Source organism: Camelus ferus, chromosome 3, assembly GCF_009834535.1.
Source record: "Camelus ferus isolate YT-003-E chromosome 3, BCGSAC_Cfer_1.0, whole genome shotgun sequence".
Taxonomy (NCBI): domain Eukaryota; kingdom Metazoa; phylum Chordata; class Mammalia; order Artiodactyla; family Camelidae; genus Camelus; species Camelus ferus.
In genome coordinates this window covers 112958389-113463376 of record NC_045698.1, presented here as the reverse complement: position 1 = coordinate 113463376, position 504988 = coordinate 112958389, and the positions used below count along the sequence as shown (strand labels likewise).

At 43.9% G+C, this 504988-nt stretch overlaps 2 protein-coding genes and 2 long non-coding RNA genes across 7 annotated transcripts; 2 read left to right on the top strand and 2 right to left on the bottom strand.

Moving 5' to 3' along the window:
* Nucleotides 1-29317: 29317 nt before the first annotated feature.
* ADRA1B (adrenoceptor alpha 1B) lies at nt 29318-418724 on the bottom strand. 4 transcript variants are annotated; one of them, XM_032477222.1, is made up of 9 exons: nt 418502-418724; nt 302139-302350; nt 271769-271823; nt 166813-167138; nt 89388-89467; nt 82861-82990; nt 82663-82752; nt 77607-79357; nt 29318-30436 (listed from the first exon to the last, which is right to left on the bottom strand). In XM_032477222.1, exons 8-9 carry the CDS (start codon nt 78553-78555, stop codon nt 29823-29825), a joined length of 1563 nt encoding a protein of 520 aa, XP_032333113.1. In that variant the 5' UTR covers nt 78556-79357; nt 82663-82752; nt 82861-82990; nt 89388-89467; nt 166813-167138; nt 271769-271823; nt 302139-302350; nt 418502-418724; the 3' UTR covers nt 29318-29822. The 4 variants fall into 4 exon arrangements, with proteins under 4 accessions (XP_032333113.1, XP_032333112.1, XP_032333111.1 ...); XM_032477221.1 differs by lacking the exons at nt 82663-82752; nt 82861-82990 and adding an exon at nt 229577-229703; XM_032477220.1 differs by lacking the exons at nt 82663-82752; nt 82861-82990.
* On the top strand, nt 169541-175265 carry LOC116662804. Its single transcript, XR_004318880.1, has 3 exons — nt 169541-169551; nt 169896-169897; nt 175182-175265. It is a non-coding gene; the product is annotated as an uncharacterized LOC116662804 (long non-coding RNA).
* LOC116662803 lies at nt 177428-186161 on the top strand. Its single transcript, XR_004318879.1, has 2 exons — nt 177428-177652; nt 183996-186161. It is a non-coding gene; the product is annotated as an uncharacterized LOC116662803 (long non-coding RNA).
* Nucleotides 315140-315362, bottom strand: LOC116662802 (dolichyl-diphosphooligosaccharide--protein glycosyltransferase subunit 4-like). The gene has a single exon (XM_032477224.1). The coding sequence runs from the start codon at nt 315360-315362 to the stop codon at nt 315249-315251; it is 114 nt and encodes a 37-aa protein (XP_032333115.1). The 3' UTR covers nt 315140-315248.
* Nucleotides 418725-504988: the final 86264 nt, after the last annotated feature.

The window sequence follows — 504988 nt, the reverse complement described above, 5'->3', positions numbered from 1 at the left end:
CAGATGAGTTAACACTCCAAGCTCTGGACCCCATCTGTAGGTTCACACAGGCTTTTATAGGCTGCCAGTTTACACTCTGCAACATCATATGCAAAAAAGGTTTAACAGAAGTTGACCAGTTAGGAACAAGCTTTGTAGAAATGGACCAATCAGGAGGGAGAGAAATAACCAATCAGGAGTGAGGGAAATGGACCAATCATGAGGGAGAGAAATAACCAATCAGGAGTGAGGGAAATGGACCAATTAGGACTGAAAGAAATAACCAATCATGGAGTGAGCTCCATGCAAATGAAGTACTACAAATGGACCAATCAGAAGTTACAGAAATGGACCAATCAGGAGTGAGCTCAGGGAACCAATAGAATTTTAGGGGTAAGTTCCATTTTCCTAGAAGTAAGCCCTTTCAGAGGCAAAAAGTGAGATAGAGCCTCTTGGCCAGGGAACCAGAGGGTGCTGGTAGGAGAGTAGTGGCCCTGCTTGGGTATCCCGCCAGTCTTCTTAGGGGCCTTCCCACCTCATTACAACATCAGCTTTTTAACTTTATCAGCTGTCCAACTTTGGGTGATAATTCTAATAGCTAACCTTTATTGATCATATGCTTGTTATATGTGACATGTGGTGGAAAATGCTGTAGGTGGATTATCTGAATTCTAAATCTGGCTCTGCCACTTGACTAGCTATGTGACTTCGGGGCCAATTATTTAATGCTCCTAAGCTTTAATATATAAATTTATCTCATACGTAAATATTAGGATGGGTAACAGTGGTACCTCCCTGTTAAGTTTGTTGGGAGATAGAAATGATATAACCTAGAAGACAAAGACCACAGGACTTGGCACATAATGTTTAATGAATGGTGAAGACAGTAATAATACTTGACAGGCCTTGTGACAGTAGCTGGGCGGGAAACCTGATAAGACACAGTCCCTGCTCTCCTGCATCCCCAGGAATCTACAGGCTAGTGCAGGGGGTTGGGCTGGGGGATAAAGGCTCTACTGAGCCTAAAGGAAGAAGCAATCCAGTCTTTCATTTTTATGCCAAGAAGAACCAGCATCTAGTTGGTCCTGTTTGGTAGGTCTTCACTAATAAGATATTTGACTTAGGCTGTTGAAAGAGGAATAATTCATTAAGAGGACACAAACAGGAGAGGCTGAAGGACATCATGAAAATATTAGGAGGATTTAGGGGAAAGACATGTAGTTGGATGTTGCTGAGATTATAGAGCACAAGCGAGAAACAAATTTTTACAGATGCAAACCCACCAGTCAATTCCTGGAACCGTGGAAATTTTGTCTCTTTGCTTACAACCACTCTGTAAAAGGAAAAAAAGAATGTTTTTCATCTAGAGGGCAGTTCTGTTGTTACTTTCCCAGGGCAGAGACCATGTCTGTCTTGTTTACAGTTGTAAAGGGTCACTGAACATCCTGTTATCACAGGGGTGAATGACCCTCTTTCAAAAATTTATGGCCAAAACACTGAGTAACTCAGTGCTCTGATGAGCTGCAGAGAGAGTTTGAGACTTCTGACATTTCCTTATACCATTGTTGTAAGAATTAAACATGCCTTATCTAAAACACATACAGTGAAGAGAAGTGAAGTGCTGAAGATAGGAAAAAAATACTTTAAAATATATTTTTTGAATTTTTATTATTTTTTGCGGGGGTTTACTAAGTTTGTTTGTTTGTTTGTTTGTTTACTTATTTATTTAATGGAGGTACTGAGGATTGAACACAGGACCTCATGCATGCTGACCATGCACTCTACCACTGAGCTACACCTTCCCCCCTAAAATTACTTTAATATTAACAGCACTTACCATGGTAAGTGCTCAACAAATATTTACTGTTATTGTCATAATTATTATTATTAATGAAGGTATTACGGTAGTACCACTGTTATGATCAATTACAAGTAGTAATTTGATTAATTATTACTAGTGGTACTAATGATAACCAATAACATTATGAATTGTGATAATATTTGTGAAGCTTTCATTAATACCCCCCAGACAGGGGACAGAACGCCTAAGTTTGTGGAAAGAATGGAAGCTGAACATGAATGAATGAATAATGAATGAATGCAAGGCAGCATACTAGACCCTGTGAGGGGTACAGTACTAAATCAGGACAGGAGCAAAATAATCATTTACTCTTTGCTTTTCTTTTTGGGGAAGCATTTAGGTGATTTCTTAGTGGCACAGGGCCCATCTCTCAATCAGCAAGCAGTTGCCCACTTGGTCTGTGGCCAGTTAACTCTGGGCTGGGAGCAGAGCAAGGGCTAGGGAGGGGTAAGCAAGTCTCGGTGATGGCTGGAAGACATGGAGGGTACAAGAGGAGGAGTCTTATACTCCAGGGGGGTCCTTTGGGTCACTGGCATGGCAGTGGGACTGCTGTGCATTATGGTGGTTAAGAATGTACGTTCTGGTGTCAGACTGCCTGGGTTTGAATCCCTCCTCTGCCTCTTAGCAGCTCTGTGATCTGATCTTGGACAAGTCACTGAACCTTAAAACCTACCTTAGAGAGTTTCATGAATCTTAAATGGGATGATGAAACTATAGCACTTCGTACAGACCCTGGCACAAACTTGAGATGTATTTTAAGTTTAAAGCACGTTATAGAACCTGCAGGCAGAGATGGAAATCACTCCTGCCTCTGCTGGTGACTTATTATACACACACTGTGCTAAACTTTTGGGAGGCTCTGTGAATCGATGCTCCCTGGAGCTAGAGGTTTACATCTATGCTAGACTACTCAGTCCTTTTCACTGCTCAAAGAGGCATACATTAATGCCAGAAGGCTTACTGAGCCTGGCTTCGAGGATAAAGCTTTACACCCAGAGATCCTCTCTGCCCTGGGCTCCTCCTCCCAGAGCTGGGGTGCCTTAACTTGCTAAAGCAGGGTCCAATATCCAAGAATAATCAGGGATGCCAAAAGAATTCCTTGAGGATGAGTAGTATATAAAACATATAATTAAGACATAGATCCCATATTCCTATAGGGTTTCTAAAAGATGCCACTGCTTTTAATTTCTTCCCAGTTCTAATCTTCAAACTGAGATCAGTGATAGGAGATATAATCAAGAGTTAACATGCTGTGCATTTAAATTTCTAGATTTCTGTTTCTGTTTGATCAGCATGTCCAACAGCAGTGGAAGTGAGACACACATGTGTAATAGAGAAGAACAAACCTGACTCCATATTGAAACTATTCTTTTAGCTGTAACCTTTGTGCTCAGTTGTCTGTGCTTAGTCTTGCTTGGCTCTGGACCTTATGAGAAAGAATGTTGCCTGTAGCCTGAAATGTACAGGAGGAATGGCCCATTCTCGAGGACCTGACCTTTAAAGGAATAACACTTTTCCATTAAAAAGTTGCAGAACAGAGAATAACATTTGCCTTGTTGGAGGTTTGTAGGAACACTGTGACCAGACCGAAGCAGACAGCTGCAAGAACAAAGGATTCAGGCACCAAGAAGTTTGCGACAGCCATCCTTCCTCCAATTTTAGTATAAAAGAAGCCTCAATTCTAACTCGGTAAGTTGGTTCTTAGGGACACTAGTCCACCACCTTCGCAATCTGCTTGCTTTCCGAATAAAATCACTGTTCCTTGCCCCAAAGACTTATTTCTCAATTTACTGGCCTGTCAAACAGCAAGCAATATGAGCTTGGACTTAGTAAAATGTATGATTTAAAATTTCTAGTAGCAGCATTAAAAATAGTAAAATAAGCGAAATTAATTTAAATAATTTAAGCCAATCTGTCCAAAATTTGAACATATAATCAATACAAAAATTATTAAGAGACTGTTTTACATTTTCTTTTTCCTACTGAGTCTTTGGGATCATGTGTGCATTTACTGTTATAACACATCTCAATTTGGACATTACATTTCCATCAAAAATACTTGAATTAGTACTCAGATTTCATAAAATCTACAGTTGAAAAAGTAGATTCATATAGCCAGGTTTTTCAAGTATACTTCCCAATGACTGAGTCAAATACCAGTTTTAAAATGTAAACTTAATTAAGATGAAATAAAATGAGGTTTGCATGATTACACTAGTTACGTTTCAAATACTCAACAGCCACATTAAGCTAGTGTCTCTGTACCAGACAAGACAGGCTTGGATTTTCCAGAACAACAGCTAACTTTACATTCATACAGAACTGACACATGTCAGGGATTGTGACCATTAGTTTCCATCTGTCATTGTAGGTAATCCTTACGACAACCCTGGCCTCCCTACTTTCCATCCTTGTTTCCTATGATCCCCTCACTATGCAGTAACCAGACTGATCTTTTAAGCACATGAGTCCTGTACAAGTCTTAACCATTTTTATTGCTTCCCAGTCTGACTGGAATAAAATCTGAAACTCTCTGCCATGACCCATACAGCCTGTGTGAGATGGTCTCTATCCGCCTCTCTGACCTCGTCTTGTACCTCTGTCCCTCTTGGACACTATACTATTCTCTGTCCCTAAATCACAATATTTTTCACATCTCCAGACCTTTCTGCTCAACGTTCCCTCTGCCTGATGCCATTAACAGCTCTTCCCGTGGTTTGCTCATTCTCATTCTGCAGGTTTTGCTCAATATCACTTAAGTAGCTGACTCTATTACATCACCCTGTCCCCTCCACATCATTTATCACATCTGTAACAACCTGAGTATTTATTTACTCCATTATTATAACTCTCTCAACTAGACTGTGAGAGCCACAAGGATTGAGAGCTTGTCTGTCTTCTTTGCTGTGAAATCCCCAGGGCCCAGCACAGTGCCTGGTGCAAAACAGACATTCAAATACTGTATAAATGGATGACATTGATAGGTGTTATTGTTACAAATGATAAGACTGATGCTCAGAGAGGTTAAACATTTTCCCCAACATCACACAGGTAGCAGAACAAAACAGGAACATAAAGCTGGGTCTAACCATAAAGTCTATGTTTTTCTAAAGAACAAAAGGGGTGGGCAGATAATAGAAACCTTAACTGTGAAAAGAAGGCTTAAGGCTTTGAAACTGATTTAAATCTATAAAACATATATGGATTTATACTTGGCAGGAAAACTCAGCAGTTTTTCACTGTCAAGCAAATGGCTCAGATCCTGGTTAAGATGAGGCCTTTAATGCTGGTAATGGATGGATGAAGGTACCATATAAAATGGAGACTGATGGTCTTGGAGAGAGTCTTCCAGAAGACTGCCAAGGCAAGCATCCGGCACCCACTTACCCAAATGCCCAGCTCCCACTCTGCCCTTACCCTCAGTCATTTGGACCAAGAAAGGGAATTTGTGCCCCAACCACAAATGGAATGACTGAGCGAGCACATTTTTTTCCCCCGGGACTCATCAGTTGGACCAAACAATTTTTTCTGAGTTAGGAAACATACTTCCAACCCTCACTTTACTATATGAAATGTCAGTGTCCCATTTTAAAGCATAAAGCATTGTGTCTGTGATGTACCATCCATTGCAAGTTCAGGCAGTGGGCCAATTTTGGTCCAGCAGGTGGCAAGGGCAGGAGTCAGAAGGAAGAAGGGGACGTTTGCTGAGATGCCAACTCAGGGTCACGCACAGTGCTGAACATTTTCATCTGTCATTCCCCTCCCTGAATCCTCTCAGGCTCCTATCCAAAGGGGGAAGGAAATCTTTTCATTCCAGAAAGAAGGCTGGTTTCTTTGTCATTCTCTGTTCAGGGCAAAGCAGCAGAAGCGAATATTGGGGGAGCTAAATAATCTACAAATTCCTCAGCAAGAAACGCTGTCCCAGGCTTCGGATCTCAGCTTGGAGGTCCTCTCTCTGGGGGCCCACATTGTAAAGGGGGACCTCTAACCACAACCCACTACCCCAGTTATTCCCTTTCCTAATGCTTCATTACATGAATCATGGCTCATTAAAAAATGATTTTCAATTACTTTACTTACCTCTTGTGTCTTCTGCTAGAGAGCCAGCACAGCGGTTTTAGAGCAGGAGTTGGCAAACTTTTCCTGTAAAGGGCCAAGGAGTAAATATTTTAGGTTCTGTGGGCCACACGGTCTCTGCTGCAACTGCTGGACCATGCACATGAATGAGAACATCTATGTTCCAATAAAACTTTATTTATAAAAAGACATTTATTTATAAAAGCAGCCGGTGGGCTGTAGTTAGCACGGATTGTGGGATCAGACTGGCCAAGACTGAATCCCAGCTCAGCCCCTGACTAGTCTTATAAACTTGGACAAATCTGTTCACCTCAATAAACTTCCAATTCCTTATCTGTAACGTAACATGGGGTGACCGTACTTTCCTTCTAGAGTGATTGGGAAGCATAAATGAATTAAGTATGTAAAATACTTAGAACAGAGCTTGTCTCTTAAAATTTTTTTGATGTTATCAACATTAGTCTTTAAGTGTCACGAGGGTGGAGGCCATGTCAGTTGCATCTTGAGTGTCTGGCACAGTGCCTTAAAAAGTAGGCAGTCAAGGAACACTTGTGAACAAATGAATGACTAAATGTATGAAAAAAAAAAGCAGCTTCCACTGTGCAAACCAGACATCCTCCCCAACAAAAATACTCCAGAGTGTTTCCATAAACCCTTGGGGAAACCGATCAAAATACCTGGCTTGTTGGCTTTCTTGGCCAAGCTGACAAACTCTCAGGATCCTGTGTCTTTGATTTTAAGGCTGCGGAAGCATTAAGTAACACCCCAAACATAATTTAAGGTCTTTTCTAAAATATCATTTAACAAACAAAATATTTGTAGATATTTACTTGGCTATTTAAAACATTAATTATGGTCATCTCAGCAGATTTCTCGGATGAGTAAATATTTAATAAGTATTCACAGATATCTTAAAGGTACAGATAATGAAAGAAACAAAACAACTTTCCCAACTTTCCTGTCATTCGTCCAATTATCCTGTATTTAGAGGTTACAGACGGAATAACTGGTTGATCCGTGATTTTTTTTTCAAACCATGGTATAGTGGCTTAAGTTTTTCAGAGCCTACAATAATTGGAGCTATATGACCCAATGGAGAAATCTCATTCTATCTCCTTGTGTTCTCAAGTGGTTCCATCCAAGTGCATTTAAGGTACAATTTCCCCTTCATTTGAATTTTATACTAGTTCAATCCCAATCAGGCACTAGGAAAATATATGGCTGTCTCAGGACACGTACCTAGAGATGACAGGAAAACATCGCGTCTCTGGGAGACAGGTGTAAAGTTGAATAATTTTATAACCCTCATCATTTACGTAGCACTTCAGAGGCTGACTGTGTGTAACTGAATGTACACGAGCCCCGCTTCTGTGTGCGTGCTCACATGTAGATCACTCTGGTTCTCCTAGCAGCTCTTAACTAGATAAGGCAAGTCTTATTCCCATTTTACAGGAGAGAAAAATGAGGACATGGAGAGCCAAAGGGAGACTTGTTCAGGATGACCATGATAGCAGTGACAGAGTTTCATTCACAGCCAGAGGGACAAAGATATCTCATATTCCGGAAGCTTTGTCTCATTTGTCCCACGGACTCCTTTGGCAGTCTGCTGAAGTCCATGGACCCCTTCTCAGAAAAATCTTTTTAAAGGCATAAAGCAAAATACACAGGGCTTTAAAGAAAATAAATTATATTGAAATACAACGACTAAAATGCTAAAAACAAAATCTGTAAGATCTATCTATCTAGTATCTGCCTCTTCATTAACACATTAAATATGGTAGATCTAATAATGAACAAGTTTGAAGCAGTCATGAGCATAAATGATATTTCAACATATCTGAATCAAGTATAATATGCTCTAAAATATCTGTGATTTCTTTTGGTGAAAAAGTCACAGGTTCTGCTAATATTACTGTGGTCTGTTGCATACGGTCATAATGGGAGGAAATGCTAAATTGCAACTAGAGGTTAGGGAAAATAAGAATGTAACCGTTTTCCCCATCCAAATTCACGACCCTCCTCCCTGAATGTTATCTGTGCTCCCCACAGGGAGGGTCTGTGGACCTCAAGTTAAGGACTCCTTATCTAGTCCGGTCCCTCCTAAAACAGATGAGGAAACTGGGGGCCAGAGAGGGAAAGTGAGTATCTAGGATTGCTCAGCTATGTAATAGCAGGGATAAAACTAGGAACCAGGGGTTGAGACGGCCCTCCTTACAGGGCTGTTATGAAGAATAAGCGTGATAATATATGCAAATGCTTAGCAGAGTATCAGGCACTCAACAGCATCTTGCACAAAACCTGGCCACGTGACACAGAAGTACACAGAGATGCGACTCTCTGGAGAGCTCCTTACATGAAAGGGGAACAGGGTCAGCTGTATGTGCCTTTTGCCCTTGTGCCTTTGCCTCTCCTGCCTGGAAGAGAGATATTACGGCCACATTAGAAGGATGGTGCAGGCAGATGCTAGAGGGGACACGGGCCTCTTCTTGCAGTGTGGAGGGGTCATCCCAGCCCTGGGCCACCTACTTCCAGACTTCTCAAGTGAGAGGGGAAAAAAAGTCCTCTGACTTGTTTAAGTCACAGTTTACTTATTTATTTTTGTTGGTTGCGGGGGTGGTGGTGGTGGTAATTAGGTTTATTTATTTATTTTTTAATGGAGGTACTGGGAATCAAACCCAGGACCTTGTGCAGGCTAGGCCTGCACTCTACCAATGAGCTATACCCTCCCCGTCTAAGCCACTGTTATTTGTGTTCTGTTCTGTGCAGCCAACTCACTCACTGACACACACCTCTTGCTGGTTGGGTGGCTGACTCTCCCTGAGCTTCTCATCCAAAATGGCACCATCCGAGGTTTTCCGGTGAGGACTGGGGGACACGGGACTCAACGTGGTGCCTCGTCCAGTTTCAAGTGCACAGTTAAAGGCAGCTGTTGTTATGATCACTGTTTCAGTGCCTCGCAGCTCAGTGCTCTTGCTGCTATGTTGGCTCACAGCTTCAAAACCACACGCACAGCCTCACAATCCTGTCCACCCCTCAGCCCACCCCTCCCACTGCAGCTCTGGTACATGTGCCTCCCAAACAGCCTTGATTAGATGCTTATCATGTCTCATAGAAAGGAACAGTTTATGAAAACACCGACAGAGGCAAAACACCTAATAATTAGTGGCCAGCAACCACAGACATGCAGACAAATAGGAGGTTTATATAAATTCAGGGGATGAAAGCAACGTCTCATTTATTCCTCAGATTTCTTGCATGAGACCTTGAGATGTCATTTCTGCCAGTGGCGCTGACCTCACAGGAAGAATGTGGGATGAGAAGTGAGTGGAGAGCTTGGGGAGGGAGCTGTGATGAACCTTCACACTCCAAATGCCCCTTCCCCCTGGCTCCCTTGGCCACCCTGCTGGACCTTTACCATCAGAGCTGGGGCCCCCGGGGAGGTCCCCTTAGCCTACAGTCTTGTCAACAGGATGCTGGCACCCTTATCTTCCTTGGACATCACTTCCCCCAACACTAATGGACTGGGGACCACTTGGGATGCTAATGTTGTCCAGCGTAGGCTTCCTTAGCCATGGGAGTGAGGCACACGGCTCTCTACGCTCAGGACTGGTTGGGCCTCTGTAAGTGTACTGGGTAGGCTAAAATTTGGCATCTCTTCCAATTAATATCCTTCTATCATCATCATCTATTAAAATAATACCATTAAAAATACTCAGGTGGAAGAAATAGGACTAACTTGGAATCCCAGCACCACTCCCCGGAAGTGATATTAACAACAGTTAACTCATATCAGCGTTTGTTGAAACCCTAACTCCCAGTGTGACTGTATTTGGTGATAGGGCCCATGAGGAGGTGACAAAGGTTAAATGAGATCATGAGGGTAGGGTCCTACCCCAACAAGACTGATGACCTTATAAGAAGAGGGAGAGACCCAGGGATGCACAGGCTCAGGGAAAAGGCCATGTGAGGACATGGGGAGAAGGCAGTCACATGCGAGCCAAGGAGAGAGGCGCTGCAGAAGCCACCATTGCCAACACCTTGATCTTAGACTCCCAGCCTCCAGAAATGTGAGAAAATACACTTCTGTTGTCTAAGTCACTCAGTCTGTGGTGGCCCCCTGAGCTGACTAATACTCTGACTTCGTTACATGAGTACATGAGCAGGACAGTGTATCAGAATGTTTCACTGTGCTTTAACCTATTTCTTCCTTCCTCCTCTTGCCACTCCTTAGCTCAGGGGCGGCTGAGGTGCCCTTCCCCATTAGAGGTTTTCTTCACTTCCATTCCCACGAGCACTACATGGAAATATTTGCCCACGTTCCCCTCAAAAGTATATAGTCCAACTTTAGACTTGTCTAGTGAGGATGAGGAGAAACGGATTTTCTATAAACACAAATGCATAGAAAGAGATCAACCACCTGGCAGCGCCCACTTCCGCTGGCAAAACAAAATTAGTGTTCCAAGAAAAAGTATCTCTTATTGTTCCACATACTTATTCTCCTGTCAACTCTCTTTTGTGATTTTTCTGAATCAGACAACTCTCGGGGAGGCAGGTTAAAGGGTGCAAAATTAAGAGTATTTAACAAATTACCCAGTCCTTATAAACTACAGGTCCACACTATGCATGGTTTAGTTTCAAAATTTCAGTTATAGTGATCGCTGACTTTGTGAGGTTAACTCTAATTATTTCGGGCATATTTTAGTTCTACCCCACCCACATGGTTCAACGGAATTAATCACTCTTTATCACCGGGCACTTAGGAAGAAAAGAAAAGAATTATTTTTCGGCATGAACAACAAGGAAAAGCAAGAAAGGACATCAATTGTCTACTTCCCACTCCTTTCTTCTGACTTCAGGGCAGAAGACAGTGGGGCCTATTCTCTCACCCAAAGTTAACAGCTCCTCCTGGATCAGTGAGCAGAACCCGGGTCTCCCCTCTCCCGTGTAGGGGAGTCCTAGAAGAGGACTGGTTACGAGGACACGTGCTGATGGACGACTGCGATGACACCCACGAGCAGTCCCAGGGCTCAGCAGGGACCCTCCCACACCTGACCGACCAGTCGTGTCCCTCAGACCAGCACCAGCTTCTACCCGCCCATCTCTTCTAAGTTCCTCAACAGGACCGCTCTGTCCTAGGAGCTGAGTTCAGTTAAGGAGGGTTTTCTTTGGGCTGGGTTCTGCTGGGAAGTTGTACAAAGTAATATCTTGATTTATGATACATTTTGAACCAAAATGTAATCGCTATTTGAACATCTTTTTTTTTTTTTTTTAAACTCTGTTTTTAAAGGGAGAAGAAACATTTGTGTGAGAATGTTCCCAGGCACAGGCAGGGCGAGAGCTTGAAGAAACATACTCTTTGCTGTGACTACCGATATTTGTTGACTCTAACCAAACGTGTGTGCTGCACAGAGTTAAGTCTGTGTTAGGAAAGGGCGAATTAAAAAAAAATTCCCATCAAGAACTGCCTCTTAGAGCAGGAATGAGACCAATTAACTTTTCCACTAATTTATCTCAGTGATGTTCTAGCATTTTTTTTATAGACCCCCCTCTCCCCCAGGAAGCTACAGAGCTGGGTTGCCACTTACCAGCTGTTTACACTGAACTCCCAGGGCCCTCAAGGCATCAGTTTGAAGGACAGTGGGAACCCCTCAAAATGTCTTCTCTTATCTAGGAAGATTTTTCTAAAAACGAAAGCACAGAGAGTTGCTTTTATTGTATCTTTAAATGAACAGCTCTTTAGATCTTAGATTTAGAACCGGTGTTCACTTGGGAGTTTCTTAGTAATCTCTGCTCTGAGGGGCTCCTTGGCTAGGATGAAGGATGAGAAGAAATTTAAGTGCTTGTGGAGGCTGCTTGGAGAGTTATCTTGACCTCACTTCTCACAGGAGTGAATGCTGCCCGTAGCATCCTCTTGGGAGGATAACTGAGACCAGCGGTGTGGGCCCAGCTCATGCAGACCTCCTTGCAGAAGACTCTCTCACTCTGCGAGGATGAGGTGGGGGCCGGGAGGCAGTGAGATTGACTGGGTTGATAGATTCTTTTCACCATCATCCACCCCTTCCACTGCTGAGGACTTCTGTGAGGGAGTCACGGAAGAGACCCCAGTTACCCTCAGGTTCAGCTCAAAAGGCCTTGGACGAGAAGCCAGCTCCTGTCTCCTCAGCTTAAATTTCCAAACCACAGGCCTCCCTGGCTCCCTCCCCTTGCTCCATGACGCTGACACAGTGACAGGATGGGGGCAGACAGGGGCCGGGACAATCCGAGTCCGAGCCAGAACTTTGTCCACAGCCTATAATTTCCAAAGGTTTGATGGGCTATGGTTCCTGACAAGTAACAGCAGTAACTGAACGGTGCGCTGTTTCCCAGACTTCAGCCATGAGCACGCACAGCCACATTGTGCTGTGTGCTATTTCCACGGTCCTCTGTTATTTACGTATATTTAAAAGTAATTTCGCCACTTAATAAAATTCATTTTAAAATGAAAATTTTAGGTCATCTGCATAGTTGAAATACTAGGGCCACTTGCTCTAAAGAGAAGTTTTCAGTAAAACAAAATAGTAATATTAAATTTGAGCTCTGAAGTTGCCTGTCTAAAGCTTTGTGCCCTGAGGCTTGCTAGCTCCCTCAAACAAGAGAGGGAGGGAGGGGGAAGAGAGAGAGAGAGAGACAGAGAGAGGTGTTAGGGCTTTACTAACCCCAAAAGGAGACTTCCAATTTGATGTAATCAGAACGAGTGAAAGAGACTGAAAAGAGAGTACGTTCTCATTTTATGGTTTAATATTATTGCCTATTGAGCATTTTACTTAAGTCAAGTGCAAAGTACACTAGCTGCGCAGTTATGGCACCTTAAAAACAGGACCAGAAGGACATAATGAAATCAACTTCCTTCTTCCATTGATGAGGGGAGATGAGGACAAGCTGCATAATTTTTATTGGAGTAAAATACACATCACAGGAAATTTACTATTAGTGACATTTAGTATAGTCACAATGTTGTGCAACCATCATCTAGTTCCAGAACATTTTCATCACCCCAAAAAGACTCCCTGTACCCATGGTCAGTCGTTCCACATTTCCCCCCACCCCGTCCTCAGCCCTGGCAACCACTAATCTGCTTTCTGTCTCTGTGGATTTGGTGACTCCGGATACTTTATATAAATGGAATTGCACAACGTATGGCCTTTGGTACTTGGCTTCGTTCACTCAGCATGATGTTTTTCGGGTTCATCCGTCTTGTAGCATGCGTTAGTACTTTTCATTCCTTTTTATGGCTGAGTAATATTCCACGGTATGGATATATCACATTTTGTTTATCCATTCACACTGTGTTACTTCCACCTTTTGGCTATTGTGAATAGTGCTGCTATGAGCATTCACATACAAGTTTTTGTCTGAGTCCCTGTTTTCAGTTCTTTTGAGTATGTACCTAGGAGTGGAACCGTCAGGTCAAATGGTTATTCTATGTTTAAGTTATTGAGGAACTGTCAATTTCCCTGTACCGTTTTACATTCCTGCCAGCAATGTACAAAGGTTTCAATTTCTCCTCATCATTGTCATCACTTGTTATTTTCTGGGTTTCTGTTTTTGTTGCTGTTGTTGTTTTAAATTATAGCCATTTTAGAGAGATGGACTAACTAAGTAACTCTGATGGAACACTAACTCTCTATTCCTTCCCTAATTCATTCGCCACCAGCAGCCAAAGTAATCTTTCCAAAATGCATGTCTGACCACATTACCCATGTTTTTTATCCCAGTCTCTTAGGATGGAGACAAAAAAACAAGCAAAGTCCGCCTGGCCCTGCATGGCCTGGTCCCTGCCTGCCTTTCAATCAGCACCATCTACCCTGGTCTTTCAGAAAGCATCCTCTTGCCAGAACCGTTGCATGCACTCCGTCTGCCTGGGATGCTCCCTTCCCACTCCTTTGTAGCCCAGCTCAGGCTTCATTCCCCCAGGAAAGCCACTCCTTAACATTTCCTCCTCCCCCCAACCAGGCCAGGGGCCTGGTCCTCAGGAGCACTGAGCATCTCTCCTTTCTAAGACCTACCCCTGTCTGCAGTTACATATTTATTCATGTCATTATTTGACTCTGTGGCAGAACTCCACCTTCACTCCGCTTGCAGAACAGAGTAGTCAGCCAATGAAGCCATGGACGTTACTTGAACCGAGAGCACTTGTCTTCTCCCTCCCATTCAGTCCTCCCAACACAAGCCTTTCTCTGCATTCCTTTGCTCAAAGACCATTTTCTTCCCCAAAAGCCTCATAAAGCAAGCAGGGTTATCTGCTGGGTACACTTGCTTCTCGAATTAAAAAATTACTTATCGGACAATAAAAAAAACATAAACTATAGAATAAAAAAATTATAATTTGCACTTCATTGTAATTCAGTATGCCTGTTCTATAAAAGGCACTGTTAAGGAAATGAAAAAACAAGACATAAACTGGGAGAAGATATTTGCAAAGCATATATATATATTAGAAGAATCTGACCTAAAATAAACTAAGAACTCTTACAAGTCCATAAGAAGATTAAAAAAGAATAATAAAAATGAGCAAAAGATTTTGACATGTGACCAAAGAAGATATACAGATGATAAATAAGCACATAAAAAGATGTTTAATATTATTAGTCATTAGGGAAATGCAACTTAAAGGCACAAGAGAGACTACACACCAACTAGGATGACTAAATTTGAAAAGACTAACAATACTAGGTGTTGGTGAGAATACGGCGTTTCTAGAAATCTCATTTTTGGTAGGGATACAAGTGGTACATCAATTTTGGAAAACAGATGGGCACTTTTTATATAGTTAACATACACTTACCACACAACTGAGCAATCTCACTGCTAGGTATTTACGCAAGAGAAAGAAAAACACACACACACACAAAGACCTGTATGAAAATGTTTATCGCTGCTTTATATTTAATACCCTACAACTGGAAACAACCCTGTGTCCATAAACTAGGCAATTAATAAACAAATTGTGGTATATCCATATAATGAAATGTCACACATCAGTAAAAAGGAACGAATTACTGATACACTGGGACAACATGGATGAAAAGCGTCACGCTAAGTGGACAAAGCCAGATACAGAAGGCCACATACATATGAAAAAGTTTTGTGCTTCACACACTGGAGACAGCCCCAAGCAGCTCTCAAGAGCCCACTGTGAGAGACACAGTCTGATGAAGGGAGTTAGAGCCGGTTCTCCCACATCTGGCTTTTCAGGGAAGACTTCACCTATATGGCAATGAGATAAAAAAAAAAAAATAGGGAAGACCAATGGTTTCTAGGACTGAAAGCAGGAGGAGACTGACTGCAAGGGGCATAAGAGAACTTTTGGAGGTGCTGAAAGTCTTCTATATCTTGATTTTGGTGTTGGTTACATGACTGCATGCATTTGTCAAAAGTTATCGAACCACACACTTAAAAAAAGAGTGAATTCTATTTCACAGAAAAGTACTGCAATAAAACTGACTTAAAAATTTACTTGAAATCCAACAATAAAAAAACTTAATTAAAAAAATGGGCAAACCCTTGGGCACTGTTGGTGGGAATGTAACATGTTACAGTTGCTATTGGAAAACAGCATGGCAGTTCCTCAAATAATGAGAATCACCGTATGATTCAGCAATTCCGGGTCTGGATATGTTTCTAAAAGAATTGAAAGCTGGGTCTTGAAGAGGTATTTTTTTGGGGGGGGAGGAGGTAACATTTATATATTTTATTTATTATCATTATTATTTTTTTCTTTAATGGAGGTCCCAGGGATCAACCCATGACCTCATGCATGCTAAGCATGCACTCTACCACTGAGCTACACCCTCTCCCCCTTGAAGAGGTATTTAGACACCTATCTTCATAGCAACATTATGCACAAAAGCCAAAAGATGGAAGCAACCCACATGTCCATCAGTGAATAAAGGGATAAATGAATTGTGGTATATGCATACAGTGGAATATTATTCAGCTTTAAAAAGAAAGGTAATTCTGACATGCTACAACATGGATGAACCTTGAGAAAATTACGTTAGGTGAAATAACCCAGTCACAAAAATACAAATAACGTATATGGGGTATCTAGACTAGTCAAACCCAGAGAAACAGAAAGTAGAATGGTGATTGGCAGAGGTGGGGAAGTGGACGGTGGAAAAGGAGTTGTTGCTTAATTAGTACAGAGTTTCAGGTTTACAAGATGAAAAAGTTCTGGAGATTGGTGCACAACAACATGAAATGTGAATATATTTAACACCACTGAACTGTACACTTAAAAATGGGTAAGATGGTAAATTTTGTTACGTGTATTTTACCACAATTAAAAAAAATCTTAGAGTACTTTAGGAATATATACACATATTGTCTGTGTACAAAAAAAGCCAAGATAGGGAATCTATGAAATAAAAAAGAGAAAATCTTCCCTGCTCCTCTTTTCTTTTTCCCCTAAAACATACCCTCATTCCCACTTCCTGCTGGGAATTAGATGTACAAAACATACAGCTTTAAAATGTACATAAATGGAATGAAGCTATATATATGGTTGGGTAATCTGCCTTTTCCATAGTGTCCACCTCATTTTAGAGATTTTCTCTATCAGTATATATCGAGTGACCTCATTCTTTCTAACCCCCGCATTGCATTCCACGGCATGGATGTGCATAATCTATTTAAGCATTTTTCTCTGGATGGACAGTTACATCATTTCCATTTTTCCCTTTCTACAGACAATGCCTCAGTAAACATCCTTGTACATCACTGTGGGCTTGTTAGAATATCCCTGTGGGGCAGAGGAGTACAAGTACACTGCCGAAGGAATGTCCATTTAACATATTTTAGATGTTGCCAAATCGCCCTCCAAAACCTCTGCACTAAGACCACCCCCAGCGCTGTAGGAGGTTGCCTTCGTGTTCACACTCTCAATAGATCATCAATTTAACAAATATTTTCTGCTGCGCTTTCAGAGGCCTCCAGAACCCTGGCCACGCCGCCGGCTTTTCCCATTGACTCAGGGGTGACCAGCTAGGTTATGTTCTTGGCTCTCCCTCGACGGACAAGATGGCCCCCCTTCCCTTCCACTTTGCCTTTCCAAGGCCTTCCAGGTGGGCTGCAGCTCCCCGTCCTCCGCAGTCTTCCTGGACGCCCGCCTCACCTTCTGCCCCCAGGACTCCGCGTAGCCCAGGCTTTACTAACTGCACTACTTCTTTCAGTTCCTGCTTCGTAATTTAGAGCTTTTCACAGTTTTCCTCACCAAAATACCCCTAATGGCAGAGGAGAGCGAAGGCTGAACCCCGAATGTCTGGGGAGCACAAGCCGCTATGGGGAGAGGAAAATTTCTTCCAAGTCCCTTGTTTTACCTTAAAATTCTAGTTTTATATTAAAAATGTTTAAATTCTTGTCTCACCCCATAAAATTGGTTCTCCAGGAGATGCCCCACATTTTCCCCACAGTCTTGCGGAGCCCCGGGCACATCTCTGTATAGGCCAGGTAGAGAAATGCATATGCTTGTATCTTCGTCTCAAGTCCCCAGACTAACCAGAAAGGGACTCAGCTGTAGACTTACCTGTCTCGCATAGCGCAGAAGTTCTGCAAATCCACTTCCCGGGCGTCTGGTGCACTTTTTCAGTCTTGACTTGTCTCCTAGGGAGGCCAGTGAAGTGCAAAGCAACTTTGTCCCTTCACCCTCTCGTCGCTTAGGCGCGATGGACGGCAGGTGGCGCCCGGGTCCGCCTCACCGCCGAGCTCGCCCGGCTCCGAGCATCTGCTCAGGAGAAGGGGCCTTGGAGAGGTCTTGGTCACTGCAGTGTCTAGAGAACAGTTTCTTAGTCTCTGCACGTACGGAGGAAGGAAGCCCGGCTCTGGGCGGCGAGGCGCGGCCCCGTGAGGCTTCATCTCTGCTGCGCGCAGCTGGAGACGCCGAGGCGCCGGCGCGGGATCGCCCGCAGGAGGGCCCCGCGCACCCGAGCGCGCACCGCGCCCGCCCCGGGGGAAGGGCGGTCTGAGCTCCCGGCACTGGCAGAAAACACTGAAACCCAACGCCAAATATTTGTGATCCCGCGAAAAGAGGAAATTGAAACCTCTCGGTGTGATTTGAAAGGCATGAAACCAACTGCTCTTTGATTTCTGGAAATGGGCTCCTCGAACTTCTTACAACACCGCCCTGTTACCCCCCAGGCCTGGCTCCTTCCTCGCTGGAGGCAGGGGTAGGGGTGGGGGTGGGGGTCAACAGCCCGGAAAATAAGGGTCAGATGCGCATGGGCTTAAGGCAAGTGGCGGACAAAAGTCAGTGCGGTGGCGGGGAGAGGAATGGCTTTTCCAGCCCAGAGTTTACCCAGGAGGGTCCCAGAAGACAGTAGAGCCTGCAGGGGATCTGGAGGGAAGTAAAACCTGGTCCTCTTCCCGACGGGGTGCATGCTGAAGTAGGGTGCTTCTCCAGCTGTGGTCTGCACACCTCCTGGATCATTTGCTAAAAATGCAGGTTACTGGGCTTTACTTCCACCTGCTAAATCAACTGGAGGAGGCCAGAGGTGGTAGCCTTGAGTCTGTATTTCTCATAAGCCCCTGAGTGGTTCTACTCTCTGAGTCTGAGAACCACAGCTTGGTACCAAAAGCTGGCAGCTCAGACGCAAGAACCAGCCTCTGAGCACCCATCTCCTTCCCAACCGGACTAGCTCTAGTCCCACCAGTCAGAGGGGACAGATTAGGTCATGTGAATATGAATAATCAATATTTCTGCAGAGTAAGACCCCACCTATCAAACCTCAGGCCTTCTTAAAAGTCTCCCCAAATATTTCTGGAGCCCCTGTGAGTTCCTTTTCTCTTGCCACCTCCTTAATAATTATTTCTCATAAGTTGCATGAAAGGGTAGCCAGAGTGTAACCAGTGCCGAGCCATCTCCTGGTGTTTCAGGAGCTTGCTCTGTCCCTGGGGGCTATGTCCCCGCCCTCTCAAAGCTGCAAATAAAACCCTCAAGGCCAGAAGGGTGTCTTCCCTTCAGGTCTCACAGACTCCAAACCAAGCTTTGTTCCAAGCAGAACGCTCCCGCTCCTGTTTCTAACTCAGGATCAGATTTTGTTACCAGACCCCAGAAGCAGGGCTGCTTGGGCTCCCAGTGTCCCTAAAGTCCTTTGAGGAAAGAGCTTCTTCAGAGATTAAAAGAGGTGTGCTGGTAAACTGCTTGCTAAAATAGAAAAATCAGACCCCTGGCTCATTGTGTTTGCCAATTTCTGTGGTATAAATATTCCCATCACGGCAGATTTTAAGCTACCAGTGTGATGTCACTGGATGCAATGTTAGAAAGAGAGGCTCATAATCATCAGCCTCGCAGCTGGGGAGAGGCAGCATTGGCACAACACTCCTTGAGACCTGGGCAGAGACCAGATACCAAAAACATCATTCATTCATTCATTCATTCAACAACTGTTTACTGAATGTCTGCTATGTGCCAGTTGCTATCTCTGATCTGGGGATCCAGAAGTAAATATGATGGCTCACGTTCTTGCCTAGGTGGAGTTCAAGTTCTAATGAAGAAGCCAGCCCACAAACAAGCAAAGTTAGTTCACGATAAGTGCTATGAAACAGGAAAAGCCAGATAAGGAGCTGCAGTGACAGGTGATCTATTTTAGAACAAGTGACTCAGGAAAGGCCTCTCTGAGGTGGTGACATCTGAACCAAGTCCCCCAAAGGGTGAAAACTGTAAATAACTGGAATAGCACAGGCAGAGGGAACAGGGAGAGCAGAGACCCTAAGAAGGGAAGGTCCCTGGTGTGCTTGTCAACGGGGCCAGCGTGTGGCTGGAGCAGGGAGGGAGGGGAGTATGGGAGAGGAGGTGGGAGAGGAAATGGGGGGGACAGCTCATTGCATGCAGTGTGGGTTTTTCATGATGGGAACTCATTGCAGTGTTTGGGCAAAGGGATGGTCTCATTTACTTTTCAAAGGCATCTGCTCGGAGGTGCAGAGGGTGGTGCAGATGGACAGGTTTCTAAGGGGGAAGCAGGGAGGTGAGCTGGGAGGCAGCTGCAGTAGTTAAGGCTGGAGAAGGTGGTGGTGGGGATGGTGGAGACAGCGAAGGCGGTGAGAAGTGGATGGATTCTGGAGCCATTTTGCAACAGAGGTCGGCAGAACTTTTGACGACTGATGTGGGGTTTGAGGTCCAGAGAGAAGCCAAGGAGACTGTCAGGTATTTGGTTCGTGTAATCGGGTGAATGGCGGTACAGTTACTGGGACTGGGAGGAACCACTGTGCGAGAGAAACAAGAAGTCAGCCGGGGACGTGTTAAGTTTGAGATACTCAGGAAAGGCCTGGGCTGGTGACACAGTTTGGGAGTCATCACCTGTAGAGTTTAACATCACAGGAGTGGATGAAGTCACCAGGGAGTGAAGAGAAAGATCCAAGGACTGAGAGGTGGGGACCTTCCATTTGGAGAGGATGGGAAGATGAGCTGGCTCTCCGCTGAGAAGGGGTGCTCAGAGAGCTAGGACGCTGTGCGAAAGAAATTCTTAAAAATACACAGGGGCCTGCTCACTTGTGCCCGATGCTGCTGAGAGGTGCGGGAAGACGGGGGCCCGGAAGAGGCTTGGCTTTGGCAGCGTCAGGGCCCTGCATACCTCAACAAGCATGGTTCCCCGGGGGGTGGTGGGGAGGAAAGCCTGCTTGCAGTGGATGGGGGAGGAAATCGGGGAAAGCAAGTGGAGACATGGAGTATAAACAACAGGGGGGTGGTTTGTTAAGGGAAATAAAGAAGCAGGTTGGTAGCGGGAGGGCAGGCGCTGTGGGTCAACAGAGAGAGAAAGGCCAAGAATGGTGATGCTGGAACAAAAAGGACATTGTCCCTCCGCCCCCGGATGCCCACCTACAACATGGCCCTTCATGTAGACTCCTTTGATGCGGTGAATGTCAACGTATGCCCAGCAGACGCTTGGGAGGGCCACTGGGCCACCAGGGCAGTGGGCACAGCCAGACCACGAGTCCCAGTTTCAGTTCGGCTGGTGCTCCTGCCGCATTCCCGACGCCAAGGCAGAAGCCGGGTGGCACTGTCTCATTTATCCCTGTATCCTAAGCCACGCCTGGCGAGTGGGTGTTGAAAGAACACATCTAGTAATACAAAATGAGAAATATCAGAGTATGTTTTGTAAGGATATACTTTATGAAACTTTTGTTCCTTATATCTGTATCCACCCGTGGCTTTCAACTGTGGGCAATTCTGTCTCCCAGGAGACATGTGGAGCTGTCTGGAGACAACTGTGATGGTCACAACTGAAGGGGGCAGGACAAGCTACTGACATCGAGTGGGTAGAGGCTGCTAAACACCCTATAATTCACAAGACAGGCCCCTCCGCAGCCCCCAACGATGAATTATCCAACTCAAAATTTCAGCAGTGTGGAGACTAAGAAACCCCAATGGATGCCTGTATCTACATTCCTACATCTACACCTACATGTACTGGGTTGCAGTGTGCAGTGTTCCATCCCGTGGGTTGCAGTCAAAAAGTCGGAGAGCCCTTCGCCCAGAAGACTCCTTGTGAGCCCAGCTCCTGAATTCTCTTCTGCCGCCGGGACTTGCTGTCCAGGCCCTGGGAGCATCTGCCCCGGCTCAGATGATCTGAATGCACAATTCATTCTCTTTTTTTGTTGGATGTCCGCAAATAGGACTTCTCCCAGGAAAGCTGGAGTGTGGACATAACGTAGCTTCAGAAGAGAATCCCCTAATGCTTTGCTACCCTGGTTCAGGCAGAATTTCTCACCTTCCTCTTGGCCAGTTCTAAGACTCTTTGTTTTTCCCTGTTTCAACCTGGGCAGGACACTGACGTGATCACTAACACCAGTGGAGCGTCTCCTATACACGCCCATCACTTCTCAGTTCGATGGATTGGCTCATTTTTTTCCCCTCATAACAACTGCGTGAAGACTCTATTTTGGCAGCTTTACTAGTGTGGGAACTGAGGCTCAGAGAGGTTAAATCACTTCACTGAGACCACACAGCTGGTGAATATCAGAGCTCGGGTTTGAACTCAGCCTTAATGACCAGGCTGTATCGCCACTTTCCAAGCTATGTTCTGATCGGAACCTAGGCTTGAATCACAGACAGACAGATCCAGTAGGAGAGAACAAATTTGAGGCTGGGGCCAGGCAGCGTAAATCGGGTTCTAACTCTCCCCTTCACCAGCGATGCGTCCTGGGAAAGGAACTTGCAGAGGGCAGCGTCCTCATCCATCAGGTGGGGATCAGTGCACCTGCTCCGCCTGTCCTAGGACAGCTGTGCTCTGGCAACGCCATGGACGTGGAACTGATCGGGCCAGTCCTTGAGACAACCTCCCCACCCCCGCCGTCACCTCTCACACCTCTCCCCGCTTTTAGACTCCTCCCGGTCCAGGTCCTCATTTCTGACCTCTCAGAGCCTCCTGTGTTCGTCAGCTCAGGCTGCCGGAACAAATGCACAGACTGGGCAAATGTTTCTTTCTCGTAGTTCTGGAGGCTGGAAGTCCAAGATTCAAGGTGCCAGCAGATCCTGCCCTTGGTGAGGATGCTGTGCCTGATTTGCAAGTGGCTGCCTTCTCACTGTGTCCTCACATGGGAGAGAGGAAGTGGGGGTGTCTCCTCCTCTTCTTACAAGGACACCGTCCCATCGAGGTGGGGGGTCTACCCTCATGACCTCATCTAAACCTAATTACTGCCCAAAGGCCTACTTCCTAACAGTCACATCAAAGGTTAGAATTTCAGTGTATGAATTTTGGAGGGACACACACATTCAGTCCATAACCACCCCCAGCAGTCCTCCCAGCCTGGAGTTTCTCTTTCCCCAGAATCTCTCTCTCCTTCCCTGTGTCGAGCTCTGAGTCCTCCCTCTTCTGGCAGCTTGTCTCAGATGACCCCCCACACAGTGGTCCTCGTGTAGCAGTCGGCTCTGAGTGCTGCCTTGACCTGCCTCCGGCTTCCTGTCCCAGCCCCATCTCCTCGCCTCCCTCGTCACGTCCTGTCTCCTCGGCTCCTGTATCTTGCCCATCTCCATTTCGCCGCATCTTTCAGACCCCGTTCAGATGCCACCTCCTCTATGAAGTCTTTCTGATTCTGCTCAGGTGGACATGAGCTCTTTCTCCCTTGAATTCCCAAAGCCCTTTATTGACATGTCTCCAGAGGCACTTGGTAATCACAACTGCCGTTCACTGAGCCATCACCATGTGCCAGGCCCTGTGCGGAACACACCACATGCCCTATCAACACTGATTCTCACAACAAACCTCTAGGACAGATACGATTGCCCCCATTTTACTGATCGTGACGCTGCCCCCTCAGAGCGGGTAGATGACTTGCTCAAGAAGGCAAAACCGATACACAAGGAAATTCGGATTCTCACCCAGCTCTGTCTCACTCTACAGTCTGAATGCTTAACCCTTGTGTTACATGAACCTCTTTCTACCTTGTGTATATTTTTTGGGGGGGATGTCCCATCTCTTCTTTCAGACTGAAATTTTCACGAGAGCAAAGACTGCGTTTTATTCTCCTTTGTGTCCTTGGCTCCCTGCTCAATGACCGTTTGTAGAATAAATGAAGGAACAAACGAGGGAGCGAAGGACCATGCAGTCAGTGGCTGCCGGATTTCAGGTGGCGTTTGGTGGAGACACAAACTTGCTCCCGGCAGTCGCAGCTGGCACTGCCTGCGAGGGCAGTCACCTGGTTTTAGCACTTTCCTCTGCTCCCACGCAGTTCTGGAAGCTTCTTTTATAGATGCAGCTTTTTCTGAATGAGGCCATCAGCAAGGGCTCAAGCTGTTTACCTTACTTATCCCGATAAAGTTGTCTCCAAAAATAGCTGGTCTCCAGAATGTGCATTGAGGAGAGAACAAAAGTGGAGTCACAGACTGGCAGAGCTTAGGGGTTATCTCTGGCTCAATGCTTCTGATTGTCAGACAGTAGACAGAGGCCTAGAGAGGGGTGGGGACTCAGGGGCTGGGCCAGGACCAGACGCCTGGTCTTCAGACTCCCAACTCCACTGAGGGCTGCGTGAAAGCACTAACAACGGAAGCAGAGAGGGTGTTGGGTAGCCAGGGGCTAGCTGACTTTCTTCAGATGCCACTTCCTACAGGAAGCCTTCCCTGACCACAACTGCCACCCGCCACCCTCCCCGTGCTGCCTCAGCTCCCATCATCAAGTTAGAGGGAGGAGCCCCTGCCAGGAGCTCCCCTAGCACTCTGTTCTATGCTGTGCCAGCACTCCCACACTCACGGCGGGGTGACATGCACCTGCTCATGCAAAAATATCCAAGCAGCTACCATGTGGCAAGCACTACTTTATTATTTTTTTAAAGTTCATTTTATTTTTATTTTCTATTTTTTCATTAAAGGTTATTACAAGATATTGAAGATAGTTCCCTGTGCTCTACAGCAGAAACTTTAAAAAAAATCTATTTTTATATATAGTGGCTAACATTTGGAAATCTCAAACTCCCAAATTTATCCCTTTCCACCCCCTTACCCCAGTAACCAAAAGATTGTTTACTATGTCTGTGAGTGTTTCTGTTTTGTAGATGTGTTCATAGTGTCCTTTTTTTCCTTCTTTCTTTTTTTAGAATCCACATATAAGTGATATCATATGGTTTTTTCTTTCTTTTTCTGGCCAAGCAGTACTTTAGAAGTTAAGGATACAACAGTGAACAACACAGACAAAAATCTCCACCCTCCTGGAACATGTATTTCTGGCCTGTGTGGGGAGACAGACAATACACACACAAACAGGTAAAGTACATGACGTTTGGCAATGATATGTGTTATGGAGAAAAATACAGTGGGAAAGGGCTGTAGGAGGTGCTGACTGGCGTTGGCAGTTTTAAACAGGAATCAGACGACCCCTGAGAAGGAGGAATCAGACGACCCGACCCGAGAAGGAGACCCTTGAGCAAAGATGTGAAGGAGGAGAGGGAGAAAGCCACGTGGAGAGAAGGGGATCCTGGCAGGCAGAGGGACCAGCAAGTGCAAAGGCTGTGAGTGGGGAGCCAGGCTCCCCTATCTGCGGAAGAGCAGAGGCCAGTGTGGCCGGAGGGGAGGGAGGGAAGTAGGGGCAGGAGGAGAGAAGGTGAGAGCAGGAAGGGGAGCGGACTGCACCTCTGTCCACCCCCCACCTCCCAACACTCACACTTCAGTGAGTTACTTCTTCACGGAGGCTCTGACTCCAGGCAAGCAGCCTGGAGTAAGCCAGCCATTGCCTAAGGGGAAGGTTTTCCAGTGGAAGCCAAAGAAAAACACATTCAATTCTTCGCTCTTACGTTTCAGAAGGCAGGTCCAGGTACAAGGTGGGAAGACTGTGCCAGGATGCAAGTTCTTCTAAATTGACCCAGTCCTCCCTTTGTAGCCTCACCCTCACCCTCAGCCAGACTAGGTCGAGACTCCATGGACCGGCGGGGTGGGGCGAGGAGGGTCCTGCAGGCACCTGCCAAGAGCTAGAGGTCGCCATGTCTGTTTCTGGGACCGGGTAGTAGTCAACCCCAAATCTGAGCTGAGGAGTGGTTGCTGCTGTACTTTGTGGCATCTGGGGAGGCCCTCTTGGTGACAGCAGGCAGGATGAAGCCTGTTCTTGATGCTCAGCACTTTGCCTAGGTCCCATGCAGTCCCCCCACCCCTCCCCGACATCCCAGGGCACTTACCCATCGCCGCCATGTCCCAAATGGAGCCTCACCACATGAGGGTGCTGGTGGACGCCCCCACTCCTGACACACACGCACAGGGGACTCCCTGGTGACCTGCCCACCTCTCATCCAGGCTGGGCTCCCCGAGGGCTGGGTCAGATACACTCATCTCTCTTGTGCGCATTTCTCTCTGGATTTGCCTGCTTCTGTGTATTGAGGGAGTCAAATCTGTTGAAAAGTTTATAACCTGGGTTCCATGTGCCTGTTGGGAAATTTGGGAGGCGTGAGTTGTAGGTAAGATTTGGGCTATTATGCTCACTTTGGTTTTCATCAGATTCTTTTTTCTCCCCTATTGTATGCCAGGCCTTTATTCAACTTTTTGGAAACAATTGTTTTTAGAGCAGTTTTAGGTTTACAATAAAATTGAGAGGAAGGTGCAGAGATTTCCCACACATCCCCTGCTCCCACACACGCATAACCTCCATTATCAACATCACTCATCAAAATGGTATTTTTTTTTACCAAGGATTTCGTCAGATTATTAGTGACTACTCTGGGCCTTTCGCATTTTCCTCATCCCAATGTTGTGAAGTCAGTGTTAACCAGATCTCCTATTGTCACCGAGGGCCATCAGCCACAGGCCAAAGTAGAAGGCTCAGCCAGCGGAGCTGGGACTTGAACCCAGGCACGAGCTCAGAGCAGCCCTTTGTCCCCTCCTCCCCTTCCTCCATCACAGGTGCACTACCCCTGAGACATCCAGCCTTCCCTCCCACACCCGTCCTGCCTTTGTCTCTCTAGAATGTTCTATCACATAATTTTTATTAAATTTCACTTTTCCTTTTCATTTGGGCCGATCATCGCTTTGAGCAACATGTCTCTTCATAGGGCACAACACTCTTTTACCGTCAGAAACTTGTGTCTTTCTTCCTCAAGGTGGACCCTGAGTCCTAAAACCCTGGACTCTGATGAATAGCACGCAATTTGTTTTCTTTGTCCTTTTACTCAGATTTTCTAAACTTCATATATCAGAGTAGTGAATTGAATAACTGATAACCTCTTGCTAACAGCTACTGTTTATTGGATGTTTTCCAAATTGACTGGCACAGTTTTGTTTTACCCTCATGATCTCATCTGATCCTCCTAATGTCCCTATGAAGTAAGCACTTATTATTATCCCTATTTCATAGTTAAGGAAACCGAGGTTTAGACTCGTGGCAGGGGTGGGATTTGAACCCAGAGCTGCAGGACTATTACTCTTGCCAAGCCACGTCCCTCCTTCCTTTGGTTGGTACATGTATCCCCATGCATGCCTCAGGGATGACAAACGACCCAAAGGGGTTGGGCAGCTGGAGATTATAAAGTCGGGCTGCTTTGCGGCCAGTTGTGAGGTCAGAGCAGAGAGGACCTATTCACCCAAAGGGCTCTTGATGAACTCGGGGCCCTCCCAGGGGCTGACCAGAGTCAGGTGACCTGGGGAGGTCAGCATAATGCAGGCCCTGGCCAGGGGCAGACCTGGAACTCCAGCACTCTCTGGGGATGTGAGCCACTGCCTGGCCAACCTTCCTGCCACTGCCTCCTTATGCAGCCTGGGTAGCCTCCAAACAGCCCAGATTCACACTCCAGTTATGTGTGGAGTCACTGGAACTGAGCAGCTCAGGAAATACCTTTGGTGTCTGTGGCTTCAGATGTCTGAGCTCCAAATTATAACCTGCATCTGCCCAGTGCTTCACCGTTCTGTGTTTTTTCACAATGATCTCACTGAATCCTTTGTGCTTCCTGCTGGGCTGTGGTATGACGTCCATTAGATAGATGGAGAAACAGAATAGACGAGGCAAGGTGAACTGCCCAAGGTCACCCAGAGCCAAGACTTGAACCCATATCCTACTGACTAGAAGTTCCATTCACTTGCACTAGACCAGTGATTTTCAAACTTCATTCTGTGGAGCCCTTGGGTGTTTGGGGCAGGCCAGACAAGGAGCTAAGGAGGAGGCAGAGGAGGCCAAGGGGGCGAGGCTCTGTCCTCCTTTCCTCACTTTGCTCTGGGCCACACTTTTATCAGGATTCTGTGTCAGACTTGTTTGAGATTTGTGTTTCTCAAATCTCAAACACACTAACAAAGTGTTTCCAAAGGACTTCCCCAAACTGTTCTTTCTTCCCTGAGATTCCGTTTTCTCTATAGAGGCAAGAAGAAACCTACTTTCTGTTGGAGGATGTTCTCAATCCCCAGACAGCAACACAAAGGAACGTAAAATGTACTGGACGGGGACGTAGCTGACCTAGACTCCAGTACATTTAATATGACTTGTTACCTCTATCTCTCCATCTTTACAGATTGGCCTAGATAATTCTGAACATCTAGTTTTGTTCAAATAACTTTGAATCTGAGGTATCATGCTGAGTTCATAGGGTCTTAAACAGGGGTGAGTCATTTGAAATTGTATGAAAATGTTGTAATTTTTCTGTATGTGCATTTTTTTTTCTAGAAGATGTATCTATAGCTTTCATTGGAATTTCAAAGGGGTCTGTGATACAGCACATTTAGCGTATCAGTATTTTTTCTTTTTCTTTTTTTTTGGCAGAAATGCTGGGAAATCTTATTTTCTCTTTGGTTGGGGGAGGGTTTCAAATTGTAAGAATGGTAGGAGAAAGCTATTTGTGGAAAGGAAACAAGAGTGACACACATATAAAGATAAACAGAGCTAAAAGATGGAACTAGAGGAATGAGTAAGAGCCTCCGAACAAGTGAACAATACTGTTTAAGCCCCTGGATCCAGCCATGCCTGATACCCATACATTCATTTCAGTTAAATGAATGACTGCTTCTCTCTCTTAAGGCATTTTCTATTTCAATCACCTATAGAATAAATGAATGATATGTTAGTATTATTGGAAGAGGCACTTGCCATTTGAAAAGTTATGAATCTCAACTTAGAAAAAACAAAGGGAAGAGAAAGAGATTGCAGGGAGGTTTTCTTCTCATGCTTTTTTTCTTTTTTTTTAATTTCAGGGAAGAAAAATGCTCCCTGTTTTGTTCCCTATCCTTTTACTTTTAGGAAACTAGTGGCTTTCAGAGGCATAAAGACCTTAGATTCAATCTTGTCATTACACAGATGGGAAACCAAGATCCAGAGGGGATGTGACTTTCTCAGGGTCATATAGTAAATTGGTGGCAGTGCTAAGACTAAAGCTGCAGTTACCTTCTTCAAGGTTTGCTCCTCCTCGCTGTGTGATTTTCCTCAGTGCTTCTTTCCCAGGCAGGCTGGCCAGTTAGCAGAGCTTAGGAGGGTTCTTGTGCCCATGAGTGTTGCATTGACACATCCATCCTTATCTTGTCCAGAAAATTCCGCAGCCTGGCTTTCTTTTTCAGGTTCCATTGGCACAGGCCAACAATGGAGTGTTTGGTCTAAAGATGCTGGAGGAGGTAAGGGAGCCACCCCTCTCTCAGGTGACAGGCCTACCTAGGGTGCTGGCCTGGTAGCCCCAGCTAGGATTGGAGTCCTGAGGATCAGGGCCGGGCCATACATTGCCCAGTGCTGCCCACAGCAGGAGGATTTAGATACTGCTCAGGGTCAAAAGCAGGAGAAAGCAGGACTCATGGGACCAGTACAAGGGGACACTTTCGGCCACTGGGTCAGACTTGTTTAGCTCTCAAGGGCAGGAATGGCAAAGGCAGAAATGGGGCCAAGGCGGGCCAGCAGGAGAGACGGGGACACACCTGAATGCGAAGGAAAAGGAAACTGAAGACCCCGCCTGCCACCCCATTCACAAACTACTGAAAGCGACACAGGAGAAAGGAACTTTAATGTCCGACTTTGTTTCCAACCCCGCCAAAGTGCCACCGTTCAGGGAAGTACAAAGAGGGGCTTGAGAGGTACGAAGTCACGAGACAAGACACCGCCCCCGCCGCCTCCCGGGCGCACACCCGCTCTGCTCCCGTGCGGGCGGCCCCACACACGCGCACACGCAGACCACACGTTCACCGCACAGACACACGCACGCGTACCCACGGTTAAATACATGGACAGAGGGACTCGTTTAGATATATACACAGAGAGAGAGACGGAAATCCCGGCCGGCGTCGGGTCCCCCAGGCTCTCAGCATGCTCGGTCCAGCTCTCCGCGCTGTACCTGGCACCCATGCCCCTGCCAGAAAAGCAGCTGCCCCTCTCCCCGCCCCCCTCCCCCCGCTTCCCCGTGGGGGCCCGTGTCCCCCGGGCGCCGGCACGCCCCGCCCCGCCTGCCCCCACGAGTCCCTCCCCCCGGGGAAAGGGCGCGGGGCGCGGGGGCTCTAAAACTGCCCGGGCGCCAGGGGCATGTTGCTTTTGAAGCCCGGCTGCCCGTTGGCCACGTCGGCCGCGGCCTCGCAGCCCCCGTGGCCGGCGTCCCCGTCGGTCCCGGGGCTCTCGGGCTCGGCCAGGAGCTTGAAGGTGAAGAGCGGGCCCGAGTCGCGGCGGCCGCGGCGGCCGGGGGGCTCGGGCGCGGGCAGGCTCAGGAGCGCGCCGGGCGCTTTCCACTCCGGGAAGGCGCACAGCTCGACGGCCGGCGGCGCGCCGCGGCCCAGGTAGCCCGGGCTCGGCGAGGCCGAGGGCAGGGTCCGCTGGCTGCCGCTCAGGCAGCTGCCGCTGTCGTCTAGCGAGTCCTTGCGCGACTGCGAGCGCTCCAGCGAGCCGCCGCGCGTCCACGGCCGGTAGGTGTAGGCGCAGCCGCCCAGGCGGCGACGGCGGCGGCGGCGGCGGCGGCGGCGGCCGCGGCACTGGCACCCGAGGATGCGCACGAAGGCGCGCTTGAACTCCTTGCTGGAGCACGGGTAGATGATGGGGTTGAGGCAGCTGTTGAAGTAGCCCAGCCAGAACACCACCTTGAACACGGCGTCGGGGGGCTTCAGGGCGGAGAACAGGGAGCCTGCAGGGGGAAGGGTGGGGTGGGCACGGGCAGAAAGACAGACAGACAGCTGTTGGTGAGTAGTCTGGCCCTCCCTTCGATCTGCTCTTCCTTAACATTGTCAACCGGTGGCATTACTGCCTCCTGGCCTCTGCCCAGGCCAGTTCCTCCGCCCGGGATACTGCCTTCCCATCTCAAAATAAATGACTCCTACATTCATCTTAAGGCCAGCCTCCTTCACTTGTCCTTCCCCCATAAAGCCTTCCCTACTCTAGCGAAACAGCATCCAAACTCCTGTATCTCTAGATGTCCTAGGGCAGCGCTTACTACGTTCTACTCGAATGATAATACTGCTCATGCACAATTGTACAGCCCTTGGGTCGGAGACACTGTGCTAGGCGCTATTATTTCATCCTTCACAAAACGCCATGAAGTATTTCCATGGCAAATATGAGAGGTATTAAAGACCTAAAGGTGAAAGATAAAACTTCAAAGGTACAAGGAGACAAGGTAAAGGACCATCTTATTGGTGGAGGGTTGAAGAAAAACGACTTAATACTCAAAAAAGATAAACTACAGAACAAAAGTGGGAGGAGATATTTCAATGTCTAAGACAGCCAAGGGATTGATATTTAGAATACGTAAGAATATGTAATATACTGAAAATCAACGAGAAAAAGCATTCCCAGTAGAAACGTGGGCAAAGAAAAAGGACAGGCAGTTTACAAAACAGGAAACCCGAGGGCTAATGAGCATATGCCAAGATGCTCAAAATATTAGGCAGTCAAAGAAATTAAAAGAAAAACCACTAAGTGATGGAACATATCTGTCAGGCTGGCAAAATTAGAAAGGTTGATAGTGCCAAGCGAGGCAAGGGTGTGAAGACATGGGGAGTCTTCTCCATGGCTGGTGGAGGCATCCTATTAAGGAAACACATACTTCATGACCCAGCAATTCTTCTCCAGGGCAGAGATCTCAAAGAATTTTCACACAGGTCCATCAGGGGCCATCCAAGACTGTGCTCAGGGAGGTGTTGTTTATGGTGACAGAGAGTTGGAAAAGAACTGGGTGCCCCTTACGGGGACTTTTGGAAAAGTAGAGTGGGATATGTGCATAGCACCGTAGTTATGCAGCGCTTAGAGGCCCTGGATGACATGTTCAAGAAGCAATATGGAAAGATCTTAAATACATTGTTGTTTGTGAAAAAAACGCAGGAAACAGAGATTTATAACGTAATACTGTTTAAGTAGCACACCAAACAACCACACACATTTTTGCAAAAACACTTTCAAGTTAAAAAATACATAACAAGTACAAAATGACTGCCTAAGGGTGAGGCAGAGGGAAATAGGAATAAAAGGAAATAAATCAATAAAATAAGAGAGAGGCCTGCCTGAGTCCAATGATGATGAGGTGCCATGAACTGAGAAACATGGTTAACTCATCCCTCTGAATTTGAGCATTTTAACAGCAATATTAAGTTAAAAACAATTTCCATTTAAATACAAGGCAATTGAGACTTGGAGAGGTTAAATGACTTGTCCCAGGTCACACAGCATGTTTGTAATATAGCTGGGATTTAAACCTAATTCTGTTTGAATGCAAAACATTTTTTTAAAGGCTATTAATCTTACCCTTTGTGGAAAATGAGAAACTATTAAAAAACAAAGCACCTGCAACCCCAGAATGAGGAGGCATCACATTTTGACGCATATGCTTTCAGATCTTTTCCTATTGTATAAATACATATAAATGTTTTTAAAAATGTGATTATACTTTATGGAACACTTTTTTTAAATTATTGTTTTTATTTATTGATTTTGGGGGGGTGGTAATTAGGTTTGCTTATTTGATGGAGGGACTGGGGATTGAACTCAAGACCTTGTGCATGCTAAGCATGTGCAACCCACTGAGCTATATACCTTCCCCACCATAGAATATTTTGTAACTCCAAACCATCGCCCTAAGCCAGCCACTCTGCCTGTAGCACAGTGGCTTTCGTATTCCTGTCTTAGCTCCTCTGTTACAATGTGTGCTTCCTAAGGGCCTGGTCTTTGGGATCACCTTTGAATCCATTTGCTGAATGAAGAGCATCTGAATGGGAAGAATCTTAGCAAATCACAAAGGCCAACCTCCTTGCTTTGCAGATGGAGACAGTGAGACCCAGAAAGTGGCTGAAGACCCCACTGTGGTGGCAGAGATGCCACAAGAGTTCTGATTTTGGATTTTGGATGGCACTTGAGTTTCCCCCTGTAGCCCTTGACCTCCTTAATTACTCGAGATTTGGTTTCTTGTTACAGGGAGCCTCCTACGTCTCTGCTTCCCAACACAGGGATGGTGGCCGGGGGGAGTTGAGGGGCAGGGTTAAGCCAGAAAGGGATTCAACTCGCAAAGAGCGTTATCCATACCCAAGGTAAATATGAGCAAGTATGCTGACTCTTCTCAACTCAAGGGAAATGTGAGAGGGACTACGGTCTGGGTTTCCTGCAGGTGAGGCTGATGAGGCGCCACCTCGTGGTCTGACTTGTGATAAAGCCGGCACCATCAGGTTTTTGTCCCACCGTCCCAGATTCTCTTTTGGAATAAGACACTGGATAGAAGGCCCCAGTGGAAATGCAAGTATGATACGTGAACACCTAGTACTCATAATGGGGTGAGTTGTTTCTGTCCGCAGGATTGGTCTTATTTCTATAACTGAGTCTAAAGGCATAAACTGGTCTTGACAAAATGGGAAAATGGAGAATAAATTTCGGGGAAGTGGAGAGAGTGAAGCAACACTTGGAAACCTTGTGCATTACCCTGGAGGGTAATGCTGATGAGTGTGTGCACAGGCAGGCACACCGCCTTGCAGGAAGACATGTAGGGTCCGGGATAGAGGCTGGGGGCGGAAGGGTGCATAGACACACATGGTAAGGCGGGGAGGATCCAGAGCCAGAAAGCATGCGTGCTGGAGACAAACTTGTAACTCCGTTTGCCAACCCTGTTGGAGATGTAGTAAAGTAGGCAGTAAATGTCTTAAAGGGGATGCATCCTGAGGCACTGGCTTTCAAAGGACACACAACTAACAGTAATGCTCACAGCTAATATTCTTCAGAACTGTCGTTTCTATGGTGTGTGCTCTGTATCTGTCCTACATTAAGCCCTTTACACCAGTAGCCCATTTAATAATCACAATCATCCCTTGCTACAGTAATCAGAAGAGCAGGGTATTGGCACAAAAACAGGCATATGGATCAATGGACCAGAGTAGAGAGCTCAGAAATAAACCCACGGACCTATGGTCAACTCATCTTTGACAAAGGAGGCAAGAATATACCATGGAAAACAGACAGTCTCTCAACAAATGGTGTTGGGAAAACTGGACAGCTGCGTGTAAATCAGTGAAGTTAGAACACTCCCTCACATCATACACAAAAATACACTCAAAATGGCTTAAAGATAAACATAAGACAAGACATGATAAACCTCCTAGAAGAAAATATAGCCAAAGCATTCTCTGATATAAATCTTGGCAGTGTTCTCCTAGGGCAGTCTACCCAGGCAAGAGAAATAAAAGCAAAAATAAAAAAGTGGGACCTAATTAAACTTACATGTTTTGAATGGCAAAGGAAACTGTAAGCAAAACAGAATGACAACCTATGGAATGGGAGAAAATATTTGCAAATGATGCAACTGACAACAGTTTAATTTCCAAAATATATAAACAACTCAGACAACTTAATAACAAAAAACCCCACAAACAACCCAATCCAAAAATGGGCAGAAGACCTAAACAAGCAATTCTCCAATGAAGACATCAAATGGCATATAGGCACAGGAAAAAATGCTCAATATCGATAATTATCGGAGAAATGCAAATCAAAACTACAATGAGGTATCACCTCACACCAGGCAGAATGGCCATCTTTCAAAAGTTCACAAACAATAAACGCTGGAGAGGCTGTAGAGAAGAGGGAACCCTTCTACACTGCTGGTGGGAATGCAGTTTGGTGCAGCCATTTTGGAAAACAGTATGGAGATTCCTCAAAAAACTAAAAATAGACTTACCATATGATCCAGCAATCCCACTCCTGGGCATATATTTGGAGGGAACTCTAATTCAAAAAGATACATGCACTCCAATGTTCATAGCAGCACTATTTACAATAGCCAATACATGGAGGCAACCTAAATGTCCAATGACAGATGACTGGATAAAGAAGCTGTGGTATATTTATACAATGGAATACTACTCAGCCATAAAAAAGAATAAAATAATGCAATTTGCAGCAACATAGATGGACCTGGAGATTGTCATTCTAAGTGAAGTAAGCCAGAAAGAGAAAGAAAATACTGTATGATATCACTCAAATGTGGAATCTAAAAAAAGAAAAAAGAAGACACTAATGAACTTATTTACAAACAAAAGCAGACTCACAGACATAGTAAACAAACTTATGGCTACTGGGGAGAAGGGAGTGGGAAAGGATAAACTGAGAGTTCGAGATTTCCAAATATTAACCACTATGTATAAAAATAGATAAAAACAAATTTCTTGTATGTAGCACAGAGAACTATATTCAACATCTTGTAATAACCATTAATAACAAAAATACGAATATATGTATGTATATGCATGACTGGGACATTGTGTTGTACACCATAAATGGACACGTTGTAACTGACTATACGTCAATTAAAAAAATACCTCACTTACTTAAAAAAGTGATACTTGCTGAGTTTAAAAAGTTACACATTACAAAAAGATCTATATAATATAGAGTGAAAATTCTTTCTCTGTTCAAGGAGAGGGGACCAGTGTTAACAGTTTTGTTTTTATCCTTTTAGATTGGTTTTCTTAATGGGGTCATATACATACATCTCCCTAAATTTCTCTCTTCACTTAGAATATTGAAAAGACATTTCCCCATGTCAGAACATTACATCCTGCCATCTGGATATACAGTAGTTCACTTAACCCTTTCCTGATGACGGCTGAGTAGGCGATTACCAATTTCTCGCTGTTACAAACTGCAGTAATGAAAAGACTCATGCATCTCGCTTTTTGCATGTTTGAGTGTTTCTGCAGGATAAATTCCTCTATGAGGAATCACTGGCTTGGTTACACATTTAAGTCCTGACAGCTAGTGAACTGCCTTCTAAACTGGTTGTACCAATTTACCTTCCCGTCGACCGTGGATGAGTGTGGTATTTTCCCTACACCTCCAGGACGCTGGGTTTGGTCCGTCTTTAATCCTTGTGTGTCTGGAAGCTGAATAATGACCTTGCCCGCCCTCTTGCTCCATTTGCATTCTGCTCTATTTCGTTCTCCCGCAGACCCCAGCATGGCTCGCCCACGTGGAGCAAGCCCTCAGGAACTTCTGACAGGGACTTCCCTTTTCTCCTTAGATTCCGACTTTTGGGATAGAATCTTTGTTCCCTCACCAGACACATGACCTTGGGCAAGTTTCATACTATCCCTAAACCTCAGTTTCCTCATCACTAAAATGGGGCTAATAAAAGAGTACCACCCTTCCTGGGTTGTTGTGAGGATTAAACAAGATAAAACAAGGGAAGTCCTCATTAGCACTCTGGGAACCAGGTGCCTGCCACCTAAATCATCTCTGCATTAATGCTAATTAACCAAATAATAATTATTCCTGTAAATCACTCATTGGGTTGGAAACCTAATTACAGGAAACCTGTGTTTGATAACTTGATGTATCATTTTGAGTGAGTTGCTTTCCCTTTCTGGGCCTCAGTTTCCCTACTTTAAAAAAAATGGTCTATTTTACTGAAATAGAGTCGATGGACAATATTATGTTAGTCTCAGGTGTACTACATCGTAATTTGACATCGTTCCCCTGCTTAGTCAAGTGGTTGGATTGGAGTCCTGTCCAGCCTTAACATTCATAGTCTCCAAGAGGCCAGAGCCAAAAAAGCAGGGCGCGCCTGCTTGTCCAGACCCACTGCAGCGGGGCACTGTGGGTCAGGGCCTGGACAGCCAGGCGCCTTGGATTCCACACATAGTTTGGCCCCTTCCCTCCTCCCTCTCCCCAGAGCAGCACAGTAGCCACTGGGATTAGGGGCCCTGTGTGCTACGCCAGCTGCCCCGTGGGAGCCAAGAAGCCCTCGGTAATCAGGGAAGGTGCTGACCCTCTTGGGGCATGAAAGCATATTAGTGACAGGGGTCTTTTCCTCTGGGCACCCAAACAGACCTTTAGGGGCCAATGGAGCTGCCAGGAGAGGGAGCAAATATCAACGGGAAATGTGGGTTCCGGGAAGCCTGCTCTCCCTGCTGGAAGTCGGGCTGAGCCTGCTGTGTGACAGGGCCACCGACTCGCAGCACGTGTCCCTAAGCCTGGCTCCACTTCTCTTGCTCATGAAACAGTCCCACGCTCCTTGCCCTACATCTTAGAATCACAGCTTGGCAGGACTGGGAAACCTTCTTCCTTAACAGAACCTCAGTCCGGGTGAATGACTTGCTCAAGGTCGCTCAGCTGGTGAACGGCAGAACGATGGCCAGAACTGTTTCAAATGTCCTTAGTTTGACCCAGCAAACGTTTATTGAGACAGTGGAGGCCGGGGGTCAAGGGCCTGTTCAGACGTCACATGCAGGTAGATCTGGGTTCAGAGGCTGACCCTGACTTCCCAGCTGAGTGAACTTGGAGAAGCTACTTGAGCTCTGTTTCCTGGAAAATGGGGATGGTGATAATTCTCTTTTGCGGGGATGAGACGAGCTTAGGCTTGGTAAATGCCTGGCGTGTTGGAAACACTCAGTAAGTGTAGCTATTTGACTGCTTCAGACACAACTGCTGCTACTGCCACCAGGCTGCTGTTACTGCCAGTGCTCCTGCTACCAAGATGAGGACGGGGTGGAGAGGACCGGACCTCCTGTGCTGAGCGGGTGTCAGGACTCTCGTCCTACTGCTCTTTCCAGTGCAGGCCCGGGGAAGGGGCTCCAGGTGGTTCTGGAACTCGCTCAGACTGTACGTGACGTTTACGCATGTTCTGAGGGACACTCCATAGCTGTCATCATGGGCTCGACGGGGTCAGCCACCATCAAAGGGTTAAGCCTCATCCATCTCAAGTCTGGGCTTCTAAGCATCAGTCCCTCTACCACCTGGACCACCCGATACTCAATGCTTTTCTTTAAATCAACTCACTTTTGGTGTCTAAACTGATTTGTTTTTTAAAGGAGGCTTTCTAGCGCTATTTAAAAACTGGCATCTTTTGCTGTAAACAGAATGATGGTAGAGAAAAGTAAGATTAAAGCAAAGCGACGCTGGTACCACTGGAGGGCGCTACATAGCGGTGGGTCTGAGCCTGCTCTCTTTCAAAAAGGGAGATTAGGAAAGCTAAAGGTCTAAACGTTCTTAGAAACAATGAACAGCACATATATGTAAATTTAAAAAATATATGCGCAGTATAAAAAAGATCTATCAAGCCATGAAAGACATGGAAGAAACTTAAAAGACATATTACTAAATGAAAGGAGCCAGTCTGAAAAGGCTACAAACTGTATGATTCCAACCAAATGACATTCTGGAAAAGGCACAGCTACAGAAACAATAAAAACATCGTGGTTTCCAGGGGTTTGGGGAGAGGGAGGGAGGGAGGGATGAACAGATGAGGCACAAAGGATTTTTAGGGCAATGAAATTGTTCTGTATGATATTATAGTGGTGGCTCCGTGTCATTATGCATTTGTCACAACCCATAGAATGTACAACATCAAGAGTGAGCCCTAATGTAAACTACAGACTTTGGATGATAATAATGTGTCCATGTTGGTTCATCGATTGTACCAAATATGCCACACTGATGAGGGATGCTGAGGGTAGGGGAGTACATGTGTGTGGGTGGGGAGGGCTATGTGCCAACTCTCTGTATTTTCTGCTCAATCCTGCTGTGAACCTGAAACTGCTCTAAAAGAATAAAGTTTATTTTTAAAAAAGGGAGATTAGAGGGGGTTGAGGGGTGCTGAAGACTTGCCGGCCCTAAATTGAGAGGAGTTCCTCTTTCTGGAAAACTGGAGGACTGAAAGAAGTGAACAGGGAATACTTTCTCCCTGGAGAACCTGGCCCCTGGCACACAGTCGTGCTAAATAAGTCTTTGCTTACTGACTGCCTGATTGCATATGTGGCTCAGGAGTTCTCGTGCCATCGCTAGCTGTCACGTCAAGCTGTGTTGCACATCACCCCAACCTGTAGTGAATTTGAGCAGCAGTGTGGGCTCAGCCCTGGGAAACCTCTTGCGGGAGGCCCCACGGCTCCACTCTGATGCCTCTTGCTAGCCTCAAACTGAGGCTGTTTAAGCAGATCAAATGAGACAACACTTCTGAAAGGGCTTGGAAGGGTTAAAAGCTTTACGCTTGGGCGGGGCGTGCAGCAGGTGGAGCTTGAGAGGCAAGGAATAAAGCAGCAGGCAGATGGTGCAGGGGGCCCACCCACGTCACAGGCTTTGCCTGCCCAAGGGTGATTTAGTGGGATTGTTAAATGCAAGGATCAAAAGCTAAAGCTGAGCAGGGTTAGCACAAGGAGATGCATTTCTCGGCTGGACCATGGTCCCGGCGGGTCATCCTCAAGGTGCTATTCAACAAATCTGTGGGTGGGAGGGTATAGCTCAGTGGTAGAACACTAGCATGCATGAGGTCCTGGGTTCAATCCCCTGTACCTTCACCAAAAAATAAACAAGTAAACCTAATTGCCTACCCCTCCCCCCAAACCCCCAAATCCAAACAGTGAACCTCCACTCTTCAAAACCACAGGGTGTGTTTGTGGAGTAGTAGCTACCATTTAACAAGTTCTTATTCTGTGTCAGCCACTGGACTAGAAGCATAACCATCTCTGTGCCAACAACTCCTTCATCCGGTTCTGTTCCCAAGGCAGCCCAGCATGGCTGTGCCCTGTACGGCTCTAGGGGGTGCCATTCTGTACTGTAGTCTACAGCACGCCCTGGGGACCATGTGTCCAACATGAATGCGCCGCTGGAGGCCGTGACTATCATCACACTCGGGGGACTGGAAGGCAAGTTGCTAGAGGTCACAGAGCAAGCAGGGGATACAGTTTGAAAATGAATCCAGGCAGCCCTAACAGAAGCTGTTAGTTCCTTCCAGCACAGTTCATGGGGAAACAAAATACACATGTTTTTCAGCCCGGTAACCTCCTCTGTTAGTTCCTGATGTGCTTGTGGGACCCCTGATGTGCCTTATCCTCTCACTGTGGAGCAGAAAAGGGGGGCCCTTTAATATCCCCTCATTAAATACTGTTTGAAGGAATGGCCAATGGGTGGGCTTGGAGGCCGCACCAGAGCACAGAGGGGTGTAAAGCATCATTTATCTGGGCCACCAGGGCGGGGTGGTCTGTAACATCCCTCTGAGCTCCGACCTTCTGGGTCTCCAGGATTATAAATTTGATCTGACTTATTTCACAGCCAGCATCACAAAGGCAGATGACCTCACGGGAGCCAGTGGGTAGTAAAACCGTTTTGATCAGCTTGTAAATAAAGTGGAACTCCCTTTTAAAAGTGGCTCTCTTATTAGGAGCATTTCGCGACACCTTCGGCCAAGCCAAGTCTCCCCAGTGGAAACAGCTTGGCCCAATAAAAACTCTAAAAATTCAAAACACTAGTTGCTAATTCTTTCAGCACCCGCTTTGTGAAGGAGGTTTCCTTGGATTTGGAAATTCCCTTTGAGGTTTTTCCATTTTCCCATTTGCCACTTAACCCTGGAATGAGATCACAAAACTGTCCAGCAATACAATATCTTTGGGGCCAAGAGACCCACGTTAAGTATTATAGCAAATGCTGAAAACAATCACAATTGCCAGAGCCACCATTTATAATGAACTAGGAACCAGTTATTTGGTACTATGTTTACAAACAGTCTCTCATGCAGTCCTTCCAGAAGCTCTGCTATAATTACATCTCATTTTACGGATGAGGAAACTGAGGCTTAAGAGATTAATGAAGTCACATGTCTAGTAAGTGGTAGAGTTGGGATTAAAATCTAACTCTGAAGTCTGGGTTCTTACTCATTGTTTCATAATAAGAAAAAGAAGCTTCTATTCATCCTTAAGCACCAGGCAATTTCTCCCTCACCTGGGAACCAATTTTCTCTCCACCAGATTGTTACAGTATTTTATCTGAAGCTAAAATAAGGCGTTTATCACTTTCTATCTTGAATTACAGTTGCTCAGGGCTATGCCTCATCTCCTCAGATTACACCGTGAGCTTCTAGAAAAGAGAGTTCATGCCTGAGTCTTCTCTTTCTCCCCAGGGCCCAGCACAGTGCCCGACATAAGATATACACTTAGCCAACATATGCTACAAGAATCGCATTAGTAATAAAGACGATAAATCCAAAATATGTTAGCCCCTGGCTACTCAAAGTGAGTTCATGGGTAAACAGCATTGATGTCACCTGAGTGCTTGTTAGAGACGCAGCATCTCAGTGATCCAGGGAATCAGAACCTGCTTTTTAACCGGATCCCGAGGTGAGAAGCATCGCCTTAGTCCACATTACAATTTCATTTAAAAAATTGTTTTCCTGGGTATTTTGGGATTCACGGATGAGCAAAGGCTGGGCCGAGAGCCACCGCACCATGGGGTTGACTTCCTTGCCCCAAACCTTCCAGCGGCTCCTACAGTTTATGGGATCAAGTTCAAACTGCTTAGGCTGGAGTTTAAGACCTACTCCACTTGGCTGCAACGGACTGATTCTTCATCACGAGTTGACTTTTCTGGCTCCTTTCCCTTTACTTCCTCTGTCCATTGGTCTGAGATGGCCCTTCCTTTCCCTTCCTCCTCTCCATCCCTTCCAGGCCTGACTCAAATTCCTCCTTCTCATAACCACAGCCCACGATGTATGTATCTCTCTGAATAAATCCACCTTTCCTCCACTGTGGCTCATTCTTGAATTCTTTCCTGTGTGAAGCCAAGGGCCCACACTTGGCGGGGCATGTCCCAGGGACTCAACTGAGACCTGGGACACGGCCATCCTTTTGCCCCACATTTTTCCTGTATCAGTTTCTCTAGTACCAAACACACAGCTTGGCTTATAGTGAGTGTGTGACACCATCTGCTGAGCATGTAACCTCCTCTTCGTGTGCCTGGCCCAGGGGCTGGTCCACAGCAGGTGCTAAATAAACAGTTGTGGAGTGAGTCTCTTGCTTCTACTTTGCTTCCTTCCTCTTCTTTATTTATTTAAATGGTAACCATATGCCAACGTCCAGTTCAGTTTTCATCTCCTTCCTGAAACTTTCCTGACTGCTCCAGGCCTCTTCTCCTGTATTTCCCATCAAAACAGAGGCCATACCACGTGGATTAACACGGGATGCCATTCTTAAGGGATGTGCCGCTTGCCTCGTTAGGCAGCGTCAAAGCTCCTTGAAGATGGAGTCTGTGTCCTATACTCCCAGCACAGGGCTGGGCATGGGGTGGGTGCCATCAATCACCCACTGGTCAACTGATGGACCCATTCCAGCTTCAAACAGGGAGGCTCTCTCTTGGCTTAGGCCCAGAGTTGGGAGCAGATGGGAGGAGGTGGTTTCTGCAGCATTTAAGGGTCCATCTTTGATGCCAAACTGAGTGTGTTCCATACTTTGACCATATTGGAAATAGCAGCTTCCCTGTGGAATCCTTTTAAAACTGAATGTTGGGGGGACCCACGTGAAGGAAGCTGTAAAGCTTTTTATGAAGAGGCATAAAAAGAAGATGTATGTAGATGGAGAGACATAGCTTGCTTTAGTATGAAAAGTCTCTACCCAAGAAAACTTTAGTTCTTCCTGAATTTTTCTGTAAATTCAAGGCAATCTCATTAAAATACCTACAGTTATTTTTGGAGGGGAGGGGTTGGGCAGATGAAGAGGAGAAGCTAAACGATCCCAAACTAAATATGTAGGAGAATATGGATCATCGAAGAATGACCATGAAAAAACAACCAGATCAATTAAAACAAAGAGAAATGGGGAAGATGGGAAAACTCACCCGTTACAGACATTAAAACCTGTCATAAAAATCATATCACATCAGAAAACTAATTAAAAAGTACAAGGGCAGAAAGTGCAAGAAAAGGCAGATAGATCAATGAAATTATACAGCTAATAGAGAGAACCAAACACCCGTGAGGATTTTATATGCCATTTCGATGGTTGTGGGAAAAAAACATTATTCTATAAGTGGTGCTGGAAAAACAGGCTATTTAGAAACAAAGCTGGACCCCTGCTTTACTTCTTACATGAAAACAAACTCAGATAAATCCAAGATTTTACATTTAAAAATTATTAAAAGAATTCTTCTATGCTGCCTACAAGACAAGCGGAACATCCCTTAGGAATTATTATATTACAAGAAGATATAAGTGAGTATTTTTTTAAAAAAATAATTTTGAAATGGGAAAGACGTTTTTAAGCATGACAGAAGTTCAGGACCTGTAAAGAAAAGTGTAGTGATTTTTGCCTAGACATTTCTATAAGGTCACAAACTTTGAAAACAAAGTTAAAAGAAGAATTGAGAGAAACATTTGTAATTTAAACGGCAGTCAAAGGAATAATATTTCTAATACACAAAACTCTCAAATCAAGAAGCGAAAACGACTCAACAGAAAACAAAGCAAATCATATGGATCAGCAGATAACTAGCGTAAGTATGATGGTCAGCCGATGAACTAAAGGAAACATCATGAAATTCCTTTACCAAATAAATGAGGCAAATTAAAAAGCAGCAAAATATTTGAGATCTAATAGTTTGGCAAAGGGATGTGAAAGCATACATTTTCATACATTGTGGGTGGGGAGGTGCAAATTTTGGGTGAAAAACTGGTGTTATCAAATAACAATAAAAATGAGCATGGTTTCAGCTTTTGAGAAAGTACTCCAGATCCAGGAATTTAGCCTCCAGAAGCACTTTTAAAAAGGGAGCAGAGATAAAAGTCCAGGAAACTGCAGTCATGTTCCCCCCAAATGGGAAATAGCCTAAATTCCAGCAATAGGGGATCGTGAACTAAATCTTCTTGCACTGACGCATTGAAAAACCATACATCTATTAAAATGGTAAGCTGGGTCTACATGGAATGAGGCCATGACAGAGGTAAGTAGAAAAGAGCAAATTTTAGGAAAGAATGCCTAGCATTATCTGACTTTTATGAAAAACTCTGTGTGCGCGCACAGGTGTGTATGTGTGTGTAGGTTCACAGAAGAAAGTCTGGGTGGATGTGAAAAAAAAAGAACTGTTCGTAACGGTTGTCTTTGGAGGATGGCTTTATGGGAAAATTTTCTCCTTTTATTTAAACTTTTTGCAATGAACAATCACTGCTTTTGTAATTAGAGGGAAATAGGGAGAGAGGGAAAGAGAGGAGCCGGGTTGGGAGGGAGAGAGAGAGAAAGGTTGAAAATACAGGGAAAGGAGCCAGCCTAGGGCTAGTAGCTTTACGCAGGGCAGGGGGGTGCATTAGCTGAGAAGGAACAGGCACCCCTGGGGCCAGGGTCTCTGAGCCTAGCACACACAGGCCGTGCAACGCTGGATCCTGCCCTCAGAGAGCAGATGAATGTGCTGCTTCGGCCAAGAGGCTCGGGGCCTTGGATGAAAGGTGCCACGAGAGAACAGGGACAATTACTGGCCTGGGAGAATCACATGGTAAAAGGCTGCGACTGGGCCACTCAGGCCATTATGTGCGGTGCCGTTCATCCCTGCTCCCAGCAGCTGTCCCCTGACTTCCCTGCCCTCCTCTTTCTGACTCATCCTCTGTTCTGTCCTTTGGCTAGTCGTACCCCAAACTGTTCCCTGAATCCACACTGGTTTGCCAGGCTCCGGCTGGACCTGGGAGCCCTGGACAGCCCTGCGTGTCCTCTCCGCTTGTCTGGCCCGGTCTGGGACGCACTTCTCCCCAGGGGTCACACCTGGCGTCATGCGTTCCACGTCACCCGCGGCCCTCCGGGTGAGGGATGGCAAGTCGCTGTCTCTAGGGTGTCTTGTCTTCTCACCAGAGCCCTCGCCTGCCTCTCTGAGTCCCGAAGGCCAGGCATGTCGCTGGTGTCATGAATATTGTATGATGAAGTGATTAGTCTTTGCTGTTGAATATGTGCCGCTGTCCGGACTTCAGCAAAGCAGGGGTTAATCCTGCTTCTCAGTCCAGGTCTACAGACACCATAAAATGATCCTGAAATTGCTGCCCTTGCTCACAGCTCCAAGGCTCCTCTCTGTTTGGAAACTTTCCACGTGGAAGTGCCTGTGGGACCAGACACTGTTCAACTCAGACGGCCTGTAGGACAGAGTGCTGGCTGGGCTTGCTGTGGCCGCGGGAGAATGTTTTCTGAAAATTTCCATGAAGAAGGGGCAGGATGTGGGTCACTATTTACTGCCTGTGCTGTTTATATATGTGTAGCCCGGACATCAGCTGGGGGGCTTTCTTGCCCTTTGACACCTAGGCGAGATGGTCTTGATTGTTCCTTTTCCATCACCCTGGGATGTCCGAAGCCCTCCCTTAAAGTCTGGATTCCTGACGCGAAGCAGGGGGCGTAACTTCATTCCTGCCTCTTCTGCTTCCTGGGCTTCTGCTCTGCTTTTATCTCCTCGAAGCAGTGATTCCACCAAGAGGAAGATCACCCACACCCAGCATTTAAAGTACCACCCCCAGCTGGGCTCCCTGGCCCCGTCCTTGCCCTCTCTCACCTCAGCTCCTCTCCTCCCAGGTTGCACCATGAGTCCCAAATTCTTACTGTTTTTTTAGGTGAGCATCTCTGTTCTCTCTTCTGGTAGCTCTGGCATCAGCCTTGTTCAGGGCAGTGAGGAAAAGGTGGGTGGGGGTGGTGATGGGGGCAGACGGGCTTCACTTTCCACCTTCAGCTCTAATTAAAATATTTTTCCAGAGACAGTTCCTTTCCTCAAAGAACGAGATTTGCAGAAAATACAATTTTCTCCACCTCTTTCTACATAAATAAATGCTCCGTTCTCAATTTGACATAGATTTTTAGGTTATTGCTCACAGTGGGAGGTCCCCAAGTTTTGCTCCACATTACAGAAAGTCTTTATTGAGCATCTCTTAGATGCCTGGAGCTGGTGGAGAATTTAACCCGGGCGATTAACACTGACAAGGAGATTAACACTGACAATGCAAGGAGATTTCAGCAATTATTTTATTCAGTCCCTATAAGCCTATGAGGTGAATACAATTATTATGCCCATTTTATGGATGGAAAAAAAACCCACTACGGCTTAGAGCAATGAAAGAAATTGCTCAGCATTACATAATGGTGGAGATTGGATTTGATTCCAGGCCTGACTCCGGAACAACTGATCTTTCTGCACCTCCATTCTGATTCCCACACACTGAGGACTTGCTGTTTTCCTGGAACATTTTGTGTGAAAGTTCTTAGAAGAAAGCCAGGAGGAGCTGGTTACACATCGGGATGGCAAGATGTGTTTGGGTGATGGTTTGGGAAGGAGGGGTTATTTGACTTTTCTGCTTTCGGAGAACTTTCCTGCAAAAACGACTCCATCTTAGCATATTTTGAGGAGCCACGAGGCGGAAGGGGCAGGGAGCTGCATCCCCTCTGTGTGTGAGGGTGTAACAGCAATGGGGCAAGTGTGCTTCGGAGAGCTCGTAACTTCAGGTTACTCAGTTCTTAAGAGAGGAGGCCTGACTTCCTGTGCAGTGTCCTGATCACAAGGAAGGTGGAGACTGCATGCTGATTCTCATGACAGTTAAGGGACAGACTCAATCTTTCTGCTGTTGCCAATGAAAATACAGAAGATGGTGGTGATCTGAATTTAATAACTGCAGTAATAGCAGTTACCGTCTATTGAGAGCTGACAGGAGGCAAGCACTGTACCCAACCCCTAACACGCATTATCTCATTCAGTACCCAAAACAATTCAAGGGGGGAGGTTTTTCTTTCTACATTTTACAGACACTGAAATGGAGGCTTAGAAGAGAAGTGATTTTCTCAGAGTCGCGGAGCTATTAAGCAGCAGAGTCTTCTTACACCCCGTGAGCTCCTGCCCTCCCATCTTCTGCTCTGGTACCTCGTGGAAGGAGGCCATCAAAATGCCAAGGATTAAAAGGACCTTTTAAAATTTAAAAAAGTGGAGCAGATTCCACAGGAGAGGGCAGGGCACAGCGGGAAACAGAAGAGTCACGTCTGGGTGTGAACATAGTAGTTTTCAGATGACTCATCTTCCCAGCCAAATCCAGGAGGAACTATAATTACTTCGAATTGAAAAGTCATCCTTTGCCATCTCCTGGCCTTGGGAAAGTAAGTCCCAGGGACCCGTGATGGTGGGAGGAGGAGGGATGTTTAACTCGCAAATCCTTCCACCATCTGCAGACGGGCAATGCCAAGAACCAAAATCGAGAGGGTACGGCAAAGTTTTCAGAGGATGGAGAAAAAAGTTGATGGAGATCAAAAGATAGAATTTAGCCAGCCAATAAAAGAGCAGAACAGCCCCCTTTTCCATCACCACTCCTCCCCACATTTCTGACAAGGATCTGGTGGCCTTGTGCAAAATGAGACCCCCAAAGGTGGCCACAGATGGGCCACAAGGAAAGGGCAGCTCGGGTTCTAGCCCGAGTTGCTGCCTGCATCCTCTGTGTGTGTCTCATGGTGGTCTGGCAGCCCCAGCCTGCCTATCCAGATGGAGCTAAATTCTCGGCTGGGTCATCCAGAAAGGCAATTCACTCAAGAACGCTAATTCCTCTGTCCACCTCTTTCCCTGCAGGCTGGGACCAGATGTTCCACCCCCAGTGCTGAAATGTCACTGAGCCTCGGTGGATCTTTATCAAACATGGTCCACAAAGCACATGCTCAGGCCAAGGAGAGCTCCCAGAAAAGTCTGCCTGGAGTGGCAGCGTCCACAGCAGATGGATGGGCGAGGCCCGGCCCTCGTGCTCCCCTCCCCTCTTGTCCTCATCCACTGCTTGTGACAGGAGTGGGGTGGGTAGGGTGAGTGGAGGCTTGACTGGACCGGGATGAGGCGTCCCAAACCACAAAGGAGCAGGATGCGAGGGGAGATTGTGAAAGGCACTGGCGTGCGAGGAAGTGCATTTGGCAGGAGGAGCCCAGCCTCGTCCTTGGGAGGCTGCTGAAGCGCACGAAAGGGGGCTGGCCAGTGCTGGCCCGTTCATCTGCTCTGAGGGCTTGTGGTTTGGTGGAGGACAGAATGACCTCAGGAGAGAGTTCTGACCCGGGTGCCTCCCCACCACATGGCAAGTGCACCATTGTCCTGCCTGGGCATTTATTCCAGCCTCTTCTGATCGGGTTCCTTACTCTGCAGGATTGTTGAGAACAGTCTTTTTAATAGAGCAGCGTCTGACTAGGTTCACTAGCCCTGTTTTTAGTTGTAGTTTCAGTGTTGTTGATGTATCAGCTCTCTAAAGCATAGGCGTTCTTAATGCTGTCCGAGAACCCCTGAAAAATGCGGAGTTATTTGATGTGCACGTGTGCATTTGCTGTGTGGCGGCTTCATAGCTTCCATCAGGTTCTCAAAGGGGCCCATGGACCAAAAAAATGGTAAGAATCATTGGTTTAAAGAAAAATCAATATTTCGATTGGGAACCAGATTGCACGCGTGCTTTAAAGAGCATGAATAAGCTCTCAGAAGTCTGGGCTTCATTCCTCTAATGATAATACAAATTAATGGTGCCCTGTGCTGGCGATGACGTGAGCGAGTGGGCATTCATATCCTGACGGTGCGAATATTAACTGGGACATGCCTTCTGGAGGGCAACTGGGTCATATGACTCAGAGACCTTAGAATGTTATGTATTTAGTTATCCTGAAATTACAATTCTAAGAATTTCTCATCGTGATTAAGGGTGCTGGCTCTGAAATCATTGTCTCTGTCACTGTGGGCAAGTTGCTTAACCTCTCTAGGCCTCAGTTTTCCTCATCTGTAAAATGGAGGCAATATTATTTATCCACAAGATTCTTGGGAGGGTTAAATTAGACAATATGTGTAAAACACTTAGCACAGTGCCTGGAACATAATAAATGCTCAATAAATGCTATTATTATTTAGATACAAGGGTTTAATGCCATGTTATTTATCATCACTAAAAATGTGAAATAATCCGAAACAGCCAACCTAAGTGATTGGTTTAATGACCCATACAGCTCAACTATTAAAGCTTAAATTAGTGAATACAATTGGAAGAATGTCCATTATATATCAAAAGACAGAGAGCAGGTAACAAAATCGTATGATGATGTCATCCTGCAGAAAAATGCATCAACCTTTCAGTGGTTCTGTTTGAAGGATGGCTTTTCAGTACCTTCTTTGTTTTTCTGCGTCTTCTAAATTTTTCTACAATGAGCATGTATAACTTCTTGCAATAAGACAAAACTAACCCAATACAAGATACTTAAAAAAAAAAAGGATGACTAATCTTAGTTGAGAAATACTTTGTGGGCCTTGAGTAATCATTTCTGTGAAGCTTCCTTTCCTCCTGTCTAACATGAAAGCTGCCCCTTCTTTCTTCCTGAGATGCGGGGAAACCCATAGGAAAGGGCGAGGGTGAATGTGCTTTGTGAAGGGTGATACCTGGCATGTGCAGAAAGGCAGGGGTCTTGACCTGAGAAGCTTTCACAAAATAATCTGTGATGTAACACAGGGGGACCCCGGAGACCCAGCTCTCTGGACCTTGAAAACCTGCCCTCGGCTCCAGACTAAAGTCCTGTCACGGGTCTCTCTCTCTCTCTCTCTGTTCGGAGACGGCCTGCACTCTGTCTATGGAGTGTGTACCTACTTTTACTCTAATCTGAGCACCCAACCCCCACACCTCGTGGCCTTTCTCTTGCCTTTCAATGTCTCTCTCTGAATAAATCTACCTTTACTCAAAAAAAAAAAAAAAAGAAAGTCCTGTTACGATTAACTCTGGGGAGCTTGGTATGGATTGAGGATGAAAGGCACAGCGACTTTCAGCTATGAAAATTGGTCTGCAGTCAGGATCCGAAGTTTAATCTCTGTGAAACCGATGGGCAAGCGTGGCCACGCTTACTAATTAGGCAGCAGCAATGTGATTGATCAAGTCAATTCCCTTCATGACGCAAAGCCAGAGAACCCAGGGACAGCTTGAGCTGGGAGAAAGCTGGAGCACGTAAGTCACTCTCCCAGAGATGTTAACACGGCTAATCTAGGTTGCTTTGTTAATTGCTGGCTCCCTTCTCAATAACAGATAATATGGTGATGCAATGTGGCACTAGTGTCCATCGCGCAGCCAGTCTCTGGGTTGGGTGATTTAAATCATGCTCATTCATTTTTTCCTTTGGCTTTACGACAAGCCATTAAACTTCATCAGCTTTAAAGAGCCCTTGCTTTCTGGAAAGAAGCGAAGCTATAGACAGGTTCCCCATTTCATTTATGAATAGCTTTATGGTTAATCTGGAAGTTCGTGCATTAAAAAAAAAAGAATGTAAATGAGAAACCATTAGAAAAAATGCGGCTTATTGCAGGAACCAAATGTTGAGACCAACATTCTCCATTTATTATGTACAGACCAAAGGCAGAAAAACATGACAGAGGTTGCTCTGGTTGAGTGAAATGAGCATGGGATGTGGAGGCAGACCCAGCTGGTTCCAAGTCTGGTCACTTAAGAGCCTTGGACCTTTCCTAGCCTTGGTTTCTCTCAGTTACACAATGGAGAGACTGACACCACCTCCAAAGGGTTATGAAGGTTAAACAAGACAACACACTGAAACACCCAGTTCAGTGCCAGAGACATAATAAGTGCTCAGTAAGTATTAGTTCTCTGCCAGTGTCTTGGCCCCTGAACAAAGCCCAGAAATCGTAGCTTTGTTCTGTTACAGACCCATGTATCCCAGTCCTGCTGCCTGTGCTGTTAGATTTCCAGACTGTTCTTCTGGACAACGGCAACTTGCAGTCTTTCCAGAATTTGCAAACATGATTCTTAAGAGGGGACGTAAAAGAATCCGGGAGTGGGGATTTATGTCAAGTTTGAAAAAAGCACATTCAATATCACATTGTGATTTTTTTTTTTAATGTGAAAATTCTGTTGTTTTCATATCCCCCATCACAGAACACAAAGCTCAAATCTCTTGGCTGGTGGTATAAGAGAATCTCTGATTGCAGAAGGCAGACAACTTTCGGTTTAGAGAAAGGGGTCAAGGGTTAGGCAAGACCGAGAAAACTGATTTACAGAATGTCATTCTGGCAAAGCTCACTGGGAATGCCAGAGACCAAAGGGAAGGGGACACGAGGGGAGCTTTGGGGTGTGAATCATCTCTTCTTTCTCGTTCTGTGTGCTGCTTACAGGTGAAAACTGATAGGGGCCCACCCTTATGACAGGTGCACTTTTCTGTATGTATGTCACACTTTGATACAAAGTTTAAGGAAAAGCAAGTGGCACATACTTCGCACTCACACCCATTCAGGTGGGACAAGGCCCGAAGACGTCTCATGCCAACTTGCTAAGGAAGGCAGGGAATTCTCTGCAAATCCTAGATCATGCTTTTTCCTGGATGGTGTTGCTTTTTATATGCAAGAACAGGGCACAACCCCAAGCCACCACCACCTTCCTCCTGGACCACTGCTGTAGCCTCCCAAGGGGCCTTCCTGTCTCCACAACACATTTTCTATTTATCCACAGAGGTCTTTAAAAATCATAAATCCGATTATAGTATTTCCCTTTCCAAAACCTTCCAGGGACTGCCTGTTGCACTCAGAGAAAACTCTCAACTCTTCATCGTGACTCAGTGTCCCTGCTGTCTTCCTACCTGACATCCTCTGTCACCTCTCTTCTCTTTCCTTTCACTCCAGCACTCTGGCTGCCACCTTCTTGTCCCCCTGTGGCCCACCAGCACCTTTTATTCCCTCTCTAGTCCTTGCAGCGACCTGACGTGTGTAATATTGGTCCATCCTCACCAGCCCCAAGAATGGCTCCTTCGTGAAAGTGGAGGCTTTGCCTGTCTCATTCACTCCCGGGTCCACAGTGCCTACAAGAGACCCTGACACATAGCAGGTACTTAGTGTGTGATCTTTGTAAGCCTCTCCATCTCTGCGCTTCAATTTTGACATCTGTAAAATCAGGCTAATAACATGCCTCTCCTCTCATTTCTAGGGCTGTGGTGCAGATGACAGGAGATCACGCACATGAGGCACTTAGCACAGTGCCTGGCACACTGACTGCAGGGCGGCTGTTTCATTTATCGTGAACAAGCAGTCATCTTTTGTTAGGGACACGCTGACCAAACTGTAACATGGCATGGTGAGAGACCAGGTTTCCCAGCATCATTCTGATGTTTCTTTGGCTGTTAGCCATTCTCTGTATGTTAATTAATTATTGACTGATTAACAGAGGTCTCTGTTAATCAGTACTGATAGAGGATCTTTGGACAAATATTACAGATATACTTGGATCATTCTTCAAAAGACAGACAGCTGGAATTTGTATCTAGAAGACCGAACAGCCTGCAATACACCATGCCCCGGTCAGACACGTAAGAGATGAAAACACAGGAACACGATGATCAGGCCAGGAGATGGCGAGAAAGCAGATTGTTCCGCTCTAACAAATGGGATCATTTGTTCCTGGGGCATCCTGAATAAATTGGCATCTTTAGAAGGGTTTCGTTAAGGGAAAAAAAAAACCTGCTTGAAAGATTCAGAGGGAACAGGACCTGTCTGAGAAGTTTGCAAAATAAACATGGTCTCTATAAGATGGCGATATAGATAAATGGGCAAATCTCAGGCAAAGGACTTCATCAAGTGATAAAGAGCTACTGATTTGAAAGGAAGGGGGAAAATACAGAAAAATAAAATTGGGGAGAGAGAGAATGAATCAGAATGAGAGCCAATTGGGGTCATAAGTCAGTCACCCAGTAATAACATACTGATTGGAAGAAAATGATCACAGAATTTTAGCTAAGAAATGAGAAAGTGTTCCATTGTGTTCTTTTTCATTTTATCTTTTTTTGCCTTGTGATCTGGGGAAGAAAAGGTTGAAAGAAATTAGGGAAAAATCAAATGAAAAGCAAATCTCTTCTTCTCCCAGAACCTCGAAAAAAAAATCCCCTAAGTAGGTCACATGCAGTGTCCTCAATCATCTCAGCAGAGGCACAGGCTACAGGGAGCATGAAAGAATTTCAAGGCATTACTCAAATAGATGTGGTTAGCGAGGGGTGGTGACAGGTGACACAGAGAGGAGATCATCCAACGAACAACTTTTAATCAGGTTGGAGCTAGGGACCTTCAAGGCTGGGGCTCTTTCAAGCAGGGAAACCAGAGAAAGTAGCCCCACAGGAGTATTTTCAGCTCTAGAGAGTTCAGGGCTGGGCAAAGTTTAAGAGTTAGTTTGTCTTCCCTGGGCGAATAGAAGAGCTCAATTAACAAAGTGTCTGATTACACTTGGTAGTTAATTTCCTTGAAGCTTCCTCTTTGTTATATTTCTCTTTATTTCCACAGAGATGATCTAATTTATGCACTTACTTTAACAAAGAGAGCTTTGAAAAATTATTATTTACACACATAAATGAATACCGTTTCTTTGTAAAAATTAAGAACCTAATCTTTTGATCACTGTCCCTAATTCCAGGTTCTTCCTTCAGAGGCAGCTACTGTTATCTCACAGGGGTTTTTTTTTTTTTGCTTGTTTGTGTTTTGTTTTGTTTTTCTGTACAGGCATTTGGAGATACTGCAGGTTTGGTTCCAGATGATAAAGCGAACAGCTCATTCAATAAAGTGAATCACCTGGATTTTTTGGTTTCTCAGTGTGTATAAAAGTTATGTTTACACTATACTGTAGCCTATTAAGTGTGCAATAGCATTATGCCTAAAAATATTAAAAGTACTTTACTGAGAAAAAATGTTAACCATCACCTGAGCCTTCAGTGAGTTGTAGTCTTTACGCTGGTTAAGAGTCTTGCCTCAATGTTGATGGCTGCCTGACTGATCAGGGTGGTGGTTGCTGAAGGTTGGAGTGGCTGTGGCAATTTCTTAAAATAAAACAATGAAGTCTGCCACATGGATGGACTTTTCCCTTCATGAACGATTTCTCGGTAGCTTGCAATGCTGTTTGATAGTAACTTACCCACAGCAGAACTTCTTTCAAAATTGGAGTCAGTCCTCTCAAACTGTGCTGCTGCTTTATTAACCAAGTTTACGTAATATTCTAAATCCTTTGGTGTCCTTTAGCCAATCTTCACAGCATCTTCACCAAGAATAGATTCCATCTCAAGAAACCACTTTCTTGGCTCATCCATAAGAAACTACTACTCAACTATTAACATGTCATCGTAAGATGGCAGCAATTCAGTCACATCTTCAGGCTCCACTCCTAATTCCAGTTCTCTTGCGACCCCCACCACTTCTGCTGGGACTCCCTCCAGTGAAGACGTGAACCCCTCACAGTCATCCACGAGAGTGGGACTCAGCTTTTTCCAAACTCCTGTTAATGTTGGCATTTTGACCTCTCCCCATGAATCATGAATGTTCTTAATGGTATCTAGAATGGTGACTCCTTTCCAGAAGGTTTTCAATTGACTTTATCCAGATCCATCAGAGGAATCACTATCTATGGTGGTTACAGCCTTATGAAAGGTGTTTCTTAAATAGTAAGACTTGAGATTGAAATTCCTCCTTGACCCATGGACTGCAGAATGGATGTTGTGTTAACAGACGTGAAAACAACATTAATTTCATTGTCCATCTCCATCAGAGCTCTTGGGTGACCAGGTGCATTCTCAATGAGCAGTAATATTTTGAAAGAAATCTTTATTTCTGAGCAGTAGGTCTCAACAGTGGGGTTAAAATAGTTAGCAAACCATGTTATAAACAGATGTGCTTTTATCCAAGCTTTGCTGTTCCATTTATGGAGCACAGGCAGAGTAGACTTTAGTGTGATTCTTAAGGACCCTCGGATTTTTGGAATGAGAAATGAGTATTGGTTTCAACTTAAAGTCACCAGCAGCATTAGCCCCTAGCAAGAGAGTCAGTCTGTCCTTTGAAACTCTGAAGCCAGACATTGACTTCTCCTCTCTAGGAGTGAAAGTCCTAGTTGACATCTTCTTCCAATATATACAATAAAAGACTGTTTCATCCACATTGAAAATCTGTAGGTTAGTGTCACCGCTTTCATCTGTCATCTTAGCTGGATCTTCTGGATAACGTGCTACAACTTTCACATCAGCACTTGCTGCTTCACCTCGCACTTTGATGCTGTGGAGACAGCTTCTTTCCTTAAACCTCATGAACCAGCCTCTGCTAGCTTCAGACTTCTCTTCCGCGGCTTCCTCACCTCTGCCAGCCTTCACAGAATTGAGGAAAATTACGGCCTTGCTCTGGATTAGGCTTTGGTTTAAGGGGATGTTGTAGCTGGTTTAATCTTCCCTCCAGACAACTAAAACTTTCTATCAGCAATAAGGTTGTTTTGCTTTCTTATCATTTGTGTGTTCGTTGGAGTAGCACTTTAAATTTTCTTCAAGAATTTTTTTCTTTGCCTTCACGACTTGGCTGTCTGGGACAAGAGCCCTAGCTTTTGACCCGTCCTGGCTTTGCACGTACCTTCTTCACTAGGCTTAATCCTTTCCAGCTTTTGATTTCAAGTGAGAGTTGTGAGACTCTTCCTTTCACTTGAACACTTGACAGGCCATTGTAGGATTATTAATTGCCCTAATTTCAATACTGTTGTGTCTCAGGGAACAGGGAGGCCACTGGAGAGAGAGAGATGGGGAACGGCTGGCGGGTGGAGCAGTCAGAACACACACAACACTTATTAAGTCTTATATGGGCGCGGTTTCTGGGCCTTCCCACCCAATTACGATAGTAACATCAAAGATCACCGATCACAGATCACCATAACAGATACAATAATGATAAAAAAAAGTTTGAAATATTGTGAGAATGAAGAAAATGTGACACAGAGACACAACGTGAGCAAATGCTGCTGGAAAAACAGCGCCAACAGACTTACTCAATGCAGGGTTGCCACAAACCTACAATTTGTGAAAAAAACAGTGTCTGCAAAGCATGATAAAGAGAAATGCAACAAAATAAGGTGTGCCTGTATTTCATAACATACTCAGAAAATGAAACATTTGGGGTGTTTTATGTGACATTTATACGATATGCAACTCTCTGAAACTTGCTTCCCCCCAGCCCCCAAAACAATCTGTCTTGAAGACCTTTCTTAACTGGATCTAACTCATTCTTTCTAACTGTTGCTTTGAAACCCACTGTAGGGGCGTGTCAGGGATTTTTCCTCACTTGCCTATAGATGGACATTTAGGTTGTCTCCCAATCAGAAGAGTGGTTTTTTGTTTTTTTTGAATTACAGTTTCATTAAGACCTATCACATGCCATAAAAATCACCCTTTTAAAGTGTACAATTAGTGGTTTTTAGTATATGCACAGAGTTGTACAACTGTTACCACTATCCAATTCCAGAATGTTTGCATCACCCTCAAAAAAACACTCAGTGCCCATTGGCAGTCACTCCCATCTCCCCCTCTCCTCAGACTCCAGAACCACTAATTTACTTTCTCTCTCTCTGTGCATTTGCCTACTCTGAACATTCCAGATAATGGAATCACACAATATGGGACATTTTTGTTTGGCCTCTTTCTCTTAGCATATTCTTTTCAAGGTTTTGTCCATGTTGTAGCATGTATCGGGCCTTCATTCTTTTTTGTGGCTAAGTAATATTCCATTGCACATATATGTCAAATTTGTTTATCCATTTTCCAGCTGATGGACACCTGAGTTATTTCCAATTTTTGTCTATTACAAATAATGCTGCCATGAAAGCTCATGTACGGCCAGTTCAGCCCAGTGAGCGTATGTTTTCAGTTCTCTTGGGTGGATACCAGGAGTGGGACTGCTGGGTCATAGGCAAATCTATGTTTAACTTTTTGAGGAACTGCCAGACTGTTTCCCAGAGTCAGTGCATCACTTTACATTGCCATGAGTATATATTTTTTTAAGCAAGAAAAAACATATTCATCGGGCAAATGGATGTGTTTATGCCCTTGAGACATCGCCAGCAATGTTTGGAGCAAGCTGAGAAGCACACTCACTCAGTGCTGTCCGGGAGAACCTTCAGCAATGGTGCACATGTTCCAAATCTGTGCTGCCCAGCATGGTAGCCACCAGCTCTTTGTGGCTGTTGAACACTGGAAAGGTGGCTCCTGTGACTTAAGAACTGAAGTTTTAATTTTATTTAATTTTAACAGTAAGTTAGATCTGCCTTCAGGGGCCTGTGGCTGCTGTGTTGGACAGCCGAGGACCTCCTCTCTCCTGTTGGGTAAAACTCACAGTTCCCAAAAAGGTCACCTTAAAGGTACTGCGAAAGTGGCTCGCCTTTTGGTCTGCACCTCACGGCTCCAAACTAGCTCCTGTCGCGGGCATCACAGAGGAGAAATTCGGAGACTGCGAGGCCTTAAATCAGAACGGCACCACATTGAAATTCAGGAAACTCCCAACTTTTTCAGAGACGTGTTCGGAAAATTGGCCCTTTGTGTGTCTCCTCTATGCTTTCAGCTCACTCAGTTTGAAGAACTGTCTTTATTGTTTAGTTTCTTATTACAAGAGCAATGCATCTTCACCACACAGATGCATGAGGAGAAAACAAACCCAGGTGACTTCTGCTCATACCTTTCTTGGTGTGTGTGTGTGCACGCACGTGTGTGTGAGTGTGTGTGAACGCACATACATAAAAAACTTACATTTTAGCTTTGGGGACAGGAGCAAATGTGACACTGGAATTAATCTTGTTCCTTTGTGACAATTCCTCCTCATTCTTCCGTTGATAAGATTTTATTCACCTATTGTGTTCTCACCGGTGCCAGGCTTGTGACAGGGACATCATAAACCCGCTCAGCCCAGTGTGACAAGGTTCTGATGGGGTGAAGGAAGGGAAGAGAAAGCACAGGAGAGGAGAAGGCAATGCGTGAGTTGCTGCGGAAGTCTGCAAGGGGGAAATGACATGTGAGTGGACATCGGAACGGGGAGAACCCATGACGCAGGGACGGGGGTGAGGGGCAATGCAGGCAGAGGGAAGAGCCTGTGCAGAGGCTCTTCGGACGTGAGTGAGCCAGGTGTGTTCAGGGAAGGGAGACTGCTCCTGTGTGGCTGGAGAGGTAATAGCATGGGTCACGTGTGGCTTATCTGCTTTATTGCCATTTCATTCTCTTATCCCCTGACAAGTCAAATGTCATCCCTGTTTTATAGAGCAGGGAAAGTGCCCATTTATTTATAGGCAGAAAGTGGAAGCTGAGGAGAGAAGTCACTTGCTCAAGGTTGCCCAGCTAGTGAAGGCAGAGCTGCGACTTCTGTTTGGAGAGTCCAAAGCTCAGTCTTGAGTGATGAAGTAGGTCGGAGCCCAACTGTGAAGAGGCTTTTCTGCCGCGCTCAGGAACTGAGAAGCTACCCCCGGGCGGTCCAGCGGGATGCTGGTGTGACCCGATCTATGTTTTAGGAAGATCATTGTGGCAGCGATGCAAAGACAGTTTTGGAGAGAGCTCAACCCATACTGTAAGTAGGTCTTCAATTTACCTGGGACTAAATGACTCAACACATCACATATACACATGCATGTGCGTGCACAAACACACAGCTTCAAAGACAGGGGCCTCTGACAATCCAGAGCTTTTTGTTTCCCTCTCCTTTCCCAAATGAAAATCTACACTAGCAGCCAGAGTTCTGTGTCCATCCCAGACCGCGTGGGAGGAGGGTGGGGTGAAGAGGACAGTGTTCCTTGCTGGAGGACCTGGAACAAATCACTTCTCAGTGACCTCTTCTGCAAAAACGAAATTCTTAGAATTTCCATCTTTAAGTGCCCTTTCCATCTTTAAAACTGTCTGGCTCCTAAGAGCAGTGGGACCTATTAAGGGATTTCACTCTGGCCATACACCATGGTTTGGGAGAACTAATATCATCTTGGACTGGCTGCCCCCAAATTTAGAGCCTCTTAGCATTTCCTGCATGAATCCAGAGATGTGACTTTCTAGGCATCACTAAAGATACAAGAGAATCTTCTTTTGCTCCCAGGCTAGGCCAATAGTAGCAAATAACCTAATTAGGACCTCGCAAGCAGCTTGCCCAGTGAAAGGTAATTTAATTAGAGTCTTATTAGCTGTTATAACTACTTTTTAATGAAGCTTTATTACATTCAACTACGCAGATCCCAGCAATTGTATTAAATGTTGGCAAACGACTCATTAGTCTTTGATTTCACTTCTTTTTTGCATTGTTCCCACCTATCCTGGTATTCAGATGCTGGTAGCTCATTTTTTCTCTTCAAAGCCAGGTGCAACCTTGAAGGCATATTTCCCTTTCTCATCTCATTTCCATTTCTCTGGGATTCCTTGTCTGTTAGAGTTGCACTGGAGTAACATGAAGGGTGGGGAAAGGCTCCCCACTGGCCTTCCACATTCCCTAATATTTCCACCATGAACCACTCCCAAGCCACACGATTTCAATGACTAAAGGTCCCTGGTTGAAGTGCAAATGTTTTGTTAGAGGCAAACATAGAAAACGGTGATTATGAATTAATACCTTAGCGAAGATTAGCTCATCATATTAGCTAATTGGCCAATAAATGAGACTGCAAGAGAGTCACCCCTGGATTGAGTAGTTTTGATAGTTGTTGGTGTGTAAAGCATGGGGGAAAAAAACAAGAGCAATTAGTTTTTACTATGCGCCAGGCACTGGGCTAGATAATTTCATATTTCTTATCCCATTTAATCCTCTTGACAAGCGTGATATGAATGTATTATTATAACTGATTTACAGATGAGAAACAGGAGCACAGAGAGGCTGAGTCAGCTTCAAAGTCACACAGCTAGTAAAGAGGAAGAGTGGGGATTTGAAGTCCCGGGATATCAGGCAAAGGCTAGAAGAGCATTGCGGGGCGGGCAGCCTTAGCCTCTAGGGGGCGGTATCAAGTCACTGGGGGTTAAGCACCCCAGGGGATTTACCTGTGGGCAGGTGAACCCCAGGACAGATGACTGAGGGGCACTAAAGACTAACCTGGCAGGGCTTACAGTTTAGCCCCAGCAGGGCTGATCTGTTTGTGTTCTGTCTCTCTTCATCATCAAAGGGCAGTGTGATGTCTCCGTTAAGAGGACAGCAGTTGGCGGCAAGGCTGTCCTAGATTCAGCTCCCGATTCCAGCCCTTTACTTTAGGTGTGACCCTGGGCAAGCTGTTTAAGCCTACTCAGCTGCAATTTTTTTCTCATCTGGGGAAAGGGGTAATACTATCTCCCTTACATTCTTGTGAAAGTTACAAATATGTGGGAAGCTTCCAAACTCAAGGGAAATGCCAGTAAGAGGTGGCTCCTCCACTTCTGAGCAGGTATTGGCAAGCTGTGTGGCTGCAGTGGGGAGGGCCGTGGGTGGCAGGAACTGGATCCACAGGGAAGGGAGATCTGGCCTCAGGCTGGTGGTTCTTAAACTGGAGTGAGTACCTGCATCACCTGGGGAACTCAGAATGCCTGGCTGCACCCCCAGTTCCTGATTCAGGAGGTCTAGGGCATCATCTCCACCAAGTTCCTGGGTGATGTGCACACTGCTGGGCGGGGGACCACACTCAGAGGCCCACTGGGGACGGCCACTCACAGTGGGTGGATCCCTGGGCAGAACAGCCGGAGTCCACCCAAGCCTGGGGGCGAATCAGAGAAGCAGAGGTCTGGCCTCTCTCCTCTTGCCCATATCTCACCCTTCTTCTGTGATTTCTTGAGCTCTGGGGAGCCCGTCCTTGAGAACAGGGGCCAAAAATGTTGGCTTAATTACAAGGCCTTATTTTTTTTTTTTTTTTCCACAACAGCCCCTGGGCCCACTTGGGGTGAAGGGATGTTAGTGGTTTAAAGGAACCCATTTTGTGGCTGAAAATGCTGATACAATTTGTTCTTCACAGAGAGCAGGGAGGGGTTAGGCTCTGAGTAACAACTTCCAATTAGTCTATTAGCCAGAAATTTTGTATTTTTAGTAAGTTTATCACTTTAACAAGTGGGACAGATATTCTCAGACAAGCAGAAGTAACAGTGTTTTCCTTCTGTCATTCTTTTTAGCAAGAAGGGGCGACTCACTGGATACTAGTGCGATAATGAATGCGGAAGTGTCTAATATAATGTCTTAACAAATAAAAAATTATAACTTGTTATTATGTTTATTGAATAAATATTTTTTGAGCCCTAATAAAGTGACAGCATGCTTTAGAGCTTCTCTGCATTGACACTATTGACACATTGGGCCAGATCATTCTCTGTCCTGTGCATGGTAGGATGTTTAGCTATATCCCTGACCTTTCCCGGATACCAGTAGTGTACAGCAGTTGTGACAATCAAAATAGTCTCCCGACATGGCCAAATGTCCTCTGGGGGGCAAAATCATCCCTGGTTGTGAAAGCCCACTGCTTTACATGAATAATCTTATTTCATTCTCACAACATCCCAGTGAAGTAGGGGTTTTGGGTTTTTTTTTTTTTTTTTTTTGTCCCATTTGAGAGAGGAGCAAGGGAAAAGTGGAACAGAGAGGTTAAGCAATTTGGCAAAGACTACCCAGCTAGTAAAGGAGCAGGAGCAGAATCTGAATTGAGGTCTGAAATAATCCAAGGCCTCAGTCTCGGCCACTCCCTTCTCTCCTTTACTGAGGAAACATCTAGGTCTGTCTACAGGTGAATGGATAAAGAAGATGTGGTATACATACACAATGGAATATTACTCAGCCACACAAAAAAATTAAATAATGCCATTTGGAGCAACATAGATGGACCTAGAGATTATCATACTAAGTGAAGTAAGTCAGAGAAAGACAAATATATGACATCACTTACATGTGGATCTAAAAAAATGATACAAATGAACTTATTTACAAAACAGAAATAGACTCACAGATAGAGGAAACAAACTTACGGTTACCAAAGGGGAAAGAGGTGGGGAGAGATAAATTAGGAGCTTGGGATTAACAGATACACATTGATATATAAAAACAGATAGACAACAATGACCTACTGTGTAGCACAGCGAACTATATTCAATACCTTGTAATAACCTACAATGGAAAAGAATCTGAAACATAATATATGTATACATACTTTTATATATATATAACTGAATCGCTTTGCTGTACACCAGAAACTAACACAACGTTGTAAATCAACTATAGTTCAATAAAAAAAAGGGCACATTTAAGAAGATGTAGGGAAGAGACCCTACTTAATCATATGCATCCTGGTGATTGCCTCTGAGAAGAGAGGTGAATGGGATGAGGAGTAGGGGCTTTTACATGTATTTGCAGTATTTTATTTCTTAAGAGAAGAAAGACGATTCGCAGCAAAGCCAGGAACATGCTAACATTTGTTAAATCTGAGTGGAGAAGTCCTGTGTATCAAATTATTTTTGATCCCCCAACCTTTCAATGAGAAGGAATTGACCCCATTTTTATTTCCCCCAAAGACATAGCCCAATCGTGGAATTAGTCACAATCACAATTTATCAGCAGATACTTATTAAATATCTCCTCCAAAGTGGGTAATATATTAGAGGCTTCACATATATTAATAGCTGGTGTTTATGAAATATTTACTAGTATCTGGCACCCAGCTGAGCCCTTCTCATCCATTTCCCTATTTATTCCTCACTCCAATCCTATGAGCAGATGGTTTCAGTCTTGTTTTACAGATGTATTCACTGAGGGTTAGGGAGATGAGCTGCAGAGCCAGGACTTCAGACCTGGATTTGTCTGACTTCAATGTCCCCGTTCTTTCTAGTTCTCTAAGCTGCCAGCCAAACAGAACTCATGATGGGCTAACAAGGATGTCGCGGGGAACGGAAGGGGCCAGTTGTCTTCACTGGATGAGGTGGGTGGGATGACAGGTGGCAGGAAAGGCTTTCCTGAGGTTCTGAGAGCCCCTGGCTGATTTCAGTTCCTGGCTTAGCATCTCCTGGATCTCCCACCCCTGTGGCAGTGGGTCGAAGTTCACCCCTTCCCTGTCCGTTCCTAGATGCTGGTTCCAACACCTCTAGATTTAGTGCGGTCTGAAAATAACCCTGCCTCTCCACCCAGACCAGCAGTTCAAGGTCAGGATTAAATTACGACCCTGATCAACCAACCAGAGCCCGTTGACTGCCTCTCAAAAAAGCCTCCTTCCCCAACAAAATCTGCTCAACAGCCCACCTTCTTGTTTCTTAAAGCAGTGCTCAACTCAATTTTCAATTCGTGAGGCTGGCATCTTCCAGAGCCAATTAGAATTTTGCAACTGAAATGTGGTGCATATTCCATGCCCTTGTCTAAATATAGACTGTCCACTGTGTTCCCTGGATTGGCACAGGCCCCCACAGTTGGGTAGGGCAAGCTTGGATGCCCAGAGGAATCCTTCCTTATTAACTCATCCTTGAGTGCTTCAAACTTGATTGTTTTCCTGGGGGCGGGGGAGTGTTCTATTTTGCTATGGTTTTAAATCGGTACATCAGCCCCAGAGCCTCGAACCACTGACGTGCATTACGGTGGGCCTGGCAGCTGTGTGAAAGATCAAATCCGTTTACACACTGTGGGTGACTGCTTTTTGTTCTCAGATCCTAGATAAAATACACACATTCCAAGGCCGCTGCCTGCTCTGGATCCCCTGATGGATGGGGTGTTGCATTCCAAGGGGGCAGCGTGCTAGCCCTGAACTCTGGGAAGCTGACACCAAATTCATTGGAAGGATGTGAAGCTTTCAAGCCATCTTATCACCTCTGAGGGGAAGCTGACTTGTCACGAAGATGTCTGAAACTTCCCCAGGCAGTGAGGAGCTATCAGCATAGAAAGCGGTTTCTTTAGCTATGCTGAAACACACTTAGCAGGAGTGCAAATTGCTACCCAGAGGGTAATTTGATAATATGTGTCTGAGGTCTTTCACTTGAGTCTACCTTTCGATCCTAACCATTCAAAGTGGATTTTATCCTAAGGAAATCCTAAGGGCAGGTGTACAAAAAGATATTAAAGGAAAAATGTATATATAAGAATATTTGTCACAGCTAAAAATTCAAAACAGTTGTACATCAAGAGGGGATGGATTATCAAATATACAAAAAAGCACTTAACTTCATTCACAAAAATTTCACCTGTTAAGTTGCAAAGATCAAAAAGTTCAGTAACTGTTGAGGAATTAGTGATCACTCTGAAATGTCAATTTAAGAAATACAAATTGATATAATCTCGATGGAGGAAAATTTGGTAATATCTATAACAATTAGAAAAAATTTACTCAGAATAGCCTACTTCCAACATTTTAATCTTATAATACACAAAATAGTTAAGTATGTATAAGAATATTCACTACAGTATTGTTTGTGATAACAAAAGATTTGAAACAACTTAAATGTCTTTCTACAGTAGTCTGGAAAAAAGAGAAATACTATGTAGCTATTAAAAAGAATGAGGTTGCTCCATTTATATTGAAATGGAAACATCTCTAAGATGAATTATTCAGTGAAAAAAGCAAGGTGCAGAATAGTGTTTATATAATGTCATTTCTACTAAAAAGAACATATAATGGCCATATTACCCAGAGCAATCTACAGATTTAATGCAATCCCTATCAAATTACCTAGGACATTTTTCACAGAACTAGAACAAATAATCCTAAAATTAATACAGTATCACAAAAGACACAGAATTGCCAAAGCAATACTTAGGAAAAAGAATGACGCGACAGGTGTAACCTCCCAGACTTCAGACAATACTACAAAGCTACAGTAATCAAAACAGCATCATATTGGCACAAAAGTACAGACATATGGTTCAAGAGAACACAATAGAGAGCCCAGAAATAAACTCACACACCCGTGGTCATTAATCTTTGATGAAAGAGGCAAGAATATATAATGGAGAAAAGACAGTCTCTTCAACAAGTGGTGTTGGGAAAGCTGGACAGCCACGTGTAAATCAATGAAGTTAGAACACTCTCTCACACCACACACAAAAATAAACTCAGAATGTCTTTGCGACTTAAACATAAGACAGAACACCATAAATCTCCTGGAAGAGAACACAGGCAGTATATCCTCTGATATAAATCGTAGCAATGTTTTCCCAGGTCTATTACCTTCCCAAGGCAATAGAAATAAAAGCAAAATTAAACAAATGGACCTAATCAAACCTATAAGCTTTTGACCAGCAAAAGAAACCATAAATAAAATGAAAAGAAAACCTACGGTCTGGGAGAAAATATTTGCAAACAATGTGACTGACGAGGCCTTAATTTCCAGAATATACAAACAGCTCATACAACTCAATAACAAAAAACAAACTAGTCAAAAAATGGGCAGAACACCTAAACAGATATTTCTCTGAAGAAGACATACAGATGGTCAACAGGCACATGAAAAGATGCTCACTATTGCTAATTATCAGAAACGCAAATCAAAACTACAAAGAGGTATCACCTCACACTGGCCAGAATGGCCATCATTAAAAAGTCCACAAACGATAAATGCTGGAGACGAGGTAGAGAAATCTGTTAGTGGGAATGTCGTTTGGTGCAGCCACTACGGAAAACAGTACGGAGATTCCTTAAAAAACTAAAAATAGAGCTTCCATATGATCCAGCAATCCCACTTCTGGGCATATATCCGGAGAAAACTCTAATTTGAAAAGATACATGGTAAAAGCACTGTGATCCAATTTGTATACACATACATGTGTAATAATGTGAAATATGAAATAATACAGAGGTATATTATAAAGCTAGTACTCCTCAATTCATTCTACCCCCGAAGGTAACTAAGTTAACAGCTTTAAAAGCAAGATTACAAAACAAACAAACAAACAAACAAAGCATAAATACAAAACAGAAATAGACTCACAGACATAGAATATAAACTTGTGGTTGCCAAAGGGGCGGGGGGGTGGGAAGAGATAGACTGGGATTTTAAAATTGTAGAATAGATAGACAGGATTATACCGTGTAGCACAGGAAAATATATACAAGATCTTGTGGTAGTCCACAGAGAAAAAAATGTGACAATGAATATATACATGTTCATGTATAACTGAAAGATTGTGCTCTACATTGGAATTTGACACAACATTGTAAAATGATTATAAATCAATAAAAAATGTTAAAAAAACCCCCAAGATTACATATTCCTCTATGACTTACCTCTTTCACTCAAATAACATCAACAACCCTCTTACATGGGAGATTAGTAGACACAGATCTAACCTATTTGTTTGAACAACACTTCACATTTTGATATATTTAAAATTTCTTATTTAGTACAATTGAACATAATCAGGTTAAACCTAAGTACCAAGTATTTCTTGCCCCAGTGACTCCATTTCCAGGAATCTGTCCTGAATATGTGGGTACAGACTCATACACAGGAGTACTCACTGCAACATTGTTTGTTGTAGTTAAAAAAAGAAAAACCCAAAATAACCTAAAGGTCAATTGACTGGGAAACTGGTAAATAAAATAGGATACTCCATTAATGGACTGCTAAACAGCCACGAAAAGGAAAGGAGTAACTCTATACATTCTGACAGAGAACTATGTCCAAGATTTGCTGTTGAGGGTAAAATGTAACCTCCACCATGGTGTTTATAAAATGATACTATTTGTAAAAATAAACAAGGAGGAAACACATACATACACACTCAAATATATACACATACACAAATATATATATGGATGCTTACAAATTAACAGAATATTTCTGGAACCATACGCAAGCTGGTTTACTATGCTTCTGGGGAAAAAGACAAAGTGCTGGATAGAGGTGGACCTGGGGTCTGATGTGGGCAGAAGAATATTTCCTTTTTTTTTCCTTCCTTCTGATTTAAATAAAAGTCTATGCATTATTTTTAAATAAACTAGATTTAAAAATTTGCTACAAGTAATTATGCAAAACAGTTACAAAGCCTGATGGCACAGTCCAAATTCTCTGTGGTCCTAAGAGAATACAGTTTGAAAGAAAAAACTATAGAAAACCTCATGTCTTAAAGGACACCTATCTCTATAATGTCCTAAGTCAGGGTTCTTATTCTGAGGTTAGAGGGTCCCTGAACTTAGACGGGAAAAAATTACCTTTTTTTTTTTTCTTTAAATTAAACTGTGGCTGAAAGTTAGCATTTTTTTTCAGCAGGAATGAAGGCAACAAGCCATGGAAGAATTAGCAGGCTCTGTCAGCCACAGAAATCAGATTTATGATATTACACTACATTCGTTGCAGATATTTTGAAATATTTCCACTTGTCACTACTTAAAATTATAGTAGTTATTTATTTGACTTGATGCTAGATTTTGTTTATTTAATGTCAATAAAGAAGAACATTGTTTTCCTCTACAATAAATTTGTTTTTCAACATTGTAATAACTATTTCAGTATAATTGATTTTCTTTGAAGTCCCATGTCTCTTATTTTATATATCTTTTGTGAGAAGGTGCTTCACCAGATTGCCAAAGGGGCTCAGGCAACAAAAAAGTCCAAGAACCCTTGTTTTAAGATAAATTCTGAAGGGTTGGGGACACAGAGTCACAAATGACACTGTGAGGGTGGATCTGGAAGCAGGGAGGGGCCCCTACACTTTCTCTTGATGCCAGGGAGCGACTCATGGCCTGAATATATAAATCAAAGATGTAATTTTTTTTTTTTTTTTTGGTTCCAGTTCGTGGCATCCCCTCCACCCCCACCAGCTGCCTCCCTGGATCTCTGCCTGGCCCTGTGCAGGTGGTGTGAGCCCTGGGGCCCATGCCTGCGAATGACAGTGATCCTGGCTTGCCCTTGGTCCTATTTTAACCTCCTTCTGGGGCACGGCCAGGGTGCTGAGCTCAGCCTCTAAGCGATGCACATTAGCTTGGCAGGAAACTATCTTAAAAGACGAATTTTAAAAAGTGTGCAAAGCCAAACCCCAAATGCATCCCAGCTCCAGGGGAGCAAGACGCTGTGGGCAGAAACCCCTGGAAAAAGTTCACTGGAGCTCTGTGAGGAATGGCCCATGTGTTTGGACGTTCTGTTTCTGAACATTTCGGCCTGAGCTGTTGACTGGTGTGACTTTGATGGAGCACTTTGTGTGCTCACACCAGAGAGGGACACTTGAGTGTTCAAAGGGGGCTCACATGTGCTGCCCCTGGCTGTGGTCACAAGTGTGCTGCTGACAGAGTCCTGCCAGTGGGGACGGTGCCCTGGGCTGGCCTATGTTCTGTCATGCCAGGAGCAGGGTGATGGGTGGGTGAAGATGTCCCTGCCCTAGAGTCATTCCCCCCGGACAAGTCCCTGAGACACAGCTCATTTTTCTTCTCCTTTCCCAAATCTTATTTCTGCCCATCCTTCTTTCCGGCTTCTCTTCATTCTGGAGAATCATTCAGATCACGCTGACTGTCTTGTGCTGAAATGGACACCCTCTTTCATTCACTCACTCACTAATTTTTTAGGGTCAGCTAGCCATGGATTCAGATCCCAGCTCAGTCACTCACTTGTGCAACTCGGGTGAAATAACTGAATGAAGACATGAACATTTCCAACCAACTTTTACATTAACTCCTGTAAATGTGAAAAACACAAAAAAACGCACATGCAAAGTTGTCTTTCCTCTTAAATTAATGTTCACTTCATTCATCATTAATCTTTCTTTGGACTTTTGAGGCTGTGGGAGCCAGACTCCCTCCCTCTCCCCTTCTCTGGCTCCTCAGTGAAACCAAGGCACTGCTGGATGTTCCACTGTAAACACTCTTACTCTGGGAGTTAAAATATCAAGGCACTGCTATCATTCAAATTGAGACACTTTTGAGAAGAAGAGGTGACAGACATAACTGGATCTGGGCTCAGGCAGACTGGGATGTCTGGTCACTACATCACCCACAGACAGACTCGGCCAGTCTTTGGAGCGTCAGCAGAGCTGGGTACCTCCACTTTTTTGGGAAATGCTTTGGTGTTAAAGAAATCAAAGTAGACTTCATGGGAAAAGTCAGAATGCTGGCCTTCCTTCCATTTATTTTAGGGCTATGCGCGTCAGGGTGAATTTAGAATTACATTTGGAGGTGGGAGCAGCATTCACGTCCCAACACCTCGGGTCTCTCTAAAGTCCTAATCTGTCCCTGTTGTCAAGTTACAGGAATTGTTTCCTCCTCTTGTACTTACGTGGGGACCAACTTTGACCATATCCTTCCCAGAGGTGAGAGGGAGGTGACAAGAGCTGGGAAGGTGAGCGGGAAGTGGGGACCGACTGGCCATGGACAGGTCTCCCCCAGGGGCGGGTGGAATGGCAACCTTTTATAAAGAACGAAGACGCCGTCCAATTTTCAAGCTAGTACTTTGTGCCTTCACCCATCTAATCTTTCTTCACTGGCCTCAGGACCAGGTCCCTAACGGCATTTTGGTTTTCACAGAAGCCGTAACGATGGTCTCCTTTCAATGTGCTTGCGGTATTTTCGAGGAATGGGACAAGTCACTTCACCTTTTAGCCCGTTTCCTCAGTTATGAAACACCAATACCTATCTGACGGGCTACTGGCAGGTGCAAATGGTAGATGAAGTCTGGAACGTACTGTACAAATCGTAGCTGCAGCTGCCATTTTTATTGGGGGTCTCGTAGGTACACATGTCTGGGCAGGGAGGACAAGAAGATGAGTCAAACCCGGGCCCTTTCCTCCAGAGATCTGCAGCCCGGGAACACTGCTGAAGACATGTGTATCAGTCCTAAACCCCGTGAACAGATGTGACCTGCGCCATACACAAGGTGTAAAGGCAGTGATCACTGCCAGGGAAAGGGGTGGGGACCAGGAAAGACTTCCACCGGGAGTCTACGGCGGTCTTGGACTTGGACATTCAGAGGGCACGGGAAGAGCATTCCTGCCAGAGGGAACAATATGAGCAAACACACAGGGGAAGGAAAAATACAAGGAGCATCCGCGGAAATGACAAATGATTTGAGATAGAGGAAGCTTCAGCACCCGTGTTAGGCAAAGAGGAAAGATGAGGTCACTGCTTACAAGGCGTTCACACATAAGTCCATCAGTCACGAGGTTGCTGGAGAGCCAGCCCTGCAGTGTTTGGGATGGACCACGGGCACTTACGTAGCCTCAGGGCTCCTTTGTTCCTGGGACCCTCCAAGGCCCTGGAGGGAGGGACCCCAGCATGTTTCCTGGTGGTATGATTTTGTAAAGTTTTCACAGGTGAGACCTATTACCTGCCACTGGTTAGGATGACTATTTCCACTCCAACTTCCCTGTGTTGTATTTCCATTCATGGGGATGTTTGCAGAGGGGTCATGGGCACTTTTGGGAATTAGCCAAGAGATGGGTTAAGATACATTTCATCCGGGTTCTGGTGAACATACACATAGAGTGTGCAGTTTTCCTGTGTAGCTAGATTATTACAAGCAAGAGTTACTGCAAAGTGGGAAAACAGCTTCTAGAAATACTCTCTCTTGTCCACAAGACCAGCCTTGTGACATTGAAAGGTAGGGCCAGAGGCTGATCCAAGATAGGAGAGCCCTAGGGTGCCGAGACCACACGTATGTGGTGTGGAGGTGAATCGAGTTCTGAAATGTATGCAGCCAGAAGTTAAGCTGGGGAAAAGACTTCTAAATTTTATGTGTTTAACCCCACAGCCCAAATTCAGTAAAAACCTTAAAAAGGTATATGGCATTACCAAGAATAAGTTGTGAAGCTGAAAATAGTCTAAAGTAGCCATAATAAAAAAGAAATTTTGACTTAGCTTGCTAGGGAAAAGACCCAGTTATTTTTAAATTCTTTATGTCCTCACTGGGATCCGGTGCCTCTTGGTTACTGAGTTATAAGCAGCCACTTGCCCTTCCTTTGCGCCTTCTCAGAGAAGACTCTGATTTCCCCGGGTCCTCTTTGGGCTTCCATAAGTCAGGACTCACAGCCCTACACCTAGGGCACCCCGGGTAATGAACTCTTTAGCCTTATCTCATTGTCTAGATGTGAATCCAGATTCCTTCACTCATCAGCTGGGTGGACTGAGGCAAATCCCTCAGTCTGTCTGAACTTCAGTTTCCTCATCTGTAAAATGGGGACAATAGCATCCACTTTGGGAGCCTCAGGAGAGGGGGAAAATGAGAGAAGGCAAAGAAAGCACCCCTAGCCCGGTGTAAGCGTGGCACACGGCAAGACCTAATAAATGGCAGCTGTGAGTATTATTGTCAGGTGTAGTTAAGGAGCACGGAGACTGCGGAATCTGTCTGCAGAAATGGGAGAAGGCAATTTTCCAGTGGGGTCTGGCAGCCATCCGTTATTTTTACGAGCCACACACATACTCGGGTAAAGGCATCTCCTGCATTGCAGATCTTAATGGGCCTATCTGTGATGACACGGAGCTACACACAAACTCACCGGCCATTTCTGTGGTCTGTTTTGCCCCAGGAGGACTAAGGGCATCCACAAACGGCCCCCTGTTCTGTCACATCTGACAAGCATGACCCTTCACACATCACGCTTTCCCCTCCCCGCCCCTCTGCCTCGGGCCTTGGAATCTCATGGCAGAGCTGAGGCAAATTCATTTATCTATCACCTCTCCTCCTCCCCCTGCCTTCCTGCTTTCTCCCACAAATATTTATCGTGTCTAACCATCATGGTGTCATGATTCCAAGACTAAGAGACTCATAGTAAAGTCTCAAAAAATTTTTGGTGGGGACGGACATAGGGTTACCAACTTTTTACTTTGCCAAGTAGAACATTGCGCGCGCACACACACATGCAATGACTATCACCACCACTTATTTACCATCATTCCATTAAAGAAATGTTATTTCAGTTTCCCAAAATAGTCAGGACATGGTCTTTAGGATAAAAGAACAGTCAGTTATATTGAATATATTTGGAAAAACACAGAATTTTCCTAACGTTTTGCTCATTTTGTCATGAGCCAGTAAAAATTTTATTACCCATAGGAACCAGACCTCAGACGAATGTCTGGAGGCACTGTGGTAACAACAAGAATAATAGAACAAATGTTTATTGAGTGCCAAATGTGGAGTCTTACAGACTTTACCATCTACCAGCTGTGTGACCTTGGACAACTTACTGAACCTCTCTGAACTCTAGACACAAGGTGAGGGGAGGATGCTTGCTCTGCAGAGGGGCGGTGGGGAGTACGAGCGGTACAGAACGTTCAGTGTTGAGCAGTGTACTTGCTACGTTGAAGAGCTGCTTCCACAGTGCTCATTCTCTCCTTTTCCAGGGAGGCTCTAGGTGGAAGCATTTACTTTCCCTCCTAACAACCTTCTGCCTTCCTCCATGTGGACTGACCTGGGGCACTGGGTGGGACTGGGGAGGCTTAACCAACCTTTCTTGGTTCTCCTCGGGGTGTTTGTTCCAGGGGTTCCCAGGCATGGGGAGAACTGGTGCTGTGCTGGTGGCATAACCAGGGGGGAACTTGTTAAAAACTGAGATTCATGGCCTCATCACGAGAGACTTTGATACAGTAAATGTGCACAGGAGCCCAAGAATCCATGCTTTTGAAAACTGTGCCCTGCCAGATGTTTCTAATGAGCACCTGGGTTTGCAGATGGTCGTGGCTCCTGGCTTCTGGGTTGGGACATTTTGACTACTCAGCTTCTAAGAGTGCCTGTCATTCCAAGCATGGTGTCCTGTGAGCCCTGATGAATGCGGTCTGAGGAATCTCCTGGTTGTGTCTCACTGGCATCTCAGTAAATGATACTTCCATCACCCGGTACCTCAGGGGTATTCCACATACACCTTTCTCCCACTAGCCCCCCTCTATCATAACCGACACATCCCCAGGGCCTTGAATCTGTCTGCTTCTCCCCACCTCCACGGCTACTAGTCTGATCTAAATTACCGCCAGTTCTCACTGGCACCGTGTCCTCTTAACTGCCCCAGCTTTGGTCTGTGCTCCATACAGTGGCCTGAGTTGTCTTTTAAACACATAATTCAGATTGTATCCCTTGTCTGCTTCAAACCCTTCAGTAGTGGCCAGTGCAATTTAAGATAAAATCTAAACTCCTTAATGTGGCCTAAAAGTCCCTGCATGGTCTGGCCTCTGCCCACACCTCCAGCCTTGACTTGCACCTGCCTCCCCGCTGTTCCCCATCCGCTGCCGCCTCAGGACATTCAGGTGTGCTGCTCCTTCCACCTGGAGCCCTCCTCTTCTATCTGCCCCCTCCACTGAAGTAACTCCTCCAAACTGCTCAGAGTTCTGCCTAAACACCGCGCAGGGACCCTGTGATATACTGATCCCTGGCATATGCTTCTAAATTGCAGCTCACCCCTTTTCTTCAAGTCACTCATCACAACCGGCATTCATGTTTATTTGCATGCGTGTGTTTTTCAAATTACCTGTGTTCCCCACTGGAACTAAATAAGAACATGGAACACAGCTGCTTTGCTCACCACTATGTCTCCAGCACCATGCCTGGCCCTAGCAGGCTTCCGATAAACACATACTTATTCAGTGAATGAATGATTGCATGAATGAATGGATGATTAAAATAGCGGAGCCAGGTCCCTAGATGAAGGGCAAGGTCTCACCCTTTCTTTCCGGTTGGGGTGACTAAATGTGCAACCTCGAGAGACCCATATTGTACACGGTGCAGGAGGAGCTGGAATTTGAACGACCTTCCCTGACATTTTACGAGTGACTCTTCAGGGGTGGGGAATGGAAGAAAAACAGAGTTTTGTAACAGAAGTAGAATAATCAGCTTTTCACAAGGTGTTTCTGGGGTTCCTAGAGAACATTTGCTTTGAGAGCAGGTTGGGACCAGAAAGCAAAAAGGTCAGACATCTCCTTTGTGCAGTGGATCGGGTAAGTGCCTGTTTTGATAGATCTGGATTCAATTCTTGTCTCTATTATTTACTTGCTGTGTGACCTTGGGCAAGAAGTCGAACCTCTTTGAGCTTGGGGATATTCATCTGTCAAGAGGGTACAATTACTCTCTGCTGTCAGGGTAGCTGTGAGGATTAGTGAGATAATGTCTGCAGAGAGCCTAGTGGAATGTCTGCCACATAGTATGTGCTCGGTGATAATATAATCTTACTAGGCTGCAAGCCTCCTGCAGGCAGGGGCCACGTTTGCTTTGGCTCAACAATGGTTAGTACGATGCCTAGCACACAGTAGGTGCTTTAGGAAGTCTTCATTAATGATTTCATAAAGGCGAAATGTATCTTCCTTCAGTAGGATTTTCATCTTCTGGGAAGGATTCCCTATGTGTAAAATTTCTTCTATGTGTAAAATTGAGTAAACCAATTGCTTTCCTTGTGAGCAACTCAAATCCCTGTGTTTTGAAACCTCAGAACCGGAGGATTAGTGTGTGGGTGTTCATGGGGGTAGCTCTGTCCTGAGTCATCTCTGAGACCCTCGCCCTCCCTTGCGCTCTTGTGTGGAAATTCATCAGCCTGCATTTGAGTGAGAGGACCAGAGAAACTCATCAGCAGAGAGAGGGATTCCTATTTGGTACCAGTACTATAGAGAGCACAACTGTGTCTTTGAAATTGACCTTCATTTATTTGCAGGGGAAAGCAGTTAGTTCAATAATGGCTTCCTGGTGCCTTTCAGCATTTTAAAAGGTGGAAGAAAGATCTGGAGCGAGGCGAGGTTCCAGTGTTTTCTAAACAACACACTAAACCCAGCTACCAGTTGGCTGCCCAACACTTCCTGCTACCCACACCCCTACCCCCATCTGTCCTTCTGATGAAACACACATCCCTCAACAGCCCAGCCACTTCTCAAGACCCTGCCCAGGCCTTCCCCAGGCGGGTGGGAGTTGGCCTTCTGTATAATGCCAGGCAGCTGAAGATTGCTTGGACACCCTGCACATGGCCCGTTGGGTGGAAATGCTGCTATATTATATTCCAGTTATTTCCTGTCCCTCCGTGGCCTGATTCCACGAGCTGAATAAAGAGGTCCTTGTTTGGTGGATCCGTCCCTGCTCCTGAGTAAGTGAGAGCTGGTCCCTGGCCCAACGTGGGCTGAGGCCACGGGGAAAGGGTGAGGAAGAGATAGGCAGGGTGCTTCAGGTGGGGAGGCCCTGCAGGAGATGAGAGGCCTGGCTCTGTAGGCAGCCCAGCGTCGCTCCCAAAAATAAAAATAAGGGAGGAAGGAAAACAAATGGGGCCCCTGACCAGGAGCCTGTAGAGGGCAAGGCTATTTTCCCTCCTGATCCCAACCCTTCTCTCCCACGGAGAACACAAACACAGGGATAGAATCGCATGCCATCCAGGCACCTGCCCGTCTATCACCAACTGGAAGTTACTCCTACTTGGGCTTCTCTGTTTGCCAACCGCTGTCTTCCCCCAGATCTGCTTTCTCCCCTTCTGAGTGAAAAGCCTTTCATGGAAAATTTAGAATTTGGAAACAGCTTCAGATTCCAAAGGCGTTACTGTTCTGCATCCCGCCACTTACACTTGGGTGTTATTTGAACTCAGAGGAAGTACAAGCCCGCATCTCCATTTTGCTTGGATGCTCTAAGAATGTGTTACTTAAGCAACTTTTCTGTTTCAAACTCTTGAGTAACTTTCAAAGTCCATCCCAAACTCACGGCCTGGAGTCCATATTCCTTGTCTGCCAAGGGTGGGGCTTCCAGGGGAGAAGCATGTGCACCAAGTCGGCTCAGGGACGGTACACTGGAGATCTCCGGGAGATAACAGCATGGTTGGTCACAAAGTTTTTACGGCAGGGAGAAGAGAAACAAGCTCTGATAGCATCAGAGTGGCAAGAACGTCTTACTTTCTATGGCGTGGAAGCCAAGCACATGAGATGTTAGGGAGATAAGGTCTCAGAAAGGCACAGACAGGAAGGCAGGGAAGTGGAAAGAGTGTAAGTGAGAAGAAGCCGAGGGTGGACTTGAAGAGCGAGACCCAGAGAGAAGCCACATCATCCTGTACCACCACGTGGCCAGGGAAGGACCAACCTGGGCAGCGTTTAAAGACCCTGGTGTCCAGAAGGCTGGAGCCTGAAGCGAGCTGAGAGATCCTCTGGCCAGTGCTTCCCAAAGCCTGGTGTGGATCACCCCTTCAGAACTGCCTGGCGGGTTGGTTAGACACGCGATTTCTGGGATTCCTCTGATTTGCTAAATTGGATTCTCTGTACGTTAGGTCTTAGAAGCTGAATTTTTTTTATCGAGTTCCACAAGTGATTCTGATCCCTATCAAAGTTTGAGAGCCCTTGATCTAGTCCAACCCTCTCATTCTTTGGAAGTGACATCTGAAGCCCCGAAAGGCACAGCAACACACCTGGGGTCACAGGGCTAACTGCCGGCAAAGCTCACATGGAAACTCTACTGCTCCTGACCCTCAGGGCAGTGCTCTTTGCATTTCGACATGCTGGCAGCCTCCTCACCTGTTGGGAGCGGTCTCCCTTGCTTCCTAAAATGAAAGCCTGCACCTCTGATACATTCCTGCGTCCTGCTGGGGCCTTGTCCTTCCTGAGAATGCTCTGGTCACAGCCTCTGCAGGCTGAGGATCAGGGCAAGAAGTAAGAAAGGAGAAAGAGCTAGTTCCCTCTGGGCCTTTAGTAACAGGCATGGGATTGGCAAGAGAATAGAGTAGGAGAAAACACAGTTAAAGCTGTGAGGTGATTGTGGTTTGGTTTGTAGCACCAAGAGCTAACTTTCATTGAGCATTTGCTGTGTACCAGACACTGTGTTAAGTCCTCTTATGCACTAGCGTAAACCCCATGGAGCAAAGAGTAATTAGCCTTATAATGCAGATGAAGAAACCGAGGCTCACAGAGAAGCCATCATTTGCCCAAGGTCACATGGCTAATTAGTGGCCAAATGACCTCCATGTTCAACCATGATCTTTTTATGATCCAATGCAGTGTGAACTGTCATCCACTTTAACCCGACAAGCCTGCAAAAGGACTCAGAGACCCTGGGAAAGAAAAGAAAGCTTCTGTGCAGTGGGATGTGATCACTATTGGGGGTAGAGCTTCAATCTCTCTCCACCTAACACACTGAAAATATTTCTGAAAGACATTAGCTCGCAAGCTGGCCTTAGAAATGACAACATGGAGGGTAGGTTAAACAGCTTTTTTTTTTTTTTTAATCATTTTAAAACAGAACCCCCTGATATCACTTTGCCCTCTTTCCATCTATTTCTCTTGGATGCAGTGTGTCTTTCGGATTTTTGTTACTTGAGGGATCTGGTTATATTCAGTTCTAACTGAGCCCCTAAGGTGAGTGCAGGCATCAGTGGTCCATGTCGTGTAGTAGCCATTGCCTCTTTTGATATCACAGCACATGTCTCTGCCATGATCACCTCCCTCCATTCATTTTCTAGAGTGTCCCTCAGGGACAAAAAAAAAAAAAAAAATCCAAGCAGATCATGCCTCAGACAAGAGACAAGTGTTTCCTGAGCCATGTGGACAGCTTGTCACAGGACCTCCCCTAGGTTTACCGCCTAACCAAACCTCAGCTTTGTTCTTAGAAGAAGTCAGGTAACCTTTTCAACCACTCAGTAGGACCCCCAAACAGAAGAAGGGGGGCACATTTTCATAGGACAGTAAGGGCTTAATTTCAGATTAGCAGGATTTGGTGTCTGACAGCAGAAGGTGAGGGGCAAGTATAATTTAATTCTGGGCATTCTATAAATCACCAGAGTTAGGAAGATTTTGGAGTGAAAACTGAGAATGTGTGACTCTCTGGCCATCTTCCTTCTCTTTCAAATCTCAAGCTTTAGATCAAAGACTGGTTGGGACTGTGAGGCTGTAAAATCCTCTGATTAAGTCATAATAAAGAGAGTGCACTGGGGTGATAGCAAGTGGTGAAGGGAAGAGGGGGAGGACGCAGTCTCTGCAAGGCTCCTGAGGGGCGTGGGTCTCTGCAAGAGCCCTGGAAATGCTGAATGAAAACTGCCTTTCTGTGTACGAGCTGCCTCCCTGCTTCCCAAATGCCGCGTCTGTGGTAACTACAAACTATTTTGTATGCTGCATTAGTGACGCTGCCTTAGCCGGCACGTCATTACTACTGAAATAATGTTGGTGTGATGCTCAAGTCCAGTGTCCTGTTTAATTATTAAACTGAGGCTGTTGAGTGAGTCATTCCACATACCAGATTTTCCTCCTGTGGTTCTATTCAAGTGACTCGTACCTTAGTGCGTTCTACTAACACCTTAGTTTGTTCTTAGCCAGATACCCAATCTGCAAAGCCTTTGCAGAGTAAACAATATTCTCCAACCTCCAAACACACACAGACTGCATTAAAAAAAAAAAAAAAGCAACCCACAAAAAACTTTATAGTAAGCTCATCAGTAAACCCAAGATCTGAAAATGCCCAGCTCCCCTCTGCCAGTCCCCGACTTACCAAGCGGTAGAGCGATGAAGAAGGGTAGCCAACACAAGATGAACATGCCGACCACAATGCCCAAGGTCTTGGCTGCTTTCTTTTCCCGGGAGAACTTAAAAAGTTTGACAGCTATGGAACTCCTGGGGTTGTGGCCCTTGGCCTTGGTACTGCTGAGGGTGTCCTCGTGAAAGTTCTTTGAGTGGATCCTCAAGGTCAGCTCCTTGGAGTTGGACATCTCCTTCATGACTCCAGCCTCCAGGTTCTTGGTGGTCCTCTTGGCGACAATGTAGACACGGCAGTACATGACCAGAATGACCGCCAGAGGGATGTAGAAGGAGCCCAGGGAAGAGAAGAGCGCGTAGAAGGGTTCTTCAGTGACCCCACATTCCTTGTCATCGTTGGGCGCCGGCTCCTTCCACCCAAGAAGAGGCCCAATGGAGATGACTGTGGACAAGACCCAGACACTGAGGAGCGCCAAGATGGCCTTCCTTCTGGTGACCAGTGTGGGGTACTGCAGAGAGTAGCGCACCCCGATGTAGCGGTCAATGGAGATGGCACACAGGCTCAGGATGGAGGCTGTGCAGCACAGGACGTCCACGGCGGCCCAAATGTCACAGAAGATCCGGCCCAGCACCCAGTAGCCCAGCACCTCCAGGGCCGCGGAGAAGGGCAGCACGGTGAAGCTTAGCAGCAGGTCAGCGATGGCCAGGTTGACAATGAAGTAGTTGGTGGGCGTCCGCAGGTGACGGTTGCAGGCCACAGACAAGATGACTAGGATGTTGCCCACGATGGCAAAGAGGATGAAGGCGCCCAGCACCAGGCCCACAGAGATGGCCCTGGTGATGTCCAGCTGGGGCAGTGTGGAGTTGCTCGAGGTCTGGTTGGGGCCAGTGAAGTTGGCATTTTTCAACTCTCCCCAGTGGGCAGGTGCTGATGTGTTGTGGCCGGTGTCCAGATCGGGATTCATTTTAGAGTCCGCCCTCCATAGCCAGGGAGGTGACAGGGCTCGGAAGGGCTGCGGAGAAGGCGGCTCAGCTGCCCTGAAACTTTGCTCCCCGCGTGGTCTTCTTCCCAGAGGCTCCCTCCTGGAGAGGAGTCATCTCCCCGGGCAGCCCAGCCCGGCCCGGCAGCACGTCTCCTGCCGGCACCGACTGCTCGCTCGCCTGTACAGAGGGAGGAGGAGGAGGAGAGAGGGGACGAGGCGGCAGCTCCAAGTTTAATGGTCCACGTCAGGCGCGCCGGGCCGGGCTCGCGGGCAGCGGCGGGGAGGAGCGGGCGGCGGGGCGAGGGGCGCCGGGCTGTGCCGGGGCCGCGGCGGGTCTGCGGGCAGCGGCGCCTCTGCCCAGCCAGCGCCGAGGAGGGTCTGCTTTCAATGAGCCGCCTCTGGGCTGACTGCACGGCGGTGACATCAGGCGGGGGAGCCCGGCGCCCTGACTCCGCGCGGCACTAGGGGGCAATGCGGGTCCAGCGAACACGCCCGCAGCCCCGACGCCGCCACTCTGCTCGGGCCCCAGGCCGGCCGCGCCCCCGCCGCCCCCAGGGCAAGTCGGTTCGGCAGGGGAAGGCGCGGGGTGGGCGAGGGGGTGGAGGGCGGAGGAGCCACCTGAGCGTGGGGATCCCCCTGTCCCCTTTCCTGAGGTGGCCCGCTGGGATTCTTTGCCTTCCTATTCACTCTGCATTTTCAAAAGTGGGGTGGGGGTGCTTGCCTTTAATGAGGGGCGCCAGGAGTCCGCACTCAGATTTACGGGGTTGTGCAACTTGTGTGGCACCTAAAAGAGGAAGAATTACAAGGTTAGGCAGGTGAGAGGGACGTGACTCAGATCTGAGAACCGCCCTCTTACCTCCTCGTGAAACCCCTCTGGCCTCATAATAAAACTCAGAGACTTCTGGTCACTCATTCACTCACTCACTCACTCACTCACTCACTCCGACACTCATTCATTCAACAGATTAACTGGATACCCACCGTCTGCCTGGGGTTCTGTTCTAAGCGCCTGTGGATATAGCAGTTGAACCAGGTAGACAAAGACTCTTGGCCTCTGGGAGCTTACATTCTAGTGGGAGGGGACTGACAAATAAGTAGGCAAATTCTGAGGTGTGTCCTGTGCTGACAGGTGTAACAGAGACAATAAAGCAAGGACAGGGAAATGGAACGGTGTGGGGAGGCATTTGAAATTTTATATGGGTGCTTGGGATGTCACTGAGGTGATGTTTTAAGATCTGAAAGAAATCAGGAACAAACTGGGTTATCTGGGGGTGGGAGTGGGGGTGGCAGTGGGATAAGAAACCTCCAAGCATATGGGAAGTGACTTGGGGAATCTGGCTTATTTGTTAATCCCCCCACTCCTTTCTGTCTGATATCCATGTTGGACATTCAGCTATAGGGACACACTTCCCCAGGTACTTAGGAGAAAAGGTATGGCTGAGAATGCAGCAGGAGAGCGTTATGCTAGTTAACATTTACCCAATACTCGTTATGTCTCATTCACAGACGATGTGCTAAGTACTTTTCACATTTTCCCATGGCCCGTTGAAAGAAGGACTGTTCTCATAATCATTTTTGTATTGTGGATGGGACACCAAGGTACAGCAGAGTTTAACTCTTTGCTTAAGTCCACACAGCCATCAAGGAGAGAATTTGGAAATTGAACCCAATTGCAGGTCTATCCAAAGTTGAGCATGTAGATACCCCGTCACACTTTTCCTCCAGAAGCAAGGTTGAGGGTGAATTCCTACCCACTATAGCTTTATTGAGATATAACTGACATATAACATCGTGTAAGTTTAAGGCATACAACATATTGATTAGGTATTGCAAAATGATTACCAACATAGTGTTAGCTAATACCTCCATCCCATCACATAATTACCATTTCTTTTTTTGTGGTGAGAACATTTAAGATCTACTCTCTTAGCAACTTTCAAGGATACAGTGTGATTAACTACAATCACCAAGCTGTACATTAGATCCCCAGAACTTGTTCATCTTATAATTGGAAGTCTGTGTTCTTTGACCACCATCTCCCCATCCCAACCCCTCCCCCCACCGGAGACAACCACTTAATTCTTTTTCTATGAGGTTTTCTTCTTTTTCTTTCTTTTTCTTTTTTTTTTTTAAGATTTTACATTTAAGTGATAGCATATAGTAGTTGTCTTTCTCTAACTTATTTCACTTAGCATAATGCCCTCAAGTCTCATCCATGTTGTTGCAAATGGCAGGCTTTCTTTCTCTTGACTGAATAAAATTCCATTGTATATATGCACCACAACTTCTTTATCCATCCATCAGCTGATCGACATTTAAGTTGTTTCCATGTCTTGGCTATTGTAAATGATGCTGCAGTGAACGTGGGAGTGCAGGTATCTCTTCAAAATCCTATTTTCATTTGCTTTTGATATATACCCAGAAGTGGGATCGCTGGGTCATATGGTAGTTCTATTTTCTTTGAGGAACATTCATACTGTTTCCCATAGTGACTAAACCAATTTACATTTGAGGTTGGGGTGCATTGATTGTTATATATGGAGCTGTCTTCCAAGTGGTCAATTTTGGCACTCGAGTTACGAGTGCTGGGATGGAACATTTATTGAGTTCCCACTGATAGCCAACCATTTACTCATTTTCTTCTACTCTTCACAACAACCTCTGAGAGAAGTATACCATTCTCCATTGACAGCTGAGAAAACCATGGTTCAGAGAGAGTCAGTCTATTCCTGGGGTTGTATGTCTAATAGACATGTGGGAGAGCAATGCGCAGTGACTGCTGGAGACTGAAAAGTAATGCCTGATGCCTTCTTTCACTCTCATCTAGGATCCTGCATCCAGAGCTTCCTGCTTCCTGCCCTTGATAATTACTCTAACCTGATACTCAGGGGTGGGGAAGCCACTCAGGGTGATCTACACTTAAGCTCTTTATCCTAGAGGTAGGTCCCTAACTTCTTTATATTTTATATATATGTATTTTTGGAGGTGGTAGGATATCACACACCTATCTAAGGTTTTAATCTTCTCCCATCAAAATGCTCAGACTCCCAAATGCACAAAATACACAATTTCAAGGAGTTCCCTGAGATTAAGAAATCTGTAGTAGAGATGGCCCTGAAAACAGACTTCTATTTCAATTAAACTGGCATTAAGTTGTATTTGAAGATCCTAAAACAGGAGGTTCATAGGTTTACAGTGATTTGGCTCTTTAAGAGCTTGCAGAACCCTCGCTGACCCATCTTCCCATTTTGGAGGTGGCCCAGGAGGCAGAGGGAATTGGTGAGCTCCCACAGCTAGTTCGGGGCAGAGCTGGTGCTCAGACTCCATCTCCCTGGCCCACAGATCAGTGCTCCTTCCTCTGCCTCAGAGGGACGCCACACATGGCAGCCACTCAGTGACTTACTCAGTGGAGTGTGAAACGGGGACAACTTAGGCAGCCCTCTGCCAGGGGTCCTTATGAAGAGGGGAGGTTGTCCTTGGTCCTGGGTGGGTTATGCTGATCAATCTGGAGATGGGGGCTGGGCCAGATGATTTTTTGAGGTCTTTTAGTTCCAGGTGGTCAGCTTCCTTTGCTGGATGAAGTGACCTCTGAAGGCAGACGTGCTGCCCTTCACCCACATGTCCGTCCACAGTGGTGGGAATGGGGTCTCATATGCTCGGTTCCCACCATCCTTGTATATCCTCAAGAGGATGATGGTGCTTCTTTTGAACTGGTTTACTCCCAAGGGGGAGTGGTAGGAGGAAGAGAACGCCAGTAAGTTGGCAGAAAGCTGGCGATCAGCACAAAGACAGGGATATGGGAGGGAAAGAGCGGGACAGAACGAAAAGCAAGTTCTGAGTCCACATTTGACTGTGGTGGCCCATTCCCCACTTCCCTGGGCGTTAATTTCACCAGCTATTGAACAGCCAGCAACACACCATTGAATTTTCAGAGGCTGTGTCTACATAATCACAGTAACCAGCTGCAGTGTGAAAACCCAGCCTGTCTGACATTTTTCTATGGTGGCAAAAGGCCAGGGTGGGGAAAAAAGAGCAAATCTGAGATTCAGATTTGGTTTATACTCGTTATGAAAGAGAATAGTTTGTTACCTGAATGAGGTGAAGGGAAAGGATTTTGAGCCAGATCAAGGGATGCAAAATCCTTGTAGATTTCAGACATATGTTGTTATTCATCAGCACCTTCCAGAAACGGAAAACAAACATCCCACTGTTAAGGCAAACAGGTGTTAGCCTTAATAGCAGCCAGGTACCAGGACCTCCCCTAAGCACCTTGCTCATGACCCTTACCTTGCTGTTCCTTTCTTCCCTTCAACTGGAGATGCCTCTTAAACCTTCTGGCTGATACGTGACCCACAGAATTGACCATTTGTTTAGGTGTCATGAGGATATAGATGATATTTCATTTTCTCGGTACTCCCTGGGGCAAAGCCAAGCACAGAACTCTGACTCACTCGAGGCTTGGGGAAGAAGAACCTTTTCATTATCCATCTGATTACATTAGAAATCTCTGATGCTGCGAACTCCCGTTTCTGTGAGCGTGCTAAGCGATGCTGCCACTGAGTTTGACCTGTGGAGAGTCTGTGGGGGATTCAGAGATCTGCTTAGAGGACCTATGGGAGGAGACCTCTCACCTCTGATTGTACAGTTTTGCATGGTACTCCGTTTTTAGCTCTCTCCAGTTTTCCATTTAACCAGCCATAAACAGGAGCATCTACTCTCTGTAAGGTATCACGCTAGGCGCTGTGGGCAAATCAGAGACGAGTTTAGTCAAGCAAACAGTAACCTAGCCCTGAGCTAGGTGCCATGGAGGATGATGATGATGGTAAAGCGCCCTTCAGAGTGTACGTACTATGTGCCAGGCACAGTGCTAGGTACCCTGTGTGCACTTACTTAAATCTCCAACAGTGCAAGGTAGGAATTATCCCCACTTTACGAATGAGGAAACTGAGGTTCAGAGAGGTTCTGTGACATGGCCAAGTCCATTCAATGAGTAAACAGCATTGGTATTCAAAGCATTGTTGTCTGGCTCCAAAGCTTGCATCTTTCTCTCTGCACCAGACTGAGATTAAAAAAAAAAAAAAAAAAAAGAAAAGCAGCAGAAAATTCAGTGTTAGCCTTGAAGGAAATTACAGCAGAAGACAGAATGTGATCAGGTTCCCAAGTGAGGCAGAGGTCAGGGAGGGGATGGCATGGCAGAGCGGTCCAGGAGAGAAGGTTCTGCAGAGGAGCTCCTTGGGTCAGGCTTTCTTGCTTCCCAGGCCAGCACTCAGTCTGCTGAGGTTTTGAGAGCTGACTTGGATTCTAATCCCGATTCTCTTATTTAATAGCTGCTAATGTGACCTTGGGCAGGATAGTAAAGTGACTAAGAGTCTGAATACTGGCATCAAACAGACCTGGGTTTGTGTCCCAGTTGCACTAGTTTATTAGCTGTGTGTCCTTGGGTAAGTCACTTAACCACTCTGTGCTGCAGTTGCCTCACCTGTGAAATGAAGATCGTAACAGCCCCTACTTCACAGCGCTAAGGTGAGGATTAAATGTGACAATGTGTGGAAAGTACCTAGTGCAGGGTAATAGTAGTGATATCAGCCAAGAGTTATTAAGTGCTTGCCACATGCCAAGCATCATGCCCCAAACCTCGCATGTACATTTTCTGATTTAACCCTGATAATAATATTATGAAGTGGATGCTATAATTAGTGACAGAGTATAGATGAGCAAACTGAGTCTCAGAGTGGTTGCCTAAGGGCGCAAGGCTGGGAGGTGGCACAGCTGGAATACACAGCACCCAGGAAACGAGGGTAGAAATGAAAGGAGAACTGGAGGTGCGCTTCATGAGGTACACTAGGGGTTTCGGGGACTTGAAGGAGGCTTTTTGCTCCTGCTGTAGCCCAGCTGGGAGGCAGGAGGAAGCACCCCTTCTTCTGAGCAGGAGACACTGGCTGCAGTAGAGGCATTTCTCTGCCTCCAAACCAGCAGGTCAAAGGCTCCCAGGAGTGAGGGGTTTCAGCTCCCTCTGGGCAAACTTGCTTTTCTCTCCTGGAATTATGCTCTGTCAGTCTTTGGTGAGCATGGATTCCCCCAGCCCAGAAATTCCATCTGCGTGCATTTTCCTGTGAGCATGAGTGAGCTTGGAGCAGCCCCTTGCAGTAAGCTGGTGAAGATTAATTGCCAAGTCATCCAGGGGCTACAATTGCATCACATGTTCGGGGAGAGCCTGGGAGCCCTAAATTGGCGGCTGGGGTGTGGGGGGACAGGGCGCCAAAGCATGGAGTGTGAAAAGCCTACTAAGTCTGGAACTGGAGACCTGGTCCCTTCTCCCTTATGCCCCAGCAGCTCTTCCTGCGGGACACCAACACAGGTCACCAACACCAACACACAATGCTGCAGAGTTGGGCGTGAAGGGGACTGTGTGCTGTTTTCTTGAATGATACTGGTGGTTCCTTTACAGCTGTGGGCTTTGCCCATCGCTTTGTCCCAGAAATCTGTGGTGGCCCCTAAATTTCTCTAGAAAGGGTCTTTGGGCTGCAGTCTGGTTTGAAGTCGGGCACACAGCTGTGCTGGCACCGTGCTGTCCACAAGACAGAGGTAGCTGTCCGCATCAGGATGCCGATGGAGATTTTGCTGGGGCTACGGCGCTTCCAAGCTGCCTTTGTATTCCCACTGCCAGGATTTACTTTCTGAACACATTTGTTGAACCCATCAAAGGTTAAAGAAAAATGTAACAAGACAATACTTATGGCTTCAGGCTCCGTACAGCTGATTTTTCAAAGCATTGGCCCCTGTGGGCTCCAATCAGGATCACAGACTCCTGAGATGTCAGTCAGAAGAACCCTACAGATCATCTAGTCCAGGGTCAGCCAACCATGTTCCCGTGGAACAAATCCAGACTTGTGCCTGTTTTTGTAAATAAAGTTTTATTGGAACGCAGCCTCACCCATTCGCTTGGGTATTGTCTCTGGGGGCTTTCATGCTACGATGGCAGAGTTGTACAGCGGCAACAGAGACGGTCTGTTCTGCAAAGCCTAAAATATTTGCTCTCTGATCCTTTATAGAAGAGGGTTGTTGACCCTTGATCTAGTCTAACCCTCTCATTTCACATGCGGGAATCCCAAGGCCCAGAGAGAGGGAAGGGATTTACCTAAGGCAGAGCCAGGGTCCTGGAGATTTGACTCCACCCCCATGGCTCTTTTTTGCCACTGCTGTCATTCATTTCTTCAGCCTGGCACTGGCTCTGAGTCTGAATCCCAGCTTTGGATAACCAGATGTGTGACCTTGGGCAAGGTTCATAAACTCTTTCAGTCTCCATTTTTTCATTCGAGACCGGGGGATACAAGCTTTCTATTTCCTGAGATAACACACAGCAACATAGATGGTTGTAAAAATGAAAGGAGTCATAGTCTGAAATGCTTAGGCTGACACCTGGCTCATAAAAAACACTCAGCCAAAGGCAGCACTATCATATTGATGTCCTCTGTAATTTTATGTGTATTAATCTTACCCTCCCCATCTCCAGATTTCATAAGGGAAAGGGCTATCCCCTCCCAGTGGTTCTTTAACTGTTTGGATCCTAGACCTTATTGAGAATCCACTGAAAGCTGTGGACACGTTGCTGTACTGCAGGCTTTTCCTGAATTCCTTATAGGGGCTTCCTCAGTGCCAAGTTCCTGGCAGGGCCCTTTGATCAATTGATCTTCAGCCTGTTACTTTTTATTTTCATTTGCTGAGCCTCTCTGCTGCTAACTCTATCTCGGTGTAACTTCTTTCACTCTTGGGCAACAGAACTAATCCAGTGTTTCCCCATTCATCATGGGGCAGAAGCCGCACTGAGTAAAGTGAATGGACGCCGGCCTCTCTTGTCCTCCTGAAGTTCACAGTCTGAGACGAATAACGGGAATGAGCATCTGAGGATGCTGAGAATCATGCCTGCTGTTGAACAGCGATGTGAGTTAAATAAGGAGACACACAAATAGACAACAAGGGTCTCAAGTTTCTCCATCCTTCCTCTTCTTCCTCTTTTGTGCAACCCCTTTTGGGCGATTTTCTCTTGTGGTGACCACCAAGTTCACAAAGGTCTAAAGGAAGGGATGGGAACCTTTTTCCTTGGGGGCATGTAAAAATTCTATCTGGACAAAGCGGTAGAGTCCGGCTTTGGAAAGGACAGACCAGGTCTCTGGGGAGCAAGGCAAGGAAGTGATGTCATAGAGTGATCTCTGTCTTCTCTGGCAGAGGTGACAGGGTAGGACCCTGGGATGGGGGTGGGCGTGCTGGGAAATGGGCGTAACATCACTTTGGGCCCTGTGGGCATGGCGAAGCAGGCGGCAGTGTGAGAAAGAGATGGTTTCCCTTGCCCGTCTCTACTGTGTACTGAGGAATGCTGGGACAGGAAATGCTCAGCCTTTCTCCACTGTTTACTGGATGCCAAACTGGCAAATCTGGAAGTTTGCCTTGGGAGCCGTGGAAAGTTGAAGGGAGAAGGAGGAGGAGCCTTGGTTTTCTGCCTCTTGTGTGACGGCCCTGGTAAGTGCTCAGGGTCAGGGTGTGTGGAGGATTTTGTGGGAACTTCTAGATAGGAGTGCCTGGAATAATGGCAGGTAGCTGCATGGTGTGAATTGCAAGTTTTTGGAAGGGCTTCCAAAGATTTCCCCAGTCTTTCAGAGAGCTGTCCGTTTAGAGGTAAGCATTGCTCTCTTCTGATAGCCCTATTTTAATTAACTATGAGTGCAGTTATGCACCAGGCATGTGCCATGCTAATTCACAGGTGTCTCATTTAATCCTCCAAACAACACTTTTGTGGAAGACCCTGTTGACTCCCATTTACAGGTGAGGAAACTGAGGATAGGAGAGATTAATTAACTTGCTCAAACTTATTCAGAGATGGGATTAGAGCAGAGACGGTTTGACTCAAAGTTGATACTTTTCACCTCCCAGATAACCCAAGCTTGGCTGCAGGTTGACCTCACTGATAAACAAAATGACAGGAATTTCTGGGCATCTCAGCAGGCCAGAGACATGGGTCCGGAATGGCAGAAGTTGTTTTGGCCTGTGTGCTACCATGCAGTACAAACACAGGCCTTTCTCTGGTGTTGGATATGATGAGGATTACATCTCTCCTCCTAACCCCTCTCTGGGAACCTCAAGTGAGGTCAAGGGCTTGTATCAGGCTTGAGCCTTAATTCTTCCAAGAAGAAGGGTAGGAAACCCGATCCAATGATTGTCTTTAAGGACTGCAAAGGTTATTGATCTGGAGGAAACTAATTTGAAAAGATACATGCACCCTAATGTTCATAGCAGTACTATTTACAATAGCCAAGACGTGGAAAACACCCAAACGCCCATCAACAGATGACTGGATAAAGAAGTTGTGGTATATTTACACAACGGAATACTACTCAGCCATAAAAAATAATAAAATAATGCCATCTGCAGCAACATGGATGGACCTGGAGAATGCCATTCTAAGCGAAGTAAGCCACAAAGAGAAAGAAAAATACCATATGATATCACTTATATGTGGAATCTAAAAAAATAAAATGATAAACGAACTTATTTATAAAACAGAAACAAACTCAAACAAACTTATGGTTATTGGGGTGGGGGGCTGGAGGAAAGGGATAAACTGGAGCTGGAGATTTGCAGATGCTAACTAATATATATAAAATAGATAAACAACAAGTTCATACTGTATAGTACAGGGAACTATATTCAATGTCTTGTAGTAACTTATGGGGAAAAAGAATATGAACACAAATATATGTATGTTCATGTATGACTGAAGCATTGTGCCGTACACCAGAAATTGACACAACAAATTTACAAATTGTAAACTGACTATACTTCAATAAAATATATATATACAATGGGGGAAAAATATTAGTTATTATTAATGTTTTGTATAACCTTAAAAAGTTATGTCAGATTTCTCAGTATCTGGAGTATTTAGGTACAGATTTTCCTAGCTGATCTCTCAGTGACACTTTCAACCCTTTACTTGCCAGTTGATGTAACTGATTTCTTTTTTTTTCTCCTGCTATAAATAGCCCAGAACAAACAGTGACTGGAAAAATAATATGAAGAACACTAGCACTTGTTGAGAACTTCCTGTGGGCTAACTGTGTGCTTGGCAACACCCCACATTATTTCTGCCTACCTGATAGAATTCTTGGGTTTAAATCAGGTAGTGCATATAAAGCAGAAATAATGTATCTGGCCTTTGAGAAGCAACTTGTGAGACTGGATCTACTGTACCTAGAGGGCCCAGGACATGCTGGAAATACTTCTTCATGCAGAGAACTCAAAGCAAAGTCAGAGACCCAGCCAGTGCGGGTGTCGCTGGGCTTGGGGAGTGAGTGTGTGGGCAGCGGGCCCTGTGAGCTTGCTGTGCGGGGGAAAGGGAAACAGCTTGGTCCAGCAGGTAGGGTGGCTGACTCGTGGCCTGTAATTCTTGGCCACTGGTACACTTAGTGTCAACAGGAATTTTCCCTATCAGACCAAAGAGCTTCACAGACTATAAACCATCACACCAGAGGTCCTAGAAATGCAGGGAAGGAAGGGGGACCCATGTGAACCTCCGCTGGCCCCCAGTACTGCAGAGAGGACCAGACCCATGAGAAGGGAAAGAAAAAAAGGTGCGAAAAGGGCCGGGAGCAGTCTTCAGTGAGCACATATTTTCAGTTAAATCCCGGGGGTGGAGTGGAAAGTGAAAAGAAAAAAAAAATTTCAGTCTGGAGCTGTTTTCTCTCAAGTCAAGCTGGGGAACTTGTCCCTAAAACAGCTGGACCTTCTCTAGGCATAAACGTTCAGAACTTTCTTGTCACCTGAACACTTTAGAACGCTCCTTCGCTCATTCCGGAGGACTGCCCACTCTTCCTCTTCTTGGTGCGGCTCCACTGGGAACCTAGGAATTTAGAAAGAAATATGGAACTTTTTAGCCGGCAAAGGTTTGCCTACGAGGCCAGTGATGCTCAGACTTACTGAGGGTAAGAGGCACCTACAGTGAGCCTTAAAATGCAGATACTTGGGTCCTAGCCCGATATTTTGATCCAGTAGGTCTGAAGTGAGATCCATGAATTTATGTTTTTCACAAGTGAGTCTATGGCAGAAAACCAGCAGACTGCATTTTGAGAAACATCATTTTAGTCCATCACCCCCCATGTTACCTAACCCTAACCTTAAAACCAGAGCTTCTTGTAGGCAAAATTGTGTAGATGGAAGTTGCTTTCTTTGATTGTCTCTCTATTTATTTAATCTTTCTATTTTCCCAGTGAATTTGCTGTTGGAAATCCATTCTTCTCTATGCAGCCCTCCCTTCCTTTCAACCCTAATCCCTGCCCAAGATCCCAATGCTCTCTGACAGGTGTGAGCTGATATCTCACTGTGGTTTTGATTTGTATTTCCCTAATGATTAGTGATGTTGAGCATCTTTTCATGTCTGTTGGCCATTTGTATGTCTTCTTTGGAAAAATATCTATTCAGGTCCTCTGCCCATTTTTTAATTGGGTTGTTTGGTCTTTTTATGTTGAGTTGTATGAATTCTTTGTATATTTTAGATATTAATCTCTTTTTGGATAGATCATTTGCAATTATCTTCTCCCATTCAGTAGGCTGCCTTTTTGTTTTACTGATAGCTTTCTTTGCTGTGCAAAAAGCTTTTTAGTTTGATATAGTCCCATTTGTTTATTTTTGTTTTGTTTCCCATCAAAAAGACAACAAATAACAAGTGTTGGCAAGGATGTAGTGAAAAGGGAACCCTCTTGCACTCTTGGTGGAAATGTAAATTGGTGTATCCACTAGGGAAAACAGTATGGAGATTCCTGAAAAATTAAAAATAGAACTACCATATGATCCAGCAGTTGGACTTCTGGGTATTTACCCAAAGAAAACAAAAACACTAACTAGAAAAGTTATATGCACTCCAATGTTCATTGCATCATTATTTACAATAGCCAAGACATGGAGGCAACATAAGTGTCCACAGACAGATGAATGGATAAATATGTGATATATGTATACACACACACACACACACTACACACACACCCCACGCACATACTGGAATATTACTCAGGTATAAAAAATAAAATCTTGCCATTTGTAACAACATGGATGGATCTAGAGGGTATTATGCTAAGTGAAATAAGTCAGAAAAACAAATGCTGTGTGATCTCATTTATACGTGAGATCTAAAAAGCAAAACACATACAAAAGAAAAGGAAACCGGACTCATAGGTACAGAGGGCAAACAGATGGGGAAGGGCTGGTGGGGTAGACAAAATAGGTGAAGGAATTAAGAGGTACAAATCTCCAGTTATAAAACAATTAAGTCACAAGGATGTAATATACAGCATAAGGAATACGGTCAATAATACTGTAATAACTTTTGTTTGGGGACAGATGGTTACCAGCCTTATTATGGTGATCATTTTATAATGGATGCAAATGTCAAGTCATTATGTAGCACACCTGAAACTAACATAATATTGTACAGCAGCTGTATTTCAATAAGAATAAAGTTCCCAGTGCTTTCACATTGCCTCTGGCCACAGTGATCGTGACCTTTCCAACCCTTGGTTCTTGGTTTAAGTCTACTGCCCAGTGTTCCACTTCCTGAAGGCCTTGTATCAGGACAACTCTTTAAAGTGATGGCTTCCTGCCAACAGTGGATAATAACCCAATATGTTGCTCCTTCTCCCCTTTAATTTGATCGTCACTTTCTTAGCCAAAGGTGTGTGCTCCCAGGAGCCAGTCAAACCTTTGATATTAGGGATCGTCTTCTATGGAGCCCAAGAAACGCTGATGATAAGACCAGGGTTCCAATGATCAGTAAATATTTACTGAGCCCTCTGTTAGGGTCTGAGAGACATACAGAGATGAATAAAGAGCATTTCTTCCCTTCAGGAATCTTTATGGGAAGGTGAGTCATGGATGTGCATTCAATAACGACGTGGGAGACTCTGGGATCTAGCTGCTTGTCAAACAAATGATGGCAACCACATTATGAGTGTAAATTGGACTGTGTGTATAATACACTTTGTATTGGGCTTGGCGCATAGTAGCCCTGTCAGGAATGTTGATTCTTCTTACCTCTAAGGGAGGGAGAGATTTTCCTTTTCTTCTTTTTTTTTTTTTCCAATTGAAGTGTAGTCAGTTACAATTTCTGGTGTACATCAAAATGTCCCAGTCATGCATATAGATACATATATTCATTTTCATATTCTGAGTGGGAGAGAGTTTTCAGGGCTGGAGTAGGTTAGCTGGTCTCCACTGAAGAGGGGTTCTCTCTTTGCGGCTCTGGGAGCATACTCAATTTGTAGAGACATTTTTCAACTCCATAAATGTACCCACTTTTGTTCAGAACTGATTTCTATTAAGAAAAAAATTACAGTTGGCCCTTGAACAATGGGGGCAGAGGTGAGAGGGCGGAGGAGGGCTTTACGAGTGGCAAGGGAGGTTTACAGTCAGCCCTGGCCCTCTGTATCCATGGTTTCTATTCAACTAAGCAGAGATTATGTAGTTCTGTACAAAGTGCATATTTATTGAAACAAATATGTGTACAAGTGGACCCACACAGTTCAAACCCATGTTGCTCCAAGGTCAACTGTGTTCAGGCAGGTCTCCTGGGACCCAGCTGATCCACACGTTTTTACTAGCTGTGTGCATGCAGAAGGAGAGAGAATCAGACATGTAGAGTTGTGCAGCCCTCCCCTCATCTCACAGGTGACAGAACGGAGACCAGACAAGTGACAAGACCGCAGTCACTCAGAGCCAGAACCAGGACGGAGGCCTCTAACATCCAGCCCCAAACTCTTAAAAATAAATATACTTGAAATATCTACATATTATTTGCATTATTAAACCAGTAAACAAATAAAAATTGCTTTTAAAAAATTATCAAAGTATATTGTACTTACGGCAAAGTTATAGAAAGGTACAGAAAACAAAAAGGAAATCAACTTTTTATTCCACCATCCAGAGAGGGCATCCCTGTAAACACTCTGGCAAATGATTTTTTAGGCTTTGTATACACACACGCATCTTGCTTGGGCCCCTGGCCTCCATTCTACACCCAGTTTATATCCACAGCTGTTCTCTGAGTTCCCCACCCCTCAGACCTAGGCTGTAGGGGTGGACATTCTGGCCCAGTCAAAGCCAATGAGAGTCCAGGGACTCTTTTGTTATGGGATTGGAAGATGAGACTACGTACGGTTTGGAGCAAGGTCTGGCTGTGTTCCAGCCATCATGCAACCACAGTGAGGGCATCTGTCTGGGTGTGGAGCTAAATGCAACTGAGTGATATTGTCCGTCCTTCCCACGCACTCGCACAGGACTTCCCAGAACAATCCCCGTGCATTAGAGCAGCTAGCTGACTGTTACCAGTGTATTCAATTCCTAGTAGAGGGACTTTGAGCAAGTCACTTAATCTCTCTGGGCCCAATTTCCTCATCTGTAAAATGGGATAATACTTGGGAGGATATAGTGAGTATAATGTAGTAGGAGGAGAATAAATTACTACTATCAGTACCAATAATAATTCGATTTACAGCTGCCTCTATTAATTGTTTGCTGTGATCAAGACTCATGCCAAGCAGTTTAATATGTTGTTTCACTTAATCTTCACAGCCACAGAGAGTGGAAGGGGGATCTGCATGTGGCTGCTTGTGCAACAGTAAAGGAATGTACTGCAGGACCAGATTCCAGCTGCGCTGGTTCCTGTCACAGTCATTTTGCTAACCGAACCCTTCTGTCCTCAATGTTTGCGAGGCGGGTCTTGGTGCATTTCAGTCTCTTGGCTGGGGGCCACCTTTGCCCTCTACTGGGGACAGGACACTGGTTCCAAACCAGAGTGGGAAGCGCTTTCTGGACTGTCGCCAAAAGGCTGGGACACGGGCCAGAGCCCTCTCTGTCTGCAGCGCCCCTCTTCCTGGCTGTGCCCCAGGGTTCCCTAGGTAACCACGGGGACGCGGCACAGATTTGTGGCCCCGCTGCTCCTGAGCAAGTACCTGACATGTTCTGTCTGAGAGCGATGGTGTCTGGCTCTCAGATGACTCATCAGGAGGAGAAAAAAAAACCCACTTCTCACCTCCCCAAAGCAAGGAGACTGGGAGGAACTGCTCCATCACACAGGCTGTTAAGAAGGCAGATGTGCAAGGCTCCCACGTTGTAGACGGGGGCGCTGAGGCTCTGCTCCATCTGCTCTTTCATGTGTTACATGAACACTGGTTGAGCTTTGTGCCAGGCGAGGTTACACCATGTGGGGAACACAAACAGGGAAAAAACAGACTCTGCCATCAACCGTGCTACTGACTAAGCAAGGGGATAGACACGGAACAGGGAACCACCATCCAGGTGGGAAGCTGAAGCGTGGGAGGGCTCCGAGAGTTAGCAGGTCGACCGTCTGTGGACTTCCTTCTTTTAGCATCTGCGAGGTGCTGAGGGCAGCTGACATGAACCGTAAACCAAAAGCTTTTAGATTTTTATCAAGGTAACATCTGGGTGACTTTAAGAAAGCTGAATGAAACAGAATCAAAATACATTTTACAGCAGGTCCATTGGTTCGTGCTGGTATTCAGCAAGTTTTATTTATTCCCTTATGAAGTATTGCTCTTGTTGGGATTCCATTTGGCCTACCTGGCTGGTGCTGGAGGCAGGAAGGGATGCACCTGCGAAGAAGTCCCCTCACTTCCCCTCCAAGGAAGGAAAGCCCACTGCTCTGAGGCAGAGGGAGAAAAATAAGATTTTGCTGGGACCTTGCAGAGAGCTGGGATCCTTGCAGAGAGCTGAACTATTTTTGGTGCCCACTCCTTGGGAGCTTGTTGAAATAATTTTACAGAGTGAATATTTCTACATTAATGTGCATATTTAAAAATAATACTAATATGTCCATATGTCAGTGTTCCACTTCAAAGTGGTCACCTCAGGAGGTGATGAGCTTGTTTCAATAATCGAATTAAAGCTTTTTTTTCTCCTCAACATTGTTCTCAAACCGGTGCACATTTTTATGATCATCACGGTGGAGTCAAACACTCATTATTAAAGAGATTTTTTAGTGCTAGATATGATATATAAAAATAGATTAAAAAATTTCTTCTGTATAGCACAGGGAACTATGCTCAATAACTTGTAATAACCTTTAATGAAAAAGAATATGAAAACGAATATATGTATGTATATGCGTGACTGGGACATTGCGCTGTGCACCAGAAACTGACACGTTGTAACTGACTGTACTTTAATAAAAAAAAACTAACTTTTTTTTTAAAAAGAAGATTTTTAGAAGCAATCATTAGTCCTTTATGAAGACATTTAACCCTGGTCCTTGGCCTGTCTGTCCCAGATCCCTTCCATGACTTCCCCTGTGCTGTTCTATGTGTCTAGGGGCTGACCCCTGACTCCAGGATACAGTTCCCAGGTGCCCTGGTCATCTGGCTTCCAGCTGGGTTTGGTCAGTGATGGGCATGGCGGGAAGGAGAGAAAAAGGAGAAATCAGGACACTTCTTCTTTCATAGGGGTACTGCTCCACCAGACAGGTCCAGTAGTATCTACCTGTACCTGTGCCCTCTACCTGTACTTGTACCTGTGTCTGTACCTGTCTCTGCCTCTACCTGTATCTGTGTCTGTACCTCTACCTCTATCTCTACCTCTACCTGTACTTGTACCTGTACCTGTAGCTCTACCTGTCTCTACCTCTACTGCTCCCATCTCTATCTATCCGTAGTCTATCCATATATATCCCAATGGCTTGCTATATGCCAGCGTGAACTTGCTATAAAACACAATACAAAAGAGATTTTACTCACAATAGTAACCAAATATGTCATACCCAGCAATCACTTTAATAAGAAATGTATAAGACCTAAATGAAGAAAATGACAAGACTTCAGTGAGGAGCATGAAAGAGGACTTGAATAAATGGAAAGATATACTATGCTTCTGGAAGTACTGTAAAGATGTTGATGCCCCACAATTTAATCTATTAATTTAAGGCAATTCTATCCAAAATATCAATGGGATTTGGAAGGAACTTAACAAAATGATTCCAAAGTGCTTCTGGAAGGATAAATGCTTAGGAATAGCCAACATTTTTTTGAAAAACGAGGGTTATGTGTAGGGAATTGCCCTACCAAATGAATATGCTTGATAATGTGACTGGCAGAGGGTTAGGCTGGCAGGTCATTGGAACAGAATAGATTATCTAAAACCAGATCCAACTGTGCATGAAAACGAATATGTGATAAAGGTGACATTTTCATTCTTCACAAATGCTGTCAATTTTGGGAAAAAAGTTACAGCTTTACTTCTCACCTTGCATAAAATATAAATTCCACATAAATTAGAGATTTAAATATGAACATCTAAACCATAAAAATACTAAAAGAAAGCATAAGTGTATGGTTTTAGCTTCTTAGGGTTAGGGAAATTCTCTTTGGGAATGGCATTAACATCAGAAACAATAAAAGAGAGAGTATGGATATAAATAAAAAATGTAAAACTTATGTGGCAAAACCTTCCACATTATCAAGTTAAAACACAAGGATATATTCAAAACATACATTCAACTTACTTGAATACTAGATAATTAATGTAGAGATTTAAAAAATCCTTATAGATCAACTATGAAAAGATGAATAACATTCAAATAAAAACATAAAAAAGGACATGAATGGATAAATCTTAAGTAAAATACATGGATGATCAATAATCATACAAAAATTTGTGGTGTATTAATAAAAGAAATGCCAGTTGCATAACAATGATATCTGGGTTTTTTATCTACTGGGCAGATAGAAAAGAGTAAAACCAAGTCTAAAAAGTCTGAAAAAGGTAAGGGAAAACTGATTGTCTCACACAGTGATGGTGGGCGTGTAAACTAGCACATTGCTACAGGGTGTTTGACAAGATGTGTCAAAGGACTTGAAAATATGAAAGCCCTTTAACACAGCAGTCCCACGTGTCGGCATCTACCTTAAGAAAACAAGCAAACAAATGCATGAAGATCTGTTCATCACAGTTTTAATGTAAAAGCAAAGTCACACACACACACTTGCAAACCTGATTGGAAGCAGCCTAAACTGTCTGTCAGGAGGGGCCCCGTTGAGACGTTCCCATACATCCACACAGAAATGCCACGCAGCCATCTAACGACAATGACGTAAAATCATGGCATTGTATATGTTTAATGACATTCTGTCCATAAAATATGGAAAGTGAAAAAAACCAGGATGCCAAGCCCTACAACTCGACTTTTATAATATGTAAATGTCTAAATGCTTTAATAAGAGGCGATACGCATGTAGACAAACGCATTAGCTGAGATTACGCCTGAGTAGGTGCAGGGATTATAGGTGAGCTCATAGCTTTGCATAGTTTCTGAATGTTTTCTTTTTTTAAATAACAGACATGTAATCGGCTGTCTCCCTCTCCCCTCCAAAAATTATTTGAAAGATCAGTATCAGCTGGCATCAAGTCTGTTAAATAACGTAGGAATCAAGATGGAAGGCTTTTTACTGAGAGACTTACTAAAGCTGTAATTGTCCATTTCCCACAAACGTGGTGGCCCATTTTGTTCCTTCTGCTAGAACTATTCTTTCCAAGCTGCCTTCCTCCTAAGAGTCCCAGTCCTCTCCACCTACTACAGCCCTACAGCTTCTGGGGGTCAGCGAAGTCCCGGAGGACCTCCCCCGGCCCTTGCTCCTTCCTCAGTGCTCCCACAGCACTGTGGGTGCCTGCCACTGGGGGTCATGGCTTCTTGGGATCTTGTTGTTCTATTCCCCTCCCTTCACAGGGAAATCCAGGTGGGGTTTTGCAGGCTGGGATGAGAGTGGGGAAGCCCCACCTAAGGGAACAGAGATGTCAAGTTGGAGAGGGGTTCAATGCTCACAACCAGAAGGCATGAATGCAGGGATTACGCAGAGACCCAGTCTCACTGGGTGGACTTAAAACTGGAACCAGAGACCTTGAGATCAGTCAGGACCATGTGCTCGTAAGGGCACTTGGTGCTAGAAAACTAACTCCAAGTTGCTTAAGTAAAAACAGGAATTTATTGTGTTAATTGAATATAGTAAGCAACTCAAAACCCAGCATGTGTCTGGGCTTCAGTAGCAACTAGACCCAAGGGTTCAAGCCTCTTTGGACAACTCCTCACATACCATATTTCATCCTTCTTTCTTTTTTTTTTTCTTTCCACAGGATGAAATCCTCTCTCTGTGATTCACAAGATGAGAAACAAGACCACAAAGTCCTAATTTTTACATCTTCGTATGCAGGCAGCCACAAAAAGCCTGGCTCCTTTACATCAGTCTTGTCTCGGAACTCTCACGGAAGGACGCAGGTTAAGTCTGAGGGTCAGGGGCTTACATCTGGACCATTCCTGGGAATGACTTCTGTCACTGGCTAGGCTTTGGCAGGTGACTAGCCCTGAACCGTCAACCTTGGCCAGCGAAAGGGGGTCACATTCTTCCGGGACAGCATCTATGGTGCCCGTGTATATGAGGGAGGGGCAGTTCTTAGCGAAAAGGTGCCTCACCGGTATTCACTGCAGACCACATGAGATCCAAAACGGGATGGAGGAAAGAAGAGCCTGAGGGTTTGCCTAGAAAACCACCTAACCTTTGAAAATTATTTTTATGAGCCAGCCAGAATATAATGTTTGGATGGATCAGACATCTGCCTTATTTTTCCTTCTAACTCATTAAACGCTTTGAGGTTCTGGACTTTTGTTGTTGCTCATCTCTCAGTGTTCCTCACGGCCCCTTAAACCTAACGGGTGGGCAGTAAAGGACTGTTGTAACTTGATCTAGGGTGTTTGCCCTGGGGCTTTGCAAACTGGATCTGCCTACCTTCAAAAGAGAGGACTGGAAGCATTTGTGATATAAAAAGATAAATCTACAGCCTGACTCCCTAGGCGACTGCTTGGATGACAGCATGCCATTTGGAAGTGGACATCTTGGCAAGCACTTGTTAATAACTTGTTTCATTTTCCCAGTCCCATTGTGTGTGTGTGTGTGTGTGTGTGTGTGTGTGTGTGTGTGTGTGTGATGTGTGTGGGAGAAACACTCGAATGGAATCTGGAATGCTCATCATGATGTGAGCATCTCAGAATATCATGCAGGTTTCCCATTTTTGTGGGGCTTTTGTCAGGGACCCTAAGATGAGTTTTGGCCGGAGTTAGGGGGTGCAAAATTCACCCTTTAGATGCATGAATTCATACATTTTAAGTTAGGATTCTTTTAGTGGAAAGTCTCCCTACTCTTCGAGCAAAAGGAATTTGTTGGTTCATGTCAGAGACTGTCTGGCTTCAGGAGGAGCTTGGTACCGGGCTCAAACGGTTCAAACAGAATGAAATTTCTCTATTTTTTTTTTTTTTTTTTTGGTTTTGTATTTTTGGTAAGGGCTCCATTGTTGAACAGGGTTTCTAGTCATGCTCAACCAACTTACTGCCAACAGCTCTTGAGGCTACATCCTTCTGGGTTCACATCCGGTAGGAAAGATAAAGCCCACTTCAGATCCCTGTACTTGCGTCTCGTTGGCTTTGTTTGGGTTATGGGTCCACTTCTGAACCAGTCACTGTGGTTAGGGGTGAGAAGGCGGATAAGAGGCCCTGCTTGGTTTAGCGCAGTCACGTGCTCATGACTGGAGTACACGTGAGAGCGGGGAGGGCAGCTCCCCCAAACAAAACTGGGCTATGATGTCACAAGATGGGGAAGAGAACAGCAAGGGTGACCAGCAGAGTTTAAAATGTACACAGTTGGCAGGGATTTTGGGGGACCCTGTGGTCTGACAGCTCATTTCATAAGCTGTAAAGCCGAAGCCCAGAAAAGCAAAAAAGCTTGCCCCAGGGCACACACAGGAAGAAATGGGCTCTTTACTCTCTCTTTGCACTAAAGCACCTACTCTTTTTTTTTTTCCCCTGAAGTATAGTAGATTTACAATGTTGTGTTAGTTTCTGGTATATAGTATAATGATTCAGTTACACACACACACACACACATATATATATTCTTTTCCATTATAGATTATTACAAGAAATTGAATATAGTTTCCTGTGCTATTCAGTAGGTCCTTGTTATTTATCTGTTTTATGTATAGTAGTGTGCTTGTTAATCCCCAACCCCTAATTTATCCCTCCCCACCCTTCCTCCTTTGGTAATCATATTTGTTTTCTATGTCCAGGAGTCTGTTTTTGGCTTGTAAATAGAACTTGTATCATTTCTTTAAGATTCCATATGTAAGTGATATCATAAGGTATTTGTCCTTCTCTTCTTGACTTACTTCACTTAGTATGATCATCTCTAAGTCCATCCATGTTGCTGCAAATGGCATTATTTCATTCTTTTTATGACTGAGTAGTATTCCATTGTACATATACCACATATTCTTTGTCCAGTCATCTGTTGATGGACGTTTAGGTTGCTTCCATGTCTTGGCTATTGTAAACAGTGCTGTTATGAACACTGGGGTGCATGTATCTTTTTGAATAAGAGTTTCCTCCAGATATATGCGCAAAAGTAGGATTGCTGGATCATATGATAACTAAATGTCTGTATTGTTGATTTAACCCCTAGGTTATGAACATAAGTCAGAAGTATAATTTGCTGAGCATGATTGAGAATTAGATGCTTATTCAGAGTTTCAGTTGTTACACACACACACACACACACACACACTCACACACACACCCTTTCTGGGGATCAGGTTCTATGGCTTTTAATATCTAGGGAGGACAGTTCTCTCTGTTTTTATGCCTTATGCCTATCTTATGAGTCAATCTGTTTCTCTCTGTCTCTCTCCCCCTACTCTCCATGTTCATAGGAAATTAGTGAACTTGCGGGGTTGTGGTGGTGGCAGGGATCAGGAGGGGCCATCCTTCAGTGATTCTCATGGACAAAGCAGAAGCAACCAAACACATTTGGCAGGACCACAGATGCCAGCACAACTGGTTTCTTTCTTTTTTAAAAAAATTAAAAAAAATGGATGTGTAGTTGATTTACAATATTATATTAGTTTCAGGTATACAAAATAGTGATTCATTATTTTTATAGGTTATACTCCATTTAAAGTTATTACAAAATTGTGTCTATATTTCCCTGTGCTGTACAATATATACTTGCTATTTATTTTATACATAGTAGTTTGTACCTCTTGATTCCCTACCCTTATATTTCCCTTTTGCCTCCTCTCCCCACAGGTAATCACTAGTTTGTTTTCTGTATCTAAGTCTGTTTCTGTTTTTTTATATACATTTATTTTACTTAAAAAAATTTCACATATAAGAGATAACACTGAGTATTTGTTTTTCTCTGTCTGATTTATTTCACTTAGCATTTCACTAACAACCTCCAGGTTCATCCACATTGTTGCAAATGGCAGAATGTTATTCTTTTTTTAATGGCTGAGTACTATTTTATTATAATCACATACCACATCTGTTGATGGATCTTGGGTATTGTAAATGAACATTTGGATGCATGTATCTTTTCAAATTGGTGTTTTTGTTTCCTTTGGATATACACCCAGCAGTGGAAATGCTGGATCATACGTAATTTTATTTTTAGTCTTTTGAGGAATCTTCATACTCTTTTTCCATATGGCGGCACCAATTTGCATTCCCACCAACGTGTAGGAGGGTTCCCTTTTCTCCACGTTTTTTGCCAACGTTTGTTATTGGTAGACGTTTTGATAATAACCATTCTGACAGGTGTGAGGGGATATCTCATTGTGATTTTGATTTGCATTTCTCTGATGATTAACAATGTTGAATATTTTTTTCCATGTGCCCATTGCCATTTTTATGTCTTCTTCAGGAAAATGTTTATTCAGGTCTCTTGCTCATTTTTAATCAGGTTTTTTTTTTGATATTAAGTTGTATGAGCTGTTTATATATTTTGGATACTAACCGCTTGGTGATCTAGAGAAATAAGATGCGTTTTCTGCCCCATGCTAGGCAGTACTCTCTGTCCTTGAGTATTCTGTCCAGGAGGCTGTTACAGCTGAGATTCCAGAGGAGCGCAGCTGATGAGTGTGTTTCCTGAGATGATCACATCGTAAAACAATGGATCTGACAGAGCACCTGAAGTGCTCCTCAACGTGCGGCTGGTTTTACATCATAGTAAATTTCCAAGCCCTGCGAAATAAGGGACTCATGAGCCCCTAACTTCCTTTCCACCCTTCCACACCTACATTCACCGAACAATAGATCATCAGATGTTCCCTCTCTTCCCAGAGCACACACCTTCCATCTGAGTCAGGAGGAACACTTGAGAATTCCAGGAACACATTTAATCGCTTAAAATTGGTCGGTGCCATCAGTCTCCGGGGAGCTGATACAAAAGCTGCGAATTACAGCACGTATTCTTGTAGAAGCACATTGCTGAGAAGATGTCTCAGGCTCAGGTTTGGTTTCAAATTCAAAGCTTTTTGACATTTTCAGTTTGTCTGAATTGATCTTGAGTAACTGAATTGGTAAGTATTCTCTCTTCTTTCTTTGCCCACTTGTAGCTTGTTGGTTTATTCATTTATTTAAACAGAAGAACATCCCATTTAAGAGTATTTTCTTTTGAATTCTTGATAATAGAATTAGGAAATCTTAATTATTTGTGTGTGTGTGTGTGTTCACATTTTCTTTTTTTCTTTTTAACATTTTTATTGATTTATAATCATTTTACAATGTTGTGTCAAATTCCAGTGTAGAGCACAATTTTTCAGTTATACATGAACATACATATATTCATTGTCACATTTTTTCCTCTGTGAGCTACCATAAGATCTTGTATATATTTCCCTGTGCTATACAGTATAATCTTCTTTATCTATTCTACAATTTTGAAATCCCAGTCTATCTTAATTCTGCTTAAACTGCAAGAAACAGGAGTGTCATTTAATGATTCCACAAATCTTTATAGAGATCCTTCTATATGCCAAGCACTTTGCCAGGTACCGGGATACCAGATTGATGGGTGGATACTCAGCCATCCTTTTGTCCATCTGTTCATTCATTCAACAAGTATTTACTGAGTACCCTCTGTGGGTGTCAGGCACTGCACTATGTCAAGGGGACACAGAGCTGAACAAGACAGAAATGACCCCTGTGTTCTTAGATCTTACAGTCTTCAGGGAGCACTAAAACACGGGCTGTGCCTGCTAGGAGCTCACAGTTTGGTGGGTGAGAAAGACAGAGCCACAGCACCTGCAAACTGCTGTGTAAGAACTTTAGCAGAGTTGTGTAGCTGAGCGCTCTAGAATGCCTACTGGAGGAATGGAATGATGCTGAAGGAAGGCTGTGGCTGTAAATAATGAGTGCACACTCTGGAGCCCTGAAAGCTGAGTTTGAATTCCAGCTCTGCCTCTGATAGCTCTGTGGCTTGGCCTCCCCTTGTCTTAGTGTCCTCTTGTGTGCAGTGAGGGTAAGAGCGTCATCCACTCCAGGGCTGTGAAGCTTCAGCAAGGCTCTATTCGTAAAGTACTTAATGCAGTGCCTGGAGCCTGCCTCTCTTCTTCAGCCCTTAGGAGTCCATCCTGGATGTGTTCCTAGGAAGGTGTGGCTGCCACTGGGTCCGGGATGGGAAGTGAGCTGCTGAAACGGGCCCAGTCGGTCTTTGCTGCCGTCCTGCTCTGGAAAGGCAGTGCCAGGCTAGGCTCAGGCTGAGCCGCACTTGTTGGCTGAGGTGGGCATTTCTCAGAGTGTGGTCTGCATTGGTAACGTTAAGGCCGCATAGAGGCAAACATATTTTTGTGTGTATTACAAAGATACCATCTTTCCATTTACGTGCTTCTATAACGTTTCTTTTAAAAACACATTTATGTAAGTTAAGAAAACTGATTTGATTTAAAGGAGCACCTTAAGGGCTATGAGAGTGGTGTGTTAAACCATGGTAAAGCCATGAGTCGTACTTGTTTGTGGAGATTTAGGAAATGCTGGCTTGGAATGAGGTTCTGAATGGTACCAGTTCTCCAACTCCTTATTGTAAAGTGGAAGCAACAGCTTTACCTCCAAGGGAGTTGAGGACCGTCGTGAGACAGTGCATGCGGGCCCTGGATGCTGCTGCGGGTGACAGACAGCCCAGCTCACATGACGTTGCTCTGTCCCTGCCTCACTCGGGATCAGATGATCCTGCTTCGATTATCTTCATTGCCTGTATCGCTATCTAAAATTATCTTGTTTACAGTCCTCCTCTGTAATTCTGAAATCCAAATGCCCTGAAAATGGGACATTAAAAAAATAGGCTTGGCACTCATCAGTTTGTTTTTGATATAAATTTGCAGTTTTTGTAGCACACTCTGACCTGAACTGATGTGAAACTCTCTTTCTCCTTAATTTATCCTTCTTAGTGTAAAGATGGAAATGTGCAGCCATGGGACTGCTAATGTGTTTGACTATGGGGAGCTGGCCCAGACATTATATGGGACTTGAACTCCATGATCGGTCTAAAATGTGAAAAATTGTCTATCCTGAAAGGACATCTGGTGGTGAAGTTTTCACATAAGGGAGTGTGGCCCTCTAGTTGCTCGTTTCTCCCACCTGAAAATACACCCCAAGGGGCAGGGACCTCATTTGTTTTATGGATGAATGAATAAAAGAGCCAATTGCATCTTTCTTGATATTCGATCTTCTCCCTTCTTGCTAGCTTGGTGCAAATCCCCAGTCTTCACCTCTGGGACAACGGCATGCATGTCTTGTTCCCTACTTTGTTTTGCAATATTCAGCTCTCATCCTTGGTTTCCAGGCTCTGGAGACCCTCCCTCTAAACTGCATTCTCACCCTTATCTTCATCTTCATTACGCATTACATGATCACTTCCTGTGGGCCAGGCCCTATCCTTAGGCTCACTGTCTTATTTAATTGTTCTATTGCCTCTTTACAGAGAAATGAAGACGCTCACCCAGAGTCTCACCGTCAGCAAGTGGCAGAGCTGGATTTCAACCCAGGCCCGGCTGGTCATTCTGACATCCTCTCCCTATCCTGGGCCTGTGAGATCCTCTCCATTTTCTTCCTTTGAGTTGTCTCCATAGATCCCCAAGATATTCTAAACTCTTAGCTTAGTCTGCTGAGTCCTGCAGGCCAAGATGAACCCCTGGATGCCTGGCGCTAACCCCGCAGGTCACGGATGACACATATATTGCCAGCACAGGGTCTATGGCTTTGTGGTTAATGTGTCAGTCTCTGGAGTCCCAGAGAGGTGGTTTTGGTCCTGGCTGTAACAGCACACACATCAGAGAATATAAGCTCACAAACAGCTCATACCACTCAGTATGAAAAACAAAACAAAATATCCCTTACACCATACACAAAAATAAACTCAAAATGGTTCAGAGACTTAAACATAAGACAAGATACAATAAACCTCCTTGAAGAAAATATAGGCAAAACATTATCTGACATACATCTCAAAAATGTTCTCCTAGAACAGTCTACTCAAGCAATAGAAATAAAAGCAAGAATAAACAAATGGGACCTAATGAAACTTACAAGCTTATGCACAGCAAAGGAAACCACAAGTAAAACAAAAAGACAACCTATGGAATGGGAGAAAATTTTTGCAAATGAAACCGACAAAGGCTTGATCTCCAGAATATATAAGCAGCTCATATAACTTAATAAGAAAAAAATAAACAACCCAATCCAAAAATGGGCAGAAGACATAAACAAGCAATTCTCCAAGGAAGACATACAAATGATCAATAAGCACATGAAAAAATGCTCAATATCACTCATTATCAGAGAAATGCAAATCAAAACTACAATGAGGTATCACCTCACACCAGTCAGAATGGCCATCATTCAAAAGTCCACAAATGACAAATGCTAGAGAGGCTGTGGAGAAAGGGGAACCCTCCTACACTGCTGGTGGGAATGCAGCTTGGTGCAGCCACTGTGGAAAACAATATGGAGATTCCTCAAAAGACTATGAATAGACTTACCTTATGACCCAGGAATCCCACTCCTGGGCATATATCCAGAAGGAACCCTACTTCAAAATGACACCTGCACCCCAATGTTCACAGCAGCACTATTTACAATAGCCAAGACATGGAAACAGCCTAAATGTCCATCAATGGATGACTGGATAAAGAAGATGTGGTATATTTATACAATGGAATACTACTCAGCCACAAAAACTGACAATATAATGCCATTTGCAGCAACATGGATGTTATTGGGAATGTCATTCTAAGTGAAGTAAGCCAGAAAGAGAAAGAAAAATACCATATGAGATCACTCATATGTGGAATCTAAAACAAACAAACAAGCAAACAAACAAAGCATAAATACAAAACAGAAATAGACTCACAGACAGAATACAAACTTGTGGTTGCCAAGGGAGCAGAGGGTGGGAAGGGATAGACAGGATTTCAAAATTGTAGAATAGATAAACAAGATTATACTGTATAGCACAGGGAAATATATACAAGATCTTATGGTAGCTCACAGAGAAAAAAATGTGACAATGAATATATATATGTTCATGTATAACTGAAAAATTGTGCTCTACACTGGAATTTGACACAACATTGTAAAATGATAATAAATCAATAAAAAATGTGAAAAAACAAAACAAAACAATCAAAAAATGGGCAGAAGACCTAAATAAACAGACTTTTCTTCAAAGAAGATATACAGATGGCCAACAGGCACATGAAAAGATTGCTCAACATCGCTAATTATTAAAGAAATGTAAACCAAAACTACCATGAGATATCACCTCACACTGGTCAGAATGGCCATCATCAAACAGTCTAACAATAATAAATGCTGAAGAGAGTGTGGAGAAAAGGGAACTCTTTTACATTATTGGCAGAAATGTAGATTGGTGCAGCCACTGTGGAGAACAGTATGGAGGTTCCTTAAAAAACTGAAAGTAGTTTTCATATGATCCAGCAATCCCACTCCTGGGAAAAGATGGAAACCTTAATTCAAAAAGATACATGCATCCCAATGTCTATAGCAGCACTATTTGCAATAGTCAAGACATGGAAGCAACTTAAATGTCCATCGATAGATGAATACTAAAGAAAATGTGGTGTATATATACAATAGAATATTACTTAGCCATAAAAAAGAGCAAAATAGTGCCAACCGCAGCAGTGTGGACGGACCTAGAGATGATCATACCGAGAGAAGTAAGTCAGACAGAGAAAGACAAATATCACATGATGTCACTTACATGTGGAATCTGAAAAATGATACAAGTGAACTTATTTACAAAACAGAAATAGACTCACAGACATAGAAAACAAACTTATGGTTACCAAAGGGGAATGGGCAGGTGGGGGAGGGATGACGTAGGAATTTGGGATTAACAGATACACACTATTATATATAAAATAGATAAACAACAAGGACCTACTGGTTAGCACAGGGAACTATGTTCAATAATTTGTAATAACCTATAATGAAAAAGAATCTGAAAAAGAATATACATATGTGTATATATACACACATCTGAGTCACTTTGCTGTACACCTGAAACATTGTAAATCAACTATATTTCAATTAAAAAAGAAGAATATAAGCTCCAGGAGACCATGATAGGTACGCAATACATGTGTTTGATTTATTAATCAGAATCAATAATACTTGTGAGGAGCACCATCCAGTGATTGGCACAAATCAAACACGTTCAAAGGATGGCTTTTATTTTTATTTGCCACGAGAGGCCCATTTCAAAGTTCAGCATCGATAACTAAAGCTTTTTGACAAGTGCCAGTGACTCCTGTTCTACAGTCATGGTGGAAACCTAACGTGCTCCTTCCCCACCAAAACGGGGGCCTAGGATCTCCGCACCGTTGAGCAGTCTATAGCTTTTGTACCCAGTTCTGGCTTCCATGACACAGCTTCAGCCCTCATCTCACCCAGAGTCAGGCCTGGCCTATGGGGAAGGACTGAGGGCTGCTGTGAAAATTCTCAGTAATGAATCACTGATGATTTGCCTAAGGGCTAAAAGCACAGTTAATTTATTTGGTGCCAGATCACCCAGGTCCTGCAGGATCCTTAGCTTGGGAACGTTAGCTCAAGTTTAGGGCCTCTTCTTCCTGTGGGGTAAGTCAGCTTCCTACCTGGTTTCCTCTCCCACCTCGACAAGCGTGCTCATGTGGAATGTATTTTATGCTAAGGTGTTAGTCCTTGAGGCGTTGGGTCTTCATGAATATAATTTGAAGTGGCAGAAGTTGAGCGGGGAGGGGAAAGTGTTGTGTGAGCAATTTTAGAGCCATATTGGTACTTAATACTGCGTAGTTTTATTTACTTTTTTCATCAGAAAAATCACCTTGGAATTTATCGATTAAATGAGCTGTGCAAGCAAAACCACAGTGGGAACCATAAAGCAGTGGATAGCTCTGAGGGGTTATTGAAATCAGTGTCTTTGGGTTCACATGTGTAGCAGGCAGCTCTGTTGAGATGACATTTGCATTTATTTGCTTTTATTCAGAGGAAGGATCCAGAAGAACATCTGGGACTCACTGAACGCAGGTCCCTTCCCAGAAGGTGGGTGTAGGGCGTTCTGGACTCACTGAGGATGGGTATACTTACAAGGTCAGACCTGGTGAAATTTCTGGGAAGGCTATGATGTTTAGAAAACATGGTGTGCTGGTTATGTCCTGCTTGCTCCCAGCACCATTCTTGCCCTTCCATGCCCTGCTCTGACTCACAGGGCTCGGACCCCTGCAAACCACAGATGCCAGGCTCCCTTGGAAGGTGCAGCCAAGGGGAAGCACTGGTGGGAAGGTGGAAGGTGGAAGGGAGTGAGAAGGTGTGTTCTTCGTGTGGTCTTTGGGAGTGACAGCATCTCTGACAATTCCAACTTCAGCCACAATAGCCCGGTACTGGTCTGCGAGAGCCCTCCCTGTTGGTCCGAGCACAGACTCGGGGCCCCTCCTTCGTGGTCCCATCAGCCTTCCTGGCACCCTCAGTGGTGCCGTCATAAGTGCACTCCTGCACTGGGGTAGTAACCCGTTCTCGTCTTTGTCTCAGCCCTCGGAGCAGTCGCTGCTTTCTGATTCTTCCTTGTCTCTGGCTTACCTCACCTTTTGCTTTTTGTTCTTTTAGCATTTACATCACTTTGTAAGTACTTCCCTGGATTAAATCCTCTGACTTGAAATACTGATTTGCTTGTTGTTTCCTGGCTGGACTCTGACTGATACGCTTGGTAATTTGGTCAGAACAATAGGCCATATATATATAACACTGTTCTCAATTTCAAAGAGGTTTAATGTTTGGAATGCTCCCATTTCTTCCCTTTCCACCTGGTAAACTCATATCTACAGTTCAAAACCTTTTTCAGGCATTAGTTCCCCAGACATCTGCCTGATATTACCCATGCATTCTGCTCCTCTAAGCCCCAAAGTGCCAAATACAGTACCACCCACTCACAGGGAGGGATATGACAGTAGTGTTTGGTGATGTTCACAGTGACAGTCATGAAGATTAGAAGTGTTATGTTTGCAGAATGCTTCGGTAGCTTTTCTTAGGCAAGTGTGCTGATCTCTGAGTCTGGGTGGCACCTTTCCTATTCTTCTAGGGTTCCATGGAGCAAAGTTATCACTGCACTAGATCATCCCGTCTATATATTTCAGCTTTACACATACAGGCACAACAAGGATATGATCCAATTAAAAGTGACCTTCATGCATTGTTCAAATAGTAGTTTGTCCACGGCTTTACTTCAGCCAATAGGCTTAGAAGCCTGGGTGCAAATCTTCCCTGATACCTTTGAATAAAACGTGTATATTTTGGCCAACTGGATAACCACACCCTATTCAATGACAGATAAAATGGAATCCTGGGGAGATACATGAATAAGCATGCTCCAAGTCTTTATACCATGAACCTGATAAGATCATTTTAATAGCTTTGAATGCTGAGGCTTAGTTACCCTGTAACCAACATTTCCTCTTGAAATTAACCATATCCTTGTTGGCTCACCTTTTCGGATTCTGTATGTAGCCTGATTAATTGGCTCTACTGAGTTGAGGTGGGTGTTCACCATTAACACAGCTTGATACAAAAAGGAAATCATCTTTGTAGCCGGCTACAGAAGACCCAGTTGACTAGGCAAAGTTCAAGTGCACTGAACTGTGCTTTCTTTCAGGAGGAAAGAAACACGGGAGCAAGGGGCAAAACAGAAGTGGAGAGTCTCTTCAAATAAGGCTGGAAGCTGTCTAGAGTTGTTAATAAGAAGGAGAAATTTTGACCAGTGAGAACTCACACGTGTACTCTATCCACTCAATTTTCATCATCATTAACATCATCATCATCATTGCAGCCAGTATCAATGTCTTCAACTGCACTGAGCATTTACTATGTGCCAGGCATGGTACGTGTCACATCTAATCCCCATACTCCTTCCACCCTTGTTTTTTACAGGAGAAAACTGATGTTCAGGGAAGTTCTATTACTCACTTTCTTGCATTCACTAGCTAACAAGTAACTGAACTAGGAGTCAAATCCACACCTGCTTAATCATGAGACCGTGCTCAAAATCATGATATCCTTCTGCCTTCCCACTTCCAGAATCCCACGATGCAAAGGTGGACTCCTCATTTGTTTGTCCTGTTTGCATGGTACTGTCAGTCTGTCATGCCATAATTAGTCTGTCCTCTCACTCACGGACAATCAAAGGCCTGTGAGGTCCCTTTGGGGGAGCTCCTGGTGACTCACCCTCGGCTTGAAGCAGCTTCAGGTGTCTGCCTTCTTTCTACGTCTGGGACTACTGGCAACTGCTGGGCTGTCACCTGGCTTGGGAGACACACCGAATCAAGACTGAAACCCATTAGCATGGGAAACCTGCCAGCTCATCTTCCAAGCCCCCAGCAGACAGTCTAATTTCCTTCCTGGTGAGAACTTCCCACTGGCAATGATCTTACCCTGCCATGGGGGATGTTCCAGGATAATCACATGTCTCTCTTCCGTGGCTACAAAAAGCCAATGAATGAGCCGAAAAGGTAGAAATGAAAAAGGAGGTGGAAGGACATAGAGAGCCAGGTAATGAGGCCAATGATTAGAGAGACAGGCAGAGTATGGGTCCCATGAGAAGGGATACCTTTGTTAAAGGGTGATAGGACAGACCACTCTAGCTTCTGACCTGTGACATTGTCACCATCCACAGGGAGCACTGAAGGAGCACTGGGCTTCAGTTTCAATCCCTGGACTATCCTGACTTATGGTGCCTTTCCTCTTCTGTTATGAAGCATGGAGGCTGAAAGTGTAGCCCCTGTCTGGAATAAACTGCTTAACTTTTGAGTCTAGCCTCCACCACTTACCCACTGATTCTGACAAATTATTTTCTCTCTCTAAATCTTAGTTTCCTCAACTGTACAATCAGGTAACAACAACATTCACCTCACTGGGTTGCCACAAGGCAAATAAGGGAAATAGTGCTTGTAGGGTACCAAGCAGAGTGGTGGGTGCGTGGTGAGCATTCTCTAACCTGGGATGTTTTTGGCTGCAGGTAATTGAATCTTCAGCTCAGGGTGCCTTAAAAAAGGAGGTGTGATAACTCATGTAACTGAAAGGTGAGGGAGATGAAGTCTTCAGGGTTAGTTAAATTAGTTCCTCAGTGGTGCCATGAAGAACCCGGCTTTCCTATATTTCTATTTGTGATCCTGAGTGCTGACTCCACTCTTAGGCTGGTATCAGGACGGCTGCCTTATGTCCAGGCACCACATCTAGATGTGTTAATGTCCTGGGGAAGAAGGATCTCTTTCCTATGACTCTATTTGAAACAAATATATATATATTTTTAATTCCACCAGCAAACTTCTGCTTATATTTCATTGGCCAGGTTTGGGTCAGGTGCCTCTTCTGACCAATTACTTGTAAGGAACATTTGACCAAAGGAACTGACCCTGGCATTGAGGGGTACAGTCAGCTCCACCTGAGGCTACATGGAGGGAGGCTGGGAGCCCGAAGAAAACTGAGGTTCTGTTGGGAGAGAAGAAGGGAGATATGGATGCTGGCTGGGCAACTGACTAAAATCTCTATAATCAATAAATTTCACAATTATCATTTTTATTGTTATTGTTTATAATCAGTTTCTGCTTTGGACTGCTTGCTCTCCTAGTCTCTTTCCTGGTGAGAGCCATGAGTCTGATCTTACTCAGCTGGGCTAAGTTTGGTCCCTGCCTCTTCTAATGAGAGGGCAACTGAAATGTACCATTTCTATTTTCAACTTGCATTCCTTCTTCAGAAATACCTCAAGCCAAACACTCCAGGTGTGTAGAGTTACTCAGAACCAGCCAAAGAAAACTGATTGCAAGATCCCAGCAACTGTCACTCACAACAGTGAGTTGTGTAACTGAGCTGATGATACAGTCGATTGTGTGCCAAAGCATCTGCCTTTTTCTACTTCAGGAATGTACCTGGGAATCCTTCCTCTACCCAAAATGGCAAGTCCACCTCAAATAGTGTTCTGGATTGAAGGGTAGTATATTTGAACATTTCTAGTTCCTCTGTGTTTTGCAGTCACATATTGTGTGGTTAACACTATGCTTTTTAAAAGAAGGATCTCTGTGGATGGTTTGATAAAAAGCCATTCTTATTTTGCAGAAACAACTCAGAACATAATGGCATGACATTTGGGGGTTGGGAAAATATTCTTCAGTTACTTGGGACAACCAATTTCTATTTAGCTTCACCACAGTGAAACATAGCTTAGTTTCACATGCATAATTGAATTGATTTTTCTTCTTTTTAATTTATTCTTGGCTTTTGGCCACAATGAATGCTGCTTGTTGAGCAGATGGCACAGACCACTTCCCCGTCTTTCGCAAGTGGTCAGTTCAATCAACCATCAGCAACCCCTCCGCTGCTGGTCAACTGGCCTGAGGCAACCAGAAAGTATTGTGTTTACGTCTGAGGGTAGACAGGGTCTCTTGCCTCATAGTTCAGATAACATTCTTCCTCCAATGGTCAGGTCAGATCCTGCTCTCTGATGTCATAAACTCCCAGGCAAATGGCAGAAATTCAGCATTATGGGAGTGTTCTCAGTGACCAGCTAGGAAGTCCCCAGAATGTGGCAGAGTGAATTATGGTTCATTGAGTAAGATGTTCACCACTGTTTTCTTAGGAATAAAGTCCCTTTGTTTCATCAGAGAATCGTGAACCCTTAGCACTAGAAGTGACTTTGGAGGTTATGTGTTTAAATGTTTTTGCAGCAAAGTCCATGGGGTGGGCCTATTTGCGTCTGCTGCGAGGACTCTGATGTAGCAGTTCAGTCTGTATGAAGACTTCATAGGCCTTCTAGGAGAGCCAGTGAGGAAATGTGTTGGAGCTGACTGTCTGCTGTAGGCTAAAATTCATGAACCCTTTACTCTTGAATTGAACCAACTCTCAGTTTGCGTCCAGTTCTCAGACGGCCTGTCAAAGAAGGGGGATAATTTTGGGTGCTACACTTTTTGCATCTTGCCCTCTGTCCTGGTCCCAAAGAAACGACTCCTAGGTTTGTAGAAGAGAGGACATGGTAAGAAATTGTATGTGTGAATCAAAGAAAGGAATATTTCACCCAGCTGCAAGATTCTGAGACAGCAAGGAACTCTACTTGAGGGTCTGATAAGAGTTTGGTGTCAAGATTCTTGGAGTGGTAGAACATGACAAAAGCCGTCAGACTGGGAGAAGGGAGAAGGAGCAGGGGCCACTTGTGAGCTAGGTAGCCTGTGACTGCTTGAGCCGTGCCACCCAAGACTTGGCTCAAGGGAAACAGTAAATATGGTGACCTGGAGAGCCTGGAACCAGCAGTTGCACAAAACAACTTCAGTGGACGCTAAGGAGGTGGCCATGTGAACTGAGTTCATCCATGTGTCTTGCTTTCCCATGACCTCACAATCTTGGGAAAATGGATTGACCTTCATTCCAGCCATGGTGCCTTGACATTGTCAGTTTGGAGAGTTCCTCAGCATTGTCTCCTAATCTCTCTTACATGCCAGTTAGAACTGGGCTCTGTTGATTGCAATTAAATCACCGTAACTGTTACAGGGTCCCTTTATGTATTAGCTAATTGCAAAATAGACAGACACCAAAGGAGCGAGTTTAGGCCCTTTAGGGGGCTTGAGCCTGGAGCAGCCAGTTCATCACTGTCCTCCGCTTGAACACTGCCAAGCACAGCTGTATGCTCAGGCTATTGGGCGATGGAAGCGTGTCAGTAGTGAATGCCTGATGCTTCGTCGTGGGAGGAAAACACAGATGGTTAACTGTCAAGATACTTATCCCTGTCAAATTTCATTGCTCTCTTTCCTGTATCAGTATGACCTGTGCCAGCAGAGAGGGCTCTGGGAGTCAGCACACAGCTGGGAACCAGCTCAGCTCAGGCTCCGGCTAGCCGCGTGACCCTGAGCAAGTCACTCCACTTGTCTGCAGTGAGTTTACTCACCTGTCAGAGTGAGATAACACACAGCAACCCCAAATACACTGTTAAGAACAGCAGGACTGCTCTGGTTGCCAGAAAAATGCTGTGGGCCAGGTGGTGGTGGTGGGTGGAAATCTGCCTACTCAAGTCATTCCTGTTTCCTCCTCCTTTGGCTCTTGAGGTACTTCTGGGGAAAGGTAGAGTTCTGAGAAACACAGTTTGATGACCACAGGGCTGGGTGGTCTCTAAGGGACCTTCCAGTCTGTGATTCAATCAGTCTTAATTTTTTTTATGAAACAGCCACATTCCCCTTTTCTCCAGCCCTTCCCTAACCATAACTCTCATCTCTCCATGCACACATACCTTCTCCATGCATACAGGGAAGAAGAAGAGGAGCTGTTTACTTGCTTAGCACTTGCTAAGATGGCGAAGACCACTGAAAAGATGCTAAGTAAGGGGCCCCTAATGACTCCAGTAGATCATCCTCCTGCAGGCGGGAAGCTTGGGCCCTCTCCAAGCCACCTATGGCCACTGGTCAGGCGTTTTAGGTTCCCGTGGCTCTGAAGTGGGATTACAGACGCACAAGATGTTCTGAAAGCTCCTAGTGCCCAGAGCCCACGTTTGGACATTTTAAGGATAAACTGCTTTTCTGAGAGCACCAGATCTATGGAAAATACTGAGCCAATCAGATCTATGGAAAATACTGACACTTAAAGGGGCACAAGGGATCGCAGCATTTCTACTCACCTATACTCCTTTCCCCCAAAATCCTCCCTTCCTTCTCACATACCCTTCGAACCCTTGCTAAAGAGATGCTGAAGGACGCACGTTTGTACTGGATGATCCGCCCCCTCCTGTCTATGAGCCATTGCTGGTTGGTCTAGGAGTCACCACCTGACTCAAGTATGACCAGTCAGCTCCTCTCTACTGGACATGGAGCCCCTGTCACTTAATGGTGATGGACCGGGAGCCATATGGGAATGTGGCTGTGGGACAGCCGCCACTGGGGCCACGAGCCACAGCAGAAGCCAGCATGGCAGGAAGAGACCACAGCAGAAACACAGAGAAAAGGGGGAGATCGGGGAACACACGGACCCAGCGAGGGGTGGTGGCGGGGGCCTTCTGATATGGTTCCCCTTCCACGAGTCCCTTTAATCCTTCCACATTTAGTTTTCTTTAGAGTCCCTTGGATCGTTCCTTTAAACCTGAATTTTCACTTGAACTGGGCAGAATAGGCTCTTTTCCTGGCAACCAGGAGATTCTTAATTAAGACAAAAGACTTGATGAAACAAGTCATGGAGCTATCTACCCTGAAAGGGTTCATTCATCCCTTTATTCACTCCACTGATAGCTTCTTAACCGAAATGTGCCAGCACTGTGGATGCCAGCACGAAGGAGACAGCGATGAACAAACATTCAGGGATTCAACACTATTTCAAGTGTGCGATGGTTGAAGGGTCTGGCTTGGTGAGGGAAAGGCACAATGGCCGTCTTCCTTTATTTGAACGCAAGTGATAGGAAGAGGAGCTGTTTTGTTAGCCCCAGAGGGCATAAGAGTTGATGGACAGAAATCGGAAGGAGGTAGATTGGGACTCAACACAGGACAGAAGTTTCCACTAATTTGACATTATCTATAGACAAACAGTTTGTCTTGAAAGTTGAGTTTCTCTTACAAAGAGGCCAAATGAGTAGTTTCCAGGGATTTTGTACGGTAGACACAAACATTTGATGAAGGTTTAGATGAGAAGACCTTTAAGATTCTGCCCCAAAGTTCAAGGTTCTAATTTTACCATGGACCTTTATGGTCTGCATGGTTTCAGGCAAGTTACTTAACTTCTCTGGGGCTGTTGTCTCATCTGTGAAAACTAGGATAAGAAACTCTGTTTTGCTTTGTTTTTGTGAGAAATAAATTATGTGGCACTTAGTAAAAAAACTGGCACAGAGACGAAACTCAGTATATGAGTGTTTTCTTGATTTTTCTCTGCTACAGGTGATGCTTTTCTCTTCATGAAATGCTGCTTTCTCAACTGCTGCTGCCACTTCAGGGATTTTATTTGCTTTAAGCAGCTGTAGTCCATGAAGATGATATAGCGTGTCAATCTCCTTGCTTAGCATAAGGCTGTGCACAAAGAAGGACCTTAATAAATACTGGTAGATGTGATTTAATATGGTGTCTTAGCTAACAATCCCCATGGCAAAATTTATATAAGAATGCATGTCCTCTCAGCCCTTTAAAATTACTGAGTCACAGTTAGATGCATGTATACACACAGAATTCCACGCACAGATACGCATGCAGGCAGACATCTAGACTGACCTAAGCAAACACACAAATGCAGACAGCATGGCCGTGCAAACCCATGTGGACAGACAGGCACAGACTTTCACTTCCCCCTCCCTGTAATCAAGAAGATGGAAGAAGAATCTGCTTGTGGGATGAGTCACAGAGGCGGCTGGGATGAAGGGCAGGATCCAGCATCCCTGGGGAATCTTTATTTATAGCCCTGGCTGCTGGAGAGGGGGCTGAAATCATTCCTCAGGAGCTTCAGTGATGGAGAGTGATAAGATAACCAAGAGATGTCATTCCCACCATCGTGCTCTCTTAGAAGCAGGCGCCTGTTGCTGCCAGAGCCCAGAGAAGCGCTGTGTCACCCCAGGGCTGCAGCACACGGGGAGGCGTTGAACTGACTGCATTCTAGCTGGTCCATCGGCAGCTGCTGGGCCCCTTTCCCTGGTGCACAATCTCTATGCTAATCCAAGCAAATCCTCCCAGCTCCAAACAAATAGAAACCTCTCTGGGCCTGCAGAGGCCACTGATCAGGGAGGATGCAGTTAAGATTCAAAATGATACAGTCTAATCTGCTGGCCCAATGGTCCTGCCTCTGTCAACAGTGTGGTTTCTGTAATGAGCAGAGCAAGCAGCATGGGGGAAATGCAACGCCAGACTCAGCCTGCCCTCCCAAGGAGCCAGGTTGGGATAGGAAGAGGCAGCTGGCTTTTTGCTGGGCTTTGAGGGACACTGGCAAAGTCTGGGGGGAGGGGTGGGCAGTGAGTTCTGTGCAGACTCTGTCTCTCATCTCCTGTTGCATTCCTAGAGCCCAGCACACTGCCTGACAGAGAGGCCGTGCCTAGATCTTAGTTGACAACTGGGTACATTCATGATCTCTTTAATTTCCTGGTGTGCGAGAATGCCAGTTATGGTTCTTGGTAAGACGCATGCTAGAAAGGAAAGGACATTTTCTATGGAGCCAGGAAGACCAAGGTTCTAATCCTGTCTCTTCCACTAGAAGAAGACCTTGCGCAGGTCACCTAATCTCTTCAAGCCTCAGTTTGCTCATTTGTAAAATGGGAACTCACTGATACCTACTATGTTTTGGGGGCTGAGCTAAGGATTAAAGACGATACAACTATGTGACTTAACTCGGATATGTGCTACCTGAGAGGGATGGATATGAAGTTTCTGTCAGCCAATAGCACTTGAGTTGAATTAACTGGTTAGATTGCATCTGGCAGGGAACAGGGACTCCAGGACTGTCTGGGACTGTCTGTTCTGTTGACCCCTCACTTCTGAGCCCTCTGCTTGGCCTGGAACCCTGTTCTGAGAGTGTGTTCTCCTCTTAGCTCCTGTGACTCTCGGTTGGCTTAGGGGTGAGCCTGAACCTTTGCTCCTGGCTGAGGCAGGAGATCCCTTGGACTGGATGCCTGTTGTCCAGTGCAGACTCTGTGTTCTGCCCTCACAAGCTCTTCCTCTTGGCCCTTGACCCTCACTTTGGCTCCTGGCCCTTAACGGGGCGTAGGTAAATGTGCTCTTGACGCAGGTGGGTCATTCTGGGCCTGCTGGTCCTGACCTCCCTGACCTGTCCAGATTGCCTGAGAGTGGCCTGCTGTTTGGTCCTGTCAGTTTCCACCTCTGATTCTCAGGCCTGGTTTAGCCCTGGAGCCCTGACGGGACCAAGCTGAAGAGCCCTGCACCTGTTCTGCTAGGATGCAGCCCTTGAGCCTTGAAGCTTTTCCTGGGGGAGCTCAGAGGGCAAGGGAGAGCAGGAAGTGAGTCTGGGGACAGAAGGAAGAGTCAGGAAGTGAAGGACAGTCACTTTATGATATGATGCCCATCTTTGTCCTCAAGATTAAGAGTCGTCCCTCCAGCTACCATTCAAACACCAGTTTCCAGATTGAACGAATAATGCAGTGGTGACAAAAAGCCCAAGCTTTCGAACCACATAGACCTGAGCTTGAAATCTGGCCCTGTCACTTGGGAAAATTGCATCATTTTTCTGAGCTTTGGGCCTCTCACTGGTAAAACGGGGTCAGTAACAGTACCTGCCTCCTAGGGCTGCTGAGAGCATTAAATGAGACAATGGACATAAAGCACTTAGCATGGTGCCTGGCACGCAGTAAGCTGTCAATAAAATGGTGGCAATGATGACAGGTCTGTTTTTTGACCTCTGCACCGGTGGCGGCTCAGTTATCAGGAGGATCTGATGAGAGAGTGGCTTTGATCGTGTTTCGAGGCCGGAAAGCAGGATGTCAGTAAAGAGTATTAAAATAATTATTTTATTTCTTAGTTTTTGAAATTTGCTAACCGATGTGCTCTTGGACATGGATTGGACACCTGGCAGACAGAGGGTGTGAAGGAGTCCCCGAGACGAGGCTCCTGTATGACATTTTGATCTGGTGTCACAGAATGCAAGGGACTTTGACAGGGTCCTCTTACTGTCCCAGTGCCTTCTGTGGCCACCAGTGTTGCTCAGTCCTTCCAGCTTAGCAGTGTGGTTTATAAGTTGGGGAAGGAGGCATATAAGACCAGGAACTAAAGCTTTATTTGCTGTTTCCCAGAGCCTGTGGCTCAGAGGCTGCTGGGACTGAGTGAGCCAAGGAAGAGGCGACAAGGGACCAAGCAACAAGCCCTGATTTATGACCCGAGGCTCCAATTCCAGAAGCCACATCATCAGTTCCTTTGGGAAAGAGTTTTAACCAGATGAACCACCCTTCCAGCTGCAGGACTGAGTCCCAGGCCTGCTCCCAAGGGCGATCCTTTTTTATGCACCCCTTAGGGGGAAGAAAACCTGGAGAGCAAATTCTGGGACTGGGTCAGGATGGGGACCTGCCCTCCAGCTGGCCAGGTGAATGCCTGAAACATAGCATCAGTCCCCTCATTATGGAAAGGGGTGGTAGAATTCATAGCAAGACAACCTTAATGTCGGCTGGGCAAAATGGAGGTCATGAGAAGGGAAAATAGTCCTTTACTTTGCATTCTGGCCCTACCTTACAGCCCTTACAGACACCACAGGGCTGATTCTGCTCAGCCATATTTCAGTGCTTCCCCAGCATCCCAGCTAACACAGGGTCATTTTTGTAGGATCTTGAGATGACCTCTGTGGCCACACCCTTCACAGGTGGTAGATGTGACAAACACCTACATTCTCCCCTTCCTCCTTTTTAGCAGAACTAGGTGGGCAGCAACGTGCTGAGGTGGCTCCCGCCACTGGATCCAGCGATAAACTATGTCTGGTCTCACTCAAACATGACTATTCCATTCTCATTTGCTAACAGTTGGCTTAGAGGTGGTCATGTGGTCCAGCTCCAGCCAATGGGACCAGAGGCAAAGTCTTCTGGAATCTTCTGGAAAGATTTTGTTCTTTGATAAGAGAAAGACATGAGAGGAGAAACTCTGGTCCCCCTTTCCTTTCTTTTCTCTGTTGTTGGTGAGGATGTGGTGGTTGGAGCTGCGGCAGCTACCTTGCCACATTGAGGAGAAAGTCAAGAACATTTCAGAGAAGCTGACCTAGAGCCTTGAAACTGGTGAGCCACTGATATAACCCTGCATCTGTCAATTTGTAGACTTTCTGTTAAAGCATTAAAAATCCTTACTGTTTAAGCAACTTATAGCCAGATATTTTGTTGTGTGTATCCCAAAGCATTTGAACTACTACATCATGGATATATATTACACAAATAGTACCTCTTCTCATTTGACCTTCTCTCTTTCTCTTCTGCCTTAACCCAAGAGACTTAGTCTTGGAAGCTTGCAGGCACCAGGGCAGGGATACAGAAAGGTGAAACAGGCCCTGTGTGCAAGAAGCAAACTGGAGAGTGAGCACTTCTTGTAAAGGGGCTGGTGTTGGTTACCCATCTCTAACTGGTGATGGCCATGCACCAGCGCTAGTATAGTGTGGTCAATGGTTTTATTTTTCAAGAGAAATCGGAAAACTGTATTTTTATGTGGCATCTCACAATTTTATGCGTGCATTTACATTTTTAAAGAAAGATACTACAGAGACTAAATCAACACATCTGAGAACTATGCACAGTCCAGATGTCACACGTCTGTGACCTGGCTTTAACCCAAGAGTTCCATCTCTTCCTGGGCTTGCTCTTAAGTGTGGGCCATCAGTCAGTTCCTTTGGATTTTGCTGTTGGGTGGGGCTGTGGTTGTGGGCTTGGGTGACGTAGGGCTGGGAGACAGAGGATGGGGGAAGGGAGGGCAAAGGGCGTAACTGGTGCCTGCCATCTAGGTGGGACATCTGCAGGACAGCAGACCTTTACCCTGCAGGATAAACTTTTTCTTTGCATGGGTACTGTCACTGTCACTTTCTCCACTACGTCCCATTACCAGAGGCCCCCTTCTCCTATCCACACGTCACTACAGTTCAGGCTCTAAGCATGGGAGTGAGGAGAACCTATCCTACCAAACAGCCTAAGGCTAGGAAGTTGGATGACACCTCCTAGGAAGTCGCCATCCTCTGTGATTTCATTAGTGCTGTGGAGACACACATTTTAACCAAGCTCAAGCCTCCTCAGTCCCATTTAGCCCAATAAATGGTCAGTTCTTTTAAGCAAAATAAAACTATCCCATGGAAAATCCAAAGATACTGCCTGTAGAAAGAGGCTTGCACTGAAGTATCATTCCTCCTCTGTGCTAAGAGCATTTTGGTGGGTGGATAAGTTCAAACGCAGTGCCTACCCTTTGGTGGGTGAAGGCTACAGACATTTGTTTTTAGACCCTTGCTAAATGAACCTGGGGACTCCATCCCCTCAGAGCAAGTCCAGAGTCCTTGGGTCCCTGCATGACTCACAAAGGTGGCTTAATTTAAGTCTACAAATTTGGAAATCTTCATGTTTGCCTCTATGTCATCAAATTAAAAAGTTTCACCTCTGTTGAAAGGCATCAGAGAAGAGCTAACAGTGGACTTTGTGCAGCGCACTGTGCACAACCCAGAGATGCCCTACGACGGCAGGAGAGGATGAGTCACCACCGGCCTCGGGGATGGAGAAGAAATGCCAATGAAGCCATGAATAATGGGTGCTGTGCTGACACCTCAGAAGGTTAGGGGCAGGAATTAGTTGGCATGGGAAGAAAGCAGTACGCGGGGGAGGCCAGCTAGTCTCACAGAGCTTCGGGAGCTCATTGCTGATTGGACAGCCAAGAAAAAAACAGAATTTCTTTCATTTTAAAGGAAAAAATATGGATGTGTTGGAGAGGGGGTCCTTCTTCAAGGGCAGAGAGGTGGACTTGATGGCTTGCAAAATCCCCTTCATCGTGGACAAGGGGGCTGGCAGTCAGAAATCAGTGAATGTCAGCACTTCTTCAAGCATTTTGGGCTCCTCGAAGGAACGTAATGCAGAGAGGCAGAGCCCAGCCATGGCTACTTCCAGGTAGACCCGGACATCCAGGAGTGCTAAGGAATGTTAGGATGTGTTTCAGTCCCCACCTTCAAGATAGTAGGTGGGTCAGAAGCTATTTCTTGCCCTCTGCGTAAGAAACAAGAGCTGAGGTTAAAGAGCTTGGGGTTGTGTTTCCATAGCCCTTCTGACCAAATGCTTTCCTGGTGATTCATTTTAGCAAAAAATGAACATCAAGAAAATGACCAAATGCCTCGCCATCTGACAGTGTCTCCAGTTGCCTATCAGTCTAAATAAACCATAAACATCTCAGAGAGGGCAGGATTAGAAGCCTGTAGACTGTCTAAGAGGAAAGGGGGTGACACCACCCCCATTGCTTCCACTATAATGGCTGTTGCTACATTATCAACTAGTATGTGTAGATGGAGGGGTTATGCGCCAGGATGAGAACATTAATAACAACAGACACTCATCATATGTTGCATTTTCTATGAGCAGGTGTGGAGATAAGTTGTGGTGTTAGGGACCAACACCTCTGGACAGAAGACGACACAGGACTGGGTGGTGGAAAAGTCTAACTGCAATGTTCATTTGTGTTGTCCTGCCGCTGTGGGTCCAAAACAGCCAGGCTTCACAGTTACTGGACATGTGCCACCAGGGAAGGGCAGTCTTGGGCAAGGTGGCTGAGACAGCTCTGCGTGAGCTGATGGCATTCACAGCAGTGGGCATGGCAAGTCCTTCCTCGAAGGGAGATCTAAGTGGTACATCTCGGTGTCCTTCACAACATTCAAATCTCAAACCCAGAGAAGGTCCTCCTGATGATGGGATAGTCCTGAAACAGCCTCTCAGAACCCCAAGCTATCTCTTGAGCAAGGCCAGTTGGACAAAGCAACTGAAATGTCTAAGATATAGTGAAAGCAGAACATAGCAAGAACTCAGGCTTTGGATTCAGATAGACTGGTATACAAAGTCCGCATTAATACTTACTAGCTGTAGTGACTCTGGGCCGTTAACAACCTTTGCTGAGCTCCATGTCCTACTCTGTAAAATGGGCATAATATGTGCTGGTCCTGGGCTTATGTGTCCTCTGATCCATGCCTTTCCCTCCCTCCTCTGTTCTGTGTAACAGGGAGCTGATCTCTGCCAGCTGTTGTTTCCAGGCTCCTGTGCTGGCTGACTTCTAGCTGGATTTGGCCAACGGTGGGGTCTCTGGGGGCAAGAAGGAGGGGCTAGTCAGGGCATTTTTCCCCTTCCTGTCAGCCTCTCCCCAGAGGGGAGATAGTATCAACAGTGGTCACACTTTGAGGGGGATGTGTGTAAGTTTTAACTATGTCGATGAGCTGGTGTCTTAACAAAGATTACTTTAGCTGATTAACCATCACTCACGTAGAGGACGGGATGTGGATGTGGGATGGGAATTTTGATTAGGACATGGAAAAGCCGACACTGAAGAATGTCAAGGCTTCTTGAGCTGCGGGGGTCCTGATGAGCTATTGAAGTAAGGAGAGGTGCATTGCAAGATGTTAGACGGTGGCAGAGAAGCAGAGGAGGGGACTCTGAAGCACAAGGTGATTAAACGGCTGTTGAAGTGAAGGTTGCTATCATCACAATTCTGCAAAGAACTAAACCCTCAAAGACATTTGAAATTGGCATTCAAAGCATAGCACAGGGAACTGTATTCAATATCTTGTAGTAACCTAGAGTGAAAATGAATATGAAAAGGAACCTATGTATGGACTTGGATGAATGAAACATTATGCTGTACACCAGAAATTGACACAACATTGTAAACTGACTAAACTTCAATAAAAAAAAGGGAAAAAAATAGAACTTCATTCCAGCTGTATCACTCTTATTTCTTGAAACTTGTAGTGGGTTGAATGGTGGCCCCTAAAAGATATGTCCCAGTTCTAACCCCAGGGACCTATGCATATAACCTTATTGGGAAATGAGGTCTTTGAAGATGTTAAGGATCTCAAGGTGGAATCATCCTGGATTTAGAGTGAGCCCTAAATCTAATGTCTTTTTAAGAGAAGGGAGAGAGAGGACTGAGACACAGAGACGCTGGGAAGATGGCCCTGTGAAGACAGGGGCAGAGATTGGAGCTTTGCTGCGACGAACCAAGGAATGCAGTGCTATCAGAAGCTGGGAGAGGCAAAGACTGAACTCTCCCCTAGAGTCTCCAGAGGGAGTGTGGTCCTGTTGACACCTTGATTTCAGACTTCTGGCCTCCAGAGCTGTGAGAGAATAAATCTCTGCTGTTCCAAGCCACTCGGTTTGTGGTAGTTTGTTATGGCAGCCCGAGGAAACTCATACAGACCCCAACTTTCAGCTGTGTCGTGTCAGCGAGCTATTTTCCTGAAATCCCAGCTCTTGGCTGACCTCAGGTCTTTTATCATGTTACGTTGGACATGCATCATATTTCTATATAATGCTTGCAAAGTTAGCTATTTATTTGGCAATAATTAAAAGGTAGGCTAACTGAAAGACTGGTAAGTCAGAGAGTGAGAGTGAGCTAATAGTTAAGCTACTGGGGACAGCTTTGCCCCTTTCCACACAGTAAATGGTGAGTGCACTCGGGAGGGTGCAGGAGGCGTGGCAAGGACTGCTTCTCTCTTCTCCCATGGCCCTCACACTCTGTGTGACCCCAGCATTTAAGAATTCATGTTTTTCATCCAACATAGCACCTCAGAACAAACTCATATATTCATCTTATGCTCACCTGAAGCTAAGAGCAATTGATTTCAGGACTACAGGAAACACTGGCTCTCATGGATTTCTTGAGAGATAGCATGTCATTCTCCAATGTGGCCCCTGCTGAAGGGATTTTATCATCTAGTCATGATTTTTTTTTTTTTTTTTTGCTTTATGCATTGGTTTTAGAACCCAAATGCTGAATAAGATTTGATTTTCCTTCAAATTCACTTTGCTTAGAATTTCTGAGCATGCTTCAACAAACCATCTTTCCAAAAAATTCTCCCTTCAGCCCCTCATCTGTGTTGAATTTCTAGTTACTTCAAATTTCCGTAACATTTCCCTCCATCTCCCTGAGGTATCTTTCCTTATAGGAACTTGTACACATTTTAGCTTCCCTCACAAGAGATCCTTGAGATTGGAAGCTACACATCTTTGAACCCCCCATAGGCTGGAAGGATGAATAGATGGATGGATGGATAGACTGATGAGTTTACAGATTTTAGAGAAAAATCAAATGAGAACTAGTAAGCAAAGCATAGAGAACCTGTTTACACTGACTAATGTGAGGCTTGATACACAAATTGGGACTCAGACAGACAGATGACTTCATACCCTAGCAGGTAGCTGGCTTGCTTTCTTTGCTGACTCAAAATAAGGCCAGGCATAGGGGCACCCCTTTAAACCACTGGTGCTGTGTTATGTCCGTATTATAACAGCTTCTCAAAGCACTCTTCCCGGCACCTCCCAATCTAAATGAATCCCTGTCTCCTCTATCATATGCTACCATAGCATCCTCTTTTTTCCTTTCATAGCAATTGTCACAGTTTGAAGCTATATTTGTATTTTTGACTTTTATTTAATATCTTTTATTAAAAATATACCAGATGGCTTTACCCTCACGAAAGGCAGGATTCATGTCTTTTTTCTTAACCCTGGTGATTTGGTGTCTAGCTCAGTGCCTGACCTGTATTACTACTGCTACCAATGTCTGATCTTAATTGACTGAATATTGTGTGTCAGACACTGTTCAGAAGTGCATTACGCAAAGCATGTCCTTTCATCTTCACAGCAACTCTATGAGCAGGAACTGGTATTATTCCCATCTTACAGACGAGGAAACTGAGACACAGCAAAGCTAACTTGCCCACAGGCTCACAGCTAGAAAGAGTTGAGAGTTAAACCCAGCCATGGCTGTCCCCAAAGTCAGGACCAGTCACTAAATATCTGTTGGACAAATGAATGAACCATCATAAATGTTACTGTGTATGGTGGGACTTCGGGACTCAGGACTGGGAGGACATGTATACATCTTTTGGGCTAGCATCCTAGACCCTGCAGAAATGTCTCCTACAGCTACTCTGAGAGCTGGTTCTCCAGCTCCTTCTGAAATGCTTCTGCTACTGGGAACTCACTGACTTTTCTAACTGAGCAACTCTTAGCTGTTGGGGTGCTCCGCCTTACACAAAGCTGAAATTCACTTCCATGGGACCCCTACCTGTGGATACTTGTCCTGTCTTCAGTAGTTTAAAAGAATTTTAGTTTCTCCCAAATGGCTCTAATAAGATTTCCAATTAGATGACAGCTTTTGTCCTACAAATAGCTCCAGATGCTGCCCAAACTGTAGTGTATTAGTATCTTTACTAAATGGTGGTGTCCACACCTGGCTACAAGACATTTAAGTGCAGGGTGGGCTTACTCTTATCTATACTCCTGGGGACTGATGTCTTACTTGTTGAACTGAAATTGAGAGATTTAATAGTGGCAATAAAAATCTCTTTACTTTATAGTCGAAAAGTTATGAAACACATCTGTATGCTCAATTTCAGTTGGTTTTCTCCACAATGTAACATTTGATCTGTGTTACCCTTTCGTTCAGAAGTTTAAGGGTATTAGAGCTATAAGCAATGTGAGAGGTACTCTGAGGTACAGAGTGATTGAGTGGCTTGCTTAGGGTCAAACTAGTAATAAAATTAAGATTCCTTCTAAAATTGTACTTTCTGGAAGCCATGTCCTTCTTACCATGATCTCCCATAAACGTGGTGGATTGCCCCACCTCTGGTTCTTTCCAGGATGTTAATTTTGGTCAAAATTGTATTAGCAGGGAATCCCCTGTCATTGGAGGTGTGCAAACTGATAATTAGATGACTTTGGGGCAGGGATGTCGTACCCATAGCAACAGCTGAGGCATCTAATGAATATTGGTCAAGATGATCTTTTAGGTAATGTCCAGTCTTATACCTCTATGCCACCCACAGACTGCATAGGCGTCATGTAGAATTTTAGCTGTAAATCTTTGAAGAGTTTTACCAATCAAATCATTTCTGAATATTGCAACAGTATTTCTTACTCCCTGTAGGAGCCAAGATCATCATCCTTCAAGACTGAAACACTGCCAGAAATACACAACTTTTCAACACAGATTACCAGCTCCTTGTGGGAACTTCCCAAGACCGTTGTCCAAATCCAACTCATTTTTTCATGTCTTGCTCAACTTCTACCTACTCTGAACAGTCTTTCTTAAGCCTTTGAAGTAGAATGAAACTTTCCCTCCCACGTATCACCCTAGTACTTTGTATCTTTCCTATAAAACTTATCAAAGTCTGCAAAGAATCTGAAAAGAAAAAATACATATGCATGTATATGTATAACTGAATCACTTTGCTGTACACCTGAAACTAACATTGTGAATCAATTATACTTCAATAACATTTTTTAAAAAAGGAAAAAAAAAACCCCAAACTTATCCAAGTCTGCCTTATATTATGTATGTTTTCTGTTTCATTCAGCAATCAGTACTGATTTATGTTTTTGCCCTCTGTTATTATTGTTAGCCATGTACAAAGCCAAGCACTTTACGTGATTTGCCTTTTTTCCCTTTGCGTTATTTCATTTACTCTTTGCAATGAGGCTATGAGGTAGGTGTTTATAACACCATCATTTTACAAATGAGGAAACAGAAGCTTGGTTTTTTCCTAAGATTACATGGTAAATTTGTGCCAAGGATTAGCTTATGAGTTCTTGGAAGACAGAGCCACGATTCTTTCTTCTCCCCAGTTCTTAGCATAGTGTTTTGTACCCAGTAGATGTTTCAAGATTTTTTTTTTTCTGTTGCTTATTGCCACAGACAGAAAATAACACATCACACTCGGGGTGGAGAAAGCCCGTGGCACCAGAGAATCAAAGCCGGGTGGATATTCTGGGCATTGGATCGAGGTGAAGCCAATCCTTAGTTTTGCACTGAGAAACTATATTATGATTGGAGCTCTCTTCCACCTTCCATTGTGTGGGCACAGGAAATGCTGAAAACAAAAGGCAGGGATCTACATTTTTTATTTCGGTCTTAAGCAAAATGAAAGGCAGAATATCACTGTCTTAGCAGTTGGTCTGAGAATTCTCTCTAGGGAGAGATTCACCTTGGTGGGGGATCAGCTCTTTGATAATAGATACAGCTCTTTGATACAGTAGAAACTTCGGGTGTATAGCGTCCCTGTGCCTGAGCAAAGAGTTAGGTAGTATTTGTTGGTCTGAAAAGGGAGTGGGAAATATCAGAGAGGGAGGGAGAGGGAGGGGTAGAACCAGTGAGAGGGTGAATCAGCTGTGCTGGGTTGTGTATGATATAACTGCCCTCCATAACTGTCTGCTGTTCAGTAAATTCTTGGAACCTGAGAAAATAGTTGGTACAGATTTCTCTTGGAAAATGGGGAAAAGACTGTGTCTTAGCATGCCAGAGTAGAATGGTGACAGTGAGCCAAGTAATAGGATTTTCAAGATCGGGAAAAAGCAAAGATCTTGAGGATAGTGTAAGACTTTCCCATGCTGAGAAACATCACTGAGATCTCAAAAGTTCTGGGGGGTAACTGTGTCATCTGGTAAACAGCCACAAGTGATCACATGACTAACTTGAGTTCAATTAGACAGAGAGTAAATAGACATTTTTTTGAAAACTAACCCAATGCCAGGCACCGTGCTAGATGGGACATCATTTCTGGGTTGACTGGGAGAAATTGTGAACCTGACCTATGGGAATGCTTCCCTCATTTGTTCTGCTGAGGATTCTTTCTCAGTTCTGCTGGTTGCTCACTGGCTCCTAAGGTAATTAATACAGATTATTCTTCTAAGGGACAAGATCTCAGTCTGGGAGATTTTCCCCCCTCACGTTTCCCCATCAAAACGTCCATTTACAAAGAGCTATAGGATTTCTTTGAGAGTGTTCTGAATTTAGACTTGGGAGGCCTATGAGGAAATCTCTGCTGCAGAACTTTCCAGGTGTTTGACTCAGGGCAAAGCATTTCACTTTCGGGAGTTGAATTCATTTTGGTTTGTTTCTCTATAATGATTTCTACCTCTCTGTCACTCCATGCACTGTGAGTGGCTCAAAGATAAGCAGCAAGTTATCTTGCCCGTATCGTTAGCACACAGCATGGTGCTTGATGGCCAACAATGCTTGTTGAAGAAATGAATTAATGAATAAGCACATACCCCTCCTTGCTACTTCTGTGAAGCCTGAATAAGTTAATGAATATAAAAGAGGTTTAAAAAAAAAAGACTCCCATAATTTGTTTGTTTATTAGAAACCTCATCACAGCTAGCTGCCACATCTGAAATTATAAAGCTAAACCAATTTATTTAAGTTATTAATGTTTGAGAGTTAGCTTTAGGGGTTGCCTCTGCTGGGGGATACTTGTGTTTCTGTATGTGGATTTCAGGGAAGAGTACAATTTCCAAAGAGAATTTAATTAACTCTGGACAGAAGTGATGGGCATATTGAAAAAGAGATCTGGGGACAAAGAGGGGCTTTCTTGGTTTCTTCAAGCAGGAAATAAAGCCTGCCAGCTTCAACTGTCCCCACAAACCCCACTACTACAACACCTTTTCTAAGACTCCTGGAAAAATCAGTACAATTGTGACGGGCTGTATCTTTAACTCGGGCTCTATTTAAAATGAAGCATACGAAGGCCGTAACAAATGACCAAGCCATGTGGTGACCACAGGAATTAGTGGTCAGTGTGGGCTGCGAACCACATGCATGATGTTTTCCTTTGGGTTTCACGCAAAAACTTCTCACAGTTCATTTTAAGTTGCGTCTGCTTTGCACAAGTGATGTTTTTCAGAGCACCATGAATGATTTATGACTTTCTGACGCTGCATCCCACAAGATTACATAAGGAACAAAGAAAAACAAGAGATTGAGCCAAACTTAAAAAAAAACCAAAAACCCAAACATAAAAAAAAAAGGGAGATTTCATCTTGGCTTGTGTCAGATAGTTGTCCTACTCACTGAAAGTGCTGGGTCATTTCAAAGTGCACCTCATTTATGTGAGAATCCCCCCGGTTTTCTCTCACTGTGGCCAGCGCACTACCACCAGCTTCACGTTTGGCCCTCCGCCACGTCCTGGAATGTCCAATGGCTCCGATTCCTCCCCTTCTTCCCCCAAGTGAACTTGGCAGTTGGATTGTATAAACGGCCTCATTAATTTGGTTGATGATTCAACGAAAACACTGATGGGAGTAATACCTATGAAGCTTATCATTTCCTTAATCGTGAGATAATAGAATTTCAGAGCTCGCAGGGGCCTGGGACCATCTATTTCTACCCGTGCTGTGTGACAGATAAAGAAACTGATGACAAGAGAGCGGAAGTGATTTGCCCAAAGCCACACAGCGAGATTAGCTCAAGCACAGCGACGGACGTACTCCAACCTCAGGATAGTGTAGTCCATGCCTCTCTACCCAGCAACTCTCATCTCCTTATTTAAGTGGTAACATTGGGTATTATTTTCAAACCACAAGGGCTCTGGAGTTCCTGTTGCTGACCTGTTTATGAAACCAGAGCTAATGTTGGGAAGGCGGCAAGTGCTGGCAACGCAAGGGTTTGTGTTAAAGGCTGGAGTACTGGGTAGCAGGCTGGATGGGGCAAGATGCTCACCAGAGTAGTCAGGGTTGGCCAGATCACAGGGACGAGAGCTTGTTTGAAATCTGAGGTCTGGTCAGCGAGCCTTTATGCGGTATCCCATTTGAGGGGTAGTTGTGAGATGACCACCTGAAGGTGAGACCAACATGACGAGTGGAGGTGTGACAGAGGGCAAGATGGTTGAGATGCTGGTCAGGGTGTGGGCTGTGAAGGAGTAGCGGGACCACCAGGTGGGGCAGGGGCCAACTATTGGCTTAAGGGAACAGGATTGAGTCATGTCATTTCAAGCTTAAAGGTAAGGATTGAAAACCCACTACCCTTACCTACAAGCAAAACAAGCTACAAAACAGTATCTAGACTATAACTCCATACATGCACAAGTTTTCCTTGACCAGTGGGATGGAGGGTACTTTGTATTTTCCTGGTTAAGAGCATGGGCTTAGGAGTCAAAAATCCTGAATTTCAAAAAGATACATGCACCCCAATGTTCACAGCTGCACTGTATACAATAGCCAAGACATGGAAGCAACCTAAATGTCCATCGACAGCTGACTGGATAAAGAAATTATGGCGTGTATAAAATGAAATACTACTCAGCCATAAAAAAGAATAAAATAATGCTGTTTGCCACAACATGGATGGACCTGGAGATTATCATAGTAAGTGAAGTAAGCTAGAAAGAGAAAGAAAAACACCATATGATTATCATTCATATGTGGAATCTAAAAAAAATGACACAAATGAACTTACATACAAAACAAACAGATTCCCAGACATAGGAAATCAACTTATGGTTACCAGTAGAGAAAAGGGGTGGGAAGGATAAACTAGGAGTTCTGGATTTACAGATACTAACTATTATATATAAAATAGATAAACAACAAGCACAAGGAACTATATTCAATATTTTGCTGGAACCTATAATGAAAAAGAACATGAAAAGGAATATCTGTATGTATATGTATGGCTGAAACATGCTGTGCACCAGAAACTGACACAACGTTGTAAACTGACTATACGTTAGTTAAAAGAAGTCCTGACTTTGCTTTTTGGGCTCTGCCTTTTACAAGCTGTGTGGTTCTGGGCAAGTCACTTAACCCCTCTATGCCTCAGATTTCCCAACAATAGAATAAAACCTACTTCATCAATTTGCTGTAAAGTTTTAAGAGCAAGTATATAAGACATATAGCACAGTATTCGGCACACAGTAAAGACACAAAAAACAATCACTGTATATATTTTTTAGACTTGTTCTTTGGAATAAGGTAAACCTGGATTTGAAAACTAGTTCTGCCACTTGTTAGCTCTGTGACCTCGGGCAAGTCACGAACTCTCTGAGCCTCAGTTTCCAATCTGTAAAATGCAGATAATAATTACCACATCATGGAGGTGTTGTGAGAATTGGATGAAGTAGCATAAAGAGCTTGGCCCAACATACCCAAAGAGTATGCTGGATAAAAGGATGTGAAATCACCCGTCCCCTTGGAGACTGAGGCAGCCCAAGCTACACACTTTACAGGATGTAGCCAGAAAGGAAGGGGAGAAACAGAAAGGCTCTAGGAGGGGAAGGGCTGGGACCCCCCCCCCCCCCACTCCTGGGTCTGTAGGGGACAGGAAGAGAGGAAGGGCAGACTCTGCCCCAGCCGCTGACCCATGTCTGGGCATCAGAAATGCGGCAACATTTGCTTCCAGAATCAGGCCTTGGAGGCAAACTTCCCCATCCCTTTGTGTCCTAGTTCCACGGAAGAGCCATCCAAGAAGGAACGTTTCCAACCAATCTTTATCAAGTAACAATAGAAGGCCTTCTGAACTCAGAAGACCATGTTCATTCCAGTGTTTACTTGCAAAGATAAGAGGGGATAATAGAACCAGTCAAATGAATTACATTTTTACAATGCACATAAAGTGCTTAACTTGGGGGAAAAAAAAAAGAAAAAAAGAGAGGTATTTCTAGGGTACTGGAAGCACCAGGATGAGGTTAAAATGTTGGGTGACAGAGTCCAAGAAGTGAAAGGAAGGAAGCTTGTAAAAATGTTGACAGTGATTTTTATTTTCTTGTTTGTTAGTGTCTGTGCTGCTTGAAAAAAAATGTTTACAGTTAGCCTGTTTTATTGAAAAGAAAAGAATGGCTAGTAAACAGCAAACTTTAAATCGACAAAAGCGAAAGCGACTGCTTGCTCCACGAGGCTCTAGTGCTAATGATACGGAGGGAAAGCCAAAGAAAGACAGGCTCACGCCGCAGCACAGACAGACTGAGACTTGTTTTTTAGGTGAAATCACTGTAGCTGTTTTGGATCAAAACAGCCCCTTCCCCTCCCTTCAAATCACCTTATCAAGCTAAGCGTTTAGAGGGTGTAGACATGATTGTAGTCAGTAGCAGAGATATCCTAATTTTTAGTCAATTGGTGTACTGAATTATGGAATATTAGAAGTGGAAATAATTTCAACCTTGCCATGAGGCAACTTCTTGCTGACTCGCTCCCTGCCTTGGGCCATGGGGAGGGATCTAAGAACCCTTCGAGGAGGCGCTGCTGCAGTGATGTTCTCTACGGCTGCCAAAGGCTGCTTACTCTCCATCACTCCTGGTTTTGAACTCTGAACTGCATCACCCTCCATTTAGCAACCACACCTTCTGTCAGTCAGTTTGTTTAGAATTAATAAATGAATTCAATTTTGCGGGACGCAAAGTTAATTTACCGAAATTATTAGAGAATTGCTTAGAACTAATAAATGAACTCAATTTTGCAGGGTGCAAAATTAGTATACAGAAATTATTACAGAATAGTATACTGCATTTCTATACACTAATAATGAATTTTTCAAAATTCCAGTTACGATTGCATCAAAAAAAAAAAAAACAACAACAACACCTAGGAATAAATCTAACCAAAGAGGTAAAAGACTTGTACTCTGAAAACGATGAGGCATTGATGAAAGAAATTGAAAATGATATAAACAAATGGAAAGATTTACTATGCCCATGAATTGGAAGAATAAGTACTGTTAAAATGACCATACTGCCCAAGGCAATCTACAGATTCAATGCAATCCTTATCAAAATACGAAAGACATTTTTCACAGAGCTAGAACAAACAATTTAGAAATTTGTATAGAAACACAAAAGACCACGAAAGCTGAAGCAATCTTGAGAAAGAAGAACAAAGCTGGAGGTATCATGTTGCCTGATTTCAAGTCATGCAACAAAGCTACAGTCATCAAAGCCGTATGGTACTGGCACAAAACAGACACACAGACCAATGGAACAGAGTATAGGGCCCAGAAATAAACCCATGCTTATATGGGCAATTAGACCACAACAAAGGTGGCAAAAATATACAACAGGGAAAAGAATGTCTCTTCATTAAGTGGTGCTGGGAAATTTGGACAGCTATGTGCAAAAGAATCAAACTGGACTACTTTCTCACACATGCACAAAAATAAACTCAAAATGAGTTAAAGATTTAAATGTAGAACCTGAAAGCATAAAGCTCCTAGAAGAGAACATAAACAGGATGCTCTCCAACATTGGTCCTAGCAATATGTTTTGGGATCTGGCTCCTTATTCAAGGGAAACAAAAGCAAAAATAAGCAATGGAACGACATCAAACTAAAAATCTTCTGCACAGCAAAGGAAATGATCAACAAAATGATTAGGTAGCCTACTGAATAGGAGAAGTTATTTGCAAATGATGTATCTGATAAGGGGTTAATGTTCAAAATATATACATACAACTTAACATAAAAAACCCCAACCTGATTAAAAATGGGCCAAGGACCTGAATATACATTTTTCCAAAGAAGACATGCAGATGGCCAACATACTCATCACTAATTATCAGGGAAATGCAAATTAAAACCCAATGAGATACCACTTCACACCTGTCAGAATGGCTACCAACAGAAAGACTACAAATAACAAGTGCTGGTGAGGATGTGAAGAAAAGAGAGCCCTTATGCACTGTTGGTAAGATTGTAAATTGGTGCAGCCACTGTGGAAAACTCTATGGAGCTTCCTCAAAAAACTGAAAACGGAACTACCCTATGATCCAGCAGTTTCACTTCTGGGTATTTACCTGAAGAAAACAAAAACACTAATTCAAAAAGATATAAGCACCCCAATGTTTAAAGCTGCACTGTTCACAATAGCCGAGATATGGAAGCAATCTAAGTGTCCATCACTGGATAAAGAAGATGTGATACACACACACACAATGGAATATTAGTTAGCCATAAAAAAGAAATCTTCCAATTTGTGACAATACGGATGGAGGTATTATGCTAAGGTATTATGCTAAGTGAAATAAATCAGAAAGACAAATACCATATGATCTTACTTGTATGTGGAATCTAAAAAACAAAAGAGACAAAACAAAATGAAAACAGAATCACGTATACAGAGAACAAAATGGGCGGTGTTGCAGAGGGGAGGGACATGGGAGGGACAAAAAAGGTGAAGGGGACTAAAAGGTACAAACCTTTAGTTATAAAATAAATAAGCCATGAGGATGTCATATACATAAGGAGTAAAGAATATGGTCAAAAATACGGTGACACCTTTGCATGGGGACACACAGTTATTAGACTTATTGTGGTGATCTTTTCATAACATACGCAAATGTCAAACCACTAAGGAGAACTCTTGAAACTAAAATAAAATCATACATCAACAATGTTTCAACTAAAGAAATGCAGTTTGTTCAGTATGATTATGTTTGTACCATTTGGAAGATCTCTGTAGGATAAAAATTGTCATCTTTTAAAAAAGTCCCAAGCTTTCCCTTAGAGGGGGGATTCATTCAGACATTCCTATAATCCTTCATCCAACAAATATTTGATGAGAGTTTATGTGCCAGGCACAGAGATAAATAAACAAACAAATGAGAGAGAGAGGGAGAGAGGAAAGAAAGAAAGAAAGAAAGAAAGAAAGAAAGAAAGAAAGAAAGAAAGAAAGAAAGAAAGAAAGAAGAAAGAAAGAAGAGAGAAAGAAAGAAGAAAAGAGAGAAAGAAAGAAGAAAAGAAAGAAAGAAAGAACAGAGGCAAAGTTAAAGGAAAAAAGGTAGATTTTACCTAAAATTAGTATAGAAAAAAGGCACTAGACTAGAAATTAATAAAAAAGGGGTATTTGGGTCACAGATGTTCTAGAAATAACTGAGATCTTAGGCAAGTCACTTCTTCTTTGGGCCTCAAGTTTTCATCTGTGAAAATGAGGAGTTTGGCAAGTTGCCCCGGTTGGAGTGATCCACTGAGCCTTCCTCTCTGGAGAACAGACTGAGATAAAGAGCTAATTTCCACTGGGGTTCACACTAAACCATTCCTTTATTATTTCCTTTCTCTGTCAGCAGAGGGAAGACCTGGGTGCTCCAGAGAGACTGTGGAGGAAGGATCTCGCTCCTGCACTCGTGAAACTGGTGGGGGCCTTGGCTGCCTTACCTGGCTTTCAGACTGATGTCAAGACTGGAAGGAAGGCAGCTGAGCTGGGAGTTTTCATTGTTGGCAGCAAGAGACCTAGACTCAGAGGGGTGGGCGCCTCGCATGGATCCAAACACTGCCACAGGAAATCCAAAAGCTCCTGGAAGTCAGTGCTGAAATCTTTCCTTCCACATCTCAGTCTCTTTCTCTCTGTCCAAACCGTGAGTTCATTCCAGTTTAGTGGCCTCAAACTTGGCTTTCTCACAGAAACTTGCGTTTTCAAGTTCTTCAGGATTTTTGCTCCTGGCCACCCTGTCCAGATTTGCTTGGCATGCCTTTCCAGGGAAGAGAGGACCCAGTTCTGCGGAAGGGTGTAAAATCTGCACAACCAAGATGACAGTCCATCCAGCAGACGTGGAAAGCCGATGAGGGTGATGGCACCAGTGGACGGTGCCGATAACCCCAGTCGCTGCTAACATTTGGTTCTGAAGAGATGGGATGTGAATGACAACAGACTTAATCACTAATGTTCTTGGAGAATGACGAGGTGTCATGACTTTGCAACGGATGATGCTCTCTACCCGTCACTCTTGGGGAAGGAGCAGCCCAGCTCTCAGCAAGAGCTACCCAGGTGACAATGAGCCAGTGCTCAGAGTACATGCCCACCCCCATTAACAACTCTCCTGGGCTGCCTTTGGCTCCAGCACTAACTCGTGGTGTCAGCAGAGACATGGCACCTCAATCGACTCATTTGTGAAATGAGAGGGAGGAATTAAATCAGGGCTTTCCGCCCTGCACTCCGAGGCACCCTGGATGTTCCTTATGGCTTTAATCTCATTTACATACTGAACTTTGCTCATAAGACTTCCTTTGAAGAAAGCGTCCTTCTTTAAAAAATTTCATGAAAGCAATAGAGTAAATGCATTTATTTGTGTAACTTTGTTCTTGAGCACAGCTGCGTGCTGGGCACTGCTACAGGCACTGGGGAGTCCAGCTGTCAGCCACTGTCACTGCCCTGCTCCTGTCCCCAGACTCATCCTTCTCTTGCTCACCAGCTTCTTACTACAGGCACCTGGGACTCTGCCTGGAGGCTTTCTTGGGCTGCAGGCTCAGCCCATGAGCAGGGCAGTCTGGGACTGATACCTGTGGGAGTGGACTTCAGTCCCCAGATGGGAGTTGGTAGGAGATACCTGTTGGTGGGGGCGACTCTGAGGCATGCTCTCTGTCTTCTCCCAGAGGTCCCCATTGGGAGTCTGCCTCAGTTGCTCTTCAACACATCTTACCTTGGTTACCTTCCTTTCCGTCTCACTTCCCTAATCTCCTGTGGGGGCTGCCTGGGATCGCCCCCCAAATGAACCACTTGCCCTTGACTCCTTGATGCAGGGGTTGCCCTGGGAAAGGGAGGATCCCAGCCGGCCCTTGTGGAGTTACCATCACACATGTGTGTGTTTATTAGATGATGGCAGAGGTCCCGGTAGCGCTAGTCTAGTCAAGGAAGCAGAGCCAAGACCTGAAGCTGCCTTTGATCAGGGCAAGCCCCAGTTAGTCTTTTAATCAACCTCCTGATAGAGTTAGCAAATATTACAGTGTCAACTGTGAACTGGTCCTGGACTGGGCTCTGTGACAGGGAGCCAAGCGTGGGGTGGCAAAAAGCACCTTTAAGATCTCTCCTCTAAAGTCCACTGTAATTCTCTTGATTTAGAAAAATAAGAGCTATGCATGGCCTTGTAAGAAAAGGAAAGACTTGCCCATGAATAAGTTTGAGAACAAAAGGGAGGTAAGAGGAGATAAATGTTCTGGGCTGTATTACAGTTCACAGGTACCAGACAGATGTAACTTTAGTATTAATTACATATAAGTATGCGCACACACACACACACACACAACCTACAAAAACTAGAGAGTAAGTGTATTGGTAGCAAATGAGCACCTGCCTTGGCCTCTGGAGGCAGACAAGGACTTAAGCAGGCGGTTCTGCAGGGCACAGTCTGGTTAGGGGCAGAGCGACCCTCTCCAAGGCGCAGACCCAGAAGTCAGCGGGGATCACGTTGCCAAGCTCAGTGTCGGCGGCAGAACGGTTCAGTCTAGAACCGTCTGCTTCTAGGTCCTTTCAGTATTTACAAGTGAAACTTCACGGGGGGAAGAGCTAATGACTTGATAGCATCCAGCCCCGAAGAGCATTGTTTCCCACTGAGTCCCCCGGGGCCTTGGACCTTCCTTACACTGTGTTTGACTGTCTTCTCCAGCGATCACCTGGGCCCATGGCCCTAAACGATTAAGTTGTACGTTTCATCAGCTCGGGAAGGCAGGCAAGCTGTTATGTGAGAAACTTTGCTAAGTTGCAGGAGAATTTGAAGGCTTTGCTGCCTGGCACTCAAACAATTGGTCTATTTGTTCGAATAAAACGGGTCAATTCATTTAAAGGAAACAAAGCGAATGTGGCAGGTTGTTTGGCACGCTGAAGACAAAACCACCAGCTGAAGGAGGAAGTCCTCATCTTTCACAGGCCGCCCAGCCGTGTGCAGTCTCAGACTCTCTATAATCACACTTGGTCATTTTTTTCTTTTCCCTTTTTATTTTTAATAAAATAAACTTCTGGGTTCAACAGCTCAAATCCCAGCTGGCTGGAAAGGATCTCTTTTCTTTTCTTGGCTCCCCCACCTCTCTCCTGTCATCAAGATTATAAATTATCAAGTGCCTGGTGGCTGGGGCAGAGGAGTGTGATCTGGATGGAGAGAGGCTCAGTAGTCTGTCTTTGTTTCCGCGGGTCTAAGTCCGAGTCCCAGCCCAGCTGCAACTGTGCCTCCAGGCCAGGAAGCCATGCCTTTCATTTCCCCACAGACCCAGGAAGAGGCCCGGCCCAACCACTAAACAACGTGGAGTTCCTGGGAAGCAGGCAGAAGTGTTGGTGGGTGTCTACTGTGTCAGATCTGGAATCTTCTCAGGGTCTGGACAGTCCCCTTGTACAGCCCAAATTGGCTTAGCCCAGTTCCCTCGGCCTTCAGAGCCTAGAACCAAATACCAGATCAGGGCTTCTTAATCATTTGGCTCCTCAGAGATCAGTTTAGTCCAATCCCTCACTTGGCGGACAGCGAGGAGGCATCTCCCTCCAGACTGGTGGCCTCACGAGGACAAGAAACTGGCTCTCCTGCCTTCCCATAAGGCTCTCTGCAGGTCCAGAGAAGGAGGCATAACTTCTAAGGGAACTGGGCTCTACAGTGAGCAAGTAAGGAGAAAAATTGTGTGTGGACAGAATTTTCCTCAACCATCCTTTAGAAGGACTTGCCTTTGTTGGAGACTGATGGAGTCAAAGAACAGTCATTTTTCTCCCTAGTATTGCACCGGACTGCTGCTGCTTCTCGAGTGACACAGCTGGCTTTATATTGGTCAAACGAAAAAGCATGTCTAGAATTACTCTCCATGTGCAGTGGTGATGCTGCTACAAAAGGCATCATCTGTGGACCAACCATCAGAGCATATCTCCTACCTGACACTCTCCCTGGGGTCCATGGTCAGTGGGTAGGACGGACGGGGACCACTTATTCTATTGTATTATATCTCTCTCTGGTTGTTTTGATGGTTTGGACATTAGCTGAATTTGCATTAAGTTACATGTGGCAGTAGAGTGAGTCCACTGTATGTCATGGTTAAGAACAAGAGGTTTGGAGTCACACCAATGTGAATCCAAGCTGTGGCTCTGGCCCTGTCTTGTGATCTTGCACTATGTACTTAATTCTCTCTCTACTTCTTTCCTTATCTGTAAAATGGGAATAATAATACTTACCTCATAGGGTCCTTGAGAGATTCAAATGAGAAAACATGTACAGAGTACTTGGAACATGGCCTGGCTCCTATAAATACTCAATAGCTCATCTGAGGATGCTTGTGAGGACATCACAGTGATCATTTAATGACGCTTCTGGGGATTACACACTGTGCATATCCAGAACCTTTCTAATTTGGGATTTCATGCATTCTACTTTCTCCCATCTTCCTTATTTCCTCCCTATCTCTTTTAATTTGGCTTGGTTTGCCCTTCCACCATTTTGAAAATAAAATCCAACTTAAAGCAACAGAAGTTGAAGGTTCTTTGGTTGTACTGCAGATCACAGGCACAGAGCATATAATATATATCATACATCTAAGTGAGATACCCCCATCCCTGCACATGAAATAGTGTCTTCTTAGCCTAGGTCTCACAGTAGAAGGAACATATTGGACTGAGTGTAACTTTGATCTGATTAACAACTCAACAGTTGCATTAATTACCCAATAAGTAATAAGTTGGTATTAATTATCCAATAAGTAATAATTTAGTCTAGTTATTATTTATGCTTAAAAAAGGTTTGGAGACTTAAAAGCCAGTCTGGTGCCTATTATAAATTCACAAGGTATCCTTGGCAAATAACTTCACTCTGGGTCTCCGCTTCTCTCTTTGAACAACAAAGAGGTTGAATTACTTTTACTGGTGAACAACCTTCATCGAACAAAAGTCCTATACTGAGCTCCAATACAAAAAAAAAAAAAAAAGGCAGATCAAAGTGGAGCCCTTTGGGTGAAGAGCTCATGGGTGGACTAGAGGTTTTCTAATTTGGGGTCCTCATGGTCTCCCAGAAAAGCTTCTTATGGACCCTAAACATACTCTCTGGCTCCAAGAAGAAAAGATTGTCTGTCCTCAATAGTCTTAATTAAATGGTGCATCCACCCTTAACCATCTAGAATCTTCCAGATCCTGGTGAGAAAGAGACTAGACCTAAGATGTTATTCCAAAGTGGCTGTAGAAGAAGACATGCTAGCTACCACTTGGACTGCTTTCTTTGGGGCGAGCACTGTGCTTAGCGTCTTGCAAAGGTCATCTCATTTAATCCTAACAACTTCGCTTGAAAGTAGCTACTATTATCATTCACAATTTACAGCTGGGGAAACTGAGATTCAGAGAGGTTAAGTAAGTGGCCTGAGGTCACGGAGCTAGGATTTGAACCAGGTCTGTCTGTCTCCAGAGCCCACGTTCTTATCCATTTATCCAGCTTCCAGCTGCTGAGGTCAAGGAGACACTCTGCAGGCTTAAGGATGGCTGCTGTATTTTATTATCCTGCTCACTACTTAAAACCACAGTTACTGTAATTGTTTAGAAGTGGTTGCCAGATGTAATTTTTTGTTAATGGATCTGTGTAAACTTGCATGTTATGAACATAAATAATTCACACCCTGAATGAGCTCGTTCATTGGAGTGCACTCTTCATCAACACTGAGACCCCAGCAGAATCGTTACATGTGTACCCTTGGAGACAGACTGCACGATGAATTTTCATAGACAACCCAGTTGTCCTTGGGCTAGACAAGGAAGGCTGTTTTCTCCCTTGGCTGCTGTCTTTCTCCAGTCACTGGCCAAGTTCAGGAGCTCCTCCCCATCCAGTTGTCCAATCAGCTTGGAGTCAAACTCCTGGCTGGCCAGATACCTGCTAATCAGGATGACTCAAGCCAAGGGCCAAGCCAACAGCTGTCTTGACACGTTAAATGATGCAGACAGACCAAGAAACATGTTGGCTCTGCACTGTCCTTCTGGCTCATCATCCTCTTCGTGACTTGGCTCTCCTGTCCCCCTCAGCCATTTCTGGGGTGCTTTTCAGTTTACAAAGTGTTTAAAATTCTATTATCTCACTTGATCCCCAAGTCACCTCTAAGAGCTAGATAATTCTGGCCCCAGGTTCCAGATGTAGAAACCAAGACCCATTGGGGTTCCATAACTTGCCTCAAATCACGTGGCTAATAGTATGCAGAACAATGACTCAAATCCAGGTTTTCTGTCTCCAAATAATATATCCTAGCTTTGATTCAGGCTATGGAATTTAAAATTCTCTCTTTCTGTTCTCCCCTCGTTTGACCTCTGACTTCCTAAGTCTCTCCATCCATGATTCCATTACAGCGGCTGATAGTTTCTGCTTCAGATCCTAGTTACTGTTCCTTGTGGACAACACAGTGACTCCATTTGCTTTTCAGTTCATGCCTTCATTTTATCATCCAGTCACAAACATTTATTAAGCACCCATGGTGTACCAGGCACTGTGTTGGAGGTTGGGGCTACCAAGAAGAACAATGGGCCGTGCTGAGCTCTGCCAGGTTGGACGCCATTGACCAGGTTCTTCTCTTTCCTTCACTGCCTCCTTCTCCTTTATCCATGCCTTTTATGTTGGTCCAAAGCAGAAAAAAACAGAAGGAGGGCCTGAGCTAAGAAATGCAGGTGGAGAGCACTGGCGGGGGCGAGGCTGGAGTGTGGCCTGGGGAGTCAATGCTCATGCTTTGTACTTGAAGCTCACAAAGGAATGGGACTGCTTAGGGAGAGGCCACAGAGCAGAGGTGCCTGCAGGCTGGATCTGACGCTCAGATGCTTAAGTTAAGCCTACACCAAGTTTTGGGAAAAAGCGACTTAGTCACTGACATTTAAGAATCAGAAAAAAACTTACACAAAAATCCAGGTTTCTGGCTTCTCTTCAATGGAAAGATCTGACAACACTGAGCCCACATCACAAGCAACAGGTGATTGGAGCTGAGTTGCTGCTGCCCGTTGAGAGACACACACCCTTTCCAGGTCCCCACCATCCCCAGAGGGACTGGTCCTCTCGTTTCCATTACGTGTCTGGCCCCTGAAGACTTCCGGGTTGGTGAACCTCAAAGAGCAATGGGTGGGAAATACAGCTGGGCAATATACTCCTGGGTAGATCTCTTTTTCTGCTTTCACCTCGAACTCTCCCTTTTTGCTCCAGATTCCATCTACGAGTCCAATCTTCCTAAAGGGAAGGAAGGACCTCTTCAGAGGTCAAATTCAGTGTGTTGCTTACTGCAGTGGTTGTGGGTGGAGGTGGTTATTCCTACTAGTAGAATGAAGCCCGTTCCCTGGTCTCTAGAGCATTTGCAAGTAATCAATGACAAAGAAGGATGGAAATTAAGAGACTTCCCACCCTGGTCCTGCCTATTAGAAAATATAAAGAAGTTGGGGAGTTCAGTGTTCAGTTTTAGAGCCAGTAAGCCCTCAGGCCATGGCCAAGGAGCAATTTGTTTTTTTGCTGTCCGATTGCCACTGGACTGATCCCACCTCCCCTGATGTAATCTTGTTATGCTGTGGTTACACTGAACCACGTAAATTCATCCTTTGTTCTCCCACGAGACAAACACCCTCTTGCCTGCTCTTTTTGCTTTTATAAAAAAAAAATCATTACAGTATTTTCTACTTTAGTCTGAATATGCTTTTATGAGAAAAAAAAAAAGAGGAACCCAAAGGCATATCTTGCACATGCTCCAAAGAAAACAGTATCCTGGGTTCTGAGTTGTTTTTGCGCTCTGCCTGAATTCTTTGAAAACTCCACAAATGATATTATTTCTTTTTTTTTCTTTTTTCCTTTTTTTTGGTGAGCAAAGTAGCTTATTGCAGCTGAGACCTTCCATAATAATAGCTCCAGTTCGAGGGCTTCAAAGGAAGTGGCTACTCACTTTAAAGTAGCCTTTTAATTTGTCCTTCCTTAAGACACTATCAACTTAGTGACTTGAGTACAGTGTATTGGGTAAAACACTTGGCTGAGAGTTAGGGGTCTGGATTCTAGAGGCATTCTGCCTGGAACTTGCTGTGTGACCTCAGGGAAGCCACCTTCCTTCTCTGGGCTTCTGGTCTTCACTTGTCAAATAAATGGATTGGATTGCATCAGCCTTCTCAAAATTCACTTGCTCATATCACTTTCAGTGATTTTTGCCACAACTTAGTATTATCTGTTTTATTGTTTGAATACTATTTTTGACTGATACTTAAGTACATCTCTTTCACAAATCATTTTATATTGCTATCAAAAATGGAAAACCAGAAACCATAAGCAAAACAAAATGACAACCTATGGAATGGGAGAAAATATTTGCAAAGGATGAGACTGACAAGGGCTAGATTTCCAGAATATATAAACAGCTCATATGACTTATAAGCAAAATAAGCAAAAAACAAACAACCCAATCCAAAAATGGGCAGAAGACCTAAACAAGCAATTCTCCAATGAAGACATATGAATGGCCAATAGGCACAGGAAAAAATGCTCAGTATCACTAATTGTCAGAGAAATGCATATCAAAACTACAATGAGGTATCACCTCACACCAGTCAGAATGGCCATCATTCAAAAGTCCACAAATGGTAAATGCTAGAGAGGGTGTGGAGAAAAGGGAACTCTCCTACACTGCTGGTGGGAATGCAGTTTGGTGCAGCCATGGTGGAAAATAGTATGGAGATTCCTCAAAAAACTAAAAATAGACTTACTGTATGACCCAGCAACCCCACTCCTGGGCATATATCCAGAGGGAACCCTAATTCAAAAAGACACCTGCACCCCAATGTTCATAGAAGCATTATTTACAATAGTCAAGACACGGAAACAACCTAAATGTCCACCGACAGATGACTGGATAAAGATGTGGTATATTTATACAATGGAATACTGCTCAGCCATAAAAATGATAAAATAATGCCATTTGCCCCAACATGGATGGTCCTGGAGAATGTCATTCTAAGTGAAGTAAGCCAGAAAGAGAAAGAAAAATACCATATGATATCACTCATATGCAGAATCTTAAAAAAAAAAAAGACAAATGAACTTATATATAAAACAGAAACAGACTCACAGACATAGAATACAGACTTGTGGTTGCCAGGGAGGACGGTGGTGGGAAGGGATAAATTGGGAGTTCGAGATTCGCAGATACTGACTGGTATATATAAAACAGATAAACAAGTTTATACTGTATAGCACAGGGAAATATATTCAATATCTTGTAGTAGCTTATGGTGAAAAAGAATATGAAAATGAATATATGTATATCCAGGTATGACTGAAGCATTGTGCTGTACACCAGAAATTGATGCAACATTGTAAACTGACTATACCTCAATAAAAAAATGGAAAACCAAAATCATGTCCCCCAAGCAGAAAAGAATCTTAAAGAAAGTGCAATGAGAACAAAGCTCTTATGTTCCAGACAGATGCTGTAAGCTGCCAAGTAAGAGAAGCTCACACTAGCCGAGTGCTCTGGGCCAAGCCTGCTTCTCATGCAGTTGCTCAGTCAATCCTCATGGTAACTCTGTGAAAGAGGGACTATTATTATCCCCATTTTACAGATGAAGAAACTGAGCCACAGGGAGGTTAATTAACTTGCCCGAGGTCTCAGGGTCAGTGCTCGTCTTAGCTGGGAATTTAACCCAAGTGGGCTGTCCTGTGTCGCCTGTAGGTGTGGGCCAGCTGTCTTTTTGTTAAAAAGGGAGATTAGCTAGTGTCAGAGGATGTTAAAGACACCCTAGCTCTAAAAGAGAGTTTCTCACTAATGCAACTGGAAGGCATTAAAGAGAATCCAAAGAGGACAATTGCTCACCAAGTGATTCAATGTCCTCTGCTTCTTAACACATCCTGTCTCTCTGCCACCTCTAATGTCTATCTGACTCTTCCGTGATTCACTTGCTCTGAACCTAAATGCTTATCTTACTCATTTTCAATGGCTGAATGCCACATTTGGCCCCTAGTTATTTTTCTTAAACTAAATTTTAGAAGAAAGGCACAAAATAGGATTTTTCACAGGAGGCTGCTCCCCTCCATCGGGAACACAAAGGGAGCCTGCGATTAGCTGCAATCAGCCAAGTCCCCATCATGTTGCAATAATGACTTGGAGTATCTTTTAATAGCAGTTAACAAATCATGGAGGGCTGGTGTGGCTCCCTGGCAATTGTCATTCACATCACTCAACATCTCTCTCTTCCACCCTGGGTCCCTGGGGGATTCAGGGTGGTGGCTGGTGACCAGGTAGCAGGTAGGAGTGGAGGGAGGGGTTTAGGGGGCAGGACCGTCCCTGGAGGAGTGTGGCGCTGAGTTGGAACTGCAAGACTGACTCATAGCAGGCCTGGGGCCAGAGTTATGAGAGGTTGATCCAAACATTTGTGCAAAGTGCTCCCTGATGTGTGATAAAGGGCTCCCATAAATGTGACACACTCCGCATCTTCTCAGAGAAGTGGTGGCGGACCAGGCTGGCAGGTGCAGTGGCCTGGAACTTCCTGCCAGAAGTACGAGTCATTCACACTGGGTCCTCCTCAGGGCATCCGAGGAGGGGCTCAGGTGGTTGTGGGGTGGTGGGACTGATTTCACGGCACAAGGGCTGCAGACCCGCTCTTGCTTTCACCTTAATAATCACACCGAGAACAGTTATGAAGCCCATGCTGTGTATCAGGTATTGGGCTAAGTGCTCCACATGCCTTCTCACTTTCAATTGTCTCAACAACTCTGTGGTGTCAGTACTGTTACTGTCCCTATGCTACTGATGAGAAAACTGAGCCTTGGGGCAGTGAAGAAACTAGTAAGTGGTGAGGCCAGGCTCTGAAGCGTCAAAGCCTATAAGCTGTGACTTACACAAGGAAAGGGTTTATTGGACAGATCCTAGGCAGCTCACAGAGTGACAGCGAGAGTAACATCAGATGGGACAGGGACCAGGCAGATCTGGGACTCTTTGCTTAGGTCACTGCCATTGAGTGACTCAGCTCTAACCAGCCTCCAGCAGCAGATGATCCATCAGCTGTTGCTTCTCTGCTCTGTAGGTTGGAGGGGCAGCTGATCACAGAATGTGTTTATTTATTTTTTAAATTAATCTCTGCTCTGTGCTCAGCTCTGGAGTTGGAGGTGTAAGGCCTGTGTGCTGTGTGATCTTGGGAAATAATTTAACCTCTATGAACCTTAGTTTTCTTATCTGTGACATAGGGGCAAAAACAGTACCTATCACACAGGAATGTTTTGGGGATGAAATGAGTAAATATTGGCCAGGTGTTTAGACAGTGCTTGACACTTGGCAAGGGTGACTATCAATAAGGGAAGAGCAGCTGGTAGGACCCTGACGGCTGTGGATCCTGAACACCCTCACAGGTTTCCACATATCCCCTTCGACTGCACTGTCAGCTCACCCGGAGGAATATGACTGCTTTGCCTGTGTGGTCCTCTAGAGAATCTTGCTACTCAAAGTGTGGTCCATGAACCAGCAGCAGCAATATCACCCACGGCATGTTGGACATGCCGGTCCCACCCTAGACCTACTGAATCAGGCTCAGCGCGTCCTGAGATCCCCATGTGATTTGTAGACCTAGGCAAGTCTGAGAAGCACAGCTTTAGAAACTTTACAAACAATTAAAAAAAGAAAAAATATCTAGAATCGCCTTTTCGTTGGGGATTCAGTCCAAAGTGTGTACTTTTGGTTTCCCAGCCTAGAACCTTTAGGATAATAATAATTCACATGTTGGTAGCACTGTAGAATTTCACTAAAGGGTCTTCACAGTCACTTTTTGCTTGCTTTGAGGTACCACCCTGTACAGTACACAAACAGCCAATGTTACCCCCATTTCACAGATGTGAAAACTGAGGCTCAGAGCCCTAAGTGATTTTTCCAGAGTTACTCTGCTACCAAATGTCAGAGTCAGGAGTCAAGCTCAAGTCTTCTGAGGTCGTAATTCAGGGCTCACTGCAATTTCCACACTGTCCATCGACAGTGAATGAATTGTTGCTGGATTCTTCCTCCATCTCAGGTACCTGGACACAGTCTATCACCAAGGATGACTTGGATTCAGACTACTGCTATGATTTCCCCGGCTCTAGCCTCAGCTAAGCTCTTACGATAATAACAATGTTAGTTATTGCATACTGAGACTTACTCTACTAAGATCTTCCCTTGTATTCATTAACTCATTTAATTCTCCCAGCCACCCTATGAGATGGTAATATTATGATCGCCATCTTATCACAGATGATACGACAGAGGCTCCAAGTGCAGAAGTTGTCCAAGATCAAACAACAGCTTGCTCGACAGGCGGGATTTGAATGTGAGGAGTTGCCCATGCCTCGATTTCTGCACTAGCTTTTGAGCTGGAATGTTCACCAAGGTCTGCTCTTCAACTCTTTGTAGCATGGATCCCTGCCTTCCCTCCTCCTCCTTCTACCCTTCCCAGGAAGACCTCTCTTGAAAAGCATATTCCAGTGTAGCCCCCTTCTTGTTGCATTCCACAGCACTCAGATATATCTGTCACACTTATATTGTAAATTGCTCATTTAATTTCTTGTCATTCTCATGATAGTGTGAGCTCCACAGAGTCAGGGGCTGGTCACAGCTGTTGTCCCAACACAGTGATCAGCACAGGGCAGGTGCTCGGTAACTGTTTACTGAGTGAACATAGTTCATTGTGTTTGATTTCTTCACCTAGAAGAATCACATATGGGGAGCATCCAGAACTATACCTGTATCCCTCACAGCATATAAAATAGCTCTGGAACCAGTAGATCATTTAAACATGCTGATATGAAACCATGTGTTCCCCTCAGTTATTCCTTCACTCAACAAGCTTTCATCGACATCCGACACAGGCACTGGCATGTAGTCCTCTGGGGTTCTTATCTCTGTCTAGGGCAAGGCAGGGTGAGGCCCTTGCAATCACTGAACTTATCACCACCAGGATCCCGCTGGAGATTTCCGGCTAAGGAGGGCCTGTGCTAAGGAGATACTCTACCTCAGATGATATCTTGGCCACACACAGCTCGATGTCCCGTGTAACTGTGGCTCCATTGGCCACAGCCCAAGTCTGGGCTCGTGTGTCAGGCAAGGGGCCCATGGGGAGCCAGAGCCTGTCTCGTGCCCAGCTTCCTGGCAGAAACCAGTGCTGATGAACTGCAGGAAGAATTTCTGCTTTTGAGTCACAAGCCAACTGACTGGCTGCTACAGATCAGCTAACGGGCTAAGTCATTCCAGCCCCTTGTGTTTCATCCCAGAGGCTGGCGCCACAGTGGGAGCTGGGCACATCTTCCTTGGAGGGCTGGGAGTGGCTGGAGGTAACAGCTGAGCTCAGGTGAAAGCTTGCTGGGTGGGGACGTCCAGGCTTGGGGGGGTGTGGCTAACTCTTTCATGTTCAGGCCATAGTCTCACGGTCCACCTCTTGGCTGTCTTCTAACAGCTGAGAGGCCATAGCTTCCTCAAAAGAAATTCCCCAAAGGGTGCCTTTGTGTAATCTGGTTGAGCAGGGGCCATGGGGTGAGAAGATCCCTCTGGTTAACGAGCTGTGAAGGAGCTGACCTCTGGTCCGTCCTGCCTGGCAGGCAATAGTATGAGAGCTTGCTTTACCCACTGCCCATGACCCTTTGCAAGAGTCCCGTTCTTGAGGCCTGCCATTCTTGTCTCCCCCAGACTAAATCCAGCTGCATTCCCACGGACGTGGAAGCATTTCTACCATGAAGGTCTCAGACGAGTGCCTTAAAGCAGTGCAGGGAGGAAGGACGTGCTGGCTGTGACTGTGCCGATGAGGAAGCGTCTTCTAGTGCAGGCTCTAGATGCCCCACCTCCTGCCTCTCCATCTTTTTAGTAGCCTCCAGAATCTCTTCAAGTCCCTTTCTTTCCTCTGAGCCTCAGCCCCTCCCACAGGCTGAGCCCCAGTGATCAGAATCTTCTTGCAAATGACAGTTGGCTCAGGCTCAGGCAGGAAGTGAGGGCAGGTGGGGCATCAAAGTGACTTGTGAGGCAAGATGATTTATTGGAATATTAATTTGTTTTTGAGCTTCCTCAATTTTCGTCTTCCTCCTAATTTCAAGCAGGGAGCTTGGCCCTGCTGGGCTTCTTGCTTCAGGGATTCTTGTCAGCAGCAGCCTACAGCCCACAGCCCATCTGTAACTTGTGAGCAGGTATCATTAGGTGTCCTTGGGGAGCTACAAGAGGAGGCGATGAGCAAGTCTCGTCTGGTACGGAAAGGGAAGAGAGGTCTCGGGCAGGGGCAGGCTGGGGTAGGGAGCAGGGGATGCATCTCCCAGGCAGCTTGTCAAAGAGTGGTGCTTTCTGCTCTGTGTGGAGGTCCTTTGGGCCATGTGGACTGGTGCACCTTTCTATGGCAACTCCCTGAGGACACAGGAAACATTGTAGGGACGGCAGCTTGGTGCCTCCAGGAAGACAGGACCCTGGACCTGGGCACATGGATCACAGCTGAGTTCTGTGCCCCGTGCAGAGCATGGAGATCAAGTAGGGCTGCCAGGCTCCAAGGGTCACTGTCGGGGGTGGACATGATGATTTCAGTGGTTTCCATGATAGGCTGGAGGTTACAGACCCTTTCTCTGTTTCCAGAGCATCACATGATTGTACTGTGTTCTTATTCATGGCTGGGAGGGGTGGGGCATGCCAATAAAGACGTTACCCCTCCATCTCCAGTCTAGCAGATTGAGGGCTCAGAGTAGGAAACAAACATTTTTTTTTAAAATAAGGAGGATGATATTTCTTTCAAACTTGGACTTGAGACCTGCAATTTATTCTTGCCTTCTTGAGTCCGGGGTGCAGACTCACCCAGGGGAAGGAGGGTCTTTTCCTTTGACATGATTTCCGTTACAGCTGGCACGCAGCCGCTGTTCCTTTGGCATTTCCATTTATTTTTTCATTCCATAAACATTAATTGAGGGTCTACTCTTTGCTAAGTACTGGGTTAAATGTGAAGGATATAATGATAAAGTTAGCCTCTGCCACACCATGGATCTTACAAGTCTCATGGGAGAGACCTAATTCATCAAACACTTCTCCAAATACTTATATATACATGCGTATACCTGGATAAAGAAGTAAAAAAAAGATATTGCTGTAAGAGTGAGTAGAAATAGGTTTGATATAGTCTGGGGTGGGGTTGGAAGTGGAGGGGGTTCAGCAGAAACAAGTAGCGGTGTTTGGGCTGAGCTTTCAAGACTAGATGAGGGGTGTGTGTGTGTGTATGTGAATGCATGTGCAAATGTGAACATGCATGTATATATATGTTGCATGTGTGCACATGTATGTGCATGTATGGAGGCATTTCAGTGAAAGGGAAGAACATTCTAGAAGGCGCTGAGATAGAAGGAGGAGCCCGTTGTCTCTAAGGAATGGGAAGAAGCCTGTGTGGCTGCCAGAGGTAAGGCCAGGGGAGTGAGGAGCAAGGTCCCCTAAGGCCTAGAGATCAGATCGGGCAGTTTGGCCTTTGTCTTAAGAGTAATGGGAGGCCACTGCAGGTTTGTAAGCCTAGAGGTAATAAGACCTGATTTACATCCTAAAAAGATTATTCAAACTGCTGTGTTCAGCAAGGATGAAGAGAAGGCATGAGCCAGAGCAGGGAGACCAGGACTTTACAAGGAGGTAGAGCTCACTGTTATCATGGGGAAGACATTCAAAATATTAGTAAGCAAAAAGCAAAACAAAAACAAGCTGCAGAAACATATGCATGATTCCATTTCTCTTTTTAAAAAGAATATGCATAGCCTTGCATATATATATTCTGCATCTATGTGTGTATATTCCACATGATAGAAGTTTGTGCTGGCCTGGCTTGTTTCCAGCCCTTTGCTATTACTAATGCTTCATTGTAGAATGGAAAACATCCTGGACTTGGGGTCCACACGCTTCAGCTACTTCTCCTAATTCCTGCCTTTAGGCATGTCATTTAGCTCCCCCGAGCCTCAGTTTTCTCATCATAAAATGAGGGTTTTGGGCCCGATAAGCTCTAGACATGAATTCTCTCTGCTTCTGGATTCTCGTAACTCCAGGCAAAAAGAATGTTCCAGGAAGGGTAGCGGCACACATTATGCAGGCAAGTCGCATACCCCAGCTCTGTTTCAACACTGCAGAGGTAGGGTGACGTTCTGGAAGAGCAGCAGCAGGACTGCGGAGAGCGAGAACGTCTCCCAGGGCAGCCTGACAGTGGGAGGAGTGGGCGGCTGCCTGCACTGTGATTCCCCGCCTGCCTGGACCAAAATAGCCCCATCTCCTGGCCTGCTCCAGGAAGCTCCTTCCTGGTGAGCAGGAAATTCACTTACTCAGGACTGGTGCTAGATCTACGTTAAGTTATTGCCCTCCAAGGTCCCATGAGCCCAGATGAAGTAATTACACCGGCAGAAATGAAAGAAGGGGACCAGAGGAAGGGAGGACTCACGTACTAGCCAACCTCGAAAAGGGGAATGTTGGTGGCACTCCCCCTGATGACTGGGGGTGAGGGCGTGAGCAGCACTGGAGCAGGGTGGGAGAATGGTTTTCCTAAGGCTGGACCTTGGAACACAAGTTTGCAGGATGCAAATAGGTGCTATTCAAAATGGGGATTCAAGGGTCAAATAAGTTGGGGACACACAGGCTTAAAGAAGGTTGAGCAGGTTTTTCTACCATAGCACTTCTCAGAGCTTGTTAAGATGACTTCATTATGCATCCTTGAGGAGAAGTAACATGATACACGTGTCCCCACCTTTTTAAAAAGAGCACTTTGTGAGGGAGACCTTCCTCAAACCACACTACAGAAATAATAGACTAGGCTGTAAGTTTGATGGTGGGGGAAGGGGGCTGGGGTCTTACCTCCACCCAAGCACCCGGTGCCTAACACACTGATGGGTCCATGCTGAGTACATGCTGAGTTGATGATTATTCAACTAAAAACTTCCAAACTAAGTTTTCCTATTTCAAGATATGGCTAGGGACACATCTGGGTGTCTGCTAAATTCCCATATACTGTGGACTGAATATCTGAATCCCCTCAAAATTCATATATTGAAACCATAACCCCCACTGTGATGGTATTCAAAGGTGGGGATCTTTGGGAGGTGACAAGGTCATAAGGGAGGGGGGCACGCTCATGGGTGGGATTAGCCCTCTTAAAAGAAAGGACATGAGAGCGTGTTCTCTGTTCTTTGTTCTCCATGTGAAGACACAACGGGAAAATGACCATCTGAAAACCAGGAAGCGGTCCCTCCCCAGACACGGGATCTGCTGGCGCCCTGATCTCAGACTTCCAGCCTCCAGAACTCTGAGAAATAAATTTCTGCTGTTTAAGTCATCCAGTTTCTAGTAATTTGTAATAGCAGCCTGAACTGGCCAAGAGACCATCCAACACTTCTTAGTTCTCACTGTATAGACTTCCTATTAACATTAGTAGAGTGACTACAATAACCTCCCTCAGAAAAATTCCCTCATGAACTTTAAGAGCTTTATTCTTTCTTCCTTGAGAAAACCTCAATGTGCATCTATTGAAGGGTAAATTAGTAACTTACTACTAGGAGACCTAAGTAGCTCTACTTAGCTCTATGCTAACTAGCTAGTTACCAAAGTGTTAGGGTCTCAATTTCCTCATGTATGAAGGCTGAGGATAGATTATGTATTAGTGACAATAAATTCCCCAATCCCAGTGACTTTTAATAACAGGGGTCTATTTCTTGCTCATGTTTCATGCTGGTCATGGATCAGTTGCTTCACTGACCCAGTGACTAGGAACCTTCATTCTGGGCCCTGGGTGGAGGGGCAGCCCTGGTGGGGCATGCTGAGTTATGCAATGGCTCTTAAAACTCCTGCTTGAACAGGATCTACTCTGTATCTGCTCACATCCTCTTGTGCAAAGCAAGCTATACGGCTATGCCTGACATTAACAGGGCAGGGAGGTATACTCCTTCCATGGGAGGGCACAGAAAGTCACATGACTATTGGTGGGAATGTAAATTGGTGCAGCCGCTATGGAAAACAGTGTGGAGTTTCCTTTAAAAACCTAAAAATAGAAGTACCATATAATCCAGCAATTCTACTCCTGGGCATATATCTGGAAAAAACAAAACCCCTAATTCAAAAAGATACATGCACCCCAATATTAATAGCAGCACTATTTACAACAGCCAAGAAATGGAAGCAACTCAAGTGCCCATCAACAGACAGTTGGATTAAGAAGGTGTGGTGTATATATAATTCCACTTTATGTATATATAATGGAATATTACTCAGCCATAAAAAGAATGAAATAATGTCATTTGCAGCAACATAGATGGGCCTAGAGAAATTATGCTTAGTGAGATGTTAGAGAAATACAAATGATACAAATATGTTATCACTTATGTGTTGAATCTGAAAAATACTACAAATGAATGCATATACAAAACAGACAGACTCACAGATGTAGACAACAAACTTGTGGTTACCAGAAAGGAGAGGGAGGAGGGAGGGACAAATTAAGGATATGGGATTCACAGATACAAATTATTGTATGTAAAATAGATAAGCAACAAGGATATACTTTATAGCACAAGGAATTATACCCATTATCTTATAATAATTTATAAAGGAATATAATTTGCAAAAATACTGAATCATGCTGTACACCAGAAATTAACACAATATCGTAAATCAACTATACTTCGATGAAAAAAAAGATATCACATGACAAGGGTGAAAATGTCTGATCCTTTTACTGAGGATCCCTGGGAACCCTGATACAATCTGCCACAGATTAGATGACATTTAAGCTCCTTTAGTTCTAGTTTTAGTATTCCTAGTCTCTCCGAGAATAAATCCAAGCTTTAGTACTCCTAATGTTTTCCTAGAACAGAAAACGTTGAAAAAACTGATTTTTAATGGAACTTAATGAAAAAGAGAGACAATAAGCCTCCACTTGTTGGCAGCAAAATTCTAGAATTTTTTTTTTCCAAAGACAGTCATGAGCAATTTGAATAGGGAGTGGTTGCTGACTTTCAGCCTGGTTCTCTAAAAACCATGCCACTTATATCCTGTTTGGTTTTCATGGGATTGTAAGACTGATGGCCCTGGGGAGTGATGTACACAGTGAGTCTGGGTTTCAGCAGCATTTTGGTAGCATCTCTTTTGGAGATGAGATGTGTGACTAGGATGGTTCATTTACATTTTTGATGAGGGAGCAACTGTATCTGACAAGTAAGAATGAAGAGGATGAGGTTTGCCTCGGGGCTCTGTACTCAGGTTTGCCCCACTTTGTCCGTAATTTTAGCAGCATTTGGGTGGAACCATGGTTCATCACATCGGTCCCTGACACGAGGCTGGGAAGGGTAATGAATGCATGGTGTGATGGAACTGGGATCCTCAAATAAATCATCATAGGTAAGAATCATGGGTAAAACCAGTAGAAAAAAGCTGAACAGAAGTAAATAGTAAGGTATGGTATTTAGAGTCCAAAAACCAATTACATAAAAAGAGTATTAGGGAAATGTGACTTGCTAATTGTCCTTCTACGGAAAGATGATAAATCCTGGTAGTTTGGTTAAGCTTAATAAGAGCAAATATAAAATGACTGCTAAAAATATGGTGAGGCTAATAATTGTAGATTTCATCAATAGATGTATAGTGAAGTCAAACTGCAAGTCTATGGACTTGGATGGGGCAGTGGGATTAGAAAGTGTGGGGGAGGGGGAGGGGAGAGAGAGAAACTTAAATTGCACAGAGGCTTGGCTTGCTTTGCCTTTCAGGGAGCATGTGTGCCCCAGGTTCTTTGCTCTGTGTCTCCCTAAGTAAGGGTACCTCCCGGGGTTGAGTCTGATTCTGTTCCCTATAGACATACATTATAATACCGCATGTTAAAGGGCAAGCAGCCCCCTGAACGCAAGCAATCAATCATGTGATCAAGCAAAGAGCAATGATCTGTTCTAATGCTGGCAGAAAACTGTGGGTGTTGGATTTCTTGAGGGGGACAATGCTGTTCTCCAAAGTGGCATCTCTTTTCAAAGGTAATAATTTAAGTGACATTCCGTTTCTGCCTTGTGTGCTGGTTTTAGAGTCCATATTCTGTGTGAGCTACGACTGCAATCTATAGGGTCAGGATGGATGGATGTGATTGTTCTGCTCTTCTTTGAGAGGAACTTCAAAGGCCGGGGTTCACAAGGCGGGAGGTGAAACATCATTAGAAGAACCGTTGAGGGAACCGGGATGTTTTGCCTACAGAATGAAAGCTTGAGAAGACGATGAAAAGTGTGTTCGGTTGTCTGAAGAGCTGCAATGTGCCTGGCTCTGTGCTCCTTCTGTACTGTGTGGAGTCAGAGTCAGAGATAGTCTGTGGAAGTTATGCATGATGGAAGGACAATTTTTCTAGCAATTTAGCACAAAATGTGGAGTAGCTCACCTGAACAAGGTAGTGAGCTCCCTGTCCATTAGGGGAACCTAGTAGGAGCTGAATAACCATGTGACTGAGATGTTGATAGGAGACTTTTGTTTTGCCAGTAAGTCTCCCCCCTTCTTTTGGTTATCATATCTGATTTTCCTGCAAGATCTCCTGATAAGAACTCCACTCACAATACATATGTTTCGGGTGAAGTGATATTGACTCGCTTTCAGGGATGGGACTGTGGGTTCAGGCCCAGCATTTCATCCTTCTGGCTACAGTGACTGGTGAGGGGTGGGCATGTGACCCATCTATGGCCAAGGAGAACTACTGAGCAAAAAGACAGGCGTCTTTTCTACAGGGTTTGAAGCAGGAAGGATATAACTCAGGAGAGGGTAGCCCCCTTGACACCACTAAGAGCTTGAGGATGGAGAAATCATGAAAGGGAACAGAGTCAAGAGATGAAGAGGGACCAGGTCCCGATGACCGTCAAACCACGACTGAAGTAGCAATCCTGCAGGACCCGTCAGTTATGTGAGCCAACACATCCCATTGTGTAGGAAGACAGTTTGAGGAGGGTTTTCAGTAACTCACAAATAAGTGCCCTTGGTCGTTACGGTACGTCCTGTGAGGTTACTGCTATGATTCTCCACGTGTTGAGTTACAGCGTCACGCACCCATCCGTCTCTCAGACGTATCAGTGGAGGAGCTAAATGCCATCTGGCTATTGTGTGAACAGATCGTGGGAGCCAGGGCAGGAGGGGAAGCAGAGGGATGAGCTGACAGGCTTTTCAGTTGTTGTCCAGGAGAGGAATGAGGGTGTGGACTCTGGTGTCGGGTGGAGGTGGTGAAAAGTGGTCAGACTGGGGATATGTTTTGATGGTAGAGCTGACGGGACCTGCTGATAGACTGGGGGAAAAAGATGTGTGAAGAATGACAGGTTTTAGCCTGAGAACCTGGAGGAATGGGGTGCTATTTAAGCCAGAAAGCACTGGGGGAGGAACAGATCTTTTTAAAAATGGGAGTCAGAGAGGGAAATCAAGACTTCTGCTTTTCATATGAAGTTTGAAATGCCTGTAAGACATTAGGAGTGAGAAGTTAGGTTAACCAAGTGTGGGTTCAGGAAAATGCTGGGCAGAAGACACAGTCTGGGAGTTAGCATATGGATGGTATTTAGAGCCACAGGCAGGACTGGATGAGTTTATCATGAAGACAGAAGTTGGAGAGAAGAGGACTCAGGGCAGAGCCCCAGGTGTCCTCCAACACCAAAAGGTCAAGAGCAAATGGCAGTTAAAAGAAATAGAGACGGAAGTCCTGAGAGTTGATAGAAAAACCAGGAGAGAACGGGGCCCTAGAGGCCTAGTGAAGAGAAAGGAGGGGTGATCATCTGTGCCAAATGCTGCCGATGGTTCAAATAAGAATTGCAAGTTGGGGCTAAGGACCGGCAACTTCTTAGGTTGGTGACACCGAGGTGGCCAGGGACCTTGGGGGAGCTGTTTCTGTAGAGCAAAGGATGGGAAGGTGGCTGAAGAAGATGACAAAGACAATGCATGGGGAGGGACTGACGGCAGCAGGTAGAGACAACTTTCTTCAGGAGGTTTGCTCTGGGAAGACAAAGGAAAGAGGGAGGCAGGTGTGGGTGCCAAGGTGACAGCATGTATTACAGCAAGTCTGTGGGCGCAGGGAATGACTTCGTGAAGAAGGAAAGTTTCTTCACAATGGAGTGCACGGGGAGAAAGATGTCAGCAAAGTCCTGAGTAGGAAAGAAGTAGTGCACGGACAGAGGTGTCGGCCTTGGTAGGATGATCAGTGAGGGTCTGAGGTCTGTGGGCTGCAAGTTAAACTCAGACCAGGTAGCCTTGTCTGTGTCTTCTTTTCTAACCACAGTGAGCTGCTTGTGGGGGCCGGGAAGTGGGCTTTATTCAGGGCTGCGGTTTTGCCAGGAGGTTAGGACAGAAAAGGAGTGCACTGAAGAGCTGAGGGTGTCTGCAGGGATCACAGGGAGGGCAAGGAGGGAAGTGAGGAGCCTCAGGTTTTGAGCCCGGCGTTACCCCAGCCCAATATGAACACAGCTCAGAGTTGTGTGAACTTCCTGAGGGGAGTCTCTGTACCTCTTTTTTCTGGCCCTGTTCCCTTCTTACACTAACTGCCCACCCTCCAGCCCAGATGGGGCAGATTCCCAGAGACAGCAGAAATACTAGCACTGGTTAAAGCTGCAGATTCCTGGGCCCTGTTGCCAACTTACTGAATCTAAATTTCGGAGATGGGCCCAGTATCTACCTATGAAGTAAGGGCCTCAGTGCTCCTACCCTCAACCAGTGCCTTTGGAGCATCAGTTTCCTTTTAAAAAGAACCTTCACTTAATTCTGTGCTCAGGTCAGATTAGCTGCTTGGTTTGGGGAAACTGCAGGAATTTTTGATTCTTCCACCATTCTTCCTTGCAATCAGCACTGAAACATTCCCTTTTAAAAAAAACGTTTTGATTTCCCTTCCCTCCTGAAAAGCTACCACTGAGCACTGCCCTTCCAGTGGAAATTCCTCAAAGATGCTAATATTTGGCATCTGAAGGTTCCTGGGCTGTGCCGTGTTTGGTTAAGAAAGCAGAGCTTTGTGGACTCATGAATAAACTCGAAGGACATATTCTACTCTCCTTGAAAGTTTATTTCCCAACAGGAGAGCCATCTGTTTTTCCACCACCACCCTCAGCAACACAATCTATGAAAGCTTGTTTGCCCCTTCCTTTTGGCCATGAACACATGACATTCGGTTTCAAAGAGGTATTCATTATACTCAGAAAGTTATCTTGCATAAGATACCAAGATTTAAAATGAGAACTAGCAGGACACATGTTCAAATAGATTTGTTCATCTTATCCACGATTCAATGCCAGTTTCAGTGAGAATCACCATCTTTGTTCCACTGATAGTCTGGCTACCCTGGTCTGCTTTAAGTTTCTTTTTCAGACAGGGCCCTTTCCTGCCCCAGGGCCTTTACATATGACATTTCCTCTATTTGCAAATCTCTTCTCTCTACCCCCATTTCACATGGCTGGTTCTTTTTCATTTTTCAGGCTTCTAGTGAAATACCACTTCCTCAGAGAGGCTTCCCTGTCTACCATGTCTACTGTAGGTCTTTTGACCACTTCCATCTCCCCCATTCCTTTTCTCAGCACTGTATTTGTTTCCATTATTGCACTTGTTACAGTTTCTAATTATTATTTATTTACCTGATTATCATCTATATCTTCCAATAGATTATAAGCAATATGAGGGCAGGAACTAGTCTGCTTAGTCCCCAGTGCCTGGCATATTATAGGTTCTCAACTTTTGGTTGACTAATTTGAGTAAGCCCAACACAGAGAGTGATGTGATTAAAATACATTTTGGTTCATACTCCTTCTGCATCAGTTAGGATTAGGTTCAGCAGCAGGTGACAGAAAACTAGAAATAACAGGGGCTTGAACAAGATAGGACTTTATTTCCTTCTCTGTGTGGTAGTTCCATGGCAATCAGGGACTCAGTTTCCTTGCAGCACTTAGCTGTTAGGCTATGGGTTTGGCTATTGTACTAAAGGTCCAAGATGACAGCTAGAGCTCCAGCCATCACATCTATATTCTAGGGCGTTTACAGGGAGAGGGGAAACATATGACGGAAAAAAGAGCCCATGCCAGTTGTCTCTCAGGAAGGTTTTCTAGAAGCTGCCACCACAACATTTTTGCTTTCATTTCACTGGCCAGCCCTTAGTCACATGGCCATATCCAACATTTTCTCATGCCGGTGCCTTTGCTCATGTTACTTCCTGCCTGAAGGGCCCTTCCTTTTCACCTCTGCATGTTGGACTCCAGTCTCTCTCAGAGTCCAGAGCCAGTGCCAGGAAGTCTCCATCAACCCCATCATACCACATCCATCGCCCTTTGCTGTGTTGCCATGGCACCTCGCTTATGCCGCTTACACCACCTTCTCATTTTTTTATACACGCAGCTGTGGCAGACACTGCTAGTTGCCTAGCAGGGAAATAAGAGGGAAGCTTCCATGGAAGGAGGCAGGAAAACCTGGAGGGCTAGGGGGCAGGGCTGCATTTGTTCGGAGCACATTTGTGGCGGCCCCCTTCAGACTGGACATGTGCCCTCTGGTCACCACTGGCCTCACCATGCCCTGCACTGCTTACACTGGGTCGGCCTCACATAAATTACATTACCTGCCTGGCCCTTGTAGGTGTTTAGCCTCACGATGCATGAAGTGGCTCAGCCCACTTGGCCTACGATACCTCCAGAAATAGAGAAATGCGCTCGTACGGGTCAGCCCAGGGCCTTGCAAATACCACCATTTGTCTTCCTGTAACTTGCACTCAGAGGCCACAGTCCCACCTCTCGGGGCCACACAGATTATACTGACTGTCTCTTGCACATGACAGTTCCTCCGACATTCAAAGTCAGACGTGTTGCCATTGCTTTAACCTGCTCTCAGTGGTAAGCACTTGGTAACTATCAGCTCTTGTTACGAGTGATATGAATAATGTTATGACTGATGGCTCAGTGCCAGATATGAGCATTTAACAAATGAAGTAAGCCTGGGTCAGCAAAGGGAAACCAGAGTGTCAGAATTTTATGGGCATTTTGGAAATCATTAGCCCAGGGATAACAGCCTCTTGTGTTCATGGATAAGTGGAGAGAGGCTGCTTGAAGCAGTATGCTGATTCTCAGGCCATACCTGGGCTCGCTGGTAAGGGATTCTGGGATGGACTGGTGATGGCTGCCAGGAAGAGAAAGGAGGGAATGGTGGAGAGATGTCAGTCATTTGCCATCTCTGATTTTATCCAACTTCAAAGGCCCAGAGAAGTGGAGAAGGTCCCATGAGGAGTAACGTGCAGTACGGAATCTAGAATCCCTGACTTCTAGAGTCTTTCTTCGGACCAAGCTTCCTCACTGCTGTTGGTGTCTCCCAGAAAAATTCATGGGCTGATGAAATGCTTATTAAGACCCTAGAGGTATTTTTGGTTGTTGTTCCTCATTTTCTTACCCGCTAGCTATCTTAGCTACCTCCTCCAAAGGCTGCCTTTTACGATGCATCTCCTTCCCTAGTTAAATAAAAAAGATTCATCCTCCTTCTTCCGCTGCCATTCTTTTTGGAAATGCACAATAATCAGTCTTTAATGAGCTTGTGACTCTGAACCGAGGTATAATAATTTCAGTGACTCTGCAGCTTCCGTTGATGGAAATATATTTATTTTAGAAGCTGATGACCTGTGGGAAAAGACTATTATTCTAAATATCATATGAGGTCATGGGAGCTGATGGAGGGCTCAGGGCAAGGGGGAGGAGAGGGGAAGAAAACCAGTGAAAATTAGAATTGCATATGAATGAAAATAGACTGCTTTCTATTCTGAGCGAGAGATCTTGGTTTTGCAATTCTTTAGGGGTGCTGTAGCAAGATGTACTCAGATGTGAGAAGTTTCGTGAGGCTAGCTCAGCCCTTCGCCTAGGGTTCCACTAGGTGACATGAGGGGTGGCAGCTGAGGTCAGCCTTAGGTCCTAGGATAGAAGGCTAGTGGGAACTATGAGGAGGAAATGGGATGGTCAGAGACCATGCTTCATATCTTTACAAAAGAGTTGTTCCTGTACTGAGATTTCACATAAAGTATTACACTTTCTATTATAGGAAAGCTAGATGAGCCAAAACCAAACTAATAAACAAGCAAGAGCGCACAGTTACCAAGAATGTGACTCCTCAGTTATTCTAAGTGAATTTTACACACACACACACACACACACATTATGTAAGATGGGGAATCTTAGTGGACATACTCGTTTTAATCTAATTTTTACTGTTAGTATGTCGTGATCCTTTTCCTTGGTCAATAAATCAAGATTTGTGATGTCCTATTGATTCACTGATTACCCTCCAAACAACTACCCCCACCTTCCCATTTCTTAACAGAACGCACGAATACCAAGCCCCATGGTTTGGGCGAGTGATTTTACTCCCAGCTCTGGAGTAAACTTTGATTAGATTGAGCCAATCAAGCTTGTCTTATTACCCAGACCTTGGCAGTTGGTTCAGGGATGGGCACTTGACTCAGTTTGGATCCAAGAGGAGACATTTGCTAAGGCCTTTAAAGTTAGGAAGTTTCTCTCTTTCATGGAAGCCTCTGGAATTGATGCCATCTCTTACTTCGGGTGGTGTGGTATAAGAAGGTGGGACTGGAAGTGCAGCGGTCCTTGCTCCTCACAGGAGGGGGAGCCAGCCGAGACCGAAGCTGTGCAGAACAGAGTGGAGACTATGGCTGAAAATACGAAGCGGGGCCAGGAAACCCTCAGGAACCTCTGGATCAGACCATGCCTGAGGCTCACGCCACCTCTGTACTTTTCAGTTAAATAAGTCAATAAACTTAAGCCTGTTTGAGTCATGTTATCTATTACTGGCAACCCAAAGCGTCCTAAATAATACAATGATTTTACACAACAGTAAAATATCCTATTACATGGATGCGTTTAAAGTATTTTCATTCCTACTATTCAATTTAATCTCAAAGTCATCTTATGAGGTTAACAAATTTGGCAAGTGGGTAACGAAGGCCTGGAGGGGACAAACCGATCTATCCAAGATCATACAGCTGGTTAGTGGCAGAACTAGGCTTCCTGACTTTTTGAACAGAGCTTTAACACTCAGTTACACCTCAAGGAGAGGGATTATGGCCCAGTCAAGAGAATAATTCTGAAGGATGGGACCATAATATTAGGCTGACAGTTAGGATGTGCAAGTGACCTGTCATGTGAATCACCTCCACCTCAGATTTGAAATCGAGGATGTAAGGCATGAAAATGTTTAGAGATCAGAGTAGTGATTCTTAAACTGTGGTCTGGGAACCCCTGGGGGGTTCCTGAGATCTTTTCAATAGATTTGTGTCAAAAATATTTTCATAATAATGTTAAAATGGTATTTGCCCCTGTTCCATTCTCATTCCCTCGTAAGTATTTGGTGATGTTTTCCAGAGGCCACATGACATGTGATACAAAACAAACTGAATGCAGAAGGAAACATAAGAATCCAGTTGTCTTCTGTTAAGCCAGAAACATTAAAGAAATTTCAGAAATATCAAACAATGTCACTCTTCTTACTAATTATCTTCTTGTTGTTTGGAAAATATTTTTTAAAAATGTGTTATTACGTTAACGTAAATGTTTCGATGATTTTTGAAGAATATAAATAATTTTTTTTCAGTTTTAACTTTCAACACAGTACATATGGATAGACATAACCTACACAGACAAAAGTTGTTTGGGTCCTCAATATTTTTAAGAGTGTAAAAGTGTTTTGAGGGTATAACATTTGAGAGCTGTTAGGTTAAAGGATAAATATGACATTCGATTAAACTTCTTTCAGGAGACTCATTCAAGCAAGCCTAGTCTCTTTTTGGCTATTGACACCTAGACTCTAGTCACAAAGTACACAGTGAACTGGAGATTTAGTCAGTGATGGGTAGTATGATCAGCATGGTTTAAACCAATTTGTACAACTTTGGTCAAAAGTTCCTTTGGGGATCAGAATGAATTTGTTGCCTACTTTGATCAAACTGATCAGAAACTGACAGGATCTGTCCATTGCTCTGTAGACACATGACGCCACTGGAGTGCTATGTAGTGAGAGGTAACATGGTGATGGCAAGCAACAGAAGATGACCTGGCTAACTGGGCAGAGAAGTTGTTTATCAAAAGGATCTTGGGAGCTCTCAAAGATGTTAGGAGAAATGGAGAGCCAGGCTTGAAGCTAAGCCTCTGGGAGCAATGAAAACATCACTCCATGGAACTAGCTAGACGGACAGAACAACACTACCCCTGTGGTCCCACCAAGCCCTTGAGGAGACCACCCACCCCTCTGTGCCAGGATCTCAACCTTACAAACGTTGTCATCCCAAAAGTCAGACCCCTTGCCACCATTCTTGCCAGCAAAATGGATCTCCTGGAATCTCTTTCCTGGAGTTGCTTTCTTTGGAATCAAAGTTTATAGGAGTGTGTCTGATTGGCAGAACCTGAGACACACGCTTTCATTCAAGTTGCAAGAAAGGCTGGAATTTGATTTGAGTTTTATAAATTCTGCCTTGGAGAGGTGGGATGCACAGGGCTGAAATGATCCCAAACATTGAGAAAGCATTTAACATGAGCCAAGAAGTCAGAAAACACAGCTGACGTCTGCAACATGTGGTGTTAGAAGCCACAGAGTTGTGGTTATGCAGAAGGTGCCAGAGTTAGGCAGATCTGGGTTTGAATTCTATCTCTGTTGCTGCTACCAGATGTAGGACCTTAGGAAGATCACTCAAAGTCTCAAAGTTTCAGTGATCTTACCTACATCTTTGGGTAGATATGAAAATTAAGTTAATTCCTTAGATGAAATAACATGTAACATAATATTGTGTGTACCTAATAGGCATCCCATAAATAGTAGCCATTAATATTACTGATCTTCAGGCTTTGCAAATAGATGCATTTTCCCCTAAAGGGGTAAAGGGAAGCCAGGGCACAAGGATGCCAAGGGACTTGCACAGAATTTAAGCAAGAACTAACATCAGGGTGTGCTTCTGAGCTCACTGATTCTGGGTCCAGCTCCTATCCCAGTTCTTCAGACCCATCACCTACTTCTGTAATCAAAATATGGCAGAAGTAATAAAGATCTCATATTAGCCAATTTTTTTTTCAGTGGGGACATTTAAGGTAAATTTTATTATCTTCCTAATCTTTTCTGCATTATTTGAAAATTTACTAATGAGTACATAGTATTAAAAATTTAAAAATAGCAGTAAAGCTGTTTTTATTCTGGGGAACAAAGATCTGTCTCAGTTTCAGTCTCCCTCAAAGCTGAGCCTAAGCTGAGGATTTGGGTCTTGAGGGTAATTTATGTAGGAGGTGACTGAAGTCTAAGTCCTGGTTTTCTAAGGTCTGTTTATTCATTTACTTATTTTTAATGGAGGTACTGGGGACTGAACCCAGGACTTCATGCATGCTAAGCACACACTCTACCACTGAGCTATACCTTCCCCTAGTCTTCATTTTCTAATGAACCAGAGAATCTAATGAGCATTTCCCAAGTGTGGATCAGTATCAAGAGTGTTACTAGAGATAACCTACATAACAGGGTTCTATGAACAACTGTGGGAGATGCTGGGACAAAAAGGTATTTTTACTGCAGGACTTCTCAGGGCCTTTGGCCTGCTGACGCACGTTGAGAATGCCTAAGAGGGACGTACAGCCCCAGTCCCTGTTGTTATCCAAGAGGACTTTGTAGGGTTAATACTCTCCTGAGTACTTTGGGAAATGTTGCGTGATCTCAGAGGTCACTTCAAACTATAAAGTTAGTGATTTCTATGATCTCATTTAGTCTTTCTCCCAAGTCAGTAAAATGAGGAGCCATGTTGAGAATCACTTGGTCAAAACCAAGAAGCCAGTTGTGAGCATAACTGGACTCAAATCCAAATCTTTTGAGCCAATTTTTTCCCTACAGTGTGAGGAGGGCAGGCATTGTGGCTTGAATCATGCTCCCCAAGAAGTTAGGTCAAAGTTTAACCCCCATACCTCAGAACGTGACCTAATTTGGAAACAGAGCCTTCCTAATTTGGAAACAGATCATTAGCGTGGGACCTGATTGGAATGACTTGTGTCCTTATAAGAAGGGGAAATCTGGACACACATGCTCACAGATGGAAGATGGTGTGAAGATACAGGGAGAACGCTACGTGAAGGAGGAGGCAGAGATTGGAGGCATGATGCCGCAAGCCAAGGAATCTTGAGCTGTTGACCTGGGACCTGGGACCCTTTGCTGGAGTGCTTGCACCTGGACAAATGTCTCCTGTGAGCAACATAATACAAACAAACTATAAGAGATGAAAAGGAACTGCACCCATGTGCAGTTGGGGCAATTAAGAACAGTAAGATACAAAAAGGCCACAAACCAGCTGCCCCTTCTGAGATGCCGAGAGCAAAGCACGGTACCGAGAGGGTAGGCAGACCACTAAGCTACATTTCCTGCCCAACCCACTGATCTGCCCCCACCCTCATTCCGTCTAAGGGACCAGCTCGCACCCACCGTGGGGAGTGAGCAAAGGAAACTGTTACCCATTTTCACTCCCTCATCCTGTAGCAGGAATCCCAGTAAAGCCTTGCCTGAATTTCTCGTCTGGCCTCGTATCAATTTCTATTGATTAGAGCGTCCAAGGAACTATTAGAAGCTGAGAGCGGCCGGAAGGATCTTTATCCTGTACGTTTCAGAGGGCCACCACCTTGCCAACCCCTTGATTTTGGACCTCTAGCCTCTGGAGCTGTTGAAGAATACATTTCTGTTTCTCTCGGCCACCCAGCTGTGGGTAGTTTGTTATAACAGCTCCAGGAAACAAACACAGCACATGCGATAGGAGCCCTAGAATGGACGCTTCTAGGCTCCGTTTGTTCGGGCCCAGGTCTGAGCTCTGAACCCAGCAGTGCACAGTGGCCTGCAGGGAGAGCTGCCGGCCTCAGCCCCAGGGAACAGGGCTTCTGTTTAACAGCTGAGAACAAGGGGATTCTCCACGCTTTCCTCAGACCCAGGCTCTCTCCTCCCTCGTCTTCTCACCTCAGCAACAAACAGGAGAACTTACAGGCTCATAAACCTTTTATAAACAAACAGAATCCCTTTCATGTTCATTTTCCTTGTGTCTGGGCAGGGCTGTTTCCTTGTGCTGGGCTGCCGGGCCATGGAATGTGACCTCTCTCTGTGGAAAGAGCCAGGAGCAAGCTTTGCCAGCAGAGTCGGCAGGGACAGAGCTGCCCTGGGTGTAGACACCTGTTGCTCCAGTCTATTTAAAGAGACCTCCTGGGTGCTCACTGCCCCAGGCAGGGCTTGAACCTCTGACTGTAATGAGTCACTTCTGCATTGTCATGATAAGATCTTCTGATTTGGTGCCCATTACAGGGTTCTGAGGTGTTAGGAGCAGAGGATTAAATCCCTGCACTGACTATAAAATAGGCAGGGCATCCCCATTTTACTGATGAGCAAACTGAGGCCCAGATGGATGAAGGGACTTTTCCCAGAGTCATGGAACTAATTCATGGCAGAGCCGAAACTGCCCTAAAAAAAGGAGCTGCGTGTGGGAGGAACTGAATATTTATCTGAGAAAATACAGCTGTACGGCAATGGGTACTTGGGCTGAGGAAGGAGCAGTTGCCCAAGGGAAATGCTGAGAAATGGGAGAATAGGGGGGCCAAGAGCCCCAACTTTAGAGTCAGAACTGTCTTTGAATGTAGGTCTTGCCAAATTCTAGCTGCATGATTGCAAGTTGCTCTCTGTGCCTCCGTGTAACTGACAAATGAAGAAAATAGTTGTACCTACTTCATTAAGCTGTCCTGGCCATCAGATGACAGGATCCGCATATTTGACTTGGTGTCCGCCGCGTGGGGACCATTCGATACATCACAGGTATTGTTGCCGTGGAGGTCAGTAACAGCTCTAGTCACCCTGCGCCTTTGCCTGGAGCCGACCTGGTGAATGCTGGGCCCTCTGTGGTAGGTAGGCTCAATTTTGGAAGGATGATGACCACACTGAGGAAGAGCTGGGTGCGGCTCCAAGCCAGCAAAGTCCCTCGGCAGCTTGTGGAGCTGGGGAGCAATTGGGGATCCAAGCCCGCAGAGCCTACTCCTGCAGCATACTCTGAGGGCCTGTGAACAAAACAAAGCAAACCTGGGATGAAGTTTCCAAACTGCTCTCAAGTGCTGCCAAGCCTGGATCTGCCTTCCAAGCCACACGGAGGCAGCTTCATCCCCCACTCCCTCAGAGGCAGGGCCCCGTGACCCTTTGGGAGCTGGAATCCATCCTGAGCAATGGAGCAACTGCTGGACAGAGTTCATGCTCCCAGGAGGCTCCTGGGCTTTGGACCCTGCACCCCTCATGCTGAGCTGTGCCAAAAGGTGGAGAAACAGGGTTGGGATAAAATCCAGGGTCAGGAGGTCAGCTCTGCTGAAGGTGACTATTACCCTGGAGCCCCTCAGGCTCTTTACTCTTCTCCTATAGAAACATCTATTCGCTTCCTGTCCCCCAGGGTAGGCCTCACAGTGGCACTCCCTTGCTTCAGAGTCTTCTATGGCTCCCAATTACCTGTACCTACTTAAAATTCCTAAGCCTGAAATTCAAGGCCCATGTGTGTCTGGCCTCAGTATTCCTCTACAGCCTGGCCCTTATTGGGCTCCACATGAGCCCACACTCCAGCCATATCCAGGACTTGCAGTCCCTCACATGCACCTGTGGATTCTACTCCACCATGTTTTTCTTGTGCCCATAAGAAAAGAGACATAGTGAAGACATGGTGGGTGTTCGTTATGTATCAACTGAATCAAATCATACTATATTTTGCCCTCTTGTCATCTTTCCAGAGCACAATAAAAATGAAGACATAAACCAAAATAGCTGTGAAAACTCCACCTTAAACAATAAGGATCATTGAAACAAACTCCTGATACTGCCGTGTCCATCTTAAGCCAGGACTGCAAGAGGCTTAGTCTAGCACTAAAAAAGGGGCAAATTGGAGCTTTCGTTCTGCCCTGTGTCTGGGGGCTAACAGCCCTGGAACAGAATATCCCACCCACCACTAGGCTCCATCACTCTTTGCCCCTTACTCCACATTACTTTTACTCAAGTAGAGAGCAAGGCTGCTGAAGAAGCCTGGTATGACAGAGAACAGGGGGGTGAAATGACATTTTGTAGGAGGACATTTGTCTTTTCTTTGTTGGGGACCAGTTCATGCTACCTCTGATTTGGTGGCTAAAACCATTTTTTGGGGGGTGGAGTGGGGAGGAGTTAATTAGGTTTCTTTCTTTCTTTAAATGGAGGTACTGGGGACTGAACCCAGGACCTCGTGCATGCTAAGCATGTGCTCTACAGGTGAGCTACACCCTCCCCTCCTAGCTAGCTAAAATCATTTTGGAGGTAGGATTCTTGGCTTAAGAAAGGCCCAAGTCAGCCCAAGCAGCCTTATGGTGTTGGCTCTTGCAGGGTCCGTATCAGTTCTCATCTGGGGGCATTTTCGCCATGCACCGCGGGGACACTGGCAACGCGCGACGTTTAGAAAAGACCTGGGGAGCTCTTCTCTGGGTCATCTTATGACACAGCTCAGCCTCATCAGAGAGGTCTTCCCTGTCCATCTCACAGTCATTACCTAGGATGGTCACTTCATTTATAGTCTTCATAACACTTAACAACGTCTGAAATTATCTTGTGTATGTGTGTACTTGTCTAGAAAGTCCTTGTCTAAATTTCACCTCCTCAGGCCTATGCAGCTCCTTCCTTTTTTGACCCCTCCTAGCACTTTATAATTCTGACTGACTTTTTCATCATTCCGCCGTGCCTCTGGATTCTGTGGACGTTGTGCGAGTCTCCTCACCCTGCTGTGATCTCCTTGCAGACAAGGACTGGGCTTTACCCCTAGAGGTATTTCCTCCCAGAGCCCACACTGCACAGAGAGCTGCTTACACTTTTGTTGACGTCTGTTGCATTGACTCCCAGTTTGATTGCCTCCCATAGTGCAGCCAGGGAGCTTTCTTCTCTCTGACATCTTCAAGGTGGAGACACAGTCTTTAGCAAACTAGATTTCACACCGAGTGAATTCTTAAGCAGACAGGCAATTGTGAAGGCAAGAGATTGTCGAGTCGGGCTATTGTTTGAGCTCCTCTAAGTGTATACTCTCAGCCGAACCAGGGAACTTGTGAAAGGCTAAGCGGAACACTGTGAGGGTTGTAAAATTCCATGCTATCCATGAAATGGTTTCTGATCTTTGCTCAATTACTCTTTTAAGCTGGCCCGAACCATGTTCTGAGATTCTCTTTTACTAGGATAATTCCACTGACGAAGAGTAAGCATTATATTCCAGAGAGTTAAGAGCTGGAAGAGACCTTAGAAATCATCCAGCCTGACTCTCCGTACTTAATAATGAGGAAACTGAGGCTTCAGGAGGAATTGTGTTCAACATTGCACAGAAGTCAGGAGCTAATGTCCAATACCCAGGCGGGGCTCCTGACTCTTGGTCAGTGCTGTTTTCATCCTAAGGTTAGTCCCTTTAGTCCCTGCAGCTCTTCTGATGTGGTCACGTAATATGTTTCTTCCCCCAAACTGCAGGTTTCAATCCTTTATGCACCCTGGCTGGTGGAATGGGAACATGACTCCATGGACTGAGTTCAAGGACAGCAGGAAATCTCTCCCGTTTCCTCCCTGCCCCAGGCTCCCACCCTGGCCAGACATTGCTGCCAGAATTGCACCATAAAAGACAAGCAACTTTATATCCAGACATAATCTGTCCTTAGGCCAAAGGTTGCAACCTCAGATGCCCATGGGGGCTGAGGAGGTATTATACTGGTGAGTCGGCACAGGTCGGGCTGTGGGGGGCGGGAGAGCACAGGTCATGTCCAACGGGCCCAAGGAGGCAGCTGTGGGTCCACGCCAGCCAAAGGGGCCGTATCTTCCGTGTTTTCAAAGAAGCCAGAAAAGCACATTCTTCTTATTTGAACTCTTCTGAGTTGTAAGCGTTGGCAACAATAACAACAGAAAAATTAAAGTACTGTCTGCTCAGAAAACAAACACGTAAAACTCCTCTCCAAGCTGGACTTGATCTTTCTCACATAGTAGTGTGAAGCTATGTACAGACTCTTTCTAATGGTTGGAGGATGAGATCAAATAAAACGTATCCTCAGGGAGCTACACGGAACACCAGGTTTGGTGGTGGGGCATGTGCAGGGCCTGCAGAAGGATGGGGTGAGTGAACTTGCATGACCAGGAGAGCGACTGTCTCCATCAATTCTGCACCCTGGGGGCCTCATTTGCTTCACCCTGAATGTGGCAGGGGTGGAGTGTAGGGGAGAGAGGAGATATGAGTCAGGGGAACCGCATCCATAGGTCAGGCTGAGTGGAAAAGACACCAGGAAGGGGACAAAGCGGTGTGAAGGCCACCGAAGCCGTATGATGCTGCTCTGACTTCCCTGCTGTGGAGGGGCTGGGGAGATTGCATCCTGTGCTAACAGCACCACTGTTTGCTTCCATGCTATTGCCAGACCTCAGGAAGCCTTGACTCAGTCTTGCCCCAAGCGACCTCAGTGGAAAGTGTGAGAAAGCAAGGAACATCAGCTGTTTTGTTTATCTTTAAACCCAGCAAGGAAAACAGTTGTGGACACAGTGCCTGGGCCTAAGGCCTCAGCCTTCTGACTGTCTGGGAGTCCCTGGAGCTGCTGAGGACCATTCATGGCAGGTGGGGAAGGGAGTGTCAGCCAACCCAGAGACCCCAGGAGCTTGCAGAGCCCTCTGCTTCCCCTGAGCCTCCTGGGGGGCAGGGCAGACTTGCCCTTGAGGTGCCATTCTGCTTACTTCTGATGAGGGGGTGGCTGGGCCTTTGCGGAACGTGGCCTCCCTGCCTCCTGAGTGGAGCCCAGCAGGAATCTGAAGGAGCAAGACTGAGAAGCTTCTCCTGCTGCTTCTTTGGCTCTCCAGCCACACGCCTGCGGTTTGGGCCCAGCATCGCGGACAGCTGGGTTTGTTTTGGTGTTCAAACTTGGGGGGAGGGACATGATTTTAACATCGAAAAAATAAATTGTTTTCAGAAGAGAGAGAAGGCTTCCAGCGGGAGCCCTTGAAGGCTCTAACCTCGCCTGCTCCCTCCTAGTGTCAGAGAATCAATGCCTGATGGGAGCCAGCAGTTAGCAGCAGCTCTAGGGAAATGAACAAGCAATGTCGTGGGAGCTGGACCAAGTATCCCCGAGATGTTGGGAGGGTCCACATAGCCTCTACAACGGGGATCTCTGGGACCCCCATGTTTACCTGGGTCCTTGCTGCTACTTGCTGTTTTTAATACCTGCTGCACGTGTCTGGGTCTCAAACCCTCTGGGGGCTGTTTGAGAGAGCCCAAGAGGAGGAGGGACTCATGGGAACAGGTGAGATGTGACAGCTGTCTACAAATGCTGGATGTTAGAGAAGCTGTCAATCAAAAGTCGGAAAAAATAGACTTCTCTGGGACCCCAGACAATATAATTAGGACCTGATGTGGAGCTAAAGGAGGCATGTTTTCCTGTTAATATAAACAAAACAAAAACAACAACAAAAGTCAACTTTTTTTTTAAATAATCAGGGGTGTCTGCCTGTCAGTTGTTCTGACTAGCCTGTCACCTCCTCAGAGACTTCCATGAACTCCTCCCCTGCTCCTTCTCTATCTACATTTGATCATCCCTCAGTTATTCTGTACCATCCATCGGTTTATTTCCCTCAAGTTACTTATCAAAGTCAATAAACACCATGCCTACTGCTTGCTCACTTGTTTGATTTCTGTCTGCCAGTCTGGGTGATCAGCTTCATGGGGGCAGAGATCTTGTGCCTCACTGTCCTTGTCTCCCCAGTGCCTAGCATGTAGCCCGGCACATAGTAGGAACTCAGTAAACATTAGTTCTACTCAAGGCAACCTACAGATTCAATGCAATCCCTATCAAAATACCAAAGGCATTTTTCACAGAACTAGAACAAATAATTTTAAAATTTGTATGGAAACACGAAAGACCCCGAGTAGCCAAAACAATCTGGAGAAAGAACAGAGCTGGAGGAATCACACCCCTGGACTTCAGACTATACTACAAAGCTACAGTAACTGAAACAGTACAGTACTGGCACAAAAACAGACACATAAACCAATGGAACAAAACAGAGAGCCCAGAAATAAACCTATGCATCTACAGTTAATTAATCTATGACAAAGGAGGAAAGAATACACAATGGAGGAAAGACAGTCTCTTCAATAAATGTTGCTGGAAAATTGGGCGGCTCCATGTAAAAGAATGAAATGAGAACATTCTCTAACATCATATACAAAAATAAACTCAAAATGGTTGAAAGACCTAAATGTAAGACTGGAAATCACAAAACTCCTAGAAGAAAACATAGACGGAACTCTCCTTGACATGAATTGTAAGAATATTTTTTTGATCTGTCTCCTAAAGCAAAGGAAATAAAAGCAAAAATAAACAAATAGGATCTAATTAAATTTAAAAGTTTATGCACAGCAAAGGAAACCAATGATAAAATAAAAAGATAACCTACTGAATGGAAGAAAATATTTGCATATGATATAACTGATAAGGGGTTAATCTGCAAAATATATAAACAGCTCATTCAACTTAATATAAAAAAAATCTGATTAAAAAATGAGCAAAAGACATGAACAGACATTTACCAAAGAAGATGTGCAGATGGCCAATAGGCACCTGGAAAAATGCTCAACACTTTAATCATCAGAGAAATGCAAATTAAAACCACAATGAGATATCACCTCACACCTGTCAGAATGGCTATCATCAAAAAGAACACAAATCACAAACGTTGGCGAGGATGTGGAGTAAAGGGAACCCTCATACACTGTTGGTGGGAATATAATTTGGTGCAGCCACTGTGGAAAACAGTATGGGGGTTTCTCAAAAAACTAAAAATAGAACTACCATATGATCCACTAATTTCACTCCTGGGATATCTGAAAAAATAAAAACACTAATTTGAACAATCTACACGCACCCCAAGGTTCATAGCAGCATTACTTACAATTGCCAAGACACTGAGGCAACCTAAGCGCCCATCAACAGATGAATGGATCAAGAAGATGTGGTATACACACACACACACACACACACACACACACACACACACACACACACACACATACTACTCAGCCATTAAAAAGAATGAAATTTTGTGCAGCAACATGGATGAATCTGGAGGGTATTATGCTAAGTGAAAAAAGTCAGACAAAGACAAACACTGTATGATATCACTTACATGTGGAGTCCGAAAAATAAAAGCAAACTAGTAAACATATCATAAAACACAGACTCACAGATATAGAGAACTAGTGGTTACCAGTGGGGAGATGGAAAGGGGAGGGGCAAGACAGGGATAGGGGACTGAGAATTACAAACTACTATGTATAAAATAAATAAGTTACGGGGATATATTGTACAACACAAGGTATACAGCCAATATTTTATATTAGCTATAAATGGAGTATAACTTTTAAACGTTGTGAGTCACTATAATGTATACTTGAAATGTATATACATTGTACATCAACTATACCTCAATAAAAAACAAACATACAAAACAAAACAAATGCACATTAGTTGACTGAATGAAGCGTGAATGAGTACTTCCGGAGGGAATCAGTTCCTCGCCACTCGAAGGATTTAGGCAGAGGCTGAATGGCCAGTAGTAAAAGATGCTAGGAAGCTCTACTTTCTCGTCCTTCCTGCATTGGTTAGTTATGCTAGCTGCTGGGACAAACAGACCCAAACTATGTAATGGTTCAACCATCAGAATGAGTTCTTTTTGCTTATGTCAAGTCTCAGCTGGGTGATTTTTGTTGGGTAGGCAGCACTTCTCCAGGGGGTGGTTCAGGGACTCAGGGCTTTTCCATCTTGTGGTTTCAGTCATCTTCAATACAGTAGTTCTCCCCTGATACACGGTTTTACTTTCTGTGGTTTCAGATACCGATGGTCAACTGTGGCCCGAAAATATTACACGGAAAATTCCAGAAATAAACAATTCGTAAGTTTTAAATTGCACGTTGCTCTGAGCAGTGTGATGAAATCTCATGCTATTTGGCTTCATCTCATGTGGGATGTGTTTCATCCCTTTGTCCAGCGTATCCTGCCTGTTAGTCACTTAGTAGCCAACTCAGTTACAAGACTGACTGTGTCAAGTAACCGTTATTTTACTTAATAATGACCTCAAAGCACAAGAGTAGTGATGTTGGCCATTTGGATCTGCCAAAGAGAAGCTATAAAGTGCTTCCTTTAAGTGAAAAAGTGAAAGTTCTCTATTTAATAAGGAAAGAAAAAAAATCATAGGTTCCTAACATTCACGCTAAGAATAAATTTTCTATCTGTGAAACTGTGAAGAAGGAAAAAGAAATTCATGCTAGTTTGCTGTTGCATTTCAAATTGCAAATTGTTATGGCTGTGGTGCTTAGTTAAGTTGGAAACACATTAAATTTTTACAATAAGATATTTAGAGGGAGAAATGGAGAGACCATATTCACATAATTTTATTACAGTATGCTGTTATAATTGTTCTATTATTAGTCATTGTCATTAATTTCTTACTGTGCCTAATTCATAAATTAAACTTTATCATTGGTGTGTGTATATATATATGAAAAACAGTATATGTAGGGTTGCTATCTATAGTTTCAGACATCCACTGTGGGTCTTGAAAGGTATAAGGGGGGAATACTGTATATGGCTTTTTAGGTCATCACGCCCAATGGCATGGAGCAGTTAGAAGGGGAAGAGGTGATCACAGGCCAAGCCTGGGGGAGGGACAGAGCCCTTCTGCTCACTCCCCATTGGCTGGAACGCCATCCTATCTAATTGCAAAGTTTGCGTCATGGCCCAGGGGAGGGAGGAGATGAGCTTGGTTCATGATCCGTCAGGCTGGGCCATGCCTACATGGGCAGGAGGTAGGAGCAGATCCTTTCTGGGAGCCTCTCCAGCCTCCAGCATTTGTGTTTCAAGGTTTGTGTTTCCTTTTTGTGACAAGTTAGCATGCAAGGAAAAGTCAGGTCCTTGTCATCTGTCTTTCCTTTTAAATTTTCTAATTCTTTTTTCTTTTGCTCAAGAATTCCCTTAAGTGTTCTGGCGTGTCATCCTGACAGTGAGAACATTTTCTTAGGCAACCGCAGAAATGCCCAGATCAGACAGACCTGCCTAGGAACCCCTGGATTCATCACTCCCTAGGTATGTGGCGCTGGGCAAGTGATCCAACCTCGCTGTCCCTACACTTTCTCCTCTGGAAAATAAGGACAAGAGCACCAGTAATACCTCCTTTGCACTGTTGTGACTAGTAACATAGCAGCGGTGTATGCCATTTACGGGGCATTTACTCCAGGTGGTTGTCCTGGGTGCCTTTTATTTTTTTTTTATCATCTTTTTTAAAGTTTTCACAGCAACACTATGAAGTACAGACTACTGTTAGCTCTAGTTTTATAGAGGAGGACACAGAATCACTGAGAGATAAAGCAGCTTGCCTAAAGTCACACAGCTAGCAGACTGGGGACTTTGTGAACAAAGTCATCCGATTCCAGAGTCCATAAGGTATGTAAAGGATGATAACAATCATAATTATCATGAGGATGGTTTTTTTTTGGCTGTTATTAGTCGCTCTTGAGCCAGTCCTAGGCCTACTTATAATATTAGTCATGATTTGCAAAACATTTCACGGTTTATAAAGTGCCTTTATGGCTCTTAGCTAGAGAGTTCTTTGCAATGACTCTGAGGGACAATCACTGGGTACCCCTTTTACAGAGGGTAAAAATGAGCCTCAGAGAGCATGGGTCACCAGCTCAAGTTCACACAGCCAGAAACGGGTGGAGTTGGCTCTCGGACTCCAGCTTTTGATAAGGCCATTGTGCTGGTTAAATTCAGTATTTGTTAAGCACTTAGAATGGTGCCTGGCACATAGGAAGCATGATATAAACATTTGTTAAATAAATTAATTAAATAAAACATCGCACACCACTGATCTCTTTAACAAATATTTCTCTAGCTCCTCTACCATCTGGGAAGTGAGGGGGGTTGTAGCTGCGAGCCTGGGTCTCTTGTCTCCATCCTCCATCCCCACCCTCCTTGTGCCCACTGTCCTTAGGCTGCCTCTTGGCTGGGCTGGTCTGTTTCTGTTCACCCTCTCCCCGTGCTCTGGCCTGCCCTTTTTGGCAGCTCCCTACGATATGGTCTCCTCTTGGCAATTAAAAAAGAAACTGGCCTCTCATTGTTCCTGTGTTTCAGGCCTCTGCTTGCTACAGTCTGATGGAATCGTCTTCTAGAAGGTGTTGTTAACCAACAGTGATGTGATGGGTCACAGTGCCCTCCCACGTAACGGATGCACGGGGGGTTTCAGTTAACCACAAGGAATGATTAGTGGTGGAATTCAGGCCTCCGCATAGGCCGATGGGGGAGACATTCTTGTAGGAGAGGTCCTGAAGTCACAGCACAGAAACTTGTGGAGCAGGAGGGCCAAGCGTGCTCAGGGTTTTACATGAAGTCCATTCTGACTGGAAGATTAACGATGCTTCCTTGTCACTCTGCCCCTTTTCATAAAAGCTCTTCCTAAAGTTGCTTCGGAAGATTCCTAACGTTCCTTGTCAAATGGGGCCCCAAATGATTTCTAACTCATGTTTTTAATGGAACAGATCCAGAAATTCCCAAACAGTGAGGAAATAGAATTGTGAAACATGTGTACACTTACTCAAAAAATTTTATTGAGTCTCTATTATATGTCAGGTACCGTTTTAGATGCCGAGGAGGTGACACTAAGCAAGCAAACCACGAGCTCCCAAGGGCTTTGAGATGGCCTGTAAAATGCAGGTCTGCCTTTTGAACCTTGGGTGCGAGGTGCACCAGGTGATCCCCTAAAGTATCTTGGGCTTTAAGCCCTATGAACACATGACAAGACAACTTATTGTTTTGCTAGTTTAAAGAATTCCTTCCTTCTGAGTAAAGACATTACGTGTCCAAGGAATACTGTGGGGATTTGACCCCTTTAGGAATCTTGTGATAGATGAATGTGGGGAGATGGCAATTAGCGGGCAACAGAACAACATTGGAATGGTGGTAATACGAGTAAACAGTCTCATGGTGTTAGAAGCCTTGGAACTAGTATGAACAATGGCTGTGTTCACCCGAGAATCAACTGCTTCCGTATGTCCCCTCTCCACATTTTACTACGATAAAAAATTGGGTCGTGTACATTTTCTTATTGAACTCTTCTTGTTAAATAAACTTTTGTAATAGTCAAAAAAAATAATAAAAAGGACATCATGAGAACGGGGTGTGTTTGAGCCTTCCAGTCAGACCGATATTCCTTCTCTTTTCATCTGGAGCAAAAGAACTTCTGATTTATAGCTGGGTGTTTAGCTACAGGGGATTAAGACTACATTTTCCATCTTTTGCAGCTGGAGGTGGCCACATGACAAAATTCTGACCAATGAGATGTGAGCAGAGACATGGGTGCAACTTCTTCCAGCCATGCTCTTAAAGAGAAAATACATGCTCCCTCCCATTTCCTCTTCAGACTCCGAGAGAGTGAGGATGTGTGGTGAGCCCACATGGGCCATGGGGGTAGATGTCTCCTGGGGATAAGGGAGCAACAAGACAGGAGAAGAAATGTAAGTAGATATTTTTGTTGTTTAAGCTACTGGTACTTGGGTGCCTCCATCAAAGCACCCAATTAGTTCTATCAATTAGTGAAAGAATGGAATTAAAATTTTCTATCATGATTACTGATTTGTCTATGTATTCTTTTGATTCTGTTAATTTTCATGTCTTTTGAAGTTTTTCTATTAGGCATTTACCTATTTATGATTACATGCATTTCTGATGAATTGACCCTTTGTTATTTTGAGATGCCCCTATTTATCTCTGGCATCACTTTTTTTTTTTGTCTCAAAATATGTTTAATCTTAATTTAACATAGCCATCTCAGCCTTCTTATGCTTACTACATGCACAGTATGGGGATTCACTCCATGGATGTGTATTTTAAAGTGTGAGTTGCAGATATGTATAGTCTAGTCTTGCTTTTATATCCATTTGGATAATTTAGTTGGAGTGTTTAGTTCACCACATTTAAAAAAATAAAATTTATATTTTATTTTTTGGAATTACAGAAGAACTGCGAAGATAATCCAGAGTTCCCATATACTGCATACCTAGTTTTCCCTATTAGTAACATCTTACATTAGTAGCCTATTAGCTCTAACATAATTACTGACATAGTTGGATCTATGTCAGATCTATCATTTCAATATTTGATTTCTGTTTTCCCCTCTGTTTTTTTTATTTTTCTTATCTTCTTTTGGATTAGTTTTAGAAATTATCTCTTCTCTATAGGCTTTTTAGCTACACCTCTTTGCATTATATTTTTAGTGGCTATTCTGAGGGACCACAATATAAAAATTTCAGTTTTCAGAGTTTGATTAGAGTCAATACTCTACTTAAGCACATAAGATGTAGAATACTTGGGATTCTATTTACTTCCCCACAACCCGCCATCTTTTATACTGTAGTTGTCACATGCAGTGTGCTTATGTTATAAACCCTGCAAAACAATGTTATAATTTTCATTAAATTGTCTCATGTATTTTAAAGAAATTAAGTGCAAAAATAGCTTTGACATTTATCCATATATTTACCATTTCTGATGTTCTTAATTCCTCCCTGAAGTTTTGAATTTTCCTTGGTATCATTTACTTTAAGCTTGATGAAACTTCTTTGTAATTTCTTGTAATACAAGTGCTCTGGCAATACACTGTCTTAGTTTTCTTTTAACTGAAAATTTCACTTTAGCCTCCTTTTTGAAGAGGTTGGATATGGAATCATGTTCCTGGATATAACAATATGGATTGACCTTTTTTCCTGCAGCATTTTAAAGCTGCTGCTCCCCTCTCTTCGGACCATCATGATTTCTGATAAGAAGTTCATGGTCATTTGAGTCATTGGTCCCTTGTATATAAGTGCTGTTTTCCTCTGGCTTCCTTAAAGATTTTCTCTTTATATTTATTTTCCAGCAACTTAGCTATATTTTTTTAAGCATTTCCCCCCTTCTGTTTGAGTTTTGCTGGGTATTTTGAATCTATAAATTTATGTCTTTCAACATAATTTAGAAAGTTTTCAGTTATTATTCCTTCACATACTTTGTTTCTATTCTATTTTTCCCACCATTTCCTTTTGAGAATCGGATTGCATGTATGTTAGATCTTTTGATCTTATCCCATAGTTTTCTGAGGCCTTGGTCATTTTTTTAAAATCTTCTTTTTGTCTTTTCTTAGATTATATAAATTCTATTCCCCTGTTTTAAGTTTATCAGTGCTTTTCTGTCAACTTTGTTCTGCTATTAAGCCCATCCAATGGCTTTAAAAAAATTCAGATATTATATTTTTTCTATTCTAGTGTTTCCATTAGGTTTAAAAATATTTTCCTTTTATCTGCTTAGACTTCCTATTTTTTATTCATTATTCACATTTTCTGTTTTCTCATTGAGCATGGTTGTAACAGCTGCTTTATGGCCCATGTATAATTCCAACACCTGGGTTATCTTGGAGTTGGACCATCCTTAGAGAATGATTCACATTTTCTTCATTCATTTGCTGAGGAATTTTGAATTATATCCTGGGTGTTACAAATGCTACACTTGTGATGACTACAGATTCTGTTACATTCCCTAAAAGAGTACAGATGTATTTGTTTCAGCAGGAAATTAACTTGGTCAGACTGAAACCACATATTTTTGCCTGTGATGAGTGACAACTCACATCTTGGCTCAGTGTTAGCTGCAAGATGATGTGTGTCTGCTTCGCTCATGCATGATGTCTGAGTTAGCCAGACAGTAGGGGAGAGCTTTTATGTAGAATCTGGGGCACTCCTTCTCTGGTCCTCTCTTCTCTGAGTTTTTGTCTCTTTACTGCTGTCCAGTAGTTGTGTTTACCTAATCTCTGTCCTCTAGTTCTTCAGGTTAGAAAGATGGTGAGTTTTCTTTGGAGTTTTAGCTTCTTCATGCTGTCCTGCTACTTGGGTCTCACCTGAGGCTAAAACTATAAAAACTGGAATCTTCTCTCTCTCCTTTCTTCCAAGATTTGATTTTCCTTTAGATATACCTGCTTTTGTTCACTTTCAGGAGGCTTCTGATAGTTGTTTTTAAACATGTTCTCCAGAGTTTATACTTGTTATTTGCAGGATGGTCAGTCTGTTAGGAGTTTATCTGCCACAGTGAAATGGAAGTCTGAATGTATTAACATTTTATGCATGTTTCAAACTATTTGAAAGAATCTAAAAGTTCTGAATTTGTATTATGGAGCATCAACTTAATGGCATATTGTGCAGACATTAAAAATAGAGTTAAGATTAGGTAACAACTAAGAAACATAATGATTAAGTGAAATTTTTTCATGATGTAAAATCACATATCTACTTTGATTAGAGCTTTGTAAGAATTTGTGAATACATGTAAAAAAGAAGTGGAAGGAAACTTGGGAAAAAAACTTAAAAATCAGTGTGTGTTTTATCTTTAAAAAAGCATTTCTGTTGTCCTTGCAAGAAATTTCAATGCACTTAAAAATAACTCAGGGAGAGAAATATTAGATTCCAGCACTATACTGAATTTTGAACAAAGTAATGGAGGAAAAGGGAGATGAAAAAGATTCTGATCTTTGGCAGTGAGTGAAGTGTTACTGGACTGAGGCTTCCAGGAGAGGGGTGAAGAAGCAGACTGAAGCCAGGCTTGGAAACCTCATGCACCTTGGAGCTTGGAGTGCATGCTCTTCCCTCTGCGGGCCAAGTCTGATGCCCTCATGGGAAATACAACTTCCTGCTTTAAAGAGAAGTAGTTCAGAGCAAGTCCAAAAGTCGTAGACTTTAAATGGGCCTTATGAAACATGGTGGTAAGTTTGGGGAAGTGAATCAGAAAAATATGGACTAAACACTGCCTGATGTTACACACAGGTACACAGGGAAGGACATTCTCAGGGAACAAGCATGGCTTAGCCTTCCTTAGCCACATCCCAAGCATGTGAGAGACACTTGAATAATTTCTTAAAAACAAAAACAAACACAAAAACAAACCCTCCGGAGCCTCAGAACTTGAAAGCTGAATTATTTCGTCTTTTCCTTAGCTTGTCGCCAGTTACTTTTTCTATGTATCAAAGGACTTTCCTGGTATAATACTGCCTCAAGAAGGTTAAGAGGGAAAAGGCCTGCTATTTACCACCTCAGGGAACTGGGGGAGTTTATTTTAGTGACGTGAGCTTTAGTTTCCTCATCTATAAAACATCTATATTACATCTTCTTTGAAGAGTTATGGATGAGAGATAGTAACTACAATGTCTCAGTAAAAAGTGGCCCAGAGTTAGCCTGTGGTAAGTGCCTGGCAACTGTTATTATTACATTGCTAAATAAATCTCTCCGTTCAACATGGTTTCTCTTATTCCCTAAACATACAGTAGTAATTTGTTTTCAAGTTAAATTACTATTTAATTTATTGTTTGCATTAGAAGAAGGGAGAAGTTAACGGCTGAGCTAGAAAACTGGTTTAATATACTGTTTTTAAGTCATTGCAATTGGGTTAAAAATTTGCCTCCACTGGATATGGGCTGTATGACTATGTTGTGGAATTCACTTCTTCTTTTATCTGTAAAATGGGGACAATAGCACTTATCTCTTAGTGTTGTGAAGATGAACTAAATCAGTATATGTAAAGTGTTTGGCATAGTACCTGAGTGCAGTCATCGGTCTAACAGCAGTGACTGTCATCACCGTCACCATCACCATCGTCGTCAATGTTGTTAGCTGGCAAGTATTCTTTCCTTTCCTTATTGTTCCCTATCTTAAATGTCCCATTCCAGCTAGATACCAAAAACCACCACCTACAATAAAATGCTGCACACCAATATACTAGACTTTTGGGTTCTTCCATCCTTCTCTTCTTGGGTCAACTTCACATAGTATTATTATTCAAAGTTACCTCTAGGAAGCATTTGCAGCTATAGCTTGCTGGAAAGAGGGTGTCTAACTACGTATTCATTACAGCTAAATTCGTTACTTCAGTGGAATTGAGAAGTTCTGATGTCACAGTGATTGATCATCAAATGAGCCAATTTCATGTTTCTTAACTTGACCGCCGAGATTCTGAGGCCCTGATTGTACAAAAAAGAGCAGGCAACCCCAGGTATAAATTCACCCTCTGTGTGGCCTGGAGAAGTCTGTTGGAAGTAGTTACAGCACGTACATGCTGAAAGGCACTTTGCAGGCAGTCTTTTGACAGACATTTATTGGTCACCTGCTTTGTGTTTAATCCTGTGCTAAATGCAAGGAGTAAAAAAGAAAATCTGTAAGGTATAGTCCCTGACCTCAGGGAGCTCGCAACCCAACTAGGATATTAAAGGCTACCAAAATGCAACATTTTCCCAAGGAGTAATTTCCTTCGGCAGGGGACATTAATTGATTTGGCCTAAACAAAGGAGGGGAAGACCTAGTGGTGCTTTATGTGAATTATCCCATTTAATTCTTGTAACATCCTATGACACATGCACTTTATCATCTCCATTTAACAGATGCAGAAGCCAAGGATCCAGAGAGGAGATATACTCTCTTCTACTGAAAAAACAAAAATGAAACAGAACAATGAACTGATTTAGATGATTGTACTGGAAGTCAAACAGAAATGATCCTTCTAGTTTAGAGGGAAAAAAGGACAAACTTTCCACTTTGCCCATCTGTAAAATGGGTTAATAGCTACTAACAAGCAAGGAAAAAGGAGACAGAGTGGGATTTTTTTTTTATGGTTAGAATACTATAAAAATAGTACAGTTCATATTCAGTTCAGATCACCTAAGCTCCTTCCTCTTTCTCTGACAACTTTCCTAAATCAAGCTGACTTCTATCAGAGTGCTCTAAATATATTAAAACATCACCTCACTTCACATAATAAAACACCATCCAGTCTGCATGCAGATCATTTTTACAATAATGTTATAGTGACAAAAATCAACAAGTTTCTTGTCGGAACATCTTAGTCATTAAAAATACATTAATAGCTCATTACTCAAGATATTGTACTAATTCTGCTCATTTCCTATTGAAACTTATTAAATACTAAAAGCCTAATCAACCAGTAGTGTTCAGTGACTACAAAGAGTATGCTCCATTAAAGAAAAAAAGAATTATGACCAAAAAAGTAATTATAGTACATTATGTTTATCTGGCCCTGAGCTCCTCTAATGGTTGAATGGCTTTGTAATTCATGTAGAAGAGGGTTGAGGATACAATGTGTTCAAAAGTAAAATTAAAGACGGCGGCAGGCACTAAGGTCTGAAGGGCTTTTTAGAATTCTTCAGAAAAGAGGGTCTGCTAAGAGTGATTCTGCAATGGGTGTTCCTTTTCCTACTCCTCACCCCCCACTAGTTTAATATCTACATGTATAAGTGATCAGAACCGACTCTGAGCTGCCTCACACCTAGAATTCTCCACTCTACTACGTATTTTCAGTGTGACTTTGGGCATTCTAATGCTTTATTTGACCTCCAAACTTGACCAATTTTAGGTGGCGTTCTCTCAGTCTCAGTAAAATCATACTGAAATAATATGTCATACCGTGCAAGGTTGTGCTAAGACTTAAGATGAATGTACGTGGGATGTAGGCACATTGTAGACACTCAGTAAGTGGTGGTATTACTGTTCTTACTCCCACTAGATGAGCCTTTTTAAGGGGATTATATGTTATTCAACTTTGTATCCACAGCATTAGTAAGTATTATGCTTGGCATATGGTAGGTATTTACAGTATGTTTGTTGCAAGAAACTGGAGTCCCAAATATGAAGCAATATCTGATTTTAAACATCCCTCTGAGCATCATAGCATCTTGTTCTTTGTGGGTGCCCAATAAATGTTTGCTTTTGACAACCCAATAACAATGTAATGATTATTGATTAAATACTGATTTCTGTTTTTACCCACAAGGAGCTTAAAACTGATTTGGAAAAGCGAGGTTTCTGCACATGAAACAAGAGGAGAACACTGCCTGTGATGGATCTCCATTTCTCTTCTCTGCCCAACATCCCTCCTTTTCTGACAACACATTCTGTTTTTTCTTTCCTGGAATTGCCACTCCACACTGAACGCTATTAGGAGCTTTTGGGCATTTTTCAGGAAATGTATGGTATTAAAGAACCCAATAGTCATTTTTACCACGTGGCCACGTAGAGCTACACAGGTAGCCGTGTGACTCAGGCCAGACCAGCTGGAGCATCACGTTCAGGTCGCTGCAGCAGTTGATACAGAGGTGGGCAGAATGTCATCAGAAGCTTGGCAAAAATGCACCTTCTGAACTGACTTTCATAGAAGTTACACATCACTCCTATAAGCTCAAAGGATATATTCTCAGCCGATGTACCAGTAGGTACTAGACTGTAGGATGTTCAGAGACTTCAGCTTCTTGAGATGCCCCAACTCCCCACGGAAGATGCTCTTGGGTTGGTGGTGATGAAAAGTCTCAGAAGTTCCCAGTGAGGCATCATACTGTAAAACTGTAACATCAGGGTTGCAAAAACTGACCTTAGCAAGTCTTGTCAATTTCTTAGTTCGCCATTAACACCAGCATGTTGCACTGGGCACAAGTCACGTGATAACCACCAAGGGTCCCTAAGCTGGTGCCACAGTCATCTCATGATTGACAGTTATCTCCCGGGTTTAGGGGGAGGTGAGCACAGCAGGCCAAAAACAAGCATGTGCCCAAATCAGACCCAGTGAGACTTTGACATGGGAATTCTCCAGAACTGCTGGGAAAGATGGAAATCTGCTCCCTGCTGGTGCTGTTAAGAGGACAAGACTCAAGGTGAAGCTGCTGGCAGCCATCTTGCCATTGCAAGGTGGAAATCTTGAGAAAGGAGCTCACCCAGAGGAAGAGAGAGATGGAGAAAACCATGCTGAGTCCTGACACTATCACTGGAGCCTCGGAATCCAGCCACGCCTAACGTAAGCTTTACTCCTGGACTTTTCAGTTTTGCAGCTAACAAACTGTCCCTTTTTAGTTTTGCTTGAGACAGTTTAAATTGTAAACCTTTACTTGTGAGCTACAACACAAACAAATATGTGACTCAGATTACAAATGTGGTTATTTCAGGGAACAGAGAAGAAATTATTCGTAGAATAACTAGGTTAACTTCTTGAAGGACATGCAGCAGAGACTGTTTTTTTGCAAACTAGAGAATATTTGGGTAAGTACAAAAGGGAGGATTCTATGTTCTGAACAAATTTATAAAGACAACATAAAAGAGGATAAAAGAAGAAAGGGAATGTGGAAACAGTCTGATGACAGAAAGGGCACCATACAGACGGTCAGGGTTCTAGTCCTTCCTTGGATACCAGCCAACCTGATGGCCTTAGGAAAGCTGCTTTTCCTTTTTGGGACTTCGTTTTCCTTTATGTTAAGCATGAAATTGGACTTGTACGTCTCTAAGATTCCCTCCAGCTCTACCTTCCATGGGTCTGTGAAACCTGAAAAGGCTGCTCACAGTCCTGTGCATTTAGACATCTCCATAGAGTTCCCTACATGCTCTCGGAATATGGACTCTTCTTGGTCTTTTGTCATCCCCTCCACCCCCCACTTCTTACCCACTTGGCAAAGCGCAATCTCTTCCCTTCATGTTCTGAATGAAATGGAAATGGACAAGCTACATTCGCTGAAAAGCCATGACTTTTAAGCTTTGAAAGCCCTTGACTGTGCCCAGAGAAAGCTCCCCTCTGAGTGAGGGTGATGAAAGCAGTGGGAAGGGGCCGCCTGGTTAATTGTGCTTCTGCGGAGATTAAAGCATGAGCCGGGAACTTGGAGGAACTTTGCTCTTTCTGAGCTGTCTTCCTCTGCCCTCTTCCCTTTCTGTGAAAAAAGGCTTTGGCATCAAGGTCTAAATTAAGATCCAAGCTGTATTATATGCAAAATAGATACGGCACTGGCCTTATCTCAGTGCAGCCTTTAGCATCTGCTGAAATGGCATCGTGTATCCCCCAAAGAAATATTTTCATGTTCAAAAATCCAGTGAAGATTGACACCAGTTCTCACCTGGGCTCACATTCTTAGTTGGAATGTGTTCTAGCTAAAAACGGTTGAATAAAGACGTGTAAAAATAATTAGAAGTCTTCAGGCTGGATTTGAAAGGGGGACTTACACAGTCATGTATCTTTGAATTCTAACACTATTATGCAAATTTATTTGTTTATTTACTGTAAATAGACAATTTTATTTATTTACTTACTTACTATCTGTCACCACCTGGAAGGCAGAGACTTCATCTTCTTTAGCACTGAATACTCTAAGCCTGGCACAGACTGATTGATCAATATATGTTTACTGAATGAGTGAATGGTCAAATGTTAAGTAGTGAAGGATTTTTGTGAGCTCATTTAATTAACCAGAAATGTAAATAGCTGCTGTCAAGAGTTTTTGATTCGGTGAGAAAACCGCAGATACTACACAGAGCTCATATCCTTCCAGCTTAAAACAAAGATGCCTAACATTGTATGCACCTCCATGCAGGTGGCTGTGTGGTGTTAATCTGGCTTTTGTAAACAGTTCATGGTCCTGGGGTTCAGAGAACCCAGTATGGGCATCTTTGATCTCTCTTAACCCTTTCATTTTGCGTGGAATGTACACAAAAAGATTTGCGTTCTTAGCAGATGCCCAAGACTCCCGTTTAGAGAAAACTATGCCATTATTGAGACGATGCTTGGTTGGATACGCCTGCTTGGCCAGGAAGTCCCTGCAGTCCCACAAATGTTGGCCAACCTCAAGGCTCTTGGAAAAGGGGCAGAACTGCTGCACTCAAGGCGTTTTTGGGGTCCTGGAGGAAGAAGAGAGAGGAGACAGTTGGCCGGGTGGGGTGGGGCGAGGGTGAGGCTGAACTGTGAGCTGTGCCTCTTCCTGGGACCTCTCACGTTGTTTTTAAGGTCACTAAACCCATGGACTCCTACTTGCATTTTCCTTTTTTCTTCTCTGGATGTGTAGGACCCAAGTTTCTCATCTGGGATGACAGTATTTGCAGACTCAAAGTCAAAAACGCCCGTGATAAGACATGTCCTTGAGGACTTGGAGATATCATGTCCTGCCCCAGGCAGTGGCTAGGGAGATGTCTGAGCTGTGGTTATTTAGATTTCTGAGGGATGGGTGGCTCCAGCTGACACTGGGGTTGCAAGCAGTTGAGGGAGCTAAGGCAACAAGACATTGGTAAACAAACAAACACAACACAACAAAAAAGATTCTGGTTCTAGAGCCAAATACCCTGTACTTGAGTTAGAATTCCAGCTGTCATAACAGTTCCAATGACCCTACTCAAGTCAAACAAATCTCTTCTGCATAGCACGGGGAACTAGATTCAATATTGTGAACAAAAAATACTGCAACCACATCAGTAAACAAAGAATGCTGAAACCAAGTCATCAGCGGCTGCCACCACCCCTCATTGAGGACAGGCCTGCAGCCCGGCCTCTGCAGCCACTCACAATGGTGCCCTCTGAGGGGACTCAGAATAAGAAAGGACAGGACACTGGCCCCAGATAGCTAGGCGCTTGACAAAGGAATGAATTCAATGAGCCCAAATGTTTGCTTCCTCCCATATATAGAAAAGCACTAAATTCTTTAACTTGAGATGCCTGGTTTTCTTTAGTTAACAAATAATCTTTTATTGTTCCAACTACCTCGTCTTTGTTGTAAAGCTCCTATATATCCTCGCTCCTCCCCACAGAGCCATCTGAGAGCTAAGTCCTCCCTCCCGCCAAATAAAACATAACTCTCAACTTTTAGGCTGTGCATTTATTCCAGTTGACAATCTCTTATAATAACTTTTAATGAAAAAGAATATGAAAACAAATATACATATAGATGTATGACTGGGACGTTATGCTGTACACCAGAAATTGACACAGTAATACAGTGTAACTGACTATATGTCAATTAAAAAAATAAAAGCCCTTTGAACCTTCATTTCCTTGGCTGCTACCTCAGAAGAGAGTCATGAAGGTGATGGGAGAGGATACTTGTCAGCTCTTAGCACAGAGCTCAGCAAGTAGTTCATGTTATTTTGCTTTTAAGGGATTTGCCCAAAGCATCCAGACCAGAAACCAAAACAGAGGCAAGGGCCTGGCCCTCTAGCCACTTTGTTGGCTGCCCTTTTCCCCAAACTCGGAGGCTCCATTCTTCTTTTCAAGGTAACAGCAGAGGTGGCAGCACAAGCTTTGAGTTTTTTAGAGGACCAGCTGCTACTCGACAGAAAACATCCTGTCCAATGTGACTTTCTAAAAGTGAGAACAACACGGCTACTTTAAATAATAGCAGTGAATTATGACTTCCTTTGTATTTATTAGGACAACGCTATAAATAGGAAGCTGTTGCAGCATCCTTGGGGAGAGGAAGAATTTAATTCCATGGGAATCCCATTGTTTTCTGCCATTGGGACTCTCTTTGCTGGGGAGAAACTGCATGTATCATCTGACGTCTACCAGGACATTTATAGTCTTGTTGAAGCTGTTGGCAGTGTTGATGGGCTGCTGGCTAGAGTCGTCTGAGCTCTGAGCTTCACTGAGGCAGTGAGGTGGGGAGGGGGTCCGGCTGGACACTCAGCCGTCTGTGTTCAAGAACCAACTCAATTTTTTGTGTGGATGTAGGAGGATCATTTCCCATCTCAGGGCCTCAGTCAATGCAAGCAAAAAGTTCAAAGGTTTGGCTTAGACAAATTTGAAGTGTCTTTCCATATGTAATATTACGTTATTCTAATAACTGAAGCCAGTTTCATCGCTGGTTGAAAGGGAAGTCATCTCTTTTTGGACCTTTGTGTGCTCTTTGCATTGGGTCTCCATAAGCCCACGTGCTGGCTGCACAGTAGACAGATTTCTGTTTTCAAAGAGAAATTCCAGGCAGCGAGCTATCACTTAATTTCAAATCGTCGCCTTTGTTTAGTCACCTAGGCTCCTTCTCCTGTCCCTGTGCTCTGCCCTTGGCATCTGCCTGGGCCTGTCCAAGGGGATTCAGATTTATGTGGAATTCACATTGTCTTTGAAGATGACAGACTTCTTAGGGCTGCAATGACGAAAATGTGGGACTTTGTGCGTGAGAAATTGTACAAGTTCCAGATGATGTCATCTTTCTCCAGGGAAAACTTTTTTCTTCTGGCCAGTGGTTAGAGAAAGAAAAGATCCTGTCTATCCAATCGGGGACGGAGATGGGTCTCAACTGAGAGTTAATGGGGGTTAGTTTATTTCCAGTTTGTCCCTTACTCTTGGTCTTAACTGGAGGCCCGGAGTGTTTACTAGGGCTTCTCATTCTTATGTCTATGAACTTCAGCTTGTCTCTCTAGCTCTGTGAGAGTTATTTAGCTTTTGACCAGCTGACTTCTGCTTGATTTCTTGGCTTTCCTCTCCCACTCAGTGTAGGATGCAGCAAATTCCTTAAGGTAAAAAGTGGAGCAAAATGTCAGGCTCACTTGTCTTGGAGCCTGTTTCCCCTTGAATCTTGTGCCCCCAAGTCCTGGCTGCCTGGGTGCCTCTCTGATGCCATCAAACAGATTTTTGGTCTCTGAATTTAATCTATTTTTTTCTAGTTATTTTAAATTTAAAGTAATGGGGAATAACCCTCCCAGGTTTCAGACAATACTACAGAGCTACAGTAATCAAAACAGCATGGTATTATTACATAAACAGACATATGGACCAGTGAAACAGAATAGACTGCCGAGAAATTAATCCATAAACTTTTGATCAATTAATCTTTGACAAAGCAGATGAGAACATGTAATGGAGTAAAGACAGTCTCTTCAGCAAATCGTGTTGGGAAAATTGAACAGTAGCATGTAAATCAATGAAGTTACAACACTCCCTCACACCATACACAGAAATAAACTCAAAATGGATTAAAGACTTAAACATAAGATAAGACACAATAAACCTCCTAGAAGAAAACATAGGCAAAACGTTATCTGACATACATCTCAGCAATGTTCTCCTAGGGCAGTCTATCCAAGCAATAGAAATAAAAACAAAAATGAACAAATGGTACCTAATTAAACTTACAAGCTTTTGCACAGCAAAGGAAACCATAAGCAAAACAAAATGACAACCTACAGAATGGGAGAAAATATTTGCAAAGGATGAGACTGACAAGGGCTTGATTTCCAGAATATATAAACAGCTCATATGACTTAATAAGTAAAAAACAAATGACCCAATTGAAAAATGGGCAGAAGACCTAAACAAGCAATTCTCCAATGAAGACATATGAATGACCAATAGGCACATGAAAAAATGCTCAATCTCACTAACTATCAGAGAAATGCAAATCAAAACTACAATGAGGTATCACCTCACACCAGTCAGAATGGCCATCATTCAAAAGTCCACAGATGATAAATGCTGGAGAGGCTGTGGAGAAAAGGGAACCCTCCTACACTGCTGGTGGGAATGCATTCTGGTGCAGCCACTGTGGAAAACTGTATGGAGATTCCTCAAAAAACTAAAAACAGCAATCCCGTTCCTGGGCACATACCCAGAGGGAACCCTAATTCAAAATGACACCTGCACCCCAGTGTTCACAGCAGCACTATTTACAATAGCCAAGACATGGAAACAACCTAAATGTCCATCGACAGAGGACTGGATAATGAAATTGTTGTCTATTTATATAATGAAATACTACTCAGCCATAAAAAATGATAAAATAATGCCATCTGCAGCAACATGGATGGCCCTGGAGTATGTCATTCTAAGTGAAGTAAGCCAGAAAGAGAAAGTAAAATACCATATGAGATCGCTCATATGTGGAATCTAAAAAAAAAAAAGACAAATGAACTTATATATAAAACAGAAACAGACTCACAGACATAGAATACAGACAAGGGGAAGAGGGTGGGAAGGGATAAACTGGCAGTTTGAGATTTGCAGATACTGACTGTTATATATAAAATAGATAAAAAAGTTTATACTGTATAGCACAGGGAAATATATTCAATACCTTCTAGTAGCTCACGGTGAAAAAGAATATGAAAATAAATATATGCATATTCATGAATGACTGAAGAATTGTGCTGTACACCAGGAACTGACACAACATTGTAAACTGACTATACGTCAATAAAAAAATAAAGTAAGATAAAAATAAGAAAAGTAAAAGTAACAGGAGGGTTGGTCTAACACAAGCTACTCCCTCACAGCTGGAAGCAGAAATTACATAATGGGTTAATTTTAACTGTCACCTTCAAGAGGCAACTGTCTGCATGCTATGGTGGAATAACCTCAGAGTCACATGGAACCTGGTTTGAATTCCAATACTGATTTTCATTCATTTATTCAAGAAATATTTATCGAGTGCCAACAATATTCAGCATACTGCACACAGGCACTAGGGAGACAGCGGTGTACAAAACATGAGGTCTCTATTCTTACAAAGTCTTCTTGGGAGGTATGTACATGAAATAACACATAGATACAGATTACGTAGTAAGATCTTTGAAGAAAAAGAACATGGTGCCCAGTTAGAGAATAACAAGGTAGAAATAATTTAGAGGGAGCACGTGGTCAGGGAAAGCCTCTTTCAGGAGTCATGTAGGTTGAGAGCTGAAGGCTACACTGCAGTTAGTAGGATGGAAAATGTGGGTGTTGGGTGGGTGGGAGCATGCCAAGTATAAGGACCAGCATATGCAAAGACCATGAGAGCGTCATGTTGATGAACCAGGGTAACTAAAGGAAAGTGAATGTGGATGAAACACACAGGTCAAGGGTGAGATGAGGTGGGATCAGGGCAGGGATTAGGATTGCTGGTCTAGGAAAGAAATTCAGGTTTTATCCCAGGAGGACAGGGGAGCCATTGCAAGGCTTCTGAGCAGGGGAGTGAAGAAATATATTTTATTGGATTAATATTATCCTGGCCGTTGTGAGGAAAATGGATTTGGGTTGCGGCAGGGCAAGAGTTAGGGAAACCTGATGCAAAGTGATTGGGGTGGTCCAGTGAGGGATGAGGGTGGTGTGTATGACAGTGACGGCAATGGAGATGGGAAGGGTGGTGGATCAGAAACACTGTGGAGAAAAGGAGCAATAGGATTTGGTGGTGGATCAGACTGGAGGGGAAGGGAGAATGAGGAATCAACAGTGAGCCCCAGGTTGCTGGCTTGAACAACCAAAGTGGCCATGTGTGGATCTGCAGTCACTGTATTAATTTGCCACAGCTACTGTGACAATGTATCACAAACCAGAGGCTTACACAACAGAACTTTATCATGTCACAGTTCTGGAGGCTGGAAAGTTGAGACCAAGGTGTTGGCAGAGCTAGTTCCTTCTAAGGGCTGTGAAAGAATCTGTGCCATGCCTCTCCTCTAGCTTCTGGTGGTTTGCCGGCAACCTTGGGCATTCCTCGGCTTGTAGATGCTTCAGCCCGCTCTCTGCCTTCGTCTTTACATGGCGTTTTCCCTCTGGGTATGCCTCTGTGCCCAAACTTCCCCTTTTTATAAGGATACCAGTCATATTGGATCAGGGCCCACTGTAATGACCTCATCTTACTTACCTAATTACATTCCCAATGACTCTTTCCAAATAAGGTCACATTCTGGGGCACTGGGAGTTGGGACTTCAACACCAACATGTATTTTTGTGGAAGACACAATTTAACCCAGTCACTTAGTATCTCTGTGCCTCAGTTTTTTCACCTGCAGACTGGGGACAAAAATACTTGCCTCACAGAGGTGTTATGAGGAACAAACAAGAAGATATATTTAACATGCCAAGAATAATATTTGGCACATAATGGAATTCAGGAATTGTTAGCCCCATTCTGCTCTGTTCCCTAATCTGGAGAGAATGGGGAACTTCAGAGCAGGAGGGAGTATTGGAGAATCCATTAGGGAGGCCTCCTGGGGCACTTGGGGGTCTCAAGGTGTCTCCCAAGATCATGCTCTGTTGGTGACTGCCTCCAAAGCTAGGTAGGCTAGGTTCCACAGGTTAGGCCACCCCAAAAGTTGGAGGAATGGTTGAGACTGTGCTGCCCAGACTGACCCCTGAGTTCAAATAGTGCTTTGGGCAAGCACATGCCTGCTCTGGGCCTGAGATTTCAAGGCACTATTTGTTTGTTGGCTGAACACATATGTTGAGTGAGAAAGCCACAGGGCACTTACTGTGTGCCAGGCCCTGGCTGGTTTATATCCACGCTCTAATTTCATGCTCTCAGTAGCCCCGTGAGATTTCATAGGTGGGGAGCCTTGGCCTTGGAGAGGTTCAATCACTTGTCTAAAAGGTCATACAGTAAGTGGTGGGATTGACACAGGTCTGTCCTCCCTCACCATCTGGGTTCTGAACTTCTCTGTTCCCTGCCTTTAATATTCGGTACTCCCAACGTTCCTGCTGACATGCTCACACTTCCTCCTCTACCTCTGATGCTCCATCAGTGACGCTGGACCCTGGTACAGCAGAGACACAGGACACAAGGGAGACCCAGAACCCAGAACGTGGCTGCTGCATGGGCCCCTCCCAGTTTCCCAGTCTTGCCTGGGGAAGCCCATTAAACATGAAAGGAGCAATTACAAGCTGCAATCAGAGGCTCATGAATCAGAGATTCCTCCCCTTTAAATATTTTGACTCGCTTGCCATTTATTTGAGCCCTAGTCCATATTTTTGTCTCTGTCTTTCTGAAACAGCTTTCAAAAGGGGTGGTAGAAGTGGGCGCGGAGACGGAAGCTTCTCTTTTTGGATAATTAGCTAGGACTGTTCACTGCAGGCTGATTTTACCCTTAGGTAATTTCGGGCTTCCTTCTTGTTGCCCCTAATAATAATTCTGATTTCTTCTGCCGATGTCTGGGCTGCTCCTGCAATGGTGAGGAATTGTGTGGGGATTCAGAGGCAGCAGCTATGGCAGTGCTACTAGAATATTAGAACCTAAAAGTCACTCAGATGGCGTCCCTTGTATAGGATGTGGCTTTAATGGGTGCATGATCCTCATTGCGCCTTCTTTCATAGTAGAAGAGGGGAAGGCACAAAGGATGGTAGGAAAAGGAAGACCACTTGAGTCTGACCTACAGGACATCAAAAGCTCAAAGCTGCAAAGGGAAGGTAAACCAATCTGGAACTTGCCTTCTTTTTCCCTGTTGGTATTTAAAATATATTTTAATGGAAGCACATTCTCACCATCTTTAAATAAAGATGATTTACATTTTTTAAAATCTGAAACTGTTCTGGCATTAGGACCTAATTGCATCCTGGTCCACAGGGTTCAGATGCCTCAGTGCTTATGGGGTAGGCGTTACACGTGCCCTCCTGTGCTGGGACTGCTGGAAGTCCTGGTGGCATCTTCAGGGGCTTGATTCTGATCAAATGCTTAACCACTTTGTTTCGCATTCACTGAAGGAATAGCCTTGTGAACTTGCGGAGTATGTGCTTTTTCTAACCCGAGCATCTTTATTGTAATCTCTCCCCCAAGATAGATGTCTTTTTATTCTGGTAACCATATGCAGTTTACCATATCCATATGCTGTGGATCCCTGCCTTATTTTTCATGGCCTGCAAGTGAAGGCTGACACACGTTACATGGCCAGTAAGTTGTGATGAATCCAATCTGTACAATGAGAGACTCTCCACCTTTTGTCACTGTTTGCAGTCTGCCTGCTGGCTGCTCACCCACCGAGCGCAATCTCTGCAGTGAATGTGGTGATTATCCTTTTTAGAGGTCACCAAGGGAAAGCTGAGCAGAGGAAGGACCTTGTCTTATTAACATTAACAATAATAACCACCTTTTGAGAGTCTGCTAAGGTAGGTACTCTAACCCTCCCCACTTCTTAATATATAAAAAATGAGACTCGTGAGGTTACATAATATGTCCCAACCCAGTCCTTCGGAAAATAGCAGACTTGGGGGCCAAACTCAAACTGTCTACAACTAGGGCTCCTATACACTTGACCAATACATCCTACAAGTTCAGATTTGCAAAGTCAAGTCATTTAAGATCCCAGGACAGCCGATGGCCATCTTGGGAAAACAGCCCTGCCCAAATCACAGCCATCTATCTAGGGCTTATAACGAACCATCACTGTGCTGAATAAACACTTAAATGCATTATTTTGCTTAATTCTCACAATGATCCTAATGAAGATCGTTCCCTGTAATCACTCCCAGTTTTATACGTGAAGAAACTTAGGTTCAGAAATAAGAAGTCACATCCTTGTGCTGTGCCGCGAGTAAATGGTACAGCTGTATTTTATTTTATTTTCATTACTCCACTCTCAACATCAATGACTTGGAAATTTTTTTATCAGCTGGAGATTTAAATTGATGGCAATTTTATGACTCTAAAAGCAACATGATTAGTAACCATGTGCCGTCTTCTCCTTGGTAGGAGTATATCCTGTATGAGTCTTTCTTCAGTACCTTAAATACACACGGCCCTAGCAATCACACATTTCCTGGCAGGCTCAGAGCTTTTTGCTAACTCTAATTCTCTTCCCTTCAGGGCTCAGATCACATCCTTCTGTCCTCAGATCCTATGAGGTCTGGCAAATCCAGCAGGGCTCAAATGAAGCCCTTTGTAGTGTCCTCTGCTCCCGTGAACCCTAGGTTTTTCCTTCTGTTGAACAACCCTCCCTCCACACCAAATTGTCATCTGGCCCCCTTGCATCTCCCTCCTCTGGGTCCCAGTTACGCCCTCCACACCCAAAAGGCCCAGTCTCCATTCTTCCCCCTGTAAATAGTCTTTAACAGTGGACTGGAAAGAAGCCCAAGGTCCCTTAAAACCATTCTTGCCTGGGGAGGGCCTCTCATTTCCCTCCAAAGGAGGCGAGAAATACAGAAAAGAAAAATGGCTAACCATGCTGAGTTATTATGGATAAAAGCAAAAGTCAGCACAATCATTTCCTGACACACATGGTAAAGCCTCAACTACATGAAAACAGCAGGGTGCGGAATTCTGCGTAATGGAATTTTCTGGATAACTCAGGATTCATCTTTCTGCAGTTTACTCTCTGCTCCCGTAAGGGCAGCAGAGCAGACAGAATGACTCTCTGCTGCTCGAGGACCACTCCTGGGCAGCCACGGCCTCCACAGTTCCTCAGGCAGACGCAAGCCTGGGATCTCCCTCCCCTTGCTGCGTCTCGAGGGTTCTGTCTTCTCTCTTTGTTCTTGGCATCTGCAGATTTTCTTCCCTGATTTTCAGCCCCTACATTTTGTTAAAAGTTAAAAATAATCTTTAGGCTGATATTTCTAATCTTTAGAGAGCAGGGCTTTTTTTTTTTTTTTTTTTTTTTACAAAACATTTTTATTTGGTCCTTCGGAGCCTGAGGCCGGGAACACCCGTGGAGTCATCCTATAGAGATGGTACTGACAACTGATAAAATAGTCTGTGTGTCAGAAGAGCTGCCATATGCACAGGGTTAAAAATAGTCACAGCTCAGGTAAAAGGAGAAAGTATAAAGGAGGCTCTAGGGGTAGTCTAGTGCTTCTGGGTGCTTCTCCAGGTGTAAACCACCCCCTCTGCAAGCCCCAAGGAAAGTGAGGGGCTGAGGGCAGGGCTACCTGGGGGCCACGGGGCAGGGGGAGCCAAGTGGACTTTGGGGAAGCTGGCCTCAGACGTCCCTGGGCAGACAGAGCTCAGGGCAGAGCAGCCATGGGGAGGATGCTGGGCTTCTCAGGTGGGGAGAGGCGGGGAGGGGCCGCACCCTGTGCGTGCCTGGACAGGGCTGGCCAAGGATTTCTGCTGGACCTTGTTCCTCCCCGCAGAGGTCAGGTGGCGCTGAGGACAAGCTACCTCACCCAGCAGCAGAGCTGGGCCCAGGCCCACCTGACCTGCTGGCGGAGCAGGGCTTCTTGTGTCTGCTCACTCTGCCACCCTGACTGGAAGATGGCCACGTGTCTCCAAGCATCTAGTGCACAGCCACCAGGGCGTTCATGACAGTGGGGAGCTCTCTGATTCTGCAGCATTTGTCTGATAGCCTGTCTCCCAGCAGGAAGAAGTAAGGCACCTCCCACTTACTTCTTTTAATCCTTACAACAAACCAGAGATACAGGCATTTATTATCCACTCCTTAGAGCCTGGGGAAACTGAGGTTCAAAGAGATCAACTGTGCTGCCTAAAGTCAGTGAGGAGGTGCTAAGGGGGGATGTGCATTTAAGACTCTGCCTTTGACGCAGTCGCTTTCCCTGCTGGCCCCCACAGCTGGAATGCAGTCCAGATCCGGGAAGGGGAGGCCCTGGTGTGCCTGGCAAAGGTACGTTCTGGAGGCCTCATCCTCCTTGAAGGTCTAACTGCAGCAACATGGTCATCGAACGACCTCATCTAGTGCTTCCCTCCCTCCCTTTCCTGAGCTCCTCCACCTGCCCTCCTCCCTCCCCAGCAAATAACCCTCCCTTTAGTAAGGTCAGCCTGGGAGCAGTTTTCTTATAATCTCTGATGTGAGTTCATTTCCCAAACCAGTGATGCCTGGCTACGCAGCTCAGCCAAACCTGGTAACATTTCTGAATTTAATTTACCTCCCTGTATAAGGGACTCATAATTCCTCAGAGTAATATACAGTGTCCCAAGCACATTTCCATTCCCATGGTTTTATTTTGTCCCCAGGAAGTTAAATTAATAATAATTTTTTTAAAAGCTCACAGTTATCGAGTACCTAGGTGCCAGGAAGCAAATCTGTTCACATTTGTGTTCTGGTTTATCTTCACAACACTTCCATGGAGCAGGTATTTCATTATTTCCAGTTTATGAACTAGAAAACTGAGATTAAGTAATTTATCCAAAGTCGCCTTCCCAAGAAGTAGAGGAGACTGAATTAAGCGCTCAGATTCTACCGTCTAATATTCATTCGATTATAAACCCTTCTTCCCATTTTTCAGGTGTCATGACACGTGCTTAAATTCACATCAGCAGGATGAGGAGCAGAACCAGCCTGGGGCTTAGTTTTATAGGGACGGGGCTTTTGTGACGCAATCACACGGTCTCATAAGAATGTGGAGACTCAGAGATTCAGTGACTCCACGGAACAATCTGTGTTTGGGTGAAACCTCTAGGCGCAGCCTCTTCCCCGCCAAGGTCCGGAGGCTGCCTGAGGTCTTTCCTCAGGAGGCTGGCCCTCCCTGTCCACTGCCCTCTAAAGGAGCTCGCTGGCTCTGTGCCCATGCCCAGGCCTGGGATTTACGGCCCCGGCTGCCCTTCCGCCCCTGGAGGTCCTTCCACACCCTCCAGAGCCTGGACTGAGGCCTGAGGCCCAAGGACCTGGCTCTCCCAGAAGGCACTGCTCCCAGCTGGCAAGGTGCCGGCCGTGGGTGGGGTGGGCTCAGGCTGGGGCAGGGGAGGACGGAGTGGAGAGACAGTTTGATTCTGTGCCCTGACCCTGGGTGTGGAGAGACGCTCGGGGGACTTTGCGTCCCAGTGACCAGCTCCAGAAGCTTTCAGAGATCTTAGATTCCTGACTTGGCCCCGAATAACCCCCTGCTGGATCTGCTCATGTCTCCACTGCCAGAAAGCCCAAGGATGACACAAGTCCTCTCCTACGGAGACCTCCCATCCCAGAGCCCCCTTGGGTGCACACACTGGGGCCCTCCACACAGGGACGTGTCCTCCAGACAGTGTGTCTCACCCAAGGAGGTCAACCAAGGCTGGAAGGACAGCTGGGGTCAACAACACCCAACTCCCAGGGGCTGATGGCTTCATTTTATGCTTCAACTCCCCCTCCTTGCCCCCACCCCTTTCCTTCAACTTCTTATCTCTTTTCTTTTCCCTCCCATCCCAGAGCCAATACACTGTGGGTTCACCAGTTTCACTTATAATCAGCCATGTGGCTGTTGGAAAACTACTTAAACTCTCCGTGCCTCAGCTTTTTTTTTTTTACCTGTAAAATAGGGGTGATAAAATCTTTTTAGCTTCTGAAAATTGGAAATAGAGTGTGCCAAATGTCAAATCTTTGATAAATGGCAATAATGGTAATAACTTATATTCCTATTATGCGGTGTGGTAAGGAAATTAGCTAAGAGGATTTCATTTTATCTCCAAGTATACCTCCCAGGTGTGTATGACATTACAGATCAAAGAATAAGCCCCTAATCAAGGCTCAGAGGCTTTTAAGAATAAAAATATGCACATTACAGCTATAGAAAACATTGCAGAGACTGCATGAGGATCAATCATACTGTCACCCTCTGTGTGTGCACATTTCTCTTCCTTCAGGTCTCTCTTTGGTCCCCGGGTACAAGTTCTTTTCTCTGTCACTGAATAATATACACACACTCACAGCGGGTCCTTTGGGTCCTTCAGTCCTGAAGAGAGCGGAAAAATGAATTAAAAGTTCACTGCCCAAGCTCAAGAGAGAGGAAGAAACGCACTGCAATGATGGATGGGCTCAGCCTCCTTGTCAGCAGAAGATGCTACTAGCTGATGAGGCTGACCATGGGGACATGCTGGAGGATGCCAGCAACACGGGGAAGGATGGTCAACAGTCCTCCACAGGTATTTTACTGTCCCACATTAGACTCTACCCCACATCAAGCCAAGCCCCCTCTTCTCCGACCAAACGCTCTCTGGGTGTCACACCCGAGGAACAGACAACCGGGTCTAAAACTGGGAGGTCTGACAGCTAGCTCTCCAAACTGGGAGACTTCACGAAGTCAGGGAGGAGGATGCGAAAGCACCAAGTGCAGGAGGCAGCAAATGGACTGCATGCTCTAAACTATGTCCAAGACTAATTATTCAAGATTGGGAATGGGGTGCTAGAGTTGAAAAGGAAAAAAAAAAAAAAAAAAAAAAAGGAGAGAAAGGGAGAAAGAAAAGAAGCCTCTTACCTAAACTGAAATCCCTCCCCTGACGAAGCACACATCTGGGACTCACTCTCTGCTGCAGCAAGCCACCTACTAGCTCTCCACCAGGACCCTGCCCAGTCACCGCGCCGTGGGGACGGCATGCAGGCTGTGCTTCGCGAGGGGCTGACAGAATTTTTCTCCGACAGTATTCCTGCCAAAGTTCGTTTTCAAGCCATGGTTCATAAATACACAGTATTCCAGCAAAAAATCACAGAATGTCCTCCTGAGGTTGACGAGCAAATAGTTTCATAAATAACCCTCTTGACACGTGCAAGATGTTAACATTTTTGAGGTTTCGGGTAGGGGCAGACACGGATTTAATTGCTCGATTCAGTCTGGAGCCACTCTGGAGTTGGACGTTACCTCTTGGGGGCCGATGGAAATGTTTTCCTTGGCTTGAGAAAACTGGTGTTGCTTGTCAGCACTGAGGACAAAGGCCTCTCCTCAGAAAATTCTGGGCCAGTGGGCGGCACAGGTGAATCTGACCAGATCTGTACGCAAGGGGACCCGCGCTGGGGCATCAAATACAAGGCAGTCCCGCACACAGGAGGAGGGCTGGGCTAAGCCACAGTGCTGGCCATCTTAGAGGCACTGAGTGCCCAGCTGGGAGATATGTGAGTAAAGAAGGAAAAAGCTCCAAAGAAGCCTCTTATTTTGATAGTAATACTTTCCCCCCTTTTAAACAGCAAATTTTGGGCAAAACCTGGAATGGGCCAGATCAAACACTGAGTCTGGAGGGATTTTAGTATCAGAAGCACCACTGGTTATTAAAGTAGTTCATGGGATAGATTGAGGTTTGTCAGAAATGCCTGTCATACTGCCCCTATCACATTGCTAGAATTTCCACCTCTGAAGTCCACTAGGGTCCAGCCTAGTCACATGCAGATGGTTGTCTGGTTCTAATGAATGAGGACATTACACTCTAGAGTATCTCTATATCATTGTATGATGCTTGCAAGTTTTCCAGGCCTTCTCTCATCCACAACTACAGCTGAGCCCTGGAATAGCCCCACGACACAAATAGGGCAGGCACCATAATTCCCATTTCACAGATGGAAATGCAGAAGCCAGTTGAAAGCAAGAAAATTGCCCAGGGATCCCAGACAGTAAACGGCAAAGCAGGGATTCACACTTGGGCCCTCGGCCTCTGGAAGCTCTGTCAACAAACAGCTTATCAGACATGCTAGAAAAGCAGAGAGCAGGGCCAGGAGGAAATGAGCCCTAGGAGAGGAAGATTTCCATGAGGGACAATGAGAGGAAGGTTCTGAGCCTACTGGAGACTCTGTTCTGATGGGAGGCCCACAGTGTCTGACTTTCATTACCCCTTAACCAGGCGTTGGGAAGGTAAGCAGTCACATCAGTAACCTCTCACTCCAACCTTGTGGCTGAAGCTGGTGGCAGACACAACGACACCATGATGTTCCGAGGTGTGAGAAGGGCGTCTGCAGCTCTCAATTACAATATATCGATGGACTGCACGGCAGCCTGATTCTGTGGATGGTTCTGAATTCACCTGGGAAGACAGGAGCTTTCTACGTTTTTTTCAGAGTAAGAAATCTTTCCACCCTCTCATTTACTAGGCATGCTGTGTTTCTGTCTGTTGACTGAAAGGTCTAAATCAGACTGCAATGAATGTTAAGATAAAGATAATTGTAATAAGCACTGTCATCTGACGGCTGAGTCAGGTAGCAGCACCTGAGTTGAGCACTGGATATACGTACCCAATTTATTGAATGGGTTGCGCTCAAGAGAGGCACAATCAGGAAGTGGATTTCTTTTGCCCTCCTAATTCTGCACCCTTGAATGCTCTGCAGATTCCCGCCTCGCCCCTTGGTGACATCTTGGATAGTTCCATCCCCTTCTTTCTCATCAGTTTAAGTTTTGACGACAAGTTGTGTTTTATTTGTTCACACTCAATTCTGGTATTAAATGGTCCCCTCGAAGTGAGACCCAAAACTTTAATCTCCCATCTCATTCAGGGTCCCCCCAGCCCTCCAACTCTAAGGATCTGCACTGGGGATTGCTGGGGGAGCATAATCTCTTTTCTCACTTGTACTTAACTTTCTTTCCTGTCCCCATGACTGGCTGGCTTTTTCAGAGTCACGGTACAGGTGGGGATTAAGCAAAAAGAGACCCCCTACAGGGCTGCTGAAATCAGTCATCAGTGCCCAGTCTTTGGCAGGTATATATATGTACCTAAACCTTACTACAACACAGGCCAGCTGGTTCTAATTATTCCCATTTTAAAGATGAGGACACTGAGGCTCAGAGAGTTCAGCGACTTGCCAAATGACACACAGCGAGGCAGTGGAAGAGTCTGGACTGGGTCTCACTCTGATCTACCTGATCCCAAAGCTGGTGTTCTTAATATGGGACATGAAAACAGAGAGAAAGCCATTAGCCAAAAAGTCTGCCGATGCAGCTAAAGATAGAAGTGGGAAGGACAAGTTATCAAATCTGTGCCCTGTTTATATTTGTTTTCTTTCAAATAATTGTCATTTGTTGGTCCAAATAACAATATCTAAGAGCCTTGATTCCGGTTGTCTATGACCAACGGTGGAACCAGAGCAGCCCAGTTAATCTGGTGAAAACTCAATCACGCTGGTCTTCATTGACAAGCACAAATGGCTGAGGCGAAGGTGAGGGAGCCAAGTAGAAATAACAACGCTGTTAGAGATGACAACAGAAGTGTGATTAAAGAACATGCTAACCAGAGCTCCCTGTGTGATGTCAGTTCTCTCACCGATCCGCTTGTCATCAAATTAGTAATTACACGCAACCTGCGAACACGGATTTTCCCTTTCAAAATGCATTCACATCTGTGACCGCTTTTATTGTGTCCCCTGCAATACGGCCGCTGGGGCAGGGATTGCATTGTTGCCCCATTGTCACATAAGAAAGCTGAGACCCATGAAGATGAGGGAATACAGAGTTCCTCCAGCAGGTGAATGGCAGGTAAGGACTGGAGACCCTACCCCTCCCTCGAGTCCTTCACTCAAGTGACACTTCAACAGCACGTTCAGACAGGCCTCAGGGAAAGCCGCTATCCTCGGCTGCCTGTGCAGCTGAGCTCCTGCCAGGTTGCCACTGCAGGCACAGGGAGAGCCCTCCCACCTGCCTGTGTCTTGCTTTTGTTCCATCTCCCTGTCTTCACTCTCACTGTACGCATTCATTTCTGTGCATTTTTTTTTCTCTTTTTCAGGAGAAGACAGAAGACAAATCAAGGGTCTGAACACACAGGGAGAAACTTGATCCTGTCCTGTCTCTAGAGGACCCACAGGCAATGCCTCCTGCATCCCCTCCCGCTCTGTCTAAGGGGAACATTGGGAGGAACAATAATTTCGGTAGTAACTCCTGTCTGTTGAACACTTACTTTGCGTTAGGCATGGTGCTGGGTGTTTTGCATACATTTTTTCCTTTCTCCCTTCAACCACTGAAGAAAAAGGGACTTCAGATCCATAGTGTTTGCTCTAAACCCCTAGAGGCCAGGTAGATTTCGAATTCAGAATTTTTTAATTGTTAGAAAGGTAAATAGTACACCTGCTATATGTTATCGAACCCCAGCAGGGTCTACACCCGTGTTTAGTTATCAAACGCACTGATATTTCTGTGATGAAACACAGAAACAGTCACAAGAGGCATAAAATAAAAGCTGTAAACAGCCTCATGTCAATAAAGGTCAGCTTTTGCCACCTGGTCGACGAGGACAAACTTAGTAAAGAAGCTGGTAGTTTTTGGAGCTCTTTGGATTGTGGAATCACAGAGGATGGAAGGTGGATCTGTATTATTATGCTCATTTTACAGACGTAGATGCAGACGTTCAGGGAGTTTCCATGACTCGGCAGAACCACAGAGCTGCCGAGTGGCAGAGCTGGGGCACCAACCCACGCCTGCTGATTCTAGCACCTGCTCCATCAGCCACAAGACCTGCATGGAACGTTTGTCTCTGGAAGCGTCAGACACAGACGTCAACACCAACAAGCAGCTATAACTTCCATTTACCAAGGGTAGTAGTGGCAGAACCTTTGGATTATCTCAATCCAGATTTAAAGTCCTTGCTACTAAGGGATCGTCCACAAACTAACAACCCTGGCATCACCAGGGGCTTGCTGGAAATGCAAGATCTCAGGCCTCACCCCACCTCTGAATCAGAAATGCATGTTAACAAGCTCCCTGAGTAGTTTGCCGGCTGGCACAGCCTGGTTTGAGCAGCTCTGGCTTAAGGCTCTTTTCTTGTATGATCTCATTTAATCCTCACAGTAACGCCATGAGGTAGGTGCTATTGTCACGTTAGACAGCCGAGGAAAGGGAGGTCCAGAGAGATTAATAACTCGCCCAAGGTCATACAACTGGTAGGTTCCAGACACAACGGGTTGGCCTGACTCCAGGGCCCACTGTTTACCACCTCACTGTTCTTTTTCTCGCAGGCAGGAAGTGAGGTCCAGGACACAGTCAGGGGCATTGGATAAGCCTGCTGCTTTTGTTAGTAAGGACAGAGATGAAACTCAAATTGCAGATTGGTGATTCCAAGGAGCCTTCCCTCTCCTGTCCCCACGTGCCCTCCCTCAATGCCTTTATCTGACGACAGTAGCCAGCAGACTTGTTTACACCTTTGCTCACTCTCTTCCTCCTGGACACATGGTATATCTTCACTTCCTTGCCCGCTTCAACACAAGCAGGGCCATGTGACCTGCACTGGCCAAAGAAACGCGAGCAGAAGAGCTATGCGTCATTTCCAGGCTGGTGCATTTAGTTGTCAATGCCAGACAGTGTAGCACCTCCGACCCCTGGAAGTGGTCCTGGAAGCATGTGGGAAGATGAAGGCTTTGTCAGCCTAGGACCCTGACTGATCACAAGGACCCCCTACTAAACGCACACGGGACAGAGCAGGAGTAAGAAGCAAACCTTTGTGCTTTGAAGCCTCTGAGGTCTGAGGGGTTGTTTGTTACCCTGGCATAACCCGGCCAGTCCTGGCTGATTCTCTGACTCATCCTCCTCTGCTCTGCAGGGACTGATTTACGCTGCAGGAATGCCCGCCAGCAGCTCCGCGGGTGGGAAAAATGTACCTGTTTTTATGTATCCAAGCTAATAGCCTCTTTCTCTCTATTTCTTTTGAGAGTTCGTCCCCTTCTCCTCCTTTCTTTCTCGGAGCCAAATTTATTTCTGATTTGTTTCCCTTGTTCAACCTCTACAACTCCTTATTTTCCAAGGCTATTTTTAGTGGCTCCATTCTACCCTGAAGGAAATAGTTCACATCTTGGTACCCAGGGCTTTTTTAGCAACTTCTAATGGGAGAGGATAGTACATATCAACAATTCTTTTAGCCACCATGTCATTTCCCCAAGAGGCTCAGAGAAGAACAAAATGTCTCTAACAAATGAGTTTTGGATATTAATCTCCAAACTCTTCATTGCACATGATCCTCCCTGATGCGAACGAAGAGATTTTAACTGTCCTTGGCTTCTTTCCTTTTGGAGGTTAAGCCTGTGTTCCTTATACCTGGTGACTCCCCACATCTACTGAATCAGTCTTTGGGAGTGGGGCACAAAAATCTTGCCCGTTACAAGATCCTTGAGTAATTTATCTACAGACAATTTGAGAACAGGTGTTTGGGAGGGCCACACATTTTTGTCATAACTCATCCTCGCTCATCTAGAACTCACCAATGATTAGAAATATAATTTAAAGCAACATCCCCCATGAATGTTTATAGCAACTTTATTCATACTTGCTAAAGCTTGGAAACAATCAAAATATCCTTCAGCAGGTGAATGAATCAATACACTGTGATACATCCAGACAATGGAACGCCAAAAAGAAATGAGCTATCTAGCCAAGAAAAGACATGGAGAAACTTAAATGCATGTTACTAACTGAAAGGAGACAACCTGAAAAAGCTACATGCTGTATAATTCCAACTACATAACACTCTGGAAAAGGCAAAACTATCGAGACAGTGAAAGGATCAGTGGTTGCCAGGAGCCACTGGGAAGGGAGGGGTGAACAGGTGGAGCACAGAGAATTTTTAGGGCAGTGAAACTATTCTGCATGATACTACGATGGTGGGTGTTATGTTCCCACACATTTGTCAAAACCCAGAGAATGTGCAACACCAAGAATGCAGCCCAGTGTAAATTACGGACTTTGATGATAATGATGTGTCAATGCAGGCTTATCAGTTGTAACAAATGTCCCACTCTGGCGTGGGATGCTGACAGTGGGGGAGGTTGTGCATGTGTGCGGGGCGGAGGTAATATGGGAATTTGTGTTTCTGCTCAACTTTGCTGTGAACCAAACACTTCCCTAAAAAACAAAGTCTATTAAAAAACTACATTCTCTTTCATGATTCTAGAAGAAGTTTTGTGTCCCTGTGAGCAAGGCTAAGGGAGACATTGAACACTCTGCTTCTTCTATGGATTTGCCATTTGCCATTCAGTGTTTTCCATCTTACCGAGAGGGCTAGTCAGGACAAAAGAAACATCAGACTGTAGACGTGGTCTTGCGAGGAAGTGCTTAAGCCATGCACTGGATAAACAGGGTGAGCGAGGCCCTGTCTGAGGCAGGTTGTGACCTATTTCTTACCCAGCAATTTGCAGCCAGTCTGTTTTGCCATCTCCAGGCTGAGGAAGGTATGGCTTTGTATGCTCAGTATTTCTTCTATGGGGGAAGGCATGGTCATGATGGCTTACAGAGACTAGGAAGGACGCTAGAAGCAATCAGGCAAAAGGGCAGTGTGTATCAAAGAAGCATCTGGAGGAGAGAAGTCCAAACAGACCAGCGGCGAGGAGTCACGGGATACACAGAATTTGGAAGGTAGGAGGTCAGAAGTCAGACAAATAGACTGGGCAAAGGATGGGAGGCAGGAGCACTTGACCAATCAGAAAGCCTCTTATCAACTTTCTTCTTCAGGGGGAGCCCATGTGAAGCAGAGACAGCCACCCTGGGGTCCAGTGGTGGCTGCTGTGGTAAAGAACAAGCAAGGTCACCTCCCTTCAGAGGGAGGGAAGTGCTCCGAGTCCAGGATGGCTTGTTGCTGGAACATGTGACAAGTTTAGCCAGTTTTCACAAAGTCCTCCAGAATCAGCCACTGAAATGGGGAGCCACCATCTAAGGAGAAGAAACTGCTGAGAGACAATCCAGGAAGTGTCTCTGTCAGACCACAGTGCGGCCTTGTGCTTATTGCCCTACACACATCCTTTCCTCTTAGTCCCAGTTCTGTTTAAGTTAACTAGCCATCAAAACCTTTCCCTTTGATACACTTTGTGAATATTTTAAGAGAACATCTGTTAACACTTAAAATGAATAAAAACAAAAGGACCAGCCTAGTTGTGGGTGGCTGTGCAAACGTTACTTATGTTGAACACCCACGTCACAAAGCAAGCTGAAATTCACTGGACTCGTGTTTAGACAGTAGATACACACCAATGGTAATAGTAGTAGTTGTTGTAGTGATAATAGTAATGATAAAAAGATGTTAGCCTCTGAGCTGCTCTGCTGTGGTTCAGAGATTTGCGGCTGGGCAGGTCTGGCTCGGGGCCAGTTATCTGGACTTCCCTGTGGTTTTCCGGCTTTCTCTCCTCTGCTGTAACCCACCTGCAGCACAGCACCCGGTATAATTACACCACTGTGCGAAGAAGTGTGATTGTCAATGTGACACCTGTTTTAGGAGAAGGGCTCCCTAAATCTTATTTTAACTGTGGGATGAAAGTCTAAATCTACCGATGCTGGGCTTTAAGGTTGAGGGGGTTGGGGCTCGTGGCAGTATTCGGGTGAGTGCAGCCTGGTGACACCGGGGCTTGTTAGGGCTTCCCCCACAGTCCTTGAAAGCAGACTTCACATTAACAAGTGAAAACCGTTGCCAGCTGTAAAGGATCACTAGACGGCAAAACAAATTATTTTTCTTATTACTGGTGACCAAGAGCAGATGCCGACACCAGGGGAAGACAACGGGGAACTGGAGGAGTGATGGCCTAAAGGTGAATTATTAATAATTTCCAAGTTCTAGGGTGCGGCAGTTCAGAAGCAGCTGTTCTCACAGCCACTAGTGCCAGAAAAATATGTACTGATGACAGCAGGAGGAGGAAGTTAAAAAAGATATAGAACAATATTAACTACAAGAGGGGGTGGGAGATAGTACTCACGCAGTCATTCAGTCAGCAGGCACTTATTAAGCACCTAGTATGCACCAGGAATCGTGCTAGGTGTTGAGAGTATAAAGATAAAAGCCAAAGAAAGCCTCTGCCCTCCATTGCTCACAAAACCCTGAGCCAACTTGACTGTAAGCTCCTAAGGGCAGGAGCTCAGTGGCCCAGGCAACACGTCCCCACATACACGTCCTCCTGCTAGAAGATACCTCGTGGATACTCCTTGCATGAATGGCTGAACTAAGACCGAACTGGTCGGCAGGACGAGGAACTCATCAGGTGTCATGGAGCCTTTTCTCCAGCCTGGGGCTGCTATATTTCTGCCTGGAGGCAGGAGGGTGGCTGACAGAGATCTACTTTCAACTGAAGCCCCAGCTTATCTTTAGGCCTAATTCCCTGGGGTGCTGGTTATTGAGAATGTTGCCCAGCCTCTGGAGGAGTCCAAGTTTAACAAGTCAGACCTGAAACTTCACCAACCCTCCAAGCTGAGTTCTTGGGCCGACTGTTTATATTTAATTGTGTGTTGTCACCAGTCATCTGCTGCTCCAAGAACACAGGACGCTGCTTCCAAAGCGGATACCATTTTTGGAGCTGCACTTTCCGAATCTTGACAACCAGAGTCAAAACAGCGCCTGGCAGCGTGAATGACAAGTGTATGTCGGCGAGAGGCTGGATTCACTCAACTCTGAGAAAGAACTGGAAGGCTTCCACCTGCCGGCCTGCCTCTGCGGGAAGAGATGGGTGAGGTGCGGTCGCCACACACCATTTGCATCTGGCTGGGTGTCCACTAGGTAGAGGCGGCAGCCTTGCCCATGAATCCCAGCCTTCTCCTTTCTGTGCATTTTAAGCCCTTCCCGATTCCCTTGAAACCCACTGGATGACACCCGCACAAAGGCCTTTCTGCTGCGAGAGCTCCTCCCTGTTGCTTTTCCTTCCTTTTTGTCTTCACATCTCAATAAACCCTTCTCATCTCATATTTATCAAATGCAACCACAAAGGGACCACTTAATTAACAGGCTGCCATTGTGTGGAGGATGACTTGGAAGCTTAAAGCCATTTAAGAAACCCCACACTGTTCCAGACGACTAAAACAGTGGGACGCGCCATCTGGGAGGGTGCTTCTGCCGAAACAGATGCCAGTGTTTCCGTGATTAGGGACCTAATATTATAACATCATAGTATGCGGTGCCGTTTGGTTAGGAGAGACAGCCTTGCGAGCGAGTGTTCTTGGGTCTCGCCTGCTTGGATGCAGCCAAATCATTCAGCACCAAAATATTTGCTCTGGCAAGGGGCCCCAGTTTGTATTGCTCTTGTATCTATTCTCCCACAGACCCTGTTCGAGGCTGAAAACATTGAAAGAACCCAATTAAAACTTGCCAAGGCATTTACTGGCTACGACTAGCAGACAGGGAGACCATGGTCACTCAGTGCTATGAAGGGGACTGCAGGTGAATTCACAGTTTCAACAGTTTGTTTCAAGACTAATTGATTTATGACAGGGGGACCTGAACTTTGTTTTAGAACAAAATGCCAGATCTGGCCTTTTTACTACCCTTAATCCTTGTCTCCAACTACTTCATTTAACTTATTTTATTGAGCACCTACTATGTTCCAGGCATTGTGCTGGGCTCCATAGGAGGATTAAAAAAATAAATACAATATAGATACTGCCTGTGAGAACTGAGAAAGCTTACATGTTCCCTTGAAAATGTAACGGTTAGTGTTTCCTCTATTTATACAAGAAGCATCTATTCATTATGGAAAACTAAGAAAACACAATCAAGCAAAAATTAAACAGTGAAAACTATTCATAACCCTTAGAAATAAGATTCTGAGAGCAAACTCTTTGTGTATTTCCTTCCAGTCTTTTTTCCTTCCTGCATTATATTCTATGTAGGCAGTTCCTGTATTGCTTCTTTTCCAGGCCATTAGTCTTATCTCTGTATGGTTGATGACTTGTCCTCAGGGGGAAAGCCTCTTCACTTCCTTTCTGGCTATCCAAGTCCTGCTTTACACCCACTTCCTCTAGGAGGCTAATCTCATCCCCATTAGAAAGATCTTCTATTTCACAAGCTGTGGACACGGGCAAATCACTTAAGTTCTCTGAGCCTCAGGTTTCTTTTCAGGACACTGGAGATTAGAACCTTGCAGAGTTGTCGTCAAAGTTAAACGAGGTGAAATGAACAAGGAGAGAGGTCAGTAAGTGGTATGTCTCTGTTTCCTCTCTGGTTCTCTGCACACCCAGAGCACTTGGTTATTATACACACTTCAGTGACCCCCACTGTTGCTAGGATGCACTCCCCAGTCGTTATGATGGTTCATAAGACCCTGCTGACCAGCCTTATTTTGTTCCAAGCACCCGCTTATTTTCCACCTCAGTCACCCTGACCTTCTTCCCCCTAGAGAGGTCTGCGCACACTGGTCCCTCTCCCTGGAACACTATTCCCTCCCTTCTACTTATCCTTCAGACCCTGGCTCAGTTGTAACACCATTAAGAATAGAGCAATCCTCTTCCCAGAATAAACTTTGTAGAAAAAAAAAAGAAAAGAAAAGAAAAAAGAACAGAGCAATCCTCTCCTGCCTTCTCACAGCATCACATACTTATGCCTGGGTCTTATTTATTTATTTATTTGGGTCTTTTTTTTGCATTAATATTTTTCCTTCCAGAATTAGTCTCCATGAGGGTGGACCTCGTGTCTGTTTTTGTTCTCCAATGGATCTCCAGTGCCTATCACAGCACCTGCCACATAGTAGTGCTCGGTACATACTGGTGAAGACTAAAGTGATTCTGCTTTCCAGTTGCCTTTGAAGAAACAGGGCTGTGTCTTTTGCTTTCATGGTGTCATTGTAGGCTATTTCATCCACGCCCTAGACTGCACACACACATTCAGGCCTTGGAGAATCACGCTGCATTAGCCCTGGTCCTGTGAACATGTCCCTGGCCTTTCCAGAGGCTTCATAAAGAGCTAGGTGAGGTTCTATGCCATCCATGCTGCTGCCAAGATAGTCCCCTTTCTCTCCCCTTTCCCTTTCAACTGCAAGTCTATCAACCGGGCACAGTCTAAATGTCTTCTCTACCATGAATCCTTCCGGCGTGGCATGAGGGGAGGATATAGCTCAGTGGCAGAGCACACGCTTAGCATGCATGAGGTCCTGGATTCAATCCCCAGTACCTCCATTAAAAAAAAAAAAAAAGAAAAAGAAAAACCCCATAAACATGGCATTTGTTCTGCCCTCTTTGGCACAAATAGAACTGATACTGTCTGCTCCTTGTAAGTGCAGCTGGCTGTGTGCTGAGCTGTCAGCCTGTTTACTCTCTGGCTGAGTCCCAAGTCCTTATTAGCAAGTGTCCCTTCCCTACCTGCCTCCTACTTCCTGTTTCTTACCACTCTTGCTCCTTTGCCCTCACTGTTGCAGACATTCTGAATGCTTTTCAGTTCTTCAAACCCAGCATGACCTCTCACATTTCTGGCCTTAGGCACACGGTTTTCTCTCTGGCTGAAACTCTCTTCCAACCACCTGTCGATATGCCTAACTTCCAAAGAGACTCCAGGCTTTCGTGTCACATTTGCTTCCACCGGGAAAGCTTCCTTGATTGCCTGGGTTAGGCTGGATGTTCCCTCTCTGTATTGTGTTCCTCTAGGACCTAAACGTAGCACTTCTCAAATCTTGTTCTCCTGTCTTCCCCCCAGGGTGTGGGCTCCATGAGGCCAGGGGCCAATTAGGGTTACCATCCTCACCTGGCGCATAGTAGGTGCTTAGTGACTACTTGGTGGATGAATAGATGAATGAATGAAGGCTGCCGTAGTCACTTTTGTAACCCTCGTTCTGTCCCCTCTGACATTACGCTCTGCACAGAGGAGGGTTTGGAAATGTTTGTGGGGTGGAAAGGGATGGAACTGAGGTTCTGGAAAGAGCATTCATGAGCTCCACCCAGCGGGGTCCATTGCTCATCCATCTCCGTGCCACCAGCACAGGCCTGGGCACGCAGCAGGGGTTGCACAGTGTCTGTCAAATAACAGCCTCACTAGATATATCGAGAGACTTGGTTGTACTAGCTGTGTTACCCCTGGCAAGTCCCGTTCTCGCTCTGGCCTCAGCATCCCAACCTGCAAGTGAGAGAGTCACGTCACCTCCCTTAAGGGCTGTCTTGAGGGTTAAGTGAATTAAGATCAACAGAGCGTTTAGGAGCACCGAGTGTGAGCCAGCTGCCATTCGCCACCTGCCGCGGGGCTTCATTATCCCACAAAGGCTGCTTCGGAGCTCGCAGCGGTGGGACGCAGGCCAGGCGGGCGGCCGAGGTGCGGGAGTCGCGGCGGGCCCCGGACTCCCAGGCTCCCGCCAGACCCGGCGCCCCGGTCGTGGCCACTGTGCTTTCGAGAGACACCTGGCTGCAGCCCCGCGCTCCGGGCGCCGCCGCTGGCCGCCACTCCGCCCCTGCGCCGCCTGAGCTCGTGGAAGTTTCCGTGGTGAGTCACGGCCCCTTTTTTTAGCAGCGGCGCTGGATATGCATCATAACTCACGGCGGACCCGAGAGCCTGGCCTCGGCCGCCGCCGACGTCAATGCAGACGAACAGGCGCACGCCGGGCGCTCAGCTCGGGGTGGGGGAGGTGACCCTGGTCCCTGCCCCCGCGCACTACCCCGCGGGTCATAGCGCCACCGCCCGCCCGCAGGTCCCTGGAGCTGCAAGGCAGCCAGGGGGAGCTCGGCAAGGATGCTCATCCCTCGGGTTGGGCGGGGGGCGTCCTGGCATGGTTGGTCTCCGTGATTTGAGGCCTTGGAACTGAGGAAGGGTGGGCTGTGGTGATGGAGGGAGAGAAAGCAGCCTTCTGTGTGTGCATCCGTCCATCTATTATTCACCCATCCAGTCATCTGCTCAACCACCCACCCTCCCATTCATCTGGGCCTTCCCTACACACTAAGTCACTGGAGACTCTTCCTCCCATTGCACCCAGCCACCCACCCACCATCAGCCCCCCACCACATTCATCCATTCCATCATTCATCCACCCTTCTGCTCCACCTGCCTTCCCATCCAGGCATTTGACATACTAATTCACCTAAGGTCCTCCCTGCCCACATCCACCCACCAGTGATGCACTCATTTATTTACTTCCCACCAATTTATTTGTCTATGTCCATCCTTCCATCCACCCATTCATCTACTTACTCATTCATTCAAATTAGCATTCACTATACTGGATGCACAGAATACAACGATTAGGGCAGCATCTCGCCTCTTGCAGAATTCAGAACCACCATGGTTTAACATGCCCTGGGAGAAAAATTCCTGCCCTCATTACTGTCAGAATTAAAGACAGGTGTACTAGAACCCCATTACAGTAGGATGCCAAGAGTAACAATCCTAGTTGTAGGTAATATTTATTAAGCATGATTTGCCAAGCAATGCTCTAAGCCTTTCACACGCAGTATCTCACTGGCTCCTTACACCAGCCTGGAGGTAGGTGCTATTATTATACCCAATTTTCAGATGAAAAGAAACAGAGGCTCACAGAAGAAACTCTCATGGCTACACAACTCTTAAATGACCAAACAGATTTAGAAACCAAACTTTGCCTCTGAAATCAGGACTTTCAGTTACTTTACCTGTTACCTGGGAGAGGTGACACATTTAAAGAAGTTAAGCTGAATCAGCCTCAGTTTTCTTTTCTGTCAAAATAGGGACACTTTTCAGAGATAATGTGTATATTCAGTCTAACATCCATTTTCAAGGACTAATGTGTGTGATAAATTTATCAGCCAAGATTAGGGAATAAGAGCGGGATCCAGGGGAAATGAGATATGTCTATTATTATCATCCATGCTCATTATAGAACAATTAAAAGTAATTTTAAAAAATCTCTTGTGATTCTATTATCTAGAAATAACAGCTGCTAACATTTGGTTTGTGGTGTTTAAAACGTTTACCATCCATATACATGGGCGTATGTGTGTATATGTTTTCTTTGCAAAAATTGGATATTTAAACGCATTGTAAAAAATGGACATCTTTGCATGGGTTGACCATACTGTTAAGAAATCTATTAAGAGAGAACAAGCTTTCTTCTTGATTGCTGGCCTAGCTTGTTTGTTTTTCACCTTCCCTCATTTTTTGCTTCTTTCCTTCCTCCTCCTCCATATTAGAGGTCTTAGTTGTAGGCAACAAAAGCCACTCTAGTAAGTGTAAATAGAGGTTTATTAATAAATAGATCAACAGTGTTTATTACTATTTTTTGTTGTTAGGGGATTATTATTAAATAGTTCATGTAACTGTTGGATGGGCTAAATAGACAGACTTGAGGGCGAGTTTCAGGACAGCTCTGCAAATGACAGGACAGAACTGGGCCAGGGCAGAACACAGCTGCAAAATGAGAACCTTTGCCATGGCCACTGGCCCCAGAAGCATGCTACCTCGGCTACCAGCCACTGGCAAAATGCATGTCCCTCACTCTGCCGTCTCTTCTAGATTCATTTCCAGATCAGAGTCTTGTGCACATACATCTAACGGGCAAAACTTAAACCACATCTAAACCTTAGATGAAAAGCATAGATTTTAGTTTCCAGCTTTTGCATACTAGAGTAGGGTTGAAGAGGGCATCAAGTGAGCCGGTCCACAAGGCCAGCTATGCATTATTTTATTAGGAGAGTTGGTAGGGTTCGTCTTGTTGAGTACCCTCATTTTACCAACAGGGAAACTGAGGCTTATAGACGGGATTTCCTCACAAGTTGATGTTGAAAGATAACTAGAACTCAGGGTCGAAGCAGAACCACATGGTGGAACCCTGAGGACAGTGGGGCTCTGTCATCTTCCTGTGCCCACATCAAAGACTTCACATGATTGGATCCACCCTGCATTCTCTTTGTCACCACCCTTGTCACCATTTCACCTGAAAATTCATCCTGAAAAACCCCAGGGTTGTCGGAATAATGAGAGCTCATGTGGTAAATGATTGTCATAATTGCCGTTGACACCTCTTTCACCATCCTCTTTGGGTTTTTTTACCAGGCTAATATGGGATGTCCATCTGTACCACAACCCCACAAGGTTGGTGCTATTTCCCCCATTTTAAAGATAAGGAAACTGAGGCTTGGAAAGGACATTTAATTCCTGCAGAATAAAACCACTAGCAGCTGAGCTGGGAGGAAAGCGGAGCTGTGCTAACAGCTAATTCTCGTGTAGCTTTGCACTAGTGAAACACATTTGTCTGGCAGGCTCACTCCTCTTTTTGTGCAGGCTCTTCCCTGTCATTGTGCAACCTATTCCTTGCACCTAGATTTGAACATTTGATCTCTTTCTCTTTGGGGTTGAGGGAACGGGAGGAGGGCTTATTTATTGTGAATAGAAACAAAAGCATTTGTAAGTTGCAACTGCCAACTCAACCCTAGTGAGATGGAAAAAATGTTCTAGTTGCTTTGCTACAATTTATTTATCAGATATTTATGGAGGGTCTTCTGCGTGCCAGCTGCTCTGCTAGGCACTGAGATACAGAGTTGAGGATGAATTAGACACAGACCCTGATTTCATAGACCTTGTGTGCTAGTAGGAAAGACAGTAACCAGACGGCTGCACTACCTGCTGAGCTATGACACAGTACATCAAGCGTGGCATGGGGACACAGAGGAAGACACCAAACCTAGACTGGAGGTCAGGTGCATTAGTCATTTGTTACCAAAGTAATTCTGCATAATAAATCACCCCAGAACTCAGTGGCTTAAACAAGCATTCATTTAGCTCATGCATCTTTGGGTTAGCTGGTCTTGGTGGGCTCACTCAAATATCTAACATCAGCTGCAGGTCAACTAGTTGGTCCAGCTGATCTTGACTGGGCTCCCTCACTTATTTGGGCATGGACTGGCTGTTAGTTGGTCAATGATGGCCTTGGCTGAGGTCTGCTCTGCTCTAACTCTGCTCTTTTCCACATAACTCATCCTCCAACAGGCTAGTCTGGGTGGGTACTCATGGTGAAGGCAGAGAGGAAAAAGTACAAGTACTTTTGTAAGTTTCTCTTTGTGGGACAACTGTTAAAATCCAATTGCCATCGGCCAAAGCAAGCCACATGGTCATAGTCAGAATCAAAATGTGGGGGAGTAGATTGTACCTTTTAACTGGAGGAGCTATTAAGCCACCTTGCAAAGGGTGAGAATACAGAGAGGGGTGAAGAATTCAGGCCAGTTTTGTCATCAGTTCCATCAGGGAAGACTTTCTGGAGGAGGTGGTAACTGAGCTAGTTCTTAAGAATGCATTGTCAGGTGAATAGTTTTCAGGGATAGTGGGAAAGGGAGTGCAGGATAGATGTGTTATCATGTTCACGCCTCACAGGGGATTTGCTAGTGGTTCCATGTGGTTAAAGGCTAAGAGAGCAAGGGGAGGGTAGCAGGAGATGAGGCTGGAATCACGAGGGGCTTATAGTTACATTAAGGAGCTGGACCATATCCTGGTAGTGGTGATAGAACTTTATGAGTTTTAAGAAGATTAGTTTTTTTTTTCCAAAAGAAAACTTTGGACAGCAGTGGGAGGCAAAAGTAGCAGTGAAGAGCTTGTGGTAGTGATCCAGACTAGAAGTGATGATGGTTCAAGCCAAGGTGTCAGTAGTAGAGGTGGAAAGAAGTGAATTTAGCTGGGAGATGGTAAGAACTGACAGGACAGGCTCATTAACTGGATGTTAGGGATGAGAGAAAAAGAGGTGTCAATGCTGATGCCAAATGTGTGGATTGTTTGTCATCAAGACAGAGGCATCTTGGTGCAAAAGAGGTTTGCATATGCTGAGCTTGAGTGCTGTGGTAGCCAGAAAAATGGCTGCTCAGAGATGTCCACATTCTAAATCCCAGAGCCTGTGACTATGTTACCTTACATGGTAAATGAGGCTTTGCAGATGTGAGTAAGTTAAGGATTATGAGATGGACAGATTATCCTGGATTATCTGGGTGGACCCAATGCAATCATAAGGGTCCTTTAAGAGGGAGGCAGGAGGGTCAGAGTCAGAGGAGATGAGACCACAGAAGCAGAAGTTGGAGGGATTCAGGTCATAAGCCAAGGACTGTAGGAAGCTATAGAAGCTGAGAAGGGTAAGAAAATGGATTCTCCCCTGAAGCCTCCAGAAGGAACGCCATCCTGGTGACACCTTGATTTTAGCTCACTGAGACAGATTTTGGGCTTCTAACCTCCAGAACTGTAAGATAATGAACTTGTGTTTTAAATTATTATGTTTGTGGAAATTTGTTACAGCAGCAATAGGAAACTAATGCAAGGGTCTTGTGGGAGATCCAGATGGGCATGTACAGGAGCTGAGGAGAAGACATCCAGGATGGAGAACTGAATAGGATGGAGAGTCACTGGCAAGTGGACTGGACCATAGCTTTGGCTCTCCCAATAAGGCAGCATAGAGTGAGAGGTGAGGACAGCCTGCAAAGGTCTCAATTCAGGGGAAATCTTTGAAGGGAAGTAAGGAGGACCTGGAGAAATATGAGGAGGTCTAGAGATGGGAAAAATCCGAGAGCTGAATTTCAATAAGGAAACTCTCCCTGTCCACCATCACAGAGTGAGCCAATAAGGAGACTCCAAGTGCCTCCTGGATCTGATCATCGGGAGTATAGTCTTGGTGAGAGCAGTTTCAGAGGCAGAACAGGAGGGGAACCAGCCTGACTGCGGGGAGAAATCGTGGGAAGTGAGGAACTGAAGCCACAAGGAGAGACAGCGTTCTTAGATCATTGGCTTTGATGGGGAAAGAGATAAGATAACAGCTGGAAAAGGGTGGGGATCCAGGGAGAACCTTTTTTTTTTTTTTAATACGAGAGAGAGATATATAAGTTTAACTGCTTCTGGGATGGAGGCAGCGAGGGGACTGGAGGATGGCTGAAGATGAAGGACAGAGGGAGAGGTTATCGATGAGGTCTGGTCTCTGAGGAAGTGTATTTTAGGGGTGAGAGCCAAGATTTCCAGGGGGATTAGCTTTAGATTGAAGGAGGATGATCTTTCCATGAGGGAAGGAGGCAAAAACAGGTGTAAGGATGCTAAGGTGTGTACGTAAGGGTGGGTATGGGGGACAACTTTCCATGTGCTGGTTAAAGCATTCCAACATTTTAGGACAATTCCTTTCTGACTTGCTATAGTGAATTGCCACCACAATTTCACTACTCAGAATAAGAAAATAGAATTTAGAGGGAACAAAGAGACTGGGCTAGTGGTCAGTGGATCAGCATAGAAACCAAAGTAATAGCTGAAAAAATTTTATCTGAAGAATCAGAGCAACATAAAATATAGGAATTGCCATTCTGGGACAGACTCATGGTCCATTCAGGCTGATATCTGCTGCCAACAGAGTTCCCATGGGATGGGCACCCAGCGGGCACAGTCATGCTCCAACCACCCTTGATCTTGGTTATGAGACAGAGAAACTGTTTCCTTCCTGACGTCAACCACAAAGGTTAGGTATATCCCAGCACCCTTTTATGGCTCTGTCATGCATAAATATACCCTAAACCCTCTCCAACTGCCTGCACCATCCCCCTTGGGGTTATGTGTTTCATTAGTTTATTTCCCACTGTGTGACATAGAATTAAAAAAAATCTATTTCTATTTTATTTTGTTTGAGGTTTAAAGAGTGGCCATTTATCCCAGTAGTCATCAAAGGTAATAACGCAAATGAAGCACATTTAGCACATCATAAATCCTGACACGTCATAAATGATTCATGAAGTCTCACGGCGATGGAGATGATGAGGATGAGGATAAAGATAATGATGATGTTTCAGTCCTCTTTAACCCTGCCTGCTACGCATTATCTTCCCCTTTTACAGAAGGGCAAACTAAGGAAGGCTCAGTGAGGTTACTAGACTTGATAAAGAAGATCAGAGAAGAAAAAAAATGGAGGTCACTGAAAAGTTGAAGCATGGGGTGTGGGCTAGGAGCTTAAGGAGAAGCAGCTTGGAGTCTGTTTCTGTTTTGACTGTGTAACACAGGGAACTGTATTCAATAGCTTATAATAACCTATAATGAATATATATATTTTATATATATATATAAAATTGAATCACTATGAGGCACACCAAAAACTAACACAACATTTTAAATCAACTATACTTCAAGTTAAAAAAAAAAAAAAAAAAAGGAGAAGCTGCTTAGAAATGCCTGCTGCCTACCTCCCATAACCCACCCACCCTCTGCCAGCCCAGGGCTGCATTTGCTGGTCAGCTTCCTCCTCCAGAGGTGGAGAGTCTGAACCCAGCTCAGCCGAGCCCTGGGGCCAGCCAGCCTGACATGGATCCTTCAGGTCAGAGAGCAAAAGGATCTCTCTTATTTATTCTTCCCTTGTGATGGAAATAGCCCAAAAAATGTCCTTGTGCTTACTAAGCTATTTCCTAGCCAAAGCCGGCCAGAGAATGTTAATTATCTTATCCTTTTTTACCCCCTTCACAATGAATTATTGAGTTCCAGCGCACATTGTCTTTAATTGCGAGGTATTCCAGAATGAGTAGGTTATCAAAAATGTGCAGAGGGGGAGAGCTTTGGTCCAGCCCTGGGAGGCTAAGGTGGGGAAATTCATCCTTATTTATTTACATGGTAATGGGATGAGATTCTGCCAGCTTGCTAATGGGCTCTTAAAGTGAAATAGGCTTCCTGTGGCCTAGTTAGAACGATTGGTTGCCCTGCTAGCACGTAAAACATCAAATTAAGAAAGCAGTGTCTCCCTTTTTCTAGAAATATTGTTCTGTTGAGGGGACTGTCTGCATTATTTGCACGGGAGAGGGATCTGTAATTTATCGTGGGAGGCGGGGTGGTAGGGTGGGCACAGCTGCTGTATGGTTTAAAGGGACCAGCCCTTGACTCTGCCATCAACCAGCCATTTGTCCTCAGACGGTGCATTTCATTACCCCTAAGTCTCAGTTTTTCTATCAGTCACATGGGGTGGTTATGCTTTGCCCTAAACCAACGTAGCAAGTTTGTTATAAAGACAAGATAAAAAAGTTGGTTTTAAGAGTGCTGAGTGATCTTGAGTATTTTGTATCTCTGAGGAGCTCGCGTGATTTTCCAGAAAGCAAGAGACAGGTCCTAATCACATTTAAAAATAAACCTTAGCATTTTCTAAGTGCTTGGCCAATTACTCCAAATAACGTTCATTCCAGAGGCTCCTGGGGGCGGCGGCGGGGGCCGTAAGTCATATGATGAAATGCATTAGATTGTGGAGCAACCGGAGACAGACTGCAGTGTTTCACTCTAAAATCAAGGCAGAAGCATCCAGGTCCACAGACAGACCCGAGTCTCTCTCACCTCAGCCACTGCCTTCTTTTCCCTAGAGATGGATGGAAACCTCTCTGGGTTCTTCTTACTTCATTTTCTTTATGTTTTTGGTCTTTTCATTGATTCAATGAATGTTTGTTGATCACTTCCTATGTGCTGGGCACTGGGCTAGGCAATGTAGAGATACAGTCTGGAAGGAAGGAAGAATTTAAACTAACCCACAATTAAATATGCAATTACAAAGGGAGGCAGGCCTGCGGGCTTGGAGAGAGAAGGTATGGTGAGGGCAATTTAATCGGAGGATCAGGGGAGGCATCTCTGAGGTCCTTACATTTGAACCAAGGCCAAAAGGATGTCCTGGGCAGATCAAGTGTAGGGAGAAGAGCATCCCAGTCAGAGGGAACAGCAGGTGTGAAGGCACTGCATGGGGAGGAGCTTGGCATTGGAGGACTGAAATCAGTAGGGGAGGGTGTGCGTGTGTATGCATATATGTGTGTGTGTGTGTGTGTGTGTGTGTGTGTGTGTGTGTGTGTGTGTGTGTGTGTGTGTGTGTGTGTCCCCACATGCTTGTGCATGAATGGATAGTACTGAGAGAGGGAAGGGTGGGGTCAGATGAAGTAGAAGGGGCCAGGGAGGTCTGGGTTTGAACCCTGGCTCTGCTAACTGTTGTCTGTATAATCCTGGGCAGGTCATACCAGCTGTCTGAGCTTTGGTCCTCTCCTTTGCAAAGGAGAATGGATGACATGTAGCTCATGAGTCAGCCTGAGGTTTGAAGGTCACCGCAATATCCTTTGAGGCCCTCTTTATCTGGCTCATGTTCCCTCTTGGACCTTTTCTCTGATTAGTCTCTCCCTTCCTCCCTCAGCTCCAGTCAAGTAGCCTCTTTGCTGTCCCTCATACAAATGAAGCATATCCTACCTCAGGGCCTTTGCACCTGCTGTTCTTGCTGTTGGCAATGCTCTTCACCCTCACTTCCTTCAGGTCTTCATTCAAATATCCTGTTCTCAGTGAGGCCTTCCTGACCTCTTTATTTAACATTATCACCTCTGTTCTACTCCAAACATCCATCCCTGCTCGCTGCTTTACTTTTCTCCATAGCACTTAGCACCATCCAGCCCAGTAAATATTTATTTTGTGCATTATCTGCTCTCTCCACAAGAATAGGGGTTCCATGGGGGCATGGGGTTTGTCCATTTTATTCACTGCAATGAACCTAGTGACCCTAAAGGAGTGCCTGGCATATATTAGGTGCTCAATAAATAATGCTGAATGTTTGTGAAGTTATTTGGTAAGTAAATAGAACAGTGCTTCACACATGGAGCATTTAGCCGCATTTTCTTCCTGGTCAGAAAGCTCTGTCCCACTTGGAGCCATAGAAGCTAAGCTCTCCTGTTTCATTTGAATAAATCCCAGCTTCACCAACTCTGTGCCCATACCAAATGTGTCCTTTCCTCAAGGTCTCATGCAAGTCCCATCTCCTCCTCAAATCCTCTAACTTCCTTTCCCAGGCTACAGGGATCTCTCCCTCCTCGGATCACTCTGAGCACTTTCAATTTTTCTCTCTTATAGGGGACTTATTATTGAATGCTTTGTGACATCTTCTGCTCTGTCATTTAATCTTTTGATATACGGGCTCATATCTATCTATCTATCTATCTATCTATCTATCTATCTATCTATCTATCTATCTATTCTATCTATCATCTATCTACCTACCTACCTACCTACCTACCTACCTTCTAACCAGGAATTAGATCATGAACGCTAGAATTTTAGAGTGGGAAGGGCTTTAGTGATCCCTTTCTTCACTTTCACATAGCAGGGCGCTTTTTTGCAAGCTCTTTGAGGCATAAGTCTTTATGCTAAATATCTTTTAACCCTCTTATTAATTTATTCAGCAAGTGTTTGTTGAGTACTGCTGTGTGCCAAGTCATGGATTAGGTACTGTGCTATGACAGTGAATCTGACACAATTTGAACTCTTAGTTTCTGACATGTTGGAGCTTTGTACACAGCAGATGATGAGTAAATTTGTGCTGAAGGAACGAATAAATGAATGAGTATTCATATACAGTTTAAACTTGCTTGTGGTAAACAGACTTAAAAGTAATGAGGTTGCATTTATAAATTATAGGATATCAGTCTTTTTAAAAGAATAAATACTACTCCATAAAGATTTGGGATGAATAGAGGTGTGGAGGGTACTTGAATGATATGGAGATGTCCTGAATTAAGATTCCTAAGAGGGCCAGAAGAGGGAATTGAATTATTTCCTCCCAATGGGAGATCCATCAAAGCTTGGAGGATGGGTGGGTATGGACTGCGTGGTGGTTACTATCGGCGTAGAGATTAATCATCTCTTGACGTCAATAAAGTGAAGGTGAAGGATGCTACATTCTGGCATCTGAGATCTACCTGGGAAGACCCTGAGATCCATCAAGAGGTTCTGACCTTCTCACCGGGGACCCTATCTTTAGAGGACAGAATTCTCTTACTGTCTTGCAAGTGATTGCTTATGGGAAACAGTTTTATACTTGGCAATAGCACAAACTGTCAAGTTCATTTATTTTGCTTCCAGTTTCCTTCCCAAGGGGGATGTTGTACTGCCAAGTGGCTCTGCCTGTGTGCCAGGCTCCAGTGGCTTCCAGCACCTGGGGGTCTGATTTCCAGTGATGTTACACTCCATCACTCAGCCTGAGAACATCTTAATTTAGCTCAAAGCATGACTGCCAAGGCTGAAAGCTGCTCAGGGCAGAGAGTTGTCAGAGGTGGTCACTGCTAGTTGCAAATGTGGTCAGTCTCTGGATCCCTGCTCCTTAGAGCCTGCTACCCATTTGGAGTTGTTTCTCATCCCAACACTGTATCATCATCATCACCCACCACCATCATCATTATCACCATCATCAATCACCATTACAGATTAAGCCCCATCAGATAGGTTTGTAATTATCCCATAATAGGGGCAATTTTCTGGGTGAAGAAGCCCTAATTAACAAAATCTGCTTGGCCCTACCACAACCTCCAAAATGTTTGTCAGCCAAGAAAGTGCTTCTATTCTAACCAAAGTCAAACTAGAAATCACAGTTCTGAGAACAGTGGTATAAAACTGGCAGGTGCAGAAATGAAATGGGGGGGGGGGAAGATTTACCAAAAGAACCTGAGCTAAAAAATCGGAAGACCTGGGCTCTGGTCCAGGGATTTTGTTTTAATTTGAGGACTTCCATTGAGAGTGACCGTAACTCAGCTTCTCTGGGTTAAAGTCAATGCTTCTATCTACTGGGATCAATAATTCTTGCCCTATTCTACTACAGAAAATTGTGGTGGCAATTGAGTAATTTAATGGATGGGTAAGTTTAGGAAGAATAAGTAAAAGGGGATAGTGTGAGATGTTCTACGTTATAGTCAAGATGTTATATTGAAGGGACGCTAAGGACTTTAACACTAAGGACTCTTGGTTGTAAATGACAGAAACTCAGTTCACAATGGATTAATCAAGAAAAGGGACTTCATTGGTGTACATAGTTGAAAAGTCCAAAGTTGGATTTTGCTTTAGGCACAGGTGGATTCAGGACTCTGTCTCTGCAATCAGCAGCCCTCTCTGTGTGGTGCCTTCATTTTCAGGCGTTGCATGAGAACAAGGGAGCTGGAGCAAATCCGGCTTCTCAAGTTCAAGCCTGGTAGGAAAGTGTGAATGCCTCTTTCTTCTTGGTCTTAAAAGAGAAGTTCCTCAATTAATGTTAAGTGAACTTGATCAGTTTGGTGTGGGTCACATGTCTATCCCAAGTAATCACTGTGGCTGAGGAGTGAAGCTGGCTTAGATCTGCATGTGGGGACACGAGTTTTATCCCTGGAGTAAGACGTGGGGAGTCCCATGTGTATCACCACATGAAAATTAAGGGAAATTTAGTGATGTTGTGTGGTCAAAACATTTCAAATATCCATCACGAAGACTAACCAATGAGCAACTCTTCAGAGGAAAAAAAAAGTCTAAACCACTCATTACTAACAGTAAACAATAATCTGCTAAAACTAAAATTTCCTTATTATGTTACTTTTTTTCACTCATAAAGATTTTCTTATATTTAACTAGAAATATTCCTTCTATTTGAGATCATTTCCTTTTCTTTTATATATATTTTTATTGAAGAATAATCGATTTACAAAGTTGTGTCAATTTCTGGTGTACAACACAATCAGTTCTTCAGTCATACATGAAATACATATATTTGTTTTCATATTCTTTTCACGATAAGTTACTCTTTATGTCTGAGAATCTGTTTCTGTTTTGCAAATAAGTTTCTTTGTCTTTTTTTTTTTTAAGATTCCACATATAAGTGATATCATATGGTATTTTTCTTTCTCTTTCTGCCTTACTTCACTTAGAATGACATTCTCCAGGAACATCCATGTTGCTGCAAATGGCAGTATTTTATTATTTTTATGGCTGTATAGTATTCCATTGTATAAATATACCACAGCTTCTTTATCCAGTCATCTGTCGATGGACATTTAAGTTGTTTCCATGCCTTGGCTATTGTAAATAGTGCTGCTATGAACACTAGGGGTGCATGTATCTTTTTGAATTAAGGTTCCCTCTGGATATATGCCCAGGAGTAGGATTACTGGATTATATGGTAAGTCAATTTTTAGTCTTTTGAGGAATCTCCATACTGTTTTCCATAGTGGCTGCACCAAACTGCATTCCCACCAACGGTGTAGGAGGGTTCCCTTTTCTCCACACCCTCTCCAGCATTTATCATCTGTGGACTTTTGAATGACGGCCATTCTGACTGGTATGAGGTGATACCTGATTGTAGTTTTGATTTGCATTTCTCTGATAATTAGTGAGACTGAGCATTTTTTCATATGTCTATTGGCCATTTGTATATCTTCATTGGAGAATTGCTTGTTTAGGTCTTCTGCCCATTTTTGGATTAGGTTGTTTGGTTTTTTGCTATTAAGTTATATGAGCTTTTTATACATTCTGGAAATCAAGCCCTTGTCAGTCTCATCTTTTGCAAAAATTTTCTCCCATTCCATAGGTTGTCTTTTTGTTTTGCTTATGATTTCCTTTGCTGTGCTAAAGTTTATAAGTTTAATTAGGTCCCATTTGTTTATTTTTGCTTTTATTTCTATTGCCTGGGTAGACTGATTCTCACAGGTAATGTGCTTGCATCTCACAGCTGTGTGTTGTGTATTTTGCATCTTACATTTTCTAGAAAGGATCCAAACTCACCAAACATTTGCTTCTAATGACAGGAGAGATCAAGGCCGTAATAAATGCCTTCATGCTCTCTCCATCACTCTAATTCAAAGCATTCATTTGCCAATTAACTATGCAGTGACTGGGATATAGTTTGCATGTTTATTTGTATTGTTATTTTAACTCACATAACTTAAAAAAGCTTTTAATGAGTTCATGGCTTATCTTCCCAGCCAGATAGTGATCTTCTTGAAGACAGCGACTATACTTCCTGCTCCTTTGCCTAATACTGTATGCTCAAAAAGTTGGCTTTCTTTAAATTGAATATTCTAATCAAAGCTATAAACTCTAATAAACAGAAATACCATGTAAAGGAAATGAAAATATTACTAGAATTTTAGGCAAACTCATTTTCATATTAAAGGTATAATCATGAAAGCTCATTTGGTGACCATAGAATGGGGTAGTATTTATTCAAATACCCTTGATAAGATGCCAAAATTGTGACATAAGTGCTCCTCATTTTTCCAGGTCCCTGGATCAACAATACCGCTGATCAATCACATCGCTCTGTAAACCTCAAGGCGGCTGTAGAGTTTGTCTCCACATAGCCCTTCAGGAGGGCATTACTAATTGATTAAGGTGTTGGCCCAGGATCGAAGCCCGTTTGTCATCCTGCAAGTCTGGTTTTATGCCTTGGGTGGTTGCCCTCTTTACCCAAATTGAGAGCTTTATGGGGTGTATGCTAGATGGGATAAAAGGGACATATGCTCAGTTAGCCAGGTCAGTTCAACTCAGCAACTTGGGCTGACAGAGTCAAACCACCCTCATAGTTGACATTAAACTGTACACTCCTTATTACCATTTAACCCTGAGTACTAAGATAAAGTCTCTGGTCATCTTTAATAGGACCAAATTCTATTTGATGTTTAAGAGTCAGATACGAAGCATTCATTCATGTGAGCTTGTCTTAGAAAACTCACTTACTCATTGACAAATTTGAAGTAGAAATTACCATGTGCTACATTATCCAGGGAAACTCCTTTTGGACAGAATCATGGGAATTTTTTTCAACTGATCTTTTCAGGGTGTATGAAACTTTTCCAGGGAAATGAAGTATTTCTGTAGAAGAGGAGAGGTAAGACTATTGGGGTAGAGAAGACGGTAACATTTTTTGGTAATATTTGCAAAGGAAATTCATGAGTATGACAAATGAAGTACAGTTTGTGATTGAGGAATAATGAGTTTCCCACTGTGGCTATAATGTAGGATTCATGGACAGATGTGTCAAGAAGTAAAGCTAAAGAGCTACAAGAATCAAAACAGCATGGTATTGGCACAAAAACAGACACATGGATCAATGGAACAGAATGGAGAGCCCAGAAATAAACCCACAGACCTACGGTCAATTAATCTTTGACAAAGGAGTTAAGAATTTACAATGGAGAAAAGACAGTTTGCTTAGCAAGCAGTCTTGGGAAAACTAGACAGCCACATGTAAATCAGTGAAGTTAGAACACTCCCTAACATCATACACAAAAATAAACTCAAAAGGGCTTAAAGACTTAAACATAAGACAAGACAATATAAAACTCTTAGAAGAAACCAGAGGCAAAACATTATCTGACATAAATCTTAGCAATGTTCTCCTAGGGCAATCTACCCAGCCAATAGAAATAAAAGCAAAAATAAACAAACGGGACCTAGTTAAACTTTTAAGCTTTTGCACAGCAAAGGAAACCATAAACAAAACAAAAAGACAACCTATGGAATGGGAGAAAATATTTGAAAAAGATGAGACTGACAAGGGCTTGATTTCCAGAATATATAAACATCTCATATAACTTAATAGCAAAAAAACCAAACAACCTAATCCAAAAATGGGTAGAAGACCTAAACAAGCAATTCTCCAGTGAAGACATACAAACAGCCAATAGGCACATGAAAAAATGCTCAGTCTCACTAATTATCAGAGAAATGCAAATCAAAACTACAATCAGGTATCACCTCACACCAGTCAGAACGGCCATCATTCAAAAGTCCACAGATGATAAATGCTGGAGAGGGTGTGGAGAAAAGGGAACCCTCCTACACTGCTGTTGGGAATATGGTTTGTGCAGCCATTATGGAAAACAGTATGGAGATTCCTCAAAAGACTAAAAATTGACTTACCATATGATCCAGCAATCCCACTCCTGGGCACATATCTGGAGAGAACTCCAATTTGAAAAGATACATGCACTCTAATTTCATAGTATGACTATTTACAATAGCCAAGGCATGGAAACAACTTAAATGTCCATCGACAGATGACTGGATAAAGAAGCTGTGGTATATTTATACAATGGAATACTATACAGCCATAAAAATAATAAAATACTGCCATTTGCAGCAACATGGATGTTCCTGGAGAATGTCATTCTAAGTGAAGTAAGGCAGAAAGAGAAATAAAAATACCATATGATATCACTTATATGTTGAATCTAAAAAAAAAGACAAAGAAACCTATCTGCAAAACAGAAACATATTCACAAACTTGTGGTTACCAGGGTGGAAGAGGGTGGGAGGAGATAAACTTGGAGTTAGAGATTTGCAGATACTAACTGATATCTATAGAACAGATAAACAAGTTCATGCTGTATAGCGCAGGGAGCTATATTTGATATCTTGTAATAACTTATGGTGAAAATGAAAATGAATACATGTATGTCTATGTATGACTGAAACATTATGCTGTACACCAGAAGTTGACACATTGTAACTGACTATACTTAAAAAAAAGAAGTAAAGCTGAAAAAAAAATAGAGTGAGATCCTTTGTTGAAGATTCTTGAATATTATATTACGGAGTTTGGATTTATCCTATGAACAATAGGAGCCAATTACATTATTAAGTAGGGGAGGGGATAGATTGGAAATTAGTAGTTGGGCTTGGCTGCAAAGAGATGGGCAGGGAGAAGCAATGATAAGGATCTGAGCTAGGACAGGGATTGTGGTGTAGGGAAGAAGGAACAGGGGAACAGAATAAAGAAAGACTTTAAGTGCATGAGATGCCTAAAGGGCAGGGTGGGAATCAATGAAATAATTGAGATTTCTGGGCTTGATAATGCTTTTAATTGAGATAGAGAATGCAAGAGGAGGACTGTGATTTCAAGAAGGAGCTAGTGTGGTTTAAGGCATGTGAGGTTAAGATTTTAATGGGACACCCAAGTGGAGATGTCCAGTTAATTGTTAGGTATACCAATTTAGGGCTTGAAAAGCAAGATTAAATTGGCAGTAGATGTTTGGGAATCAGGTTAAATGAAATGAAACCATGAGAGTGGGTAAGTTCACATAGAATGTAAAAACTGCTGAAATGTAACCCTGGGAACACCAACATTTGTGGTCTAGATTAAAGCAAAAGATGCATGAACTCCTTCAACTTGAACTCTCACGGAGATAGAAAAAGAGTAGTTGCAGAGGTAGGAAGAGAAATATAATTGTGTCCTGAGATTACAGAAGATTCCAAGAAAGAAGGAGGGGAAAGTTGCTGGAGTTGTCGGTTTTAGCAATAAAAATACAGGATACCCAGTTAAATCTATATTTCAGATAAATTATATATATGCCCAAATAATGCATATAACTGGGAATTTTGTATTTTATCTGCCAACCCTACAAGTTGACCAAAAGACGGCAAGAAATCCTTGGCTTTGACAATCAGGAAGCTGTTGATGTGCTATGTCTGGGCAGTTTCACCACAGAAGTGTAGGCAGAATCTGAAAAGTGGTGAGCTGATGACAAGGAAACAAAGTTGGTCAGGAAATGAGGGTGGTGAGGAAGTAAGACCAGTGAGGGGGTCAATTCTGTGGAGGATTTTTGTGTCCAAGGAAGGTGAGAAATAGAGAAGTTGAGAAATAGAGAAGAAGTTGAGAAGAAGAGAAGGTCAGGGAAGATGTTTTTTGTTTTGTTTTAGAAAAAAGAGAAAAGCTTCCATGTTTATAGGCTGACAGGAAAAAAAAAATGTTAGAGAGGGGAATAAATGAAAGAAACAAGAAAGAGGAGATAATTTGTAAGGAGGATTAGAGAGGTCAGCTTCGAACAGGGGATGGAACAGCTTTTCCATGAGAAAAAAAAGGCCGAGAGGCAAGGAGGAAGGATGAACCATGGTATAAATAAACCTGGGGATGTAGGAGAGAAGTTGAGGGAGTTCATGCACGATCATCTCTCTTTTTCTTCATGATCCAGAAAGGTTTATCACTTGATGAGAGCTGGTGGAAGGGCTTCTGTGAGAGCAGGATTTTGAACCTAAGGAAAATAGTAAAAGGAAATGTCTTGAGTGCTGGAAAGGGTAAGGCTTAAAGGCATGGGTTTGAAAAATCAGTATCTGCTAGTGAGGGAAACAGACTGGAGTGGATAGACGGGGATGTGTGATGGATAAAAGGGCATCAATTTTGGAGGGAGGTAGGCCTGGGTATGGGTCCTGGCTCTCTCTGTATTTGGTAGCTTTCACTAGGTCATGGTGTGTAACATATGAGCCCCGAGGTCTCAATGGCTTACAAAAACATTCCCTTCTTTCTCACGTTACGTGGTAGTCGCTGTAGGTCAGTTGTTATAGCCCTTTCTCTGGACCAGGGTAGGGTTCAAAGCCGTTTTGTATTCCAGGAATTGTATTAGCAGAAAAGCAGCTGTTGAGGCATGACCGCTCACGGCAGAGAACACAGGAGCAAGAAGCCATATTCAACCAAGCAAGCACTTTTAAATTTTTTTCTCAGATGATTGATGTCATGTTCCTTCATGTTCCATTGGCCAAAGCAAGTCAAATGGCCAAGCCCAACACATGTGGTACAGAGAAATATACTTCACTATGGGGAGACGGAATTAATATTTACAAATAGTAACACAATTACTGCATCATCTAAAGATTTTGTAACTCTGGTCAAGTTACTTCAGTTTTCTGGGCTTCAGTTTCCCCGTGTATAATACAGTTATATTAGCATCTGTTTCCTATGACTGTTGGGAGGATGAAATAAGATTAACCTGTGTGTTCAGCCTACTACAGTGCTGGTACATAACAGATCCTTTATACGTATGAGAGTGCCTTGCCTCGGTGCTGAAATCTCACAGCTCCATGATCATAGGAAATTAAATTAAACTTTCTGCCCTACATTTTCCTTCTCCAGACTCACTAGGTGAACTGTAAGACCCTTTCTGGCTCTAAAATCCTCTGTTCCTAAAATCTTATCCTAACTAATCAAACAGTCCCTTAACTCCAAAGAACCCTCTGACTTAAGAGGAAACTACAAATTTATGAGTGATTTCATTTGGTTTATATCTCCTAGGCTCAGCCAACTATCAAGGGCAGGGGAAAGACTTGTTCAAATAAACCTAAGAAATCTACAGGAATCAAGTGTATGGTGGACCATCTCATTATCCACTAGGGACACTGTTTAGGCTTACGGAAACGGTGATGCTTCATAGAGAAAGGTTAAGATGTTCTCCCTTCGCCTCAAGGAGTTTAGCCACCTTGAATAATAAGGTCTGCTGGTGAGATGTGAAGTCTGACAGCAAGTGAGGAAACAGTTGAAGAGGCAGCACTGGAAATGCCTCGAGTCTTCCCAGGCGTCACCTTCTGCCTTGGAAATGTGTGAAAGCCTTGAAACTGTCTGGCAGAACCTTGGAAACTGCTCACCATATGTCACTGACTGTTTCACAGAGTGGAAGCAGGTGGAAGCATGTCTGAACAATGTTCTGATGGCCAGTTATATCAACTAGGATTGTGGGCAGCTACATGGTGCAGAGACCACACCACCATGGTTTATGTAAAACAGAGGTTTATTTCCCCGGGTAGCCAACCTTTGGAAGTAGATAGGCCACTGTTTCACCACAGTGTCAATGTCATGGGAATTTCTGATGTGCATCATTCTCAAAGAAGATCAGCATGGAAAATGTTATTAGCTGGCAGATTGAAATTTAAGCCTAAACCCAAGGATTTCACAAGTGCATTTCAACTTTAATGCACAGCTTAAGGTGCTTGACCAGATGCCCGATTTAAATATCTAGCTTTAAAACCAAGCAGAGTTAATTGATCAAATATCTAAGTACCTACCACAGGTTCTATTCTGGTTTGGGTTTGTAAATAATAGAACAAAACTTTAGATTCAGTCCAAGTTTAAAAGAAAATAAACTTAACATACAGAGGAAAGAGATTATTACATGCAGAGAAAATCTAGCAAAAAAAAAAAAAATTCATGGCAATCTTTCTCCGATCTTTGTCCAAATCTCTATCATTTCTAGTGGAAAAGCCCTCACATTCTCCTGTCTCTCCAGTTAACTTAGTTTGGACACATCAGTCAATGTTTATCTTGAATAAATATGCATCAGATATCACTTCTAGACATAAATCCCTCCAGTACCTCAGTTGCATCTAGAGAAAAACCCAAACTCCTCGTCTGGCACAGCTGGTAGGCCAGCCCCTCCTCTCCAGCCCTACCCTGTACCACTGAACTCTGCTCTAGCCACACTGCTCCCAAGCCTATTTTCTGCCTCAGGGCCTTTGCATTTGTGATGTCCTTCACCCAGGCTACTTTCCTCAGAGGTGGGAGTTGGATCTTTTCAACGCAAATGTCACCTTCCTAGAGATCTTTTCCCTCAACACCTTATTGAAGCAGCCTTCCCGATCCTCCTGCCTGTTTACTTTATATTAAAAGTTATTATTATTACTGCCTGACTGTATCTTATTTATTTGTTCGTGGCTTCACTATCCTCAGTAGACTATAAGCTCTCTGAGTGCAGAGCCCGGCACATGTTTACACTCAGCAAGTATGTGCTAATTATTTCCATAATCAAGTATTTCAGGCTCTAAACATTCAGAAAAGAGGGACACTGTCATGAACCCTAAGTCAGGGAACTTTTCATGAAGGAGAAGGGAATGGGTTGGACTTAGAAGAAAGAGAAGGATCTGCATTGGGGGTACCCAGGTGAAGCCACAGGTATGGTTTGCAGGGAGCGAAGGCATGGCCTTAGTCTGTGGCAATTCCATTTCTGAACTGACAGCAAATGGCGTGCGTGTCTCTGCCCCTGGCAGATCAGAGAGGCCAACCTTTCTTATGGAAATACCACCAAGGCCATGCAAGCAAAATACTTTGATGACTTCATCAAAAGAAAACATGTGACTCTTGCAAAATAAATTCCTAGACCGAGGGGGTGTGGCGGAGGGACAGTTCTTGAGCTGAAGAGAAAATTCAGGACCTTCCAAGGCATTCTGTAAAAAATGCTCTTTGGATAAAACTGCAACTTAAAAATAACCTCTGTTGGGTGTGGAGAGAACAACTCAAATATTGGGGCCAGAAACCCAGAGTGAGGGCCAAATTTGGGCTAAGAAAATGCTAGATTCTTGAGATCTTTGGAAAGCAATTCCCTTCCCCACATTTATTTACAACGAAAAGAAGTTTCTTAGAAACAAAATGAGGAAACTGACTATTTGTGATTTTGAAAGTGTCAAACCAGTGTGCTAATAAATAAATCATCTTCCAATGTGATGAAGCAAGAAAAAAAATCTGAGAAAGACAGGTTTATGATCCAAGATAAACAAATATGCCACCATTGGAGAAAAAGATGGCATCAGAATAAGGCCATGTGGAGTGGTTTTGACCTTGGGAGCAAGGGGTGTCAGGTAGCCAGAATCAGAGGAAAGTGAAAACTGTCACAAGAAGCAGGCTCACCTGGGGGAGAATTCAACTCTGCCACTCTTTTCTGTGAGACCTTATGTAACTTACTTCACTTCTCTTGCCTCAGTTTATTCACCTGTATAATGGAAAAGTGTCTATCTACCTGCCAAGGATATTGTGGAGATTAAGTGAAGTACTTCATAAAAATTGCCTCACAGAATACCTGAATGTAAGAAGGCTTTAAAAATCTTCTAATTTTATTTCTGTTCTTTCTCTTGAGAGAGTGAGCAAGTCAGAGAGCTTCAGAATTACGCAGGATAAGATATAAGACAAGATTTTTGCTTTCCTAGTTAGGGAACAGAGCACTCATCTTTTGGCATAATAATGATGTGTAACAGACCAATAGAAAATTCAGCGACTTAAAACAGTGAGCATTTATTTAGCTCACAAATCTGCAAGTGGACAGTTTAGTCTGGACCCAGTGGGGCCTTTCTTCTGGTTTAGGCATTGACTGACTACTGGCTGGTCTAGGGTGGCCTCTCCAGAGGGTGACTGACTGGCCGACTTGGCTCTCCTCCAGCAGGCTAGCCCGGGCATGCTCTCGTGGTGAAGGCAGAGGAGCAAAAGTGAGCAAGCCCAGTTGTGCAAGTGCTTTTCAAGGCTCCGTTTATGTCACATTTGCTAACATCCTATTGGCCAAAGCAAGTAACACAGTCAAATCCAGAGTCAGAGCTGGAGGGCACTACAAGCTTGCATGATATGAGATGCAGATATGGGAGGGAGAAAGAAAGGAGGCCATCAGTGCAATTAACCTACCGCAGGGAGACTGGACAGATGCACATATAGATAATTAAATTTCATATAAACACATAACAAAATACATATGTAATTAACAGAAGATGAAAGATAATGATTTGTAATCCCAGAGAGTTCCACTGATTCTGAAGAAATTTTCCTCAAGATCTCCTGGCTTAGCTACCCACTGTGATTAGGGAGCAGCCATCACTGTCCCCATCTTACAGATAGTAAGGTGGGAAGCGTGGACCTGAGCTTCTGATGACGAACCTCCCCTTCACCCACAGCTTTCCAAACCAAGAGCAAAATAAATGGAACACACACAAAAGGGGCAGGGATCTCCATGAACTCTGGGAGCCAAGAAGCCTTTGAAGAGACAAAATTCACTTGGGATGTGGATATATGCACAATAACGAGTTTTCAACCTTTTTTTTCTTTTAATGGAGGTACTGGGGATTGAACCCAGGACCTGGTGCATGCTAAGCATGCACTCTACCATTGAGCTTATAACCCTCTCCTATCAACATTTTTATTGCAGAAAATCTACTCTTTTTGGATAAATTTTTATGTAGAAATTGCCAATTGTATAAACTAATAAAAGAGCTATTTCATTGGCATACATTTACTTTTAGGTTCAAATATATAACATTTACTTATTTTCAAATTAATATATAAGAATAATGAGGTCATTTGGGGACACTCAGGGGTTTGAAATCAGGGACTGGTATCAAAGGGAGGCAGTGCAGTCTTGGGGGAGTTTGCTCAGGCTGCCCAGCAGAGTGGAGTTCTGTTGTTTTGCTACCCAGTCCCTATTCCCCATTTCCCATCTCCCACTTCTGGTCCAGTGGCTCTCAAGTGGCTGGTCCCACTTCTGGCTATAAAATGGGTCTTGGAGGCAGGGTCAGAGAGTGCTGGAAATGGAAGTTCTTCCTGGACACTGGAAAAGTGTCAGCCTGGAGTGACCAGGGACCATTGCACACAGACGACCCTGTCAAAGAAACTAACCCAGGGGAAGCTCTGCCAAGAGAAGGACGATGTGGTACCACCATCGATGTGTCTGGATCCAACTGGAACTTAATCCAGTCTGATCTCTGCGCTTTTCTGTTACATGTATCAGTAATATCCTTTACTCTTTCAGGCCAGCTTGACTTGGATTTCTGTCTCTTGCAACCAAAACATTTCTGACTATTACCCAGTATTAAGGAAATCTGATTCAAACAGATAAGTAGTTGCAAGTAATAACAGTTTTGAAAACACTTCATCTTGTGATGTTAGGAAATTCTTTCTTAAAATAAATAGAAGCTTTATTCCAAATCTTTGCCCATTCACACATGAATGTTTAATTTGACAGCACAACTCAAAGGGCTAAAATTTAGTATATAGCACATGTGAGGTGATGTTTGTTTACTGCAGATTTTAAAGTTGATTTTATATATATTTGAAAATGAAATTTAATGAAAATTCTTTTAGGACTCTCAAGATGTCCTTTAGACCCCTTCAGTTCCCAGAGTATGGCAGAAAAACTATTGATAGAGCAGAAGAGAGCATATTCTAGGCCTCTGACATTTGCCTTTTAGCACCATAATGAAACTAACAATGCCACATAGGAAACATTAATTCACTGACAAGCCCCATCACGTTGTTCTGTTTGAAGCCAGAGCAGCTCTGTAACCATCCTGTGGACGGGAGGAGGGGCGACGCGGGGCATAACCACGGAACGTGCCTCCATCTTTTTCTCATTTCATTCACTCTCATATCCTGTCCTAGGATGGTACACTCTTTCCTCTCCTAGAGGAACCTTTCTAGCAGCAAGAGCAAGAGACTAACCAGTGTGCCCATGGCTTAAACACTGTGAATTATCAAATACGGGGTAAAAAGGGCTGAATCTCCAGGGATGGGAGCAACCTCATGACCTGTGCGATTGTTCAGAAGTGTCCAGTAGGAACTGGGTTTAGGAAACTGGAAGAGAAAGCACCGTGCTATTCTCAGCTTTGGTATGTGATTAAATTCCATCCTACAAAACCTGGAGGCAGGTAGTGAGTCCTCCTCTTCTTCCCAAGGGAAGTCTAGAGCCTGCCCTTCTCTTTCTTTGCCTCCGCTGATCTCTCCACACTCTCCCATGGACACGTTCTGGCTTCTCTGTTCCTCCTGATCAGTGCTCCTCCTCATACCACTTTCCTGCTACTCAGTGTCCTTACCCTGCCCAGATCCGCCGCCATCCCGACCCCCGATCCTTGCTTACTGCTTTTTCTTCACCAAACTTACCTCCCCTCCATCCTATGCCCTCCAGGTCTTACTAGATGAGGGAACCTAGTTCACAGTGCTTTCATTTACATCATGACATTTAATCAGTACCTCAATCCTAAGGGCAGGTAAGACAGTTATAAAGGTTTTTCACCCTGTCCCACAGGTGAGGAAATACAAATTTAGACTTAAAAGCCACAGAGCAAGGACGTGACAGAGATGACGCAAATCCCCAGTGTTATGACCTTTCCCTACCATTAGTACAGATAATAAGACACTCAGTACAAATAACTTGTTAATAACCTATGCTTTCAGGATAGCTTTATAGTGAAAATGTGGTATGTTGCATAGTTGGTAGTCAATAAATATTTCTTGACTGATTCTAAAGATCAGCCACACCCTTAACTCATTAATTCAGTCACCTAGCAAACTTTTATGGAACATTTATAATATCCTAGGTATTATAATAAGCACTGGGGAACCCGAAACCTGACCCATCTTCACCAGCTTTAAGGAGGCACTAATCTGGTTGGGGGATAGATGGGAGTGAGCCCCTTAAAAAAGGAGGAAGTATGGAGCTTCCAGGAGAGAGGAATAAATCCACCTCATTCCCCTACCTCTAGGGATGGCACTGGAGACAAGGACCCAGGGGAAGAGTTCATGGAAAAGGTAACTTGTGAGTTATGATTGGAAGGATTTTCTGGAAGCAGAAAGGAAAATTCCTGCCAGAGGGCACAACTTGAAAAAGGCACGGAGGTGTGAAAGCACACGTATGCTTTTGTTGCAGAAAAACGTGTTACAGCTCGATGTTACAGCTCAGTTGTGACAGCAACCCAGATCCGGGCGAGAAACCAAGCAGCATTTGGAGAGTTGGAGAACTCAGGTTTATTACGCCAGCGGGCCCAGATGAGTTAGCACTCCAAGCTCTGGACCCAGTCCGTAGGTTTACACAGGCTGCCAGTTTACACTTTGCAACATCATATGAAAATAAGGTATAACAAAAGTTAACTAATTAGGAACAAGCTTTGTAGAAATGGACCAATCAGGAGTGAAGGAAATGACCAATCAGGATTGAGCTCAGGGAACCAATAGAATTTTAGGGGTAAGTTCCACTTTTCTGGAAGTAATCAGTTTCAGAGGCAAAAAGTGAGACAGAGCCACTGGGCCAGGGAACTGGATGGTGCTGGCAGGAGAATAGTGGCCCTGCCTGGGGGTTCTGCTGGTCTTTTTTAATGGGGCTTCCCACCTCACTTTAGGGAGGCAAGCAGCTCAAGAATGGCTACAGCACAGTGTATATAGAGATGGAGGGTGTGGGAGTGGCAGGAAAGGAAGCTGAACATGTAAAGGCGGCCTGAATAAGAGGATATTTGAATATCATGCTGATGATAAGAGACATGACCTCTTAGGCAACGAGACCATTAGTTTGCTCATGGTCTGCTTTTTAGAAAAACATGGACATGGTTCTATCTGCCCTTCAAAAGACAAAAATTGTTCAGGCAGCAATCCGAAGGCTATATGAAATACATGGTGAGTGGGAAGGAGGCACGTGCAGGGAGAGAGAAACAGTATGTCCCAAGTCATGTATGCAGTTACTTTCTTTGTCCACCAACCAGACAGCAAAGTAACTGAGGCTGTAAGTAACTGTGGTTAGAGGTGCTGTTAGCATCAGACCAGAGGCTCAGCAATGCCACTCCTCCTACACGCATGGGTCTAGATTAAATGGGAAACTCATGTACTATTTGGTCCCTGACAGCCCTGTGGACACTTTTTGACAAACTGGACTGGAACATTGAACTTAAGCTCAAGACTAAAGCTTTCCAGCACACACACAAAGACTTTGTCTACTGTTATTGAGACCCAGTTAGCATCCTCAAGGAGGGATCCATCAAATAACTCTTTTCTCCTGGAAAAAGGTAGACAGGGAGGTGCTGGGAGAGAAAGGCTAAGACTTTCTCCTTCCCTTCTCCCCTGACTCCAGTAACACCACTGTTCTAAAAAGGTTTGATGTTTTATTTTTGCAAAATAAAACTGGAAGAGGTGTCTGGAATAGAAACAAAACCACTTTGTTGTACAAGCTTTTCTTTCTCTTTTTAAAATAGAGATACACAAGCTTCTCTCCATTAATGTGAACATCCAAAAAAATGAGAAATTGCCTCCTTGAGGCAGATATTATTTGGGGGTTCCTAAAGAATATGAGATAAAATAAATATCAAATCATGACAACCCATGCTGTTGACTCAGACTACGAGTTCATGGAAAGAAGGAACAATGCTTTCCACCTTGGATGGTGTCTAATGCAGTCAAGCAAAAAAATGGAACTTCTTTTATAAAAGCATTTGCATGCCTATAATTATAAAAATGTGAGTAGAGGATTCCAGTTTTGTTCTGGTGACCTCTGGATATCTCAAATTCAAAGGCATGGAGGTCCAAACGCCATGGATGCTTACTGCTATCTCAAGATAAGATTAATTAAAAGAAGCTGGGAGTGCTTGGGGAGTTCTTCCTGAACTGTCAGATCTCAAGACCCTAGAAATGGAAGGGATTTTATATCTGTAGTCCAACTTCCTCCCACTGCAGGGTTCTTTGACCTTGTCTCAGCTCTGTTCATTGCTAAGTGTTTTAAAATGATTTCTTATGTTGAGGTAAACCCTGTTGTGAAGAAATACAGGCTTGTCTTGCCAGAACATGCAGACTATTTCCCTGCTAGAGACAGAAAGTGGGGTTGGGTGGATCATGAGACAGGCATTTGTGGGATATATTTGGTGATCTTCCATGCACAAGGGAGAAGCCAGTTCTGGACAGCGTCCTATGGTCAAAGGAGGACTCAAGAGTTAGGAGATTTTGGAAGATAAGAGTGGACAGAATCATTTTGAATTTACCCCAGTCTCCACACAAAAATAAACAGAGCAAATGCATAACAAAATCAGATGGTATCCCCATGAATACCCAAATATAACTATATATAGTTGGTGGGCTTCTGGGATCTGGTGGTTTTCTCTACCTGTGTTTTATTTTACCATAAACAAGTAATAAAAGGAGAGAAGGATCAAGGGGACCTCAGGTCCCAACTAATTCTGTATACTCATACTGAAGCTGATAAAATTCTATCTCACGTCTATTGACTATGTGTCCTATGCAAGGTGCTGTGCTAAGTACTTCACCACAGTGCTTATGTGTGCTGAGTCTAGAATCAAGTAGCCTGGTTAGTTTCCTTTACTAGCTGTGTGACTTTGGGCAAGTACCTAATTCTCTTTGAACCTCTGTATCCTCATCTGTAAAATGGGATAACAGTAGTTCATCTCTCATAAGGCTGTTGGGATGAGTGAGTTTTGCTAGTAAAGCCCTTAACACGGTGCCTAACTCACAGAACATGCTCAGCCAGTCGTAACCATTGCTCCATTCCAGTGAGGTTGCTGTTATTACTCTCATGTTATGGGTGAAAAAAAGTTAAAGCTCAGAGAGGTTAATCATAGAATTATTCAGCGTTAAAGCTAGGCTCTCAGCATTTTCCTTCTGCTTTCCCAACTCATTAACTCCCTTCAAAATAAAGATTGTGAAATGGCAAATGACAGTGACCTGGCCTGGTTCCACAGCTTTGTTTTGAAGGATATCTGGGGTCTCGTTCCCTCCCCTGCCCTAACACATGATGTTGCAATTTCATTACAAGACAGAGAATCCAGCAGTGCGGTCTGAAGCACATCTTTCTGAAGCAATCCTGGAAGAGGGAGGAAGGGTAAGAAGGCAGCATGGCTGTGCGTCCTCTTCAGCAGAGGCATAAACAAGCCCCCATGCCCAGAGGGGGCCAGGAACCCAGCGAGGCAGCTGGCTGGATGCGTCACACACAGCGTGCTGAGAGAGAAAGTGTAAGTGGCATTCCTCTGTGCTGAAGTTTCAGCGTAAACAAGGAGCAAGTAGTTTTCATTATAATTACCAAATATTTGAAATGTATTGTTCCTTCCCCACTCCCAAGACACTTCTCGAAGCTCCAGCTGTGCTAATAATGTCACGTGCACCACTTCCAGGACCACAAGTATCGTTCCAAGACAAAGGATCCTCATCTGTGTTTGTTCTTGTTTTCCATCAACACTTGAAGCCTAGTTCACCTAGACTTTCTTGGGGCTCTGTGTTTTGTTTGGGGGGGAAAAAAAACAAGCCTTTGGAGTTAAGATCTTAATTTAGAGGTAAGGTCTCAATTTCTCTGATGCCCACCCATCAGAAGAGGAAGTAATACTTGTGCCATGATAGAGCTGACGTGAAGGTGACTAAGGAAACAGAAGTAAAGAGCCCGGTATAGAGCTTGCACACAGCAGGCCCCATAAATGGAGGTGCGCCCCCAACTCCCATGCCAGCACACTTGAAAGTGAGAGCCAGTATGGCAGATAGGTAGCACATGGCTTCTTTCCCCTACGGTACCGACGGCAGACATCATTAATTGATCACAATATTTTTCCCTGCTTGGATGAGTTTGCTATTGCTGTGGTAACAAATTACCACACACTTAATGGATTAAAACAGCACAACTTTATTATCTTACAGTTCTGTAGGTCTCAAGTCCAGCAGTTCTCACTGGACTCAACTCATTTTGGCAGGGTTGCTTTCCTTTTTTGGAAACTCAAGGGGAGAATTACTCATTTCCTTGCCTTTTCCAGCTTCTAGAGGCCTCTCTCCGGTTCATGAACATAGCCTCTACATATCAGAACCAGCAGCAGGGCATCAAATCCGTTTCATGTTGCTATTAGTTTCTGACCATAGTCAGGAAATGGTCTCCAGTTGTAAGGACCCATGTGATCAGATTGGGCCCACCAGATTATCCAGGGTTACCACCCCATCTCAAGATCCACAACCTCCATCAGTCTGCAAAGTCCCTTTTGCATATTCACATGTTCCTGGGATGAGGATGTGGACATCTTTGGGGGCTGTTGTTCTACCCACCACACTTCTCAACGCAGTGCAGCCACTACCTGTGGATTAGACTTGGACCAGTGAGGTCAAATTTATTTGGCCTGTAAGACCAAAGCTGCCCCTACTTTGGAGATTCATTAGGACAGAAGTCAAAAAGAAAAAAAAAAAAAAAAAAAGCAAGGAAGAAGGGTATATCTCAAGTGGTAGCACTGCATGCTTAGCATGTGTGAGGTCCTGGATTCAATCCCCAGTACCTCCTCTAAAAAAAAAAAATAAACAAACCTAATTACCTCCCCCTACCAAAATAAAATAAATAATACAATTAAAAAAAAAAAAGCAAGCTAGTCAGGGGATAATTAGAATCAAAAGAAAGTAATAACTACCATGTGCTAAACTCTTTTTTTTTTTTTTTTTTTAAATCTGTCTGCCAGGATTCTCTTACTGCCACAGTCAGGAGCAGAAGCAGTCCGGTCCTCAGTAGCTGTAGAAGGGGGGACATCCTTTCTACCAGTGGGTCCCAGAGTCCCACCTCCAGGCCTCTCAACTTGGGGCCCCTTCACCCGGAAAAACACCTGGTCCCACGTCAGCCTATACACTTTTAAAAAAACAGTTTCACTGAGGTATAATTGACTAGCAACAATCTGTACACGTTGAAAGTGTGCAACATAATATTATCACACTCAAGATCACAAACACAGCCATCCTCACCAAAAGTCTACTTGTTCCCCTTGGTAATCCCTCCCTATTCTCCCACCATTTGCTGATAACCTCTAATCTACAATTGTCACTGTAGTTTCCATTTTCTAACATTTTATATAAATTATGCACTAAGTATCCCTTGTTTTGGTTTCTTTCCGTTGGCGTAATGATTTTGACATTCATCCGTGTTGTGTGTATCGATAGTTCATTGTTTTTCCTGCTGAGTATCATTTCAACATAAACCACAATTTTGTTTATCTTTTCAGTGGCTGACAGAAATTCTCAGTTTTGGGCTATTACAAATAAACTCTTATGAATATTCATGTACAAGTCTTTGTATGGGCACATGCTTTCATTTTTCTTGGGTAAACGTCTAGGAGTCTGACGGCTGGGCCATATACTAGGTGTATGTTTAACTTTTTAAGAAACTGCCAAACTGTTTTCCAAAGTGGTTGCACCATTTCACATCCTCATCAGCAGTGTATGAGAACTTCAGTACCTCCATGTTCTTGGCAATATTGAGTATGGTTAGTCTTTAATTTTGGCCATTCTAACAGGTATATGGTAGTATCTCACTGTTTCATCTGCATTTACTTAACGATAATAATGTTGAGTATCTTTGTAATTTGCTTATTTGCCATGCATGTTCTCTTCCCTGGTGAAGTGTAAGTTCAAATCTTCCATCCATGTTTTAAATTAAGTTGTTTTCTTATTGGGTTTTAAAGTTCTTTATATATTCTGAATACAGTTCTCTTGACAGATACATGATTTGCAAATATTTTCTCTCATTTTGTGGTTTGTCTTTCCATTCCCTTAACAGTGCAATGAGAAAGCAGAAGTTCTTAATTTTGATATAGTACAAGATACTGATTTTTCTTTCATGAATTGTGCTTTTGTGCTATGCTTAAGAAATGTGTTATATTTAAGAAATCTTTTCCCAAACTAGGATCATAAAAATTTTCTTCTATGTTTTCTTCTAGGAATTTTACAGTTTCAGGTTTTACATTTAGATCTATGATCCATTTTGAGTTAATTTTTGTATATGATATGAGGTATGAATTAATGTTCTGTCTCCCAAGAAAACATCTGCAAATGATGTGACTGACAAAGGCTTTATTTCCAAAATATACAAACAGCTCATACAGCTCCATAACAAAGAAATAAACAACCCAATCCAAAAATGGGCAGAAGACCTAAACAAACATTTCTCCAGTGAAGACATACGAATGGCCAATAGACATATGAAAAAAGGTCAATATCACTAATTATGAGAGAAATGCAAATCAAAACTGCAATGAGGTATCACCTCATACCAGTCAGAATGGCCATCATTAAAAAGTCCACAAATGATAAATGCTGGAGAGGCTGTGGAGAAAAGGGAACCCTCTTACACTGCTGGTGGGAATGTAGTAGTTTGGTGCAGCCACTCCGGAAAACAGTATGGAGATTCCTCAAAAACTAAAAATAGACTTACAATACGATGCAGCAATCCCATTTCTGGGCATATATCCAGAGGGAACCTTAATTCAAAATGACACATGCCCCTCAATGTGCATAGCAGCCCTATTTACAATAGTCAAGACATGGAAACACCTAAATGTCCATGGGCAGATGACTGGATAAAGAAGATGTAGTGTATACACACACACACACACACACACATATATGTACACACACACACACATATACACACAATGGAATACTACTCAGCCATAAAAAGAATAAAATAATGCAATTTGCAGCAACATGGATGAGTCACCTTATGTGAAGTAAGCCAAAAAGAGAAAGAAAAATACCAAATGGTATTATTTATATGTGGAATCCAAAAAAATGATACAAATGAACTTATTTACAAAACAAAAACAGACTCATAGACATAGAAAACAAACTTAATGGTTACCAAGAGGGAAAGGTGGGGAGGGTGGAGGGATAAGTTGGGAGTGTCGGATTTGCAGATAGGAAAAGGATATATATATATATATGTGTGTGTGTGTAACTGTATCACTATGCTGTACACCAGAAATTAATACAATATTGTAAACTGACTATAATGAAAAAAAAACCAGCAAAAAAAGAAAATCTGAAAAATAATAAAGTTCTGTTTCCCCAGTCCCTATACAGACATCCAACTGTTTAGTACTGTTTGTTGAAATGACTTTCTTTTCTCCACTGAACTATGAAAAACAGTTATCCATATGTCTGTGGATCTATTTCTGGACTCTCTATGCTGACTTATTTATTTATCTATCACACTGATGATTACTGTATCTTTATGATAAGTCTTGAAATCAGGCAGTGAATCATCTGTAATGATGGGCTCACAGAATGAATTGGTAAGTATTCCTTCATCTTCAAATTCTTCAGCGTTTGTGTAGTATTTCTTTCTGAAGTAGTTGACAGAATTCCCCAATGAAACTGCCTAGTCCTTGAGTTTCATCTTGTTTTTTCTGAAAAAATTTGTCAACTACAAATCCAGGTTATTTCTTCTTGAATGAACTATGGTAGATTATGTCTTTCAAGGAATTTGTCCATTTAAGTTGTCAAATTTATAGGCACTTATTATTTTATGGGCATAGAATTGTTCATAATATCCTCTTACTATTGCTTTAATACTCACAGAGTCCATAGAGTTGTCACTTTTCTCGTTCCAGATATTTAGCAATGCATGTCTTCTCTCTTTTATCCTATTCGGTTTGGTTAGAGGTTTATGAATTTAACTGATCTCAAAGAATCAGCTTTGATTTCAATGCTTTTCTCCATTTTTTTTCTATTTCCAATTTCATTGACATGTTCATTGATTTTTACTTATTATTTCCTTTTTTCTGTTTACCTTGGCTTTAATTTACTCTTCTTTTTCTAGTTTCTTAAGATGGGAGCTCTTGTCATTGACTTGAGACCTTTCTTCTTTTTCAGCATAGGCATTTTACTGTTATAATTCCCTACCCCCACTCCCCGGCATTGCTTTAGCTGCTTCCTGTAAGTTCTGATATGTATGTGTTTATTTTCATTCAGAAAAAGTTAAAAATAATTTATTTCCCTTTTGATTTCTTCTTTAACCCAAGGGTTATGAAGAAGTGTTTTATATAATTTCCAAATATCTGGGGATTTTATAGTAATTGTCTGCTATTGAGCTCTAATTTAATTCCATTTCATTCAGAAAATATATTTTTTATGACTTGAATCTTTTTAAATGTATTAAGATTTGTTTTATGTCCCAGAACATGGTCTATCTTGGTGAATGTTCCAATAATATTAAGCACTTAATTTTTTTCATATTTAATCTTCACAACGGTGTGCACTGTTATATCTCCATTTTAATAAAGAGGAAATAGGTGATACTGGATCGCCATTTTAAAGAGAAAAAGCTGAGGGTCAATCCATTTAAATAATGATTCAGTGCCAGGCAGCTATTAAGTAGCAGAACTAAGATATGGTCCCAGGTGTGACATCAAAGCCAAGCTATTAACCACTCTTCCACGGTTCCTCCGTATCCATCCCTCATCCTGATAAGCAGGGAGGACCACTGGCACTCAAGGGGCTGAGTTTAGAGGTTAATTTCCTCTTTCTGAAAGTGCTGGGATCTATCTCCCAAATTGCTCCTTCCTAGCATAAACACAATCGCTTCAACTGTTGATGCAAACGTGAAGGTGAGGTATGCCTGATGGTAAGAGACGCCACAACCCAGGTGCTAATCTGAGTCAGAACCTTGCTACTGAGCCCCGCTGCTGACCGAGACTCAGTCACTAGGTCATTCTGATAACACTCCAAAGCAAAGACTGACATCAGGCCTTTTTGCCTCTTCCTAGCAGGTAGCAGGGGACGGCTAAGTGCCCTTCAGAGCCCAGCGATACTTAGGAAGCCTCTGGACTAGCAGACTCTGTTTATGTGATCCTTGAATTTAAATAATAGCCTTCAAGTCAGCCTGGATGGAAATGACTATTTCCTTACTAATTTCTTGAATTTAACTGTCAGTTATTAAAGGCACGATCTTATTGCTAGTAAATGTGGTTATAGTTCTTACTCACTGGGACTGATGCCCATTTGGGACCTATTCAGTTCAACAAAAGTTTTTGATCATCTGCCTCTCCAATTATCTAAGTGATCCAGTCTCTGTCTTACTCCTGTCACCACAGTCATTTGACTAGCCTGTTAATGATCTTTCTGGCTGCATCCATGGCCCTGCACAATGGGGTTCTTTGAATGGTCTTCCAGGAGCATGCTCCTCTTATATACAAAGTCAATTTAACTTCTTCAGTTATTTGCAGGATCCCAAATTGGCCATAATTGACTGCTTCCTAATGCCACTTAGCCTAAAAATCTGAAAGGAAACGAGTGTGCTACCTGAATGAGCTATTCATTCCTAGAGCCATCTCTTCACCACATGAAATGCTAAATAGTCAGTTGCTGAAAGAAAGAAAAGAACTCCTGGGGATCTTCTTTGAGCACCTAATCATCTAATCTTTTACTGAAGTAGACTGGCTTCTACACGCTAATTATTAACCTGCAGATTACTAAGGAGTTAAAACTCTTTGCTAAGAGTATGCAGTTCCCAGAAGTTAATCTGTGAAATGTAGTATCCAGATTTTTAAATTTCTTCTGAGGAATGATGTAAAGGACGTAGAATGAAGAAGCTCTGCAGCAACCTCAAGGCCTAGAGTAGCCACTATTCCAGTTGACACATAAGTGCTTCAGTCCACTTTCCCCTAAATGTGTGAAAGAAATCTTTCCTTAAAGTTCTGCAAACTTTTGACAAACTGCTAGTGAGAAATGGCCAATCAGTTTCAGCTTATGTGTCAATTGACTGGCTGGCATTAGATACTGGGATTCTGTGGTGAGAATGATTCTGAGACCACACTTGTTAAAATTGAAATATAGTTGATTTACACTATTCTATTAGTTTCAGGTATATAGCATAGTGATTCAGTATTTTTATAGATGATACTCCATTAAAATAATGGCTATAGTTCCCCGTGCTACACAATATATTCTTGTTGCTTATCTATTTTATACGTAGTAGTTTGTATCTCTTAATCCTATACCTGTATCATGCTCCTCCCCCATCCCTTTCCCCACGGATAACCTCTAGTGTTTTCTGTGTCTGTGAGTCTGTTTCTGTTTTGCTATATGCATTTGTTTGTTTTATTTTGTAGATTCCACATATAAGTGATTTCATACAGTATTTGTCTTTCTCTAATTTCACTATGCGTAATATTCTCTAGGTCCATCCATGTTGCTGCAAATGGCAGAATTTCATTCTTTTTATAGCTCTGTAATATTCCATTGATACATACACCACATTTTCTTTATCCATTTGTCTGTTGATGGACACTTGGGTTGCTTTCATAGTTTGACTATTGTAAATAGCGCTGCTATGAACACTCCTCTTCCAATATGGATGCCTTTTATTTCTTTTTCTTGTCTGACGGCTGTGGCTACGGCTTCCAATACTATGTTAAATAGAAGCAGCAAAACTGGGCATCCTTGTATTATTCTTGAATTTAGAGGAAAGGTTTTCAGCTTTCCACTGTTGAGTATGATGTTAGCTGTGGGTTTGTCACAAACGGCCTCTATTATGTTGAGATATGTATACCAACTTTACTGAGAGTTTTTATTGTGAATGGATGCTGAATTATGTCAAACGCTTTTTTGGGGTCTGTTTAGATGATCATGTGGTTTTTATCCTTCCTTTTATTAATTTTGTATACTACATGGATTGATTTGTGAATATTGAACCACCCTGTGTCCTTGAAATAAATCCCACTTGATCATTGTGTATGATCCTTTTTATATATTGTTGGATTTGGCTTGCTAATATTTTGTTAAGGATTTTTACATCCATATTTATCAGAGATACTGGCTTGTAATTTTCTTTTTTTGTAGTGTCCTTGTCTGGTTTTGGTATCAGGGTGATGGCCTTGCAGAGTGAATTTGGGAGTGCTTCGTCCTCTTTAATTTTTTGGGAATAGTTTGAGGAGGATAGGTATTAGCTCTTCTTTTTTTGTTTGGTACATTTCCCCTGAGAAGCTGTCCAGTCCTGGACTTTTGTTTGTTGGGAGTTTTTAAATTACAAATTCAATTTCACTACTAGTGATCCATCTGTTCAAATTGTTTCTTCTCGATTCAGTCTTGGCAAGTTCTATGTTTCTAAAATGTTTTCCATTTCTTCTGGGTTGTCCAATTTGCTGGCATGTAATTGTTCATAGTATTCTCTTACGAATTTTTGTATCTTGGTATTGGTTGTTATTTCTCCTCTTTCATTTCTTACTTTGCTTATTTGGGTCCTCTCTCCTTCTTGGTGAGCTTGGCTAAAGGTTTATCAATTTTGTTTATGTTTTCAAAAAAACAGCTCCTGATTTTATTGATCTTTTCTACTGTTTTTTTTTTTTTTTTGGTCTTTATTTTATTTATTTCCTCTCTGACCTTTATAATTTCCTTCTTTCTGCTAACTTTTGGGCTTTGTTTTTTCTTCTTTTTCTAATTCCTTTAGGTGGTAGTTTAGGTTGTTTATTCTGAGACTATAATCTTGATCAACAGAAAAAGTAAGGTGATTGATTAGTGATGCCTGTCAAAAACACAGTAATAAGCAATTGTGGCACACCCGGAGTGCCAGACACTATTCCAGGCACTGGGAATACACTAATGAACAGGACAGTTTCAGCTGATGAACTCACAAAGCTTACAGGTGGGAGTGATTAAAAAAGTCACTTTTTATTTTGTTATTCTAAAATTTGATGGTTCTTGTTCTGCCCATAACTCTATTAATGGATTATTTTACATAGCCAGGATGTTTTTTCTTTAGCTTCTTCTTTTATTTTTTATTTTTTATTTTTTAATATATATGTTTTTATTGACGTATAGTCAGTTTACAATGTTGTGTCAATTTCTGGTGTACAGCACAATACTTCAGTCATATAGGGATATACTCATTTTCATATTCTTTTTCATCACAAGTTACTACAAGATATTGATATAGTTCCCTGTGTGATACAGTATAAACTTGTTGTTTATTATATATATATTAGTATCTGCAAATCTCGAACTCCCAATTTATTCCTTCCCACCCCCTTTCCCCACTAGTAACCATAAATTTGTTGTCTATGTCTTTGAGTCTGTTCCTGTTTTGTAAATCTGTTTTTTTTTTTAAGATTCCATATATAAGTGATACCATATAGCTGGCTTACAATGCATCAATTTCTGGTGTACAGCATAATGTTTCAGTCATCCATATCACAATGTTAATTAAGACCTCTAGCAGGAAAACCCAACAAGAGGAAAGGTGTTTATCACAGTGAGTAAGATGTATCTTTCAGTTGTATTTTCTTTCTCTTCAAGAGCACATGGCCAAGAAGACCTTCACCTTGATGAAGATGCTCCTTGCCAAAACAGTGTATTTCGCCATGATGACAGGTAGCTGCAATCCTGGCCAGGGTTACTCTTGTTTATGGGAAATAGAAAACAATAGACAAGATCAAGCATGGGGGGTGGATTGGTGGATTACTGTCTTTTCTGGGGCCACAGGAGAAGGTAATTCCAGAGACAGAGCCATCAGACTGGGACAAAGAGCACTAACTTTCTTGCTAACTGCCATCAGCTGCTATTCCCAAATGTTCCCCATGCTGGTTATGTACATTGTGTTTACTCACATGCAAAGTTCCTCTCCCCACAGTCAGCAGATGCCATCAATGGCTTTTCAGTCTGGTGGGGACAGGATCTCTTTGTGAGGGCCTCATAAGTGCAAATCTGAAATGCCAGCACCAAAGTCAGAGTCCGGAGTTTGCTGCAAAAGGCCCCTCTCCATCCACAGATGATGCAACGGATTGGTATCCTTTTCACCATGGCGACAGCAGTTGACATGGAAACAGCTGTTCCTGCTTCTACACATAATCATTGTCCCTTACTCAGGCTTGCCAAATGTCAAAAAATATTTGCCTGCCCAGTACCCATTTCTTCTATCTCTGGGAACTACATCAAGATTATCTTTTGGGAAATCACCCTTTTTGAACATCCAAACCATTAGTGTTGGATAATACCTGTCTGCCAAGTTCAGCAGGTAACAGACACCTGATCAAGCTGAGTCACAGGAATTGGTTTAGGTATAGACAAGTGGCCCACTCTGAGTCCATGAGTGTCAGGTCCAGATTCTGTTAAAATGATTGGGAAAGTGACAGGGTTTTGCCTGCTCTTGTCAAGTTGATGGAATATAAGCCTGAAGCTGTTGGCGGATCTTTGGCACCAGCTGTGTGGAACATGCTTGAAAATTTAGAGGAAAAACAGTTGAGGGCCTGAGAGAGACACATTCCTGCTGATAAAATTTGAGCACCTGGATCCAGACTTACCTGAACCTAAGTACACCTTTGGACTTTTCAGTTATATAAACCAATTTTGCTTAAGGAAGTTTGAGTTAGGTTTCTGCCACTTACTCCCACAAAAGTCTTGATGAATATATAGGTTTTCTCCATTCTTAGAGATTTTCATAGAGACATACCTCTTAAATCTCCAGCATTTGAACAACCTATATCTTTCTATAAGCATTGCTGATGGAATCCAGAAGCTGTTAAGCCTGGTATCAGTTCATCAGCATACGACTAGTTAACAACAGCCACATGCCAACCACTACTTTGGCTGTCATGGTAGGGAGGGAAAAAGCCACCCAGGGTCCTTGTCTTTAGGGAGATTATATTCTAGCCAGGAAGGTAGAACTCACAGAGCAGAAGTTCTCACCTTCAGGGCCACAGTGCACTGATGAGTCACCATATATTATGAGGTCTGCCACAAGGAATGTGTGACTCACGAAGCTAAAGTACCAATGTTGGCAGATGATTAAAAAATAAACATGAATTAGAGTGGATTCAAGGTTATCGCAATAATAATGTCACATTCGTTCACTTGGTTCTCCCGCATGTTTTCCTGAGGGGGAGAGAAAGGTTTGGCGTAACAGTTAACGCCCACGTACCCACATCCCCAGCCACGTGTTGTTCCCAAGGATGCCGTCCACTGTGTGACCCCAAGCAACACAGTAATGTCGATGTGAAGGAGGAGCAGCAGCCGCAGGAGAGCTGCCTACACTTGCTGTGCACTGATTGGGCACCAGGTACGGTACCCAGAGCATTGTAAGTGCTGTTTCATTTACTCTGCGTGAGAAATCTCCAAATAGCCACCCTTCCTGTCTGGTAGATTAAAGAACAGCTCCAAGGTTAAACAGTTTGAGTCTGTCTTAAGCACAACTAGAGTTCGGACAAGGAACTCATCAGCACAGGCTGGAGTTGCTGGGAAAAGGTTCTAAGCAGGGTGTGAGCTTGAACAGGGCTGTGGAGGACAAACAGACTCTGCACAGGCAGGGGAGGAGGGAGGGCATGCAGGCTCTGGGCACCTCTGGAGTGGGGACCAGGACGGTGCAAGACAAGCGCAACTGTCCAGTGCCCGCTTGGCTGTTTCACGCATTGCATACACCTCCAGGCTCTTGTCTGTGTTGTTTGCTCCACTCTTGCCCTCTCTGGTTAAGTAGCACCCAAGAGGTATTCTGGATGTTCTGAGATCCTCTCTAACATCTCTTGAAAAGAGAAGCTGCTTCTCTGGGTCAACTAACGCAAACTGTCCCTCCCTTGGCTGCCCACAGAGCTTCCCTTCAGGCTCCCCACTGCAGTACTGCCCATGGGCCCAACCCCAGCTGCAGACTTGTCCCCATCCTTCCCCTCAGCTTGCCCCAAATTCTGGACCAGCCCCTCCTAAAGCCAAAATGCAGCTGCCCTGCCCTCCACTCCTCCAGTTTCCCTCACTCGACCAAGCAGCTTGTCTGGGTAGCCATGAGCTGGCAACCTGAGAAAAACCAACCAAGCAACCAACCACACCTCAGTCTAGTAACTCCCCTTGCCAAAACCTTTACAGTGAATAACGAGCATTTAATAACTGCTTAGTGCTTGTCTGGCACAATTCTAAGCAGTTGCATACATTACTTTATGGAATTTCCATAAGGAGGCTGTGAAATAGGACTAGTGCCACGTACATTTTATAGACCAGGAGATGTGGTTCTGAGAAGCAACTTCTGTGATGCTCAGAGCAAGGGCAGCAGCATGATGCCAGGCAGACCACTGCTCCCCTGCACCAGCTGTGGCCATCGGGATCAACCCCCTCAGCCTCAGCCTCAGCCTGGCAGTCCAGGCCCTCCACCACCAAGACTGGGTTCAGTTTTCTAGTCTTAATTTCCCACCTGGCCTCACGGCACATTCCGAGCACCAGACCAGATTCCATGCAGCTGCTGGGCGTACTCTGCCCTCCTCCATTGCCATGCCTCTGCTTAGGCTGGGTCCTCTACCTGGAATGCCATCCCTCGCCACCTCTGTTTTTTGATTCACCCTTTAAAATCTGCCTGTTCCTTGAGGTTTTTCAATTTATCCTCTCATCTCACTGGCATCAGAATTAATCTCTGCCTTTCCCATGTACCTTCTTTGTATCTCCTTCATAACGCATCTCCCTTTATGTTGTTGGTGTGCAGTTACTTTATCATGAATCCCGAAGAGGCAGGGATTTCTCTTAGTGAGTTCCACTTGGGCGTTTAGATCAATGCCCTGCGTGTGGGAGCTGCTTAAGAATTGCTAGAAGGGTTAAACTGAATGGCCACAAATTCTACCTTTTTCCAAATACCTTCCCCCAACAGCCCACCAAAGTGCCTAGAAGTTTCACCATTAGAGTCAATGCCTTGATTCAAACCTGGTCTCCAGCAGGTCTCTGCTGAAATGTGTATATAGCTAGAAGTGTAACGGATTGACTCATGAATGCTTCGGGTTACTAGTTACACAACCCTTGGAGTTAAATCACCACTGGTCTGGAAAGGATGGGCTCATTCTCCAAGGTGAGTGACGCCTCATTTCCTGGTGGTGGACACACATGAGCAAAGGCTCAAACCTGCCTCCTTCATCAGCGAAATGATCCCCAAGTAGTTGTAGGCTTCTAGCCCATTCCCTGTGATGATTCAGTCGCTCTTTACAGAGAAACAGCATGATTTTTCTGGTTCTGGAAGTGACACAGGTCAAACAGGGGGTCCACAATACTCCCCAGGTCCTGACCATGGAGACTGCTGTATCCCACTCAAAAGTCTTGCTCAGAAACCCTGCAATGGGTGAGATGGGTTAGAAAGAAACTGTAGTGAGTTGAATAGTGTCTCCTTGCCACTCAAATTCAAGTCCACCTCAATCTCAGAATATGACCTTATTTGAAAATAGGGTCCTAGCCAACATAATTAAGATAAGATGAGCCCATACTGGATCAGGGTGGGATCTAAATCCAGTGACTGATGTCCTTATAAGAAGAGGAGAGGACATGCAGACCCATGGAGCAGAACAGGTGAAACCGGGGGCAGAGACTGGAGGGGTGCAACCAGAAGCCAAAGAACGCCAAGGATTGCCTACAACTAGCTCTGGTCAGAAGCTAGAGCCAGAGGCAGGGAATAGATTCTCCCTCTGAGCCTCCAGAAGGAACCAGTTCTACCAATGCCTTGATTTTGGCCTTCCAGCCTTCAGAACGGTGAGAGAACACATTTCTGCTGTCCTAAGCCACCAAGTTTGCTGTGGCAGGAAACTAATACAGTAACCAACATGCAGAGACAGCCTAACACGTACCAGGCACTTTACTTCTTGTACCAGGCACAACCCTCAAGGAGGGAACCGTTACCTAATTTTACAGATGAAGAAGGCTGACACTCAGGTTAAGAACTTGTCCAACGTCACAAAGCTGGGAAAATGGCAAATCTGGGTTTTGAGTCTATGAAGCTGTATTAGATTGTAAGTGGTCTTCTTCTGCCTTCTACACCCTTAATTTCTTTCCCCGAGTACCAGGATCTGCTCCAAAAGGTCTACATGTTGGCTCCTAGGGCAGGCATCTCTGCCTATTTTGCTCCCAGACATATCCCAAGTGCACTGGGTGGCTCCTGGCATATAACAGTTGCTTAATAAGCCTTCACTGAATACATGAAGCCTCTCCTAAGTCTCACGGGATTTAATTATTATACTCCTTTTGATGAAGATGAAAATAAGGCAAAGAGGGGGTCAGGGACTTGCCCAGAGTCCTGATTCTAGGTAGTAGATCACATGGTCCAATTCATTCCCTCACCCATATGCAAAGTGCCACTGACGTTTATAAACCCAGTTCCTCAGAATGAACTGCACTTCATCATCTTCACTGTATCATCTATGGAGCATTGCTCAGTTCCAGCACTGAACTAGGTGTTTTGCAAACAGTCTCACCTTTAACCCTTATTATACTCCTATGGGCTGGCATCCTGCTTAACCCGCTTGGATCTGAGGCAGAGAGAAATGAAGTAATGTTTTTGGTGTCCCACAATGGGTAAGTGAGAGGATCAGGGTTCAAGGTCAAGTCTCTTTGGTTCCAAAGGCGGTACTCATAGCCACTAAGTAGACTGCCTCTCTTAGCGGGAGCCCCACCCAATATGAACAAGGTCGAAAGAATGGAAGCTGATGGCTGGTGATAATCTGCTGCCCTACCCTCCTGGCCTCTTCTAGGCTCCCTCCTCCAGGCCTGTGGACCTCCGTCTCTATGCAACTTGAAATTGTCTGTGCTCATTCAACTTATCTTGGGTTGGTTCTGTTCACCCTCTTCCAGAAAGCATAAGGCTCTTCCCAGGACCTCTCTCCACCTTCCCTCATCCAAAACTGAGGGTTGTTCATTCACTTGTCCGTCAAATAGAGATGGACTTTAAGATAGAAAAGGGCCGTGGATATACCAGGAATGCAGCAATGAAAAGACAAATGCTGTTTTTCCTCCCAAGAGACTTCATTTGATGTTTTCTCCCTGCTAGTTCCCAAAAGTCCTATCTTATTTATTTCCCTTGGCAACTGCTGGCTTCACACCCTAGTGAAAGTTTTTAATGCAATTCCAAGATGCATTTCCTTTCAGAGCTAAGGATACTTGAAGCTAAGATTCTGTAATAATACTGCATTTTAACAGGAGTTCATTCTTCCCAAATGATTATAATTTGGGAGAGTTTCTATCATCAGAAAGGTGGAAGGGCTTCCCACTCCTGGAATTACACCATGGATGTGTGGGTGCACCCTGCTTGTGAGGAAGCCTGGCTTTGCCCAGAATGACCCTACATCCCCTTCCATCTGTCTGAGTGTCTAAGAAGACCCTCTGAATATGCTAGTGAGAACGGTAGGGAAATCCAGAGAACACCCTGACCAGCCTTCCCAGTTCACTCATGGAGAAAACGGGACTCCCCGAAGGGAAGTCACTTTCCCAGCTGACAAGCACCAACTGGCCTGAATCCCAGCATCTTCCCATACACACCACTGGGCCACCACATCACTGGTCTTTCTGGATGTCCTTGAAATGCCCCAGAGTAGGAGGAAAGGGTTTGTCCTGTCAGAAAGGAAGGGAAGCAGATTCATCCATGGTCTTTCTTGGAATTTAACATTCATAACCATGTCCAGGTGACCTATCACGGACTTGGCCCTGGAGCCCAGGAATAGGGATGTGAGGAGGAAGGAGAGTCTGGGAGGGGGCTCAGGCAAAGGCAGTAAACGTGGTGTTGAGTGACACAAGGGCTTGAGAATTTACCGTTCATCACAGACAGACAACACACTGAGCAGAGGGCCTCAGCAGTCCTGCAAAACGTGGGGGCCCTCAGGGGGAGCTCTTTCTACTGAACTGTGCATGCTCTGGAAAGAACCACCCAGCTTAAGAACAAGGCCAAGCAGTGTGCCTAGTTTAGGCCCATGTGGTAGGAGGAGGTGGCCCTCCCCCTCTGCCTGTCATGACCCCACTTTGGACTGAGTCCTGGAAATTCTAGGACCCCCTACATGCCCCCCACCGCATCTAGGGTGCAACAGTGGATGTTCAATCAGTATTTATTGAGTGAATGAGCCCCCTGGGAAGGTAATATATTAACATATTATCTGCTGCTAATAGCTTTGTGCAAATTAGTTTAAAATTAAAATGAACACTTCTTTGGTACTTTGCATCTTATTAATGTAGCACATGCAGAATCCCATTTAGTTTTTACAGTATTCTTGGGAAAGGTGTATTTGTGACCTTGGGTAAATTATTTAACCTTTAAAATGGAATTAATAGTACCTACCTCACAGAGGTAAACTTAATAGATAATACATGTAAAGCATTAGAGTCTTCCCACAGAGACTGTTACCTCTAGAAATTGTGGCCTGTTTCTCCACCCCTGGGATACAGACTATTAAATGGCACCTTGGGATGTGGGGGCAGAGCCCTGCCTGATGTCAAGTCCTTCTCAAGGTCACTGTCTTGGACCCTGGCCGCTGGCAGTTCCCCCCCCAAGACAGAACGTTGGCTGGTGTCCACTCTGGCCTCACAACCTTAGCCCAGAATTTTGCTTTGGAAGGCATCAGACATTCTCTCTTTGGTTGTTTACTTATTGTTCTCAGATCATGTGGAAAGCCCGCTGGAAACTTCAGACACTGTTATCATGAGACTAGAGAACTGGTGAGGGAGAAGCCGAAAGGAAGATAAGAGAAAAGCAGAGTCTGCTGGGGCTCTTGCCTTGGCGTTTGTTCTCCACATTTTTCTAAGTGGATCCTCATAAGCACCCAGGGGCTGGGGCCAAGTCACGGGCTGCGGCCAAGTCAGGAGCCGTGACTCCACTCTGTGCCCTTTTGCCACAGGTCCCCAGCCTGCGCCTGGTAAATGAGTCCCCATTCTTCCTGGCCCCACCTTTCTTCTCTCTGCTAACTCTGCCTTGCGAGGGAACACGACCCTATAAACACCAGAGCACAGAGAGAGCGAGAGAGGGAGAAAATATACTTTTTTATAAAGAAAGGAGTCCACGCTGGGCAGTGGGGGGAGGGTGCGAAGAAGGGAGGGGGAGAACATGACAGGAAGATGAGGTCCCAGGAGGTGGAGTGGGTTCAGCCACGGATAGGGGCTCTGAGCCAAAGACATTTAACATCAGGTTTGCAAATAGCCACCCTATGGGCTAAATCCAGCCAAACACTAATTTGGGGGCCCATACACGGTTTTAAAATTTGGAAATTTTCCCCTAAAAATGCAAATATCCAGCTTGAAAAATACGGTCATGCTGGCTTCATACTTAATGGCAACAATGAATTGGAGCTGTGTAGCACCTGCCTCCTCTAGATGGGGCACAGGCCATTCTCATTTGCCATAGTCCCCCACTCTGTATTGTGTGTCCCTCAGCCTGGTTCACTTACTTGAATTATTGAAGTCCCTGGCCATACCTGAGTTTGGGAGCCTTAGTTTACATGTATCATTTTTAGCATCAGTTAGTGAAACCACCTTCTTTTCTAGCTACTCAAAGATACAGATCTGAGAGCAAAGGCAGTAACTGAGAGATGGTTTTGAGAGGATGAGTAGAGAAAGATGGAGGTGGGGAGTAGAGGTGAAAGGGAGAGAAAATCTGCAAGTGAGAAAGGAAAAAGTCCAGGGCAAGGGAGAGGGAGGTGTGACAAGCAGGGAGAGAGGGAGGGGTCAGTATCTTCCTTTCCCATCTGTCCGCACTGGCTCCCTGAATTTCCTTAAACAAGGCATGTAATCTTTGTTGGTCAGTAACTTTCCTCATTAGTACAAGGTTGCATCAATGTGTTCATCACCAAATAATGAAATTTCCATGGGGCTCCTCTGAGAGGAAATCAGAAGGAGATTCTTAAATAAATTAATCAATGACAATGCACTGTTTATATTGGCTTCTCTGGGTGACTGATTTCGTATTTATCAAGCCAAGAATTTGTGCAACCATACGAATGACACCATTACTACCTTTTTCCAGCTTGTATTAATTTCACAAAACAAGACATTTGGTCTCAAGCATTTCTAGGTTAAGCTTCCAAAAAGGGTGCTAGAGTTTCGTGGGCAGAGTAAGGAGAGAGAGAGAAAGGTGAGGTTTACTGTAGGTTGTTTCATTAAAAAATCAGTCAATCTTAACCACCCTTTAAACAGCTCTCATCTCCCTGACTACTGGTGTTTGCCAATATTTGCAGCTGATTTGCTGTACAAATGTTGAAACTGTATGCTACTCCTGAAAGAGCGAGCTCTCATGCTAAAGAGACTTATGGACCTTCTGTTTATTTGTTTGCACCTATCAGGATTAACTCTTTGATGGGCTTTTCCTAACCTAGTCACTGCCCATTTCTTTCATTCAGTGAATAATTCCTGAGCACCTACTACATACCAGGCTCTGTTCCAGGCACTGGGACGAAACAAGAGAGGTTTCTCCTCTAGTGAAGACCCAGCCTAGAGGGTGGAGACAGGCCTTAAATAAATCTGCATGGATGCAGATTAATTCCCACTGGAGGCTGGGAATGAAGTAATTTAAACCAAGCCGAAGTGAGGTCGTGTGAGGGGGAGAGGGCTCTCTGCAAGGTGTGTAACAAGGAGCAAATGTGCCCTGGCTCCTGAGTGATCAGAAGGAAACTTCTCTGCGAGGATCTAGGGGAGGGTGCTCCCGGCAGAGGCAGCAGGAAGTGCAAAGGTTTGAAGGCTCAGAGGAGCGTGCTCTGTGCAAAGAGGTGGCAGCTTCGAAGCTGGAGACAGGGGCTCGCTGGAGCTAGTGAGAAGATCAATTACGATAAATTTTAAAGGACGTGCAGTTTTGTTACTTTTCAGCACCAGTGCTAATTGGAAGCAGGCTAATACATAACTGTACTGTGAAACCCCTTAGGGAACCTACTTTAATGAATAGAGAAGAAGTATTCGTAATTATCATAACAGGATTGTCTGTAAATAAATGCTTCTAAAAATGCCTAATTTGACACTTTTAAAACAATTTGTCCTTTTAAGCTGTTTAAACATTTAAACACACTGTCTTCCAAGTGTTGTTACGACCTTCCATTTGCATTCTAAATTTTTCATCTCTTCTTCCCCTCAGATAGGTTCTGAGCAGCTCTTAAGAACTCAGAGTTCTTCAAATATTCTGAAAAGGCCAACACCAGCCAAGTTCTTACCTGAATTACCACAAATTTTTAATTAATAAAGTCTAGGTTTTTTTGAGACATTCCTAAAGTAATAATAGTTGATAGTTATTATGCTAGTTATGTTGATTTACGATGTGGATACATTATTATCCCCATTTTACAAATGAGGAAAATGAGGTTTAAAGAAGTCATGTAACTTGGTCAAGCTTACATGACAAGGAAACGAAGGAGTCAAGATTAAAACCTAGCTCCTCTGAACTATCTATTTGTGCATGAAGTAAGTATGCTGTACTAGAAGTCAAGTGGCCCAGTTTCTAGTGTCTGCTCTGGCGTTAACTAGCTTATGACCTTGGATAAGGTGCTAAACCTCCCTAAGGGCTTAGTTTCCTCACTGGGGAAAATGCTCCTGCTGACACCTGCTGAGTCTAACAGACCGCGTTCATTTCACGGGTGTCTCCTACGTGCTCTGGAGTGTGCTGGGGGGCTGCAGATACCAGGGAAACAGGATGCGGAAGCTGGCTTCATGGAGATCACCATCACGTAAAAGGAATAGATATTATTCAAATGATCCCACAATTAAGAATAGAATTACAGTCAAAGCAGGTGGTCTAAGTCCTCACACAGCTGGGACGTGCCTGGCCCAAAAGTCCCGGCAAGGCAACCTGAGCCTGTGGCTTTGGAACTAAGGGCTGAGTGTTGAGTGAAATTAGCTAGATGAAGAGGAGGAGGTAGCGGTGATGCCATGAGGGATGTTCCAGGAGCGAGGACAGCCCATGCAGTAGGCCCTGTGGAGGGAGGGAACTTGGTCCTGAAATAAGGCCAGTCTGTCCAGGGCACAGGGTGTGAGAGGGTGTGAAGGGAGAGGAAGATGAAGAATTAGAGGTCAACCATGCAGGGCCTTGAAGGCCATGTCAGTGTCCTGAGGGGTCTAACACTTCCTAGATTTTATGACTTCTTTATGGTGACTTCTGCCTTTCTCCTATCCCAAGACCCTTTTCCCCTAACCCTGCTATCCTCTTTTCTTTCAAAAGAACAGGAAGACCTGGCTAAGGGAGTATCATGCTGAGGGCCTTAGCATTGCCCCTGGCCGGTATTCACTGCAGTTAGCAAATAAGGCACCGACCTGACGTCTGGGATCCCAGGAACCTGCTGCAGGCCAGTGAGACAGCACATTCTCTTCTAAGACAAGAAAGACCCTGACATTTTTTCTTTGACATAAAAAAAAAAAAAAAAGCCAGACCTGCCAGGAAGGCCCCGTGGCTGGAGCTTCAAATGCTGGAAAGGAAATTAGTTTCTGCAAAAACACAAGGCTGAACATTAGGCCCTTCCACTCCCTGCCTCAGATGCTAATCTGGTTGGCGACAGTGGTCTACAGGAGACAGAAGGTCGCGTAGGGACTCTGTACTTATGCCCCGCCCCCCAACACTTTCAAAATTTCAGATGGTGTGATGAAGGATTCGGGCTGCTGGGCACCTGCCTTAATCAGATTCATTCCACTCTGTCAGGGAGGGCTGTTCTCTGGTGTCTCTGAGGAAATAAAGATGATAAATAGAAAGTCTCGTACTTTATTAGCATGGATGGGCGGACGGATCCCAGCAGTAATTAATCCCAGGATGTTTACACATTTTTTCTTCTTTGTCAACCAAGAGGGGTGGTTTGCAGTTGTTGCCATAAAGGAAGAATGGAAGCTGAACAACTATGCCCCCCTCATGCAGGTGGAAAGAGAGACGGCGGAATGCTGGTTAATCATCCCACGATGCTTAACAAACAGCAATGTCCAAAAAGTCAAGACTCTAGGTCCCTAAGGGAAAAACAAGTTGCAGGCATGCAGGACCCTCTTAGAACAGCTTAGAAAATCCTGTGGCTTAAGCCTGAATTAGTACAGATCTTTTTTTTTTCTCTTTTTTTTTTTCCTTGGATAGGGAAAAAGGGGATATGGAGAATGTAAGCCTCCTCCCCCCAAAAAACAATACAAAACGGCTATGAATGCTTATGAAAACTGCATTGTTTCAGAACTATTGTGAGTAATTAAGGGTCAGCAGAAAATCCTTTTGTTCCAATCCTAGGATTGTTCCACATCTTTCCAGAACATCCACATTCTCCCTTGCCTAGTAATGTCTGCAGAATGGCTGAAGGTTCGTCATTCCAGGACAGATATTCTGGGATGATATGGGTTGCTGTGAGGCCTTGGGGACACTATTATGAGCATCAATCCTTTTTATGCTGTCACCCGAGAACAGGAAATTCAGGCTTGGGTTCTGGCTCCACAAAATATGAATCATGTGACCTTGGGTAAATCACTTTGCCTCTCTGAACCTCAGTTCACTCATCTGCAAAATCAAGGGATTATGGCCCTGGATAGCTTGAAATTTCTGTGTTCCTGGATTTAAAAGGCTGCATTGGCAGCAATTTTAGGATATTGGGCTGAGTATGTAATCAAACGAGGGTAGACACTTCCTACACTTTTTAGATACATTTTAGGTGTGAGAGGTCTATTTGTGGAGCGGTGGTGGTGGGAGGCGATTTATCTATTTCTTCTTTTAAGATTTTTGGGAAACATTAAAAATAAACAACTAAGAGCTATTTGCAATTTGCACGCTGAATATATAGGTGTTTCTAAAGAGTTCTACAGTGTTTAAAATAGTTTGTCCTCTCGGACACTTTGATTTTACTTCTCAAAGATTTTTTGTTGTTTTTTGGGTTTCTTTCTGCACACATTCTCACTGTTTTCAGACATTTTATTCTTAAAACATGGAAAGATCAACCTCAGCCAACAGACTGAAAATATGTACTATCTGAATTAAGGAAAGCTTCTTACGCTTTCTGGAGCTCTGAGCATCTCATCTTCAATCTTTTGAGTTCTGGGAAACTCCAAATCTATTTGCTGAGGCAAGAAGGGAAAAAAAAATTCTTGGAGGGTATCCAGAATAGAATTAGACTGTGTTTCCAAGGTCTTCTGTTCAACCCTAGCCTCTTTGACTTGCCATAGGTCCTGCCCATCACACTCTATTCATGAGAAAACAGCCATGAAACACCCACATGTTTTAAGCAAACAAACTCTACTTCACTGGAGATGTGTTATTACGCATTAGCCCACTGGGCAAAGCTAATATTGCCAAATAATAAATAAGGAAAGGGAAACACAAGGTTTGTTTTAAGATGCAAAGTAAGAAAGAACATCATTTTCTCTCCCTTGGGACTCAACCTACTGTGAACCAAAAGCCAGAGTTCACCACCCTAATATCCTAAACCTATTGAACCAGATCAAAATCTCTGTATCTAAACATGCTGCCAGCTGAAACTGAACAGAGCCAGTATTTCGTATGGTTCGAATTTGTGTCCTTTTTTCTGCTCATAGAATTCCCTAAGTGATTTTAGTAGCCAGCATTTCTCCCTTGAAGAGAAATGGTACGTGTGTGCATGTGTGTATGTGATGTGGTGGTGGTGATCAAGATTAGTGCTTTATTATTTCTTTTTTACGTGAAATATCTATTTCCAAAGCTGTAGTCCAGGTTCCTCATATCTTTGGTATTTGGTAGAACAAAATTTTGTGGATTTGACGGTTTTCTTTCACTTTTTTTCTTTTTCTCTCTTTTCCTTTTTTGTTACAAAACCAGCACAGCTTCGAGGAGTTTCACATACAACAAGCCGAGATAGTTCCTGTTTGCCCAGTTCCCAGATGAAAGAAAAACAAAGCGAGTGTGGGGTGGTTCATCATTTTTTGAAACAAGATACATGTTTCCCATGTTCAGATCTGAAAATACGCAACTGTAATTTAATCTACCTTTATTAGATTACAGAGTTATGTCCACAAAATTGTGGAAGCCATCCTAAATTAGTAAGGCCAGGGAAGAAGCAGGCTGGGTGTGAGAATTTCCGCTGCTCTTGCCTGCCATGTCTTCTGAACAGAGAGACAAGCTGTGGGTGAAGCACTCGGTTCACTAGGGACAGGGGAGCTTAGCACCCCTGCAGGGTCCTCAGCGTGAAATCCACCCTCTACTTCTTCCACAGTGACTTCAGAGTAACCCCAGTGCTCAAGGAGTATGTTGGTACAAGCTGTACAACAGGCCAGAAATGGCCAGGTCACCCAAAAGTTATCCTTTACTGGTCCAAATATGCTTGATGCTTACAGAGCCCTCCATAGTGTTGTCTGATAAAATATAGGACACCCAATTAAATTTGTATTTCAGATAAATAAAGAATAATTTTTAAACGTGGATTAAAGACCTAAATGTAAGACCAGATACTATAAAACTCCTAGTGGAAAACATAGGCAGAACACTCATGGACATAAATCACAGCAATATATTTTTTGAACCAGCTCCTGGAGTAATGGAAATAAAAGCAAAAATAAACAAATGGGATCTAACTAAACTTAAAAGCTTTTGCACAACAACAACAATGAAAAGACAACCTACAGAATGGAAGAAAATATTTGCAAATGATGTGACTGACAAGGGACTAATTTCCAAAATATACAAACGGCTCATACACCTTAACATCAAAGAAACAAGCAACCCAATCCCAAAATGGGCAGGAGACCTAAACAAGCAATTCTCCAATGAAGACATACAAATGGCCAATAGGACACATGAAAAAACGCTCAGCATCGCTAATTGTCAGAGCAATGCAGATCAAAACTACAATGAGATATCACCTCACACCAGCCAGAATGGCCATCATTGAAAAGTCTACAAGTGATAGATGCTGGAGAGGGTGTGCAGAAAAGGGAACCCTCCCACACTGTTGGTGGGAGTGTAGATTGGTGCAGCCACTATGGAGGACACTATGGAGGTTCCTTAAAAAACTAAAAATAGACTTATGTGATCCAGCAATCCCACTCCAGGGCATATATCCAGAGGGAATCTTAATTCAAAAAGACACATGCACCCCAGTGTTCATAGCAGCCCTATTTACAATAGCCAAGACATGGGAACAACCCAAATGTCCATCAACAGATGACTGGATAAAGAAGATATGGTACATATATACAATGGAACACTACTCAGCCATAAAAAAGAATAAAATCATGCCATTTGCAACAATATGGGTGGACCTGAAGATTGTCATTCTAAGTGAAGTGGGCCAGAAAGAGAAAGAAAAATGCCATATGACATCATTTATATGAGGAATTTTAAAAATAATAACAATAATAATGAGGACACGAATGAACTACTTATTATTTATAACTAAGATGATTGATTTCTTAAATATGTGTAAGCACATTTGACTGTCCTTTATGATTGGATTACTGCATCCTGCTGATTCTTATTTTGTAGTTGGCTTTATTCCTTTGATAACTATGTAAGTTTACAAAGCTAAAGCTCTAATCTGTTCTTAGAAACAATGACCAGTACATATATATAAACTAAAAATATGTGCAGTATACTGTATATGTGCATTTACATGCAATACAATGTGTATGTGCAGTCGAACTGTAATAATTCTACCTAATAAAACTGAAAAAGGAAAAAAAAAGAATAATTTTTAAAGTATGTCCCAAATATTGCCTAGGATATACTAATACAAAAAAATGTTATCTGTTGTTCATCTGAAGTACAAATTTAATTGTGTCTATATTTTGATTTGCTAAATCTGGAAACAAACTTCAAATCACCCCAAAAGTTCACAACATCATTTACAATACCAGAAATGAAATAACCCATGTGGGAGGTATGAATCTAAGGCTGTAAATACAGATGTACAAATTATATCACTTTTTTCATTTTTTGAAGAATAACTTCATCTTCTGAGTGCCCAAGATAGCAGGAAATTCAGCCTCAGTCATCATGGGACACTGCACCTTCCTGGGGCCCTGTTTCAATCAGAATTTTAGGGGTGGAGTTCCAAACTCCAAGCTATCATGGTGGCCAGTGGTACCTTCATGGCTTGGGGCTCGGTGGTCATGTTAGATATGGGGGCTTTATTTTGAGTTCCCGGTGGGGCCAGGGGAACTTTTTCTTTTGGATACACATCAGCTCTATATTTAGAAGCCATGTTTTAGCCAATGAGCTCTCCATCCTCACTGACATCTTTTTAAATTCTGTGAACTTTCTTCCTGTTTCTTCTGGTTAACTTCAAAGGCATTCTCTCACTTCTGGTTGACCTCAAACATACAGTTGCTTCAGAGATTTTTAGGCTTTTATGACAAACATAAAAAGTTTCTGTACTCAAGTGTTTCTAACCTTCCACTGCCTCTCATACACAAAATAATCCCTGCGGAAGTAATTCCTTATGGGTCTGAATACCTGCTTGGAATGGAAGAAGGTAAAAATATGGAGATTGCAGAAGATGAGTTATTTTTGAATGAGTATTCTCTTCCCCTACCCCTTCCAGCTCCATGAGAGGGGCCTTCTTCCTTCCCTTACCTATTGATGTTGGGATTTGTCATGTGATGGCTTTGTCCAGGGGGATGTTAATGGACATGACCAAGCTAGGGCTTGAAATGTGCTTGTACGATTAGGTGTGCCCTTCTGTACTCTGCCACTATCACTGCCACGTGCCAGGAGGATAAGACACATGTAGAGCAGACCCGGAACAACTCATAGCTTAGAGCCAAACCCAGCCACGTCCAACCCAGATCAGCTGCACCCCAGCCAATCTTCAGACACATGAACAAGAAAACAATATTGATTACTGTATGTTACTGAGTTTTGGAGTAGTTTGTTATACAGAATAAACAGATACAGATACAAATGAAAAATTCATATTTCAGTAGATTAGTAAATTGTATAGATGCTTACTGCTCAACTGTGATATTAAAATATTTATTGCATCCAAAAGTCACAGGTAAAAACCTATGATCCTATGGCTTGCTTCCTCTCCCTCTCCGAATATCTGACAGCATTCTCTAAGTTATTTATTCCTTCTAATAGCTAATATTCATGTAATGCCTTGCAGTTTACAAAGTGCCCTCACATCCATTATCCTATTAGATCTTTTGAACAATCCAATCATGAGATGAGGTCAATATTACTAGCCCCATCTGAGAGACAAGGAGATTGATTCAGAATGAGGTCAAGGGTTTGGACATGGGAACAAAGCCAGTTCTGAGTTCCAGATCAGAGCTGAGGCTCCAACCAGGTCTCCTCGCTCCCCCTACGGGGCTCTTCCCACCGTACTGTGGCCGCCCCTAGAACACCTAGCTCAGGGCTGGGCACATTACTGTTATCAGTAAACACCCAAGAAGTGATGGAGAGACCAGATCTCTTTACCAGAGAGGTGTGAGTGTAAATCAAAGCTCCAGGGAAACACGTCACTAGCAGTTCTCTCCCCATCGCCCCAAATAGCTGTGAATAGGTGTTTCGGGGGTGGGTAGAGGGATGGAGGTGGAGAAGATTAGATGTCATTTAACATGTTTTAGAAATTCTAGTTTAGCAAATTAAATGTCTTTACCATATAAAGGGAGTCTGAAGGGCTTATTTTCAGGACTTTCTGTGTGAGGGATAGAGAATACTGCATTACTCTCACTTATTTGACCATGGAATCTTTTTGATCAGAAATCATCTTGCTGGATTAGTGTTCCATGGAACGCACTTTGGGAAACACCAGCTTACAGCCTTGGCCTGCCCTGGTTCTATACTTTGTCATCTTCATTCTGCATCATCCAGCGGGCACGCTTCAGGCCCTTCGAGCTTTTGTTAATGATTCAGTTCTAATTCCAAGAAGCTTTTAACTTAATGGGATGATAACTTGGTGGATTAATTAAAGTTTTTTTAGTTGCAAACACAAAAAGCAACCCTGTCTAACTTCCTTGACGATATCAGGGAGACTCACAGCATCATGAGTTGCCAAATAATTAGGACTTGAAAAGAGCAGGAACCAGGGCAAAGGTAGGGATTTCAGCTCAGGGAGTCACTGGAGCTGCCACTCTGATAACTCTGTCTGCATCTCTTCACTCAGTTCAGGTTTCTGGGATGGAGAATCTGATTGCCCTGGCTTAGGTCGTGGCTCTGTGCCAGGATCTTTCAACCAGGCAAGACAAGACAGTAGGTGCTTTTGAGGAAAGTGGGCAGCCACCCTGATTCATGTCTCCCGCACCTGGCTTGCAGCAGAGTCCCATCTTTTGTGGGGGTTGGTTTGAAGTTGGTGCATAAAGCTGTAACTACCCTTCAAAGTCCATTATGGTTCTCTCTAGGGGTAGATGACATTTGCCTTTTCTTCCCTTGATCACCAAATAAAGAAGTTTTAAGGCCATGCTATAAAAAATTTGAGTTTTCAGCACTAAACTCACACTTGGCTGGAGAAGCACTTCTGTAATTAGTGCATCCCCTGAAACTAACAAACATTTCCTCCGGGGCAAGTGGAATGGTGGGTGGACTAGCCCACACTTTTCAAATCCTCCTTACCTCTCTCCTTTCTATCAAATGCAGGCAGTTGAATTCACAGAGCTTAATATGTATATAATGCAGCTCCACTATACACAGAGATGGATTAATACAATGCCCTAAACAATACAGTAGCCCTGAACAAACATTACAAGTAAGAGGTTAGTCTCCTCCTGTTTGCTACTAAAAATAGTGACATAATCATCAAGAATGGAGTACTGGAGGAGAGCTTTGAGGAGGCAATTTTTGGTCGTGATTCAGAAGCAATCTAAACTAATTTTTAAACAAGTCAAAACTAAGGTGTTCTTCTGCCTTCTGAAATTTCAAATTCAGAAGCAAATGAGGCATTTGAAAAAAAAAATTAAGCCTCCAAGGACTTCACCACCCACTACTATGCTACACTGTGGGATTTTATTTTGCTTTCATTGCTTTGTTCTTTTTCCTCTCTGTGATTTGCAGAGCAGTGTGGGAAAATGGTTAACACAGAATGAAAGTTAAAATTAAAACCATTTTTTCCACTATGGTGCTGTATCCTTCCCACCCCCCTCATCCCTGGGGGCCTATCAACTGAGTTAAGTAGCATTACAAAGGCTACTGAGTTCCAGAACTATAGCCATAATCTACCTAAAATGGACTGATTTCCTAGCTCCAGGACAAGATAAATGATTAGTTGACTGTGCTTGATAATATGGAGAGAATTGACAGATAATGAAACAAGCTCATTTTAAGATGCCTGTGGAAGTGTGGAAATTTGTGGCATTTATTAAACAATTCAGGTTGCTCAAATAACTTTATGTTTTGGGCTCGAAGAGCTTCCAAGGAGAGCTACTGTTCGCAGCCCTCTGACATCAGACTTGCTAGATTGAACAGGAAAAGCTTGTTTCTCTCTGCCAACCTGAGGAATAACACGTAAATCTTTTCACCCTGAGGAGAAGGACCTGTCAGAGAGACATACTCCATCCCAACCAGTGACCCAGCCCAGGCTCTGACAATACCCAAGTCTCTGTCGAACACTTACGTGCCAAGCACACGTGGTGACCACTTTAACATCCACTTTTTGGTTTAACACACACAGGGTTTTACAGAACATGTTAAAACCCCATTTTACATATGAGACTATCGAGACTCACAATGATTAAGAATCTTTCCTTGGTGAGACAGGTCTACTCCCTATAATAATAGTAATCCAAGTAGATAGAAAAGAGAACATGCTCAGAACATGGGGTAAATGTGGAAGACTGAATTGGGGTCCACATGATGAGTTAAATACAATAGAAACAGTGTGTCTGAGGCATGGTGCTAAGTGTCTTTCGGCACTATCTTTAGCCTAATCATCACGTCAAGGATATGAAGTAGGTAGTAAAATAGACCCTATTTTAGAGGTGGGAAAATGGAACTCTGAGGGAGGTTAGGAAAACTGCCAGTAATTGAGCATTGCATGGGAACTCCTACAGTCACGGCTTGTACAATAAAAGAGATGTTGGTGCAAAGGATGCTGAGATAAGTCAGGGCAGCTTCAGACTGCACACAATGACAATGAGGACTCCAAGTGGGACAAAAGACCTTCCACTTAAGCAAGTATATAGGCTGTAACACAACGCAACCCAAGTGCTTGGGAACGTGAGTAGAACGTTATCTCTGAGCCACAGCTTGGTAGGAAGTCAAAAAGGAGAGGCTGACTGGTTGCCTAGGTCAGGAAGCTCCTGTAAGTGGAATGACGTACCCCCTTCTCTGCTCTGCGGCACTGGGGCACTCAGCTAGGGCTTCTAGTGCCAACCACACTGCAGTGTTTTCGTGGGGAAGTCAGGCTCCAAGGAGGGTCTGAGGATGAATAAGTCACCATTATACCTGATCTTGCTCTCCACCACTACCAACCAGCAAGCAAAGGATTCTATTTTTAAGTCACACTGTGCACTGGGTATCTCTGCAGAACACACGTTGTGTGGAATTATTAAAGGGATCAAAGCCTTACAATAAAGGAATGAACTTTAATGAGTCAGTTAGCAGAGTGCAGAGTGGCAGGGATCAGAGAAAGGGGCGGTGAGATCTGGACAACAGTGTCTCCCCACGGTGCTAGAAAATACTGAACAGACAGGTAAAATGATTAGACACCCAGGATTTGCTGCAAAACATTATTGGAGGTAGGGGAAGGTGATGAATGAGAATTGTTGGGAGTACAGATAAAATTAGATAGTCCATAGGCTGATAAATGTTGAATCTCTGTGCTGAGTATGTTAGGGTTCATTATGCTCTATTAGTTTATGTATGTTTGAAATTTTCTACAATAATTTAAAAAAATAGCATAGATATGGTCTAGTCTATTAGATAGAAAATTGTATCCCACTGAGAACGTAAGTGTGACCAGGGGGATGGCCTGGATTCTCTGCACAAAGCTGTGAGTTTCCCCTACATCCAAACAACCTCCAAGTCCAGTACCTTCAAACTCCAAAATTTATCTCAAATCCATCCACTTTTCTCCATTTTCACTGCCACTACCCTAGTCCTGGCACCATCAGCGCCAGCATCGCTTGTCTAGACAGCAGCTGAGCCCCCCTAATTGGCCTCCCTATTTCCAGTAGGACTGTCTCTTTCCAATCTCTTCTTCCTACAAAAGATGGGAGTGATCTTTTCAAAATGCTGATCTGATATTCTCGTGAGGAAAAAAGCAAGATGCAGAATAGTATACATAACTTTGTGTAAGAAAGGGGAGACCACGTGCATACACATGCACACTCACGCGTATATATTATTTGCTTACAATTGCAAAAGAAACTCCAGAAAGATAAACCAAAAACTTATGTAATTAAAAGAGGAGGGAGTGTACAATTGAGGATACAGATGTCAGCCAAACTTCTCTCAATGTGTCCTCTTATAAATCTTGACTTTGGAGTCATGCAAATATTTATATATTCAAAAAATAACACTAAGGAAAAGTGAAAATAAAACTAAGGTATTTCTAAAAATTGAAACCAAACTGAAATGAAAAAGGAAGCAGAGAGCCTTGTAGAAATGGCAGGAAATAGAAAAGTTGAGTTGGGAATATGTTATTGTGTAAGGAAGAAAGGACACTATCAAAGATGAATGAGGTCCGGTTAAAAAAAAACAAAGATCTGACATGAGGGACTTCCCATTGGCGAAACACAGGACAATTTATGCATCAATAGAATAATGACTAAAATTGTTAAAAACACATTGAATATATAGAAACCATTAAGTTCATAATGACACCAAAAAAGAGAAAGTGGAAAAAAAAGGGAAGGAGAAAATTACATCTTCGGACACTATTAGAAGTAACTAGCCCACCAACAGCTTGCTCTGCAAACTTGCCATCAAAGGAAAAGAATAAAATACACAGTGCCTTTCCTGGGTCAGCTATATTCCAGAGTCGCACACCAGCCCAAACTGATGAGGGAAATTTTTATCTTTTACAGAGGGATTCTAAGTCATAAATGCAGCAGGAAGGATGGCATTCGAAACTCATCATCCTGCGATTCTTAATGGAATAGCTGATTCAGATAATGATCGTCAGTGGATGGAGTCATTAGATGAGAGACTTGCTGGGGAGTTTGCAGTGGGGGAGTTAGGCTTTCATCCCCTGAATGTTAAGCCCATTTTGCTTCCCTGGGGTAATTCTCACTTGATTATCTGATCTAATCTTTTTATGACAGTGGATCTAGTTCGCTGATACTTTGTTGAGGATTTTTATGTATTTATTGGGGATATTGGTCTGTATTTGTCGTTTGTGTTATATCTTTGGCTTCGGTTTCATTAATACTGGTCTCATGAAATGAGTTGGAAGCGTTCCTTCCTCCTGTATGTTCTGGGAGAATTTGTGAAGAATTGCTATTACATCTTTAAACATTTGAGAGAATTCACCAGTGAAGCCGTCGAGGCTTAGCATATTTTTGTGGGAAGATTTTTAATTAGTGATCTATTCAGATTTTCTATTTCCTCTTGGGTCAGTTTTGATAATTTGATAATTGCTAGGAATTTTAAAGATTTTCATCTAAGTTGTCTATTTGTTGGTATAAATGTATTTGTGGTTTTCCCGTATCTTTTTAATTTCTGTAGAGTTATTCCTGATTTTATTTTTATTCCTGATTTTGATGATAGATGTCTTTTATTTACTTAGTCTAGCTAAGGGTTTGTCCATTTTGCTGATCTTTTCAATCATTCAACTTATGATTTCATTGATTTAAAAAATTTTTTGTTATATATTTCATTGATTTTCACTCTAAGCTTTATTATTTCCTTTCTTCTCCTTACCTTGTGTTTACGTTGCTCTTCACTTTCTAGATTCTTCAGGTCGAAGATCTGGTTATTGATTTGAGATTTTTTTGTTTAACATAGGCATTTAAAGCTATATATTTCCCTCTTAGCACTGCTTTACGTACATCCCATACATTTTGACATGTTTTCATTATAATTCCGCTCAAATTTCTCTTGTGGTTTTTTTCTTTGACCCATGAGTTATTTACACATGTGCTGCTTAATTATCAAGTACTTGTGATTTCTCAAATTTCTTTCTACTGTTGATTTCCAATTTAATTCTGTTGTGGTTGGAGAACATACTTTGTGTTATTTCAATTCTTTTAAATTTACTGATTTTATAGCCTAGTTACATGATCTGTCCTGGAGAATGTTTCATGTGTGCTTGCGATGGGTGAATATACCAACCAATCTTAGCGTTACTGCAAGTGGAACAGCTAGACATTATGCGCCTTGTGATCTGATGTAATAGCTGAGTCACAGTATCACATATATTAGTCAAAATGGACAAGATTATGCTGCATTAAAAAAATACCTAAATTCCAGTGGCTACTTACCTACTAAGGGGCCAGGCTGATAGAAGTGCATCTCAACGTGCCCTCCATGATCACACTGAAAGGAAAAGGAGACAAGGCAAATCATGCACTGGGTCGTAGAGCTACTACCAAAAACTGACTCATTTTGCTCTCACTCTTATGTAACTAACCAAAGCAAGTCACTTAATCACAGTTAATTTTACAGGGGCAGGGAAGTGCTATTCCACCATACACCTGGAAGAGACCTGAAAATTCTTAGTGAAAAGCACTTAATAATTGACATACTACTGTGAAATAGTCTCGCCAAAATTTGCTGAACTCAAATCTAATCAAAATTTTAGGGTTAACTTCCAGTTTATAGGAACACTGTGGTATTGAAGAACAAGTTAAGTGATACCATAAATAAGCAAGAAGACAAATCTAATTCTTTAAAAAAAAAAAAAAACCAACCTGTGGTATGAAAAAAAAGGGGGGTTAAAAAGACCAAGAGTCTTAACAATTGAATGTAAGATATAGGCACTGTTTAATAGACCCTGAGTTCAACCAGCTAATGAAGACATTTGAGACAACTACAGAAATTTGAATATAGAGTGAGTATTAGATAACACCAAGGAATTAGTAATGTTAAAAATGATAATGGCATGGTAGTCTTGTAAGAAAATATCTATTTTTACAAGATGCATTCATAGGTAGGTAAGGATGACAGTATGTCTGTGGGTTGCTTTATAATACTTAAAAATTCTTTAGCAGAGGACAAATTGACAGATGAAGCAAATGTGATAAAGTCTAGGTAACTGTGGAATCTGACTGGTGTGCTTATGAGAGTGTATTAGAGTATGCTCTCTGTGTTTGTGTATATTCAAATTTTATTTAATAAAGACATTTAAACAATTGAATCTGATCCTGTCACTTCTTCGATCAAAACCTTTTACCGACTGCAGTGGCTGAAGAGGAAGTCCAAATTCATTACACGGCTCCTCAGGTTCAGCGTCTGCTTGTCGTCATGTTCCTCACTGGTCACACTTTGATTGAGCACTTACCATGTGCCCAGGACTAAACTGAGCCCTCCATTTAAAATTATTTATTTCAGATCTACTAGCAAGGAGAGAGAGATTGAGATTATTGATCTAGTTTCCAGGACAAATAAAAGCACCTTAAGCCTGAAACAAGACAAGAAAATACAGTTTCTTGCCAAGGAAGGTGCTAGCTATGACTGCGTAACAGATGACAGCCCTGTGGGCTTTCTTTGACACTGACAGTCAAGCTTCACTTTAGCTTAATCTGATGGTTACGACTCCAGAGAACTCGTCTAGAAGTTGGGGAGGGTCAACGAACCATCCTCATGGCCCCTACAGTTGTGTGGATACAGTCCAGGTTGCCTGAAATCTAACACATCGCGAAGAAGCCAAAGTTTTGAGGCAGCTGTGTCACATGAGTGCTCCCATTTTCCAAAAGGGGGTGAGAACACCTAGAAGCCCCCAAACACAGAACGCTGGAGCGGCAGGGACTAGGCAATCCTCTGTTTACAAATCAAAGCCCCAAAGTCAGGAACTTGCCCAAGGTCCCCTATCTAGTTAAACTTTTAAACATCTTTCAGTATTTTTTTCTGCTGGAATCAGGAGGAAATTTGAGCCCAGGATGGCAAATAGATCTCAGCTGACATTCCAACTCCAAATAGTTGTTGGTGTTTGGAGCCACACTGTAGTGTGAAAGAGTCCCAGTCTGGCTTTAGAAGAAAATAGTGCTGTAATCAATTAGCAAAGTCTGCCATGGACAACAGTCAGGAGAAGAAGGCATCTCTTCTACAAGTTTGCTGACCTTGAAGATTGGGCCAGCAAGGTTGTTGCAGCAGGGGTGAGGGTGGGACGGTCCAACGTTAAGTGGCCTGTTGTACACTCCCTCCTTCTTCCTAGACAGGCCCTGTATTACTATTTATCTCATCATGTATTTGATTTTGCATATGGTCAGAATGCCTATGAATCATTGCTCCGGGTTACTCCCCATCCTACTTGAGATGAGAAGATAAGTTGCAAAGTCAGGTCCTGGGCCAGCCAGATAACAGCATTTTGTTTGTTCTTCCTCTTACAGAAGGGTGATCCCCTAGCCAGCGGAGATCTCCTGAGTGCACAGACCAGCCTGCTGCAGAAGCCTGTTGTTGCCTTTTCTTTGACTTCTTTGAGATAAAGATATAGACTCTGGAACATAGGAGAGGCTTCTGGGATCATCTAGTGACATCTGATTTTACAGATGAGGAAATTGAGGCCCAAAGGAGGGAACTAGCTTGTCTAAAGTTACAGAGGGAAACGTAGGCTGCCAGTCTTCCCACATGCCATATTTATTTGCTTTATTCTTCCTCCAACTTTATCTCCCCAACTGTGGCCATTGAACTTCCCACATGAGAATCTTTTGAAAAAGAACAAATAAATTAATGGCATGTGTCATAATGCAACCTTAGCAGAGAAGAAGCAACATAAACACGAAGTGACAATGACTAGCTTATATCTCGAAAGCAAATAACAGAAAGTGACAGAATACTTGAAATGGTGGTGATTATTATTATTCTACTAAAGAGTGTGTCTCATTTCCTAAGTCACACTAGGAGTCACATCAGAAATTTTTTCCCAATACCCAGAACGTAACACATTTCTTTATTTGTAATATCTGCTGAAGACAACAGATGAATACATTGATTGGGCATTTTGATAATTTTGAAAGTTTTGATAGTTTTGCAGTGGAACAAAAATGTATTGAGCCTCTACCTCTATTCTGGGCCAGAAATGTTGCTAGGTGTTAGTAAGACAGAGATGAATAAAACATAGTCCCAGATTTGCAAAGCTCACAGTTTGGATGGGAAGACAGGTGGGAAGGAAAAAACTGCAGTGCAATATAAATGAAATTATAAATGTGTATGGAAGGTACAATACTGGCACAGAGGAGGGACAGATTGACTTTGGAAGGCAGCAGGATGTTTTTACAGAAACAACATCTGAGCTACGCTTTGAAGGATAAACAGGAGTTCTCTAGTGCACTGAGCCACTCAACAAACTTCACAGTACACCCGAGGCATGCCAATTCCTGGGTTAGGTACTGGAAGCTGAGATACATTAAGATAGAGTCCCTGGCCTCTTAGAACTCATAGACTAGATACGAGACAAATATATAAACAAAGAATTATAATATGTTGAGAGTAACAGCCAGTGAGAGAACCCGGGGCAATCATAAGGAAAGGCTGTGTTGAGGGAAGGACCTGGTTGGGCGTTTTCCCTCTGTGTTTACATGGCGCATTTTCAGCAATTACTTATGGGTCTTTATGACAGCACTAGAATATCAACAGGAAAATGACTCTTTACAAGAGAATTAGTGAAAAGATAAGAAACTGTGAAAAAGTGATGGAAATCTATCAATATCCATTTAACAAAAAATTTTAAGCCCCTATCATGGCACTCTACTATTTTGTGGACAGATAAATACCAAGTGGCCATAAAATCAAGGGGTTAATGACATGGGTTGGTGGAGTCAGCCTGCCTAGGTTCAAATCCCAGTTTCCCAGCCCACTAGCTATGAGATGTTGAACTAATTGTTCAACCTCTCCGTACTTTAGTTTCCTAAGTGGACAGCAAAACAACTTTGGTTATTGTCATCTTCGAAAAGAACGTTGTTCATATGTCGCTAGTAAGAATAAGCTTTCAGTAGGGGTTTTGGCAGGCATCTTTTATTTGGTTAAGGAAATTCCTCCCTTCTATCTCTTCTATGCTAAAAGTTTTTATTATGAATGGGGTCATTTTTCTCCTGAAAGATATCAGAATTTCTATGATGAGGATGTGTTGGAGGTGAACTCCCCCAGTTTATCTGTAAGTACTTTTTATTTTGCCCTCAGTCTTCAAAGACAGTGCTTACTACTAGCACATGACTTCAGTTTGACAGTATTTCCTTTGAGCACTTTGAAGATGGTTTTCCTCTGTCACTTGATACCCACTGTTACTACTGAGACATCAACAACAATCTTTATGGGGGGGGCATGTATTTTCTCTCTGGCTACTTTTAAGGTTTTTTTCTTTGTCTTTGCTGTTTCTTCAGCTTCCTTCACTGTAGTGTGTGTAGACATGGGCTTCTTTTTATTTATCCTACTTATTATACATTTGTGCTCCTGTATGTATAGATTCAGGTTGGTTATCAGTTCTGGGAAGTTCTCAGCCCTATCTCTATGAACTCCTCTTCCATTCTCTTCTACAGGGTCTCTATTAGACAATGGAAGCAATGATACTTCCTCATTCTATTCTCTATGTCTTTTTTAAAATTATTTTTTAATGTTTTATTTATATTTTGGGGGGAAGGTAATTAGGTCTATTTATTTTTAGAGGACGTGCTGGGGATTGAACCCAGGACCTTGTGCATGCTATGCATGCGCTCTACCACTTGAGCTATCCTCTCCCTGCCTCTCTATGTCTTTTAATCACTCATATTTTCCATCTCCTTGTCTCTCTGTGGTGTATTCTAGGTTATTTCTTCAGCCTCATCCTCCAGTTTACTTATTGTCTTTCAAGCTATACTTACTATGATATTTAGCCCTAACATTAGCTTAATAGCAATAATTATAATTTCTAAGATACTTACTTTTTTCATATTGGCTGCATCATGTTGATAGCTAACTCATTAAATAAAAATATTTCATTTAAAATATACTTTATACCTAGTTGTTTTATATCCTACGTATAGTAATTTCAAAATCTGAAGTCCTTGGGGATTTAACTAAAATTAAATTTGATGATATTTACTATTTTTTACTCATGGTGGCTTATTTCTTGTGTTTTTGGTGATTTTTTAAAATTGTGAGCTCATACTTAGTTCAATTTAATGAGACACTTGATGGAGTATACAGAGATTGCTTTCCTCCAGAAAGGCTTGTATCTTGCTTCTTCAGGGATCCAGGAGGCACGCCTGACTTGGGACCACTTGGGTTCCCTCTGAAGGGCCCAGCTTAAAGAAAATGCCGCAGGTTCAGCTCCCCAACCTCGTAGGCTCAAAGCTCACAAATGGACTCCAACAGTTCCTCCCAACCACATACATGCAGGCTGCTTGTTCCATTAAGAGGTGGACTGTCTTTCTGCTTCCCTTAGATCTGGACTGACCTGTGATTTGCTTTAGCCAATGGAATACTCAGAACTGACACTGTCAGCTCGAGGCCTGATCTCTAAGAGGGCTGAAGCTTCTGCTTTTGATCTCTTGGAAGCCCAGACCCATCATCTAAGAAATTCAGACTAAACTGCTGGAGGGGCCACACAGTCAAAGAAAGAGGCCACTGCAGAAGTCTCAGATCCAGCTGAGCTTCCAGCTAAATGCAGCTATTTGAGTTGCCATGTAGCTCAGAACTTCGCAGCTGAACCCAGCCAACCCACAGAATTATGACAAATAATAAATCACTGTTGTTTAAAGCTGCAAATCTTGGAGTGGGATATTATGAAACAATAGGTTACTGAGACAGGGGCCCTTCAGAGTATATTGTCCAAAATATTGCTGGAAGCAAAAGTCCTACCTGTAGTTTCATTCCATTTATCTGCCTAAACTTCTGTCCTTCAGGGCAGAATTGCATGGTGGTAAAGAGCACTGATGGGGTTCCTCTCTTAGATTGACATTCACAAGTTGTATGACTTTACTTACACTCCTTAATTTCTCTGGGCTTCAAAATTCCATCTATAAAATGTGGATATTAGCAGTATTTGCATCATAAGGTTGTTAGGTGGGTTTTATAACAATATATTTAAAGCAGTTATCCAGAGCCCAGCCCATAGTTACACTACTAAAGTCTAAAAGTTTGTGTCCCCTCCCTCCCAGATTCATATACTAAAGCCCCATCCCCGATGTGACGGCATCTGGAAGTGGGACCTTTAGAAGGTAATGAGGTTTAGATGAGGGATGGTAAGGGTGGGGCCCCCATGATGGGATTAGTAAAACGAGAAAGAGATACAAGATCTCCTATAAAAAGAGGGGGGAGACACAAGATCTTTCTCTGAGTGCACGCACCAAGGAAAGGCCAGGTGAGGACACACGAGGAAGAGAGCCTTCACCACGAACCTCGTCACGCTGGTGCCCTCATCTCAGACCAAAACCAGGAGAAGCAAATGCTGTCTAAGCCACTCACTTTATGGTATTCCATCACAGCAGCCCAAACTGACCAAGACACACGTACTCAGAATGTGTTTTCTGTTGTTCTTATCATCTATCTTGTTACTTTAAGTAATGTCAGACCTACTAGGTGCTAAATAATCATTTTAAAAAAATCAATCAATGAAAGACTTTGTAGATGGAACTCTGAGTCCTCCTTGCCTGGTTCTGCTTCAGCAATGATTAACTGTTACCTCCTCCTGCTCTGGGCCTTGCCTCTTCCCAGTCAAGCTCCAGCATTCGGGATCAAGCCATCATTCATCTCTTTTCACTGATCTCTGCTAATTTCAGAGTTGAACATATTTTAATCAGGGATCAGATCAGCTCCTTGCAGAGAGGAATTCCTATCCTCTTCTTTCAACTGTACGGAAAGGGCAGAGTTCACAAGAAGACCCAGGCCAGAAATGTTCCTCTGGCTGCCTCCCAGGTCAGGAAGCTCATTCTGGGAAGAGTCTCTCATAAATTTGAAACCTGATGCTACTTGTCAAAAACTGGCATTTGAATCTAGTGCTGTTTTAGCATGAGGCCTGCTGAACTGCTGATTATGTTGGCTGCCTGAATACGAGCTTTTACAGCAGAGTCAGGGAAGAACCAGCAAGAGAGAATGTTCTCACGGGTGATGTTAACGGGGCCCAGCTACTTTGAGGGTGTCTAGCAGTGGTGGTGGTGGTCCTCCTGCAGCTTTGAATGGGTGTGCTCCAGCACTGTCCTGAAAGAAGGAAGCAAGACACTAGGGCCAAACTGCTTTCCTGTGGTGGATACCAAACAGATGCTTTCTTAGGACAGCCAGCAAGGGGCAGACGAATCAATGAGATGTTGGCATTTCGTTTTCATCCTAGAAGCTCCAGCTGTGATATTTCCTTGGAGTCCTCAGACAGATTCCTCTTTATCCTCAACCCAACCCTATGTTAACAGAACTCTGACCTGATTGTACCAAGCAGTGAGAACTTGCTTCTTCCTAGCTTTGTTTTCTTGCCCGGCAAGCAATTTGCAGGATGTGGCTAAGGTTCCCGGTGTGCCCTCTGGAGTCTGAGCTCCAGAGTTCACGGGCTCAGTGGTGCTGAGTCTCTGTTCATTTCAAGCATCTCGGGTGAGGGGAAATGAGAGGGATGTGTGTCCAGCTGGGAATGACATCTCATCACCTGGGAAAGAGGGAGGAGGATGAAGGAAGGAGCCAACAGAGACAGAAAAGTACGTAAAAGCCCCAGGGCCATGGTGGGGCTGGGAAAGAGGATTGTGGTGAAGGTGAGCTAAACCTCACTCGGATCCCAGCATTGCTGCTTGTAGCCTGTGAGACTTGGAGGGAGCAGTGTAACATCTCTGAGCCTCAACTTCCTCGTCTATGAAATAATATAAAATATCATTCTGTTGCAAGAAAAGGGCAGCGCGTACCACACAGCGATCTCTCAGTAAATGATCGTCTGCTGCTGTTATGATTATCCCCTCCTCTTGATTGCATCTTCCTGGTTTTCTAAGACTGAGTGCTGGCCACTCATCAGAGACAGCACTATTGCTATAGGTGGTAATTTGGTATAGTTTGAGGAACCAGAAAGACCATCACCCCAACCAAATAGCCCCCTGACCAGCCAGGTGAAGAGGGTCCGAAATTCCCATTGCTGGAGTTAATCCAATGGGCAGGAAGCTTCCTCCCGTACCTGATCCTCATTTGGTGTAAATATATTATCCAAGAATCCTCCGGCCAAGAATCTCAGGTCCTGCATCACACAGTCATGTTTTATTCTCCCAATTTCTTTTTCTTTTGTTGGGGAAGGGGTGATTTTCTGGTTACTCTTAGACAACACTCGGGGCTCTGATCACTTTAACTTCTGAAGAGCAGTCTCACTTGGTCCTAAGGTTAAAAGGTAAAAGCTTCAATCTTCACTCGTATTTGTCACTGACCTCAACTAGGTAGGGGGTGTGGGAAGGGCACCAGTGTCTTTCTTTCTCCATCCTCCCCCACTGACCACCTGCTTTTTCTCACTTATGACCGATGTCTGGTCCACAGGGATTCCTGGCTCTGGAAAATTCTGGGAGTTCTGGCTGATCCCAGCAAAGCCACCTCTCCTCAGCCAGCCCATGGCTCTAACCACTCCTCCTCTCACCCCTCTGATTCAGTCCCTGTGTGCCGTCAAGCCCCCTGGCTACCTGTAAAGCTCCAGGTAGAGGCCCCAGGTTAGAGGGAAGTGGAGTAAAGAGGAGGGTTAGACTCACAGCACAGCTTTCTCCAAAAAGATGCTCACCACAGATCCTCTCTCCCAATACTCTCATACCCTCATTGCGGGATTTAAGAGTCACCTAATCAAATCTCAAAGAAAATTTCTGCATCGGGGTCTATCTCAACTGACTTTCGCGACTGAGACCTCAGTTAAAACTTCTCGTTTAACACACTGTTACATAAACCTGTTCCCAAGGACACCGTGGTAAACGTGGAGCATCTTCATGGAGCAGGAACGTAAGTCACAGATTCGTGGTGGGAAGGGTGGGCACTGGGGCAGGGACAGGCCAGGGGTTTGACTACATTATCTGGTAAGAAATACAAATTAAAAATTAAACCAGATTATACTGTAGAGTAGAAAGCAAAACTGAATGCATGTTAAATTATAACATGAGACTTCAGAGAAATGTCTTCCTTGTGGTGGCTTTTGCAAGCAAAGCCTCTGGTCCACACCCACTCTTCACCACCTCCAGGAGTGAATGTTCACACTTCTCTCCCATTAGGAGGGTGCTGGGTGTGGACAGGAGCAGGCACTCCTTGCAGCTCTGCATGAAGACATTATCAGCTATTTATTAATTGCAGTGGAGAGAGTAATCAAGTCACCCAGGAGCTGCACTGACCTACCGACATTCATTGTCACATTTTTTGCAGACTTGTATATTAAATTATCAGGGACGAGAAAATTGAACAATACTGCATTGCTCTGTGGGTTTTGGCAGAAGGTGGGGAATAGGTGCAAAGTAGAAAGACCCTCTTAGAACTGTGTGGTAGTTTGTAGCCACATGAGCCCATGCAACATGGCCAGTCCAACTGAGATGTGTGGGCATGTACAAGGCAGCCTAGATTTGGAAGACCTAGTATAAAAAAAGAGGGGAAACTATCTCATGGATAAATTTCCACATTGATTACATGCTGAAATGGTCATGTGGATATACTGAGTTTAATAAAATCTTTTTATTGTATTGATATTAATTTTATTTCTTAAAAAAACTTCAAAAAACAGTGACTGACAGAAAATTAAAAATCATATCTGACTCACAGTTGCAGCTTGCACTCTAGTGCTGTTGCATAGCTCTGTCTTTTGATCATCAAATCCAATGGTCAACAAACTATGGCCCATGGGCCAAATCCAGCCCACTGTCTGCTTTTGTCAATGAAGTTACACTGCAACACAGTCACACCCATTTCTTTGCGTTATGTGTTTTCACACTATAATGTCAGCTTTGAGTTGTTGCAGAAGAGACCGCATGAGTTGCAAAGCCTAGAATATCTACTATCCGGACTTCTATAGGAAAAGTTCGCAGAATCCAGATAATCCAATTCTCTATGTTTTCCAAGTGAGAAAGCAAAGCCCAGAGAGCAAATGACTTATCCAAGGGCATGTGAACATGTGAGGCAGAGGCAGGGCTGCCCCATCCCTTCATGTTTTACACTGTGCCTCAGTTCACTTGACGGGGCTGAGGTGGAGGAAGTTATTCCACGTAGGAGGGCAGACTCAGCCTCCACCGCGTAGTGAGAGCCTCAGATCCATCGTAGGGCACAGGAGGGCCCTGAACAGACAGCAAGGCACAGGTAAAAGGCTCACAGAGAAGGCTGAAGCCCGCCTTGGGGTTGGGGTGGGTGGGTGGCAGGAGTTTCAGGGCTAACCTCCTACCATACTACTTTGCTTCGTATTATTCCAGAAATATCTTCCCTGGGCCATGATTTAATGCTATTTCCACTACATCTTAGAGAGTTAACACAGAAAGCTACATTTAAAAAATATTGCTGAACCATTTGCAAAACTCTTATCAAAGCTCTGGCCATTATGCTAATCAATGGTCCTCAGTAAGAATAAGCCACATGACCTATTTCTCCTAGGATGTAGTGACAGGAAAAATGTCCCTCCACATGGACTTGCATAGGTTTTTAAATTACAGAATAAGAACTCTATAACCCAACATGTTGCTCATTTTGTGTTGGCTGCCAGGATGACTGGAGTTAAAATCTGCTTAATTTCATTTACTAGCTCATTCAAGGGGTCTTCTGATGGTTAATTTTATGTGTCAAATTGACAGGGTCACAGAGTGTCTAGATATTTGACTAAACATAATTTCTGATTTGTCTGTGAGTGTTTCCAGATGAGATCAGCATTTGAACTGGCAGAGTGAGTAAAGCGGACTGCCCTCCCCTAATGTGGGCAGGTGTCATCCAGTCCACTGAGAGTAACAGGTGGAGGAAAGAGGAATGGAGAGTTTGTTCCTTCTCCGCTGTAACGTGGGTCTCCTGCCCTCGGACTGAGACTCACACCATCAGCTTCCCCGATTCTCAGGCGTTCAGACTTGGCCTGAACTATACCAGTGGCTTTCCTGAGTCTCCAGCTTACAGACAGCAGATCTTGGGGCTTCTCAGCTTCCATAATTGTATGAGTCAATTCTTCATGATAAACAGAAACAATAGGATAAATAGAGATAAATTAAATATATATACTTATACTATTATATATATATAGTATACTATTATACTTTTATATATAAAGACACTATTATACTTTCATATATAAATACGTATATATGTATATTTAATCTCTCTCTATATATCCTATTGCTTCTGTTTTCCTGGAGAACCCTGACTACTACAAGTCTGTTACATTATTACCCTTCCTTCAGTCTCACCCAGCTTCAAACTTTTATTTTGTAGCACACTTCTTTCCATGTTTCCTGTTACCTCCTTTGTGCTTTTTAAAAAATAAATATTTAGGGAAGACTAAGAGACATACCCTTGAGATACAAAAAGAAATAGTTTCTATTCTCAAGGAATTTGCAATATAAATGCTAAAATGAAGAAAAACACTTACCCACTGGATATATAACCTATAGCGGCAGCAAACCTTTTGAGTGGAATAGGTGAGACTCTTTACAACGTGATTTCATGAACCCTGAAGAGGTCTCCCTGCTACACCAGATAATACTGCTCTCTCCTACAAGATATAACCAGGATCGTAGATACATGATTTATATATGACTACTCCCAATTTCTGTGCCCATGGTAGATATCACAATGTCTCACAGCATTATTTTTCACAAACCTATTGTATATAGGCTGTAACAATTAATTAGGAAAAAATATACGCCATCTGCTAAAATCCACAAATAGAGGATCAGTCATTGTGATACAATTTCAGCATCTCATTAAAGAGTGAATAATTGTAGGAGGAGTAAAGCTAGATGGAAGTGATATCAGTCATTAACAATTTAGTGTAAGTACCTCTCTCTCTCTGTTTTTTTTCCCTGACAGCATGTTCACAGTAGTTTGACCTTAAAGATACTGGCTTCCAGGGGTTGGTAAAGAGGAAAAAGTTAGAGACTTGAGAAGGGCTAGGAATAAATACTGCTTACTCCATCGTTTTGCAAATTAATGATATTCTATCTGAATAATAAAGGATCCTCAAACTTTCTCCCTGGGTCTCAAGGGCAGGATTTTTGCCTTGAATCTCTACCTTGTTATTTCCTCTTTGCTTTCTGTCTGTTTTCTCATGATACACTCTTCCTAACTGTAAAATTCCTGAACACATGTGTATTTAAAGGAGATTAATCATTCAAATACCATAATTAGTTCAAGAATTGTGTCTTTTTGAGATGGAATGAGCTAATTAATTTTTTTTTTCCTCCCAGGGAATCTGCTCTCAGATGTGAGCTAATTAGTGAGCTGCACATCAAAAGAAGTGAAGTGTTTCTTGTAAATAGGATTTCATTTAAAACAGATCAAAGGAAGATTTACCCAAATCACTCCCCCATCCTCTGATTTCTGCAAGCATCAGGCAGGCAGCAAAGAGAACAAGTCATCTCATGATAAACGTAACTCCGAAAGAACAACTGTGATGCCCAAGTCAAATATTAACGAGAAGGGAGAACCAAGTATGTCTGGGGATGGAATTTCACTTCTTGGAACTTTTACAGTTGGGTTTCTGATGTAGACCAGCAGAGCAGCAATCCACCCATGTTTGCGATTCAGCCTACATGTAAAACTAGAGGGTTGGAAATATGGTCTCCAGACTTGGTACTCTCTGACTGGAAGGCTGTGTGACCTTGGGCAAGTTGCTTAGCCTCTCTGGGATCCACTTTCCTCATCTGTAATGTATGAATCCCAATCCCTTCTCTACCTACCTCTCAAGAGACTTGTGAAGATCAAATGAGATGATTAATATGACAAGGGTTTGGAAAACATCTAAAATGGCTTTACAAATGTGAAGCATTTTTGGCATGGCTAACAAGGTCTCCATAGGCAGAGTAAATCAGAAGAAGAGGAAACTTTCCCAGATGATTCTGGCCAAAATTACAGCTCCTGAGGAAAACAGCATCCCAGTGGGCTGCCTCTGCAGATCAGATGCACAGCATAATTGCTCAGACCTCCTTTCTCCTGTGATTACACTTAGAAATTAGCTTCCAAACAAGAAACAACTCCAACTAAGGAAGGGGATGAAAAGATCTTTTTGTTTCCCTTTGACCTTCCAGATTTCTGAACATGACAGATTTCGCAAGAACAGGCTTACTTGTCCATCTAAATGTATAGTCACGTGTCCGTTGGCGTGGAAGGGTAAACAAAACGGAAGCAGTTGGTGATTGACTGCGGAAAGAGCCCTTTGCCTTGAATTTAAAATGCAAACTGATGTAAAGGAAATCAATAACTAGATTCTTCACTACACAAACAGCTTCATGTCACTTTTTGGTGGCTGTTGTTGAACACTGAGTTTCAAGGTGGATGAGAAAGTGGGTAAGATGTTCCCTAAAGAAAAGTCTTTTTCCCAGAGAAACGGGGCCAATGTATTCCTGCAAACAAAAGCATGAACACAGGTGGAGTGCTACACTTTGATCTGGTGATGGGTAGTGACTCAGGAGCAGGTGATGAGGAAGGAGGTAGCTCTGGGTGGTTCTGGGCAACACTGTGAAGGTCTCTGTTCCCTTTGTGTATATGCAGTAAAACTGGTAACAGTATAAACCCAGAGCTGCTAACTAGGTCTGTGGATGACCTCACGACAAAGACATGAGAGGGTTTACTTTCTTTCCTCAGCCTCACCAACCTGGGAAGGCACATCTCTTCTCACAGGGAAGAGAAAATAAAACAGAAGGTCTGGAAGCCATCTTCTCAATGCTGTAGACGAAGCAGAAGGTCCTGTAAGGGATTCAGGTGGGAAAAGGGGCTGGGAGGGAGATGGTGGTAGAGGGTGGTTAGTCCTGCTCTGTGCAATAGCACTGAGGCACTGTGGTACCTGGCAGAGACAATATATGTATGTATGAGTATGTATATGTATATATGTTTCTTCATTTTTTTCCTTTATTATTTTTATGAAGTGGAGGTAATTAGGTTTCTTCATTGATTTCCGCTTGGAAGGGGTACTGGGGATTGAACTCCTGACCTCTTGTGTGTGGAGCATGTGCTCTTTCCACTTGAGCTATACCCTTCCTCCTTTTCTTTATTATTTTTATAGAGGTGAAATTCATCATTTTAAGTGGCATTTAGTACATTTTCCATGTTGCATAATCATCAGCTTGATCTAGTTCCAAACGATTCTATCACCCCAAAGGAGACTCTGCACCCCTTAAATAGTCACTTCCCATTCCACCCTCCCCAGAGGCAACACTTTTAATACAGGCCTTCTGTTGAATACCCACCCTCCCTTCCCAAATAATACTCAGGGCTCACTGACATCGTCTTCAAGCCTAGTTGCAAACCCTCAACCATGTGCCTGTGTAGACACAGTCCTTGCACCTCTGGACGTGGCTCAGGCAACCAGAGGCACCCCCAAGGCCCTGCACCTAGTGCTGTCACTGTGCCTTTGGCTGAAGGATCACATCTCCAACAGAAACACATCAGGCCTTTGGAGAGGACTTTGTAGGTTCTGTGATGACCAGCTTTCATAGCTCCTCTAAGGTCAGCCCTGCATCCAGCTCAGGAGTGGGAGCGTTGCTTTCGACCATGAACAAATCACCAGTTGGCTATGAGCCCCTTGCTCTGGATCAGTGCTTGAGGTGATGATAAGCAGCTTCTTGAGGGACTCGACAGAGTCGCATCTCTCGTGATGTCCCCACAAGGCCAGCAGGATGCAGCAGGAGCTCAGTCAGCAGGAGCTCAGCCAGTTACCCACCAGGAGGAAAGCGGGACGAGTGCTTGGGTACCACTTATCTTGGTGGTAAGGCCTGGCTCAGGCTCTTGCTTCTGCTCCCGTGCACCCATCGCTTGGTATTTTTGAGCTTCAATGTCCTTGTTCACAAAATAAGTTTATGATACTGCTTCTTTCTTAGGGCCCGAGTATTACATAAGCTATAATAGGTGTAAAGTGCTTAATACAGCTTCTCCGATATTGGAGGCCTCTGCACATTACAGGAAAGAATGGTTTCAGTGGTACAAGTGAGGGAGAGCACTAGAAAGTACGTGACATTGTTGGAAAGGTAAGGAAGGGTCTTAGCCTAAGAAACAAGACTACTATAGTATCTAGTTGACTACAGCTGGAAGATATAGGGATGGTTTCAGGCCACCTAACACAAAGTGATGTCACTTCTGCTTTTGGCTTCCCGAGTCCCAGGAATGATACTCTGAGAGACCTCTTCAAGCAGCTGGGGGCCAAAGAAAAAGGCTGATGGTGTCTGTGCAAAAAACCAGCCCATCCCTTGGTCCCATGTGTTCTTGCACTACCGAAACACACCACACACACACACACACACACGCGCAATGACCTTTCTTGGTTAACCTTCTGCACTAGGAATCAAATGTCCCATGGAGGCCTTGTCCCTTGGCATCCCAAATGACAGATGAAACTTCCAGGCTGGGGTGTGAGAAAACAGTCAATGTCAAGCAGCAAGAGGCAGATTCCCAAATACCAGGAGGAGTTTGTATTCTGATATGGGGTTCTATTCCCATCCCGCATATCTGGACTCCCATGGGAGGCACAGCTCTCCCACTCCGTGTATGCCCCTAAATTCTTCCTACACCAAGCTAAACAAACTGCTGACATGAGCCAAACTGTTTCTGCTTCACCCAAGCACATTGTCTTCTAGGGCCATGGTGCTTCCTGCAACTTGCCATGTTGGGAAAAGAAAAACATTTTTATTTTGGAGCTATGATGGGTTTATTTAAGACAGATCAAAATTCTTTCTCTTCTTCGTTAGAGAATTGCCTTTTGTCCTCATTGAACCCTGACTGATCAATTTAGGTATGACCGATTTATTTTACTAAGTCAAGCAAAAACAGAAAGAAAAATATATATGTGTGTGTGACTGTATTGCACTCCGTGTTTTCTCATTCTAGACTAACAACCAATTTTGTTGTTCATAATCTAACTGTAATTAACTAGAAAGTGATGTTTCGGGATGTATGAGGAACTCAGTTCTTGGCCCTTATGGATGGCATGAAGCTTGAAGTATAACAGAAACCTGAATGAGAGACAAGGACTGAAGAAGATTCCAAAAGACCAGGACAATAGGCCAAGTGTGGCAAGATAAAATGTAGTCAGTAAAAATATCATGTTCTGAAGTCAACTAGAATGCATGAGGAAGTAATAACATGGTTCAGCAGTTCACCTGCAAAGGACCTAGAGAGAGAAAATAGTTTCATCTTTCATGGAAACTGCTGTCAATTTGTGCAAGTGTCCAGGAGCACTGTGTTCAGTAGGATTCTGAAGTATATTCTGAGCTCAGTGGACAAGAGGGCTATGACTGATTACCATTGTTGGCTGTGGGCCAAGGATGAGAGGGCACTGATACAGATTGCTGTTTCAAAATAGATGTGTACCCATATGTGTAAAGTTACCTGTTGTTTCTCCTTGCCCAATATCCATTCACCCTCCTTTCAATATGTGAAGCCTGTGTTTGTCTGGGTGCACACCCCTCCACCACCCTCAGAGCAAATGATTCCAGTGTTGCTGTTTCTACTCCCAGTTCTTGTGTAGAGAGTACCAGGCTTGCCCATCAGTGTGTCACATCCCCACGGCCACAATGACTATTTCCAGGATAATCATACATCCCAGCAGAATGAATGAAAGGCAATTCTGAGATTTTTATTAAAAATGTTGGGCAAAAAGAAGTCTCTCTGCTCAACATGGTTACTGAGAGAATAAGAAGTGACCCCGAAGCTGTTTGGCAGTCTTTTCATCACCATGAGGGAGAAGGAAGCCTGATAATAGAACCAAAAAAGAAGAAAATAAAGAAAGCTGATAGGGAGCTCTGGTGATACTATTTAAGCACCTGGATTCAACTGTGCCTGAAGCCTACTATCCCTGAACTTTCAGTCATATGAGCTGGCTTTTTGTTTCTTTTTGCCTTAAGACATTTTGAGTTCCTGACACTTTTAACAAAAGAATCCCTAATATTGTGATTTTCTAGATATAAATACACCACATTCAAAAAGATGATGGTCCCACTGTTTTCTGTGCTAGTCACAAAGGCTAAGAAAGGGGTTCCTGGTTGTGAGAGGAGATGAGCTTTATATTAGGAGCCAGTATTTACTGACTGCTTCCTGTATGCCAGGTACCATCTTTATTAGATCTTCATTACAACTCAAGGTAGAAATAGGAATTATTATTTCTTGTACGACAGATTAGGAAACTGAGGCTTAGGGATGCTAAGAAATTTCCTTTAAGTCACACAGTTGGTAAGTGAAGGAGACAAATTTACATCCATGACTGTCTGGCTGCAGAATGTCCCATGATCTTGACTTCGAAGCTGAACACCTTGTTCCTCTCAAGACTTTTCTACTGTAAAATTCAGAGATAGAACCACACTATCAATAAATTTGTATTTAAAAAAATACTTTTTTTCTTTTACTGCCTCCATTCATACACACACCCTTCTGAGGAAGATGGGATCTGATCATATGAGATCCATTTATTAGCTGAGGCCAGTAGTGGATTTGATGTGAACATTTTAGAGCAATAACAGTGTATGCCACGGTGGAATTGCTCTTCCTGGTAAAAAGATTGGGGGATTTAGAAGCCAGGGAATGATCTGGAAGGAAACAGAAGCCAGGGAGACCGAGTGCTGCGAATAAGAAATGGAAAGAAAAAGGATCCCTTCCACTTCTCTGATTTCCCCTTGTTCCCCAGTCCCCACTTGGGAAGAACACAGACGAAAGGACCTCAGAGATGAAGACTATCTAAGTAGCAGTGACGATCATTGCTGCGGTCCACCAAACATCTCTGGCTCTCCTCCCAGCCATGTGCAGTGTTACATTTCCCTGCCACCTTTAAAGTTAGGTGTGACATGTGACTGACTTCAGCCAACAGAATGTGAACAGACGTGAGGAGACGAGACACCAGTAACTTGGGGGCATTGTTTTCCTCCCCTTGCTGGAGTGATTATGGAAGCACATATCGAGTTGGAGTCTCTATCAGACTCTTTCCCGGAGTAAGCACATGGAGCAGAATCTTCCTGTTGACCCATGTTGGGCATTTAGTGTGAGCGAGAAATAAACAGTGGCTGTGCTAAGACCTGAGATGCGGGGATGGTTTGTTACTGCAACATCACCGAAACACTGCTGCCTGGTGTGGAATATGTCACGGTGCTTACTGTGATAAACTCTCATCTCTCCTGGGAGGCCCTCGGTTAATCCAACATTGTTCACTGATCCTTTGTTGTGAGGGGATTCCTTTGGGGAAGCCCTAGAAAGATGAAGGGACTGTTTCTGTCTGGGTTTCTACTCATCTACTTTTGCCTGTAATTTCAGTTTGACACTTTTTCTTTTCTACCTGCTGTAACTTAGTGTAACTAGTGTAACTTACCCAGTGTAATGTATTGAACATTTTGTTCAATAGGCTCTCTAAATATCTGAGGACCCTGAGGGATATTGTATTACTTCTGAAGAAAAGCTGCCATTGAATGTAAAATGTTTTGTAGAAAAGAGAAAAAAAAAAAAAAAAAGCCAAACAAGAAAATCCAACAATTTACCATAAATACCAAAGAGAATTACTTAAAGGAGATTTACTATCATGTTTGAAGGACTTCAGTTCCACAATTTACAGAATTATTTCCTAATTTCCTTTCAATTAACATTTCAACTGTTTCCCCCTTGCTCGTTTAATAATACCATTTTACATAAGTTCCTTCACATTTATCATTCTATTTGCTCTTGTAGATAATTCCTTTTTGAGGTCACTTGGTTTGACCATATGACAACTTTGTTGCATGTGACAATATTTGTTGCAGCAAAGTGGTGGAGAAAGGACTAAAAACTAAATCTCCTGCCTCAGAAAATTAATAGAAAAAACAAGAAGAGCAAGATTACCATTTTTTAAAATTACCCGACATTTGGGAAAAGACTGGAAAGGAAAGTGAAAAATGAAATGAGTTGTGTAAAAGGGCTGTGATTATGGGTAAGTGCTTATAGTTCAAAACATTTTCTTTAATGTTTTTATAATGGTAGTTTAAATATAAGTGAATAAAAATTGGAAAAAGGAAATAGTAAACTTGCTGAAGTTGAATGTAAAGTGGTCTTGTCTTCTGTGTTCCTGAGAGAGAGGGAACCAATTTCCACTCAAGTATTTCTGGAGTTCAAGACACAGCCCCTTGTTAATTTTATACTGATAAATCTGTCAATTCTGAAAAAAAAAATGAGTAACTAATATTTACCAATCACCTACTGTGAACTAGGCACTGGCCTAGGTGCTTTACATGGTATATTTTATTGTGTCTTCTGCAAAAATCTGATGAGTTAGACACTGAGGCTCAGCGAGGCTAAGTAACTTGCTCACAACCACATGGCTGGAAGACTGTAAAACTGGGACTGCAACCCAGCCAGCTTGACAACCAGGGTTCACGTTCATAATCATGGTGCTGTGTAGTCTCTAAGCTGTTCTATTTGTCATTGCTGGGGAAGTGTGAAGACATAAAGTTCACAACATTTCCTCGGAATATAGATTTGTCCTTTCCTCCTTATGTCTAGTTATATTACTCCTTTCTCACATCTGTTCAGTTTTTTTCATGCTCAGGATGAAAAGTAAGTGTCATCTCTAATGCCACCTCCTATCGATTAGCAGTGTCTGTCTGGAGTGTGGTATTGACAAGGATTCTAAGGCTACGAGAAAAACTGCCATGATTGATCTGCAATGTCTGCAGTGGGCACAGGAGGGGGATGTGCTGGGCAAGTGCAAGCAATTTGCCTGCCAGCATCTGAAGGTGGTGAAAGGAAGCCTTTGGATGGTGGGCTCAGGACCACTGCTTCTGATGCCCCATAAGTCATTCAAGGGCAGTAGAACTGATTTTGACTCCAAGCCACTTTAAAGTGCATAAGGAAAACCATGATTTCCAGGTGAAGTGACAGGAGCCTGGCCCAGAGCAGGACTTCAGTGCTCTTGCCTCTGACTAGTGGCAGAATACTGCTCTTTTTCCCTCTTGTGTTCACCCATTTAGTTGGCAAATATCGAGGGTATACCACACGCCAAATATTATTCTACCTACTAAGGAAAGAGCAGAGAACAAGATGGACACAATCTCTGCTCTCCTGAAGCTTACGTTCTAGTGGGAAGAAAGGCAATAAGCTGGTAAAGAAGCAAACAATTTCATATAATATTTCAGTCTTCAGTGCTGTGAAAAAGTCAGGCATATAAGGGGATCTAGTAACAGGGCTGGGATGGAGGGTGAGAAGTGAAGACTTAGATGGGGCATGGGTTTGGGGAGGGCCTGGCTGTGCAGATGTCAGCTTCACAATGGCACTGATACATCTGCACCCTCAGGCACTCAGCTGCAATAAATTGTATGTCAACATGCACAGCTTAGTACAAGAGATGCCTTGGTTCCCAAATCCTCTCCCTTGTGCTGTGTGGTCTTTGAATCACCTGCCCTAGCCATACTCCTCACGTCATTTAGAAAATTTTATTTTCTATGTGGATTTGTGTGTGTATGTATGTATTTTTCATATTTCTGCAATCTTTTAATGTATATGTTTTATTATTGTCTTTGCCTGTGCTGTTTCCCCCAACCTGGAGTATGTGCCCTCTTCTCTATCTCATGAACATGACTCATTCTTCAAGACCCAGGTTGACTTATCCCAAATCCACCCAAGAGGAGTTAGGTATCTCTTCCTGAGGTCTCCATGACCCTCTGGACATTGTTTTTTGGGTGTTCCAGTGACAGCCTCTGAGACCACCAGCCTTCTGACTCCAAGGCTTCTAATCAATTCTAGCTTCACCTACCCCAGGAACCAGTGTTGTAGGGCCATGTTGAAGGTTCCTTTGTAGCCCCAGTGCCTAATCCGAAGCTTGATACATGGTAGGAACTCGGGAGCTACAATGTGGAGGAGAGGATGGCTGGATTGATGAGTCTGGGTCTGACACATGCTCTCTGCTTGACCTTATTCCACCGGTCACTTAAGCTCTCTGAGCTGGCCTTCTCATCAATTTGAGGTAAAGATAAAAGCCCATTTCAAAGGATGGTCTTGAGGACTAAATGAGATGTTTCATGTACAACACTTTGTACAATACTTAACATAAAGTTAGCCCTCACTAAATGATAGCAATTAGCAGTAAGTCCAAAATTGAGTAATTGGTAGTTGTGAGAGCAGTAGCGTAGCTGATGGACACAATGAAAGCGGATGAATGGAGGGGTGAGAGGACGCTTTTGCTTTTGTGATTATACTTGACTCGGAATGACTGCCCTGTCCTGAAATCCTCCGGCTTCACGTTCTCCTTGGCTGCAGACTACCTAGCACCCCTTCTGTCTCTAGTCTTTGCCTTCAGTACCTTTTTTAGGGGCTTAAAGCCTATCTTCTTAGTCCACCATTGCTCATGGCTTGGGGTCACATCCAGAGGTTTATCAAATAGGAGATGAACATCTGCTTTCTACATAGTTGCACTGTTTTACTCCTTCATTCACCTTCTCTTTTTCTCATCTTCACATCAATAACTCATCATTTACATGGCATTTAATGCTTCATAAATGTTATGAGCCTTTATACAGCCCTAATTGGGAAGGATATGGTGAAAAGAGTTTATCCGGTATTTTAAATCTAGCATCTCAACGTTATCCTTGTGTTTCCCCCCTGGTGAACTGCATCTTTAGGTCCAGCACCTGGGGCTTTGCCAAGCAAATTGCTATTGATGTGTGGAGTTAAAAAGGCAGGAACGAGAGGTTTCTTACTGTGCTAACTGGTAACTCTGCATGCGTTAGAATAAATCAAGCCTGGAACTGCTGAGTTATCCCAGCTTCTGCCTGCTGATCTGTGAAGAGGCTTGGACATTTTCCTGAGGGTGTCTTATTCCCAGCCTGCTGACTGCAGAGCTCTCCTGGCTCGTGGGCAGAAGGACGGGCAGCAGCAAGATGGCCTCTGCTTCCAACATCTCTGACATGGTCTCCTTCCTGGCTGGGAGGCCAAGGTGTAGCAGGGGCTGGTGTTGGGTGTCGGGCTGGTGACCAGAGCCCGGAGCTCTGAGACACAGGCCAAGGAATACAGGCCGGAGTCAAACCTGAGCCCACAGCCCTTGGTCTCCTTCCTGGTTCCAGAGCAGAAGGTTAAATCAGGAAAGAGGTCAAGCACTAGGAGGCACAAAGAAGTCAGCAGAAAGACATACTCCTGCACACAGGCGCGTTTTGCCACCGTTAAGATTATTGTTTCAAAAATATATAATGTGGGGTAATGCATGTGATGAGGTATTAAGAGAAAAAGGAAAGATAAAAAACATATACACAACCTTTTATGTGTGTGTGTGTGTGTGTATATATATAATGTATATGTAAATGATTAGAAAAAAAGACTGGAAGAAAACAAAAATGATAATGATCTTGAATTGGTTATGTCACACACAAATTTTACGACATCTTTATTTAAGATATCTTCATGATATCTTTTTGTATCCTCTAAATTTTTACCATGTTCTAATTTTTTTTTTAAGTTCTTATTGTTTAAAGCAAGCAATATCCTCTGTCTCAGGACAAGAGACAGGCAGAATGAGGAACGATGGGAGGCAGAGTATTTCAGGCAAGCTGCAAGGGATAGAAACCTAATGCAAACTGGCTTAAGTTAAAGAAGAAAAGGTATTGGGTTACCACTAGGAATCCAGGAGCCCTGGGTTCAGGATCCAAGGACTTAAGCAATGTCCTAGGGGCCCTTGAGTCTTCCCTCCACCTTCCTCCTCCTCCTACTCCTCCCCCTCCCCCTTTTCCTCCTCTTCAGTTAATGCTGCTAAAGGCAGCAGAGTAAAATGGTTGAGAGCACAGGAACAAATTTTTTAACCTGGAGTTATTTAATCCCTAAATGTCACAGTTTTCTCACCTGACAGCAATAATAATTATAATAATGATAATAATAATCATAAGAATAAGGTCTATAAAGATTAAATGAGTTAATACACGTAAAGCACTTAGAACAGTTCTTGACCTACTGGGGATACTCAGTAAACGTCACCACCACCACCATCAGCATCACTCTGATGGACAAGTGCCTGTATTCTTCCCAGGTGTTTGAAGGGCCACGTGCCCATCTACCTACTGGTTAACTACATTTTGCAGATAAGATCATATCAGTGGCAAAATGGCTACCAGCAACTATTTCCCTACACCCTTCAAGCTTAGCATCCTCAAAGGAAAGAGGATTTCTCTTTGTCTGAATTATCAATCTCAGGAGACTCTAAATGGCGCGGCCTGGTTCCATGCCCAGACATGAGCCAGTCACTGTGGCCCAGGAGATCGGGGAAATGTAGATTGGCCAATCTGGGTCACAGGTATGTCCTATGGTAGGATTGAGACACTGCAACTGACAGCCTCACCAGGGCCTCAGAGAATGAAAGAAGAGTCCCCTGGAGGAAAGAAAAAGACTGGGAATAGGCAATTAAAAAATTATTGCTATCAGAGAGGGACTTTCAAATTGAGCCCCCTAAACCTCTTGCTGTTCAATCAGAAACCAGTGACTGAATCATTAGGGTATGTCCTCAACTTCCACAGGCCTATAGCTTGTAGCAGAGGAGAGGACTCTATCCCAGATGGATTGTAAAATGCAGGCTAGGGTGAAATGGACGAATACGGGAAATACTACCCATTCCATTCTATGCCCAGTAGGTAGATGGGCACATGGCCCCTTAAACACCTGGAAAGAATATAGGCCCTTGTCCATCAGAGTTAAGGTGTTGCAGCTTGGAGAGGGGGAGACCAGTCAGGAAGCCACTGCAGTCATCCAGACAAGAGATTTTGGTGTTCTGAACCAAAGGAAGTTGACAGATATGAGAAGACAGGGAGTAAGCTCAATAGGACTTAGGAGTCGGTAATGAGGAGACAGAGGAGTCCAGATGGTGTCCATGATTTCCTTTCTGGTTGAGCAGGTGAATGAGCATCATTTAATGAGATGGAAATACATGGGGAAGAATAGGTTGAGGACAGTGGGTGATGGAGGAGAGAAGACGACACCAAGGCCATTCACCACCAGGTGGTATGACCGTCCTTTTCCCAGCAGACCCTGATGGCCGCACCACTCACAAAACGTTAAGTGAACGCTGGTAATTCCTACGTCTTGACATGGAAGACTGAAGACAACTGTTCTGCAAGCACAACACACTTGCTCTGGCTTTAAGGCCACCAGGCATTTCTTAAGGTTCATTTGCATGCTGGTGCATAACAAAGGCCCCAGGCTCACACTGCATTTGCAACATTTCCAAACTCAGGAGAAAATCTGCAGTGTTTTAGTGATCAACATGATCAGCTCAAACAACCAATTTGTCACGAAGTAATCTGTGTAAATTACCATAGCAAGAATATTTTCTATCATCTGCATGGTTTCATAGAAAGCATTTTCTGCTGTTATTTAATCCCTTGGGCTTCAGAGAATTGTTTTACAGTGATCTAATACAGCAGAAGCCGGCCTTATTTATAGGACTTGTAAAGAAATGATTCTGCCTTCTCTCTCCTTGGCCTTGAGGCAAAAATAATGGGTGAACAGAGCAAGTCTGGAGACTCTTGAGAAGACTGAAGGACAAGGGAGTCAACATATAAGATAGAAATCATTCACATTCTGAAAGTCGTTCAAGATTTATGTGCTAATTTTAAAGAAGGGCATTAAAAAAGAAAGGCACAAAAACATTCTCTACGTTGGTGGGTCTTAACTCTCGTGGGTCTCAGGCAACTTTGAGAATCTTATAAAACTGTGTACCCAATGCTCAGAAGAATCGACATGCATGTACACACATGTCATATACAATATAACAAGGACTTGTGGACTGCCTTAAGCCCATTGGTGGACTCTAGGTTAGGGACACCTACTACTATCCATGAATTTTCATGGCCTCTCATCTGCAGTGTTAATTTTCAGTATGAAGATGATGAAAAGCACGTTATGTGTACATAATACACACTTTTTGATTGTCCAAAGATTAATATGTGGCAGACTAAATTACCAGAGCACAACTGGGAACCCAGAAGGAAGTAAGATACAAGACTACAGGAAGACCATGCACTAAATCTGTTAACTCTCGTTTTTCACAAAATTCTAATAAGCTCAGCTACCTGCTCTATTAGTCACAAGCAAATCAGAAGATGGAAGATGGGCTGCTACAGACAGACACACCGATTACCTCAAGAACTCAGCTTATAAGAACCTGACAGCAAGGAAAGAGGAAAGAAAAATTCTCAATGCGTTACTAACAGCCCACTTTAAGTCTAGCTTTGCTATGGATAGAAAGATGAATAATTTTAGTTCAGTGAAGGAACTGGGAATGGGTGAGAAAGAAAGAATCAATGCAACATGATAAATATTTCAGCAAATATATGTACAAATTGCTGCTCTGGGAACAAAAGAGAAAATGCCAGGCTCTGCCTTTGGAGCCTAGGAAGACTTTAAAGTGAAGGTAATATCAGAGTTGGATCTGCAAGAACGAGTAAGAGCTGACCAGGTAGTTACAGGAATGAATGAATTTCAGATCAAGACACGGAGTTGTGCTTGGACAGATGTGCATGAGCAGGTGTGGAGAGGCAGGTGAAGAAGGGCAGAGGTGGCTGAGCAGACGTGAGGGGCAGATGCACACAGGCAGGTATAGATGGTAACTGTGATGGGCAGGAGTGAATTGGTTTCAGGAATGGAGAAAGACTTGATGACAAAGGATATCAGTGTCATTCTGTAGCAGTCACTGAACACTATGCCAAGGCGTCTGGACTTTCCCCAATAGGCAATGAGGAGCCGATGGAGGGTTTTCTCACAGGGTAGGACCTGGAATCAGATTTATGAATGATAACTCCAGCAGCAATTAGGAGAATGAACTAGAGCTGGTGTTGACTGGACTCGCAAAAACAAGCAGTTAGGAAATTATTACAACAGCCTGATTGCAAGATGATGAGGACCTGAACAAAGGCAGTGTTGGCAAAGATAGAGAGGAGCGTGTGTGCACATGGGTGTGCATATGCACAACAGGAAGAGAGAAGGAAAGAGGAGGAGACATATTATGTGTGTGAGTGCTGGATACATGTGTGTTGGTGAAAATATTTTTATGAACTAAGATCTTCAGGCCTTGGTAAGGTGTTGAAACAGGAAGGAAGAGGAAGGAACTCAATAATTCCATTGTATGTATATGCACAATATTTATACCTTAACCTCACAGATTCAGATCCTTGTCAGTTTAGAATACGGTTATTTGGGTGGCACAATCTCAAGTATGCCTTTGAAATATCCATGAAAACCGTGGTTATCAAATGCCAAACCTTGGGTTTGCATATCAGAATCTCCTGGGGTCTTCATTAAAAACAGATTCCTGAGAACTTGCCACTGACCTACTAAATCACTCTGGGTGGAGGCCCAGGGGCTTCATATTTTTAACCAGCTGGCCAGATGATTCTGCTGGGAAGCTGTGACAGGGAACGACCACGTTAAACGACTGTAGTAAGTCAGCATAAAGAAGAGCAAATCACCCATGCTCTGTTCAAGAACGCATACGCTACCAATATTTTCATTATATAAACAGACACGAGGTCCTCCATTTGATACCACTTTGTGTGTGTGTAGGGGGGGTCATCATAGAGTAATTGCATAAACTTTGGAATAATTCATTGCATTTCTTTCAGCATATTCCTTAATTAAGTCTCTTCAGTAATTTACCCTGAGCCTAATGCTTTGATAAATATCAGTGAGTAACAGGCCAAGCTGAAGCTAAGCAGGCTGCAGAAAATCACCAGCCATAGGTCCTATTTCTTTTTCTCTTTACCTCCCACCCTAGGTGAGCTCATCCAGTCCTGTTGCTTAAATAACGTCTATGTGCCGATGACTCACACATTTTAATTTTCATCCTGAGCCTCTCATCTGCACTTTAGGGTCATATATCCAGCTGTCTCCTTGTCATCTGTAGCTGATGTCTCATACGAATCTCAATTTTAAGAAAGCTGGAAAGTACTAAACTCTTAAATCATTCCACCTAATCTTTTCCTCCCCAACCCCAGTCTTCTCAACCTCAGCAAGTGGTACCACCATTCACCCAGTCATTCCAGCCAGAATCCTAGGGGAGATCAGTCTTGATCCCTCCCTCTTCCTAACCACCTCCTTCCATATTTAATTTATTTTTAAATCTTGGCAATTTTACCCCCCAAATATATTCCACATCTGCCCATGACTCTTCACCTCTACTGCTATGACCTTGATTCAACTCACTACCATCTTTTGCTTTACCTGATAGGAGCTGGGACTGTTTCTTCTCCAAGCCACTGACCACTGGGGCTAGAGGGTTCTTTAGAAATTACAGCACCTCACGCCCCTGCTTAGAACCCCAGTGGTGTTCCACTGCACCCAGAGTCATATCCAAATCCCTTCCCAGGGTTTCCTTTCTCTTCTGTCTCATCCAGGCCCTGTGTCTTTCCGTCACTACCCTCCAATCAAACAGACACTTCCTCCAGGTCCTTGAACACACTCAACTCCTCCCCACTGCAGGGCCATCACTCCTGTTCCTCCCAGCGTTTGCAGCTCCTCACCAGCCTAAATTCTTCTCCTCTAGTCTCAGCTACGTCTCTTTTCCAAGAAGTTTGCCCTGCTCATCTAAGCTAAGATTCAGCACAAATTTTCTGTAAGGAGCCATAGCAAATATCTTAGGCCCCTTGGGCCATGAGATCTCTTGTCAGGACTACTCAATGCTACTTTTGTAGCCAAAGCATCCACAGACTGTATGCAAAGGATATGTGTGACTGTGTTCCAGTAAAACTTCATTTACAAAAACAGGCAACAGGCAGATTGGCCCTCTCCACCGTGGCTTGCTAACTCCTGACCTAAACCAAAGTGTGACTCCTCTGTCACTCCTTCTCAGAGCTGCTCCTAAGTTCTAAACATGTGCCCACTCTCTTTTTCTCCCACTAGTCTGTTAGCTTCATGACTGCAGAGAGCTCAGACTCTTACGCATTCCCCATTAAATAAACAGTTCCTGGTAGAGTGCTTGCTGCAGCGAGGTCTTGGCTGGCACTGGTTGGATAAAGGAAGAAAAGCAGAGATGAGGAAGGAAGGGAGAACTTCACTTTGGAGCCCAGGCACTTTTTGTAAAAAGGCAGCAGCCATGGCTGACCCATACGTGGTAACTCCTCTTTCTCATCAGCGTTCCAGGGTGACGCACTTATTCATTTATTGCTTTGTTCATTCCTTCAGCAATACAGTGTCTATTAACATCCAAACCGACAAACTGAGCGCTCCTCTCATATCTCTGCTCCTAGAAGCCTTCTTTCTGGTTTTCCTTCTGGGAGGCCAAGATTCAAGTTTTGTGAAGTGAAATTGAGAGGTAGGAAGCCATTAGTTTAAAAAAAAAAAAAAAAAAAAAGGCCAGCAGAGACACCTCTCAGCTGGCAGGGAGTTCTGCCCTCTTTGCCCTGACTCATTACCCTAGACATCCCTCAACGTCACTCTTCACCATTTCTCCTCTTTGACATGAAAAATGAGTAATTGGGTACCCTGAAAGATTAGCGCCAGCGCCACTTTGAAAGAGGCATCTCCAGTCGGTTGCATCTCCCACTCCTCCCTCCCTGCCCCCAGTCCACACGCCCTTCCCCATCTTCCGCATCCTCCTCCAGACTGACTGGAACACCAGCGAGGAAGGGGAGAGCTGGGCAGTCATTAAAGATCATCAACTGAAGAGCTCTTCGCCAGGCGGGATTATGTGTAATAGACAGCAAGAGTGTCCCTGCCGGCTCCCGTTGAGTTTCATCAAAACCGTGCCTAATTAAAATCTTCAACTTAATTATGCTCTTCTGCATGACAATTTTTATCAAATTGATTTAATTTGGTGCAAGGAGAGATGTCCCTTCACATGCAAAATGAACCCATCCTGAGGCTATGTTCTGTGTCCAGAAGCTCCCTGGGACCCTCTCGTATAATCTGGATTGCCCCCACCCCTCTCCCACCCTGGGACCTGGTGAATCGTCTGCAGCTCAGGGAAGCTGGCACATCTGCACGAGCTGTCCTGAAGCCACACTGATGCTGACAGCTGTCTTCCCCCACCCGCCTCCCCCCTCCCAGCCTCCCTTTCCTCCTCTACTTTTGAAACATGTCCATCTCAGGAAAAATCGCACCCAATCTGTCAGTGAAATATGCTGTGAGATGGAAGTTCTGGCAATCTGCTTCCATTCCAGAGAGAAATCTCAGCTTGTTAGTGGCCCTACAGAGAACTTTATAGAGAGTCCTTGGTTCACAGAGCCCCAAAGAGAACAGTGCCCTGACCACCCAGCCCAAGGCATTCCCCTCTCCTTCCACACATGGTCAACAGCACTGCCAAGACTCGGCTTCCCAATCCTTCTTTCTCCCTTCCAGAGTCCTTCACTCCATCCCATAAGGCCCTAAGACTTGAAACCACCCAGGCAAACCCTCCACCATATACCTACTCAGCAACCAGACTCTTCCTGATGGTCTCGTCCTCATCAAAACTTCCCTGTCTGGGGTCCCCTTCAATCCCTAGGTCTCCTCCTGTTAAATGGCTAGCTAATCTGATGACCAAATTTCCACCAAAACAACAGCAACAACAACAAATTAAAACAAACAAACAAACAAACAAACAAAAAATGCTCCTTACTGCTTAAGCTGAAGTGTGAGCTCCCTTCCATGTGAGCGTGCCCAGGATAATTTGTCCTCTGTGAAGCCACAGGCCAAATGCTCCCTGTCATCCTGCAGAGTCCGTTTTACTCAGAAATAACCTTAAGTCTTATTTGTATATTGCAGAGTAAACTGGAAAATTCACATGCTGTTTTAAGACAGAAGAGGAGACTTGAAAGGTAAGCCCGCTGGGGGCTGCAGCCTCACGCCCCTGGAGTCTCAGTCAGTTTGCTCCATCCTGAACAAAGAAGTCCACATAGCCCAGCGAATGAATATGTGCCCCTTCACTGGGACTTCTGACACCAGAAGACTTTCATCTAAAATGTGACCATCCTCCCCGGAAAGGATGCCTAAATCCACTTCTGCCTCGTCCTCTCCCTTCAAGTCCATTCCCAAACTGTCAACTGCTTGATTGGACATTTTCACTTGCATGGCTTACCATGGCCTTGAAATTAACTTGTCTACAACTCTAAACCTACCACTTCCCACCAGTACCATCAACCCTGCTCTCCCTTGCCATTCCCCAGCTTCTCCTAATGGTGCCCCAATTTTCTCGGGCACTGGGTTGGAAAACAGCAGACATCCCCATCCTTATCTATCAAATAAGTAAATAAATAAATAAGAGTTGCTTTTAGTGTTGTTATTTCAAAACCATCACATGACAAATCCTCACTTGTTCTTCAATGGGTAAACCGACTAGCTCTTAGTGGGTTTTTTTTTAAACAAACATGCTTTTGGTTACTGATTCTATTTGAGCATGCACTCCATAATGGTTTGGGACTAGATGTTTCAATTTAACTTAATAATCCTCTATGCCCGAAGTAAGGCCATTGCCAAGTCAGCACATAGTATGGGCTCAACAAATGTTAGATGCTAATAGAAATCATAATAAATAAAAACATATCATAACACGGTAAAAGCTATCAGTGGATGATAGGCAATTAGAAGCCAAGTGAGCGAGGACAGAAGGCTAAGAAAGCAGAGACAGAGCTGAGATCAGGAGAGAGTGGTCCTGCTCACCCCAACACTGTGGTAAGACATTCCATCCAGGGAGATTTAGGAAGATGCCCGGGAGACTTTTGAGGCTTGCTTGTGAGACAGACAGACCAGCTTCCCCAGAACTTGTGGTTTATGCTTCCCTGGCAAGGCGATGCTAACTTGAGAGCAGAATCCAACAGAAGGAGAGGAGTCAGGCGCTGCGGTGATGGCTGGTGTGGCAGGAAGCCAGAGGCCTGAAATGAAAAGCACAAAAGGCATGACAGAGGAAGCACTCAAGTATTTGTGCACGGAATTAATTATAACAATGTCTTAATGGCTGAAACATTTATTGAGAGAGCAGCATGCTAAGTGCTGCACAGGCATTCCCTGTTTAATCCTCCACGGTCCTGAAAGGGACCTTTTGTTGTTCCAATTTGATAGATGTAAACTGAACCTCAGAAAGGTTAAGTAACCTGTGCAAGGTTGCACAGCTAGAAAGTGCTGGAGTTAGGGTCTGAATCCAGAGCTTGAGTGTTTCATACTCAAATTTTTCCTCCTTCTACTTAAATGTCTGAATTTTTATTTAAATTTTCTTTCTTCGTCTGAGAGTATTTCAACTCTATACTCAGCAAACTCTTTGAAAGTAGAAGCAGGGTCTCGGAATTCTTCAAACTCTTATCAAGGCCTTCCTTAGTAAATACTGATTTATTGACAGAAATATTTGTTATGGCTCGATGTTGAAAAAAAAACAGATGCTGTACAAACATGGGAGCATCTTTCAGAAAGGATGGCTCAATGCTTGTCTGGTGAAGCCAGTATGCTATCAATAGGCTGTATGTCTCTCCTGGCCCACACAGCAGTGCTGGTTCTTTGTCTGGGACCCTCTTGTCTCACCTCCTCCTCTTCCTGGTTTATTCCCTCCTGTGCCACAGGCTTTGGCATAGATACTGCTTCCTCCATGAAGCCGTCCCTGATTCCCCCTAAATTTGGATTAGAAGTTCCCACAGAATCCTGTACTTCTCCCATCACATTGCTTATCCCACTGCACTGTGATGATCGGTTCGTTCTGCAGCCTTTCCCAAGTAGATTGTAAGCTTGTTAAGATGAAGGGTTGTTCTCAGCACCCAGCACATGGTATGTATTTTTGAATATCTATACACACACACTTACACACCGAATGTATAATATACTTGTTGAGTATGTATTTGTTGAAAGAGATGCTATGAGAGCTCTCCTACCTCACCCCAAATCAATGTCAAAATGCCCCAAATCTCCAAGGCACAGAGGAGGAGCAGTGAACACGAATTCCCCTACTTCACAGTTTTGCCTAAACCAGGACTGCTGTTCTCTCAGGACACACCAAGGAGGACAAGAGCCAGAGGGAAGCTGGAAAAGGTCAATGAGGTTTCTGCCTTCATCTACAAGACAGCCCCAGTTACCCAGGTTTTGTGACTTTGCCAAGTTCCACATCCTCTCAAAGTATAGGTGAGGAAGTGGCAAACCATTCCACCTCCCTCCGGGGATTGCTGTAAAGATTCGCTAAGCTGTGAAACAGTCAGCTTAAGGGAGAGGGTATAGCTTGGTGGTGGAGTGCATGCTGAGCACGCACGAGGTCCTGGGTTCAATCCCCAGGGTCTCCACTTAAATAAATAACCAAATTACCTCCCCCCAACAAAAAATAAAATAAAATTTTAAAAAGACAGAATTTAAAAATAAACAAACAAACAAAAAAAACAGTCAGCTTAGTGCCTGGCACATAGAGGCTGCCTGGTAAGTGTCAGATGCCATCATTTTATTAGTAACGGCTGGCATTTGGAGTATGAGATTTTCCATTTCTACTTGTACGGAGTAACTCTGCCTGAACACTTTAATGTTGTTGGTACATTATTATGCAATTAATATAGAGAAGCAATATTGCCAGTAATAGCAATTCATTAAATGAGATTACAGAGATATTGATGTCTTGGAAGCACAGTCAGATCAGCTGGCCAACCCCAGCTGGTCTAACTGACCACAAGTGCGGCATGAAGCAGCCAGGCTTTGGCCGGACCAGGGGATCCATCTAAAGCCTCAGATCTCTGGCTCAGCAACAGTTCTCCCTCCTCAGCACCTTTCCAATTCAGTTCACACAGTCGAAAATTAAAACAAGTTAACAAGAACCATAAAATTTCAATACCAACAAAATGTTCTTAAATTGTACTCAGCCATAAAGCTGTTTACGACAGGAGGGCAGAAAGTTTCCCTCTAATTTTTTAAGCTGTGAGCAACAACATGCACAAACAATGCAAGCTGTACGTTCAAGAACAAAGTTTGGAATTGTGATAAAAAAAAAAAACAATGACAAAGTGAACCTGACATATTTAATGATATATCTTTTTTATTGTGCTGTGTGGTAATTGGACAAAATGAGACGTTCACATAATGGCTGTAATCATTTAGTCATATTACCTTCATGCTGTCAAACCAAACTTTCATGGATTTTCTCTTTCTATTTTGTTTGTTCTTCTGAATTTATAAAAACCCTCCATGTTGACTATTTTCCCTGACACTGCTGAAGATTTCAGCGGACTCCCCATTGCACAAAGGCATAATTAACCACAAGCACATACACATATGTAGGAAGACAGAGATCTGAGACACGAGTCTCTTGTGTCCTGAGCTCCTGCATCTGTTGATGCTTCTTCTCTGGCTCAGGGAAATAGCTCCTAGGACCACCTGCTTTCCCACCTGTGAGGTCTAAACCTTCCCCTGTTCTTCCCATTCTCTCCTGAGATAAGAGGTTCCGGATAAGACTGACACAGTCCCTTTTCCATAGAAGGATCGTTAACCTCATTTGGTGATGTTGGCTGGTCTAACAAGTAGATCCCCAATTCTACAAAGGCTCGAACATGAGAGAAGTGCATTTCTGCTCCCCTAGCAACCCCAGGCAGGTGTCCCTGGCTGGCATGAGACTCTGTTCCATCCAGTGATTGGAGGACCCAAGGCTCCTGTCATGTGGTGTCACTGTTTCCTAGAGCTTTGCCTTCGCTCTCTGTACTCAGCTGGCAGAAGGGAAGAGCATGGACGAGATTTCCCTACTCCTTAAAAACCTTGGCCCTGACACTGCACCATCACTGTCATTAGAACTTGGTCACAGAATCATACACCCAACCTCATGGCAGGGCTCAGAAATCAGGTCAAGCTGTTTACTCAGGAAAAGAAACAGGCTTTGATGTACAGTTTACCCTTCCTGAAATCAGTGTGGAAATGGGGAGGTAGAGTCAGCAAACCAGATGCAGAATGCAGGGATGGGGTTGGGGGAACGAGATGGCACAGGAAGGGAAACCAAACAAAACAAGAAGCTAGAAGGCTCATACTGGGACAACTGGGAAAATTGGAATTTTGTCTGTATAATAGTATTGTATTAATGCTAAATTTCCCAACGGTGACACTTACGTTGTGATTATGGAGGAGAATGACCTTATTCTTAGGTGACAGCTGCCGAAATACTCAGGGGTGAAGTACCATTGATGGCTTCAACTTATTCTCAGATGCTCCTTCAAGTGCACATAGACATACAGGGAGAGAGAAAGAGAGAGAGAAAAGAGAGGAAATGTGCTTAAATGTTAACGATCCATGAATCCTGATGAAGCCTATTCAAGGAGCAAAGGCCCGTAGGTATGACGTAGCCCAGGTAGGACACAGAATGCTGAAAACAGGACGCGTTGCTGGAGTATAAACTGCCCAGCAGCGAGGGCAGGAGATGAGCCCAGAGATAGGTCAAGATCATGACAGGGCCTGTATGGAGTGAGTCTTGACTCTATCCTGCAGCCAATAAGGACCCATTTAAGGGCAAGCACGGATAGATCTGGTGGGTCTTTTAGGTAGAATGTGCTCAAGGAAGATTTAAGGGGAACAATTCTGGATGAAAAGAGATGCAACTTCATTCACTTAACAATTTTAGGTGCCAGCCCTGTGTTAGAGGTTATAGATATGCAGCACTGGGGTACACTGGATACGTGGAACGGCAAAATCAGACTTGGTTCCTGCCTTCTTGGAGGGTAGGGTCTAGTGAGTGGAGATATACGTCACGTAATTACAAGAACAAATGTAACATTACAGCTGTGACAGGAGTTAGGAAGAAGACACTCGAGATCCCCAAGGGATTTGTGATGGCTGCATTTGCTTTGGTCAGGGACGGCAGCATCTCTGAGAAAGTGGTGTTCAAGCTAAGACTCATAGGATGAAAGGGAGTTATTTAGGGAAGACCATATCTAGCAGAGGAAATAGCATGAATAAAGGCTTTTTGGTCAAAAGGAGCATGACATAGTTGACTAAAAGAAGACCAGCATGGCCAGGAGGCAGTGCGTGAAAAACTATGCATGATGAGGTTGGATGGACAAACAGGGACCAGTCACTGCAGTGCCTTCTAAGCTGTGTTAATGGACTGTGGCCTTTATCCCATGTGCACTAGGAAGCCATTCAGAGCACAGAAGTGTGTGTGCTCGGGGCAGGGGGAGTGACATGATCCCTGAAGCTGCACAGTGGAGAATGGGTTATGCTATAAACTTCAGGAGGCCTGTTAGGAGACTGCTGCCCCATCCCAAGAAAGATGATAAGAGATGGAGAAGGAATGAGGTCAAGAAATCCTTAGATCACAAAATGGGTATAATTTGGTGTTTGGTGTTTGGTGTTTGATTTGCAGTGCCAAGGTCATGAGGATGAAGTTGACAAGAACTGGCCAGGTGATGGTGTCATCAAGGGAGAGAGGAAACCGAAGAGGAAGCAGTTCATGAGGACCACAGGGCATTCAGACAGGTTGAGTTTGGGGTGCCAGGGGGAGCTGTCTAGCAGAGGATTAGATAAATGAGTCTGGAATTTACGAAGCAGTGACTTGTGAGCATTCAACACTTAGATTGAGGAGATGTCAGAGCTAAAAACACATTATCACTTAAGGTTTGAGGAAATGGAGCCCATTTCAGAGACAGGGAAGCAAAGATCAGAGAGAGGCAAAAATAACCAGGAGATTATGGTGTAACAAGAAGCCGAGGGGTAGGAAGGTTCAGAAATTGTCAGATGTCCAGCGGGTACCTGGAAAGCAGGAACTGGAGAACACCCAGGACTGTGGTAGTTAAGAATATCACTGGGCACCTCACCCTCAATGACAACAGCTTCAACAGAGTGATGGGGCTGAAGACAGAAACCAGCAACGTGAGGGAACGGGAAAGAGACAGTGGACATAAATCACAGACAGAGAGCTACGGAGATTTGACAGTGGCCCTGGGGATTTGGGGTCTTGACTGGGGGCACTTCATTTTATTACTCATCCATCATACTTAACGTTGAATGTATTTGACGTGTCAATCATGAAGTAGATACACAAAAAACTAAGGCAGTACCCTGCCCTCAAGAAGCATGTACTGAGTGATTTTCCAACTCTTCCACAGAACTCTGGGTTTTGAGGACACCAGCGGTGGAGGGCACCAGAGAAAAGGCTGAGCTGGTGGACTCCGTGACTCTCATCCCTCCCCATATCACCCGGTATCTTCTTCATGGGAACCTACATTTAAACCATTCTTTATAAAAATGTGCTCTTTTGCTAAGGGGAAAAGTTTATAAAGCTGTGCTCTAGGGGATACAGCATTCCAGACCAGGGGTTAGCAAACATTCTCTGCTGGTGCAGAGTGAAAACAGCTGTAGACAGTAGGAATGGGCATGGCTCTGTTCCAATAAAACTTTATTTACAAAACAGCAGGCACATGGCAGTTTGTTGATCCCTGTTCAAGATGTTGATGAAATGCAGCAGTACTTTTTTGCCTATAAGACATAGGCTGTCATAAAAGGGTGACTATGTTCTGGCTTCTCTCAGTTTTGCTAGTTTCTGGCATTCTCTGACTTTGCTGTTTGACCAACTGGAGGTCATCCCCCCACTGAAGACTGCTAAAATTAGTCTTTTTCGCAAAGCTGCACCCCCTGCCCCATATTTATCTTCTTGATCCACTGTCCATTTTATTTTTCCTCTCAATTTAAAAGAAGGAAGTCAAAAAATATATGTATCATCCCTCAAACCAAGCAAAAACAACCTTTAAAAATGTTGGCTGAAGACACACTGCCCCCATCAAAACACAATACTCATGGAATGAGTTTTCATTAATGGTACTTTGGGGAAACATCAGCCTTGAGAATTCTGATACGATCAGCCCCACATCACACAAGAAATCAGTAAACAGCAAAACAGGGCTCGGCGGGCCGGGCCCTGCCCGGAAGAGAGGCTGCCAGCTGCCTGGAAAAGGAGTTGGCGGCATTTAGGAAACCTCAGATCAGAGCCCAGTTGGATGCTCTCTGGAACCCAGTAATCAAATGACAAAAGGCCACGGGAAGGGGACCTTCCACATGCAGGGTGGAAACACTCTGTCGCCTTGACAGGGAAAGTAGAAGAAGGGAGAGCACAGGGGAGAGATGGAAACCAGGAATGAGGCTGACCAGCATGAAGGCCTGCCGGCCTGGCTTAGACGGCTGCACAGGCCGGGGGACGGGGACCCTTGTCCCCCGCATCATCCTGGCTGACCTGGTGTTGATGACTCATATTCCTCAGGCGGAATTTCTCTAGGAATGCCTTGACAGAATGCTTTGATAAAGTGATAAATGCAAACAAACAAACAAACAAAAAACAATCCAATCTGTTTAAAAACAAAAGCTGAGTGATGAGAGTGCCAGACGTGTACCACACACGGTCACGGGGACTGCACTGGGGGCAGGTAGCTTGAGAACTGGCAGGAGGGGAGGGAGTATTGATACAGGGAGATAATCTTGGAGCAGAGGTCAAAGGCTGCAGTAGTGTGTAGCTGGACCAGCCAGGGGACAGGTAAACAGTGGACGGGATGGAGGAGAAGGATGGGCGACAGAAGAGATGATCGGGCGCAGAGACACTTTTTGTTCCCTCTGGGCCACAGAGAGCAGGGAAGAGGCCTGCGAAGTCACACTCAACTCAGGCCCCATTACCACCATGCCCAGTGACTCCCCTACTTTTAATACGACACGAACTATCTCCGGTATTATTAAAATGGCAGATTCCCACCCACACTCCCAGAGGCTGATTCAGGATGGAGCCCCAGAATCTTCCCTCTTTACGCATACCACTGGCGATTCTGGAAAACCACTGCCTTTCAGAGTGTGACAACAGTGTTCGGCATCAGTCCTTACATCACACGAGATTTTCTTTGGTTCACTGAGCAAAGGTGCTCGGGTCTGGGGGTGCGGCATGTGAGGATGCCATTGTTAGACTGAAGGGGGAAAACACTGCCTCTGTACAAAAATCTTGTGACTTCTAACACGTAATGTTTATTATAAAGTTATTTCTCATTTGATCCTCCTGATCCAATGAGGTAATAAGCAGGGCATGAATCATGGGCCCCATTCTACAGACGAGGCACTGAACCTCCCAGTGACATTTGCCCAAGGTCACATGGCTAATAAATGACAGGGCAAGGACGGGAAACTGAACCTTCTGATCCCTTATGTTATCTTTTCTCTCCACCCCACTACTTCTCACTGCCCCACCCAGCATCCTCATGATTGGCAGGTAGAGGCCACAGTTAGCTGACTCGGGTTGCAATAGGTCCCATGACTTATAAACTTACTAATACCATATTTTAATGCAGCAGTAGGAGATTAGAATCACCAAGGCTTCTTGTTCAAAATAATGATGCCCTGGCTCCAGTCTAAATATGCTCAATCAGGACCTCTTGAGGGACCTGGGAATCTGCAGTCTTACAAAAAGCACCCACCCCAGGTGATTCTGATGCTGAAATGTCTGTGACCCAACGCAATGAACTAAGCAAAGCAAGTTCAGAATCAACTCTCAACTGGGCTCACTACTTAGGGAATAGATTCCTCGGCATTTAGATTCTGCTCCTGCTTCCACCCCCATCCTCAGTTCTGCATTTTCCCATTGTTTTGTTCATTAGCAGCATCTCTTAAGGGAAGAGAGAGGTAACATAATTTGAGTTCGTCTTTCCATTTGGAAGTGCCTCTGACGGTTTTTATACAAGAAGATCGAAATTCTCTCCCCCACTCCCCGAATCATGGACAGTCTGTCAGAAACCTTAGAGGGTTAAGGATATGGTTTTGAAGGCCGATTAAAAAAAAAAAACAACCTTGGCTCTGACAAACTGCAGTAGATGCTTCACATACACACCTGGCGTGATTGCTCATTCTGTGAGTGTTCTGCATGGAAAAGATCAACCCGCTCTCAAAATAGAACCGAGTGATACAAAGGAATCTGCAATAGCCTCACGTATTTGTACACAATGCAGTGTAGCTTCTGGTATTTTTATTACCAATCAAAAGAAGCTTGTCACAGTCAGCCATCTGCTTGAGTCACTGCCCGGCTGCACTGGCCGTGGCTTTGCAGAAGGAACACTGAAATCAAAGCCCAGACTCGTGGAAGAGTCACAGAGCAGGGAGCCAACAGGGCTCCGCAAGTGACACTCTTTGGTGTCCTGAAGGACCCAGACGCATTCTACGTCAGGAAAACTCACCTACACGCTTGAATTCTTACAGAGAACAAGCGGTTATGACATCAGGTGGAAGCCATTATATTTGTTCTCATGGAAATGCTCAATATTTCCAAGTGGTCTCTGCCATCCCATTAAAATTAAAAACCTTTCTCCCTAATACCAGCTTCCGAAAGAGAAAACGTTGAGTGAGCTGGCATGGCATTTTTCTCCAGAGAGCCCAAGAAATACTGACTCTGATTACTGGCCTTACATCCAAGAAATCACCTTATTTTTTTTTTCCTTTTTTTTTTTTTTAAATCAAGGTACAAAATCTTTTTATGCCAACAGAAAATTTTCTGAGTCTGAGATTATTGTTGGACTACAAGGTTAATAAAATGTTTCAAACTCTTTGTGCCACACCTGACCCTGACCCTGGAGGTTTAGGGAACAGAAAGCAAAGACTTGCCAAGCCAAGGGCTCACCTCTTACACTCTGCACCAATGGAAGATCTACAGCCTAAAATAAAGGCTGTAAGAAAACAGGATATTTTAAAAATTGTAATTCAACTAGCAACAAGGCTAAAGGTATTTGGAGTTGGGGATACTTGGAGAAAATAGATTAGGAAAAATTATTTTGATACCTAGCAACAAAGATGAGTGGGTACCCCCCTGACCCCCACCAGTGCCCCAGTCTGTAAGGGGTGTTGTTTTGATGGGTAAAGAGAAAGAATAAATGGCTGACTGGGGATAAGAATGTAGTCAAGCTTTTGCAAAATACCCAGTCTGCCACGGAGTACAGTGATGATCTCAGAGTGTCCTTAATCCATCCTGTAAATGTTACATGGCATTCGTGCTAGGTAAATCAAGGGCAAAATAGGTGGGGAGTGGGGGGTGTAACAGCTACTTCTCTAGAAAACGATCCCAGATTTGTGGGAGGAGGTCAAGGACTAAGCAGAGGGTCGGCCTACATCAGGGAAGTGGCCAGCCCTGCGTGTGAAAACACACCACTCTGACAGAACCTATTTCCGATCTAACCTGGAGCCGGCCACAGAGCACAAACTGGTGGCCAGGCCAAGACCAGCAACAGTAGCTGCTGCTTCCTGTGCATCTCTGGACACCACAGCTGGGAGTGCTTCACGTCTGTGTGGCCGTGTCCCTGAAACCTTCGTACAGCCAGAGAAGTTTCCTATTTGTCTCTTTTCCTTTTGCAAAAGGACTCCAAAGTCTGCTTCAAGCTAACAGCCAGATTTAATCATTTATTATTATCATCAGCACGATGATGATTTCTTTGCGGTAATCATCAAGATGCAAAAGGTGAGAAGTGCAGAACATCAATTGTGTAATTTTAATTGTTTTCAAAGGACAAGGAAATAAATGTCAGGTCCAGCAAGGTCATGTGTTCCTGCAGCAAACAGTTGTCTCCACAAGCCTCCTTTGATGTACTGAAACTGAAGTAGCTTGTTAAGGCCTTTCATTTACAGAAGGGAACTCAGCATTAGATAGTTTAGAGTCTAAAGCAAGCCCCCTAGGCATTAGTCACTCTTTCTGGGTAATCATCTAAAAATGGGGATGGCCTTTCCAGCTACTCTTTGTAGTTGAAAATGTGATGAGAGAGGTGCCTCCTAATGTTCATTTCATAGGCTTTCTCTGGCACTATTTCTTTTCTCCTCCGAACTCTCCTGTTTTGACGGAATCGTATTAAAGGTTAAGAAAATTGGACTATGTAATCTGACTTGCAGCTTAGTCAAGATTTTCAGGTACTGTGTAAACAGAAGACAAAAATAAAGACTCAGACAAACATAAAAGAGGGAGTTTATTATAGACGTACAGGGATGAAACCTCAAGAAAGAAAAGTGCAAAAGGAATGCTTATGGGCTTAAGCGGAACCAGCGAGTGGAAAGCCATTAGACACGAGGGTTACTGTCTCTGGAATGTCACATTCTCTGATGTCTGTACCCATCTGCAATGGATTCTTCCTTTTCCCTTGATCAGATTGTTTTCCACAGGCCGTAGCCGAGATGGCTGCTCCATAGCCCTCTAGTTTAAGGAGCCAGCAGAGACTGACTAGTGCCTCTCAGGACCAATTCCCCAGAGAGGAAATGCGATGGGCTGGGGTGGAGGCTCACAACACCCCGCCTGTTTCAATAACTAGGACAAAGGAGCAGAGTCGTGGAGTACAAACATGGCCTTCCAGAACCAACAAATTAATACATAGCAATGCTTAAGAATGCAGGGCCACGTGCTACATAGTTACCCCCAAATGAACCTACTACAATCTATCTGTAACTTCTTTCTTTCAGTAGTTGATGTTGAGACCTGCCTGTGACCCATACATTCGGAGAAGTCCTGATTTCTAGTCAGATGGTTGACAGCTGAATGAGGGACCCAGCCTTTTCCCCAGCTTCACTTGTACCTAGGGGTGGCTGTCAGACCCAGTTTTGTCCAATAATATATATGTGGAAGTCTGCTGGGAAACTTTGGGAAAGAATTTGGTTTCCATAGAAGATACATGAAGAGAGTTTGCTGGTACTAACCCTTCTTTTTTCCTGCCTTGAGCACAGATGTGATGTCTAGAGTTATAGCTGCCATTTTGTGACAGTGAGGCAACAGGCCTGAGGACACAATGCTAATGGTTAAGGATAATGAAATAAACAGAAAGAGTCTAAATCTTCAAGGATACTACTGAGCCGGTAAACTAGCTGAGGGACCATCTACCAGTGGGCTGCTAATTAGGTGAGGCAATAAATGTTTGTTTTGCCTCAGCCACTGTTGATCTTGTGTTCTGTTACCTATGGACGAAAGCATCCTACCTGATACAACACCAAAGTGAGAGCTAATTATTATCACTTTGCTCTAGGAATTCTTATTAAGCCAGCATTGTGAGAGTCTGCAAAGTACGGCTGGACGATTTTGCATTCTGGACAGAGGGTTTGGGAAATCCTAGGAATACTTAACATGTATAGATGTCAGAGGAAAGAATATTCTGTCTTCTAAGAAAGTCTCAAAAGCCAAGCAAAGTGAATTTTCTCTATGACTTTCTGAGGCCAGAGCCCGCTGTACAAAGTGACATACGCAGTGGGCTTCTCAAGCTGCATTCACACTGGCAGAGGGGGGCTTCTTCCCCAGGAGGTGTATATAAATCAGAGATGGAGGAAAACTGCACAGAAAATAGAAGTTTTACTCGTTTTGACTATAAAATTGGATCTCTTGTATTTCACATGTTGTGAGATTCAGTCTTCTAGTGTTTTGTTGAAGATTTTTATACCCATATTTGTAGAAGATGTTAGTCTCTTGTTTTCTTTTCCTGTGATGTCTTTGGTATCAGGGTAACTCTGGCCTTATAAAATGAGTTGGGAGGTGTTCCCTTCTCTTCTGTCTTTTGGAAGAGTTTGTGAAGAGTTAGTATTAATTCTTCCTTAAATGTTTGATAGAGTTCAGAAGCAAAACCATCTGGGCATGGGTTTGTCTTTGTGGGTAGCTTTTTAATTATTAACTTAATCTCTTCCCTTGTTACAGTTCTATTGAGAGTGTCTATTTCTTCTTGAGTTCTTCTTAATCATTTGTCTCTTTCCAGGAATTTGTCCATTTTTTGAGTTATCAAATTTATCAGTATGCAATTGTTCATAGCATTCCTTTATAATCCTTTTTATTTCTGTAAGCTTGGTAGTAATTTCTTCTTATTTCTGATTCTAGTAATCTTTGTTTTTGTTTTTTCCTGGGTCGATCTAGCTAAAAGTGTATCAATTTTGTCATTGTTTTTGAAGAACCAGCTTTTAGTTTCGTTGATTTTCTGTATTGTTTTTCTACTCTCTATTTTGTTCTATTGTTTAATTTTTCCTTCCTTCTGCTTTCTTGAGGTTTGCTCTTCTTTCTTGCAGTGTCCTAGGTTAAAAAATGAGGTTATTGATTTGAGATTTTTCTTCTCTCAGTATAGGATAGGCATTTATAGCTGTAACTTTCCCTCTAAGCAATGCTTTACCTGCAGCTCATAAATTTTTTGGTATGGTATGTCTTCATTTTCATTCATCTCAAAGTATTTTTTGATTTTTCCATTTAACTTTTTTCTTTGACCCACTGGTTAGGAGTGTGTTGTTAAATTTCCACATATTTATGAGTTTTCCATATTTTTTCTATTTGAGTTCTATTTTCATATGGCATATGGTCTATCCTGAAAATGTTCCCTGTACACTTGAGAAGAATATATACTCTGTTGTTGCTGGGTGCAGTGTTCTGTTGTGCCTGTTATGTCTAGATGGCTCACTGTGTTTTTCAAGTCTTCTATTTCCTTCTTGATCTTCTGCATAACTGTTCTATTCATTATTGAAAGTGAAACATTTCTGTATATTATTAACCAGCAATACACTAGATACACAGTAGGTTGTACAACTGTCTTTTGTGGAGGAGAGGTTAACCACAAAAGTTTACATTTTTACTTTGAGAAGACAGAGTAGAAAAGAAAGCAGCCCCTATAACAGGTCCTAGTCAGTGGCAGCTTCTTGTTCCATGAGGTTAAAGAAGACTTTGAAGAAAAAAAAAGTTGTTTGGAAAAATTCAGATGTATTTGCTTTGTATGTTGTGATGGGCAGAAGGGATGAAGTGAAGTGTGTAGATCCCCCAGAGCCTCTATCTTGTCTCAGACTGTGGCCTGGAATCCTGGGGCAAAGAAAGCACCACTTTTATTCCTGTGTCTTGGATCTGTTGATGGCCATGAAGTGACGGAGAACAACGAGCAGGAAGAGCAACATGTCTAGCATATTGGCAAAGATGGTAAGCTGCACATCTGTAATCATGCTGATCAGCTGGGCGTGGCTCCGAAGCTGTCTGCACATTAGCTCGAGGTTGGAGATACAATTGCTTTTTATATTGTTGGGGAAGCAGCCATTGCTTGATGTGTTGCCCTTCCCTGGGATAATCCAATCAGTGCCCTGAGCCTAGAGCATTTCCTTAGATGGTGGCCAGGTGCCAAGGGTTGCCTCAGATCCTTCCTCCTTATTAGGAGAAATCCTTCTCCTATTCTGATTATACAGTGAACATCCGTGTATTGCTTAAATGAGTGCATCATATAGAAACTGGTCAGCCCCACTAGTATGTCTTCCCCCCAGGGGGGAGAACAGATCTTTACCTGCAGTATGAGAGGGATGCATACAGCCCACCAATCTATATTGACTACTGAGAGAGGCCCACAGGCCATGGGCGATCAGGGCTTACCAGAGATGCTGATCTTGCTGTGTCTTTTCACCCTTCTGTGGGTAAAGTGTTGTTTCAACCAGAACCTCTGTTGAGTCTTCCTTGGTGACTGCAAACCTGTAGAAGATTTGTGGGCTCCAACTACTGGTGACTGGCATTGTTAATGTCTTTCTTTGTCATCCTTCACAGTGGGAATCTTAGTTGGGATTGGTATCTGGATCTTCCTGCTGAATACGCATCAGTTAACAGAAGGAAGGAGAAAATATGCATTTATACTGTCTCTTATAATTATATCATTACCTTTTTGGTGCTCTTTGTTCTTTTGTGTGCATTTTTAAATTACCACTTGGGGTCACTTGCTCTCAGCCTGAAGAACCTCCTCTAATATTTCTTATAATGTGGATCCGCTAGCTACAAATTTCTCTCCATTTTGTTTATCTGGGATGGTATTTTGCCTTCAACTTTATGAGAGAGAGTTTTGTTGAGTCTAGGATTCTTGTTTGACAGTTTTTTTCTTTAAGCATTCTAAATGTTATCCCGATACATTCTGACTTCTTTTGTTTCTGAGAAGTCAGCTGTTCATCTTACTGTGGTTCCCTTGTAAGTAATGAGTCATTTTGCTTTTGCTGCTTTCAACACTTTCTCCTTGCCTTTGACCATTAGCATTTTCACTATGATGTGTCTGCTTGTGGCTGTCTTTGTGTTTATCCTGTTAGAGTTCACTGACATTCCTGGATGGGTAGGTTAGTGTTTTTCAATAAATTTGGAAAGTTTTCAGCCTTTATTCTTCAAAAAATTTTTTTCTACTTCTTTCTCTCTCCTTTCATTCTATTTCCATTATTTATATATAGGTTCATGTAGTGGTGGTCCACATTCCTCTGAGATTCTGTTCTTTTTTTTCCCATTCTTTTTTTCCCCCCTATTATTGGGGTTGCATAATCTTTATTGATTTATATTCAAGTTTTCTAATTATTACTTCAGCCAATTCAAATCTACTGTTGGTTCCTCTAGTGAATTTTTCATTTCAGGTATTATACTTTTCAGCTCCAGAATTTCCATTAACTCTTTCTTATAATTTCTAACTCTTTATTGATATTCTGTACTTGGTGCAACATCGCCATCATTTCTTCCTTTACTTCTTTAATGATGGTTTCCTTTGGTTCTTTGAACACATCTATAATGGCTACTTTGAAGTCTTTTTCAATTAAATCCAACATTTGGTCACTTTTCTGGGTAGTTTCTGTTGCCTGCTTTCTCTTCCAGAGAATGGATTATAGTCCCTTGTTCCTTTGCACATCTCATAGTTTTTTCTTGGAAACTGGACATTTTAGATAATTTATTGTAGTAATTCTGGATACTTCCTTACCCCCTGGTGTTATTATTGTTATTTGCTTCTTTATTTACTTAGTGATTGCCTGGATTGTTTTAGCGAAGTCCACCCTCCTGCACCTCCGTTCCCTCATAGTGTGAAGACTCTGATGCTGCAACTCAGGGAGGCACAGGTTGGGGTACACCCACAGTTACCCTAGATGACAGTGGTTTGTCAGAGTGCTCTTCATCTCTTTCTCTGACCACACCCAGCTGTTAGGCTCTAATGATTGCTGGCTAAATGCTCTGTTCTTTTCAAGAATGTTCCTGAGAATAAATTGCTTTGAAGACTAATCCAGTCAGGTTTGGGTGCCCTTGAAGGAACAGTTCCTGAGGTCAGTTTTTGATGTTTGTTCTGACTGCAGGAGGGCTCCTCCCAGCTGTCTCCTTTCCTAGATCTCTTCCACGAGGTAATCAGCCTGAAGTTTAGTCTGTATCTTCTTTGAATCTAGGGATCTCCTCCCAGTTGCTTTTAACCACTACCTCCACTGTTTTTGAGGGTACTCATTGTCTTGAACTGCAGCTTTGTTGCAAACAAAGTTGATTCCTCTCAGAAGGGACTAGGTGCTGTCTGCTTTATGGCTTGTTTCTCCCCCACACAGAATCTTGGAACCTGGGCTCTGAAGCTGAGAGTGAAGACAATGGCGGGCTTCTTTCAGAGGAACCCCCACTTTACAGTGGAGGGATGCAGTAGTCCGAGGTCTTCTCAGTCTGCTTCTCTTAGCATGAAACCCCCGATTTATGAACCAGGGCAAGGGCAACCAGGGTGCCAGTGTTCTCACCACACCACGACCAAGCTAGACTTCATTCCATGAATGGGGAATGGGCAGAAGGAGGAGCCTCCACCTCCAGAGCACACTCGGCTGGGACTTAGCCTCAGCAGCAGGTCACTGGCAACAGGACGAGAAATGTTGGGTCCTGCTCCTGCTGGGAAGAAACCCCTCCAACTGGAAGCTGAGGGTAGAAGAGTCCTGTGCATTTGGCTGCATCAGTCTGGGGTGAAGTCTCACTGAGCTTGGAATGGGAATACAGAGGGACCATTTTTTTTTTTTTCAATCCCATAGATTCTCACTTTTCTTACAAACGTTTCATAAATTTCCTTGAACAGATGTTTCTTCATTTGCTATAAACTCTCAGGACCATTTCCAGAGATTAAAAAAAATTTTTTTTTTGATAATTTTCACCAGTTTCACTGGAGAGTGGGTTCACGGAGCCCCTCACACTGTCATTCAAGAAGTCAATTTCAGTGTCTGCATTTCAGATCTTTGTTTTTGCTGGGTTTATTTCGGAAACATACGGTACTCTTAGCCATTACAGAAGACTTAGGCTGGTTTTCAAAAAAAGGCGGATTCTATTCTGTTTTAAAACTGGTGTTTATTAGTAGCAATGAGGAGTCTGAAAATTCTTCGCATAGTTAGTAAGACATCTGGTTCTACTGGCAGTTTATTCATTCATTCAGCAAGCACATGCCCCATGTCCAGCAATCCCCAGCACTGTTCTAGGTGCTAACGACACCAAGTTTTAACAAAGCCCAAGTTCTTCTCACCCCTGGAGCTTGAAATCTAGTGGGTGAGGACGGGTAATAAACAAGTAAATAGGTAATTAGAGATTATGGTAAGCGCTTTGAAGGAAGTAGGATCCACCTGACAAATACGAGGCTCTCTAAGGTGGTGAGTAGGAGCTGAGACTGGAAAGATGAGAAGGAGCCAGTGATGCAAAAGGTAAGAAAGGGAATTTCAGATAGAGGAGCTAGTGAATGCAAAGGACCTGAGTCAGGCATGAATGCAGCATGTTCAAAGGACAAAAGCCAGACCAGTGTGGCTGGAGGAACAGAGAGGAGGGTGGAAAGAGAAGGGCTGGGAAGGCAGAGAGGAGCCAGATCAGGCACAGATTTGTAGGCTATGGGATGGAGTTTGAGTTTTATCTAACTGCAGTGGGAGACCACTGGCAGGTTGTAGGCAGAGAAGTGGGGGCAGCGACACGAGGGGTGCTGTGGGAAGATGACCTCAAATGTTTAAAATCAAAAATTTCAACACTGACCTCCACCCTCAGCCAAAATTCCACATAAATTTCTATGTTTTTGACTCTGTCTCCTAAACATCCTTCTTTCTAATGTAAGTGATCCATTTCTGTATTCCAGCAGCAGGAGCAAGATCTATATTTGAATCCTCCCTGTAGAACCTCTCACCTTATTTCTGCCATAGGCTCCACTCTATTCACGGAAAAGAATGGCAGGCATACCTCCGTTGTCGTGAAGAAGCCCTCTTGAATTCATCCTGTGTAACGCAATTCTCTCCCCACTACCTTTTACACCCATAGCTATTTTCTGACTGTGAAGCAGCTCCAAAATCTGTGATTACACAGTGTCGCCTTGCCCCGCTTCTGATGAAGAGATGCTTTATCTTAATTTCCCAGTGATCACTGGAGGCTAGAAGCTCCCTAACACTCCAGTTGAGTTTCTTCGACTCTGCCAAACCCCTAAGTCAAGTAGTAAATTCTGTGAAAACAAACAGTTTAAGTGCTCCCAGTGGAGCGCTGGATTTTTAACAACACTGCATTTCTTCTGCAAAGGAATACATCTGCTTTACAGCTTCAGATTTTCCTTTATATGGTTTTCTTAAAGAAAGCTACGCCCTGAGCAGCATTTTCTCCCTACTCAGTCCCACGGTAATGGTTCACAGTAATGGGGACTCTAGAGTCACAGTTGAGTATGTGGCCTTGAATCCTTCAGTCCAGGTCCTGGCTCAACCATTTCACAGTGGGTCTTTGGACAAGGTGACTTCCATAAAATTCCCATGCTCCATTTGTAAAATAGGGATAAAATAGAGCTGGCCTCACAGGGCTGTTGTGAGCATTAAGTGGTGTGATGCCTGTTACACAGCATGCACTTAATACATGTCAGTGCTCTCCTTATGTGAGTAGAAATTACTAGATCAGTTTATTGACATAAAAAGACAAACAACGTAGGGAGACAGAGAGGGTCGAAAGCACAGTCACCACACTGCATCCTGATTGATGTCATGGCCCTGTCTGGGAATTAGGACACAGAGTCTGAGGGCAGATGCCACGGCTGATGAGAAATGAGGATTAGGGAGGCTTCCAGAAGCTTTGAAATGCAATCTCATCTCAATCCCTGGGTAGGCGACAAGGTTGAGGAATGTGGCTCATCCATTCCATCTAGAAATCCTCACCCTGGTTGTCCTCACCACCCAAAGAGATGGGCTCGCAGTCCAAACACTGGCTGGTATGTATTTTTTAACTCTCTCCAAAGAGTACCCTCAACTGTCAGGTTTGGTAGCGAAACTTGGAAATTATAATGAAGAAACAGCACAGCGAGGCAGAAAAATCAGTGGATTCATGATCAGGGGGCTTGAGTCCTAGTTCTGCCTCAGGCACTGGCCAGCTGAAGATTCTGGAAAACCTATCTCCCCCTGAACAGTTAGTTTCTCATCTGTATAATGAGGAAGTGAGATAGGTGGTCTTAAAAGGCACCTCTTCAGTTCCAATATTCTGTAACGGTGAAAACAGAGTTGTCCTTATGTCCCCAAATTCCCTAGCAAAGGGAGCAGAGGAGAGGACACAGCCACCTACAACAGGAAGTGACCAGGAAAATGCCATGCAGAAACTTGAAATGAGTACCTCACTACTGTGTTCACCCCAGAAACCAGGCAACTAAAATCCTAACATAAACTAGAACAACTCAAATGAAAAAGAATCAGTAGATGTGTTGGGAAGGATGTGGAGAGACTGGCACTCTTGAACACTTCTAGTGGGAGTATAATTACTACAACCAGCCTGGAAAACTGTTTGGCAGTGTCTATGAAAATGGAACCATACACATACTCTAGGACCCAGCAACTCCTCTCCTCAGATTGTCCCCAACAGAAATGTCTACCTATGTGTACCAAAAGATAGGTACATGAGTGTTCATAGCAGCATCACATGCAATAGCTTAAAACTGAAGACAGCCCAAATGTCTGCCTAGAGAAGAATGCATACATAGATCCTGGGATAGTCACACAATGAAATACCTTACAGTCATAGGATGAAACCAGCTACAGCTACATGTGGCACGATGGATGAACCTCACAAACGTGTTCAGCAAAAGAAGTCAGGCACACAGATGCCTGGATAAAGAAGTTGTGGTATATTTACACAATGGAATACTACTCCGCCATAAAAAAGAATAAAATAATGCCATTTGCAGCAACATGGATGGACCTAGAGATTGTCATTCTAAGTGAAGTAAGCCAGAAAGAGAAAGAAAAATACTGTATGTTATCATTTACATGTGGGAAAAAAAAGACAAACAAACTTATTTATAAAACAGAAACAGACTCACAAACATAGAAAACAAATTTATGGTTACCAGAGGGGAAGGGAGTGGGAAGGGATAAATTGGGAATTTGAGATTTGCAGATACTAACTAATATATATAAAATAAATAAACAACAAGTTCATACTGTATAGCACAGGGAACTATATTCAGTCTCTTGTAGAAACTGATGGTTAAAAAGAATATGAAAATGAATATATGTTTGTTCCTATATGACTGAAGTATTGTGCTATACACCAGAAATTGGCACAACATTGTAAACTGACTATACTTCAATAAAAATATTTCAGAAAAAAGAAGTCAGACACAGAAGAGTACCTTTGGATTGATTCCATTTATATAAAGTCTAAAAATAGTCTAAACAATTGTTTGAAGTCAGGAGGGTGGTTACCCTCTGCGGGGGGTTAGTGTGATTGGAAACGGGTATGTGAAGGCTTCTGCAGTGCTAGTAATGTTCTGTAATGTGGGTGCTGGTTACACAGGAGTTTACTTTGTGATTATTAATTAAGCTGTATACTTTTGATTTGGATGTATATTATACTTCAACAAATTTATCAAAAAAATAATAAATAAAAGCTCAAGTATGGAAATCATGTCTGAGCTTACTTCCCATCTGGGGAAAGAAGAGAGCCACGATCTTGTGGTAGGTATGTATCTCATTGGTCAATGTTGGACTGTAGGAAAAAAAGTCACTTTGGGTTTTCTAGACTGAACTTCATTTGTATTCTGGGTCCTTCTTCTCACCCTGCTCCCTAATATACATCTCATTCTGCTGGTGATGGAAGCAGTATCAGTCAAGCCTGCCTCTCTCACCTCCCGTGGTCTCCTCCGGATTGTGTCTGAGCATCAGGGGTCTTGCACAGGCCAGAGGAGGGCTGAGGAGGGCTGGTCCTAGTGCCACACCCAGTTGGCGGCCACAGAGAGGGCCCTGTTCTCATCTGTCTCTTGTTACTTAACCACACAGATCATTGCTCTGTTCTTTTCCTCCCATCACAAGGTCTCTCTGCTACATTTTGCAAACTCAAAACCAAGACCCAGTCATACACGCATCCAAAGCAATAAGAACTGGCACTCAGCTGTCCAAATATGAAGGGTGGCACAGGGGGAAGAAGTGGTGGTTATAGAAAACACCAGGGAAAACCATACGTCAACATTTTAAAGGTACCATCTCCTCACATTTTCATCTACTAAACATGGTGTTCATCTTGGTAGCCTGAACAATCTATTTTGTGAGTAGATTTCCCAAAGGAGGAGGAACAAGAGGTGGGATGGAGTGGAAGGAGAGGGCAAGGCAAAGGGTCAGTGTGTCAGATCCTAAAACCTCTGTAACAAATCACAATGAAGTAGGTGGCTTAAATTGTATTCTCTTACAGTTCTGGAGGCTTGACGTCTGAAGTCAAGATGTTGGCCAAGGTTGGTTCCTTCTAGAGGGCTCTGAAGGACAACTGGTTCTGTGCCTGTCTCCTGGATTCAGTGGTTGCTAGCGATCACTGGCATTCCTTGGTTTGTAGGTGCATCACTGTGATCTCTCCATCCCTTGTCACAAGATGTTCTTCCCTGTGTGTGTGTGGTGTCTCCCTGTGTCTCTCAAGTTTCCTCTTCTTATAAATACACCAGTCATGGATGAGGGCTCACCGTAATCCAGTATGACCTCATCTTGACTTAGTTATATCTGTGTATCAGTTAGCGAAGGCTGCATAACAAAGTATCACAAACCGTGTGGCCTGAACAAGAAAATTGCACTGTCCTCCAGTTCTGGAGACTAGAAGTCCAAAAGCAAGCTGTTGGTAGGGTTGGTTCCTTTTGACAGCCATGAGAGAAGGATCTATTCCAGGTCTCCCTTTGGCTTCTAGATGGCCATCTTCTCACTGTGTTTCCTCACATCATCTTCCCTCTATGCATGTCTGTCTCTGTGTCCAGATTTTTATATGGACATCAGTCACTGGATTAGGGCCCACCCCAGTGATGTCATTTTAACTGAGTTATCTCTATAAAACCTTATCTTCAAATAGGGTTATGTTCTGAGGTACTGGGGGTTTGGACTCCAACATAATCTTTTTTGGTGGGTTGTGTAACAATTCAACTCATAACAATCTACAAAGACCCTATTTCCCAGTAAGGTCACATTCATAGGTACCAGGAGTCAGGATTTCAACACATCTTTTTTGAGAGACACAATTCAACCTACAGCTGTCAGTTTCAGTGAGTCCCTGAGAACTGCCAGAGTGTGGACTTCATCACCCCTCAGGTCAGTGTACAATTCTAGGAAACTTTTGATCAAGTGCCCTGAGCTGCACCAACACTCCCCGTGTACCTCTAATGTAGTACTTCCTGCCTCACGTTGAAACCTATATGAAATCTACCACCCAGGACTATGAGCTCCTCCAGGATAGGGACGAAAACTTATTTCAGGGCCTGTCACAAATGAGGTGCTCAGTGAATGCTGGACTGAACTGAATTGTTTGTCCATCATTTACAAAAATCGTCTTGTTTCATATTTTGCCATCAATTACAAGCAAATAAGCAAGCCAAATGCGTTCTTGGGTGATTATGTAAATCACGGAACCACAGGCTGTCAGGATTGGGGAGGGGGAGCCCTGGAGATTTTCTAATCTAGGAATAGCAGATGGCCAGCACGCATCTCACCATTTCTAGCTCTGTCCCTGTGCAGACATCACTAATCTATTACAGCATTCTTCCCCACACTAAGCTTAGATACACCTTCAGAGCTGTTCTCAATATGTAACTCCAGAAGATGAAACCAATGCGCTATGTCTTGGGAGGTTCAACTCTATTCCTCCCAATAGATGGGAAAACTGAGACCCACAATAAAGGAATGTGTCCAAGGTGATAGTGGCAGAGGCAGAACTGGAAGCCTCATCCCCTAATCCCTGGGGCCCTATTGGCTCTGCCCCCTCCTTCATGGTTTTCTGAAATGTTCCAGTGAAACGTGAATCACTGCTGCATTAAACACCACTGATTCACACAGGGAGATAAATCATTCCTTTCTCAAATTTTCTGATCATATTAAAGAGGTCACAGTATGATGCTGTTATGTCTGTAACACTCTTAATTCCTTTTTTTTTTTTTTTAGGAAGAGGATGTCCAAGCCCAGAGTCTTCAAGAGGCAATAGCATCCAGTTAGAATTTAACATCACCAAATTGTCTTCTTTTTACTTATGATTAAGATCACCATCTAATTATTAAAAAAACTTTTCACACTGTGGCTGTGATGACATTTTTCTTTTCAAATAAATGTATTTAAGCTTTTCCAGAGTCAGTATAAAGACAAACTTTAACAAAATATAGGAAGCCCACAAATGTAGCAAAATTTAAAAAGCTTGGAAATTATTGTGTAGCCATGTGAGCATCCTTACTCAGGACTCCTAAGACAAATACTTTTCCCCTTTCTCTACTAGACTTTTCAGAAAATATTTCCTTTTGCTTTGTCTCCTGCCTCTCTCTTAGCTTTTCCTCTGCTCCCAGTCAGCCTCCTCCCAGGTTCTCACCTACCAGTCTCCTTGTCTCCCAGTTGCTAGACTCTGTCATTTTCAGCATAGCTCCCTCCATCTGCTAAAACCAGTCTGAGGCTGCCTCTCTGCAAACCATGTGGCCTGGCAGACAAGGCAGCCTCAATGTTGATTCAAGAGTTGAAAGCAAATCCAGCTTAACCCTCATCCTCCTTTCTTAGCAGGAGAGGAGGCAAACTTTGTCTCCTGTCTCTCCTGTCCTCAGCCGAGGAAGGTGGGTCCCAGCTAGTTCCATGGTGCCCAGTCCTGTCTGACCTGGGTCTTCCTGCCTCCCTCCTCCACAGGAGCTATTCGTAGACCTTCCTATGCCCACTCTTAGAAAGAAGCATTTTGTGCCCTTCATTGGATGGACTTCAAGCTGACACACCTTCCTTGGGTCAGGAGGGATGGGCCAGTTAGCCTTCCTCGTGGTTCAGGGCAGTTAAGTTCCACAAAGTCTTGCAGCAGGTGGAACAGGGCCTTGGGTCAGGCAAGGCAGCCTTAGGGGTCTGTGCACTTATGCTCTGATGGTGCTCTCCCGGAAAGTCCTAAAGCTAGGTAGGCCTGGACGTCAGCATCACCACATGTCCTCTCCCAATGGACAAAGTGAGGTAAAGTCAAATTACCCATTGGAGAAATGGAAAAAAGAAAGAGAAGAGGAATGAAGGAGAAAAGAAGGAGAGGAAGGGAAAAGAGGAAGGTGGAGAGGACCCTCCCAAGACTAGCTGTAGGGTTTTCTGAGAGCAGATAAAAGGTATCATGAAAGGGCATCCCAAACCACAGTGGGTATGACTTGCCCATGCACAAAGGTCCTGTGATGGCAGGAAAAAGTGCTGACTGAGCCCCACTGTGCACTGTCTGGCTTTCATTCCATGTGCAACACAGAGTGCCTGCTATGCGCGAGGAGCTGGAGCTCCAGCAGTGCTCAAGACAGACCAGGTCCTTGCTCTCTTGGAGCCGACACTGGAGTGGGATAACAATGTCCCAGCAGCATGTCAACAGTGGAACCAGACTGCTGCATTTTAAGCCTGCAGCCCTGCATCTTAGCTATGTGACCCTGCGTCTCCACTTAACACAAGTCAGTATCCTTATCTGTAAAATGGGAATAATAACAGCCTCACTTAAAAGGGTCTTGGTAAATTTTCAAAGATATAATTAATATATGGCATAGTGAACTGTGGTGATATCTCACTGTGGCTTTAATTGTGTTTCCCTAATGTCCAATGATGTCTAATCATCTTCCCATACACTTATGTGCTATTTCAATATCTTTTTTGATAATGTGTCCATTCAAATATTTTGCCATTTTTCATTGGGTTGTTGGTCTTATTACTAAGCTATGAGAATTTATTTTACTGTCCGGATACAAGTCCTTAATCAGATACATATTTTACAAATATTTTCCCCAGATTGTGACTTTTCTTTTTGTCTCCTTTAATGGTCTTTTTCTAAAAGCAAAAGTTCTTAATTTTTATGAAGCCTAGTTGTCAATTTCTTTCTTTTGTAGATTTTGCTTTTGATAGCACATCTAAAACATCTTCACCTAACTTAGGTTTTATAATTTTATTTCTTACATTTAGGACTTTAATCCATTTTAAGCTAATTTTTGTGCATGTTGTGAGGTAAAGGTCAAGGTTCATTGTTTTGCATATAGATAATGAAATTATTTATGATTCCCTTTTTACAGACTGAAAAAAAAGAGAGACCCAAAGAGGTCAAGTAAGGAACCCCAAATCACAGATTATAACAGATTGAGCTGCACTTGAACCAGACATCCTGATTCCAAATAAAGTACTCTTTGCAGGCTGCCTCCACTTACTTGGTGCCTACAGTTTCTTTAAGGCTGTGGTAAGAGCAGGCTTGGAAGGCAGAATAACCTCATTTCTAGTCTTGGCTCATTACTTAGCCCGAGCAAGTTGCTTAGACCTTCTAAGCCTCCATTTTTTTCATCTGTAAAATGGGACTAATAAGAGTGCGTCCCTCATAAGGTTGTGATGACCATTTTAAAGAATGCATTTAAAGTGCTTCGCACAAGCTGGCATTTAGCAGCTGCTTCATGCAAGTCTTTGTGTTGGGATGACTTCTCTTACCCCCTCAGCCCTCACCTTGACTGGAGCCCATACCCAGCCTCTTCTGAGCCTTGGCACACTCCAAACCGCCATGGCAGAAGCTGTGGGTTAAACTGAGAAAGGAGGCAGACACCTTCTACCACAGTAACTCACCAGGGTGTACTGCATGAGCTGTTTGGACAATAGGAGAGTATATTTGTCTAACAGACATTCCACCTTCAAGCTGTTTCAGCAACTTTCCACATCCGCCCCCTCAAATGTCCTCCGAACTATTTGTGCCTTCTGGTATTCACGCCCTGTATAATCCCTCCAGCGACCTGCTTCCAACCAATAGGAACTGTGGTAAAGGTAATGGAATGTCAAGCGTGCAATCACATTACTAAAGCTTGTAACACCATTCTCCCCAAAAAAGACTGTCCTGCAGGCTTTGGTGAAGCAAGTGGCTGTGATCAGAAGGCTCATGCAGCAAAGAATTGAGGACAGTCTTCTTCAAGCAACCAGCTAGGACCTGAGGGCAGCTTTCATCTATCGGTCAGCAAGAAACTGTGGCCTTTACTTAGTCCAACAGTCCTCAAGGAACTGAATTCTGCCAACAGCTGCATGAGCTTTAAAGCCAGTCTTTCTCTAGTGGAGCCTTGAGACGAGATCACAGTCCCAGCCGACATCTCAGTTTAAGCCTCGTGAGAGGCAGGCACCCACTGAAGCCAGGCCTAGACTCCTGACCCACAGAAATGATCAGATAATAAGTGTGTGATTTTATTAAGTCACTAACTTTGAAGAAATTTGTTATACAGCAATAGATACCTGATCTAGAAATCAAGATAAACAATAAAGAGAAGGCTGGAGTGAAGAGCAAAGGAGGCGAAAGACCTGGGAAAGGAATAGGAGAGGACATCCTTTATGCCATCTGAGGAGTCTCCCTCTATCCTCTTAAGTATGTGCAGTGACCAGACGGACATTCCAGCAGGCCTGTGACTTTGGGGATCACCCTCGGTAAATACAAGTCCTTCCACCAGATTAACTAGCACACGTGGTCTCCTTTGGGTGCTTCTGATATCGACTCCCTCATGATAATCAAAAGTGGACTGTAAGTGAGACATACGGCTTCTCCATCTCCTTCCCTTCAGGTAGGGCCAGCCACAGGCCAGCCTCCTGCCTCCTTTCCTCAGACTGCTTGGCTTCGGTTCTCCCCAGTGTGGAAAGGGATGGGAGGACGTGGATGGAAGAGAAGGAGGTAATTTGCTCTTTTGAGGCAAGATTCTTCCTTAGATAGCCCCATGTTAGCACTCTTACCATGGATTCTACATCTGGTCCCCAGTGTTCATGTCCCTTTCACCTGCCAGTGGTGGAGAGAGCAGTTACTCCTAAACACAACAGCAACCTCTGTTGCATTTCAGTAACCTCTGGTGGTTAGATACAGGAGGAAGTGAAAGAGCCCTATTCCTGCAACCTTGTTCCAAGGGGGTTTCTTCAAGCAAAAGCAAGTCTCAGGTGAAATGCACCAAACACAGAGATGCTTATCAGCACGCAGGCAACCAACCACTCTGTGTCTAAGGAGAGACTCCTCCCTCCTCTGCCCTCAGGTTACGTGGCAAGCCCCTTGCAGGAGCAACTCCTTCAGAAACAGATGCCCTTAAAGCATAATCAGAGGCCTCGTTGCCAGACCAGGTGGTGGGCTCATCCCCAGGAGAATGCAGGCCGAGGGGCTCCAGAACTCCCACCTCTGGGATCGACAGCTGAACATGCTCATTTCTTCCACCTTATTCACACACAGGTTGTGGGTCTTGCTACCCTACTCCTAACCGAACTTTAACACAACTCGCTTCACCAATAAAAAAGCTATTTCTAACATTCCTTATGCTAATGAACGAACCCAAAGGCAATCATTCAGATAAGGACTCTTCATATACTAATTAACCACTCACTCCTAGAGTGTTGATCAGTATTAACTTGCACACATACACATCACGGCACTTACACTGAAGTATTTTAAAGTAAATTACCACGCACAATCTAGCACTTACCGAACCCTGATTTGTTTGGGTTGCCGAGTGCACAGCCGTGGGAGATGAATCATGACTGTGTCTGCTAATTCAGCCATGACAAACTCAGCCTCTCTCTGCCAGATACCCTCCAGCCTCTCCTTGTGGCCAGGGGAGGACACGTGATAGAGTACCGGTCTATAAAACTGAAGCAGAGGTACGCTGAGAAATCCTTTCCTCTCTAATAGGACACAGACACACACAAGGCAATTTCTCAGCATCTTGGCTGTCTTTGTTTCTGTCTTTGCATGGGGTAAGAAGAAAATGCGATGCTTGTAGCCCCCTTATAATCATGAGGCCTCCAGTATGAGGGTAAAAAACTAAAAGGAAGAGGATGGCAGAATGGAAAGGCCTGGGTTCTGATGATCTTGTTAAGTTACACACCATCCCTAGGACTCCAATCTCTTTTCAGTAAAAAATAAATCTACCTATGGTTTTACTTGCTGTTAGCTAGGTTTTCTGTTATTTTCAGTGCTAAGTATCCCAACTGATACCTTTGGCCTGGAATAAAGATATAAAGGAGGGACCTTTCCTGAACAACTAATGCCCTAAGGTCACACAGACACACACACACTACCCTCCCACCCCCAAGGCTGAAGACCTATCCTCAAAAAATTAGTGCAAGTCCATCATTTCAGAGTGTCTGGCCAGTTCTGGCTTCAGTTTCTTCACTTCTAAAATGAGAAGAGTAACATCTTCCCTAAAAAATTCCATGGGTTTAGGATAAGAATTTTAAGATAGTTTCAATGAGAGATGACTTAGGACAGTGCTTAAATGCATGTACCCTGGAGCTAGACTGCCTGGGTGAAAATCCCACTTCCACCACTTGTAAACTGAATGAGCAAATTACTTCTCTGAGTCTTAGTTTCCTTATCTGTAAAGTAAGGATAAAAATTCCTGTTTCAAAAGGTTTTATTAGGCTTTAAGGAGTTAATACTTGTTAATAAGCACTTACAACAGCAACCAACAAAAGTAACCACTGTACAAGGATTAGCTATGATCATGATGATTATTATCATGATATCTGAAAGGGCTTTGAAAACCTTAAGTTCACTCTGTGACAACATAACAAGATAATGGTAACACTGATCACCCCAACTTAGTAATAAAGGAGTATCAGTGAACCAACAGGACTTACGATTTGTAGGGAAGGAAGGAAAAGAAAGAAGAGATAAGGAAACAAAAGAAGGGAGGGGTTGGGAAGTGAGAGGAGAAGGAAGATGAGAGAAACGTATGGTCAGTGAAGCCGCACAGAGTGGGAATGAGGGCTAAGTGACAAGAACAGGAAGAAGCTGCTCTTTTTCTTTTCAGCAGGCAACCCTGTAACTTTGGGAGAACATCATTCAGAACGTACCATTTCCCACAGAGAATAATGCAGCTTACCCACAATTTCATCAGTGGTGCCCAAGCGGCATTAAAAGCATCGAAGCCGGCCCTTCACCTTAGGGCACTGCCATGCGGCGTCATTATTTCCATGGCAAACAAAATCTTTCCCAGGAAACAGAATAGAGAAAGTAACTGAAATGTCCGTGATGCAGTGAGAAATTCAGGGTCACTAACCATTCCACATTTGTGAGATTGCCCTGTGTTTGAGATTCCCACCCTGGTGGCGCCTATGGGGTCCTATTTTTGAACGAAGAACCAAGCATCAGCGTTGGAGCTTCCCTGAGGGGTCCAGATGCCTCATTTCCTGGCTCCTGGTACACACTAAATCAGGAACAAGTAAATTTGTTCCCAAGTCCAACACAACTCAGCGGCTCCCCTCCCCCCTCAGAAAGACCTATTCCTCATCTCTCTCCATGTCCCCTGTCTGGGATCTTGACCCCATGGTTCCCACGCAACCGCCAGTTCTACTGCTTCCCCCACCCCACTGTAAATGCCCAATAAACATTTTTGCATTAAAAAAATTAAACTGATAAATATATATATATATAAAGGGTGAAGCAAGACTCTCAGGGACATACATACTTAGGAATATTAATTATCCTTCACTTCCCTTCTATAAATTATGCCTTTTATATCATCTCTATGTCAACTTCACAAGGGGGCAGGAAAGTACAGTCTTAAAAGTTAGCTTACTTTGGGCACTACAGTTGGGAAAAATCATCTGCAAGTGGATTATAATTTCATAAATTATTAATCACCTTATTTTAACTTTTTTTCTATTTTTTAAATTGTATTTATTTTTTATTGAAGTATGGTCAGTTTATAATGTTGTGTCAATTTCTGGTGTACAGCACAATGTCCCAGTCATACATAAATATACATATATTCGTTTTCGTATTTTTTTCAGTATAGGATACTACAAGATATTGAATACAGTTCCCTGTGCTCTACAGAAGGAACTTGTTATTTACCTATCTTGATTATCTTATCTTTAAACTAAAACAGGTAATGGAATCTACTGTTCAACTCAACAGAATCAAATTCAAGAGTTTTACTATCAGTTAGGGTTACTGGGGTTCATAAAAGGCCATCACTCCATTAAAAGCATCGACAAAAAAAAGCCTAGGTAAACTTAAAAACTTAAAAAACAAAACAAAAAAAAACAAAACAAAAAAACCCCAAAAAACAAAAAAAAAGAAACAAAAAGAAAACAAAGTCAAAAAAATCTTGCTTCTCTTTAAAGCCTGTGAAGTCTGTAAATGAAAAAAAAAAATCTAAATAAACTGAAATCCAGACAGGGAGAAGATCTTTTTTTAGATAAGCACAGACAGGAGACCATTTCAATCTCTGGGGGAGTTGCTGTGGCTGGCATGGAAGCGGGCCTGCTGGAGGCAGAGCAACTTTGTGGGAACGAGGAGAAATCAGCCAGGCTTTTCAAGGCTGTGCATAGGCTGGCACGGCAGACTGGAATCTGGAAGAGCCCCAAACTCAGTTAGCCCTCCCCATCCACCAGTTTTCCCCCATGGGCATTTCATTCAATAGGTGGAATAATCAGAAAGCCGACAATAAGGTGTGGAAAGCAGAGAGAGATCTCACAGCCTTGTGGTACTTACATCCCAAAACCCTGCTGGAGTGTCAGAGGAAGGGTGCTGATCTCCCTCAAGACATTTAATACCAGAGGTGAACTAAAACTCACTCTGCTGGCATCCAGCCCCAATTCAGCTCCACTGCTAATTAGACTGACAGCTCAGCCACTAATAATAGCTGCATGTGAGACAAAAGGGCCAAACATTTCTGGAGGAAATGACAATCTACTTGAGTCTCTCTTGGTCTTTTACTTACTATGTCTGACCTATGATTTAAAAAAAAGGAAAAAAAAAAAAAAAAACAACTATGATGCGAAAAAGCAGGAAAAGGTGACCCACAGTTAAAAGATACAAAAACATATCAATAGACTCAGGCCCACAGAAGAGCCACATGATGAAATTTTCAGAGAAGGGCTTATAATTATCCCAAATACGTTAAAGAATTTGGAGGAAAAGAAGGATTCAAAGGGGTTAGGGGCTGAGAATGTCATCAAATAAGTGAAACTCGACAAAAGAACCAAATGGAAATTCTATAACTAAAATAAACTATTTTCTTAGAAGAAAGAAATTGTTGGATGAGCTTAACAGCAGGCTGGACAGAGCAGAACAAAGGATTGGTGAACTGCAGGTGACTCAGTAGAGATTACCTAACCGAAGCACAGAGAGAAAAATGAAGTGAACAACGTAACTATATCAAAGACTTGTAGAACAGTATCAATTCAAATAACACAAGTGTAATTGGAGTCTCAGGAGTGGAGAAGAGAGAGGACAGAGAAGAAAAAATATTTGAATTGATGATCACCCCCCAAATTTCCAAAACAGATGAAATCCTTCAACCCACACATCTTTAAAAAGTGTAACAGACATAGAACAGAACAAATGCAAAGAAAAACCACACCTAGGTACATTATAGTCAAACTGCTAAAAGTCTGAGATAAGGAGGAAATCTTAAAATCAGTCAGAGGAAAAGAATCATTACATTTATGGGAATGTCAATGCCAATTACAACTGATTTCTCATTGAAAACAATCGAATAACACTTTAAATGTTATTCAAGAAAAAGAAAACTGTCAATCTAAAATCTACTCAGTGAAGATATCCTTCAAAAATGAAGGCAGAATTCAACCATTCTCAGGCAATCCAAAACTGAGAGAATTTATGACCAGCAGACCTGCACTACAAAAATGCTTCAGGCTGAAAGAGGAGCAATCCAGTTTGAAGTCCTCAGCTGCAGGGAGAAATAAAAAGCACTTAAAAGGATAAATATGTGAATAAATACAAAGGAAGACTTAAAATCTTCTCTTTATAAGACTATTTGTTTAAAGCATATTTAACAATATAGCCTCAGATGTATAATATATTTTAAGTAAAATATATGACAAAAGGCAGAAGATGGTTAAGTGGAATGATGTTTTTGTAAGGTTCTAACATTGTTTATAGATTATATAGTAAGAATTTAAGTGGACTGTGATAAATTAAAGGGTAAATATTACCATCTCTAGATGAGTAAGTACTAAAAATAACACCATGATGTGTAGGTAAAAGCCACTAGAGAAGGTGAAATAGAAACGTAGAAAATACTTGACCAATATGAGAGAAGGTGGGAAAAGTGGATGAACAAATAGCAAGATAGTAAATTACTGGTAATCACGTTAAATGTAAATATATTAAACATTCCAACAAATGAACAACTTAAAAATAAACCCACAGATTTTTTAAATAGGAAAAAAGAAAATACCTGAGTGGCCAATAAGCATATGAAAGGGTGATCAGTGATATTAGACATCAAGGAAATGCACATGGAAACCACTGAGATACTGGCACCGGAACGACTAAACCTAAAAAGACTAGTGGTACCAAATGCTGGTAAAGACGAGGAGCAACAGGAATGCCTGTAAATTGCTGATGGGAGCATAAATAAGCAACAGCACTTTGGAAAACTGTCAGTTTCTAATAGGGTTAAACAGACACCCCCTCTATGACTTGGCAGTTTCCCATGTACCCAAGAGAAACGAGTAGATATAAAAATACATGTGAAAAATGTTCATAGTCATTTATTCATCAATGCCCCAAACTTCCCTTAACAGGAGAAGAGATAAGTAATGTTGCATATTCTTACAGTGGACTGCTATTCAGCAAAAGGAGTGAACTATTGATACCTGCAACCAAATGAATGATTTTTTTTAAGGTAGGAGCCAAAGAAGTGAAATACAAAGGAGTAGATACTATTTGAATCCACTTACTTGAAGCTCAAGAACACAGGAAACTGGTCTTCACAGACAGAAGTGAGAATACTGTCGACTGCTTTGGGTAGTGCAGGGGACTGTATATTAACTAGAAAAGGGCATGAAATTTTCTGGGGAGATGATAATATCCTATATCTTGATCTTGGTGGTGGTTACATGGGTATATACCTGATAAAAAGACATGGAGCTGTATATGCAAGGTGTGTGTATTTTACTGTATATAAATTATATCTTAGTAAAACTACTGGAAAAAACTAAGTCCAGGTGATGTAGGTAAACTGTTCCCTTGGCATCTGGGATAGCACACTTTCTGGATTGCCTCCTGCCTCTAACCCCAGACATTTATTTCTCCATTCTCCCTTTCATGGGTTCTTCTTCTCTGATTGATTGCCTTTCTGTGTGTGTGTGTGTGTGTGTGTGTGTGTGTGTGTGTGTGTGTGTGTGTGTGTGTGTGTGTGTGATGTTTTTATTTTATGCTTGTTTTCTTTAAAAGAAATCTCTGCTTATTATAACCAATAAAACAATATGGTTATATAAAAAGAAAATTTAATCTCACCTACCACTCATTAGCCTCTCTGTAAAGAGGGGTTCAGACTACTCTCAGCCCTACTCAATTACTCAGTTCTAGAGAACACCATCCATCTCCATCAGCTTCCACTGCAGGGCAGGAGAAACACCAGACTATTTGACTGGGCTTGACCATTTACTAAACTTCGCCAGACCACAGAGCCTGAGCCCCAAACCAAATGTCCTAATTTGGACCCAGAGTTAGAAAATGTAACAACTGCCTTAAAAAAGTAGTAAAGAGTAAAGCTACCCTCTGAAGACATCTGGTATTACGTTCATGCATTTCTGTCGCCTGTGTCTGTCTCAGTTTTTACTTTCTCTCCTCCCCATGCCTTTCTTCCCCTCTCTTTTCCTTTTACTCTTTACTCTCTCCCCTACTTCTTTTCCATGAGATGTGCTTACCATATGTATTTTTCTTATTTATTGAATAATAGTATATATATCCTGTTGTTTTCTTCTTGTAGAAGTGAACCGTCTTATATTTTCTTTTAGAAAAATAAAGTGGATTTTCACTGTGACTCCTTGTTAATTTTTCATGTGAGTCATATTGATCTTTGCTCTAGGACTACACATTAAATTGTTTCTTTTCTGAGTGAACTTGAGAGTGTGTGTGTGTGTGTGTATAAATATAAATATATATAAATATATATTTTTTAATGGGAGCAAGTCCCAAGCTCTGTATTTCAGAAAATAAATTTGTAAATTTCCCTAGCTTCACTTCTGAGTTCAATGCATTTTGAAGTGGCTGGGACAAAATAAATGGTCTCAGAAAAAGAATGCCTGGGTGATGGGGAAAATACTGTATTTCTCCAGGGAAAGAATTTGAGACATACTTCAGATGGCTGTTTCATATAATTCATAAGTTACAATTGCTTGCTCATTTCAAACAAGAGGTACCCGTAATATACATGCACACACACACACACACACACACACACGCAAACACGCGCGCGCACACACACACACACAGCAGGATCTTTAAAGGTAATTTTTTATAATCAAATATGTCATAATAAATCCTTCTTGTAAATCTGAACCATTATCAACTTGCAGTTTCTGAAGAAAAACAACTTTCCTTGGCAACCACATTTTCCATAAACCCAAGGCTGTCCACCCTGGTGTTCCCTGCAGTCAGAAAAAAAGTAGACCTGAGAATGAGGTGACCTGCCATTTGGGCAACACATTAGCTGTTGGAATGTTCTTCTTATCTTCCTGGCAAATTCACTGGAGAAACCTCTCACCCCGGCGGCTCCACAGCACACTTGCTGTCACTCTAGCACGGTATGTGTGGAGGGATCCAAGCACACTCCATGTTTGCCTGGAAACTCGCCCACAGTTCATTACCAGAGAGCTCAGTCTATTTTGATCTCAACCAAATGAAAGTTCCGGAAGTGTTCATTTTGTGGTGAGTTCAAGTTTTCTGTGTCATTGACCCTTATTCCTCTCAGAGAACCAAAGTAGAGAAAGCTTAGCTGTTCATAAACACAGCATATAAATTAATCATGATTTGGGTCCTGAGTTTTTATTTTCCAATTGTAAAAAGGTCAAAGCAAATGCCATGACACAGCCTGTCTTTCTATAATGAACAGTTGCTTTCCTAAGAAAAATTGCACTAACAAAATTCTCCCTATAATAATTTCTATCATTTATTGACTGTTTGTTGTCTGTGAGGCACAGGGCTAAACCTCACAAGATTATTTCACTGACTCTTCATAATCCCAAAATAAGCACTATCAATATCCTCTTTTTACAAATGAAGAAACTGAGTCTAAGAGCTTAAGTCCTTCTTACACTATTCTTAATGGGGAGTGGATTCAAGTCTAACTCAAAGAAGTCTAATTTATAGGGATTTTTCATAACTACTAGCCTTGACTGCTCCTCCTGCTTCCTGTTTAAAACAAAAACACAAGAAAGTTGTAGCAGTGAAGAAAAAGAGATTAGGAATTAAAGAGTTTATTTTACCCAATTTTATCCCCTGTGCTGTCCATCGTTAGCACAAACTGAAATGAACTGTAGCAGAATTCACAAATATGAATTGCCAACAGAAGAAAATCCACACTGAGAAACTCAACACCCTGACAGGTAGCAATGTGCTTCCCTGCCCTGGGAGACCAGCTTTTCTCATTCAAGCAGTGCCAATTCCTGTGTGGTTATAGCAGAACCCTAATGGCCTACACGGTTAAAATTACATGCTCTAATTGAACAATGCCACCATGACTAGTTTGTGTTATGAAAACCTAAGCTTTGGGAGACATATCTGTAAATATAAGACAGATTTTCCAGTATGAATAGGTCAGATACTTTTTGGGAGCCCCGTGTTTAAGTCTTTCCATGTCTGGATCCCACGTTTCATGGTGTATGGAATAAAGCATTGAGCTCACTGCATTAACTTTTTCTTTAATAGTCTGCAACCAGAAGAGAATTGGGAGGATTTTGTGTCCTGGAAAATAGCTACAGCCATGTGGCCTTTCCCTTATGTCTCATGCTCCCACCAGTCATTAGATGGATACTCAGTCCTTTAGTCATATTTCTACTGTGACAATGCTCTGTAACAAACACGCCCCCTCCCTCCAATCTCACTGGCTTATAAAAGGAAGTATCTATGGGAACGTAGGCTGCCTGTGGTTGCTTGGCTCAGCTGGGCTAGGCTAACGTCCAACCTTTCATTTAAGTTCAAGTCTGCTCCAGGTATCTTTATTCCAGGACTCAGGCTAAGAGAGCAATGACTACTTACTCTTCATGGGAAAAAGTTTGAACTGCCTGACAAAAACTTAGTAGTTTCTTAAAGTGTCTGCTCAGAGCTGGCACATTGTCATTTTATTTCTGCTTAAACTAATTGGTCAAAGCAAGTCACATAGCTAGGTCCCAAGTGAATGGGGTGAGAATATATATTCTGCCTACGCTTGAGATAGATGCTGGAAAGTATGTGGCAGAGGGCATGGGAATAATAATCCAATCTACCACACTCTGTATTTCCCACAGGACTTTTCTCATATCTTTTTTATAGAACCTATCATATTTTATTGCAATTATGTTTATATACATATGATCCTCCCAGTAGACCGACTGAGTCACCACTTAACCCCAGCCCCACAGACCAGGGCACTGCCTGTCCCATTAGCAGATATTTAATAAATAGCCAAGAAATAAATGTATGAATGAAGACACGTATAAGCCAGGTATCATGAACATACATAAATTACTTAATTCTCAAAATAAGATTACGCCAGAGCATCACCTGTAAGAAAGCTGGTAATCACCAGAGTAGAAAATAATTATATAGAAGTCTTACTTTGAAATGTTCAAATTGTGGATCATCTCATTCACTCATTCAGAATATATTTATTGAATGCCAGATGCAAGAATACAGAAGTGAATAAGGCAGATACAATTAATGCCCTTGCCAAGCTAGTGGGCAGGAAAGACAAACAGGAAATTATACTGAGTGATAACTGGCATGGTTATGAAAGTGTGGGAGCATCTAATCATCTTGGGGGACCAGCAAAGGCTTTCTGGGCACCATGACTTTTAAGCTGAGCTCTAAATAATGAGTAGGAAGAGAAGGGGAGACAGGGAATTGACACTCAAAGCTGAGGAAGCAGTATAGTATGTGAGCTAGAAAAATTAAGGGAAAAACCCAGGTTTCAGTTTTGGGCAGCTGGGTGGATGGTGACATGATGATATTTACTAACAGGAAATACAAGAGAGAGAGTGTATCTGTTGGATAGGGTGGTGGGAGGGGGACGGGGTTCATTTTTGGACACTGATGGATTAGAAGTATGGTGATATCGCCTTAAAAAGACCCAGGTGGCAGCTGGATCTGAGAGTCTCAATTTCAAAGGAGAGACTGAGCTGAGATAATAAATTTGTGATTCATCTGTATATATGTGTCTGATATAATAAAAAATATATCTGGGCTTCGTCCTCAGTTCTTGGAACAAAGCTTCAAAAAACTTTGAATTACCTGAGTGACAGGAGTGTCTTTGTTATCCCAATAAGATGACTCTTGGTGGGCTCTCGATGGCTTCAGGATGGGAGCTGGCCACCAGAAAGACAAACTACATGATTAGAGGGTTGGAACTCTGGGCCAGCCCAACCTCAGCGAGGGAAGGGGGCTGGAGGCTGAGTTCAGTCACATGACCAGTGGCTGAATCAATCCTGTCTGCATAATAAAACTTCAGTAAAATCTCTGGACACCAAGACTCGGAGGAGCTTCTTGACTGGCAAGCACACTACTGTGATGGAAGGGTGATGTGCCTGGATTCCACAGGAGAGAAAACAGAAGCCCTTTGTCTCTCCCCCTCCTCAGATCTTTCCTTATGCATCTTTTGGCTGTTCCTGAGTTGTATCCTTAATAATAAAACTGTAATTTTAAGTGCAGCATTTTCAGTGTATTCTGTGAGTTGTTTTAGCTAATTATTAAACCTGAAGGGGTCATGGGATCCCCTAAATTTATAGCCAGTCAGAAGTGTGAGTGGTCTCTGAAACCTGTGGCTGGTGTCTAAGGTGGGGGCAACCTGTGAAGGACTTTGCCCTTAACTTTCAGGGTCTGCACTAACTCCAGGTAGTGAGGGGTCATAGTGAAATAAATTGTAGGACACCCACTTGGTAGCAGAGAATTGCTGTCTGAACAATGTGGAGAATGAGACCATTTGTTGCTGATGATTTTGCCCATGGAGAGCATATAGAAAAGGCCACTCAGGACAGAACCTCAAGAAATACAGGCATTTAATGCAGTGTTTCCCAAAACATTATTTCAATACCATGGGAGCTAAATTGAGTTTGGGTTATAGAGAAACAAACTTCTGTTTATTTAATAGCTATGCATTTATTATAAATGTGTTGTGGTGTACTTTTTATTTACACAAAATGATACTGGTTTTTCCACTAATAACAGTGATATAAAGTTTCCTTGTAAGAAAATTAATTTGAACTTAAAAATTAAAATATTGGCAAAAACTGTATTAAATTCATTCATTCAATGAACTCACTGAATGAATGGAGTCCCCACTATGTGTCAGGTCTAAGAAGACAAAAAAAGGAAAAAAAAATCCCTGCCCTCATGTGGCTTATATTCCAGTGGGACAGAGAGAGGGAATAAACATAAATAAGTGAAAAATATTTAGTACAGCAGATAGCAAAAAGTACCAAAGAGATAAAAAGGCAGGAATGTGGCTAAGATTGGGGAAGGAGAGTAGAAATTTTAGATTTCAAGGCCAAGGAAGTTTTCATCAAGAAGATGACAACTGAATAACATCTTGAAAGAAGAAAAGAAGCTTATGAATATTGGGGAGAAAACCATTCCAGCAAGAAGCAGCACTAAGTGCAAGGGGCCCTGGAGCAGGAAGGAGGGAGCGAGGAGGCCAGCGAGGCTGGAGGCAAGAAAATGAACAAGAGGATGGGTGATGGGTGAGAAGAGCCTCTGCATCTTTCATGCACATGGAAGATACCAGGGGAGGGGGAGAGGCTGAAAGTAAACAAGAGACGTGAACATTACTCGCAGTCAATTGATCCAAGATGAGGAGGGGAGGCAGGTGCTCAGGACACAAGTGGGGAAGGGTGCCTTAGACAAGACGGGTGTGGCTTCCATTGGAACAGGTGGGAAAAACAACCTGGCACGAAGTAGGTGTAGCTGAGCCTTCCAAGGGAGAAGATCTTCAAGTTTCCAAACTGATTCTTTCTCCACTGAAAAAATAAAGCAACCCACAGGCCTCCCACCTCCACTGACCTCATCCCAGCTAATTCCATTCTCTCTCTAGTCTCTTTTACTCGTTTGAGGCCAAGTGCCCTTCAACCTAATCCCTCTAATTAGCAAAATAACTCTACTCATTTGCATTACTTAAGCAGCATGTACCTGAAAGTCCTGAAGATGATATGCAAATCACAAGGACAGTCTGGAGATCCCAGAACTGAGGCTGTGGAACTATAAACAAATTAAATCTCATCTGGCTTGTGGTGCTACTGCTAAAATCCTGCTTCCCAAAGTAAAACAACAACAACAAAACCCAAAATATACATAGAATGCTGTCACCAAGGGAGTTCAAGGATCTTCCTCTGTCTATAGCCTGTCTCTTCCCTCACCATCAAATTCAAATTCTTTTAGCCCAGAGGAGCTACTATGTCCTCCAAGGCCACATAAATTCTTGACAAGTAATGTTCAAGAACTCCCACTTACCCTCTAGACTTTTTAAAACTTCTTCACCAAAGTTTCATTAACACAGTAGCGTGTGAACTTGCACTGGGAAGAGGACTGGCACCCCAGGTCAAAAAGCCTGCATTTCTTCATCTTTTAAATTGTACTTTTATTAGTCATACACATTTTGCATTGCCCTTTATAATGTATCTGTTATCTGTTGTGATGGTATTTGGAGATGGAGCCTTTGGGAGGTAATCAGAGTTAGATGAAGTCATGAGGGTGGGGCCCTCATGATGGGATTAGGGTTCTTATTCAGAAGAGACACCCGAGAGCTCCTGCTCTTTCTCCTCTCCTGTGCTCTCACACAAAGAAAAAGTCACGTGAGGACAGAGAGGTGGTGGCTGTGTGCAAGTAAATAAGGAAGTCCTCACCTGAACCCAACCATGCCAGTGGCCTGATCTCAGCCTTCTAGCCTCCAGAACTGTGAGAAATAAATGTCTGCTGTTTAAGCCACCCAGTTTACAGTATTTCAATACGGCAACCCCAGCAGATTAAGACAGTCTTCCAAGGCTTCCCCTCCCTCCTTTTCCCAGGACTGCGCTCTCCACTCTCACCCTCTTCCACAGGGGGAAGTCGTCTTCTTAGTACAACAGGAGCTATCCAGGTCACAGCTGACTGCTCCACATTGGATGAGTGCCTCCCTCCTTCCACACCCAGGCCATGGCTGATGGGTTCGGGGGCAGGCACCTGGACTAGGCTAGTCCAAACAGAGAATTTTCATAAGCTTTGGTGAACTCACAATAAGGAAGTCATTCCCAAGTGACAGAAACAGAAAGTGTAAAATTAGGAAACGCTGGTGGACATTTTTCTACCATGTTGAGAATGAGGCCAACACACAGGGCATAGTAGATGTGAGAACTGAACACAGCCGTGGTATCACTGAGTCTCTGCTTCTAGTTTTCTCAAGGCCCAGCTGTGGCCTGCCCTTCCCATGACTTGATAGTCATGCTTGTATTTCTGGGGCCAACAAATTCCCCCTTTACTTAAGCAACATTGACAGAGATGTAGGACACTTGCTCTGAGAGCAATTAAATGTAATACTTCAGAAAGCAGAATAAAGATCAGGGGACTAATAAGTACTTGTTAATCATCTATTTGCCACTTACAGGCTTCAGTCTTACTGAGAGATAACATCCTGGGAAAATGTTGACTGCCATGGACTCCAGCTGGGAGATGCAACCAGGGCAACTCACATTTGCAGTACTTGTGAAATTCAAGATCACTGACTAGTGAGGGGGTGAAAATATCTTAAGAGGCCTCCACTGGGAAGGGGGAGAAACAGACTTCACCCCAGCGTAGCACACTCAAAATGATGACAGGGGAAAAAGGAACAGGAAATAGTCAGGGCCAAGGATCAGAAGACCTGGTTCTCCATCTTGGATCTACCACTACTAAGTGCAGCTCTTTGGAATAATCACAGAACTTCTTTGGGCTTATGTTTTCATATCTATAAGCAATAAGTTTATACTGTAGAACACAGGGAACTATATTCAATATCGTACAGTAACCCATAATGAAAAAGAATATGAAAAGGAATGTAGGTATGTGTATGTATGAAACACTGTGCTGTACAACAGAAATTGACACAACATTGTCAAGTGACTATACTTCAACTAAAAAAAAAAGGTTAAAAAAATAATAATAATTTTAAAATTAAAAACAACAACAAAAATAAACGTTGTCAGGGCAAAAACTATACAGCAACAAAAAACTATGCCTGCAGACACAATATGAACCATAGCCTTTGCACAGTATGATGTAGGGGTTAAATTATGACTCTGAGTCATGTAATACCTTATCATACCAACATACGAGAGCTGCCAATTTCAGCAGGAGGGCCACCGCATACACCAGGATTTACACATTAGAGTTGCCTGATTTGCATAAATGTAAAGTCTATGGCTTTGCAGCCTGACAGGTGGAGCGAGGAGAGCCAGCGTGTATACTATTCAAACTAGTAGAGCGTCCCAAGAATGAGAACCCTGAGCTTCTGTGGCGCCATGACACTTGCTCCCGCTGCAGGGCTCATGCTGTCTTGCTGCTCTCCTGGTGCACAAGGGTCCCATCTCTGGCTGGGGTTGCTAGACTTCACTCTAGAGCCAATCCCCAGGCTAGGCTGGGTGTCTTCTGGGAAGAGAGAGCACCCAGGGCTTCAGTCCACATTCACATGGAAAGGTTAGGGTACTGTGGCCTCCCCCATCCCAAAGGAATGTGCATGTGCCTATGGGGAGGCGAATCTTAATAGGAATTCGCTTAAACAGGTCAGATAGTTTCATATTGGATAACCTTTTGTTATGTTCAATAATTTTACAATGAATAGGAGTCATTTGGAAAGCCCATCTCTACTGGTTTTCCACTTATCATACCAAAGCCATGGAGCAAATGTAATATTACTCATTAAAGGCCTTAGACTTCCAAACCTAAGTAGCAAGCCCCCCAAAAATGACAAAGAGAAGTGAGGCTGGATTATGTGTCTCAATGGACACTCTGATTCCCAGTTTCTTGTTCTTTTCTTCTTTCTCTCCCTCTATCCTGAGCCCAACTCTATTTTCTAGCTCTCCAAGGTTAGAAGACCCAAAGGAGTGTTGGGAAGATCCAAAGTCATTAGCCAAAATCTTTCTTGTGCAGAGAAAGTGGTAACTCATAAAGACACCAAAGAGAGAGAAAAAAAGAAAGAAATAGAAGAGGTAGAAAGTTGGTGGGGGTGGGGTAGGCATACTAACATTAAGTCACTCATCTGTATTTAATTCTGTTGGCCCTTTGTGCTGTTCGACATTTACTTTCCCTTTCTGTTTGTCTTGCTGATTAGGCAGCAAAATTCAGGCATATTTTCATGCACAGAAGGGGAGGATATTCCAGCCACCCTTGTGGCTAAGCCCCTTGGACATGCAGACATGTATCTGAACCTTGGTTCAGTGGAAACAGACTGGAAATTTTCACCACCTAAGTCCTCAGTGTTAGAGTCTGTCTGCTGTTGTTTTCTATCTTGTTGAGTATCCAGGCATTTTGTTTTTTGCTTCATCCTGCTTACTGCCTGAATTGACACAATGTCATATTATCAGTTTGGGGAATGAGGGAGCATGGGAGAGGGGACTGAAGGGAAAGAGCAGAAACACAGCCCTCCAGCATGTTGGAAGGAACCCTCTGAAAGCTCACTGCTGATTCCTAAGGCAGAGCGACTTGTGTTCTCTCCCCTGTAGTCAGGTGGCACCTGGGACTCTGGCCTAGGCAGATGGTAAGCAGTATGACCAGTGGTTCCAACATCCCACCCAGAGTTCTAGACTCTTCTGTTCCATTCATGGTGGAAAGTCACCTAAGAGATGTAGACATACATTAGATGAAGAAATAAGGAAAAGGGCTTTCCGCTTGGAAGACCAAAGAGTCATCCAGACAGCATGGAAAGTGGAAGGAAGCCCTGTTCATAGTTGTGCGAGGACATCTGTTATAAACTGGCCCCGTCTCGTGTGCTCACCCTTCCTCTGAATCACGGAGAAAGCACTTCCAACCCGGTTTTGATCATGGGTCCCTTTGACAATGAGATGAAATCTATGAACTTTATCTGCACCAACGAATGTTATTTTGCATAGACATTCTAGAGTTCCAGAAGCCTCCTTCATCCCATCCATTGAACCAAGCTAGGAAACTTTTATAGAAAAGGTAATAATCATGGCCTATAAAAGCACCCATTCCCCAGCCTCTACTAACTATCACAGGGATAAATAAAGAGCCCAAGAATTCTGTGTGCTCCTAAAAGATCCCTGCCCCCGTCCCTCCCTCTAAATACTCTCTGCCCCGAAACTGTCAGGCCAGCACTAATCTCTATGCCTGGAGAAAGCTGCCCAGGGCTCTAAGCCAACCCTCATATCCCACAGTGCAGTCCTCACCCAGCTCCCAAGTGGGAGGTCAGGAAAACAGGCCGAGCCCACCCGCCGTTCTGCAGCACCCTCCCCTGCTTTGTGTTTGCTGTAGCCCTCATTACCATCTCATTACCATTTACTTGTCTGACCCCTTTAGGCACAAAGGCAGAGATTCCTATCAGTTCAGTGCTTTAGCCTCAGTATGGAAAAATAGTGCTTGGTGCCTAAAAGGCATTCCATAAATGTTTCCTGAATGAAAACCGGATGAATAGAAAGCTAACATTTACTGAGCCCCTACTTCATGCCAGGTATGAAAGCACTTTTACAAACATTATTTCATTTCTTCTTTTCAACAACACAAGAAGGGACATATTTCTATTACTTTCACTACAGACCAGGAAACTGAGACTTAGAAAGGTTGTAGAAGGTTGCCAAAGCCACAGACCAGTAAGAAGTGAAGTCAAGATTCACTCCAGCATCTGTGCTCCTAGGTCCTATGACTTAGCAGTTGTTACAGGAAATACCCTAAGCAATGGGTTATTCTGTGTCACAGGTGAGACATCTCGACCTCTGTTTTCTGTTTTTGCCTGAGCCATTTTTTGTCATTCTAACAGATGAGGAGATAAACCTGATTTGATCTATCTTACACACACACACACATCATTTCTTCCCATAGCACATATCATAATATGACTTGGAACACTAGATCCTGACTCATTTGATTAGAACAAGTGTCTTCATGAAACTACATGACATTAGTCACTTTCCAGCACCCCCACACGAACAATATCCAATAGATGAGAAGTCAGGTTGGAGAAAGCCAGTGGTCCCAACTGAGCATTCATGGCATGCTTGAAGGGGAAGCAGAGGAGCCCTGCACGCACTCAGAATGATGCATTGCACCTGCAAGACTGCAAAGGCGCACTCATTCCTCATTCATGGGGAGAGTGGGACACCTCTGGAAAGAATGGGTCTGGAGCAGACAACTGGGGATTGACCAAAAAGCAAGCAAGTTGTCAATGTGAAAGGACAGGACCACTTTACAAAATAGAGCTCTTACTGCCTCCCACGCAGTAGCTAAGATGCTGCTGCAAAGATAGACGTGAGTGCCTAAGTCACTGAGCAGGAAAAATCATTTGTGTAAGACCTGCATTGACCTCCACATTCCCATAAATGCCAAACCCTCTGTGTATTAAGCAGAGGCATCCCTTACTTATTTGTATGAGTGATATTATAGAAGGTTCAAATGCAGATGATCCTCTCTCCCCCCCCCAAAGCCCCAGGGGGCTAGAGAGGTACAGATTAAGGGATTTAAGGTTTCTGATAAAATTAACTCATTTGGTATGCATGGACATGCCAGGAATTGGGCTGGAGAACACAGGAATGGGAAAACAAAAAACAGACCTTCCATCGCTTGTCCTTCTAGGGCTAGACTTCAAGTGGAACACTTATGCTAAGGTGTAATGTAATATTAGGTCATTATCAGCAGAGTATCAGCAAAAATTGTGGTACCACTGGGCCATTTAGCAGGATCAGGCCCAGAGATGGGCAGTTCAGAGCGTCTTAGTTACAGCCTTCCGACTGCAGGGATTTCCAGCAGGATCTCAGCAGTTGTGATGTTTACCACTGGACCTAGGATACCGTCAGTGCTGGTCTAAATGCAGATTCCTGAGCCCTATCCTGTGTCTATGAAGTCAGCATCTCTGAGGGCCCAACCAAGGAACGTGAGTGCATGTTAACAGTCTCCCCTGGAGAGTCTGATGCTCACCTTTCGTGTGACCACTAGCCTACTGATCATGACGCTAGACCCCTAGGCCTACAGTTGGAATCAAGAGATTCAACCTGCTATTTTATGTTCTTTTTCACTTTGGTGATTTTTCTCATTGCACTTGAATCAAACCATCTATTTGGAGCTAGTAGAGAATTATTAAGAGCTTGGGATTTATAAATCAGGAAAGCCAGGTCCAAATCTGTCACTGAGTAGTTGCAGTAACCTTGGACAAGTTACTTAGCTCTCTAAGCCTCAGTCCACTCATCTGTTACATGAGGAGGGACACCTACCTCTCGGTACAGTCAAAGGAACCGATGTGAAAATGCTCTCAGGGTGATTAGTACAGTGCGTGGCAGGAGTAGAATAATGACAGTGGTGGTGGTGGTGATGGTGACACTGAGGCCCAGAGGCGGAAGGAACGGTTGCTGACAGAGCCATGAGGAATCCTAGGTTTGGAATCTGAGAACTTGGTGAAAGGAGATAAGAAAAGGGATGATGGGGAAATATGTGCGAGGGTGTTTGTTGGGGACAAAGGGAGCACCCTAATTCCAAGGTTCTGCAAACTATATCCCTTAGGTCAAATGCAGCTTGCCATCTGCATGTAAATCAAGTTTTACTAGAACACAGCCACACACTGTGTTTACCTTCTGTCTATGGCTTTCAAACCACAACGGCAGAGACGACTATTTGTGACAGACCATATGGCCCACAGGGCCTAAAATATTTATTATCTGGTCCTTTTCAGAAGAAGTTTGCCAATCCCTGCCTCATGGGTTGCAAATGGGACTTTCATGGTGGACGAGGGGGCCAAGAGAAGACACTGAATATGAGGAGAACAAAAGTGCCAGCTGAACTGACTTGCACTGCCCACCAACACTCCACACACACACACAGGTGTGAGCACATACATGCATAACCCCCACACTTACTACACATGACACACACAAACCCACGACACAATCCCCATACCTGCAAACACTCCCTGCCTCCCCAGAGACTCCTACACATCCCACACACCCCCACACCCTCAACACAGATCTCATGTCTCATGCACATACCACACAAAACACGCCCCCACCCCCAACCCAGATGTGAGCGCGTTCCTCTGACTCCATACATAATCCCCTCGCCAAACACACAAGACACCACCACCTACCCCCTTGCAGGAGATTGTTCGGTGTTCTCCTTCTAAGGGTTCCTCAGGACACCCATCTCCCAGCCTGGTCAAAGGGAAGAAGCACAAAGCCGGGAGCCAGAACACTTTGACTCAATCCTGGCCCCACCATTAACCAGCTCTATGACCTTGGGCAGGTCATTTTATCTTCCTGAGCCTCAGGGTCCTCATCTGTAACATGAGGAGGTTGGAACTGTGGGCTATTTACTAAGGCAAAGCATACCCTAAGAACAGGCATTCCATGCAAGGGTTAGCTGTCTTTATGTGTCTCTCAGGGACCAAGGACTTGAGAGCCAAGGAGGTGAGTAGATACTGGATATCCCTTTGGTTCGTTTCAGAATCAAGATTCAAGCTCATGTTCTGGGAATGGCATTATTAACCTCTACTTATGAACAGAATGGTCGATAAAGAAGTGTTGATTAGTGTTATAAAATAAATTATGTCCTCCACACCTCCCACCCCTCCACCAAATTCACATGAAGCCCTAACCCCAGTGTGATGTACTGGAAACAGGGCCTTTATGGGAGTAATTAATCTAAAGTGATGGGGTTGATGTCCTTATAAGAAAAGGAGAACTTCTCTCTCCATGCTTGTGCCCAGGAAAGGCCATGTGAGGACACAGAGAGAAGGTGGCTGTCTGTAAGTCAGGAAGAGAGACCTCACAGAAACCAATCACGGTGGCACCTGGCTCTTGGAATTACAGCCTCCAAAAACGTGAGAAGACAGATTTCTGTTGTTGAAGCCACCTAGTCTGTGGCATTTTGTTACGGCAGTTCGAGCGGACTAATAAAGTTAGATTCCAGGCTTGGTGACTTTGTAAGGAATAACTATGATACAGTCCTTGGCTCAAAGGGCTTTTCCTGTAGATGAGGATTAGGAAGGAGCAGAGGCAGACACTGAGGAGTGCTGTGGTTTACCCCCAGTCTTGTTCACTTTCATCTCAACTTCTTTTGCCTATGAGTTGATGAACCTGGTGGTTGTTTTTGCGACAAACAGGGGGAAAAAATGGGCCCTGAAGTCAAGAGGTCTGCACTCCAATCTCAGCTCCATAGTATTATACAAATTAAATCTATCTTGGGGTTTGGGGTTCATTAGATCTGGGGTCAAAAACCTGTTCTACCTTTAGCTATATGACCTTGGACAAATTACCCAACCCTTCTGATGGATAGTTGCTTTTAACTATAAAATGAGAGTAACATCAGTAACTTAACCAGGTCACTATGAAGATTAAACGCAATGGAGCATATAAAGAACTTAGCTCATGGTAGGTAAGGCTATGCAATTTAACAAATCCAGTGTATGAGAAGTAGGTTGCGTTCCTTATCTTTTGCTATGGAACAAGTTACCCTAAAACTTAGTGGCTTAATACAACATTTTAAAATGTTTTCTAAACTGTCTTAGCTTCCCGCCTCTGATTCTCAGATTTCTTTTTTTTTTTAATTTATCAAATTTTTTTATTATGGATATTGTTATAGCAGAATATAAAAATTAAGTGATAAACGTTTCTTCAAAGAATACAATTTAACTTCATCTTAAAAAACGTTTACTTTCTAAAAACCATACATACTCAGGTAGAAAGAGGCTGTTTGACTTAAACTTACGACTTCAGAATTAAACTCTAGAAATAAATGCTATGGCCATCTAAAAGTTTATATTGACAAACTGCATACATTTTCAAATTATAATGCAATTTTTGTACACAGAATAACTATATATACACTTCACTTACATTGCTGATATATAACAATATATAAACTGTCTTGAGAAGTGAGGCTTAATTAATATAGATTCAAACTAAGCAGAAGATCAGTCTCAATTACTACATTTCTTTCTCAACTAATAAGAGATAATCCAAACATTTGTGGAATATATAAAAAGTCCCATGCTTCGAGGTGTTGTTCTGGGAATTCCAATGTATTTTATATAAAAGATGTTGACCACGAAGGAGTTCACTGCTGTGCTCACTGGTAAAGTTGGAGGAACTCTGGTCCGAAGGAGGGGACTGCCCTCCATCCACTGGCCTCAGTGCAAATCAGGTGGTTATCTGACTAAGTGACTGAATGCAGCCTGGCAGCTTTGGAGGCCTGAGTAGAGGGGAGGGAACAGCACGGCTTTAATATGAGGGCCCACTCCTGGGAAAGGGGCCATCAGGACTTGGTGCTTGGTCCCCTGGCTGGTTTGTAAAAGCCCCTTGTGATGTGCTGATTCTCGTGACCTCCTCCAGGAACTGGAGCACCTTTAGCATCTCTGCCATCTCTTCTCGTATAGACTGCAGGGGTCTCTCTCTCTTCAGTTCTTGGACAAGAAAACTGATTTCCTTCCTTGAACTCAGGTTGCCCATCATCAACTTTCTGTAGGTGTCAGCGAGGCTGGGTATGTTTACTGGCTCCTTCTCTAGCCTGGTGTTCTTTAGAGTTGTCTCCATCCTGGCACACTCCTGTTTAGCCACATAAAGCTTGTCGATGAGGTGGCACTTCTCTTCAGTCTTTTCAGCCAGTGTTTTTGCCAGTTGCTTTTCATGTCTTCCATTAAGTTTACTTCTAACAGACTGAATAAGTCTACAAGTAAATAACATGCCCACCAAAAAGGGGAGGACAGGCAGACTCAACACTGTCTCCCAGTGGGGGCTCTGGAACATGAGCTGAGAACACAGACCATTGGGCAGCCACAAAACCAGGACCGCACTCAGCTTCCTAAGGATCAGCCCAAGGCCAAGCTCCACGGAGGACAGCAGCCCCTCCATGGCACTGACCCACCCAGGGCTCTGCCCAGTTACCATGGAGCCACCAGCCACAACAAGCCCCAGGGGACACCCCAACATTCCACCTGGAACCCAGCCAGCATTGACATCCTGGATTGGTCAGTTATCTGGTCAGTGCTGGCAGGGAGGAGGCATGGCTGTCAGAGGACAGGGTTGTAACTAAAATGTCATTTTCTCCATTATTGCCTCATGGTAATTTTTTCTTATCTCTTTCTTTTTGTGTTTATATCTGTATACATAAAACTATAGTGAAATGTGTCAACGTAAAGTTTATGATTTCACAAACCTTTCAAATTCCTAACCCTCGACAGTATTGGAAAAGTCAGTGTATGAACCGTATGTTTGAATCACATCCATTAACACAGAATATATACCCTTTGTCACATTTCAGTTGAAATACACACACTCTTACGACATGCATCCATCAGTCTGATGGTGGCCGAACTTGATAAAAATGAAAAAAAAATCACAATGTATACTTTAATGTCTGTCTCTTTTGCTCTAAGTAATGTTTTCAGAGCTACGTGTTTTTATTTGAATATGCCATTCATTCTGTTTGTAGGGCTGAATAATTTGACCCTGTAAGATTATATCACAAAATATTAATCCATTCTCTTAATAATGGGCATTTGGGTTAGTTCAAGTGTGGGGTATTATGAATAAATACTTTTGTATATATATGCATGCATCTTTTTTCTAAATATCTGTTCTCATTTACCCTGTGAGGCGAATACCTGGGAGCAGCTCTGTTGGGTAGATGTGTGCTAAATACTTCATTTTGAAACATTTCTTGAGGTATAATTTACATGCCACAAATTCACTCATTTAAATACAGAATTCTTTGGTTTGTGTGTGTGTAAATGTGCAGAGTTGTGTCTCCCTCACAGTACCAGTTTAGAACAATTCTATCACAGGAAAAAAAGATTTCTTAGTCCACACTTTTCTTTATCAGCTTCATTTGACACAGTCAGTCTCTCTTTCTCTTTGAAATGCTTCCATGATATAGATTCCACTTCAATACATTTACCATTTTTATAATTGTCTTTGTTCTTGGTTTCTGTTTTTTATGAACTCACTGGCCTTTCCTTCTGTGACTCCGCGGATGGTTTGTACTTTTCTTCCAAACCCTTTAGCATTAGTTTGACTCAGGAATTTGTTCTTTTTTTTTTTCTCCCATAGTTTATATTAGGGTTTACTCTTGATGTTGTACATTCTATGGGTTTTGACAAATGCATAATGACATGTAGTCACTATAGTATCATACAGAATAATTTCATTGCCCTAAAAATCCCTTGTGCTCCATCTACTCATTCCTCCCCAACTTCCTTTCCCCAAACCCCTGGAAACCACCATCTTTTTATTGTTTCTGTAGCTGTGCCTTTTCCAGAATGTCGTTTGGTTGGAATCGTACAGTCTGTAGCCTTTTCAGACTGGCTTCTTCCATTTAGTAATATGTCTTTTAAGTTTCTTCTACATCTTTCATGGCTTGATAGATTTTTGTTTTTTTTTTTTTACTGTGTATGTATCTTTTAATTTACATGTATGTACTGTCCATTGTTTCAAAGAGTGTTTATAGAGATTCAGCTATTTAAACTTACATAGTTATCAAAGGAATAAAGCCAACCACAAAATAAGAATTAACTCAAAAAGATATATACACCCTGCTATGAACAACATTATTTATAACTGCCAAGATACAGAAACATCCTAAGTGCACATCAGTATTTTAACAGAGAATGGAGATGCAGGGTGTGTGTGTGTGTGTGTGTGTGTGTGTGTGTGTGTGTGTAATGGAATATATGTAAGTCACCCATAAAAAAGGATATTTTACCACTTGGAGACCTTCATTCACTTTTTTTTCACTTCAAAAACCAGAATTTTATAACTGGCAGAGACATTTCCATTACATCGAAAACAACAAAATATCTAGAAATAAACTTAACCAAGGAGGTTACCCATACTCTGAAAACCGAAATGACAAAGAAATGGAAAGATTTCTTGTGCTCTTGGATTGGAAGAATCAACACTATCGAAACGGCCACACTACCCAAAGCAATCCACAGATCCAACGCAACCCCCGTCAAAATACTCAAGACATTCCTCACAGATCTAGAACAAACAATTCCACAATTTATAAGGAACCACAAAAGTCCCCAAACAGCCAAAGTAATATTTTGTAGGTCTCTTTTTCCCCCTCTTTCTTCTTTTTGTTCTTTTCTTATGGTTTGATGACTAGAGGAGATCCTTTAACATTTGTTGTAAAGCTGGTTTGGTGGTGCTGAAATCTTTTAGCTTTTGTTTATCTGTGAAGCTTTTGATTTCTCCATCAAGTCTGAACGAGAGCCTTGCTGGATAGAGTATTCTTGGTTTTAAGTTACCCCCTTGCATCACTTTAAATGTATCATGCCACTCCCTTCTGGCCTGTAGAGTTTCTGCTGAGAAATCAGGTGATAACCTTATGGGAGTACTGTTGTATGTTATTCATTGCTTTTCTCTTGCTATTTTTAATATTTTCTCCTTATCCTTAACTGATGTCAATTTGATGACTGTGTGCCTTTGTGTTTTCCTCTTTGGGTTGATTCTGTGTGGTACTCTCTGTGCTTCCAGGACTTGGGTGACTGTTTCCTTTCCCAAGTTGGGGAAGTTTTAGGTTATTATCTCTCCAAAAATTTTCTCAGGTCCTTCCTCTCTCTCTTCTCTTTCTGGGACCCCTATAATGCGAATATTAGAGCACTTCTCAGATTTTTTACAAGGCTACAACTAACATGTTGTAGCCAGGCCTGCAGTCTCATCTGAAGCTTGACTGGAGAGGAGTCTGCTCACTCAGGGATTGGTTCCTTGCTGTATAAAAGGCCACATTTCCTTGCTGGCTCTATCATTTTGCTTGCCATGTTGGCGTTGCCATAAGGCAGCTCATACCATGGTATCTGGCTGCCCACAGAGCAAACGAGTGAAATAGAGTGTCCAAGATGGAAGCCATAGTCTTTTGATAATTGAATCTTGAAAGTGACACCTCATTACCTTAAGCCACACTCTATTTATTAGAAATCCATCACTAGATCTAGGACATTCTCAGGGTAGGGGATTACCAAGGGCTTGAAGGCCAGGAGGTGGAAATCACTGGGGGTTATTTTAGAGGCTGCGAATCCCAGCAGTATGAAGAAGAGCAGAAAGATGCTCTGGAATAAGATTACAGCCAGCTAACAGATTCCATATTTTTGAATATGCCTGCTTGCTAAAATGTATTTGTTACTCCACAATGAATACTCATGGCTCTTTTGTGGTCATTTGCAGACATGCACAAAGCAGTGAACAATTTGAGTCACCCAACACACACATTTAAAGCTGCTGTGGGACCTAACCCTGTATTTCCCCTAAAAGCAACAGTTTGGTATTCACTAAGTTCATTGTTCATGAACTTATAAAGTATATGAACTATAAAGTGAACTTTATAGAACTTAACTACCATGAATAACAAGAATCAGTTGTACTTTGGTTGGACATCCAACTCCACCACTTGCCCACCTGTGCCGTCCTGGGCCAGCTTTTTAACCTCTCTGTGTTTTATTTGCATTAAGAGTAAAATGGGAATGACAACAGGACATACAACCGAGGGCTTTGGGGAGGATGAACTGTAATGTTCCTGGCACAGTGGACAGCACACAGCAAGTGCTTCACAAATAGGAGACATTATAATTACCACTGTCTGTGCTCAGTTTCACCTGAATTATACCAAATTTTCTGGAGACTTCCTTTCTTATATTCTGGGACAGTGCTGGGCACAGAGTAGGCACTCATAAACTACTTATTGAATGAAATAAAGATTCTCTGACTCCATAAGGCAGAAGATCTAGAGCTGGAGGAGATGAGGACTTCTGTGTCTGGTCTCTGGGTCTGATGTCATAATTGTGGCTGGTAGGGGTGGGAGTGTGTAAAGAATTATAAAAACTCTCACACTAGAACACATCAAGACACTAAATCCATAGTATCGACAGACTGTTGACTCACTTCCCCCAGGAACTGAGAGAATGCCCAGCAGATGGAAATGTACCCAAGACACAGCAGCCGTGGTATTTTCCCCACATTACCAGGCGTGAGGCCAGAAGTGGATCTGGCTGTGGTACACAATGGGATCAATCATCTGTAAATAAGTCGCCTACGTAGTTTCAGAGACGATTTTTCATCTCTAAATGCCGAGTCATCGCCATAGGAGCTGAGATGTAAAATCTCTATGGCCTCTGGGTTTTGGATCTGACCTTGATTTTGCAGTTTGTTCTGTAAGCCAAGGGCCCTGTCTTCCTCCAAAAGGGAGAGCATTTGGAAGCTCTCCAATACAGATGGCTTGGGAGGGGGTCCAGGTGGACTTCAAGGACTACCACCACTAGCCCTCTCTTGGGAAGGCAGAAGTTATTTAGAAGGGTTATTACAATCACAGCTGAAGGGAGGTGGGCACTACATCCTGTTTCTTGAGGGCATCCTGAGGAAGCTATGTGACTCAGGTCCAATTAATCTCTCTGAGACTTGGTTGCCCTCATAGGTGAAACAGCAGTGGTAAACAGTACCTATTTTGTAAAGCCTATGCAGACTGACCTACATGAAGGAGAAAGCAACTTAAATTTATTCCCAGTGGAGTCATATCACTACCTACCTCTTCTTCTCAGGGTTTAGTAATAACTGCAAAAAATAGCTAACTTTTACTGAGCATTTGTGTCCCAGGCATTATCCTCTCCTCCCCAGACCCCATGATTATTCTCATTGTTGCAGGTGCTGGAACTGAGGCACAGAGACGTGAAGTAACTTGTCCAAGGTCACACAGCTAATAAGTGGCAGAGCTTACCCTCAGGTCATCTTGCATCTCCCCTAAAAGATATCTGTATTTTAACCAGGTAACATTTTAACCTAGATACAGCTAGGAATTTTAGGTGGTACATCTAGCTGGTGAGAAAGACAGGTCCTGAGCTGCACTTTATTCATGAGTATCTTACCTGTTAGAGAGCTGACCAGGGATTGGAAAATTAACCTTACTTATCATTTCTCCCTTCTCAGACATCCTTCTTCAGTCTTAAATAAGGACCTGTGATTAATCTGATATGTTAAGAGACTTAGGGCCTCAGAGTTCAGGGAGCTGAGGTATGAAAGGCAGCAGGCCCCTCAAACTCCACAGACATCATCACTCCTGATTTATTTTTTAATAAAGTATCATTTATCCTGCACCTATTCAGCGCCAGGGACTAGACTCAGTACCTCACAGCCTTCATTGCTACCCCTCACAAAAACTCATGAGCTGGTTACTTAAAGTCCCATTTTACAGATGAGAAAGTGAAGTCAGAAGAGTCATGTGGCTTCTCAAGACAGACAAGTAGTAATAGATGGATCTGGGGTTCTTGTCCAGGGCTACCTAGCAAAGCCAGACCTCCCACTTCACTACCCTGGGAACCCAGAAAGCTTTCTTGACGCTACAAACCTGATCCTTGTGCTCAAAGGTTTCATTAGTCCAACTGCTACTGGGTGGCAGCTGAAATTGCTAGGCTGGATAGAGTCTGTTGAGCTTGGCAGGAGATGGATATGCCACATAAAACAAAAGCCTCTCTGGAGACAGAGAGGAGATGTGGCCCGGAACACCAGCTAACATGTATTAGGAGTATAACGTGACTCAGGTTGTAAGGTAACTTTTATCACAACAAGGAGAGGTGGAATAGGAGAGGCTCACAGGTCGGGATGCCCTTGGATGTCAGCCCCAGTTCTGAAGGATGCTCTTATTCCACCACAGAAAGGTCAACTTACAGGCCAGCACCAGAAAAATCCCTTCAAACATGGAAAATTTTTCAAGAAGTAATACCTTGAGCTGAAAGCAATGGAAATTAAAAAAAAAAAAAAAAAAAGTCATAGGACAGATTCTGACACCCAACTTTGGGCAATTTGGTGCCTACTGAACCAAAATTGGCCTCAGCCACACAGACAGGTGGAAGTATAAATTGAAACGACATTTCTGGAGGGCAAATTGGCAAATTAGTAATACAGATCAAAGAGCTTTAAAATGTGCATAAGCTTTTTATCCAACCAGTCTGCTTATAGGATTGTATCCTAAGGAAATAATCAGACATATGCAAAAATGAGGTTATCACAACATTATTTTTTAAAGAAAAATAATGCAAGTAATCTACATGTCCAATAATAGGGATGGGTTATATTCACCCACTGTGGTTAAACTAAGCAGGTGCTAGTTTAAAACTCAGGCCTTTCCCTCTTAATCCTGCTTCTCCTCTGATGCTCCACATCCAGGTGATGACACTCTCATCCATTCAGTTGCTCCAGGCAGAAATCTGAGACTGGTCTTGAATGCCTCTCTCCTTATCTCCCCTATCCAAGTCAGTGACCAAGCCGTGTCCCACACAATTCCTAAAGGGATCTCAAATCCATCTACAGGCATGCTTCATTTTATGGTGATTCAATTTATTACTTTTTTTTTTTTTTTTTTTTTTTTTTTTTACAAATTGAAAGTTTGTAGCAACCCTCCATAGAGCAAGTCTATCAGTGCCAGTTTTTCAAAGGCATTCACTCACTTCATGTCCCCATATCACATTTTGGTAACTTTGGAAATATTTCACACTTTTTCATTATTATTACATTTGTTATGGTACTCTGAGAGCAGTGATCTTTGATGTTACTGTTTTAATTGTTTTGGGGTACCACAAACCACACCCATATGAGACCACAAACTTGATAAATGCTGTGTGTGTTCTGACTGCTCCACCAACTGGCTGTTCCCCCATCTCTCTTCCTCTCCTTGGGTCTCCCTATTCTCTGAGATACAATAGTATTGAAATTAGGCCAGTTAATAACCCTAAAATGGCCTCTAAGTGTTCAAGTGAAAAGAAGTGTCACATGTCTCACTTTAAATCAAAAACTAGAAATGATTAAGTTTAGTGAGGAAGGCGTGTTGAAAGCTGAGATAGGCCAAAAGCTAGGCCTCTTGTGCCAAACACTAAGCTCAGCTGTGAATGCAAAAGAAATGATCTTGAAGGAAATTAAAGATGCAACTCCAGGGGACACATAAATGTTTAGAAAGTGAACCAGCCTCATTGCTGATACTTAGTAGTGTGGCTAGAAGACCAAACCATTCACAACATTCCCTTAAGTCAGTGCCTAATCCAGAGCAAAACCCTAATTCTCTTCAATTCTGTGAAGGCTGAGAGAGGTGAGGAAGCTACAGGAGAAAAGTTGGAAGTTAGCAGAAGTTGGTTCACTAGGTTTAAGGAAAGAAGTCATCTCCATAATATCAGAGTGTATGGTGAAGCAGCAAGCGCTGTTGTAAAAGCTTCAGCAAGTTACCCAGAAGATCCAGCTAAGATAAGAAATGAAAGTGTCTACACTGAACTATAGATTTTCAGTGTAGATAAAAACAACCTTATATTGGATGTTGGAAGAAGACGCCATCTAGGACTTTCAAAGCTCGAGAGGCAAAGTCAATGCCTGGCTCCAAAGTTTCCAAGTACAGGATGACTCTCTTAAGGGCTATTGCAGCTGGTGACTTTAACTTGAAGCCATTGTTCATTGACTATTACAAAAATCCTAGGACCCTTAAGAATTATGCTAAATGTACTCTGCCTGTGTTCTATAAATGAAACAACAAAGCCTGCTTACAACATGGTTTTCTGACTATTTTGGCTACTGTTGAGAACTACTGCTCAGAAAAAGATTCCTTTCAAAATATTCCTGCTCACTGACAATGTACCTGGTTATCCAAGAGCTCTGATGGAGATGGACAACAAGATTTATGTTGTTTCATGCCTGCTAATACAACAACCACTCTTCAGTCCATGGATCAAGGAGTAATTTCAAATTTCAAGTCTTATTATTTAAGAAATACATTTCATGAACAACTGTATGGCAACAAATTGGACAACCTAGAAGAAATGGACAAGTTTCTAGAAACATACAGTCCACCAAAACTGAATCAAGAAGAAATAGATAATTTGAACAGATCAATCACTAGAAGTGAAATAGAATCAGCAATAAAAAACTTCCCTGTGAACAAAAATCCAGGAACAGGCGACTTCACTGGGGAATTCTACCAAATATACAAAGAAGAACTCATACTGATCCTTCTCAAACTCCTCCAAAAGACTGAAGAGGACGGAACACTCCCAAAGTCTTTGGAACACTCCCAAAGCCACTATTACCTTGATACCAAAGCCAGACAAACATACTACCAAAAAAGAAAATTATAGGCCAGTATCACTGATGAACATAGATGCAAAAATCCTCAACAAAGTATCAGCAAACAGAATTCAACAATACCTAAAAAAGGTCATACACCATGATCAAGTTGGATTCATGCCAGGGAAATATGATGGTTCAACATATACAAATCAACCAATGGGATACCCAACATCATCAAAAGAAATGAGAAAAATCATATGATCTTCTCAATAGATGCAGAAAAAGCATTTGATAAAATTCAGCACCAATCTATGATAAAAAGTCTTACTAAGTGGGTAGAGGGAACATATCTCAACATAATAAAAGCTACTTACGACAAACCCACAGCCAGCATAACACTCAACAGTGAAAACCCGAAAGCCTTCCCACTAAAATCTGGAACAAGCCAAGGATGCCCACTCTCACCACTTGTACTCAACCTAATACTGGAAGTCTTAACCATAGCAATCAGACCAGAAAAATAAATTAAAGGGATCCAAATTGGAAGAGAAGAGGTAAAACTGTCACTATTTGAGGATGACATGGTAATATATATGGAAAACCCAAAAGGCTCCACTCAGAAACTACTAGAGCTGATAAAAGAATTCAGCAAGGTAGCAGGATACAAGATTAACAAACATAGCACAGGGAAATATATTCAATTATCTTGTATTAGCTCACAGTGAAAAAGAATATGAAAATGAATATTTGTATATTCATGTATGACTGAAGAATTGTGCTGTACACCAGAAACTGACACAACATTGTAAACTGACTATACCTCAAGAAAAAAATTTTTTAAATTTTTTAATTAAAAAAAAAGATTAACATACAGAAATCAGTTGCATTTCTTTACACTAACAATGAAATATCAGAAAAGGAAAGTGAAAAAACAATCCCTTTTAAAAGCTCACCAGAAAAATAAAATAAAATACTTAGGAATAAATCTGACCAAGGAAGTGAAAGACTTATATGCGCAGAACTATGAAACACTGACTAAGGAAATGAAAGATGACTTAAAGAAATGGAAACATATTCCATGCTCTTGGACTGGAATAAGTAATATTGTTAAAATGGCCACACTATCCAAACCAATCTACAGATTTAATGCAATTCCTATCAAATTACCCAGAACATTTTTCACAGAGCTAGAACAAATAATCCTAAAATTTATATGGAATCACAACAGACCTAGAATTGCCAAAGCATTGCTGAGGAAAAAGAATGAAGCTGAAGGAATAACCCTCCATACGGACAGTACTACAGAAGTACAGTAATAAAAACAGACATATGGATCAATGGAACAGAATAGAGAGCCCAGAAATAAATCCACACACTGACAGTCAATTAACTGCCAAAGAAGGCAAGATTATACAACAGAGAAAAGACAGTTTCTTCATCAAGTGGTGTTGGGAAAGCTGGACAGCCACATGTAAATCAATGAAGTTAGAATGCTCCCTCACACTATACACAAAAATACACTCAAAATGGCTTAAAGACTTAAACATAAGACAAGACACTATACACCTCCTAGAAGAAAACATTGGCAAAACGTTTTTTGAAATAAATCTTGGCAATCTCCTAGAACAGTCTACTGAGGCAACAGAATATAAGCAAAAATAAACAAATGGGGCCTAATTATACTTATAAGCATTTGCACAGCAAAGGAAACTATAAACAAAATGAAAAGACAACCTAAGGAATAGGAGAAAATATTTGCAAGTGATGTGACTGACAAGGACTTAATTTCCAGAATATACAAACGGCTTATACAACTTAATAACAAAAAACAACCCAATCCAAAAATGGACAGAAGACATAAACAAGCAATTCTCCAATGAAGACATACAAATGGCCAATAAGCACATGAAAAGATGCTCAATGTCGCTAATTATCAGAGAAATGCAAATCAAAACTACAATGAGGTATCACCTCACACCAGTCAGAATGGTCATCATTCAAAGGGCCACAAACAATAAATGCTGGAAAGGGTGTGGAGAAAAAGGAACCCTCCTACATTGTTGGTGAGAATGTAGATTAGTGCAGCCATTATGGAAAGTAGTATGGAGATTCCTCAAAAAACTAAAAATAGATTTATCATATGATCCAGCAATCCCACTCTTAGGTATATATATGGAGGAAACTCCAATTCAAAAAGATACATGAACCCCAATGTTCATTGCAGCACTATTTACAAAACCCAGGACATGGAAACCACCTAAATGTACACTGACAGATGACTGGATAAAGCAGTTGTGGTATATTTACACAATGGAATACTACTGAGCCATACAAAAGAATAAAATAATGTCATTTGCAGCATCATGGATGGACCTGGAGAAGTTATACTTAGTGAAGTAAGCCAGAAAAAGAAAGAAAAATACCGTATGATATCACCTATATGTGGAATCTAAAAAAAAAAAAACAGACACAAATGAACTTATTTACAAAACAGCAATAGACTCACAGATATAGAAAACAAACTTACGGTCACCAGAGGGGAAAGAGGGGTGGGAAGGGATAAGTTGGGAGTTGGAGATTTGCAGATACTAACTACTATATACAAAATAGATAAACAGCAAGTTTCTACTGTATAGCACAGGGAATATATTTAATATCTTGCAGTAATCTGTAGTGAAAATGAAAAAGAATATGAAAATAAATATATGTATGTATATGTATGACTGAAACATTAAGCTGTACACCAGAAATTGACACAACATTGTAAACTGAACACACTTCACTAAAAAAAAATTAGTAACTCTGAAGAAATACATCTCATAAGGCTATGCTGCCAAAGATAGTAATTCCTCTGATAGATCTGGACAAAATAAATTGAAAACCTTCTGGAAAGAGTTAGCATTCTAGATGCCATTAAGAACATTCATGATTCATGGGGAGAGGTCAAAATGTCAACATTAACAGGAGTTTGGAAGAAGTTGATTCCAGCGCTCATGGATGACTGTGAGGGGTTCAAGTCTCAGTGAAGGAAGTAACTGCAGATGTAGAAACAGCAAGAGAACTGGAATTTGAAGAGGAGCCTGAAGATGTGCCTGAGTTACTGCAATCTCATGATAAAATTTTAATGGATGAGGAGTTTCTTCTAATGGATGAACAGAGAAAGTGGTTTCTTGAGATGGAATCTACTTCTGGTGGAGATGCTGTGAAGATTGTTGAAATGACAACAAAGGATTTAGAATATTACATAAACTTAGTTGATAAAGCAGCGACACATGTTTGTTTTGAGAGGACTGACTCCAGTTTTGAAAGACATTCTACTATGGGTAAAATGCTATCAAACAGCATTACACACTGTACAGAAATTGTTCATGAAGTAGCCGATCAATGTGGAAAACTTCATTGTTGTCTTATTTTAAGTAACTGCCACGGTCACCCCAACCTTCTTCAACCTGCACCCTGATCAGTCAGCAACCATTGACACTGAGGCAAGACCCACCACCTGGTGAAGGCTCATATGATAGTTAGCAATTGTTAGCAGTAAATTATTTTCAATTAGGGAATGTACATTGTTTTTTAGACACAATGTTACTGCACACTTAGACTACAGTATAAATATAACTTTTATATGTACTTGAAAACCAAAAAAATCACATGACTCTCTTTATTGCCATAGTCCCTTTATTGTGGTGTACTTGAACCAAACTCGCAATGTCTCCAAGAAGCACACCTGCACTTCTGTGTCCAGCTGGCAAAACCCTAGTCTAAACCACCAGCCCTTCTCTCCTGGACACACTCAGGCTCCCTACATATGCACCGGGTCCCCATTTCTAGTCTGTCCTCCCCACTGTGCCTGGAGCTCTCCTTTAAAAGGAAATCTGATTAGGCTCCTTCTGTGCTTTCCTCTCAAAGCCTTCCCATCGTATTTATGATTTAAAAATTTCACCACGTGCCCATCTGCAAGACCTTAAAGCAGGGGTCAGCAAAGTTTCTGTAAGAGCCAGACAGTAAACATTTTACACTCTGCAGGCCATTCAGTCTTTATAGGAACTATACATTTCCGACATGATAGCATGAAAACAACCACAGACATGACATGAGTAAACAGACATGGCTCTGTTCCAATAAAACTTTATTTTAAAAAAGTGGTTGTGCTGGATTTGGCCCAGGGGCCGTAATTTGCTGGTACTTACCCTACAGATTCTGACTCTTATTTCCCTCTCCAACTGACACAAATCCCCCTTGTAGTCACTGTCTCCTCATCAGGATCCCAGACAAGCTGGTCACTGCAAGAGTTTTCCTGCTCCTTTCTGCCCCCTATCTTTTCTCTTTGGCCCCACACATACCTGCTTTTTCTGGCTAGCAATTTCTCACTATTCTTGTCTCAGTTTAAGGGTCTTTTCCTTAGGTGACCCCCTGATGAACTTGGGGTAGTTTAGGACCCCCATTCTCTCAAAAGACTCAGTGTTTGTCCTCTGTCAAGTTCGCCAAATATGAGATTAAATACTTCTCACTACAATTGTATGTCTGTGTCACTTCTGCTAGGCTCCAAATTTCATGAGATAAAAGATTACACATATTATTGATCGTTACTATATTCCCAGGGCCTAGCAAGGTGCCTGATACCCACAGAAGCATTAAACATGTGTGGAAATTTTGACTGAATAAACGATCCCACAACTAGGGGAAAAACTCAAAAGGATATATACTAAAGTATTACGAGGTAAGTGTAGGGGATATTTTTATTTTCTTCTTATATAGTCCCCCATTTCTCAAATTTTTCATGAAGAATGTATATTACTAGTATATTCAAAAGAACAATCAATGTCCAAAGAAAGAGAAAGAGAGAGACCGTGCTTCTGCCTTCAAGTAAGTTGTAAGATGCACCCCATGCATTTCAGACCCTCATCTTTCCTCTGCTTGTTCAGAGCTTCCTAAAAAACCCCTCTACTTCCCTTCTTGTTGCCTTTACCTGGCCATTCCTCATGTTCTACAGGTGATGCTATCAGATCCAGGAGCACCTGTATACCTGGGCAGCGATTCGAGTTGAGCCATCAGCTCCAGAAGTGCCTGTAACAGATAGGCACTAGTGCACCCACACCCACGAGGTCTAACTGGCCTTACAGGATCTCCAGCTCCTAGTTTAGGAAGAGGCTAAGTGAACAGTTGCTGCCATGTGACATTATCGGCACCAGTGGCTTTGCAATGCAGAAACTGTCCATGCAAATGGGAAGTATGACAGCTATCATTTCTTCCACTCACCAGTGGCTCAGCTTCAAACATCTGGTGATTTCCATGCCAGGCTGGTCTCCAAATAGTACTCAGGGGCAACAGGCCTCATGGCTGCCACGTTCCTATTCTTTCATCCAGTAATTCCCTCCACATTCAAGAGGAAGCCAAAAAAATGAGACTAATTATTATCTCCAAATAGAGATAACATTTTAGTCACCTTCTGAAAGAAACTGTGTGGGTGGAATAAATGAGCAAAAATGTGTGGATTATATAAAGGGTCGTCGGTCTACAAAGAAGTAAAAGTTTATCTCTGTCCTTGATACAAAAAGTTTCTAGACTATCGGTTATTCAAAACTACCAGAAAGACAACAATACAAGCTAAAGTAAATAGCAGAAATAGTTGTCAAACAAGTGATAGGGACAGGAAGTGACATGCAGGTCACACTTCCCCCAGTTCTCATAAAATCAAGGCCATTATTTCACATTCTTAAGTTTTACATGCTTAAGTATATCAGAGCACTATTAGTCATTCTGTTATTGCTAATGGAAAATTCCAAGTCAAAAGGACTTAAGCAATAAAGCAAGTATCTCTTCACATTTGATGAAGCCCAGAGGTAGGGCAGGGATTGGTTATTTAGCAGCTGACAGAGTTATCCAGAATCCTGCTTTTTTCCATCTCTCCATGCTGCCATCAATGACTGATACAGCCTCAGACTTGGAACTGAAACGGTTGCAGCAATTATAAGCATGACATCAAGACATGGCAGTTCTTTTGGTTTTCTGCTAGGAATGAGAAAACTTTCCTTGGAAATCCTACAAGAGATTCCCCTAATGTGCCATTGGCTAGGGTATGGTCATGTGCCCTGTGAAACAATTCCTGGCAAAAAGACAGAGGTGACCCTTAGATCAACCAGACCCACTAGTGGAGCTAGGGGTGGGATTAGCTTCTCTCGAAGCATGCGGTTACATGGGAATGGCTTTTGTTAGGAAGGAGGGGAAACGAATGCTAACAAGTTCCCAATAACATCTACATTCAGGGTTACTTCTAAAGGTAAGAGACATTTTACACCTGCAGAACCTGACACTGCAATTACCTTTCCAGCTTCATCTCTCACTACATTACCTTCCCCTTCACACACACACACACACACACACACACACACACACACACACACACACACACACTAGACTAGCCGGATTGTAGTTCTCACAGTTCTTCAAAAGCAATGTGCTTTCTAATATCACTCTGGAATTCCTCCTGTATCTCAGATCTTGGCTAATCACAAATCCTGTTTGCCTAGATGATGTCTGGTTTACACTGTTGTCCTGGCTTAACTGCTAATAGTGCCCCCTTCATTCTTAAAGTATTCCATCTTAAATAAGAATATAAAAATTAAGGAAAGAGAAAAAGGGGCTTGGGGGATTGGGTGTGGAGAGTCGAGGACACGGAGGAGTCTAGGATGACTTTTAGACATCTGGAATTGAGAGGCTGGGTAAGAGCCAGACATCAGGGAATCAAAGAGGGGAGATGTTAACAAGTGAAGCATGGGACTTGGGAGATAGCTGAGTGCAGATGACCATGTAAAAGCTAACTAAGTTTAGAATTCAAGAGAAAAAGACATCATCCAGAGATAGAAATGTGCGAGTCAACTGTATCCAGATAACCTGAAGTCATAAATACAAAGGAGATAGCCTGAAAGAGATGTAGAACTAGAAAATGGCCATAGCAAGAACTGTGGTGAGTCAACATTCAGGAGCTGCACCAAGGGAGAGAAGGCAGCGATGGAGACTGAGAAAAATTAGCCAGAGAGAAAACTGGAGAATCAGGAAGTGAAGGCATTGCAGCCTCAGAAGATGAGAGAGTTTCAAGAAAAAAAAGGAGTGATTCATGAAATTTATAGCATTAAAGAGAACTCAAATAAGGTAAAGACCAAAGAGTTTATTGACGTCAGGAATTCACTGGCCACCTTTCCTGGGGTATTTAGAGCACAGCACAGAATCATAATTTTAGGGTAGAAGACCATTGATGACTTAGTTTTTAATGGGAAAACAGGTTTTAATGGGAAATCACAAGATTAGTTAAGTCTTAGTGGCAGAGCTTGGGGGAAAAATTCTGACCCTTGCCTCATTAGTCATGAAACTGTCTACCATATTATGCTGTCCCTTTCTTTGTGATGAAACTACTGTAGAGATGAGTAGAAGTGGAAGCACACAGGATAAACACAAATCAGTCACTATTAGTCTACAAACAATTCTAAAAGCAAAAGAAGTCAAGAGACTCCTTTCTATCTTCACTACTGCTGCCTTGGTTGTGACCACTATCATATCAAGTCTGGACTGCTGCACTAGCCTCCTCACTGACCTCCCCACTGCTTCCAATCTATTTTCCTCACACTGGCAAATACATCACATTCCTTCTCTGCTTAACAGCTGTCAAGGAATCACCAAAGCAGTTCAAAAAGAGAAAGAACTGGCACTGGAATGACTGGAAAAACATCTGGAAGAAAAGAAACAAACCCTTGTATGTTAAAAAATATATAATTCAGAGTGAATCATAGATCTAAACACAAGAAATAAAACTCTGCTTCTAGAAGAAAACTTAGGAAAATAATTCACAAAGGCAAAGACTTTTTAGATACAAAACATAAAGCATGATTAGTAAAAGAAAAAAGATCAAATGAATTTCATCAAAGTTAAAAACTTAACACTCATCAAAAAACACAATTAAGAAAATGACAAAACAAGTCAAAGACTGTGAGAAGATGGATTAGTGTGTGTGCGTGTGTATAAAACAAATCAATAGTACAAAAATAAAAATCTCAATTAAAGAAACTTCACAAAAGACGACCAAAAAACAAATGGCCAAAAAGCAAATGAAAAGTGCTCCAAATCATTAGTTATCAAGGGAAGGCAAATTAAAGTTACAATGAGATATCACTTCATACCCATTAGAATCCTGAAATCAGAAAGGACAAATGTTGACAAGTTTATGGAGAAACTGGAACTCTAATACACTGCTGTTTGGAGGATAAAATCCACAACTACTTTGAAATATTATAGGCAGTTCCTTATAGAGTTAAATATACACCTATTCAAAGAGGAAGAAAATTAGAGGACTTAAACCATATGATTTCAAGACTTATTATAACACAATAGTAACCAAACAGTATGATGATGATGTAGAGAAAGAGAGACATATAAAACAGTGGAACAGAATAAATAATCCATAAATAGACTCATAACATACAGTAAATTGATTTTTTAACATTTTTTATTGAGTTATAGTCATTTTACAATGTTGTGTCAAATTCCAGTAGTAAATTGATTTTTTGACAAAGCTGTCAAGGTAATTCAATGAGAGTCAGGATAGCCATTCAAAACATGGTGCCAGAACAAGGGCTATATGTATACAAAACATGAACTCAAAATGGGTAACTTGAAACCTAACACTAAAATTCTAAGACTTTTAGAATAAAACTTTGTGACCTTGGGTTAAGGAGGAATTTCTTAGAAAGAACACAAAACATGAACCATAAAATTTAAAAAAAAAGGTTTATAAATGTAAATTCATCAAAAAAAATTTAACTGCTTTTTGAAAGACACCATTTTAAAAATTGAAAATATATGCTGCAGACTGGGAGAAAACGCTAAATAGATGTCTGATAAAGGCTCTATACAAAATATATAAAAATTTTTAGAATTCACTAATAAGAAGACAAATAACCTAATTTGTAAAAATTGAAAAAATCTTTGGGTAGACATTTCATTAAAAAATATAAGAGTGGCACGTAAACACATGAAAAGATTCTAAGCAGCATTAGTCATGATGGAAATGCAAATTAAAACCAAATGGGAAAAGGACAGAGTAGGGGGTCTCTGAAAATTCTCTCCTCCATTGAAGCAATGAAAAACTGGCCAAAAAATGGTTAGAATCAACTTTTACATAACTCTGGAAATTAAACAGTCTTGCAACAATCTGGTCAGCATTTACTTAAGAAAAACAGATGATTTTCAATAAGAACACAAGCTTTGAGGTATTTTAACTTGCCTGAGTCCCATCCCTACTCTCCAGCTTCAGAGTAGCCTTGAAAGCTAATGTTTCCAAATCATGGTGAAAACCAACAGCCTGGCACTCATTGGAGGAGGTATTATGGGGTTAGAGCTATTTCAAAGCCCTATTCCTAAAGAACTGTCATTATTTCATGTGTCAGATAGTTCTCCGGAAGATCTCAATCGCAAGGCTGTATTTATCTGACCTGAGTCAAGAGTTCACCCAGTGTCTCTTTATGGGCATTTATCAAAAACAGTTACAAGCAATTGCTTAATTTCATGGTTGTCTGAGGTGGTGGATAACACAATGAACTAACAATAAGCTTAAAAGGAAAAGCTGGGGAGTGAGATATCCATATGGGGCTTTGAAAAGCTCTGACATATTCCTGAGTATCTAAAAAGCCATGTGCATGCATGGGACTGTGTTTAGGCACAGGACAGATCCGAGAAAGCCCAATGCTCTCACCTCTGGCTGACCTTGAAGTTCTGTGCAAGCAGGAACTGAGAGATAAGGCAGAGTTGTCTACTGCCTGGCGGAGTGTTCAAGGCATGCGCAAACATTCATACAGAGCTCCTTTGCAAAGACTGGGAGTCATACTGCTTCTTGATGTTATGAGCTATTTAAAGAAACAAGGAAGCATGACCCATACACCGGAACAGAAATAAAAAGCAATCAGACAATTGCTACCACATAATTCAGCAACTCTACTCTTAAGTACATACAAAGAGAAAAGAAAACATATGGCTTCATGAAGACTTACCTTTAAATATTTACAGCATTTTTTGGCATATCAACCAAAGACTGTAAACAGCCTAAATATTTATCAACTGATGACTTAACAAATTGTGGCATATGCATACGAAAGAATACTACTCAGCAACACAGGAATGAATATAGCATCATCCCCATCCTCCAGGCACACCAGCTTCTTTCAGGATCTTAAGCACACTCAGGTAATCCAGGCTTTTGCACATGCTGCATCCTTTGCTGGATACACTCCCATGCATCTTCATGTGACTAGGTCATTCTCATGCTTCAGGTCTCAAATAAATGCCATCTCCTCCAAGAGGTCCTCCTTGACCACCCCCAAAGTAGCTCTCCTTGGTTCTTTGCCCCTGTCCCTAGTTTGTTTCACTTATACTGCTTATTAACATTTCTTTCTTTTTTTTAAACTTTTTTTTAATTGAGTTATAGTCATTCTACAATGTTGGGTCAAATTCCAATGTTGAGCACAATTTTTCAGTTATACATGAACATACATACATTCATTGTCACATTCTCTTTTGCTGTGAGCCGCCACAAGATCCTGTATATATTTCCCTGTGCTACACAGTATAATCTTGTTTATCTAGTCTACATTTTGAAATCCCAGTCTGTCACTTCCCACCCCCGTCCCTCTGGCAATCACAAGTTTGTATTCTATGTCTATGAGTCTGTTTCTGTTTTGTATTTTTTTTTTTTTTCAGATTCCACAAATGAGCAATCTCATATGGTATTTTTCTTTCTTTCTGGCTTACTTCACTTAGAATGACTTTCCCAGTAACATCCATGTTGCTGCAAATGGTGTTATGTTGTCAGTTTTTATGGCTGAATAGTATTCCATTGTATAAATATACCACTTCTTCTTTATCCAGTCATCCGTTGATGGACATTTAGGCTGTTTTCATGTCTTGGCTATTGTAAATAGTGCTGCTATGAGCATTGGGGTGCAGGTGTCATTTTGAAGTAAGGTTCCTTCTGGATATATGCCCAGGAGTGGGATTCCTGGGTCATATGGTAAGTCTATTCTTAGTCTTTTGAGGAATCTCCATACTGTTTTCCGTAGTGGCCGCACCAAACTGCATTCCCACCAGCAGTGTAGGAAGGTTCCCTTTTCTCCACAGCCTCTCCAGCGTTTGTCATTTGTGGGCTTTTCAGTGATGGCCATTCTGACTGGTGTGAGGTGATACCTCAGTGTAGTTTTGATTTGCATTTCTCTGATAATTAGTGATATTGAGCATTTTTTCCTGTGCCTATTGATCATTTGTATTTCTTCCTTGGAGAATTGCTTGTTTAGGTCTTCTGCCCATTTTTGGATTGGGTTGTTTGTTTGTTTCTTACTAAGTTCTATGAGCTGCTTATATATTCTAGAGATTAAGCCCTTGTCGGTTTCATTTGCAAAAATTTTCTCCCATTCCGTAGGTTGTCGTTTTGTTTTACTTATGGTTTCCTTTGCTGTGCATATGCTTGTAAGTTTCACTAGGTCCCATTTGTTTATTCTTGCTTTTATTTCTATTGCTTGGGTGGACTGCTCTAGGAGAGCATTTTTGAGATGTATGACAGATAATGTTTTGCCTATATTTTCTTCTAGGAGGCTTAATGTATCTTGTCTTATGTTTAAGTCTTTGATCCATTTTGAGTTTATTTTTGTGTATGGTGTAAGGGAGTGTTCTAGCTTCATTGCTTTACATGCTGCTGTCCAGTTTTCCCAACACCATTTGCTGAAGAGACTGTCTTTATTCCATTGTATATTCTTGCCTCCTTTGTCGAAGATTAGTTGACCAAAAGTTTGTGGGTTCATTTCTGGACTCTCTATTCTGTTCCACTGGTCCATATGTCTGTTTTTGTACCAATACCATGCTGTCTTGATTACTGTAGCTCTGTAGTGTTGTCTGAAATCTGGGAGAGTTATTCCTCCAGCCTCTTTGTTTTTCTTCAGTAATACTTTGGCAATTCTAGGTCTTATGTGGTTCCATATAAATTTTATTATGATTTGTTGCTTATTAACATTTCTTCATACTTTGGGGTCTAGTTACTTCTTTTTGCCTGCCCACAGGAAAAAAAAAAAGTTGCCAGTTGTAGCAATAGTAGTTCAGTGTTTTATTTTTCATTGTTGGGAGGTATGGGGGTGAAGCATAAAAATTTGTTTTTATTAAAAAATAACACACATCATGTTTTTCCTCTAAACCTGTCTCAATCACTTTTTCATCCCCACTGGTCCTGACTTTCCAAATTAAATGAAAAGTTTCTAAGGGTAGGTGTCATATTTATTTATTTCCAAATGGGACTCCCTAGACACTCACTTGCTTTAATTTGAGCTGGTACAAAAGCCCTACCTGCCCTCAGACTGTTCAGATCACTTGCCACTATGTCCGGGTATCAGAATCCCCAGCCTTAGAGAACTTTGTTGGGTCAAGATATAAATATCACTAAAAGTACAAACTGCTAGACATAAAATGAATAAGATATGGGGATGTAATGCACACCACAGGAAACACAGCCAATATTTTATAACCTTAAATGGAGTGTAATCCATAAAAATGTTGAATCACTATGTTACACACCTGAAAGTATACCTGTATAACATTATAAATCAACTATACTTTAATTTTTAAAAAATTGCTAGCAGACCACTCTGGAAATACAAATACATTCTCTGAGTGGATAAAATATTGTCATGTAGGTATGATTATTAAGAGCACTCTTTTACTCTTAAAAAATATCCTGATTTTCAATAACAAAACAAAAAAAGAACGTATGGAAAAGGAGAAAAATATTTACCAACGATGTGACTGATAAGGGGTTAATATCCAAAATATACAAACAGCTCATATAACTCAGTATCAAAAAAACCAAACAATTCAATCAAAAAATGTGCAGAAGACCTAAATAGACATTTTTCCAAAGAAGACATACAGATGGTCACAGGTACATGAAAAGATGCTTAACATTGCTAACTATTAGAGAAATGCAAATCAAAACCACAATGAGGTATCACCTCACACTGTTCAGAATGGCTATCATCAGAAAGTCTACAAATAATAAATGATGGAGAGGGTGTGGAGAAAAGGGAACTCTCCTACACTGTTGGTGGGAATGTAAATTGGTGCAGCCACTATGGAGAACAGTATGCAGGGTCCTTAAAGAACTAAAAACAGAACTACCATATGATCCAGCAATCCCACTCCTGGGCATATATCCAGAAAAAAAGAAAACTCTAATTTGAAAGATACATGAACCCCCAATGTTTATAGCAGCATTATTTACAATAGCCAAGACATGGAAGTAACCTAAGTGTTCATCAACAGATGACTGGATAAAGAAGATGTGATATATATACGGAGATATAGATATCTATATATAGAAAATGGAATACTACTCAGCCATAAAAAGAATGAAATATTGCCATTTGCAGCAACATGGATGGACCTAGAAAATATCATACTTGATGAAGTCAGACGGAGAAAGACAAATATTATATGATATCACTTATATGTGGAATCTAAAAATAATACAAATGAACCTATATACAAAACAGAAACAGATTCACAGACATAGCAAATGTACGCTTACCAAAGGGGAGAGGGATGGAGGGAGGGACAAGTTAGGAGTATGGGATTAACAGATACAAACACAAAATATACATAAAATAGATAAGCAACAAGGATTTACTGTGCAACATAGAGAATTATATCCAATATCTTATAATAACCTATAAAAGAATATAATCCAAAAATAAATAACTGAATCACTTTGCTGTATACCTAAAACTAACACAGTATTGTAAATCAACTATACCTCAATTTTTTTTGAAAGTGTCCTAGTTTGGACACTAAATTCTGTGGTCATCCAACTCAGCAGGAAACTTCACTGATGCAATGGCATGGATGAGAGGTAAGTTGTGGTGGGGGCTGAGGGACAGGTGGCTAGTGGATGAGACAGGTGCATAAAGACAATAGGAGGTGTCAGGGATGCAGGAAGGCATAGGAAGGGCAAATGGTAGGGAATAAAAGAGGCCCCAGAAAGGGAACTGGAGACAGTAAAACAAATCTGCTCCTTTACAATTTCATCAGGTGCCAGTCCAGCCTGCAACACACAAAAACACATTCACCTTTCCTTGAGGCAAAGGGGATCAGCACAAGTCTTGTCCAAAGGAAAATTAATACATGTTCACAATTTATGCTCAACTCAGAATCTTTGTTTATTCTGGGAAAAGGAGTTAGAAGCTTCTCTTTCAACACTTTAATCCTTTGGCCTAATCATCTTCCAGCAGTGGCTGAAACAGTGTACGGGGGTAAGTGCTGAGGAAGGGCGGAAGGGAAAATCCTTTGTGAGCCAGGCAAGCAGTCAGATTCAGTACCAAATGCTGGCTAGACAGCACCAGTTTCTCAGTCCCTCTGGGAATGTTAGTGCAATTCCCACTAACGTCTACCTCAAGGTTCCCTGGCCCAACAAGCTCACTGTTAGCATCTCTTAAGCAGTGCTGGTCCATGGAGAAAACTCCTTTTCAGGTTTATCTTCCCCCTGAGCCTGGAGAAGAATCTTCTTCTTGCTGCGACCTCTTGCCATGACTGTTGGCAGGGGATGCAAAATGCAGGGCCCATCACCCAGTAAAACATTTCCAGGTGTTTCCATTCAAGGTCTACCACAGAGAGGTGAATTCGCCTTTTTGCTCTATTCTCCACCATAAGCCATAAAAGCAAAAGACAATCTCACCCACGAGCTGTTTCACACTCATGCTCACCGCATACCACGCAGAGGGGGAGAAAAAGAATCATGGTCTTCATGAACTGTAGAAACTTGCACCCAGAACATGGTCACTTGACAGCTCTTTGCATCCCCTCACTTTTTCTACCCCAGCTGGGCTCTTCCTCAGAATTGTTTTCCAAGTAGCAGCTTGTGTTTATTCTACTGGGCTTTTGGAGAACTTAGGAATAGGAAAAATCAACAAAGTGTAGCTAGGCACATGGAAAACCATATGCTTCATAAAACTGCGTATGTCCTGTGTTTAAGATATAAAGGGAGATATGAAAAAATAAACACCTGCCAACTTCCCTGTCTACCTAGATTAGAAAATTCAAAAAGCCTACGTTCATATGCAAAAAATACAGCATGCCTTAAATTTCATAGATTGTTACAGCTGAAAGCTGAAAGAGCTCATTCAAGATTGCAAATTCAAATTCCAGTGGGGAGCAGGCAGGTAATATAAATGAGTGAAGTAGGCCAGGTGGGGCCTTGGGAACTGGGAGTGGGGGGTACTACCTAAAATGGTCAATTTTCCTGACTTTTTCAATGTTGTTCAGTCATTCAGGTTTATTTAAAAATATTGTATTGGCCAAACAAAACACATATGCAGTAAGATTTGACCCATGGACGTCCAACTTGAGACCTCTGTTCTAGAAAGACTTCATAATGAATTAACAGATAAGTAATGCGATCTAAAGAAAGGCATCTTCTCAAAGTCACACTCACTGAGAATCCCAGGTGTGTCACCAAGTTTCAGTTCCCCTAACTCTCACGCTGGTATTCTTCCTTCTCATTATGATATTGTATGACCTGCTAAACATGAGAGATTTCACATTCAGGTATTCAGGTAATCAATTTCATTTTGTGTTTGTTCTGGCTACTTTTCATTTGCCTGTTAATATCCAGTCTGCATCCTTCCTCAGCTTGTGTCACGTGACTTAGGAGGCGGACTTATATGGCCTAGGTCAATGGGCTCCCTTGTCCTCTGACTTTGAGTTGAGTTAAGCCAGTGGGAGGCCCCAACAGGAGCTCAGAGGGAAGGTAGAAGGAAACTGGTGTGTTTCTCTCCACTAAAGGCTCCTGTCAGGCAGCACGCTCCATGGAGCTTATTTCTCTGGGTTTCAGTAACCACATTACTTTGCCCCTCTGGGGTGGAATGGCTCCCATTACTCTTAGGTCCAGGGTCGTGCGCCTTCCTTGTTGGGTTCCCCAAACACTGTCCATAAGTATGTAAAGAGTCCCTTTATTAAAATCCCTTCAATTACCAGTTAAAGGAGGGTGACCGACCAACCATGTCGGTTTGTCAGAGACTCTCTATTTTAGCACTGAAAATCTTACGTCCTGGGAAATCCCTCAGTCCTGGGCAAAGTGAGACAGATGGTCAATCCATGTGCAAGGTCTATCTACATATTTCTTTTAAAATCTGCTGCCGCTTTTTATCATACTATTCCTTCTTTCATATCTTTAATCACTTCAAATATTCTTATTTTTTACAGATTATCTCTTATAGATATAGCTATTATTTCTGATTCTTTTGCTGCACCTGCTGACTCTCCCTTATGGTGGTGAATTTCCTTCTATGAGGTCTTTGTGCCTTGAGTTGTAAAAATGTCCCAACGAAATAGTTTACAATTGCTTGGATAGTACCCTAGGGGTTTGACTGACTTGAGCAGTTTGTGCTAACTTATTAGCAGTGTACATTTGGATAACACACCCTTATGTGTCACAGACCTGGGGTTTTAGTTTCTTGGGCATAACTTCTTTGCTTCTTTTAAACCAGGGCCCTAGACAGTTAGCAAGCTTTGTTCCTTCCTAGACTAAATATGGAGTTGTTATAGTTGTGATTCCATGAAAAGTACCCCAGCTTTATGCTGAAGCTCAGTTCTAGTTTCTCTACCTGACAAGGGCTTGAGGCCACACCTCCTATACCTTAATGGGTGTCAAGTTCCCAATCTTCAGCTCTTAGAGCCTATATGTGGGTCAGAAATTTTGCTGAAATGCCAGCCCTCCATTACGGCCCTGGCTTTAATTTCTGTGTTCCTTTTTTGCAGTTGGAGATTTTTCTGTCTTTCATGTCAAAATATTTTATAAAATTGGGTTTTTTAATTCAGTCTTTCCATGAATTTGCTCTGTCATATTGTCAGAGTCAAAGACCACTCTGAAATAAAGAAGTTCATATCCAGCATAAACTGGAGATAGGCTTATGTGGTTCTGCTTCTGTGCTTGCATCGTTAGTAACAGAATTCAGCTGACAAATTGAGGCCAAATTGCAGAAAGTCTGGGGGGCCAGACTTGGATGCCTAACCAAGTGTGAGTCACTTCTGATATTAATCTGGTCTCATTTAAGGTGACTGGCACCATGAGGCAAGGTGGAAATGAAATATTCATTGCCCATTCAATATTACCTAATTTGTATGTCCAAGTGTTGACAAAAGAGAAGCTTTGCCATCTACATTATGAGTAATTGTAAATTAATATGCAACCCTGCACCCATTCTAGTGAGAAGAGAATAACTTAGATTTGCCAACTGTTCAACAACATGGCTTGGCTTCAGCTACAGATGCCACCCATCCTGTTTCCCACCGTTGGAAACACAGAGAGATAGAGAGACTTCCTAAGAGAAGCAATTTTGCATAATAACACAACAGAAACTGGAGTCTAGAAATCTTAAATAATCAAGGCTAAAAGAAAATTTAAAGCCCATATTCTCATTTAATAGATGAGGAAGATGAGGCCTAACTTGCATTTCAGGCTTAGATGTTCCTTCAAATTCTTCTAAGCACTTCGACAGCACAGCCAAACACAATCATTTTGTTCTCGCAGTTTTACATTATGTGGCTTGCTGGATTTTTTTTTTTCACTTGAAAAGTCATATTGAACAGATCCTCAAATGTTTGATAGCTGCATAGATCTAGCAGGCAGGACTAGAATGCTTCATCCATCGTCATGATCTGGGGCCCAAAGATTCTTCATTTGCCTAATACATTGGGCCCTGAGGTTTCCTGGGGCTCAGCTAGAAAGGAAATGCTCAGGGCTTTGACACTTCACAAATGTCAACTTGAAGTTCCAGACATTTCTCCCAACACGTAGGCTGTTGGCACAAAAACCAGGCTCCCACAGCACAAAGGAGGTGACTCCACCACTCCCTAGCTAGAGATCTCTGTCTATGGGGGATTCAGCTCAAGCCAAGAGCCAGGAATGAGAGGCCCTCTCTCTGAGTACAGTTCCTTCACTCAATAACACAGGCAGGGGCCAGTGGGAGAGGATCCCAGAGGGGTAAGGCCATGTGATTGTGAAGCACATGGGAAAAACATTAACGAAATGGGGAAAGGGAGAAATGGTCATGATAAAACTAGTATTGTTTATGTCCTTTGCATTCATTATCTTATTTACTCATTACCAAAAAAGCTGTGAGTTAAGTACCACCATTAATCCCATTTAACAGATCTGAAAACTGAGGCACAAAAGCGGTCAAGTAGGAAGTCACAGAGCTGGTAAGTGGCAGAACTAGAATTAGATTCAGGCATTCTGATTTGTGAGCCTCCAGTCTTAACCGCTATACATGTTATGCCATATTCTGGGGCATGCCACTGTTCAAACATAATGTTTATCTGTTCCTTGTAAGCTTTCTTAGGCCTGCTCCCTTCTCTTCCAGTTTTCAGATTTTAATAACAATACTTACTGAAAGTTTCTTATAGAAAAACACTTGGTTAACTGCTTTTTAGACATACATTATCTCATTTATCCTCAAATCCTAAGAGATAGTATTATCCTCACTTTACTGGTAAGAAACCTGAGGCTGAAAGGAAGCTAAGTCACAAGCCCAAGGTCATACAGGTAGTAAGTGGCAGAGATCACATTCAAATGCAGACCTTCTGATTTTAAAGCCTGAGCTGTCCTTACTATGGCCCTGGATCTCACACTTTAATGCATACCCTGGGAATCTTTTAAGAAAGCAAATTCCAGTTCCCTACTGCCAGATTCTGAATCAGCAGATCTGGGTTAAGCCCAGGGATCTGCATTCTCAAACATCCCAGAACTTGAGGACTCTTCATGGCCAAATCCTCACCATGCCATAGTACCTCTATGACTATAACAGGTCAGGCATAAACTGGTCAGTTGCATGTTAGTCATAAAATCAGAAAGTAGCATTGCTAAGGTCTGCTGCTCCATTGTTTGGGATTATTCAAACCCAACAGGTTGTATTGCTGCGGCTCACTGTATTTGCTCATTCCATTGCAGATGTCCCTTTTCCTTCTCCCTGCATATCACCCTAAGTTTCAAAGTGACTTGTGTGAGTTCAGACATTTCTCAATGCAAGTGACAAAAATCCAATTAAAGTAAACTTTACCAGAAGGGGAATTTATTGGCTCATTGAACTGAAGAGTCCAGGAGTAAAACAACCTTCAGGTATGGCTTGATCCAAACGGTCATATGGTATCACCGGGAACTTATCTCTCTGCTGTTTAGTTTTGTTTTCCTCTGTGTTGGCCTCATTTTCAGGTCAAGCCTCCCCTCAAGAGCTGATGGCCATCCATAATTTCAAGCATATATTCATGGAGTTTAGTGACTCTGGTGAAAGGAGGGAGCCTCATTCTCAATTGTCCTGGCAAAAATCCCGAGGCCGAGTCTCATTAGCCTGTCTTTAGTTAAGTTTTCATCCTTCAACCCAACATTGTAGACTGAGGGTAAAAACAACTCTAATTGGCTAAATATTAGCCAAGTGCCCACCCATGGGAGGTGGGGGTGGGAGCAGAGTCAGCCCAACTATAACCACAAGAAATGAGAATGAAAGGGATGGATAATAGGCAGGTAATGAGGTGGGAAGCCCCATAAAAAGACCGGCAGGACCCCTAGGCAGGGCCCCTGCTCTCCTCTTAGCACCGTCTGGTTAACTTACACCTAGAATTCTATTGGTTCCCTGAGCTCACTTCTGATTGGTTATTTCCTTCACTCCTGATTGATTACTACTCTCACTCCTGATTGGTTATTACTCTCATTTCTGATTGGTCCACTCCCATAACTTCTGATTGGTCCATTTGTAGTACTTCATTTGTATGGAGCTCACTCCCAATTGGTCTATTTCTACAAAGCTTGTTCCTGGTTGGTCAACTTCTGTTGTATTTTATTTGCATATGATGTTGCAAAGTGTTAAAACTGGCAGCCTATAAAGGCCTGTGTAAACCTACAGATAGGGTCGAGAGCTTGAAGTGTTAACTCCTCTGGGCCCACTGGCGTAATAAACCTGAGTTCTCCAACTCTCCGAGTGCTGCTTGGTCTCTCGCCCGGATCCAGGTTGCTGTCACAACTGAGCCGTAACACTGAGCTGTAACACATTTTTCCGCAACAGTAAAAGTTATCCAAGTCCAGCATGAGTGCACGGCGTCTGATTCCTGGAGCAGAGGTGGCCAGGCCACAATTGATTCTTCTCTAGGGAAGATGACCCTTTAGGATTTCCCCATACCCATAACTGAGTTAGGCAGGTTTGGAGACCCTAATGTTTTGGGTACTAACAAAACAAAACAAATTTGGTCCTTTACAAACATAATAGAATTTTACAAACACGAAAGAATTTGGGGTTGAAAAGGAACTTATCGATCTTCCACTTCATCCACCTCATTCTGACATTTTAAAAAATCAACTGAATTAACCATTTTGAGTTAGAAAAAAATCAATAAACCATGCACTACGCACACAAGTCTGTTGATGTCTGTGGAAATAACACTAGAACGTTTGGAGTCTTAGGCTCCAGTCCCAGAGGACGGAGGAAGGTCACTGAAGCTATGTGGTCCCCACCTTCCTCCATCTAGTGATTTATGAGACTCTTTTCAGTGACATAATAGGGTCAGGACTATAACCCAAGTCCCCCAGCCTAGGGCTCTTTCTTTCATCTTTAAAATTCTTCGTGGGAGCATTTTCTTTACCTATCTTGGTCCTGCTTTCTTTGCTCTTAATTCTGGTTATATTTTCCAGCAATCATTCAGCTAGCATTTATTGACTGTCCACCAAACATGTAAGGATGATGGGAAGGTAATGATAAGTAAGACAGGGTTGGTGCGCTCAAATGTACAACTTCGATGTCCTCAAGTTTCTTGGAAAATGCCACTTTCCTGTCATCTCACCCTTTTGTGCCACATTTTCCCCTTCAGTCTCGATGGTGCAGCGTTCTCCCCAGTCTTTCTCATTCCTCTAAACCCCATCCTTCTCAGGGAGGTTATGTGGAGAAAGACCCACTCCCTTTCTCTGCTTTCCCGCCCCATGGGCCCAGAGTAACATTTCTCGAGACTCCTTCTGCACCACCTGACAGCATCCGTTAAAATTTAACGGCAAGTGCTCAGCAAAATGATGACGAACTTCCCTGGCAATTCAAATCAGGTTATTGGGCACCATCTGCCTTCCTTCAAATTAGTGGGAAGAAGGAATGGATCTTTGGGGCTTTGCTTATTTTTAGATTATTGCAAAAGAACCCAGAGTGCTGCCTCTTGATCATGTAAATTCCCACTGCAAATGAGGCTGAAATATCATGGGAGACCATAAGTGACTGTAAACATCTCAATTCGCATGCAGTAGTTATGGGGAAAGCAGAGTAAAGTGTTCCTATCTCCCGGTCTTCATCCTGTCATCCTCCCACCACCCACCCAACCCCGAGACATACTGGGGGAAAAGCAAACAGACTTGTAACTCCAAGGAGGTAGCTAATTAAGACTACATAACAGGAGTGCAGCTAATACACCCCATCTCTTCTGTAGCCCATATCAAATTCAGGCCAAGTCAGTGGATGTAGTTCACCTTCCATCTTAGTTTCTAAGGCAGTCAGAACTCCAGAGAAGAATCTCTCTGGAACATGCTAGGAACCCTATCCTTCTAGTTTGGACTTAACTGTAGACAGAAGGATGATTCCATACAAGTCAGGGAGGGGAATGGGCCCCATGGTTCCCAGATTTGAGTAAGTACATGACTCCTCCGGGACATTATTAAAAAGGCAGATCTGAAGGCCCATTCCCAGAGACACAATTTAATGTATCAGGATTGGGGCAGAGAATTTAATTTTAACAAAACTCTTCGATAATTCTGATGCAGGAAATTGTTTTGGGGGCTGACCTCGAGAAGTTCTCTCCATGTTGTGCACCTCCCCTAGGCTATCTTTCTAAAACTCTCTTCCTAATAGGCATTAGCTCTAGACTAATGAGTTTCCCCAGGAGATGAACCGATAACTCACTAACAGTGCTGTTGCATCAGCACAGATTCATGAGCAGACAGATGCCCTGCACTTGGAGGCACAAGCCCAGGGCTGACCAGGATTAATAAGCTAGAAAGGCCTGAACGTGGGCCTCCTGAAAGCAAAAACATAGGGGAGAAATGGGGAGGTTGGGGTTGGGAGAGGGAGATGAAGTCACTGGATCCCAAGGGGTTTGGAGGCAAGGAAGGAGCACTGCCAGGAAAAGAAAAATGGAGAGTGTCGGAGAGCTGGAAAGGTCGTGGAAAAGGATGAGGTGATTACACGCATAACCTACGCTACCCTTCAGTGTTTTCTAGAGAATATTTTCCAGGGTGGAAGAAACACCAGAGCATTTGATTTTCCCATTCTCAACACTGAAACAGGCATTTGGGCGAGGCAGGGGGATGTCTATATTAGCAATACTCACATTGATACACTAATAAATTATCTTATTACTCTACCTTCTTTTGTTTGCACATTATAAAGTATAAAAACGAATTTGACAATTTCTGGCAATAATTTCTCATGTGAGGGCATTTTGTGCAATCTACTTTATTTAGTGCAATCGTGCATTCTATTTTACAAGCTCCCACTGAGGTCCTGTCAGAACCTCATAATTATAAAATTATTTTGTTAAATAAGCTTGGGAAATGCTGAAATCTGAACTCCTCAGTTACTATTCAGGTTTTCTCATTTGTACACATCCCGTCATGGGAAACTCTGTTCCACCAGCAGTGACAGCTCAGTTTGTGTTGGAAAGCTCCATGAGTGGAGCATTCTTCCTTATGTGTCTAAACATCATAATTAGTGGTCGCTTTGTGAAACACAGGTTTCTGCCTCAGTAGGCCTGGGGTGGGGCTGAGAATGTGGGCCTGGGACAAATTCCCAAGTGCTGCTGGTGCTGCTGGTCCAGGGCCACACTTGACAATCACTGGCCTAATGCCATCTACCTCCCTCTAATTTCCACTTTTTCTTCCCTACTTCTGATTCCAGAATGACCAAGCAAGTCTAATTCCTTTTTCACTATGAAGAACTTCAAACACATATCTTCCCACTGCAACATAAACACCACCATAGTAAAGACTGAGTCCACAGCGTTTTCCTTGCTTCATTCCCAGTGGCTCAAACAATGCTGGCAACTTAGTACATGCAAGAACGAGCTACTGATTGCCTGGCACATAGTAAATGCTACATAATTGTTGCTCATTAGTCTTATTACTTTTGAGGAATAAAAATCTCATAAGATAGACCTTCCTTCTAGAGAAGTTATAAATGTGCCCTGACCGTCTTCTATGTCTCCAGACCTCAGCAGGGACTAAAATCAGAGTGTACGTTTGCCTAGGGTAAGGGGTTTCTAAAATTTTCCAGGACTTGTGTTACTCTCCATCTCTTTAAAGAATGAGCTCAGAAAAGGAATGAAGTGATGGACATTTTCACTAAAGGATTCTCTTATTCACTGGAGGGAAAAAAAAAAAAAAGAACTTAGCAATCAGATGGGAGATGGAAGAGTAGAACCAGTATCCCACAGGGGATGTGCTCCAGACATCCTGGTAGTAATTTACCTCCCATTAACACCCTGCAGCTGGAAAAGAGCAGAAAAGCAGTCATGCAAAGGGCCTGGGGTGTAGGCAGCAGCTCTGACTCCTGGCCTTTCTGAGGGGAAAGAACCTCCACTTGGTCTCATCTGTCATTATTGGTCTTCCCACCTTAGGCCTGGTGTTTCTCCATCAGTGACGAAGTTGGCTGCACCTTGCAGCTGGCCTCAGTGCTTCCCCAACCCAGTGCTTCTGTTTCAGGGACAAGAAATAAAAATGCTTTGAAATGAATAACTCTAAAAGCAACTCAATTTTGTCCTAATGCATAAGTGGGGTATTTGAGGGTTGAATGAAAACCTTCCTTTTCAGAGCCCTTCCCAGGCTCAGGAACAAGTTATTACTAAGCCATCATAGGCGACTGCCTCAGCAAAGAGACAAAAACAGAATGAACTATTGCTATAATTACAACTAATTACAATCCCATGATTCCATTTAATCGCCACATAAGAAGTTCACCAATCGGAGAACACCATTGATCCTCTCTGCCGGAGCTAATTAGATATTTTGGTCCAATCCAGAATGGCTACCCAGCCTTTGCCAGAATGAAACTGTGTTCAGAATTTTATTTTTACAGCCTCTGAGGCATCCCAGATTTTAACAGGACATTGGAAACCATCCACTTGTGGCACATCTGCTCCAAAAAGATCTGCATATTTCAAAAATCATTAAAAAGTTAATAGTGAAACCTATGTTAACTTTTTCTTTCTTTCTGATGACAAGTTGTTTTGCAATGTTTAAGCTTTTAGATTTCTTTTAGGAAAATGAAAATGATTCCTTAGTATTTTAAAATTTTGGTCCAGATAGTCTAGGAGAAAAGGGATTATAAGTGACATCTCAATTTCGGGCATCCTATTAGTCAGGGGGATTTGGTTTCCAATGACGGCTCTTCTGATTTTCTAGTGGTGGACTGTTTGTTGTTTTCTGGGGTGTTGGAGAACTCCAGAAATCCTGCTTTCAGCTGCCCATTTGCAGAGACTCCAGCTTTTCACTGGCTGCAGTATCCCTGGGCCTCGAGAAATCATGGGAGGCAGTGGGCCCTTTACCATTTACCTGCCCTGCAACCTGAAGCAAGTTATTTATCCCCTCAGAACCTCCACTTTCTTGGGGGTATAAAATGAATAAAATACTACTTGCCCAAAAATTTGATGTGAGGATGAGGGGTACAATATGGGCTGTTCTAGGGTTGGGTCTAGAGGCAGTGCCCCCAAAAAACTGTTTATTCACCCAAAAGTTAAGCACAAGAATGAGCACACAAAGTACGGGCCCTGCTTTCCTGTGTCTGTTGCAGTCTGGTGGAGAAAACAGACGTGAGTCAAATAATTACTTAATTTAATTAAAAACAGAGATAAGTACAATGAAGGAGAATTAAAAGCAAGGGAGCTGCTAGTTAGGTAGGGATAGGGCCGGGGAGGGGGGTGGTCAGTGTGGAGAGTAGAGAAGACTGAGGAAGTGACACTAGAACCAAGATGTGGAAGATGGGGGTGCTGAGCGAGAGCCTACTGGGGGGCAAGATCAGCAGAGGAAGCCCTCGGAGAGAACCAGGAGGAAGCATGGCAGAGATGCAGCTGGATTAATCACTGGCAATTTGACATAAATTATTGGCAAGCTTTCTCAAGTGATGCCACCGACAGATGACTGGATAAAGAAGTTGTGGTGTATATATATCTGTGTGTGTGTGTGTATATATATGTGTGTGTGTGTGTGTATATATATATATACACATACTCTGAGGATCCTCAGTCCCTTATATATACACACATATATATATGTATATATATATACACGCACAATGGAATACTACTCAGCCATAAAATAGAATGAAATAATGCCATTTGCAGCAATATGGATGGACCTAGAGGTTATCATTCTAAGTGGAGCATGTAAGACAGAGAAAGACAAATAAATGATATCACTTATATGTGGAATCTAAAAAATAATACAAATGAACTTATTTACAAAACAGAAACAGACCCAAGAAAACAAACTCATTATTACTAAAGAGGAAAGAGCGGTAGGAGAGAAATAAATTAAAGAGTTTGGGTTTAGCAGATGCAAACTACTATATATAAAATAGATAAACAACAAGGTCCTATTGTATAGCACAGGAAAATATACTCAATATCTTATAATAACCTATAAAGGAAAAATATATGAAAACTACATATATATGTGTGTGTAGTGCATGTATGTATGTGTGTATGTGTGTATATATTATACATATATACATATATATATAAAACACTGAATCACTTTGCTGTACACCTGAAACACAACATTGTAAATCAACCATACTTCAATTAAAAATTTTTAATTAAAAAATTTTTTTAATTTGTTTAAATAAAATAAATGACAAAATTTTACAAGTGCCTTAAGAACAAATTTTTAACCTTGCTATGAAATAAGATTTACTGACAGGAATATGTCTTAATCCATTTCACTAATTTCTCTGAAGAGCTGCCTAATTTACGTGAAAGGGGAAAAAAGGAAAAACTATATACAGTTGTATAACTACATAATTATATCCAGTAGAAAGATAACACAAAATGAATGCATTATAATTCACTATAAATTGTAAGAAGTGGACTTGGAGTTGATGAATGATCTAAGATACAGGCTCATTGCTACTTATGTTATCCTAAGCAAGTCATTTACAGTTGTCCTTTGGTATCCATAGGAGATTCGTTTCAGGACCTCACCACCCCCCAACCCATGTCAAACTCTGAGAATGCTCAGTCCCTTATATAAAATGGCATATTGTTTCCGTATAACCTACCCTATACTTAATCTCTAAATTACTTTAAATATTTAATACAATGTAAATACTATGTAAATAGCTGTAAATACAATGTAAATGCTATGTAAATTCAAGTCTTGCTTTTTGGAACTTTCTGGAGTTTTTTTTTTCAAATATTTCTGATCTGCAGTTAGTTGAATCCGAGGATTCAGAACCTGCAGATATGGCGGGCAATTGTATTTAGGGTGTTCTCTGTGCCAGGCACTGTGCTAAGTGCTTCCACAACATACATCATTGAATTTTCACAGCCACCCAGTGAGCTACCCAATGTCCTCCTCTTTTTCCTCCTCCTCCTCATCTCCGCTTTACAGAAGAGACAGACTTAGAAAAATTTAGTATATCCAGTTTTACATAGGTAGTAAATAGCAAAGTTGGGATTTTAATCCTAGCAACTAGCCAAATCTGCATTCTGAAAACCACAGTACAAATCATTTGCTCTGTCCAGCCTGGAAGGTGGTTGTGAAGATGAAACAGTCAGGAATGTCCTTTGTAAAAATCCCCACAAGACCCCACACCAACAGGCTGCCAGGATAAACATCTCTGCTTTCCTGCCTTGAAACCCAACCCATTTCAGGTTTGCCCCAACTTTATTCCAACTGTCCAAGCTGGGACCTCAGAAGATTTCTTTTTTAGCACGGTGCTTCACCTGAGCCCAGGGGTCCACTGAACCTGTTTGCAAAGTATTACATGGATGTTCACATGTGCAGTTTTCTTGAAGTTGGTTACCCAAAATGTTTATGAACTTCTGGGAACAGGAACATTCTCACTAAATTCTGATTCAGAGGAATTGATTCAGGATGATAAAGGACTGGGAGTTCAGGAAAGATTTTTAATTCTCTCCTGGAATCACCTGCTCACTAAATGCTTCAGGTGGGCCTGTAATGTGTGAATCTAGAGGTCTAGCCACAGTGGGGGCTCCCTTAAAAATTACTCCTGTTCATTTGCTTTCAAAAAAAACTTCCTTACTTCTCTGTATAAATTTGCATATTTAGGAGTTAAATAAACTTGCAGAAAAAAGAAGAGTCTAAAACACATTAAACTCTGAACTATCTAAACACTTCAAATTCTGTACAGTGTGTGCCAATAAATATTAAGGTTGCTTTAGCAGAGTTGCAATCAGTATGTATGCTCCCCTTTGCACTGGTTTTTCACAAGTGGTATTTCACATAAACATTTTCCTGTACAGGCATAGCCCACACACTTGTGATTTTAATAATCTGATAGTATTCCATTCTATCAACATATCCTGAATGTATTTAAATTTAAAAAGGAAAAGAAAGAAGCCCTCAATTTTAGGTTCTCAACTCCTTGATTTTCACTTTAAGATTTAAAAAAAGATATAGAAAATACTAATAATGTATCATGTAATGATTTCAGAGCATGGGCTTTGGAACTCAACAGATGTGTATTTGAATACTATTTCTGCCTCTTACAAGCTATGTGACCTTGAGCGAGTCACTTAAGCTCTCTGAGCCCCAGTCTCCTCATTGTAAATTGGGGCTAATTGCAGTATCTCCCACTTCAAATTGCTGCCAGATTAAGCTACATAATATGTTTGAAGTGTTTTGTGGAGTGCCTGGTACATGCTAAAAGCTTGGTAAGTGAGCGCTGTGGGCATAGTAGGCAGCAAGTAGAGAACAGGACCCACCCAAAGCATTTTCTTAAAGAGGGGTGAAACATATTTTTCCAATGTCATAAGGAACAAAAATCTGGGGGAATAAGGAAGAGATAAATTGGCCACATGTTGGTATCGATTTACTGGCCAATTCCAAGTTTGGGTGTCTGAAACGAACATTTTCAGTCCTAAAATAAGGATGGCAACTTGGGGCTGGTGAGCATGAATAAATATAGCCAGAGAATAAATACACCCTGCGTGTCCCTGGCACCGTGCATCTGTTCAGCCTCACTGTTTCCCTCCTCCCTGCAAAGCAAATCTTTCCAAGCCAAGTCAGCCCTCCACCATCAAAATGGGTTTTCTGACACCTCCCCTGGCCAAATGCTAGAATACGCAAGCCAGACAGAACCACGGCAATTCTCTCTTGTCCAACTTACTCACTTCACAGATCAGAAAATGGGAGGCTTGAGCAAGGGAAACGAATTTACAAGCTTGCATAACTCCTGAAAGGCAAAACTGATGGAGAACTCAGTCCCTTCTAACCACCAGACGAGGGACTTTCTAGTCAATCCTTTGTGTTCCACATTCATGATACTTTATTTAACCTTAGACTGCCTATATTAATACTCACTTAATTTTTAAATATTTGCTTCTTTTTTTGCTAAAAATAAATGTAAAAGGAAACTATATATCACATGTACTATTAGCAAAGGTTCAAGGGTTCAAGTTCAACCAAACTAAGACTCCATCAGGTGAAAACTCCATCAAGCTCTTCTCTTTGGGAATGAAAAAGAGTGAAACGGGGATGACCCCACTGGCTTGGTATGAGGGCTGTGAACCTGGGAAATGCCAGCCTGCTTCCTCCTGCTTTGTTTTACCTTCTGGTGTCCCCTTACACTGTTTTTCACCTGTCGCTCACCTTGGTGAATGGTCCCTGGGGGCCTTTTGTATTTTGAGGTTGATTCTAAGTTCCCACAAAGCTGTCCACTTCTTTGCTTCCTTTTATTGTGCACAGCTCTAGTCAAACCCTCAACACTCCTGCATAGTTAAATTGCTCATATTCCTGTTTGCAGCTAAATCTTGGCCGTGAGTTACCCTTCCGTATGTGTATTATCTTATTCCATCTTCAGCAGTACCTTTTTAAGTGGGCTATACTACCATTCCCATTTTAGAAATGGGGAAATTGAAGCACAGAGAAATGACTAAACTTGTCCAAGTCCTTAGCTAATAACTTTGAACTACCTGATTCCATAGTCTGTGCTCTTGAGGACCATGATATACTGCTTTTCAGCCTAACTTCTGTTCATTTAATTTGCTTCAAAAATATTTTCTGGTTTTTTTCTTATGATTCCATCCATGGACTAAGAACATTAGGGCCTAGCAAAGAAGGGTACAATTCAGTCCTTGTCCTTCAGTTTTATATGTCATTAATAAATTCATCAAGTACTTGTTGGCCTATTTTCAAGCTGCAATTTTGTTGAAAAACCAAGACATACATGTTAAAAGTGCACAAATAGGAGGAAGGGTATAGCTCAAGTGGTAGAGCATGTGCTTAGCATGCAGGAGGTGCTGGGTTCCATTCCCAGTGCCTCCAGTAAAATAAATAAATAAACCTAATTATCACCCCCCCAAAAAAACCCTAAATGAAAGTGCATAAATAAATAATAGAATCAAATACCAAAATGTACAGAGTAATTGGTAAGAGTTATGGGCAGGTCAGGAAGGAGATGTAGCACTGTGGCCTGGCCTTATTGAGGAAGGCTTCACAGAAGACATGGCCCTTGGAAGGAGGGAGGGCATTCCAGGTAAAAGGCTGGAGTAAGCAAATGGACAGAGATTGCACCAGGCATCAGGGCAACCGGAGGCTCCTTTTGTTAATATCTAATAAATTAACAACAGAGCAAACAAACAGCCAAGCCAGGGGGCAGCAGGGGCTTTTACTTCTTTGTTATGATTTTCAGGAATCAACTTTAATAAACTCTATGAGAAAAAGCTTCCTCTACTCTTAAGAGTGGCAGTAGATCAAGGAAGAGGTTTCCTCAAAGATGGTTTAGATTTCAATTGTGTTCCTAACAAAGGTCTGCACAGTCACAACCTAGAATATCAACTCAGGGGAAGGAACCTTCCGGTCAGCCTCAATGCCTCAGAGGAAGGGAAAAAACCTACCTGTGAGGACTGTTCACCTCGGAAGACTTGAGACACACTGGCAAGGTAGGAGCTTAAGAAATAAGACTTGCTTCTTACAGTTAAGTGCTGAATGCTGTCAATAACTTAGGGCTGGCTCATTATGGACCTATTTCAGTTAATCCTCGGCAGGCAACAATCCTCCTCTTCTCAGGGTCTATAGAAACCTGGGGAAGGCTATTCCTTTTTCAGTCAGGTGTGAGGGCAAAGATTATCCATCTTTAGTAAATCTCCAGGTTCACGGGGTTCCTCTTATTGTGGCAAGTGCAGAATTTGCAGGTCTCTGAAATGCTCAACATCCATTCTGCGTCTTCATGATTGAAAAGCAGCAGTAGCCTGTTCCTTAAGAGTCCTTATCTACCATCTCTATTAGATGGTAAGCTTTTAGAATAATCATCCATTAATGAATTCTATCAACAACTGCATGTCTCCATTCTGTGCATCTTCATTTTAGTGTCTAAATACTGGGTTGCCCTCATTTCCACTTGGGGTCTGGTCCTACCTCCATCTCCAGCCTCATCTCCCACTAACTACCCTATACCTAACACTCTAGGCTCCAGCCGCAGTGACTCTGCTTCCTGTCTGTGACGACGGCCTCCTCCCTCCCACCATGAGGCTTTCACACATGCTTATCAATCCTATTTTAACTCAAGTCTCACCTTGACTTCCCCCATCCAACTGCCAGACTAGATTAGCTTCTTGAGTTATAAGCAACTGATTACCTGTCCCCTCACTAGTCTGTAAGCTCCATGAGGCAAGGATCTTGTCTGTTTTTGCTCCCCAGCACCTAGCACGGCGCCTGGCCCATTGCAAGCATTCAGCATAAGTTTGTTGTTTGAGAGAATGAATACATGGACAAATGCGGTCCTTCCTCCTGGGGTGCTGTCAGACCATGGCATCTCATGGTCCCAGTGCATAGCACAAGGTCTGGCATACGAACACTTCATAAATGTGTGTTGAAATGAATGAATGAAACTTCCATGTGCAAGCCACCACTTTAAAGTACCATGAAGAACAAAAAACAGACAAGTAAACAAATATTAACAAGACAGACATGCAAATACACGGTCCCAAACCTCAAGGAGCTTTCAGCAAAAGAAAGAAAATGGGGCAAGTACACAACCAACCATAATACATGGTGAAAAGAATTAGGAGGCTCAAGAGGAGGGCAGACCAAGAGGCTCAGAAAGTTCATAGTCAGGGAAGATCATGTCAGAGCAAGGGGGAGAGGGAGGAGGAGCACACAGCACCGAAGATGAATGGAGCAATTTTAAGGAGAAAGTGGCCCTGAGCTCAGCAACTGTTCTAGTCTTTCTCTGGAACCATGTGTCCTGTGCTCTGTTGTGCAGGGCTATTCCAAGGGTGGAGGGGGTGCCATCTGCAACCACTCCACTGCTGAGGCCCTTCTCTATTTACGAAGACTCAAAACAGGGGCAGACGATCTAAAACCCTACAGGGCCAGGAAGCTACAATAACCAAAAGATACAGGTTGGCTGTGGGACTGTAGCCAATTTTCAAAGCACATCCCCTGTCTGACAAGCAGAGGCAGCTGCTTCTCAACTACTGCCAGTTGTTGTCACATGTGAATAAGGGCTCCGTGTGCTGACGTCTTCCCATATTTCCCCCCCAGAAAAAAAAAGAAATTCAGTTTCTTAAGTGAAATCTTCCAATTTTCAAATGTTGGCAACTAAGGCAATTTTTTGGTTCGAAAAACACCCTTCGGTCAAGCAAAACACATCCATGGATGGCATCCAGACTGCAGGCATCATTCAGCCATGCACAGCTGGTTTGCAACCTCTGGCCTAAACAGATGGGACTGATGAAAACTGAAACCAACGTTTTGCACCCACAAGATTAGTAAATGTTAAGAAATCTGTCGAATCAAACATTGCTAAGGAAGTGGAGCAACAGGAACGCTCAGACACGGCTACCGGGAGTGATGATTGGAACAGCCGCTCTGGAAAATAAATGGTGCGATCTTGGAAAGATACGGATATGCATATCCTATTAGCTAGCAGTTCCACTCCCAGGCATATGTTCTAAAGAAATCGTTGCAAATGTGCACAAAGAAACATATATAAGAATGCTGATAGCTGCACTGTTTATTAATAGCAAGAAACAGGAAACAAACCAAATGCCAGTTGCCAGAAGAATAAATAAGCTGTGGCTCACTTGTAGGACAGGATGAAAATAACAGAAGCGCTATCAATTAAGATGGATCTGATATTAGGTTCACATGACCCCCAAGGGCTTTCCATCTCTAAAGGGAAACATTCTTGGATATTGCTAACCTACTGTTAGTGGGACTTTTATTCATCTAGCAACTGTAAGCATCCATGTGCCTGGCAATTTGCTGGGTGCTGGGGAAGCAGAGGCTAACCCAAAAGATACTGTCCCTGCCCTCACAGTGTGGTAGGAGACAACCGGAAACAACCAAACAGGCAAATAGAGAATCACAAATGATGAAAGAGCAGGGTGCTCTGAGAAAGCTCAACAGAGGAAGGAAGAACAGAGAGTATTTTAACTTCTTATTTTTTTAATTTTTTAAATTGAAGTATAGTCAGTTTACAATGTTGTGTCAATTTCTGGTGTACAGCATAATAGTTCAGTCATACATATATTCATTTTCATATTCTTTTTCATTATAGATTACTGCAAGACATTGAATATAGTTCCCTGTGCTATACAGTATTAACTTGTTGTTTATTTTAGATATATATTAGTTAGTATCTGCAAATCTCAAACTCCCAATTTATCCCTTCCCACCTGCTTCCCACCCTGGTAACCATAAGTTTGTTTTCTATGTCTGTTTTTCTGTTTTGTAAATAAGTTCATCTGTCTTTCTCTTAGATTCCACATATAAGTGATATCATATGGTATTTTTCTTTCTCTTTCTGTCTTACTTCACTTAGAATGACATACTCCAGGGCCATCCGTGTTGCTGCAAATGGCATTATTTTATCATTTTTTATGGCTGAGTAGTATTTCATTATATAAATAGACCACAATTTCTTTATCCAGTCATCTGTCAATGGACATTTAGGTTGTTTCCATGTCTTGGCTATTGTAAATAGTGTTGCTATGAACATCGAGGTGCATGTATCTTTTTGAATTAAAGTTCCCTCTGGATATATGTCCAGGAGAGGGATTGCTGGATCATATGGTAAGTCTGTTTTTAGTTTTTTGAGGAATCTCCATATTGTTTTCCATAGTGGCTGCACCAAACTATATTCCCACCAACAGTGTAGGAGTGTTCCCTCTTCTCCACAATCTCTCCAGCATTTATTGTTTGTGGACTTTTTAATGATGGCCATTCTGACTGGTATGAGGTGATACCTCACTGTAGTTTTGAGCAGTGTAAGTGGAATGGGGAGGAGTACAGAGAGTTAGGGACATCTTCTCTGTAGAAGGGACATTTAAATTGAGACCTGAGAAGTCAGCTAGGAAAAGAGAGCAGAATAAAACCAGGCAGAGGAAACAGCCCTGCAAAGACCCTGAGTCTGGCAACAACTTAGCTCCTTGGAGGAAATGAAAGAAGCTCAGCCTGGCAGGAGCATGGGACACTAACACTCAAAGCCTCACTACCAACAAGGAGTAATCTGTGTTTAGCCTTCAATTTTCAAGATGAGTGGCAAGTCAGAATGATGGATGAAATCTAAATGACAGAACAAAACTAACTGGGTTTAATCTGCAGGCTCTTGCTGCAGTAACATGAAATGCTACTACACTGGCTGGAAGGAAAATGAGAGTAAGCTCCAATTTCTCTATTCTGCTCATGCTGCAAGTTCAAGATAAGGTTAAGTCCACTCAGGGGATCAGAGTTCATTACCCCAAATAGTTTCAGATATGAGAGATAGACAAATTCATGTGAGGTACTCAGCTCCATGCAAGAAGGGTATTACAATCATTCAGTGGTTGCTTTTCTCATGGTTTTGAATTCACAGATTGTTCCATCTCTATGCTATTTCCATATATACACATATATATACACACACACACCCCAACACCCGTGCATATACGTATACTGCATAACACACACAAATAATTTCAGAATCCAACTTATACTGTTTGATCCTTGGTACTTTGGCCAAAAAAACCAAACTGAGCACATCTCATATGCTACAGTTAAACTCTGAAAAAAATTTTATCTTCTAGGTTAGTTATAAACAGGCCAACAACAAGAAACCTTGCAACAGCCCATCAGGGGCCTCATAGCGCACTACTACCTTTTAGGGACAGGCAGGCAGTGTGTTAATTTCAGCAGTGGCTTTTGCCAAAAGTCATCCATAACTAATTCAGCAGTCAGATTCCACAAGACCTATTCAGTGTTTGGCTAAATTTCATGGAACATCTCATTTCCTTTTAATTTTTCATTCGTTTGAATTAAAAAAAAAAAGCTAACAAGCATGGCTTGCATGGATATTTCTAAATTAAAACACAGCAGCATTCTCATTCATTTTGTTGTTTACAGCGCCAGCTCCCACTCCCCTTTCTTCCCAAGTCTGAAACTTCTCCATGTCCACAGCTGTTCTGCAATGCCCGCTCTGTGCTCTCAAAGAGCATGACCTGATCTTGTTCCAAGCAAAAGATGTGGAGAATGGCTTCGTTCCTATCACACAGTTCTTTGACAGTTCACATAGCTCTAGGTGCATTGAGCATTTGCATCCTAATCACATACCAAACAGCTCCCATTTCTAGGAGATCCAAATGAAACTAGCAAGCAAGGAAGGGTGGGCTTTGGGGAGGATGCAGAGTAGAAGTGTCCTGGAGCTATGGCAAATGAATTCTCTTGCAGGATCCACACATCATTTCCCATGAAATTTCCCATAAAAAAAGATAGTCCACTTATATGTGCAGTCTACTTACATGAGCTTATTGGATTCATAAAGTCTACTGTTTTCTGCTCTCAGATTTTTTTTTGAAATTGTAAGGTCAAATCTTCTTTTGAGTTTCTGAACACTGCCTATCTTTTGATTTTCTCCTACCTGTCTGACCATGTTCATTCATTCATTCAACAAATGTTTTTGACCACCTGTTAGGTGCCAGGGATTGTGCTAGGCATGAGGGTTACTTTGGTGGGAAGGTCAAGTTATGGTTTGCAGCCATTCACCCACAAGTCTGTAAGAGGGTTACATATTCACCCAGTGCAAATATAACTTGCTGTGCTTCTTGGAGACTGCTTTAGACTTGGCTATGTGTCAAGCCCTAGCCAATGGAATAGGAGTAGATGTGATAGACACCACATCCAGGCAGAAGCTTTCAGAGATATCACCAATTTCTGCAGACCTCTTGCCCTCCTCTCTTTCCTAAAACAGCATGTCCCAGAAAAAGACTGTTCTCACCACTGAATCCTGGAATAAAAAGGTACATGGAGCAGATGGCTGCCTGGAACAGAGCAACTGCTGACCTACAGTAGAACATGGTATTTACAGGAGTGAAAAAGAAGTGTTCATTGCTGAAAGACACTGAGATTACGGGGTAGACTGATATGGTACCAAACCTGACTAATGGATTTATTAATGCGGCAAACCCAGATCTAATCATTGCTCTTAATGAATCTAATAGTCTAGGCAGGGGAGCCAGACAATAAACATACAAACCAACTATTAAATAGGTAACTATCTAATAACATCTCTTTATTCTACACCAACTCCTCTTCCTCACCCAACCAAATGTGGCCTTGTGCTCTCCTCTATTCTGGCCTCATTCTCTCCCTTGACTTTATTTAGTCCCATAGCTTCACATCTTTTCAAATGACCCTTCAATCTGTTTCCCTAGTCTGGCCTTCACTTATAAATGCCAGATCCATATTCCAAGCAGACAGCTGGGTATCATGTCTGCAGAACTGTTTTATGCACTTAAACTCAACAGGACTGGAACCAAATGTATCTATTACTTCTCATGGCTGTTGTGGGCCACATTCAGGAAGGGCTTAGCTGGGTGGTTCTTCCCTGCGTCTCTTAGCAGTGCTGGCACAGTGAGGGGCTGCACCTCTTTCTCTCTGAGTGTGGTCTTGGGGTCTCTCTTTGTGGTCTTTCCATGGGGGCAAGTTTGGACTTTGTTACAGCATGGCAACCTCTGAGTAGTCAGGTAGTTTACATGGTGACTGAAGATATCCAGGGTGAAATTATTTCAGACAGCGGGAAAAAGCTGGCTCACCTTCTATGACTTGCCATCAGAAGTCATGTGTGTCACTTTCACTATATTCTTTTGGTTGCAACTGAATGATAAGCTCACTCAGATCAGCTCACTGAAGAGCAGGAGAATTAGACTTTATTTCTGATGTGGTAGGAAGGAAGACATTGTTGTGGCCATCTTTGGAAAATATAATTTGCCCCATCATCCGTCAAATCCTTTCTGACTTCTTTTCTGAGACTGGTACCAAACCTGCCGTTTTACTTCCACAGCCGTCCTTTGCTTTCTATTCTAATAACACTGTCTTCGTGATCAGTTTCAAATAACTTTCAATATGAGTTAACAGTGATGTTAGCTGAACCTCTACTCCAATGTCTCTTCTGTCTCTCCACAACTACCCAGTCTGTCTTTCTAAAGCACAGCCCTAATCATGTCACACAACTGCAGAGTGGATGGCACAGAGTTGGTACTTGTTAAATTGGGTTTTCCTAAAAATTTTTGAGGACCCTCCATTATCCTGTTGAGTTAGGTATAAAACCCTTGGTCTGACATTGAAAGCCTTCCATAATGTCCATTAATTTATTCAACACTTACTGTGCATTCACTCTGCCAGACACTGTGCTAGGATTTGGGGGCAAAATAGAGACCAGAAAGATGTTCCCTGCCTTCATGGAGGTAGTGTGTAGTTTGAAAGGGGTTAACATTCATTCATTCATTCATTCATTCAAAAAATGTTTCATGTGCTGAAGATACAGCTGTTTGCTGGAAACACATGGTCCTAATCTATTTTTGGCAGAACAATGTTAATATAATATTAATGTGGCCACTTTTTGTCCTATTCGACACAATGAATTGAATTTCCTGATACTTGTCCTTTTGAAATACTCACTCTGAATAATCTGGAGTATGCATTTATTCCCCTTTTGTGTTCAGAAAGTTTCCATTTCTACATTGTAGTTTATATCGGTCCCTCTGTCTAGAATTCTTCTTATTCCTCCCCAGTCTTCCAGTTCTATCTCAGATCCTGTCTACCGTAAGAATGTCTTACTCTGCTCTCCAGTTAGTGTGGACTCCTTCTCTTTACACCTCCACAGCATGCTGTTTGTATCTCCCTCAGGCCACTTCTACATTCTGCTTTGTATGTTAGACAATTAACTGTGAACCTTCATTCCCCTGCTGGACTACTAGGAAATTGAAGGCAAGGACAGTGTCCTACTCATCTCTGTCTTTGTTACCTATACTTACGGGAGATACTCAGTATTTATCTAACTATTGGATAGCCTGGAAACAATGTTGAGAAAATACCAATCTATTGGTAAAATTAGGAATATTGCAGAATTGTTTGGTTATAAATTCTCAGAAATCCAACTCAAACTGCCTTCAGCAAACAATGGACATACTGACTGATGTAACAGAGAAGTCTGTGGGTTGTCACTGAGTTGCTTTGTTCTCAGACAGGATCGCAGGTTGCCCACCACGCTCATATCCTGAGATTAGCAACTCCTTAGGGAAGAGAATAACCCTTTGCTAAGTTCCAGGAGTGAGTGTCATTGACTCATCTGAGGTTGCATGCACAACCCTGGACCAATCACTGTGTCCTGGGGATGTGGTCCTCTGCACTACCACACCCTAGGGGAGATGAAGGACCACCCAGGCTCAGGAGGGACAAATTGTCAAGTATCATTGTGAGAAAAACAGTCTGATGGAACCGTGAAGGTTGGACTGATGACAATGATAGACAAAAGAGAGGAGTTAGAAATGGCATAATAACTCCAAGATGTACCTTAATTCCCCCTTTGCAGGAAAGATGAGCCAAAGCAGAGGGGCAGGAAGTAATCTAGGAGACCTAACCTGAAAGGTCATGTGCAGCAGTTGGACAGGACTTACCATCGGGACCCCACAGCAGTGAGGGAATCACGGGTTGGCAAAAGAACAGGAGTCAGGACACCTGAGTTATCTCCCTGGCTCTGTCGCTGACTCTCTACATGATCTCAGGCAAATCACTTAACCTTTCTGGGTCTCAGTTGCCTCATTCCTAAAATAAGCCGGGAGGGCCGTGAGGTCCATGACTTCCTTTTTCGTTTTGACATTCTGCACTTGTTTCTGGAGATGCGTATAACTGATCCTTCCTCATAACAGCTCTGGAATTCACTTCTCCCTGCCTGGTAGCCCAAGTCTTCACAGAGTCATGAAGAGCGTGACTTTTTCCCTCACCAGCTGAAGGATCAGCAGCAAATTACCCAGTCTCTCTTTGCCTCAGTTTCCTTATCTGTGAAACAAGGATAATAACAAGCCCTATCTCTTTGGGTTGTTGTGAGGATTAACTTATACGGATATGCGTAAAGGGCTTAGGATAGAGGAAGACATATTTTAAGTGCAACACAACCATTAACTGTCTTCAAAATTACTCACTATGTTGCTTCCTGACTTCTCTTAGGATGAAGGCTCTTGAAGACAGGACATGGGAAGATGGACAGTGCATGACAGACACATTTCCTTGGTCATGCATACAATTCAGAAGTGGCCACAATGGCAGTCTCCTTTGGGCTTGAAGAAGGAAACGAGCCCATGACGGGTACGACAGCCATAGATTTGGAACCCCCAGTCAGACCATATGATTTCACAATTCTGATTACCCTTATCAGGCAAGTGAGAAAGGTCATTTGAAACAAAAGCTATCTTGCATTCTTGCCATAATTATGGGCAGATTTCATTAGCCTGAATCCACAGCCCTGTCTCTTCAACAAACACTTTAACAGCCCAAGAAGAACCACTTGCATTAGACTCAGACCCAGACATACGATGCTCTTGCTCCCTGAGACCTGCTTTCTAGATGCTTCAGGGACAGAACAGCACTTAGGAACATAAGTCAATTTCTCTCTCTCTCTCTCTCTCACACACACACCCATATAACACCCCTTCTTTTTTCCTCCCAAAGGCTTAAGTTCCACCAATTTCAGATGCCTCCAGAAAATTCCAGATGAATCATTTTCCAAAATCTCCCTTGTCAGTACTGCCTCTTAGTGCCAACGTCCTCTGTGCAGAAATAAAATAAATAAAACACAATAAAATAAGAACACCTGCAACTGATGGGCCCTGGCTGGCTTCTGGAAACAACTCCATTCCACTGACAATGGCTACTGGGAATTGTTTCCAAAACCCAGTGCCCCTCTACTACGAAGATGTCTTGAGGACGAGGACAGAGGAGGAAAGACCCCGACTGGCCCTGAACACTGAGGGCCTTGGTCAGAACAGCAACCTGCATCTGTGTTTTTTCTTCCAAAGGCTATTTGGAAGAAATATTATTATTCCCATTTCTCACATCAACCCTGTGAGTAGCACATTATACTAACATTATTGACATTTTACAGACAAGGCAACTGAGGCTCAGAAAAAGGAAACGACTTTGAAAAAAAAGTTTATGTTCCAACCGGACCAAAAATCTGTGTCTCCTCAGGCATTTACTTCAATGATTTTTTTTTCCAAGAATAACAAATAGGATTTTGTTCATATGCCATTTCTAGTCCATTGAGGGTGGCCGACCAGATATCCATCATTGAGAAGACTTCTAGAGCCATGCCTGGGGTTCTATTTGACTAGCAATGTCTCTGGCATGGCATGGTTAGGAAACTCGTAGCAAATTTGCCAGGTATCTGCCATCCTATGCTATCTTATGGTATCTAGATTCCAATCTCATCCCTGTGTTTTAGCAGTCAGTAGATCACTGTATCTCAGAAGTATCTCTTTTCATTGCAAGTAAGTTTAAAGACACTTAAGCCAAAAAGGAAATTTCATTAAAATATGGAGCTCTTAGAACCCAATGATTAGAAATGCTTACATGCCTCTCCATGGGCTTAAACCAAAAACTGAACTGTCATCAGGAACCCCAGCAGACTTTCCCTATTTACTTTCTTTGTCTCTGACTGACTCTCTGTCTCTGACTCTTTCTAGCCCAGCCCCACCCTTTTTGCTTCTCCCTCTCCCCCATCTCTTCCTTCTCTTGCTTCTCTCTTTCTGGAACCACGTGTTCATTTACATCTGCATCCCTCTGAGCACTTGCTTCATTCTTCCTTCCCTGTGGATTAGTTTTCTCTCTTTCTCCAGGCACATGTGACAAGATCAAGAGTAGCCCTTTCCAAGAGAAATACAATTTGAGTCACAAATGTAATTTTAAAAACTTGAGTAGACATATTAAAAAATTAAGGTTAAAAACGTAAAATTATTTTTTAAATATACCTTCAAGTCAAAATATAAACACGTGATCAACATTAAAAATTTTAATGAGATAGTCTAAGTTTTTTCTTCAGGCCAAGTCTTTGAAGTCTAATGTGTAGTTTACACTGACAGGATATCTCAGTTTGGATTGGCCACATTTCAAATGACCAATGTTCAGTGGCAGAAACTAGACAGCACAGATCTAGAGTTCCTATGTCTTTGATTCTAGCATCAACTGGGAATGGATGGCATCTCTGGGTCTCCATTTCAGTCTTTCAGGACAGAGAATCTATCTGGCCCCTATTGACTTGTGTTCATAGCTCATCCTGCCAGCCTTGGCCAGGAAGGCAAGGATTACATCCTATAAACACAGCGGCCAGAGGAGAAGGTAGTTCTCAGAGAAGAGGGTGGAGGGCTGGCCTGGGTCTCAAGGATACATAATACAACATTTACAGAGGACTTGTTAGGAAGAAACATCGAATGTCATCTGAATTCTCTGGAAGATTCCAGAAGTGCTCAGTAATCTTACATCTGGGGGATGCAAGACAGAGATGCTCCCTAAGACAAGAACAACCCAAGAATAGTGTGCTGCCACCTGGGGACACAAAACCGACCATGTATCCTTAATTCAAGAGTGACCCAGAGCTGCACAGAGAGAAGACACTGCCGTGCAAGACAAACTCAGCGCTGGATCAGAAGTCCGGGCAGAGGCTGGGAAACAGGCATCGTTATGATCTCTTCCTCAGTGTTCAACTTCAAAAGCAAAACGAATCCAGGAAGGATCATCCCGTGCAGCTTGGGGCTCTGCCCTGGCCCTCGGGGCCCCCAGGCCTCGAGACCATGCCATTCGCCAACATTAAGAGCTCCTCTTTAGACAGATGCCTTTCAGTTACACAAACAGTGTTTGTGGGAACATCCAGTAATCTCTGGCTTTGTTTGTGGAAGCTCTTTAATATGAAGAAGGCTTAAGTCCTTAATGAGAGCAGAGAAAACAGCTGTGCTTTCTCTCCTCAGGACCCCAGGGCCTCTAAGGAATGCATGCCCCTTACTTAATCAGCTACAACCATTTTATGAGGTGACTGCATCAACTGTTTGTCACAGCTCCTCAGCCAAACATGTCCACTTAGCCTTCAGGTGATAACAGTGACAGAGAAAGGTGGCCACCATTGCACATGGTAAGTCCTCTGAGAAGAGCAAACGATGGGGACAGGGTGGAAAGGCGGTAGGGTGAGCTTACCAGGAGCCAGCCTCTTTGGCTAAGGCCAAGCCAGACTACAGTGCTTCTCAAAGTGCAGTCTAAGGATTATGGCTTTCTGCTGCTTAGATACTTTCTGAGGCTTCACACCGCTCTTAGGATAACATTCAAACTCATTATCATAGCCTACAAGGTCTTATATGCCTACCTCTCTGACCTCATCTTGTACCTCACTTTAGTCCAATACTGGTTCTCCTCTTTGTTCCATGAACACGGCAATCCCACAGAACCTTTGCCCAGAACCCTCTTCCCCAGCTCTTTGCATGGCTGGTTCATTCTCAAGAATCAATTCAAATGTCATCTCTTCACAGAGGCTTCCCCTGACCCCCAAGCAAAACGTAATCCCTTACCCCTCCCTGCAGGCCATTCTTCAACCCATCACCTACTTCATAACCTTCTGCCCAATTTGGAAAGGTATTTATTCATCTTTATCTTCTCCACTGGGGTGTAAGCTCCTTACAGGGAAGGACATGTGTAGCTTATTTACTGCTGAGGCCCAGGGTCCAAAACAGTGAATGGCACATAGTAGGATCTGAAGAAATACTTGTTGAGTAAATGAACCAACTCTCTTGTGTGCCCCAGACCTGTTAAATCATATCCTCTGGGAGCAGTGTCTGGAATCAGCATTTTTCACAAGTGCCTCAGATGATTTGTATACACCTTGGTGTTTGAGGAAAATTACATTATTCTTACCTGCCTAGTCAACAGCTGATCTTTCCCTCTTATTCTCAACCTGAAGGTTCTGTTTTGCCCGAGACTCCAAGACACACTGGAGAGAATTTAAGGCTCCTCCAGGTTTGTGGCTCAATTTGTCCTTTCTGTGAATATTCTTTGAACAATGATGCATTAGGGGTGTGGAGTAACAAGAGCCAAATGGGCCTTCCTCATTGCTTGTCCCCACACTTGAAGAGTACCTGACATGCAGAGGGCCTAAAAGAAGTATCGATCAGTAAAGTAATGAGCACGAATATGAGTTCCAGGCAATGTGCTGGACACCAGACATGACAGATCTGCATATAACTACAAGTTGCTCAAAGTCTAGAGGGAAGACAAAAATGAAAAATTATCATTAGAATAAAAACTATACATACAAGGTGCTGTGGGTTCACAGTGAAGGGAAATTTTGAGTCACACAGTGTTTTATTCCTTCTGCCTCCCTTGGATAACCTCTCCTATGAACTAAATGTAAGATATTTTAAAAGTTTTCTTGAGATATAGTAGATAATAGCAGTTTGTTATGTGGCTCCATCATTTTCTTATTTATTGTGCAAAATTAAGGAAACTTCTCTAGGTCTCAATTTTCTCATGTACCAACTTCACAGGGCTGAGGTGGGAACTGTATAAATTAACACACATGAAAAGCTTAGCCCAGTACCTGAGACATAATAAGCACTCAAAATATATCAGCTATTATTGCCATGTAGTTTCAACTTCCTCTAAACCCCGTGTCCGGCCCCTACTTCACGTATATGGGGGAAAAATGCATTTTTACAAATTCATTTACCAAAAGCTACAGCCAAAGGGAAGATCAGTCTCAGTTTATGCCCAAGTTAATACAAATCCCAGGTTAGTGGAGTCTGAAATTAATTGGCTTTCTTCTCCTTGTGACATTGTAATTTAGAATGGAAGTCTTTTCTCCCTAAATGGGAGAGGAATTTCTGTTGTGTCACATAGAATGGCATCCTCATAGGTTGCTGAAACCTTCGAAAAAAAAAAAAAAAAAAACTACTATAATACAATCACACATACAAACCAAAATCTTTTGTTATGGGAAACTTTGACATCAGTGAAAAAGAACTCTTCCATGGATAGATGATTGTCCATGCCTTGGAGAGGCTTTGAACCCCACAAAGTGTGGGGACAGTGGGTTTGTTAGTAATGCTCCAGTAGCCAGTAAATTCCTGGACAACAGGATCTGGGCTTTGTGGCTGCAGAGACCACAGGTCCTGGCTTACCAATGACGGTCTCAGTTTATGCCCATCATTATTATTTAATAGTATTTTCTTGGACTCTCAAAATTATCTCAGTTTGGGTGACAATTATGTGGTCATGGTTCTTTGTGTCTCCCCAGTGGAGACCCAATATGGGTCCAATATGGAAGAATATGATGAAAACTACATGTGCAAAGCCCTTGCTATGTGCTGGGTACTGTGCTGATCACTCACCATGCATTATTTATTCACTCCTCCCAGCAGGGCTCAGATAAGACTTCCAGAAGACCTGGGCACAGGAAAGATGACAGTGCACCCCCTCAACCATATTCAACATAAAGATAACTACAGGAGTAAGTCAAGTTTTAAAACTCTGCATGCATTTTGAAATTAAAATAGCCTTTTTCTCGATGTGTCATTGAAAATTCAGAATTCATTCATCAAAGCTAAGCTTTTCACTTTTCTTTTCCTTCTTCACTGGCACCTTGAGAACATAGTCAGTCTGCCTGTGCTCACATATCTAGACCTGCTCACAATAACCCAGCACAGTAGGGGTCCTTGCACCCATTTTACAGATAAGATAGCTGAGATTTGGAGAAATCCCCCACTGTCACATGCTAAATATTTCCTTGATTCTAAAAATCATGTTTATTCCCCCTCACATTTTAACATCTCTGGAGTAAAGACAATCTCACAACTGATGTACATTTTTCATGTAGTAGATCTCCTCAGCCCATTTTTATTATTTTATTGATGTTTCTTACACCTGAGAGGTTTTTAAGTCCAGGATATATAATGAACGGGGGAGCTGACATTCAAATCTGTTCCACCTGATTCCTTTATGTCCTCAAGAAGTGTTATCCATTATTATTAGTCATCTCTTCAACTTCATTTGGGGCCACTTCCCCACCACAAGCGCGCGCGTGCACGCACACACACACAAGCTCCTCAGCCATGTTGCTTTTTTCCAGTCATTCCAACAAGACAAGTTCTTTACATATCTGCAGAGTCTTCACACAACTGTTCCTTCTTTCTGGAATGCTCTTCCTCTCCTCTTTGAAGGGCCAATTCATGTTCATGCTATGAGCCTTACCTAAATTATCACCTCCTCAAAGAGGCCTTTCCTGGCCCTCTTCAAATGAGTCTCATTCTCTCTCTATTATATTTCTCTGCTTATTTCTTTCCTAGCCCTCATTGGAATCTAAAATGGACTTATTTACTCATTTGTTCATTTATGTGCTTACTTCCTGCCACCACCCCTCTCAGGGATGTTAACTGTCTTGCTAGTCTTGTGTCCCTGCACCTAGCACAGCACCTGGGATGATGGATGCTCAATAAAGATTTGTTGAATTGCATTTCCCAGACTCAGTCAATGAAAACTTCAGATTCTAAATCCAGGTCAGGTTACAGCCGGAGGCCCCACATGGAAGGGTAAATGGCTTATTGTGCAAATGAATTTCTCTCCCACAGGAACTTCAGTCCCCAGCAAGAGCTCTGAGCCTGTGACTCTGAATTCCATCCCAGGCACCCCCTCCCATGTATCTCCTGGCAGCCATGCCCAGAAAATAGAGTTAGAGCATCATGCTCGTGGATTTGATGATTTGGGTCCCTTTCTGACATCCCGAGGGGAAGCAGGAGTCTTCCAATGTACATTTGCTCAGAAAGCAATGAAAGCTGCCTCACAAAACTCTCATTACTTGTGCTGTTTGAGGAGCAACAGTTTTATTGAAGGCCTCACCACATGGCTTCCTAAACAAAACATTTTCAAACTGATGCCTGTGGGATTTGGAGAACTCAGAATTAGGTTGGGGACTTTCCTGTCTTTGACAGAGACAGAGTGCCTAAGAGTCATCTACAGATCTCAGTTAAAAATGCACATCCCCCAGTATCCCACTCTCTAAGAGTCTAAGTCAATGAAATTTGTTGCTGTAGTAGATATTCAGATATATAGATATAGATAAATCTTTTCTAACCGCCAATATGCTAGGTGCTGTGGCAAGCAGCTTTATATATATTATGTGGTTTAATCCAGTTAAAAACCCTGTGTTATAGGCACTTCTTTCTCCCTCTTTAGAAAGAACCTGGGGCTGGGAGAAATGAAGTACTTTTCCCGAGGTCATACAGCTCCCTAGTGGAGCTAGGAAGCCTGGCTACTCAAAGTCTGGTCCATGGGCCAGCAGCTTCAGCATCACCTGGAATTTTGTAAGGAATGCAGGCTCTAGGGCCCCACCCCAGACCTCCTGAACCTAAATCTGCATTTTAAGAAGATCCTCAACTACCTCATGTGCACGTTTATGTCTGAGAACCCTACTCTGGCTTATCTGACTCAGCGCTGGCATCTCTGTCTCTCTCTCCTCTTCTCCAGTAGTTGAAACATGAGTTGCCACAGGAGTCACCTGGGATCCTCATGAAGCAGGGAGTTATCCAGGCTCCACCTCCAGAAGCTCTGACTCAGTGGGTGGGTTGAGGCCCTGGCCTCTGTATTTCTAACAGCAGCCCAGGTGGTTCTGAGGTGGGTGGTTTGAGGATCAGACTTTGAGAAACACATGCAGAATAGGCATAAGGCTCCCCCTGCTTTTACTCAGCAATAGAAAAGAATGAAATTTCACCATTTGCAGCAACATGGATGGACTTGGAGGGCACTTATGCTAAGTGAAATAAGACAGAGACATACTGTATGAGATCACTTACACTTGGGATCTAAAAAATACAACAAACCAGTGAGTATAACAAAAAAGCAGACACATATATAAAAAACAAACTAGTGGTTACCAGTGGTAAGAGGGAGGCGGGGGAGGGGCAATTGAGAGGTGAAGGAGTAAAAGGTACAAACTATTAGATACAAAGTAAGTTACAAGGATACAGTGTACAACAGAGGGAATATAGCCAACATTTTATAATATTTATAAATGGAGTATAACCTTTGAAACTTGTGAATCACTGTATTGTACACCTGTAACATATAAGACTATATAGCAATTATACCTAAGTTTGAAAAGAAAAAAGACTGGGGACAAAAAATGAAGGGGTGTCAGCCTCCCTTTCCTTATCTGTTAAGAGTGAAACAGATCATTTTTAAAATGAGCTTCCATCTATAAAGACTATGCTGTTAAGATGGAACCCATATTTGTGATAAGGAGAGAGAGCAGACCCCTCAAAACTTTGAAACTTGAAGGTAGAAGGACTTTACAGATCACGGAGTCAAAGCCCTTCCTTTTGCAGGTAAGAAAATTGAGGTTCAAGGATAGCAGGTAACCTGCCCATGGTCACGTGGCTCCTGGGGGCAGAGCTAAACCCAGAACCCAGGACTCCTGATTCTTTTCACCAAAACACAGACCAGCAAACACACTGCTCAGCAGCAGGAACAACATAAGGACAATCATGAGGCTCTTAGCATGAACCAGGCATAGCTGTAAGTGCTTTTACAAATGAGCTCAACAACCCATGAGGTATCCCCAGTATTCTGATGAAGATGCTGAGGCACGGAGACGATAAGCCACCTGCTCAGCTAGTAAGTGGTAGATTCAGGATTCAAATCCAGACAGTGTGGCTTTAGAGTCCAGACACTTAAGGCACTTAAGAAGCAAAGAATGAATGAAAGAATGGCTGAGCTAATTAATCAGTTAAATATTAAATGCTTGCTAATTGTTCTGGGATATACCCTTTCTGTTTTTTCCTTCTTTTTGTCCCCAAACAAATGAGCTCAGAAGCAGGTTAGCTTTGAAATGCATTACTGCCTTGTGAGCATCTGATGAAGAGCATGGGAGTTGGGAGTCACAGACCTGAATGCAAACCCAGCTTTTCTGCTCATTAGCTGTGTAACTTTGAGAAAGCCACAGACCTACTTAAATGTTAGTTTCCATATATACAAAACAGAAATAATAACAGTTACAATGTCCAAAGGTTGAGGCAATGAAAAATAAGAGGATGCTATTAAAATGCATTATTATTTTAAGCACTGACACACATTTTTACAGCCCATGCTTAGTTTTTAAGTGAATTTGAAGTTGTTTTAATTGTTTTAAAGCCCCCTGAGGGTAAAGGACTGTTCCTTGAACTTCCTTATCATTACCACAATCCCCAACTGGATAGATTCATGAGCCCTGCTCAGTGATAGGGATCAGCCCCAGTCATTGTTACTATGTTTACATACCAAGGGAGGGAAGAAACTATTCTTCAAGGCATAGTTTCCCGGACCCATGCCTCACCCGGTCTCTCCTTTTACAGAGAGAATGCAGAAATGTGCAGAGAAATTTCTACCAAACTGCAGAAGATGCATTTTGCTTTAGAGAAAAGTTACCTTGAAAAAGAACTGGGCGGAGCAGCGCCAGCACGCTTGTCCCACCCCGGTTTGTAGCCTTAGGAAAATCACTTGTTCTCTCTGGGTCTCTGTTTCTCTCCTTGTAAAGTAAGCAGGATGGTTGCTGAGCTCTCTCGGGGCTCAGGCCAGTATTAACATTCTAATTCTTTGCATCTTTATTCAATGACTCTCAAATTGCCCATTCACCCTTCTTAAGCTTCACTGTGGGACACTGATGGAGAATAACAGGTTCTTATCAAATGAGAGGCGCATAAAAATTATTAAATATAACATTTAAAATTTTTAAAACCATTAGAGCTACTACATATTGAGCACCTACTATGTGTCACATAATGCACTGGTACTTAACACACATATGTAACTGTCACAACCCTTGAAGGTGGGTATCCCTGCTCTGATTTTACAGATGAGAAACTGAGACTCAGCAGGCATAAGACACATGCCCGTAAGAGGCATAGGTGGGATTTGAATCCAGTTTTTTTGTGATTCAGCAATGGTAAATAATGTATCATATACTACAATTTATCTGAGTGTAGGAACAACTTCAACAAGTGAAACATTATCTAGATCAGTATCTATGCAACAGAAAGATGAATCATTTAATTTTTAAGTGGTTACTTGTAGCAAGAAGGACGGAATTGGGTGGAGGTGACAGGGACTTTTCAAAAATGTATCTTGTTTTACAAAGCACTCTCTAAAAACTCAAGGTAAAATGAAGCAAAGAAACTTAACCATGTAACCAGTTGTTGGCTAACCACATAGAGAGGAACTATTCAAAGCCACTTTAAAGCACAGTCAGCTGAGAGAATGCTGCACATCCCTACTAAGACATATTCTAAGGACAAAAGGAACGAGGGTGGGAAGGAGCAGTTTTTAGTAACTGTCCTGGTGGCAGAAGTGTTGGTATTGTTATTCTGAGACTGCTTTGGGATAAGTCAAACGAATAATTTTGTCAAACAGTCAAACAGAAAACTGAGATTTTCAACATGGGAGAAAGGAAATTCAGGTGTAAGATAGATGGTAGTGAGTAAAAACGGTGTAATGCTGATTTTGAATAAAAACTATCTGTATGATACATATTTCCAAGGTCTATCCATAAAAAAAAAAAAAAAGGCCTAAAAACAACAGTCACTCCTTGTGTCTAGATTGTTATCTCTAAACACCATTTCTCACTAAAAGAAACCAGGGCTTTTCAGAGAAATGACTGATTTCATGTCTGGGGCAGGCAATGTACAAAATGAGCCTGGAAAATCTGTCATAGTGAGGAGACTATCAAAGATTACGAGGACTGTGTCAAAAGGACTTAGAAGCCAGCTTGAAGAGACTCCCACCAGCCGAAGAGGGAACAATCCAAGCACCTAACCAACGAATCACATCTAATAAATTTAAATTCATGATATTTAAAAACACTCATTATTCACCCTTGGAGGTTGCTGTGGAACCAACATATTACTGAGAAAGCTGGTAAATAAAGGAAAAGAGCTGAGTATTAATTATATTTCCCTACAAGAAGTATGCCTCAGCATAACCAAACATTGACGAAGGAAAGTTTCTCTGCAGAGGTATTCTAGCTAATTTAAAAAAAGAGGAAATACAGAATCAGTCCATGCCATTTTACAATATGAATTAATGGATCTAAGCCATGATCAGCAGCTGCTCACACTGCAGAGAGACAATCAGATACTGTGCACCTCATGACAGAAGAACAGAGCGCCACCAATGAAACAGCCTTGCCAAAAAAAAAAAAAAAAATTGGTTGTGAATATCATCAAAGTTCAACATCTGACTACCAATTTACAGTAAGCACAAGGGAAAAGGAATCTGTTAAATGTCACCACACAGAGATGTCATCAGTAAGATCAAGGTGTGAGAAACTCTACAGGACAACTTGCTCAGTTTCCTCTACAAAATGCTTGCAAGAAAAAATTTTTAAAAGAGAGCAATGGAGGGGGAATCTATAGATTACAAGCAGCTTAAAAGGCGTAGTAATCCATCACAATGTATGGACTTTATTTGGGTTCTGATTCAAGTAAACAAATTAAACAGAAACTTTTAAAATAAGACAATTAGGGAAAAGTGCACACATATCTATTAATCATTTGATGAATGCATCATGACATACGTCATAATTACAAATGTGATGGTATTTCTAATTGTTAATATTTCTAAGCTAATTTTTTTTTAAATTAAAGAGTCCAAGTCTTTTGAAGAATGGTACTAAGGTATTTACAGATGAAATCACATGCTGTCTAGGATTGGCTTCAGAATGATACAGGGGAGAGAGGCTGGGGACCTTGACAAAACAAGACTGGCCACGAGATGATCATTGTTGGCTTTATGATACTATTCATTTTTTGAATAAGTTTGAAATTTTCCACAATAAGAAAGTTAAAAGCAACACTCTCACCATGCCTCAAATGGAGAATGCTAATGTGTGGCCCCTGTTCCTGTGTCTCGGGGGAGCCGATAGTGACTCATGCGCCAGCTTAGAACAGCATACACTTGAGTGAAGAAGCCTGCTCTCCCAGCCTCATTCTGTTTCCAGCCATCGATCTCCAGAGCCACGGTCTCACCGCCCCCAGGATAAGAGCAGAACAAGAGGAGAGGCTTGAAAGTGAAAGCAAATGCCCAAATTATATTCTGAGCTGCAGAAGTCAATACTCCTCTTCAGAGCCTGAGGCAAGAGAAGGCGCCCCAGCCTGAACTCTGGGGGCAAAAGCAAGCTCTGTCTGCCTCTGCCATGGCTTTCTCCGAGTGCCACAAGCTGCCTCCCAGGGCTCACGCACTTTTGGCTGGTCCAGACACCCTGCATGTTCCACAGGCTCCCAGGGCGGTTAGTTAATGACAGAAAAGGATCTGGCCACCAGTTCAGAGTCATTTTCTTCCCAGAACCTTGGCAGAACCCTTCAGAGTTTTCTCTAACTCCACATTCGTCACTTGGTCACAGCACTGCCACCAGTTGCCTAGACAACTGTAGAGCATCCTCACCATCCTCCCTCCATCCCTCCTCCTCTGCTTCTCCCACTTACCACCTACCCCTTCCAAGCCACTTGACTCTCCATATTACAGTCAGAGTGACCTTCTCAAAGCCCAAACCTTATTAGACCAGCTTGTCCTGGCTTCAAACCCATTACTCCGAGGCTGAAGACTCAGCTCCTTTAACACAGCTTCATGGGTCTACAGTGGTCTGTCCTCCTCCAGCCTCCTCTCATACCACAAACTCCACCGTCTCCACTCCCCAGCCACACTGGTTTTCCCACCACAGAGACCCTGCACATGCCCATTACTCTTGTATTCATTTATTTATTCAAAAACCAATTATTACTTGAGGAGCTACCATCTGCAAGGCACTTAAACTTAAGTGCCTTCTTGGATTCTTCAGATCTCAGCTTGAGTACTAACTTATCAGATAAGTCTTCTCTGACTTTCTTGGTTATGACTTTGCTCCCTGTTTTTATGCTCTCATAGCATCAAACACCTCCCTACGTAGCCCTCTGACTTATGCACGTGCCTGTGTAGCTAGCTGATTTCTTTCTCCTGCCACTCAACTATAAACTCACAAGGTTAAAGATTATGTCTGATTTTGCCATTAATATCCCTGGGAACCTAGGTCTGTGCCTTGGACATGGTAGGTTTTGGTGGAGTAAAGATGGCCATAAACTCTCTGCAGTTCATCATCAAAAAATGCACTCTATTTCACCTCCCCTCAAATCTGGACTAGCCCTAGGACTTGCTTTGGCCACAAGAATGCTGCAGAAATGAGACTAACTCCTGAGGCTGTGCCTTAAAAAAGACCCATGGCTTCTGCCTTGGCCACTTAGAGAGACTCTTTTAGGAATCTGGCAGACATGCTGTGAGGGAGCCCAAGCAGCCACGGGGAAGGGCTCACATCAAAGAAGAGAGAGTCCCTCATGACCAGTTGGCATCTGGGCACCCTAGCCAACACCATGTGAAGCAGAAGAACCTCTCAGTCAACCCACAAGATCTTGAGAGAGACTCAGTTATTGTTGTTTTAGGCCACTGAGGTTTGGCATGGTTTGTTAATAATAATAGATAACCAAAAATCAGAGGTTTGGCAAATACTTGTAAAATCACCGAATTGCCTCTTGTTCTCAACTCTCATTCTTCAAGTCCAATGGGAGGTGTTACATGTTCCACCTGTGGTTAGACGAGGTTAGAGTCCTGCTGTAACTTAGTCGAAAGACGTAGAAGTCAGCACTGAAGGACTGGGAAAACTTCTCAGTCAAGCGTCCAGGACCGAAGAGACCCCGACCACCAGGAAAACGAGGTGGAGCTGGCAAGGCAGCCCAATTTGTCATTGCAAAGTCCTGTGGGGAGCCCTGGGGCTCAGCAGCACAACAACCCCATCGCCCGGGGGGGCCTCTTCAGGCCCTTCCGAGCCACCTCTGGCACTCCTGGACAGGGAGCCACCCCCGGGAGGGAGCGGTCAGCCCCACGAAGGGGCTGTCTGCTCAGACTCTGCAATTGGCTGATCAGCGTTCATACCCTGGTGCTGCGACCAGTCTTAGAGAGAATGCTATACTTTGTCGTTCAGAGCTTTACCAAGGATGGTGTTTCAGGGAATCAGTTCAGTCTCAGCGTCACTGCTCACAGTACTTACTTCATTCCTCCAACACCGAGCTAGGAGTCTGCACCTGCAGCTGTTGTATTCAAGGGGATTCCACACACAGTTCCAACCATCACCTACTTCCTAGTGCTAGAATAGTCACGTCCGGGCATTTCCACATGGAAATATGTATTATTTTATTTTCAAATTATTTTTCTTTTCTTTTTGTTTATATTACAGGTGGGCATTATATTGTCTTTTAAAATTATGTATCTAAATGAATATTATGTTTGAACTTAATTTCACAATAATAAAAGAGGGTTAAAATTTTTGTTATGAACCGGTATTCTGCACCTGTTGGGGCTGACAGCAAGCCCTGTGTATCAAAACTTCAGCTGCGTGGCTTTGAGTTACTCACCCTCTGCGAGCCTCAAATTCTCTATCTGTACAACAGGTACAATATCAGTGCCTACCTGACAGGCTTGGTGTGAGGATTAAAGAATAGCAATAGGCTTAATACATAGAGTTATTTTAACTAATTACATAAAAGTTTCTCTTCACAGCTTTATCTAACTGAAACTGGGCCTCAGCTTAGTACACAAGCTCCTGGTGAATGGACCCCACCCACATCACACCACCATGAATCCTGTGGTCCAACCACACTTAAAAACATGCAGTCTCCTGAGTGGTTTGGGCAGTTCCAAGGCCCCAGCCGTGTGCATACTGCCCTCTCTGCCTAGAAGGCCCTTTCTGTGATCCCTCCCCTTCCACTTCTTTCCACAAGGCTCAATTTAACTGGCACTTCTTCCAGGAAGCCTTCTCCCACCAACCAACCTGATGTCACTGTTTCTCCTTTATGTCCCACACTCCATGTTTCCTGCATGCCTCATAGCTACATTATAATTAATAGGTCGTTTACCCATCTCCCATATTAGACTATGAAACCCTTGAGATCACAGAGGATTTTTTGTGCCTTTGAATTTTGGCACATGAGTTGGTGCTCAATAAATGTTTGTTGATTGACTGAAAGAATCAATGAGTGAGTGACTGAAGGAATAAATGGTACCATTTCCCTAGAAACCCTCTCAAGGGCTGACAAGTAACAGAATCACGCCTAAAACGTAGGTCTTAAAACATTCAGTCCAGGGTGCCTTCTTGTAGTAATCTAGCTCACTACAGTGGTTTGGCCTGGTCAACACTACAGAACAAATGTGTTCCCTCTTGGGAAATTTTATTTCCAATGTCAGGATTCCCAGCTGTCTTGGACAAAGTGCTACTTTCAAGACAATGAGGAGGAGTGATATAAAAACGAGAGGGTCCAGGAGGTGCAAAGGTTCTCAGGAATCAAATACCCACTGGGTTTCCAGTATACCAGTCGGCTCTTCTTAGATCTTCTCCTGAGGGTTAGCCCTGGTGAGGATCTCACCTGCCCCCACCTGGCCCTATTATTCTAGGTAATTCTTCTCCCCAGGAAGTGCCTGATGGACCATAAAGGCACTCACTTAAGATTCTACCTTGACAACCACCAATAATTACCTGTCCCAACCAAGACTCAGGGAAGCATCAGCAGTTCCCCTTTTCTCAAATCTGTGGCTGCCAGGCTACCAGTCAGTAGTAACCAGATTTTTAGTGAAGAGGGTCACAGCCCAGGGTCCTAACTTCAGGACCACTGGCAGAGTGGACTTGGGTATTTGTTTCTCCAGGTCCAGATGCTCTTTTCAAGTGTTCATATTCTACTGTGTCCGGCATCTGTTTTATATTCCTGCCTTGCTTCCTTCCTGGGGAAGGAAGTAGAAATAGTGCACACCTGGGAGTGGTGGTTCCACTGCTCACCAGCTGTGTGGCCTCGAAGAGTTACACAACCACTCAGGGCTACAGCTGTCCTATTTGTAAAAGGACGGGATTCAAATTTATCTCTAAGGTTGCTTCTAGTTTTGAGCACTGCACAACCTTGCTACGCAGTGTTGTCCACAGACCATCGGCATTAGCATCACCCGGGATCTTGTCAGAAATACAGTCTCAGGCTTCTGCATTTTACCAAGACCTCCAGGGAATTCCTGTACCTTCAAGTTTAGGGAACATGGCTCTATGAGCCATTTAACTGTTAGAATGAGTCTTCCCTCCTTCCAGAAAAGTACTTTTGAATTTAGACAAGAGCCATGTGCACCTAGGAGATTAATGTCACTCAGCAAAGAAGCAAGGATGGCTTTTTGAACAGGGTTTGTTCAGCCCATATCACCTAAGTAAAGTCTAAACCAGATTCTCTTCCTCTCTGCATCCTTTCTTCCTTCTCTTCCCTTCCCTCCTTCTTTTCTTTTCTAGAAGGAAAATAGAAAAAGAAAGGCCCTATTATCTTCCAACAAAAGAATGATCCAATTCCCGTTTCCCGGGGGGCCCTGGTCCCCTCTGGGATAACCCCTGCCAGTGTGGCCTGACATCTGCCCTAGAAGGCAGCCCCCTGGAACATCCAGCTGAGGAGGCAGAAGGGAGGCCCTGGAAGTGGGAGGATGAGAAGCAGAAAAGAGGAGCGGAGAGGGCTCTGCAGGGAGCCCGCCCCACTGAGAGAGCGTCTAAAAAACAAACATTCTGGATGGCTTTTCTCTACTCTTGCCAGAATTTCCCTTCTGGGAATGAGGCCACAAGGACTCTCTGTGGCCCCCATCCTTAGGCAGCCTCAGGGCAGATTCAGAGACCGAAGCTACCCTCCCACTGCGTGCTGCTGGTATGCTCAGCCTCTGATAGAAGATAAATGTCCACTTCTCTGGGGAGAAGCTGAAAATGAACACAAGTGTTCCTGATCTGTGAAAGAGAAATCTGAATTTGCCTGCTTAGTCTGTTCCTCTCTGCACCCTTTCAGGAAGGCCAGATGGGTTCTTTGGTACCTGTACGCAGCCGAGAAAGGAGAAAAGAGGTATGAGGTTTAGGGATCATAAAAGAAGATGGCTTTTCAGGTAAGTTTGAAGGTAAGATCCTGAGAACAGCTAAGACATGTGAGGGTTGCTGGTGGAAGAGAAAAAAGTTGATGAAATGTCCTTATAAACCAGTGCTTCTCAAAGTGCAGTCCCAAGACCACAAGCATCAGCATTATGTAGGAATTTGCTAGAAATGCAAATTCTCAGACCTACTGAATCAGATACTCTGGGGATGGGCACAGGGATCTTTTTAAAAATCCTTTCCAGATGATTCCGATGCTCAAGTTCGAGAGTTGTCATAAACTGTGTGTTACTTCCACAGTGAATAAGATTGGAAGTAAAAAATTATTACATTCTTACTTTGGCTGTAATACTGAAAGACATGGTCACCAACATGATGGGTTACACTTCTCTTCCTGATATTCACTGCATGGAAGAGTGGTCTGACACCATGCATCCTCATTCTGCTCGTATGCAGATTCCCCAGACTTTTATCTTGTCCCGGCATTGGCCAACACTCCTGCTTGGAAAATATGTCATAGAATGTATACAAATTCAAAGGACTGCTCCTTCATCCTTGGGGTACTGTGTTCAAGAACTGATATCTGCCAAACTCTCTGTTCATTCAGTAATGGATGGTACATTCAACTTCTGCCCCAGACTGCAATCCTACCTGAAACTTAAACCAAAACTGGCCAGAAACTGGAAGACCAGAGAGAAAGCATATATATTCCTGTGATCCAAGTTTTCCTATCTCCCACCAATCTGTAAGTACAGAGGAACTTCAACAATAACCCAGACATTTCACTATTTTTGTTCCACTCCTTTCATAGAAGACCTCAGCTTCCCAAGCCTCCGCCCAGTATCTCATGTCATACCATAAATCAGGCTGACATTACCACATGTCATCTGTCCTGCAGAGATGGCTTCTGCTGGGCCCCACCCTAACCAGTAAGTTCAGACTCATATGGAACATAGACACATAAATAGGCTATTATACCACAGGGAAATTTCTGTAAATCTTTTTTAAAAAGTAAAAGCAAGACATGCAAATTTTTTTAAAAAATACAAATATAATGTAAATGTATGAAACAAAAAGTAAAATTGCTTTCTCTCACTCCTGACTACCCCATTCCTCCAAATTTGTGTGCGAATCTTTGCTAAAATGTTTTATGCATACATTAGCATATATATTCTTTTTTGTTCACACAAATGGGACCATTTTGTGCATGCTGTTCTACACTTTGCTTTTCTCCTTTAATAGCTTGGGAATGGTTTAGCACATTCTTTTTACTGGCTGCATAATAGTCCATCATGTGGATGTGCCATAACTGGAATAACCAACCCTACTTACAGCCCTTTTCAATTTTTCCCTTTTACAAACCATGCTGCCAGGAACATTCTTGTGGCTCTCATCTGGTATACCTTTGTGAACATGTATGTGGGTTAAACCCTTGCCCATGGATCAAAGGATAAATGCATTTACAATTAGGATTGACAAGATTGATAGTAACATGCTGATTGACTGTGAATGAGTCTCTGTTTCCTTTTTCACTCAACAACATTGAGTATTACCAAACTTTTTAGATTTTTGCCAACCTGATAGATGAAAAGTGGGATCTCATTGCTGTTTAGATTTGCACATCTTTAATTACAAGAGAGTTAAACATCTCTTCACACATTTATTGGCTATTTGCATTTGTTTTACTGTGAACTGCCTTTCATATCCTTGGCCCACTTCTCGGTTGGCTTGTTCATATTTGTCCTTATTGATTCATATGAGCTTTTTGTAAAATAAGGAAATTATCTTTCAGTCTATTGTATGTGTTGCAAACATTGTGTACCATTTTATTGTTTGTCTCTTGACCTCTTGGAATTTGCTTCCATAAAGACATCTGAATTTTCATGTAGTTGAATTTATTAATTTTTTGCTCTATGGAGACTGGTGTGATGGGGGAGCGATGTGTAGGCATTTGCTTGCCCAGTTTGTCCTTTCTGGGCCAGAGACTTGGAGTCGATCTGAGGTTGAAACAAGGGAGGATGGAAGGTTGTGTGTTGTGTGTCCACCTTTTGCAAGTGCCAGGAAGGATGCTCGGTCAGCCTCTCCCATAGACCCAGAACGACACCCCTTTCATGTCTGACCTTTGGTGCAAAAGACAGCCTATCTGTTTGATCTCCGTTTACACTCACAGAGAATTCTCTTTCTGGGGCCTCACTGCCCTTTGCAATCTGATAATGGTGAGGACGGGACAGGCCATCAGGCAAATTTCAAACTCTGAGCCTCCCAGTGATTAAGCTGGAGTTTCTATCTCTTTCCTCTCAGGGGGCCACTCCACTCCTAACTATGTAAGCGCAAATAGCTCAGCCATCTCACCCCAGAAGAAATCAAGGCCTCTTTGTACTCATGGAAGAGTAAGTAATGAGTCCCAAATTCAACCAAAATGTCCTGTCACAAAGTTAATGAACCAGCTGATCACCCTCAAGTCTTCCAGGATACGTTGACATAATTGAATCTTTTGGTGGTGGCATTTTAAGAAATATAAAAAGGGAGGTGAAAACATTCAGGTTCTGTAGGAAAGGATGCTTGTGGGCAGGGTAGAGGAAAGCATGGGCACCTCTGTCCAGGTGTCACCAACAAAGCCCAGTCACAGTTCCCGGGGAATAAAAATAGAATCTGGGGAATAAAATAAAGTCTAATCTGTGTTGCGTGTGTGTGTGTGTGTGCGTGCACATGCATGCTTAGTCTAGCCGCACTTGCTCAAAGGGTACTATGTGCAGAGGCCTTGTACCTGGCTCTTGAGACCAGAGCTCCCAGTGTGAAACGGCTGTGCCTGACACTTGCAGAAGCACTGCTCATGACACCTCAGGTCGAGACGGCGACAGCATACCGTGTGCAGCAACGCTGCACCTGGCATTTTGATCTGGAACGCCCTGAGTATCGCAGCTGCACCTGACCCGCAGGAACCCCACCCCGCAACAAGAACCCTATAAAGCAACCCTGCCAGTGGCCTTTCCTGGAGAGAGCGTGCTCTAGAGAGCGGGCTTGCACCTCACCATACTTTGATCAAAGAAGAAAACTTTCTTTTGCTTCTGAAGCAACCTCGTGTTGAGGCCCCACTCAGGAGAGTTGGTAACAAATTTCTGGTGAACCAGGTGGGACCTGGCCCTTCTGCCTATACCCACCCTATCCAACCTTGGAAAGGGAAGAAACCATTTGCAGCCTCGCGCCTCCTAAAAACTAGAAGACGGCTTAGGGGTTTCCTGGCGATGGCCAGGCTTTACCACATCTGGATCCCTGACTACCACATCTGGATCCCCGACTATGGTCTAATAGCTAGGCTTCTATATGAAAAGTTGAAAGGAAAGAATGATGATCCTTTTGAATGGAATTCAGAATGTAGAGGAACCTCTCAAGAATTGAAAAAAAGCAATTACTTCAGGCCCCTACCCTGGCCCTCCCGGATTTAGCTAAACTCTTTGACTTTACATTCATGACAGAAGGGGAGTCACCCTTGGGGTATTAGCTCAAAAACGGGGACCCCTTACTCGTGTGGCTGCTTAACTCTAAACAATTAGATCAAACTGCCAAGGGATGGCCTCCCTGCCTGTGGGCGGTAGCAGCTTCTGTAACCCTAAGGGAGGCTGAAAAGTTAACATCTGGTTAGCCAATTGCTATGTGGTCTCCACACCACAGTCAGGCTTTAGTACAACCCAGTGGTTATCATAAAACCTGTCACACGCTAAACCGGCCACCTCGCTAACCACAGAAAGAGAGCCCAAGACCTGGGACGTGGCCCTCCTCACGCCCCGCGTCCGTTTTTCCCGTGTCAGCTGGTTTTTAACCTTTCCTGGGCCTCTTAATGACCATTATTCTCCTGTTAATATTTGGGCTGAGCGTCCTAAATGGTCCGGTGTCTTTTGTCTCCAAAGGCTGGAACCTATAAAACTTCAAATGGGGGGTCGCTCAGGGATAGGAAACAGGGCTGAGGCTGGTGACCCATCAACACATTTAAAAGCAGCTGAGAAGTTCTGCTCTCCCCGGGGGCGTGTGACGAAAGCAGTCACAGAAGACGGACTGTGTCCCTCAAGAATGAGGGGAGGGACAGAGGAGGGGTTTGCCGCCAGAAAAAGCCATCAACAATCCTCAGGGAATACAAAGAGAAACTGAGTAATAAAGTCTAACCTTTTTTTTTTCCTTTTCCTTTGTGCTTTGTCTGGTTTCACTCGCTCCCAGAGGGCCGCGTTCAGAGGCCTTGCACCAGCCCTTCAGACCAGCGTTCCTGGTGCAAAACGGCTGCGACGACCTCCTGGCTTGGAGCCAGGCACGTTCCTCACTTCAAGATGGCGGCGGCGGGTAGTGTGCAGACGCTGTGCCGGGCACTGGGGCCCGGAGCCTGAGCGCCACAGCGGCGCCCGCGGGAGAGAACCCAATCCCGCGAGAACCCTGCCCCGCGAGAACCCCGCCCCCTTCCCCCCTTCCCAGAGGCGATGCCAGTAAAGCAGGGCCACCCCGCCGCGCAGCGGGAGCACGTAGTCTAGTGCGCAAGCTCGCACCTCTCCATCCTCTGATTCAAGAATGAAGCTTTCCTTTGCTTCTGAACCAACCTCGGTCTCGTTCTGTTGGGGGAGAATAGGTTCTTGCCTCGCACAGGATAAGAATTCAAGAGAAAGGGTGGTAAAGTGAAAGCAAGTTTATTTAGAGAGATACACGGTCCATGGACAGAGTGCGGTCTCTCTCAGAAGGGAAAAAGGCTTAGGAGATACACACTTCACAGGCAGAATGTGAGCCACCTCAGAAGTGTGAGAAGGAGAGAAACCGAAAGGTGTGGGGTGTTTAAAGTAAAAGTAGATACACACCCCATAGACAGAGGGCGGGCTGTCTCAGAAGGCGAGTGTGACGGACGGAGTGAGAGGGACCACGACATGCAGGGTTCTTAGGTTTTATGGGCTCGGCAATTTCACATGCTAATGGGTAGGAGGATTCTTCCAACCACTTTGGGGAAGGGGCGAGGGTTTCCAGGAAACGCCCCTCACCCACTTTTTCACCTTTTATGGGCAGCCTGGGAACTGTCACAGCGCCTGTGGGTGCGCCATGAGGCTCAAGGTCTACTGGGGGTCGAATCTTTCACCATCCTGGTTCTAACCAGTGTGTCCTGTCCTCAGTGGCTGTGCCATTCCTTCAGTGGTTGTGCCCGGCCCCCTTTCCTCCCACGTCAGTTCTATTGGCTCCAACACCACTGGGCAGGAGACCAACTCAGGAGGGTCAGTGACACAGGAGTCTGTCCTCAAGTCAGCTCCGCCTGACCATCCTCCACTTCTAACCCATCCCAACTCTAAAAATGCCATTTAAATTTTATTTTTTTAACCACACATGGCCATACCTGTCAGGGGAGAAATGTACCAGTTGCCACTGCGGTTGTTTGGAATCACGTGTCAAAATGAAGACAGTGACTTGGGGACTCTGCTGTGCTGTTTTTGGGTGAACGGAGGGGGAGCCACAGAGCTTCCTCAAAGTGAGAAGCTTATGTAAACTGTATCCCACTGTAACCTGTATGTGCCTGACCCCGAGGAACGGGTAGGAATTTTGCTTCACAGCCCAGTTAGAAGGAACGTCACATTACTTCAAGTCAAATTAAATCTAGCTCTTAAGCCCTTCATCACCAGGCTGATGGGAAATTCAGTCTAAGTGGTGATTTTGACAGTCCTTCCGCTCCCTAAATTATACAAAAATCCAGGATTTTTATTTGGAGGTTGGGTAACAGGAGGAGTCTTGAGTCACCTCCCTGCTGAAATGCAAATCTTCGAAACCTGTGTCCTTTGTGATGATAAGTAGGGCTGCCACACTGTTTCCATCTCTGGGCTTTCTTCTGAAGCCATGGTCCAACTATTCTCTGAGGTTCCACAGCCTCTTCAGGGTGCTGGGTGGAGATGGAACATAGGACTTGCCAAACCGCTAACACTTACCTGGCTGTGGTGGTTGTGAAACAAACCCACGAATTCTCTAACAGTCCTCCCGTCAAAAGGAGTTAAGCCTAATTCCTCTCTCTTTGAACATGGGCTGGACTTGGTGTTGTGGGCCGAATTGCATCTCCCCCTCCACCCTGGCTTCCCAAAATCCACATGCTGAAGTGCCAGTCCCCCAGGACTTCAGAATGTGACTGTATTTGAAGATAGTGCCTTTGAAGAGGTAAATAAAATAAGGCCATTAGTTTGGGACCTTATCCAACCTGACAGGTGCCCTCATATGAAGCGGAGATTAGGATACACATACACATACACCCACCCACACACACACACACACGCACGCGCGCGCACACACACACACAGAGGGAAGATAATGTGAAGACACAGGGAGCAGCCAGCCATCTAGAAGCCAAGGAGAGAGTCCTCAGAAGAAACGAACCCTGCTGACACCTTGATCTTGGACTTGTGGCCTCCAGAGCTGTGAGAAATAAATTTCTGTGGTTTAAGCCTCCCGCTCTGTGGTATTTTTGTTATGACAGCCCTAGCAAATTAATACACTCGATGACTCACTTCTAATGAGTGCAGTGCAGTTAAAGTTATGCTGCAGGACTTCGCAGGCTAGGCTGGAAAAGGCAACACAGCTCTGCCTGGCTCTCCCTCCCAAGACGCTCACCCTTGGAACCTGGCCCCCAAATGGCGAAGGGGAAGCCCAGGCCACAGGGAGAGGTGCAGGTGTGCTGGCCAGCAGCCCCAGCCAAGGCCTCCGCAGCCAGCCAGCATGATTTGCCGGGCACGCAAGTGAACCAACCATGAGAAGATTCCAGCCATCCCAGCTGAGTGGAGAGAGAGACTCCCTGTTTCCGAGCATCGCTGGCCAAACTACCGATTCATGAGCAAAATAAATGTTGTTGTTGTAAGTCACCAAGTTTTGGGGATGTTTCTTTAGGCAGCAATAGATTAAAAAAAAAACAAAACCATTCTTGAGGTATCAACAGCTTCTTCTGCCTCTCTCCAGTCTGAAGGAATACTTCCTGTCTCCTCCTCCCCATTTCCAAAGGTCCCATATAATCTCCTTCAACTTGACTTTAGCTACACAATGCTGCTTCTCGTTTCAGAGGGGAAGGGTGGGAGGAAGGGAGGTTTATGCCAACCAGCTTTTTAAATTAATTCACACTAATACAACAATCTGAATACTCTCTGTACAGTATGTTTTTAATTTCATGTGGAGGGAGAGATCTCTATAGGTAAGCAAGTTACTGCATGTTTTTATAAAATGGTGATCAATACACGCAGGGTTCCCTTTGACTGCCTCTACTCTTGCTTAATGCCAACCTTAAGTTTACGTTCAGCAGTCTGCCACATCCCCCCAGACAAACCCAATTCCCCATACACTGGAGAGGAATGTAGGTATCCTTGCGAGTTAATTGGAGGATGGAGAGAGGTTTATATCACACACCACACAGGAAATGTGTTAGTCTGCCATAGACATCAATACCTCTCCTTCCAGTCTTCCCACAATCTGTTACCTCTCCCCAGGTGCTATGTCACCAGGGCCCTTGTCCCCACCCCTCCAACAATGAAATTCTACCTCCCTTTTGTTAGCATACTACACTCAGCAGAATAAAAAACCCTGGGCAGTCAAACAGAAGCAGCATTGTTTCTGAAGCACGCCTCTGAGGCTTTCAGCTCAGTCCAGCGCGCCCCCCTCTCATTTTCATGTTGTTACTCATGTTACTTGTTTCTTTCCCTTGGAACTCAAGGAAATTGGCAAGTGTTGCACTGTTTTCTCTTCTCTTTGCTGCTCTGAAGAATGCAACCATGGCAGCCCTCCTCCAAAGTCTTGAATGCCAAAGTCAACAACGGGGTGGGGAACCGAGAGCCAGCTGCCCTGTAGACAGCCTCCCAGGCCTGCTAGGGCAGTGGCCTCACCTGCAAAAGGTGAATAGCACACAGGTCTGAAATAGCAAGGAGCCAAGGTGAACGCAAGAGGAAATGCTCCCAGTGTGTCCATCCTTATTTTATTTGCCAGACACAGGGTACTGGAGTCTAGTCCTTAGCCCAGAGGTGGGCAAACTGCAGCAATCATACCAGTGAGGGCACCATGAATGGTGGTTGATGAAAGCCAGCCACCTCCCAGACAGCAAGTTGTAACAATTACAACAGGAACCCACAGCTACCATTTTTTCAGCACTTACTATGTGACAGGCATCATGCCAAGCACTTTATGCACTATCTCAACAAATACTCAACAACCTTATGAGGCAGGTACTATTAATTACTCCCATTTCACAGACAATCCAACTGAGGCTCAGAGGATGTTAAGTGGCTTATCCAAGACTATAGAGCTAATGAAGACAAGTGACTAACGAGCAAGTGAGAACAGGTCTCTTGCTTCTAATCAGTATCAAAGGAATCTGGTCCAAGAGGGCAGGAACCATCTTGTCCCCCATAAGAGCTCCCATCCCTAAGTGCACACTATGTGCTGGCCCTTTAAGGTGAGGTGTCTCCTTTATTGCTCACATCAACACTAGGAGGAATGTATACTCCCCATCCTCATCTTACTGAAGAGGATTTTGAACAAGGAAGTGACGTGACCTGATTTATATTTTGAAAGCCCTCTCCATGTCTTTGCCTAGATCCATAAAGTCACTTCCTGCTGTGTGGAGAATGGATCCATGGAAGAAAAGTAGAAGCAAGAGAAGCAGTCACAGGGTTTGTAATCATCAAGGTGATGAGGTGAGCAACAGGGAGATGACAAGGGGACTGATGCGAGATGCAGGGTGGAAGTGGGAAACACAGGACTTCTGATTACTTGAGTGGGGATGAGGAAAGCGAAGAAATTGGGATGTCTCCTGGGTTTTCGAACCAAGCATTGAAATGGGTGCCATTCCAGCAGAGCCAACAGAAATGGGTTCAATGGGTGGAATCAAGAGTGCAGGTGGGACAGGTAAGCTTGAGAGGTCTGTAAGTCATCCACGTGGGCTTGCAGGTGGCTTTGTAAGATCTCCAGTCTTCAGGGGTCACTCTTCCATTTCAATGAACAATGGTCTAGAACATTCCTCCTCCACTTGACCACACACATGGATGAATCATTTTCAATTTCTTTTCCTTGTTTTAATGCCACTCCCTGAAGAATTTTTACTGATTTGTCCAAATCCCTACAGGTTACTTCTTGTCATCTTTAGACATTAGTTCATCTTGCTTTGCCTCCAGTGGAACTTTCTAGAGCATCTAAAGCAGAACACCAAAGTTGGCCTTGCCTTCCCTAAGCTGACACCCAGTTCCTTCCCATCACTGGTGCACGAGAACCAGGCTCACCTCCTTGTAAGACTCTGTAAGGTGTAATGGTGCCCCCTAGCCCTGGGTGAATGCAGCAGCCCCAGTGAGAGGGCTCATCTCCCATTTCACCACAAGCACACCAGCACTGAGTATTAACATCTTTGCCAAGTGAAAAGTGAATTATATTTTAAGTGGCGTTGCAAAATAAAGCTTTTACACTGCAAAGTACAATATAAATTCAAGTCCAACACATAAAATCAGCTAATTTGCACACAGTCTACATGATGACAATGTTTAGGATTGTGGGGAAAAAGTGGCATTCACTGGGCACTTGCTAAGTACAGGTAATCTGATAAGCACTTTATAGACCTCAGTTAGTCCCCAGTCACCCTCTGAGGTAGCTGCTATTCTTGTGCTGTTTCCAGATGAGGAAGCAGAGGATTGGAAAGATGAAGAAACCTGCTCCTGGACTTACAGCTCTCAGTAACAGAGCCAGCACTGCCCCATTGTTAAGGCTGGTGATGGCATTTAGAGTCTCAGCCCTTTTCTGCCACTCACATCGCGTGACTTGGGCATGAGATGTCCTCTCTACTCATCTGCACTGCCTGCTTAAAAATGGGTTTTAAGCAGCCCATTCTACACCCTCATCACACAGAGGAGGCTGAGGGGCGGGGGAGGGGGGCGCACCCAGCTCCTCTCTCTTCAGGGTCCAGAGATCATGGCCTTGCAGCGAGCAGACAAGCCCGGGGCCAGGCAGGGCCAGATCCGAAGCCCTGCTATCTCCTTCATTTCATCAGGCTGCCAGGCAGCCGAGCACAGGAAATTAAAAGCAACTCGTAGATCACAGAGCGAGGCACCAAGTGATCTCAGACAGAATCTGTTGCCCTTCCCTCACTCTTCTCTCTCCTGCAAGAAGTTGGCTTTTAGCAGTCGGCTGCTGAACTTCTGCAGGAAGCCGGACTGTCCTAGCTGTCAGGGCCCCATAGGCAAATAAGGAGGCTCTGCCCTCCGTATGTGTGTGCGCATATGTGTGTGTGTGTGTGTGTGTGTGTGTTGTGGAAGGACACACAGGAAAGAGTGGTGGCCTCTATGGACAAACTGAGCTGAGAGGTGAAAAGGAAGCCCAATTTTTGTCTTTACACCTTTTTGCACGGTTGAACTTTGTACCATGTGCTTGTGCTAAGAATTTTTACAAACAATACAGAAAGCAGCAACATCTAGCTGAGGTGCCCTGTAAGTGTGGGCATCTGCTGTTTCTGCTCGCCCAGCATCCCTTCTTCTGCGTTTTGGCTAAAGTAACCCTTTTCCTTTCTTTGAAGGATCTCCCCTTATTGTCTCATGTGGTCACGAGAAGATGGTCAGTGATGATGGTCAGTGACTCCATGGTAGTCCAGCCAAGTAGGGGGATGGGTGGTGGCGTGTGTGACCCAGACTCCTCCACTGCACGTCCTCCCTCTGAGGTCTGATCTCAGTGGGAGCCTCACTAGCACAGCGAAAGTCTGGGCTGATCCACCCCCATGGGGATGCTCTGAAGAGGTATCCTCTCGTTCCTGCTTGATGGGACCTGACTGTTCCACTATCTCTTCAGTTCTGTGAGGTACTCGGAATCCAGCTAATAAAGTGGCTAAAAAGCCACTTCTGTTACTTAGAACCAAAGAACGCTAGTGAATGCCCCTATTCTTTGTAGGTCAAATAAAAATTGGTTTGAGGCCCCCATCCTACATGAGCTCCTCATTCCTGCCACTCTTCTGAGGATGTCCTATTACCTCTTTTTTTAATCACCTGCTTACACTGAATTATTTTAATCTTTGGATAATCTCACCATCCGTGTGGGCTGTTTGTGCCAATACAAACAAGGAACTCAGCACTTTTTCTGCCATTGCTTTCTTTTCTCCCCCAACCAAGACCCACTTATACAAGGGGTGTGTGTGTCTTTGTTGAAGACAGAGAAAGGTTCGCAGGACTCATCCACAAAAAAAAAAAAAAAAAAAAAAAAAAATGTGCAGTAAAAAAATTATACATCCCTGTTCTTAAAATTTCCACTAATACAAATTTCAAGTTCAAATCTTCCCCTGCTGGGTCCTCCCTCTTCTATTCCCTCTCTTTCTTCAAGTCTCCTCATGCAAATTCCCTATTTATTTTTATGCATACAAAATGAAACGAAACAAAACACCAATTCTCTCCATCACTTTCTCCTGCCAACTTTGTCCTCAGGGTCTCAAGACAGTTCTCCTCCAAAAGAGAATCCTGGCGCCAGTTGTTACCATAGTTCCACCCCACTACAGTGGTTTCTGCAGACAGAATATTAGAATCTGGCCAAACGACCTGTTCTAGCTCTTTCCATTTGTAAGAGCAGTGATTCTGGGCTCAGGAAGGGTCACAATCTTCCTATTTTAGTTTGTGTTGAGTTTGATGGGGCACTCATCTCTGTAAGAACTCACAGCTTGTTCACAAGCCACATTCATTTCTCCCAGGAGGCAGAGAGTCCTCTACAGGAGGAAAGCTGTGGGAATTGGAGCCACAGGTGGGCAGAGGACACGGTCAGGGATGAGCAGTGATTCTGGACAGGGTGGGTGTCTGGTTGGCACCTGCCAGGTGTCCCTCTGCTGAATCTTTCCCGTGTTACTTCGTAAGCATAAGCCGGGTCACTAGACATGGATCCTGAGGACATGAGATCTACATGGTAGTTACTCCTCGTGGCCACTCAAGCAATGATCTCAGGGGTAGACATGGTGGGGGCTTGATCAATACCTATAGAATTAGCATATTCATATTCATTCCCCAGAACTCATCCTTCTCACTACCCATTCATTCAATAAACATGTATTAAATTCCTTCTCTGTACTCAGCAGTGGGGGCAAAAGCAAAAAAAAAAAAAAAAAAGATCCAGCTCCCGTTCCCAAGAGTCTAAAAATGTATTGGGGGACCTACAGGGAAGAAACAGGCAGTTATTCAAAAGTGGGGTAAGTTCTGGGTCATGTGTCCACTTTACAAATAGCTGCTGAGCATCTCTAACGTACCAACCTTTATCAATGACCTGAGGTTCAAGGGAAAGAAGACCCATCTCTGCAAAGTAATCTGTGAATTTGATTATGTGTTGGGTATCGGGAGGGCAAGGAAAGTGGGCAGGAAAAAATCCACAAGATCTTAACACAATGCCAAACACACAGAATCACCCCGTAAATATTCATTAAATGAATCTTAAAACATATTACAGAATGTGATACGTGCTGTGATCTAAGCAGAAGGGTATTGTGGCTAACTACTTGGAAATTAGAGACCACCTTCAAAAATACGATGGTATCTGAATTTTGAGCAGGAATGTGTGTTGAGTAGAGCATGAGTTTGGTGGGGGTGATGGGGAAAAATGAGCAAAGAAATTGAAAAAAAAAAAAAAAAAGTCTGGGGCTTCATGCCTGGGAGTGTTACAGGACATACTAACAACTGAGATACAACCAGCCCTGTCTCCTAGGCAGGGCTGTGACTGATTGCTGCCTCTGTGTATCTATGTTTTCACCACAGAAAGTGGAAGGCACCACTTACCTCCTTAATAACAGAATAGACAAGAACATGGGTTTAGAAGGAAGCAGACCTGGCTTCAAATCCCAGCTTTGCCCCCATTTTAATAGTGAGATGCTGGGCAAGTCACTGAACCTCTCTGAACTTCAATAGTTTCATCTCCAAAACAGGACTCGTAACACCCATCCTGGAGAGGAGTGCTGTCAAAGATCAGGACGGTCACGTACCATAAAGTCCTTAACAGAGTGCCTGGCTCAGCGTGAGGATTTTAAATATAGTTATTTTGTTATTGTTGTTGTTGTTGTTGTTGTTATTATTATTATTATTACAGTTATTACTACTGTCATTCCATCTGGAACAATGTTTCTCCTCATCCATCCTCTACTGCCCACAAAGACAAGGTAACTCTCTGAGGCTCACCTTTTCCAAATTGGTCATCTCAATACAGCAAGTGAATTTAGATCAATCATTTGATGGGAAATGTGATTACTTACAAAGACAAATCCTCCAAGAGCATATGGCCCAAGTTCCCTCAATTTCTCATGAGGAGTCTGATGCTTAGAGAGAACTGGGCAAACCCCTAAGTCTCCAGACCCCTATCCTATGCCCCTTCGGATACAGTTCACTGCCTCCCAGTTAACTCTGTTGCTGTGGAGACAGGGCCACGAATAAAGTCAACTTCAAATGCCAACCCTCCAAAGCCAAGTCCCCTGGAGGAGGCACAGCCCCGGCTCTGCCCTCCTCCCCAGGCCCACTCTGCAGGGTTTGCTTTCCTCACGTTCCCTCTGCAGCCTGTACAGGCAGCTGCTCCGTGTTTGAGAATAGACTCAGCCCCTGAGCGCTCCTGACCCCTCAAGGAGGAGGTGAGAGGCCCCTCTTGACCAGTGTCAGCTTACAGTGGGAACAAAGCCTGGGGACGTGGCCAAAGACAGGCCGACACCAGCAATGTTATTGCTTTCCCAGGCTCTCACCCCCAGCAGAGGCAACGAGCCACAGTGTGGCTGGATGGCCTCCCCATGGCACAGGCTGGCTTCTCACCAGCAGATCTCAGTGAGTCTCTCTGGAGTCAGCCACCCTCTGGCAGGTGCTCGGCTCCCATGGCTTCCCAGAACTGCTCCTTTTGTCTGGGGTCACCACCCTTCTCTGGAAGAGAAGCTCAAGGGGAGACCCCCTGCAGGACAGGAATAGCTCGGCTTTTTCTGGAGCTCCCCCAGTAGTCCTCCAAGCCCTTGAGTGAGGGCTCAAATGGCCCAGACAAGCCAAGCTAAGTGCCAGGCTGCTAGTCTGCTATCATTGTGAGACTCAAGACCTGCCATCCTTCAGTCAAATTAAAGAATTCCTTATGCAAAAGAGGTTACTTTCTGCATCACAGGTCCCTACCCACAACCGGCCAGACCTACAGAGAGCCAGGCTGCAGACTGGCCAAGGCCCACATGGGTGGGAGTCAGCAGCCTAGCCAATGGGACTCTCCTGGGCTGGACAGTGACTGGCCAGTTGAACCAACCAGATCTCCCCTCATGCCCTGCTTCATTTCTATATACACACTGGGACCATCTATGTTCCAGGAATTATGCAAGGTTCCAGTGATACAAATGTGGAAGGGGCTTTGTAATCCCAGATCCTTTTGCCCGTAGCAGGAATTCAATCTATGACTCTATCCCTCATTAGCAACTTGGACTGGCTGTCAGATTTTGTTGTGATATACACACAACTCTCATTTATAAGATAATCATTATTTTAAAAAGACCAATATATTATGAGGGCCCATGACTTCAAGGAGAAGAAACTGAACCCAATCTGGGTTAAGGGAAAATCAGAATTCACCGGCTTCTCTCTTGGAAGGCCAAAACTAGAGTGTCCTCAGGAAATCAAGTAATGATATCATCTCTCCCGCCCTCCTGCTTCCCTCCTCACCCCGTATCTCAGATCTTTGCTTCTCTCCATGTGTTGGACTCTTTCCCAAGATGGAGGAGTTTCATTCACACAGCAGGAGACCTGGCACAGGCAGCTCCAGAATAGCAACGCCCAAGGAGAAAGAAGATTTCTCTCCCCCAGAACCCACAAGTAAAATTCAAGAAGAGGATACCAATAAACCAAAGTTGGGTCACATGGCTGCTGCTGAGTCCGTTGCCATGGCAAGGGGATGAGAGGCTACGATTGGTCAAGCTTTGGTCACATGACACTCCTTAGTCCCCCCCAAGGACCAGATGTTGTGAAAGAGGAACCATCCCTAAAAGAAGGGAGTGTGCTCTTTCCATAGGGAAATGAGGTTAATGAGCAGGTGCTGAACAGGATGCATGGGAAGGGGCAGGGGAGAGATGTCTGTACACCAGAAGGAACAAAAGGAAAAGCTAGTGTTTATATAGAAGAAGTAAGGGAGGCCTTACCCAAGAGTAGTTAGCTTTAAGTTCATTTCTAACAGCCAGTTTCCTTAGAATATGGGAAAGCATGAATACATTTAAAAATGTATAATGACTTGGTAACTTTTATAGGGTGTGTAAATGTGGTGATTCATCACAATGCTGACTCCCAAGGTGATAGAGGACAAACCAAATATCTTTGGGGAGGAAGGGAACTCACACCTATTGAACATCTACCAGGGTGCTGGGCTTTGTGCTTCCACGTTACTCACGAAGCTATGGGGCCATCCTGCGAGGCAGGCGCTCCTGGTTCCCTCCATTTACAGGATAGGGAACTAATGCTCAAAAATATTTGAAAAAAAAAAATCATCTCACTGGAGGCCCCACAGCACGTAAGCAGTGGAGCTGGGACATGAACCCAAGTTTGTCCAGTTCCAAATCGTGTGCTCTCTCCACAAGTCTGTTCTGCCAGCCAAAGGCAAAATATAGCCAGATGAAAGGTGGAGGGGCAAACAATGATTCCCTCTTCTATTTATAGGCTGAGAACAAAGCCAGACAGCTCCAAAGGGCAGAAGTGCCAGGAGCGAAAGCAGTCTCTCCAGGCCCCTAGTGAGGACATTCTTTGCTCCCCAAATGGAGATCACACATGAAAGTAAGACTGCTCGTTAGGAGATGGCGCAGCGGCCAGGAGAACGTGGCTAAGAAAGAACAGCAGATTCAGTGACACAGGGGTCATTAGTGGCCTGCAAGAGGCTGCTTCAGTGGAGGAGTGTGTCCAGACCCCATATTTAAGAGGATTTATAGCAAGTAAATGGCTGAGGCACGGAGGCTTCTAAGTTGACCTCATTTGAGAAGTTTGGCAATAAATGTGAAGATATCGACATATCTTAAAGTTACAGGGAAACAATGACCAAAGAGGAAGGGTTTTTAAAAAGTCAGATTTTAATGGAAACAAGTGTTTACCTTAATGACAGACAAGAAAGTGCTAGAAAGAACATGCCATGAACAACAGAAATAAAAACCCAAATTAACTTGGCCAGCTGAAATCCTACGCTAGGAAGACAGTGAGTCTGAACACAGTTCTTTGCCGGTTTGTCTTCCTACCAGTATTTTCCCGCCCTTTCCTGTGAGTGCCAGGTGCAGCCTACTACCACATAAGGTGCTTTATAAATGGCCCAGCCCCTCGTTAAACTTTATTTCACTGGATGCAGTAGTTGATTGAGCTGATGTGACTCAAGCTAAACCAGCCAGTCCCTCTCTGGGATGGACATTCGGATGTCAGGGGAGAGCAGTCCTCTCTCTCCGCTCAGTTAAGCTGGGCTCACAGAGCAAGAGGCAGGCACTGGCCGCTCCTGGCCTCATCAACCCAGGGTAGCCAGGCCCAAGGCAAAAGGGGACTCTGCCTTCCAGCGCTCACTCATAAAACCCAAGAGAAGGCATGGGCCATGTGAAAGGAGCCCATTTTTGTTTGGGGAGTTTTTATTTTTGTTTTTAAGGGAGGTGCTCGGGATTGAATCCAGGACCTTGTGCATATGGTTACATAGTATACATGTTAGCTAAGTAAGCGAACAGAGATAGGAGTATTATTTTAATCAGCAAAATTTAGGAAAATGTCTCATAATAGGTAATAAGCTAAGAGTAATTATGGTGCGTCCATAAGATGGAAAACTACAAAGCCACTTTATAAAATCATGTCACAGAAAAGTATTAAATGACTCGGGAAGGTGTTCATAATATATTGTTAGGCCAAAGAAAACAAAATCAGGTTTTAAATTGTATATACAATATGATCCAAATATAAAATGAAGGAAATACTTCAAAATGTTATTAGTAGATACCTCTAAATGGATGACTCAGCCTTGTCTGCACATTGGAATCACCTGTGAAATTTTTAAAAACCACGATGATGCGGACGCCACCAGAGAAATTCTGATTTAATTGGCCTGGGATGTCGTCTGGGCCTCAGGATTTTTATTTCCTTTTGTGTGCTTGATTTCTTCCTCTGAAATTTTTTTTTCCTGAAGCTTTCTAAAATAAACATGTTTCCCTTTTATAATTAGAAATTAAAACCATAAATGCTATCTAAAAGGCATTTCAGTTACTCCCGTGAGTCACTGACTAAGCAGGTATGTCAGTGCCTGGCTTACCGGGTTGTTTTCATCCAGGGAGAGCTCAGACAGGGAAGCCAGGGGAGCTGGAGTTGGCAGAAGACTGAGAAGAGGCAGATTCAGAGTATGAGTCACTGCCCTGGAGAACAGACCCGGGAGGGGGCGCTAGGTGGGGAGCAGAGAGGGTAAGGCTCGGGTGAGGACCCCGGACACGTGAGGGGCTGGGGCAGGGGACCAAGAGCCCACAGCCAGCTTTACTAGCTTAGTGACTGTGTGCAGGCGGCTCTGTAATTTATGGTCCTTCCCGTCTGAGTCCTTGCATGGTGCCCATTGTGATACTGGGATTTCATCTATGTATGTCAGCACCATGTTTTCTCCTTTTCAGTACCCGCTCTTGATAAGGGCTAAGAGGATCGGGCGAGACAGGGAGAGGGGAAGCAAAGGAAGGTCTACCACTGCTAAAACATGTAACTGACAAAAGGGCCAAGGCTCCTGGTGTTTTTCTCCCTCCAGGTCTAACAGTAAATGCTTCAGGTTTGATAATTGAGCTTCTTCAGCCAATATAGCATTTTTTTCCCATTCATTTCAGCAAGTCCTTATTGAACTCTTATTATGTGCCAAGCCCTGTCCCACGTACTCTTCATCATTTAATTCCTATCCAAAGCTTTAAACAAATGACCCAGGTACTGTTGTTAGCCTGACTTGTACACATGAAGGATTTGGAGCTCAGGGAAGTCACTGGCCTAAAATCGCCCAGAGAGTGTTACTCATCACCATCATCATCAGAACCATTTATTGAGCACCTACTATGTGCCCAGCACTGTACTAGGAGCTTTAGACACATTTTTCATTAACCAGCCCACTCCCTTACCCCACCCCATCTCCACCCCCTGCACAACAGCCCTATGAGATGGTGGTTATTATTAGCCCTGATTTACATAGGAGGAAAGCAGGCACACAGAGGAAAATTTACTTACCTAGCTTTTAGGCAACCACATAGAATTTATATCCAAAAGTGTCAAACTCCTGGGCTCTTATTCTTGACCCCTAAACTATGTTGCTCCCAGAATTTAGTGACGAAGCTTCAGAAGTCAGGCCAGGCTTAATGCCCTTACTATGCAGTATATTAAAGATACTCACATCAATTAAAGATGTTCACCTGTCTTGGCCGGTTCTCAGTACCTGAGATTGCTACATCCTACAAGCAAATAGCGTGAAAAGCTGGAAACCTACTCCAATCTGATTTGCTTTTTTTTTTTTTAAAAAAAAAATCTAATTCTCCTTTTAACTACTGTCTCGGGCGTGTGCCCATTATCATCCAAAAAGCCGTGGCAGAAGAGAATTATGGGAAAATGAAAGAGAAGGCGAGAAAAGGGCACCTGCTGGTTGCCACGGTGAAATGTTCACAGGAAGCAGGAGACAGCCATTAGCATTCAGCTTAATGGTGTGTCTAGCCCCATCCATAACTGGAAGTGTGTTTACTGTTTCATATTTCCTTTGTGAGAGGGAGCCACAAATCTCATTCTCCATATTGAGAGCCAGTTAATGGTTCTAATTATGCATCCACTCACACTGTTCCTCAACCAAAAGATGAGGCAGTCAGAGTTCCCCGGTTACCCCAGGCTGTGCAAGCAGATACTTTGAACTCTGGTCCCCAGTGGTTACTGATGGTCCGGAACAGCTAGGGATGTGGCCCAGAGCACTACCACACTGAAATTGAAATGGGGTCACTGCAAAGCCCCAGGAACACTTCCTTCATCCCGCTTAAATGGCACTTTACAAGCTGTTTACCCACCCAGCACCCTGCAGTGTTGTCAAGCCCCGTTGCCCACAGCCTGCAACTGGGGATAGTGAGATGAAGGTACACCACCTGCAATGTGAATCAGCCCCTCCCAAGGAGGGGCTGGCAATGTGCCTAACCACACGGAATCTGCTAAATCCTTCCTGACCTTCCCCTGAAGCTCCACTGGTTCAAGCCTGGAAACCTATCGGAACCATCTGGGAAGTTCCACCCCCCTTCTAGATCAAGAGCATTAAGGCCTTTGGGGGTCGGACCAAGCACCTCTAGCTAATGAATGTCTTCGAGTGATTCAGGTGTGCAGCAAGAGTGAGAACCCCAACTCCCATCCCTCCACGGTCTCTCACAGTCCCCGACTTACTTACACATCTGGCATTCCACTCCCTCTGCCAAGCAGACGTCTTCATTAAGAAAGAGTTTCCGGGATACAGTGTGGCTTGGTGGTAGGCACAGGGCTGCTGAGGTCTGGCTGGCCTGGGTTTGAATCTCAGCTCTGCCATGAGCTGGCAATGGACAAGTAACTTAAATAAACTAGCTGCATTCGCCTCACCTGCAGAGCCAGGATGGGAATAGCGGCTGCCCTAAAGGGCTGTCAAGAGCATAAATTTCCAGCACGCACTTGGTGTTCAGTAAAGTAGCCACCATCACAGGTAACTGTGATCTAAGCCATTTAGAAAACAGGGGGAGGAGGTCTGTCCGGGACCAGTGGGTTTCCATTGTGGGCAAGTGGAGCACTGCCCAACTTTATATCCCCAAAACACAGATTTCGGCTCCCAGTGGGAGGATGGGTTCCCCGCCATTTAGAGAGAAGACTTACAGCAGCAGTGAGGACCGGACACTGTGTAGCTCAATGAGATAGACAGCTCTGAGCAACCCTGCCCTTCTCTTTTCCGGTCCTGAAAGCACTAAGGCTGGGTATTCAAAACACCCAGAGGTAAACTAGGGGGAAAAAACAAACAAAAAAGAAAAACCACTAATTATCTGGTTTGGGGCAATACAGATAGATTCAGGTAACTGCCCTGATTTTCCAGTTTCCAAAAAGGCATATAGGTTCCTCACAGACAATAACAAACATGCATTGAGTGCTTGCTGTATACCAGTGCCAAACTGTTTCCTTCCATGCTTTGTGGAAGGACTTTAATTCCCACAAAAGGTCCCTAAGCCATGCTATTTTAAAGAAGCCACCAAGGCTCAAGGAGGTTATATTTATCCAAGTTTACACAATAAGTGGCAAAATGGGGACCTAAACTCTACAAGCCCCAATCTTAACTGTGCTCCCTCCCAGGTTTCTGATGGGCAGAGTAAACACATGGTGATTACTGCATGACCAGTAGATTGCAAAGGCTTTCCCTGCTCCATCGTTCACTGAAGCCCTTTGGAAAATAATAACAGCATATTTGCACAGAGGTATTGGGGTCCCACAGAAGTATCACATGACTTGCAGATCCCCCAATCATGACGTCAGCTCACAGAGCAACCTCTCAACCTTTGCTTGCAAGACTCTTCAAAGCTAGTTCCTACCTACGATTGCATTCTATCCTCCAAACAATCCTCCTGTGTTCCCATTACAAAGAGAAGTGCAGTAAAAAGGAGTGAAAACTAGTGCCAGAAAAGCAGCTGAACACTCTGCCTCCTGGTTGTTCTCTCTCTTTCTCCTTTTCTTTTTTTACGTCTTTAAGGAGTGATATAAGAATGGCAAACAGACAGCACATGTACCACTAGACATCCCTCCTCATCCCTTGCAGACATTACTAATTGATCTCAGCACTCTTCCCACTAAGTCAGGAAACTGCTTCAATACTCTTCTAGCTAAGGGCTCCTAGAAGCAATCAACTAATGCTGGCACTGCAGATAAAGCATATTTTATTCATGGTATGGTGACTAAGAGCCTATGCTTTGGAATCAATCAAGCTCAGATTAGAATCCCAGCTTGACTGTGTGACCAGGAACATGTTACTTTACCAGCCTGAGCTTTAGTTTTCTAACCAGTAAAATAAAGATGGTCATACTTCCTTCACAGAATTATTGGTAAGAGAAGATGAGAAATGCCTGTCCAGCTCTGAGCTCCTTGCCTGGCACATAGAGGGTCCTTGGTAAATGGTATGTATCCATCCCACTCCCCAATAAAGATTTTTTGAAGATTACCATGTACTACCCTGCCAGGTGCTGGAACTACAGGAATGAACAAGTTATATAAGGTTCCTGATTTCATGGCACAGTCTAGTGGAGAGAGCAGTTTTTTTTGTAAATAATTATTTATCAGACAATTTCAGCTTGTGATAAGTGGTATGAAAGAAGAGGGCTGAGCGATGAGACAAAAAACATCAGGATGGGGTGGGCAGCAACACAGGGGCGTCTCAGACACTAAAGAACATGTCATCCCTCTCAAGTGCCAGCCCTTGAGTCCCTGACAGAGGAAAAAACAAGTGGAAACGGGACCAAGTGCTGTTTTGAAGCACAGTGATGGTAAAGGAGGCAGGTTATTCATAGTGCCTCTCCCCCTTGACCCTTTCTGTTTGATTGGCTCTATCCCCAGGATGAGAGAATTGGAACACTCAGTGCTGTATTCATGTGCTCTGACGAGGCCCCTTTTAGGTCCTGGCGAATCTGTTGCAATCAGCCTGCAATCTGCAGCCCAGACCCAGCTACCCCAGCAAATCAGCCCTGGACCCCTGGAAGCCCAGCCTGGCACATGACCCCCTCCCTCCCCCTTCCTTGTTGCCATTTTCACAAGTTCCTCTCTCCACTTTCTCCTGCCCCTTCCTCTGCTTCCCCATGCCTGTGGGTGCAACGCCCACTGAGCCTGGGCTGGGGCTCTTCAGCCCCCTTGACTACTACTCACTGCAGGACTGGATTTCCTTCCCAGGTAAGGGCTCAACAGCCAAAAACAGAGATGAGAATCAATGCCCAGGAAAGGGACATCTTAGGGAGGTGTGGGTCTGGGGGCCACCAAAGAGCGACCCTAAGGATATGTGTGCATTCAAGGGAAGACAGACCCAGATAAAATCACCTGCATGTGTATGATGACCGACAAATCATTTTCATAGGATCTTTCTTCTAGCAACCTTGAGAGGCATTAGGCAGGTAGGAACTTAGTGGTACTGAGACTTGCTCAGGGATGCTCAGCTGGCTAGCAGAAGAGCCAGGACTAAAACCTGTTTTTGTTTTTGTTTTAAACAATCCTTCCCCAACACACGCACACTCAAAGATCCAGAGTTTTCTCCCTCTGCATCAGTCAGGGTTCTCAAGGAATGAGTTCACATGATTGTAGAGGCTGGCATGTCCAAAATCTCTAGGGCAAGCCAGCAGGCTGGAAATCCAGGTGAGAGTTGATTTTACAGTCTTGAGTTTGAAATCCGTACGGCAGGCCAGCAGGTTGGAATCTCCGAGAGGAACTCTATGTTACAGTTAGTTGGTGTGTGTTGGTGTGTGTGTGTGTGTGTGTGTGTGTGTGTGTGTGTTTCTAACTGTACTTTATTTTTTTATTGAAGTATAGTCGATTTACTATGTTGTGTTAATTTCTAGTGTACAGCATAGTGATGCATTTATATATATATATATATATATATATATATATATATATATATATACACACACATATATATATATATTTCTTTTCATATTCTTTTTCATTATAGGCCATTACAAAGTATTGAATATAGTTCCCTGTGCTATACAGTAGGACTTCATTGTTTATCTATTTTGTATACAGTAGTTAGTATCTACAAATCCCAGTCTCCACTCCCTTTCCCCTCTGGTAACCATAAATATGTTTTCTATGTCTGGGAGTCTGTTTCTGTTTTATAAATAAGTTCATTTGTGTCTTTTTTTTAAGATTCCACATATAAATGATATCATATGGTATTTTTCTTTCTTACTGGCTTACTTCACTTTGAATGACAATCCCCAGGGACTAATATTTTGAGAAAGAAGAGTCTTGTGTCCAAATAAGCGTAAGAACCAATGCATACCACTTCCCAATTTTAAAGATTCACAACGCACATTCAACAGTAAAGGCTAATAATTTCTGTGATAAAGATGCCTATTTAAGTTTGTTCAAGCCCAGAGTTTCCTCAATTTATTTGGCCAGAGAACATCTTTTGTTCGTTTGATGGCTTTAGTATAACCCCTATTGACATCCCCATGGAACAAATGTTTCAAGCAACACACTTTGGGAAATGCTACCCTGGTCCAATTTGCTCATTTTTCAGAGGAATCATAATGGTTTACACCTATACAATGTTTTGTTTTGTTTTGAAGTGCTCACTTTGCTACTATCTCTTTTAAGCCTTGCAAAATTCTGAGAATCAGTGAGATAATATCCCTATTTTGAAGATAAGGAAATAGAGGTCCAGAGGACTTAAGGGATTTGCTCAAGGTCCCACAGTTAGTTAGTGACAGAGATGAGAAGAGATAAGAAGACAGGGAAGAGTCTCATATTAATCCAGTTATCACCAATTAAGACCTTAGCAGGTGTCTAGCCAATCTTTTCCATATGAGGAAAGTACGGTGACAGCAGAATCTTTCTCAAAGAAACCTGAAACGCACCACTTTTGCTTGAGGAAAACAGAAATATTCAAAACTATCAGAAGTCTTGTTAAGAATATGGATTGATTTTCTTCCTTGCTGACAACTTCAAAAGATTAAGGATGACCCCAGGAAACCCGCTTACCCTTACTGTTTGCCATATGCATTCTTCAAGCCAAGAGGTGGCACACTCACAGCATATAAGCCATCACACCCCTTCCATGACTGTGACAGACATGACTAATTCAGTACCAACCACTGAGGCTGAGCATGCCCTGAGATTTTCTGAATCAAGTACTTCAGGCAACCACTATGGACAGATCAGAGTCTGCCCAAAGTTGAAGTCCATTTGGCATCTTTGATTCTTCCTTCTACATTGCTCCCTCAGGCCAATGGATCTACAAATATACTCACAAAGTGTCAATTAGGGTTTCCTTTTTATTTGCCTAGAGAATACATCTTTCAAACTTCAAAGTACTGAAGCTTATTCTTGTAAAAATCCAGTGATACATATATACCAATACACATATAAATGAAAGAGCCTTAGACCCAAAGAATTGTACTATTAAAGGCATTATTACTGTGGCTGTTGCTCGTTTGAATCACCTGTATAAACTAGTACCAGTCCGCTTTATTTTCCTACCTCCTACTTCTAATTTAGGCCCATTTGTTCTAACTATTATATTCTCCATCCCAAGTGGCCCCAAATGATTTTTAAAAATCGAAACTGAATTGAGCTTCATTTTAAATAGGCCTTTGATTAGTGCGGCCTTTACAAACGTTTACTTCAAGGGTAACTAGATACAAGTTAAGGAGCAGACAACACTCAATTTAATTTCAGCTATCATTGGATTTAGTACCTCCTTCAGACCCTGCCAAGAGGGGCCCTGCCCAGGTCCCTGCTCCTTAGAGAGGCCTGTCTGCTCCCTCCCCTGACCATAACCTCTCCTCATGGAGTGAGAACTCCCAGAGCCCAGGGGAACTTGTCTCCTGCACCCACCTCTTTCCTGCCTAACTGGCTCTGAGGTCACTTCTGTGACCAGGCAGACTTCGTGCCCAGGGTCCACTTTCCTGAGAGGGCACAGATATTGCTTGGTGTGGGACTGGGTGTGCACTCAAGGCCCCTCATGGTGCAGGATGGAGGTGAGAACGGAAGAGAAGGAGGGGCACCCAGGTCAGACTCTCCTTACCCCGCCTTGTTCTATGGGAGAGCTCCTCCGAGGTGGCCAAGAACTTTCAGTTCAAACCTGGCCTTCCAGAGCATTATGAAGGCCTACTTATCAAGGTAGGAGGATGAAATATATTTTATTTAGCAGTTTCCTGGCTTGACCTACACGTTTTAAATATTCATACATATGTAAGTGAACTTGACTTGTAGGTATTCTCACCCTGGGCCCAGAAAATCTTAGGTGTGGACCCAAATGGAACTTTCTGCACCTTTAGTTTTCAAAACAGCTTTATCTAATTTTTTTAAATGTGGTTTGTCACTCAAGGTCAATCTGATGCATAATCCTAATTCTAAAGGGGACATGCAACGATGGTTCTGTCTCAACATTGCTCTCAAACAGGCATTCATTAATTTACTGAACACCCAGAAGATTCTTCAGCTTTATGAAGGATTTAAAATTTATCAGATGGTTTACCTTGTTTTCAGTCAAATGATATAACCAAGGTAGAAATGCTTATAAACTGAAAAGTGCTATTCAGAGGGAAGGGATTTTATTTCTATCTTTCAAAAAAATGATAAAGATCTTACAGAAAGGACAGGCTGACTTCATCACTGTATGACTGAGGTTGTTAGAGATTTCTTGTGTGATTCTAGTCAGAAGTATAGAAAATTAATGACTTTTAAAAAACACCCTAGTTTTCCCATGTTCTTCTCATAAATATGTTCATTTGGGGTTCCTATCACTCAGGACACACACTTACTTAAGGTAAATGGTTTTAATTTCACATTCCTCAGGAGGATGTATAGAAAGCTGCAAGCAATACTTGCAAATGCATGGCTTTTTGTATATTTCCATGGTTCTAGATTGTCTCCAAACATCTGGGCGGGTACTCAACATTCCTAGAAGCCTGGAGGCATCTCAAGGCTGAGGAGAGCTCATCACTGCAAAGCAAGTCAGTCAAACATGACTGAGAGCCCATGCGAGTTTCTGAGGGGGCTGCAGATTTTGCAGATTCGGAGAACCCAAGATAGAAGGAAGGAACTTCGCTGAAGAGTTGCTTCTCAATTAACCAGGCACTGAAGCATAGGAAAAATAGAAACTCAGAGAGAACACAAGTTTTATTCCAGTCTAGAATTCCTGCTGTCCTCTCCCACTAAACCCTTCTAACTCAGACGTTGACAAGCCGACCATAGATGAGAAATTACATTTCACAGAACCAGCAGATGTCCACTGATCTCTCAGGGCTCTTGGATGGCAGAGATTTACTATTCTATATATTTTTATTGAGCAGCTACTATGTGCCAGGTTCTGTTCTGAGCTCTGGGAATAGTGGTGAATAAGATGAAGATGGTTCCTGCTCTCATGGAATATTTTACTCTTTAAATAGTGGCCTCTTTGAGATTCCTCCCCCTAAATTTCACTTCTCCACCCTTAACAACTCCCTCTACCCTACCCGAAACCCTGCAAAGTTTGGACAGGTACCAGAGTGCTACGAAGGAAAAAAAAAACAGGTGGTGTAATAAGGGGTGACCGGAGGGGGCAGTGTATAGCCTAGGTGGTCAGAGAAGGCATTTCTGAGGTTATAACCTTTGAATCGACCCCTGGATAAAAGGAGTGGGCAGGCAGCCCTCTGGGGCATGGGGGCCCTTTCTGAATAGCTGAATCCTGGCTACCCTCCACCTGCCTACTCAGCCTGTGGGATACACATTCATCCTGTCCAACAAACGACACAGGATTGTTGCTCCCACTGCTCCTCCCTCCTGGCTCCACTATCTCAGGCAACTCCAGCCAGCCTCCAGCCTTCAGAGTCTTCTAGGCAAGGTGATGCAGCCTCAGTGCCTTTGGGTATTCATTCTGGAGTTCTCTTATTTTCCTGGAAGTAGTAGTGGTGGTCAGGGAATCCAAAGTGCTCTCCTAAGACACCCCTTCTGTTAATCCCATCTTCTCCGATTTCTGGTCTTCCCCTTACATAGGCTGGAGGTAAGAAACAAATAGGACAGACTATTTTTTGCTGAATCTCAGTAACTCTCCATGGATGAAGCTAGTGTCTAGCACCTTTTTTTCCAGAAGATGTGGGTTCTTGTCACTCACTTCCCTCAACTCGGGGGACTTAGTTAAGTCTCTGTGAATACAATGAAAATCAATTTAACATCCTAGTACATTGGCTTATGAGCTTAGAAACACTTGACTTTATTCCATCAATCATATCCAAGAAAGAACAGGATCTCCTTTCTTCTCCAAGAGAGGTGGCTTCCCATCTGGGACAAGCTGGTTGACACCTTGGGGCAGGGAGAGCAATTAGGTTATTTTTCGGATGTCTGACTGGTCATCTCAGCAGGAAAGAATGCCATCTTCCATTAGTGATATCTGCTCTGGGTTTGGGAGGGCAAGTTGAGGCAAAAGTACCAAGTATTTGCTATCCCTGGACTAGGGATATTTCTTATATTTGTAAAGGTCTGATGTAGAAACAGCCTCAGTAAATGCTAACCTCCTGCTGGGCCATAATGAAGTCCCTTCCAGACTGCCATGAGAATATGAACCACTCCATCACTGTATATTTTCCTGCATCATTCAAGTTAATGAGATTTGCTTAAATAGACAAATATAAATGTGCATACATTTTCAGCCTTTCTCCAGGGGAAATGTGTTTGGGGGCATTTTATCTACAGAATTGGAGCTGATCCAATTCTGAGCCTTGCCAGGTATTTACTTAGGGAAAATTGAAAACAATTCCGTGCTATAAAAACTTTTCAATGAGCTCAATATCCCCTTACAGAGGGGTTACTCCTGCCCACTGTCCCATGAATATGCACCATCCCCCGGACCCGAGGCCACATGGCCATGAGAGCATCCAACCAATCAGAGCTTGGCACCAACCTGGCAGCCTGCCAAGCACAGATAGCAGCGATGGTTGTTCATGCCAATGATCCAAAATCTCTAGTCTAGACTTATCTCTAGTCCTTGTGAGTGGAATACTTAATAAGCCACATAAGCCCATTTAAAAAGGTGACTCACCCATGGGTAATGACCAACAATAAAATAATACAGTTATAACCCAATGCATAAATGTCTACAAGTAGGAAAGAACTTGACAAGGGCAGAACATTAGAATCAAATTATGCAAAGAGAGAGGGAAAAAAAGTGGCTCTCTCTGGAAGTACTTTGTTTTATGCCTAACTTTTGGCTAGGACTTGGGGGCCTGAGAGAGGCTTCTGAGCCCAAGGGTGAGGAGAAAAGACACGTGTTTATTCATCCAGTTACTTTCTACCTGACAGCAAAGTGAAAGATGCGATTTGCTTACCACGGCTATTTGAGGTCAAGATAATGTTGAAAAATCCAAAGTAAGGAACCTTAGAATCTTTGGCTATTGGAAGGGAGAGTTCCCTTAAGATCCTTTGACCCACAACCTGATGAAATCCAGAGAGGTGAAGTGTCTTTTCCAAGGCCACATAGCTGGTAGACGGAAAAGCAGGACTGGCATTCTGGGGCCCAGACTCCTTGTCAAGTGCTCCTTTCAGGACCCCACTCTCATTCTCCTGATGGAAAGCCCAGGTCCTAATATTCTTCATGCCTTTCAATTTCTTGCTAAAAAGATGTTCTTCTAAGTTGAGAGAAGAGTCATGAAATATGTCATCACCTCTCTGGATTTCAGATTCATCCCAATTTGGGGGCTACTGGACTTGCATCATTGCTACGGCTTTCTGAAAGGACTTATTTCTGGAGATGTGTCCTGCCTCTGCTGCCAGGAGGTCTGGGAGAAAGGGCAGCATCAGCAAGAGCCACGCACTGAAGGAGGGTGAGCCCTCAGCTCAGAACCCCACCTGCAGAATTCAATCCTCTGTCATTTCAGACGCACTTACTGATTTGTAAACACTCCCCTTCCAGAATGGAAAAAGAAACAGCTTCTCTGCAGCATATTAAAAGAAACAGCCCTTGAATTAATCAAATTCACGGGGAAGAAAATCAATAAAGGTAATTATCTCAAATAAACTCAAGAAAATAAACAACTTATTTACTGAACTGTTCGCTTTGCCGCTAGGTGTTTTGACTTCAAAGCGTAATTTAAATGAGGTACAAGGAGCACATGTGAGCACAAAACAGCGAGGAGTGGACATGAGGATTTGCAAAAACAGCAACACCCAGGGCGGGGCACAGAAAGCAGGCACACTCAAGCACACTCCAAGAGAGAGTTTGAATTGATGCAACTTTTCCGAAAAGTAATTTGGCAACATGTATCAGGAGACTTAAAAAATGTTCCTACTCTTTCCACCAGAACTTCCATTTCTAGGGAATGTATCTTAAGGAGATCATCAGAGAGGTGCTCAACAATTATGCAGAAGAACGTTCAACTGTTTTATAATACAAAGGAAAAGGAAACAACTAACAGTGAATATCTAACAATAAGGAGGCAGTGGATATTCCTGTGGTCTTGCTGCTAGCCACATCCTAGTACCTTTCCTGTTTGGGGAGAGGCCCTATTGGCTGAGTCTTGATGGGAGTCAGGGCCCCACTTTTCGCTTTAGGAGTCCATTCCCTCGTAGATAGGTGGCGCATATTCCCTAGGCTTCACCAGCAAGACGCTCCTTCCTAGATTGTTGAAACCTAAGGAAATGCAGACATGCTATGGACACTGCTTCTGCGGTACCCTAAACAGGGTTCCCACGGCTGAGACTGTCTTGATTCCTGCCCTTTTTCTTGGCCTATTTTTCCCAGCCCTTACGTAGATTCTATGACTACCGAATATTACTCCAGTAAATTCCTCTTCCACTTAATTTGGCCAAGGTTCATTTTTGTGGCTTGAAAACGAAAACTGACAGTCATAATGTATTTGATCAAGAGAATGATCAAATACATTATGAAACATCTATTCAATATATTATTCATCTATCAAAATCCAGGATTTCAATACATATTTAGAAGCATGGAAAAGACAGCATTGAGAGATACACAGAGGTTATGATCACAGTTCTATAAACCTATGTATGTCTACATAATTATTATTATCATATCTATATATCTAATCTATATATCTACCTACTTATCCGTGTGTATAGGAAAAAAAAAACACTAGAATAAAACACACACAAATATTAACAGTTCCTTTATCCAAGAAGAAGCATTATAGGTGACACAGGATGCTTCTCCACCACCCAAGCCATTTTATCTTCAGAACCACCCTATCTGTCAACTCCTCCAGAAAGTCTTTGCCAACCAAGGTTAGGCCTCCTCCTCGGTGCTTTGAGAGTACTCAATGCACCCTTGTATCATAACACCACACTGTAATGAGTTTTCCTATGTCCCCGACTGCTTTTTATTGCTCACTGTGTATCCTTCATACTCACATAGTGCTTGCTCATAGTAGAAAGTCAACAAAATTTGTACAATAGATCCATGTAAAGATTATTGTTATAATAAAAAAATTACGTTATTAAAAAGAAAGGGCTAGGAAGAGGAGATATTTCGGTGAGAAGCAAAGAGAAACAGAAAACTATTACTGTATAATGAGTAAGTTACATGTGACAGTGAGTTGACTATTTGGGGCCCAGTGAAATGGACAGACGCTATGTTGTCTAGTATATTAGATTGGTAGAGACAGATAAACCATGGCTTTTTTTTCTTGGTCTAAATTCAAGCAATAACTGTCTCCCCTCTCTTTTTCCTTTGCTCCCGGAGATATTGCCTGTTCATCCAGCAGCTTCTGGCCTCCAGGTGTATCTCCTGAGATTACCATCAGCTAAATACTGCGTTGTCTTTGGATGATTTGCCTACATTGTAACTCCCCATCACATTGTCAGTGCTTTTCTAGTTCCAGACATGCCACAGACTGTTAATTTACCCTTGCCTTTGCCTTGCCCGAGGAAATTGAAAGTAAACTTTAATTTCCTAGTTGAGGGTCATGAGTGCTTTGTGTAGTTCAGAGAAGAAGACTAATTATTGTTTGATGGAATTAGGGAATATTAGTAGAGTTTTTGGAGTTGGTGAAGTTACACAGTAATCAATTGCTTGTCCACATATTTAGAGTTCATTCCAGTGAGCAGAGGTTTTGTCAACCTCTGAGGTCTGTTTGACATCTGGCCTCAATCTGCCAGGCACTCCAGTAACCATATTCATAGACTTCAGATCTGAACTGTAAATTCCATCAAAAGCTTTCAACTGGCCTTGGAGATGCTACAGAAGCCATTCTTGTAGTTATTGACCTCTCTGACTACATGAAATCAAAGAAAAACTTTCTTTGAGGCAAGTCAATGATCTCTGGGAGGATGATAAACAAGGGTGCTTTCAGAATTTCAGAAGCCCAAGCCTGAGCATCTGGGAGCCAAGGAAGCGTATTTAGGTCTTTCTTGGTCAGTGTGACCACCCAGAGGAATTTAACAGACGTCTTTGGAGTTGCTCAGTGAAGTCCTAGAATGAGTCTAAGTGTGATGCCAAGATGACTAGAGAAGTCAGAACAAACTGTTATTTCTGCATACACATTAATTTTTGGCCATTTGGATTTCTTGTATTAATTTTTAATTCCTTCTTTGGGGAACTATTTTATTACTACATAAAGCTAGCAATAAAACCATCAACAGGTGTTCACTCTGCACCTGCTATATGATAGGAACTGGGTTCCATGTACTAATGATCGTGAAAGAAACGGCCCTTACATACACACAGATATGTGGGTATTGTGGGGTTTTTTTTACCTATTTGCAATCATTTCATGTACATAAATGTTTCCTTTTTTCCTCAACATTAGTATGTCCCACACTTTCCTGTGTTTCTCCGTGGTTTCTTCATGGTCAACAATTTAATTCTGACCAGTGACCATTACCTTTCTGTAAAACAAATTGCTGCCATAGTAAATGAGACCAAGGAGAACAGTTCTGTGGCATACGGCATTTTTTTCTTCCATTGTAACTGTTTCTGGGATAAATCCTTGGAAATGAGATTCTTGCATTCTTAAAGAGGACAGATGTACCAGAGACATACCACCATCCTCCATTTTTATGACACTGGAATGCTTCACTGTATCCGTTATAAGACTGTTTCTGGATGAGCCCAGATACTGCTTCAGAATCCTTTCTGGGGAGGTTGGGAGGTAATCAGGTTTGTTTGTTTATTTATTTATTTTATATTTAGAGGAGGGACTGGGGATTGAACCCAGGATCTCGTGCATGCTAGGCATGCGCTCTACCACTTAAGCTACACCCTCTCCACCCACAAATCCTTCTTAACACAATACTCCAACCACCCTTTCACATTCAGCCTCAGTAACCACCCCTGGCAAACAAATTTATGATTTTGATATGTACTGTCACACCAAAAAATTACCTAGGAGAGATGTCAGGGGACAGAGCCACTTTCATTTATTTCCCCTTCCTAGGAAATCAAGAAATTTCCTTTTAGCTGACCCAATCTTCCCTGTGGTTCCCGTGGTCACTCCTGTGTTTCTAAATATTCAATACCTCTCTCCCCAACCATGGTGTTCCGCCAGAGGTCACCGTACCTTGATGCAAAACTTCCTTTCTGGATGCAGTGAATTTCTCCAGGGTTTAAACAAAAGTGCTAAATTTCCTTTAGCTAAACTGGCAGGGTTCCTGACAGCTCAGTGACCACCAGCAATGGGAAAGACACCTCCCAAGGCAGTGAGAAAGAGGCCCTGACATCTTTGTTATTTAAGTTAGAGAAAGTAAGTTTAAACCAGGAGGCCACCTAGGGTCAGGATCAAGCTCCCTTCAGCCAGCACAGCCAGCTGACCTTCACGTAGGAAGAGGCGTCGCTGGCTCTCGAAGCCACTTTCCCAGTAGTGTCAGGGGCTGGCCAGTGCCTCACCAGCTTCCCCTCCCCTCACACCTAAAGCCTCCAGCACCCTAAAGAAATCTTTTAAGTGTTGTCGTCTACTTCAGAATTGCTCCAAGCTCTGCTTCTTTTCACTCCAAACTTTGTTGCTCGTTTTTTTCAGAATTCCCCGGGGTAGCAGACAACTGCTCCTCTGCATTATCTAACCACTGTTTCCTCTGGTTCGTGGGATAACAGCCTCCCCATGCACACACCTCCATTCACGGCATTGCCGCCACTTCGTGAGGTTTCCCTTGTGAGTCTGGAGGGACTGCCAATCCAGCTCCATGCCTGTTCCTCTGAAAGGACTGGTATACGGCCCATCCCCATGGCCCTGGCTGGAGAGACTGGTTCAAAGACAGGGCAAGGGACCCAAGACAGAGCAGTGAGAGTCTTTTCTGGAGTTCTAAGTCTTCTGGGGGTGCAGAGGTTCTGTTTTTCTTCCAAGGTAGCTAGGCTTGGTTATTATGCACTTGGAGCTGACCGTGGCCATGCCCCAGGTCCTCTGCCACACAGTAGAAGCCCAGCTACCCCAGAAGAGGAGGACTGCCTACAGAGATGGGGGGAGGATTCTATTGGCGAATGTGGGGCTCTGCACCTAGTATGGCCAAGGGAAGGGATAGATTCTAAGGGCCTCCTTTATCCAAAGCACCAGAGCCTGCCCCTGCCCCACCCACACAAGTGTGAGGTGGGCGTGACCACTCAGAAGGAACGAGATCGCTGGAAGAAGTTTATTGACTGGGTGGGCTGAGAGGGTTATATTCTGAAGCAGAGCCAGGTGCTCTACTCAATGCTTAAAATGCTGGCTTCTTAGCAGAGGCTGAATGGAGTGGGTCCACCCCAACACTGTTTCTCATAAGTACCCAAGGGGCACACTTGTTGGTTATTTACAAATTTTTGGAATATCCCCTAAGCACCCCTAAATTCTTGTCATAACCTTCTTCCCCTAAGAAGGCAGTTTCTCTGGGATCAGCATCAAATGCTTCCTTATGATGGCGAGTCAGAGTGATTAATGAGCGGATTAACTCATCAGCAGGTTGGGGAAACCACCATCCCCTGGGCGTTTCTTGTCTATGCACTCTTCTGTACACTCAATTCTCTCACCTCGGTGTACCTCCTCCCTCCTGCCATTGATTCTGGGGACATCCAAGTTGTTCCAATTGTGTCACTTGTCATCCCAAATCCATGTGTGGGTGTGGGCTGGCTGCTAGGGTGATTTATTGATCAGAATGGTGGGCTGAGGGACTCCACATCTGGTACATGACTTTTGGATATGACTCAATTGTTAGTCAAGCGTACATGGAAGCTTTATAGAGATTTATTTTTCTTTTTTTCAGTCATCCCTCAGAAGGCCCAAGCTTTATGAGGTGATTTTAGTGGGATGCAGTTTAAGGACATCCAGATCATATCATCTGTTTATATTCAACTTCAATGACGATTACTAATTGATTCAAAATTTCTAGCCAACACCCAACCAAAGTGATGACAGATAATTATACTCCATGGCCACAGACTTCCATGTATGTTAGCTACTTAGGGAAACATTTTAACTATATAATCTCAGATGAGCTATGCCCTGGACTCAGAAAGGCCACAGATGGACAAGGGAGATGACTCCAGGTGCCCCTCCTCTTCCTCTTGTGTTTTTCATTAGCTTCTGATCATTTGCTGCTTCTCGTTTATCAGCACTCACTGAGCAGACACCAAGGAACAGACACCCTGTTCAGTCCTGCAGGGACTCCTTTCCCCTTCTCCTTCTGTGAGGACATACTTCCGTCCCCCTGTCCACCCCGCACGGCAGGAGGGGAGGCTAATCCCACCGATAAGCCCTTGACAATTTACCATGAGCAGTGTTACTCCTGCTGGATCTGCTGGTCCATCCCGACTGGATGGTCACAGCCAGCTTGCGGTCCTTGTCCACACTGCTGGCTGGGCAGATGGACTCAGCTCTGCTGCATGTCTCCCACTCCCTGCGGGCATGCCTGAGCACGTGGGTCCCACGATCCAGACTGAGGACACAAAGAAGAGGCCTTATTAGCCTTGAGCCTAAGCCGTATGTTCTGTTCCAGCTTTAAACCAGAGCTTCTGCACATGGATACTGGGCACCCACTTGGCTGCCAGGACTCTGATTACCATCTGGATGTTGAGATTTGCAAAGCAGTCCTCCCTTGGTTAGGCAGACACACGTGTTGAGCAGATCTCCAACTACCAATCCCAGGCAACAATGGCAATCTCACTCCTTCTTCCTAAGGTGACAGGTGGCCATAAGAAAGATGGAATCACCCAGAGTTTAGGATGCACCCATCTCAAACTACTTTGTAATAGTCTTGCCTGGGCCACAGGACCTGACCAAAGGCCCATGAAGAGGACGGGCTTTGTCTTTCACTGAAACTTTCACTCTTGTTACCATATTTTTAACTGTGAGAAATTCAGTACTTTTTACAGCATCCTATTCTTGTCTCATAGATATAATTTCTTAGTTCTCTGAAGATAATACTAATAATTACTCGAACTTTTCTTTTTATCACTGCATTGTCTTTGTTTCCTCCATGTTTTGTTCTCCTAGTTAATTTATTTTGGTGTCTGTGTTTCAGGTTAGAAGCTATCCTCAGTATCCAGCTATACTGAAAGGAGGCTGCTACAGTCTGAATGTCTGTGCCCCAACAAAAGTCATTTGTTGAAATCCTAATGCCTGATGTGATGGTATTAGGAGGTGGGGCTTTGGGGAGCAGCTTAGGTCATAAGGGTGCAACTCTCATGAATAAGACTAATGCTTTTATAAAGTGACCCCACACAAGTCCCTGTCCCCTTCCATCATGTGAGGACACAGCTATGAACCCAGAAGAGGGCCCTCAACCAACTGTGCTAGCTCCTTAATTTTGGACTTCCCAGCCTCCTGAACTGTAAGAAATAAATTTTAATAGTTTATAAACTACCCATTTTGTGGCATTGTGTTAAATCAGCCCAAACAGACCAAGACAAAGGCTTTGACTGTTCACTTACAAGGGGAGCACTGCCCAGGAAGAATCTGGTGGCTATAGGATTGTGTCTTGTTTGTGCTGGTCCAGTCCCCCTGAAAGCAGCCATGCAACCTACCTATGGAGAGGTGTGAGGTTGACCACTGCATTCTGGGAGCTGAGTGGAGGAAGGAAGCTGGGCCCTCCATATTCAGTGAAGAGTCCTTCACTTAATACCCATTTCCAGTGGAGCACATCACCCATTGTCCTAAGCCCAGAATCTCTCCAGTTCAACCTCTCCAGAGAAGACACGTTCTGTCTCCAGCTGGGATGAGGAATGGAGAGTTGCCCAGCTGCTCAGGCTGGGAGAGGGGGACTGGGAGGTCTAATTGCTCCTTAATCAGATTTTAAACTCATCCTGTGTCCAGGCCCCCTTGCCCCCTGGCTTGCAGAGGACCCCAGTGCCTCCAATTCCTGAATCTCTAGACATTCTGGGGGTGAGTTAACTGCTCTTCACAGCTCCCCATCCCCACACCTTCCAGGCTCCTTGGTTTCAGCTTCCCTCACTCTTTGAGAAGACCCTTATCACTTTTACCGTCCCTCCTCCATCCTGTTGACCTCTCTCGTTTTCTTTGTCTTTTCAGGTTTTACTATCTTCAGTTAACTGATGTCATTTTAGCTGGGTTGGGGAGGAAACCCAGATTAATAGAGCTGTTCTCTCTGCCACATTTAAATGGAAGTATTCGGGGCACCTTTATTTTTTATTTTGTTAAAGCACCTTTTTTATGTTATTTATCTTATGTTCCAATAAATATATTTTATTTCCTATTATATTTAGGAATGAATTAACATCTTAAAGAGAGTTTCTGAAATCTTATTAGCTTTGGCCATGCATTTTTTTTCTCAGATAAAACAAAACAAAAAACAAGTAGAGGGGACACTTAAAGTACCATCTCCACCCGTGACAGCTTTTTTACATTAAAAAGCCAGCCAGGGCCCCAGAAAGGGCTGGAATTCCCTGGTCTGGAGGGCCAATTCAGGTTGGAGAAAGAGAGAGAGCTGGGTGTGAGGAGCAGCAGAGAGCAAATGCAGGGAGAAGAGGGCTGGGAAGGGAGAGAATCGGGGTAAGAGTGACACAAACAAACCCCAGCACCTCCCGGGTCTTTCCCGGGGTTGGGGCCAGCCCAGGAAAACACATGTCATCCTAATGACACTCTGAAACAGAGAGAGTGTAAAAGCCCAGCCAATGTTGAGCCCAATACAAATCAATACGACAAAATCCCAGAAGAACTCAAGAATCAGGGCAGCCCCTGCTCATCGGCTGCGATGGGCTGTGACCTACCTGCCCGTGTCCCTGCTGTGGCCGCGCCAAGGGCCGGCTCGCTGGACCTGCGCCAAGGAAGGCATGGTTGTCCCTCCCCTCCTCCTCCTGCCCTCCCTGTTTCTCTGAGGAAATTTAATTTTCTTTGTTGGGTTTTTTCTTCCCTGACAGTATCCATTATTCTTGGTGAGGCCACAAAAAACTTCACCTCATTTCTTTTTGCTTGGGTTCCTTGCTTTTATGTGCTTAGAAGCAGAATCTGAAATCTGGTTACCATCATTCATTTGACTATTGTTTGAAAAGACAAATAGACAGGTCCTGAACCCCACTGTGTCCCATCTGTGTCTCCTCCAGCCGCGGGTCTGCTGGAATGTCCTATATCACCCGCACAGGGTGACTTCCTATTAATTATTTACCAGACGCCGTTCCCTGTCTAATCCTCTTACCCTCCAACGCGTTTGAGCCCCTCGCTGCAGCATAAAAACACACCACGGTAACTATGTACTTAAGAGCCTGTGTTCTTGGCCCTTGATTCTGAACTGGAGAGGAAACCAAATAATGATCAACTCATAAAATGAAATGCCCAAATTAGATTTTGTTCTTCCCGAGGCCCAGCCCCCAGGATTATGCTGACTAATGCAGCCAAAGGAGTGAAACACAGAGATTTTAGGCCCTGGGGGAGAGCGTGTCCTTGAAGGCAAGTTAGATGGTCAGAGACCCGGGGGGGGGGGGGGGGGTGTCTGCTGGGAGGAGTTTTGCCCTGAGCCACATGGGGAATTTGTAAAGCACACAAGTGGTTCTCTCATCCAGTTCTACCTTAAAACCACTAGAGGAAAGCCACATTATATGATTTTCTAGCCTATACTTGCTACGAGAAATGGTGGCTCAGCTTCTATGGTGCTGGCCTCACGCAGCTCCAGCCTCACACTTCAGCAGAGTTAGAGGTCAAGGTCGTGGTACTGTGGCTGGCAGGGGAGCAGGGGGCGTGAAAGGAAGGCCTTGAGAGGCAGCTTCTGGTGTCCTGGAAGGGTTCTGGTTTTTTATCTGAGTGCTGGTTACTTAGGGATATTCAGATTGTGCAAATTCGGTGAGCTGTACACTCATAATATGTGCACTTTCCTGTACGTAGTTTACCCTTCAATAAAAATTCAACACACATCAGTGACTTTTAGCTTTCTAGAGTCACAGAGTCCTTCAAGAATCCAGGAAAGGATATGGACCCTCTCCCTGGGAGACTCCCAAACACCCTAAATTTTGCATCTAATGTTAGGGGTATCTTTGACTATCTCAAGTCATAAACAGAGGAGAGTCCCACATTAAGATCCCTGCCTTCCAGTGTTCCCTGCTTCCTCCATCACTTCCACTTAATTGCTGAGTTCCAGCCATTGCTCCTGGAGACAGGCTGCCCATCTCCATTTGCACACAGCCAGCCTGGCCCAGCTCCAGCCTCCACTGTCCCTAACCCATCCTGAGCACCACTGTTTTCACCATCAAAGGTTTCTGCTCAAAATCCTACACTGCCTTCTCTTGGCTAAGTGGCACAAAGAGGAACACCTTACCCCAGATTTGTAGAACCTCTGTCAGTGGCCCCTTTCTCACCCACCCAACCCCATTTCATACCCTTCTCCCCTCCAGAACCTGCAATTTCAGTGATGTTCCCAATACACCAAGTCATTCCTGCCTCTGAACGTCCCATTTCTTCTCAGCCAGAAGTCTCTCTCCTTTTGTTGAGCTTATAAAGTATGACAACTACAATCCTGTCTTCCCCAAGGACCCTTCTTGTCGACCTCAGCAAAGAGCTCTTTGAACTCAGTGGCACTTTTCTCTCTACCTTGATTTCATTAAATGATGCTGTACCATTCATTCACTTATTCTCTTTGGAATACCTTTTATTTTGTTTGAACTCTATTAACTTTCTATTGCTGTTATAACTACCACAAATAATGTGGCTTGAAACAACATACATTTATTATCCTACAGTTCTGTAGGTCAGAAATCCAAAAAGTGCTTCTCTGGGCTAAAATCAAGATGTCAGCAAGCTGCGTTCCTTCCTGGAGGCTCTAAAAGAGAATCTATTTCCTTGCCTTTTCTAGCTTCTAGAGGATGCCTGTGCTCCTTGGCTCATGAACCCCTTTCTCCATCTCCAAGCCAGCAGCAGTGAGACTTTTACACATCACATCACTCTGACATCCTCTTCTGCCTCTGTCTTCTTTTAAGAACCCTTGTGATTACATTGGGCATATCCAGATAATCCAAAATAATCTCCTTATTTTAAGGTCAGATGATTAGCAATCTTATTCCATTCACAACTTAAATTCTTCTTTATGTAGGGTAGGTAATACATTCACATATTCCAGGGATTAGAATGTGGGCGTCTTTGGGAGGCAGGGGCACTATTCTGCCCAGCCACAAATTCTATAATGCTTTCTTCTCAATATCAGATTTTATTACTTGGTCTTGTATAGTTTATTCATTCACCCATTTGTTCATTTTATAGTAATCATCTCTTGTTCTGTGGTCCAGCATCCACATCCACTATCCCCTTTTAATACAGTAGCCTGAACTTCCCCTTAGGAATTGCTACCTTTTTCACTCTCAGACCATATGTCCCAGGAGAAGAAATCTCTACCCCAACTCCACCTCTGGACATAATGACTCTTTCAGGAATGAACATGTGACTCAATCAGAATCAGTGAGACATTTTACAGAATTAGTAGGAAAGAGGAACGTGTTTTTGCCACTGGGATCAAATTGGAAAGATGAGAATCTGGAGATGCCAAGGAACGCCAAGGAAAGCCTGAAAATAAAGTCAAAACTAGGAGAGGCAGAGCTGAGAAATGAAAACAAACTGAATATTAATGCCATCATTTGAGCTCCTGGATCAAGCCATACCTGAAGTCAGACCCACCTCTGGGCTTTCCAGTTATAAGGGCTGTTTGTTTATGATTAAGTCAGGTTAGATTAGATTTTTCTGTTACAACTAAAAGAGTTCTAAGTGAAACATATTCATTTCCTCTTTTATTGAACAAGTACACACTGTACAGTTACTTTGCATTACGCACTGGAAATTGCACTATAATATTGCTATCACAATGGAGATTATGAAAGCATTCAGCATAGACAGGGTACCTAAAGTCTGGGGACAGAGAAGAAATTGAGATGACATAGCAGGATGAGTGGGAGTTTCCCAGGCTGAGGCTGGGGAGAGGTAATGATAAATTGTGTTGCAGTCAGAAGGAAGAGCATGTGCAAAGGCTAAGAGGCCAAAGACTCTCCGCTTGTCTTCCCAGTGTACGTCTTGCCTTTACAACCAGAACATACGCACCTCAAGGGTTGTGTTTTTAAGTCTCCCTAGATTATAAACAACACCTAGTACAGACGACTTTCTCAACAAAACAAAAACAAAAACTTGCTGAGTGACAAATACCCGTCCTAATATCTGAGGTAATTCAGGTCCAGATTTTCCATTTCTTCAATGGCAGGTTGGGATTTCCCTAGATTGAAAGTTGCCTTATAATTATAATAACAACCAGAATAAGAACAGCACCAACCAATGCTAACACTTTTACTTCCTTACCATCCATCAGGCACTATTCTAAGTATGTTACATGTGTTATTTCATCCTCCAAACCATCCTTTGCAGTAGTTTTTATTATCACCATTTTACACTTGAAGATACTGAGATAAAGAAAAGATAAACAACTTACCGAGTGTGGCAGACTCTCCTGGTTGACAAAGCAAGTCACTCCTGTGTCTCTTCCCTTGCTGTCAGGACCACAGTCTTGTTCAGGGGATCCCGTCTTTCAGGGGAGTGGAGTCCTTCCAGAGGCCCAGAGGCAGGTCATAACTGTCCCAGACCAATGGTAGTCCCATTCCCATCGACAATGATCAGAAACGTGAGGCACAATTACAGATGAAAAAACGAAGTCTGCTAGGAATCCTTGCTGACCAGATCAAGATACAGAAGAGGCAGTCCCTTTCCACCTCTGGACACTGTCACCCACATGGGGTATGTGGAGCTGGGGCTGCCATCTTGGGGCCAGGAGGGGAGCCCCCTAAAAGAACAGGCCAACAGACGAAGGATGGCAGTGTGGCAAGATGAAAAGAACCCATGTCCTTAATGACGTCGCTGAGCTCCTGAATTTGCCAACTCTGGCGCTGCCCTGCCCCGTCTTCTTGTGATATGATATGCTGCATTCCTTCTAATCTAAGAGGCCATCAGTTGTAAGATGTACCACTGCGTTGCATCCAACTAGAAAGAAAAAAGTGATGCCAAATAGACTGTGACACTATACTCATCATTAAGTTTTTTTTTTACTTGCATCTGTTAATTCCAAATTCCTACTTTATCCTTCTCCCCACTTTTCCCTCTTGGTAACCATATATTTGTTTTCTATGTCTGTGAGTCTGTGTCTATTTTGTAAATACGTCCATTTGTAAATTTTTTTTTAGATTCCACATAAAAATGGTATCATAAAATATTTGTCTTTCTCTGTCTGACTGACTTCACTTAGTATGATCATCTCCAGGTCCATCCATAGAATTTTTACATTATACTTGGTAAAAGTACACATTTAGACTTATTTGTTCCTAGATTTTTTTCTGCCACTTATCACTTATACATTTATAGAAAATATTTATATGAAGTAAATTAGTCAAGGTATTTATTCCTAAATCTGCTCTATATTAAGAGTCTAAACTCCCCAGAATCACTTGAGTCATCAGCATTCACGTGTTTCCATATACTTTTACCCTCTGTTCCATCAAGGGCCTTAGTGATAGCGTGTTTCTCAGGAGGGAGTCCCTCTGTAATCTTTTAGTTTGGTTTCTGCTATTTGCAACCACAAGCGGCCCTTCTGATGCACCAAGATCACCAGCATCGTGTGTGGCAGAGCTTGGATCTGAACCCAGGCATTCTGACTGCTTAGTGACTGCTGATCACTGAGACCCATAACTTTTGTTTTAGCCAAAGTGACAGATCTGATCTATTGATAGCAGCTCCCGGGAGAGTTGTGCTGAGAGGGGTTCTGGAGGCCATGATCTATTACCTACGACTGCCGCGGAACCCTGAGTGCTGAGTTGTCTTGTACAAGCTACATGTTTACCTTTCCTAGATAATGATCTCAACTCTCAGCTTTAATTCAAAGCCATGGATTCCTACAGATAGAAGAGGACCAGCTTCCACCTAAACACTTTAGGACTGATTGGCAGAACTTCCACAAAGGGCCATGCAGGTTATGTGTTATGCAACTCCAGAGAATGCTATTCACATAGACTGTGGTGTAAATGGCAGCCCCTGGTTTTATGCAGTGTGCAGCCCACACAACTGTACCTAGAATCTCTTCAAATAGTGATTCTCTGTTTAAACACCATAAATACAACCTTCACAGATAATTGCAATAATTTATTCTGGAATTTTATACCCAGTATAAAGGTCAAGTTATTTTTATGTCTAATTAAATTTCTCCTGCTTAAAATTAAATTCTCTTCCAGAATGACACAGACTTAAGAATAACACAGAACATTCAGTCTGGCTCTGTAGGGGCTCATATTCATCAAACATAAGTCAATCATTAAAAAATCCTTCATGTATTTGAAGACAATAATGAAGTTCCTATTCTCATTAGCTTCTTCAAGCTAAACAAACCCAATTTTCCTTAACAAACTATTATCATGTACCAGGAACTATGTTAAGCACTTTAATTCATGATGTCATCTCATCCTCACTGTAACTGAGCTAGCTCTGTGCCTATTCCCATTTTACAGATGAAGACTGCAGTGACTGGGAGTGCAGGTGTTGAAGTTATACCACCTGGATCCTTGTGACCTTGGGTAAGTCACCTAATCCCTCTGCGCTCCAGTTCGCTCACTGTGAATTGGAGATAACGACAGTGACTACTTCATAGGATTGCCCCAATATTTACTGAATTTATCATAATGTCTGGCAATCAATGAACATCCAACATTCTTTTGCTTCTATTGGTATAGATACATTTCCAACAACCCAGTTTAGGAAGGGACTGAGCAAGGAATTGAACTCCGGGACGCCTTCCCTGCTCTGCTCTCCTAATTCTGTCACAGGTTTGAAAAGGACCTTGGAGGCTGTGTCATCACCTCTTCATTTTGCAGACAAGAGAACTGAGCAGTCCTGGATGGATCACTAATTATCTCCGTCTTTGCTAACCGGGAGAATCTGGCTCTTAGTAGAATCACTGTCTCCTCTCTGCCACCTGCTACCGATTTTAATGCTTTGAACCTGATCTCCTGGGTCAAGTGTTTAGCTTCCATTTGGGATGAATGGAGAAATCTTTGTGGAAAAAAAAATGGCTAACCCATAAGAGACAGCTTGGAGTCATGTTCTTTTTCGTGGCACTACTAGAGATGGTCCTCCCACCACGCTAGGCTGGTCAAGTTTCCAAGGATTTCCTAGGCCTGGCACCTCTGTGCAGACCTGGTACCTCGCCCAGCCTAGGAGCCAGTGCCTGCCTGGACACCCCAGAGACCCACAACAGTGACAGGGCACCATTCACTTGCCCCAGGGACTTCTTGTGTGAATTAGTGTCTCCTATTGAAAATGAAATCCCAGATAATAAATCGTCCTTAAGGGCTCAGATGTCTTTAATCGAGGTTTTATCTTCTCCCCCAGGCCCAGTGACTTCTAATGAGTTCCAGTTCACATCCTGGATGAATTATTGTTGGAGAAGTGTGTGCACTCAGTGAAAATAAACTAACAGTGAGACCCGTGTTTACTCTTTAATTCACTCTATCCAAAAATAGTTTCCTTTTTAAAGGGCATTTTTCAAACAGAGAGGTGGCTGCTGATTAACCCTTTGTGCTTCATAACAAAAAAAAAAAAAGGAGATGAAAAAGAGAGACAGACATACACTCACACCCACAGTTGGATTTATGACTGTTGATTTATGGAGTAATGTGAATTGAAACGTCTGGGACTTTGACAATCTTCTTCCCACCCTGGTTTTCAGTTTACTCATTTACAGAATGAAGATAATAGTACCCACCTACCTCTCTCAGATGTTGTGAGGATTCATGTAAGTAAACCATCTTGTTTGGCATGTAGTAGCAAATGTTAGATTTTTTAAAAAGTTATAATTTTATAATGCTATGCAAAGTTGCATATACAATGAATTTGGGAAATCTATCCTGTTTTCCCATTGATTTGCATAATTTCAAAGGAACTTCATCTTTTTTATTTACTCCTCCTAGATCTATAGCAGACAATGCCTCCTAACTATTTTTCTGCCTCCTTTCGCCTTCCATCAAATACTCATGATCTATAAGCAAATTCTTAGATGCTCCAGGGAGCAACTGCTCAAAGGAAGTCCATGCTGAAGCAAAGCAGTTGCCTATAAACTGCATAATCACCTCTTAATGGTTTGTAAGTTGGTATACTGAATTCTCCTAAGTTCAACCCACACCATGGGGGTCACCCAACTCAATTTCCTCAGTTCCCTTGTTTGGGGCCAAAGAAATGTAACTGCAATTGCCTGTACTCCAAGGAAGGGAGGGATGAAGCTGACCCCTCCTCTCTCTACAGAGTAGGGCTTTTGGGTTTGTTTGTTTGTTTTCCATAATTCCTTCCTCTTCCTGCCTTTGGAAGAGGAAAGGGCCTCAGGGCGGGTCACTGCTAGCCATGGTATTGAGGGACTGGTTCCTGTGTGAGTGTGAGAATCTGAGAGTGGGTGTTGGAGAAGGGATCTCAGCTTCTGAACTGGAGCCTGGGTCTGAGTAAAGATGGGGCCACTGATAGGAAGAGCCCCTTGTTCAAAACAGTTGCCACCTCTCACGCCAGCACCTCCTCCCCTCCCCTCATGCCCTCCACACAGGGCAGCCTTGACCCCACCTGAAGAAACCAGAAGCCAGAGGGACCCTAGTCAAGGACATCATGACATCCCCCCCTCAGCTCTGAAGGGTGAGTCATCCTCCAGTACCTCCACTGATGAAAAGATGAATATGGATACGCACTCCCTCGGGAAACGACGGAGTCTATAAATGAAGCCTCAGCCATTATTCATGGGTTTAATATCTACCTTGGTCCTGGCAGAAACTTCAGATTCTGAGGAGGCTCTCTGAGAGGAAAGCCAAGAGAATACCAGAAAAGAAAATATTTGAGGATGTTTTTACCTAAACTCCTTTCGTGTTTATAAAATTCATAGTCGCAATTTTGGAACCACTGTTCCTGCAAATGGTGAAAAACTCTTAATCTTTCCACATTAAGATGATGCCATCTCTTCTCTGGCTAAAACCCATCTATTTGGGGTAATTTATTCCACCGAATTGAAAGTTCTCCCTTCTCCCTCTCCTTCTTATCTCCCTTGGGTTGGAAGCTAAATCCCCGGAAGGATTTTTTTCCCACCCTCCTGGCCTCGGCGGGGAAGGCATCTGCTCCAGATAATGCCTGTCATCCTGGCAGGTCCAGGCACCACCCAACGTCATGGCTGGTCTCCGCTGAGATATGACGTCCCTTTGGACTTGGATATTGGCTTCACCCTTGCCACACACCTGCTTCTAAAGTGTCCATGGCTGATGTAGCAGGCTCACAGTAAAAGCAGGTTGTCCTCCCTGTGACTCAGTACCTCCTTAGCTCTGTTGATCCTGAGGCCCCAGCTACGTACAGCTCATCCATACTGAAGACTCTGTCACGATGTCACCTCAAACCACATCACTGTGACCCCATGGAAGGTGCCCAGCTCTGACTTCTTAACTACATTCCTCTCCCCTATCAAGGGACATGGGGATACTTTTAGATCTCATCGATACCCCCCAGACCTGGGAGAGACTCAGAAGCAAGGTGTGCAGGAGGTATCTCAGGCCCTCACCACATAAAAATACTCTCTCTGCTCTACTGAAGTCACTATGTTGGCATGGGGCACCCCGCCAACAAGTAGTCTCGTCCCAGAATTTCAGATCCTGTTTTTAGATTTCCAACACATCCCCCTCCCTCATGGATTCAACATGAAGCAGAAGGTGGGGGGCAGGGGTGAGGATAAAGGATAATTATTCCACCTTCCACCTGTCTCAGAATGTTGATGTAAATCCTCAGAGGACCCAAGGAGAAAAAGTATGTCCAGCATTAAGCATGGGGCTTGGCACCTAGAAAGCATTCCGTCAGTCTTCAAAGATGACGATCTCCCCATTAGCTAGCACAGCCTCATCAAATATTTAATCGGTCACTCAACTGACTTAATATCTCTGTGTTCTTGTCACCCAAGCCAGCTCAGTTCGTTACACACAACAAGGGCTCAGAAATCATTTGCTCAAGGAATGAAATCTAATCTGCTTGAAGACAAATCCTTTCCCTCCCACTGGGTTGGGAAAGAGGGAAGTACCGATAGCTCACGTGGGGCCCCTAAATGGGCCAGGACATGAGCTGGCTAAAAAACGGGCAAGTACGCAGGGGCTTTCCCACCCACAATAGTCCTACTTCATGCTCTTCTGTCCAAATTATTTGTCAGGGCTCCCCTTGAAAGCAAGTGGCTGAGTTGAGCCTAGGAGATGGTTTTGAAATTGATGGGCTCAGGGAAGTCCCTTTGAATCAAAACCTAAAGGAAGTGGGTATTGCTGAGCAAAGGAGCTCATCTTGCCTCAGGATGGGGAGAAGTTGTGTAGGAAGGGGCACAGAATCAAGAAGTTCACACTCAGGACTGTGCCTAGCACACAGCCGGCGCCCAGCTGGTTGAATGAATGAATGCTTGATTTCCTTGCAGGCATTCTAAACCTCACTTTTTATCCCCTCCATTTTCAGAGAGTGACCACAATTCATGTTTTCTAGACCACATCTTGGCTATCTTAGCTCTGAAAACCAGTGTAGCCAGAATAGCAAATGACCCAAAGAATGTGATTCATTATTGTGCATACGTGGATAAATCTCCGGAGTACCACATCCCCAGCCCTACTAGCAAATTAATCAAAAGCTGGCCGCCTTACAATACCCTGCAGTCCATTCAGTGTGGGCTTACTTCTTACTATGTGTAGGAACCAGTAATAACAGCTTTGAGGCTGGGATGTAGGATTAAAACATAATTTCTGCCCTCAAGAAATTTATAACCTCATTGAGAGAAAAATAAATACGGAGATATAAATTTAGTCATGCCAGGAAACATATGTTAAATTACGTTTGAGTAATATAGTCATTTCATGCTACAGGTTTTCAAAAGAGCAGGTGATGCCTTTGAGGACCAGAGAGGTGAGGGAAGGCTTTGTGGAGGACCTGAGGTCGCCTGTGTCATGAGTCAGGTGCAGACGAGCAGTGGCGGGGGGGGGTGGAGTCCCAGGACAGAGAGAAGCCTGAGTCTCCACTGGCCACTTTGCTGGGGGATCCTCTGGGAAGGCATTAGGAAGAGTCTCAGTTGATAACGAGAGTAACATGTTAGGCATTGGGCCAAGAGTTTGATGTGAATTATCTTAGAGAACCGTCTCAACAATCCCCAGGACAGCATGGCAGTTAGTGCTGGGGTGTCCCCTTCTTGCTTCCTCACAGGACTTCAGTTTTGTTTGAGGCAGTAATTTGTCCAGTTAAAATACCTGATATCCTAGATTCCTTTGCAGGTAGGGTTGGTCATTCCAGCATCACTGTGGCCAATGAAGTCTAAGATGGAGTCACTAGGTGGGGCTCTCCAGAAAGCTCTTCAAAGGGGAACAGACACAGCTGGCCTCTTGCCACTGTGTCTGGAACCAGAATACCCACCTTGTAGCCCTGGATGCCGGGGCTGCAAGACTGAAGGAGCCTGGGTCTTTGATGAGTTCTTTGAGCAATGGTACCAACCTCAGAGTGCCTACCTCTGAACTACTTCTTCCATGAGAAAAAAAAAAAGAAGCCTTTATCTGGTTAAGCCACTGCCATCTAACCTCTGTTACTGGCAGCAGAATGCAATCTTAACACAAGCAGGGAGGTGATATTAATATCGTGTTTACAGACTAGGAATCCAGCCTTCCAAAGTGTCTCTACTCTTAAGTAGTAAATTCCACAAATTCAGAGAGATACAGAACAAGGCTGGTTGACTCAAACTATACTGAGAATGTGTGAAACTACTCCAGAATCACATAAAAAGTAAGTTTAAAGAAAGCAAGCAACCCTTTAGCACCTTTTTAACCTCTCACATAGCCCTCACACAGTCTACCTTTTGTTAGATTGTGGTAGGTGTCACTCTCCCCCAGCACATTGCTCTGGAACACCCTGGAAGGCAGGACCAGGGCTAGTCACGCGGGTAGCACCACCTTCTCTCCCATTCCCTTGATGTTTGGCTCAGGCTAAGTAGGCACCCTTGAAGGACTGGTTGGGTTGAGTTTTAAAAAAATCACTTGGGATAATAACAGCTCCGGAGAAAGCCCGTTCCCTTGCGTGCAGACGTGCGTGGTGGTGCTGGTGCGTGCTTGAGGGACACGTGTCTGGATGCCTGAGAGGGAGCGCCAGAGGAGGGATTTTTTTTTATTGCTGTCAAATCCCATCCTCCCTGCTCCTGGATCCTACAGCCCTACAGTGACAGCACCAATGATTACATTAGTGATAACTAAACTTATGTGCAGGACCTGAAAATTTAATTTCCTTGTGGGAAGCTGTAGAGAACTAAGCTTATTTAGAGCCAAGAACCCATGAACTTTCCCAGAAAAAGAAGACCGAGTACCACATACAGCCCTTGGCCTCTAGATTTTCTTGAAAAATTTAAAAAGGCACCAGCTCATTTTTGAATGCTTCCTTTAGAAAGAGCTCCAGATCTTGTTCCTCTGTACCCGCCCTACATCGGTGGGCGAGAAGACATGAGTAGCCCTTGAGAAACACCTCCTTCAGTTCAACTTATTCCATGATTGTGACTTTCTTTTCTCCATTATTTAAAGAAGTAGAACTCTATCAATTATTTTTTCTCAAGGTGCTTGGATGGTCAAGACCCTGGTGATATTTATTGAGTGCTCATCATGTGCCAGGCACTGTGTAAAAAGTATCTGCATGCTCTAAACTCACGGAATTCGCCCGCTTTGAAGAGTAAGAAACTGAGGCACAGAGAAGACAAACAACTTGCCTAACGTCACTCAACTAAGAAGTGGCAGAGGTGGGATTTAAATCAAGCAGTGCAGCCACAGAGCCCAAGACCCTAACTCCATCACCATATGGCCTGATAAGTCTGGAACCCAGCACCTGGTGCCTGAGTGTATCATGTTCTGAATGCAAGTAACAATCACCACCTCTGATCAACTTAAGGAAAAAAGAAAGGTAGAGGGTGAGGAGAAGGGCATATTTCCCATCACCGGTAGATTTGAGGGGCTGAGTCCCAGGGAAAGTCTGGTCATCCCAGCCCTGGTCCTTAATGAGGGTTAAGCAGCGGCCCTAAGGTCACCATCCCTTGTCTGCTTCCAAGGAAATGGAGGGGATGCTACCAGGGCAGAATGGTGTGGATACAGGGTGGGGGGAAATGATGTCTGTATGTGCTGCTGTGCCTCTGAAAAGGAACAGGTCTGGCTAAATTTAATGAATTTGGGGTTGAAGCCTGACATAAAGGTTTGGCACCATGGGATTTTCTAGGTGTCCCAGCCCTAGGATTCATCCAGTCACTCAATTGCACAGATACTCACTCACCAAAATAGTTCCTTTTATGTGCAAGCAGTGTGCTGGGAGAGTCACTGTTCCCACAGACATTTACGGCCCATGAGGGGACATCAGACATATCCACCCACTCATCTCCAAGCTCTACTGCACACTACTGGGAACCAGGCACAGTGGTAGGCACTGGGAATAGGGCAATGAACAAGTAGGATACAGTCCTCACCATACACTTGATCTCCCAATAAATACAGTAAGTGAGAATGAGCATTATGTTGGGGAAGGGCAGTCATCCAGAGCGGCAGATAGCAGGGGGACCCAGGATGTGCTGGGTATTTTCCATCTGCCCTTCCCAGATCCACTTTCCACCTTTCTCCATCCTTTGGAGCCCTCAGGCAACTAACGGGTATGGGCTGTTTCAACAGGATGTCTTGTCCTCTGGCTTCCAGTTATAACTGGCCAGGAAAGGTGCTGGCAGGAGATTGGAGAGGAGGAGAATGAGGTTGAGGTTCTCATTTTCCCAGCTCCTTCCCTGGTGGGTGGCTCCGGGTTGGCTGCCTCCCTCGACCTGAGGCCACAGGTCCTGCCAGGCACCCTCTACACAGTCCCTCCAACTCCTACCACTCACTCCTGGCCCCAGGAGCTGCTCCCTCCCCCTCCTCTGGCCAAGTCCAGCAGAGGTGAGGCTTCCTCCAGCCCTTGCTAGCTCCAAGGATGCATCAGCTTTCCCAGTGGGATTCCCTTAACTCTGCCTTCACCTTCCAAAAAGCCCCCTTCACTTACCTTGAGTAAAGGGAACACTTTCCCACAGGGGATCAGGTAAGGTTTACCAAGGAGGTGACACTTAACCATCTTAAACACCACCACCAGACAATAATGCATTATTAGGTGATCTGCATAGTGACTGGTCCTAAAAGAAACTACCTCATTGGTCCTGCTAAAGAATTTTTACCCTTAGCTTCATTAACTCAGATTTTGAAGTAATGTGTCCAACTGGGGGGATTTGCCAAAGAAATACCCTAACATGAATGTGATCAACCTCTGTGCATGCACATTTTGGGGAGGTCTGCCCAACACTCACAGCCACTTGCCTGGAGACACGTTTGTACTGGTGAGCCTGCCCGCTGTGACAGCCTATGGGAGCACAGGCAGGCAGACACCTGGCCCAGATGGGACCATGAGTGTCTCTCTGTCTCTGGGGGCCGGGACTCAAGAATGTTGGTTCTTCTCTGCAGCTGCTTCTGAGGATAACTGGCCACAGCACACAAATGTGCAAGTGGTTCACTGAACAACTCTAGTGGAGACATTTACGTTTGTGGTCCTCCCATATTGTGTGTTCTTCATATAGTATTCAGCAAAAGGTAGTAAAGTGCTTCTTTGAAGGGGCAGCTTTTCCAATTGGTAAAAAGGTACCATTTGAGCTAGAAGCAGGGCTGGAAATCCGTATGTCTTACGCCCACCACAGCCGTGAAAGCCAGTCCCGAGAGAGAGGACCATCCCAAGAGAGAGGACCATCCCAAGAGAGGCAGAGGTGAGATACCCAGAACACAACGCAGTGACCAACGGTGAGCATGCCTTCCTCCAGGCTCCAGAGACTGCCCCGCTCCTGGGGCCATCCTTTGTGACAACTAGCTATTTCTCCCCCTGCCGTCTCTCAACTTCATTCTTACAATAAATCCCCCTATTGTGCTTAGGCTAGCTTGAGCAAGTTTCTATAACTCGCGTAGTGGGATAACTAACTGTTTCTAAAAATATGCACCAATGCGCTTTTTTATTCTAACATTCCCTTATTCCCCTGTGCCTCTCTCCTTTTTCAGCCTGGCCATCTGCATTCCTTCCCTCAAGGAAGAGGTGACATAAAAGAAAGCAGAGGAGGAGGGGAGGGTATAGCTCAATGGTAGAGCACATGCTTAGCATGCACAAGGTCCTAGGTTCAATCCCCAGTATCTCCATCAAAAAATAAATAAATAAATAAACCTAATTACAACAACAACAAAACAACAAAAAAAGATAGTAGAGGAAAAGAAAAAAAAAGTGCAGGATTAACTTTGGAGCCTTAAAAGCCTAAGCACAAGCAAACAAGAAAGGCTTGTGCATAGATAATATATTTGAGAGAATATAAGTAAAGGTGAAGCATCCTCTTCCCAGAAGAGAAAGGTGTCTCTTCGTTGGGGAGTAAGGAGAGGGGAGAATGAGGACCAATTAGGATGGAACTTGGAGGACCCAAGGATAAGGTGGAAACGCAGAGGGGTGGCTAGGCCTCCACCTGAGTCAGCAGTCAGGACTGTCCTTTGATACTGCCCAGGAGCTATGCCGAGACATACCAGAGTCCGTCTGCTGTGTGCGTAGGTCACCTGAGCTGAGGCACCTGGTGGAAAGCCACCTGCACAGGGGTTGGCACCTCACCGCCGACTACAGGAGTGATGTCCATCAGGCTCTGGGACTGGTTTCCACCCACTCTGACCCACCTACCCTCTGTAGTTCCCCAGACCACCATCCAGTGACCCCCTGAGAGAGCACCACAGTTTTGCTAGACTAGTAGATCAGGCGATGTGGCCACTTCGAGCATTTGTAGTTCAGCAAGAAATTAGACATGACAAAAATATTTCATTCTTGTGGGCAAGCTGGAAAAATGTGAGTTAGATGGCAGTACATTTAGGGAGCTGGGGAGCCACCTGAACAACCCAAATGCTACAAGACTAATTACACCAGCATCCTCTTAGAACACAGTCTCTGTCCTGCTCAGGTGACAGCTGATCAAAGTTGAGGCCGTATCTAGACTCAGCAGGAAAAAGACTCGTGATGAACTGCCAGCCACAGGCTCAGAGGTGGCACGTGGCACAAGCTCCCATTCTCTGCACTCTACCGTGACATCATGCCACACTTCCCTCCTTCTGACACATGGGTCTCCCAGAAGTCAGCCCTTGGCTTACATTTTTTGTTGCAAGTAACAGAAAGCCACTCATACTAACTTAAGAAAAAGCGGAGGGGCAGTTTGGTGCAGCCACTGTGGAAAACAGTATGGAGATTTATCAGAAGACTAGGAATAGACTTACCATTTGACCCAGTCATCCTGCTCCTGGGCATACATCCAGAAGGAGCCCTACTCCAAAATGACACCTACACCCCAATGTTCATAGCAACACTATTTACAATAGCCAAGACATGGAAACAGCCTAAATGTCCATCAACAGCTGACTGGATAAAGAAGAGGTGGTATATTTATACAATGGAATACTGTTCAGCCATAAAAAAAGACAACATAATGCCATTTGCAGAACATGGATGTCCCTAGAGATTGTCATTCTAAGTGAAGTAAGTCAGAAAGAGAAAGAAAAATACCATATGAGATCGCTCATATGTGGAATCTGAAAAAATTTTTTAAATGAACATAAACACAAAACAGACTCATAGACATAAAATACAAACTTGTGGTTGCCAAGGGGGAGGAGGGTGGGAAGGGACAGACTGGGAGTTCAAAATGTGTAGATACTGACAGGCATATGCAGAATAGATAAACAAGATTATACTGTATAGCACAGGGAAATATATACAAGATCTTGTGGTAGCTCACAGCGAAAAAGAATGTGACAATGAATGTATGTATGTTCATGTATAACTGAAAAACTGTGCTCTACACTGGAATTTGACACAACATTGTAAAATTATTATAACTCAATTAAAAACAAGTTTTTTAAAAAAAAGAAAAAGCAGAGGGTGTATTAGAAGCATAGGGCGGTGTCTCCAGATACTCATGGAGGAGGAGTTCATCTGGGTTCTTTCTTAGGCAAAGTGACCCCCAATGAGCATAATTTAACAAACTACATGATGCTGTAGTCAGAGCTATTAAGTCTCCAACTGCGCCAGTCTAGGTGGGAAGGAATGCAGCTTGATGCTAGCACCTGTGGTAAGAACACTTAGGATTTGACTGCCAGCTCAGGGTGAGTCAATGGTGTGATGTGACTGCCAAAAAACCCAGTGTAATCTTGAGCTGCATCAGTAAAACAAGAGGTGATAGTGCTGCCTTCAGTTCAGGCATCATGAACAGAGACGGTGAACACAGAAGGGTGGCCAAGGTGAACTCAAAATCAGGCTCCATGGGGAATGGTGGGAGTACCTGAGATACTGCTGTTGCGCTCCTTTTGGGGGATTGGTGAGGATTTCCAGGACTTGGGCTTATCAGTGTGGAGTCTGGGGTTAGAACCTGATTTGAAACCTCAATTTAGCCACTTTCTAGCTTTTTCCTACTAGGAAATGTCCTAAGCACTTCACATGAAGTGTCTGATTGAATCCTCACACAATCCTCTAAAGGAGCATCATCTTTAACCCTGTTTTACAGATTTTAAAAAACCGAAGAACAGAAAGGTTAACTTACCTGAGGTCATACAGCTAGCAAGTTGAAAAACTGGGTTTTGAAGGCAAGAATACACTTTCTTTGCTCTGCCCCTAATCAGCTGTATGTCCTTGAATCTTGTCACCTCCTCTCATCGTGCCTCAGTTCGCCCAACTGGAGTGTGGAGTAAACAACCTTTGTCCTGGAGGCACGCGGTGTAGCTGAAATTGTTACTAATATGGAAGGTTTGGGGAACATTTAAAATGATGTACCAAAGGATGTCTTATGACCTTAGCCTACAGAGGCCTTGCAGGGCAGAGATGAGGGCGGAATGCCCCTCCCACACACAGGGCTTTCATCCTGGTTGTCCCTTATTTGCTCAGTCCAAACCCTCTGGCCTCAGATAACCCAATGCACCTTTATAACCACTCCCCAACAGCCAGTAGGAGTTGACACACTTTTCGGATGTTCCAGGACCAAAACTTAACCCATCTCAGGATATCATCTTCCTGATTCATAGCTCGCTTCTGCAGTGACAGTGCACATCCCATGCAGAAGTAGTTCCATCCGAAGCCGTTCCCTGGGCATCGCTCTCATTGTCTAGTGCTGTATGAGGAACCACCTCATAGCACGGAGGCTGTCAGCTGAGGGCGGCTGAAGAGGGATCCGAGGAGGTGAGATGCCCAACTGGAAAAATGGAAGAGGAGCCGGAATGGAGCAAAACAGCACTTTATTCGGTACAAGCGGGTGGTGCGCGCGGCAGACGGCGACAGCGGTGGCAGCAGCCCCGCTCAGCTCCTTCCTCTAGTTCGACAAGATGGCGCGCCCCCGGCATCGCGCACTTGTCCTTTTTATAGATGTAGTTTGCTCGCGCATGCGTATTGTTCATAATGCCGAGTCACACCGCTGGCGCATGCGTAGTGTTTATGCTGCTGGCGCATGCGTACATTTACCTCTTACGAGGTGCAGGAGCTTGTGAACTTTGGCCTGGGCCCCAGGGCCTACTCACTTAAGGCTGCGGGCAGAGACCTAAAACAAAAACATTCGTTTTGCTCACAAATCTGCAACCTGGCCAGGGCTTAGTGGGGACAGCTCATCTCTGCCCTACTCCGTGTCTGCTGCGGTGGCTTAAAGGGAGGGCGTTTAGCCTCACTCACTCTCCGCTTGGTGCCTGCAGTGGGAAGACTCAAAGGTCTGGGGGCTGGGAGAGCTGGGGCTCTGGCTCTGAGGGGGTCGCCCCACCTGCTCGCTCCAGTGTGGCAGCCACAGAGTAACCAGACAACTTACATGTTGGGTCATGGCTCTCTGGCTCAGGTTCTGAGGCAGAGTGAGAGAACCCGGCAGGCGCTTCCATGACCTCAGAAGTCACCTAGTGTTACTTCCATCATACTCTCTTGGCCAAAGGGATGACCAAGGCACATCCTGCTTCAAGAGGAGGGACTCTGAACCCAATGGTCAATAGAGAAATGTCACTGTCACATGAGAAAAGGAGCCTGTGGGATGCAACAGACATTGACATGGCCACACTTCGGCAATACCATCTGTCACAGGCACTCTATGTTCCAAGCACGGAGCTTGGTGCTTCATCATCATTATGCGTTGTTATCATTAAACTCACCCCCAAGTCCTGTCCTAGTGGGCACAAGTATCTCATTTTACAAAAGATGGGAGACTGAGATACAGACAGGTTAGCAACTCGCCCGACCAAGTCATGTGCCAGCCCGAAGGGGAGCTGGGAATGAGCCCGCGGTGTGTTTGACCGTGAAGCCAGGGAAATACAGGAGGCAAAGACCCCCCACTTCCATGAAGGAACGCATGGGGTAGCAGCCACGTGACAAAGTGGTGAACTGCAGAGGCCTTGACATCAGCCTGCTGGGGTTCACATCCAGGCCCCTCCATGTCCCATTGCACAACCTTGCACAAGCTCTTCCATCTCAGAGTGTTCGTGTGTTCATTAGTAAAGTGGGCACAACCGTTGTGCCCACCTGTGAGAATGAATTGAGACGGTGCAGGTAAAATGCTTCACACGTTGCCTGGAATCCAGGGAGGACTCTATAATTGTCGGCTGTTACTATTTTAAAAGCAGCCCAAGAAAGATATCTTTAGAAGACCAATCAGCTATGACAAACAAAATTATGTGTCATACCCTCAAAGCCCAGCAAATGCTTTTTGTTCGTTGTCGTCATTACTGACCTTGTGTAGAGCAGAGGCGGCAGCCCATGGGCCCTGGCAGTCCTGCCCCCTCCCTCCCGGCCTCAGATACACCAGGCTGGTGGTGCTGTGTCCAGAGCCACTTAGAGTCCTTCCTGGGAGGGGGACATGGGCCGACTCAGCTGGGAGGGCGTCCAGTGACTCATTAAGTCTCAGGAGCTGATTAAATGCCCTCAGGTCCCTGGAAGGGAGCTAACACCCAGGAGACCGGAGGATCTCTCCTCACCCCAGGTCCCCAGTGACTTCTCAGACAGGAGAACACAGACAGGAAAATTAGCAGGGTTTCCATGTCAGCAGGGTGTTAGTCATTCTGGGCACAAGTATCTCCAGCTTTAAAAAGAAGAGTTTTCAGGTCACTTCCGAATATTCAAACTCCTCCATTCCCATGGCTTCAATTACCTCCCAGAGTAAATGAGTCCCAAATCCATGTCTCAATCCAGAATATTTTCCCAGAGCTGGAGACGGGCCACCACTCTGATGCCCCACAGGCCCTCAAATTCAGCACGTCCCCACCACCACCTTGGACCCAGCTCTGTCCCCTTGCCTAAACCAAGCTCTCCTCCAGGACTCCTGGTGACGATTTCCATGGTACACCCAGGAATCCAGCTCACCCTGCCCCGCCCACCCCCGGGAACCCATCACAAGTTGTGTGTACCTCCTGCGCCTCCCCTCTGCCAGATTCGCTTAGAGAGCATCCCAAACACTCCTGAGCCCCTCTCTGTCCTTCTCCAGGTCTTTCCCTCCCTGCTGCTGTAAGGACTCTGTGAGGCACAAATGTGGCATGGGCATTCTGAGACTCCCCCTTGCCTTCAGATAAAATCTACGCTCCTTCGTGCGGCTCCTAGGCCTTACTTACTCTGGCCACTGCCTGCAACGGGCTGAATTGTGTCCCCTGCAAAATTCATAGGTTGAAGCCCAACCCCTACTACCTCAGAGTGGGATTCTAGGGCAAAAGAAAGCCATTCTCTCATAAATCTGTGTTTCTTGGGCTTCCATGTCGACTGTAAACATTGGGGATGCCTGTGGGTCCTAAATGGAACGTGACTGACGCTGATTTGTTTCAGGCCCCAGAGCCCCCATTTAACATGCAATAACATGATGAGCTTAGAGCCACATTTTGGGTTTGTTGACTCAGGTCAGGGAAGCCCCAGCCCCAGCCAGAACTTCCAGCCCTGTTAGCTGCCAGGCCACCTCCACAATGTCCATCAAGACGTCCTGTGTCTCCAGTGCACTGAAACACGAATCCATCCTGGGCTTGAGCACCGAGATTCACTGGTGGAAGTGCCATTCCACCCCCACCACTGGAGGATGGGCCCAGATTCTGGGTGCAACCCCCCTGCACCCCATCAGCTCAGTTCAGCATGCACTGGCCCCCTCTGGAGCGGAAATTAGCTTCACCCTTAAGTCCCTCTTTGGCTGAGTGTCCCCTGCCAGATATTGGGCTTCCTGCATTTTACCTGAATGGAGAGAATCTGGGTAGTAGAATGATGGGGCTCCTTGAGGGCAAAGAGTGTATCTGTTTTCTTCCCTGCTGTTTCTGCAGTGCCTTGAACGCTGCCTGGTACAGAACAGGTGCTGGATGTGTGTTAAATAAATCGATGGATAACTGAGGGACAGAACGAATGCAAAGACATGGAGGTGAGTCTCCGCCCTCACCACTACCTTGGAAATTCCCCTCCATCCACAGCAGGAATGCCCTCTGGTGTCCCTCACACCTCCTTTCCTCTAAATGAGATTTCCACCTGTGCCTGGTCCATCATCTGTGCTCTTGACCCACAAATGTCCCTGCAGGGCCAAGGCGGTTTCTGGTCACCGATGTAAAAGGAGTCAGGATTCCACGGGTTCTAAACCCCCATGAACAGGTCCACCCATGGCCTGGGGTTCTCAGGTGATGAGAGTCTGAGGCCAGGACCTGTCTTGGTGTTGGGGACACTCAGGGTCCATCAGCAGCTGCTGCCTGGGGACAGACAGGAGGAAGTGGTGGTGACCTGGAGACTCCAAGGACTGGAGGGCAGGGGGCAGTGGAGAGAGCCTCAGGCCAGAAGTCAGGATCCAGCCTCGAGTCCTGGCAAGCCGGTCTGACTTCCTGAGCCTCAGGGACTTTTCTGGGGCTGTGATGAGAAGCAGAACAACCAGCAGAGGGAAACATGGTAGCAGTGAGCGGCACTGGCTGCACCGGCATCTTCCATCCGCCGCTTCCTAGCTACGTGACCCCCAACAGTTTTCTAAACCAACCTCCACCTCGTACCTCATTATTGTTTCTGGGTTGGCATGTGGTTAATGAGCTGTTATTATTATTAAATGGAAAAGAACACAGGTTAGTTACCATTACTATTGTTGTCTTAGGATCTGAAAGTGGTCCTGCCCCCCAGTATTCTCCCCCTCCTGGCCCCCACGTACTTTGAGGTGGGGGCACACATTAGGAGGCTGCTTTGGGTGTGGCTGGGCTGCTGGGTCAGCGTCATCAACTGGTAAATAGGGAGAGGAATGATACTGCAGATTTGTCATGAGGTTCAAAGAGAGAACGTGTGGAAAGGTCCCAGCTCGGAGCCTGGAATCCTCCTGGTGGCAGGTACTAAAGCCTTTTCCTTAATGACTTAGTTGAGATCTATATGTGAGCTCTGCCTTAGGAGGTTCTAGAATCAAAGAGATGGCAGTTCAAATCCCAGCTCTGCCACCTAGCTATGTGACCTTAGTCAAGTTAATTACCCTCTCTGTGCTTCACTTTCCTCTTGCATAAAATGCAAATAATGATAGGTAGCACCAACCTCATATGGTGATGCATTACTGAACCCATCCAGATCTCCCCTAAAACCCCATGCTTTCCAGCCTCTCTGCCTTTGCTCTTGGTGGTTCCTTCACCTGTAATGCCCTCTTTACTCATCTTTGCCTGCTGGAATCCTAACTAATCCTTAGGGCACTGCTCAAAGGGCACCATCTCCATCAGGTGTTCCTAGGTCTCTGTCACAAGTGCCCTCTCCTTCCTTTCAACCTCCCCGACACGCTACCCCTTTCTAAGACGTCAGCGTGGAGTGGTGTGAACGATGCATGTTATTTTATTCCCAGCCCCCTTCTCAACAGCAAGCTTTGGAGTCAGACCTGAATTTGACTCAAGCTTTTCCGCTTAATAGCTGTGTGATCTCAGCCCAAGTCACTTAAATTCTCTGATCCTCCATTTCCCCATCTCTAACAAGAACATAATAAAACCCTTATCCTGCAGGGCTTGTGATGACAATGAAAGAAGATAATGCATGTAAAACTTTGAGCACAGCGCAGACCATATCATATGTGCCAGGAAATGTTATTTTAAGTATAATGACGAATAGCACCAGTCGGTGTTGATTCTGAAAGGCCACCACTTGAAATTCTTTCCTCTGGGTTTCTCTCCAGTTGAGGCATCTTCTAAAATGCAAATCTTGGGGTTTGTTAGTGGTAGCCCCAGGAAGGAGCAGCTGGTTAAGTCTTACTGAGGACTTGGCTGTTCTTTTGACAACAGAACTTTTTGCCAAAGGAGAGGAGAGAAGGGGAAGGAGCAGAACCTAGAAGGGGTTCCCAAGGAGACTTGTGCCTACTTCTCAGTCTTGACCAACCTTAGTCCCAAGCACAAGGGACCATAACATGAAAGATGGCTCCCACGCGTCAAGGGCTCTGCCCAAGGCACCAAGCTGGGATCTTTCCACACGTTGTCTCTTTGAACTCATGATGAACCTGCAATATCATTCCTTTCCCTCTTTACCAGTTGATGACTCTGACCTCCAAGAAGTTAGGTGACTTACTCAAGGTCACACAACCAGTGGCAGCACGGCCCAGAGTCAAACCCATCCATGTACCCCAGGTCTGTCTTCCTCCAGGGCTCATGGAGAGGAGAGGGAGGGGGTGGAGGGAGGGGGGAGAATATTCATCCACCAAGAGCACACACCCCCATGATAGGGCAGAAAAAGCAATCTGTGAAAATGTATGGTTTTATTTATGGAAAATTAATTCAGCATACAACTTCATCATAACACCATTTCTCGAAACATTAACTCCCATCAATGTTGTAAAAGTCTGCGAAGCTACAAAATGTCTTTTTAAAAAAAATAGAGAAACTGCCTATTATCTGTAAACATCCACTTTTCAGGCCAACCAAGATGCCCCCCTCCTGTCCCCTTGATCTGTTGATTTTAAATCTAGAACGGCCAAGGGTGGCCCACATGTTCCTGTGGCTTGAAAATGGTTCTCTGCAGCCTGCAAGCCCAGGGGAAAGCAATGCTCACTTTAATTGCTCTGTGAATTCAAGCCTCCCCTTTTGGTTTAAATCCACCACAGATGTATTACTTTCTCCAGCTCTAGAAACAGGGGTGAGCATTGTTTTTCTTTCTCTTGTCCGATATCGCCCTCTAGTGGTCTCAACTCTAATTGAAAAATAGCGAAAGCGACCCCACCAGAGACAAGCGTGCCAACCAGAGCCCTTCGCTCCCTCACCCACGCACCCACCCACCCAGCCAGCCATCCCTATGGCTACCCATTTATTCATCATCGCTTGAGAGCCCACTGTGTGCCAGACACAAGCCACAAAGATTCTGGATGCCCTAGGTGCTTAATGATTCACTTGCTAATATGGAACTTGAGGGTCTGAGGGAGAGGGCCACATCTGGAGTCCAGAAACCAGGGTCAGAATCCTGGCTCTGCGCCTTCAAGTCGGAATGACCTTAGGGATGGAGGTCAGCTCCCTGCTGGACTTGTTTTGTCCCTATGAGGGCAGTAATACCAACTTGCCCATCTCCTTAATCTTTGAATTTTCACAGCCAGCTTGCCCCTCCACTCCTGGAGCACACAGATTTTCATCACAAAGGAAAGGCAGGGGAACTGATGGGTAAGCCCAGACCATGGCTTCAGAAGCCCTGGGTTCCACATCCCAATTCTACCAGTTACCTACCTTGTTATTCTGGACAAAATGCCTAGCCTCTCTGTCTCTTTTTGTCTTGTCTGTAAAATGGGCATAATCACAGGGTTCAACAAGGTAATTCAGGGTCCTCAAACTTTAGTGTAAGCGAAGTGCCCTGGGGATTTGGTTAACAGGGCAGCCCCTTCTCAAACTTATTGGTCCAGAATCTGGGGCGATGTCCCCAGGCATCTGAGCAGTAACCAAGCTGCCAAGATGATTCTGATGTACAGCCTCTGACAACAAGTGGGATACGGTTGACCCCCTGGTCATCAAGCTTGGTCTTAAGCTGCAATCTTTAAAAATACTAATGCCCTCCACCTTTAGATTCTGATAGAATGGGTCCTGGGTGGAGCCTGGCACTGGGATTTTTAAGAATTCCTGGGGTGATTCTCATTTGTAGCCAGCGTTGACAACCACTGCCTTAGCCCGGTGCCTGACACAGAGTAAGTCCTTAACACAGGTTAGAAGAAGCCCTCCCAGCACATCCACATCATGACCATGCCTGTATCCAACAGCAACACACAGTGAGCCTCTGTCAGGGTCCATGCACTGGCAACAGAGGGGCCATCCAACCGAAACAGCAAAACTCTGCCCTCAGGGAGGTCCCCGTACTGCAGCAGGCAGATGTGTCATTTTGTGCTGGGCCCCCAGGTTCACATAGCCCGCCCAGGGAGTGCAGGCTGCGTATCACCCAGGGCCTTGTGGGTCATGGTAAGAACTTTGTCTTTTTCTTTGAGATGGGAGGTAGTCACACCTCCCACAATGACTTGTCTTGGTAAAGAAGAAATTCCAAGGTGCCATTTCACCTTCAAAAAAAGGGACTATCCAAAGGTAAGATCTCCATCTCTTTTCCCCTTAGAGGAAGGCTGTGTGGCTAGGCGATGGACGACCTCAGCCTGGAGCTCCCCCCACCCCCGACCCCAGCCTCCTCCAAGCGCTGTCCTGCATCCCGCAGCCTCCTTCCTCCCAGCAGACCCAGCTGGTCAGATGTTTCCAGCTGTCTAGGCAAATGGGGACACTTGCTCTTAATCAGGATTTGAGCTTTGCACCTGCTGCTCTTGGCCAGGGCTGAGCCTACTTCAGAGGCCAGAGGGTGGAGGGGAAAACCCTTTTTTAATCCCTGCAGCGACTCAGCCAACCTCCAGCTGCTCACTAGCACCCGTGAGTGCGGCCAGGGAAGCCCCATGAAATCTTGTTAAATCACTGAGAGCGTGGGAGGAGGGAGGGGAGGGAGTCCTCCCCTGGTCTTCCAACCTAAAATAACTGCCTCCATCACTCTCCTCTCCCTGCGTTGTCTTTACTGAGAGGGCCCACCGCAAGCTGACACTTTACGTCTGTTTACTTCTGGTAGTCAGCCTCTCCCACTGGAATGTAAATCCTGTGTTCATCACCTCGGCGTTCGCAGCATCAAGTGTGAACGCATATGATACCGAGGGGGGTGTTCGTTGAACATTCGTTCAATGAATGAATGAATGAATGACTCCTTTTCACTCGACTCCAGTTAATACCAGCTTTGCTGCTACTTAAAGCTCCAGCAAGGGGAGGCGGGGTGGGGGAGAACTGACAGCAGCAGCCCTGTGAGAACAGGACAGGAGCGTCTCTGTCTTTCCTTCCATAGGGAAGAAAGGCACTGGCTTGTCAGCTGGTAAAGAGGGAGGCCAAGTTGAGTTTGCAGGGCTCCTTCCCAGAACGGGGAGGGGGAGGGACCGGGATCAAATGGGACCCTAACGGGAAGCCCATGTACAGCCATCAGAGATGTCCTGTTGGGCCTGTGGGTGTTTTGTTTGTTTGGATGGTTTTTGTTTTTCCACAAATGATGTGATTCCACTTTTAAAACCTAGCCTCCCTGGAAGAGCCTGCTGGCCACAACGGAGCCCCATTCCTGCACGAGGACAGCGGCCCGTTGCTGTGGGGCTGCTGCCCTTTTCCCCAGGCAGGGCTCTCCGGGATGCCCACTCCGGGCTGCCCTGCTCCTCACATTTCCTGCCCGGCCGCCAGGGCTCTGCGTCGCTGGCCCCTTCTGTCTCAACCCTGCTGGCTTTGCTCCTGCTCTGGCCCTGGGGGCTTGCACGCCCACTCCCAGTGGCAGAGCCCAGGTCGTTGCTGGACACCAGACTCCGCCTGGTGGACAAACCCAGCAAGAGCTGCTCTGTCCTCCCAAGGCTGCCAGGCAGGGTGCAGCCTCCCAGACCGACCCGCAGAGCCGCAGCCCTGAGCGGCCAATGGCACCTGGGCACACACAGCATCACTCCTATGCAGCCACACGGCGAGGAGGATGTTCTTCTTTCTCCTTCCCTTGCGTGGGAATTTGGCCACCAGGGTGATTTTATTCAGGTCACCTTCCCCAGCTCAAAAACCATCTGCCGCCCCCCTTTTTTGCTTAGCCTGGTAGACGTAAACCCCCAGCCTTCATGATCTCTGGTACCCTCCCCCCTTTATTCCCCACCTGAAGTATTTCTCAGCCAATCTCATTCCTTTTCATTCTTCTCTGTGGCCTCCATCCTGCAGCCCTGCAAACCAACTCAACTATCTCTGGCACACAGCCTGTTCCTTCTTGTTATTAATAAGACTGAGAAGAATGGGTAATAAATCAGAACTTGCTTCCAAAGGTCTTTCATGCCACCAGCCCAGAGCCTCCCAAGAACCATACAAGGTACATGCTGACAGGCAGGGTTTAAGTGACTTCTCTACAGGCAGCAGCTAGTTAGTGGGTGAGCCAAGTCAGAAACCTATTTTAAGTGCTTTTATTTATATCTTATCAGGAAAGTATCATTTTAAAAACTAAGCGAGTGGGAGAGACAGTCCAGATTTTGAAGTATGACTTTATTGCATTTCAAGGGTGAGATTTATTTCCCCTCCTCAGTATTGTAATTAAAGTAAATGAAATAAGATTTTGTATTATATTTGCCTTTCAAATAACCTTTCAGAGACACCAGCATTGCCCTGCAAAGGGAAAGCCGTCTACTTATTTATTCATTTTATTAAACACCCACTCATTCACTCAATCAAATTTTCTCAGAAATACAGTTACCACTATTGAGCTGACAATAAATAATAACACTAAATACTTACTAGGCATTTGGCACTTTACATACATGATTCATTTCATCCTTGCCTCACCGCAATTTATGAGACAGGCAGCATTCTCGCCCCCTATTTTACAGATGAGAAAAGTGAAGTTCAGAGAGGGCTAGTAACTTTCTCAAGGTCACACAGCTACTGGCAGATCCAAGGTTCACACTTAGGTCTGTCTAAATGTTGACTGTCTAAATGTTGGCTCAGAGCACCATAACCTTGGGAACCATTACCCAGAAATTCAAGGGCAGCCAACACGACGAATCTAAAGAGTTTTTCATCACTGGAATATCAAGGAATATCAAACAGCAGTGACTGACCACCTCTCCTTCTGGAAACACGTTCTTCTTTCATTATTACCTGGTTATCCTCCTACCCACGGCTTGTTTCCACTCAGTCTCCTTTGCCAGCTACCCCTGCTCAACACCCCCTTCAACTGCTCAACTGTCCAAAGCTCTGCCCTTGGCCACTTTTCTACTCACAGTCCTTCATTTGATGATCTCATCCACTCCAGGACTTTAAACTGCATCAATAAATTGACGAAACCGAGTCTACATGTCCGTTCCCAACCTCTCCCCTGATTGTGCCAGCCTGTGGCTGTTGCATTAACCCTCCAAGTCAGCCCTGGATCCCCCACCTCCAAACCCTGTCTCCCCTCAACGTCCCCATCTTAGCAAATGACACCGCCTTGCACTTTGTTGCTCAGGCCAAAAATCTAAGTCTTGTCCTTGATTCATATCTTTCCCATAGGTTTCACATCCATCATCCGTCAGCAAGTCCTGTTAGTTTGCCTTCAAAATACGCCCTGAATCCAACCACTTTGTATCGCTTCTCCAACACCACGTGAGTCTGAGCATCCATTTTTCTCACCTGGACTCTAATCGTCACCCCCTAAAAGGCCTTTCATCTCCACCCTTGTCCCCGCCCTCCCTCCAGTCTACTCTCCATGCAACAGTCAAGGTACAAGTGTTCAATCTGTGCACAAAGGGTCTGATCTGGGCTCAAAGGTCGGCTCAGCTTTGGGGCAAGCCACTTAAACTCTCAGTTTTTCCGTCGTTCGAGCAGGAGTGATAAAACCTATGTCACAGCATTGTTTGAGCATTCGGTGAGATGGTGTGAATATCACACTTAGCCTGACCCCTGGTTCACAACGAGGCCTCCATGAACGTGAGTTGCTCTTACACGATCCTCGGACTTCCTCAAGGCCAGCTCTGCAAACGGAGCGTGGGTTGCTGCTGATGCTGGTCAGTAAGCCAAGCGATGCCTAATCCTTCATATGCTGGCTTCTCGGCTCTCCCCCAGCCTGTGGCGGCCACCGAGCAACAATTCCGGCTCCATCACTTGGTGTCTGTTGCCATTGGGGTTGGGCACCAAAACCATAGCCTAGGAGCAGAGTTTTAAAACATGACGTGAGCTGGTGTTTGGACAGCAGTTTTCTTCACTCTGTGAAACCACTTCCCAAAAAATGCTTATTCCCCCAGACCCCGAGGGGAGCCCTGGCATTTGCAGGCTCCCACTCTTTGGCAAGCTCTTGCTGTCACATCCTGGAAGAGGTCTTGGCCAAGAGAGGAGGTGGGTGTGGCCGGGGCAGAGCCGTTGCTCGTGATGTTTGTATCCTGCTGTGGAATTTCCCAACTGTAAACGCAAAACTCATCCTTTTGAAGACGCTAGACCCAAACATCACAGGCCGGGGAACACCTGCCCTCTAATGAGGGATCCCCAGCCGGCCCCCTGAACTTATCTTCTCTCACACTTCCTCACCTCTTCCCCTTCCTGGGAGGCAGGGCTCAGGCTGCAGGTCTGACAGACGTGAGTTTAAGTCCCAGCTCTGCCACTCGCTGGCTGGGGGACCTGGGGCACCTGTGAGCCCTGGGGCACATTTGAGCCTCGCTTTCTTCACCTATGAAGTGAGAAGTAATGATAATAGCTGTGGTGATTGCAAAAGTAACCAGCGCCCTACCTGAGCATGGAGAAGCAGCAGGGGACAGCAGGCAAGAGGGCGGGCTCTGGAGTCTGCCTCCAGCTCCTCCACTCACTGGCTGACCCTTGAACAAGGCAGTCTCTCTGATGGTCTCACCTGTAAAATGGGACTGACAGCCGTTCCTCCCTTGACCGTACACAGTGGGAACTAAAAGTGTTAACACAGGCAAAGAGCCTTGAACGGAGGCTGACACTTAGAAAATGCCCACACTTGCTGCCACTTCCTAGAGCCCTCAGGGGACTGACTGTGCAAGGAGCGTGGCTAGAAGGGAGGCCCCAGGATCAGGTGTGAACCCATTGCACCCTCTATTTCAAGGAGGATTCATTGCAATATTCCTTGTTTCCCAGAATGCTTTGCAACTGTGAACAGACTCCTGAAAAGGGGGGCTGCTGGGACCCGCCTGGGGCAATCTTCCTGTGGAGCCATCGGAGAAGTCACAGAGGCAGGCGCAGTCTCTCTATCCTCTACCCCCAGCTCTCACCATCAGCACCAGCTGGTTTCCAACAGCATCTGGCCTCCTGCCTCCAATCCACCCCCACACCACAGATTAGGCTTGCCAAGATGCAGGGCTCAGCAACGCCCGTCATCCCCCTGCTCCACAACCTGCTGTCGCTGCCCAGGGTCCCACGAAGGAGTCCCAGCCCCTCACCTGACCTTCAGAATCTCACCCAGTCTGCCCCCAGCCTCATTCCCTGCTGCTATCTCTCCATATGTACCTTCCCGCCTCCTTCCCCACCACAGCCTCATGGCTCTGCACTCCACCCTGCCCCAAATGCAACCCACACGCTCATACCTTTGTGCTTGTCCTCATTTGGTTTGCTCAGTCTGGGATGCCCTTTTGTCTCCGACAAATGCCTACTGATCTTTCAGAAGCCCGCCCTGTCTAAGGTAACCGCAGAAGCCTCACTCTGTGTATGCCCCAAGTACCTCACACAGTCCTTTGTCAAAGCCAGTGGTGTATTATGGTAACCCAGTTCTATGGAATATAAAGTAATTGTCTAAAAGGATGAGTAGGATCTTTAGGTGTCGATGCCCATGTCTAGTGTTAAATGGAAAAAAGAAAAAAAACAGCAGGCCGTAGGCTTTGTGCAGTGGGATACCACTTGCTGAAATAAGCAACCCTTTGTTGAGAGATGAACGTTGTTATATTTTTTGTACCGGTGTTAAAAAAGATGAGCAAAGCCTTCTCTCATCTCTGTGGAAGTTGATGAGGGGTGAAGACTGTTGGACTTTCTGGTGTGTCCTTTTGGTTGGTTGACATTTTGCAAGATGTAAGTTTTGCTTTTATAACAAAAAAAGGAAAAATTTTAAAACAGAACAAAACCAAAAAAAAACCAGACAAACAAAAAAGCCAGTGATGTGGCAGTAAACGTTTAACCACGGCTCTCTCGGGATCCAGGGCAGGAGGGGAGCCGTGATTTGTAGTGTTTGCCAACTTCCATGGTGTAAGTGCTCTCACCACAGTCGCTTTCAAGCTGTAATGATTCGATACCTGACCTGCAAGTTTCCTCAAAATTTAGCAATTGGTCTTCGTGAGCAAGCATGAGCCAGCTCCGGCACATCCCACTAAGTAACTCTTTTCCACGCTCCTGACTGGATTCCTGCTTCCCTTCAGATAAAGTCCAGACTCCTGAGCAGAGCTCACGTTCCTCCACAGCCTCTGTGTTCCACCTAAGCCTGCCTCCCACCCTCCTCTTCCTCTCTGCGGCAGCCGAAACCTGTGTGTCCCTGCGGGGGCCCGTGCACTCTCCTCTGCCAGGCCTCGGCCAAGGCTGTTTCCTCGGTCGGACACTGTCTCCTCTCACTTCACTCGGCTGATACCACATCTCCTTCAGTACTCAGCTTAAGTGCCCCTTCTTTCCAGAAGCTTCCCTGGCTGCCGCCACAGCTGAGCTATGCACCCTCCTGTGTAGGCCTGTCTCCCTCTTCCTTCTCGGTCATCACGCTAACTCCTAAAACATGCATTGCACTTACAAATGATTTCTTAATTAGTACTTAGTTCATTGTTATTTATATATTATCAATTGTCTATAATTGTGAACAATAATATGTAAATAAATGTGTCTATGTACCTAGGTAGACTGAAAGCATCCTGAGAGAGGGTAACACCTTCATTCTCTTGTCTCCAGCATGTGACAGGATGCTTGGCATATAGTAAATGCTCAGTTAAAGTCCATCAAACTAACATACGACCGTACATTCTCACCATAAAATGCTCCAGTCCTCCAGGCTTGATATAGTCAAGTGACTCAAAAGACACTGCCACGCAGGCACACCTCTCCCTAAAAATCAATTATAATGACGCATGTTTAATTAATATTTATTTACTGTTTACTACATCCATGTCCCGCTCTCAGCACCTATTAACTCATCTGATCCTCAAAAGAAAAAACAATGTATGAGGTAAGGACTATTAGCGCTCCGTTTTCTAGATGAAGGTGTGAAATGCAGAGGAGTATGGCGTGGTTGCGAGGACCGCGCGGCACAAGGCTCAGTCTGTGCTTACGGGACTCAGCCTCGGGCAGATTGGCTCCAGGACCCGGATTCTCAACCTTTGTGCCTCAGCATTGCGATGGAGCCATCGGAAAGAGTAGACAGATACACTCCATGCGGGTATATATCGTTCAGGTGCACACACACATGGGTATAGGTCTGTGAATTCATTTATTTAAAACTACCTCTCAAGAACCTACTCTGTGCCAGGAGGAGCTAATCCAGGCTCAAAACAGTGAAGAAAGTGCCGTCCTCCCCTGCAGACCTTACTCGGGGCAGCACACAGTAACCCGACACATGCACACGGTGTCCCAGTGCGTGCAAGTGCGTTAGGAGACAGTGAGAGGGTCAGGGAGAGAAGCACGTGTGGCAGGTGGTCGAGAAAGGCTTCCCAGGTGAGGAGACATTTGATTAAAGACCTGAAGGAAGAGAGATAGTTGACCATGAAAAAATCGGGGGTCGGGGGAGGACCTGCTAGCAAACCAGCCCGTGCAAGGGACACTGCGGCGGAAGTGGGCTCGCGGTGTTCAAGCACCTTCTTAAAGGTAAATGCTAAACAATTTACCCTCACGGCCTTTGGGAACCTACCGGATCCATGAACACGGCCACGGGACATTACAAATCAACTGGTTTTAATGCGTGTAGCAGTCAGGACTATGGTGGGAGTTTCGAGTAAGGGGGGTCAGCAAAGCCCAAGAGAAGTCTTGAGGTCACGCCTGGACAAGGAGTAGTAATAACATGAATGGCTTCTTATGATGCCCATTTCACTGGAGAGGAGGCTGATCCTGGGACAGGAATGAGTTCTCCAACAGTATACAGCTCGTAAGAGGTGAAGGTCACAACTGACCTGCCCTCTGCCTGCCCCCAGGGCCTGGGTTCATGACCTCCAGACCCAGCGGCTGACCTGAAAGGACAAAGGACTAACAAACACATGGAATATTGGCACGGCTCCTGCAGTGGCGCCAGGATCCACAGTTTAGGGCCTCTCTGCGAATCCCTGCTCTCCAGAACTCCGTAGAAGCCGAGGTCCAGGAGGACAGGAAGGGATGTCCCATCAGAGGGCACAGTGAGGTGGTTCCTCAGCCCGGGATGGTCACTCACCTGCTCGCTTATTGCCGCATCACAGGCACAGAATGTAGACCAGCCTAAAGGCGGCCCAGCCATCTGGTGAAGGACATGCACAGACAGGACATGCCTAGATGCACAGACAATACGTGGCCAGATGCTTTGCGGTGCCACACACAGACCACAGTTTCCCCAGAACCCCGAGACCTCTCTGCACCTGCTGCCTGCAGCTGCTCTGGGGCCTCAGACCAGAAGGGACCTGGGGCAGGGTCACTCTTGTTGGGGGAGGTGGGGGACACCAGGCCCCTCTTCCCTGTGCTCTATGTCCCGTCAGTATCATGTCAGACAGACCTGGGCACGAATCCAGCAGTGTAATCCTGGAGGTGAGACTTCACCTGTCAGAGGTTTAATTTCCCCCATCTGTCAAATGGAGTTGGTGGTGGGACTGATGTCATAGGGTTGCTAGAATTAAATGATTCACTCCAGATAAAGGGCTGAGAACGATGCCAGACAATATTTTGCTTTCAGGAATTTGCATCCAATAAGTGGTTACCACCATCATGGTTGAAAATTCTCTAACCATTTTTATGCTCCAAATCCCACCACACATCCAGCCTCTCAATTCCCTGGCTCAAAGCAGCATCCATTCTCTCTGTAAGCCTCAGAGAAGTTGAGGAGCTGCTCAGAGAGACGAGGCAAAGTCGAAGTGAGGTCCCACCTACGTCTACAGGAACAGATGAGCAGAGCAGAGGAGGGCTGGGGTTGTCACTCAGGTACTCAGTCATTCAATTATCCAGCAACTATGTACTGAGGGGCCATTGTGTGTCTGCCCTGTTCTGGCTCCTGCACCCACAGGACAGGACAGAGATGGCCCCTGCCTTCAAGGAACTCACATTCTAGAGCAGCGCCGTCCACTAGAAGGGTCATGTGAGCACATATACAACTTTAATTTCCTTACAGCCACCTTTTTAAAAAGGTGCAATGAACTTGAATGACGTATTTCATTTAGCCCACTATATGCGAAACATAATCGTTTCAGCACAAGGTCAATATTCATAATTACTGACGAGCTATTTTACATTCTGTGGCACCAGGTCTTCTAAACCTGGTATGTATTTTACACACACAGCACACGTGAATTCACACTGGCCACATTTCAGGTGCTCAGTAGCCACATGTGGCTAGTGGCTACCGCATTAAGCAGCCTTGCTAGTGTGTGTGTGTGTGTGTGTGTGTGTGTGTGTGTGTGTGGAGTCGTCAACTGGATTGGATCAGAAAGACAGTGAGGGCTTTGGGGATGGGGGGACCAAAGTGTGTTCATCTCTGCACCCTTGTATCTGGCATTTAGCACAGAGGAGGCATTTTATCAACTGTGGGTAAATGAATGCAGAGTGGCTGCAAAGACCACAGGCACAGCGGCCAAGGATTCAATCCCACTGCCTGTGACATTAAGCAAGTTACTTAACCTCTCTGTGCCTCATATCCTTATTTGGAAAATGGGAATCATAAAAGGTGCTCATTCCTGAGTTTGGTGAAGATCAAATAAGTAAATAGATGTAGAGCACTCAGAGCAATGCTCACCGTGTAGACTGTTCTCAGTAGCTGTTACCTCTCGTCACCATCATCACCATCATCAGCATCATCACCATCATCAGCCTCATCACCATCATCACCACCATCAGCATCATCAGCATCACCATCTCACCATCACTCTAGTGCTCGCTTTGGCAGCACATATACTCACCATCACTCTGTCTCCCTCTACAGGCTTCATCCACAGTTTACCTGCATTTTGTGCCTCTGCTCAGGCTTGTCCCTCCCGCTAGGGCTGCCATAACAAAGTACCACAAAGTAAACAGCTTCAAACAACAGAAATTTTTTCTCTCGCATTATTCTTCTGGAGGCTAGAAGTCCAAGACCACCTTTGGGGCCATGCTCTCTCTAGAGGTGCTAGGGGAGAATCTGTTCCATGCCTTTTTCTCGGCTCCTGGTTTTGTCAGCAATCCTTGGCACTCCTTGGCTTGCAAAGGCATCCCTCTCATCTCTGCCCCGTCATCATGTGGCATTCTTCTCTCTGTGTGTGAGTGTCTCTGTGTCTCTCCTCTTCTCATAAGGACAGCAGCCATACTGGATTCAGGACAGCCCTACAGCAGGATGACTTTACATCTTGATGACATCTGCAAAGACCCTATTTCCAAATAGGATCACATTCACGGGTCCCAGGGGTTAGGACTTCAACATGTCTTTGGGAGGAGCTGGACACAGTGCAACCCACAACCCAGGGTTATGGTGAGGGTGAGACACCCCAGTGTGTGTGAACGCCCTGGCACCTCACAGATGCACCCCCTCTGGGCTATATTAGATCTCCTGCGCCAGTACCATGGCCACCCGTGTTCGCCATTAAGGCTGTGAGTGATCTCTGGCACCTCTCATCACTAACAGACTCAGATTCAGAGAAATTGCCAGTTGCAAGGCCTGTGAGTTGGACTAAAAGTGCATGAGAATTAACACCTTCTGGGGTGAACTTTGGTGGCTGGAGGACTAGAAACGGGAAGAAATATTTCCTCTCCATCCCCCTGACAGGATACTGCAGGGACAGACTCCCATAAGGCCTCTCTGAGGATGTCCAGCACGAGGGAGCAATCAGCCAGCTCGCTCCAGAGCTGGGCCAGGGCAATAAGGACTCCTTCCTGTTACTCTCTCTCCTTCACCATGTTCTCATCTTTCCCTCACACCTGCTTCCCCGGGGCTGCACTTCTCCATAGAATCAGCACACAATCCTGCAGACCTGCTCTTGCAGAGAACCTGGACTAAGATACTCAATAGATGGCAGTTCCATCACCTTTTTAGATTCAGCCCGAGTGATGTCACCTCCTCTAAGGATGCTCCGACATGCCCCCCTACTCCTACCCCAGTTCCTACACGCTCCCATAGCGCCCTGAACACTCACATCTGTAATAGCACTGCCCATAGCGGAAGCGCTTGCTTTCTTGCCTGTCTCCTCCACCAGACTATGACTCCCGCCATGGACCACACTCTACTTATCACTGTGTCCCCAGCCCCCCAGATATCTGGTAACCGAATTTTCGTGATCGAAGTAGTTAGCATCTGCTTAGCACGGTGTCACTGGGGATGGGGGTGTCTATAAAATCTCTCCGTGCATTTCCACCCTGGGCCTGAGAAAATGCCTTTTCTTTCTGTTCACTGATGCTGAAAATGCCTTTTCTGGGTGTCAAAAATCACAATGAGAGATAAGACGCAAAATGCAAATATCTCTAAGAGAGGAAACATAATCCTTAAATTCTCACTAAAATGTAAGTGACTGATAGGGTGGTTCTTCTTTGAGAGGGGCAACGGAGATGACTAGCATAAGGCATTTTACTACACATAAAGCCAACATCATGCATGCAGCAAAGAGCTCTGGGGCAGTCTGAGGGGTGAAGGGGTGAGGGGGTAAACTTAACTCCCTCAAGTTACTCTGCCATCCATTTATTATGGTGCCCCAAACTCCTACTCCCCTGTGGATGGAGTTTGTGAGGCAGTAAAAGAAATTAGCCCAGAAGCCAGAAGACCTGGCTCTTTCACTGGTGTTTATACCTGCTAGCTGTGGGACCTCAGCAAAGCCCTTACACTCTCAGTTCCTTTAATAGAAAATTAAGATGATGATGATGAGGATGAGGATGATGATGATGATGATGATGATGATGATGATTCAGTCTCTGGTTTTTTACAAGGCCATTGGAAAAATCAAAGCAACATGTGTGAACCTGCTTCCCAGTATGTGAAGCAATTTACATATGTGAGGAATTATTTTAAAATTTGTAATGAAGACCTTCTTGACAGAAGGACCTTCTTTCCCAGAAACCTAGAGCACTCAGGGGAATGTCGAGGGCCAAAATTCTGTTCTCTGAGTGACTCTCAGCCGCCCACACCCATGGGTGTCATCCTGCTCAGGGTACAAGGAGTTCGTTGGCCTCTCAGGCTATGGGGAACTACCGTCGTGCTAGGTGTGCCTCACCCACACTCTGATTCCCCCTCAGCCCCCAGAAGAGGATGTGGCCTCCAGATCTTCCTCCTGGAATCACTCAGCTCCTCACTAAGGACCAAAACTCCACCTGAGCTGGAATGCATGAAGCACCCAGTTCTAATTTCAGGTTTAACTCGAGGAGGATGTCAGCTAGATATGTTTTTTTTTTTTTCCTTTTGATGGAAAGTTTAAACGAAAATACTTGAGAAATGAAAAAGACCACAATGTCAAATCAGAAAGGTAAAAACCACTGCGATGTCTCTGCCCAGGGGTGTTTCTGTTCTCTCTAGGAAATACCCCAAAATGTAGGCTTTTCCTATCTGGATTCATCCTCACACAGCACCGCTTCTGCCAAGTTCAGTGAGTCAAGGTAGTTACAAAGGTCTGCCCAAGTTTCTGGGGAGGGGGCGAACCTCCCCTCCACGTCAATGGTGATGTGTCGCATTGTAAAAATGTCATGTCAAAGAGCAGCATGTGGGATGGGATATACGTTGCTGTGGCCATCTCTGGAAAATTCTACCTCCCACGCTTGCTTTTAAATGGAGGAGAAAAAGATAGTCAGGCTAAAAAAATAAAATGTGAATTATTATAGGCATTCAGATTGCAAGAAAACAGCAATTTTGGTAAGCTTACCAAAGCATTAGAATATATTTTGCCAATAATGTGACTAATGATGTTACGTGCTTCCCAGCCTAGAGTGTCTCCATAGCATGATCTCCTTTATCCAGCAATGCTGCCAGGCAGGGGCATCCATGTCCCAGCGAGGGAGACAGGCTCCCAGCAGTAGGTGAGTTGCTCCAGGTCACACACTAGTTAGTGATGTTACTGGAGCTTGAACCCAGGGCTTCTGACTTGAACTCAAAAGTCTACAGACATTTTCAGACTAGTAATCTGGTTCTAGACATAGCTTTGCCACAGTTTAAGTCTGAGCAAATCACTTTTCTCTCGGAGACTCAGTCTCTGTATCTGTAAATGTAGAGGATTGCACTAGAGGAGTTTAAACTTTTTCTAAAATCATCATCATCATCATCATCATCATCATCATCATCATCATCATCATCATCATCAACCAGACCCTTTTCCCCCAGTGAAATCTTATGAGGATTCCCACTCTATGAAACATTTATTCAAAAGCAGAGCTGCTCTACCCACCAGAGCTAAACATGCAGCCACCCAACAATCCACCCCTGAGTGTACGTTCAACAGAAATGCATTCATTTGTCCACCACAAGACTTGTGGGAGAATGTTCATGGCAGCTACATTCATAATACCAAAACCTGGAAACAACTCGAATGCTCATTAATAGAAAAGATCAATAAATCATGGTGCAGTCATACAGGAGAATACTACACAGCAATGAAAAAGGACAGGCTACTGCTACCAGCAAAAACATAGATGAATCTCTCAGATATAATTGTGAGCAAAAGAATATAAATTTTATACTTCCATTCATGTGAAGTTCAAAAACAGGTAAGATCAGCATGGTGGTTACCTTTGGTGAGGATACTGACTGGGTGGGGACAGTGGAGAGCTTGCCCAGGGGTGTAGAAGACGTTCATCCTGATCTGGGTAGTGGCTACAGAGATGTATACATAGATAAAAGCGCATCAAGCTTTATCATTGAGACACGGGTACTTTACCATATTTAAGTTGTACCTCGAAAAAAATACAGGTAAAAACAATGTGAAATTCCTCTGGTTGTAAACAAGAGGGTTTTGAAGCTCCATCTGTTGAACCTTCGCTCTACTACCTCTCTCTGCCCACCCCTTGGGAGACCCTAAAGAACCACGGGATGCAGTTTTAAAGACCACCAGACTAGACCATCCCTAAGAAGAGCAGGTCCAATAGAGTCACTTGGGAATTCAGCTTCGACCACCTCGACATCATCCCATAGGTGACAACTGTTTCAAACACCCAACTCCCCAACCCATGGTTATCTCGTCTTATCTTTGCTCTTGTCGCCTAATCCCCTGCCCTCCAGGGCCCGAAGCCCATGTACTGCCCCCAGGACCAAAGCCCCCTGTGAACCCTCCCTAAGCATCATCGTCCTCTTCCAACTTCCCCTGAAGGCCCATGCAAGCTTACCTCCTGGTGGTAACACAAGCTCCCAGGTCCATCCTACTGATGTTCAGATCCTGGCTCCTCTACTTGTAGCTGGATGTGCTTCTTCTTTGGCCACTGAGGTTGTTAATTGTACAGACCTCACTGAATTGTGAGGAGAATTCATTAAGACAGTTCATGGAGAGGACCTGGCACAGCGTCCAATCCACCCTAGGTGCTCAGTAAGTGTTAGCTATTGTTCTGATCACTGTTGTCTGTCCTCCGGGGCTATCATTGCTTGCTTATGGTGAGATAATATATAGCTTTAAAAAATTAACAGGAATCTAGTAAAATGTTTATCACATGCTCTGCTGGACTTCTTCCTCTCAGCCTAGCCCCCTTGTGAGTGGACTGAAGGAGGTTATATTTCCAAAGTCACACAACTGATCGATGATGGAGTCAAGACTCAAATCCAAGCCTTCGTGACCCCAAAGCCCATCATCGTCAGCTCTTGGCTACCTCGCTCAGTGAGCCATGTACCAGAGTTGACACAGAAGGGACCCAATCCTAAAAGAGCAAATATACACTGGTGCCAGAGGTGTGATAAAAAGAGTTTGGAACCAAACATACCTGGATTCTAATCCCGGGCGATGGGGTTTACCAGCTCTATGCACTTGCACTAATTGCTTAATTTCGCCCAGCCTCAATTACTTCATCTGTTAACTGAGATACAGCATTGGAAGGCATTAAGTGAACTTCGTAATTGTTGCCAAAAGGAAAGAAAAGTTAACTGTGGGGATTTCCAGCATCATGGGATGCTGGTAAGGAGTGACTTGGGGAAGGGACCCTGCACTTCATCCATGCTTCACCCAGGTCTTCCTCTAGTTCAGAACTGGAACTCCTTATCCAGGTCCTAAGATGAGGGAGTTTTTTTACAGATCAAATGATGCTGAAGTGCAAAATGTTAACTCCTGTCTGTGGTTCTGGTCTCTCTTCCTCTGGTGTGAGTTTAAAAAAGAAAAAACAGTTGCTAAAAACTAACCTCCCCTTTCAGCCCATCTTCCTCTTCTTGTTTCCAAAACAGAGCCTACGAGAGAATTCAAGGCAGTTTTAGTTTTCAAATAGCCCATCTCTGTACTTCTCTCTTCCCCCTCAGCTGTCGATAATACTTTCTCTCCCTGCCTCGTTCTGCTTTAGAAGCACAGCCATGCCTTAAGTGAGAGGAATTAGGGTGACACACGAGACCCCACTATTTTAGGACTCCCAGGTTGCCATGAGGAGCAGGTGGCTGGAACAGTGACTCAGAGTCAGAAGGGAAGAATTTGGCAATAAGTGTGGGCTAAAAAGGTCTGACATTCAAACACACTCACTTCATAACCCTCCACCACCCTGAGAGGTAAGTGGGGCCGTTACGCTCTCTTGCTCACCTCCACACAAGGGATCGAGGCTGCCATTTCTTCTGTCGCCGGTGCCCTCTCCTTTCCTGCTCAAGGGTCGCCTCTGATGGCCAGTGTGTCAAGACCACACCTCTCCAGGCCTGATAGAACATCATCATGTGATGTGGGCATATTCGAGCATCTGTGAGGGAGAGTAGTCTTCCTGGAAGAGCATTTTGGCTGCGAGAAATGAGTCTTTGAAAGGCTGATTCCCAGTAACACCAGTGACATGCAGTGTATTAAGGAGCCGCAGCTTGCCAAGGTTTCAGACACAGACTTAGCACTGATCATGTGCACTCAAACGCTCTTTACAATGCTTGAAATCACCTTGGTCCAATTCCACTTATCTCCAGTTATTATAGGTTATTCGGTCCCATTGTGTCTCTATAGAATTCTGTAGAACTGGATTTTCTTGCTGAGGGAAGATCACGGAGAGTTATGCTGATCAGATGTCAGTAAGGAATCTAGAAACCTGGGAAGAGAAAACAGGAAAGTTAGAAGGGGAGGCTAAGAGGCGACAAGAATTTCCAGAAGGAGTTCAGTTAACGCTGTCATCCTAGGTGAGGTGCGGTTCTGGGCTGGCCTCCCTCACCCCTCCCAGGACAGTAGAAGAAAGGAGGACAATGATCAGGAATGCTCCCGCCGACCTGGGGTGTGAATCCCAGCTCTGCCATTTGAACAAGATATCTAATTCTCCGTGGCCTCAGTTTCCTCATCCATTAAATGATGGATGATAATAACATGCATTTGGGATGCTGTGGGGATAAAAAGAGGTATCATGGCTGCAGCGCCTGTTGCACAGAGGGATTTCCACCAACGTTAGCCACCGTTACTATCTGCACCCTGATATTTTTAATCATTCATCGTGACTGTGAGCGCCTGAACTGTTAATGTGCATTGCCATTTGCACAGAGACTACTGTATTGTTTAAAAGCGTATCTTTGCATATAGGGAACTATATTCAATATCTTGTAGTAACTTATAATAAAAAGAATATGAGAACAAGTATTCGTATGTATGTGTATGACTGAAACATGATGCTGTACACCAGAAATTGACACAGCATTGTAAACTGACTGTATTTCACTTTTTTAAAAAAAGCATGTCTTTGTAATGCAAATTGAAATGTGTCACCATCTATCACCTATCAAACTGGCAAACTGTACCACCCAGTGTTAATGAGAATGAGGGGAAATGGACACACGTTTGCTGTTGATGGGAACATAACCAGAAAAAGCTATTTGACAGTATGTATCAGGTCCCTTAAATGTGTCCAGGCTGAGGGCAAGCAGGATGGGGAGAGAAGTCACGTGGTGGTGAGGGGTTGAGCAGGATGTCTGGTGGAGGTGAAATGCAGAATCTGGGAAGGATCTGTGGAATCCACAGATCTTTAAGGAGTCCCAGACATTCCAGGGAGGAGAGAGAAAATGCATGGTCAAGCAAATCAAGTCTCCGGCGATTGATACTTGGGTGTTAGAGAGGATGCTCATCCTTGAAGACTGGAGACACACAAAATATATCTCCAGCTGTCAACTGCATGTCCCCACCTGGAGGTCTCACAGGCACTGTTCACCTTCTGGTAACACCAGAGACCACAGGTTACTGGTGGTTCAAGCCCCAGCCTAAGGAGTCAACCCTGATTTCCGCTTTCCATTCACCAGCACCACCACCAGCATCACCCCAAACCCTACATCCAGTCACTCAACAGTGTGCTTCCAAAGTATATCATGAATCTTGTGACTGCTCTCAGTCTCCACTGCTACTGCCCGACCTAGGCTGCTTTTGTTTCCCACCTGGACAAGCCTCATCTGTTATCTTACTTCTACTCTTGACCCCTCCAAGTCGTTCTCCAGGTAACAAATCAGATGCTCTTTTAAAAATATAAACTGGATTGAGTCACTGGATCAACCAGATTAAAACTCATGAATTTCTTTATGTTATCTACTCTTCATCTTTGTGAAGAGTACACCCACGGCCTCTCCCCCTTGCTCTGTCAGTGGCTCTTCTCAACCTTCTTTGAGGAGGGCCTCCCTTGCGAGACCAGCCAAAGGAGCCCCTCCAGTCACTATGGCAGTACCTTGTTCAATTTCATTCCCGGCACTTATCTCCAGCTGAAATTCTTTTATTTACTTGTTGACTTGTACACTGTTTACGTCCTTCCCACCCTGTCTCAGCCACCGCCTCAAACCACTAGAATGTGCATTCCAGACGGACAGAAACCTGCTTACCTTGTTCCTTGTTTATCCTCAGCCTCCAGTGCATGGGAAGTGCTCAGTAATTACCAGGGAACAAATCAGTGAATGAAGAGTTGGGTCACGCTAGGTTATGGCTCCTCCCACCCCAGGCTCCTCTGGTCATTTATGACGTCAGTGTCGGTGGTGGGAGAACAGGGCAGAGAAGTGGGAGCACAGGCCGTGGTTCTGATGGAGAGACAAGGATGAATGCTTCTTGTTTGGCCAAGGGGAAAACCACAGGAGAGCTCAGGATTTGGTCTGGGCTTGCAGAGCAAGTTGACGGCAGGATGAGGAGCTAAAGCTTCTGGATCCTTGGCACTGGTCTCAGTGATTGCTCCAGATGCGTCTTGTCACTAGCTCTATGGGGCTATTTCACAATGGTGTACAGAGGATGGGAATGAACTCCATTCCAAAGGAAATCCTCTTGGAACATCTGGTCATGAGGCATGTAGGAAGCTGATTAGTGAATAAGCATTCAAATGATGGATTATCGAACCATCACTAGCCAGTACACAACAGAACTGAGATCCCTCAGCTTAGTATTCAAGGCACGCCATTCTTAGCCTCTTTCCAGACCCGAGATCTCTCTTGACCTCAATTTCCCCATCTGCACAATGAGATGCAAAATATCAGCCAAGTCCCTTCCAGCTCTGATGTTTCAGAATGCATCTCTTGGACCTGAGGTCCTTCTTCCAGCCAAATTGATCTACTGACTGTCCTTTCTGTCCCCTACCTATACATAAACCTAAAGATATTTCCTTTTGTTTACACTGGCCCATTATTAATAATGCTGCCATGTCCTCTCTGCTCCTTGAAATATCGTGTAGCCTGCAATGATCAATGGAGTTTCTACTCCCACTCTTCTTCCTTATTCGTCCCAGCTGAAAATATTTTCTTTTTATAAACTCTTGGGGATTTATTGTCTAATCCAGGAGTCGGTAAACTACAGCCTGCAGGCCAAATCCAGGCCATGGGCCAAATCTGTTTGTTTTGTTAATAAAGTTTTATTGGAACACAGGTACATATTGTCTATAGCTGCTTTTGCTACAACGCTAAAACGGGATTGAATAGTTGTAATGGAAACAGTATGGCCCACAAAGCCTGAATATTTTCTGTATGGCCCTTTTCCCATTGAAAAGTTTGCCAACTCCTGGCTAATCGATGCTTCGTAAAATTGAGTCAAAAACACAGTCTGGGATCCACACATAAGATATCCACTGGTCCACATGTGTATCTTCTTGGAGCATTGATTTTGCTAGAAGACTAGGGAGGAAAAAAATGGTTAATAGAACATAAATGTGGATATTAAGGAAAAAACATATTTATATTAAGTGGAATCCAGCTTTTGCATGAAATAGTATGTTAAAATCCGAAATGTGAACCAAAATTCCAAACTTGGGAAGGGCTGCGTCATATCATTGCTGCACCTCCGCTGTTATAAATATTTTGGTATAAAATGTGGGGAAACATTTATCTGTGCCATTTAATTAGAGATGAAAGTTCATGTCATATAGGATTTTGTATCCTCACCACTTCTGACACAGTGCTTCACTGTAAGAACTCCAGAAGAGCAGGGGTTGTTTATCAAGGTAAATCCTAAAAGGTCCTCACCACTCAGGATGGCTAATGGGGTCCTGCCTGACGACAGAGAAACGGACCAGAGGACTTGACCAGCAGAGGTCTCCTTCGCTAAGGGGGCGGGGCTGGGAGTGGGGTGACTTATTACTGCTTTGACTGTCTCCATGGCAACAAAAAGCCTAATAACATTCTGTTACATTAACAATATTGGCAACAATACCATCCCCAATTCAAACCACTAATTGATTCCTTCCTGAGCTGAAGGCAGAACCTACCTTATAAGTGACGAGCAATGACCTAGTTGTTTCTCGTTTATAGTTGCCTTTTCTTTTCCTATTTATTTATTTTGGAGAAGAGGGAAGAGGAGATACAAGAAAGTTTACTCCATCCCTGTCTACCAACACCACCACTGCTAGCACCGCACCCCCCCCCCCAACAATTTCCCTCACGCCAAAGCATCTCTGTCTGATTTCTGAGATGGAAATAATCTCTATTGCCTATAATGGTGACCACCCAGTTTGTTGTTGAGTGTTTTTATCTTTGTTTTGTTTTTAAAAGGCGAATGTCCCTAGGAAAGGATAACTCACAGAGTTAGCAACCTCTTGGGAAGAGTCCTGAGGGAGGTGGCTTTGGCGTTGGGCGAGGGGTAGAAAGGCAGCCCCAGGCTCCCGGGCAGGGTGGGACGATCTGAGGTCAACCCCAGCTCTGCCAAAACTGGCCGACCACTTGCCATTTTCGCACCTTCAGTTTCCTTCCTTGTAATGTGAACGTTGAGAGCTGGGCGACTCCCAGGAGCGCTTCTAGTTGTAAAACTCCACAGCTCAAGGCAGCGTAATTAATGGAAAGATTAAGGTCATGATCACATGGATAGGCCTCAGAAACATTAACCAGATTGGGAAAGGTTGGTTGCTGCATGACATGTATTGTATGATACACCCCTCCAACTTTGTCATTTAATTTTTGGGTTAGGTAACATAGTCCATCCACATTGCCCCCCACCTCCAAATTTTAAGGAATACATGTAAATATCTTCCTCCCTTCCCTCCTCCCACCCATCTTTCCTCCCACATACAGAATCATTAGCTTTTGTCGACTCTCATAGTTTCTTTATGTAGATACAAAAATAAACAGTGGATAACTTGGTTCATTTTCCCCTTCACTGCACAAAAGGTGGCATACTGTACATATTCTTCTGCACTTCGTTTTTTTTTTCACTTAATATATATTGGAGAAATTGCCATATTAGCATAGAGAGTATCTTCATTCTCTTTTTTTTTTTATTATTATAACTGCAGAGGATTCCATTACAAGGATGCCCCATCATTTATTCAACCAGTCTCCTATTGATGGATATGTGGATTTTTTTTCTAGTCTTTTTTCTTACAAGCAATATTTCAATGCATAACATTAAGCACATGTGCTTTTGAACAGGTACAAATGTATCTAAGGACAAATTCCCAGAAATGGAATCCCCTTTGTAATTTTCTGCATTTGCTTTTATGATAGAGATCGCCAAATTGCCACCGACAGAGATTATAGCAATTTAGTCACACAGTTGAGATCAAACTCTGAGGCTCCATTCCCCACATCCTCTTCCACACATTGTTATCAAATCTTGAGTGTTGATCAACTGGACAGGCTTGAAGAAAGGTGTCTCAGTGTGACTTTAATTTGTTTCGCTCTTTTGATGAATGAGATAGTGAGTCTCTTCTTAAGTTAATAGCCATTTGTATTTCTTTCTTTTTAAATGAATACTTATATCCCTTTTTCATATATGTAAAATTTAAAACACATCATGCTATATATCATTTGTGGCCCTGGACATACATAATGAAGGATGGAAGTGACATTCACTAATGTCAACTGAGAAGTTGCTTCTAGATAGAAAGGCAGGGGAATGGGACAGAGAGGGACACAAAGGGACTTCTGCTAAGTGTGCGACATTTTGTTTCCTTTAAAAGAAGACATGAGGCAACCACAGCAAAAAGAAAATAGAAAAGGAGGAAGGAAGAAAGGAAGGAAGAAAGGAAGGAAGGAAGGAAGGAAGGAAAGAAGGAAGGAAAGAGGGAAGGAAGAAAATGAAAGAGAAAATAAGCTTTAAAATCAATGAACAGGAACTTGACTCTCAGCCCCACCACACATGCTCTGCGACCTCTGCCATCCCTCCTAATCGCTCATTCTCAATTTCAACATCTGTAGGATATGGATAATGCCTACCTTGTGGAGTTAGTGTAATGACTTAAGGTAATCCATGTAAACCGTGATTAGCACATAACTATGGCTCAACAGTCATATTATAATTCTTAATATTAATTTGGTTATTATTATGCAAATGTATACAATGCCTCAAGCCAAAGAAAGTTCTGGTAAATTTTCTTGGCTCAATTACCTCTTTTTATTTTGAGTTTCCCAAGAAGTCTTCTGATGACACCACACTGATGGTTTCAAACCCTCTAACACCTTTTCCAAATGTCCTCCGCAGAGCTGCCTCTGTTGGAGAGATCTGTGTGACTGGGTGAGAGAAGCTGGGGTGTGGTCAGGGGCAGAGGAGGGTGGTTTCCTCTGTGTCACAACCTCTGTTCCCAAGAGCTGTGACCTCTCTTAGCACCCAGAGAGACTCTGGCTTCCCAGTGGGCAGCATCTAGAAAGTCCAAGCCCAACACACATCTTCTCTCGGAGCAAACCGTGGGCAAGAATCTCCTTGCCATCCCCCTGCAGGACGACATGTGGGACAATTACAATCATGGCTGACCTGACACCTGTAACCACCGTGGCCTCAGAAGGGGCCATTTCCTCCCTCTGGCCTTTGTCGGCTTTACATCAACAGGCAGTGGGCTGCCCACCCACCCGCCAAGGCGGTGCTGCTGCAGCCCCTTACTGCTTCATTTCCCCAGAGAGAACCAGAAAATAGACTTCTTCGCTGTGAACAACTGTGATCAGAACAGGGCAGGTTAGAGCAGTGAACTTCTGTTTTGTTTGAGGGCACATTATGCTCAGAGACTGAGATTGTCTTTGCCAATATTTTGTTTAACACAGGTTTACTGCAAGAACTATAATTATCCCAGAAGCCGGTGGCATACAGGGTAATGTCTCTTCATAAGCCAATAAAGAAATAACATACTCCAAACCAGTTATGGATTAATCACACTATTGTTCCAGGCAGGAGGAGGTGAAAGGACTGAAGTACAAATTCAGTTGAGGTGTGCCTTCCTATGAGTTGGCTCTTGGGAGAGTCAGCTTAACCAGCCCAGAGCTGAGGCTACCGGCAAAACCAAAGTCCCCTGTTACTGGAGCGCGTTGCTAGGGAACCAAGACGCCGATGTCGACCTGAAAGGTGATCTCCCAGCGCCGTGGTGCTGCACATCTTTTCCCACCGCAGGTGAAAGACTGGCTGTTACCTGTTACCCCGGCAGGACCTAATGCCCCCAGGTCTTCAGAAAGCTATTTAGATCAGCAAAGGGTTGCCTTGCCCGGACAGAAACTCTCAGATTGTCCCTACAAACTCTGGGTATTTATAGTCTAAGTGTCCCCTCGCCATAAACGCTTCTTCGTATTTCTCGTTGCTAAGCCCCCAGCAGTGCCCCTCGGCCGCTGAGCTACTGAACGCTTATCGGCAAGCACGGATGTGGGTGATGACATCCCGATGCAGCTTCTTCATATCAGAGCAACTTCACCCTCAAAAACAAGTTCATTTTTGTCCTAAACAAGTGAATGTGAAATCATGTCAAACCACCCCGCAGCAACTGTTTCGCACACTCCTGCTGACACCTTTGGATTATTTCCTGAGCTAAATTAGTTTCTTTTCCATTATTTTGATACTAAAACATCAGACAACTAGAAAGGAGAGAAAGAAGAGAGGAAGAAGGGAGAAAGCAGGATGGCAAAGAGAAAGGAAGAAAAAGAAAAAGGCTCAAAACAGGCAGCATCTTAGCAACATAGCTCACACGACTCTCCGGAGAGGAAGAGTCAGAAGTGACGTCAAGGTCTGTGTCAGACACCACCAGCTCCCTGATTAGTGGCTGCACCTGCTCTGGGGGCCAATGACAGCAGGCAGAGCCATGCCAGGTGCTGGGGAAGCCGGCATCATGCCTGCTCTGGCCACATCTGGAAGCCTCACCAAGCCAGCCAAGAAAATAGCCTTCAATTATTGGCAGCAAGGGTCCAATAATGACCCATCAATCAACTAATGAAAATCATGGGGAAAGGTATGATTGTTCATGGCAGGTGAAGCTTGCTTTCTCCTTGGCAGAAATTGTAAGGCATACAAAATTTAACTTTTTGACATTTGTGAATATTTCTTTATTCTTTTAAGCAACCTGGATTCCGTGAAGCCAGGAAACTCTGTTGCATCCTTTGCAAGCCTGCCAACACATTTACTGCCAGTGCCTCACCTCTCTTCCCTGCATCCCAAAGTCCCTTTCACTGGCCTCATTTCCCATAGCTCTTCACTGAGAGACAATCACCTGCTCTGAGAAGCCAATCCATTCCAAACTGATAATGGATGCAGTGGTAGGCAGAAAAATAACCCTCCAAAGATATTCATGACTTAATCCCCAGAATCTTCCAATCTTTCAAAAAGATTTTATGAGTGGAATTAAGGTTAAGAACCTTGAGATGGAGGAGTGTTCTGGATTACCCAGGTGAACCTAATCTAATTGAGTCTGTAAAGATGGAGAAACTTTATCTGCTGGATCAGAGAGATGAGAGGGACAAGGAGCTGCTGACTTTGAAGACGGCAGAAATATGCACAAGTGAAGGAGTGTGGGTGGCCTGAAAAGCTGGGAATGACCCTCAGTGTCGGCCAGCAAGGAAACAGCATCTCAGTCCTGCAACCACAAGGAATTCAATTTTGCAAACAACCCAAATGTGCAAGGAAACAGATCCTCTCCTAGAACCTCTAGTAATGAACGCAGGCCTGCTGATCCCTTGATCTTAGCACAGTGAGACCCATTTCAGAAATCTGACCTATGGATAATAAATTGTTGTTTAACCCCCAAATTTGTGGAAATTCGTTATTTTCTAGGAATAGAAGACTAACACAGATGCTAACATAAGACTCAGTCAGTTAATTTGTCTTCTGAAGCAAAGATTATAATACCAGATGAGAAAAAAATCTTGCACATATTTTGGAAGAGGTGGATTGTTTTACAATTCATGGCCAGATGCGTAATCTACTTTGTTCATTCACCTGTTCCATAGATATTTATGGAATATCAATTATGTACTAAGTACATAGTCCCCTACACATATGGCTCCCTCTTGATCACGTCTACACGAGTGGATCCAGTCAGCAAGTCAGTCAAAAAATGTTCACTGAGCACCTACTGCATATTATGTACAAGGGCCATTCAATTGAGTTTTACTGACAGAGTCTTTTGGCTGCCTGGGACGGCTGGGAAGCCTGCGACTCCAAATTCATCAATGGAGTAGTGGAATAGACAGTCCATCTGAGCCTGCTTCGCAAGAGCGAAGACGTATTACCATCTCTCTTTTACATATGGGGAAACTGAGTCTCATAGAGACTAAATGGCCCAGTCACACAGCCCATAAGTGAAGAAGCTGCAACATAAAAAAATTTTTTTTTAGTTATAGTAAAATGTACCATCTTAACCATTTTTAAGTGTACAGTTAGAATGTACCCTTAAATGTATATTTTTAAGCATAACTTAGTACCTCCACGTTATTGTGCAACCAGTCTCCAGAAGTTCTTTTCATCTTGCAAAACCGAAACTCCACACCCATTAAACAACTCCCTTCACCCTCCGCTCCCTCCCCCTGGCAACCACCATTCCACCTTCCATGTCTATGAACTGCACTAGTCTGGGTACCTCATATGAGTTTACAGTATCTGTCTTTTTGCGTCTGGCTTATGGCACTGAGCATTATGTCACAAAGTTCAGCCACACTGTCAGAATTTCCTTCCTTTTCAAGTCTGCATAATATTCTATTGTATGAGTACACCACATCTTGTTTATGTGCTCATCTACTGATGGACACTTGGGTTGCTTCCATTTTTTGGTTACTGTGAATCGTGCTGCTATGAACATGAATGCACAGGTATCTCTTTCATTCCCTTTGGATATGTACCAATGGAGCTGGAACGTGAACACAGATTTCTCTGTATGTGTGGGGCATAAACCGTAAGGTTCTCGGTTTCGTCTTCCTGCTGCTACGTTGGCATCTAAACGGCATTTGGGTCAAAGGCTCCCTCCCCTTCATTCATGCCACCAGTCATATCACAAGCCAGTCAGTCCACAGCCCTCCTAGCTGGAGCTGCCTGCATTTGGATTTATGCTCTTCCTGTATTAAAGAGTCCCATGTCCCAGGTGGAGATCGGGTCTGGGTGTTAAAGAATCTGTTATTTGTTCAAGTGCAACAGGAAGGAGGCAGCACACTCAGAACAGTTCACTGGGGAGAGCTGGATAAAAGCGCCACACACAGAGCTGCGGGCGGAAGTCAGGGAGCATCTGGGAATAGCCACGCAGCCCAGGAAGCCACTACCGTCCCGGCCTGAAGGAGCCAGGAGAGGGCGGGGCTTCCAGAGCTCCACCCAGTGGAGGCTGTGTGTGTAGGAAGTGGCAGCAGCCAAGGCTTGGGTGAAGGGAAAGCAAGGAGATGAGAGCCTCTCCTCCTCTCTTTTCCCACACTCCCATCTTCCGCCAGTGCCTCCCATCGCCAACCCCACTGGAAGCCAGAAAGTGGGGGCATCCCAGTGACACTGTGTTTGGAGTCAGCATCTCAGGGCATGAAGTCGAGCAGAGGATGGATGTAGGGGTGGGACAGAGGCAGGGGCAGCCAATCAGAAAAAAAAAACAACTTAGAGAGGTTATAGCTCAGTGGCAGAGGGCATGCTTAGCATGCACAAGGTCCTGGGTTCAATTCCCAGTTCCTCTGTTTAAATAAATAAATAAATAAACCTAATTATCAGAAAAAATATTTTAAGACAAAATATTATAAGTGGAAGAGACCTGAATCAAACTGATCTTCTAATTTTTCGTCTAATACAGGTCACTTAGAGAAAAAAAGAGGTTATTCTTAGTAATTATGCCAGATCAATAGGCAAAGCCAGGATTGTATGAACACTCTACCTTAATCATCTGTTCCAATCCCCTCAATCTGCGGATGAGGACACTGGAGAGACCCAGAGAGGGAAAGTGACTTGATGAAGGCTGCACAGCAAGTTAGGGGCAGAGGTGGAAAAAGCCTCGACTGAGGACACCCCGGCTGGGCCCTTGATTCCTCACCACTTGGTTGCTCTGAGGCTCAGCGAAACACACCCCCAGTCTCACCAGGCCCTCACATGACTCTGGGGAAAAAGACAGCTCATTTCTCTGTCCCAAGAAGCATGCGGTTTGGAGCTCTTCTTTTCCTCTTGTTTTTTCTTCCCCCTTTTTGTGGTCAACCACTGGGCTGGCTGGAGGGGAAGCACTCAGGTATCGTGGGGTTTCACTGCTGTCCCATTACATAAGCGAAAGCCCTGCAAAGGGGAGAATGAAATGCAAAACAGGGCCATTTGACCGGCTCCTTGGCTGGTCCCAGGACTGCCCGGGTCACCCCAGGGCTTGGTTCTGGGAAATGCTCTTTCGGTTTATTCTTTATCCGACGACTATTTCTTGAGCGTCTTCTAGATTCCAGGCACTGTGCTATACTCGTGGTGGATAAGAATGGATGAGAAAGACGTGCCCACTGCCGCCACAGAAATCCCATTATGGAAAGGGGAGAGCGTTGGATAATAGACGTATATACAAATGAATTCATTACAGACGTGCTTATTTCTAGAATGGAAATAGAGTGTCCTGATGAACAGTGACAATAGCTGACATCTATCAAAGTCTCTTTGTCCATCTCACTTTGGGAAATAGCTGTTTTCATAGTCTTCATCTTATGGACGTGGAAACGGAAGTTCACGGAGTTTGGGTGATTGCACAAGGTCAAACAGCTCGTATGTGTCAGAGCTGAACTTGAACCTGAGAGACTTGCTTCAGAGCCTGGGTGCTTAACCACCATCCGTCCTGGGCAGTAGAGGCTCAGAGGGGAGCGCATGCTTTCAACAGGTCAGAGAGGCCTTTCTGAGCAAGCGGAACACGGGCTGAGATGAGCCATGGGAAGAACCGGCAGAAGAAGATTCTAGGCAGAAAAAGGAGCATGTGCCAGTGGACAAAGGTGGGACAGAGGTTGGTGTGCCCTCCACGGGCTGTTGAAGGCCTAGGAGATGCGGGCGGAGGCTGGACCTCATTCTAGGCACACCTTACACAGTGTCTTGGCCGACGTACACTTTCTCATTTGGTCAAAGAGCCTGGTCAGGCCAGCTGAGCAAATGCTGTTATCCGTGTTTTACACAACGCAGTCCATGGCTTCTCGGAGCGCAGGGTCGGAGGTGGGATTGGACCCAAGACTTTGGACTCTTGTCAAGTGCTCTTTCTGCTCAACCTCCTTGCCGAGGCCCCAGCTGCCCCTGAGCTGCCTGTGTCCCCAACACCTTCTCTCACCTCAGAATTTACCTCTCCGGCTGCCTCAACAGCTGCATTTCTAGGGGAATCTGATCAACAAAGCTGTTCTCATCTGCTCAGAGGGATTAAAGCACTGTTAAAAACCCAGTTAGGTGCTTATGTCCCTACGAGAACCCACGACAGCCTTCTTTTCTTCCAGTCATGAGGTCAGCCCCCGGCTATTGGCATTCCCTTCTCTGCCAAAATGGCTGTCATTATTTGATTAATGTCCTGTTCCCAGAGGAGGCTGGCAGAGAGTGAGCCTTTGGGCCTTTGTTTAACAGGTAGCAGTTTACAGATGCCAATAATCCGAGCATTGTTCAGATCAGCTAATTCCCTGTCTGTGAGTGTGGTCTCATCCACCCTCAGAAACCAGCCAGGGCCGCAGGGCTGATGGCGCCTCGTCACGACACACAAGCCCCCAAGTCCCAAACACTGGCTTCCTCTCCGCCTCCACTCATCCAGCCTCTTAACCCTGACCTTGGGCTCACCAGATGCTTCTCACCCTATGCTCTGACAGTTTTCACAACTCTGTGCTGTTTGCTCTGCTTATGACAGCCTCCCCACCTTCTTCACCGGCTGCCCTTTCACACCTGCCCCAACACAATCCAGATGCCACTCGCCCAGGAAGCCTTCCCCGACTGAGTCCCACTGAGTCTGTTACGTGCCCCTTCTCCGTGCTTCCAATCGTAATGAATTACGTTCTTCGGGTATCTGTGATACACCAACACTCTGTTAAGCTCCTTACACAGACCCTCTTCATGGGACAGCAGTCCAAAGAGGCAGATTTTACTCATCCTACTATTTTACCACGGAGGAAAAGAAATCATAGTCATGCACCTCCAGCTGAGCAGAGAGTGCTGGGGGTGGGAAACAACCCAGGCAGTCCGAGTGCAGGAGCCGGATCATCAGCACCTGCTGGGTTCACCATCACAACTAACATTTATTGGGCACTTACAGTGTACCTCCCGTAGCTCTAAGACATTGACATGCATTTTCTCATTGGAATTTCATCACGGTCCTGTAAAATTTAGTCCCTATAAGGTAGGTGTTGTCATGGCCATTTTGAAGGTGAGAAAAATTGAGGCCCAGAGTGGTGTAATTATTTAGCTAAACCACACATTCAGCAGAATGCACTGAATGTATCGCCACGCACTGAAGTTGCCCAGATTAGCTGAGGCTGCTAGTCTATCTACCCAACACCCCTGCTCCTCCTCTTTCATCATAACAGAATGTATTATCGGAGATAACAACGTGCCCAATTTAAGGGGAAAAAAAGATAAACAAAACATCTCCCAGCCACCTCTGCGGATAGGGAACCCAAGGAAATGGAGTCACTATCGTGGTGTGGGTTCCAGGAAATCTGTTCAAAGAGGGTAAACTCTGCTGTTATGGACCCATTTG

Excerpts from the sequence above, each read along its gene's own strand:
- ADRA1B (XM_032477221.1), bottom strand. The coding sequence starts at position 78,555 with ATGAATCCCGATCTGGACACCGGCCACAACACATCAGCACCTGCCCAC. Across the intron at positions 30,437-77,606 it reads CTTCATCGCTCTACCGCTTG|GCTCCCTGTTCTCCGCCCTG; the intron begins GTAAGTCGGGGA and ends TTCCCCCTGCAG.
- LOC116662802 (XM_032477224.1), bottom strand. The coding sequence starts at position 315,362 with ATGATTACAGATGTGCAGCTTACCATCTTTGCCAATATGCTAGACATG.